Source organism: Leuresthes tenuis, unplaced genomic scaffold (assembly GCF_036924035.1).
Source record: "Leuresthes tenuis unplaced genomic scaffold, fLeuTen1.0.hap1 SCAF_17, whole genome shotgun sequence".
Lineage (NCBI taxonomy): Eukaryota > Metazoa > Chordata > Actinopteri > Atheriniformes > Atherinopsidae > Leuresthes > Leuresthes tenuis.
Genome location: NW_027325371.1, coordinates 886647 through 1455999, shown reverse-complemented (window position 1 = coordinate 1455999; position 569353 = coordinate 886647). Strand labels below are relative to the sequence as shown.

Below are 569353 nucleotides of genomic sequence, written 5' to 3'. Positions count from 1 at the left end.
GTGTAAAACTCCTTCTTCCTGTTACTGGGAGCATATATCAGGGCGTCTGAAGTGTAAAACTCCTTCTTCCTGTTCCTGGGAGCATATATCAGGGCGTCTGAAGAGTAAAACTCCTTCTTTCTGTTCCTGGGAGCATATATCAGGGCGTCTGAAGTGTAAAACTCCTTCTTCCTGTTACTGGGAGCATATATCAGGGCGTCTGAAGTGTAAAACTCCCCAAAACACAACCCTGGTATTTATTTAGTTCCCTTTGTGTGAAAGATCCTCATTTAAGGAGCCGTTCTGATTTTCATTTCTAAATTACGTCACTCCTTAAGTTGGCTCCGCCTCCTCTGCTAAGCCCCGCCCACTCACAGCCACCCTGCTGGACGGATGAAGCCAGCTTCTGGTGGAAATGTTCTGCTGTCAGCTGCACTGAGGAGCATGCATCTTCCATCCAGCAGCAGCCTCAGAGGATATAAGAGCCCAGTGGATAAACTATATCTGAGGCTAATGTTCCAGCAGAGTTAGCTAAAGACTGTGAATGTGCAGCAAACACTTTTCATCCCACTGTTTTAACAACTTGGTCCAGTTCAACGCTGGACTGAAGGAACTGAGCCACAAAGAGGATCAGTTCCAACTCTCAGAGCCTGAACTTCAGAGCAGGGAAATGGAAGCATCTGAGAAATAACTCCTCATGGTTTATTTACTGATTTATTTCTTCCTTTAGCAGCAGCTAACGCTAACAGCTTAGCTAATGAAATAACTCCTCATGGTTTATTTACTGATTTATTTCTTCCTTTAGCAGCAGCTAACGCTAACAGCTTAGCTAATGAAATAACTCCTCATGGTTTATTTACTGATTTATTTCTTCCTTTAGCAGCAGCTAACGCTAACAGCTTAGCTAATGAAATAACTCCTCATGGTTTATTTACTGATTTATTTCTTCCTTTAGCAGCAGCTAACGCTAACAGCTTAGCTAATGAAATAACTCCTCATGGTTTATTTACCGATTTATTTCTTCCTTTAGCAGCAGCTAACGCTAACAGCTTAGCTAATGAAATAACTCCTCATGGTTTATTTACTGATTTATTTCTTCCTTTAGCAGCAGCTGACGCTAACAGCTTAGCTAATGAAATAACTCCTCATGGTTTATTTACTGATTTATTTCTTCCTTTAGCAGCAGCTAACGCTAACAGCTTAGCTAATGAAATAACTCCTCATGGTTTATTTACTGATTTATTTCCTCCTTTAGCAGCAGCTAACATTATCGGCATGTTTCTGATAAAGATGGAGGTCTCCAGGTACAATTGTTTAATGAGGTTAATATATCCAAAATGTTTAAACGCAGATCGCTGGTTGTTTCTTCCTTTAGCAGCAGCTAACGCTAACAGCTTAGCTAATGAAGATGACGTACACCAACTTCTAAGGAGTTACTGCTGCTCCTTTCTGAAAGATGAACATTATTGTTCCCACATTACTTTGTTAGCTGAAGCTTTCTAGCTGAACGGTTCCGTTCTGTAACTCAGACAACCTGCAGCTGTGTTTAAGGTGTGTTTCCAACACAACACCGGTCCTCTCCTCACTCTCGCTGCTACACTGAACACATCTTTAACGGTGCTGTGATGCTGGTTATCAGCCCAGGTTTTCTGACTCATGTTCACCTTCTTCTTCTTCTCCTCCTCCTCACTGGCCCTGCCCCGGCAGCGCCCCCAGCAGGCCGTTGGCGGTGGTGAAGAGGTTGATGGGCGACGAGCCGTCTGTGATGAGCGTGGACTTGAGCCCCAGAGACTGCAGCATCTTCACCTGGAGGACAGCAGACATGAACAGATTAATACAGATCAGAGTGTTTTATACCGACTCATTTCAGTTCAGTTCAAGCAGCTGAAAATATTCCAACTCTTACGTCTCAAAATAGTCAGAAAACTGTGGAAAAATATCCCAAAAAGCCTCGACGGGTGTTAAGAAATCATTCTATTTTTTTTTTTCTATTCTATTATTTTTCTATTCTACCCCATCATTCTAGTTTCTAAAAGCAGAATGGGAGGCAGAGCCTTCAGTTATCAGGCCCCTAAAAGCAGAATGGGAGGCAGAGCCTTCAGTTATCAGGCCCCTAAAAGCAGAATGGGAGGCAGAGCCTTCAGTTATCAGGCCCCTAAAAGCAGAATGGGAGGCAGAGCCTTCAGTTATCAGGCCCCTAAAAGCAGAATGGGAGGCAGAGCCTTCAGTTATCAGGCCCCTAAAAGCAGAATGGGAGGCAGAGCCTTCAGTTATCAGGCCCCTAAAAGCAGAATGGGAGGCAGAGCCTTCAGTTATCAGGCCCCTAAAAGCAGAATGGGAGGCAGAGCCTTCAGTTATCAGGCCCCTAAAAGCAGAATGGGAGGCAGAGCCTTCAGTTATCAGGCCCCTAAAAGCAGAATGGGAGGCAGAGCCTTCAGTTATCAGGCCCCTAAAAGCAGAATGGGAGGCAGAGCCTTCAGTTATCAGGCCCCTAAAAGCAGAATGGGAGGCAGAGCCTTCAGTTATCAGGCCCCTAAAAGCAGACTGGGAGGCAGAGCCTTCAGTTATCAGGCCCCTAAAAGCAGAATGGGAGGCAGAGCCTTCAGTTATCAGGCCCCTAAAAGCAGAATGGGAGGCAGAGCCTTCAGTTATCAGGCGCCTAAAAGCAGAATGGGAGGCAGAGCCTTCAGTTATCAGGCCCCCAAAAGCAGAATGGGAGGCAGAGCCTTCAGTTATCAGGCCCCTAAAAGCAGAATGGGAGGCAGAGCCTTCAGTTATCAGGCCCCTAAAAGCAGACTGGGAGGCAGAGCCTTCAGTTATCAGGCCCCTAAAAGCAGAATGGGAGGCAGAGCCTTCAGTTATCAGGCCCCTAAAAGCAGAATGGGAGGCAGAGCCTTCAGTTATCAGGCGCCTAAAAGCAGAATGGGAGGCAGAGCCTTCAGTTATCAGGCCCCCAAAAGCAGAATGGGAGGCAGAGCCTTCAGTTATCAGGCCCCTAAAAGCAGAATGGGAGGCAGAGCCTTCAGTTATCAGGCCCCTAAAAGCAGAATGGGAGGCAGAGCCTTCAGTTATCATGCCCCTAAAAGCAGAATGGGAGGCAGAGCCTTCAGTTATCAGGCCCCTAAAAGCAGAATGGGAGGCAGAGCCTTCAGTTATCAGGCTCCTAAAAGCAGAATGGGAGGCAGAGCCTTCAGTTATCAGGCCCCTAAAAGCAGAATGGGAGGCAGAGCCTTCAGTTATCAGGCCCCTAAAAGCAGAATGGGAGGCAGAGCCTTCAGTTATCAGGCCCCTAAAAGCAGAATGGGAGGCAGAGCCTTCAGTTATCAGGCCCCTAAAAGCAGAATGGGAGGCAGAGCCTTCAGTTATCAGGCCCCTAAAAGCAGAATGGGAGGCAGAGCCTTCAGTTATCAGGCCCCTAAAAGCAGAATGGGAGGCAGAGCCTTCAGTTATCAGGCCCCTAAAAGCAGAATGGGAGGCAGAGCCTTCAGTTATCAGGCCCCTAAAAGCAGAATGGGAGGCAGAGCCTTCAGTTATCAGACCCCTAAAAGCAGAATGGGAGGCAGAGCCTTCAGTTATCAGGCCCCTAAAAGCAGAATGGGAGGCAGAGCCTTCAGTTATCAGGCCCCTCTCTGTGGAACCAGCTGCCAGTTTGGCTTCAGGAAGCAGACACCCTCTCTACCTTTAAGATCAGGCTGAAACTTTCCTTTCTGATAAAGCTTATAGTTAGGGATGGCTCAGGTGAGCCTGAAACATCCCATAGTTCTGCTGCTATAGGCCCAGCCTGCTGGGGGAGCTCCCATGATGCACCTCTCCTCCCTCTGACATCATTGCTGTCATTAACTTGTGTTTCTCTCTCTCAGCAGGTGTCTCTGGCCTGGTGTTACGCTGCTTGTTGTCCCCTCTTTCCTGTCCTTGAATCATTTGGATAATGATTGTATTAGAATGAATTGGCTTGAAGTGAACTGTATCTTTGACTTTTCTGTGATGACGTCATTTTGTTGTTATTTGGCGCTTTATAAATAAAACTGAACATAAACTAACTGAAGCGGTTCTGCTGAGTCGTGCCTGTACGGCGGCATCAGCTCGGCTGACTCAGTTTTACTTCATTTCCTGTAAATTGTTCTTGTTTCAGTTGGAATCTAATCTTTTCTCTTCTGAATGTTAATCTGCAGCAACTGTTAGAAAGGAACCATTTCTGAAAATTAAACCATGTTTGGAGGAAAAACAATCAGAATCTGGTCACATCTGGTTTAATCAGCTCGCACCGGACCCAGCGCCACCTTTCCTGTCCTCGGATCAGTTTAAAACCAGAACCGTACCTGCAGCTCGGGTCCGGCTCTGGCGATCTCCTTCAGCGTGTCGCTGCCCAGACTCTCCATCAGCTGACGGAAGCGCTGACTCTCGATCTGGGCCAGACGCTCCTGCTTCTCCACCTCCAGGCGGTCCATCTCCTTCTTGTAGTTCAGCTCCTGCTCACGGGCCTTCGCCAGCCGCTGAAGCTCCGCCTCCTACATGTGAGCACAGGAAGCTGTGATTTCCAGATTTAAAGCCGACACCAAGACTCAGGTTTGATTTCAGTCCCCAGAATCAAACATGGAGACTCTGCTCAGGTTTTATGGATCATGATAGTCTGAGTCAGAAGAAGAAGAAGACAACTCTTCTTCTACTGAACCAAACCTGAAGACTTTCCTCTGAGTCAACTCTTCTTCTACTGAACCAAACCTGAAGACTTTCCTCTGAATCAACTCTTCTTCTACTGAACCAAACCTGAGAACTTTCCTCCGAGTCAACTCTTCTTCTACTGAACCAAACCTGAAGACTTTCCTCTGAGTCAACTCTTCTTCTTCTACTGAACCAAACCTGAAGACTTTCCTCCGAGTCAACTCTTCTTCTTCTACTGAACCAGACCTGAAGACTTTCCTCCGAGTCAACTCTTCTTCTTCTACTGAACCAAACCTGAAGACTTTCCTCCGAGTCAACTCTTCTTCTACTGAACCAAACCTGAAGACTTTCCTCTGAATCAACTCTTCTTCTACTGAACCAAACCTGAAGACTTTCCTCCGAATCAACTCTTCTTCTACTGAACCAAACCTGAGGACTTTCCTCTGTGTCAACTCTTCTTCTACTGAACCAAACCTGAGGACTTTCCTCCGTGTCAACTCTTCTTCTACTGAACCAAACCTGAAGACTTTCCTCCGAGTCAACTCTTCTTCTACTGAACCAAACCTGAAGACTTTCCTCCGAGTCAACTCTTCTTCTACTGAACCAAACCTGAAGACTTTCCTCTGAATCAACTCTTCTTCTTCTACTGAACCAAACCTGAAGACTTTCCTCTGAGTCAACTCTTCTTCTACTGAACCAAACCTGAGGACTTTCCTCTGTGTCAACTCTTCTTCTACTGAACCAAACCTGAGGACTTTCCTCTGAGTCAACTCTTCTTCTTCTACTGAACCAAACCTGAAGACTTTCCTCTGAGTCAACTCTTCTTCTACTGAACCAAACCTGAGGACTTTCCTCTGTGTCAACTCTTCTTCTACTGAACCAAACCTGAGGACTTTCCTCCGTGTCAACTCTTCTTCTACTGAACCAAACCTGAAGACTTTCCTCCGAGTCAACTCTTCTTCTACTGAACCAAACCTGAAGACTTTCCTCCGAGTCAACTCTTCTTCTACTGAACCAAACCTGAAGACTTTCCTCCGAATCAACTCTTCTTCTACTGAACCAAACCTGAAGACTTTCCTTTGAGTCAACTCTTCTTCTACTGAACCAAACCTGAAGACTTTCCTCTGAGTCAACTCTTCTTCTACTGAACCAAACCTGAAGACTTTCCTCTGAGTCAACTCTTCTTCTACTGAACCAAACCTGAAGACTTTCCTCTGAGTCAACTCTTCTTCTACTGAACCAAACCTGAAGACTTTACTGTTCAACACTGCATTTAATGAACTGATCTAACTGAACTGAAGGACTAGGGTCAAACTCCTTGTATATGTGCACAGACCTGACTAATAAGGCTTATTCTGATTTTAGTTTAACTTTTGCAGCATCTATAAGAAGTGTTTCTGTAAAAGAAGGAGTAGAGGCTGTAACTTAAAGAAAGAAATGTCTTTAGATGCGGATGAATCACAAACTGTTAATGCTGCTCAGAATCTTGATGAAACGAGGGTCTAAAGCAGTGAAATGTGAACGCTGCGCCCTGCTGTGTGTTGCAGTGAAGTAAACAGGAAGTGAACAGGAAGTGAACAGGAAGTGAACAGGAAGTGAACAGGAAGTAAACAGGAAGTGAACAGGAAGTGAACAGGAAGTAAACAGGAAGTGAACAGGAAGTAAACAGGAAGTGAAGCGTACCGCCTCGATACTCTGAGCCTCGGCCTTCAGTTTGGCCTCGTTGACCGCCGCCTCTCCCTGAATTCGAGCCGCCTCCGCCCGTGACTGAGCCTCCGCCTTGGCGGCGCCGGTACTCTCCACGGCGACGCTGAAACACACCCACAGGAATACGTTACACACAGCGTCTGACCTCACTGTCAGAGCAGGGTTTACTCTCCCTTTGGACCCGATTCTGCCTCCTGTGAGGTGTTCAGAAGACGCTTTAAACCCGTTGGACCTGCAGGTTTATAACGTGTTTCCGGTCCGGTTATCACCTGAGCGCCTCCAGCTCCAGCAGCTCCTTCCTGGCTCTCTCGGCCTCGGCCTGGTCGGTGATCCTCTGCCGCTCCAGTTTCCCCCGGGCCTCCTGCTCCAGGCGCTCCGCCTCGTGTCTGCGGGCGAACAGAACCTCATGAAGCCGAGCGGCGCTTTCACAGTGACAGTACCTGTGTGCGAGTGTGTGAGTCGGACCGAGCGGTCGCCTCCTGCGAGTTGGTGGTGATCTCGATGGCGAGCTGGACGCTCTTCTGCAGGGCGTCACGGGTCCTCTGGTCCACGGGCTCCACGGACTGGATGTCCACGCTGCTGATCACCAGGTTGTTCTGCCCGCACCGAAGGTTCTGACGGACCGCCATCTTCTCATCGAAGCCAAACACGGCCGAGCAGATGATCCGGTTCGAGTTCTGCAGCAAAACGGATCAAATATGACTTTTCTCATCAAAGTTCATGAAAACCAGCAGCTTTCTCAGCGAGATATTCCCCACTGGCCCCCGATAGTCTGAGAAAAGGTTTCTACAGGTTTTCTTCTCAAAAAGGCTTCTTAAAGCTTCCAGGATCATTAAAAACGGGCTCAACAGTCCAAATCAAATCTGCAATATTCAAATAACTTGAACAGGAACTTTAACTACAACTTTTTAAAATGAACCATCCTGCAGACGATGGAGACCCAAAAGGGTTCTAATTCACCTCCATCATCACCATAAAAGGCCATTTGGCGTCTATTAAACAAACTCTTCTTCTACTGAACCAAACCTGAAGACTTTCCTCTGAGTCAACTCTTCTTCTACTGAACCAAACCTGAGGACTTTCCTCTGAGTCAACTCTTCTTCTACTGAACCAAACCTGAAGACTTTCCTCTGAGTAAACTCTTCTTCTACTGAACCAAACCTGAAGACTTTCCTTTGAGTCAACTCTTCTTCTACTGAACCAAACCTGAAGACTTTCCTTTGAGTCAACTCTTCTTCTACTGAATCAAACCTGAAGACTTTCCTCTGAGTAAACTCTTCTTCTACTGAACCAAACCTGAGGACTTTCCTCCGAGTCAACTCTTCTTCTACTAAATCAAACCTGAAGACTTTCCTCTGAGTAAACTCTTCTTCTACTGAACCAAACCTGAGGACTTTCCTCCGAGTCAACTCTTCTTCTACTGAACCAAACCTGAAGACTTTCCTCTGAGTCAACTCTTCTTCTACTGAACCAAACCTGAGGACTTTCCTCTGAGTCAACTCTTCTTCTACTGAACCAAACCTGAGGACTTTCCTCTGAGTCAACTCTTCTTCTACTATTAAAACACTGTTACAAACACCACCTGGTGTTAGAAAGGTGTAGCTCCAGGTGGTGTTTGTTTATGAAGCCAAACGGAGGCGAATGGATGCAGCGAACACGAACCTTGTGGAAGTCGTCGAACTGCACGGAGGCGACGGCGCCTCTGATCCGCGAGGCGATGGCTTTGCAGGCGTCTCCCACGAAGTCTGGGACAGAAAACAGAGCCGCCGCCTCGGCAGGGTCCGAGCGGGACTTCACATCGAAGTGCCTGAAGAAGAGGAGGAGGAGGAGTCAGGGAACGCTACACCCGCCCTCCCCGGCGCCCGGCCGTGTGTGGTTACCAGTTGTAGGACAGCTGCAGCTGCAGCCGGGCGTGGTCGGCCGTCTCGATGGTGATGACGTCGGTGAAGAAGTCGGGCCCCAGCAGCAGGCAGATGGCCTTGATGACGTTGGGCCTCTTCGGTTTGTCCCCGGACAGCGACAGCACCGTAAACTGCTCATCGGGTCCCAGCATCACCATCTCGGGTCCGAACACCACCCTGCAGACAAACCCCGCCTCCGTCAGCTGCTGCGTCAAACCTCCACAGCCTCCCCCTCCCGGACAGCCACGCCCACCTGGCCTTCTTCTCCCGGTAGTCGTACACCTGGACGGCGGCGTTGTGAGGGACCCTGTAGGTGACCACCCTGGTCTTGCTCCTCGGCTGTCCGTTTCCGGCGCCGTGGCGGCTCGAGCGGTCGGCCACTGGGTCGATGAGGGACGTCAGCAGGGTCTCAACATTGGAGGGAAGCTCCTTCTCCCACAGCTCCTCGTCCTGGGTCAGCATGTAGGTGTGACCGATCACGGCTCGCACCTGAAACGACACGCAGGAGTAACGCTGGCGTCAGGACGGACTCCTCAGAACCTTTGTTCCGCTGATGCATCGTGGTCGTTCGCAGAAACAAACAGTTTTTCTTTTCCTCTGATCTGAAAGCCACACATCTGGTGTGAAAGATGCTGATTAACTCAGACTTTTAGGGCCTGAAAGGGAAAAATGGAACAAATCTTAAATGCTATAAAAGTGCATCTTTTATGCTACTCTGAAATCTCGTCTTGGTGTCAGTAACTTCTTGAAAAGGTTAATAATCAACTCTTCTTCTACTGAACCAAACCTGAAGACTTTCCTCTGAGTCAACTCTTCTTCTGCTGAACCAAACCTGAGGACTTTCCTCTGAGTCAACTCTTCTTCTACTGAACCAAACCTGAAGACTTTCCTCTGTCAACTCTTCTTCTGCTGAACCAAACCTGAGGACTTTCCTCTGAGTCAACTCTTCTTCTACTGAACCAAACCTGAGAACTTTCCTCTGAGTCAACTCTTCTTCTACTGAACCAGACCTGAAGACTTTCCTCTGAGTCAACTCTTCTTCTACTGAACCACCCTGAGGACTTTCCTCTGAGTCAACTCTTCTTCTACTGAACCAAACCTGAAGACTTTCCTCTGAGTCAACTCTTCTTCTACTGAACCAAACCTGAAGACTTTCCTCCGAATCAACTCTTCTTCTACTGAACCAAACCTGAAGACTTTCCTCCGAGTCAACTCTTCTTCTGCTGAACCAAACCTGAAGACTTTCCTCCGAGTCAACTCTTCTTCTACTGAACCAAACCTGAAGACTTTCCTCTGAGTCAACTCTTCTTCTACTGAACCAAACCTGAAGACTTTCCTCTGAGTCAACTCTTCTTCTACTGAACCAAACCTGAAGACTTTCCTCCGAGTCAACTCTTCTTCTACTGAACCAAACCTGAAGACTTTCCTCCGAGTCAACTCTTCTTCTACTGAACCAAACCTGAAGACTTTCCTCTGAGTCAACTCTTCTTCTACTGAACCAAACCTGAAGACTTTCCTCTGAGTCAACTCTTCTTCTACTGAACCAAACCTGAAGACTTTCCTCTGAATCAACTCTTCTTCTACTGAACCAAACCTGAAGACTTTCCTCCGAGTCAACTCTTCTTCTACTGAACCAAACCTGAAGACTTTCCTCTGAATCAACTCTTCTTCTACTGAACCAGACCTGAAGACTTTCCTCCGAGTCAACTCTTCTTCTACTGAACCAAACCTGAAGACTTTCCTCCGAGTCAACTCTTCTTCTGCTGAACCAAACCTGAAGACTTTCCTCTGAGTCAACTCTTCTTCTTCTACTGAACCAAACCTGAAGACTTTCCTCCGAGTCAACTCTTCTTCTACTGAACCAAACCTGAAGACTTTCCTCTGAGTCAACTCTTCTTCTACTGAACCAGACCTGAAGACTTTCCTCTGAGTCAACTCTTCTTCTACTGAACCAGACCTGAGGACTTTCCTCTGAGTCAACTCTTCTTCTACTGAACCAAACCTGAAGACTTTCCTCTGAGTCAACTCTTCTTCTACTGAACCAAACCTGAAAACTTTCCTCTGAATCAACTCTTCTTCTACTGAACCAAACCTGAAGACTTTCCTCCGAATCAACTCTTCTTCTACTGAACCAAACCTGAAGACTTTCCTCTGAGTCAACTCTTCTTCTACTGAACCAAACCTGAAGACTTTCCTCTGAGTCAACTCTTCTTCTACTGAACCAAACCTGAGGACTTTCCTCCGAGTCAACTCTTCTTCTACTGAACCAAACCTGAAGACTTTCCTCCGAGTTAACTCTTCTTCTACTGAACCAGACCTGAAGACTTCCCTCCGAGTCAACTCTTCTTCTACTGAACCAAACCTGAGGACTTTCCTCTGAGTCAACTCTTCTTCTACTGAACCAAACCTGAAGACTTTCCTCCGAATCAACTCTTCTTCTACTGAACCAAACCTGAAGACTTTCCTCTGAGTCAACTCTTCTTCTACTGAACCAAACCTGAAGACTTTCCTCTGAGTCAACTCTTCTTCTACTGAACCAAACCTGAGAACTTTCCTCCGAGTCAACTCTTCTTCTACTGAACCAAACCTGAAGACTTTCCTCTGAGTCAACTCTTCTTCTACTGAACCAAACCTGAAGACTTTCCTCCGAATCAACTCTTCTTCTACTGAACCAAACCTGAAGACTTTCCTCTGAGTCAACTCTTCTTCTACTGAACCAAACCTGAAGACTTTCCTCCGAGTCAACTCTTCTTCTTCTACTGAACCAAACCTGAAGACTTTCCTCCGAGTCAACTCTTCTTCTACTGAACCAGACCTGAGGACTTTCCTCTGAGTCAACTCTTCTTCTACTGAACCAGACCTGAAGACTTTCCTCTGAGTCAACTCTTCTTCTACTGAACCACCCTGAGGACTTTCCTCTGAGTCAACTCTTCTTCTACTGAACCAAACCTGAAGACTTTCCTCTGAGTCAACTCTTCTTCTACTGAACCAAACCTGAAGACTTTCCTCTGAATCAACTCTTCTTCTACTGAACCAAACCTGAAGACTTTCCTCCGAGTCAACTCTTCTTCTGCTGAACCAAACCTGAAGACTTTCCTCCGAGTCAACTCTTCTTCTACTGAACCAAACCTGAAGACTTTCCTCTGAGTCAACTCTTCTTCTACTGAACCAAACCTGAAGACTTTCCTCTGAGTCAACTCTTCTTCTACTGAACCAAACCTGAAGACTTTCCTCCGAGTCAACTCTTCTTCTACTGAACCAAACCTGAAGACTTTCCTCTGAATCAACTCTTCTTCTACTGAACCAAACCTGAAGACTTTCCTCCGAGTCAACTCTTCTTCTACTGAACCAAACCTGAAGACTTTCCTCTGAATCAACTCTTCTTCTACTGAACCAGACCTGAAGACTTTCCTCCGAGTCAACTCTTCTTCTACTGAACCAAACCTGAAGACTTTCCTCCGAGTCAACTCTTCTTCTGCTGAACCAAACCTGAAGACTTTCCTCTGAGTCAACTCTTCTTCTTCTACTGAACCAAACCTGAAGACTTTCCTCCGAGTCAACTCTTCTTCTACTGAACCAAACCTGAAGACTTTCCTCTGAGTCAACTCTTCTTCTACTGAACCAGACCTGAAGACTTTCCTCTGAGTCAACTCTTCTTCTACTGAACCAGACCTGAGGACTTTCCTCTGAGTCAACTCTTCTTCTACTGAACCAAACCTGAAGACTTTCCTCTGAGTCAACTCTTCTTCTACTGAACCAAACCTGAAGACTTTCCTCTGAATCAACTCTTCTTCTACTGAACCAAACCTGAAGACTTTCCTCCGAGTCAACTCTTCTTCTGCTGAACCAAACCTGAAGACTTTCCTCTGAGTCAACTCTTCTTCTTCTACTGAACCAGACCTGAAGACTTTCCTCCGAGTCAACTCTTCTTCTACTGAACCAAACCTGAAGACTTTCCTCCGAGTCAACTCTTCTTCTACTGAACCAAACCTGAAGACTTTCCTCCGAATCAACTCTTCTTCTACTGAACCAAACCTGAAGACTTTCCTCCGAATCAACTCTTCTTCTACTGAACCAAACCTGAAGACTTTCCTCTGAGTCAACTCTTCTTCTACTGAACCAAACCTGAAGACTTTCCTCCGAATCAACTCTTCTTCTACTGAACCAAACCTGAAGACTTTCCTCTGAGTCAACTCTTCTTCTACTGAACCAAACCTGAAGACTTTCCTCTGAGTCAACTCTTCTTCTACTGAACCAAACCTGAAGACTTTCCTCTGAGTCAACTCTTCTTCTACTGAACCAAACCTGAGGACTTTCCTCTGAGTCAACTCTTCTTCTACTGAACCAAACCTGAGAACTTTCCTCCGAGTCAACTCTTCTTCTACTGAACCAAACCTGAAGACTTTCCTCCGAGTCAACTCTTCTTCTACTGAACCAAACCTGAGAACTTTCCTCCGAGTCAACTCTTCTTCTACTGAACCAAACCTGAAGACTTTCCTCTGAGTCAACTCTTCTTCTACTGAACCAGACCTGAAGACTTTCCTCTGAGTCAACTCTTCTTCTACTGAACCAAACCTGAAGACTTTCCTCTGAGTCAACTCTTCTTCTACTGAACCAAACCTGAGAACTTTCCTCCGAGTCAACTCTTCTTCTACTGAACCAAACCTGAAGACTTTCCTCTGAGTCAACTCTTCTTCTACTGAACCAAACCTGAAGACTTTCCTCCGAATCAACTCTTCTTCTACTGAACCAAACCTGAAGACTTTCCTCTGAGTCAACTCTTCTTCTACTGAACCAAACCTGAAGACTTTCCTCTGAATCAACTCTTCTTCTACTGAACCAAACCTGAAGACTTTCCTCTTTTATTCTACTCTGAAATCTCGTCTTCGTGTTAGTAACTTCTTGAAAAGGTTAATAATCAACTCTTCTTCTACTGAACTAGACCTGAGGACTTTCCTCTGAGTCAACTCTTCTTCTACTGAACCAAACCTGAAGACTTTCCTCTGAGCGGTCTTTTATTCTACTCTGAAATCTCGTCTTGGTGTCACTAACTTGTTGAAAAGGTTAATAAGCTCCGAACAGACCTGCTTCCTTACAGAGTACCTTTCCGGTTTTGATGTCCCGGACGTAGATTCCCTCGTTTTCATCCAGCGGGATGGCGTGCTGCGTCAGCACCACCTCGACGGCCGCAGGAGGGACGTACTCGATGGGGCCCCGCAGCATCCAGCGGTCTCCGGGGCGACGGAGGATGCCGCTGCGCCGGGAGCGCTTCACCCTCTCCTGCATGAGCTCCTCCTCCTCTGCTGGCTCATCTTCCTCCTCTTCGTCGTGCTGGCAGAGAGAACGGGGCAGAGAGAGGAGGACAGAGAGAAGGGTTAACGTGGCGATGCATTGGAGAGGCGGCGGCGGAGGAGGAGGAAGAGGAAGAGGAGGAAGAGGAGCAGGAGGAAGAGGAGGAAGAGGAGCAGGAGGGAAGCACTGGGTAAAATAAACATGAAAGACCATGAAAGGGAAGATAAAATGAAGAAATTAGAGGAGAAATGAAAGGGAGGATGGCATAAGGGAGGGCAAAAAGGAAGGAGGGAAGGAGGAAGAGAAGAAGAAAGCCGGGGTATTAAGGTAGTATTTCAGGTGATTAGTGTAGAGCATTCAGCATTAATGGTTTCGGTGTAAATTCAATTTAACCTTAAAAACTTCAGAATCTAAACAGCAGCAGGGTTCACAAGTGGAGTGGGTGGAGCCTGAATGGACTCCGCCTGCAGAGAGTGGAGCCTGAATGGACTCCGCCTGCAGAGGGTGGAGCCTGCATGGACTCTGTCTGCAGAGGGTGGAGCCTGCAGAAGGTGGAGCCTGCATGGACTCCGTCTGCAGAGGGTGGAGCCTGCAGAAGGTGGAGCCTGCATGGACTCCGCCTGCAGAGGGTGGAGCCTGCAGAAGGTGGAGCCTGCATGGACTCCGCCTGCAGAGGGTGGAGCCTGCATGGACTCCGCCTGCAGAGGGTGGAGCCTACAAAAGGTGGAGCCTGCATGGACTCCGCCTGCAGAGGGTGGAGCCTGAATGGACTCCGCCTGCAGAGGGTGGAGCCTGCATGGACTCCGCCTGCAGAGGGTGGAGCCTGAATGGACTCCGCCTGCAGAGGGTGGAGCCTGCATGGACTCCGCCTGCAGAGGGTGGAGCCTGAATGGACTCCGCCTGCAGAGGGTGGAGCCTGCATGGACTCCGCCTGCAGAGGGTGGAGCCTGCAGAGGGTGGAGCCTGAATGGACTCCGCCTGCAGAGGGTGGAGCCTGCATGGACTCCGCCTGCAGAGGGTGGAGCCTGCAGAAGGTGGAGCCTGCATGGACTCCGCCTGCAGAGGGTGGAGCCTGCAGAACAGGAACTGAGCTTTCAGAAGTTTTCATCCATCCTTCCAGCGCCGGTCCAAAGATGAACCAAATGAACACAAAGATGGACTTTAAGAAGCAGTGGTCAGAAAACAAGAAAAAGGACTTGGTACACTACACAAACCCATCGTTTTTACAGCAGAACCTCCACAGGAAGCACGGTGGTGGAAGCATTATGATGTGGGAATGTTTTTAAATCGGCAGGTTCGGGGAAATTTTCCCACAAAGAAAAGAAAACGATAAAGACTTCAACTACAGAGAGATTCCATCAACAAGCCAAGCAGCAGCATTTGGCTGATGAGCGTCGAATCATCCCAGAAACCACCAAATGAACACAAACTTCTGCAAAGACACTTAAATGTGGTGAGAAATGAAACTAAATGAAGCGGTCTGATGCGACCTCTCACCTCGGTGTCGTTGAACGCCTCCACAGCTCGCAGCACCAGACCCTCCTCCTCCGACAGCACGAATACGTTCTGGATGCCGTTTTCCAGGCACTCCCCCGGCTGCAGGAAGAACGAGCGCTCGCCCTGACCCCCAGGAAGCAGAAGAAGAAGAAGGAGGAGAAGAAGAAGAAGAGGAAGAAGGACAAGGAGAGGAAGGAGGGGAAGGAGAGGAAGGAGGGGAAGGAGAAGAAGAAGAGTTCAGGTTCTGTGCAGAAACGTCACAACGTACGGAGCACTTCAGTGACTCCAACATGTTTAAAAAGGCCAGTTTACATTCATTTAAGTATTTATATCTACATAAAACGTAGAAGTTTCAGATTTCCTGGAAGTTTAAGATTTCCTGGAAAGCTGAACAATAACGCTGACGACTCATCCTGCTCTTGGAGGGCTTGTCCTAACTTTGCATCCAATAAAACACTTTCTGATTTTCAAATTTCAGCTTAACCAATGCGGACTGGTGGGTGGAGCCTGTCAATCGAACTGACCAATCAGAGCAAGCCAAGCTTCTCATGGAGGGAAAACAAGCTAAGCTTTGAATCGCAGAATAGTGAAGTGAATAGAAAAGTGTGGCTCATTGTTTCTCTTAATTCTTATAATAATGTTTATTTGTGGGATTTTCCATCTGACAAAAATGAAAAACACCACTATTAAAAGGATTTGAAAACAGAAAACTGAGATTTGAATCAAAACAAACCCACAAATGCCGGAAGGAATGTGGTAAAAGTTTTTATGTTCGATAAAATTAATGCTTTTTAATCCTACAAATGTAATGTTACGTACTCACAGGGGTGATAAATACTGTTTCTGAACATGAAATCCCCCCATTGGGAAACAAAATATCAATATTTACCTCGAAAATTGAGATTTTCTGCTTTGCAACTCGTAGAAAAATTAGCAAAACAGAAAAGATCAACCAGGAAAAAAACACTTTATTTGAGACAGTCGCCTCCTCACCTTCACGACCCTCTTTTGACCCAGCTGAGGCTTCCCGTCGGGTCCGACCGGGTCCAGGATCACACAGTACTGCCTGCTGCTCAGGGTGGTCACGTCCACCACCCCGACCACCTCCTCGGACACAGAGGGGATGTGCGCCTCCCTGTCGGCCATCGTGACCAGCCACTCCTCCCCTGTGCGGCGGTCGCGCTGGCTGGCGTCTTTGAAGGGCCTCAGGGCGCGAACATGCAGCGCTTTCTGAGGACGCACAACACATCATGACCTCAGAGCTGCTGCTGTCTGGTATTTCATGGCTGCTTCTTCCTTAAAGACACTTAAACAATAAAAGGAATCAGAAAGCACTTAATACAGAGGCTGTTCAACAGAAATAACTTTTCTAACTGTTGGGTTTTCAGTGATACTGTATAAAATATATATAAATATATATATATATAATGTATATATTTACATTTCATTCGACTTTGCTGAAACCGCAGCTGTGCTACATTCTGTTACTTCCACCCGTAATGGAGGAGGAGCTTCAAATTTGAATGAAAACAACTTTCAGGCTCCTCCCCCGACACAGGCTGTTATGCCTCGTAACCACGGCAACTTCAGGGGTGGCAGTTATGGACAGCAGTCAGATACACTTCTGAAGGGGTTCACAAACTAAATATATGGAGGTTATAAACTCCTTTGTTATAAAGGCCGCTCACAATGATTCATCACTTAACTACGATCATCTGGAGTTGAACCATCAAACTCCGCCCACATCCAAGTTATTCATGAGTTCCTTTAGAGGCCACGCCCAGTAACCGCCCTAAGTGGACGTGGGTGGAGTTGAACCATCAAACTCCGCCCACATCCAAGTTATTCCTCAGTTACTTTAGAGGCCACGCCCAGTGACTGCCTGAAGTGGACGTGGGTGGAGTTGAAAGACAGGGGGTGGGAGGGTTGGGTGTAACATGTTAAATTATTAATAACAGAGGTGATGAAAATTAAAAAGAAGTTAAAAAGAAGTTAAAATTCATGTAAACTCAAAGTAATTTAATTAAAACCGTTGATATCATGACATCAGAGACGCGTGTTGGCATTTCATCCAAAGTTAATTAATTGATGAGTTTCCATGAACCCTCGTCACCTGAACCTTTTGTTAGAAGCTCAAAAGCTTTGGATGATGAAAATGCTAACAATGCTCCTCATCCTGCAGACGCTTGGACCTGAGAATGTTACCCCCACAATGCACTGTGGGAAAGTCAGACCCATTTAAACCCAACTGTCACACCTCTGCTCTGAAAAGCTCCGGGTTCACAGTATTTCGGCTATTGTGGTCTTTCAGGTCTTGAGGTCACAATCGAGCATCTTTCTGTCACCTGCAGTTTGTTTACTTTCTGTGGTTATTTTCCTCCCTGACAGAAGGCAAAGCTGAGCTGTTGCAACATTGGGTTTAAAAACAACTTTCCATTTTGAACTGGTGCCACTTAACTCGATTGGACCATCTCATACGACTAGTTTCAAAATGAAAATTACATTTTTATTGGAGTAGGTTTTACCCAAAGTTTGTAAAATCTCTTCCAGGTGCTGAGCTTCTGACAGAAGACGTGCAACACAACACTGGTTCATCCCTTGAGTTAGGAGCCTTTTTTCTGCCTGAATGCTTCATAGGTCAGAGTTCAGTGGCTGAATAAAGGAAAAAAACACATTCCTCTGAAAATGCTCAGGAACAAGGACTGAAGATGAGGGAAAAAGCAGAAAATGTCCAAAGAAAAACTGTGAAAGAGCTTCAGAAAGCTGCAGAACAGTTGATCAGGACACTTTAAAGGTTTCAGAAAGCTGCAGAACTGTTGATCAGGACACTTTAAAGGTTACAGAAAGCTGCAGAACTGTTGATCAGGACACTTTAAAGGTTTCAGAAAGCTGCAGAACTGTTGATCAGGACACTTTAAAGGTTTCAGAAAGCTGCAGAACTGTTGATCAGGACACTTTAAAGGTTACAGAAAGCTGCAGAACTGTTGATCAGGACACTTTAAAGGTTACAGAAAGCTGCAGAACTGTTGATCAGGACACTTTAAAGGTTTCAGAAAGCTGCAGAACTGTTGATCAGGACACTTTAAAGGTTACAGGAACACAAAGAAATGGGACTCTGGGGTAGGGACTCTGGGGTAGGGACTCTGGGGTAGGGACTCTGGGGTAGGGACTCTGGGGTAGGGACTCTGGGGTAGGGACTCTGGGGTAGGGACTCTGGGGTAGGGACTCCGGGGTAGGGACTCCGGGGTAGGGACTCCGGGATAGGGACTCCGGGATAGGGACTCCGGGATAGGGACTCCGGGATAGGGACTCCGGGATAGGGACTCCGGGATAGGGACTCCGGGATAGGGACTTTTGGAAATGACTGCATGAAACAGGAAACTACCTGAGGTCACTGTGCCCGGCCTGTTTCAGGTGCAGCAAACATGCAGCTACCCTTCTGGACATTCTTATTGGTCAGTTCACAGTCGGCGGTCTCACCTTGTCGGTCAGGATGAAAGCGTTGACGATGTCGATGACCTCCTCGTGGGCACCTGGCAGGTACGCTCCCACCTTACTGACCAGCCACTCCTCACCTGAACAACACACACTTCACTGTGACGACAGGCTGAACCAGAACCAGAACCGTGCTGATACTGGCAGGTTCGTGTCATTTAGATCTCAGAGCTTCTTGGTTCATTTTCCCTTCCTGTGTTTTCTGCAGGACTTGAGATATTTAAATATGTTCACCTGTGTGCGTTTGTCTTTGTGAGGAACCTGTCGAGCTCGTAATGCCTGTTGGAGGCCTCGGACTCATTGTTTGTGTTACCTGTGACTCTTTGGACTCCACCTCGGTCTTTGCCCTCCTTGCGAGCTCTCAGCCGGATGGCCTGGTTCTCCCGGATCACCGTGGCCTTGATAGTCTCCAGCACCACCACCTCCTTCCTGGGGATGTACGTCCCTGAAACAGGAACAAAACTGCTTTTAGGAAACATTTCACTTCCCCGACACTCAGAGCTTCGGATTCAGAGACTCTAACCTGCATGGAACCCTCACAGAACATGTGGTGAATGATCACTTCACGTTTTCTTGTTTGCGACTCTAACCTTTGCGATATGATGGCAGGGGTTGGGACAGAGTCTTACTTTTAGAGACCATCCTTCCGGCATAAATTTCCTCCCTTCGTTTGGTTTTAACACAACTTTTTGCCGAATTGATCGTGATCTCCCTCCACATGAAACTTAAGACACTTAAAGCTGCCTCATGTCATGTCAGATTGGACAAACCTGGTCCCTCAAACAGCCACTCGTCTCCGGCCACCCTCTTCCCACCGTCCGCATCGTCAAAGTCCAGCAGAGCCTGCAGGCGCAGAGCCGTGTCCGGGTACACGATCTGCAGCGGGGTCACGTCCTGGAAACAGACGCCACGTGTCACTCACAGCGCCAACAACGATTCAAGTCCGATTCTACCATAAAAGAGCCTGTTTGAGACCTGCTGGATCTCCTCTCCGGGGTACAGGGGGAACGGGTCCTGGGTCAGCCGGATCTCCAGGTCGGCATGACGGAGCTTGGCCTGACCCGATTGGTCAAAGAGGACCTGGCCGTTGTCATCGCGGGAGATGGGGTTGGAAACCACGCAGAAGTGGCGAGGCGGCACCATGGTCATACGCACCGGAAGGAAGAGGACTCTGAAAGGAGACAGATCACCGTTATCTGGGAACCAAACAAGGAGTCCGTTTGTTCCTCCGACCGACCAACCTCTCGTTGTCCTGGCGGATGTAGGTGCGCGGTCCGATCTCCACGCGGGCGATGTTGGTGTTCTGGTCCAGAACATGGATGTAATGATGAGGCGGGATCCGGATGATGGAGGCATCAGCCGGTACCTCCATCTCAGCCGCACGGTTTCCTCCTTTCTTAGACATGACTGCAGTGAAGAAGAAGGACAAAAAAAAGTTGTTTTTCAGACAGAAACACAGAAACTGCTGAATTTATTCCAAATAAACCGGAAGAAAACCACGTGTCTGTGTCTTCAGATCAATTTAAACCCGTTTTTAGGAGTAAAAATGGAAAAAAGCTGCAGAATTAAACAAAAGTAAGTTATCATTCAGTTGGGTAAACGACCTTCAGGTATCAGAGCGGCTGCTTTACAACGAACACACTGTTCAGAGTTTCCTGCTTTCTTTGAAATGCTCCCAAACGTTGGATATCTTTCCTCTTCTTCACACGTTTGTAGGAACTAAAAGAAGCAAATCATTTACATCGAGGACTTTTTGTGATCGACTTCCTCAAAGAATCGTTTCTCCTCGCAGACCCGATACTTAAGGAGGATCTCTAACGTGAAGTCAAGGCGTGTAACTGTGTGAGTTTAATAAATACAGTGACGTCTGTGGGCGTAAATACGAGTTGAACCACCTTAGCTGCTCTCCATAATGTCTGTTTATGGTGGCTGAATGAACAACCTTTATGGACCCGTTATCTCGAGACGTTTTCCATTAAGCGTGGCCGCTCTGGGCTTCCGTAAGGGACACGAACAATCTGTATCATTACCAGTAACTGAGAGATAAATGATGGTTCTGGTTTCTTTAATGAACCGCTGATGAACAGATTCAGAGAGGAAACTATTTCGGATTTTTTTTACATTTTTGTTGGTTTTCATCACGTTTTTTTGTCCAAATAAACATCGGCTCAGAAACTTTAGAATAAATAGAGAAACGTTGGTTGGTTAGAATGAGTCGGTGAAAGAATGAACTGAGGTGTGTTCAGAGGATAAGCTGCAGGATGAATGCCGTCACTGAGACTTAACAGGCAGAGATCTCAGGTGTTCACTGAGACACACCCACAGCAGCGAGGTCAAAGTCTGCAGCTCTGTAAGGATTTTATCTCATCTTTCACTGATACCAAGCTGCTGGGATCAGTGAACTGACCAGAGAGCAGAAGAAAAACCTTTTATCTATCAGTGATCAATGAAAAATGTGATCTGCAACTGGGCTGATGAGGAGAATCAAGTGAATAAGCTTCTTCTGAAACAGCAAAAGCCACCTGGGAGGGCCTGGAACAACTAAACAAATAAATCTGGTGGCTACAGCGCTGAAGCAAACAAATGAAATGCTTCCCATCGTTAAATGGTGTCAGATTACAGCCTCACCTGCTGCTTTTTAATCACGTGTCACCTGAAGGAACTTTTTCATTGTTTCTCACTAAATTTAGTGTCGGAAACAAGTTATATTGGTTTTCTTTTTAAAAAACAAGATGTGTTAAAAGAAGATATTTCAACACTGTTGAAATTATTTTTTTGTTTTCTAAGCAGGAAAACTTCTCTCCAGATGTAAAATATGGAGTTTCTCATTTTAACAGCATCTTCTCCACATTTTAGAGGGGGGTTATCGCAGTTTCCACTTTTATTCTAATTTTACATCAAATAAATGAGCCTTTCCGCAGATTAAACTATGTATTTTCATTTCTTCCGTGTCAGGGAGGATAAGAAGCCACTAAATGTGCCCTGACAAAGGAGAGCAGAGCATACTTCAGTGCTTTTATTTAGAAATGGATCTCAGATTTCCTGATTGGAAACAGATGTTGGTGTCAGCTGCAGCTGAAACCAGAAGAGATATGGGGGGGGGGGGACTCCTACTGCTGCTCCTACAGGAAAACTTCCGGGTAACACCCGACACCGTTTTATGCGGAGGGACAATTACACAAAAATACACTGATTTCAAAGCAACATGTCCCGGGGCGGCGAACACAGCTGATAATGATTCTAAATAAAGGATTTAAAAGGATGGATCTTTAAGTATGGAGTCAAATCAGACGACAAAACACTGTTTAAAGTACAGCTTTGGTCAAATTAAGACGTTTTTCGTGCCATAAATGCATGCCGATTTAAAGATCAGGTTCTGTTTTATCCATAAAGCATCTTAAGCTGTTATCCATCGACCCGAAATGTTTCGACAGAGACGGAAGTGTTCAACTGAGAGTTTTCGCAGCGGAGTTCTGCTGGAGCCGCAGTGGGGCGCAGCTCCGGGGTCTTACCTCGGTCAGTGTGCGGCTCAGCGGGTGGGCAGCAACTCCGTGTCCACTCACGCGTATCCACACACGGTGAAACGTCCCAGTAACAGGACAAAGAGCAGAAAAGCAGGAGTTGATTTGAGTGGGCGTTGCTGCTGACCTGGGATCCAGACAGTCACGTGATTTACCGAGCTTTACATACTGCAGAGCTGCGTCAGCGAGCTGGAAACGCGCCAGGAAGCTCTTTACATGAAATAAGAATTAAAATTTAACAAAAACTTTGCTTTAGAGACCGTCCAGACTGTAGAAAACTACCGGAGTTCATTCATTAATACACAAGTTTAAATAAAATATACATTCAAGTCAAAATTAAGAGAGAAAAAGACTAAATTATGAGGTCATCACAACATTAATATTTACAACTGGAGGATAATTTATTAGAGGGTTAAAAAAACAGAGGTTTTCCCTTTAAATCCATGTTTTGAATATGAATAAGATGTGCACACCTTTCCATTCTCATGAGTCCGGTCCTGGAGGGCCGCTGTCCTGCAGGTTTTAGATGTTTCCCTGATTCAACTGATTCAGATTAAATGGATCTCTTTGAAAGATTGTTAAGGCTGCTGTCCTGCAGGTTTTAGACCGGTGCTAATTAATTGGCAGATTCTTTAGTGTAGTGACCTGACCTGAAGCTGGCAGCTGGAGCTGCTGTTTATACGCAGGTTTGATCTGTCAAAGGTCAAAGGTCAAACTGTGGCATCAGATTTGGATGAAGGGTTTCCTTTGGCTCAGTGTTCAAGGATCTTTCCAGGTTGGTTTCCTTGAAGCCTTGAAGCCTCCGGGTTCGGAAAAGGTTCGGAAAAGGTTCGGAACAGGTTCGGAAAAGGTTCGGAAAAGGTTTGGGGCTCCCCTGGACATTTTTTAATTCTGTTATTTAAATCTGTCCATTTTCAGAGTCTTAAGGAGCAAAAACATCATAATGACCTTTAGGCTGATTTGTTTTGTTCGTTATCAGAGAACTTCAGCCTCATCCTAAAAGATGTAAAACTGGAGAATGAATTTCATCAAGTCATGGATCAGGAATAAAAAGAAAAGAACTGTCCTGGGACATAACATATATATTATATAATATATAATCCTAACCCTAACCCATATATATTATATAATATATAATATATATAGGGATAATATATACAAATGCTTCATATTTCCTTCAGTATTTAAAATAGAAACCGAAGCCCTATTACATCATGTTGATGATAGAGTCTAATCTGTTGACTCTTGTTAAGGAAAACCAGCTTTTCAACACATTTCTCTTATAATCTTACAGAATACTTCAGTTATCCTGCATTAAACATCTGACTTTTAAACCATATACAGGTCTGTTATAGTCTCTTCCTTTTATAGTTCCTGCTCTCCCTCTGTTTCTGCTCCTCTTCCTGCTGCTCGGCCCAAAGATGAGTTTGGTTTGGCTCGGCCTTTTCCTCCTTATCCTGTTTTCTCTTTAGTGAAGAATATAAACAGTTAAATACTAAACTGATAGAAATTAAAACATTATTCCATTTCAACATGTTTCAGATGTGTCAGAAATCTTAAAAACCTTGAGGAAGGGGCGGAGCTTTTGAAATTTGAGATAAAAGTGGGGCATTCTGAGGCTTTTTGAAGGACCTTTATGATGTTTCATGAAGTTACCACAGAAAGTTATTTATTATTAGTATTATTTTGAAAATTAACCGGATGTTTTATTTTGTTTCTGCGCAGGACTTCCGGTCCCGAGCTGCTCTGTGCTCCGGCAGAAATATAGAACAAGTTCAGCATCCAGCACTGAGAAATAAACTCTGAATAAACGTTTCATTTTCAATCTTAGACGCAAAATGAATGTTGACTCAACCGGTGGAAACTGGTTGATGACCGGTTCTGACCGGTTCTGATGGAGTTAAACTGGTTGATGACCGGTTCTGATGGAGTTAAACTGGTTGATGACCGGTTCTGATGGAGTTAACCCAAATTAACCTTTGATTCCTGTTCCCTTCTCTCTGAGCAGTTCTCTGGGCTGCACTTAAACTGCTCTCCACCTACATTTGTCTCTTCCTCTTCCACTGACTGACTAACATGCGTGTGGCAGTTACCATAGCGACGGTGCGTGTGGTTGATGACGCGCCACTGTTTTATCAAACAGCTGATCCTGACCTCTGTGGCCTTCATATTTCACCTTAAAAGTTGTATCAAATCAAAAAACTCACGTGATAGTTTTTCCACTTTTACAGTCTGTATTAATTTAATTCAATTAAATTTTATTTATAAAGCGCCAGATTACAACAATTAAGCTTAACGCGTTAAAACAACTCAGGAGATCATGGATCATCAGCCTGGTTGTGAGAATGCTTTAAGGCATTCTCACTATTGTTTTCCTGTTTATCTTTATTATTATATTTTCCGTACGTTTTTTGCCGTTTAACTACTTCCACACACTTTAAGCAAATTAAACCATGTTTGCACAAAACGTTCAGCTCTTTCTGGACATGATGGCTATGACTTTTGGTGTTTCTAACGTTTATAGTTTTTAAAATATTAAGGTTTTTGTGCAAAATTTTCTCCCTTTAAAAGTAATGGTAAATCCTTTCAAATCATTCAAAGAGCTTCCTCCTCTTTCAAATGTAACTACTTCAGCATACGTTAAGATAGAGACACCATTCAAAATTTAAAATGTTCACAAGACATTCAACTATTACTGAATGATTGAGCTTTTTAAAATATTCAGCCAATTTTGAACTATCACAGTTTAAATATTTACTAAAATCCTAGATGATTTCTGAGTTTACAATGCATTCCAATGACATGGAATGTTCATGTGTAGAGTGGAGGCTCCAACTGGCAGAGTGGAAGAATACAGCAAGATTCTTCAGAAAAAAAGTTTTTAACCTGTCACTGTTTTTAAGATATGTAAGCATCAGAAATCATTTTAGCATTAAAACGTAGGTCATTTTGTCCTCTTTCGGCCAATGTGACTTTCATAGCCTTCAGGACTTTACTTTTTTAATTAGAAGCCTTTGAATCACAGCAGTACCTTCCAACTGCCAGTCCTTTTTTGCATGTTTCTTCTCTTTCCTCTATGTTTCTGTCTTCATACAGCTCCATATCCTTTCAATAATGCATTTCAGGCCTTTTGAAGCTTCAGCAAATGAATTTCTACTAAATTTTCACAATTTTTCTATAGTGTTTCTCTTCTTTTTGAATTTATTCACTTTTTGTTTAGCATTTTTCTTCTCTGTCCTGTACATTTCTCAGGTCCTTCAGGTCCTTTCAAAAATACATTCAGGCCTTTTCAAACTGCAGCAAATGACTTTCTACTAATATTTCACATTTTTAGCAATATTTAACATAACTAACTGCACATTTTTCCACAAAAATTTTAAATCCTTTAAATCTTTCTGTTGTTTTTAACCTTTCAACTTCTTCAACTAAGACTTCTGCAGTTTTTGCCAACAGGTTTAAATTATTCCACTATTTTATTTTCACCTTCAACCTGCTTCAACCAGGATTTCAGCAACTTGCTTTCAGCTAAACTTTCACTCTTTCTAGTTTTAGAAATGTCACACTTTAGAAATGTCAAGACATTTCACTTATTATCTGCTTGAAACCCTTTTGTTGTTCTTAACCCTTCAGCTTTTCTTTGCTGACAGTTACTCCAGCACCTTTGAATTGTTCCACTATTGTCTTTTTGACCTTCAAATTCCTTCAACCAGGACTAACAAGTACTCAGTACACACAGGACAACAAAAACGGAACGGAAAATACATTCAGAAAAATACACCTACGCCATTACTTCGGCCTAAGCTCCCTTTCCTTTTCTTCCTCCTCATTAATGAGCTTAATGGATAGGGAAATAAATGAGTAGTTGAGGCGATTATGTTTACAGAGTGGAACCCTGTACGTTCTTCCTGACTTTAATAATGTGTATTCTGGACTGAGCACATGTGATGTGCCAGTTGGAAACTCTGACGTTCTTTTGCACATTTTCAGCTGCTGAGTTCAGGTGGCCTGAAGTGATTGAAGCAATAAAGAGACAGCAAGGAGAACAGGTTGATTTTGAATCGCTTGACTGGACTGTAAAGTGTGAGATTCTGCGATCCAACCCTGTCACCTGCATGCGCTTGTTTGATAAGTGTGTTGAGGCACTATTCAGAGATCTGCTGCTCTCAGATGCTCAGCCACTGGGGAAAGTGATTGACTTTTTCTGCAGAGTTGAGTTTCAGCACAGAGGAAGTCCACATATTCATGCAATGCTTTGGGTTGACGGAGCACCTGAACTGGATGTTTGTGATGATCAGACTGTGTGTGATTTTGTAGACAGATATATCTCAGCACAACGGCCTGACCCAGAAACACAACCCGAACTGTTCCAGAAAGTCTATGAAGTTCAGAAGCACAGTAAGAACCACACTAGGGGCTGATTCAAGAGTGTGAACTCTGGTTGTCGGTTTGGTTTTCCAAAGCCACCCTGCAGAATCAGCAGAGCTTTGGTTGTAAAAAAGGATTCAGACCCAGATGTGTTATGAGATGAATACATACAGATGAGAGATCAACATAGTTTAAGTGACAGCAGTTCATTTTTCAACAACCTGAAGTATCAGAAACAAACATTTCAATCAAAGGTAAATTCATTTGTGTTTGCCATACTGTAAGTTTTTAAAAAGTATTATTGAAAGGAGCTGGAGCTGTATGAAGGCAGAAAAGTAGAGAATAGAGAACATGCAAAGAAAGTGTTTTGTTGCCTGAGCTAGCATTAATATTACTGGACTCGTCCAGTTTAAGCTCTCAATTATTCCTTTCTTTCTAATATCAGAGTGCATTCCAATGGTCATATTAGCTTCTTTAAATGTTTATATGTTTCACAGCTGAACTTCTTTACATGGTAGTGTTCAGCACTGTTCTTTTTACATGTTCAAGTCGCTGTTTGTTTTTCTAATCCTCTCAGCTTTTATTCAGCTCCAGGTCCTTCAATAATTGTTTTTCAGCCCTTTTTCAACTAATTTTCTGCTAAGTTGTTTCCATCTTTTCAACTCCTTCTTCTTCTCAACAACTTTAGGTGCCATCATTCTATTATGATTGAAACAGAATTTAAAACTATCAACTGAATTCTTCTCCTTCTGTTCTTAATCAGGTCTTCAACCAAGACCAGGTCCTTTTAAAAATACCTTTGAAGTGCTTTGAAGCTTCAGCTAATAACTTTGTGCTAAATTTTCAGCTTTTTTAGCATGGTCAGCTATACCCATTCAGCAAATAAGCATTCTCACTGCTGTTTCGCAGGAACAGCTCTTTCTAGTTTCAGTTTGCTCTTCAGTCTGAATTCATCTTAAATCCTGTGATTGGACCGGAAACATCTCAGGGATTTCATAGAGGCGCACAGGGTTGATCTGTCGCCTCAAAGCGTGAATGAAACTGGCTGATTGGCGCAGGTGTGCGCGCAATCAGAGGCTACCTGCGGCCCAGCTGCGGCTCGGCTCAGTCTGACGCGACACCAGACGCCGAACTGAGCTGAGTTCGGCTGCGGAGGACTGGAACCTCAGCCCAACAGGTCAGAGACGAGTTTTATGTCTTCCAGTTGATGTTGATTTTAAAAAAAGCTTTATTTCTGTGCGTGTTAACGGGCCTTTAAAGCTCATGCAGGTTTGAGGCCGCTCTGAGGTGCTCGTTGAGCCCAAATCCGCCTCTAATTCAGCGGTAAAACAGCCGCTTTAAGGCCGCAGAATGCGTAAAAACGGCTGTTTGTGACGGAGAAGCCGATAAGTTTCTGGAACCAACTGCTGCAGGTTATAAAGATTAACTTATTTTTCATTCAAAGAGTCCACAAAGTAGAACTTTTTCCCTCTAAACGTTTGTTTTCCGCGTGCTCCCACAGATTATTGCCTGATTTCCGCTGAGCCGGCAGGTGTTTAATTTATCCTTTAACTGTTAACTTTAATTAATTATCCATTAATTTAATTTTATTTAATTTATCCTTTATTAATCCAGTTTACGGTCATTTAAACATGCGGTCTGCCTTCCTCACTTCTGACATCCTCCATGAAGCGCTTCCATGTTGCGCGCTCAGGATACAGCTCTGCAAGCGCGTGCACGATAAGCGCTGATCAGCTGTTTGCGTCTGATCTCAGTTTCATCAGATTTTCAGCATCACTGCAGCTGCTTTGGTGCGTTCATGGTGATCAGTGGAAACTATCAGCTCCTTCAGAGGTCCGACACAAAGACGGGCATTTGAACGCATCACTCCGTTAATAAAGTTCCTCTGAAGTGGTTCATAAAGCGCTGTTTGGGACATGAATTAAATCCAGTTTTAGTCATAAAGACGCTGCAAATATTAATTAAATTTGAATTAGTTCAACTGTACAGATTAATAATTAATAAAAGTAGCTGAACTGAAGAAACCAACAGACTGCAGAGAAGATTTACTGATATTTTCCAGGCAGGAGGTTTGGATGTGGTTTTAATGCTCTGGTTCTCCTCAACAGAACTGTGCTGGACCTTTGACCTGGACTGACGTCACACAGTGGGCGGAGCCAAAAGGCTCGAGCAACAGAAGGCAAAGGTACGTTCATCCGGTTTGATGTAATAAAACGTTCCCAGGCTGGTTTTGTTGGGACCCGTTCAGGTTCTGTTCTGAGAATCTGGCTGAAGACAAGATGGTGGAAGTTTAAAGTTTAACTTTAAATGGCATCGAATACATGTCAAATGGATCCAATGTTGGTCCCAAACCGTCCTGAAAGTTTCCTGGAATTATCTCTGCAATAATCAAAAGGTTTTAGGTCTAAACTGGCCTTTGGTTTAAATTCAGTTGAATTATTTAAGCCAGTAGAATAATTAATGCTGTGATTTTATTTATCAGAATTCAGGCAGCAGATCTGCACAAATAAATGTCTGAAATGGGAAATAATTTTCAGAATATCAGAAAACTTTGATTTGTATGAACTGATCGCATCTCAGCATCAATTTAAACTGACTTAGAGCATTATTTTAAAGAAGTGACTGCATGGAGATGAATACAAATGGTCTTGGTTCGCAGTTTTTAATCATTAACTCGGCTCCAGAGGATAAAAACTTTAGAATTAGATGCTGAAATATGAAGGAAATTCATCTGCATTTCCCCAGTTTTACCTGAAACTCAAATGAATGTTACTTTGCTTTAAAGCTTAAATAAGTTGGTTTTAAATCGGCTGTAAAGAAATGTCATGAAACCTCATTTAGAAATGGGTCCAAACCAGTAAAAGATGTTTTAAAACATGGTAAAAGGATGTGAAAGTGAGGTCTTTACATGGAGACGATGTGAACTCAACAAGGTGCTGAAAAACCGTGTGAAACGGATCCAACGTGTTTATTTATCCTCCTTTAGAGCAGAAGTTGGACCAGAAAAGGTCGAATTTCCCTCAGGATCAGTAAAGTCTGTTCGGCCACTACAGGGTCGGCCATCTTGTCTGCAGCCAGATGCCTCAGCCTCAGTTTTTATGTGAATCGGTTTCATATGAGTGTGTAAAACCATCCGAGCAGATCTGTTCCCCTTTAACAGCTTTTCTGCATTTTTAAAATTATATGATCAATTACAGAGGCACATTATTGATTAGGCTCCCCCTTCACACCCTCTCGCCAACCAGAACACTCGCACTACACGACGACATAATCGAAAGTCATTGTAACCTTATTACAGTAACCTGAGTAATCTGATTACTTTAATCAGATTACAGTACTCTGAGTATTGTTATTACAGTAATCAGATTACAGTAACCTGAGTAATCTGATTACTTTAATCAGATTACAGTACAGAGGATTCTTATTACTTTAATCAGATTACAGTACTCTGAGTACTCTGATTACAGTAATGTAAGTATTGTTACTGTAATCTGATTACTGTAATGAAGCTACAGTGATCTAAGTAATCCGATTACAGTAATCAAATTACTCTGATTACTGTAATCTGATTATTGTAAATTTATCATTGAATTGTTATGAATGGTCTCCTCTGTTCAGTCATTTACAGACTGTCCTTTAAAGACCCTTTAAAGCTCTGTGATTGGCAGTTTTTATGTGAATCGGTTTCATAAGTGTGTAAAACCATCCGAGCAGATCTGTTCCCCTTTTAAATGCACTGAAAACAATGATTTAAATAAAGTGGAAGAGAAATGAAAGGAGAGAAGTTTCACTGTTTATAGCTTAAAGTTGGAAAACTACACTCCTGAGCTTCAGAACCAATCAAAAGGCTCGGTTTGAATGAACCCTTGAACCAAGTTGTGCAACAGAAAGGGTTTTAGGTTGAGACGTTCTTCTGTAAAACTTTACTTTTTCCTTCTTCCACAGACTAAGCAGAAGATCTACAACCAGTAAGAACCATTTCTTCTTCTGCTGTTTCTGTCTTTCTGTGCCTTCACAACGAGGTCTGAACGAAATGTCACAGTTAAAGCAACACTGGAGAAGTTTGTGAACCTTTAAAACATCTGGCCTGCACCACCCTATTAAACTGAGCTTTGCTTTACAGTTTAGAGGGTTTTTAATGCATCTTTGTGGCCTTTTAACATGAAATTCATGTGCATAGCTGTGCATGTGTAGGGCTCAGATGGAGCTTTGCTTTTATCACCTTTAGGGGGAGCCACCAGATTCTCTCGTGTTACTTTAACTGTTAATTTGTGCGAAAACCTCCTTCCTCCCGCAGGTAGATGAGCGAACTGTGAGTCTTACTTTTTAATATTCTCCTTTCTTAGGGCTGTGTCTCTTCCTTCTTCCTCTAAATAAAGTTTTTAAACCACAATCTTTGTTTCTACGGGTTTAGAGAAGTGTGTATCTGTTATTAACTGCACAAAATCACATTTTAACTGACTGTTGAAGCATCAATAACAGTCCAGAACACATCCAGCTACATCTCGGGTCCGTCGTTTAGTTTCCGGGTCGAGTCGGACAGAATAGAAAAATACTTTATTTATCCCCCAGTGGGGGAAATTCAAATTAGTCAAGTAGCTCAAAACCTTTTGGGATATTTACAATGATTTTTATATTAGATAACAACGATAATAATGAAAGACTGAATAAATAAATGTGAGAGGAACATGTCAGCAGTTACTGTTAAAGAGCCTCATGGGGACAAAGGACCCCCTGAACCTCTCTGTGCTGCCAGCTTAGAATTGTTTTCAGGGTGGAAACCTTCATTTGGGTCTCCTAAAGGTGGGTGGGTTTAGTTTTTTTACAGGTTTGCTGTGTGATAACTGCACCTTATTTAAATTTACCCAAAAAGACTCATTAGTCATATCAGAACCGCTTAGTTTGACCGTAAAATCGGTTTAGATCAATTAAAAACAGGATTTAATTCAATTTTGACCATCAAAAGATAAGTAGCGCTATTTCCTGGGTCTCCTCTTGGCCCGTTTCTCTCTCTTCTTCGGCCGCCGCGCCGCTCTCTTCTTCGGCCGCCGCGCCGCTCTCTTCTTCGGCCGCCGCGCCGCTCTCTTCTTCGGCCGCCGCGCCCTTTTCTCCTCTCCTCTTCGCCACTCTCTGGGTCTCCCTCCTCCCAAAACTGGCGTCCGTAGTCTCGTGCCCGCTGACGTGTAGTCTGACGTCTGATAGACGCACGTGACGGTCGATAATCCACATACTGTGTATCTGATGCATTGTTCTGTGTATCTGATGCATTGTTCTGTGTATCTGATGTATTTAATGCATTTTACTGCTTGTTTTTCCTCCTCTTTACCCTGATGGTCGCTTTGTGCTCCAAGCACAACTATCTTCATCCTAATTTTTTATTTTTCATGAAGTTCAGCCCTCGTTGTGTTAAAGGCACCTTCAGTTTCCATATAATGCAATAAAGAGTCGGCACACAGGTTAAAAACAATAAAATAGAAAACAAAAAAAATACAAAATTAGATGAAATATAAACTTAGTATTTGTGGGACGCTGCAAATTCTATGTCCCCCCCCCCTTTTTTTTTTCTTCTTCCTGTTTCTCTTCTTTCACTCTAGATCAAACAAAAGCATTTTGTTCTTAAACAGTTTAAGTCCCAAAATGTGATTATTGTCTGACAAAGTTAACAAAAGGACTTAAATACAGTATTTTTTTTGTTTGGAATAAGTTAATGAATAATTTATCCATTAAAATGTCTTTTAAACTTGACAAGTGTTTAGTGTTATTTAGTATTAGATATTATATTTTTAAAAAGCCGATTTATTAAATTACTCAATTGCACCAATAAAGGAAAAAACTATATTTACCACAAGAAAAAAGGTTGAGACTCCAAAATAAAACAAAATAAATACACAACGGTTCCAAAAATAAACAAAATAAATACACAACGGTTCCAAAAATAAACAAAATACACAACTATTCTCACGTCACATTTCACTGTTATCAAAAGCTAAACCAATCAGGAGCGACTCTGAACCACATCCTGCACCCCCAGAAGTCCACAAACCCTTTTATAGATTTATAAAAACATTTATTCTGAGCCGAGCCGCCAGCATCAAACCTCCGACCCCTCACAAGGTTTCCCACTCAGCCATGATGTTAGCTAACGGCTGATAACGGAGAGGTTTGGTACCACACGACCCAACAAGTGTAGGAGCCCAGAGTTTTGAGCCCAGAGTGATCATAGATCCACATGAGAAGGGATTTTAAAGGCTTTCCACTTTCTTAAACCCACATGTTCTGTTAAGAGTAGTAAAAACTGTGAAAAAAGCCAGTTTGAGGTATTGGAGCAAATTTAGATCCAAAACACCACTTTATCTCTTATTCTAGATTGAATTACTTCACAGCAGTTTGCTTGGAAAAACTCACATATTTACAGCTCATTCTTTACATAAAAAGTTCAGCTGTGAACAAAAGTTCTGATTCAAATATACACAACAAACCTTCCACCTGCACAACAACGGGTACAAGGTACAAAAACTACAATTCAATCCAACAGTTAGGAAATGCCGCTTAAAAACGTGTTAGCTAACCGAATTTTCCATTAGCTTTTGAGCTAATTTATCATGTTAATGAGAAACTGATTGATTAGAAGCTGTATGGATCGTTAGCTGACCTACAGCCTGATAAAACAACGCAACTGTGTTGTCTTTTGAGCTAATTTATCATCTTAATGAGAAACTGATTGATTAGAAGCTGTATGGATCGTTAGCTAACCTACAGTCTGATTAAACAACGCAACTGTGTTGTCTTTTTAACGTATTTATCATCTTAATGAGAAACTGATTGATTAGAAGCTGTATGGATCGTTAGCTGACCTACAGCCTGATAAAACAACGCAACTGTGTTGTCTTTTGAGCTAATTCATCATCTTGATTAGAAATTGATTGATTAGAAGCTGTATGGATCGTTAGCTAACCTACAGTCTGATAAAACAACGCAACTGTGTTGTCTTTTGAGCTAATTCATCATCTTGATTAGAAATTGATTGATTAGAAGCTGTATGGATCGTTAGCTGACCTACAACCTGATAAAACAACGCAACTGTGTTGTCTTTTTAACGTATTTATCATCTTAATGAGAAACTGATTGATTAGAAGCTGTATGGATCGTTAGCTAACCTACAGTCTGATAAAACAACGCAACTGTGTTGTCTTTTGAGCTAATTCATCATCTTGATTAGAAATTGATTGATTAGAAGCTGTATGGATCGTTAGCTGACCTACAGCCTGATAAAACAACGCAACTGTGTTGTCTTTTGAGCTAATTTATCATCTTAATGAGAAACTGATCGATTAGAAGCTGTATGGATCGTTAGCTGACCTACAGCCTGATAAAACAACGCAACTGTGTTGTCTTTTGAGCTAATTTATCATCTTAATGAGAAACTGATTGATTAGAAGCTGTATGGATCGTTAGCTGACCTACAGTCTGATAAAACAACGCAACTGTGTTGTCTTTTGAGCTAATTTATCATCTTAATGAGAAACTGATTGATTAGAAGCTGTATGGATCGTTAGCTAACCTACAGCCTGATAAAACAACCCAACTGTGTTGTCTTTTGAGCTAATTTATCATCTTAATGAGAAACTGATTGATTAGAAGCTGTATGGATCGTTAGCTGACCTACAGCCTGATAAAACAACGCAACTGTGTTGTCTTTTGAGCTAATTTATCATCTTAATGAGAAACTGATTGATTAGAAGCTGTATGGATCGTTAGCTAACCTACAGCCTGATAAAACAACCCAACTGTGTTGTCTTTTGAGCTAATTTATCATCTTAATGAGAAACTGATTGATTAGAAGCTGTATGGATCGTTAGCTGACCTACAGCCTGATAAAACAACGCAACTGTGTTGTCTTTTGAGCTAATTTATCATCTTAATGAGAAACTGATTGATTAGAAGCTGTATGGATCGTTAGCTGACCTACAGCCTCATAAAACAACGCAACTGTGTTGTCTTTTGAGCTAATTTATCATCTTAATGAGAAACTGATTGATTAGAAGCTGTATGGATCGTTAGCTGACCTACAGCCTGATAAAACAACGCAACTGTGTTGTCTTTTGAGCTAATTTATCATCTTAATGAGAAACTGATTGATTAGAAGCTGTATGGATCGTTAGCTGACCTACAGCCTGATAAGACAACGCAACTGTGTTGTCTTTTGAACGTATTAATCATCTTAATGAGAAACTGATTGATTAGAAGCTGTATGGATCGTTAGCTAACCTACAGCCTGATAAAACAACGCAACTGTGTTGTCTTTTTAACGTATTTATCATCTTAATGAGAAACTGATCGATTAGAAGCTGTATGGATCGTTAGCTGACCTACAGCCTGATAAAACAACGCAACTGTGTTGTCTTTTGAACGTATTAATCATCTTAATGAGAAACTGATTGATGAGAAGCTGTATGGATCGTTAGCTAACCTACAGCCTGATAAAACAACGCAACTGTGTTGTCTTTTTAACGTATTTATCATCTTAATGAGAAACTGATCGATTAGAAGCTGTATGGATCGTTAGCTGACCTACAGCCTGATAAAACAACGCAACTGTGTTGTCTTTTGAGCTAATTTATCATCTTAATGAGAAACTGATTGATTAGAAGCTGTATGTATCGTTAGCTGACCTACAGTCTGATAAAACAACGCAACTGTGTTGTCTTTTGAGCTAATTTATCATCTTAATGAGAAACTGATGGATTAGAAGCTGTATGGATCGTTAGCTAACCTACAGCCTGATAAAACAACCCAACTGTGTTGTCTTTTGAGCTAATTTATCATCTTAATGAGAAACTGATGGATTAGAAGCTGTATGGATCGTTAGCTGACCTACAGCCTGATAAAACAACGCAACTGTTGTCTTTTGAATCCATTATTTCTATCATATCGACATTATCTCGGCCCTTTTCTTTTTTGTAGGGCCTTCTCTCTCTGTTTTGTGGGCGCCTCTCTCTCTGTTGTCTGGGCCCTTCTCTTTCTTGTTTTGTGGGCCCCTCTCTTTCTTGTTTGGGCCACTCTCTTTCTTGTCTTGTGGCCCCTTCTCCCTTGTTTTGTGGGCCCTTCTCCCTGTTGTCTGGGCCCTTCTTTCTTGTTTTGTGGGCCCCTCTCTTTCTTGTTTTGCGGGCCCTTCTACCTGTTGTCTGGGCCCCTCTCTTTCTTGTCTTGTGGGCCCTTCTCCCTGTTGTCTGGGCCCCTCTCTTTCTTGTCTTGTGAACCCTTCTCCCTGTTGTCTGGGCCCCTCTTTCTTGTTTTGCGGGCCCTTCTACCTGTTGTCTGGGCCCCTCTCTTTCTTGTCTTGTGGGCCCTTCTCCCTGTTGTCTTGGCCCTTCTTTCTTGTTTTGTGAACCCTTCTCCCTGTTGTCTGGGCCCCTCTTTCTTGTTTTGTGGGCCCTTCTCCCTGTTGTCTGGGCCCCTCTTTCTTGTTTTGTGGGCCCTTCTCCCTGTTGTCTGGGCCCCTCTCTTTCTTGTTTTGTGAACCCTTCTCCCTGTTGTCTGGGCCCTTCTTTCTTGTTTTGCGGGCCCTTCTTTCTTGTTTTGTGGGCCCCTCTCTTTCTTGTTTTGCGGGCCCTTCTACCTGTTGTCTGGGCCCCTCTCTTTCTTGTCTTGTGGGCCCTTCTCCCTGTTGTCTTGGCCCTTCTTTCTTGTTTTGTGGGCCCTTCTCCCTGTTGTCTGGGCCCCTCTTTCTTTTTTTGTGGGCCCTTCTCCCTGTTGTCTTGGCCCTTCTTTCTTGTTTTGTGGGCCCTTCTCCCTGTTGTCTTGGCCCTTCTTTCTTGTTTTGTGGGCCCTTCTCCCTGTTGTCTTGGCCCTTCTTTCTTGTTTTGCGGGCCCTTCTCCCTGTTGTCTGGGCCCCTCTCTTTCTTGTCTTGTGGGCCCTTCTCTCTTTCTTGTTTTGTGGGCCCTTCTCCCTGTTGTCTGGACGCCTCAATTTCTTGTTTTGTGGGCCCTTCTTTCTTGTCTTGTGGGCCCTTCTCCCTGTTGTCTGGGCCCTTCTCCCTGTTGTCTTGGCCCCTCTTTCTTGTTTTGTGGGCCCTTCTCCCTGTTGTCTGGGCCCCTCTCTTTCTTGTTTTGTGGGCCCTTCTCCCTGTTGTCTGGGCACCTCTCTTTCTTGTTTTCTGGGCCCCTCTCTTTCTTGTTGTCTGGGCCCCTCTCTTTCTTGTTTTGTGGGCCCTTCTCCCTTTCTTGTTTGGGCCCCTCTCTCTTTCTTGTCTTGTGGCCCCTTCTCTCTGTTGTCTGGGCCCTTCTTACTTGTTTTGTGGGCCCTTCTCCCTGTTGTGTGGGCCCCTCTCTCTTTCTTGTCTTGTGGCCCCTTCTCCCTGTTGTCTGGGCCCTTCTTTCTTGTTTTGTGGGCCCTTCTTCCTGTTGTCTGGGCCCCTCTCTTTCTTGTTTTCTGGGCGCTTCTCCCTGTTGTCTTGGCCCGTCTCTCTTTCTTGTTTTGTGGGCCCTTCTCCCTGTTGTCTTGGCCCTTCTTTCTTGTTTTGTGGGCCCTTCTCCCTGTTGTCTTGGCCCTTCTTTGTTTTGTGGGCCCCTCTCTTTCTTGTTTGGGCCCCTCTCTTTCTTGTCTTGTGGCCCCTTCTCTCTGTTGTCTGGGCCCTTCTTACTTGTTTTGTGGGCCCTTCTCCCTGTTGTCTGGGCCCCTCTCTTTCTTGTCTTGTGGGCCCTTCTCCCTGTTGTCTGGGCCCCTCTCTTTCTTGTTTTGCGGGCCCTTCTACCTGTTGTCTGGGCCCCTCTCTTTCTTGTCTTGTGGGCCCTTCTCCCTGTTGTCTGGGCCCCTCTCTTTCTTGTTTTGTGGGTCCTTCTCCCTGTTGTCTGGGCCCCTCTCTTTCTTGTTTTGTGGGCCCTTCTCCCTGTTGTCTGGGCCCCTCTCTTTCTTGTTTTGTGGGCCCTTCTCCCTGTTGTCTGGGCCCCTCTCTTTCTTGTTTTGTGGGCCCTTCTCCCTGTTGTCTTGGCCCTTCTTTCTTGTTTTGTGGGCCCTTCTCCCTGTTGTCTTGGCCCTTCTTTCTTGTTTTGTGGGCCCTTCTCCCTGTTGTCTTGGCCCTTCTTTCTTGTTTTGTGGGCCCTTCTCCCTGTTGTCTTGGCCCTTCTTTCTTGTTTTGTGGGCCCTTCTCCCTGTTGTCTTGGCCCTTCTTTCTTGTTTTGCGGGCCCCTCTTTCTTGTCTTGTGGGCCCTTCTACCTGTTGTCTGGGCCCTTCTCCCTGTTGTCTGGGCCCTTCTCCCTGTTGTCTTGGCCCCTCTTTCTTGTTTTGTGGGCCCTTCTACCTGTTGTCTGGGCCCCTCTCTTTGTTTTGTGGGCCCTTCTCCCTGTTGTCTGGGCCCCTCTCTTTGTTTTGTGGGACCTTCTCCCTGTTGTCTGGGCCCCTCTCTTTGTTTTGTGGGCCCTACTCCCTTTCTTGTTTTGTGGGCCCTACTCCCTTTCTTGTTTTGTGGGCCCTTCTCCCTGTTGTCTTCGCCCCTCTCTTTCTTGTTTTGCGGGCCCTTCTCCCTGTTGTCTGGGCCCTTCTTTCTTGTTTTGTGGGCCCTTCTCTCTTTCTTGTTTTGCGGGCCCTTCTCCCTGTTGTCTGGGCCCCTCTGTCTTGTTTTGTGGGCCCTTCTCCCTGCTGTCTGGGCCCCTCTTTCTTGTTTTCTGGGCCCTTCTTCCTCTTGTTTTGTGGGCCCTTCTCCCTTTCTTGTTTGGGCCCCTCTCTCTTTCTTGTCTTGTGGCCCCTTCTCTCTGTTGTCTGGGCCCTTCTTACTTGTTTTGTGGGCCCTTCTCCCTGTTGTGTGGGCCCCTCTCTCTTTCTTGTCTTGTGGCCCCTTCTCCCTGTTGTCTGGGCCCCTCTCTTTCTTGTTTTGTGGGCCCTTCTCCCTGTTGTCTTGGCCCTTCTTTCTTGTTTTGTGGGCCCTTCTCCCTGTTGTCTTGGCCCTTCTTTCTTGTTTTGTGGGCCCTTCTCCCTGTTGTCTTGGCCCTTCTTTCTTGTTTTGTGGGCCCTTCTCCCTGTTGTCTTGGCCCTTCTTTCTTGTTTTGCGGGCCCCTCTTTCTTGTCTTGTGGGCCCTTCTACCTGTTGTCTGGGCCCTTCTCCCTGTTGTCTGGGCCCTTCTCCCTGTTGTCTTGGCCCCTCTTTCTTGTTTTGTGGGCCCTTCTACCTGTTGTCTGGGCCCCTCTCTTTGTTTTGTGGGCCCTTCTCCCTGTTGTCTGGGCCCCTCTCTTTGTTTTGTGGGACCTTCTCCCTGTTGTCTGGGCCCCTCTCTTTGTTTTGTGGGCCCTACTCCCTTTCTTGTTTTGTGGGCCCTACTCCCTTTCTTGTTTTGTGGGCCCTTCTCCCTGTTGTCTTCGCCCCTCTCTTTCTTGTTTTGCGGGCCCTTCTCCCTGTTGTCTGGGCCCTTCTTTCTTGTTTTGTGGGCCCTTCTCTCTTTCTTGTTTTGCGGGCCCTTCTCCCTGTTGTCTGGGCCCCTCTTTCTTGTCTTGTGGGCCCTTCTCCCTGTTGTCTGGGCCCCTCTGTCTTGTTTTGTGGGCCCTTCTCCCTGCTGTCTGGGCCCCTCTTTCTTGTTTCCTGGGCCCTTCTCTTTCTTGTTTTCTGGGCCCTTCTTCCTCTTGTTTTGTGGGCCCTTCTCCCTTTCTTGTTTGGGCCCCTCTCTCTTTCTTGTCTTGTGGCCCCTTCTCTCTGTTGTCTGGGCCCTTCTTACTTGTTTTGTGGGCCCTTCTCCCTGTTGTGTGGGCCCCTCTCTCTTTCTTGTCTTGTGGCCCCTTCTCCCTGTTGTCTGGGCCCCTCTCTTTCTTGTTTTGTGGGCCCTTCTCCCTGTTGTCTGGGCCCCTCTTTCTTGTTTTGTGGGCCCTTCTCCCTGTTGTCTTGGCCCTTCTTTCTTGTTTTGCGGGCCCTTCTCCCTGTTGTCTGGGCCCCTCTCTTTCTTGTCTTGTGGGCCCTTCTCTCTTTCTTGTTTTGTGGGCCCTTCTCCCTGTTGTCTGGACCCCTCAATTTCTTGTTTTGTGGGCCCTTCTTTCTTGTCTTGTGGGCCCTTCTCCCTGTTGTCTGGGCCCTTCTCCCTGTTGTCTTGGCCCCTCTTTCTTGTTTTGTGGGCCCTTCTCCCTGTTGTCTGGGCCCCTCTCTTTCTTGTTTTGTGGGCCCTTCTACCTGTTGTCTGGGCCCCTCTCTTTCTTGTTTTCTGGGCCCCTCTCTTTCTTGTTGTCTGGGCCCCTCTCTTTCTTGTTGTCTGGGCCCCTCTCTTTCTTGTTTTGTGGGCCCTTCTCCCTTTCTTGTTTGGGCCCCTCTCTCTTTCTTGTCTTGTGGCCCCTTCTCTCTGTTGTCTGGGCCCTTCTTACTTGTTTTGTGGGCCCTTCTCCCTGTTGTGTGGGCCCCTCTCTCTTTCTTGTCTTGTGGCCCCTTCTCCCTGTTGTCTGGGCCCTTCTTTCTTGTTTTGTGGGCCCTTCTCCCTTTCTTGTTTTGTGGCCCCTTCTCCCTGTTGTCTGGACCCTTCTTTCTTGTTTTGTGGGCCCTTCTCCCTTTCTTGTTTTGTGGGCCCCTCTCTTTATTGTCTTGTGGGCCCTTCTTCCTGTTGTCTGGGCCCCTCTCTTTCTTGTTTTCTGGGCCTTTCTCCCTGTTGTCTTGGCCCGTCTCTCTTTCTTGTTTTGTGGGCCCTTCTCCCTGTTGTCTTGGCCCTTCTTTCTTGTTTTGTGGGCCCTTCTCCCTGTTGTCTTGGCCCTTCTTACTTGTTTTGTGGGCCCCTCTTTCTTGTTTGGGCCCCTCTCTTTCTTGTCTTGTGGCCCCTTCTCTCTGTTGTCTGGGCCCTTCTTACTTGTTTTGTGGCCCCTTCTCGCTGTTGTCTTGGCCCCTCTCTTTCTTGTTTTCTGGGCCCCTCTCTTTCTTGTTTTGCGGGCCCTTCTACCTGTTGTCTGGGCCCCTCTCTTTCTTGTCTTGTGGGCCCTTCTCCCTGTTGGCTGGGCCCCTCTCTTTCTTGTTTTGTGGGCCCTTCTCCCTGTTGTCTTGGCCCTTCTTTCTTGTTTTGTGGGCCCTTCTCCCTGTTGTCTTGGCCCTTCTTTCTTGTTTTGCGGGCCCCTCTTTCTTGTCTTGTGGGCCCTTCTCCCTGTTGTCTGGGCCCTTCTCCCTGTTGTCTGGGCCCTTCTCCCTGTTGTCTGGGCCCTTCTCCCTGTTGTCTGGGCCCCTCTCTTTCTTGTTTTGTGGGCCCTTCTCCCTGTTGTCTGGGCCCCTCGCTTTGTTTTGTGGGCCCTTCTCCCTGTTGTCTGGGCCCCTGTCTTTCTTGTTTTGTGGGCCCTTCTCCCTGTTGTCTTGGCCCCTGTCTTTCTTGTTTTGTGGGCCCTTCTCCCTGTTGTCTGGGCCCCTGTCTTTCTTGTTTTGTGGGCCCTTCTCCCTGTTGTCTTGGCCCTTCTTTGTTTTGTGGGCCCTACTCCCTTTCTTGTTTGGGCCCCTCTCTTTCTTGTTTTGTGGGCCCTTCTCCCTGTTGTCTTGGCCCCTCTCTTTCTTGTTTTGTGGGCCCTTCTCCCTGTTGTCTGGGCCCCTCTCTTTCTTGTTTTGCGGGCCCTTCTCCCTGTTGTCTGGGCCCTTCTTTCTTGTTTTGTGGGCCCTTCTCTCTTTCTTGTTTTGCGGGCCCTTCTCCCTGTTGTCTGGGCCCCTCTTTCTTGTCTTGTGGGCCCTTCTCCCTGTTGTCTGGGCCCTTCTTTCTTGTTTTGTGGGCCCTTCTCCCTGCTGTCTGGGCCCCTCTTTCTTGTTTTGTGGGCCCTTCTCCCTGTTGTCTGGGCCCCTCTCTTTCTTGTTTTGTGGGCCCTTCTCTTTCTTGTTTTGTGGGCCCTTCTCTCTTTCTTGTTTGGGCCCCTCTCTCTTTCTTGTTTGGGCCCCTCTCTCTTTCTTGTCTTGTGGCCCCTTCTCTCTGTTGTCTGGGCCCTTCTTACTTGTTTTGTGGGCCCTTCTCCCTGTTGTGTGGGCCCCTCTCTCTTTCTTGTCTTGTGGGCCCCTCTCTCTTTCTTGTCTTGTGGGCCCTTCTCCCTGTTGTCTTGGCCCTTCTTTCTTGTTTTGTGGGCCCTTCTCCCTGTTGTCTGGGCCCCTCTCTTTCTTGTTTTGTGGCCCCTTCTCCCTGTTGTCTGGGCCCCTCTCTTTCTTGTTTTGTGGGCCCTTCTACCTTTTGTCTGGGCACCTCTCTTTCTTGTTTTCTGGAACCCTCTCTTTCTTGTTGTCTGGGCCCCTCTCTTTCTTGTTTTGTGGGCCCTTCTCCCTTTCTTGTTTGGGCCCCTCTCTCTTTCTTGTCTTGTGGCGCCTTCTCCCTGTTGTCTTGGCCCTTCTTTCTTGTTTTGTGGGCCCTTCTCCCTTTCTTGTGTTGTGGCCCCTTCTCCCTGTTGTCTGGACCCCTCTCTTTATTGTCTTGTGGGCCCTTCTTCCTGTTTTGTGGGCCCCTCTCTTTATTGTCTTGTGGGCCCTTCTTCCTGTTGTCTTGGCCCGTCTCTCTTTCTTGTCTTGTGGGCCCTTCTCCCTGTTGTCTTGGCCCCTCTTTCTTGTTTTGTGGGCCCTTCTCCCTGTTGTCTGGGCCCCTCTCTTTCTTGTTTTTTGGGCCCTTCTACCTGTTGTCTGGGCACCTCTCTTTGTTTTCTGGAACCCTTTCTTTCTTGTTGTCTGGGCCCCTCTCTTTCTTGTCTTGTGGCCCCTTCTCCCTGTTGTCTTGGCCCTTCTTTCTTGTTTTGTGGGCCCCTCTCTTTGTTGTCTTGTGGGCCCTTCTTCCTGTTGTCTGGGCCCCTCTCTTTCTTGTTTTCTGGGCCCTTCTCCCTGTTGTCTTGGCCCGTCTCTCTTTCTTGTTTTGCGGGCCCTTCTACCTGTTGTCTGGGCCCCTCTCTTTCTTGTCTTGTGGGCCCTTCTCCCTGTTGTCTGGGCCCCTCTCTTTCTTGTTTTGTGGGCCCTTCTCCCTGTTGTCTGGGCACCTCTCTTTCTTGTTTTGTGGGCCCTTCTCCCTGTTGTCTTGGCCCTTCTTTCTTGTTTTGTGGGCCCTTCTCCCTTTGTCTTGTGGGCCCTTCTTCCTGTTGTCTGGGCCCGTCTCTCTTTCTTGTCTTGTGGCCCCTTCTCCCTGTTGTCTTGGCCCGTCTCTCTTTCTTGTCTTGTGGCCCCTTCTCCCTGTTGTGTGGGCCCTTCTCTCTTTCTTGTCTTGTGGGCCCTTCTCCCTGTTGTCTTGGCCCCTCTTTCTTGTTTTGTGGGCCCTTCTCCCTGTTGTCTGGGCCCCTCTCTTTATTGTCTTGTGGGCCCTTCTTCCTGTTGTCTGGGCCCCTCTCTTTCTTGTTTTCTGGGCCCTTCTCCCTGTTGTCTTGGCCCGTCTCTCTTTCTTGTCTTGTGGGCCCTTCTCCCTGTTGTCTTGGCCCCTCTTTCTTGTTTTGTGGGCCCTTCTCCCTGTTGTCTGGGCCCCTCTCTTTCTTGTTTTGTGGGCCCTTCTACCTGTTGTCTGGGCACCTCTCTTTCTTGTTTTGTGGGCCCTTCTCCCTGTTGTCTTGGCCCTTCTTTCTTGTTTTGTGGGCCCTTCTCCCTTTCTTGTGTTGTGGCCCCTTCTCCCTGTTGTCTGGACCCCTCTCTTTCTTGTTTTGTGGGCCCCTCTCTTTATTGTCTTGTGGGCCCTTCTTCCTGTTGTCTGGGCCCCTCTCTTTCTTGTTTTCTGGGCCCTTCTCCCTGTTGTCTTGGCCCGTCTCTCTTTCTTGTCTTGTGGCCCCTTCTCCCTGTTGTGTGGGCCCTTCTCTCTTTCTTGTCTTGTGGCCCCTTCTCCCTGTTGTCTTGGCCCCTCTCTTTCTTGTTTTGCGGGCCCTTCTCCCTGTTGTCTTGGCCCTTCTTTCTTGTTTTGCGGGCCCTTCTCCCTGTTGTCTGGGCCCCTCTTTCTTGTCTTCTGGGCCCTTCTCCCTGTTGTCTAGGCCCTTCTACCTGTTGTCTGGGCCCTTCTCCCTGTTGTCTTGGCCCCTCTTTCTTGTTTTGTGGGCCCTTCTACCTGTTGTCTGGGCCCCTCTCTTTCTTGTTTTCTGGGCCCCTCTATTTCTTGTTGTCTTGGCCCTTTCTTGTTTTGTGGGCCCTTCTCCCTGTTGTCTGGGCCCTTCTCTTTCTTGTTTTGTGGGCCCTTCTCCCTGTTGTCTTGGCCCTTCTTTGTTTTGTGGGCCCTACTCCCTTTCTTGTTTTGTGGGCCCTTCTCCCTTTCTTGTTTTGTGGGCCCTTCTCCCTGTTGTCTTGGCCCCTCTCTTTCTTGTTTTGCGGGCCCTTCTCCCTGTTGTCTGGGCCCTTCTTTCTTGTTTTGTGGGCCCTTCTCCCTGTTGTCTGGGCCCCTCTTTCTTGTCTTGTGGGCCCTTCTCCCTGTTGTCTGGGCCCTTCTCTTTCTTGTTTTCTGGGCCCTTCTCTTTCTTGTTTTCTGGGCCCTTCTCTTTCTTGTTTTCTGGGCCCTTCTCTTTCTTGTTTTCTGGGCCCTTCTCCCTCTTGTTTTGTGGGCCCTTCTCCCTGTTGTCTTGGCCCCTCTGTTTCTTGTTTTGTGGGCCCTTCTCCCTGTTGTCTGGGCCCCTCTCTTTCTTGTTTTGTGGGCCCTTCTACCTGTTGTCTGGGCACCTCTCTTTCTTGTTTTGTGGGCCCTTCTCCCTGTTGTCTGGGCCCCTCTCTTTCTTGTTTTCTGGGCCCTTCTCTTTCTTGTTTTCTGGGCCCTTCTCCCTTTCTTGTTTTGTGGCCCCTTCTTCCTGTTGTCTGGGCCCTTTTTCTTGTTTTGTGGCCCCTTCTCCCTGTTGTCTGGGCCCCTCTCTTTCTTGTTTTGTGGGCCCTTCTCCCTGTTGTCTTGGCCCCTCTCTTTCTTGTTTTGTGGGCCCTTCTCCCTGTTGTCTGGGCCCTTCTTTCTTGTTTTGTGGGCCCTTCTCCCTTTCTTGTTTTGTGGCCCCTTCTTCCTGTTGTCTGGGCCCTTTTTCTTGTTTTGTGGGCCCTTCTCCCTGTTGTCTTGGCCCCTCTCTTTCTTGTCTTGTGGGCCCTTCTTCCTGTTGTCTGGGCCCTTTCTTGTTTTGTGGGCCCTTCTCCCTTTCTTGTGTTGTGGCCCCTTCTCCCTGTTGTCTGGACCCCTCTCTTTCTTGTTTTGTGGGCCCCTCTCTTTATTGTCTTGTGGGCCCTTCTTCCTGTTGTCTGGGCCCCTCTCTTTCTTGTTTTCTGGGCCCTTCTCCCTGTTGTCTTGGCCCTTCTTTCTTGTCTTGTGGCCCCTTCTCCCTGTTGTGTGGGCCCTTCTCTCTTTCTTGTCTTGTGGCCCCTTCTCCCTGTTGTCTTGGCCCCTCTCTTTCTTGTTTTGCGGGCCCTTCTCCCTGTTGTCTTGGCCCTTCTTTCTTGTTTTGCGGGCCCTTCTCCCTGTTGTCTGGGCCCCTCTTTCTTGTCTTCTGGGCCCTTCTCCCTGTTGTCTAGGCCCTTCTACCTGTTGTCTGGGCCCTTCTCCCTGTTGTCTTGGCCCCTCTTTCTTGTTTTGTGGGCCCTTCTACCTGTTGTCTGGGCCCCTCTCTTTCTTGTTTTCTGGGCCCCTCTCTTTCTTGTTGTCTTGGCCCTTTCTTGTTTTGTGGGCTCTTCTCCCTGTTGTCTGGGCCCCTCTCTTTGTTTTGTGGGCCCTTCTCCCTGTTGTCTGGGCCCTTCTCTTTCTTGTTTTGTGGGCCCTTCTCCCTGTTGTCTTGGCCCTTCTTTGTTTTGTGGGCCCTACTCCCTTTCTTGTTTTGTGGGCCCTTCTCCCTGTTGTCTTGGCCCCTCTCTTTCTTGTTTTGCGGGCCCTTCTCCCTGTTGTCTGGGCCCTTCTTTCTTGTTTTGTGGGCCCTTCTCCCTGTTGTCTGGGCCCCTCTTTCTTGTCTTGTGGGCCCTTCTCCCTGTTGTCTGGGCCCTTCTCTTTCTTGTTTTCTGGGCCCTTCTCTTTCTTGTTTTCTGGGCCCTTCTCTTTCTTGTTTTCTGGGCCCTTCTCTTTCTTGTTTTCTGGGCCCTTCTCCCTCTTGTTTTGTGGGCCCTTCTCCCTGTTGTCTTGGCCCCTCTCTTTCTTGTTTTGTGGGCCCTTCTCCCTGTTGTCTGGGCCCTTCTTTCTTGTTTTGTGGGCCCTTCTCCCTTTCTTGTTTTGTGGCCCCTTCTTCCTGTTGTCTGGGCCCTTTTTCTTGTTTTGTGGGCCCTTCTACCTGTTGTCTGGGCACCTCTCTTTCTTGTTTTGTGGGCCCTTCTCCCTGTTGTCTGGGCCCCTCTCTTTCTTGTTTTCTGGGCCCTTCTCTTTCTTGTTTTCTGGGCCCTTCTTTCTTGTTTTGTGGGCCCTTCTCCCTTTCTTGTTTTGTTGCCCCTTCTTCCTGTTGTCTGGGCCCTTTTTCTTGTTTTGTGGCCCCTTCTCCCTGTTGTCTGGGCCCCTCTCTTTCTTGTTTTGTGGGCCCTTCTACCTGTTGTCTGGGCACCTCTCTTTCTTGTTTTGTGGGCCCTTCTCCCTGTTGTCTTGGCCCCTCTCTTTCTTGTCTTGTGGGCCCTTCTTCCTGTTGTCTGGGCCCTTTCTTGTTTTGTGGGCCCTTCTCCCTGTTGTCTGGGCCCCTCTCTTTCTTGTTGTCTGGGCCCCTCTCTTTCTTGTTTTCTGGGCCCTTCTCTTTCTTGTTTTCTGGGCCCTTCTCTTTCTTGTTTTCTGGGCCCTTCTCTTTCTTGTTTTCTGGGCCCCTCTCTTTCTTGTTTTGTGGGCCCTTCTCTTTCTTGTTTTGTGGGCCCCTCTCTTTCTTGTTTTGTGGGCCCCTCTCTTTCTTGTTTTGTGTGCCCCTCTCTTTCTTGTTTTGTGGCCACTTCTTCCTGTTGTCTGGGCCCTTTTTCTTGTTTTGTGGGCCCTTCTCCCTGTTGTCTTGGCCCCTCTTTCTTGTTTTGTGGGCCCTTCTCCCTGTTGTCTGGGCCCCTCTCTTTCTTGTTTTGTGGGCCCTTCTACCTGTTGTCTGGGCCCCTCTCTTTCTTGTTTTGTGGGCCCTTCTCCCTGTTGTCTTGGCCCTTCTCCCTTTCTTTTTTGGGCCCCTCTCTCTTTCTTGTCTTGTGGCCCCTTCTCCCTGTTGTGTGGGCCCCTCTCTCTTTCTTGTCTTGTGGCCCCTTCTCCCTGTTGTCTTGGCCCTTCTTTCTTGTTTTGTGGGCCCTTCTCCCTTTCTTGTGTTGTGGCCCCTTCTCCCTGTTGTCTGGACCCCTCTCTTTCTTGTTTTGTGGGCCCCTCTCTTTATTGTCTTGTGGGCCCTTCTTCCTGTTGTCTTGGCCCGTCTCTCTTTCTTGTCTTGTGGGCCCTTCTCTCTTTCTTGTTTTGTGGGCCCCTCTCTTTCTTGTTTGGGCCCCTCTCTTTCTTGTTTGGGCCCCTCTCTTTCTTGTTTTGCGGGCCCTTCTCCCTGTTGTCTGGGCCCCTCTATTTCTTGTTTTGTGGGCCCTTCTCCCTGTTGTCTTGGCCCTTCTTTCTTGTTTTGTGGGCCCTTCTCCCTGTTGTCTTGGCCCTTCTTTCTTGTTTTGCGGGCCCTTCTCCCTGTTGTCTGGGCCCTTCTCCCTGTTGTCTTGGCCCCTCTTTCTTGTTCTGTGGGCCCTTCTACCTGTTGTCTGGTTCCCTCTCTTTCTTGTTGTCTTGGCCCTTTCTTGTTTTGTGGGCTCTTCTCCCTGTTGTCTGGGCCCCTCTCTTTGTTTTGTGGGCCCTTCTCCCTGTTGTCTGGGCCCCTCTCTTTCTTGTTTTCTGGGCCCTTCTCTTTCTTGTTTTCTGGGCCCTTCTCTTTGTTTTGTGGGCCCTTCTCCCTGTTGTCTTGGCCCCTCTCTTTCTTGTTTTGTGGGCCCTTCTCCCTGTTGTCTTGGCCCCTCTCTTTCTTGTCTTGTGGGCCCTTCTTCCTGTTTTGTGGGCCCTTCTCCCTGTTGTCTGGGCCCTTTCTTGTTTTGTGGGCCCCTGTCTTTCTTGTTTTGTGGGCCCTTCTACCTGTTGTCTGGGCCCCTCTCTTTCTTGTTTTCTGGGCCCTTCTCTTTCTTGTCTTGTGGCCCCTTCTCCCTGTTTTCTGGGCCCCTCTCTTTCTTGTTTTGTGGCCCCTTCTCCCTGTTGTCTGGGCCCTTTTTCTTGTTTTGTGGGCCCTTCTCCCTGTTGTCTTGGCCCCTCTTTCTTGTTTTGTGGGCCCTTCTCCCTGTTGTCTGGGCCCCTCTCTTTCTTGTTTTCTGGGCCCTTCTCTTTCTTGTTTTCTGGGCCCTTCTCTTTCTTGTTTTCTGGGCCCTTCTCTTTGTTTTGTGGGCCCTTCTCCCTGTTGTCTTGGCCCCTCTCTTTCTTGTTTTGTGGGCCCTTCTCCCTGTTGTCTTGGCCCCTCTCTTTCTTGTCTTGTGGGCCCTTCTTCCTGTTTTGTGGGCCCTTCTCCCTGTTGTCTGGGCCCTTTCTTGTTTTGTGGGCCCCTGTCTTTCTTGTTTTGTGGGCCCTTCTACCTGTTGTCTGGGCCCCTCTCTTTCTTGTTTTCTGGGCCCTTCTCTTTCTTGTCTTGTGGCCCCTTCTCCCTGTTTTCTGGGCCCCTCTCTTTCTTGTTTTGTGGCCCCTTCTTCCTGTTGTCTGGGCCCTTTTTCTTGTTTTGTGGGCCCTTCTCCCTGTTGTCTTGGCCCTTTCTTGTTTTGTGGGCTCTTCTCCCTGTTGTCTGGGCCCCTCTCTTTGTTTTGTGGGCCCTTCTCCCTGTTGTCTGGGCCCTTCTCTTTCTTGTTTTGTGGGCCCTTCTCCCTGTTGTCTTGGCCCTTCTTTGTTTTGTGGGCCCTACTCCCTTTCTTGTTTTGCGGGCCCTTCTCCCTGTTGTCTTGGCCCTTTCTTGTTTTGTGGGCTCTTCTCCCTGTTGTCTGGGCCCCTCTCTTTGTTTTGTGGGCCCTTCTCCCTGTTGTCTGGGCCCTTCTCTTTCTTGTTTTGTGGGCCCTTCTCCCTGTTGTCTTGGCCCTTCTTTGTTTTGTGGGCCCTACTCCCTTTCTTGTTTTGCGGGCCCTTCTCCCTGTTGTCTGGGCCCCTCTTTCTTGTCTTGTGGGCCCTTCTCCCTGTTGTCTGGGCCCTTCTCTTTCTTGTTTTCTGGGCCCTTCTCTTTCTTGTTTTCTGGGCCCTTCTCCCTCTTGTTTTGTGGGCCCTTCTCCCTGTTGTCTTGGCCCCTCTCTTTCTTGTTTTGTGGGCCCTTCTCTTTCTTGTTTTGTGGGCCCTTCTCCCTGTTGTCTGGGCCCTTCTTTCTTGTTTTGTGGGCCCTTCTCCCTTTCTTGTTTTGTGGCCCCTTCTTCCTGTTGTCTGGGCCCTTTTTCTTGTTTTGTGGGCCCTTCTCCCTGTTGTCTTGGCCCCTCTTTCTTGTTTTGTGGGCCCTTCTTCCTGTTGTCTGGGCCCCTCTCTTTCTGGTTTTCTGGGCCCTTCTCCCTCTTGTTTTGTGGGCCCTTCTTCCTGTTGTCTGGGCCCCTCTCTTTCTTGTTTTGTGGGCCCTTCTCCCTGTTGTCTTGGCCCCTCTCTTTCTTGTTTTGTGGCCCCTTCTTCCTGTTGTCTGGGCCCTTTCTTGTTTTGTGGGCCCTTCTCCCTGTTGTCTTGGCCCTTCTTTCTTGTTTTGTGGGCCCTTCTCCCTGTTGTCTGGGCCCCTCTCTTTCTTGTTGTCTGGGCCCCTCTCTTTCTTGTTTTCTGGGCCCCTCATCTTTCTTGTTTTCTGGGCCCTTCTCTTTCTTGTTTTCTGGGCCCTTCTCTTTCTTGTTTTCTGGGCCCTTCTCTTTCTTGTTTTGTGGGCCCCTCTCTTTCTTGTTTTGTGGGCCCCTCTCTTTCTTGTTTTGTGGGCCCTTCTCCCTCTTGTTTTGTGGGCCCTTCTTTCTTGTTTTGTGGGCCCTTCTCCCTCTTGTTTTGTGGGCCCTTCTTTCTTGTTTTGTGGGCCCTTCTCCCTTTCTTGTGTTGTGGCCCCTTCTTCCTGTTGTCTGGGCCCCTCTCTTTCTTGTTTGGGCCCCTTCTCTCTGTTGTCTGGGCCCTTTTTCTTGTTTTGTGGGCCCTTCTCCCTGTTGTCTTGGCCCCTCTTTCTTGTCTTGTGGCCCCTTCTCCCTGTTGTCTTGGCCCCTCTTTCTTGTCTTGTGGCCCCTTCTCTCTGTTGTCTGGGCCCTTTTTCTTGTTTTGTGGGCCCTTCTCCCTGTTGTCTTGGCCCTTCTTTCTTGTTTTGTGGGCCCTTCTCCCTTTCTTGTGTTGTGGGCCCTTCTCCCTGTTGTCTTGGCCCCTCCCTTTCTTGTTTGGGCCCCTTCTCTCTGTTGTCTGGGCCCCTCTCTCTTTCTTGTCTTGTGGCCCCTTCTCCCTGTTGTCTTGGCCCTTCTTTCTTGTTTTGTGGGCCCTTCTCCCTTTCTTGTGTTGTGGCCCCTTCTCCCTGTTGTCTTGGCCCTTCTTTCTTGTTTTCTGGGCCCTTCTCCCTGTTGTCTTGGCCCCTCTCTTTCTTGTTTTGTGGGCCCTTCTCCCTGTTGTCTGGGCCTCTCTTTCTTGTTTTGTGGGCCCTTCTCCCTGTTGTCTGGGCCCCTCTCTTTCTTGTTTTCTGGGCCCTTCTCCCTGTTGTCTTGGCCCCTCTCTTTCTTGTTTTGTGGGCCCTTCTCCCTGTTGTCTGGGCCCCTCTCTTTCTTGTTTTCTGGGCCCTTCTCCCTGTTGTCTTGGCCCCTCTCTTTCTTGTTTTGTGGGCCCTTCTTTGTTTTGTGGGCCCTTCTTTCAGGGACCAGAAGCCACTGACTCATCGGTACGTTTTCTTTCACTTTTTTATTTCTGTTTTCAATGATTGTTTTAATTTTAGATTTGAACTCTTTCAGGACGATGGGAGCGTTTGACTGATGGGACGCCGTGACCTCCACAGAACCTGGACCTCCACAGAACCTGGACCTCCAGCACCTGGACCTCCAGCACCTGGACCTCCACGGCACCTCGCCCTCCAGGCTTTGGGCATTAAAAGGATTCTTTAACTTCCTGAATCTGTTTAACTCAGAATAAATTCTGACTTTGTTTTCCTGTGTTTTGTCTTATTTCCAAACCGTTTGATCACATCAGAAATGTTCAGTTTAAGGCCCAAAGACGGCAGACGGTACCGACCTGTTCGGGTCAGGTTCTTCCTCCCAGAACTGCAGGATTTTAGTTGGGAGAGCAGGTCCAACTCAAAGAAGATCTCACTGAGTGGTTGTCTGACTCTGGTTCCTTTTTAAGATTTAAGTTTTATTCAGTCATCCAGCCTCTGAGATGCTGAATAAACGGGTTTTTAGTGGTTCTGTTGATCTTAAAGCCATCTTTACATCTTATAAGATGTTTCTGGACCTGAATCAGCTGCTAATTTATGTAATGGAGGAAAAATAAATCTTTTTCTGATGAATAAAAAGTCAAAGGTTGGTTTTTAATCTTTAAAAGGCGACAGGAACCAGGTTTAAAGGACTCTGTCGCTGTTTTAGACCTCAGAAACAGTCTTTGGTTCCAGTTCCGGTCGGATGGACTCACCCAGGTCAGCGGTCTTTTCATCTCCTGGGAAAGGTCAAAGGTCGGGGGCAGAGCTTTCCAGTCGCCTCGGTGGAACAACCCGGTAAGAAGTGAACCAGCTTCACGATGCTGTAAATCCGGAGCTGAACCTGAACGCACCCTGATAGTCCCAGTTCAGACCCCTGAGCCTCTGAGGGTCCTCAGTAAAACACATTTCCTGCCAGGTGTGAAGGGAAAGATGATATTAAAACAAAACTCAGCTGGTCTTAGCTGCCTGGACCCCTGCTGGCTCCTGGGTGCATTTCTGGGTCCAGAAGGAACCCACATGGAAACTACTGTGAAGAAGCACCAAGCTTCTGAAAGCTGACCAATCAATAAAAAGGTGGCTGGGACGGTTTTTAAATGTTTTTCCTAAAATAATCTGTAATTTATTTCTGTTTATCTGAGAATGTGCCTTTTCTGATTAAAGGGAACCTTCATTTTAAACCAGAATAATGTCAAAGTCTGGCTCAAACTTCTACTTTTTCAGCAAGTCTGCCCTTTTTGGGGCTGATTTTTGGGGCCTGGACTGGATAGTTTAGTGGTATGATTGTCACCTTTCATGTGGGAGACCTGGGTTCCCCTGCATCAAAGGTATTACCTCCAGTAGGGGTCCTTAGGCAAGACCCCCCCCCTTACCCCATCTGCCTACCTGTAAGTCACTTTGGATAAAAGCTGAATCCATAAACATCAGATGGATGGAACAGGACGGTGGGGGGGAAGATTCTTGTGGGTGACTGGGTTTGAACCTTGACCCCAGGCATGAAAGACCATCTGTTGGGGTCCTTAAGCAAGACCCCCAACTCTACCTGGGATATGAGTGTATTTAACTGGATAAAAGCATCTGCCAAATGACTTTTATCACTATAAAGGACGCCCTCTGGCGCCCTCTGGTGGACAGTCACAGAAACACGTTAGTGTTCAGGTTTTATTGATAAAGTGGAACAACAAAGACCACAACACAGCAAATATGTCATAAACAGGATATGATTCAGCTTGTGCTTAAGTTAGAATTCTTTTAACATTAATATAGAATCACAGGTGGAGCAGAAACCGTCGGCGGCGTTTGATTTTATCACCAGTTCAACATGCTCAGGACACAAAATAACGAACAACGAAATGGATTCAGCCTGTTTTAAAGGACAAACCTGTACACTTTGGTTGAATACGCTCCCCTGTGCACAATAAACATATTTAGAGAACTAATTTAAATACTAATTTGGCTAAAATGAATATCAAAAAATAGTTTTTAGCCCAACGTGCTTCTCTTCCCTTTGTAGAAAAACACTCAAAGTGAGGCGGGTGGAGCCTAACTACACCTGGTTAAGATCAGCTGGTATAAAACACATTTATAAATATTACAAACTCGAAATGTTCGGATGCAGCGAGCGAAGAGCCCAAGGGACACGAGGGCGGCCATGTTTGTTCCAGCAGAGAGAAAACTGACGGCGTTAAAGATGGTTTCAGCATGAAAGGCTGGTTTCAGACCATCACAAGACGGCCATCTTGGAGAAAAGCCTTCATGGTAATGAAGTTAAGCTATAAACTCTGTAATATCGATATGTTGCTGGTTTAATGTGACGATTATCGTCCTTACTGGAGGATCACAGCCTTTAAAAAGTGTCTTTTGGGTCAAACGTGGGCAGCAGAGAGACCCAGAAGCTGCAGACCTCTGAGCTCAGATGGTTACCCTTAACAACAGCTGAACTGGAACCAGAACAAGAAGCTCAGACCCAGTTCCTCTGCTCCACCAAACTGGTCCCAGAGACACCCAAACGGCCCCTGACAACCCAACTGAAGGCTTGAATAGGCACTAATTATTGATTCCTTTAAGAAGAAATGCTCCCAACTCCTACAAAATGAAGGAGTCGGGACAAGGAAGAACTGGACCCAGTTCAGAATCTTCTCAGAACTGGTTTTATAGTTTTATATAAGTGTAGTGCTACGACTGACACCTTCCATGTGGGAGATCTGGGTTCAAATCCAGTAAGTTGCTTTGGTTGAAAGAGCTCATTGAAGCCATGAACAGACCGATTAACTTTTAAAGTGCAATACCAGCAAAGACCACAAGATGGCGCCAAATCCTAAAAATACTATAAATATCTGGTCATTTTGGACACTCCTGCTCTGTTATTAAATCTTAATGTGTTCCTCATCTTCAGTTGATGCTGATGTCACATCTTTGAACGCAGTCATGTGATCCATTACATTAAAAATCTGTCTGTAGCAGGTTCTCGTGCTGCAGAATCACAGTTTTCAGGCTGCTGGAACAGTCTGGATGGCAGGAGTTCGTCTCTACGATATCAAAAACACAATTTCATGGTACAATATTAGTGTTTACATTAAAATAATCTGCTGAGGAGATTCTCCTCACAGTGGGCCGCTCCAACATGAGTTCATCATAGGTTTAGTACTGGTGGCGCAGCGGAGGTGAAGTCCTGTAGCTCCTCCAGCTGTGCAGCTCAGAGTGGGTGGAAACCCCTCCGTTCCACTTCCTGAGGGTGAAGATGTTTGTTTCTGTGGAACGTCTTCAGTCCAACATGGCGTCCAGCTGATCGGCGAGGTCATCGAACATGTTCCCGATGTCGTCCAGAATGGTCCCCGCAGACCTGACTGAGCTGGTTCCGCTGGAGCAACGAGAACCGACAGAACGAGCAGGTCACCAACGGAACAAGGTGGAGTCCCGACTAAGATTAACCAGATTAACCAGTGAGTCCCGACTAAAATTAACCAGATTAACCAGTGAGTCCAGTGAGTCCCAACTAAGATTAACCAGTGAGTCCCAACTAAAACTAACCAGTGAGTCCCAACTAAAATTAACCAGTGAGTCCCAACCAAGATTAACCAGATTAACCAGTGAGTCCAAACTAAGATTAACCAGTGAGTCCCAACTAAAATTAACCAGTGAGTCCCAACTAAAATTAACCAGTGAGTCCAGTGAGTCCCTACTAAAATTAACCAGTGAGTCCCTACTAAAATTAACCAGTGAGTCCCAACTAAAATTAACCAGTGAGTCCAGCGAGTCCCTACTAAAATTAACCAGTGAGTCCCGACTAAAATTAACCAGTGAGTCCCAACTAAAATGAACCAGTGAGTCCCAACTAAAATTAACCAGTGAGTCCCAACTAAAATTAACCAGTGAGTCCAGTGAGTCCCTACTAAAATTAACCAGTGAGTCCCGACTAAAATTAACCAGTGAGTCCCAACTAAAATGAACCAGTGAGTCCAAACTAAGATTAACCAGATTAACCAGTGAGTCCCGACTAAAATTAACCAGTGAGTCCCAACTAAAATTAACCAGTGAGTCCCAACTAAAATTAACCAGTGAGTCCAGTGAGTCCCTACTAAAATTAACCAGTGAGTCCCAACTAAAATTAACCAGTGAGTCCCAACCAAGATTAACCAGATTAACCAGTGAGTCCCAACTAAAATGAACCAGTGAGTCCAAACTAAGATTAACCAGATTAACCAGTGAGTCCCGACTAAAATTAACCAGTGAGTCCCAACTAAAATTAACCAGTGAGTCCCAACTAAAATTAACCAGTGAGTCCAGTGAGTCCCTACTAAAATTAACCAGTGAGTCCCAACTAAAATTAACCAGTGAGTCCCAACCAAGATTAACCAGATTAACCAGTGAGTCCCAACTAAAATGAACCAGTGAGTCCAAACTAAGATTAACCAGTGAGTCCCAACTAAAATTAACCAGTGAGTCTCAACTAAAATTAACCAGTGAGTCCCAACTAAAATTAACCAGTGAGTCCAGTGAGTCCCTACTAAAATTAACCAGTGAGTCCCTACTAAAATTAACCAGTGAGTCCCAACTAAAATTAACCAGTGAGTCCCAACTAAAATTAACCAGTGAGTCCAGCGAGTCCCTACTAAAATTAACCAGTGAGTCCCGACTAAAATTAACCAGTGAGTCCCAACCAAGATTAACCAGATTAACCAGTGAGTCCCGACTAAAATTAACCAGTGAGTCCCAACTAAAATGAACCAGTGAGTCCAAACTAAGATTAACCAGATTAATCAGTGAGTCCCTACTAAAATTAACCAGTGAGTCCCAACTAAAATTAACCGGTGAGTCCAGTGAGTCCCAACTAAAATTAACCAGTGAGTCCAGTGAGTCCCTACTAAAATTAACCAGTGAGTCCCAACTAAAATTAACCAGTGAGTCCCTACTAAAATTAACCAGTGAGTCCCAACTAAGATTAACCAGATTAATCAGTGAGTCCCTACTAAAATTAACCAGTGAGTCCCAACTAAAATTAACCAGTGAGTCCAGTGAGTCCCTACTAAAATTAACCAGTGAGTCCCAACTAAAATTAACCAGTGAGTCCCAACTAAAATTAACCAGTGAGTCCCAACTAAAATTAACCAGTGAGTCCAGTGAGTCCCTACTAAGATTAAGATTAACCAGTGAGTCCAGTGACCTGCAGACCTGACTGAGCTGGTTCCGCTGGTGCAACAGAACAAGATGGAGGACGTATCTTCTGCAGATTAATATAACACAAAGTTGATGTTTTAATCCAAACTCACCTGTCAGAGTCGTCCTCCAGCTTTCTCTCCACTGCCTTCAGAGCTGCTGCCAGACATGTGCTGGTCTGATCCAGTTTCTGCTGGACCACCCCGGTCCCGCTGGACGCCTCTGGGAGATGACCTGGACCAACCACACACACCTGATGCCCCCCCACTGCCAGAGAGGGACTCTGAGGGGCCAGAGCTGGAGCCGAGGGCCCGTAGGCCGGCGAGGATGGAGAGGTGAAGGCCACGCTTTGGACTACAGTGACGGTCACAGTGGGAGAAGACGGCCCTGTTGAAGAAGACATGAAAACAGGTTGGATACCGACCAGCTGGACCCATCAAGACCAGAGAGTAACTGGACTAGAACCAGTGAGTCCAAACTAAAATTAACCAGTGAGTCCCAACTAAGATTAACCAGTGAGTCCCAACTAAGATTAACCAGTGAGTCCCAACTAAGATTAACCAGTGAGTCCCAACTAAGATTAACCAGTGAGTCCCAACAAAGATTAACCAGTGAGTCCCAACTAAGATTAACCAGTGAGTCCCAACTAAGATTAACCGGTGAGTCCAGCTGAGTCAGCTGGTCCCAGTCATAAGTCCAGTCTGAGCGCCTCAGCGGGTCTTAGTCATCAGACAGCATTCCCTTCTGGGTTAGGATGGAATATTGCACTCGGTGTGAATCTTACTCTGAGCGGACAGCAGACTTTGGCGAACGGGTTTTGGGGCAACAGCAGGTTTCGGTGAGAGCGGAGGTTTAATCGGAGATCCTGGACTCCCTGGCCTCTCCAGCTTGGCCTCGCTGATTCTCAGCCTGACCTCCTCCTGGTTGCAGGATGGAGGCCTGCTGCTGTCGGACTCAGACCCGGCCGCTCCTGCTCTGTCGGGGGAACCGTCGCCCTGCTCCTTGTCTTTGGGTTTGTGTCGGCGTTTCACCGTGTCCGACTCCTTCAGGTTAAACTCGGGGACCTCCAGATTCTTGGCCGGAGGCTCCAGCACCGCCTCGGCCCTGGGTGGACCTGGAGCTTTGGGTCTCTGTTTGATGGTCAGGTTGCCCTCCTCGGCAAAGGGGATGCACTCGCTGGAGCTGTTCTGAGGGGACGCCGAGCCCTCGAGTCCCGCAGCTTTCGCTTCTTCTTCCTCAGAGTCAGACTTCAGGCCCTGGTCCAGTTCACCGCTGCTGGTGCTCTCGGTTTGAACGCATTCGCTCAGCACCCTCCTCCTCGCCCCCGCAGCTTCTCTGGACTCCACAGAGCTGAGGGACTGGGGCTCCTCGTGGACGGCGTCCTCTTTGGGTTCTGGGGTGTTCTGGGAGCCGCCCTCCAGAGAAGCTGCGATGCTTCTGACGCTCCCCGGACTGTCGGTCACCACTCCGCCCGAGGAGGACGTGGTGCTGCTGTCGCTCAGCTCGCCGCTGGTGGTGCTGCTCACTGAGCTCAGTCTTTTCGGAGGGGGTGGGGGGGGACCTTTCTTCCGGGCGCGCACCGCAAACGACTGACTGCGTCCCACACTGTGGTTCTTCTCCGGGCCCGACTGGAACCGGGCCAGCTGGCTGCGGCCGGGCTTGCGGGTCAGGGTGGCGTAGGACGGCACGTTTCCAGAGGGCAGTGCGAGCTCGTCCTCGTCCTCGTCGGGCTCCCCGTCTGACAGAGCGTAGCGGGTCATGCTCTGGGTGCGCTTTTTGGCCGGCGCCAGGGTCATGTTGTGGTTCCCGGGCCTGGAGGATGAGCGCAGGTCCGTGAAGCCGCACTGGGAGTGCAGGTAGTTAAAGCCCTTCAGCGCCGGGGAGCCCTGAGGGGACGGGCCGCCCGGTCCACACGGTCTGGGCTTGGCTGGGATGGCCGGGTACTTGAACACGGTGGCGGTTCCCAACGGCACCTGCTTGGGCAGAGGCTGCTGCAGAGGCCTCTGGTCCCAGCCCTCGGGGAGGTTCCTCTCCTTGGCCGGGCTTCCTTCCAGGCTCTCCTGGGACCAGCTGTGGGGGTTGACTGAGGCGGTCGGAGGCTCCTGGGAGCGTCCGGAGCCTCTGGATCGGGCGTCGATGCTCTCTTGGCTTCGGGACATCCCCACTGCATTCTTGATGGCCAAACCTTCGTCACCCCCCCCGTAGTGGCCGGTCATGGCCGTCTGCAGCTCGGTGCTCAGCTCGCTGTCCTGGAACGTCATCATTTTCGGGGTGTTGGGCGAGGAACATTCGCTGCTGGCATCCGGCGACTCAATGGTGACGAGGTGAAGGGCTCCGGGGGCTTTGCGGCGCAGCGTGCCCGATTCACCCTGAAGCATCGCCCTCTGGATGTCACACAGCTTCTTCACCGCCAACATCAGCTTCTTCTGGTGGCCTGCAAGGAAAATCCAACCAAAATCAGACCCAAAGCTGCAGCAGTCTCACTGAGCCGTGCACGGCTGCCATGCCTCCTCACCCAGCTTGGTGATGCCGATCTCCTGCAGGTCCTCCCACGTCAGGTCTTTCACGATGCTGATGGAGTCGTAGCCGTTTTCTGAAAGCTTCTTGTGGTACTGCGGGAGGCCGATGGCGCTGAGCCACTCGCCGAGGTCCGACTGTGAGGAGAGGAGACAATGATCAGCACCAGAACATGCGGCAGCTCATGCATGAGCAGCAGCCAGCCTTACAGGAATGTAATCAGGCAGCCACTCGGGGATGCTCAGGTTGTTGATCTCCATGGAGATTTTCTTGCGGTGTCCTGGTTTGGTCACTCCGATGGCCGTCAGGTCCTACGGACAGAGCAACCATAGAAACCCAAATTAACCACTACAGTTCAGGGCTTCATGTTAATTCTGCTGCTTTTGCTTCAGGTGAACGTTTCATCGTGTAGCTGCAGCTTTAAAACCACACTGAGCAGAAAACCTCACCTCAGGAGTCATCCTGCTGATGGTCGGCACGTCGTATCCGGCGCTCAGGAAGCTGCTGATGTACTGCTCCAGCTGGAAGTCACTCAGCCACTGATAGATGGCCTCCGCATCCTGCAACACGAATACAGTCGTTTTCACATTTAAACGGGTCTGGAAGCAAAGACGAGTGGCTAATTTTGGTTTCTTATTTCTCTTTAATGGAGTGAAAAAGTAAATCCAGCAGAAATAAAAGAGGTGGAACTTCAACACTGAATGAGTCCAACCTGTTCTGTCCCATCAGCTTCATTTAATCTGGTAACAAACATCATTTCTACACCTCAGACCTGCAGCATCCCATAAAGTCAGTGAACCTTTTCCCACTTTGTGTCCTTCTGCCAACACTTAAAGCCGTTCTGACTCTGAGGAAACCAGGTGATGCAGAGTTCCAGCTGTTATTTTGTCCCATTCCTCCTTAAACAGGTCTGAATACCAATAATGACCAAATTACACCAAATAATGACCAAATTACACCAAATAATGATCAAAATATACCAAATAATGACCGAATTACACCAAATAATGTCCGAATTACACCAAATAATGATCAAAATATACCAAATAATGACCGAATTACACCAAATAATGATCAAATTACACCAAATAATGACCGAATTATACCAAATAATGACCGAATTACACTAAATAATGACCAAATTACACCAAATAATGACCAAATTACACCAAATAATGATCAAAATATACCAAATAATGACCAAATTACACCAAATAATGACCGAATTACACCAAATAATGACCGAATTATACCAAATAATGACCGAATTACACTAAATAATGACCGAATTACACCAAATAATGACCAAATTACACCAAAAAACGCTAATTTTAGTTTCTTCTGTGACTTATTTTTCTTTAATGGAGTGAAAAAGTAAATCCAGCAGAAATAAAAAGAGGTGGAACTTCAACACTGAATGAGTCCAACCTGTTCTGTCCCATCAGCTTCATTTAATCTGTGAACAAACATCATTTCTACACCTCAGACCTGCAGCATCCCATAAAGTCAGTGAATCTTTTCCCACTTTGTTTCCTTCTGCCAACACTTAAAGCCGTTCTGACTCTGAGGAAACCAGGTGATGCAGAGTTCCAGCTGTTATTTTGTCCCATTCTTCCTGCAAACAGGTCTGAATACCAATAATGACCAAATTACACCAAATAATGATCAAATTATACCAATAATGACCAAATTACACCAAATAATGATCAAAATATACCAAATAATGATCAAAATATACCAAATAATGACCAAATTACACCAAATAATGACCGAATTACACCAAATAATGATCAAAATATACCAAATAATGACCGAATTACACTAAATAATGACCGAATTATACCAAATAATGACCAAATATACCAAATAATGACCGAATTACACCAAATAATGACCGAATTACACCAAATAATGACCGAATTACACCAAATAATGATCAAATTACACCAAATAATGACCGAATTACACCAAATAATGACCAAATTACACCAAATAATGACCGAATTACACCAAATAATGACCGAATTACACCAAATAATGACCAAATTACACCAAATAATGACCGAATTACACTAAATAATGACCAAATTATACCAAATATTGGATCAAAATATACCAAATAATGACCAAATTATACCAAATAATGACCAAATTATGCCAAATAATGACCAAATAATGACCAAACACTTTGTTTCCTTCTGCCAACACTTAAAGCCGCTCTGACTCTGAGGAAACCAGGTGATGCAGAGTTCCAGCTGTTATTTTGTCCCATTCCTCCTTAAACAGGTCTTAAGGTGTGCAGCAGTGCGGGGGGGTGGTTGTTTCTCTGCTGGGGACAGGTCAGGACTGCAGGCAGCCAGTCCAGCACCCGTACCTCTTCTTCCTCAGCCAGGCCTTTGGACTGTGGCAGAATGTGGTTTTCCATGGTCTGCTTGAACAATGCTGGGACGTCCCAGGAAAAGATGTGGCCTTGAAGGCAGCATATGTTGCTGTAAAATCTCAGGGAGCTTTTCTGCATTAATGCTGCCGTCACAGAAGTGGAAATGAGCTTTGCCCCCTGATCCAACCCCATACCATCACAGAGCCTGGCTGCAGGGACTGGCTGCTGACAGCAGGCTGGATGCTGCTTTTGCTCTTTGCTCCATTTCTTCCACCAAAGATGTGGAATACTGATGGGTCTGACCACAGCACACGTTTCCACCGTGTGACGGTCCATCCCAGACGCCTCCGAGCCCAGAGAAGTGGACGAGGTTAACATCAGGCTTCTTTCCTGCACAGTAAAGCTTGTGAATGGAACTCTGTATTGTGGTGCTGGACAAAGGTTTCCACAGTAATCCCTTGTCCATGTGCTTCTATCAGCTGCTGATGAATGACGGTTCTTGATGCAGCGTCTGAGGGGTCAGAGGTCACGGGGTCCAGCTTAGGCTTGCTCCCTCGTCCTTTACACTGAAACTCCTCCAGGTTCCCTGAATGCTTTAAAGATATTCTGCTCTGTAGAGGCAGAAATATGCAGATCCCTTCCAGTCTTTCTCTGAGGAACATTGTTTTAAACACAAACTGGAGCTCCTCTGAACATCTTTGCTGCTCAGACTGTCCTGGAGGCTGATTTAGGACCAGATCAGGGTTAGAATCAGCTGTTTTTAGCACTAAATTGCTCTATTTCAACTTTTATTGGGATGTGAAATCCCAATAAAATCTAAAAATGGAGGTTTATCAACAAATTAAAGTGAGTTTTGAGACAGAAGAGTAAATGTCTTGAGTTCATTCTGTCTGACATCAAATATTTTGGACCAGATCAGGGTTAAAATCAGCTGTTTTTACCTCATTATTGGCCTTAAACTGCTTCATCCTGATTTCTCTGATTTAGGATTATAACTTTTATGATATTAAGCCTAATTTGTTGTAATTATAATACAATAAATGGATATTTTGTCTCTTGGAGGAGGGAACGAATAGTATGTCTGAAGCAGGACCAGATCAGGTCACAGTCAGCTTTTTTAGCACTAAATTGCTCTATTCCAAGTTTTATTGGGATGTGAAATCCCAATAAAATCTAAAAATGGAGGTTTATCAACAAATTAAAGTGAGTTTTTGAGACAGAAGAGTAAAAGTCTTGAGTTCATTCTGTCTGACATCAAATAAAAGTTGGAATAAATGTGTTTTGTCTCTGTTTTATAAGATGTTTACACATATAATGACATAAAGTGTCAGCTGGAGTCTCTTTACCTTCCCTTCCAGCAGCTGCTGGGGACGAACAAACTGCTGGGAGAAGCTGGGTTCTGTGGGCCGCTGAACCGTCACCGTCTGCCTCCGAGGAGTCCCACCTGGACGACAACCACAGCTCAAACAACATGGAGCGTTTTAAGAATATCTAACACTTTATCTTCCTGTTTGGAGCCTCTACAGACATCCAAACGGTACAGCAGAAGAAGAAGACAGACCTGCAGGATGGTCGGCCTGTTTGCTGTCTGCAGCGTGTCCGGAGTCACCAGCAGAGGGCGCCACCTGCACACAACAACAACCACCTTAAACTGAGCTGGTGGAAGCTCCACTCGAGCCTCTCAAATGTCTCATTAAAGTGGACAAAACAACCAGGTGGAACGAAAGGATTCAGGTTATTCTTCCGTCATCTGAACAAAATGTTGCCTGAATCCAGATATGATCTCAGACCTGAATGTCAGTCACATCAGGGCAGTTTGAGACTCCAGTGAGTCCCAACTAAGATTAACCAGTGAGTCCCAACTAAGATTAACCAGTGAATCCCAACTAAGATTAACCAGTGAGTCCCAACTAAGATTAACCAGTGAGTCCCAACAAAGATTAACCAGTGAGTCCCAACAAAGATTAACCAGTGAGTCCCAACTGAGATTAACCAGTGAGTCCCAACAAAGATTAACCAGTGAGTCCCAACTAAAATTAACCAGTGAGTCCCAACTAAAATTAACCAGTGAGTCCCAACTGAGATTAACCAGTGAGTCCCAACTAAGATTAACCAGTGAGTCCCAACTAAGATTAACCAGTGAGTCCCAACAAAGATTAACCAGTGAGTCCCAACTAAAATTAACCAGTGAGTCCCAACAAAGATTAACCAGTGAGTCCCAACTAAGATTAACCAGTGAGTCCCAACTAAAATTAACCAGTGAGTCCCAACTAAGATTAACCAGTGAGTCCCAACTAAAATTAACCAGTGAGTCCCAACTAAGATTAACCAGTGAGTCTCAACTAAGATTAACCAGTGAGTCCCAACAAAGATTAACCAGTGAGTCCCAACAAAGATTAACCAGTGAGTCCCAACTAAGATTAACCAGTGAGTCCCAACTGAGATTAACCAGTGAGTCCCAACTAAGATTAACCAGTGAGTCCCAACTGAGATTAACCAGTGAGTCCCAACTAAGATTAACCAGTGAGTCCCAACTAAGATTAACCAGTGAGTCCCAACAAAGATTAACCAGTGAGTCCCAACAAAGATTAACCAGTGAGTCCCAACAAAGATTAACCAGTGAGTCCCAACTGAGATTAACCAGTGAGTCCCAACTAAGATTAACCAGTGAGTCCCAACTAAAATTAACCAGTGAGTCCCAACTAAGATTAACCAGTGAGTCCCAACTAAAATTAACCAGTGAGTCCCAACTAAAATTAACCAATGAGTCTCAACTAAGATTAACCAGTGAGTCCCAACTAAGATTAACCAGTGAGTCCCAACTAAAATTAACCAGTGAGTCCCAACTAAAATTAACCAGTGAGTCCCAACAAAGATTAACCAGTGAGTCCCAACTAAGATTAACCAGTGAGTCCCAACTAAGATTAACCAGTGAGTCCCAACTAAAATTAACCAATGAGTCTCAACTAAGATTAACCAGTGAGTCCCAACTAAGATTAACCAGTGAGTCCCAACTAAAATTAACCAGTGAGTCCCAACAAAGATTAACCAGTGAGTCCCAACTAAGATTAACCAGTGAGTCCCAACTAAAATTAACCAGTGAGTCCCAACTAAGATTAACCAGTGAGTCCCAACTAAAATTAACCAGTGAGTCCCAACTAAGATTAACCAGTGAGTCTCAACTAAGATTAACCAGTGAGTCCCAACTAAGATTAACCAGTGAGTCCCAACTAAGAATAAGATTAACCAGTGAGTCCCAACTAAAATTAACCAGTGAGTCCCAACTAAAATTAACCAGTGAGTCCCAACAAAGATTAACCAGTGAGTCCCAACTAAGATTAACCAGTGAGTCCCAACTAAGATTAACCAGTGAGTCCCAACTAAAATTAACCAATGAGTCTCAACTAAGATTAACCAGTGAGTCCCAACTAAGATTAACCAGTGAGTCCCAACTAAAATTAACCAGTGAGTCCCAACTAAGATTAACCAGTGAGTCCCAACTAAAATTAACCAGTGAGTCCCAACTAAGATTAACCAGTGAGTCCCAACTAAAATTAACCAGTGAGTCCCAACTAAGATTAACCAGTGAGTCTCAACTAAGATTAACCAGTGAGTCCCAACTAAGATTAACCAGTGAGTCCCAACTAAAATTAACCAATGAGTCTCAACTAAGATTAACCAGTGAGTCCCAACTAAGATTAACCAATGAGTCCCAACTAAGATTAACCAGTGAGTCCCAACTAAAATTAACCAGTGAGTCCCAACTAAGAATAAGATTAACCAGTGAGTCTCAACTAAGATTAACCAGTGAGTCTCAATTAAGATTAACCAGTGAGTCCCAACTAAGAATAAGATTAACCAGTGAGTCCAAACTAAAATTAACCAGTGAGTCCCAACTAAAATTAACCAATGAGTCTCAACTAAGAATAAGATTAACCAGTGAGTCTCAACTAAGATTAACCAGTGAGTCTCAACTAAAATTAACCAGTGAGTCTCAACTAAGAATAAGATTAACCAGTGAGTCCAAACTAAAATTAACCAGTGAGTCCCAACTAAAATTAACCAGTGAGTCCCAACTAAAATTAACCAGTGAGTCCCAACTAAAATTAACCAGTGAGTCCCAACTAAAATTAACCAGTGAGTCCCAACAAAGATTAACCAGTGAGTCCAGTGAATCCTGACTAGGATTAACCAGTGAGTCTCAACTAAGATTAACCAGTGAGTCTCAACTAAAATTAACCAGTGAGTCCCAACAAAGATTAACCAGTGAGTCCAGTGAATCCTGACTAAAATTAACCAGTGAGTCCCAACTAAGATTAACCAGTGAGTCCCAACAAAGATTAACCAGTGAGTCCCAACAAAGATTAACCAGTGAGTCCAGTGAATCCTGACTAGGATTAACCAGTGAGTCCCAACTAAGATTAACCAGTGAGTCCCAACAAAGATTAACCAGTGAGTCCAGTGAATCCTGACTAAAATTAACCAGTGAGTCCCAACTAAGATTAACCAGTGAGTCCCAACAAAGATTAACCAGTGAGTCCCAACAAAGATTAACCAGTGAGTCCAGTGAATCCTGACTAGGATTAACCAGTGAGTCCCAACTAAAATTAACCAGTGAGTCCCAACAAAGATTAACCAGTGAGTCCAGTGAATCCTGACTAGGATTAACCAGTGAGTCCCAACTAAAATTAACCAGTGAGTCCCAACAAAGATTAACCAGTGAGTCCAGTGAGTTCCAACTAAAATTAACCAGTGAGTCCTAACCAAGATTAACCAGTAAGTCCTCTCTCTCTCTAGTTGCTGACAACAGTCTGGAAGCTGAGATTGGAAGGTCTCGTACCAAAACGGGCAATTTCCATCACAGACTGGAAACTTGTATGTGAAGAATAGGAAGCACCAAGTCTGAACCTCAGACCTGAATGTCAGTCACATCAGGGCAGACTAAAGCCTGATGAGACCCTGATTCATGACTTCAGGGATTTGAGGAAACTAACCCTCCCTGTTATGGCTGCAGCTCAGATAAATCTGATGAATCTCTTCTTCTTTTCTTTCTGCTGAATTTTCTCAGCTTGAAACTTTAAAAGCTGGTTCTGAAGCAACTTCTCTTGCATCAGCTTTAGGGATATTTACTGGTTCATGTTCGGCGGTCAGTACCTTGTTGTCGTGGGGACCGGCGTTGTGTTGGTGTCCGTTGGTGGCGTTGTTGCTCTCGGTGCTCTGTCCGCTGCCGGCGCTGCGGGTGCTGCCCACGCTGCCGGTGCTTCCGACGCTGTTTCTGTCTCCTGCTGCCAAAAACAACACAAACAATAAGCGTCCGAGGCGGCGTTCGGGTCGGCAGAGGATCGGCGCCAGGCTGGAGGAAGCAGCGGGTTCTCTGGGGGTGATGATCAGGAGTGACGGGCGGGATGCAGGGGAGCACAGCTGCAGCACGAGCCCGGCGGCGAGCAGCAAAGGAAAAATCTCAGGCCATTCTTACTAACATTAGGTTGAACAGCACAAAACATGCTGATTCAGATTTATCTTTAGGCTGATTTAGAAGTTCTTTTAGAACAATCCATTCCTGGAAAATGTGGCTTTGATAAGTTCTGATTTCAGCTGGAAGCGAGTTGGATTCACATCAGGCTGAGTGGATTCTTCATGTGGCCTCATTTTACTGATGAGGTGCATGCAAACAGACGCCTAAAGCTTCCTGCTCTGTGAATGCTACAAATCATCATTCCGTTGGTAAACACACGCTGTTCGACATGCAGCAGCTTTCAGCTGCATCTCAGATCCTGACTGAGCAGTGCAACAGTTAATCAGAGCAGAGACAACCTGGTGTCGCCCCCTTGTGGCAGCGGAGTTCGGCCTGAAGCGCAGTGAACCACAGTTTGGACCCGACACACCAAGACGAGCATTGTTGGTAGCTTTAAAGCCTCAGCTGACAGCAGAACATTTCCACCAGAAGCTGGCTTCATCCGTCCAGCAGGGTGGATGTGAGGGGGCGGGGCTTAGCAGAGGAGGCGGAGCCAACTTAAGGAGTGACGTACTTTAGAAATGAAAATCAGAACGGCTCGTTAAATGAGGAACTTTCAAACAAAGGGGAACTAAATAAATACCAGGGTTGTGTTTTTGGGGAGTTTTACAGCTGCTGGTGACTTCAGACGCCCTGATATATGCTCCCAGGAGCAGGAAGAAGGAGTTTTACACTTCAGACGCCCTGATATATGCTCCCAGGAGCAGGAAGAAGGAGTTTTACACTTCAGACGCCCTGATATCTGCTCCCAGGAGCAGGAAGAAGGAGTTTTACACTTCAGACGCCCTGATATCTGCTCCCAGGAGCAGGAAGAAGGAGTTTTACACTTCAGACGCCCTGATATATGCTCCCAGGAACAGGAAGAAGGAGCTTTACACTTCAGACGCCCTGATATATGCTCCCAAAAACAGGAAGAAGGAGTTTTACACTTCAGACGCCCTGATATACGCTCCCAAAAACAGGAAGAAGGAGTTTTACACTTCAGATGCCCTGATATACGCTCCCAAAAACAGGAAGAAGGAGTTTTACACTTCAGACGCCCTGATATATGCTCCCAGGAACAGGAAGAAGGGTTTTTACACTTCAGATGCCCTGATATACGCTCCCAGGAACAGGAAGAAGGGTTTTTACACTTCAGACGCCCTGATATACGCTCCCAGGAACAGGAAGAAGGGTTTTTACACTTCAGACGCCCTGATACACACTCCCAGGAACAGGAAGAAGGGTTTTTACACTTCAGACGCCCTGATATCTGCTCCCAGGAGCAGGAAGAAGGAGTTTTACACTTCAGACGCCCTGATATACGCTCCCAGGAACAGGAAGAAGGAGTTTTACACTTCGGACGCCCTGATATACGCTCCCAGGAACAGGAAGAAGGGTTTTTACACTTCGGACGCCCTGATATACGCTCCCAGGAACAGGAAGAAGGGTTTTTACACTTCAGACGCCCTGATATTTGCTCCCAGGAACAGGAAGAAGGGTTTTTACACTTCGGACGCCCTGATATACGCTCCCAGGAACAGGAAGAAGGGTTTTTACACTTCAGACGCCCTGATATATGCTCCCAGGAGCAGGAAGAAGGGTTTTTACACTTCAGACGCCCTGATATACGCTGCCAGGAACAGGAAGAAGGAGTTTTACACTTCAGACGCCCTGATATATGCTCCCAGGAACAGGAAGAAGGGTTTTTACACTTCAGATGCCCTGATATACGCTCCCAGGAACAGGAAGAAGGGTTTTTACACTTCGGACGCCCTGATATACACTCCCAGGAACAGGAAGAAGGGTTTTTACACTTCAGATGCCCTGATATACGCTCCCAGGAACAGGAAGAAGGAGTTTTACACTTCAGACGCCCTGATACACACTCCCAGGAACAGGAAGAAGGGTTTTTACACTTCAGATGCCCTGATATACGCTCCCAGGAACAGGAAGAAGGGTTTTTACACTTCAGATGCCCTGATATATGCTCCCAGGAACAGGAAGAAGGGTTTTTACACTTCAGATGCCCTGATATACGCTCCCAAAAACAGGAAGAAGGAGTTTTACACTTCGGACGCCCTGATATATGCTCCCAGGAACAGGAAGAAGGAGTTTTACACTTTGGACGCCCTGATATACGCTCCCAGGAACAGGAAGAAGGGTTTTTACACTTCGGACGCCCTGATATACGCTCCCAGGAACAGGAAGAAGGGTTTTTACACTTCGGACGCCCTGATATTTGCTCCCAGGAACAGGAAGAAGGGTTTTTACACTTCGGACGCCCTGATATACGCTCCCAGGAACAGGAAGAAGGGTTTTTACACTTCAGACGCCCTGATATATGCTCCCAGGAGCAGGAAGAAGGGTTTTTACACTTCAGACGCCCTGATATACGCTGCCAGGAACAGGAAGAAGGAGTTTTACACTTCAGACGCCCTGATATATGCTCCCAGGAACAGGAAGAAGGGTTTTTACACTTCAGACGCCCTGATATACGCTCCCAGGAACAGGAAGAAGGGTTTTTACACTTCAGATGCCCTGATATACGCTCCCAGGAACAGGAAGAAGGGTTTTTACACTTCGGACGCCCTGATATACACTCCCAGGAACAGGAAGAAGGGTTTTTACACTTCAGATGCCCTGATATACGCTCCCAGGAACAGGAAGAAGGAGTTTTACACTTCAGACGCCCTGATATACGCTCCCAAAAACAGGAAGAAGGAGTTTTACACTTTGGACGCCCTGATATACGCTCCCAGGAACAGGAAGAAGGAGTTTTACACTTCAGACGCCCTGATATACGCTCCAAGGAACAGGAAGAAGGGTTTTACACTTCGGACGCCCTGATATACGCTCCCAGGAACAGGAAGACGGGATTTTACACTTCAGACGCCCTGATATACGCTCCCAGGAACAGGAAGAAGGAGTTTTACACTTCGGACGCCCTGATATATGCTCCCAGGAACAGGAAGAAGGGTTTTTACACTTCGGACGCCCTGATATACGCTCCCAGGAACAAGAAGAAGGAGTTTTACACTTCGGACGCCCTGATATATGCTCCCAGGAACAGGAAGAAGGAGTTTTACACTTCGGACGCCCTGATATACGCTCCCAGGAACAGGAAGACGGGATTTTACACTTCAGACGCCCTGATATACACTCCCAGGAACAGGAAGACGGGTTTTTACACTTCGGATGCCCTGATATACGCTTCAAGGAACAGGAAGAAGGGTTTTTACACTTCGGATGCCCTGATATACGGTCCCAGGAACAGGAAGAAGGGTTTTTACACTTCGGATGCCCTGATATACGGTCCCAGGAACAGGAAGAAGGGTTTTTACACTTCAGACGCCCTGATATACGCTCCCAGGAACAGGAAGAAGGGTTTTTACACTTCGGATGCCCTGATATACGGTCCCAGGAACAGGAAGAAGGGTTTTTACACTTCGGATGCCCTGATATACGGTCCCAGGAACAGGAAGAAGGGATTTTACACTTCAGACGCCCTGATATACACTCCCAGGAACAGGAAGACGGGTTTTTACACTTTGGACGCCCTGATATACGCTCCAAGGAACAGGAAGAAGGGGTTATACAGAATATGTCAGACTGAGGGGTGAGTTTCTCTGATGTTTAAACAAAATAAACGACCTGAAACGGCGAGACAACGCAACTCCACAAAGTAATGTAAGCGGCGCCATGATTTCTTTAGGCGGAGTAAAGCGAAGCTGCGTCACGCTGAGCTGACAGTTGATCTCTCGAGTCTCGGTGTGTGGGGTCCGGATGCAGAGCGTTGAGCCGGGTAGCGGTCAGAACAGCCGGGGGGGGGGGAAGCTCTCGTTCAGGGGGCTCTTACCATGACACGAGTCCCTGAGAACCCAGATGTCCTCGAAGGGACACACGGACTGAGACATGCGGCTCGGAGACAGACCTACCGGACACAGAGACTCTGATGTACTTGGTTCTGTTGGGGAGGAGGTTCTGACTGAGGAGGTGAGTGGTGTTACAGGAAAAGGGTTAGGGAGGAAGAGGCTTGGACTGATCCATTAAAGGCTGTTCAAACACTCCTGTAACATCACATCATCCCGACTCCCCTCAGATCAGCAGGTGTGTGTGTGTGTGTGTGTGTACCTGTGCAGGTAGTGAGGCCGTTGGTGAGCGGCAGCACCACGTGGGTGGGGGGGGCGTACAGACTGTAGGAGTCATCGGTCTGAGGGGCGGAGCTGAGGCTGGAGGAGAGGGGGGCTCTGGGCAGCAGCTGCTGACGCTGGGTGGGCAGAGAGGCGTGCCGGGAGAGGGTGCCCCCTACAGGGCGAGAGGGGGAGGAGCAAGAGGGGGAGGGGGGGTTATCAAGCTGATGGTTAGAGGTGGAGGTCAGTCATTATTTGGATGGAGAGATGGATGCAGGAAGGAGGAGATGGGAGCATGGGATGGTCTGGAAGCGGCAGGGTTAGTTCTAACAGGTGGGAGAGGGGGGCTTTTTTATGTTGGCATCACTTCCTGTTAGGAGGCGACGTCACTTCTTGTTAGGTGACATCACTTCCTGTTAGGAGGCGAAATCACTTTCTGTTAGGAGGTGACGTCACTTCCTGTTAGGAGGCGACGTCACTTCCTGTTAGGAGGCGACGTCACTTCCTGTTAGGAGGCGACATCACTTCCTGTTAGGAGGTGACGTCACTTCCTGTTAGGAGGCGTCATCACTTCCTGTTAGGGGTGGAATCACTTCCTGTTAGGAGGTGACATCACTTCCTGTTAGGAGGCGAACTCACTTCCTGTTAGGCGTCATCACTTCCTGTTAGGAGGCGACGTCACTTCCTGTTAGGAGGCGCAATCACTTCCTGTTAGGAGGTGACGTCACTTCCTGTTAGGAGGCGTCATCACTTCCTGTTAGGAGGTGACGTCACTTCCTGTTAGGAGGCGAAATCACTTCCTGTTAGGAGGCGACGTCAGCAGCGAAGCAACATTTCAGCTGGTGTGGAAGAGAAACGTTTAATTCTGAGTGTTTACAGATCATAAACGCTTGTATTTACCACGTTTTCTCCTGACAGAAACTTTCTTTTCTACCTTCCTGCACAGGACTCGAAAGGATTAAAGAATCCTTCATTCAGCTCTGAATTTCAACACCATGTTTCCCAGAACTAACGGACGTCTGACGGTTAAAACGGACTGACCGTTCCTCCTGCTGATGACCTCCACGATGGACGGAGGGAAGAAGCCGACTCTGTCCGTCCCTCGCTGGCTGTCGTGGATGTGGCCCTTCCAGCGTCCGTCTATGTGCTGCTCCAACACCTGTGGGGGGGGGAGAGAGTCAGGGTGGGGCCTTGGTTAACAGCCTGTTTTCAGGGTGGAGACTCAGCAGGAGCTCAGCTCCACCCTTTTAATGAGGTCAGCAGGTAGTTGGATAGTTAGCAGTTAGCTGCTTCAATGTAGCACCGAGAGTGAGGAGAGGACCGGTGTTGTGTTGGAAACACACCTTAAACACAGCTGCAGGTTGTCTGAGTTACAGAACGGAACCGTTCAGCTAGAAAGCTTCAGCTAACAAAGTAATGTGGGAACAATAATGTTCATCTTTCAGAAAGGAGCAGCAGTAACTCCTTAGAAGTTGGTGTATGTCATCTTCATTAGCTAAGCTGTTAGCGTTAGCTGCTGCTAACAAAGTAATGTGGGAACAATAATGTTCATCTTTCAGAAAAGAGCAGCAGTAACTCCTTAGAAGTTGGTGTACGTCATCTTCATTAGCTAAGCTGTTAGCGTTAGCTGCTGCTAAAGGAAGAAATAAATCTTCATTAGCTAAGCTGTTAGAGTTAGCTTCAGCTAACAAAGTAATGTGGGAACAATAATGTTCATCTTTCAGAAAGGAACAGCAGTAACTCCTTAGAAGTTGGTGTACGTCATCTTCATTAGCTAAGCTGTTAGCATTAGCTGCTGCTAAAGGAAGAAATAAATCAGTAACTAAACCATGAGGAGTTATTTCATTAGCTAAGCTGTTAGCGTTAGCTGCTGCTAAAGGAAGAAATAAATCTTCATTAGCTAAGCTGTTAGCGTTAGCTGCTGCTAAAGGAGGAAATAAATCAGTAAATAAACCATGAGGAGTTATTTCTCAGATGCTTCCATTTCCCTGCTCTGAAGTTCAGGCTCTGAGAGCTGGAACTAATCCTCTTTGTGGCTCAGTTCCTTCAGTCCAGCGTTGAACTGGACCAAGTTGTTAAAGCAGTGGGATGAAAAGTGGCTGCTGCACATTCACAGTCTTTAGCTAACTCTGCTGGAACATTAGCATTCCATTTCCAGGTCACAGATTCAGCTTTATATGAATCAACACAGTTTTAATCATCAATTAGTTGATTATATTCTACCTAAGCAGTTTTTATTGGGTGTCTCTGATGTTTGATAGGAATTACAGGCCTGAACACGAAGCCTCCGACACACTAACAGGAAGTCAGTGTTTTTGGTTGATTCACCGTCTGAATTTGTCAGATTAAAGATTCACCTCTGACTGAACTTTGTTGCAAAACAAGCCGCGGATGTGCAGACATCATCCAGAGGGGAAATATAGGGCAGAGTGCAGCACAGGGTGTGTTTGCTGTCCACAAAGCGAGCTGTTGAGCTCGTCTCCACCTGCATCTCAACAACGTTTAAACACCAAAGGCTGGTGATTCAGTGACGCTCTGCTCCAACTTGTTACTGAGAATTACTGCTCGAAACTATAAATACCAAAATTATGAAGCTTTTTGATGAATGTGGACAAGAACAAAACTGAAAAGTTCTTGAATATATTTGTTAGAACAAGAAAATTAATGTTTTTAGTTCCAGTTTGAAGATCTCTTAAAATGTGAGGAAAAAGTTTAGAAAATCAAACCTTTTTTTCTGCTGGAAGATGATTATTTTAAGTGATTTCACTGCTTTGTTCCCCTTGTTTGAGTTATTTCTGAGCAGTTAGCATACAGGGAGGGAACGATTAGCATGTTTATGCTTCTTTATGCTATGACACTTTGGCTTTCTCTTGCTTTTCAAAATGCACATTTATCCATCTAAATGCTTTAACAGGGTTCCTAAACATTTTCCTCTTAGAAATTCCAGACTTCCTGACTCAAATGTCTGACTGTCGAGCTTTCAGTGACAAAGATCCCTCTGATTCTGGCTGCTGAAGGAAAAACCAGAAGCTGCTGGTGAATTATGGAGGTTGCAGATTATTTTACATCCATCCAGAGGATGTGGGAGCCAATCAGAGCCAATCAGAGCCAATCAGAGCCAATCAGAGCAATCAGAGCCAATCAGAGCCACGTTCTCTGCAACATTTGATTGGAAGCAGATCCACCAGAACATTACCAAAGTATTTGGAATAAACATTTTGTTAGCATGTATTTGGGCGACTTAATGTTTGATAATTAGCATATTAATGACTTAGTTAGTGCTTAGATATCACTAGAAAATGGTTAAAAGTAGAACCCCCCACCACTGAAGAATATATAGAAAGAAAAGCTCTATTAGATCTGGTCCAAAAAGACTGAGAATGTGAAACCTTTAAGATAAACTTTCATCTTTTGGAAAATCATACAGGAAGCTTCCTGTTTCTGTCGTTTAAAGCATTGATGGTCGGAAAATTTGGACTTTCCTGGGTTAGAGAACCAAGAGAAGGGTGTAAAATTAAAAGAAAATATATATATATAGAAATGGAAATTGCCTCGACATCTGATATGTGAAAATACCTGTTTGTTGCATTCTCTTGATTGGACAGCAGGGGGCGACATCTTGCAAAAAGAAAGCAGATTATACTCCATGTAAACACCTGTTCCTATAGTCTTAATCACTGGTTTCAAGTCTTTATTCAACAGGACAATGATTATCTCGTAAAATTAGGGCTGTATTTAGAGACAAAGTTGGGTTTTGGTGTCGTTTCCAGCAACACTTTAAGATACAAAGAACCGCTAATCCTGCAGTTCGTGAGCAGCCTGTTGCACCACCTGAGCCCCCACGCAGCGGTGGAATGGGCGTGCACAGAAACCAAGATGGCCTCAGAGCTTAAACATAGTGGATAAACCAAGAGGTGGGATCATGGTGCCCACAACCATCTTTAATGGTTCAGCTTAAATAAATGGATCCTGCTGGTTTCATCAAGCAACTTTTAAAAGTTTAATTTCAATCAAAATCTTTTAGAAAAGAAAATGTCTGGAAATGAATACTTCTGGATAAGTTTTTTCTTCTTTTTTCATGCTTATTGAGACTCAGGGGAACCGTGAATACAAGCATTGCTTAGCTTAGCTTAGCTTAGCTTAGCTTAGATTAGTTTAGTTTAGTTTAGTTTAGTTTAGGTTAGGTTAGGTTAGGTTAGCTTATCTTATCTTAGCTTATCTTAGATTAGTTTAGCTTAGGTTATCTTATCTTAGGTTAGCTTATTTTAGATTAGCTTAGTTTAAGTTAGTTTATCTTAGGTTAGCTTATCTTAGGTTAGCTTATCTTAGGTTAGCTTAGTTTATCTTAGGTTATCTTATCTTAGATTAACTTAGATTATTTTAGTTTAGATTAGTTTAGCTTAGATTATCTTATCTTAGGTTAGCTTAGTTTAGGTTAGTTTATCTTATCTTTGATCTCAGACCAGGAGCCCACCGTGTTGCCTCATTTTAACCAAAAATCTGTTATTTTGGTGATCATTTGGACACTAAATTAAAGTAAAAGGAAAAACAATCCGGATTCTTCTTTCATATCTTTAATCCTGACGACCTCTTTTAGAGAGAATCTGGTGATGCTTCAACACTCCTTGGAACAACTGGAGGTTTTTTGTTCCAGCAGCCGTTAGATATGACAACCAACACGTTCAGCTTCTGGAGTTTTATCTACAATAATCATGTCTGGAACTGAGTCTCCGTGTTATCTTCCTGTATTAATCTGCTGCAGTGTTATTTGCTCTGGATTGGTAGCAGATGAGTTTCCTCTGTGGGGATTAATAAAGCTGTCGGATCTTATTATCATATAAAATCTGGTTCTGTTCAGGGTTTAAACGGCGCTTTTCTTTACCGGTGAAGCTTTATTTCACTGTTCCCCTCCACCAAATCAAGTTCACATTTAGGTTCAAAACGCTCCAAGAAGCCAAAGCAAAAACATGTTGTTCCGAGCATCTCACCATGATGACGTCTCCGGCTCTGATGTTGAGGGCTGTGGGATCGTGGAGGTTCCAGTAGTCCTTCAGAGCTCGGACCTGCAAAATACCCGTTGCATCTGTTGAGAAAACATAAACACACAAGTTTAAAAGACAGCAGAGGCCGGTGAAACATTTCTGAAGACCCGGCTGTTCCTCAAAGCCACAAGAATGCAAACAAATGGAGGAGCTAAGCTGCTAAGCTAGCACAAAATGCACCTGAAAAAGGTGAACTTCAGGCTAAAAGCTAACGACGGAAGAACAAAGTTGTTCATGGAAGGACACAATGAAGACCTGGATGTTCCCCAAAGCCACAAGAATGCAAACTGTGGACAAATGGAGGAGCTAAGCTGCTAAGCTAGCACAAAATGCACCTGAAACAGGTGAACTTCAGGCTAAAAGCTAACGACGGAAGAACAAAGTTGTTCATGGAAGGACACAATGAAGACCTGGATGTTCCTCAAAGCCACAAGAATGCAAACTGTGGACAAATGGAGGAGCTAAGCTGCTAAGCTAGCACAAAATGCACCTGAAACAGGTGAACTTCAGGCTAAAAGCTAACGACGGAAGAACAAAGTTGTTCATGGAAGGACACAATGAAGACCTGGATGTTCCTCAAAGCCACAAGAATGCAAACTGTGGACAAATGGAGGAGCTAAGCTGCTAAGCTAGCACAAAATGCACCTGAAACAGGTGAACTTCAGGCTAAAAGCTAACGACGGAAGAACAAAGTTGTTCATGGAAGGACACAATGAAGACCTGGATGTTCCTCAAAGCCACAAGAATGCAAACTGTGGACAAATGGAGGAGCTAAGCTGCTAAGCTAGCACAAAATGCACCTGAAAAAGGTGAACTTTAGGCTAAAAGCTAACGACGGAATAACAAAGTTGTTCATGGAAGGACACAATGAAGACCTGGATGTTCCTCAAAGCCACAAGAATGCAAACTGTGGACAAATGGAGGAGCTAAGCTGCTAAGCTAGCACAAAATGCACCTGAAAAAGGTGAACTTCAGGCTAAAAGCTAACGACGGAAGAACAAAGTTGTTCATGGAAGGACACAATGAAGACCTGGATGTTCCTCAAAGCCACAAGAATGCAAACTGTGGACAAATGGAGGAGCTAAGCTGCTAAGCTAGCACAAAATGCACCTGAAACAGGTGAACTTCAGGCTAAAAGCTAACGACTGAAGAACAAAGTTGTTCATGGAAGGACACAATGAAGACCTGGATGTTCCTCAAAGCCACAAGAATGCAAACTGTGGACAAATGGAGGAGCTAAGCTGCTAAGCTAGCACAAAATACACCTGAAACAGGTGAACTTCAGGCTAAAAGCTAACGACTGAAGAACAAAGTTGTTCATGGAAGGACACAATGAAGACCCGGCTGTTCCTCAAAGCCACAAGAATGCAAACAAATGGAGGAGCTAAGCTGCTAAGCTAGCACAAAATGCACCTGAAACAGGTTAACTCAAGGCTAAAAGCTAACGACTGAAGAACAAAGTTGTTCATGGAAGGACACAATGAAGACCTGGATGTTCCTCAAAGCCACAAGAATGCAAACTGTGGACAAATGGAGGAGCTAAGCTGCTAAGCTAGCACAAAATGCACCTGAAACAGGTGAACTTCAGGCTAAAAGCTAACGACTGAAGAACAAAGTTGTTCATGGAAGGACACAATGAAGACCTGGATGTTCAACAGCTCTTTCCTGAACAGCTTCTGTCGACCTATCAAAGGTAAAATAACACAAAGCGCTACGTTTGGAGGAGAAAAAGTCCTGAAACAGCTTCGTGGTTTGGATGCAGACACTTTAAAATCCTCAAAGAACACAGAGATAAAATCAGGGCAGTTGTTTCTGACATGAAGCGATTATGAGGTTGAATAAGAATAACATTCCTGACCTCCAACCAGCTGAGACACGACCTGAAGAAACTCCTGATAAACTCAAACTAACACCATAACATCCATGTTGTTTGGCATATTCTTTAAAAGCCTAAATATCTCCAGGATGACTCAGATAACAGACGTCCTGATTTCCCCTGAAAGAAAAAGGCCTTATTCTCAGATTAAAGCCCAAACTTTGACTGGACTCTCCTGATCATGGCGTTCTGCTCTCACAAACATCCAGAGAACAAATAAAGGACATAAACCGGGATAACACAGAGGCGGTGCTGCTGAAATCAGTGATATTTCTTTATTGTGATGAAAACAGAAGCTGAAACAGATCCAGCAGATTCTCGATGACTTTCCTCCAGACGCTGAACCCACAAAGAGCCGCCTGCTGTGCGCTAACGCATCAATAATTAATCCACAGCACAGTTACTCGTTTCTCCTTCTGCAGCAGCAAACAAGACGGGAAAGTCTCCATCCATGTTTGAATCACTTCTTCAACACAACGGCTCATTATTCCCTCAGTCTGTTCCCACAGGACTTCAAACGGCAGCAGGATTACAGCTCACACTGTATATACAGCCCTGCTGGGTTTGAGGCTGAATCTGCTCTTTGAAGCTGTGAGAGCCGACAGATAAGAGTTTAACGTTACATAACCAGACATTTAAACACAGCTGCTGTGAGAATTACAGCTTCTGGAGTCAGGTGAAGCTCCAGATATAAGCTTAGCTCATGTCAGGGAGGCGGGGACTGCAACAGAAGAATAAAGACAAAGAGTAGCATCTAATCTCTTTAAAGATCCTGCATCATATTTGAGCTCCTGCTGCCTTGGATCAGGTGTAAACTGACCCACTTGGATCACACCAGGTGTGAAACCACAGAAGGATGTGTTTGTTCTGACCTCGGAGCAGCTGCTTGATGTCCTTGCTGGCGTGTGAGGTGGTGAACTGGTTGACTATGTCCAGCGCCGTCTGGTTGTAGGTGTTTCGGATGTTCACATCCACTCCAGCCTGGATGGACAGCGGCACACAACAATCACACTTCCTGTCTTCTGACTCTCTGACCTGCCTCATTACCTTCTTGTGAGAGTTATTAGTGTGAAGGGTTTTGTTAAAGAGCCCCTTGATCTAAAATTGAGTTTGAGCGATCAAAAGGGTCGTCCAGTCGGATAAAACCTAAATGATGCTACATGAGCCTGAGCCAAAACAAGAAAATAATAGCTTTGATATTTGCCTAAAAAATAAAAATGCACTTCAAAATGATCCATAAAATAGCATTTTCCTCTATATTAGCATAAACGAGATAACAGTAGCTAATAAATTGGCCAAAGAAGATAATCTTAGCCATGATTAAAGACTAAAAAAGTATTATTGACTAGGTTGGCCAAAAGAATTGTTAGCCGTTACATTAGCCTGCTCAGTGTTAGCCGTTACATTAGCCTATACAGTGTTAGCCGTTACATTAGCCGTTACATTAGCCTATACAGTGTTAGCCGTTACATTAGCCTGCACAGTGTTAGCCGTTACATTAGCCTATACAGTGTTAGCCGTTACATTAGCCTATACAGTGTTAGCCGTTACATTAGCCTGCACAGTGTTAGCCGTTACATTAGCCTGCAATGTTAGCCGTTACATTAGCCTGCAACGTTAGCCGTTACATTAGCCTGCAATGTTAGCCGTTACATTAGCCTATACAGTGTTAGCCGTTACATTAGCCTGCACAGTGTTAGCCGTTACATTAGCCTAAATAAGACACATTATCCCTTAAATTATGTTTATGGTTATACATTTGACAGACGCTTTTATCCAAAACAACTTGCATATGAGGATATAACATTACAGCTCACATCAAAGCTCACATCAAAGCTAACAATAAGCTAAATTTAGCCTGAAACAGAATACTTTTAGGCATTTTGTTATGCATTAGATATCTTTACCCCCTTTAATTGTCTGTGACGATCGCGGGAAAAAATCTGGAGCATGTGCAGAACGCTCGATCCGATGCACTGTTGTCTACGTGCACGTTCAGTGCACGTTTGGATCGCGTTATCTCAGGGTCTTAATTCGATTTAACCCGATCCGATTCGATTTCTTGTCGGATTAAGCTTGTTACATGAGCTGAATAACTCAGTCTTATTGTAATTTAGCCATTAATCCGATCCGATTGCCTGCAGGTAACCGCACTGAGTGTTTGACCCAGGCACGTTCAGTGCACGTTTGGATCTTGCACGGGGTCTTAATTCGATCGTGAGTAACCCGATCCGATCTTTTGTCAGATTAAGGTGTAACATGAGCTGAATAACTCAGTCTTATTGTAATTTAGCCATTAATCTGACCCGATGCCTCTCATTAAACCCACTGAGTGACCCAGTGACCCTCAGACTGATCTGAAATGAACTCACATCCAACAGCAGTCGGACCACTTCAGTTTTTCCATACAGTGACGCTTCGTGCAGAGCCGTTCCAGACTTGGTGGTCTTGTTGATGTCGATGCCAGCTTTCAGCAGCAGCCTGAAACAAGCAGAGACACATAATTTACACCTTAATCCTGCTTTTCATGGCTAAATAACTAGTTGTACAGTCTATATACCCCGTGAGTCAGTGTATAAGCTCATCTTTACACTCAGGACCTCGAACTGATCATACTTTCTTTTAGGTAAATCGAATAAAAGACGACACAATGTGTGAGGCCTATGGCAGCCATTACACTGCTGAGTCACTGGTTGCTATGGTGATTCCCGCCTTTTTCCGCCCTGTTGAACAGACTGGAAATAAGAGCCTGAAACAAACACTCGCTGTGGGAAAACTACAAGCTGTATTGAAATAATTCCTGAACCGTGAGCAGCAGAATCTTGTTCTGGACACATAGATGTATTTTTTATTAATCTACTGTGTATTATACAGTTTTTATGGCGAGTTTAAGAGACCCCTCACCTCCAAATATGAAGGTTTTAAGTTGAAGTTGGCGCACTTTGGGGTGATTGATAGAAATCAGAAAGACATCACAAAGACCATCACATCGGGTCAAAGAAGACAAAAAAGCACCTCTGCTCATAGTACCTAATACTGTGCATGGATATTGGTTTTTTACATACTTTATGGTTGATTTAAGTGTCTTCGTCTTGTTTCCTGATGCTGTTTGTGATTGTTTTATGTATTTCTGTGATAGTTCTGTTGTTTTATAAAAGAACTGATGTGTATTTGATCTTGTAAATCATAATTTATTTGTGGAATATTGATAATTAAATCTTTCAGTGGCTCGAATACTAATTGATGCTCTTTTTTCTGCTTTTCTACTGAAGCATTCAGAGGTAAGGACAGCAAAAATACCCTGATCAGCGTTGGGAAGGCGCAGTTAACCCATCAGAAACGTATGAACGGATTAAAGCAGCAGACCCCCCCGACCCGCTCTGCCTTTGATGTCCTGGGATCAGCCAGAACAGACGGTCCCGAAAAATCACAGCAAGTCCACCATTTGACCCAGAAAGCGAGTGAATAATGACAGAGTGGAGCTGCAGGGCCACTCAGCTCCATCCTGCTTCCAGGACGAGAATAAGAGCGAAAACTGAAGCAAGAATCAACTTTAAGGGTAGAAAAACTGGGTTTAATGAACCTCACTTGATTGGATTGTGATTGGATTACAATTAATTGGATTATAATTGGCTTGAATTGGACTGTATCTTTGATCTGATGATAACATTTGTTGTGATTTTCTTTGATGAGGCCCTGCAACGTTAATAAAACTCATTAAATGGATGTTTGACTTGTTTTTACTGGGAGAGGAAACATGTTTTTGGTCATGAGAAGAAGAAATGTGAATTTAAAGGCTCTTTGAGTGCAGAAATGTGAATTTAAAGGCTCTTTGAGTGCAGAAATGTGAATTTAAAGGGTCTTTGAGTGCAGAAATGTAAATTTAAAGGGTCTTTGAGTGCAGAAATGTGAATTTAAAGGCTCTTTGAGTGCAGAAATGTGAATTTAAAGGCTCTTTGAGTGTAAAAGTGTGATTTTAAAGGGTCTTTGAGTGCAGAAATGAGAATTTAAAGGCTCTTTGAGTGCAGAAATGTGAATTTAAAGGCTCTTTGAGTGCAGAAATGTGAATTTAAAGGCTCTTTGAGTGCAGAAATGTGAATTTAACGGGTCTTTGAGTGCAGCAAATGTGAATTTAAAGGCTCTTTGAGTGCAGCAAATGTGAATTTAAAGGCTCTTTGAGTGTAAAAGTGTGATTTTAAAGGGTCTTTGAGTGCAGAAATGAGAATTTAAAGGCTCTTTGAGTGCAGAAATGTGAATTTAAAGGCTCTTTGAGTGCAGAAATGTGAATTTAAAGGCTCTTTGAGTGCACAAGTGTGAACTTAAAGGCTCTTTGAGTGCAGAAATGTGCATTTAAAGGCGCTTTGAGTGCAGAAATGTGAATTTAAAGGGTCTTTGAGTGCAGAAATGTGAATTTAACGGGTCTTTGAGTGCAGAAATGTGAATTTAAAGGCTCTTTGAGTGCAGAAATGTGAATTTAAAGGCTCTTTGAGTGCAGAAATGTGAATTTAAAGGCTCTTTGAGTGCACAAGTGTGAACTTAAAGGCTCTTTGAGTGCAGAAATGTGCATTTAAAGACGCTTTGAGTGCAGAAATGTGAATTTAAAGGCTCTTTGAGTGCAGAAATGTGAATTTAAAGGCTCTTTGAGTGCAGAAATGTGAATTTAAAGGCTCTTTGAGTGCAGAAATATGAATTTAAAGGCTCTTTGAGTGCAGAAATGTGAATTTAAAGGCTCTTTGAGTGCAGAAATGAGAATTTAAAGGCTCTTTGAGTGCAGAAATGTGAATTTAAAGGCTCTTTGAGTGCAGAAATGAGAATTTAAAGGCTCTTTGAGTGCAGAAATGTGAATTTAAAGGCTCTTTGAGTGCAGAAATGAGAATTTAAAGGCTCTTTGAGTGCAGAAATGTGAATTTAAAGGCTCTTTGAGTGCAGAAATGTGAATTTAACGGGTCTTTGAGTGCAGAAATGTGAATTTAAAGGCTCTTTGAGTGCAGAAATGTGAATTTAAAGGCTCTTTGAGTGCAGAAACGTGAATTTAAAGGCTCTTTGAGTGCAGAAATGTGATTTTAAAGGGTCTTTGAGTGCAGAAATGTGAATTTAAAGGCTCTTTGAGTGCAGAAATGTGAATTTAACGGGTCTTTGAGTGCAGAAATGTGAATTTAAAGGCTCTTTGAGTGCAGAAATGTGAATTTAAAGGCTCTTTGAGTGCAGAAATGTGAATTTAAAGGCTCTTTGAGTGCAGCAAATGTGAATTTAAAGGCTCTTTGAGTGCAGAAATGTGAATTTAAAGTCTCTTTGAGTGCAGAAATGTGAATTTAAAGGGTCTTTGAGTGCAGAAATGTGAATTTAAAGGGTTTTGAGTGCAGAAATGTGAATTTAAAGGCTCTTTGAGTGCAGAAATGTGAATTTAAAGTCTCTTTGAGTGTAGAAATGTGAATTTAAAGGCTCTTTGAGTGCAGAAATGTGAATTTAAAGTCTCTTTGAGTGCAGAAATGTGAATTTAAAGGCTCTTTGAGTGCAGAAATGTGAATTTAAAGGGTTTTGAGTGCAGAAATGTGAATTTAAAGGCTCTTTGAGTGCAGAAATGTGAATTTAAAGGGTCTTTGAGTGCAGAAATGTGAATTTAAAGGGTTTTGAGTGCAGAAATGTGAATTTAAAGGCTCTTTGAGTGCAGAAATGTGAATTTAAAGGCTCTTTGAGTGTAGAAATGTGAATTTAAAGGCTCTTTGAGTGCAGAAATGTGAATTTAAAGTCTCTTTGAGTGCAGAAATGTGAATTTAAAGGCTCTTTGAGTGCAGAAATGTGAATTTAAAGGGTTTTGAGTGCAGAAATGTGAATTTAAAGGCTCTTTGAGTGCAGTGTTATCTTACCGGATGACGTCTTTGTGTCCGTTACGGGCCGCCAGGTGAAGCGGGGTGGTGTAGGAGGAGTCTGTCGGCTCCTTCCTCTCGCCTTCCAGCAACGCCACCACCATGTTGCTGCTGAGCAGCAGCTGCGCCACCTGAGGGGGGAGGGGGAGAAGGTCAAAGGGGAGGAGCTTCCTCTGGGGCAGCGAGCTGCCACCTGAGGGGGGAGGCGGTCAGAGGGGAGGAGCTTCCTCTGGGGCAGCGAGCTGCCACCTGAGGGGGGAGGGGGAGGCGGTCAAAGGGGAGGAGCTTCTTCTGGGGCAGCGAGCTGCCACCTGAGGGGGGAGGGGGAGGCGGTCAAAGGGGAGGAGCTTCCTCTGGGGCAGCGAGCTGTTACGCCACATGACACGAGGACGTTTTTACTGACATGAAAAGAAACTTTCAGAGCAAACAGGAAGAATTCTGGAAAATAAAGTGTAATTTACAGGAGAACGTTCCCCTTTTCTGTGTTCTTTGGAACCAAAGGAACTAAGATTCATTCGATTAAACCGACGCCAGCGTCCGATATTTGAAACGCTGCCAAAGCAACACGAACCAAGGACAGATCCACAGGAGACAGAACCAAAGAGCTGGAGACGGAACCAAAGAGCTGGAGATGGAACCAAAGAGCTGGAGACAGAACCAAGAACCAAAGAGCTGGAGATGGAACCAAAGAGCTGGAGACAGAACCAAAGAGCTGGAGACGAAACCAAAGAGCTGGAGACAGAACCAAAGAGCTGGAGACGGAACCAAAAAGCTGAAGACAGAACCAAGAACCAAAGAGCTGGAGACAGAACCAAAGAGCTGGAGACGGAACCAAAGAGCTGGAGACGGAACCAAAAAGCTGAAGACAGAACCAAGAACCAAAGAGCTGGAGACAGAACCAAAGAGCTGGAGACGGAACCAAAGAGCTGGAGATGGAACCAAAAAGCTGAAGACAGAACCAAGAACCAAAGAGCTGGAGAAAGAACCCAAAGAGCTGGAGACTGAACCAAAGAGCTGGAGACGGAACCAAAGAGCTGGAGACGGAACCAAAGAGCTGGAGAAAGAACCCAAAGAGCTGCAGACTGAACCAAAGAGCTGGAGACAGAACCAAGAACTAAAGGGCTGGAGAAAGAACCAAGAACCAAAGAGCTGGAGACAGAACCAAAGAGCTGGAGACTGAACCAAAGAGCTCGAGAAAGAACCAAGAACCAAAGAGCTGGAGACAGAACCAAAGAGCTGGAGACGGAACCAAAGAGCTGGAGACAGAACCAAAGAGCTGGAGACGGAACCAAAAAGCTGAAGACAGAACCAAGAACCAAAGAGCTGGAGACAGAACCAAAGAGCTGGAGACGGAACCAAAGAGCTGGAGATGGAACCAAAAAGCTGAAGACAGAACCAAGAACCAAAGAGCTGGAGACGGAACCAAAGAGCTGGAGATGGAACCAAAGAGCTGGAGACGGAACCAAAGAGCTGGAGATGGAACCAAAAAGCTGAAGACAGAACCAAGAACCAAAGAGCTGGAGAAAGAACCAAAGAGCTGGAGACGGAACCAAAGAGCTGGAGACGGAACCCAAAAAGCCGGAGACAGAACCCAAAGAGCTGGAGAAAGAACCCAAAGAGCTGGAGACTGAACCAAAGAGCTGGAGACGGAACCAAAGAGCTGGAGACGGAACCAAAGAGCTGGAGAAAGAACCCAAAGAGCTGCAGACTGAACCAAAGAGCTGGAGACAGAACCAAGAACTAAAGGGCTGGAGAAAGAACCAAGAACCAAAGAGCTGGAGACAGAACCAAAGAGCTGGAGACTGAACCAAAGAGCTCGAGAAAGAACCAAGAACCAAAGAGCTGGAGACAGAACCAAAGAGCTGGAGACTGAACCAAAGAGCTCGAGAAAGAACCAAGAACCAGAGAGCTGGAGATGGAACCAAAGAGCTGGAGATGGAACCAAAAAGCTGGAGACAGAACCAAAGAGCTGGAGACAGAACCAAAGAGCTGGAGACAGAACCAAAGAGCTGGTTCCGTCATCTGTTGGTTGGATTCAGGGCGAGTGAAGCTAACCAGGAACAGATCATCTGCAGAGTTACTGAAGCGTCTAAAAACAGACGGTTGGTCCAACAGGTTCAGCACCAACCAGAACCGGCTCTGTTTCCTGCAGGTTTGAATCATCAGCAGGGCCCTGCTGCTTTATTCTGTCAGAATCTTTTTGTTCTCAGAGATGCTCTGAATGTGTCTGGATGAGGAAAACCACAGAGAAACTCTTCCAATTTATTTTATCACCCAATTAAAGCCCAAAGGCGCCAACGAGCCTGAACTCTGCGGCTAAATCCTGAAAGAAGAGCAAATGGGCCGTTCTGGGGTTAAAGTGGACCCTGGTTCCTCCGAAGGAAACAGAAGAACGGCCAAGACGCTGCAGAATGAGGTAATACATCAGAGAGCTGAAACGCTGAGTGAAGCCAGATGTTTGCCAGCAGTAAGTCACAGCTGGAGGTTCCTTTAAAGGCAGCTGGTGTCAGAAAAGAAGCTTCAATCCAACACTTTGAACTGCAAAACCACATTTTAAAGTCAAATAAGACGGAGAAACAGGATGGATCCATGTTTTTAAAACTGCTTCAATTACAGCAGTAAAATGTCCCGACCAGCAGCAGAAGAAGAAGAAGAGTGTCTGAGCTCAGCTGTCATTTTCTCAACTAACTGGGTCACATTTGTGTGTTTGGAACAAATAAAGATGAAAAAAGTCTTTAATGTCAAGTTAAACTTTACAGAGTCTGTTTTCTTAGCAAAGAAGCCATTTTAAACTGGATCTTTAGGCACTTTGTCACAAAGACACATCATTTGTTCCCATTTCTTTAGCTGCATCTATGAAAAACAGCAAAGAAAACACAGTTTGACAGACAGAAAATAGGATTTCTGCAGCAACAAGGTGATTCCCAAAGAGCTATTAGCTGAAAACTTGGCATATCTCAGCATGGTGTGCAGTGTGTCCTTAAAACATTTGAGGAAACTGGACAAGTGGAGGACAAAAGAAGAAGTGTCAGGCCTAAAAAACTATCTCCAGCAGATGAACAGGATCTGAAAGTGATGTCCTTAAGAAAGAGGAAAAAATCCAGCTGTGACCTGACAGGACCTGAGAGATGCATCTGGACCTTCAGCTGATCCATCTACTGTTGGCCCAAGCCTCATCAGAAATGGTCTCCATGGAAGGGTGGCTGTCAAGAAGCCGTTCTTAAGGAAGGGAAACAGGGAGAAAAGGCTGAGCTGTGCCAAATGACACAAGAAGTGGACTGAAAATCAGTGGCAACAGGTCTTATGGAGGGATGAATCCTCCCCAGAGCCCGGACCTCAACATTATTGAAGCAGTGTGGGATCATCTGACAGAGAACGGAACAAAAGGCAGCCCACATCCAAAGAAGAGCTTTGGGATGTCCTTCAAGAAGCCTGGAGAACTATTCCTGAAGACTCCTTAAAGAAATGACAGAAAGCTCGTCTCAGAGGGTTCAGGCTGTGTTGGAGAATAAAGGAGCTCAGACCAGAGATTCACTTTAAAGCTGCTGAGAACTGAGAAAAACTCTGGTTCTGCCTCAGATTCTGGGTTTATGTTCAGGTTTGAACATGTTTCAGTGAATCTCTGCAGCTGCTTCCTGTTTTTATGGATAAATATGAAGAAGTGAAGCTGATCAGGAGGTTTGAACAGAACTGTAAACTGATCGGTCCATGACATCGATCAATACCTCAGATTGGATTTGGCTGCTGTGGAAGCCATAAACAGACACCCAACAGCTGCTGCCGACACACCCAAACACCCGACACGGCAGCTGAAGCCTCGGCGCCCTTAAACACACACACTTCTGTGCTTCTATCTTTGTGAGGACCTGAACTGGACGAACACACGCTGCCCAAATCTGACCCTGAAGCTAAAACCTTCGTGTAACTTTCCTCGTTTAATGAATCGTGAACAGGTTCATGACTGAAAGTGGTGTTTACCAAACCTGTTGGTGTGTTTATGGAGTTCCTATCATGTCCACTCAGCTTGGTGCCTCATAATTCTCGCCATTTGCGCCCTTCCTGACCACCGAAAACACAGCGTGTCTGAAGCTGACTGATAGATGCTGAAAGAATGAGGCTGTTTTCATTTGTAATGCCAGAAGAAGACTGATTAACTGACCGAAACCTTTTGTTCTTCAGCCAGTTTATTTCATTTTCAGAGACTCATCATTTCTGCATGAATGTCATCGTCTAAATTTTCACCACCGAGTCCAGAGAAATACAGTTTGAGTCCCTTAATGACGACAGAATGATGTCCCACAAAGGCCTCGTCCAAATTTAACACCAACAGCACAGAAACGGATCGTTTCCCAGCTTCTCCTGCAGGTATCTGCAGGTATCTGCATTTATCTGCATTTATCTACAGGTATCTGCAGGTATCTGCATTTATCTACAGGTATCTGAAGGTATCTGCAGGTATCTGCATTTATCTGAAGGTATCTGAAGGTATCTCCAGGTATCTGAAGGTATCTGCAGGTATCTGCATTTATCTACAGGTATCTGCAGGTATCTGCATTTATCTACAGGTATCTGAAGGTATCTGCAGGTATCTGCAGGTATCTGCATTTATCTACAGGTATCTGCATTTATCTACAGGTATCTGCAGGTATCTGCATTTATCTACAGGTATCTGAAGGTATCTACAGGTATCTGAAGGTATCTGCAGGTATCTGAAGGTATCTGAAGGTATCTGCAGGTATCTGAAGGTATCTGCATTTATCTACAGGTATCTGAAGGTATCTGCAGGTATCTGCAGGTATCTGCAGGTATCTGTAGGTATCTGCAGGTATCTGCAGGTATCTGAAGGTATCTGAAGGTATCTCCAGGTATCTGAAGGTATCTGCAGGTATCTGCAGGTATCTGCATTTATCTACAGGTATCTGCAGGTATCTGCATTTATCTACAGGTATCTGAAGGTATCTGCAGGTATCTGCAGGTATCTGCATTTATCTACAGGTATCTGCATTTATCTACAGGTATCTGCAGGTATCTGCATTTATCTACAGGTATCTGAAGGTATCTACAGGTATCTGAAGGTATCTGCAGGTATCTGCAGGTATCTGAAGGTATCTGCATTTATCTACAGGTATCTGGAAGTATCTGAAGGTATCTCCAGGTATCTGAAGGTATCTGCAGGTATCTGAAGGTATCTGCAGGTATCTGCAGGTATCTGAAGGTATCTGCAGGTATCTGCAGGTATCTGAAGGTATCTGAAGGTATCTGCAGGTATCTGCAGGTATCTGCAGGTATCTACAGGTATCTGAAGGTATCTGCAGGTATCTGCAGGTATCTGAAGGTATCTGAAGGTATCTGCAGGTATTTCTAGGTATCTGCAGGTATCTGCATTTATCTACAGGTATCTGAAGGTATCTGCAGGTATTTCTAGGTATCTGCAGGTATCTGCAGGTATCTGCATTTATCTACAGGTATCTGAAGGTATCTGCAGGTATCTGCAGGTATCTGCATTTATCTACAGGTATCTGAAGGTATCTGCAGGTATCTGCAGGTATCTGCATTTATCTACAGGTATCTGGAAGTATCTGAAGGTATCTGCAGGTATCTGCAGGTATCTCCAGGTATCTGCAGGTATCTGCATTTATCTACAGGTATCTGAAGGTATCTGCAGGTATCTGCAGGTATCTGCATTTATCTACAGGTATCTGGAAGTATCTGCAGGTATCTACAGGTATCTGAAGGTATCTGCAGGTATCTGCATGTATCTGAAGGTATCTGAAGGTATCTGCAGGTATTTCTAGGTATCTGAATGTATCTGAAGGTATCTGCAGGTATTTCTAGGTATCTGCAGGTATCTGAAGGTATCTGCAGGTATCTGCAGGTATCTGCATTTATCTACAGGTATCTGGAAGTATCTGCAGGTATCTGCAGGTATCTGCAGGTATCTGCAGGTATCTGCAGGTATCTGAAGGTATCTGCAGGTATCTACAGGTATCTGGAAGTATCTGCAGGTATCTGCAGGTATCTGCAGGTATCTGCATTTATCTACAGGTATCTGGAAGTATCTGCAGGTATCTGCAGGTATCTGAAGGTATCTGAAGGTATCTGCAGGTATTTCTAGGTATCTGCAGGTATCTGCAGGTATTTCCAGGTATCTGCAGGTATCTGCAGGTATTTCCAGGTATCTGCAGGTATTTCCAGGTATCTGCAGGTATTTCCAGGTATTTCCAGGTGCTCTCCACAGAAATGAGGCTCAGTTAGTCTGATGTTTCCTCCTGAGACTCGTCTCAGAAGCGTTTTTCCTGAACAGGTGATCAGGCTTCAGATCGTCTGCAGCTTGTTGCTGAAATGAGCTTCGGTTCCGTTTATGATCCGTAAACAGATGGAAGTATCCAACAAAACATCTTTCTTTTGATCAGTTTAAACTCCCTGAACTTAAAGTTTAATTAGATCAAGAACAACAGATTTTCTGTTGAGCTTCTTCAGACGAGGAAGTCGTTTTGTCCCAGATGTGCAGCAGAGATAAACTTCCCCTGAAAGAGTTTCTATGTTCTGATACAGAAACACTTTATACTCACAACACAAGGCTAAAATCACAGCTTCTCGGTCATTTTGTCCCTTTAGTTGCTCCGTACTGACCTGGGACGACCCTAAATGTCCTCACAGGTCAGGGAGACTGACGCTGGTCCTCACAAACATATCAAACACACCCTCGGAGAGTCAGTCGAGGGCGCCGATCCGGTTTCACTTTCACGTCTAATTTAACAAGCTCACACATATATTTATATATATATCACATTTATATATATATCCCACGTATTTTTACACCATTATTCCCTTTTGAATGTTCAGCTGAAGGAGGCTGTTCACAGCGGGCTCACCTTGGCTCGTCCAAACTCGCAGGCCAGGTCCAGAGGAGTCTTCTTGGCCTTGTTGACCAGACACGGGTTGGACTGATGCTGCAGCAACATCTCCGACTGAAACCATAGCAACACAGCGGTTAAACAGGCTGAGACTTTACCCGCACCTTTAAACATCAGGGTAACCCCCAAAAGAAGAGCCATTTCAGACCTGGTACAGCTACATTAAAACAAATAAATCTTCTCTTTCAAAGAAGGACGTTTGGAGGCTAATTCTACAGATGTCCTCTGCCTCCCACTCCGGTCGTCGTGGTTCTGGAAACAACAATTAGACCAGAGTTCTGAGAGTAAAGTGTTCTTGTGTGATCCTTAGGGAATGATACGATCTGTCTGATGAGCAGGAGTTTGGCTTTTAGGACCTTTGAAAGGAGGCAAAACTGAAGCTAACCCTAACCCAGAACCGCTCAGTACTCTGAAGCAGCTCAAATTACACCAATGAAGGCGGGTCTCACTGGGCGCCTTCTGGCTTCAGCCTTATTGGACTAAACATCTGCAGAGAGGGAACCTGAACCTATCAGCATCTATTTCATCTGAAAACTCTTGTTTCTGTTCAGGTCAGAGATCATGTTTCTCCAGTTTTAGCTTCTCTTCATTGGCTCCCTGTTAGGTTCAGAGTAGAATCTAAGGTTCTTCTCCTCACATATAAAGCTCTTAATGACCGAGCTCCATCACATCTTAAAGATCTCACAGTTGGATATTTCCCCAACAGAGCACTTTGCTCTCAGGCTGCAGGTTTCCTTGTGGTTCCCAGAGTTTCTAAAAGCAGAATGGGAGGCAGAGCCTTCAGTTATCAGGCCCCTAAAAGCAGAATGGGAGGCAGAGCCTTCAGTTATCAGGCCCCTAAAAGCAGAATGGGAGGCAGAGCCTTCAGTTATCAGGCCCCTAAAAGCAGAATGGGAGGCAGAGCCTTCAGTTATCAGGCCCCTAAAAGCAGAATGGGAGGCAGAGCCTTCAGTTATCAGGCCCCTAAAAGCAGAATGGGAGGCAGAGCCTTCAGTTATCAGGCCCCTAAAAGCAGAATGGGAGGCAGAGCCTTCAGTTATCAGGCCCCTAAAAGCAGAATGGGAGGCAGAGCCTTCAGTTATCAGGCCCCTAAAAGCAGAATGGGAGGCAGAGCCTTCAGTTATCAGGCCCCTAAAAGCAGAATGGGAGGCAGAGCCTTCAGTTATCAGGCCCCTAAAAGCAGAATGGGAGGCAGAGCCTTCAGTTATCAGGCCCCTAAAAGCAGAATGGGAGGCAGAGCCTTCAGTTATCAGGCCCCTAAAAGCAGAATGGGAGGCAGAGCCTTCAGTTATCAGGCCCCTAAAAGCAGAATGGGAGGCAGAGCCTTCAGTTATCAGGCCCCTAAAAGCAGAATGGGAGGCAGAGCCTTCAGTTATCAGGCCCCTAAAAGCAGAATGGGAGGCAGAGCCTTCAGTTATCAGGCCCCTAAAAGCAGAATGGGAGGCAGAGCCTTCAGTTATCAGGCCCCTAAAAGCAGAATGGGAGGCAGAGCCTTCAGTTATCAGGCCCCTAAAAGCAGAATGGGAGGCAGAGCCTTCAGTTATCAGGCCCCTAAAAGCAGAATGGGAGGCAGAGCCTTCAGTTATCAGGCCCCTAAAAGCAGAATGGGAGGCAGAGCCTTCAGTTATCAGGCCCCTAAAAGCAGAATGGGAGGCAGAGCCTTCAGTTATCAGGCCCCTAAAAGCAGAATGGGAGGCAGAGCCTTCAGTTATCAGGCCCCTAAAAGCAGAATGGGAGGCAGAGCCTTCAGTTATCAGGCCCCTAAAAGCAGAATGGGAGGCAGAGCCTTCAGTTATCAGGCCCCTAAAAGCAGAATGGGAGGCAGAGCCTTCAGTTATCAGGGCCCTAAAAGCAGAATGGGAGGCAGAGCCTTCAGTTATCAGGCCCCTAAAAGCAGAATGGGAGGCAGAGCCTTCAGTTATCAGGCCCCTAAAGGCAGAATGGGAGGCAGAGCCTTCAGTTATCAGGCCCCTAAAAGCAGAATGGGAGGCAGAGCCTTCAGTTATCAGGCCCCTAAAAGCAGAATGGGAGGCAGAGCCTTCAGTTATCAGGCCCCTAAAAGCAGAATGGGAGGCAGAGCCTTCAGTTATCAGGCCCCTAAAAGCAGAATGGGAGGCAGAGCCTTCAGTTATCAGGCCCCTAAAAGCAGAATGGGAGGCAGAGCCTTCAGTTATCAGGCCCCTAAAAGCAGAATGGGAGGCAGAGCCTTTAGTTATCAGGCCCCTAAAGGCAGAATGGGAGGCAGAGCCTTCAGTTATCAGGCCCCTAAAAGCAGAATGGGAGGCAGAGCCTTCAGTTATCAGGCCCCTAAAAGCAGAATGGGAGGCAGAGCCTTCAGTTATCAGGCCCCTAAAAGCAGAATGGGAGGCAGAGCCTTCAGTTATCAGGCCCCTAAAAGCAGAATGGGAGGCAGAGCCTTCAGTTATCAGGCCCCTAAAAGCAGAATGGGAGGCAGAGCCTTCAGTTATCAGGCCCCTAAAAGCAGAATGGGAGGCAGAGCCTTCAGTTATCAGGCCCCTAAAAGCAGAATGGGAGGCAGAGCCTTCAGTTATCAGGCCCCTAAAAGCAGAATGGGAGGCAGAGCCTTCAGTTATCAGGCCCCTAAAAGCAGAATGGGAGGCAGAGCCTTCAGTTATCAGGCCCCTAAAAGCAGAATGGGAGGCAGAGCCTTCAGTTATCAGGCCCCTAAAAGCAGAATGGGAGGCAGAGCCTTCAGTTATCAGGCCCCTAAAAGCAGAATGGGAGGCAGAGCCTTCAGTTATCAGGCCCCTAAAAGCAGAATGGGAGGCAGAGCCTTCAGTTATCAGGCCCCTAAAAGCAGAATGGGAGGCAGAGCCTTCAGTTATCAGGCCCCTAAAAGCAGAATGGGAGGCAGAGCCTTCAGTTATCAGGCCCCTAAAAGCAGAATGGGAGGCAGAGCCTTCAGTTATCAGGCCCCTAAAAGCAGAATGGGAGGCAGAGCCTTCAGTTATCAGGCCCCTCTCTGTGGAACCAGCTGCCAGTTTGGCTTCAGGAAGCAGACACCCTCTCTACCTTTAAGATCAGGCTGAAACTTTCCTTTCTGATAAAGCTTATAGTTAGGGATGGCTCAGGTGAGCCTGAAACATCCCATAGTTCTGCTGCTATAGGCCCAGCCTGCTGGGGGAGCTCCCATGATGCACCTCTCCTCCCTCTGACATCATTGCTGTCATTAACTTGTGTTTCTCTCTCTCAGCAGGTGTCTCTGGCCTGGTGTTACGCTGCTTGTTGTCCCCTCTTTCCTGTCCTCTCAGCCCCAGCTGGTCCAGGCAGATGGACCCTTCCTGGTTCTGGTTCTGATGGAGGTTTCTTCCTGGTTCTGGTTCTGATGGAGGTTTCTTCCTGGTTCTGGTTCTTATGGAGGTTTCTTCCTGGTTCTGGTGGAGGTTTCTTCCTGGTTCTGGTTCTGATGGAGGTTTCTTCCTGGTTCTGGTTCTTATGGAGGTTTCTTCCTGGTTCTGGTGGAGGTTTCTTCCTGGTTCTGGTTCTGATGGAGGTTTCTTCCTGGTTCTGATGGAGGTTTCTTCCTGGTTCTGGTTCTGATGGAGGTTTCTTCCTGGTTCTGATGGAGGTTTCTTCCTGGTTCTGGTTCTGATGGAGGTTTCTTCCTGGTTCTGATGGAGGTTTCTTCCTGGTTCTGGTTCTGATGGAGGTTTCTTCCTGGTTCTGATGGAGGTTTCTTCCTGGTTCTGGTTCTGATGGAGGTTTCTTCCTGGTTCTGGTTCTGATGGAGGTTTCTTCCTGGTTCTGGTTCTGATGGAGGTTTCTTCCTGGTTCTGGTTCTGATGGAGGTTTCTTCCTGGTTCTGGTTCTGATGGAGGTTTCTTCCTGTTAAATGGGAGTTTTTTCTCTCCACAGTCGCCTCGTGCAGCTCAGGATCAGAGAGAAGTTTCAGTGCAATCTGTTGCTGAATTGAAGCTGAATTGAAGCACAGCGTCGCCCCAACTCTCCTCGGACCCCCAGAAACCCGACTTTCTGCACAAGCTGATCCATTTAATCGATTTTATTCTAATTCAAATCAGCTGCAACAGATTTACATCCATCATTAGAGCTACACGGGGACATTTTTTGACTAATTTAATAAACTCTGTACAGCGACTGAAATGTTCAGCACAACGTTCCTGATGGAGCCTTTGATGCATTATTCTCTCAAATCTGTGGGAAAAGTGACAAGCTGAAAGCTTTTCACTGAGCAGGAATGAGAAAAGCTTCAATGGCGGCTGCTGGCAGCGCAGAACAACAGAAAAACCACCCAATCTGACGGGAATATGGCGTCTCCACAGTGGAGCCTGGTCCTGGTCTGCAGGAACCCAGGGACAGAACCCAGGGACAGAACCCAGGGACAGAACCCAGGGACAGAACCCAGGGACAGGCGTAATGCTTCAAACCAGACTGACAAACACATTTAAGGGCAACAAGAGACACAAATGAACTGGTAAAGGTGTGGACTCACCACTTCAAAGTGTCCGTACTGAGCCGCCAGGTGAAGCGGGATGTGTCCGTCCAGAGAGGCGCCGTTCACCGAGGCTCCGGAGCGCAGCAGCATCAGGACGGACTCAGACTTCCCCTGCCAGGCGGCGTAATGCAGCGGCCGCATCCCTGCTCGGGTCCACAGAAACACAGGGGTGACATCACGACCTGCCGCTTACTGTAGCTCAGAACAAACCGCGTGGAAAGTTGAGGGTTCCTGGTTCTAATCCCGGCCGGTTCTGTCTCTCTGCAGGTTCCATGTTCTCCCACCACCCAAATGTCAGGTTGACTGGTGACTCTAAACTGACCCCAGCAGAGGGTTCCTGGTTCTAATCCCAGCCGGTTCTGTCTCTCTGCAGGTTCCATGTTCTCCCAGAACCCAAATGTCAGGTTAACTGGTGACTCTAAGCTGACCCGAGCAGAGGGTTCCTGGTTCTAATCCCAGCCGGTTCTGTCTCTCTGCAGGTTCCATGTTCTCCCAGAACCCAAATGTCAGGTTAACTGGTGACTCTAAGCTGACTCCAGCAGAGGGTTCCTGGTTCTAATCCCAGCCGGTTCTGTCTCTATGCAGGTTCCATGTTCTCCCAGAACCCAAATGTCAGGTTAACTGGTGACTCTAAGCTGACCCCAGCAGAGGGTTCCTGGTTCTAATCCCGGCCGGTTCTGTCTCTCTGCAGGTTCCATGTTCTCCCACCACCCAAATGTCAGGTTAACTGGTGACTCTAAGCTGACCCCAGCAGAGGGTTCCTGGTTCTAATCCCAGCCGGTTCTGTCTTTCTGCAGGTTCTATGTTCTCCCACCACCCAAATGTCAGGTTAACTGGTGACTCTAAGCTGACCCCAGCAGAGGGTTCCTGGTTCTAATCCCGGCCGGTTCTGTCTCTATGCAGGTTCCATGCTCTCCCACCACCCAAATGTCAGGTTAACTGGTGACTCTAAGCTGACTCCAGCAGAGGGTTCCTGGTTCTAATCCCAGCCGGTTCTGTCTCTCTGCAGGTTCCATGTTCTCCCACCACCCAAAAGTCAGGTTAACTGGTGACTCTAAGCTGACCCCAGCAGAGGGTTCCTGGTTCTAATCCCAGCCGGTTCTGTCTCTCTGCAGGTTCCATGTTCTCCCACCACCCAAATGTCAGGTTAACTGGTGACTCTAAACTGACCCCAGCAGAGGGTTCCTGGTTCTAATCCCGGCCGGTTCTGTCTCTCTGCAGGTTCCATGTTCTCCCACCACCCAAATGTCAGGTTAACTGGTGACTCTAAGCTGACCCCAGCAGAGGGTTCCTGGTTCTAATCCCAGCCGGTTCTGTCTCTCTGCAGGTTCCATGTTCTCCCACCACCCAAATGTCAGGTTAACTGGTGACTCTAAACTGACCCCAGCAGAGGGTTCCTGGTTCTAATCCCGGCCGGTTCTGTCTCTCTGCAGGTTCCATGTTCTCCCACCACCCAAATGTCAGGTTAACTGGTGACTCTAAACTGACCCCAGCAGAGGGTTCCTGGTTCTAATCCCAGCCGGTTCTGTCTTTCTGCAGGTTCTATGTTCTCCCACCACCCAAATGTCAGGTTAACTGGTGACTCTAAGCTGACCCCAGCAGAGGGTTCCTGGTTCTAATCCCGGCCGGTTCTGTCTCTATGCAGGTTCCATGCTCTCCCACCACCCAAATGTCAGGTTGACTGGTGACTCTAAACTGACCCCAGCAGAGGGTTCCTGGTTCTAATCCCAGCCGGTTCTGTCTCTCTGCAGGTTCCATGTTCTCCCACCACCCAAATGTCAGGTTAACTGGTGACTCTAAACTGACCCCAGCAGAGGGTTCCTGGTTCTAATCCCGGCCGGTTCTGTCTCTCTGCAGGTTCCATGTTCTCCCACCACCCAAATGTCAGGTTAACTGGTGACTCTAAACTGACCCCAGCAGAGGGTTCCTGGTTCTAATCCCGGCCGGTTCTGTCTCTCTGCAGGTTCCATGTTCTCCCAGAACCCAAATGTCAGGTTAACTGGTGACTCTAAGCTGACCCCAGCAGAGGGTTCCTGGTTCTAATCCCGGCCGGTTCTGTCTCTCTGCAGGTTCCATGTTCTCCCAGAACCCAAATGTCAGGTTAACTGGTGACTCTAAACTGACTCCAGCAGAGGGTTCCTGGTTCTAATCCCGGCCGGTTCTGTCTCTCTGCAGGTTCCATGTTCTCCCACCACCCAAATGTCAGGTTAACTGGTGACTCTAAACTGACCCCAGCAGAGGGTTCCTGGTTCTAATCCCGGCCAGTTCTGTCTCTCTGCAGGTTCCATGTTCTCCCAGAACCCAAATGTCAGGTTAACTGGTGACTCTAAGCTGACCCCAGCAGAGGGTTCCTGGTTCTAATCCCGGCCGGTTCTGTCTCTATGCAGGTTCCATGTTCTCCCAGAACCCAAATGTCAGGTTAACTGGTGACTCTAAGCTGACCCCAGCAGAGGGTTCCTGGTTCTAATCCCGGCCGGTTCTGTCTCTCTGCAGGTTCCATGTTCTCCCACCACCCAAATGTCAGGTTAACTGGTGACTCTAAGCTGACCCCAGCAGAGGGTTCCTGGTTCTAATCCCAGCCGGTTCTGTCTTTCTGCAGGTTCTATGTTCTCCCACCACCCAAATGTCAGGTTAACTGGTGACTCTAAGCTGACCCCAGCAGAGGGTTCCTGGTTCTAATCCCGGCCGGTTCTGTCTCTATGCAGGTTCCATGTTCTCCCACCACCCAAATGTCAGGTTAACTGGTGACTCTAAACTGACTCCAGCAGAGGGTTCCTGGTTCTAATCCCAGCCGGTTCTGTCTCTCTGCAGGTTCCATGTTCTCCCACCACCCAAAAGTCAGGTTAACTGGTGACTCTAAGCTGACCCCAGCAGAGGGTTCCTGGTTCTAATCCCAGCCGGTTCTGTCTCTCTGCAGGTTCCATGTTCTCCCACCACCCAAATGTCAGGTTAACTGGTGACTCTAAGCTGACCCCAGCAGAGGGTTCCTGGTTCTAATCCCGGCCGGTTCTGTCTCTCTGCAGGTTCCATGTTCTCCCACCACCCAAATGTCAGGTTAACTGGTGACTCTAAACTGACCCCAGCAGAGGGTTCCTGGTTCTAATCCCGGCCGGTTCTGTCTCTATGCAGGTTCCATGTTCTCCCACCACCCAAATGTCAGGTTAACTGGTGACTCTAAGCTGACCCCAGCAGAGGGTTCCTGGTTCTAATCCCAGCCGGTTCTGTCTCTCTGCAGGTTCCATGTTCTCCCACCACCCAAATGTCAGGTTAACTGGTGACTCTAAACTGACCCCAGCAGAGGGTTCCTGGTTCTAATCCCGGCCGGTTCTGTCTCTCTGCAGGTTCCATGTTCTCCCACCACCCAAATGTCAGGTTAACTGGTGACTCTAAGCTGACCCCAGCAGAGGGTTCCTGGTTCTAATCCCAGCCGGTTCTGTCTTTCTGCAGGTTCTATGTTCTCCCACCACCCAAATGTCAGGTTAACTGGTGACTCTAAACTGACCCCAGCAGAGGGTTCCTGGTTCTAATCCCGGCCGGTTCTGTCTCTCTGCAGGTTCCATGTTCTCCCACCACCCAAATGTCAGGTTAACTGGTGACTCTAAGCTGACTCCAGCAGAGGGTTCCTGGTTCTAATCCCGGCCGGTTCTGTCTCTATGCAGGTTCCATGTTCTCCCACCACCCAAATGTCAGGTTAACTGGTGACTCTAAGCTGACTCCAGCAGAGGGTTCCTGGTTCTAATCCCGGCCGGTTCTGTCTCTCTGCAGGTTCCATGTTCTCCCAGAACCCAAATGTCAGGTTAACTGGTGACTCTAAGCTGACCCCAGCAGAGGGTTCCTGGTTCTAATCCCAGCCGGTTCTGTCTCTCTGCAGGTTCCATGTTCTCCCACCACCCAAATGTCAGGTTAACTGGTGACTCTAAGCTGACTCCAGCAGAGGGTTCCTGGTTCTAATCCCGGCCGGTTCTGTCTCTCTGCAGGTTCCATGTTCTCCCACCACCCAAATGTCAGGTTAACTGGTGACTCTAAGCTGACCCCAGCAGAGGGTTCCTGGTTCTAATCCCAGCCGGTTCTGTCTCTCTGCAGGTTCCATGTTCTCCCAGAACCCAAATGTCAGGTTAACTGGTGACTCTAAACTGACCCCAGCAGAGGGTTCCTGGTTCTAATCCCGGCCGGTTCTGTCTCTATGCAGGTTCCATGTTCTCCCAGAACCCAAATGTCAGGTTAACTGGTGACTCTAAACTGACCCCAGCAGAGGGTTCCTGGTTCTAATCCCAGCCGGTTCTGTCTCTCTGCAGGTTCTATGTTCTCCCACCACCCAAATGTCAGGTCGACTGGTGACTCTAAGCTGACCCCAGCAGAGGGTTCCTGGTTCTAATCCCGGCCGGTTCTGTCTTTCTGCAGGTTCCATGTTCTCCCACCACCCAAATGTCAGGTCGACTGGTGACTCTAAGCTGACCCCAGCAGTGAGGGTGGACCCTGCCTCTCTAGTTTTAAGGTTCACAAACTTCTCTGGTGTTGCCTTAAAGTAAAAATCGTACATATATGAGCTCTTTTTGTGCTTAGTTTCAGCTCTGTGATGCATCTGTGAAAACAGCCGCTGTGACCCTGGCTGTCAGCTGATCTGTCGGCTCTTTGTGTAGCGCTGATTTAAACGAGCTGCAGTGAAGGCAGCACAAGCCGGCTGATATCGGCTGATAGAAACACGAGTCCTGTGGAGACGTTCTGCTGCTTCAGACAGAAGCTGTTTATGGAAAATAACTTTATGCTGTTTAGAAAATAGAAACAACAACAGAAAGTTTATAGCCAAGTCCCTGATGTTAGCTACAAAGAGCTTAATGGAACGGCTCCATCTACTTGAATGCTCTTAAAGGCTTCTGTCCCAACTGGGTCCCTCCGTTGGTCCCAGGATTGTCGTCTAGCAGCTCCTACACCACGCCTAAGACAATCCAAACTCTGTTCATGTGTCGTCCCACGATGGTGGAATGAGCTACCGAGCGCTACCAGAACAGGGGCGTCCCTGTCTATCTTCAAGAAGCTCCTGAAAACCCAGCTCTTCAGAGAGCATCTCCTATCCCAGCACTTACCTTGTACTTCCCTACCCCCTCTATCTCTGCACTTTATCTTTCTGCACTTCCTTCTATGCCTGCACCCTATCTCTACTCTGTCCCCTCTGACAGAGTCGGACTCCTGGGTTCCTTCTATGTAGCTTATTGTTAGCTTATTGTTAGCTTATTGTTAGCTTATTGTTAGCTTTTTATAAAGCTGTTATATCTTCATTTGTAAGTCGCTTTGGATAAAAACGTCTGATAAATACAGAAATATTAATGCTGTTTAGAAAATAGAAACAACAACAGAAAGTTTATAGAATCTACAGCAACAGCTTCTGGAGCTTCTCCAACCAGCAGGTTACCTGCTGACAGGTGAGGGTGTCAGGATTGGGTATAAAAGCAGCTTCCACCAAAGGTTCAGCCTCTCCACTTAAAGTTTGGTATATTTTAAGTTTTTTGTATTAAAAAGGACCAAACGGTCAGTTTAACAGCGTCGAGGTGCATCTGAACAGCATCTGTGAGCCTCACCGTTACTGTCCTTGACGTCGACGGTGGCCTGAGCCTCCAGCAGCGCCGCCAGCAGCTCTGTGGTCCCCGTGAGAGCGGCGTGATGCAGCGCCGAAAACCTGCGGGTCAAAGGTCACACAGAGAGCGTCAGAAACCAGCAGTTCAGCAGCAGCTTAACAACACACTGATGTGACTTTAAAGGCAGAGAAGCTTTCATTTAAGAGCTTCGACTTCAAGTTCTGTTCATTAAACCAGAAAACTGATGAAAAACATCTGTCAGAGAAACATCTGTAGGAAAAATACAGTCAAATAAAACTATTTAAATGTTTTAAATACGACTCCTTTATGAGCCGAGACAACAGGCTGCTGTGGCCTGCTGTGTCACCAGAGGGGGCGCTGCAGGCTGTGCCGTTACTGTTGTAATTCAGTAGAAGAAGCAGAGTCTGAACAGGAAACAACAACAACTGGAGGAAAAGCTCCTTTAATCTTTGGGGATATCTGGGAAGACGTTTGTTTTCTTCTTTAAAACAACAACCAGTATTTCCAGTTTTATCAAAATCCTCTACATATAGATTCAAATAGTAATTAACTTAGTTAGTGTTGCTTCACTAGGTTTAAATGAAACATCCTGCTGCTCTAACCTCCTCTGTGGGAGGTCCTGGTCCATGAAATACAGCCGAACTCTCTGCTCAGACGCTGTCTTTCAGCTGCTTTTCCAAATCATTTTTATTAGAGCACGTTGTTATAGAGTTACACATTTACAGCAAACATATAAGTAAACCGTACAGCAAATAGAAATGTGCGCAGCGAGGACACAGTTCTCTCTTTTTGGGGTTTTTAACATAACAATGGAAAGTGAAATAATAGCCAAAAAGGGAAGAAAAAACAGACATAAATTAAAAAGAAAACAGCAACAAAAAACAACAAACAACCCCCCCCCCCCTCCCCGTCTATTCATTAATTTGTCTTAATACAGGACAAAAAAAATAAATAAATTAATTGCCACTACGAGGCGTGAGATAATGACCAAATTTTTTCAGATATCGGGAGTTTATCCACGAGAATATATTTAATTCTCTCTAAATGCAGAGTGTTAGTGAGATCACTAAAGCCACATCTTTGTGGTGGGTGCTTCTGTCTTTTTCCAATGCATCAGAAGTAGTCTTTAAGCTACTTTAAGGGTGATTCTGTGGGTATAAAATCAGTTTTATTAGAGCAGAGCGACAGTCTGGAGCTACTTTAACTGTGATTCTGTCAGATCAGCTGAACTCACTGCAGACGCCGTCTTTGAGCTACTTTAAGGGTGATTCTGTGGTTATAAAATCAGTTTTATTAGAGCAGAGCGACAGTCTGGAGCTGCTTTAACTGTGATTCTGTCAGATCAGCTGAACTCACTGCAGACGCCGTCTTTGAGCTACTTTAAGGGTGATTCTGTGGTTATAAAATCAGTTTTATTAGAGCAGAGCGACAGTCTGGAGCTGCTTTAACTGTGATTCTGTCAGATCAGCTGAACTCACTGCAGACGCTGTCTTTGAGCTACTTTAAGGGTGATTCTGTGGGTATAAAATCAGGGTTTTATTAGAGCAGAGCGACAGTCTGGAGCTGCTTTAACTGTGATTCTGTCAGATCAGCTGAACTCACTGCAGACGCCGTCTTTGAGCTACTTTAAGGGTGATTCTGTGGTTATAAAATCAGTTTTATTAGAGCAGAGCGACAGTCTGGAGCTGCTTTAACTGTGATTCTGTCAGATCAGCTGAACTCACTGCAGACGCCGTCTTTGAGCTGCTTTAAGGGTGATTCTGTGGGTATAAAATCAGTTTTATTAGAGCAGAGCGACAGTCTGGAGCTGCTTTAACATGTGATTTTCAGTCAGTTTCTCACTCATTCTTCCTGGATTCTGTTCACTTAAAAGATCCAGGATGAACTGACCGATCTGGGCTGACTCTCATTACGCACTAATCCACTTTAATTTGTTTTCAGAGCTTGATTAGATATAATAATCATGAAAACGGGTCAGCAGATGTCATGACCCCGCGTTCACTGATAAGAGCATAAATATAAACTTTATCTGTGGATGGAGACAAAGACGCTCCTGTTCGGCTGCAGTTTCTGGTGATAAAAGGTCAGACTGCGGTCCAGGGACACGACCACTCGGTTCACGGCGTTTATAAAGCCGACAGGAAGCTGTGAGCTCAAACATTTAGTGTTGGTTCAGGACAGATTAAATCATCTTTTAAAGAATCGCAGGAGATGGTTGGATGTGTCAGGAAATGGTTCAAACCAGACTTTGTTCTGGTGTTCCACAGGATTCTGGATTAGGACCTCAAACATGATGCTTCCTCATCATCAGGAAACAAGACGAACATTACTGCCGTTAGGCTGATAAATCTAATTATCTGTAGATCAGACGCTCTGATGTTGGATATTTTATAGAACAATTCAACAACTGATGATTCAAAGTGCTTTAGACATTAAAACAGAAGAAATAAAAAGCAGGATTTAAAATTTAAGCAAAAGAAAGAAATAGGAACAATAGATAAAATCAGAAAAGATTATATATATATGAAAGATAAAATCAGGAGTTAAAATATGAAACTCAAGCTTATTCAAAAGCAGCTGAAAACAGATGTTTCTTCAGCCTGGACTTAAATCCTGAGAGTTTCAGCTGATCTGAGGCTTTCTGGGAGTTTGTTCCAGACATGTGGAGCATAGAAGCTGAATGCAGCTTCTCCAGGTCTGGTTCTGACTCTGGGAACTGATAAAGAACCGGATCCAGATGACCTGAGGGGTCTGGGAGGTTCATAGTGGGTCAGGAGGTCACTGATGTATTTTGGACCATTCAGAGCTTTATAGAGCAGCATCAGAGCTTTAAAGTCTATCCTCTGATGGACCGGCAGCAGAACTTTAAAGTCTATCCTCTGATGGACCGGCAGCAGAACTTTAAAGTCTATCCTCTGATGGACCGGCAGCAGAACCTTAAAGTCTATCCTCTGATGGACCAGCATCAGAACTTTAAAGTCTATCCTCTGATGGACCAGCATCAGAACCTTAAAGTCTATCCTCTGATGGACCAGCATCAGAACTTTAAAGTCTATCCTCTGATGGACCGGCATCAGAACTTTAAAGTCTATCCTCTGATGGACCAGCATCAGAACTTTAAAGTCTATCCTCTGATGGACCAGCATCAGAACCTTAAAGTCTATCCTCTGATGGACCAGCATCAGAACTTTAAAGTCTATCCTCTGATGGACCGGCATCAGAACTTTAAAGTCTATCCTCTGATGGACCGGCATCAGAACCTTAAAGTCTATCCTCTGATGGACCAGCATCAGAACTTTAAAGTCTATCCTCTGATGGACCGGCATCAGAACCTTAAAGTCTATCCTCTGATGGACCGGCATCAGAACCTTAAAGTCTATCCTCTGATGGACCGGCAGCAGAACCTTAAAGTCTATCCTCTGATGGACCGGCAGCAGAACCTTAAAGTCTATCCTCTGATGGACCGGCATCAGAACCTTAAAGTCTATCCTCTGATGGACCGGCAGCCGGTGGAAAGACCTCACAGCTGGACTGAGCTGCTCCACTTCTTTGGTCTCAGTAGGACTCCAGCAGCTGAGTTCTGGATGAGCTGCAGGTGTCTGACTGACTTTTTAAAGATGCTGTTACAATAATCACTGAGCTTTTTTCCCTCCTCCTCACTGATGATTTCTGGACTCTGAGAACAGATGAAACTAACAGATTTAAACACCAGTTCTCTGCAATTCAAACAGCGAAGAATCAGGATCTGATTAAAGACTTTTTACTGATTTTCTGTTGTTTTTGTGTGGATAAAATGACAGAAAAACATGGAAAAGATCAGAAGTTTGAAGCTTTCTTCATAGTTGTGTTCATGAAACTCAGATCAAACAAGTCTTTCATAAAAACATTTTATTGATCAACGTTTGGAAGGCCCTGAGGCCGAGATGCAAGATTTAATCGATTGAGGAGGGTGTAGAGAAGAAGAAGAAGAACGAGGGCCTAAAGCTGATCAATAAATCATCGATCAATAAATCTGCAAATGGAGCCACTTGCAACACTTTTGATCTTTGGTTTGTTCTGCATTTCTACAATAGAACATCTTCCTTTCAGCAACAAAAGATGAGGAACAATCTGTTCTAAAGTGATGCTGATAAACCGGTCCAAACCGGTCCAAACTGGCCTAATCTGGTCCAAATCGGTCCAAACTGGTCCAAACCGGTCCAAACCAGTCCAAACCGGTCCAAAACGGTCCAAACTGGTCCAAACCGGTCCAAACTGGCCTAATCCGGTCCAAACCGGTCCAAACTGGTCCAAACCGATCCAAAACGGTCCAAACCGGTCCAAACCGGTCCAAACCGGTCCAAACTGGCCTAATCCGGTCCAAACCGGTCCAAACTGGCCCAAACCGGTCCAAACTGGCCCAACCTGGCCTAATCCGGTCCAAACCGGTCCAAACTGGTCCAAACTGGCCCAAACTGGCCCAAACTGGCCTAATCCGGTCCAAACCGGTCCAAACTGGTCCAAACCGGTCCAAAACGGTCCAAACTGGTCCAAACTGGTTCAAACTGGCCCAAACTGGTTCAAACCGGCCCAAACCGGTCCAAACTGGTCCATCCAACACCAACTAAACTGCAGCTGATTGACGACTCCACATTACTGACTGAATCTGTCCCGTTTCAGCCTCTGTTCACTGGCTTCCTGTAAGATTTGGAGTAAAAGATCTCATAAAGATCTAATAATTCCCTGTAAAGCCACTGATCCGGGCCTGGACTGCAGGCTTGGTGCAGTTCCCAGAGTTTCCAGGTCCAGAACGGGAGGAACAGCTTTTCCCACTCAGGGTACCAAACATTTTACGGCCTCAAATTTTACAGAAACAAAGCTACAAACATCCTTCTGGGAGGATCTAATCCAGTAAAGACGGCCTGAAACTGCCTCAAGTTCTGGATCCAATGAGTGAAATGAAGCTCAGTGTTAAATCCACAGCATTTGTTCCAGTTTGATAGGCTGCAGCACAAAGTTTGGCTTCAGTTTCAGACATTAAAAAGGTTTCAGATCCTTTCCACACAGCCTGAAACGATTACTCAACAGCTCACGTTTACTGCCGTGTTGCAACAGCCCGGCGTTACTCAGGAGCTGTCAGATGGCAGCTCCTCTGGCATCTCCACGGGACACAAAGGCGTCGTTTCAGCAGCCTCAGCAGGCGACATGTGTCACATACTGTGCCTGAAAAGGCCTTCAGACGCCAGCTGTTTACTGCAGAGCCTCAGTGTGAAATCAGTCTGTCCAACACCAGAGGAAGAGCAGACACCTTAAAGGCAGGAGCTCGCAGGAAACCGTGGCTTCATTAGGAGGCTGAATCAGTTCTGGTGTGTCTGGACTCGCCGCAGAGTGAACAAACAGGAGGGAGGAGGCAGGCTGAGTCACACAGGTGAACCACACCTGGGAACACGTCAGACAGACTCTGCTTCCAGGCCATCTGATGGGGAACCATCAGACTCTTGTTTTTCTACCTCAGGAGGGCCTTTGTTGGGCCCAGCGGTCCTCAGGGGGCCACCAGGGCCTTTTCTGACGCTCTTCTTGGGCTCAAACCCAAAAAACACCAACATGGCAGCAAAAAAGGAACCGTGTGACCGGTTATTCAGGCTCTTTAAAAACGACCTTCGATCTATTCTAATAATTCAAGGACAGTATAACTGATGCTAAATAATAACCGGAGATAAATAATAACCGCGATAAATGATAATAATAATAAATAATAACCGGTGATAAATAATAATAATTATAATAATACTAAACAATAAATAATAATAATAAATAATAACCGATGAATGATAATAATAATAATAATAATAATTAAATAAATAATAACCGATGGATAATAATAATAATAAATAAATAATAATAATAAATAATAACCGGTGATGGATAATAATAATAATAATAATAATAATAAATAACCGATTAATAATAATAATAACCGATTATGAATAATAATAATAATAATAACCGGTGATGGATAATAATAATAATAATAATAATAATAAATTATTCATAATAACCGTGATTAATAATAATAATAATAATAATAACAATAATAATAACAATAATAAATAAATAATAACCGATTAATAATAATAATAATAAATAATAACCGATTATGAATAACCATAATAATAATAAATAGATAAATAATAACCTATGAATAATAATAATAATAATAATAATAATAATAATAATAATAATAATAATAATAAATAGATAAATAATAACCTATGAATAATAATAATAATTATAATAATAATAACAGGTGATCTTCCTCCTCTTCTGCCTCCAGCCTGAAACAAACTTCTTCAGAGATGTAACTGAAGTTAATTTTCCTGCGTCAGGAGGAGCTGAACGTCTCGGACCGAACATTTCTAAACGTCACCTGCAGATGACGGCGTCCTCCCCCACAGGAGAGGAGATAAAGCCACAGGCCACCAGTCGTCTTTAAAGAGCTGAACAAAGACGGAGGGGGGGCTTTTAGTGCTGCTCGACCTTCCTTTCTTCTCTTGTGTAATAACAGCGACGGCGTCCGTGTAACAGGGATCGCCCGGGGCAACGGTGGCGCTAATGGATGGATTACAGAGAGCAGGAGGAAGAGGAAGACTTCAGCATCACTGGCTGTGTGTGAGGAGGAAAAGGAGCTGATGAAGACCCAGAAACAACTCAAACGTGTCCAAATGTGTCCTTTTTCTATCAGTCACCTGAACAAAAAAGATCTGTCGGCAGCTGCAAGTCACTTTCATGACCCGACTGCTTTATTTTTAAACCAAAACACGTGAAATAAAGTTGGTTTGATGCTGGAACCAAACGGCATCTGAACTCTGAGAGGAGACAACAAGAAAAAAGATCTAATAAGCTGAGGTCCAGGCCAGCTGTGGCTCAGTTAACCACAAAATATCAGCTGAAACACAACAACTTCTGCCTGAAATGTGAGGAAAAACACATCGAACTGATCTCAGTGTATAATAGATATATAGATGAGCCTGAAGCTGAGTAATCAGGTGAGGTTTGGAGAACCAGGACCAGAACAGCTGATCGTTGGTCAGCTTCTGTTTCTGTCTCATCATCATCAGGTCGAGTCAAACTTATTCATTTTATTCACATTTCATGCACAGAACAATTCAAAGTGCTTCACATGAAGTAAAAGCACTGCAGCTGGGAGCAGAAGAAGCATTAATAACACATAATAACACATTAATAACACATAATAACACATTAATAACACATAATAACACATTAATAACACATAATAACACATTAATAACACATGAAAGAAGAAGAGAAATGGGAAAGAGAAAGAAAAAATTAATAAAAACAGTCTGGATAAGTTAACAGATATCCTGCAGATTTCATGCAGAGACACATGAGAAAAGAACTGTTTTTAACCTGGATTTAAAAACATTTGGTGACAGTTTAATCCCTGGGTTAATCTAACCTAACCTAACTCTAACCCTATCTCTGGCAGTTTGTTCCACTTGTTTGCAGCATAGCAGCTAAATGCTGCTTCTCCAGGTTTATTCTGGACTCTGGACTGGACCAGCTGACCCGAGTCCTTGGATCTAAGAGCTCTGCTGGGTTTATATTCTCAGAACATATCACAGATTCTGGGATTTATAAACCATCAGCAGCTTTAAAATCTATTCTGTGACTGACTGGAAGCCAGAGTAAAGACTTTAAAGCTGGTGGGATGTGTTCAGATCTCTGAGTCCTGGTTTAAACTCCAGCAGCAGCGTTCTGGATGAGCTGCAGATGTTTGAGCTGCAGATGTTTGAGCTGCAGATGTGTGATGAGCTGCAGATGTTTGATGAGCTGCAGATGTTTGAGCTGCAGATGTTTGATGAGCTGCAGATGTTTGAGCTGCAGATGTTTGATGAGCTGCAGATGTTTGAGCTGCAGATGTGTGATGAGCTGCAGATGTTTGAGCTGCAGATGTTTGAGCTGCAGATGTGTGATGAGCTGCAGATGTGTGATGAGCTGCAGATGTTTGAGCTGCAGATGTTTGAGCTGCAGATGTTTGAGCTGCAGATGTTTGAGCTGCAGATGTTTGAGCTGCAGATGTTTGAGCTGCAGATGTTTGAGCTGCAGATGTTTGAGCTGCAGATGTTTGAGCTGCAGATGTTTGATGAGCTGCAGATGTTTGAGCTGCAGATGTTTGATGAGCTGCAGATGTTTGAGCTGCAGATGTTTGAGCTGCAGATGTTTGATGAGCTGCAGATGTTTGATGAGCTGCAGATGTTTGATGGGTCCAGCTTAAAGTCCAGGACAGTGATGGAGTCTGGAGATGAATGCATGGAGGAGTTTCTCAGCTTCTGTTTGTCTCAGTTTCTGTAAAACTCTTAGAGTCAGACAGCTGAGGAAACCTGGGAAGGTTCCAGAGTTGTGGAGATCTGAATCAGATGTTGTTGTTGGTCATGGCGGGGTGTGGGGGGGGGCTGCAGTCAGAGGAAGATTTACAGCTCCGTGATTGGCTGAGCCTGCTCAGGAATGTGACACTACCAGCAGGAATGTGATGCGGGACTCTCCCTCTGTGTGGGGGGTGTTGGAGCAGATAGCGGCGGGCTGCATTCCAGTCTGCATGGATGACACCAGCAGGGAGGGGGAGGTCAGGATCTGTCTGCCTGTGGGCCGCCTCCTCCGCCTCCTCCGCCTCATGACGAGCGGCGATGAGAGGTGAGGTCAGAGGTGTGATGGCTGTCAGGTGAGCGGCGCCGAGGGACAGCTTCATTCAGCTGCGAGCTAAAAGCTGAGGACCGATCCACTTCACTGTGAATCATCTGAGATTCAGAGTCCCAACAAGAGGGAAACTGCAGGTTTATTCAGGAAGGTTCATGAAATCTGCTTCTTCCACATTAAGATTAAAGCTCAGAAAACACCGTTTAAAATGGGAAGCTTTTCTCTTTAATGTCCAACAGGGACCCAAACAGCAAGTCAAGGCCCAGTTTCTGCTGCTGTTTGGAACCGGGTCGTTTCTCCAGAGTCAGACCGGAACAAACCACGGTCCATCGCAGAGTTTGTTCAAAGGTTGTTGAAGCTCTGATTTATTTCAGCATTTCAGACAGAGGCGTCTCCAGGGGGAGAAATATGGCTGAAGACAAACGGCTGCCACAGACCGCCACAAAACACCTGCCACAGACTGCCGCAAACGGCTGCCACAGACTGCCGCAAACGGCTGCCACAGACCGCCGCAAACGGCTGCCACAGACTGCCGCAAACACCTGCCACAGACTGCCGCAAACGGCTGCCACAGACCGCAAAACACCTGCCACAGACCGCCAAAAACAGCTGCCACAGACTGCCGCAAACGGCTGCCACAGACCGCAAAACACCTGCCACAGACCGCCAAAAACAGCTGCCACAGACTGCCACAAACGGCTGCCACAGACCGCCAAAAACAGCTGCCACAGACCGCCAAAAACACCTGCCACAGACCGCCGCAAACACCTGCCACAGACCGCCGCAAACACCTGCCACAGACCGTCACAAACAGCTGCCACAGACCGTCACAAACAGCTGCCACAGACCGCCGCCACAAACAGCTGCCACAGACCGCCGCCACAAACAGCTGCCACAGACCGCCGCCACAAACAGCTGCCACAGACCGCCGCAAACACCTGCCACAGACCGTCACAAACAGCTGCCACAGACCGTCACAAACAGCTGCCACAGACCGCCGCCACAAACAGCTGCCACAGACCGCCGCCACAAACAGCTGCCACAGAGCAGGTAACGCTAGTGGATCATTGTCAATGTGTCCGTATGACAGAAGGCGGCCCGGTGGGAGGAGCTTATGCATTAAAGACGGTTTATCCACAGGATGAACACTTTGGACCCAGGTGTTTGCTGCCAAGCAGGAAGTAACTGAACACGTGAAAAAGGGTAATTTTACTCCAGCAGAACCAGGCAGCTGAACATGAGTCTGACGGGTTATCATCTGAGCTCAGAGGAGACAACAAGAAAAGAGATCTAATAAGGTCCAGGCCAGCTGTGGCTCAGTTAACCACAAAATATCAGCTGAAACACAAACAGGAAGTAAGTGAACCTGTGCAGTAAAAGCTGCTCGTGCTTTACAGGGCGATTTGTGTTGTTTTGGTGTAGCTCTGAACAGCGCTTTATGAGGCCGACACACGGAGAACATTTCACTGCAGAATCCCTGCAGGCCACACAGAACGCCGACGTCTGGTTTGGATTTTCAGACTCAGCAGCTGGATGAAGGAGGAGTTTAACTCTGAGCAGGACTCCGTTCTGCAGCCTGCGGATGAGTCCGAGTCTGTTTGGACGCTTCATGAGCAGCAGACTTCTCGTGCCCTCAGCTGTGCGGCGGGAGCTCGCTCTCCCCTCCGGGACAAAAGGCCGGAGCCCCCACCGTCGCAGCCATTCAGAGGGACTCATTCCAGCTCTGCTCTCCATAGAAACCGGTCCAAACAGGAGCCGGCGGGCCGCAGGAGGCGTCGGCACCGACTCAAACACTCATTTTTCTCACAGAGGAGCGGCCTCCCTTCATCCTGTGATGTCATCACAGGTACAGCCGCAGGGGGCGGAGCCTGCAGCTGCATTCTTCTTCTGCAGATCTGTCCTGAACGCTGCTCAGACCCTGCCAGAAACCTGGCGCCGTTTCATCGTGTTTTCGAAGCTGAACCTCCTCTCTGGTCTCAGTCTTAACTCAACAAGCTCGTTTATCCTCACTGGTCAGAGTCCCAGCCACTGCCCTGCTGACCTCTGACCCCTCCGGGTTCCAACAAAGGAGCCGGGCACTTCAGGGAGCCTCAGGACTGGGGTGGTGGTCCCGGGCCTCTGTGGCAGCTTTTTTACGACCCTCTCAGACTCTTTTGTTTCCACAGCAGTGTTGACTTAGAGCTGAGAGGCTGAACTGCTGCTTTATGAACTCAGGAGACACTTTGTGCTCCTGTGGCTCAGATAAGGACCGCCACAGCCTCACAGGGAACAGCTGGTTCCTTATCAGCTGACGCTCCAGCCCGTTCAGAGCTGAAGAAGCTTTCAGCTGAGACGTGAAACGTCTTCAGGAACCAAGAAGCAGAAGATCTGAGGTTAAAACCGCTTAAAACCCGGTTCAAATCTGTTAAAAATCTTTAAAAAGTTCCTGCAGGATGGAAACTGGAGGCCACTTTTAAAGAATAAAACATGTTAAAGAGGAGAATTAAGAAGAATGGAAAGAGAGAAATAATAAGGATTTATTTACTGAAAATACACATAACGATTAACTAGAAAACAAAGCGAAAGAGTGTCTTTGTTTTCTTCTTCTACAGATTTATTCCGCATCGGGGCGACTTCATCACTCACCCATCGGAGTCCTGATAGTTCACGTTCAGCCTCTTGGTGGATCCGAGCAGCTCTGAAAGCACAGAAGGTGAGAGTCAACTACAACTCCCATGATGCATCTCACTCACAAACACCTGTTAATGATGAGCCACGGCTCAACGGAGCGGTTTCAGCTGCAAAGCCTCATGGGTAACGTAGTTTCTAAATGATTTCTACTGTTTTTATGCTGCATTTATACACATCGAGACGACTTTCGATGGCGTTCTGAGGTGTGCGATCAGGAGAAAGGTGAGCGTGAACATAGCTGCACTGAAGACACTGCTTTAATGTGTTCATAGTGCTGTTGGAGCTCTGCTGGTTGAGACCTGCAGCAGCCTCTGATCGATCCCTGAAGGATGTTGATGTTAACATCCCCTGAACTCCGTCAGCCCTCCAAAAAACAAGAGCGTTTGAAGTGCCGAGCGCTTCGGCGGGCGTTCCCTCCGGGATGGCGGCGGCGCTGCTTTGATAATGACCTGGATTTTAGAATTCATGAGAATAAATGAGCAGAAAAAGAAAAGCCAGACACAAGGAGGAGGCGGCGCTGCCTCCATTCAGCACAAGACGAGCTCTGAGAGCCGACCCGACATGACTCAGTCAGTTTGAGACCAGAGTGGCTGCAGCTGATCCGACTGGTGTTGCAGAACCACCGGGATCTGGATCAGGTTTAGCAGCTGCAGCTGTTTGAGCATCAGATTCATGTTTATCTGACGGTTTCTGACTGAATTCACCTTCAAACGCAGGACAGGAGCAGCTTCAGATCTAAGATGATCCCGTCCTCCCTCCAGAGGTTTTAAATCAGACCAAAAGCTCAGTTTATCAGGTTAAAGATGACGTCAGTCACCCTAAACCGATGCAGGAAGCTCTGATTCATGCACAAATTCATCAATGGATCGAAAAAGAAATACTTTTAAAATAAAAACTATTAAAAAGAGAAAAACTGACAGCCTTCAGCCACAGTTATTCCTCAGTGATATGACCAAAAACACCTCCTGATGCTGATCACAGGACTGTGGAACAGCAGGTATTAGAATATTAGCTCACATTAACAGGCTGCAGCTGCTCTGATGGGCACATTAGGACATTATGATGCTATGCTTGTGCTAGCGGGCAGTTCTGGTGACATTTCAACAGAAATTAGCCACTTTAGGCTTTTTTAGGCTAATTTTTAGGCTCATTCCCACTGTAGGAACCTTTTTCAGTTTCCAGAACCTTTTCAGGAATAGGACCGTTTTCCCCCACATTCGGACAAACAGGATCTAGGGACCACGGCGCTCATTATCGGTGCTGCTTATTTGTCCAACACAATAAACACAAGTTGCCTCAGTTTCCTTCTGTCCTCCGCTAGCTTCCTTCTGATCTCTGCTAGCTTCCTTCTGTTCTCTGCTAGCTTTCTTCTGTTCTCCGCTAGCTTCCTTCTGCTCTCTGCTAGCTTTCTTCTGTTCTCCGCTAGCTTCCTTCTGTTCTCCGCTAGCTTCCTTCTGCTCTCTGCTAGCGTCCTTCTGTTCTCCGCTAGCTTCCTTCTGTTCTCTGCTAGCTTCCTTCTGCTCTCTGCTAGCTTCCTTCTGCTCTCTGCTAGCTTCCTTCTGCTCTCTGCTAGCTTCCTTCTGCTCTCTGCTAGCTTCCTTCTGTTCTCTGCTAGCTTCCTTCTGCTCTCCGCTAGCTTCCTTCTGCTCTCCGCTAGCTTCCTTCTGTTCTCCGCTAGCTTCCTTCTGCTCTCCGCTAGCTTCCTTCTGTTCTCCCCTAGCTTCCTTCTGCTCTCCGCTAGCTTCCTTCTGCTCTCCGCTAGCTTCCTTCTGCTCTCCGCTAGCTTCCTTCTGCTCTCCGCTAGCTTCCTTCTGCTCTCCGCTAGCTTCCTTCTGCTCTCCGCTAGCTTCCTTCTGCTCTCCGCTAGCTTCCTTCTGTTCTCTGCTAGCTTCCTTCTGCTCTCCGCTAGCTTCCTTCTGTTCTCCCCTAGCTTCCTTCTGCTCTCCGCTAGCTTCCTTCTGCTCTCTGCTAGCTTCCTTCTGTTCTCCGCTAGCTTCCTTCTGTTCTCCCCTAGCTTCCTGCTGTTCTCTGCTAGCTTCCTTCTGCTCTCTGCTAGCTTCCTTCTGCTCTCTGCTAGCTTCCTTCTGTTCTCTGCTAGCTTCCTTCTGCTCTCTGCTAGCTTCCTTCTGCTCTCTGCTAGCGTCCTTCTGTTCTCCGCTAGCTTCCTTCTGTTCTCTGCTAGCTTCCTTCTGCTCTCTGCTAGCTTCCTTCTGCTCTCTGCTAGCTTCCTTCTGCTCTCTGCTAGCTTCCTTCTGCTCTCTGCTAGCTTCCTTCTGTTCTCTGCTAGCTTCCTTCTGCTCTCCGCTAGCTTCCTTCTGCTCTCCGCTAGCTTCCTTCTGTTCTCTGCTAGCTTCCTTCTGCTCTCCGCTAGCTTCCTTCTGTTCTCCCCTAGCTTCCTTCTGCTCTCCGCTAGCTTCCTTCTGCTCTCCGCTAGCTTCCTTCTGCTCTCCGCTAGCTTCCTTCTGCTCTCCGCTAGCTTCCTTCTGCTCTCCGCTAGCTTCCTTCTGCTCTCCGCTAGCTTCCTTCTGCTCTCCGCTAGCTTCCTTCTGTTCTCTGCTAGCTTCCTTCTGCTCTCCGCTAGCTTCCTTCTGTTCTCCCCTAGCTTCCTTCTGCTCTCCGCTAGCTTCCTTCTGCTCTCTGCTAGCTTCCTTCTGTTCTCCGCTAGCTTCCTTCTGTTCTCCCCTAGCTTCCTGCTGTTCTCTGCTAGCTTCCTTCTGCTCTCTGCTAGCTTCCTTCTGCTCTCTGCTAGCTTCCTTCTGTTCTCTGCTAGCTTCCTTCTGCTCTCTGCTAGCTTCCTTCTGCTCTCTGCTAGCTTCCTTCTGTTCTCTGCTAGCTTCCTTCTGTTCTCTGCTAGTTTCCTTCTGTTCTCTGCTAGCTTCCTTCTGCTCTCTGCTAGCTTCCTTCTGTTCTCTGCTAGCTTCCTTCTGCTCTCCGCTAGCTTCCTTCTGCTCTCCGCTAGCTTCCTTCTGTTCTCCGCTAGCTTCCTTCTGTTCTCCCCTAGCTTCCTGCTGTTCTCTGCTAGCTTCCTTCTGCTCTCTGCTAGCTTCCTTCTGCTCTCTGCTAGCTTCCTTCTGCTCTCTGCTAGCTTCCTTCTGCTCTCTGCTAGCTTCCTTCTGTTCTCCGCCAGCTTCCTTCTGTTCTTCTGTCCATTAAAATGCTAACGTGAAATGTTCCCTTATGTGTTACTCAATATGCGAACTGGCTGCTTCCTGCTGAGAGGCTGTAGCATTGACATTGTGCTATCGTGCTAAGCTAACTGGTTTTTACAATGGACACACTGTACAGTATTTTCTGTTTTCTATGAAATGCTCCCAAACGTTAGACATTTTTCCTCTTTTTCTCTGATTTTGGAGTCTGAGTTCCTGACTAGGAAATCTTATTTTCTTACATTTTTCTTTCCCAGCTGGAGATTCTCTTTTCCTTTGCTTGCACAAAACATCAACAGTAGAACCCGCCATTACGAAGATAAACTTCAGTGAAATGATCCTGAGCAACAGTTCTTAATGTTAGCTAAAAACGAGCGAGCAGAGGGGAAAGTTAAGGCTTTATGGAGCCGACACGTGACTCGTCCTTTCACCGCTTTATTTTTCCTCATGTTTACGGCTGTTTTAGATGTTGTTAATTATATTTATTGGTTTAAATGTGCTATGAAATTAAACTCAGTTTCCAGAGAAGCTTTCTCCTCCCGTTTCCCTAAAACACTAAAAACTCTGATGAGTTTCATCTGCTGCTTCTCATTCAACAGCTATGTGCACGTGAAGCGCCGTGCGCTGTAATTGTGGCTCTATTGTTGCTGTGGTTTCTAAAAATGTTTCACATCTAAAACAATGTTATTTTCAGTCAGACTGCACTGTGGGGCTGATGAAGCTGATGTCATGTCCAACCTGAAGCCGCCATCATCTGCAGCACATTTACTCCGAGTTATTTTTAATGCTGTTTATGGAGCGAGGCGGAGAGGCCCAGAGCTGCAGCTTTTATAACTTCAGCTGAACGTTTGACGTCCTGCGGATCTGCTGCCACAAGAATGCACAGAGAGAGGAGGAGGAGGCGGTTTCTGCAGGAGTCGGCACATTTTCAGGTCCCGTTTGGGCCCAAACTGAGAAAGAATCCGCAGTAAAAGGAGTCCACAAACTAAAATAAGACGGCTATGATTAGAGGTCTGCAGGAGGCTTTGTGTTTCTGAGGACAAAGAGGCGATCAGCTGAGGTGGATGTGGTGCAGCTCGGCTTTAAATCGGACTTTCCTTTCATGAACTCTGGCTGTCCTCCAAACAACCGCAGCAGCGCCCGTCAGAAAGAGTTCCCTGAAACTCTGCAACTCCACAGATTACATCTGAGTCTAAATATAAACCCGCCGTCCAGTTTGAGCAGCGGCCAGAAACAACAGGTCACATGACGCAGTTTCTGTTCGTGCCTATGATCTCTGGATCTTACTAACAAGCAGCCACTTCCTCCATCCTCTTGAAGGATTCCATCCTGTTCATCAAAGCCTTCAGACAGCTTCTGATTTCACAGCCGGTGGAGTTCTGGGACCAAAGCATCCATCTGAGGATCATTCTTATTTCTGACTCATGCCAAAGATCGAGATGATCCTGATTCAATGTGTCAGGAAGGATATAATGAAAAGATATATGATGTTAAACTGGTTACAAATGTGGGAAAAAGCTGACTTTATGTTCGTGTTTTCAGAGAGAAATACGAAGAAATAAACATCCAAGGTTTGAACTTTCGTGCAGTTTTACATTATTTCTCTAATCTAACTTGTTAATAACGAGTTTACTCATTTATAAACGTTGACACGTTCCGTGACTGTGACCCTCGGTCCGCCCCGTAGTTCAGGAAGTCTGACCTCGTGGTTTCAAGCTAAAAGGGAACCAGAAAAGGGTCTTTAAAAGGGAAAGTTCATCTTAAAATCCAGCCAGATGGTTCAAGACCAAAGTTATGAGCCGATACTGTCGATGTAACGGGAGTCATTACCGACGGAGTCATCACAGACTGAGTCATCAAAGGAGTCATTACCGACTGAGTCATCACCGACGAGTCATTACCGACGGAGTCATCACAGACTGAGTCATCAAAGGAGTCATTACCGACTGAGTCATTACCGACTGAGTCATTACCGACTGAGTCATCAAAGGAGTCATTACCGACTGAGTCATCACAGACTGAGTCATCAAAGGAGTCATTACCGACTGAGTCATCACAGACTGAGTCATCAAAGGAGTCATTACCGACTGAGTCATTACCAACGAGTCATTACCGACTGAGTCATCACCGACGAGTCATTACCGACTGAGTCATGAAAGGAGTCATTACCGACTGAGTCATCAAAGGAGTCATTACCGACTGAGTCATCACAGACTGAGTCATCAAAGGAGTCATTACCGACTGAGTCATCACAGACTGAGTCATCAAAGGAGTCATTACCGACTGAGTCATTACCGACGAGTCATTACCGACTGAGTCATCACCGACGAGTCATTACCGACTGAGTCATCAAAGGAGTCATTACCGACTGAGTCATCAAAGGAGTCATTACCGACTGAGTCATCACAGACTGAGTCATCAAAGGAGTCATTACCGACTGAGTCATCACAGACTGAGTCATCAAAGGAGTCATTACCGACTGAGTCATTACCGACGAGTCATTACCGACTGAGTCATCACCGACGAGTCATTACCGACTGAGTCATCAAAGGAGTCATTACCGACTGAGTCATCAAAGGAGTCATTACCGACTGAGTTCACTTCAAAATGCAGGTAAAGACACGTGATGTTGTTCAGGTGTTTGGATCAACATGTTAAAACAGCAGCTGGAGCAGCAAACAGGTTCTGGGAGGTGAAATGAGTGAAATGAGCGTTTCTGGATGAACAAGAAACCAAGCGATATCTTCAGTTTCAGCTCAGGGTCTCGTTCTGTCCACTCCACGGAGGCACGATGACCGCCGTCTTTGTCAGAACTAATTTCCAGAACAATCGATGATCCAAAAGCCAGAGTTGATGAACCCTGATGTGTTTCTGGCGCCCTCCCCTCAGCCAAGCTGACGGAGCTACTCTGAGGTTTTATTTGCATTATTTTTATTTCTGCTGACTGAACGAGGCGCTGCAGAGATGAAGAGGAGTTCCTCGTCTCACATCTGAGGGGAACCAGAACCTGGACCTCCAAACGGGATTTATTTCACACTTTTAGTTGTTGGTGTGGAGAAAAATGGAGTTAAAATTACAGCAAACATTAGTTTTGTATCTTTTTTTTCAGGAAGTGATGCAACTCCCTGAAAAACATCCAGGGAGTTGGGTTCATGCTCCCTAAAATTTATCCTCTTTACAATTTATCCATCAAAACATCCTCTTTTTGACCCAAATTTGTATTCTTTCCAGTTTTCTCTTCAGATTGGGAGGTGAGGGGTCCTTTAACCTGCCATAAAAACTCAACAATAGACAGTAAATTAGTAAAATGTGTCCAGAACAAGGTTCTGCTGCTCACAGTTCCAGAACTGTTTCAATACGACTTGTAGTTTTCACTCGGTGAGTGTTTGTTTGCAGTTAAACATATATATAGAAGCATTAAAACATCGATTTAATGTTGCTGCCACAGGCTTTTTATCTCCTGTAATCGTTTCCATGACATGTTGTAACACAATTTAAATAATCTGTGTTTGTTTTAAGCCTTAAAATTCAGCAAATTCAGACAGAAAATGAGTCTCTCTTTGGGGTCTCGTGGTTCCCAAAGTTTCTAAAAGCAGAATGGGAGGCAGAGCCTTCAGTTATCAGGCCCCTAAAAGCAGAATGGGAGGCAGAGCCTTCAGTTATCAGGCCCCTAAAAGCAGAATGGGAGGCAGAGCCTTCAGTTATCAGGCCCCTAAAAGCAGAATGGGAGGCAGAGCCTTCAGTTATCAGGCCCCTAAAAGCAGAATGGGAGGCAGAGCCTTCAGTTATCAGGCCCCTAAAAGCAGAATGGGAGGCAGAGCCTTCAGTTATCAGGCTCCTAAAAGCAGAATGGGAGGCAGAGCCTTCAGTTATCAGGCCCCTAAAAGCAGAATGGGAGGCAGAGCCTTCAGTTATCAGGCCCCTAAAAGCAGAATGGGAGGCAGAGCCTTCAGTTATCAGGCCCCTAAAAGCAGAATGGGAGGCAGAGCCTTCAGTTATCAGGCTCCTAAAAGCAGAATGGGAGGCAGAGCCTTCAGTTATCAGGCCCCTAAAAGCAGAATGGGAGGCAGAGCCTTCAGTTATCAGGCCCCTAAAAGCAGAATGGGAGGCAGAGCCTTCAGTTATCAGGCCCCTAAAAGCAGAATGGGAGGCAGAGCCTTCAGTTATCAGGCCCCTAAAAGCAGAATGGGAGGCAGAGCCTTCAGTTATCAGGCTCCTAAAAGCAGAATGGGAGGCAGAGCCTTCAGTTATCAGGCCCCTAAAAGCAGAATGGGAGGCAGAGCCTTCAGTTATCAGGCCCCTAAAAGCAGAATGGGAGGCAGAGCCTTCAGTTATCAGGCCCCTAAAAGCAGAATGGGAGGCAGAGCCTTCAGTTATCAGGCCCCTAAAAGCAGAATGGGAGGCAGAGTCTTCAGTTATCAGGCCCCTAAAAGCAGAATGGGAGGCAGAGCCTTCAGTTATCAGGCCCCTAAAAGCAGAATGGGAGGCAGAGCCTTCAGTTATCAGGCCCCTAAAAGCAGAATGGGAGGCAGAGCCTTCAGTTATCAGGCCCCTAAAAGCAGAATGGGAGGCAGAGCCTTCAGTTATCAGGCCCCTAAAAGCAGAATGGGAGGCAGAGCCTTCAGTTATCAGGCCCCTAAAAGCAGAATGGGAGGCAGAGCCTTCAGTTATCAGGCCCCTAAAAGCAGAATGGGAGGCAGAGCCTTCAGTTATCAGGCCCCTAAAAGCAGAATGGGAGGCAGAGCCTTCAGTTATCAGACCCCTAAAAGCAGAATGGGAGGCAGAGCCTTCAGTTATCAGGCCCCTAAAAGCAGAATGAGAGGCAGAGCCTTCAGTTATCAGGCCCCTAAAAGCAGAATGGGAGGCAGAGCCTTCAGTTATCAGGCCCCTAAAAGCAGAATGGGAGGCAGAGCCTTCAGTTATCAGGCCCCTCTCTGTGGAACCAGCTGCCAGTTTGGCTTTAGGAAGCAGACACCCTCTCTACCTTTAAGATCAGGCTGAAACTTTCCTTTCTGATAAAGCTTATAGTTAGGGATGGCTCAGGTGAGTCTGAAACATCCCATAGTTCTGCTGCTATAGGCCCAGCCTGCTGGGGGAGCTCCCATGATGCACCTCTCCTCCCTCCATGTACAGATGACATCATTGCTGTCATTAACTTGTGTTTCTCTCTCTCAGCAGGTATCTCTGGCCTGGTGTTACGCTGCTTGTTGTCCCCTCTTTCCTGTCCTCTCAGCCCCAGCTGGTCCAGGCAGATGGACCCTTCCTGGTCCTGGTTCTGATGGAGGTTTCTTCCTGGTTCTGGTTCTGATGGAGGTTTCTTCCTGGTTCTGGTTCTGATGGAGGTTTCTTCCTGTTAAAAGGGAGTTTTTTCTCTCCACAGTCGCCTCCTGCAGCTCAGGATCAGAGAGAAGTTCAGCTGCGATACTGTTTTAAATGGTTCTGTATGAATTGGACTAAGTTGGATGTTAATTAATTGGATTACAATTGTTTTGTATCTCAGTGCCTTTTTGGTTTTTTTGGTTGTTTTTCAGTTTAATTTAAACATATTTATAGTTGTTAAAACTCCATAAAATTAAATATTTAACTGTTTTAAGAGCTCAGACTTTCAAGCGTTGTCCTCATTCTTTAAGGTGCCATGAAAAGCTGTGCAACACAAATAGAGGTTAGCTCAGCTCAGGACTTTTTTAATTGGCTCTGAATGATTTGGACTGATTTAATTGGATTACAATGAACTTAATTCTTTACTTCTGGTAAAACTTGAATGAAAACCTGTTGATTACTTTCAAAATAATCCTGCTTACGAGCAGAAAAAAGGAAGTATTCACCCTCCGACCGAACCTACCGAGGTGGAGGAAATGACAGAGCAAAACACTGCTGAAGTGGACGAGGAAGTCGGGCAGGGCGCCTTAAAGAGTGCGCTGTGGCGGCGTGGCGCTGTAACCTGACCGTGACTCGCCGTCAGAGGAAGGGGGGGGGGGGAGGTGTTGTGTTGATGGAGGCTCTCGAGGCGTGGAGTGGCTCTTGGAAACAAAGCCAGGACTCTGAGCCGGGCCTCTTCTGCACTTCCTTTCCCAACACAATTGTTCCACAAAGTGGGAGGCGGCAGCATTGTGTGGCCGACCCCTCCCTGAGGAAAGCAGCGCCGTCAGGGAGAGAAACGAAGCTTCCAACAAACCCCCCAAACCCCGAGTCTCTGCTGGCCACAATCAAAGAAAAACAAGCTGCTAATCCACCTCAAACTGTTAAAACAGCAGAAGAAGAAAACGGTTCCACAGAAACCTTAACGAAACGCCACAAAAACCGACCAATAAGTCAGAATAAACCAGTTAAAAGGAGGCAAATCCTGTTTGTTTCTGTCTGATGAGACGTTTCCTCTTCGCAGAGCATTTTATTTCATCAGATTTAACGTTACTGAGACTTTAAAACCGGGAATAACACGATTAGATGCATTTTTAATCAACACCAACTGAAAATTATCCTGAAATTTACTCCTTTTATAACAAGAACTGAAGAAGATAAGCTAATTCTTCACTTTTTGAGTCATAAACACCACATTTTTTACAGTTTTTACACTGCAGAAAGTCAAGAGTTGGCAGCGTTTAACAGTAAAAACACCAAAGAAGAAGAAGAAGTGACATTAAACGGCTCAAACGTTACTTTGAAGGGTTTTCTGGACTATTTACATTTTGAGGACTTACTGGAAAGCAGGAAATAGATAAAACATACAAAGTGGGAACAGCCAGGAGCCTGTTAGCTGTTTATTATCTTATTAAATAAGATAACAGCTAATAGCTCTTTGGGAATCACCTTGTTGCTGCAGAAATCCTATTTTCTGTCTGTCAAACTGTGTTTTCTTTGCTGTTTTTCATAGATGCAGCTAAAGAAATGGGAACAAATGATGTGTCTTTGTGACAAAGTGCCTAAAGATCCAGTTTAAAATGGCTTCTTTGCTAAGTTGTCTGTTCTGTGTCGACACAACACTGGTTCATCCCTTGAGTTAGGAGCCTTTTTTCTGCCTGAATGGGTCAAAGGTCAGAGTTAAGTGGCTGAACAAAGAAAAAACATGAAAATACTGAAGAAGAAGGACTGAAAATGAGGGAAAAAGCAGAAAATGTCCAAAGAAAAACTGAAAGAGCTTCAGAAAGCTGCAGAACTGTTGATCAGGACACTTTAAAGGTTACAGAAAGCTGCAGAACTGTTGATCAGGACACTTTAAAGGTTTCAGAAAGCTGCAGAACTATTGATCAGGACACTTTAAAGGTTACAGAAAGCTGCAGAACTGTTGATCAGGACACTTTAAAGGTTTCAGAAAGCTGCAGAACTGTTGATCAGGACACTTTAAAGGTTTCAGAAAGCTGCAGAACTATTGATCAGGACACTTTAAAGGTTTCAGAAAGCTGCAGAACTATTGATCAGGACACTTTAAAGGTTTCAGAAAGCTGCAGAACTGTTGATCAGGACACTTTAAAGGTTTCAGAAAGCTGCAGAACTGTTGATCAGGACACTTTAAAGGTTTCAGAAAGCTGCAGAACTGTTGATCAGGACACTTTAAAGGTTTCAGAAAGCTGCAGAACTGTTGATCAGGACACTTTAAAGGTTACAGAAAGCTGCAGAACTGTTGATCAGGACACTTTAAAGGTTTCAGAAAGCTGCAGAACTGTTGATCAGGACACTTTAAAGGTTTCAGAAAGCTGCAGAACTATTGATCAGGACACTTTAAAGGCTTCAGAAAGCTGCAGAACTGTTGATCAGGACACTTTAAAGGTTTCAGAAAGCTGCAGAACTATTGATCAGGACACTTTAAAGGTTACAGAAAGCTGCAGAACTGTTGATCAGGACACTTTAAAGGTTTCAGAAAGCTGCAGAACTGTTGATCAGGACACTTTAAAGGTTCCAGAAAGCTGCAGAACTGTTGATCAGGACACTTTAAAGGTCTCAGAAAGCTGCAGAACTGTTGATCAGGACACTTTAAAGGTTTCAGAAAGCTGCAGAACTGTTGATCAGGACACTTTAAAGGTTTCAGAAAGCTGCAGAACTATTGATCAGGACACTTTAAAGGTTTCAGAAAGCTGCAGAACTGTTGATCAGGACACTTTAAAGGTTTCAGAAAGCTGCAGAACTATTGATCAGGACACTTTAAAGGTTTCAGAAAGCTGCAGAACTGTTGATCAGGACACTTTAAAGGTTTCAGAAAGCTGCAGAACTATTGATCAGGACACTTTAAAGGTCTCAGAAAGCTGCAGAACTGTTGATCAGGACACTTTAAAGGTTTCAGAAAGCTGCAGAACTGTTGATCAGGACACTTTAAAGGTTTCAGAAAGCTGCAGAACTATTGATCAGGACACTTTAAAGGTTTCAGAAAGCTGCAGAACTGTTGATCAGGACACTTTAAAGGTTTCAGAAAGCTGCAGAACTATTGATCAGGACACTTTAAAGGTTCCAGAAAGCTGCAGAACTGTTGATCAGGACACTTTAAAGGTTTCAGAAAGCTGCAGAACTATTGATCAGGACACTTTAAAGGTTCCAGAAAGCTGCAGAACTGTTGATCAGGACACTTTAAAGGTTTCAGAAAGCTGCAGAACTGTTGATCAGGACACTTTAAAGGTTTCAGAAAGCTGCAGAACTATTGATCAGGACACTTTAAAGGTTTCAGAAAGCTGCAGAACTGTTGATCAGGACACTTTAAAGGTTTCAGAAAGCTGCAGAACTGTTGATCAGGACACTTTAAAGGTTTCAGAAAGCTGCAGAACTATTGATCAGGACACTTTAAAGGTTTCAGAAAGCTGCAGAACTGTTGATCAGGACACTTTAAAGGTTACAGAAAGCTGCAGAACTGTTGATCAGGACACTTTAAAGGTTACAGAAAGCTGCAGAACTGTTGATCAGGACACTTTAAAGGTTACAGAAAGCTGCAGAACTATTGATCAGGACACTTTAAAGGTTTCAGAAAGCTGCAGAACGGTTGATCAGGACACTTTAAAGGTTACAGAAAGCTGCAGAACTGTTGATCAGGACACTTTAAAGGTTTCAGAAAGCTGCAGAACTGTTGATCAGGACACTTTAAAGGTTTCAGAAAGCTGCAGAACTATTGATCAGGACACTTTAAAGGTTTCAGAAAGCTGCAGAACTGTTGATCAGGACACTTTAAAGGTCTCAGAAAGCTGCAGAACTGTTGATCAGGACACTTTAAAGGTTTCAGAAAGCTGCAGAACTATTGATCAGGACACTTTAAAGGTTACAGAAAGCTGCAGAACTATTGATCAGGACACTTTAAAGGTTACAGAAAGCTGCAGAACTGTTGATCAGGACACTTTAAAGGTTTCAGAAAGCTGCAGAACTGTTGATCAGGACACTTTAAAGGTTACAGAAAGCTGCAGAACTATTGATCAGGACACTTTAAAGGTTACAGAAAGCTGCAGAACTATTGATCAGGACACTTTAAAGGTTACAGAAAGCTGCAGAACTATTGATCAGGACACTTTAAAGGTTACAGAAAGCTGCAGAACTATTGATCAGGACACTTTAAAGGTTTCAGAAAGCTGCAGAACTGTTGATCAGGACACTTTAAAGGTTACAGAAAGCTGCAGAACTGTTGATCAGGACACTTTAAAGGTTACAGAAAGCTGCAGAACTGTTGATCAGGACACTTTAAAGGTTTCAGAAAGCTGCAGAACGGTTGATCAGGACACTTTAAAGGTTACAGAAAGCTGCAGAACTGTTGATCAGGACACTTTAAAGGTTTCAGAAAGCTGCAGAACTGTTGATCAGGACACTTTAAAGGTTTCAGAAAGCTGCAGAACTGTTGATCAGGACACTTTAAAGGTTTCAGAAAGCTGCAGAACTATTGATCAGGACACTTTAAAGGTTTCAGAAAGCTGCAGAACTGTTGATCAGGACACTTTAAAGATTTAAAGCTGCAGAACTGTTGATCAGGACACTTTAAAGGTTTAAAGCTGCAGAACTGTTGATCAGGACACTTTAAAGGTTACAGAAAGCTGCAGAACTGTTGATCAGGACACTTTAAAGGTTTCAGAAAGCTGCAGAACTGTTGATCAGGACACTTTAAAGGTTTCAGAAAGCTGCAGAACTGTTGATCAGGACACTTTAAAGGTTTCAGAAAGCTGCAGAACTATTGATCAGGACACTTTAAAGGTTTCAGAAAGCTGCAGAACTATTGATCAGGACACTTTAAAGGTTTCAGAAAGCTGCAGAACTGTTGATCAGGACACTTTAAAGGTTTCAGAAAGCTGCAGAACTGTTGATCAGGACACTTTAAAGGTTTCAGAAAGCTGCAGAACTGTTGATCAGGACACTTTAAAGGTTTCAGAAAGCTGCAGAACTATTGATCAGGACACTTTAAAGGTTTCAGAAAGCTGCAGAACTATTGATCAGGACACTTTAAAGGTTTCAGAAAGCTGCAGAACTATTGATCAGGACACTTTAAAGGTTTCAGAAAGCTGCAGAACTGTTGATCAGGACACTTTAAAGGTTTCAGAAAGCTGCAGAACTGTTGATCAGGACACTTTAAAGGTTTCAGAAAGCTGCAGAACTGTTGATCAGGACACTTTAAAGGTTTCAGAAAGCTGCAGAACTGTTGATCAGGACACTTTAAAGGTTTCAGAAAGCTGCAGAACTGTTGATCAGGACACTTTAAAGGTTTCAGAAAGCTGCAGAACTGTTGATCAGGACACTTTAAAGGTTTCAGAAAGCTGCAGAACTGTTGATCAGGACACTTTAAAGGTTTCAGAAAGCTGCAGAACTGTTGATCCGGACTCTGAGCAGCAGCTCCGCCTCCAGCTCTTATCAGCAGCAGAGATAGCACCGGCGTCACCAACCCAAAGCAGCCGATAAGCCGCCTCCTGCATCCTCACTCAGCCTGAACCTCCGACCCAAAGCTCTGCAGGAATGTAAACATCACCCATGATCCAACAGTTTCTGCACATCCAGTAGGTCGGAGGTTTGGAGGAGAGAAATGGACCCGAACATGCGTTCAGCTCTGAGCTGAGCAGCTCCAGGAAAAAGGATTTAATTCCCTCATTCTCTGCTTTGCCTGTGAGGAAAAGTCCTGCAGAACCCCAGAGCTGTGGCAGCACAGCTGTTTAAAAAGGGGTTAAAGAGACGCTCAGAGGACAGATTTCATGATCTGAGCCCCAACAAACACAGCGTGACCCACAGAACCTCCACAGAATCAGAACCACGGGGTGAAACTACACCCCATCCACCTTCATGGTGGTGTCCCGCTGCTCCTGAACTCTCCTTCAGGCTGAACCCTGACCTCTGACCTTTCTGTGTTAATAAAAGGTTCATTTTTGGACCTGAAACTGTGAAAAAAACGATCACCTGATCTAAACCTGATCCACCAATAACACCTGCTGCACCACCTGTCAGCTGCACCACCTGTCGGCTGCACCACCTGTCAGCTGCACCACCTGTCAGCTGCACCACCTGTCAGCTGCACCACCTGTCGGCTGCACCACCTGTCAGCTGCACTGTGACGGAGGAATAAAACCGGCTGCACCACCTGTCAGCTGCACTGTGACGGAGGAATAAAACCGGCTGCACCACCTGTCAGCTGCACTGTGACGGAGGAATAAAACCGGCTGCACCACCTGTCAGCTGCACTGTGACGGAGGAATAAAACCGGCTGCACCACCTGTCGGCTGCACTGTGATGGAGGAATAAAACCGGCTGCACCACCTGTCAGCTGCACCACCTGTCAGCTGCACCACCTGTCGGCTGCACTGTGATGGAGGAATAAAACCTGCTGCACCACCTGTCAGCTGCACCACCTGTCAGCTGCACCACCTGTCAGCTGCACTGTGACGGAGGAATAACACCTGCTGCACCACCTGTCAGCTGCACCACCTGTCAGCTGCACCACCTGTCAGCTGCACCACCTGTCGGCTGCACTGTGACGGAGGAATAACACCTGCTGCACCACCTGTCAGCTGCACCACCTGTCAGCTGCACCACCTGTCAGCTGCACCACCTGTCGGCTGCACCACCTGTCAGCTGCACCACCTGTCAGCTGCACCACCTGTCATCACAAACGTGGTGTTTCCTGCTCTGAGTCTTTGAACTTGAAAGCTGCCTCAGTCTCAGTTTCATCTCAGACTCAAAGAATCTCCTCTGAAGCCTTAAAGCTCCGGTGAAGTGGGACGTGTTCCTCCTCCTGTCTGAAGCTAAAACAAGAAGAGGCTCAGTGCTCCATGTTCAGAGGAGCCCGACTTTTCCCCGCAGACCAACTCCTGGACTCTGACAGAACCCCCCCCCCCAGCTCGCCTGATTCCAGGACATCAGATGGGTCCCTGAACGTCTCATCTTTCTCTCTTCATCCTCTCATTTTCCCCCAAATCTTCCAGCTCAGAAAGTTAAAAATCTGAATTTTTAACAAGTTAAATTAAGTTTTAATGCTGAGAAAAGACACAAAACATCATTTATTATTGAAGTGTTTCTTAGCCCCGTTAATCCGAGGCTAATCCTTCATGTTTGGATCTTCTCAGCCTGAGCAGACGAAGCCTCTCTGGACAAACCTCTCATTTTCTGCTGTTCAGGAGGCGCTTTTCAGCCTTTGATTTGTGCGTCTCTCACCGCCGAGCGTCTAATTTAGGTCAGCACTGCGGTGAGGAGGCTGAAAACTTCCCTCTGAGGCTGCAGCAGTGTGCGACCTGTCGGCTCAGCCTGACGGCTCACTCACGGCTTCTTCTTCTGCCCCCCCCCCCTGAGCTGCCGCTGCCAGCCATTGTCCGAGCGCCGGAGCGCCGTGAATGCAGGGAAGACTGATGTCACCGTGCTGGTATGTGCACCCTGCAGCTGCCCAGCCCCTTCATCAGCCTGGAATCTGACTGCAGCGACGCCAAAGCCTCAGAAGGTTCTGCAACACCACAGCAGAACCAGAACCAGAACCAGAACCCCTCAGAAACGGGCCGTCTGTCCACATCATGGCAAAAAGACGGTTCAAAAAGCCTAAAATGAGTCGAGGCTTCCGGTGACATCATCCTCAGGCCAACAGCTGCGAGGTTCAGCCCGGGCCAACTTTTCTGAGCTCTTTGGAGACATCCGGCTCAGTATTTTTAAAAGCCCGGATGACACAGAACTGTAACTGAAGCGGGTCGTTGGTTGAATTTGGTTGAATCGGAATCCGGCTGAAGCTGAACTCTGAGACTTTAACCAGAACAGCTCACATTTACACAGAATCTGCGATAAATGCTGCAACTTCAGTCATCCTTCAGAAGAAAAGACTTGATTTGTGGGTTTGAACAGGCAGGACGAGCATCATGTGCACCACGTGCACCACGTGCATCACGTGCACCACGTGCACGTCAGGGCGCCGTCAGTCACGTGACCTCTGAGCTTCAGCTGGAAACTCACAAAAGACAAGAAGAGGAGCAGCGGAGGAAGAACACGTTACGTAACCCGGCAAATAAAGAAAACCTCCAGCAGCCAACACACACACACACGTGCACGTGCACGCACACGTGCACGCACACGTGCACGCACACGTGCACGGGACGCAGCCTCGAACTACATTCATCACGGTCTCGTTTTCATTTCAAAGCTTCTATAAAAGGAAGAGTTTCCTGCCGCCGCTCTGAGCTCACAGGCCAACATCATCACAGAGGAGCAGGCGTGCACGTGAGGTGAGGCGTGCACGTGAGGTGAGGCGTGCACGTGAGGTGAGGCGTGCACGTGAAGAACGACCAGCGGGAGAGTCAAGCCGATCCGAGGTGAGACCCAGCAGAGCAAATGTCCTGAGTGGAAACGCTCGGATTCATGAGCATCAGACTGACTGAAAAGAGAACTCAGGATCACAGTCAGAAGAACAGCTTTCCTTCAGTTCTCCACTAGCTTCTTTCTGTTCTCTGTTAGCTTCTTTCTGTTCTCCGCTAGCTTCTTTCTGTTCTCCGCTAGCTTCTTTCTGTTCTCCGCTAGCTTCTTTCTGTTCTCCGCTAGCTTCTTTCTGTTCTCCGCTAGCTTCTTTCTGTTCTCCGCTAGCTTCTTTCTGTTCTCCGCTAGCTTCTTTCTGTTCTCCGCTAGCTTCTTTCTGTTCTCCGCTAGCTTCCTTCTGTTCTCCGCTAGCTTCTTTCTGTTCTCCGCTAGCTTCCTTCTGTTCTCCGCTAGCTTCTTTCTGTTCTCCGCTAGCTTCTTTCTGTTCTCCGCTAGCTTCTTTCTGTTCTCCGCTAGCTTCTTTCTGTTCTCCGCTAGCTTCTTTCTGTTCTCCGCTAGCTTCTTTCTGTTCTCCGCTAGCTTCTTTCTGTTCTCCGCTAGCTTCTTTCTGTTCTCCGCTAGCTTCTTTCTGTTCTCCGCTAGCTTCTTTCTGTTCTCCGCTAGCTTCTTTCTGTTCTCCGCTAGCTTCCTTCTGTTCTCCGCTAGCTTCTTTCTGTTCTCCGCTAGCTTCCTTCTGTTCTCCGCTAGCTTCTTTCTGTTCTCCACTAGCTTCTTTGTTTTCTGTTAGCTTCTTTCTGTTCTCCGCTAGCTTCTTTCTGTTCTCCACTAGCTTCTTTCTGTTCTCCACTAGCTTCTTTCTGTTCTCCACTAGCTTCTTTCTGTTCTCCACTAGCTTCTTTCTGTTCTCCACTAGCTTCTTTCTGTTCTCCGCTAGCTTCTTTCTGTTCTCCACTAGCTTCTTTCTGTTCTCCGCTAGCTTCTTTCTGTTCTCCGCTAGCTTCTTTCTGTTCTCAGCTAGCTTCTTTCTGTTCTCCACTAGCTTCTTTGTTTTCTGTTAGCTTCTTTCTGTTCTCTGCAAGTTTCAGAGCTAACAACCCGACTGAATTCCATTAAAATGCTAAAGCAACATCTTCCCTTGTGTTTGTTCCGCTCTGTGGACTTGATATGTGAACTGGCTGCTTTCTGCTGAGATGCTGTAACATTGAGTGCTATCATGTGCTATCATGCTAAGCTAACTGGCTGTTATAATGGACACACTGTACAGTGTTTTCTCTTTTCTATGAAACGCTCCCAAACTTTAAAATGTTTCCTCTTTTTCTCTGATTTTGCTCCTCGTATTTTTTTCTCCGGTTTCCTCCATCAAATCAAGCTGCTACAAACGTGCGCACGTGCACGTGCACGTTGTGTGACCACTACGCAGAACATGCTGGTGGGAGTTAAACGAAGAGCTTTTTGTAACCGAGTTATTTGAGGAATCGGGCCTGAATGATGCATTCACTGTCCGAGCGACACCTGGACCACAAACACAGCTGCAGCCGGGCTCATCAGAACCAGATCTTCTGATCAGCCTGTGACGGTTCAGACTAAAGTGGATCAGAGTGCAGCTCTGACAGAAGAATGAACTAAAAAACTAAAGTTACAGAAAGGGAAAGTTGAAGAATCCCCCCCTGCTGTGACCCCATTTCTCCTCACTTCAAACCCTGTTTCAGTCGTCTTTTTCTCGCTGGTTTCTACATCAAGTCACTCACTTTTTGCTGCTGTTTTCTGCATAAAAGCGAGACTGTGAGGCTGTGATTTATTGAACACAGTCAAGACTTTGGGCTCATTTAAAGGAGAAACGTCAGAATCAGTCCTGAAACACCGACAGCCGGGGGTCCCGAGGGGCCCCTTGGTCCCAACACAGGAGCTTTGTGTCCCCAACTCAAAGGTATGTCATGACCGGCCTACTTTAGGAGTCTGTGGGGGACCTGTCTGTGGAGCGGGTCAATTAAACATTTAGCACAGCAACAGCAGAGTTGACAGGCAAACACCAGCAGCTCAAACACAGAGGCAGAATGTCACGCACCGTCTGAAAGGTTTTAACACTTCCACTCAAATCCGCCGCGGTGGGAGGAGACTGGAAACCCCCCCCCATTATGCCCCAGTTTGTGGGTTGAGAAGAGAAGGCGGAAGCAGAGCCCCACCAAACGTCTTCAGCACTCAGGAAGAAACAAGCTGAACAAACAGTCTCTGTTTCTGACGGCGTGTGTCAAAGGAAACGTCCTGTTTCGGGCTTTTCTGCACTTTGTTACATTCGAAGCATCGGGAATGACTCACTTATTCCTCCACTGTCAGCAGGGAGGCGTTTGACAGCGAGCGGCGTGTGCAGAAAACTGCTTTCTGGAAGCTTCCCGAGCCGAATGCTGCCCAACCTGAACCCCTTAAACACTTTTTTATTACGTTTTCTTTTGTTTTGACACTATTTCACATTATAGAGCAACAAAATAAAGGAAGAAAGCCACAGAAAACATAAAAACTTATGTTCAACAAACGGTGGCTGCAGCCGTTAAACCTCAGCTGGTGCCTAATGAGGGGCTCAAACCGACAACCTGGTTATTACGAGATAACCAGCTCTTTAGCCCATTTCCCACTGATCACACAACATCAAAGTGTTTCATCAATATTCAGCTCAAATGATTCTGCATGAGTTTTTATTGGCTACGGCCCCGGTCAGCATTGATGGGACACGCTAATGAGGGTGCTGCACTCAGGGCTGCAGGTGTGAACACAGCCGACTTTTTCCTTGTGGAAACACACGGTGACTAACTTTAGCCTCTGAAACATTTAACTTCCTTCTGTTCTCTGCTAGCTTCCTTTTGTCCTCTGCTAGCTTCCTTCTGTTCTCCGCTAGCTTCCTTTTGTTCTCTGCTAGCTTCCTTCTGTTCTCCGCTAGCTTCCTCCAGTTCTCCGCTAGCTTCCTTCCGTTCTCCGCTAGCTTCCTTCTGTTCTCCGCTAGCTTCCTCCTGTTCTCCGCTAGCTTCCTCCTGTTCTCCGCTAGCTTCCTCCTGTTCTTCGCTAGCTTCCTCCTGTTCTCCGCTAGCTTCCTTCTGTTCTCTGCTAGCTTCCTCCTGTTCTCTGCTAGCTTCCTTCTGTTCTCTGCTAGCTTCCTTCTGTTCTTCGCTAGCTTCCTTCTGTCCTCTGCTAGCTTCCTTCTGTTCTCCGCTAGCTTCCTTCTGTTCTCCGCTAGCTTCCTTCTGTTCTCCGCTAGCTTCCTTCTGTTCTCCGCTAGCTTCCTTCTGTTCTCCGCTAGCTTCCTCCCGTTCTCCGCTAGCTTCCTTCTGTTCTTCGCTAGCATCCTTCTGTTCTCCGCTAGCTTCCTTCTCAGCTAACAAGCCGACTGATTTCCATTAAAATGCTAAAGCAAAATGTTCCCTTGTGTTTGTTCTGCTCTGTGGACTCGATATGTGAACTGGCTGCTTTCTGCTGAGATGCTGTAGCATTGAGTGCTATCATGTGCTATCATGCTACGCTAACCTGCTGTTACAATGGACACACTGTACAGTGTTTTCTCTTTTCTATGAAACGCTCCCAAACTTTAAACATGTTTCCTCTTTTTCTCTGATTTTTCTCCTCGTTTTTTCTTATTTCCCACTGATCACACAACATCAAAGTGTTTCATCAATATTCAGCTCAAATGATTCTGCATGAGTTTTTATCGGCTACGGCCCCGGTCAGCATTGATGGGAGCCTACTTTTTCCTTGTGGAAACACACGGTGACTAACTTTAGCCTCACATTGAGGCTCTGAAACTCGACATTCAGTCCTGTGGTTCGAATCACAAACAAACCAATCAGAAAGCTGAGATTATCGGACCCTTTGGTCCCTTCATGTTGTCGTAGCTTAAGGAACGTAAGCAGAAGGAACTCCCAGACTTCCATAGCACCTTCGTTTCATTTGATTCATCAAAAAGCTGTAAAACTCGTCCTTTTCGGAGGTAAAACTGAAAGCTGAGGCTGGTTTTACTTCCATTATTTGACTGTTATTTGAATCTGTTTTCCCATAGATGGATCCCATCCAACCATTTTTTACACCTGCTGCTGCCTTTTCAGGTTATTAAAGACATTAAAATATCACCATCGCAGGGATCGGCTCCAACAGAAAGTCTCTTAAACACGACAGAAGCTTTATGACAGAAGTATTGATCACACTTATCGGCTTTATTCGACAGTCAGAGGAAACGCAGACCTTCTTCATTCATTCATTTATCCACAAAACAGCAGCTGGCAGAACATCAAGCCTCTGATCCAGTCAAACTGCAGTAACTTCAGGTGTTACCGAGGCCTTTTGGGCGTTATTTCTTGCCTTTAAACTACGGTTATAAACATCTTTGACGTCATATATTCGCTCTGATCTTATTCAACTTGTAAAAACAAACAACCAAATAAATAAAAAGCGGATTTATCTGAAGGTTCATCGCATAATTTCCTTGGATGAAGACTTCCTGGAGAGAACCGGGGGCTCTAACAGATAAACTTCCTCTCCAAACGCTGCGATCAGAACCGGCTGATCTGAGCCGAGCTGGAGGTGAAAGAGAAGCTGTGTCTGGGAGCCGATTGGCCGAGCCTCGTGTGAACCCAAACTCATGAATAAGACATGAAAGCGCCCCTGAGTGGGTGTCAGCCTTTTCAAAGAGACACGACGGCGTTACGAGGCTCTGATAATGGGCCGCTGATGAGCTTCTACAGCGAACGCAGCACCTCCCGCGGCACACTTTTGTTCAAACGCAGACAGATGGTGATGTGATGGGACGTTACGGGCTATCATTTGGGGTTTAAATGTCCGAAACCCTCCAGACTCCACGGCCTTTTGAAAGATTAGCTTTTATGAGGCTGAAGATTTATGATGTGAGGCGTTTAGATGAAGAGCTGGATCAGCGTGAAGAAAGGTCAAAAGGGCGCAAGGAGGGATCTCTGCAGCTCAGCCACACGGACGGTGCAAAACATGCGGGAAAAGTTGTTGTGCAAGAAGCTAACTTTACAACATGTGGGCGGAAACATGTCCACGTTACGGCTCTGTTTACAGGTAACAGCGGAGGAAGCAAGGCTTCAGATGGTCCCTAACCCCGAATGACCCCCACTTTTAGCTCCTCTGAAGACGAATCTGTAACTTCCTCAGGCCATCGTCATCCAAACAGATCTTTGACTCGTGGTGACAGCGAACAGCAGAGCTATGACAGTGAAACTGCCCACAAACCCCTCCCATAGAGCTATAATTCCCTTTAATCCCAGCTGGGCACCATCTGGGAGCTCCTTGTGTGATGCTGAAGCACCAGATGTCATGAGGACGGAGTCTGGGTCACACAAGTCCCTCAAAAGTGAAACGAGAGGCTGTGGATGTTCAATCCTGGAGCTAAAGAGCTCCCAGACGGGGTGGTTCTCACGTAGAGACCCCGAACATGGAGGTCAGAGGTCAGAAAGAGGCGATGGATGGGAGGAAGTCAGCTGACTCTAACGTCTCCATCCTCCCATCAGGGACCAATCAGCTGCTCTCTGCGCCGCGAAGATGAGCTCAGAGAAGAAGAACTGAACCAGCACCCCCCCTCTGATGGAGTTTAGCCTCCACAGGGGCAGCAAAGGCCGGCCGACGTGGCTCTTTACAGATATATCTGTATATATATATATATATTGATCATATATCGATCATTCTGGGCTGCATCGCCACATTAAAAACGTTAAATTCAACCTTTAATTGAAGCTCGCAGCTGACGTTTTGTACTAAAGAGCAGCAGCAGCCATCAGATCGGATGATTTCACCGATAAAAAGGCTCCAGAGAAACGAAAACAGAAAAACTTTCAGTCTTTTACTCAGAAATGTTGAGTCACGAGTCGGAGAAAAGGTCCCAGAAGGTGAAGGAGCTTCTCTTCATTCCACAGCTCACACCTGAGCTCAGATACCGGCTGCCACACAGATGTGGGGCTGTGGCTTCAGGTGGCGTTTCCATGACAACGCCGAGCAGTTCAGGGACCGACGTGAAGAATCCGAAACCACAACACGCCTCATTTTTATCTCTGAAGCACGTTTTAGCAGCGACATCATCATCATGACATCATCATCATCGTCATGACATCATCATCATCGTCATGACATCATCATCATCGTCATGACATCATCATCATCGTCATGACATCATCATCATGACATCATCATCATCATCATCTCATAAACTTCATGATTCTCCGAGTAATTAAAGAGTAGAAATCCCGTGAAAGCCCCCCCCCCCCCCCCCGCCGCCAGCTGTGGCTAAAAGCTGCTTCCACCAGGTGCATGATGGGAAATAATCTGAGGAATACTGAGATCTTTAGGTGTCTTTCTGTGAAAGGTCCGTTTCAGGCTTTACTAAAGTCGTGAAGTTCTGATGGCGTCCGTAAAAACGCTCGCAGCAGAAATCCTGCTCGGTTGGACGCGGTTCTGAGTCCAAAATGGACGCCTGACCCGAACCCGGCCTGCAGAACGGAGGAAGAGGACTTACTGTTCCTGCTGGTCTTCAGCTTGGACAGCAGCTTCTGGGTCGCCGGCAGGTCGCCGCTCTTCACCGCCTGCAGCAGCTCCTGCTCCTTCCCCATCCTCCCGCTCGAGCTCAGACCGGCGGCTCAGAACTCCTCAGAACTCCTCAGAACCTCATGCTGACCCGCCCCAGGTGAGTCTTCCTCCCGCTGACACAGAAACGCCCGCCAGGTGAGGCGTCCAGGTGAGGTTTGACTGAGGAGGAACCTGAGAGGACGAACAGAAACCGATCAGAACCAACAGAAACCGATCAGAACCAACAGAAACCGATCAGAACCAACAGAAACCGATCAGAATCAACAGAAACCGATCAGAACCAACAGAAACCGATCAGAACCAACAGAAACCGATCAGAACCAACAGAAACCGATCAGAACCAGGATCCATAAACACACCTGATCCATAAAACTGATCAAAACATTTTCTCAAGAACATTTAATTTATTAAAAGACAAACTGAAGAAAATGACATCATCAGCAGCTATCATGACATCATCGATTCATCCGATCGTCTTTTTATTGACAGTTTAAAATTATTCAAATCTAACAAACGGAGACGATTCGACCGTCTTATTCTCAGCTAAAACATCAGAAAACTTCGGGTTTTACGACTTCTTTAAATGGTTTGTTGCGTTTTCTTCTTTGTGTGTTTTTTTTAATCTAGTTTTTGTTTCTAAGAATTTAAAATTTTGTCTTTTCTCGTCATTCTGTCGAATATTTAGCTTTTCTATGAATCTTATCTTATTTTTTGTTTCTAGTTTATCAGAAATATTGAGTTTCTAGTCATTTTAGTAAAGAAGTAATTTTTCGAAATAAGACGAAAAATAATTGATGAAGTTGACTAAAATACTGTTGATTTAATCAGTTTTTTCTGTTCTTTGTTTATTCATCAGAAATGTTTTATTAGCGTTTTTAAATATTAAACTTGTGTTTTCTTTTGTATTAACTTTTCTAAAACGTTGCCTTTTCACGGTGGTGTGGTGTCGCCTCACAGCGAGAGGTTCCAGGTTCAGTTGTAGTTTACCTCTCGCCCTACGACCGCTGGGATAGACTCCAGCCGCCCTGCGACCTGACCAAAAGATTAAGTGGGTATAGAAAGATTTATGTTGTCTTTTTGGTTCCTTTGATATGTTTTTCCTGTTTTATGTTGTCTTTTTGGTTCCTTTGATCTGTTCTTGCTGTTTTATGTTGTCTTTTTGGTTCCTTTGATCTGTTTTTGCTGTTTTATTTTGTCTTTTTGGTTCCTTTGATCTGTTTTTGCTGTTTTATGTTGTCTTTTTGGTTCCTTTGATATGTTTTTCCTGTTTTATGTTGTCTTTTTGGTTCCTTTGATATGTTTTTGCTGTTTTATGTTGTCTTTTTGGTTCCTTTGATCTGTTTTTGCTGTTTTATTTTGTCTTTTTGGTTCCTTTGATATGTTTTTGCTGTTTTATTTTGTCTTTTTGGTTCCTTTGATATGTTTTTGCTGTTTTATGTTGTCTTTTTGGTTCCTTTGATATGTTTTTGCTGTTTTATTTTGTCTTTTTGGTTCCTTTGATCTGTTTTTGCTGTTTTATGTTGTCTTTTTGGTTCCTTTGATCTGTTTTTGCTGTTTTATTTTGTCTTTTTGGTTCCTTTGATCTGTTTTTGCTGTTTTATGTTGTCTTTGTTGTTCCTTTGATCTGTTTTTGCTGTTTTATTTTGTCTTTTTGGTTCCTTTGATATGTTTTTGCTGTTTTATGTTGTCTTTTTGGTTCCTTTGATATGTTTTTGCTGTTTTATTTTGTCTTTTTGGTTCCTTTGATCTGTTTTTGCTGTTTTATGTTGTCTTTTTGGTTCCTTTGATCTGTTTTTGCTGTTTTATTTTGTCTTTTTGGTTCCTTTGATCTGTTTTTGCTGTTTTATGTTGTCTTTGTTGTTCCTTTGGTCTGTTTTTGCTGTTTTATGTTGTCTTTGTTGTTCCTTTGGTCTGTTTTTGCTGTTTTATGTTGTCTTTGTTGTTCATTTGGTCTGTTTTTGCTGTTTTAATTTGTCTTTCTTATTCCTATGATCTGTTTTTGCTGTTCTATGTTGTCTTTCTGGTTCCTTTGGTCTGTTTTTGCTGTTTTATGTTGTCTTTGTTGTTCCTTTGATCTGTTTTTGCTGTTTTAATTTGTCTTTCTTATTCCTATGATCTGTTTTTGCTGTTCTATGTTGTCTTTCTGGTTCCTTTGGTCTGTTTTATGTTGTCTTTGTTGTTCCTTTGGTCTGTTTTTGCTGTTTTATGTTGTCTTTGTTGTTCCTTTGGTCTATTTTTGCTGTTTTAATTTGTCTTTTTGGTTCCTTTGGTCGGTTTTTGCTGTTTTATGTTGTCTTTGTTGTTCCTTTGGTCGGTTTTTGCTGTTTTAATTTGTCTTTCCTTTTCTTTCCTTTTTGTCTTTTCCTTTCCTGTTCTTTTTGGTGTGGTTTTTATGTTAATTTTCTAAGCTGGATTTTTTTTTGTTCCGTCATCATCTTTTCTGACTTGTTATTCTATTTTTATGTTTTGTCACATTTTTTCCGTCAGCATCATTGTATTTTCAGACCTCACACACACACCTGTGACAGGTGTGAAACCAGAGCTGGATCTGCTGCCAAATGAGAGGAAGCTTTAATTACAGGACTACAAACACCTCTCTGCTGTGTAAACATCCAGGCCTGCCTCTTTCAGAGATGATCTGAGCCATTTAAACTCTTCCAGCCCAGTGGGCTCAAACACGAGGAAGAGGAGGCTGGTGGGAGCTTCATCTCTGCTCCAGATAACTGACAGCCCTGCTCTCTGCAGGTCAACACCGAGACACGGCCTCAGAGTTTCAGGCGGATCAAAGAGTCCACATGCAAACACTGGTCTGCTCTGGTGGCTCCATTACATAAGCGGGCAGCCCGAGAGGCCGAAGCAGCGCTGTCAGTCCCATTTACAGCCAGCATGTCCCGCTTCCCTGCACCTCCCTCAGGCGCTTCGGGTCCTCGGCAGGAGCAGGATTTCAGGCAGAGAAGTGCTTCAAAGAAGAAATTAATCAATCAGGAACAGGACGCAGCTCGCTTTTATGCCTCCGAGGGAAAAGTCAGCGGAGAAGCTGGAAAACCGCGGCAGAAGTTCGGCATGTAAACACACCGTCACTTCCAGCGCCGACCTTCGGACCCAAGTTTGGTCGGTACCGGAGGGAAGCCGTTTCCCTCCATCCGAACCGCTAATCAGTCGGAACCCGTGCAGAACACAACTCACCTTTGTGGGTGAAACGTCAGAAACTCCCAAACCGCTGCTTTTTTAACGGAGCACGGCAGCGGTTTGCTGAAGGAAAGTCGCGTTATTCCTTGTGTAAATATTCCAGAAAAATCCCGTTTCCACAAACTTCCAGAAGGGCTGAGTTACGACGTCATGTCGGCGCATATTTAAGAGTGTAAATGTCTGACTTCGGTACTTTAAACTTGTCTTCGTGTCCTCGCCTTCCTTCGGCTTTCCCTCCTCTCCCTGAATGCCACATTCACTCCGCTGGATTCTCCAGAATTTACACACATGTCAAGTTGCCGTGAACGCAACACGCAACTTCCGGAAAGTACTTTCAAAATAAAATATCAACGCGGCTTCTTCTTATTTTCTCATTTCTTTGATTCTCTTCATAAACTCGTTTTAAAGAAGCTTTATTCAGTCATATAAAGTAAATATTTAACTTTTGTTGATTCTGAGTGACGTCAAACTTTTGTTTTCTAATAAAAAAACTACCTTTTCTAACTTCAAACTGCTAAAAAGTCCAATAAATTAGCTCCTGGTTGTTCAGTTTGTTGAATTAAGTTGAACGAAAGCAGATATTTAGCATTTAAACTCCACTGAAACCTCTTTTTACTCAACTTTAGTTTAGTTAATATGTATTTCCAAGGCAGCAGTGGAATAAAAGCATATTTTGATTTGTCTTGTCCTGTCACTTATTTACTTTTGTAATAATCACTGTTTCCCAGGAGGGACTTTACCTTATTTATGTACAAACTGAACACTTTGTCAGTCAGTCGCTGTGTTAACAAAATGTTTCTGTTAGTTTTTAGAACAAAAATCAGCTGCTTTAATCTCCTAATGATCCTTCGCGTCTTTATTGTTTGATAATTCGAAAAAAGCTTCTTTGCTTCCCCTTCAGTTTTATAATGACCTGAATGGAAAAATTAAATATTCAAGCGGTTACTGGAACCTTTCTATGATCCCAGTCTGAGTCTGGATTCATTTTCATGACAAACTGTTTAAATTTTAGGATTTTTGAGAATTTCCAGCCTCTGAAATGTTATTACTTTAAAACACAAACATCTTATGATTCAAAGTAAGCAAATTAAATCAGTATTCTTTAGTAAATACATCAATATACACAGAAATATTTGTATTTAATAAAAGATGTATAGCATGCCTTTATTTTCTAAACTCATCTGCTTCCGGTTCTGGTAGAACTTTAATGAAACATCAGAGACCCGCCCACTGGTTTAATAGAAGTGAATCACTTTAAACCTTCTTCTCAGAGTATTTACCAGTAAAAATACAGATTTTCAACATTTATTTGAATTTCATGGAACCAGGAAACAAAGTCTTTAGATTCAAAATCTCTTCTGTCATCGGCCGAAGCTCAAATATTCAAGTAGAAATTATGAAGGAACTAAGGTTGAAGCTCAAATCTAATCACAGGTCAAACGGGGTCAGATGTTGAATCAAAACATTTACAACAAGACATGTCAGATATATCTGCTTAGCAGACCCGAGACGGTGGAGCTTATTTCTAAAACCCAAGGAAACCTCCAGGGTGCTGGAGAGGAGGCTCAGATTCAGGAGGAGCTTAAAGATGCTTAAAATCTGGTGGAATTAATTCAGTAAAACCCTCAGATTCTGGTAAGTTTTGCAGCATTGGAGATGGATGAAATGGATAATTCTTTGGAACTGAGGTAATAACTACCTGCAGATAAGTTTGGAGACGACCTGATCTTTGGTGGACTGAGTTCAGTGTTAAGATGGATCCGATGGATTCAAGACGCAATCCAACAAAGAAAGAAAAGCAGCAACAAAACGTAAAAAAGGAATAAGGAAAAAGGCTGCAGGAACAACTCTAACAGCTCTCTGCTCAGCTTTAAGACTATCCGGGCAGACAGAGACTGCAGACAGAGCGCTAACAGTAAAGGAGGAGGATCACAGAGCTGGTTAGCAACAGATGGTGGAATCCTGGACCTGGCTGCAGGAACAACTCTAACAGCTCTCTGCTCAGCTTTAAGACTATCCGGGCAGACAGAGACTGCAGACAGAGCGCTAACAGTAAAGGAGGAGGATCACAGAGCTGGTTAACAACAGATGGTGGAATCCTGGACCTGGCTGCAGGAACAACTCTAACAGCTCTCTGCTCAGCTTTAAGACTATCCGGGCAGACAGAGACTGCAGACAGAGCGCTAACAGTAAAGGAGGAGGATCACAGAGCTGGTTAACAACAGATGGTGGAATCCTGGACCTGGCTGCAGGAACAACTCTAACAGCTCTCTGCTCAGCTTTCAGACTATCTGGGCAGACAGAGACTGCAGACAGAGCGCTAACAGTAAAGGAGGAGGATCACAGAGCTGGTTAACAACAGATGGTGGAATCCTGGACCTGGCTGCAGGAACAACTCTAACAGCTCTCTGCTCAGCTTTAAGACTATCCGGGCAGACAGAGACTGCAGACAGAGCGCTAACAGTAAAGGAGGAGGATCACAGAGCTGGTTAACAACAGATGGTGGAATCCTGGACCTGGCTGCAGTAACAACTCTAACAGCTCTCTGCTCAGCTTTAAGACTATCCGGGCAGACAGAGACTGCAGACAGAGCGCTAACAGTAAAGGAGGAGGATCACAGAGCTGGTTAACAACAGATGGTGGAATCCTGGAGCCTCTCTGCAGCCCAGATGTTGAACTGCTGGCTGTGAGTTTTTGTCTCAGTTCACCTGAGTTACCTGCTGACGCTGTGTGTGACATCATCAGCTGAGTTGTTGCTAAGCTACAGAAACAGCAGCCCAACCCACTGATGGAGACCTCTGAAGGTTCCTCTCTGCTACACTTCAGCTGATTTATATTTTATTATCTGTAACAACAGCTGATCTTTAATAATAATAAAGTTGAACTCAATTATAGAAGAGAAGATGTGAAAGATGCTCCTCCCCACTGAGCTAAATCTCAGGTGGGTTACGTATCCGATGAGGAAACTTATATCAGCAGGAAGGTTTCCTGCTTCTCCAGCTGTTCCTGCAACCCGAGGACGGTCGGAGCCGCAGAACAGCTGGATGGACTGTGTTCATCTTTATTTTAATCAAATTCTCCTTTAATCAAAACATTCGATTTAAAACATACAAATGGCTGAAATGTTTATAAACATCAGTGCAAAAATAGAACAAAAATGTCCCTTTTTAACATTCAGTCGTACAGTATAAAACAAAGGGATAAAAGCACCGACTGTGCAGAGCTTGAGTTCCTGGTTTAAAAGGAAAATCAAAGAGTTCTGTTCAGTTCTCTGACGCCTGAGTTTGGAAACATCCACAGAAGGACCGGCGGCTTCTCTGCGGTCACCTGGCTGCACCGCCTCCTCCGTCAGCTGCCTCCGTCCCTCTGGTACAACCTGAGGACGCCCCGCAGGTGCAGCGCCTCCACCTCCTCCGTCAGCTGCCTTCGTCCCTCTGGTACAACCTGAGGACGCCCCGCAGGTGCAGCGCCTCCACCTCCTCCGTCAGCTGCCTCCGTCCCTCTGGTACAACCTGAGGACGCCCCGCAGGTGCAGCGCCTCCCACAGTCGGCCCTCCATCTGCAGGTCGTGGTTGGCGAAGAACCTCAGCGGCCTCCGCACCGGGTCGTAGTAGTGATCGGAGAAGGCGGCGTAGTTCCTGGTGATGAAGCCGAAAGCAGAAACCTGCAGGAGGCAGAGGACAAAACGCTCTGGAGCTGGAAAAAACTGATTCATGGACGTTTGATCCAGAGTAAAGACCCGTTGACCAGGTGTTTCCCACATTCTGCACATGTTCCAAAGGCCGAGGAAGAAGAGGCTACGGGCCGCCTGCAGTCCTGCCTCCAGTCCTGACCCGTCCTGACCCGTCCTGACCCGTCCTGACCTATCCTGACCCGTCCTGCCTGCAGTCCTGACCCGTCCTGACCTATCCTGACCCATCCTGACCTATCCTGACCCGTCCTGCCTGCAGTCCTGACCCGTCCTGACCTATCCTGACCCATCCTGACCTATCCTGACCCGTCCTGCCTGCAGTCCTGACCCATCCTGACCCGTCCTGACCTATCCTGACCCATCCTGACCTATCCTGACCCATCCTGCCTGCAGTCCTGACCCATCCTGACCCGTCCTGACCCGTCCTGACCTATCCTGACCCGTCCTGACCTATCCTGACCCGTCCTGACCCATCCTGACCCGTCCTGACCTATCCTGCCTGCAGTCCTGACCCGTCCTGACCCGTCCTGACCTATCCTGACCCGTCCTGACCCATCCTGACCCGTCCTGACCTATCCTGCCTGCAGTCCTGACCCGTCCTGACCCGTCCTGACCTATCCTGACCCGTCCTGACCCGTCCTGGCCTATCCTGACCCATCCTGCCTGCAGTCCTGACCCGTCCTGACCAGTCCTGACCTATCCTGACCCGTCCTGGCCTATCCTGACCCGTCCTGACCTATCCTGACCCATCCTGACCCGTCCTGGCCTATCCTGACCTATCCTGACCCGTCCTGCCTGCAGTCCTGACCCGTCCTGACCAGTCCTGACCTATCCTGACCCGTCCTGGCCTATCCCGACCCGTCCTGACCTATCCTGACCCGTCCTGACCTATCCTGACCCATCCTGCCTGCAGTCCTGACCCGTCCTGACCCGTCCTGGCCTATCCTGACCCGCCCTGACCCATCCTGACCCATCCTGGCCTATCCTGACCCGTCCTGACCTATCCTGACCCGTCCTGCCTGCAGTCCTGACCCGTCCTGACCCGTCCTGGCCTATCCTGACCCGCCCTGACCCGTCCTGACCCGTCCTGGCCTATCCTGACCCGTCCTGACCTATCCTGACCCATCCTGACCCGTCCTGGCCTATCTTGACCCGTCCTGACCTATCCTGACCCGTCCTGCCTGCAGTCCTGACCCGTCCTGACCAGTCCTGACCTATCCTGACCCGTCCTGGCCTATCCCGACCCGTCCTGACCTATCCTGACCCGTCCTGACCTATCCTGACCCGTCCTGCCTGCAGTCCTGACCCATCCTGACCCGTCCTGACCCGTCCTGACCTATCCTGACCCGTCATGACCCATCCTGACCCGTCCTGACCCGTCCTGGCCTATCCATTAGATGACCAGGTGAGAGCAGTGTGTTAATGTTTCTGTATTTATCAGACGCTTTTATCCAAAGCGACTTATAATGAAGATATAACAGCTTTATAAAAAGTTAACAATAAGCTAACAATAAGCTAACAATAAGCTCCATAGAAGGAACCCAGGAGTCGGACTCTGTCAGAGGGGACAGAGTAGAGATAGGGTGCAGGCATAGAAGGAAGAGCAGAAAGATAAAGTGCAGAGATAGAGGGGGGAGGGAAGTACAAGGTAAGTGCTGGGATAGGAGATGCTCTCTGAAGAGCTGGGTTTTCAGGAGCTTCTTGAAGATAGACAGGGACGCCCCTGTTCTGGTAGCGCTCGGTAGGTCATTCCACCATCGTGGGACGACACATGAACAGAGTTTGGATTGTCTTAGGCGTGGTGTAGGAGCTGCTAGACGACAATCCTGGGACCAACGGAGGGACCCAGTTGGGACAGAAGCCTTTGCAAGAGCATTCAAGTAGATGGAGCCGTTCCATTAAGCTCTTTGTAGCTAACATCAGGGACTTGAACCTGATGCAGGCGGCTAAGGGCAGCCAGAGGAGCTCAATGAACAGAGGGGGGGCGTGTTCTTTTAGGCTGTTACCTGGTCGCAGGTGTGCAAGGCGGTCAGCAGCATCAGAGCTCCGGTGCTCGGCATGTAGAGGTGACGAGTCGCGGCGTTGGTCAGCAGAGGAGACGACAGGAAGCTGAGGAACAAACGCAGAGATCGTTATCCTCCGATCAGCTCGTCCATCGATCAATAACATCGTCTGAATTCACCTGTGGGTCACGTAGGAAATCAATCCTGGGTGGAGCATCTTGAAGTTTTCAGGTGGTTTTTGGCCAAAGTACCTCAGGGGTCTGTGAGATAAGGACAAAACATCTGGATAAGCAACATCTGCCTGATCCACAGAACACGTGTGTTTTGTGTCGTTTTGTGGGTTTTATGTTTATTTTGTGAGTTTTATGTTTATTTTCTGTCATTTTGTAGGTTTTATGTTTATTTTGTGTCATTTTGTGGGTTTTATGTTTGTTTTGTGTCATTTTGTGGGTTTTATGTTTGTTTTGTGTCATTTTGTAGGTTTTATGTTTGTTTTGTGTCGTTTTATGTTTGTTTTGTGTCATTTTGTGAGTTTTATGTTTATTTTGTGTCATTTTGTGGGTTTTATGTTTGTTTTGTGTCGTTTTGTGGGTTTTATGTTTATTTTGTGTCGTTTTGTGAGTTTTATGTTTGTTTTGTGTCATTTTGTGGGTTTTATGTTTGTTTTGTGTCGTTTTATGTTTGTTTTGTGTCATTTTGTGAGTTTTATGTTTATTTTGTGTCATTTTGTGGGTTTTATGTTTGTTTTGTGTCGTTTTGTGGGTTTTATGTTTATTTTGTGTCGTTTTGTGAGTTTTATGTTTGTTTTGTGTCATTTTGTGAGTTTTATATTTGTTTTCTGTCATTTTGTGGGTTTTATGTTTGTTTTGTGTCATTTTGTGGGTTTTATGTTTGTTTCGTGTCGTTTTGTGAGTTTTATGTTTGTTTTCTGTCATTTTGTGGGTTTTATGTTTGTTTTCTGTCATTTTGTGGGTTTTATGTTTGTTTTCTGTCATTTTGTGGGTTTTATGTTTGTTTTCTGTCATTTTGTGGGTTTTATGTTTGTTTCGTGTCATTTTGTGGGTTTTATGTTTATTTTGTGTCATTTTGTGGGTTTTATGTTTGTTTCGTGTCGTTTTGTGAGTTTGATGTTTGTTTTCTGTCATTTTGTGAGTTTTATGTTTATTTTGTGTCATTTTGTGGTTTTTATGTTTGTTTCGTGTCGTTTTGCTGATAATTTGCAGGTCGCGTGTTCTTTAATGAGATAAAATTATTTATTTAGTTAAAAAAGTCACCTTTTAAGTGACCTTTTGTCTCAGGATTAGAAGCAAAGATGTAAATAAAGATGAAACAGTGAATGAATTCCTCTTGTTCTCCTGTGGTTCTCACCCTTACATTTATGCACATTATCATGTAAACGTGATGAAATATTCTTCTGTTAACTGATGCAGGTGGAGCTCAAATATCAGAGGTCAGAAATGTCTTTTCATCTGAAGGGAACCCATGAAAACATCAAACTTATTTAGAAATGAGGAGTTATTTGATCATAGAGACAGCTGAAAGGACACGCTGCCATCTGGTGGTGGGACAGAGAATTACAGCTCCCAACTCATTCAACTGTTGATGAAGATCATCCATAAACAATCGAAGGAACAGCTTGTCCTGATTGCGTTCTAATCGATTAGCATCGAGCCATTCGTACACCTTCAGAACAATACAATGAAATGTGATGAACAAACATGCTCATAAAAGGATTAAATAAGTTGATCTGAAACATAGTTCTGAAGGATCAAAATGTGGCGTATGTAGATTGTGGTTCTTACCGTCCCATTTCACTCTTAAACGTAGACAATAAAATCCTTTCCTTTCTGGCTTGCCCTCGATTGTAGCCGACGATCAAACTGGTTTTATTAAAGGTCGCCACTCCTTTTTTAACATTAGACGCCTACTTAATATTCTTTGTGGAGTGGGATTATCTCTTCTACACTCTCAAATAATTTGGCTTTGGTGAAAAATGTACCTTTTGGATCAAAGTTCTGTATTCTTCTCCACTGGCAGCTGTCCAAACAAATAACAATCTCTCTTCTTACTTCCCTCTCTTTCGTGGCACCCAACAGAGTTGTCCCCTGTCACCTCTTCTGTTCGCTGTTGCGATCGAGCCACTCGCTTTAGCCTTACATGATGAAGTTAATATAAAGGGAATATGGAGATATGATAATGACAAGGTGTCCTTGTATGCTGATGACATGCTGAGTAAAAAAAAAAAGTGGCGCATGTGTGAACTGAATACATGTAAATAATGCAGATTGTATATTTTACATTGTCATGTACAGAAGATGGAGAAAATGTTTAAAGTCTGCAAACATTTTGGCGTCCATTGTGGCAGCATACGGAGACAACAACGGTGAGGGAAGCCATCAAGCTGAAAAAGAAGGACTTGGTTGTTTGGGGGGTGACATGAGAAGGTTGTACTTGGTCTGGGTGAGGAACTGCTGACCCAAACTGAGGATATTGTCAAGAGAAAAAACACTTTAAGGCTTTCATCCATCACCTTAGCTGAGGAAGGTAAAAAGTCAGCAACAAGGTGGAGGAAAAGATCGGCCCCCATGTTCTGGGCTGTGTTCTAACCATCGAAGAAGAAATGAAAAGACACTCTGTAAAGGTAATGATATCAGCAACGCTGCACAGCTGTCGCTTCGTTTTGTTTTCTAATAGACACAGATGTAAAAGCAACTGGATGCAACTGGGAACCAAAAGGATGAAAAGCTGTTGTTATGGCATCAGTACAGAAACCAAGCAATCCAAGTCAAAGGTGATTGAAAAATTCATCCAAAAAGGACATGAGGATTTTGTCCTCAAAAGTTGAGTGAAACTTTTTCTGGGCTGGTTTTGCAAGTCTTAAACTTATTAAGTACAGATTTAACAGTTTGCATGTCTTGCTTCGGTTTGCTTTGTAGTTCTGGTTGTGTAAAATTAGGTCACATAGCATAATGGTCTTACATTATATATATATTTTAGTGAAATTGTGCTTCGAGTTATTTGTGAAACCATCATAAGCTGTGTGGTTGTTTTGTCACTGTACTACATAGAGGCACTGCTCACATCAGCAAACATTTGAGAAACAAGTCACCTAGGAACCAATCAAAACAAGCTAAAGAACTGAACAAAGCCTAATGCATAATTCATTGCCAAAGACATAATACCCTTTGAAGATGCTGTGAAATCTGACTTTCTGAAACTGATAAAGACACCAGTGGCACTTTATAAAGTATGGTCAAGAGACTGAAATCAAGAAAGTTTTTTTCAGAGACTGAAATCCCTAAGATGTTAGGGCTGTTAGGATGTTAGAGGTTAATGTGCAGAAACTCGTGGCTTCTTGTTCCCACATCAGTAGTTGCAGAACTAGTTTCCAGTTTTCCTTGTTCCCCTTGTTTACAATAAAAAAGATACTCACGTACAACTGTGATCTACATTTTGCCAACTTCCTTAAAGTTTTGTATGATTATGCTCTCGTGATAATCTCCTAAAAAACAGAACTAAAGAACTGGTTCAAAAGGAGAGGCTTAATCCTTTCCAGGTTGCAACAATGAAGTATAAAACATGCATATAATTTACATTTAGAGTGTGGAAAGTTACTGCCTGATTACATGACCTTTAAGGCTCACCTTTCACTGTGGGCGTTGCACAGCGATACAGACAAGTCTTACATACTTGGGTGTGGGAGTTATTTCCTGAAAACGAAACCTAAGGGCTAATAAATACAGACACATTGAGTGCAGAGCAGTAGAAAGCGAGAGAGGGAGTCGGTGCGTTTATTCAGAACAAGATAAACGCTGATAAATCAGCCCGCAAAAATATCCACATCAAGACAAGATAGAAGATTTTCTGCAGTTTTATACGGTAAGCTTTGTTAACATTTTTCCATCTGTAATGATTCTTATCCTGGTGTCTTTGAACAGGAAGCTGCCTAAAATTCCAACTTTACTTCCTCTTTGTTCACAAAAAAGCAAAAATTCCTCATCCTTATTTCGCCAATTGATAGAATACAGTTTGTAAATGAACAAACAATTTACACTTTAAATTAACACTGCTCTTTCAGAAAATGGAATATGAAAAGGATTATGGAAATGATGAGATTTTCTGATTAAAAAAAAATCAACAAAACTTCCCCATTCCTGATGAATCACAGCTATCAGGACTTCAGAAGTTATTTAACTCCTGCTGAACCTTGCCAATAGACTCATTATAGGCATCATAGAATGCCAAGTGGTAACTCTGCATGTTTTTGCATGACCCAGCTGATCTGAGAGCCGGGACAGCAGGACGACACACGTCTTTGCTTCACCAGACCCGTCTGAACCATGAACCAAGTTCGATGATCAAGTAAGACATCCAAACACCAATTTTCCTTCTTGTTTTTCCCTGTAACACAGTACAGCTGTATAGATAAAACCCTATGTAAAAGGATTACAGTTCAACATGTCTCATGTTCCACATCTTCACATGCAAATACACAACGTGGGCTGTGCATGTTGTTTTAAAAAAGTTACACAAAGGGTCAACCAGAGCAAACTAACAAACATAACTCCTAATGATTTAACAAGATATTATTCGATAAACTTTGTTCACCACCACCAACCCTGAAGCTCCAAGTTGACTGGATTGGTTTCTATGGTTGGTCATATCAGAATGTCATCTTTGGGTAAGACATGGAAACAGATCACTTCAGAAGAGATCATGAAGGATCCTAAGTTTTCTCCCTTCTTTTCCCACAATATAACAGAAGATGAATATACAACTAGAAATGTACCCAGGATTTTTAAACACAAAGGAAGTGTGAAGTCTAACTGAAACTCTGTGTGTAAGAGGGGTAAATAAGACTTATCAGCAACTTGAGGTTAATATACTTCAGTTGGAGGTAAAGATTAGAGATAGCAATAAACTCCCCAACAACTTTATGAGTCACTCTTATACAATTCAAGTGTCTTTGCTTTCCCAGTTGCCCTGTCGCCCTCCCCCGAAATATCCAAGGTCCCTGGCTCGGACAACACTGCCACTCTGAGTTAACATAAAAAAAAGCTGAACTTGGATTCAAGTCTGCTGTCCATACAGAAAGACTGCTGACTGACCAGCGAAGACCCAGAGCCTTCGATTATAGCATTGAAGACCCTGAAAGGGCCATGCACCCTTATTACATGTGCACCTGTCATAACAGCCAAATACTGGGTGGGTTCTGGTTGGCTTGACCAAGGCTTAGGTCTTTACCTCTGACCACCCATGGCTGACAATGCAGTGGCCCCGCTTTTATCAGACCAGGCAGCTATGTTCTAGCCTGCAAGGTGATGACTCATTTTATAAGAAGATGAACGAGGAGGGATCTCTGGGGCAGTGGGGATCGTTCCACTAAGAGCCACTAACAAGAATTAGCTTATCCAGTTCAGCTAACTCCTGGCTCAGGAAGTCTCATCCTGATTCCCGGCCAAATTATACTTGGTTGGGAGCTCATGGACAAGTGACCTCCGGGTTGTTTCTTAGCCAAGCTTGTGGATCCAACTCCAATCCCAAAGACCCAAAGTCAGTTAGCTTCTCTCCTGGCTCCAGGCTCTTGTGGCTTTCTCAGTGTAGCTTCTACCAACTTCTGCACCACGCTTGGGCTACCTTATCTTTGTAACTTGCCAACATCTCATTTCATCAGTTCCTCACAGCACATCCAAATCAACTATACAGCCCCAACTTCACAGTAGTCAGGATTGGTTTCTGATTGGTGCTCCTGAGACTCAGAGCAAAGTCCTCAGCCACAGTATTGATGGCTGATTTTGCTGGTGATCTGGTTTAAAGCAGGACAAGCATAGATGACGGGCGGCAGCTCTAACCTGAAAATAGGCAGAAGCCCCCACCTTACAATTATAAGCTTCACTTGCATGTACAATAATACGTTGTTTGAGTGGCGAGACTCAGAAAGAAGGATTGCTGGTTGAGGCGGTGGATTATTACTATTACTATGATTCCGATTAGAGAATCAAAGCACTTGGACGGAGAGATCTGATGTGTCTTCTTTAATGAATGTTGTTTAACTTTAATATCACTGTACAACTTATGTATGTGGGGGTGTGTGGTCTGAAAATATCTAGAAAGCAATAAAATGTATCAGAAAATATGCTCAAAATATTATTTAACAGTTAAATCAGATTAAACATTCATAAATAAACTGCCATATGATCATAAGTTTACCAGTAATATCCCTTACTTAGGTACAAATTGTTACTTAAGCATAACACAACAATAGAAATGCAATATAATTGGCAGAGGAGACTGTACAAATTCCAACATAAGGTTAGCAGACGCAAAGCATGTTTAACAGCATTGGAGCCTTACATATTGAAGTAACCACATAATATACTTCCATGTAACACAAACTGGAAGAAATTATCAACAGATCCATCACTAAGAAGTAGAAAGTACTTACATTTCCTCAAGAACGCACAAGTCTGGAACAAACAGTCACTGTTCAAAAAGTAGAAGTTGTGTCCGAATAATTCTTTAAATTGTGAGCACCAGAAGGGAAGCCAGCGGTGTAATTTTTATTCTTCTCCTGTGTGTGGCTCCTTTTTTATGGCAGTTTTAAAATGAGTTTTCAGACTGATTTCAGGGCTCGGCCGTTTTATAATGGGATGGAATGTTCCCTCTCTGCGCTCAGAGGTGATTTGTGAAAAATCTGTGAGGCCAAGCTCAATGAGAGTGACTTTGGGTGAAAGAGGACTAAAATACCTACATTTTGATATAAAATTTGTCCAGATCAGGCAGATATTTTGGACGTGAGAGGCATTTGTTTGAGGAAGTTTTTTTTTAATCATTTTAGAGTGGGAGTTAGAGTGTGAGAGGCATGAGATGACCTCCTCTGGCTACCTAAAACGTAAACTGCCGTTGTGTCAAAGCTGTATAAGCTATTAACAAGCCCTTTACCACAGTTAAAGTTGAGTCTTTCCTGTCACATACAAACTTTGAATGATGTGTCTGTGATGCCGTATGGCTGAGTTAGGAGGCCTTCAAGGGGAGGCAGTCGTTGAGCCCAAAACTGCCTTGTTAAGGCCTTTTCAATGCTTTTTTCCCCATAGGAAATTTTCCCAGTTTTCCAGAATTCCTTTCGAGTAATGAGAGAGAAAAGTAACAGCACACCAATCCAGATCGACGCGCACGCAGCTATGTATTTTTTATTCCAATAGGACCATCGCTGCGGGAGGAGTAGCGCGCCAAAATTTTCTGACTTAACCGCTCAATAGTCTGTTGTACAATTTTTATGCTACAATAGGATTTTCCCTCTTGAACGTAATACTGTACGCATTGATCAGAATCACCTGGCTGCTACTACCTCTTAATTCCTGTGGAAATAGTAAGGGTTCACTTAGTTTGTCACATACTGCTTCTGTGTTTTGTTTCAGTTTTTGTTCATTAATAATGCTCTACATCTGAGATTGGTTATAATGTCTTGATAAGTAAAATCTGAGAATGTGTAAATGAGCTGGACAACAGTCTAAGTTACTCACGTCTTCTGAAATTAATTTCTTATACTCTGATATGTCTTTGTCATGTAGATTCATACTCCATTGGAACAAAATTCCTTCCATCCATCCATCCATTTTCTATACCCGCTAAATCCGTCGGTCGGGTCACGGTGGAACAAAATTATCAAGGTAAAACATTTGAGGAAGACATTGTTTAACTAACATGAATGTCTTTTGCAGATGGATGTGTGAAGCGTGACACTGATGATGTAACAAAAAGGAAACCAAAAAGAACAACATGGGTGAGTAGGGTTTTATAAATAGTATTACAGCTATTGGACAATGTACTATACTAGTGACCAACACCTGCTCTGAGCTAGTGTGGATCGAGGCCACAATCACATGAAATAAGGTGAGCTTTTTTTTAAATTGATGGAAAAAACAAAATTCTCAATGGAAACCTATTATTTTTTCCCTTGCTGTACTCAGAAGTACAAGCATTATCATAGATCTCATGATAGTTTGCAGCACCATAGTTTTTTGTTTTTTTAAAGAAGAAATTAAAGAAATAGAGCATATGTGGAGAGAAAAGAAAGCAAACTGCACCTGCAGAAACATAAATGGAGAGAAACACACAACAAACAAACAAACAGCAACAACATCACCAGCAGCAAGTATATGAGAAGGAAAGTCGCTGTAGTTAAAAATTATGATTGAAGCCAAAAGTGACATGGTAATAGTGGGGTGAGCATGTGAGTGAATGAATGCTTGTGAATATGTGTCAGTTATATGCCAGATGAATTGTGTATAGTGATGGGGGGAGGGATCACAACCCCCCCCCCCCCCCCAGCAATCAGGAGCAGACAGGATAGGCCCCCAGACCAGTAGCCACAATGAGGGCAAGGAAGAGAGAAACCAGACAGCCTATCACAAAAAAGCTATGCTCCAGCCCAGCCATGGAGCGAAGGAGCCAGGGAACCAGGGCGACAGGCCAGGGCCTCGAGCCAAGCAAGGGACCCAAACCCAAACAAGTCACAAATACCAAACCACACTCAGAGATACACAGACACACACTCACACTAAGACACAAAGACACATTTACACAGATACAAAAGAGCGTGGATATCCAGGTACTCATCCACTCACTCTGAGGTTCCTAGGGGCCCTGCACCAGCCACCTCAATAGCAATAATGGGAACGCCACCCATCAAAGGCGAGTGGACAGAGATGCATCGAGCCTAGACCCAGAATTAGACGACCAGTGCCTCCTCCTGGTCCTTCCACCCTGGGCCAAGCCCAGGAAACGGGGGTGTGGGAAGACCTCCCCCTCATCTCTCCAGCTCCCTGATGGTGGATGTGTAAAATTCAGTGTAATTTGATTGCATGATAAGTGCAGTTAAAATGGGGAGGAGGAAGAAATGCAGCAGATATATCCCCACTGCTCGTAGACAGCAGAGACCCCCCACATACCCCGCCCACCCTGTTTCAAATACATCCGAGACCCCAGAACACCAACGCACCCAGGCAGCAGAGATCCCCCCAAAGAAGAGGGCAGTCCCTAGACACCAGGGTTACCTAGCCACTGCAGGTCCACCCAGCCACCCCACCCACCACTGCACAGCCCCAGTACACACCCGGTGCACAAAACCACAAAGAATGGAAACCTATTCCAGCACAGGGGGAATACTGTGCCAGGAAACAGCCTGGAAACAGTTTTAATTCAAAAAGAGTTGATAGCATGCTCTATATTGATAATGTCAAACAATATTTTCAATCTGCGAGAATGACAAGGAAATTAACTGTTTTTAAGCTTTGTCTTTTTTTCATTTATGACCAAAACTGTTTGTCTTTCTCCCCTTTTCTTATTTTTTTTTCACTGCAGCTGACAAATCCGATCAGTCACTGAACAACTGGAGTGAATCACAAGTTAGCACCTGGCTAAGATCGATCGGCGTGAAGGAGCCGTACATAAAAAAGCTCTTTGACGAAGAAGTCGATGGACAAAGCCTTCTTACACTAGATGAAGAGTTTTTGAGGACTAAGTTTTGCATGAAATTAGGACCAGCTAATCTAATCATCAAAAAGAGGAATGAGCTCATTGACTCTCAACAAAAGTCTCAGGAGAAGAAAAAGCCCTCCAGTGGTAATAAAACTGAGTCAGAGAAAAAAAACAAAAAGCAAAAACCAGGAACAGCAACAGGTCCTTCAGCAGAGGTACCTGTGGAAGATCAAACTGTCTCACAGAAAAAGCAAACTGCTAAGAAAGAATATGCAGCACAATCAAGGGAAGATTGTAAACCACGACCATTTGACAAAGACCCTGATATCATATATCTAAAACACAGAGTCCTTGAACCTGAATCAGGAGTTTATAATCTGATAAATCCTTGCCGTGAATTTAAGTCTCTTGCTATTGCCTGTACGTTGGATGACACACGACTGAGGGTCAAGTTTGCCAGAGAGGTTTTGAAATTTGCAGCTGGATGTATTAATCTGAGAACAAATGGCACAATCCACTTCGGTGTGATGGACAGCAGGGAAGATAAAGGACATGTACATGGTGAGATAATAGGTATCCCTGTGAAAGACAAAGATCTTTATGTAGATGCTTTAGACTATATTGAAAGAAGTTTCCCCTCTGACAAGGAGCGTGTTCGCAAGTGTGTGCGGCCACCAAGGTTCATTGAAGTTATGGATCCAGAAAGCAACGAAAAGAAGTATGTGATAGAGGTTGACATTGTTCCATCAATAACTATAGTTAGGGGTAAGGTCTGCAAAGTTCGCCTGCCAAACTTCAACGAGTCAGCAAACAAAGTCGAGTTTGAGAAAGATGTAATTCTTCGAAGGGTGGGTTCAAAGACGGAGCCAGTGACTGAGACGGACCAATGCGATTTTTTTTATCGGGTTAAAGATCGGGATGCTCAGAGAGAGGAAGCGGAGAAGTGTCAGTTTCCCAATACCCCTGGGATCTACCAAGACCTTGGAAGAAAGCTCTCAATGCTAATGACGAGTGGAAAGAAATTAATCGAAAAGGAAAAATGGTTCATCCTTGTGACAAACAGAATCAAACCTGATGATCTTTGCAACATTGACTGGTTGCTGAACATGAACATTTTCTGTGTATTCGACTTTGATCCAGACTCAAACAAATCAGGTCTTTGCAGTAGATACCTTCAACATCATGCAACTAACATGCATTCTCTGCAGAGCTACAACATTTCCAGAGAAACAAGCATCAAAGAGTTCACAAGCAAACTGCATCTGTTTGAGCAAACAAGCTGGATCTTTTGTAACGGCCGTTCTGACTTCATGGGAAGTGATCCTCCATGTAATGAAATGATTTGGAGCAACACAAAACGTCCTCTCCTGCGGGAAACTGTGTCTTTGATCTGTAAACACATCTTACCAAAAGGGACTTTCCAGGTCATTTTCCTGCTCACGTCATTGGTTGAGAAACCACTCCTGCACACCTTTTATGAGTTTTCAGCAGACATGCAAGGCCACGAAGACATCATTTGTATCTGTGAATCAGAAGAGAACTTTCAAAAGTGGCAAAGCTTTGCAGAGGGATCCCACGGAGCAGAAACTGTGAACAACCGCAGTGTTGTTGGAATGAAAATGAGCCACATTAACGCAACGCTGCAGCAAATACAAACTGTAACCACAGACACCAAACATTTAGGCACCTTCGCCAAAGGGAAATGTCGTCTTGAAACAAGAGAAAAGGAAGAAATGTTTTCACTGGAAATTCTGACAGTTGATCATTGTGATGAAACGAGCGAAGAGTTCATAGAAGCAGAGAAAAAACACACCGAACAGCAGTTTTACCACGGCGGGAAAGTCACCTGGTTGAACTTCTGGCTCGCTGAGCAAAAATTTGTTGCAGATGTCATAGAGAGGGATGCGTACAGTGAAGTCTGTAAACTTCTTGATGATTTGAAATTGAACACCATTCAGAGTCCTGTGAGCAGAATCAACATCTACCATCACCCAGGAAGTGGTGGAAGCACTGTGGCAAAACAAGTAATGTGGAACAAAAGAAAGGATCTGAGGTGTGCAGTTGTGAAGCCCTCGTACTCAGCGGATGTTGTAGCAAAGCACGCCGTTCAGCTTAGAGAACACGATGAAAAGGATCCGCAGAGATGTCTTCCTGTGCTGCTCCTGGTTGAAGACTCAGAACAGGAATACCTCGATGATGTCAGGAATAACTTAGAGGAAGCCATTTGCACCAAGAAAATCTGTTATGAAAAACCCTGCTTCATTGTGCTGAGCTGCAGGCGATGCCATAATCCAGAAAAAAAAACCAAGGAGTCTCCACTCGAAAATGTGTCTGTCACTCACAAACTGTCTCCAAAAGAGAAAAGGATGTTTGCTGGAAAACGAAAGAAGCTTGAGAAAGAATATGAGCCTGAGTTCATTCTGACATTTGTTTTGATGAGTGAGGAATTCAAAAATGTAGCGAAATATGTTTCCGACTTTGTGACCAATTTGCTTCAAGGCATTGATCGCACATCAGCTGTCACCCGCTTCCTACTCTATGTAGCGCTACTGAACACTTATGTTCAAAACTCTTTCATCTCCCAGTCCCAATATGAGGCTTTCCGCGGTTTAAGCCCATACATTGACAAGATTCGCCACCCAGTATTTGAAACATCTCTCAATGACCAGGCTAAACTACTCTTTTTGTACCTCAGAGATGAGAAGACGTACCTTGAATCAATCAGAATCATCCATCCAAGAGTTGCAGAGGAGATACTCAAACAGCTTCTTGGGGACCAAGAAAAACAAGGTGACTTGGCAAAAAAGTTGCTCGCTGAGAAATTGCTGTTCGAGCACAGGTTTGGAAGGGATGAATACCTGACATTTTTGAGAGCACTTCTCATCAGACGATCCAGGATTAGCAGAGGAGATGAAAATGACAGTTTGTTCTCTCCTCTGATTGAGCATGTGCGTAAAAATGAAAGCACAGACTTAGCAACTGAATTACTCGAGGAAGCATACCTTTGTTTCCATGAAGATGCCTTCTTTGCACAAACCATTGCTCGACTGTATTATTCCTGTGAAAAGTTTGAAGACGCGATAGTGTGGGCAGAGAGAGCGGCCAAAAAGATGCCCAAAAACTCATACATACTCGACACAAAAGGACAGGTGTACAAACGATGGTTTGAAGCAAAACTGAAAGTCATTGACAGGGAACATGTACCAAGAACGGCCCAAAACACAGCAGCAGCTGTGGACACTGCACTGACTGCCATGGAGTGTTTCAAACACTGTCAGAAAGTAGCACTCGCAGAACCAGAAACCATGAACAGGTCAGGTTTTTTTGCTGAAGTTGAGGTTGGATGTAGTCTGCTCAAACTGATCTCTTCAATACAGGAGTTTGCTGACAGAGACAACGGCCTCTCAGAGCGTGGAAAGTACCTAACCATTCCAGATTACATTCCAGCAGAAGTCAAAGATGCCTGGGAACCATATCATGACCGTCTGAAAAGCCTTAGAAACACAATGAATGAAGCATTGGAATGGATTTCAGAAGACCTCAGTTACTTCCAGAAAGACATTGTTGCACATGAGGATGAGACTTCTGAAGGTCCAGAGGAAACTGTAAAAAATCCACTGAAGTTTTTAGCAGGAGCATCTTCAGAGTTCGGCAAGCACTTAAGTGGAATTTTATTCAAGCATTCAAAGCACTGTCAGTCAACTCTATCCTCTCTACATCCTTCCACAAAACGCATGATAATCCACCAGTCGGGAGGAGGGACCCCAACATCCATCTTCTACAAACTGACTAACCCACAGGAAAAGGATGTAAAGGAGCTGCAGACCATCCTTTCTCTTTACCCCAGTAACCCAATGACAGCCAAATTTCATCAAAAGGACATAGTTAATTACATAGCAGCCAACATTGCTCTAAACTGTTTGTCAACAAATGCTCCACAGATAGCGGCTTTGACAGATCTACAAGCACTCAGTCGTCAGCTTCCCACTGACAAACAAAACTGCTCTCCAACTGCCCTGTTCTTGCTTACTTTGCTGTTTTGGCCAGAGGATACTGACACAAAACAGGAGAAAAACAAAAACTTTGAAACTGTGCAATCAGCCATTGAGTACCTGAAAAAGGAGTACTGGAACAAGATGAAGAACATTCCTCCACGAAAGACAAGGCCTTACACACATTTTTTTCTGGGCAAAGGGAATGGTTTGGACAAATTGGTGCACAAGGGCAAGATTGAAATTATCACAAAAGACCTCACAATCCATGAGAAACGTATGAAGTGGTTAAGTGGTGAGGCATGGAAAGCTCCTGAGCTTGCCCAGATGCTCAGAAGTGTTTCTGGGTGGACTGAGGATGGATGCGTGTACATTGAAGGCACAAAGAAAAAGAAGTTCAGTATCCAGCCTCTTTATCTGCCCTCAGTGCCTCGCAGTAATGAAAATGTCACCTTCTACCTGGGGTTTACGTACAAAGGCCCTGTGGCCTGCAACATCACAGTGAAAAGATAATCTGTGTTTGAACAATGACCCTCTGCATGTTGGCCACCTCCATACCAAGAACGGATTAAGAAACAACCACTTAAAACAAATGTATGCTTTTCATGTGGTCAGTATCTGTAATGGACTAAACTATAGCGATCAAGGGAATCGATAAGTATGTCACATTGTGTATAAAAACTGAGATTGGTGAATTTTTTTTTTTCAATTTATTTCAAAAGACAGTGAATGAAAAAATAAATTTGCATAGTCAGTCTGTCGCAGGATCTGAGAACACAGCAAAGTAATCAAATTATGCAAAAATCAATTGCAAAACAATATATCTAATAATCTAAATATACCTAAAATCCCCTGCATGAAAGGTATTACCTCCAGTAGGGGTCCTTAGGCAATGCCCCCTTACCCTGTCTGCCTACCTGTAAGTCGCTTTGGATAAAAGCGTCTGATAAATACATAAACATAATATTCAATGTTAGCTTAGGCTAATGCAGAGATTTCTCAGCAGCTATCCTTCAATATCATGTTTCTTTTTGCAATCAGTCGCAATTATTTGCTCAACACCCACACTCAATATACTACTGTATGTTTAAAGCATGTACCGTGTTAGACCTCTGTTTGCTCACTGCAAACTGTTTGATCACCTGTGAGATTTGAAATTGCAACATTTCCTATGCAAATATGTTGAGATCTTTCTCTTTTTTTCTTTTTTTTGAGATTGTTGAATATTTACATGTTGTATCTATCTTTTCTATATTCATTTACAGAATTCATACATGCAAGTGTAGTCTAAAATATAGATGATAACTTTTCATGTTTACCATCTTTTTTGATCTTTTCAAGTTATATTTAGATTTTTTTTAATAGAAACTGATGACCATTTGTACATCGATTTTTTTTCTGCTTGCTGAGTGTTGATCTTCTGAAAATGTAAAGATTTTCTGAAATGAACTTATGAACGCTCTGATCCAAAGGTCTGAGAGATTAGCATTAAGTCAAAGGAAATGAATAAGTAAGAAAATACTGCCTGATCTGCTTCACCTCAAAGAATCTGACAACATATCGGACCGAGGCGAATTCTAATTATTGTATTTTTCTGCATTTATGATTTATTCATTATTGTTATAAGATTTAGTAACTGTTCGATAAAGCTACCTTTTTGGATTTAAAGTAAATGTTTCCTGGTTTCATTTTGTCATTTTCCTCACTGATGTGAACACAGACTGTGTTCGGTTTGTTGGTCTACTTTCTTACATCATCATGTCCTGAGCAGTTAAAGGATAGCATTTAGCTTATATTATGTCCAACAACCACAATAATACTTTCAGAAGAGAGCTGCTTTTTAAAAAAACAAAAAAAAACATCTTATTTATAAAGATTGTCAAGGCAGATGATAAGAAAAGATAAGAAGACGATGATAAATACTTTACCAGTGATAAGATAACACAAAATAAACATGAATAATACAATGAAATAAAAAAAAGTTTCTGCGATAATGACAAAGACAAGTAAAATAGTAAAAATAATGATAATAATAAAGGTCATAAATAAATGAAGGTGGGTGGTGTGGGGGTTCACCTGCTCCATTATACAGCTTATAATCTTATCAGGAAGATACCCATGTAAGGTAGGTGGGTAGAGAGCGCATCATTGGTTGTTCATTGGCTCTACAACTGGACTTTTAAGAATGGATACGCCACACAGCTTCATCTGCGGACTGATTCAGGTGAAGGAGACCAGGCTGTAAAGATCTCATCACCAGGTTCAGATATCGTCTCCAAAAACTATAAAACTCCTTAATTCCCATCGGCAGCCACAGACGAACTCACCTGTCACCTTTATCTCTGCCTGAGCCGACAGTCTGACCCCGAACAGCAGCCGCCAGCATCACGTAATCTCTGAGGTCTGATGGGATGAAGATGTATTTGACCTCCTGCACACACACACAGATCAGCTGGCATTCAAACGGGTGTGGACCTCCTCACAGGTTTGTCTCTGAGAGCTGCTCACCGGACTCTGAGGGATTCTGGTGAAGCCAACTGAGCGGTACCAGCTCAGAGCGTGTTTCAGGGTGTTTGTGGTGAAACCGTAGAAGGAAATCTTCGTCCCCACGTCTTCCTCAAACCCTTTGATCATTGCTCCGTTCATCCTGAGTACAGATTCAACTAATTACACCGGCTGCAACCCAAGAATCCCCCAAAACGGGTCAAACAAAAGTTTCATTCAAAACTGGAGCAGAACAAATGTGGTTTGATTTAACTTACAACCCTGAGCAGATCTGAGCAAAGCTGCAGCGTCTCACCTGAAGACGAAGTCGTGGCTGTCGATGTTCTTCCCCTGCCGAGACCCTCGGAGGATGCCGCCGTTTCCCACCACAGCACAGCGAATACACCTGCCAGGTGAGCCACGATCAAAGAGCCGAGAGCTGCTGAGGAGGGAGAGGGTCGACTGGAGGACTGGAGAGGAAGAGGATAAACGTTAACCCAGTTTGATGGATGAGCCGTTAGCTTTTCGGGCCGTGACCAATAACAGCAACAATGCTTTCTCAGAATGTTTGAGTCGTGCGTTGAACCAGGCAACAATGGTGGTTGATTGCATTTGCGCATCACATATGATCTGTACATTGATCAAATTCATCATATGATGGAGCTTTTATAGCACTGTGTGTGCAGTCGATAGCTCAGATTATATCAGGAAAACCATCTCTCGCTGCAAATTTAATGTTGGCCTGTTGGAACCCAGGGAGAAGGGAACCCAGGGAAATGGGAACCCAGGGAGAAGGGAACCCAGGGAGAAGGGAACCCAGGGAGATGGGAACCCATGTAAATGGGAACCCAGCGAGATGGGAACCCATGTAAATGGGAACCCAGGGAGAAGGGAACCCAGGGACATGGGAACCCAGGGACATGGGAACCCAGGGACACAGGAACCCAGCGAGATGGGAACCCATGTAAATGGGAACCCAGCGAGATGGGAACCCATGTAAATGGGAACCCAGGGAGAAGGGAACCCAGGGAAATGGGAACCCAGGGACATGGGAACCCAGGGAAATGGGAACCCAGGGAAATGGGAACCCAGGGACATGGGAACCCAGGGAGAAGGGAACCCAGGGAGAAGGGAACCCAGGGACATGGGAACCCAGCGAGATGGGAACCCAGGGAAATGGGAACCCAGGGAGAAGGGAACCCAGGGAGAAGGGAACCCAGGGAGAAGGGAACCCAGGGAGAAGGGAACCCAGGGAGAAGGGAACCTAGGGACATGGGAACCCAGGGACATGGGAACCCAGGGACATGGGAACCCAGGGACATGGGAACCCAGGGACATGGGAACCCAGGGAGAAGGGAACCCAGGGACATGGGAACCCAGGGACATGGGAACCCAGGGAAATGGGAACCCCCGGAGCATACCTTTAACAGGAAGTCCCTTCCAGCCGTACGGGGGCGCATTGTCCTTCAACTGTTTCCAGGCGAGTTTGGAGAAACTTCCGGCCCACTGAAGCACTGGCATCGAGAAGTTGAACTTCTTGCTGAGGAACATATCCTTCCTCACCACCTTCCTCAGGGAACACGATGCTTCTACCTGTGGGCCGACATCAGTCATACAGATACTCAGGATACGAACACAAGAAATGTCTTTATTAACGCTGTTGTTCCCACGGTGAGAGGCGATAAACGGTGGAGACATGTTCGACCCGCCTGCTTTTATCTGAACCTGCTGCTGTAATAAATCCTGATTCATCCGAAGGGTTAGATGAGGATCATCCAATCAGTTCTTTAACTGACACAAAGCACACCAGTATTGATTCTGGGAGTCATGCCGTCCTATTGATTACAAACCGTCTCCAATTCAAACCAGTTATTCAATAATGATCAATCTTTCTTTCTGGTTATAAATCATTTTGATCACTTTTTTCTGCTGCGAACGTAGCCTTGTCTGTGTCGTGCATCATCATGTTTGCTGTCAGGTTTGTACTGTTGAAATGAAGCGGTCTTCCTCCCGTGTTGCTGCCATGGAGACGTCCCAGTTTACCTGATCTTCACCTGGAGCCTCAGCGCTGCCACCTGCTGCCTGCAGACTGACATCACAACATAAAAACACATTTAATTTCACAGCTTTCACTTATTCAGCATCTTCAGATCAAACTCTTTCCTCTTTAATTAGTTTTGTCTTGATTACAAACACCAGTAAGAACACACTGATTGTATTGTAGATATGATCTGCCATCTTATATTTACAATATCCTGCAAAATAACTAATTAAAAACTAATTAAAATAAAACTGTACTCATACGGTTTAGTTGAGGTTGTTGGACAGACCTTCATGAAGTACATGAAAAGCTTTACTCTGTCAGTCTCCTTTGTTCTTTTTACTGGAGTCAAAGTAGAGTTTAGTTGAGCTCAATGATTAAACACATGAGCCGAGTTTGCTCTCAGTATCGGTTAATGTGCTGTGAAACCGGCACATTTCATGTCCTGTCAGCTGAACTGGGCTGAGAGAAACAATCACAGGATGTTCTGACAGCAGAAATATTACTGGTTCTGCTCTGATTCCAGGTTAACCTGAAGCAGTTTAACACCAAAGAGCTGCAGGAGCTCACATTTCCATGAGTTCATGCAGCCATTGTTGAGCTGTCAGAAGCAAAGATTATGGTGATGGAAGCAGAAATTAGCAGTTTCAAGTTGTTTAGAGCGAAGATCATCTTTCTCAGGAGCTCTGAAAGCTTTTAGAAACTGAACCGGAGCCAAAGCAAGCAGAAACACTCCGGGAGGATAAAAGCTTTTCCAAGTGAGTGAACCGGTGAGCTCACAGACTTTATTTCAGCTTGAACCGGTGAGCTCACAGACTTTATTTCAGCTTGAACCGGTGAGCTCACAGACTTTATTTCAGCTTGAACCGGTGAGCTCACAGACTTTATTTCAGCTTGAACCGGTGAGCTCACAGACTTTATTTCAGCTTGAACATGAGCTCACAGCACAAAGCTGCTGACAGATGGACTGACTGAGCTCTTACTCAGCATCTCATGATGAAATCCAGCAGCAACACCTCTAACTGTGCAGGAGGCGTCTTAATCAAGATGTTTATTCTGTATATTTATCAGAAGATGTTGAGTTTATTGAGCTAATAAGAATGTCACAAGATGGATGAGACGATAAAAGGTTTGTTTAAAGATGTAAAATAGTTGGTTTCATTTCATTCGAGTGTAACGGGTCACATGACCAAACAAAATGTCCTTTATTTTTTGTAGTTTTCACAGTGAAGAGAAACCAAATAAAACTGTAGGATGCCTGCGATGCCATGATTTCATCGGACTAATCCTCATTCATGTAAAATCTTCAACAGTTTGTTCAAACCTTTTAATCCAGCCCATAATACTGAGCTCTGGGTTTAGGTTTCAGCCTAAAATATGATTCATTCTCAAAAATTCCCCCACAAAAGCCACAAAGTCCTCTTTTCACTGCTGGATTACGTTCAGTGCTGCAGGCTTCAGGTATAAAACATCCCTTGGTCCAGGTTAGAAAACAAATATGATCACAGCTAAAATACATTCTTTTTACAACCAGAATAACAACAAGTTAACCGAATAAAACTGGTTGAAAGTTACTCCCCACCTGAATGATTTGTCTTCACATTCAAAGTGTTCCAGTAAACTGATGAATTAAATAAAAACGCTTTATCACTTCCTGTTAGCTCATGAAGCTAACAGGAAGTGTTTATGTGGAAGATATCCGGGGAGAAAATGACAGAAAAACATGAAAAAAAATCAGAAGTTGGAGCAACTTTGTTCATTGTTGTGTTCATGAACTCAAAAAAGGATAAAAAAGGAAAAAAATAACATAAAAACGTTGAAATGTGTTCAGAATCCAATGTTCACGACAAGTTGTGGAATCCAAAGAGCAGCGATGTCATCAGTGATGTCACCACATGCTAATTAGGTCATTAAAAAGGGTTCATAAACTTCTCTGAGCCTTTTTAAGCTGCAGAAGTTTTAAATCTGGTTGTTAAAATGTGGTTTTAATAAAAACAATGAAAAACCTCAGTACTTCAATGGCTAAAGGCGGCCATTTTGTTGGTTGCCTGGGAGACGTAAATGCACACACTCAAATACCCAACACCATATGACACAGTTTTGCCTCTCCTTGGTTGTGTTTGAGTTAATGACATTTGGTTGGAGTTAGACCTCAAACCTGCTCATCATATTGTTGTTGTTGTGTCGCTCATTACTGCCCCCTGCTGGACTGGAGCAGCAGGAGAGACATTTAAAAAGAGCCCTGAGAGAAGTTGCTGTTTGAGCTGTTTGGTTCCGTCTCAGAGGACGAGGAGGGTCTCCAAACCAGCTCCCTGGGGCTTCCCAGTGCATGATGGGTATAGAGTCCAGTTTACAGATAAACCCCACTTTAAGGTGTCTGAACAGAGGGGTGACATGTTCCTTCCTCTTTGTAGAGAAGGATTCATCCTGCAGCTGACTGTCAGGTGACGTCACTGAGGGAGCCGACACCTGACATCATCAGTGACATCATCGTCACGTGGTGAAGTCTGAACACAGCTGGAGTGCAAATACTGGGAGATTCTGGCATCTTTACTGTCTGTACTGGTTCCATCGTTCATTAACTCTGCCACACTTTATCATAAAGTATATTTGTTCTAATTATTTAACGATGATTGATTGACCCGCACGTGAGCAGCAGCATATGAACGCTCGTGCACCCACCTACCTGCTGTATTTTCCGTATAAAATGCTGCAAATGAGGAAACAGAAAATTCCCAGAAGCAGGAAAACGCTCTTCATGGAGGAGAGCCGCATAAGTCCGACAGGAGCTTTCATAGTTCCACCCGCTGGTTAAAGTCCGCCAGGTGAGAAAAACACGGCTTTGTTGAGTAAATCTGCAGCTTCCGGTTCACACCTGTCCGACTTCACCTGTTCACACGGAATAATAATGAAGCAGAAAACAGTCCGGCTCACATGGCAGAGAGGAAGGAAAACGGATTTATCTGCACTGGAGTTAAAAAAAACAGTCCGTCAGGTGAGGGGGACTCACCTGCCCGTGACGTCAGGTTAAGGGCGTGGTCAGGCTCGTAAGCAAAGTGAGGTCACATTAAGCCATTTTCACATTTAACAGCCAGACTTCCACAGAGGTCATGTCCTTTTTGCTTAAACTCTACTTTTATATTTGAGGAGCCAAGAAAAAATCAGCTGTGGCTCATGCATACGTGCTGCGCGTCATCAACCACACGCACCGTCGCTATGGTAACTGCCACACGCATGTTAGTCAGTCGCAGCAGTCAGTGGAAGAGGAAGAGACAAATGTAGGTGGAGAGCAGTTTAAGTGCAGCCCAGAGAGAAGGAAACAGGAATCAAAGGTTAATTTGGGTCAGAACCGGTCATAAACCAGTTTAACTCTGTCAGAACCGGTCATAAACCAGTTTAACTCCATCAGAACCGGTCATCAACCAGTTTAACTCCATCAGAACCGGTCATCAACCAGTTTAACTCCATCAGAACCGGTCATCAACCAGTTTAACTCCATCAGAACCGGTCAGAACCGGTCATCAACCAGTTTAACTCCTCAGAACCGGTCATCAACCAGTTTAACTCCATCAGAACCGGTCAGAACCGGTCATCAACCAGTTTAACTCCATCAGAACCGGTCATCAACCAGTTTCCACCGGTTGAGTCAACATTCACTTTGCGTCTAAGATTGAAAATGAAACGTTTATTCAGAGATGATTTCTCAGTGTTGGATGCTGAACTTGTTCTATATTTCTGCCGGAGCACAGAGCAGCTTGGGACCGGAAGTCCTGCGCAGAAACAAAATAAAACATCCGGTTAATTTTCAAAATAATAATAATAATAAATAACTTTCTGTGGTAACTTCATGAGTCCATAAAGGTCCTTCAAAAAGCCTCAGAATGCTCCATTTTTACCTCAAATTTAAAAAGCTCCGCCCCTTCCTCAAGGTTTTTAAGATTTCTGACACATCTGAAAACATGATGTTGAAATGGAATAATGTTTTAATTTCTATCAGTTTAGTATTTAACTGTTTATATTCTTCACTAAAGGGAAAACAGGATAAGGAGGAAAAGGCCGAGCCAAACCAAACTCATCTTTGGGCCGAGCAGCAAGAAGAGGAGCAGAAACAGAGGGAGAGCAGGAACTATAAAAGGAAGAGACTATAACAGACCTGTATATGGTTTAAAAGTCAGGTGTTTAATGCAGGATAACTGAAGTATTCTGTAAGATTATAATAGAGTCAGTTTCCTTCCTGAAACTCAGCAGAGAACCAGAGGAGAGCATCAGTAATCCAGTCTGTTTTATCCCAGGTGAGGAGACTCAGACACACAGACCTGGAAGGGATGGATGGTGTATTTCCTTATGTGGCCACCAGAGAGCAGCATCTCAGCGCCACACAAACCTCTGCCTTTAATTCTGAAGCGTTTCCTCCTCAAAGCTCTGGTCACATAAGTGTGAAAAGACTCCAGTGAACTGACAACAGGCTGCTGAGTCCGATGACTTCATTCATTAAACTATCGGCCCTCTTCATAGAGACACTGATGGTGAAAAAGGAGCTCACAGACAACTGAAACAGCCCTCAGAGTAACAACAAGCTGAATTTGTGTCTTTGATATCACAAGAATTTATAGTTGAAGGCAAAAACATCAAAAGTAAAAACGCTTTAACTGAACGGACGTCTCCTCACTGAAAATATGAAAAAGTTTCAGGCCTCAACAAGATCATGTGTCTGGAACACTGCTGTTAAAGTGCTGCAGGACTTACTAACCGACTTACTGATTTATTAACTTACTAACTGACTTACTAACATATTTACTGACGTACTGATTTATTTACTAACTTACTGACTTACTAACTTACTAACTAACTGACTTATTGACTTACTAACTAACTGACTTACTAACTAACTGACTTACTAACTTATTGACTTACTAACTTACTGACTTATTTACTGACTTACTAACTGACTTATTAACTTACTAACATATTTACTGTCGTACTGACTTATTTACTAACTTACTGACTTACTAACTAACTGACTTACTGACTTACTAACGTACTCACTGACTTATTAACTAACTGACTTACTAACTGACTGACTTACTAACGTACTCACTGACTTATTAAGTTACTAACTTACTAACTGACTTATTAACTTACTGACTTATTAACTTACTGACTTACTAACGGACTGACTTACTAACGTACTAACTGACTTATTAACTTACTGACTTACTTACTAACGTACTAACTGACTTATTAACTGACTGACTTACTAACTTACTGACTTACTAACTGACTTATTAACTTACTAACTGACTTACTGACTTACTAACTTACTGACTTACTAACGGACTGACTTACCAATGTACTAACTGACTTATTAACTTACTGACTGCCTTATTAACTTACTAACTTACTGACTTACCAGCGGACTGACTTACTAACGTACTAACTGACTTATTAACTTACTGACTGCCTTATTAACTTACTAACTTACTGACTTACCAGCGGACTGACTTACTAACGTACTAACTGACTTATTAACTTACTAACATATTTACTGTTGTACTGACTTATTTACTAACTTACTGACTTACTAACTTACTAACGTACTAACTGACTTATTAACTTACTGACTGACTTATTAACTTACTAACTTACTGACTGACTTACTAACTTACTGACTGACTTACTTAGGCATGTAATAGATCTTAATAAAAATACAGAACAAAAACACACATGAACATGTTAATCTGACTTGAACTGATCTAAAGTGGAGGACCAGGCTGGGTTCATCCCATCATCACAACTTAAAAGTGGCTGTTTTCACTCCTTGTTACTTAAACTACCCCAAACAGCTTCTTATTTGCAAAATTCTCATAAATTCTCTTTGATTTCTTGGAATAAACCCTGCACATATGTTAAAAAACTGCTTTCAAATGACTGGAAATAGTTTTGCATGGTAACGCGATAGATGTTAAAAAGTGTCACAAGTATGAAGAGAAATCAACACAGAGTCTTAACGGTGTGGAAACAAAGTCATTAAAGGAAGCTGATGGATCACGATGGGAAACATGGAAGAACTTTTACCAGATTCTGCATCTGGTTCAGTTTTATAAAGACAGTGAAGGAGGTCAGAGAAGATGCTGAGAATCTGTTAAATAAAGGATCAAACCGATTAAAAATACTGATTTTATTGCATTCCAGGAAACTTTTGGATGATGCACGAAATCCTCTGCATGACACGGGACCGTTGACCTGCTGACTTTTGTTTCCAAGCATCATTAAAGTCAGAAAATCAGCTCAGACTCTGGAAACGCTGCTTCACACCTTTTATTCATCCATTAAAAACATAAAATGTTCCTGTGCTTACCAGGTTTCTGTCTGCTTCCACAACACAGGCCCATTCACAGTCAAACTTCCAGCAGAACCAACCAGAACTGGGTTCTGTTCACAGTCCAGGCTGCAGCTCAGAGAAACGCTGCCCTCTGCTGCTGACAGGAGGAAGCGCAGCCATCACCGACTGCAATGATGAAAACTTTAAACCCGCTTTCTCTGTCCACCTGCTGCTCACTCTGACCCGAAAGCCCAGCTCAGAGCCTTCAGTCGGGTCCACGTCTTGCTCTGATTACGTCTCAGACTCTGATTCATCATGAATGTCTCAAAGTGCTGTTAAGAGCATTAAAACCTTCAGCAAAGAGCTTTCTTTCAGCCTAAGTGTGACAGAGGAGCTACTTCCTCTCAGTTTAAAGGACTTCCTGCTTGCTGATAATCATCATCTGGATGCTGTGGTTCCCCGGCAGAGTCGACCCGGCCAGCTCAGATTCATCTGCATCAAACTGGTCCAGCGGAACTTCGACACAGTTCAGTTTCCACCTGTGGAGCAGCGCCTCGATGGACCAGTCGGCACTGCGGCAGAAGAAGGGTTAAAGAGCTGCTAAAGAGCTGCTAAAGAGCTGCTAAAGAGCTGCTAAAGAGCTGCTAAAGAGCTGCTAAAGAGCTGCTAAAGAGCGTTAAAGAGCTGCTAAAGAGCGTTAAAGAGCTGCTAAAGAGCTGCTAAAGAGCTGCTAAAGAGCTTTAAAGAGTGTTAAAGAGCTGCTAAAGAGCTGCTAAAGAGCGTTAAAGAGCTGCTAAAGAGCTGCTAAAGAGCTGCTAAAGAGCTGCTAAAGAGCATTAAAGAGCTGCTAAAGAGCATTAAAGAGCTGCTAAAGAGCTGCTAAAGAGCATTAAAGAGCTGCTAAAGAGCTGCTAAAGAGCTGCTAAAGAGCGTTAAAGAGCTGCTAAAGAGCGTTAAAGAGCTGCTAAAGAGCGTTAAAGAGCTGCTAAAGAGCTGCTAAAGAGCTGCTAAAGAGCTGCTAAAGAGCGTTAAAGAGCTGCTAAAGAGCGTTAAAGAGCTGCTAAAGAGCTGCTAAAGAGCTGCTAAAGAGCTGCTAAAGAGCTGCTAAAGAGCGTTAAAGAGCTGCTAAAGAGCGTTAAAGAGCTGCTAAAGAGCTGCTAAAGAGCATTAAAGAGCATTAAAGAGCTGCTAAAGAGCATTAAAGAGCTGCTAAAGAGCATTAAAGAGCTGCTAAAGAGCATTAAAGAGCTGCTAAAGAGCATTAAAGAGCTGCTAAAGAGCATTAAAGAGCTGCTAAAGAGCTGCTAAAGAGCATTAAAGAGCTGCTAAAGAGCTGCTAAAGAGCGTTAAAGAGCTGCTAAAGAGCTGCTAAAGAGCTGCTAAAGAGCGTTAAAGAGCTGCTAAAGAGCTGCTAAAGAGCTGCTAAAGAGCGTTAAAGAGCTGCTAAAGAGCTGCTAAAGAGCGTTAAAGAGCTGCTAAAGAGCTGCTAAAGAGCTGCTAAAGAGCATTAAAGAGCTGCTAAAGAGCTGCTAAAGAGCTGCTAAAGAGCGTTTCAGACCGAAGGAAACAAAGGCTTCTGAACACTAAAGCAGGTAAATGTGCTCAGAAGAGCAGAACATTTTCGTCTGGAGAGGAACAGCAGCTTCACCTTCTCAGTTGGTACGTGGTCCAGAACTGAGCTCCGGGGTTTTTCCTCAGCAGGCAAACAATCGTCAGGAGGATGTCCTCAAAGTCTGAAACAGGAAACATTGGCTCAGAGTCACAGGCAGCATAAACACAGTGAGAAAAAACGCTGTAAAACAGGAAGAACGGGGGTCCCAGCCCCTCCAGTACAAAGCCCTGCATGAGTGTTTCTGTGAAAAGGAAGCAGCAGAAAGCTCAGTTTCTTTCAGTTACCTCAAACAGCCAATCAGCTCGTCACATTCTCCCTTTCGTTGTTATATTTTATGAACACCGTCTAAATGAAAGCTGCAAAAACTATGCAATCCCCAGACCGAGGACGTCCATTCAGCTGATAAAGCTGCCCACCTTCAGGGTCGTAGAAGAGGTCTGAGCCCAGGATCACGTGGACCCTGGGAAGCAGCAGGAGCTCGGGGGAGACTTCCCCCCAGCTGAGGCCCAGCACGGCCACGTCCTGCAGGCCGTTGGCCTCGCAGCTGCGCCTGCAGTTCTGCAGACACAGCGGTTTGTCCGCGCTGTCGGACAGGATCACGTCGGCGCCGCACCGCGCCGCCACCACGCCTGGCAGACTCACACCTGCACCGAGCTGGAGACAGACAGGGGTCAGAGGTCGCTGAGCAGGACAGCCAAACCTCACACATCGTTCAGGAGCCATTTTCTATGTGTGGAACAGATCGAAGGGTCTGGTCCATTTAGAAAGATAAGACTCTGACTCGTTTCCCTTTCCATCAGCAGGCATCGTTACCATGGCAACACTAAGTGTGAAGTTTAGGCAGCCTGAGAGCAACACCTGTCCTGGTTTTCCAGGACGGATCCGGCTCACCTCCAGCACTTTCCTGCCTCGCAGCTCTTCTCTGTGCGTCCACAGATACTGCGCCAGCACCACCGCACACGGCCACACGTACATCCCATAATGTGGGTCCAGAACCTGAACACAGGGTCACAGTCAGGTTCAGCATGTTCAGCTGTTCGTGTCCCACAAAGAGACCTGAAAACATTTAAAACAGAGGGAAGTTTTCCATCTGTCTGTGATCGTTTCCAAGTGAAAACAGACGATCAGTTTTCAATCCCCAGGTGAGCAGCATCAGAACAAAACAACCATTTAAAGAGGTCTGGCTTTGCAAAAGAAAAAAAATCAGCAGTCGTTTATGTGCAAATGTTCTTTAAAATAATTCATTTACACAGAAATCAATTAAAAGGGAATATTTCTGCACTCTTTTGAATATTCCTACTTTTTTATTCCCTTGTTTTTTTTTTATTTCCCACATTTTTTCTCTCCTGTGTGCCATTGATGTAATTAATTAAGATATTAACGTGTGCTGGATGTATGCCGAATTGCGAGGAGGACTCCAATAAACACTATTTAAGCCACTTTTCGTTGTTTTATCAGGTACAAAACACCCACACGCGTAATGTACTTAAATTCAGCTGATTTGTAAGTATATAGCCCATTTATTCCAAAACGGCACAACAGAGCAGCCGATTTACACCATAATTCGCTTGTAATTTCACTCATACGCGGTCTAACATGCAGTATAATGTATTCAGAAGCGGAAACAGACCTCAGGTATGGAGGCAGAAAGTGTCTCTTTGCTTTTCTTGTCCTCGAAAGTGAAATTTTTGTAAGTTACGTCTGTCGTGTCGCCTTCGCTGTGCTCCATCATGTGAGCTTACGTTTCAGAACTATCTCACGTGTTACAGATCCTACTCTTTGTTTTCGGATGAACGGCTTAAAAAAAACCAAAAATGTTTATTTTGTTCTTCATTGTATGGCTGCAGCAACGTTTGTATTTACTTCCGCGTTGGCCGCCATATTGGAAAAGAACGTTCAAACAGCCAATTAAATCAACCGGCGGGAAGTCTTTGGTCTGTTTTGTAACCAATCAGCGCTTTGTTTCTTGATACTCTCCAGCCAATCAGCTCCCAGTCTTCTTTCAGCTCCCACCCTATCTTTGGGGGCGGTTTGTAATTGTGTAATCAGTTGCAAAAGCATTATGTGTACCGCTGTCAGCTAGCTAGCTGCTCCTGCTAGCTGTGTTCCAAACTTTACAGACCAGTCAGGGTTTTAACTTATTTCACATTGGTAGCTGTAAGTTTTAGGCCCTCAACACATCACTCATTGTGGCGTTTTGTCAGATGATTAAATTTGTGCTGTACGTACAGCGCAGCTAACCGGTGCGGGTCAGTGAATGTGTTTCCATAGCCCCAAGTTAGCTCGTTAGCTAGCTGTTCATCGACAATTACACAGGAGGAGGAATGAACCATAAAAGTAAGAAGAGGATTAAAGAGGCGAAACGGAGCGCCAGACCCGAGCTGAAGGATTCATTAGACTGGATAAAACACGGTTATCATGACACTTTCGATCTGTCTCCTCGCACCGTGAAGGTAACTGTCAACATAGCCGAGAAGCTAAGCTAGCAGCGGCTAGCTCACGGAAGAAGTGCAGCTGGTCACGTAGACAATGTAGGAGCCGGTGTTACGACACATGCTGTTACCTGTTACACAAATTCAGTTTAAATGGCACTATTTTCCGTCTTTACGGTATATATTTTATAATGTGTAGCAAACATTAAGAGAAAGGGGCACATGTGCAGTTCAACACTGGGAGAAGCAGCCAACTATTTTTATGTAACTGCAGACATTATGAACGCCATGTATTCACATTTTGTCTCCACAGTTTGATTTAACTTGTTGATCTAAATCCATTTTTTTCATTTCAAACCTGCAACACGGTCAAAGAAAAGTTTTCAGCTCGGTGGCTGTAACCATGATCTGTCTATTAAAGTCTTTCTGATGAAAATCAGGTCAAAGATCAGACTTCAGCTGAAGCTCGTGTTCACATGAACTGCTGCCTCGCGCAAAACAAGATCCAAATGTGCTTCATCAGATTCACTCATCGAGTTTAAGATTTATAAAGTTTATAATTAGCTCTGAAAGATGAAGAAGAAGAACCGTTTATATAATGATATTAGAAGGTAGAAGCAGAAGTTTATCTCTGAGCTGATGGAAACATTTAATGAAAAACTCCTGATCAGCTTCATTTCTTCATATTTATCCATAAAAACAGGAAGCAGCTGCAGAGATTCACTGAAACATGTTGAAACCTGAACATAAACCCAGAATCTGAGGCAGAAACAGAGTTTTTTTCTCAGTTCTCAGCAGCTTTAAAGTGAATCTCTGGTCTGAGCTCCTTTATTCTCCAACACAGCCTGAACCCTCTGAGACCAGCTTTCTGTCATTTCTTTAAGGAGTCTTCAGGAATAGTTCTCCAGGCTTCTTGAAGGACATCCCAAAGCTCTTCTTTGGATGTGGGCTGCCTTTTGTTCCGTTCTCTGTCAGATGATCCCACACTGCTTCAATAATGTTGAGGTCCGGGCTCTGGGGAGGATTCATCCCTCCATAAGACCTGTTGCCACTGATTTTCAGTCCACTTCTTGTGTCATTTGGCACAGCTCAGCCTTTTCTCCCTGTTTCCCTTCCTTAAGAACGGCTTCTTGACAGCCACCCTTCCATGGAGACCATTTCTGATGAGGCTTGGGCCAACAGTAGATGGATCAGCTGAAGGTCCAGATGCATCTCTCAGGTCCTGTCAGGTCACAGCTGGATTTTTTCCTCTTTCTTAAGGACATCACTTTCAGATCCTGTTCATCTGCTGTAGATAGTTTTTTAGGCCTGACACTTCTTCTTTTGTCCTCCACTTGTCCAGTTTCCTCAAATGTTTTAAGGACACACTGCACACCATGCTGAGATATGCCAAGTTTTCAGCTAATAGCTCTTTGGGAATCACCTTGTTGCTGCAGAAATCCTATTTTCTGTCTGTCAAACTGTGTTTTCTTTGCTGTTTTTCATAGATGCAGCTAAAGAAATGGGAACAAATGATGTGTCTTTGTGACAAAGAGCCTAAAGATCCAGTTTAAAATGGCTTCTTTGCTAAGTTGTCTGTTCTGTGTCGACACAACACTGGTTCATCCCTTGAGTTAGGAGCCTTTTTTCTGCCTGAATGGGTCAAAGGTCAGAGTTAAGTGGCTGAACAAAGAAAAACACTGAAAATGCTCAGGAACAAGGACTGAAAATGAGGGAAAAAAGCAGAAAATGTCCAAAGAAAAACTGTGAAAGAGCTTCAGAAAGCTGCAGAACTGTTGATCAGGACACTTTAAAGGCTTCAGAAAGCTGCAGAACTATTGATCAGGACACTTTAAAGGTTTCAGAAAGCTGCAGAACTGTTGATCAGGACACTGTAAAGGTTTCAGAAAGCTGCAGAACTGTTGATCAGGACACTTTAAAGGTTACAGAAAGCTGCAGAACTGTTGATCAGGACACTTTAAAGGTCCCAGAAAGCTGCAGAACTGTTGATCAGGACACTTTAAAGGTTTGAGAAAGCTGCAGAACTGTTGATCAGGACACTTTAAAGGTTTCAGAAAGCTGCAGAACTGTTGATCAGGACACTTTAAAGGTTTCAGAAAGCTGCAGAACTGTTGATCAGGACACTTTAAAGGTTTGAGAAAGCTGCAGAACTGTTGATCAGGACACTTTAAAGGTTACAGAAAGCTGCAGAACTATTGATCAGGACACTTTAAAGGTTTCAGAAAGCTGCAGAACTGTTGATCAGGACACTTTAAAGGTTTCAGAAAGCTGCAGAACTGTTGATCAGGACACTTTAAAGGTCCCAGAAAGCTGCAGAACTGTTGATCAGGACACTTTAAAGGTTTCAGAAAGCTGCAGAACTATTGATCAGGACACTTTAAAGGTTTGAGAAAGCTGCAGAACTGTTGATCAGGACACTTTAAAGGTTACAGAAAGCTGCAGAACTGTTGATCAGGACACTTTAAAGGTCCCAGAAAGCTGCAGAACTATTGATCAGGACACTTTAAAGGTTTCAGAAAGCTGCAGAACTGTTGATCAGGACACTTTAAAGGTTTCAGAAAGCTGCAGAACTGTTGATCAGGACACTTTAAAGGTTTCAGAAAGCTGCAGAACTGTTGATCAGGACACTTTAAAGGTTACAGACAGCTGCAGAACTGTTGATCAGGACACTTTAAAGGTTTCAGAAAGCTGCAGAACTGTTGATCAGGACACTTTAAAGGTTTCAGAAAGCTGCAGAACTATTGATCAGGACACTTTAAAGGTTTCAGAAAGCTGCAGAACTGTTGATCAGGACACTTTAAAGGTTACAGAAAGCTGCAGAACTGTTGATCAGGACACTTTAAAGGTTTCAGAAAGCTGCAGAACTGTTGATCAGGACACTTTAAAGGTTTCAGAAAGCTGCAGAACTGTTGATCAGGACACTTTAAAGGTTTCAGAAAGCTGCAGAACTGTTGATCAGGACACTTTAAAGGTTACAGAAAGCTGCAGAACTATTGATCAGGACACTTTAAAGGTTTCAGAAAGCTGCAGAACTGTTGATCAGGACACTTTAAAGGTTACAGAAAGCTGCAGAACTATTGATCAGGACACTTTAAAGGTTTCAGGAACAGAAAGTAACTCTGGATCAGGACTGTTTGTGGGTCTGATTCAGGTTCTAAACGAGCTGTTTCCTGTTTGGATTAAGTAAAAAAGGTTAAAAATGTTCTGATCCAAAGCAGCGCAGCAGCTTTACGTGACTCTGGCTGCTGCTGGATTAAATCTTTCCTTGCAGATGGAGGGAAAGACCCTAAAAGTCTGCGTTGTGTTTCAGGACAACGTGGAGCGCGTGGACACCCTCCGCCTCAGCCCCGAAGAGTTCATCCAGCGCTTCGAGCGGCCCTACAAACCCGTGGTCCTGCTCAACTGCCAGGAAAGCTGGCCCGCCCGGGAGAAATGGACCATGGAGCGCCTCAAACGCAAGTACCGCAACCAGAAGTTCAAGTGTGGCGAGGACAACGACGGCTACTCGGTGAAGATGAAGATGAAGTACTACATGGAGTACCTGGAGAGCACCAAGGACGACAGCCCGCTCTACATCTTCGACAGCAGCTACGGTGAACACGCCAAGCGCCGGAAGCTGCTGGACGACTACCAGGTGCCCGTGTTCTTCAGGGACGACCTGTTCCAGTTCGCCGGCGAGAAGCGCCGACCGCCGTACAGGTGCGCTCGCCGCTTTCACCTCCGAGCAGCCGCTCCCGGCGCTCTGTTCGCCTGTCAATCACCGGTTTAATGTCACCCCCCCGCAGGTGGTTTGTGATGGGCCCGGCCCGCTCCGGCACCGGCATCCACATCGACCCGCTGGGCACCAGCGCCTGGAACGCCCTGGTCCAGGGCCACAAGCGCTGGTGCTTGTTCCCCACCAACACGCCGCGGGAGCTGATCAAGGTGACCCGGGAGGACGGCGGGAACCAGCAGGACGAGGCTATCACCTGGTTCAGCGTGGTGTACCCCCGCACCCAGCAGCCCACCTGGCCCGCCGAGTTCAGGCCGCTGGAGATCCTGCAGGGACCCGGGGAGACGGTGTTCGTGCCGGGTCAGTTTCATCCAGAGTTCTGCCCAAAACCCGGTTCAAAAACACCCAAAGTTATGGAAAACTGAACAGAAGCACGGGTTCTGGTTCTGGTTCTGGTCCAAGTTTTCATGATCGTCTTTAAATCTTTCTGATTCTTTTCTGTTCACCGGAGGCTCACCAGTCCTCACCCAGTCCTCACCTGTCCTCACCTGTCCTCACCCAGTCCACCTGTCCTCACCTGTCCTCACCCAGTCCACCTGTCCTCACCTGTCCTCACCCAGTCCACCTGTCCTCACCTGTCCTCACCTGTCCTCACCCAGTCCACCTGTCCTCACCTGTCCTCACCCAGTCCACCTGTCCTCACCTGTCCTCACCCAGTCCACCTGTCCTCACCCAGTCCACCTGTCCTCACCTGTCCTCACCCAGTCCACCTGTCCTCACCAGTCCTCACCCAGTCCTCACCTGTCCTCACCTGTCCTCACCCAGTCCACCTGTCCTCACCTGTCCTCACCCAGTCCACCTGTCCTCACCTGTCCTCACCCAGTCCACCTGTCCTCACCTGTCCTCACCCAGTCCACCTGTCCTCACCTGTCCTCACCTGTCCTCACCCAGTCCACCTGTCCTCACCTGTCCTCACCCAGTCCACCTGTCCTCACCCAGTCCACCTGTCCTCACCTGTCCTCACCCAGTCCACCAGTCCTCACCTGTCCTCACCCAGTCCACCTGTCCTCACCCAGTCCACCTGTCCTCACCTGTCCTCACCCAGTCCACCTGTCCTCACCTGTCCTCACCCAGTCCACCTGTCCTCACCTGTCCTCACCTGTCCTCACCCAGTCCACCTGTCCTCACCCAGTCCACCTGTCCTCACCTGTCCTCACCCAGTCCACCTGTCCTCACCTGTCCTCACCTGTCCTCACCCAGTCCACCTGTCCTCACCTGTCCTCACCCAGTCCACCTGTCCCCACCTGTCCTCACCCAGTCCACCTGTCCTCACCTGTCCTCACCTGTCCTCACCCAGTCCACCTGTCCTCACCTGTCCTCACCCAGTCCACCTGTCCTCACCCAGTCCACCTGTCCTCACCTGTCCTCACCCAGTCCACCTGTCCTCACCTGTCCTCACCCAGTCCACCTGTCCTCACCTGTCCTCACCCAGTCCACCTGTCCCCACCTGTCCTCACCCAGTCCACCTGTCCTCACCTGTCCTCACCCAGTCCACCTGTCCTCACCCAGTCCACCTGTCCTCACCTGTCCTCACCCAGTCCACCTGTCCTCACCCAGTCCACCTGTCCTCACCTGTCCTCACCCAGTCCACCTGTCCTCACCTGTCCTCACCCAGTCCACCTGTCCTCACCTGTCCTCACCCAGTCCACCTGTCCCCACCTGTCCTCACCTGTCCTCACCCAGTCCACCTGTCCTCACCTGTCCTCACCCAGTCCACCTGTCCTCACCTGTCCTCACCCAGTCCACCTGTCCTCACCCAGTCCACCTGTCCTCACCTGTCCTCACCTGTCCTCACCCAGTCCACCTGTCCTCACCCAGTCCTCACCCAGTCCACCTGTCCCCACCTGTCCTCACCCAGTCCACCTGTCCTCACCTGTCCTCACCCAGTCCACCTGTCCTCACCTGTCCTCACCCAGTCCACCTGTCCTCACCTGGCCTCACCCAGTCCACCTGTCCTCACCTGTCCTCACCCAGTCCACCTGTCCTCACCTGTCCTCACCCAGTCCACCTGTCCTCACCTGTCCTCACCCTGTCCACCTGTCCTCACCCAGTCCACCTGTCCTCACCTGTCCTCACCTGTCCCCACCTGTCCTCACCCAGTCCACCTGTCCTCACCCAGTCCACCTGTCCTCACCTGTCCTCACCTGTCCTCACCCAGTCCACCTGTCCTCACCCAGTCCACCTGTCCTCACCTGTCCTCACCCTGTCCACCTGTCCTCACCCAGTCCACCTGTCCTCACCTGTCCTCACCCAGTCCACCTGTCCTCACCTGTCCTCACCTGTCCTCACCCAGTCCACCTGTCCTCACCTGTCCTCACCCAGTCCACCTGTCCTCACCCAGTCCACCTGTCCTCACCTGTCCTCACCTGTCCTCACCCTGTCCTCACCTGTCCTCACCCAGTCCACCTGTCCTCACCTGTCCTCACCCAGTCCACCTGTCCTCACCCAGTCCACCTGTCCTCACCTGTCCTCACCCAGTCCACCTGTCCTCACCCAGTCCACCTGTCCTCACCTGTCCTCACCTGTCCTCACCCTGTCCACCTGTCCTCACCCAGTCCACCTGTCCTCACCCAGTCCACCTGTCCTCACCTGTCCTCACCCAGTCCACCTGTCCTCACCTGTCCTCACCCAGTCCACCTGTCCTCACCCAGTCCACCTGTCCTCACCTGTCCTCACCCAGTCCACCTGTCCTCACCTGTCCTCACCCAGTCCACCTGTCCTCACCCAGTCCACCTGTCCTCACCCAGTCCACCTGTCCTCACCTGTCCTCACCCAGTCCTCACCAAAGAGAACTAAAATGTCCTTCTCTCCTTTATTGATCCGTGATGTGAACAGATGATCAATAGAATGATCGATTATTGAAACCGAAACCAAATTCGCTCTGAAACAGTGAACAGGCAGAAACGGGTTCAGTCCGTTCTGACAGCACCGACCCGGATGTGACCTAAACTCACCCAGTGCTGATGGAGGTCGGATTAAACCTGTGGCACAGCTCCAGGATTTAGACTGCACCCGACAGACTGGGCTCCACAGGGGGCTGCTGGGTCAGACAGTGGTTCTGTGCTGATAGCTGACAGCTGTGGGGATCTAAGAGGAAACGTTTAGTCTCACACGGCACAATATGTGACATGTTGTGATCCACATGATAAAATAAAGTCTGTTTATGGCCACTTCAGGCTGTTTTTATCAACCAGTTGTGTGTTTTTCATCAGGTGGATGGTGGCACGTCGTCCTCAACCTGGACACGACCATCGCCATCACTCAGAACTTCGCCAGCTCGACAAACTTTCCCATCGTGTGGCACAAAACTGTCAGAGGACGACCCAAACTCTCCAGGAAGTGGTATCGGTAAGTTTTCACCTCTGATTGATTCACGCCTGATGAGGTAAACACAGACAGAATGAAGCTGTTCCTGCAGCCAGAAACACTCCAGCTCTATAGATACAGATAGTTACTGATCCCAGAGGGAAACAGGTTAGCAGTTAGCTGTAAGTTAGCTGTTAGCTGTGAGTTAGCAGTTAGCTGTAAGTCAGCAGTTAGCTGTAAGTCAGCAGTTAGCTGTAAGTCAGCATTGAGCTGTGTGTTAGCAGTTAGCTGTGAGTTAGCAGTTAGCTGTGAGTCAGCAGTTAGCTGTGAGTCAGCAGTTAGCTCTAAGTTAGCAGTTAGCTCTAAGTTAGCAGTTAGCTGTGAGTTAGCTGTGAGTCAGAAGTTAGCTGTGAGTCAGCAGTTAGCTGTAAGTCAGCAGTTAGCTGTGAGTTAGCAGTTAACTGTGAGTTAGCTGTGAGTTAGCTGTGAGTCAGCAGTTAGCTGTAAGTCAGCAGTTAGCTGTAAGCTAGCAGTTAGCTGTAAGTTAGCAGTTAGCTGTAAGTTAACAGTTAGCTGTAAGTTAGCAGTTAGCTGTATGTTAGCAGTTAGCTGTAAGTTAGCAGCAGATGCTAGCAAACAATGCTTTCTCATCAGCAGTAATGGACCAAGCCGGAGATGTGCACAGCACAGCGTAACTCGTAGTAATGCATGTGAACCGTTAATTACTGCGTTTAAACATTTTGGATTTATTAACCTCATTAAACAGTTGTACCTGGAGACCTCCATCTTTATCAGAAACATGCCGATAATGTAATGTTAACACAGCGAGAGTGAGGAGAGGACCGGTGTTGTGTTGGAAACACACCTTAAACACAGCTGCAGGTTGTCTGAGTTACAGAACGGAACCGTTCAGCTAGAAAGCTTCAGCTAACAAAGTAATGTGGGAACAATAATGTTCATCTTTCAGAAAGGAGCAGCAGTAACTCCTTAGAAGTTGGTGTACGTCATCTTCATTAGCTAAGCTGCTAGCGTTAGCTTCAGCTAACAAAGTAATGTGGGAACAATAATGTTCATCTTTCAGAAAGGAACAGCAGTAACTCCTTAGAAGTTGGTGTACGTCATCTTCATTAGCTAAGCTGTTAGCGTTAGCTTTAGCTAACAAAGTAATGTGGGAACAATAATGTTCATCTTTCAGAAAGGAGCAGCAGTAACTCCTTAGAAGTTGGTGTACGTCATCTTCATTAGCTAAGCTGTTAGCGTTAGCTTCAGCTAACAAAGTAATGTGGGAACAATAATGTTCATCTTTCAGAAAGGAACAGCAGGAACTCCTTAGAAGCTGGTGTACGTCATCTTCATTAGCTAAGCTGTTAGCGTTAGCTTCAGCTAACAAAGTAATGTGGGAACAATAATGTTCATCTTTCAGAAAGGAGCAGCAGTAACTCCTTAGAAGTTGGTGTACGTCATTTTCATTAGCTAAGCTGTTAGCGTTAGCTTCAGCTAACAAAGTAATGTGGGAACAATAATGTTCATCTTTCAGAAAGGAACAGCAGTAACTCCTTAGAAGTTGGTGTACGTCATCTTCATTAGCTAAGCTGTTAGCGTTAGCTGCTGCTAAAGGAAAAAACAACCAGCGATCTGACTCAGGATCTCTTACAGTTGTAAAGAAGGTGATGTGTGTGTTAAAGGCTGAGTCCATGTGCAGAACACACACCTTTGGTCCACGTAGACACATATCTCCAGTCTGACCCGTCAGCTCCTCTAACAGAACTTCCAGCTGAACTTCCAGGACTGTGACAGGTGAGGTAAAACCTGCCTGCATTTGTGCTTTCAGCATCCTGAAGCAGGAGCGGCCGGACCTGGCGGTGCTGGCGGACAAAGTGGACCTGCAGGAGTCAACGGGCATCGCCTCGGACAGCTCCAGTGACTCCTCGTCCTCCTCCTCCAGCTCGTCTGACTCAGACTCTGACGTATGTGCTGAAACACGCATTTCTTTGTCCTTCTTCTTCCTGGTCGTGTTTCTCTCAGGTTGAACTGTCGATGCCACAAACGGACGACGTTCCCACATTGTCCAAAGTGCTCGGTGTGATTAGGTTCTCCAGGAATGTTCCGGCTCCTGTTTGCCTACCGGCTTGAAACCAGGGCGGCAACTAATGATTATTAAGGGAACCGAGCATCTGATCAGGAACCCTTTACAATAAAAACTATTTAAAAGAGAAAAACAGCTTTCAGCCACAGTTATTCCATAACAGGACTATAGAACAGCAGCTATTAGCTTTCTAGCTAACATCCAGCTGTGCTAACACCTGTTAGCTTCTCTCCTCCTGTCTCTACCTTCATGAACTTTATTTTAATGCAGCTGAAATCCTAATAAAGCCTCTTATTTCCTGTTTTATTGTCTGTTATGAGACAGAATAACAGCAGTTAACAGGAACCATAATCAGCAGCCTCTGATGTTGCCTAGCTAACATCCAGCTGTGCTAACATCTGTTAGCTTCTCTCCTTAACCAGCAGCCTCTGATGTTGCCTAGCTAACATCCAGCTGTGCTAAATCTGTTAGCTTCTCTCCTTAACCAGCAGCCTCTGATGTTGCCTAGCTAACGTCCAGCTGTGCTAACACCTGTTAGCTTCTCTCCTTAACCAGCAGCCTCTGATGTTGCCTAGCTAACATCCAGCTGTGCTAACACCTGTTAGCTTCTCTCCTTAACCAGCAGCCTCTGATGTTGCCTAGCTAACATCCAGCTGTGCTAACATCTGTTAGCTTCTCTCCTTAACCAACAGCCTCTGATGTTGCCTAGCTAACGTCCAGCTGTGCTAACACCTGTTAGCTTCTCTCCTTAACCAGCAGCCTCTGATGTTGCCTAGCTAACGTCCAGCTGTGCTAACATCTGTTAGCTTCTCTCCTTAACCAGCAGCCTCTGATGTTGCCTAGCTAACATCCAGCTGTGCTAACACATGTTAGCTTCTCTCCTTAACCTGCAGCCTCTGATGTTGCCTAGCTAACATCCAGCTGTGTTAGCATCTGTTAGCTTCTGTCCTGCTGTCTCTGCTTTCATAAACTGTATTTTAATGCAGCTGAAATCCTAATAAAGCCTCTTATTTCCTGTTTTATTCTCTGTTATGAGACAGAATAACAGCAGTTAACAGGAACCTTAACCAGCAGCCTCTGATGTTGCCTAGCTAACATCCAGCTGTGCTAACACCTGTTAGCTCCTCTCCTTAACCAGCAGCCTCTGATGTTGCCTAGCTAACGTCCAGCTGTGCTAACACCTGTTAGCTTCTCTCCTTAACCTGCAGCCTCTGATGTTGCCTAGCTAACATCCAGCTGTGCTAACACCTGTTAGCTTCTCTCCTTAACCAGCAGCCTCTGATGTTGCCTAGCTAACGTCCAGCTGTGCTAACACCTGTTAGCTTCTCTCCTTAACCAGCAGCCTCTGATGTTGCCTAGCTAACGTCCAGCTGTGCTAACACCTGTTAGCTTCTATCCTTAACCAGCAGCCTCTGATGTTGCCTAGCTAACGTCCAGCTGTGCTAACACCTGTTAGCTTCTCTCCTTAACCAGCAGCCTCTGATGTTGCCTAGCTAACGTCCAGCTGTGCTAACACCTGTTAGCTTCTCTCCTTAACCAGCAGCCTATGATGTTGCCTAGCTAACGTCCAGCTGTGCTAACACCTGTTAGCTTCTCTCCTGCTGTCTCTGCTTTCATAGCAGGGGGGGGGCTGTTGTGAAACACAGAGGAAGGACCCCTGATAGACCTGGTTCCTGGAAGGCTTCCACACATGTGATTAAACCGGATTCCAGCAGGTGTTCCCATGTGGTTCTGACCAGGCTTGTGTTCTCTGCTTCCCCCGCAGGCCGGCTCGGGCTCCGAGGCCGACGCCATGTCTCACCGCAGGAAGAAGAGGCGCACCTGCGGCATGACGGCCAACGGAGACACGACCAGCCAGGACGACTGCGTCAGTAAGGAGAGGAGCTCGTCCCGGTGACCCGCGGGTGGAGGCCACGCCGGAGGCCGGGTGGAGGCTCCAGCTGCTCTAGTTTCTGTAAACATCTGAGCGACTGGCTGGCCTCAGAGATAAGATGGCTGCCGCTGGAGGCGAGGTGTAGATAAGTTGGGGGGGTCCTCCCGGGCGTGGGCCTGCCACCACTGTGCTTTTCATCTCTGATCTATAGGTTTGTCTCCTCCGGCACATGGAGGGGGAGGAGCTGCTTTCTGAGGAGGGCGGGGCTGTTTCTGCCTTTAACTGAACACCTTCAGGGCTCTGGCTTCTGTTTTTTAATGTGATGTAACTCTGTGTTGAGGGTTCAGGACGTTTTTAAAGGGTTTTCTTATTGTGCTGCATTCAAGTCCACTCAGAGCTCGGACCTCCCGCCTCAGAGGCTGGTTTCATGGATGGAAGTGGGCCGGTTGTTGCAACATCTGGACTGAACAGCTGGTGTGAGCTCGTAAAGCAGCGAGCGTGTCCCTGAACGCAGCATCGAAGCGCTCCTCTGGTGGTGGTAACAAGAAACAGAAACAAGGCTGAAAAGTCATGAATTTACTGAAAACATTCTTCATTTCCTCCTTTTTTTAAACACACGGTTCATCCATTTCCTGGAGCATAAACCGCTGCATTCGTGGGACTATTTTCAGCGGCGCATTGATCCAAATGCAGGCGGTTCTCTGATGTTTCTGCAGCTCGGACTCTTTTTCTGCACAAAAAGCTGTGAAACTCAGATGTCGGGCGCCGTCTTTCCCCGCCTCCTCGAGCCAAACACTCCACAGCATTAAGCCCCGCCCTCAGGTCGCCTCTTCTCCGCTTTGGTTAAACAGAACCGGCCCCAACGGGCCGTAAAAGGCGTTAAAGTGTGACTCAGACTCCGCCCGCTGTGGGAAACGTGCCAAACGCTGCAGAGGAAAGCGTCTCCAGGTGCTGAGGCGCGCCGAGTCGCTTCAGACTAAATGCTGAAGGTAAACTGAACACAAAGCTGGACCTGCTGCTGCCTCCAGATCATGTTCAGTCGGTGGAAAGTCTTTAGATGTTTTGTTTGAACTCCAGTTTTCAGATAATTGATTTTCGGTTGAGAGAAAGCAGGAAATAAAAGGTAAAACTCACGGTTTTAGCATCTAGATTCGAAGCTTTTTCAGCTTTTCTTCAGCAGAATCCTTTAAAACGAGTCTGTGAGTTCATCTTGAAGTGCCTAAAATGTTCGTTAGCAGCGGCTGTTTTTATCTGTTCTGAGGATTTAAAGGCCTCAGTGCCTTGGCATGAAGCTCCATCAGCTCCATCAGCTCCATCAGCTCCATCAGCTCCATTAGCTCCATTAGCTCCATCAGCTCCATCAGCTGAAGGTCTCTGTCCCTGCTCCATTAGCTCCATCAGCTCCATCAGCTCCATTAGCTCCATTAGCTCCATTAGCTCCATCAGCTCCATTAGCTCCATCAGCTCCATTAGCTCCATTAGCTCCATCAGCTCCATTAGCTCCATCAGCTCCATTAGCTCCATCAGCTCCATCAGCTCCATTAGCTCCATTAGCTCCATTAGCTGAAGGTCTCTGTCCCAGCTCCATCAGCTCCATCAGCTCCATTAGCTCCATCAGCTCCATTAGCTGAAGGTCTCTGTCCCAGCTCCATCAGCTCCATCAGCTCCATCAGCTCCATTAGCTCCATCAGCTCAGCTGAAGGTCTCTGTCCCAGCTCTATCAGCTCCATCAGCTGAAGGTCTCTGTCCCAGCTCCATCAGCTCCATCAGCTCCATCAGCTCCATTAGCTCCATCAGCTCAGCTGAAGGTCTCTGTCCCAGCTCCATCAGCTCCATTAGCTCCATCAGCTCCATCAGCTCCATCAGCTCCATTAGCTCCATCAGCTCCATCAGCTCCATTAGCTCCATCAGCTCCATCAGCTGAAGGTCTCTGTCCCTGCTCCATCAGCTCCATTAGCTCCATCAGCTCCATTAGCTCCATCAGCTCCATCAGCTGAAGGTCTCTGTCCCAGCTCCATTAGCTCCATCAGTTCCATCAGCTCCATCAGCTCCATCAGCTCCATCAGCTCCATTAGCTCCATCAGCTCCATCAGCTCCATTAGCTCCATCAGCTCCATCAGCTGAAGGTCTCTGTCCCAGCTCCATTAGCTCCATCAGCTCCATCAGCTCCATCAGCTCCATTAGCTCCATCAGCTCCATCAGCTCCATTAGCTCCATTAGCTCCATCAGCTCCATCAGCTCCATCAGCTCCATTAGCTCCATCAGCTCCATTAGCTCCATCAGCTCCATCAGCTCCATCAGCTCCAATAGCTCCATCAGCTCCATCAGCTCCATCAGCTCCATCAGCTCCATCAGCTCCATCAGCTGACCTGAAGGCTAAACATCTGTGAGGACTGATGCTCTGACAGACTCTGACTTTATTTCTGTTGCTTAATAAAAACTTTTCTATGACTCGAACACGTTGTCCGATCAGTTCTTTAACTTAAACCTGTGATAATTATCATAATTATACATCACTGCAGTCCTGACTGTCTGTCTCCTGGCTGTCAAAGAATATCCTGAATTCAAACATATATTAAACACAAACAGGAGTCTGTTTCAGCGTCACCGCTGAAGGTCGACTTCCCAAGACGGCAGAAAGTTCGGGGTTAACCCAACTCGACCGCAGGCACAGAGAAAGTGATTTTAACCCCACAAATATGAAAAGACCTGTAAGCTACAGTTAGCTACAGTAAGCTACCGTTAGCCTATCGTAAGCTACAGTTAGCTTATCGTAAGCTACAGTTAGCCTATCGTAAGCTACAGTTAGCTTATCGTAAGCTACAGTTAGCTACAGTTAGCCTATCGTAAGCTACAGTTAGCTTATCGTAAGATACAGTTAGCTACAGTAAGCTACCGTTAGCCTATCGTAAGCTACAGTTAGCTACAGTAAGCTACAGTTAGCCTATCGTAAGCTACAGTTAGCTTATCGTAAGCTACAGTTAGCTACAGTAAGCTACAGTTAGCCTATCGTAAGCTACAGTTAGCTTATCGTAAGATACAGTAAGCTACAGTTAGCTACAGTAAGCTACAGTTAGCTTATCATTCGAGAGTGAGGTCTGCGGTGTTGGCCATCAGTTCACTTACTTATTTTTGTGTAGGTAGTATGTTGCCAAATATTTAAACTGAAATAAACTGCCTGTGCAGGTAGTTCTGTCTCATGTTAGTTTGTCCTGTTATTGACGTAATGCTGTCAGCGCCTGGCAGTCCGGCTGAGTGACTGCCCCCAGGTGCACATTTGAATTGTTCAATATCTGTTAGATACTCCAGTTAAAATACTGTTAAAAAATTAAGTATCGGTTGTTTCCTCATCAATAAATCTTCCATCGAAAGTGTTTTTTGTCCCCAAAGCACTTAATTCTCATGCTTTTCTGTTTATTTCTGTCATAAAAAGGTGTTCGTACCCCCTCGACTCTACGAACTTTGATGCATTTTAAGTAGCATCTTCCTGTGAAATGATCAGAATGAGGCAGTCCATCAGTGCATTGATCGGCTTCTTAACTCCTGCAGTCGGGGTGAATGTACCTCACTTAAAGCCCTAATGGGGACCAGATGATGAGGGTTCACTGTCTTTTCCACGGTTGTGTTTGTCCTACATTGAATCTCTGTGATCGGTGCTGTTTCTACGCTGTGACAGGGTTCACTTACATACATTTTGTTTAGCACGTCCTGTATTCCCACACGTTTAAACATGAGAAGAAGAACACGTTCTTCAGGGGTCATTTCTATTTTTAACAAGCTATCAGTTCCAGCCGCCGTCGACACCTCAGAATCACTCGAATTAAGACTGTTTGCAAACAGAATTCTCAAACATTCTCTGGTTCATGAGACGTTCTTTGGTTTGATTTCTGAACTTCAGCCGTCAGATACGCAACTAAATCAAATAAAAACTTTTTAAAACCGTTTCCAAGGTCTTTTATTCAAAAGTTTGGACAGCCCCAGAGGTCATAATTCACCGAGCTGACTCCATTCAACGTCTGGTGAGCTCCGGCTTCAGATAATCACCTGAATGTTCAACAGGGCAGAACTTATTGATCGGGACTCTCTGTTTCCCGCTTTGACTGTTTTCCTTTGTCCTTGAACATAATTTCTTGTACACCTGGTTTATAAGGCCTGTTTGGCTCTTTTTCATCAGGTTATAAATGGGTTTTATTAACCAAATGGGCCAATTTGGATCAGTTTCTGTATTTTGATAAGCTTTAAATGCCGATGGGTACGATCGGGTGGGGAATGCCCGGCTTCATTTGGTTTGGTTCACTTTGCTCTTTGGACCGAACCAACAGCTACTGCCAGGAATCAGCAGGGTGGGAAAGGAGAAAACGGCTCATTGATTGGCCAGGACCAAATCCAGAAATCCAGGGGGGGGGGATTCAGTTATTGGCTGAGGCTGAAGACGATTGGACACCAAAGTGTTTAATAAGACGTTTTTCTAACACCAGGTGGTGCTTGTTATGCCTTTAACAGACACCTGGTGGCATTTAGCCAATGTTTGAGCTCTGTGAATTGTGACCCTTTTGGCTTTCCATAAGAGGAAAATAATCTGACGTTTTTTTAGATTAAAGTTAAAAATTTAAAGTCTCTTTTTGTGTTTTTCTTGTTTTTTTTTTAAGATAAATTCCAAATTCTTCGTTTAGAAAACAAACTCCGTGCTTTTACATCTGGTTTGTGTGCGTGGAGACGTGGGTGTGCGCGCGCGCGCGCGTGCTGTCAGCTGTTGAGGTCAGATTGTGTCTCGAGGCGAGATGCGCAGCAGCTCAGAGCGTGTGTGATCGCAGCCTGAACACGCACCGTCCGGCTCCTCCAGAACACGCACACTCCTGGAAACACTCCGACTTTTCCACCACAAACTCTCCATCATGGACCTGGACCCGGCCGTCATCATCCCCGCCGTCCTCTTCACCGTCGTTGCCATTTATTTCGCTTCATCGCTGCTCAGCAAGAAGCCCGACAGCTCCTCCTCATCTGCGGGGAAAAAGAAGCCCAAAGTCGGCTATGGAGACGACGTCCCCCCGTCCAGGGCTCTGGCGCCTCAGCCTGCTGCGTCCCCGCGACCCGAGCCTCCAGCTCCGGCGGTGAAGCTCCAGAAAGTCCCGGAGCCCAAAGTCCAAGTAAGATCCGTCGGTTCTGAGTTGGGAATAACCCGTTAGAATATCATTTAAAACCACTTTTAATGATTGTTTTATAGGTTAAATAAGACAATTATAACACAAATGTTTAGACTGTTCTGAGATTAATTTAATTAATTAATTTGGGTTCTGGTCGATACTTCAAGCCAAGAAAGACGAAACAATCATTTTATCATTTTATTTCAACACCACAACTGAATATTTTACCGTTCTGTATTTACAAAGCAGCCACTTTTGATTAAAACCAATAATTTCTCTGATATTTACACCAGTTTTTTTTGTAATTATTGATTATGTGGCTTCAGTAGATTCCAGAGTTCAACTGATTTGCCGATTAATGGACTTAATTTCAACAGAAATGAAGTTATTTTCTTCGGTTAAAGGAGCTTTTTCCAGTTTCCAGTTGGAGTTTTTTCTAGGAGAATATGCGACATTTTGTCTCTTTCTTCGTGGATTATCGATCAGTTTAATGTCAAAATAACTGACAGATCAGTTTGTGATGGAAACAGTGAATGGAAGAATGGATCCATGCAGCCCGACATGGGGGCGCTGATCAGAGACCAGACTGTCGCTGCTGAATCACTCTGATCGATCGGTGCAGCTGCTGCCTCGCGGGGCTTCCAGATGGGAGCTCTTGAGCGTCACTCCTGGCAGCTCGTGCTTTATTTTTTTAGAGCTCCAGGACTGAGACGGAGCCCGAGTGAATGTTTTCAAGGTTTCAGAAAACACTCGGGATGTGTCAGTAGGGGGCGATCAGACTTTCCTCTTCCACCAACAACCCATCTTTCCACAAAACAATATGAAAACTGCACGTGAAGGGACAAAATGGCGGTGATGGAGATGTACAAAAGATGTATTTAAGCCTTTTTTTGTCTTACAGTGACCAAAGTAGCGTTTTTGCCTTAATGCATGCAGGAGGTGTCATCCAACATGTCATGGTGTTGGTGTGTTACCAAGGCAACGAGCAAAATGGCGTCAGTTCAGGTGGTTTTATAGTTTAAAAGTTTTCTGACAAAGTAACTGCCTAAACCTAACCAGAAAGAGAAGGGAGGGTTTTAGTAAAGTTTAGTTTGGATGTTGGTGTCGACCAAGGAGGGTCCGGGAGGGATCTAAGCTGGGGGAGAGCCTTTAGTCCGGGAGGGATCCTAGTTGGGGGAGAGCCTTTAGTCCGGGAGGGATCCCAGCCGGGGGAGAGCCTTTAGTCCGGGAGGGATCCCAGCCGGGGGAGAGCCTTTAGTCCGGGAGGGATCCCAGCCGGTGGGGAGAGCCTTTAGTCCGGGAGGGATCCCAGCCGGTGGGGAGCCTTTAGTCCGGGAGGGATCCCAGCCGGGGGAGAGCCTTTAGTCCGGGAGGGATCCTAGCCGGGGGAAAGCCTTTAGTCCGGGAGGGATCCCAGCTGGGGAAGAGCCTTTACTCCGGGAGGGATCCCAGCCGGGGGAGAGCCTTCAGTCCGGGAGGGATCCTAGCCGGAGGAGAGCCTTTAGTCCAGGAGGGATCCCAGCCGGAGGAGAGCCTTTAGTCCAGGAGGGATCCCAGCCGGTGGGGAGCCTTTAGTCCGGGAGGGATCCCAGCCGGGGGAGAGCCTTTAGTCCGGGAGGGATCCCAGCCGGTGGGGAGCCTTTAGTCCGGGAGGGATCCCAGCCGGAGGAGAGCCTTTAGTCTGGGAGGGATCCCAGCCGGAGGAGAGCCTTTAGTCTGGGAGGGATCCTAGTTGGGGGAGAGCCTTTAGTCTGGGAGGGATCCCAGCCGGGGGAGAGCCTTTAGTCTGGGAGGGATCCCAGCCGGAGGAGAGCCTTTAGTCTGGGAGGGATCCTAGTTGGGGGAGAGCCTTTAGTCTGGGAGGGATCCCAGCCGGGGGAGAGCCTTTAGTCTGGGAGGGATCCCAGCCGGAGGAGAGCCTTTAGTCTGGGAGGGATCCCAGCCGGGGGAGAGCCTTTAGTCTGGGAGGGATCCCAGCCGGAGGAGAGCCTTTAGTCTGGGAGGGATCCTAGTTGGGGGAGAGCCTTTAGTCCGGGAGGGATCCCAGCCGGTGGGGAGCCTTTAGTCTGGGAGGGATCCCAGCCGGAGGAGAGCCTTTAGTCTGGGAGGGATCCTAGTTGGGGGAGAGCCTTTAGTCCAGGAGGGATCCCAGCCGGGGGAGAGCCTTTAGTCCAGGAGGGATCCCAGCCGGGGGAGAGCCTTTAGTCCAGGAGGGATCCCAGCCGGGGGAGAGCCTTTAGTCCAGGAGGGATCCCAGCCGGGGGAGAGCCTTTAGTCCGGGAGGGATCCGAGCCGGGGGAGAGCCTTTAGTCCGGGAGGGATCCCAGCTGGGGGAAAGCCTTTAGTCCGGGAGGGATCCCAGCCGGTGGGGAGCCTTTAGTCCGGGAGGGATCCCAGCCGGAGGAGAGCCTTTAGTCTGGGAGGGATCCCAGCCGGGGGAGAGCCTTTAGTCCGGGAGGGATCCGAGCCGGGGGAGAGCCTTTAGTCCGGGAGGGATCCCAGCTGGGGGAAAGCCTTTAGTCCGGGAGGGATCCCAGCCGGTGGGGAGCCTTTAGTCCGGGAGGGATCCCAGCCGGAGGAGAGCCTTTAGTCTGGGAGGGATCCCAGCCGGAGGAGAGCCTTTAGTCTGGGAGGGATCCTAGTTGGGGGAGAGCCTTTAGTCTGGGAGGGATCCCAGCCGGAGGAGAGCCTTTAGTCCGGGAGGGATCCCAGCCGGTGGAGAGCCTTTAGTCTGGGAGGGATCCTAGTTGGGGGAGAGCCTTTAGTCCGGGAGGGATCCCAGCCGGAGGAGAGCCTTTAGTCTGGGAGGGATCCCAGCCGGGGGAGAGCCTTTAGTCCGGGAGGGATCCCAGCCGGGGGAGAGGGCTGTGTTGTTGCTTGGCGAACAGGCTGAAGCGGAGCTCCAACCTTAGGCTGGCAGGGAATCCAAGCATGGAACAGGTGTAATGGAGCCAGAACCCGGAGGGTGGACGAGGTAGATGAACGCTGGAAGAGACAAACTCCGGTAGGGGTTTCGCAGGGAAGGGAAACTCCCAATGAGCCGTTGGAGCGGGCCGAATTATCACTAAAAGTGAGAACAATGTGGGGGAGACTGGTGGCTCCTGTAAGTGTGTCCTAATGAGGGCAGGCGAGGAACAGCTGTGGCGGCAGAATCCAGCCCCGCCTCGGAAGTTAAGTCTGATCCTTGAAGTCCTTCTCTTCGGGTTGGACAGCGCACCTTTAAGGCTCGTTCTGCTGGTGATGATCAGGCTTCATCTGCCTCTTTCCAGGCTGTTTTTACACCTTTTAGGATTGATTTCAGGGTTTTCTTGCTCTCCTTCTTGTCTTTCTTACAGCCAGATGTTATCAGTCGCTTCTGGTTGAGCCCAAACTGACGGACCCGACCGCCCCTGAATGGCCTCCAACACTTTCTGTTTTTGTCTCCTCTCGTGATTCCTTACGACAGTTAAATTATTTTGTTTTTTTTCTCCCGTTTAACTGATTTTATTCATTTATTCTGCTTTTGCTCGGTTTATGGTCATTTCAGCGTTTTAACTTGACCCGTCGTCGTGCACCTGAGGATGATGTCATCAGGTGAGCTTTATACCAGCCACACTGTTACTGTCGGGGGTTCAGATGCTTCCATCCACGCCTGCAGAGTTTTGCACCAACACTGAGCTGTTATTAAACCGAAGGTTCCTTCGGTGCTGCTTACGAGCAGCAGCAGCTGCTTCGGACTCGCTCCTGACGGCTTCCCTCTCAGCAGGGGTCACGCGACCTCTTCGGGAGCACATGTGAGCCAAAAATAAAGCAGCCCTGTACTTTTCTGTGCTGGAAAAGTATCTGGACGGGACTCTGGAGCGAGCTGCCAACGCCTCGGCGCCCCCCTCCCCGTCCTCTGATAGCGCTGCTCTCAGCTGTGCGTACAGTGAGGCTGCCGCCGTGCATCGTGGCGTCCGCAGCTGCCTCATAAAGGACGTTTGTGCAGCCCAGACACAGGCGCTGTTGTCCCGGCCTCCGCCACAGCAGGGCGGGGGCCACAGCAGGGCGGGGGCCACAGCAGGAGGGACAACACGACTTGTGTTTGTTTTAAGGCCAGAGTCCTGCAGGCTCCTGCTGTCAGGACCTGACGGCGGCAGCTTCCCGGTCAGATTTACAGCTCTGCATGTCAGAGTCGCAGCTTAAAGCGGCTCCGTGACATTTATGTTGGAAGCATGTTGCCCTGATCCTTCTGCTAGAGTTACAAGCTCCGCCTCCTCCCCTCTGCAGCCTAAATAAGGCCGAAGGAGACAAAGCAGCTTTCCCTGCTCGGATCAGTCCAGTTTCATGGTTTATTCTGGTTCTGTTCAGCTTTCAGGGGACCTTCAGAGCTGTTTCTCTCCCTCCTCAGAGGGATGCTGCGCTCCATCCTGCCTTCAGCTCAGAGCAGGCGCACTTACTTTCTTCTGTGTCGTGTGTTTCCTGAAGCAGGAGAAACGCAGGCGGACAGAGATCTGCTCCATAAAGTCCAAACAGGTTCACAAAGTGGTTCAAACGTGTTCTGAACCTGAACCGGATGCAGGGACAGTTTCAGCCGGTCAGCGAGAAACTAAGTGAACCCCTGACCTGGCAGCTTGTAGCAACAGCTTCAGCAGCAGTGAGAAACTAAGTGAACCCCTAATCCAGCAGCTTGTAGCAGTGAGTGAAAAACTAAGTGAACCCCTGATTCAGCAGCCTGTAGCAGCAGTGAGTTGCAGTAATGGTTTCCTGTGTGAGAAACTAAGTGAACCCCTAATCCAGCAGCTTGTAGCAGTGAGTGAAAAACTAAGTGAACCCCTGACCTGGCAGCCTGTAGCAACAGCTTGCAGCAGTGAGTGAAAAACTAAGTGAACCCCTGATCCAGCAGCTTCAGCAGCAGTGAGTGTAAAACTAAGTGAACCCCTGATCCAGCAGCTTCAGCAGCAGTGAGTGTAAAACTAAGTGAACCCCTGATCCAGCAGCTTCAGCAGCAGTGAGTGTAAAACTAAGTGAACCCCTGATCCAGCAGCTTCAGCAGCAGTGAGTGAAAAACTAAGTGAACCCCTAATCCAGCAGCTTCAGCAGCAGTGAGTGTAAAACTAAGTGAACCCCTGATCCAGCAGCTTCAGCAGCAGTGAGTGAGAAACTAAGTGAACCCCTGATTCAGCAGCAGTGAGTGAGAAACTAAGTGAACCCCTGATTCAGCAGCTTGCAACAGCTAAGAAGCTAAAATTGGTGAAACAATTTGCAATAATTTTATTTGAGTAGATTGAAGAACTTTTAAGTCAATAATACCCAGATTAGACGCCTAAAACATTTGTTTCATGCAACTAAACATCAGACACATGAGGAAATATTGGTGCTAAAAACTGTTTAATCCGTTATTAGTTAGAGAAGGAGCCTGCTGGACAACACACCGTGTGTTCAGGACAGTTAAAGGGAAGTTCAGAGGCTTGCTGCTGCTGACTGTAACTCCTTTACGGTTCAGTAGTCTGCCAGAACCGCCTGAACAGAAGCTGCCACAGTATTTGGTTAATGCAAAATGACAACACTTTGTGGCCAACGAGTTTCCTGGTACCAGGAAGGAGGAGGCAAAAATATGCAAACAACATGACCTCAGAGCCCATTCAAAGTGAATCCAAACAATATTCAGAAGGAACTTTGTGTGTTGAACTACTGAAATGGAGCGAGTTCACCCCAACGAGTCTGTGGTTTAAATGGAATCTGAACCGGGTCATTAACCGGGTCATTAACAGAAGATCAGTTCCTTTAGCTTCCACCAAACAGACTGAAACACTGGACCAAACAGACCTGGACCTGCAGATCTGTGCATTTCTGCAGCACTGAAGGAGCGTAGATCAAGCCTTGGTTCTGGTTCTGGCGCCACACACTGAGCTGCTCTCTGTCACAGCTTGTGAAGGTTTAACTGAGCAAACATCTGCATCCCTAACAGGATCCACAGCGATTTGAAGTTGTTGTTGAAATGTGACCCAACACGCCACATCGGACCTGCTCAGAAGTGTTTTGGATCATCTGATGTTTGGGACATCCGTCCATCTTCCTCTTATCTGAGGTCGGGTCTCAGAACCAGCAGGTTCAGGAGGGAAACCTGGACATCCCTCTCCAGCTCCTCCTGGGGATCCTGAGGTGTTCCCAGGGCAGATGGGATCTATAATCCCTCCAGGGGTTCTGGTTCTGACCCGAGGCCTCATCCCAGGGGGCATCCTGACCCGATGGCCTCATGTGATGGAAAATGTTGCCATGTTTTGTTTTTGTAGAACTTTCCCCCTTTTCGAGACTTTAAGGTCTGTAAGGTTGGGTCCTGGTACCGAGGTCGGGTCTCGGACACAACGGGTCCGGAAGGGAAACCCGGTCTGTAAGGTTGGGTCCTGGTACCGAGGTCGGGTCTCGGACCCAACGGGTCCCGGAGGGAAACCCGGTCTGTAAGGTTCGGTTCTGGTACTGAGGTCGGGTCTCGGACCCAACGGGTCCGGGAGGGAAACCCGGTCTGTAAGGTTCGGTTCTGGCACCGAGGTCGGGTCTCAGACCCGGTTCCCTCCCTCAGCTGGTATCTGACCCGGTTTGACCCGGTTCCCTCCCTCTGAGGCTCTGGCTCGGCTGGTATCTGACCCGGTTTGACCCGGTTCCCTCCCTCAGCTGGTATCTGACCCGGTTTGACCCGGTTCCCTCCCTCTGAGGCTCTGGCTCGGCTGGTATCTGACCCGGTTTGACCCGGTTCCCTCCCTCTGAGGCTCTGGCTCGGCTGGTATCTGACCCGGTTTGACCCGGTTTGACCCGGTTCCCTCCCTCTGAGGCTCTGGCTCGGCTGGTATCTGACCCGGTCTGACCCGGTTCCCTCCCTCAGCTGGTATCTGACCCGATCTGACCCGGTTCCCTCCCTCTGAGGCTCTGGCTCGGCTGGTATCTGACCCGGTTCCCTCCCTCTGAGGCTCTGGCTCGGCTGGTATCTGACCCGGTTCCCTCCCTCTGAGGCTCTGGCTCGGCTGGTATCTGACCCGGTTTGACCCGGTTCCCTCCCTCAGCTGGTATCTGACCCGGTTTGACCCGGTTCCCTCCCTCTGAGGCTCTGGCTCGGCTGGTATCTGACCCGGTTTGACCCGGTTCAGCACCACTCCCTGTGAGCTCACATCCTGGTATTTACTGTGTTCTGGCTGCAGCTCCTGTTACTGGGAGAGAAAACGGTCCCGAACAGTCTGGATGTTTGCAGCTGTGCAGAGAACCGAGTCGAAGCGTCTCCTCAGGCTGAGAGCAGGAAACAGATGCTCTCAGCCTCCCATTTAATCTGTAAAACAACCTGAAATGAAGTGTGTCGCATCCCAGCTTTAGAGTGAAAACTCCTCCAGCTGTGGAGTACAGAAGCCCGGAGGGCTCAGTTTGATCAATTCATTCATTTATTTCAGACAATTACCACAAAAAAGTCATTGGTAAACAGTATTTACAACAAAAAACCAATCCCAAACAACATATTCCCCAGTATTAGCTCATCATCGCTTTATATACATATTTAAATGTGAATATAAATAGAAACTAATAATATATAAACAAAATGTCCAATTGAATAAACTTTATTTATACCTTCAGATGTGACATTAATTAACCGCGTTTATCAGTTTTAGTTTCTTAAACCTCTTGTTCAGCATCTATATTGTTTTGTTTCCATGGCGACCACCCGGTAACCTCCACAGGTGCATCGGTTCCGGTCCGAGCTCCAGCAGGGTCCCCCTGGTTCTGCTTCTGTGGCTCCAGATTAAATGGGTCCCCTGGTTCTGCTTCTGTGGCTCCAGATTAAATGGGTCCCCTGGTTCTGTGGCTCCAGATTAAATGGGTCCTCTGGTTCTGCTTCTGTGGCTCCAGATTAAAAGGGTCCCCTGGTTCTGCTTCTGTGGCTCCAGATTAAATGGGTCCCCTGGTTCTGTGGCTCCAGATTAAATGGGTCGTCCCGTATTTTCCCCGGTCTGACCCGGTTCCTGCCTGTGCCCCTCCCTCAGCTGGTATCTGACCCGGTCTGACCCGGTTCCCTCCCTCTGAGGCTCTGGTATCTGACCCGGTTTGACCCGGTTCCCTCCCTCAGCTGGTATCTGACCCGGTCTGACCCGGTTCCCTCCCTCTGAGGCTCTGGTATCTGACCCGGTTCCCTCCCTCTGAGGCTCTGGTATCTGACCCGGTTCCCTCCCTCTGAGGCTCTGGTATCTGACCCGGTTCCCTCCCTCAGCTGGTATCTGACCCGGTTCCCTCCCTCAGCTGGTATCTGACCCGGTTCCCTCCCTCAGCTGGTATCTGACCCGGTTCCCTCCCTCTGAGGCTCTGGTATCTGACCCGGTTCCCTCCCTCAGCTGGTATCTGACCCGGTATCTGACCCGGTTCCCTCCCTCTGAGGCTCTGGTATCTGACCCGGTTCCCTCCCTCAGCTGGTATCTGACCCGGTATCTGACCCGGTTCCCTCCCTCTGAGGCTCTGGTATCTGACCCGGTATCTGACCCGGTTCCCTCCCTCAGCTGGTATCTGACCCGGTTCCCTCCCTCTGAGGCTCTGGTATCTGACCCGGTTCCCTCCCTCAGCTGGTATCTGACCCGGTATCTGACCCGGTTCCCTCCTCCTTTCAGCCGGAGTGGACCCTTCGGTGTCATGTTGCTGCTGGGATATATTTACCTGGAGGCTCCGACTAAATGCAGCCAGGTCCAAAAATCTCCGCTTCGGTCTGTAAATGTTCCCTTTGACCTCTCTCTGGGTTTGGACTTGGTTTCCCGGGTCAGGAGCCGTGAACATTTAAAGGATTTGTGACGTTGTGTTTAATCGTCCTCATTTAAACCAGAAAAGAAGGAATTAAAGTTCACAGAAAAGTGATTTCAGGGAACTTTACACCAATAAATCATCTTATGATGAGAATCTGGAGCCTTTTGATCTGAGTTAAGCAGCAAAGTTTCTTCATCTTATATTTTGAGTCTTATTGACAGCTTTTCTATTCGTTTAATCCTGATCTAATATCTGTAAAACTGACTTTAATACTTAGAAAGAGTCTTTATTCTCAGTCTAATCTCAGTTTAATCTTCATATTCAGTTTCAATCTTAATTTATCTTAATTAGTCTTGATTTATTTGAGTTTTCTTCATAATCTTTCATTAATCTAATCTCAGGGTCTCCTGATCCGGTTTTTCTGTCACATTTTGTTGATTTAATTCGTCTGATTTAGACATTTTGTCTTATTTCAGCTACTTTTCTTGATTTTGTTGCTTTAGTCTTCAGTCAGAATCTCTTTTTCCACATCATGTCATGTTTATTTATTTAACTTCTGTTTAGTTTCTTAGAAACCTGTTGATTTCCTTTGTTCTATTTATCGTCTTCGGTCCATGAAGCAACTGAAATTAGTTGCTTTTTTGTCGTTTAATCTCCTTTCAGGATGTTCTTCACATCCTCTGATGTCACATCGTTCTGTTTCCATTCGTAAATGTTGACTCTTAAACAACAGAAACTCCTTCCTTTGGTTTTATCTGCAGACTTCGCTCATATCTGAGATCTTTCAGACCAGCAGCAGTTCATCCCGCTGACTCACTAAGTGATTTCATGACCGCTTTTAGCACAGAAAGGCGCCTCGTTTTGCTGTTTCATGGCTCAGGAATTCAGAGGCAGAGGAAGAGCTCGGCGTTTCCGGCCAAACGGATGCCATTCCAGTTAGGCTGCGTCACAGAAGGCTGCTGTGGGATTATGAGAGCAGACGGGCTGTGTTAATACAGCCGGGCCTGATGCATGTCTGAGCCTCCAGTTGTCCCTGGCAGCAGAATTAATGAGCTAATCTAACTGTTTCCATCTGCTGCCAGTTCCTCTGGTCATTCGGCTCAAACTGAAACTAAAGCGTTCACCAGAGACGAAGCCGGAGGCTCATTTGAAATGTTTTAAACTTAGCTGGAGGCACGTTCGAAGCCGAGGCAGAAACCGGATCAGCTGCTCAGATGTCAAACTGTGCAAACTCAGCGCTTCTCAGAGACAGCTGCAGCCGAACATATGAGCAGGGAGGGCGGTTCCTGAAAAGGAAGACATGTATGTGAACATGTCAGGCAGCGGCTGGCAGACACTAAACATGGTTTTATGTGTCGGGAGTCGGCAACAAGCAGCAGCTGCTCCTCAGTAATGATGGAGAACCCTCCTGGAGTTCCCCAGGGCTCTATTCTGGGGACCCTTCATTTCAACTTCTTACCCTGATAGTGCAGACACGAGCTCACATTAATGTGCCACCCAGCGATTAACTTATTCTGAACACATTTCATCTGATTCCAAAAGTAAGCGGACGCCTCAACTGCTGAATGTGGCTGATAGAAGATCCTCATCGGGGTAGAAGCTACTTTAGGCTCGATGTGTACGGAGCACAGTGAGGAACAGTTTAAGACTGAAGCTGATGGAAAAAATGTGAAGCTTCCTCCTTAATAACGATATTTGAGGTTTAATTTCTTCCCAACTCAGAAACCTTCTTTGCTCTTTGGGGACATTTCTTTATTTATTGCTCCAAAGTGACAAAGTTTTAGCTCCTGTGCAAAACAATCCTGAACATCTGTTCTTTTAAAGAAAACTTTCAGACCGCCTGCACATTGTTCTGAAAGCTTTGGGCTTTATGGGAGGAAGAACTCACAGATGCCATCAGATTTGCAAGCAATATTTACCCATTTTATTTATTTACTCTCTCGAAAATGTTGGGCACTTACCATAAAATCTTCATTAGATTTTAAGCCTTAAATGTGATTTATAAAATGATTTTTTCTGACTTCTTTTAATCCTCCCCATAAGAAACTCAGATTTCAGATTGATGTTTAAGTGAAGTTTTAAACAACAGCAGCAACAAATGTCTAATTTCACTCATTTGAGGTTTATAACCTGCTCAGAACAGGGAGATAAACGCTGCAGATCTGATCTCTTTCAATGCTTTTAAATCCAAAAGATCTAGAAAAGGAATCGTAGGTGTTGTTGTTTCATGATTTGTACTTTTAGCATGTTTATTGACATTATCTGTTGTAATATTATCTGAATGTCTTGTCTGTTTTGATTGATTTGGTCTTTGTTTGTGCTGCTTTTCTTTCTCGGCCGGACTCCCCTGAAAAAGACATTTTTAATCTCAATCGGACCTTTTTTTCCTGCTTAAATAAAGGTTAAAACCTGCTGCTGCTGATCTGTTGGCTTCTGTTTCAGGCGCTGAGTCTCAGCTGAAAAAACAAACTGTCACAGATTCAGAATGTTAATGTCTGCATCTGTCATTACAGGCTGTCCCAGAACCAGCACCAGAACCAGCACCAGAACCTGTGAAAGTGCCCGAACCTGTTCCTGAACCAGTGAAAGTAGAGACCCTAGCAAAACCACCTCCAGAGCCTGTTGCAGAGCCAGCACCAGAACCTGCACCAGAACCTGTTCCAGAACCAGTTAAAGTGCCAGAACCACCTGCACAACCAGAGCCAGAACCTGTCCCCGAACCAGCTGCAGCCCCAGAGCCTGTCCCAGAGCCCATATCTGAACCAGAGCCAGCACCAGAGCCCACTGCAGCTCCAGAACCAGAATCCGTACCTGAACCTGTCCCTGTCCCAGAACCTGTTGCTGTTCCTGATCCAGAACCAGTGGTCGAGTCTGAACCAGCACCAGAAGCAATCCAAGAAACCGTGACTGAACCAGAAAAGGTTGAGAAAGCGGAGACTCTTGTGCCAGAGTCCGCTGAACCTGTAGCAGAGGTGTCCAAAGAACCAGAACCAGAACCAGAGATTGTCCTGAATGGTAAGACCACTGTTAGATGAGGTTCTGTTCTTGATGTTTTTGGATCTTCGTGGATTACAACGTGTTGTGAGAGTTCTAAACTGCTTCAGTCTGATTGTAGAGAAGTGGAGTTCCTCAGGGTTCCCTCATAGAGCCTTTTCTGTTTAAAACCATCTTTTAGTTCACGTTCCCACACGAGGAACAGAACCAGAACCAGATTCACGTATCACCAAGTGTTCTACCCGCAGTACCGAAGCTCCAAAAGTAATTGGACGCTTCAAAAGTAGAAAGATTACTGTAACTTTTAACATACTGTAAACGTGAAAATAGGCTTATAGTTCTCGTACTTTTTATTTCAAGCTGAATTTCCTGAAACTTAGACGGTGAAGTTCGGATTCCTCTGGCTCAGTGGAGGAAACGGCTTCATCTCAGCTGTTCAAATTATAACAAACAAACAGAAAAACATCTGTTTTCGGGCCTGTTGTAATCAGTCATGTTGCAGGAGTTCCAGGAACATTTTAATCCTTTATTTCCGACCGAGTGGAGCCGCAGACTTTAAACCCTGAATTAAAACCCTAAAGGAACTGATTGGAGGCGTTCTGCAGCTTTTACAGCAGCAGCAGCTGAACTGTTCACTTACTTTAGGGCTGCACTCAGAGAGCCTCTGTGCAGGCAGCAGCGACAGATGAGTCACTGCCAGGAGAAGTTGGCGTGTTCAGAGAAACCAACGCATTAACGGGTAATCCTCTGGCTGCTCGGCTTCAACAGAAGCTCATCCAGGTGTGCACGAAAGTGTGTGAACCCTGCAGCGTCCTCCGCTGATCTGCAGCCATCTGCTTCGGGGGGATTACAGTTAATCTGGGCCCCAAACATTTGCTCTCACAGCAGGTGCAGCAACACATGACGTCCAACCGCTTCTGCTGCCGAGACTCGGCCTGAAAAGTGTTGCTCAGACTGAGCGGGAAAACTTTTTAGTTTCTACCGTCGGAAAAAGAAAGTGCACCCTGTTTTCACCTTAATCATAATAAAACCATGTGATCCTCAGCAGCTTAAAACTCAGTTAAAACAGACACACTGTCATTATCTATGGATCAAAAACTCAAAAAAACAGAAGCAGTGAGTTAAAAACTAAGTGAACCCTTCCTGCTTCTGTTCCCTGTTTTAACCTCGAGGTTTTACACGTCAGGACATAATAAAGATCATCTGGTCCCCAGCAGGTGATAAAACAGCTTCAGACACATCAGACTGAGTCATTTATGGAGCAAAAACTGAGATAAAACACAGAAGCAGTGAGTTAAAAACTAAGTGAACCCTTCCTGCTTCCACAGGAACTAAGAGGGTAAGAAGCAGCCAGGAGCTGCTGATCAATGCTCTGATTAACTGATCAATGCTCTGATTAACTGATCAATGCTCTGATTAACTGATCGATGCTCTGATTAACTGATCAATGCTCTGATTAACTGATCAATGCTCTGATTGACTGATAAATGCTCTGATTAACTGATCAATGCTCTGATTAACTGATCAATGCTCTGATTAACTGATCCTCAGTCAGTGTGAGCAGCTCTATAAAAGCAGAAGTTCTGTCAGTTTAACACGATGCCAAGGAGGAAAGACACCAGCAATGATCTCAGAGAAGCAGCTGCTGCTGCCCATCAGTCTGGGAAGGGTTATAAGGCCATTTCCAGACTATCTGGAGTCCATCATTCTACAGAGAGAAAGATTATTCACAAGTGGAAAACATTCAGGACAGCTGTCAATCTTCCCAGGAGTGGACGTCCCAGCAAGTTCACCCCAAGGTGAAGAAGCCCAGAGCTACATCTCAGACTCTACAGGCCTCAGTTAGCATGTTAAAGGTTAAAGGTCACCCCAAGGTGAAGAAGCCCAGAGCTACATCTCAGACTCTACAGGCCTCAGTTAGCATGTTAAAGGTTAAAGGTCACCCCAAGGTGAAGAAGCCCAGAGCTACATCTCAGACTCTACAGGCCTCAGTTAGCATGCTAAAGGTTAAAGGTCACCCCAAGGTGAAAAAGCCCAGAGCTACATCTCAGACTCTACAGGCCTCAGTTAGCATGCTAAAGGTTAAAGGTCACCCCAAGGTGAAAAAGCCCAGAGCTACATCTCAGACTCTACAGGCCTCAGTTAGCATGCTAAAGGTTAAAGGTCACCCCAAGGTGAAAAAGCCCAGAGCTACATCTCAGACTCTACAGGCCTCAGTTAGCATGCTAAAGGTTAAAGGTCACCCCAAGGTGAAAAAGCCCAGAGCTACATCTCAGACTCTACAGGCCTCAGTTAGCATGCTAAAGGTTAAAGGTCACCCCAAGGTGAAAAAGCCCAGAGCTACATCTCAGACTCTACAGGCCTCAGTTACCATGCTAAAGGTTAAAGGTCACCCCAAGGTGAAGAAGCCCAGAGCTACATCTCAGACTCTACAGGCCTCAGTTACCATGCTAAAGGTTAAAGGTCACCCCAAGGTGAAAAAGCCCAGAGCTACATCTCAGACTCCACAGGCCTCAGTTAGCATGCTAAAGGTTAAAGGTCACCCCAAGGTGAAAAAGCCAAGAGCTACATCTCAGACTCTACAGGCCTCAGTTAGCATGTTAAAGGTTAAAGGTCACCCCAAGGTGAAAAAGCCCAGAGCTACATCTCAGACTGTACAGGCCTCAGTTAGCATGTTAAAGGTCAAAGGTCACCCCAAGGTGAAAAAGCCCAGAGCTACATCTCAGACTCTACAGGCCTCAGTTAGCATGCTAAAGGTTAAAGGTCACCCCAAGGTGAAGAAGCCCAGAGCTACATCTCAGACTCTACAGGCCTCAGTTAGCATGCTAAAGGTTAAAGGTCACCCCAAGGTGAAAAAGCCAAGAGCTACATCTCAGACTCTACAGGCCTCAGTTAGCATGTTAGAGGTTAAAGGTCACCCCAAGGTGAAGAAGCCCAGAGCTACATCTCAGACTCTCCAGGCCTCAGTTAGCATGTTAAAGGTTAAAGGTCACCCCAAGGTGAAGAAGCCCAGAGCTACATCTCAGACTCTACAGGCCTCAGTTAGCATGCTAAAGGTTAAAGGTCACCCCAAGGTGAAAAAGCCAAGAGCTACATCTCAGACTCTACAGGCCTCAGTTAGCATGTTAGAGGTTAAAGGTCACCCCAAGGTGAAGAAGCCCAGAGCTACATCTCAGACTCTCCAGGCCTCAGTTAGCATGTTAAAGGTTAAAGGTCACCCCAAGGTGAAGAAGCCCAGAGCTACATCTCAGACTCTACAGGCCTCAGTTAGCATGCTAAAGGTTAAAGGTCACCCCAAGGTGAAGAAGCCCAGAGCTACATCTCAGACTCTACAGGCCTCAGTTAGCATGTTAAAGGTTAAAGGTCATGACAGCACAGTTAGAAAAAGACTGAACAAGGATGGCTTGTTTGGAAGGGCTGCAGGAGAAAGCCTCTTCTCTCTAAAAAGAACATGGCAGCACAGCTTAGGTTTGCAAAGCTGCATCTGAACAAAGCTCAAGACTTCTGGAACAATGTCCTTTGGACAGACCAGAGCAAAGTGGAGATGTTTGGTCCTAATGCACAGCAGCACGTTTGGAGGAAACCAAACACAGCATATCAGCACAAACACCTCATACCAGCTGTCAAGCACGGTGGTGGAGGGCTGATGATCTGGGCTGGTTCTGCAGCCACAGGACCTGGGCACCTTGCAGTCATTGAGTCCACCATGAACTCCTCTGGATACCAAAGTATTCTAGAGTCAAATGTGAGGCCATCTGTCCCACAGCTAAAGCTGGGCTGAAACTGGCTCATCAACAGGACAAAGATCCCAAACACAGCAGCAGATCTACAGCAGAATGTGTGAAAAAGAAAAGAATCAAGGTGTTGCAATGGTCCAGTCAGAGTCCAGACCTCAGCCTGACTGAAATGCTGTGGTGGGACCTTAAGAGAGCTGTGCAGAAACCAAAGCTGCAAACCTCAATGAGCTGAAGCAACGCTGGAGAGAAGAGGGCCGAGATTCCTCCAGAACCATGAGAGAAACTGATAACGTCCCACAGGAAACCATCACTGCAGCTCACTGCTGCTGAAGCTGCTGGATCAGGGGTTCACTTAGTTTCACACTCACTGCTGCTGAAGCTGCTGGATCAGGGGTTCACTTAGTTTATCACTCACTGCTGCTGAAGCTGCTGGATCAGGGGTTCACTTAGTTTCTCACACACTGTGTTTTGCTCCATAAATAATGACTCAGTGTAACATGTCACGTGATGCTCACCTGAGGCTGTTTTTACCTCATTTTAACACTGATCAGTAAAACCTGAGAGCATCTTGGATGTGTTCAGAGACATTTCAAACAGTTTCCTGTGTGCGAGCCTCCTGACCTCTTGGCTTCCAGGGTCCTGGAGGGGGCTTACAGGGTCCTGGAGGGCGCTTCCAGGGTTCTTGGGGGGCTTACAGGGTCCTGGAGGGCGCTTTCAGGATCCTGGAGGGGGCTTCCAGGGTGATATGGAGGATTCCAGGGTCCTTGGGAGGCTTCTAGGGTCCTGGAGGGGGCTTCCAGGGTCCTGGAGGGGGCTTCTAGGGTCCTGGAGGGGGCTTCCAGGGTTCTTGGGGGGCTTACAGGGTCCTGGAGGGCGCTTTCAGGATCCTGGAGGGGGCTTCCAGGGTGATATGGAGGATTCCAGGGTCCTTGGGAGGCTTCTAGGGTCCTGGAGGGGGCTTCCAGGGTCCTGGAGGGGGCTTCTAGGGTCCTGAAGGGGGCTTCCAGGGTTCTTGGGGGGCTTCCAGGGTCCTGGAGGGGGCTTCCAGGGTCCTGGAGGGGGCTTCCAGGGTTCTTGGGGGGCTTCCAGGGTCCTTGGGAGGCTTCCAGGGTCCTGGAGGGGGCTTCTAGGGAGAGACTGATAACGTCCCACAGGAAACCATCACTGCAGCTCACTGCTGCTGGATCAGGGGTTCACTTAGTTTCTCACACACTGCTTCTGTATCTCTGTCTGTTCCATAAATAATGAGACGTGTTGTTTCATGGTGTCCTGACGTGAAAAAGCTTGATCAGAGTATTGATCAGAGTATTGATCAGAGTATTGATCAGAGTATTGATCAGAGTATTGATCAGAGTATTGATCAGAGTATTGATCACCTTTGGTGTTGCTGCTGTTTCAGATGTGGCTGCAGCTGGAGATGATGTCACCGCCACTTTGGCAAAAAAACCCGCTGCGATCGAGACGCTGGAGGCGGAACAGAGGTGGGTGTGACCCCCCCACAGCATGCAAACACAGCCCCTGTCGGTCTTTAGCTCCATCCTGCAGAGACACTCTGCTTCGTGGAGGTTTTTTATTCAGCTGGAGGAAGTTCTTTCAAATCTAGCTAACTCTCACTTTCTGTGGCAGCATAATGTGAGGTCCAGTCTTCACATACTTTATCCTTTAACCCTGGAACGCAGAAACAGCCCGGTGACGACATTCGGAGCTGCTTTTTGACATATTGTTTGTGCTGGATTCAGTCTGTGGTCCTCAGGCTCCGCCCACACTGAGCTGTTGTGTAATCCTGTCAGGGAAAGCGAGGCCTGAGTTTTCAGGGCGTGGACGTCTGCAGCCTCCTTTATTTTAAGCTCTGAATGTTCCCGTGGCTTGGCACCAGTGTTTCCTTCTCATTTTTCATCCTGCAGAGTGTTTAAGATGGAGGGAAAAGGGTCTCCAGAGCGAAGTCACAGCAGAATAAAGCGAGACAGAGTGGTGGATTTTTGAGCTGCAGGATGTTCCCGACCTGACTGCTGGGCGTCAGACGCTCCTCCAAACTGTGCAGCCGACTCTCTTTATGTCAGAAAGGAGCTCCGAAGGCCCCGAAGAGACTAAAAAACAATGCAAAGGAACCCGAACGGTGGACTGTGGTGAATAAAAGCAGGAGATGGTGACAGATTCACATTCAAACTTGGTTTTTACGGAGAAACGTTCCTGAAATCGACTAATTTCTCCACTTTTAAAGCGACCCTCGGCCCAGAACAACTGTCAGACCTTCCTGGGCTGCATGATTTTCAGCTTTTTCTTCTGTTTTCAGCTCAAACTGTGCAGCCGACTCTCTTTATGTCAGAAAGGAGCTCCGAAGGCCCCGAAGAGACTAAAAAACGATCCAAAGGAACCCGAACGGTGGACTGTGGCGAATAAAAGCAGGAGATGGTGACAGATTCACATTCAAACTTGGTTTTTACGGAGAAACGTTCCTGAAATGGACTAATTTCTCCACTTTTAAAGCGACCCTCGGCCCAGAACAACTGTCAGACCTTCCCGGGCTGCATGATTTTCAGCGTTTTCTTCTGTTTTCAGCTCAAACTGAGCAGCAAATGTTTTCTCTGACAAACTGCACCTTTATCTTTGCAGGATAGAGCTCACATCTGACTTTACCTCTCTGTAAGCAGCGCAGTGTGTAGGAGGAACATGGTAAGGTGCTGCTCCTGCCCAATATAACCCCCCCCCGTAACCTCGGCCCCTGAAAACCTGCCTCAGCACGGACAGACTCGCCCCGAGTGGAAAGCAAAAGTCCACCTGTTCCGTCCGTGGAAGCCTGCAGAAACATGTTTCCTGGTTTTACTTCAGGTTTCTGTTTGTCTCAGAAGGTTAAAGGTTAAAGCAGCTTTTGGTCCTTCAACCATTGCTGTCCGCTCAGATTTTATGGCAAATGCTTCAAGAAACGGGACAAACGTGACTTTGACTTTGCACGTTCAAAGTTTGGACTCAGACTGAGGGGTCAGTCTTAGTTTTTAACCGTTTCCTGCGGCGTGGAACCAAACTGAAGACTGTGACGGTGGAACACATGTGGAGCCTTCACCTTAAGACACGAAAGGCCTAAAACTGGCACAAAAAGGCCAAAGTAGCCTCAGGGCATCATGTTACTGTGAATGGTCGCGGTGCCTTTAGGAGTCTCTCCTCAGTGGAACCGTGGGAGTGGACCGGAGAATGTTTAGCATGTCCCAGACATTAGCCGGGTCCCGTTCTGGTCCAGTGTCCCCTGCTGCACTGGAACATGTTGTGGGTGTCACTTTCCCTCCATGAGACAGTCTGTCTGTAGAGAAATGAGCTTTATTCGACCATCCAGAGGGAGCTCAGAGTAGAGCCCAGCTGAGGTGGTTCCTCTGGTTAGGATGCCTCCTGGGAGGAGGCCCCGGGTCAGAACCAGAACCCACTGCAGGGATTGTATATATCCCATCATGCCTGGGAACGCCTCCCAGTGGGAGCTGGAGAGGGCTGCCTCGGAGTGGTCCAAAACATGGCGACATTTCAAAGAGACGGGCGATGACAACATGATTATTTCACCAACAGAACTGCTTAACATGAGATGAACGTCCACAACTGGTCGGTTTAAAGTTTTACCTCCAGCTTTTCCCCACGTTCTTCTCCATTATCTCCTGGATCAATACCAGGTTACTGATGGTAGAAATGCTGCTGGTCCTTTATTCACATCATCTGTGTGGAGCTTGTTCAGGTTTCACCTGTCAGCGGTTGTTGGTTCCTCACAGAAAATTGGGTTAATAATCAATAAGGGGATCGATAAGCAGCCTTGGTGTCAGTAGATTCGTATCGCGACCGAGCCGAACGCCACCAGGCGTAGACTGCAGGTCCCGGTGGAGGCTGGCAGCGGGAGTTTTGGTGATCCATGCTTTGACACGGCGGGCGACGCCCTCACGCAGCGCCTGGAGATGATGTCATCGGTTTGTTCAACACTGCTCAGCGAGTCCAAACTTTGACAGAATCTAACCCATGATGCATCAGTCTGTCCCTGCTGATGAAGCACCTCCTCACCCTCCCTGACCCCATCACCTCCCCCTCTGCTCCCACTTTGTTCTGCACCCACGGTCCCGTCTTCAGGGCTGATGCTTGGGTCACATGGGTGTGGTTTTACACCCAGCTGTTGCAGTGCCAGCGACCGTGCACCACGCCATCGCTCCACGTGGCGCCCGCTTTAATCTTCTAATCACTCGCTCCTGTAACCCCCCTGCCCCCATATAGACCAATACAGACCGACTCAGGCCAGCACAGACCGGCTCAGACCGACTCAGGCCAGCACAGACCGGCTCAGACCGATTCAGGCCAGCACAGACCGGCTCAGGCCAGCACAGACCGGCTCAGACCGGCTCAGACCGGCTCAGACCGACTCAGGCCAGCTCAGACCGACTCAGACCGACTCAGACCGGCACAGACCAGCACAGACCGGCACAGACCGGCACAGACCGGCACAGACCGGCACAGACCGGCACAGACCGGCACAGACCGACTCAGGCCAGCACAGACCAGCACAGACCGACTCAGGCCAGCTCAGGCCGGCTCAGTGCTCCGAGGAGATAAGACGTCCAAAACCCTTTTTTTCCTGAATATTTTCTTCCAAACAGACAAATTGAAGTCAAATATCCTATCATGCGATTGTGTAATCTTTCATTTATTCACCTCATGGTGGCGCTGTTGCCTCCCTGTAAGGTTAGCGCCAGCCTGTTCACCACAATCAGGTGTTTACGAACCTCTGGAGGACAGAAACTACCAAACCTAATGTGGAAATAAACAGAATTTAAACTACGATAAATGTCTTTTTTAACTGTTAGTTCATCTTTGTGCTGATTAGTTATTACATTTTCACTCATTTTCCCCTGAATTTATTCATTTTTTTGCTTTTTTATTGATTTTTGTGTTTTTATTTCTGTGCTTCGCAGAAGGAAGTTTTTATTATTTTGTGGCATTTGTTTGTTTTCTTGTATTTTTTTTAACTCTACGATCTTTCTGTGAGTTTCTCCTGGTTTTCTTTGCCACCTGAATGTTTGATGCTATCTTGGTGAATAAAGTCCAGTCGGCTGATTTAAAGCTGAACATGTAACCAGCATCACGTTGAATTTCTCACCTTAAAACCACACCAGAGTTCAGTGAGTTATGGCTGGTTTTGTGCAGAGAGCTGCCTCCTTTATCTCTCGTTTTTAGAGACTCTGAAAACGTTTTGTACCACAGCTACAAACCGCTGAAGAACACAAAGTCCGGTCTCCTTCTGCACTCTTGATGTTTGACCGTGTCGTTCTGAAACTGACGAAACAAACACACACTTACATAAATGAGTCAATACATTGATTAAAATGCTCATAAAAGGCACAAAAATAACTCTGATGTGAAGTGAATTAATGTTTACTTTAGTTTTCAATCTGCATTTAATTATATAATCATTATGATTATTAGAATAAAAGGTCGAACAACGCAGCAGGAGGACGACCATAAGGCAGAGATACAGATTAAAGTTGAATTTACTCAAATATTTTGTCAGGTTGCATCAACATGGACGGTGTTTTGTCACATGTTCAGTGCATCTGGACATGTTTTTGGCACAAATTGAACCTCCTTCAGAGAATCAGGCATGAAAGAGTCTTTGAAAGTGAGATCGGACCCTGAACAGCACAAAGAATGCGTCCATTCGAGCCGTAGATGCAACAAATGAGCATTTTCTGAAGACCTCAGAACGGTTTCTGAGGTCTTCAGAAAATCGGGGGAGCTCTGAAAGTCTGTGGAATCGAGGGTTAAAACCCAGCTGAAACGAGTCAAAGTGCCTGTACACATTCTGCAGGTTATATCAGAGCAGCTCGGATTACAGCAGCCTCCTGCAGACAGTTACAGCCTCGCACTGAGGGGAAGAATTCAGCTGATTAGAGCTGGAGCTCTGCTGCATGGCACCCCCTGCTGGTCAGATCCTGTTACTACCCATGGATCTGATTAAGAACAGACAAATGGAGGCGTCTCCTTCCTTTTTTGTGTCGGTTCACATGCTGAATCTCCTCATTATGACTGGAAATTATTAAGTGTGTTTATTTGTAACAAAGCACTCAGAGCAGCACATTTGAGTCTTTTCAATTGGGGAACATAGAGGTAATCGGGGGCAACTCGATCAATGTGACATGTCTGTTCATTTGGGGACAACAGATCAATAAAGCTTTTCAGTGTTAATGAGACAGGAAACTCAAAACTTCTTCTTTTGGCTCCTCTGGCTCCTCTAGTTCATTTGGCTCCTCTGGCTCCTCTAGTTCCTATGGTTTCTTTGGTTCTTTTGGCTCCTCTGGTTCCTTTGGCTCCTCTAGTTCCTATGGTTTCTTTGGTTCTTTTGGCCCCTCTCGTTCCTTTGGCTCCTCTGGTTCCTTTGGTTTCTTTGGTTCTTTTGGCCCCTCTGGTTCTTTTGGCTCCTCTGGTTCCTTTGGTTTCTTTGGTTCTTTTGGCTCCTCTGGCTCCTCTAGTTCCTTTGGTTTCTTTGGTTCTTTTGGCTCCTCTGGCTCCTCTAGTTCCTTTGGTTTCTTTGGTTCTTTTGGCCCCTCTGGTTCCTCTGGTTCCTTTGGCCCCTCTAGTTCCTTTGGCTCCTCTGGATCCTTTGGTTTCTTTGGCTCTTTTGGCCCCTCTGGTTCCTTTTGCTCCTCTGGCTCCTCTGGTTCTTTTGGCTCCTCTGGCTCCTCTAGTTCCTTTGGCTCCTCTGGTTCCTTTGGTTTCTATGGTTCTTTTGGCCCCTTTGGTTCCTTTTGCTCCTCTTGTTCCTTTTGCTCCTCTTGCTCCTTTGGTTCCTCTGGCTCCTCTGGTTCTTTTGGCTCCTCTGGCTCCTCTGGTTCTTTTGGCTCCTCTGGTTCCTTTTGGCTCCTCTGGCTCCTCTGGTTCCTTTGGTTCCTTTTGCTCCTCTTGTTCCTTTGGCCCCTCTGGTTCATTTGGCTCATCTGGTTCCTTTGGTTTCTTTGGCCCCTCTGGTTCCTCTGGTTTCTTTGGCTCCCCTGGTTCCTTTTGCTCCTCTGGCTCCTTTGGTTCATTTGGCCCCTCTGGTTCCTTTGGCTCATCTCGTTTCCTTGGCTCCTCTGGTTCCTTTTGTTTCTGTGGCCCCTCTAGTTCCTTTGGCTCCTCTGGTTCTTTTGGCTCCTCTGGCTCCTCTAGTTCCTTTGGTTTCTTTGGTTCTTTTGGCTCCTCTGGCTCCTCTAGTTCCTTTGGTTTCTTTGGTTCTTTTGGCCCCTCTGGTTCCTCTGGTTCCTTTGGTTTCTTTGGTTCTTTTGGCCCCTCTGGTTCCTCTGGTTCCTTTGGCCCCTCTAGTTCCTTTGGCTCCTCTGGATCCTTTGGTTTCTTTGGCTCTTTTGGCCCCTCTGGTTCCTTTTGCTCCTCTGGCTCCTCTGGTTCTTTTGGCTCCTCTGGCTCCTCTAGTTCCTTTGGTTTCTTTGGTTCTTTTGGCCCCTCTGGTTCCTTTTGCTCCTCTTGTTCCTTTTGCTCCTCTTGCTCCTTTGGTTCCTTTGGTTCCTCTGGTTCCTCTGGCTCCTCTGGTTCTTTTGGCTCCTCTGGCTCCTCTGGTTCTTTTGGCTCCTCTGGTTCCTTTTGGCTCCTCTGGCTCCTCTGGTTCCTTTGGTTCCTTTTGCTCCTCTTGTTCCTTTGGCCCCTCTGGTTCCTTTGGCTCATCTGGTTCCTTTGGTTTCTTTGGCCCCTCTGGTTCCTCTGGTTTCTTTGGCTCCCCTGGTTCCTTTTGCTCCTCTGGCTCCTTTGGTTCATTTGGCCCCTCTGGTTCCTTTGGTTCCTTTGACTCCTCTTGTTCCTCCAGCCCCTTTGCCCCCCCTGGTTCCTTTGGCTCATCTGGTTCCTCTGGTTTTTGGCCCCTCTGGTTCATTTAGCTCATTTGGTTCCTTTGGCCCCTCTGGTTCCTCTGCTTCCCTTGGCTCCTCTGGTTCCTTTGGCCCCTCGGGTTCCTTTGGCTCATCTGGTTTCCTTGGCTCCTCTGGTTCCTTTGGTTTCTTTGGCCCCTCTGGTTCCTTTTGTTTCTGTGGCCCCTCTGGTTCCTTTGGCTCCTCTTGTTCTTTTGGTTTATTTTTCCCCTCTGGTTCCTTTGGCTCCTCTGGTTCCTTTGTCTCCTCTGGTTCCTTAGGCTCCTCTGGTTCCTTTGGTTTCTCTTGCCCCTGTCGTTCCTTTGGCCCCTCTGGTTCCTTTGGTTCCTTTGACTCCTGTGGTTCCTTTGGCTCCTCTGGTTCCTTAGGCTCCTCTGGTTCCTTTGGTTTCTTTTGCCCCTGTCGTTCCTTTGGTTCCTTTGACTCCTGTGGTTCCTTTGGCTCCTCTGGTTCCTTAGGCTCCTCTGGTTCCTTTGGTTTCTTTTGCCCCTGTCGTTCCTTTGGTTCTGTTGGCTCATCTGGTTTCTTTGGCCCCTCTGGTTCCTTTGGCTCCTCTGGTTCTTTTGGTTTCTTTTGCCCCTGTCGTTCCTTTTGCCCCTCTGGTTCCACTGGTTCCTTTGGCTCCTCTGGTTCCTTTTGCCCCTCTGGTTCCTTTGGTTTCTTTGGCCCCTCTGGTTCTTTTGGCTCCTCTGGTTCCTTTGGCTCCTCTGGTTCCTTTGGCTCCTCTGGTCCCTCTGGTTTATTTGGCCCCTCTGGTTCCTTTGACTCCTCTGGTTCCTTTGGTTCCTTTGGCCCCTCTGGTTCCTTTGGCTCCTCTGGTTCCTTTGGTTCCTCTGGTTCCTTTTGCCCTTCTGGTTCCTTTGGTTCCTCTGGTTCCTTTTGCCCTTCTGGTTCCTTTGGTTCCTCTGGTTCCTTTGGCTCCTCTGGATCCTTTGGTTTCTTTGGCCCCCCTGGTTCCTCGGGTACCTGCTTGCTTTAGTTTCTTTACTTCCTTTGGTTCCGCTCTTTCTTTACTTAAGTCTCGTCACATCTGTCAGCTTCAGTCCAGCTGTGCTGCCCTCCTGCTAACCCTGCATGCTGCCTGCTAACACCACAGCTCATGGTGAGTTCTGTCCCTCAGACCTGTCGAAACATTTCATCCGACTGGTTTCACACACCTGCAGAGCTGCTGCTGACCCACATCCATGCTGGTGCAGTTAGAGCAGAACTGAGTCAGAACTTTACGAATACTTTCTGTGATTTACAGACTGTCTGAGGAGAAAAGATCCTCATGTTACATGCAGACACTTTCTTTCTCAATTTGTTTGTGTAATCAGTGAAAGTCTGAAGATCTTAGAGGAAGATCACCAAACATTTGGGTCTTCCTGTTCAGGCTTCTGGCTGCTTTACACTGAGATCAAATGGGAGTTTTAATTGAGTTTTGGACAGTTTAACAGCTGTTCATCACCTGATTCCAGCCAGCGAACACCATGAGAACTCATCAGCTTCCTGAGTTACATTAATAACATGCAGTTATAGCAGTTTAATATTCACAGAGTAGCTTCAGCAGCAAAGAAACAAGTTTTTTACGTGATTTTCCTGCATGTAAAATAACAATAAAGATATCAGCTGTAGCAGTAAAAATAAGGGTGAGAATCTCCATTTAAACAGTTCACGTGTTTTCTCTTCAGCATTTTCACGATGACATAAATGAGTTCTTTGTTTCCTTCCAGCTGATCTGTGAGGAGGAGGAGCTCTGAAGAGACGAACATCAGACGACTTTCTTCGTTCAGCTTCAGCTTTGTTGGTGTTTTTGTGGAGTTAACAGATCCGAGGCCTGAGCTGCTTGTGAATAGCAAACGTGTTTTTCACCAAAGTGCCTTCAGGAGTTTTTCTTTTGTCTGGAGGTTTTCTGCAGTAAACTGGGAGAGCTGCGTGGACACAGACTGTGTGTAGTTACTCTGAAATGTTTAGTTTCTCTCTTAAATCAGTAACATCCTGCAGGTCCAGTTTCGGCTCTTTGAGTTCTTCTCAGTTTGTTTTAAATGTGAATCATGAAATAAATGTGTGAAGCTGTGTACATGTTGTTCATCGTTTCTGTTCTAGAGTGCAGTTTTTGTAAAGTGCGGATCATTAAAAGAGCCTCTGGTCACATCTGCAGCGTTTCCTCTTCATTCAGTGAGCCGTTAAAAACAGCAGCTTCACCCCCGATTAAACGCCAGCTGAAACGGTTCAGCAGAGGCTGGCTGGAACACGTTGCTCTGCAGTTCACCGCCACGCCTCTAGGGGGCCTGGCTGTGTGGTTTCAGGTTATAGCATACCATTTACCTACTGCCGAGAAGACCGTCAAACGGCGCTATTTCAGGGAAGTGAAAGTCAGAAGAAGGACCTGCAGGAGGATCATTCACACTCACCCGGCGCCGCCTGTCTGGTCTGTCACAGGCAGACGTCTCCATGAGGTCAACGACCTCCGCAGGTGGTTGGCGGCGCCTTGCGGTTGCCGTAGCGAGGCTCCCTGCCCTCAGGACTGCGGTCAGTCCTCGCCTCAAGCCTCGTTTATGCTTCTACGTGACGTCTTCATCGAGCTTTCGAAGTTCTGCGTCGAGGGAACACGTTGCTCTGCAGTTCACCGCCATGCCTCTAGGGGGCCTGGCTGTGTGTTTGTGGGGTTTCAGGTTATAGCCGAATCCCTGCTTTTTACCAGTAACCAATGGCAACCGAGGTGGAGCAGCTGTATTTGCAGCTGGAGCTCATCAATATTGAAGAACAAATGTTCTTTGGGGGGGGCAGTCTGTACGACCGGCCGAGGCTGAACGGGTGAATTTACAGCCTGGATGAACAAATCAACTTTACATAATTTCGATTGTCAACGAGCTTCTTCGCCGTGTTCAGCCATTAAGATCGGAAAAGGCAACTGCCGGAAATTCCGTTCTGAGCGGACCAATCACAGCCCTTATGGCCTGCGTCTTCGCGCAGTTAGAATTTATTTGGAGGTGCACGTCGACGACGTCGGTCGAAATTACGTTAAAGCATAAACTTCCTCTACATTCACACACAGCTGTGAGCACATCATGGACAGAGTCGGGGTTCAGGACCCTTCAACACATGGATGAACCGCCGACCTTCCCGCCGCCCAATATAGGAAGATGCTTTCAAAGATTTTTGGACCAATCAACCAACCTTCAACACGGTGTTAAAGAAGTTTAAACTAGTTGTGATCACATGTTAGCAATGAATTTAACATCATGGGGTAAAATGTTTTTGGGTCTACTGGGAGCACTGATTGTCTTCCCTGATTCCCCCATTTCCCTCCATGTATACTTATAGTCTTCGTCTCCGGTGCCAGTGTGTCATGTCCTTTCGTCCTTTCGTCTTGCAAACCAGCCTGAAATCCATAGTCAAGTAACTGTCATAGTGTTGTCCGCCCTGTTCCTCGTTATAGTGATTTTGGTTTATGCTCTTTAGCTTTTTTGTTCTCAAAGACAAGTATTGGTTACTGTTGCTAACTGTGACCGGGAGAAAAAGCAGGGATTCGGCTATAACCTGAAACCACACAAACACACACGCCATCATCATTAGAACACAGAGTATTTTCAAAACTGATCATTTGCGGGGGGGGGGTTTAGTCACACGCTAAGTTAGACCAAACATTTCAAGGAAAGCAGTGACTTCTTTAGCTTGCTTATTATGGGCTACATCTATGTGCCCCTTCAAGTCCCCTGTTATGATTAAACAGTCAACAGCAGTGCACACAATTTAAAAAAATTCAGTAAAATCATCAATAAAATCATTCTGCGGTGATACAAAGTATTTAAGATAGTTTTATCTCCATTTTAAATGACACATCCTCGAATTAAGGAAAAAACTAAATGTTTTATCTTGTGAGTGGGTATATTTGCCCTGAATATGGCACAAAGACCCCCCCACTCTGGTTTTGTCATTTCATCTCTCAGTTAAACACATAAAATCAAGACTGTGAGAGGAAAGTATCAAAAGCATTGTTAGACAGGAAAAAGTCTGTTGCTATACAACTTTTTCTAGAACTTTGCTGCCCTCTTGCAGCTAATCAATTTTCAGTGGAGTTATTATGGGTGCCAATGCCAAAGGCACGGCACACATATTACTATTGCTCATACTTATTATTTTTCCGCTTCCGTCACGTTTTTCGGCGCACTACTCGTCCCACAGCGAAGGTCCGACTAAAATAAAAAACACATCGCTGCGTGCGCGTCGATGGGCAGAAGTGTGCTTGTATTTTTCTCTCTCATTACTCGAAAGGAATAGCGGATAAATGGGAAAAAGTGGGCAAATTGTCAATGGGAAAATGAATGGAGAAGACCTAAACATTGGAGGCCTCGTAACTCAGCCATACAGCGTCACACACACATCATTCAAAGTTTGTGTGTGACAGGAAAGACTCAGCTTTAACTGTGGTAAAGGGCTTGTTAATAGCTTATACAGCTTTGACACAACGGCAGTTTACGTTTTAGGTGTCCAGAGGAGGTCGTCTCATGTCGGTTACACTGTAACTCCCACTCTAAAAATCTTTAAAAGATCATTTCTCGAACAAATTCCTCTCACGTCCAAAATATCTGCCTGATCTGGGTCAATTATATATCAAAACGTAGGTATTTTAGTTCTCTTTCACCCAATGTGACTGTCATTGAGCTTGGCCTCACAGATTTCTCACAAATCTCCTCTGAGCGCAGAGAGGGAACATTCCATCCCATTATAAAACGGCCGAGCCCTGAAATCAGTCGGAAAACTCATTTTAAAACTGCCATAATAAAGGAGCCACGGGGGGTAGAAGAATAAAAATGACACCGCTGGCTTCCCCCGTCTCTTCTGGCGCCCACGGTGAAAGAATTATTCGGATCCGACTTCTACTTTTCGAACAGCGACCGTTTGTTCCAGACTTGTGCCTCAATATGAAAACCCCATGATTTTAAGGGGACAAAGTGAGGTGCAGATTTGACAGTTGGCAGTTGGCAGTCACAGCTGTTGCCCATAGCAACTAATGCTGACCACACCCAAGATGGCTGCCCTGTTCTATCACAGCTGATGAAGCCAGAGCCAAGATGGCTGATGACGGCAGAGTAAACATAGCAGCAGGAGGGCAGCAGCAGGGCAGCAGCAGGGCAGGAGCAGGGCAGCAGAAGGGCAGCAGAAGGGCAGCAGCAGGGCAGCCAACATGGTTAAACAGCTTCATGCCAGCTGCTGACGAGACAAATGTGCGCGACAGCGCGCATTCACTCATATGTTTTCCATTATTCTGAACAGATCAACTGGACCTTATGTGTCTAAAGCAGGCAGATTTCACCAGAACAAGCCAGAATCTCATATTTCAGACTGGATTTGAAGTATCTAATGCTTGAGCTTCATCATAGCCTCCCTGTGTGTCTGTGTGGACGGACAGAAGACGGGCAGCAAACTTGGGGAAGGATCTCATTCCAAACTCGGAGAGGGCATTCCACCTTTTTAGCCATGCTACGCTAGAGAATCAGACACACCTTTATAAGAGTAAAAGATGTTGAAACACCAGAGATATATAATTATAACAGGGGCTACAACAAGGGGAGCAAAAAAGTCCCACCGATCAAAAACAAGGTAACAGTAAGTAATGTCATACATCTTACCATCTTTACGCATCTTCAGCTCCACACAGTCGGGATTCAAACCAGGAACCCTCTTCCTGTGAGGTGATGGTGCTAAGCGCTACACCTCCATCCAAGCAGTCCAAGCAACAGCTACAATACTAAACCCACAAGCTCCCGAACCTCTGGTAGAGGCCCATAGCTTGAAAAGATGACCGCCAACATGGGGGCGAGTGTGGAGTGAAGTTCCACATATTTACAATTCTTTAACTTGTAAAAGTATATAAAATTACCACCACTTCTGCAGAAATGGTGACATCATTTCCTGTCATAGCCTTGGGGCTTCCTTGGGTGGTGCCCCTGTGATTCTCCATCCTGTCAACAACCAGATTCTTTAGCAGCACAGAGCATTGTAACAGAAACTGAACCAGCTTCCAGTGAACGTACAACATTCAGTGAGGAGATGCAGTCTCGGTCATCTCTATAGCTGGTTAATCTGTGTGTGTTGCTGAGAAAAACCAGAGCGGTCGGACTCATCTCTGCGGCCTCTCAGGTGGACTCCTTTAGCATTAGCGTTAGCACATTCAAGGGAGATACATGTCACACAGCAGCATACCAGGATTCCCAAAGATTCCCAGAGGATCGTTGGACTGAAACACTCTTGATGTGGTTCCTTCATGTCTGAATTTACACAAACGCCTTCACTTATTTATACCAGAGAACAGCCTGACCCAGATGTCTCAGGCATGACCGACAGCATGTGGTGTGCATCAGAGAAACGTATACTTTCAATCACATGTTTTTAGATTCAATCTTATGAACTAAGACCATTAAACTTATTTAGAACTCCACCTCCTTTGCATGTCAGTCCTTTTAATATTTACTGAATATTATATCCCTGTAGTTCCACTGATTAGTGTGTGTCGTGTTATAGATGGTGGGAAATGTTGGCGTGAACTCTGTGTCATAGAGAACGTGTGTTTTATGTCTGAAAAATGAAGATGATCCCATCGGACATCATTTCAGCCACATGTGAATTTAAGTTGGTGAGTTTTAGTGTTTTATCCTCATCCAGTTTTATGCTGCTCACAGAGCTAAAAAACAACACACAGAGATCACTGAAGTCCATAAAATGGGTTTTATTGATTTCAGCATCTTACAGATTCAGAAAAGCAGGAGAAGCAGGAGAAGCAGTCTGATTACACTGAGAGGCAGGCTAAATAGCAGGAGGAACCTGTCAGCACCAGGCTCTTTTATGCAGTTATTGGGCCTCTGCGCCTTATATGAGACCTGGAGTCTTTCCCTAACCATCATTTCCGCGTAGAGTCTTTAAATTTTCATCTATGCTCCTTAATTCTTGTTTGTAATCATCTAAACTTTGCTCACACTTCTCTCCATAGTATTGGTCGTGGCACTCACAGACCGCTACAGAGGTTTCTGGTATGAGCTCACACTTGCCATGTGGACCACAGTTCATCTCTCTGCATAAATCGTTGATCATCTCTCTGTCACTTTTAATCATGACAGTATAACTTCCACTTTTCAGAGAGAGTCTCTTACACTTTCCTGTGTGATAGTAGGGGGAAGATTCAGGTTTCCGAAAGCTGTCGAACTCATTTGGCCCACCTGTGCGACTCTCATGTCCGTCCTTCTTATAGGCATGGACCGCAGTGTACGCCTGAGTCACCTTCATGTTTCCTATTGCCAGTAGCTTACATTCACTCAGTTTATTTGGAACGTCCACACACAAAGTTTTTCGATCAATGCACTTGTTAATAACTGCTCCCACAGCACCTGCCTTGTTGTGAGCCCCCTTCACCTGTCGGGCCACAGCTACACTAACAGCCCCCTTGGTCAACTTTGTGAATCCGGAAAACACGTGTTGATTCATAGTTTTAAATCTCTCATGTCCAGAATTTTTGGTGGTATAGGCAACAACCATCCAGTCGAATGTGTTATAATTTTCATCCAGAAACTTACGGATTTCTTTTGCAAGTTGGCCGTGATCTTTCTTTTCATCCATAAGTTTTTCCACATCCTGTTTCACATAAGTCATACTATCGGAGATGCATTTCTTTTGGACATCAAACATGGCTTTTCCTGCATCATATGCAGTCTGAGCTGCCGCATTAACCCTGGCTTCAGAGTTTATATTCTTCAGCCGGTAGTAGAACTGATTTAACACGTTGCCCTTAAAGATAAGACTGTGGATAAACAGTGTGTACGCTCTAATTTCCCTCTCATGACAGTGAACTTGAGGAGCCATCACGTCTCCAATCTTGGTGATGAAAGTGGTTCCTTTAGAGGTCAGCAGGTCATCCAAGGCTTTGGTGGCGGGCTCATACTTCGCGTAAGACTCTAAGAAATTATCAGTTTGTCTCTTAACCGTGGCGTCATCAGTGGCTGTTTTCAGAGTTTCTGTCAGAATTAGATAGTCCTTCCAGGCTGTACTAATATGCATCTCTGGCTTGTGGTAAGCACCACTGGCCCAGGTGTCCCATTTCTGCTCTACATGGAATTCATTCAGCTTAAGGTCAAGGCTGTGAAACATGTCAGTGATAGCATTTAAGTCTGAATTTCTGTTGATTAATTTACTGATTCCTACTAGTATAGCATTTACAATAGGACTTAGAATTTGACCGGCAATTGGTATCAGGCTCAGAAACGGTGTGACTGTTAATCTGATCTTGTCTATGTTACTTTTGAAAAATTTCTCAGTTTTTTCGTTCATTGTCTTCTTTTTGGAGGGTTCGGTACCACTGCAGATCAGGAGGTTCGAGGACATCAGCAGCAGGAGCAGCACGCCGGCAGACGCCATGACTGTCAACACACCAAAGACCATATCACTCACACAGGAAAAATACATCCCACTTCAACACGGAACACCAGATACATTTTCCAGAGAGTGGAGGCGGAATATAGCTTTATATGGTTGAAATTATTAGAGTTTTAGGAGAAGATTCTGTTCATATTGATAGTTATTGATGAAGCTGTTTCCATTATAATATATAGAGAATAAATCCTGCCTCCGACTGAAGATGTGGACGAGATTTAAGACAAAGATACGAGGAAAGACAGTTCTCTGGAGATCATGTTCCTACTGAACTGTGTTTCTGGTGGATTTTAATTACTTTGGATTCCAAATAAATGAAGAATAATTCCATTACTTACCTGATAATCCAAACCTCAGTTGAAGAAGGGAGATTAAACGTGTTCTTTCCTTTCTTATGGGATCCTGTAAAAACGTTTTAAATTTTAGAATCAAACATTTTGTGGACAGAGCTGTCATGTTAGAACTATTTAACAGTTCATGCTGAGCTCGGTGTGAACGAATTCAGTTGTTATTACTACGTAATATCAGGATTATCCAACTCATCTGGCAACCAGGCCATAACTGACTACAAACCCACCAACACCACCCCAACATCCAGCCTCCTTCCTGAACGGGCTTAACAGCTTTTATGCTCGCTTTGAGAGGGATAACCAGGAGCCAACCACCAAGGCTGTTCTCACGACAGGACACCCACCTCTCACACTCTCCCCCACAGACGTGTCAAAAATCGGCCTCATGTCCGCGAAAATGCCCCTCAATTGACCCCCTGGAGCCAGGCACCAAGTTGGTAAAATACCCCCCTGAGAAAAGTGCTTGAAAATTGGCCTTGTGTCCGCGAAAATCCGCCTCAAATTACCTCTGGGAGTCCAACTTGTCACACTTGTCTTGGGAGAAGGTGTGCCAAGTTGGAGAAAATTGTTGCGGTTTCCCTGGTTAAATTTGCCCCGGGAAAAGTGTTAAAATATTGGCCTTATGTCCGCTTATGTCAGGCACCAGGTTGGTAGAATATCCCCCCAAGAAGAGTCCTTGAAAATCGGCCTTGAGTCCGCGAAAATTCACATACGCACTTTAACCACTTTTACTGCTGTTTTACACTTCTGGTTGGATGCTAACTGCATTTCGTTGTCTCAGTACCTGTACTTTGTGCAATGACAATAAAGCTGAATCTAATCTAAATCTCATCTGACAAAGAAGAACTCATGGAAATGATCACTAAAGACTGAACCTCTGAAAATGCACCACTTGGACTGTTTCCACCTTAATTTTTGGGTTTCGATGATGAGGTTTTGGTGAGGTTCTGGTTTCAGTTAGAAAACTGATTTAGGTTTAATCTGAACGGAGATGTTCTCAGTTCTGCATGACAGGAATAAGGTGAAAACTGGATTATCTCTCCATCTACCAGTGATGGACCCGAAGCCACTGGCCCTCATTATAACTGCAACCAGAAATTACTAAATCACATTACAGTAAAAGGTCTTTAAAGGTAAAAATGAACCACAGACCTGCAGAGAGGAAACAAAGGGTGGTCCGAAGGGGGCTGATGAGCTGGATGATGGGCAGATTGCTGGATGTGAAGCTGATCTGTGAAGATGGAGACTGAGCTGAGCTGTGATTACAGCAAATTGTTATTTCTGGATAATGTTAGTAAAGTAACCTGATGCTGATCCGTCCTCAGGCCTCTCAGGTTCAGCCGGATTTCTAATCAGAGGAAGAAACAGAAGACAAAAGTTAAAGGTCAAACTGAACTTTCTGGAAATAAACATTTAAAGTCGTCTCAGCTTCAGTCGGGTGCCGTCAGGACTGATCTGCGACCAGCAGAGCGTTGTCATGGTGACAGTGAGGCGCTTACCTGCAGTCTGCAGCAGCTGATCTGAATGTCCACACACTCACACCTCTACTTATACAGCTGTCCACGCACACACATGACACAGCAGCTTCATCTGCGTGTTCCTTCTGCATCACAGTGACTTTACTTCCTCTGTGAATGAGAGAGCAGTTTCCAAACACCGAGGACGTTACACATCTGTTCACACCTGCAGGTGTGCTCACTGCCGGGTTCCACGTCTCTGCCGGCCGTCCATCGTTGTCCTCACCCACACCCATGGAAGCTCGGGTGAGCTCACGCCGTCGCCAGTGGGAACCTGGGTAGACTCACCACCGCTCTTCGCCAGAGATCTGGCCGTCCGCCAGACGACCTCCGGCGATGGGGAGTCCGCCAGATGGGACCCGGTTTTAAGCCCTTCAGAGAACATAGGTTTTCAGCTTATGTTCTTGCCATGTTTCTCCCCTGTCATGTTAGTCTCACTCATGTCACCTGTTTCATTGTCATCAGCTGCACATAATTTCTAATCACTCCCTCCACGGCATTTAGTCTCCTGGTTTCCTTTCACTCATTGCAGAATCCTCACCAACCCTTCATGTCACAGAAGGTTAAGTCCAGGTTCTGCCACCTTGTTCACAGTTTGTCCATAGTCTTGTTTATTTATTAGTCTTGTTTTGCCATAGCTTTTAGTATTTTTGAGATCCGGCCTTGATCCGCCTTTTGTTCGTGCTCCTTGTCTTGTGGTTGGAAATAAACCTTTTTGATTTTGAAAGTTCTGCATCTGGGTCCCACCTTCATCCACCATTCTTGACAGTTATAAAGTTAAGTAAATATATTGCCTTTAGCTTAATGATAGTGTTTTGTTCACATATATAATTCTGTCTTAATTATTTGCAGTATTTTAACACGCTAGTTCAAACCATGAATATAAGTTGCAAAATAGGACCAGAAGGAACTAGCTTTGGAATAAAATGAGTCATCGTGACAGAGACCGAAATTATGTTGAAACAGTTCTGCTCCGTGAATTACGCAAACAGAAGTAAATGGATTTGTATCATCAGTGAGAGCTGAAGACAGACTTTATCTCTATCGTAGCATCTGTCCTCTCAGAAAGTTTCCTTCCAGCCAGCAGTGACATTTCAAACTAAACTTGAACTTTCAAACTGACGTTTAGAGGTTCACAATAAGTCCTGGAAGAAGGTTAAAAGTGCGCCCACCAACAAAAAAACAATGCAAATCAGGTCAGAACGGCATGCACCACAAGACATGGTCGGAAAGGGACGAAAGCATGACTGAGCGTGCCTTTGGCGACTGTGGAAAGGAACGACTCCCTTTTAACAGGAAGAAACCTCTGGCAGAACCAGACTCAGGAAGAAACCTCTGGCAGAACCAGTCTCAGGAAGGGTGGTGAGGTGTGTCCTGAGTTCCTCTGGACAGTGAGGGAGTGGGAGACCCCTGTGCACTTTGGGCCACCTTTACTTCTGATCAACACCAGGTGGCGTTTAAGTTGTGACAGTATTCACTTTCGCGCACCCATGCCATACGAAAAGTGTGCCAAATTGGACCCTACACTAAAATAAGTCCACTTCGGGAAATTTTTTCAATGATGAAAGTCTGTCACTTTCGGACACTTACAAATGTCAAAAGTAGCCCATTCTTACTTGATTAAGCTTGGGGCACTTTCACCGTTAAAAAAACCATATTTACTTCAGGCCAGGGACCCCAGTTCCCAAACTGAAGCAAGTAAAAATGGGACACTTTTAAATGATAAAAAGTGTGCCAAAATTGCTTGTTTCACTTTGGGTGATATTTTTATCAGTTAAAAGTGCCCGATTTTTACTTGCTTCAGTTTGGGAACTGGGGTCCCTGGCCTGGAAAACTCAGCCACTCTTAAGCACTCCTGCTCAGGCACACAGTCCCATCAGAGCCCCTAGTATTTCATGGTACTTTGGAAAACAACCAGGCTCCCTGACCCGGCAACCTCACCCGCAGAACACTGCTCCTCTGGTACACACACCCGTCCAAGCCCCCTGGTACGAGATGGTACTTTTTAAAAGAACCAGGCTCCAAGCCCCCTAACTTGTCAACATAACCCGCATTTGAGCACTCCTCCTTGGGTACACACTCCCGTCCGAGTACCCTGATACTTCATGGTACTTTGGAAAATACTTTTCCTCTGAGAAAAGAGTCCCAAATTCGTCCGGCTTACCTTCCCAAAGCTGCCGCAACTGACCTCCGGGAGTCAGGCCCACGAGAAAAGTGCCCGAAAATCGTCCGGCTGACTGCCAGTAACCACTCTCAAATTTTTTCTTACAAAAAGAACCAAGCTCCAGGCCCGCTGTCCTGGAAACCTCAACCACACTTAAGGAGCCCTCCTCGTACACAAACACCCATCCGAGCCCCCTTGGTACTTTACAAAAGAACCATGCTCAAGGCAACCTGGTCCTGGAAACCTCACCCACACTTAAGCACCCCTCCTCGCACACAAACTCCCGCTCAAGCCCCCTGGTACTTTTTAAAAGAACCAGGCTCCAGGCCTTCTGTCCTGGAATCGTCACCCGCACTTAAGCACACGTCCTCGGTCACAAACTCCCGTTCGAGCCCCCTGGTACTTTTTATAAGAACCAGGCTCCAGGCCCCATGTCCTGGAAACCTCACACGCACTTAAGCATCCGTCCTCGTGAACAAAGTCCCGTTCGAGCCCCCTGGTATGTTCGAAAAGTACCAGGCTCCAGGCTCCATGCTCCCTGTCCTGGAAACCTCACACGTACTTAAGCACCCATCCTCGGGCACAAACTCCCGTTCGCGCCCCCTGGTACTTTTTAAAAGAACCAGGCTCCAGGCCTTCTGTCCTGGAAACCTCACCCCCACTTAAGCACCCCTCCTCGGGCTCAAAGTCCAATTCGAGCCCCCTGGTACTTTTTAAAAGATACATGTTCCAGGCCCTCTGTCCTGGAATCCTCACCCGCACTTAAGCACCCGTCCTCGGGCACAAACTCCCGTTCGAGTTCCCTGGTACTTTTTAAAAGAACCAGGCTCCAGGCCCCATGTCCTGGAAAACTCACCCCCACTTAAGCACCCCTCCTCGGGCTCAAAGTCCAATTTGAGCCCCCTGATACTTTATAGAAGAACCAGGTTCCAGGCCTCACCCGCACTTAAGCATTCCTCCTCGGGCACAAACTCCCGTTCGAGACCCCTGGTATTTTATAAAAGAACCAGGCTCCAGTATACCTGTCCTGGAAAACTCACCCACACTTAAGTACCCCTCCTCGAGCATAATCTCCTGCTCGAGCCCCCTGATATTTTTTAAAAGAACCAGGCTCCAGGCCTCCAGTCCTGGAAAACTCACCCGCACTTAAGCACCCCTCCTCGGGCACAAATTCCCGTTCGAGTCTCCTGGTACTTTTTAAAAGAACCAGGCTCCAGAACCCATGTCCTGGAAAACTCACCCCCACTTAAGCACCCCTCCTCGTGCACAAACTCCCGTTCGAGCCCCCTGGTACTTTTTAAAAGAACCAGGCTCCAGGCTCCCTATCCTTGAAAACTCACACCCACTTAAGCACCCCTTCTCGGGCACAAACTCCCGTTCGATCCCCCTGGTACTTTTTAAAAGAACCAGGTTCCAGGCCCTCTGTCCTGGAATCCTCACACGCACTTAAGCACCTCTCCTCGGGCACACACTCCAATTCGAGCCCCCTGGTATTATTTAAAAGAACCATGCTCCAGGCCCCATGTCCTGGAAAACTCACACCCTCTTAAGCACCCTTCCTCGGGCACAATGTCCCGTTCGAGCCCCCTGGTACTTTTTGAAAGAACAAGGCTCCAGGCACCCTATCCTTGAAAACTCATACGCACTTAAGCACCCCTCCTTGGGCACAAACTCCCATTCGAGCCCCCTGGTACTTTTTAAAAGAACCAGGTTCCAGGCCCCATGTCCTGAAAACCTCACCCCCACTTAAGCACCCCTCCTCGGGCACAAAGTCCCGTTCGAGCCCTCTGGTATTTTTTAAAAGAACCAGGTTCGAGGCCCTCTGTCCTGGAATCCTCACACGCACTTAAGAACCTCTCCTCGGGCACAAACTCCCGTTCGAGCCCCCTGGTACTTTTTAAAAGAACCATGCTCCAGGCCCCATGTCCTGGAAAACTGATCCGCACTTAAGCACCCCTCCTCGGGCACAAACTCCCGTTCGAGCCCCCTGGTACTTTTTAAAAGAACCAGGCTCCAGGCTCCCTTTCCTGGGAAACTCACACGCACTTGGTCACCCCTACTCGGGCACAGTGTCCCGTTCGAAACCCCTGGTGTTTTTTAAAAGAACCAAGCTCCAGGCCCCATGTCCTGGAAAACCCACATGCGCTTAAGCACCCGTCTTCATGCATAAACTACAGTTCGAGCCCCCTGGTACTTTTTAAAAGAACCAGGCTCCAGGCTCCCTATCCTTGAAAACTAACCCCCACTTAAGCACCCCTCCTCGGGCATAATCTCCTAATCAAGCCCCCTGATATTTTTTAAAAGAACCAGGTTCCAGGCCTCCAGTCCTGGAAACTTCACTCGCACTTAAACACCCCTCCTCGGGCACAAACTCCCGTTCAAGTCCCCCTGTACTTTTTAAAAGAACCAGGCTCCAGGCCCCATGTCCTGGAAAACTAACCCCCACTTAAGCACCCCTCCTCGGGCATAATCTCCCGTTCAAGTCCCCCTGATATTTTTTAAAAGAACCAGGCTCCAGGCCTCCAGTCCTGGAAACCTATCCTCCCTATCCTTGAAAACTCACCCCCACTTAAGCACCCCTCCTCGTGCACAAACTCCCGTTCGAGCCCCCTGGTACTTTTTAAAAGAACCAGGCTCCAGGCTCCCTATCCTTGAAAACTCACCCCCACTTAAGCACCCCTTCTCGGGCACAAACTCCCGTTCGAGCCCTCTGGTACTTTTTAAAAGAACCAGGCTCCAGGCCCCATGTCCTGAAAACCTCACCCCCACTTAAGCACCCCTCCTCGGGCACAAACTCCCGTTCGAGCCCTCTGGTACTTTTTAAAAGAACCAGGCTCCAGGCCCTTTGTCCTGAAAAACTCATCCGCACTTAAGCACCCCTCCTCGGGCACAAACTCCCATTCGAGCCCTCTGGTACTTTTTAAAAGAACCAGGCTCCAGGCCCTTTGTCCTGGAAAACTCACACGCACTTAAGAACCTCTCCTCGGGCACAAACTCCAATTCGAGCCCCTTGGTACTTTTTAAAAGAACCAGGCTCTAGGCCCCATGTCCTGGAAAACTCATCCGCACTTAAGCACCCCTCCTTGGGCACAAACTCCCGTTCGAGCCCCCTGGTACTTTTTAAAAGAACCAGGCTCCAGGCTCCCTTTCCTGGGAAACTCACACGCACTTGATCACCCCTACTCGGGCACAATGTCCTGTTCGAGCCCCCTGGTACTTTTTAAAAGAACCAGGCTCCAGGCCCTTTGTCCTGAAAAACTCATCCGCACTTAAGCACCCCTCCTCGGAAACAAACTCCCGTTCGAGCCCCCTGGTACTTTTTAAAAGAACCAGGCTCCAGGCTCCCTTTCCTGGGAAACTCACACGCACTTGATCACCCCTACTCGGGCACAATGTCCCGTTCGAAACCCCTGGTGCTTTTTAAAAGAACCAAGCTCCAGGCCCCATGTCCTGGAAAACCCACATGCACTTAAGCACCCGTCTTCATGCACAAACTACCGTTCGAGCCCCCTGGTACTTTTTAAAAGAACCAGGCTCCAGGCTCCCTATCCTTGAAAACTAACCCCCACTTAAGCACCCCTCCTCGGGCATAATCTCCTAATCAAGCCCCCTGATATTTTTTAAAAGAACCAGGCTCCAGGCCCTTTGTCCTGGAAAACTCACACGCACTTAAACACCCCTCCTCGGGCACAAACTCCCGTTCAAGTCCCCCTGTACTTTTTAAAAGAACCAGGCTCCAGGCCCCATGTCCTGGAAAACTAACCCCCACTTAAGCACCCCTCCTCGGGCATAATCTCCTGCTCGAGCCCCCTGATATTTTTTAAAAGAACCAGGCTCCAGGCCTCCAGTCCTGGAAACCTATCCTCCCTATCCTTGAAAACTCACCCCCACTTAAGCACCCCTCCTTGGGCACAAACTCCCGTTCGAGCCCCCTTGTACTTTTTAAAAGAACCAGGCTCCAGGCTCCCTATCCTTGAAAACTCACCCCCACTTAAGCACCCCTTCTCGGGCACAAACTCCCGTTCGAGCCCTCTGGTACTTTTTAAAAGAACCAGGCTCCAGGCCCCATGTCCTGAAAACCTCACCCCCACTTAAGAACCTCTCCTCGGGCACAAACTCCAATTCGAGCCCCCTGGTACTTTTTAAAAGAACCAGGCTCCAGGCTCCCTATCCTTGAAAACTCACCCCCACTTAAGCACCCCTTCTCGGGCACAAACTCCCGTTCGAGCCCTCTGGTACTTTTTAAAAGAACCAGGCTCCAGGCCCCATGTCCTGAAAACCTCACCCCCACTTAAGCACCCCTCCTCGGGCACAAACTCCCGTTCGAGCCCTCTGGTACTTTTTAAAAGAACCAGGCTCCAGGCCCTTTGTCCTGAAAAACTCATCCGCACTTAAGAACCTCTCCTCGGGCACAAACTCCAATTCGAGCCCCTTGGTACTTTTTAAAAGAACCAGGCTCTAGGCCCCATGTCCTGGAAAACTCATCCGCACTTAAGCACCCCTCCTTGGGCACAAACTCCCGTTCGAGCCCCCTGGTACTTTTTAAAAGAACCAGGCTCCAGGCTCCCTTTCCTGGGAAACTCACACGCACTTGATCACCCCTACTCGGGCACAATGTCCTGTTCGAGCCCCCTGGTACTTTTTAAAAGAACCAGGCTCCAGGCCCTTTGTCCTGAAAAACTCATCCGCACTTAAGCACCCCTCCTCGGAAACAAACTCCCGTTCGAGCCCCCTGGTACTTTTTAAAAGAACCAGGCTCCAGGCTCCCTTTCCTGGGAAACTCACACGCACTTGATCACCCCTACTCGGGCACAATGTCCCGTTCGAAACCCCTGGTGCTTTTTAAAAGAACCAAGCTCCAGGCCCCATGTCCTGGAAAACCCACATGCACTTAAGCACCCGTCTTCATGCACAAACTACCGTTCGAGCCCCCTGGTACTTTTTAAAAGAACCAGGCTCCAGGCTCCCTATCCTTGAAAACTAACCCCCACTTAAGCACCCCTCCTCGGGCATAATCTCCTAATCAAGCCCCCTGATATTTTTTAAAAGAACCAGGTTCCAGGCCTCCAGTCCTGGAAACTTCACCCGCACTTAAACACCCCTCCTCGGGCACAAACTCCCGTTCAAGTCCCCCTGTACTTTTTAAAAGAACCAGGCTCCAGGCCCCATGTCCTGGAAAACTAACCCCCACTTAAGCACCCCTCCTCGGGCATAATCTCCTGCTCGAGCCCCCTGATATTTTTTAAAAGAACCAGGCTCCAGGCCTCCAGTCCTGGAAACCTATCCTCCCTATCCTTGAAAACTCACCCCCACTTAAGCACCCCTCCTTGGGCACAAACTCCCGTTCGAGCCCCCTTGTACTTTTTAAAAGAACCAGGCTCCAGGCTCCCTATCCTTGAAAACTCACCCCCACTTAAGCACCCCTCCTCGGGCACAAAGTCCCGTTCGAGCCCTCTGGTACTTTTTAAAAGAACCAGGTTCCAGGCCCACTGTCCTTGAAACCTCACACGCACTTAAGCACCCATCCTCGGGCACAAACTCCAATTCGAGCCCCCTGGTACTTTTTAAAAGAATCAGGCTCCAGGCTCCCTATCCTTGAAAACTAACCCCCACTTAAGCACCCCTCCTCGGGCATAATCTCCTAATCAAGCCCCCTGATATTTTTTAAAAGAACCAGGTTCCAGGCCTCCAGTCCTGGAAACTTCACCCGCACTTAAACACCCCTCCTCGGGCACAAACTCCCGTTCAAGTCCCCCTGTACTTTTTAAAAGAACCAGGCTCCAGGCCCCATGTCCTGGAAAACTAACCCCCACTTAAGCACCCCTCCTCGGGCACAAAGTCCCGTTCGAGCCCTCTGGTACTTTTTAAAAGAACCAGGTTCCAGGCCCACTGTCCTTGAAACCTCACACGCACTTAAGCACCCATCCTCGGGCACAAACTCCAATTCGAGCCCCCTGGTACTATTTAAAAGAACCAGGCTCCAGGCCCCATGTCCTGGAAAACTCACACGCACTTGATCACCCCTACTCGGGCACAAAGTCCCGTTCGAGACCCCTGGTACTTTTTAAAAGAACCAGGCTCCAGGCCCCATGTCCTGAAAACCTCACCCCCACTTATGCACCCCTCCTCGGGCACAAAGTCCCGTTCGAGCCCTCTGGTATTTTAAAAAAAAACCAGGTTCCAGGCCCTCTGTCCTGGAATCCTCACACGCACTTAAGAACCTCTCCTCGGGCACAAACTCCAATTCGAGCCCCCTGGTACTTTTTAAAAGAACCATGCTCCAGGCCCCATGTCCTGGAAAACTCATCCGCACTTAAGCACCCCTCCTCGTGCACAAACTCCCGTTCGAGCCCCCTGGTACTTTTTAAAAGAACCAGGCTCCAGGCTCCCTTTCCTGGGAAACTCACACGCACTTGATCACCCCTACTCGGGCACAAAGTCCCGTTCGAGACCCCTGGTACTTTTTAAAAGAACCAGGCTCCAGGCCCCATGTCCTGAAAACCTCACCCCCACTTATGCACCCCTCCTCGGGCACAAAGTCCCGTTCGAGCCCTCTGGTATTTTAAAAAAAAACCAGGTTCCAGGCCCTCTGTCCTGGAATCCTCACACGCACTTAAGAACCTCTCCTCGGGCACAAACTCCAATTCGAGCCCCCTGGTACTTTTTAAAAGAACCATGCTCCAGGCCCCATGTCCTGGAAAACTCATCCGCACTTAAGCACCCCTCCTCGTGCACAAACTCCCGTTCGAGCCCCCTGGTACTTTTTAAAAGAACCAGGCTCCAGGCTCCCTTTCCTGGGAAACTCACACGCACTTGATCACCCCTACTCGGGCACAATGTCCCGTTCGAGCCCCCTGGTACTTTTTAAAAGAACCAGGCTCCAGGCTCCCTTTCCTGGGAAACTCACACGCACTTGATCACCCCTACTCGGGCACAATGTCCCGTTCGAGCCCCCTGGTACTTTTTAAAAGAACCAGGCTCCAGGGTCTCTGTCCTGGAAAACCCACCCGCACTTAAGCACCCCTCCTCGGGCACAAACTCAAATTCGAGCCCCCTTGTTTTTTCTTTAACTTCTGATGTTGTGTAACATCAGATCAGAGGACTTATTGTGAACCTCTAAACGTCAGTTTGAAAGTTCAAGTTTAGTTTGAAAAGTCACTGCTGGCTGGAAGGAAACTTTCTGAGAGGACAGATGCTACGATAGAGATAAAGTCTGTCTTCAGCTCTCACAGATGATACGAATCCATTTAATTCTGTTTGCGTAATTCACGGAGCAGAACTGTTTCAACATAATTTCGGTCTCTGTCACGATGACTCATTTTATTCCAAAGCTAGTTCCTTCTGGTCCTATTTTGCAACTTATATTCATGGTTTGAACTAGCGTGTTAAAATACTGCAAATAATTAAGACAGAATTATATATGTGAACAAAACACTATCATTAAGCTAAAGGCAATATATTTACTTAACTTTATAACTGTCAAGAATGGTGGATGAAGGTGGGACCCAGATGCAGAACTTTCAAAATCAAAAAGGTTTATTTCCAACCACAAGACAAGGAGCACGAACAAAAGGCGGATCAAGGCCGGATCTCAAAAATACTAAAAGCTATGGCAAAACAAGACTAATAAATAAACAAGACTATGGACAAACTGTGAACAAGGTGGCAGAACCTGGACTTAACCTTCTGTGACATGAAGGGTTGGTGAGGATTCTGCAATGAGTGAAAGGAAACCAGGAGACTAAATGCCATGGAGGGAGTGATTAGAAATTATGTGCAGCTGATGACAATGAAACAGGTGACATGAGTGAGACTAACATGACAGGGGAGAAACATGGCAAGAACATAAGCTGAAAACTTATGTTCTCTGAAGGGCTTAAAACCGGGTCCCATCTGGCGGACTCCCCATCGCCGGAGGTCGTCTGGCGGACGGCCAGATCTCTGGCGAAGAGCGGTGGTGAGTCTACCCAGGTTCCCACTGGCGACGGCGTGAGCTCACCCGAGCTTCCATGGGTGTGGGTGAGGACAACGATGGACGGCCGGCAGAGACGTGGAACCCGGCTGGAAGAAGGCCGGCAGAGACGTGGAACCCGGCTGGAAGAAGGCCGGCTGTGCCGTGGCGACCTCAGCGGGGTGACAAGACAGGAGACGACGACACTGGGGAGGCTGGGGGCACGAGGGAAGAGGCAGCCCCAGATGCCCCTCGTGAAGAGCTCCGCCCAAAGATTGGCCCTGGTTGGCCCTCTCGACCTCCTCCAGAATGCGTGTCGTATCTGTGAAGAACAGATGAACAGGTTTGTCCTCAAAAAACTCGAGTATCCTGTTTGTCACCTTCAGTCTCTTTAGGGGATTGGTCTTCCTGAAGGTCCCCATCACTCTGACCCACTCCAGGAAATCGAACAGTTCTGCTGGGTCCATGCTGCCAAAATCCTTCTGTCAAGAACGGTGGATGAAGATAGGACCAGATGCAGAACATTCAAAATCAAAAAGGTTTATTTCCAACCACAAGACAAGGAGACTAACGTGACAGAGGAGAAACATGGCAACAACATAAGCTGAAAACATGAAGATCAAAACATAAACTGTGACATAAAAAACATAAACTGTGACAATAACTAAATTTAGGAATGCAATACCTAGATTTTATGCAAACATAAAAGAAAAAAGAAAACAGTTACCAGTTAATTGTTACAAAAACTTTTTGTTTCTAAGAACAGTTGATATCATTATTATAATGATATTATATATTAAAAATATAGTTAGCTTCAAATTAACACAGAGAAAAATGTCTTTTATCTTTTATATCTTCTTTCAAATGTTGTTATTATTATCAAAGAGGATGAAGTTCATCTGCAGGTAACACAGAAGCTCAACGTGCTTCACAAACTTTGCAGCAACAGCTTCCTCTCCTGATGATAACTTTGTTTCTGTGTGGGTGAACAGGTGAGCACACCTGCAGGTGTGAACAGATGTGTAACGTCCTCGGTGTTTGGAAACTGCTCTCTCATTCACAGAGGAAGTAAAGTCACTGTGATGCAGAAGGAACACGCAGATGAAGCTGCTGTGTCATGTGTGGACAGCTGTATAAGTAGAGGTGTGAGTGTGTGGACATTCAGATCAGCTGCTGCAGACTGCAGGTAACGCGCCTCACTGTCACCATGACAACGCTCTGCTGGTCGCAGATCAGTCCTGACGGCACCCGACTGACGCTGAGACGACTTCAAATGTTTATTTCCAGAAAGTTCAGTTTGTCTTCTGTTTCTTCCTCTGATTAGAAATCCGGCTGAAGCTGAGAGGCCTGAGGACGGATCAGCATCAGGTTACTTTACTAACATTATCAAGAAATAACAATTTGCTGTAATCACATATTGAACTGTGTATGTCTAACTTGTTCTAAAACTAGACGTTTCTGGATCAGCACACACTTACACTTTTCCCTTCATGATACTCTCCAGACTGTTGTCAGCTCAGTCTCCATCTTCACAGATCAGCTTCCCATCCAGCAATCTGCCCATCATCCAGCTCATCAGCCCCCTTCGGACCACCCTTTGTTTCCTCTCTGCAGGTCTGTGGTTCATTTTTACCTTTAAAGACCTTTTACTGTAATGTGATTTAGTCATTTCTGGTTGCAGTTATAATGAGGGCCAGTGGCTTCGGGTCCATCACTGGTAGATGGAGAGATAATCCAGTTTTCACCTTATTCCTGTCGTGCAGAACTGAGAACATCTCCGTTCAGATTAAACCTAAATCAGTTTTCTAACTGAAACCAGAACCTCACCAAAACCTCATCATCGAAACCCAAAAATTAAGGTGGAAACCGTCCAAGTGGTGCATTTTCAGAGGTTCAGTCTTTAGTGATCATTTCCATGAGTTCTTCTTTGTCAGATGAGTGGGATAATCCTGATATTACGTGGTAATAACAACTGAATTCCTTCACACCGAGCTCAGCATGAACTGTTAAATAGTTCTAACATGACAGCTCTGTCCACAAAAAGTTTGATTCTAAAATTTTAAACGTTTTTACAGGATCCCATAAGAAAGGAAAGAACACGTTTAATCTCCCTTCTTCAACTGAGGTTTGGATTATCAGGTAAGTAATGGAATTATTCTTCATTTATTTGGAATCCAAAGTAATTAAAAACCACCAGAAACACAGTTCAGTAGAAACATGATCTCAAGAGAACTTTCTTTCCTCGTATCTTTGTCTTAAATCTCGTCCACATCTTCAGTCGGAGGCAGGATTTATTCTCTATATATTATAATGGAAACAGCTTCATTAATAACTATCAATATCAACAGAATCTTCTCCTAAAACTCTAATAATTTCAACCATATAAAGCTATATTCCGCCTCCACTCTCTGGAAAATGTATCTGGTGTTCCGTGTTGAAGTGGGATGTATTTTTCCTGTGTGAGTGATATGGTCTTTGGTGTGTTGACAGTCATGGCGTCTGCCGGCGTGCTGCTCCTGCTGCTGATGTCCTCGAACCTCCTGATCTGCAGTGGTACCGAACCCTCCAAAAAGAAGACAATAAACGAAAAAACTGAGAAATTTTTCAAAAGTAACATAGACAAGATCAAATCAGCAGTCACACCGTTTCTGAGCCTGATACCAATTGCCGGTCAAATTCTAAAACCTATTGTAAATCTTATACTAGTAGGAATCAGTAAATTAATCAACAGAAATTCAGACTTAAATGCTATCACTGACATGTTTCACAGCCTTGACCTTAAGCTGAATGAATTCCATGTAGAGCAGAAATGGGACACCTGGGCCAGTGGTGCTTACCACAAGCCAGAGATGCATATTAGTACAGCCTGGAAGGACTATCTAATTCTGACAGAAACTCTGAAAAAAGCCACTGATGACGCCACGATTAAGAGACAAACTGATCATTTCTTAGAGTCTTACGCGAAGTATGAGCCCGCCACTAAAGCCTTGGATGACCTGCTGACATCTAAAGGAACCACTTTCATCACCAAGATTGGAGACGTGATGGCTCCTCAAGTTCACTGTCATGAGAGGGAAATTAGAGCGTACACACTGTTTATCCACAGTCTTATCTTTAAGGGCAACGTGTTAAATCAGTTCTACTACCGGCTGAAGAATATAAACTCTGAAGCCAGGGTTAATGCGGCAGCTCAGACTGCATATGATGCAGGAAAAGCCATGTTTGATGTCCAAAAGAAATGCATCTCCGATAGTATGACTTATGTGAAACAGGATGTGGAAAAACTTATGGATGAAGAGAAAGATCACGGCCAACTTGCAAAAGAAATCCGTAAGTTTCTAGATGAAAATTATAACACATTCGACTGGATGGTTGTTGCCTATACCACCAAAAATTCTGGACATGAGAGATTTAAAACTATGAATCAACACGTGTTTTCCGGATTCACAAAGTTGACCAAGGGGGCTGTTAGTGTAGCTGTGGCCCGACAGGTGAAGGGGGCTCACATCATTGCAGGTTTTGTGGGTTTAGTTATCGACAGGTGCCTTGATCGAAAAACTTTGTGTGTGGACGTTCCAAATAAACTGAGTGAATGTAACCTAATAGCAATAGGAAACGTGAAGGTGACTCAGGCGTACACTGCGGTCCATGCCTATAAGAAGGACGGACATGAGAGTCGCACAGGTGGGCCAAATGAGTTCGACAGCTTTCGGAAACCTGCATCTTCCCCCTACTATCACACAGGAAAGTGTAAGAGACTCTCTCTGAAAAGTGGGAGTTATACTGTCATGATTAAAAGTGACAGAGAGATAATGAACGATTTATGCAAAGAGATGAACTGTGGTCCACATGGCAAGTGTGAGCTCATACCAGAAACCTCTGTAGCGGTCTGTGAGTGCCACGACCAATACTATGGAGAGAAGTGTGAGCAAAGTTTAGATGATTACAAACAAGAATTAAGGAGCATAGATGAAACTTTAAAGACTCTACACGGAAAAGATGGTTAGGGAAAGACTCCAGGTCTCATATAAGGCGCAGAGGCCCAATAACTGCATAAAAGAGCCTGGTGCTGACAGGTTCCTCCTGCTATTTAGCCTGCCTCTCAGTGTAATCAGACTGCTTCTCCTGCTTCTCCTGCTTTTCTGAATCTGTAAGATGCTGAAATCAATAAAATCCATTTTATGGACTTCAGTGATCTCTGTGTGTTGTTTTTTAGCTCTGTGAGCAGCATAAAACTGGATGAGGATAAAACACTAAAACTCACCAACTTAAATTCACATGTGGCTGAAATGATGTCCGATGGGATCATCTTCATTTTTCAGACATAAAACACACGTTCTCTATGACACAGAGTTCACGCCAACATTTCCCACCATCTATAACACGACACACACTAATCAGTGGAACTACAGGGATATAATATTCAGTAAATATTAAAAGGACTGACATGCAAAGGAGGTGGAGTTCTAAATAAGTTTAATGGTCTTAGTTCATAAGATTGAATCTAAAAACATGTGATTGAAAGTATACGTTTCTCTGATGCACACCACATGCTGTCGGTCATGCCTGAGACATCTGGGTCAAGCTGTTCTCTGGTATAAATAAGTGAAGGCGTTTGTGTAAATTCAGACATGAAGGAACCACATCAAGAGTGTTTCAGTCCAACGATCCTCTGGGAATCTTTGGGAATCCTGGTATGCTGCTGTGTGACATGTATCTCCCTTGAATGTGCTAACGCTAATGCTAAAGGAGTCCACCTGAGAGGCCGCAGAGATGAGTCCGACCGCTCTGGTTTTTCTCAGCAACACACACAGATTAACCAGCTACAGAGATGGCCGAGACTGCATCTCCTCACTGAATGTTGTACGTTCACTGGAAGCTGGTTCAGTTTCTGTTACAATGCTCTGTGCTGCTAAGGAATCTGGTTGTTGACAGGATGGAGAATCACAGGGGCACCACCCAAGGAAGCCCCAGGGCTGTGACAGGTCATTATGTCACCATTGCAGCAGAAGTGGTGGTCATTTGATATACTTTTACAAGTTAAAGAATTGTAAATATGTGGAACTTCACTCCACACTCGCCCCCATGTTGGCGGTCATCTTTTCAACCTCATGTCCTCTACCAGAGGTTCGGGAGCCTGTGGGTTTAGAATTGTAGCTGTCCCTTGGACTGCTTCTTCTGGACAGAGATCTCAGATGCTTTTCCCAGGGTGTGTTCCCAAAGCTGCTCTAAGTATGATATATTTACTTCATTTTGGGACACTTTTAAATAATGAAAAGTGTGCCAAAATTGCTTATTTCACTTTGGGGGCCTTTTATCAGTTAAAAGTGCCCCATATTTACTTGCTTCACTTTGGTTTACTTTATCAGTTAAAAGTGCCCCATTTTTACTTGCTTCAGTTTGAGAACTGGGGTCCCTGGCCTGGAAAACTCAGCCACTCTTAAGCACTCCTGCTCAGGCACACAGTCCCATCAGAGCCCCTAGTATTTCATGGTACTTTGGAAAACAACCAGGCTCCCTGACCCGGCAACCTCACCCGCAGAACACTGCTCCTCTGGTACACACACCCGTCCAAGCCCCCTGGTACGAGATGGTACTTTTTAAAAGAACCAGGCTCCAAGCCCCCTAACTTGTCAACATAACCCGCATTTGAGCACTCCTCCTTGGGTACACACTCCCGTCCGAGCCCCCTGATACTTCATGGTACTTTGGAAAATACTTTTCCCCTGAGAAAAGTGTCCCAAATTCATCTGGCTTACCTTCCCAGAGCTGCCGCAACTGACCTCCGGGAGTCAGGCCCCAACTTGGACCACATTCCCCACGAGAAACGTGCCCGAAAGTCGTCCGTCTGACTACTAGCAGCCGCCCTCATCCACTGCCTCTTCCCACCTCAGGAACCAGGCTCAGATTTGATCCAATCCATTTTGGCACACTTTTTCCCCCGAGAAAAGTGCCCCAAATTTGGCCAGCTTACCTTCCCACAGCTGCCGCAACTGACCTCCGGGAGTCGGGCCCCAACTTGGTCCAATTTCCCCCCGAAAAAAGTTCTCGAAAATCAGCCATCTGGCTGCCAATAGCCGCCCTCAACCGACCTCCATGAGGCATGCTCCAACTTGTCAAACTTTATTCCCAAGAAAAGTGTCCAAAATTTGATCAGTTTACCTCCCCATAGCTGCCGCAACTGACCTCCATGGGCATGGCTGCAATTTGGGACACTTTTCCTCCGAGAAAAGTGTAACAAATTCGGCCGGCTTACCTTACAATAGCCGCCGCATCCAACCTCCGGGAGCAAGGCCCCAACTTGGTCCAATTTCCCCCCTGAGAAAAGTGCCCGAAAATCGGCCGTCTGGCCGCCAGCAGCTGCCCTCAAACGACCTCCAGGAGCCATGATCAAGCTTGGCAAACTTTATTCCCAAATTTGAGACACTTTTCTTATGGGGAAAATGAGACCCCTCCCTGAGGTTCTCAGAGTCCAAGCAGTCTGGACTCTGGACTGAGTCCTTGGATCCAAGAGCTCTGCTGGGTTTATAGTCTCTGAAAATATCACAGATGTATTTTGGGCCTAAACCGTTCTGGGATTTGTAAACCATCAGCAGGCTTCAACCTTCAACCATCAGTGTCTGAGGTGTGTGCTGGGCTGTAGCTCCATGCCTCCATCTAGTGGACAAGTAGTGGAAGTACAGCAGCTGATGGCAGCTTCCTCTGCCTCAACACTCCTGTCTGACTGCATTCAGAGACACTGATATGAAACAGAGAATCAGAGCCAATCAATGGAGGAGCAGCTGATCTTTTTACAGCTCAGATGATGGAAAAGAGGATTTGAGTTGATGTGCAGATGAATGATCTGTGTTTCCTCTGCAGATGAAGGTAGAAAGTGTGTGTGAGCTGATGTGAATCCAGCAGCATGGATCAGTGTGAGGACACTAAAACCACTCTGTGTGGGGAACATGAGAGCCAGAGCAAAGCTCAGAGGTGAGACCACCATCTCTAACTGTCCATGACTCTTCTCCATGTCAGAGCTCAGCGCTCACATCACCAAACCACCTTTATTCACAGGAACCAAGCTGGATCTGCACCTGAATCTGGACCTGAACCCAGCTGTGTGTCCTTTAAGAGCGACAGGTCCAAGGATCAGATCATTAATTTCTAACATGATGTTTCATCAGACAAACAGTAAGTAGCTGTCAGTATTCAGTAAACTGGAAGTCGTTCTCCATGGCCTCACTGAACTCCTCCCAAGCCCAAGTTTTTGCCTCAGCAATGGCCGAGGCTGCGCTCCGCTTGGCTTGTCGGTACCCATCAGCTGCTTCCAGAGTCCCAAAAAGGTCCGTTAGGACTCCTTCTTCAGGTTGATGGCTTCCCTCAATGCTGGTGTCCACCAGCGTGTTCGCGGGGTGCCAAAGGCACCGAACACCTTACGACCACAGCTCCGATCAGCCCCCTCAACACGGAGAATGGCCCATTCAGACTCAATGTACCCCACCTCCCCCAGAACATGGTTGAAGCTCTGCTGGAAGTGGGAGTTCCAGGTCTCACTGTCATTGCCCACGTGAGCATCGAAGTCCCCCAGCAGAACGAGAGAATCCTCTACAGCAGCATTCTCCAATGCCTCCTCCAGGGACTCCAAAAAGGGTGGGTACTCTAAACTGCTGTTTGGTGCACAAACAACCCGTCCCCCCACCGGAAGGCGGATGGAGGCTATCCTCTCATCCACCGGGGTAAACACAAACATACAGGCACACAGCCGGGGGGCAATAAGTATTCCCACACCTGCTCTGCGCCTCTATAAGTGTCCATGGATAGTTATTCATTTTCAATTAAATTATTAATTCAACTTACTGTCACTTCTTGCTGTCACAGTCAAATGACTGAATAACACAAAGTGACATGAGGCTGTTGTTTTCTTCCTGATATTTTGTTGGATTGTGATTTGATTATTAATTGTTGTTCTTATTGATTATTGGACAGCTTTAATAAACTTGTGCACTGCAACATGTTGTTTGACGATGACTTTAACATATTAAACATTTTGATGTCTAACTCTGAACAGCTGTTGTCTCAACTAACAGATGTTCTGAGTTCTTGGAATCACATCTGCATCTGAGTGTGATGGCAGACTTTTTCTCACTGTCAGTTCATATCAGTCAGTTATCTCTCTGCTGACTCTCTCATTATCAGACTGATGAACATTAGAGCCAGAATGCTGCAGTAAGAGGAGTAATGTTGGTGAGAACATCAGTATTACTGTATGTGAGGAGTTGTAGTTACTGACCGTGACCACTGGAGGGCAGTGATGATCGTAGTTTCTCTGTTACAGTCCACATGATGACAATGACGGCAGCAAGCAGCAGGGAGTCACAGTGTAACAGTTAAAGTAGTTTATACAAAACATTATGTTAGAATAACCAATAAGAATAAATTATGACAGATATATAAGTATATATTAAGAATGTAGAACTTTATCTACAGAGTGCCCCAAGGTTTAAAAGTTGTATAAATATGGCAGTTCAATAAAACTGACATAGTCATTAACAGTTTATTAACAATATAAACAGATGTGGACTGCAGTGGTGAGTTCACCTGTTGCAGAGGTGAGCTGTTGAACAGACAGATGGTGAATGTTAGGAATGTTTCCCTGAAGCGTTCACTGTAGAAGCAGAACTGAATCAGTCTGTTGGAGAGTGACCTCCGCTGTGTCTGTAGAGTTTCATGGAGAGGATGTGATGGATGTGTTCTCCTGTCCCTCACCAACTCAAACATCTCCCAGTTCTGTCCCATGATTTTTCCAGCCTCAGACCATATTCTGATCAGAGTGGCCGAGTGGAGGTAGGGCTGTGGCTCTGTATGCAGCTTTAACATTTGCAAACAGAAGGTCCAGTGTTTTATTTTCTCTTGTGGTGCAGTTAACAAACTGATGAAAAGTGGGAAGAGTAGAGTCCAAACTTGCGTGGTTGAAATCTCCAGTAATAACTATGATGGCCTTCGGGTGTCCAGACTGCAGCTGAGCGATGTTACTGCTCCGTCAGCTGATGGTGGAACATCAACAAGTAAAGCAGAGAAGAACTCTCTCTGCAAACAGGACGGACGCAAACTCCTGCCTAAAGATGTTCCTTAACCTTAACATGCTTGGAATTACACCATCTTTCATTCATGAACACAGCAATCCCTCCACCTTTCCACTTACCGCTCCTCCAAACGTCCCTGTCTGCTTGCACCGTCCTGAAGCCGGTTTGGTGAAACAGGGTCTGTGAGGTCCACCTGCAGCCATGTCTTTGGAAAGCGCTCACGGTCCTCCCTCTGAGTCTCTATCAGTGCCCACAACTCGTCCATCTTAACTGACAAAGACCTCACATTTCTCCGGGCAGGGAAGGTGTTCTCCAGAGCGCTAAAAGCTGGTTGCATGTGTCTGTAAACACTGCTCCACAGGAGGCAGCGAGGAGGGCCAAGATGACACAATAAGAGGATCCATGGCGATGAAAGAGCAGATTAAACAGTAAAACAACAAACAGACGTTTCAAGAAGACACTAAAGTGCATGAAGAACACCTCAAAGTAACAGAAACTCTGCTGCAACAGGCTGCCACTCTTAAGGCGCCATCTTCATCGTGAAATAATAGATGATCAGCTGTGTCAGAGGCAGCAGTGAGATTCAACACCATTAAAACTGAAGTTTGCTGTTAGAATAATTCATTGCTTTGAGTTGAGCTCTTTCTCTAAACCTGATTAGATATTATAAGTTCAGTTCATGGTTTCATGTGGTTATCGCCATAACAGTCATTATTACAACTTTAATAACTACACTGAAGTATTTAGGTGTTTAAAAACACATAATTTAATCTATTCATTGAACTGACATCATGAGGTTCATCTTTTCACCACCAGAGGGAGATAAATCCAGATCAACGAAGAGTCCACTTTGTTCATCAGAGCTTCAACAGCCAAACAGTGACACATGGAAACAGAAACAGAGTGTTTGTTTGTTCCCTCTGAGCATCATGAGAAGGGTTAATGTCTTCAGACGTCAGCATCTGACTTTAACTGAGTCTGATCGGTCCAACGACATATTTTCACGTTGAAGAGATTAAGGTGTGGCTGTCTGAAAGATCTCATAGTTGGATAAACAATGTTTAGACTTTACAAAATCATCCTGTAACTTCAGTTATTCTGTAACTTTCTTCTCTTTACTGTTAAATGAAACTAGCTGCTGAATTCAAGCTCAAACTAACCTATGAAGCAGATTAGCTGAAAGCTCTCAGCATTACATCATGTAATGATGTGATGTGTGCTAATCAGATAAACTCCAGCTGTAACATTAACTAGAACATTTCTGAAGAAATTTTGATGGGTGCCAAGCTGCTGCCCGTCGAGACAGAGAGGCTGTGCTGTGCTGAGAGAGCTGCTAGTTGCCAGTCAAGCATAATATGATCATAATCCAGTCTGAAATATGAGATTCTGGCTTGTTTTTGGTGAAATCTGCCTGCCTTAGACACGTAAGGCCCGGTTTATCTGTTCAAAATAATGGGAACATGTCAGTGAATGCACGCTATCGCACGCATTTGTCTCGTGAGCGGCTGGCATGAACCTGTTATCACAGCTGATGTGTTGAGAATAATGGAAACATGTGAGTGAGTGCGTGCTGTCGCGCGCATTTGTCTCATGAGCAGCTGACATGAAGTTGTTATAACAGTTTAACTATGTTGGCTGCCCTGCTGCTGCCCGCTGAGAGACAGAGGCTGTCATGTTATATTGTATTAGAAGCACAGATAAAACAGGCTGGCATAAAGCTGTTACAGCAGGCCAGCAATGTTTACTCTGCCCTCATCAGCCATCTTGGCTCTGGCTTCATCAGCTGTATTAGAACAGGGCAGCCATCTTGAGTGAGGTCATCATTAGTTGCTATGGGCAACAGCTGTGCCTGCCAACTGTCAACTGTCAAATCTGCACCTCACTTTGTCCCCTTAAAATAATGGGGTTTTCATTTTGAGGCACAAGTCTGGAACAAACGGTCGCTGTTCGAAAAGTAGAAGTCGGATCCAAATAATTCTTTCACCATGAGCGCCAGAAGAGACGGGGGAAGCCAGCAGTGTAGTTTTTATTCTTCTCCTGTGTGTGGCTCCTGTTTTATGGAAGTTTTGAAATGAGTTTTCCGACTGATTTCAGGGCTCGGCCGTTTTATAATGGGATGGAATGTTCGTTCTCTGCGCTCAGAGGTGATTTGTGAGAAATATGTGAGGCCAAGCTCAATGAGAGTGACTTTGGATGAAAGAGAACTAAAATACCTACGTTTTTATGTAAAATTTGTCCAGATCAGGCAGATATTTTGGACGTGAGAGGCATTTGTTCGAGAAATTTTTTTTAAATAATTTTAGAGTGGGAGTTAGAGTGTGAGTGGCATGAGACGACCTCCTCTGGCCACCTAAAACATAAACTGCCGTTGTGTCAAAGCTGTATAAGCTATTAACAAGCCCTTTACCACAGTTAAAGTTGAGTCTTTCCTGTCACATACAAACTTTGAATGATGTGTGTGTGATGCCGTATGGCTGAGTTCAGAGGCCTCCAAGGAGTTAAGGCTTTCTCAATGCATTTTCCCATTGACAATTTTCCCGCTTTCCGGAATTCCTTTCGAATATATGGAATGAAACCTAGAATATGAATAAAACCTTGAATATATGGAATTAAACTTGAATATATGGAATAAAACCTTGAATATATGGAATGAAACTTGAATATATGGAATAAAACCTTGAATATATGGAATAAAACCTTGAATATATGGAATGAAACTATGTTACATCAACTCTGACGTAAACATACACAGCAGCTATGAGCTAACAGAGCTATAGTACACGTTCAATCATTCATTCTTCTTAAAGTATTGGTGAAATAAAGACAGATAATGCCTTATTTAGAGGCTGCATCCTCTAAGCCCCGTTCACTCCGTTATATGGATCTCGAGGAATATAAATATCTTCCGAAGGACGCCGACTTTCACCAAACTGTTCTCGGTGAGTAGATGAATGTATTTCATAACAGGAATAAGGTCTAGGTTTAAAAATACCGGAGTTCCCCTTTAAGTTTACAATTCTGCTGCATGATGCTGGACAGGACAAGGGGGAAAAAATCAAAAAACAGTTTTTCAGTTGGACGAAAAGTCATTTATTGTTTGGTGACAATAAGGATTAGAAGTAAAGCAAAAGTGGAACTGAAAACAGAGGTAGACGCCAGCTATTCAAAACTCACTGGACTAAAATAACAAAGCAGTGAATAAAAAGGGCCAGCAACTGTACCATAAATGCAGTGGTTATCACCGTCAGAATGAGTCCAATTAAAGATCCATCCATCATCTGCTGCTTCTCTGAGCGTCGGGTCGTTGGACTGAAACACTCTTGATATGGTTCCTTCATGTCTGAATTTACACAAACGCCTTCACTTATTTATACCAGAGAACAGCCTGACCCAGATGTCTCAGGCATGACCGACAGCATGTGGTGTGCATCAGAGAAACGTATACTTTCAATCACATGTTTTTAGATTAAATCTTATGAACTAAGAACATTAAACTTATTTCGAACTCCACCTCCTTTGAATGTCAGTCCTTTAATATTTACTGAATATTATATCTCTGTAGTTCCACTGATTAGTGTGTGTCGTGTTATAGATGGTGGGAAATGTTGGCGTGAACTCTGTGTCATAGAGAACGTGTGTTTTATGTCTGAAAAATGAAGATGATCCCATCGGACATCATTTCAGCCACATGTGAAGTTAAGTTGGTGAGTTTTAGTGTTTTATCCTTATATAGTTTTATACTGCTCACAGAGCTGAAAAACAAAACACAGATCACTGAAGTCCATAAAATGGGTTTTATTGATTTCAGCATCTTACAGATTCAGAAAAGCAGGAGAAGCAGGAGAAGCAGTCTGATTACACTGAGAGGCAGGCTAAATAGCAGGAGGAACCTGTCAGCACCAGGCTCTTTTATGCAGTTATTGGGCCTCTGCGCCTTATATGAGACCTGGAGTCTTTAACTTCTAATGTTCCAGTCTTTACCTTTCCATCTTTTCTGCGTAGAGTCTCTAAAGTTTTTGTGCTGCTTAATTCTCGTTTGTACTCATCTAAACTTTGCTCACACTTCTCTCCATAGTATTGGTCGTGGCACTCACAGACCGCTACAGAGGTTCCTGGTATGAGCTCACACTTGCCATGTGGACCACAGTTCATCTCTTTGCATAAATCGTTCATCATCTCTCTGTCACTTTTAATCATGACAGTATAACTTCCACTTTTCAGAGAGAGTCTCTTACACTTTCCTGTGTGATAGTAGGGGGAAGATGCAGGTTCCAGAATGGTGTCGTCCTCATCGTCTTGAACACCTGTGCGACTCTCATGTCCATTCCCCTTAAAGGCATGGACCGCAGTGTACGCCTGAGTCACCTTCATGTTTCCTATTGCCAGTAGCTTACATTCACTCAGTTTCTTTGGAACGTTCGCACACAAAGTTTCTTGACCAATGCACTTGTTAATAACTGCTCCCACAGCACCTGCCTTGTTGTGAGCCCCCTTCACCTGTCGGGCCACAGCTACACTAACAGCCCCATTGGTCATATTTGTGAATCCAGAAAACACGTGTTTATTCATAGTTTTAAATCTCTCATGGCCAGAATTTTTGGTTTTAAAGGCAACAACCATCCAGTCGAATGTGTTATAATTTTCATCCAGAAACTTACGGATTTCTTTTGCAAGTTGGCCGTGATCTTTCTTTTCATCCAAACGTTTTTCCACATACTGTTTTACATAAGTCATACTATCGGAGATGCATTTCTTTTGGACATCAAACATGGCTTTTCCTGCATCATATGCAGTCTGAGCTGCCGCATTAACCCTGGCTTCAGAGTTTATATTCTTCAGCCGGTAGTAGAACTGATTTAACACGTTGCCCTTAAAGATAAGACTGTGGATAAACAGTGTGTACGCTCTAATTTCCCTCTCATGACAGTGAACTTGAGGAGCCATCACGTCTCCAATCTTGGTGATGAAAGTGGTTCCTTTAGCTGTCAGCAGGTCATCCAAGGCTTTAGTGGCGGGCTCATACTTCGCGTAAGACTCTAAGAAATGATCAGTTTGTCTCTTAATCGTGGCGTCATCAGTGGCTGTTTTCAGAGTTTCTGTCAGAATTAGATAGTCCTTCCAGGCTGTACTAATATCCACCTCTGGCTTGTGGTAAGCACCACTGGCCCAGGTGTCCCATTTCTGCTCTACACGGAATTCATTCAGCTTAAGGTCAAGGCTGTGAAACATGTCAGTGATACTCTGTAAGTCTGATTTGCTGTTGACAGCTACACCGACTCCTATTAGTATAAGATTTACAATAGGATTTAGAAATTGTCCAGCAATTGGTATCAGGCTCAGAAACGGTGTGACTGCTAATCTGATCTTGTCTAAATTTTTTTTTAAAAAGTTCTCTGTTTTTTCGTTCATTGTCTTCTTTTTGGAGGGTTCGGTACCACTGCAGATCAGGAGGTTCGAGGACATCAGCAGCAGGAGCAGCACGTTGGCAGACGCCATGACTGTCAACACACCAAAGACCATATCACTCACACAGGAAAAATACATCCCACTTCAACACGGAACACCAGATACATTTTCCAGAGAGTGGAGGCGGAATATAGCTTTATATGGTTGAAATTATTAGAGTTTTAGGAGAAGATTCTGTTCATATTGATAGTTATTAATGAAGCTGTTTCCATTATAATATATAGAGAATAAATCCTGCCTCCGACTGAAGATGTGGACGAGATTTAAGACAAAGATACGAGGAAAGACAGTTCTCTGGAGATCATGTTCCTACTGAACTGTGTTTCTGGTGGATTTTAATTACTTTGGATTCCAAATAAATGAAGAATAATTCCATTACTTACCTGATAATCCAAACCTCAGTTGAAGAAGGGAGATTAAACGTGTTCTTTCCTTTCTTATGGGATCCTGTAAAAACGTTTTAAATTTTAGAATCAAACATTTTGTGGACAGAGCTGTCATGTTAGAACTATTTAACAGTTCATGCTGAGCTCGGTGTGAACGAATTCAGTTGTTATTACTACGTAATATCAGGATTATCCCACTCATCTGGCAACCAGGCCATAACTGACTACAAACCCACCAACACCACCCCAACATCCAGCCTCCTTCCTGAACGGGCTTAACAGCTTTTATGCTCGCTTTGAGAGGGACAACCAGGAGCCAACCACCAAGGCTGTTCTCACGACAGGACACCCACCTCTCACACTCTCCCCCACAGACGTGTCAAAAATCGGCCTCATGTCCGCGAAAATGCCCCTCAATTGACCCCCTGGAGCCAGGCACCAAGTTGGTAAAATACCCCCCTGAGAAAAGTGCTTGAAAATTGGCCTTGTGTCCGCGAAAATCCGCCTCAAATTACCTCTGGGAGTCCAACTTGTCACACTTGTCTTGGGAGAAGGTGTGCCAAGTTCGAGAAAATTGTTGCGGTTTCCCTGGTTAAATTTGCCCCGGGAAAAGTGTTAAAATATTGGCCTTATGTCCGCTTATGTCAGGCACCAGGTTGGTAGAATATCCCCCCAAGAAGAGTCCTTGAAAATCGGCCTTGAGTCCGCGAAAATTCACATACGCACTTTAACCACTTTTACTGCTGTTTTACACTTCTGGTTGGATGCTAACTGCATTTCGTTGTCTCAGTACCTGTACTTTGTGCAATGACAATAAAGCTGAATCTAATCTAAATCTCATCTGACAAAGAAGAACTCATGGAAATGATCACTAAAGACTGAACCTCTGAAAATGCACCACTTGGACTGTTTCCACCTTAATTTTTGGGTTTCGATGATGAGGTTTTGGTGAGGTTCTGGTTTCGGTTAGAAAACTGATTTAGGTTTAATCTGAACGGAGATGTTCTCAGTTCTGCATGACAGGAATAAGGTGAAAACTGGATTATCTCTCCATCTACCAGTGATGGACCCGAAGCCACTGGCCCTCATTATAACTGCAACCAGAAATGACTAAATCACATTACAGTAAAAGGTCTTTAAAGGTAAAAATGAACCACAGACCTGCAGAGAGGAAACAAAGGGTGGTCCGAAGGGGGCTGATGAGCTGGATGATGGGCAGATTGCTGGATGTGAAGCTGATCTGTGAAGATGGAGACTGAGCTGAGCTGTGATTACAGCAAATTGTTATTTCTGGATAATGTTAGTAAAGTAACCTGATGCTGATCCGTCCTCAGGCCTCTCAGGTTCAGCCGGATTTCTAATCAGAGGAAGAAACAGAAGACAAACTGAACTTTCTGAACTTTCTGGAAATAAACATTTGAAGTCGTCTCAGCTTCAGTCGGGTGCCGTCAGGACTGATCTGCGACCAGCAGAGCGTTGTCATGGTGACAGTGAGGCGCTTACCTGCAGTCTGCAGCAGCTGATCTGAATGTCCACACACTCACACCTCTACTTATACAGCTGTCCACACATGACACAGCAGCTTCCTCTGCGTGTTCCTTCTGCATCACAGTGACTTTACTTCCTCTGTGAATGAGAGAGCAGTCCACTAACTTTTTCAATGTGAAAAGTGTGCCAAAGTGGATCATTTGTTTATATGCTGCATTTTCGGACACTTACTAATTTCAAAAGTGGCCCATTCTTACTTGATTAAGTTTGGGACACTTTAACCGGTTAAATGTGCCCCATATTTACTTCATTTTGGGACAAACTACCCGAACTATAAGCTTTATCAAAAAGGAAAGTTTCAGCCTAATCTTAAAAGAGGATAAAGGAGACACCCAGGGTGTCTGCTTCCCGGACATTTACTGGCAGCTGGTTCCACAGAGAGGGGCCTGATAACTGAAGGCTCTGCCTCCCATTCTGCTTTTAGGGGCCTGATAACTGAAGGCTCTGCCTCCCATTCTGCTTTTAGGGGCCTGATAACTGAAGGCTCTGCCTCCCATTCTGCTGTTAGGGGCCTGATAACTGAAGGCTCTGCCTCCCATTCTGCTTTTAGGGGCCTGATAACTGAAGGCTCTGCCTCCCATTCTGCTTTTAGGGGCCTGATAACTGAAGGCTCTGCCTCCCATTCTGCTTTTAGGGGCCTGATAACTGAAGGCTCTGCCTCCCATTCTGCTTTTAGGGGCCTGATAACTGAAGGCTCTGCCTCCCATTCTGCTTTTAGGGGCCTGATAACTGAAGGCTCTGCCTCCCATTCTGCTTTTAGAAACTCTGGGAACCACAAGGAAACCTGCAGCCTGAGAGCAAAGTGCTCTGTTGGGGAAATATCTTATATCTTAATATATCTTATTATATCTTATATCTTATTATATCTTAATATTTTACAGTGAGATCTTTTTGATATGATCTCTCTCCGGGTCGGGAATGAAATCCTTCCCCAAGTGGAGGAGTTCCAGTATCTCTGGGTCTTGTTCACAGTGAGGGACGAATGGAGCGTGAGATTGACGGGCGGATCGGTGCAGCGTCTGCAGTGTTGCTGCACCGACCCGTCGGTGTGAAGAAGGAGCTGAGCCAGAAGGTGAAGCTCTCTATTTACTGGTCAATCTACGTTCCCATCCTCACCTATGGTCCTGAGTTGTGGGGAGAGACCGAAAGAACGAGATTGCGAATACAAGCGACCGAAATGGGTTTCCCCCTCAGGGTGTCTGGGCCTCCCTTAGAGATAGGGTGAGAAGCTCAGTCATCCGGGAGGGGCTCGGAGTAGAACCGCTGCTCCTCCGCATTGAGAGGAGTCAGATGAGGTGGCATCTGGTTAGGATGCCTCCTGGACGCCTCCCTGGGGAGGTGTTCTGGGCCCGTCCCACTGGGAGGAGACCCGGGGGAGACCCAGGACACGGTGGAGAGACTATGGCCTGGGAACGCCTCGGGGTCCCCCCGGAAGAGCTGGAGGAAGAGCTGGAGGAAGAACTGGAGGAAGAGCTGGAGGAAGAGCTGGAGGAGCTGGAGGAAGAGCTGGAGGAAGAACTGGAGGAGCTGGAGGAAGAGCTGGAGGAAGAGCTGGAGGAAGAGCTGGAGGAAGAGCTGGAGGAGCTGGAGGAAGAGCTGGAGGAAGAACTGGAGGAACTGGAGGAAGAGCTGGAGGAAGAACTGGAGGAAGAGCTGGAGGAAGAGCCGGAGGAAGAGCTGGAAGAGCTGGAGGAAGAGCTGGAGGAAGAGCTGGAGGAAGAGCTGGAAGAAGAGTTGGAGGAAGAGCTGGAGGAAGAGCTGGAGGAAGAGCTGGAGGAAGAACTGGAGGAAGAGCTGGAGGAAGAGCTGGAAGAGCTGGAGGAAGAGCTGGAGGAAGAGCTGGAGGAAGAGCTGGAGGAAGAACTGGAGGAAGAGCTGGAAGAAGAGTTGGAGGAAGAGCTGGAGGAAGAACTGGAGGAAGAGCTGGAGGAAGAGCTGGAAGAGCTGGAGGAAGAGCTGGAGGAAGAGCTGGAGGAAGAGCTGGAAGAAGAGTTGGAGGAAGAGCTGGAGGAAGAGCTGGAGGAAGAACTGGAGGAAGAGCTGGAAGAAGAGTTGGAGGAAGAGCTGGAGGAAGAACTGGAGGAAGAGCTGGAGGAAGAGCTGGAAGAGCTGGAGGAAGAGCTGGAGGAAGAGCTGGAGGAAGAGCTGGAAGAAGAGCTGGAGGAAGAACTGGAGGAAGAGCTGGAGGAAGAACTGGAGGAAGAGCTGGAGGAGCTGGAGGAAGAGCTGGAGGAAGAGCTGGAGGAAGAACTGGAGGAAGAGCTGGAGGAGCTGGAGGAAGAGCTGGAGGAGCTGGAGGAAGAGCTGGAGGAAGAGCTGGAGGAAGAACTGGAGGAAGAACTGGAGGAAGAGCTGGAGGAAGAACTGGAGGAAGAGCTGGAGGAAGAACTGGAGGAAGAGCTGGAGGAGCTGGAGGAAGAGCTGGAGGAAGAGCTGGAGGAGCTGGAGGAAGAGCTGGAGGAAGAGCTGGAGGAAGAACTGGAGGAAGAGCTGGAGGAGCTGGAGGAAGAGCTGGAGGAAGAGCTGGAGGAGCTGGAGGAAGAGCTGGAGGAAGAGCTGGAGGAAGAACTGGAGGAAGAGCTGGAGGAAGAGCTGGAGGAAGAGCTGGAGGAAGAGCTGGAGGAAGTGGCCGGGGACAGGAACATCTGGGCTTCTCTGCTCAAGCTGCTGCCCCCACGACCCGACCCCCGGATAAGCGGCAGATGATGGATGGATGGATGGAGCTCGGTCATTAAGAGCTTTACATGTGAGGAGAAGAACCTTAAATTCTATTCTGAATTTAACAGGGAGCCAATGAAGAGAAGCTAAAACTGGAGAAACATGATCTCTGCTGTTAGATCTCATCAGAACTCTGGCTGCAGGGTTTTGCATCAGCTGGAGGCTTTTCAGAGAATCTGTGGGACAGAACAATAATAAAGAATTACAGTAGTTCAGTCCTGAAGGAACAGATGCATGGAGCAGTTTCTCTGCATCACCCTGAGGCAGGATGTTCCTGATTTTAACAATATTAATTAATTAATCACCATCATAACAGACCGATCGTCTTTATTTCCAGGTCAGAGTCAAACTAAAAACCCAAACACACTGAGGACAGTTTCTCTGTGTAACTCAGAGGCTGTTTGATCCAAACCAACCAAAGTTTAAACTTTCACCTGTCTGAAGAGGTCAGTCTGTGCGAAACCGGACGAACAGCCAGGAAACACCTTTCTGAACCAACCACAGCTGCTTTCTGTCAGTCTGCAGCCGGTTTGTTTCACTTCATGGTGGCTGCTCTGAACCTGTTGGATCCAATGTGGAGCTCAGCTTCCACAGCTTCAGTTCTCAGACACAAACTCATGTCGGCCTCATGTGAACACGATTCAAAAGGATTCTTTACCACCTCCACCAGCTGTCTGATGAAAACTGAGCTGGTTTCTGTCTGTGAGAGAGGCTCGAACTGAGCATGAGTTCCTTCTGCAGCATGTTTCTGATGAATTTGACCTGTTTCCAGTAACATTCTACTGAACCTGCAGGTGATCAGGTGCATTCTGATGGAGTTAAACATTTGGTCGTTTCCTGTAACCACGCAGGCCGCTGGTAACTTCCTCATTTGGACAGCGTGAGCCTCCTGATTCTACAGGAACAGCATCTGTCCAGGTTGATTTTACAGGGTTTGGACGCGGCTGGAAGTTTGATTCAGATCAGATTTCTACAGATGTGTCTCAGTGTGGACCCCTGCTGCCACGCTGCTTTTAGTCCTGACATCGGGCTCTGACTGAAACATCAAACCATGAATAAAGGTTATAAAACAGGACCAGAAGGAACTAACTTTGGAATAAAATAAGTCACCGTGACAGAGACTGAAATCATGTTGAAAGAGTTCTGATCGGTGAACCACACAAACAGAAGTAAATGGACTCGTATCATCTGTGAGAGCTGAAGACAGATTTATCTCTAACGTAGCATCTGTCCTCTCAGAAAGTTTCCCACCAGCCAGCAGTGACTTTTCAAACTAAACTTCAACATTTCTACCAAATATGGACGTTTAGAGGTTCCCAATAATTCCTCTGATCTGATGTTACACAACATCAGAAGTTACAGACACACGTGTTAACAGCTCAGCCAGAGAAAGGGCATTAAACTAAATCCACAATCATCTCTACATGCAGAAAAAGCATTTTCTGACTCTTCTGCATGTCAGAGCTCAGTGCTAACAGTGGTCCCAGTAGAGTGCCTGTGTAGAAATCCCTCCGTTAGCTCTCCTATAGCTGCAAGTAGCCACATAACAGCAGCTATGAGCTAACAGAGCTATGAGCTAACAGAGCTATGAGCTAACAGCAGCTATGAGCTAACAGAGCTATGAGCTAACAGAGCTATAGCACACGTTCATTCATTCATTCTTCTTAAAGTATTGGTGAAATAAAGACAGATAATGCCTTATTTAGAGGCTGCATCCTCTAAGCCCCGTTCACTCCGTTATATGGATCTCCAGTTATCTAAATATCTTCCAAAGGACGCCGACTTTCACCAAACTGTTCTCGGTGGGTAGATGAACGCATTTCATGCCAGAAATAAGGTTTAAAAACACCGGAGTTCCCCTTTAAAGTTGATTCTTACATCACTGCTGGTGCTGATCTGGAAAATAACATCCACCAAGAGAGAGAGGGGGACAACTCTCTGAGGATTGAGCTGCATATTGATTGGTTCTTTGCTACCAATTGCCATCTTATTTGTGAAGGTGAAGTAAATATCAGAGACGCTTTGCTTCAAGCAAAACTGCAGGAGCTATGATATGGTGTGAAAGTTCTTCCTTACGGCCTATTCCTTGGGTGTGTGGTCAGCACATTCTCATTGGTGGAAACCCTTCTGCAGCCTCAGCAGCTCAGGGTCACCAGCATTTCACCCTTCAGCCTGTACGCCTCGCCTGAGTGGGGCAGTGAAGATTCACCTTCAAGTCCCAGACCCAGGCCCAGTCACCATTTGAATCAGATCACACTCAAACAGCACATGCATCCACTCCTGTTCCCCCTCCTTCAACTCCACTGGGGTGTGGCGCAGTGGGCACATCCGGGGGCCAGCAGCACCACCACAGACCGTAGTAGTAATGTCTAAGGTGTAATTAAAGCAGGGGCGGGGGGCTGCAGAGCGTAGCAAAGGGGACCACCTCCGTGGCCCCATCCACCTCCGTGGCCCCATGTGTGCTGTGTACAGGAGCCAGAAGGGAGAGGGGTATGGGATATAGACCAGGGCAGAGAAGCACCCCCGTTTCCTGGGACCTTCCACAGGGCAGGAGGGCCTGATGTCCACCAGGTTCGGGGCTTGCAGCGGCCGTATTCAGGGAGCTTCTGTCCACCCAGAAAGCACCCAACTGCCCCATCCCAGAGGACCTCGACAAAGAAAGAAAAGAGAAAACACAAACAGAGAAACAAACCATGCAGTCACACCAGTCGCAGCAGCCCGGGCCTGAGACCCACCATCACCCAGGCTGCCCCCAACAGGGGAAAAGCACCGCCCCACTACACGCCTCAACACCCTAAAAAAAACCCTGTGGACACATCGGAGGTCCCAGACCCATCGACCCACCCACACTGTGGCGTGCCCAGGGCAACCCAGACCCCCCAGACAGAGACAGGGCTCCCCCCGGGGCCACAAGGCAGCGCCCAGACATCAGGGCCCAGCACCACCACCCCAGGGCCCCGAAATGATTGAGTTATTTTAGACTACCTCGATGCATTGGTATCCCTCACAAACATAGTCTTTGTCCCACATCTGGTGAATTGGAATCTGTTCACCCAAATTTCAATACATGACATCTTTACCTGCTGTGAACATTTGAACTTCATTCATTCACAGTTTTGTCAAATGCTTTAATCATCTCCACTGGGAGGCAGTAAACATAAATGAGCTTTCTGACACTGCTCAGAGGACTGAACGAAGAAGAACACCATTACCCACAGTCCTTTGCGGCTTCCGGTTCCAACAATTCCAGTCCTAAGATGGCGGACCGGCGGCGAAGGAGGAGGCGCGCGTCCCAGGACAGCGAGGACGACGAAGAGTCCGGCTCGGGTTCGGACAGCGGGAGGTCCGGGTCTCCTGCGACAAAAGGCCGAGTGAGAGACCCAGACCCGGTCGAGGCGACAGTTAGCCGGGTCGAGACAAAGATCGACGTGGAGTCCGAGTGTGTGAGTAGCTGGTCAGGCTAACTGTTGGAGCTAATGTTAGCTCACCGAGCTCCGGTCTCCGACTCTCGGCCGGGAGCCCTGAGACCTACCTCTCCCAGTGAGACTTTACCGGGAGCCGAGTGCTCGCTCTGCGGGGAAATGATTTATAATTGATTTAGTGGTGGTCCATTGCTCTGATTCTCTCAAACGGCTCCGCCTCCTTCAGCGTTAGCTGGGCAGAAAGTAGTTCTGGTGAACAAGTTAACTGTTTAACATTTAAATTATCTGTGTGCACGCCAGTAATCTCACTTTTGTCTTTCATTGTCAGCTTTTAATATATGAAACGTTTATTAATTAGTTTATTTTAAATTCGCGTTACCGCGGCTCTGTTTTACGCTGGGAAACCGAGACGAAAAGGCGCCAGTTGGAGCAAACCAGCTCGGGTACCAAGTGTGACATAACACCGGTGCCGCTGCTAACGGTCGCTCCTCAGTTTGCGAAGGCTAAACCGGGAAGAATAAACCACAGTTTGAGCGTCAGGCCCGGATATTGGGCCTCGGACCCCCCGGCAGCCCCCTGGCTGTGCTCCATCACATGTGGCTCATTGTAACTTAGTTCATTACGAAACTGTGATAATCCATCTGTTGAGAGGCCTGTAGCCGTTAACCCAAACGGTCTGGCTGTGTTTTAGTGGATCTCAGATCAGTTCCTGGGTTTGTTTTCACGTAGAAGTGTTGAAAAGTCTTCCTTCAGCTCTGTAAACAGAGCGTTTCAGACCTGTTCATTATCAGGATGTCTCGGGGTTTTATTTGATGCTCATGTTTGCTGCTTTGCGGGATCGGAGACATGTCGGTGAAATCGATTTGGACACAGAACAGGTTTTAATCAGTAAATGATGCGGCTAACATATTGGGACTGAATTAGTTTAGTAAAGAATGGGGAAACGGGACCTTTCCCTCCGTCTGCTGACGTAGTTTCACCTCCTGTAGCTGCTTAAGGAGTTGGTCAAACGTTAAAATAAATGACACGCTTGTTTTTAACGGCTCCTGTTGGCGTGGCCGTGATGCAGTGACCACTGCTGGGGCGCGGGAGCAGCTCAAAGCGCCTGTTCTGGAGCTTTAAATGACTCCTTGCTTGTTGTTTCACTTCACACGGGCTCTACTGGAGTCCGGTTGTGGTTCTGGTTGGAGTTTGGAGCCTTCTCAGAGGAGGTTTGGTCCTCAGGAGTCGTTTGGACAGATTAAAACGCGGTGATGATGCACCATGACGGGCCTTTTTGGTTTCCCGGAGGCTGCCTTTCAGCCAGCTCCTCCGGCTGTGGCTCACGCTCGCTGTGTTCCCTGTTTCAATGATGGCAGGAAACAGCTCTGTCTGAGCCCGAAATGAAACTATCCCCACGCAGGAGCTCAGGCTGAGGAGAGGAAGCAGGGTCTGTGTTTGCTTCTCCTGCAGCTCCACTTTTCTCTGGGATCTGACAGACTAAACGCTCCTCTGATTCTGGTCAGTCCTGCTTCTGTCAGAACCAAATCACAGCAGCCACCAGGCAGAGCTCCCGGTTGTGTTTGCTCTTCATCTGGAAACCTTCTCGTCTCCCAGCTGTTTTGAGGATTCTGGCTCTGCTAACCCTGTAGTGATGCACATACGTGGCTTTTGTGATGAATCCCGTTTAAAGTCGACGGCGCAGCTTCTGTCTCGGTGAAATGTTGTCAGACAGCCGGCGGGTGGAAACTTTCAGACTCCACCACCTGCATCGCGTGCCATCGTCTCGCTGTCTGAGCTGGTTTTGTTTTGGGGAACATGAAAGCTGGAAAGTGATGAAATAGTCGGGATGAGGCGATTTCCCCCCCGAGCATTTGTCCGAGCGCTTCCCTCCGTCTTTAGGAACGTTTTCTGAGCAGGTTCACATCTTTGTTTTCTGTCGTTGCAGGAGAGTGAAGACGGAGCAGGAGAAGGTGAGACACTGGAAGCTATTCAAAATGCCGCCATTACACGCTGGTTGAGTTCATGTCGTGACTGTCTGTGTTTTGTGCAGCTGTCCTCTCAGATTACGACAGTGCAGATCCAGAAGAAAATGGCTCCCATTCAGAGGTAAAATCAGCTGAACAAAGTCACATTACAGTTTATTTAGCTTCAGTGGGAAAATCTCCACAGGAACCGTTTGTCTGGCTGTGTCTAATCTCTGGATAAACAGCAAGAAATATGTGTTCTGCAGGGAGTGGAGGAGGAAGAGGAGGGATACAGCGAAGAAGAAGCTCCAGCAGCAACAGGCGAGCCCAAACCCTCTGCTGCCGACAGCCTGCCGCAAGGAGAGGAGGAGGAGCAGGAGGAGGGGAGAGAGCAGCAGGAGGTCGAAGAGGAGAAGGCCGAGGGGGAGGGAGGAGCTCCGGGAAAAGAGGAGAGCAAAGCCGAGGAGAAAGGAAACGTAGCGGGAGAGCGGCAGAGTGGTGACGGACAGGTGAGCCTGGCTGCATCCATCAGTTTCATCCACCATGCTGTGAGCAGCTGCTCTGTCATTTAAGCACTTATCAGTGGCTTATCAATCCCTTATCGATGGCTTATCAATCCCTTATCAATGGCTTATCAATCCCTTATCGATGGCTTATCAATCCCTTATCGATGGCTTATCAATGGCTTATCGATGGCTTATCAATGGCTTATCAATTGTTTATCAATCTCTTATCAATCCCTTATCGATGGCTTATCAATCCCTTATCGATGGCTTATCAATCCCTTATCAATCCCTTATCAATCTCTTATCAATCCCTTATCAATCCCTTATCAATGGCTTATCAATCGCTTATCGATGGCTTATCGATTCCTTATCGATGGCTTATCGATGGCTTATCAATGGTTTACCAGCGTGGGAGTTGGGCAGAGGTCACAGTTGGTTTCTAACTGAATCTCACATGCAGGAGTCCACAGATGACCCCGAGACGAAGGCGGGGGGGAAACCCGGCCAGCAGCTCGATGATGACGAGGACAGAAAGAACCCCGCCTACATCCCCAGGAAGGGTCTGTTCTTCGAGCACGACGTCCGCGGTCACCCCCAGGAGGAGGAGAGGTACGGCGTGCGGCGCTCTGTCGCTGGGACTCAGACATTTTCCCGTGGAATGAACCTTTAACTGCATGCCGTGTCCCCTCAGACCTAAGGGCCGAAACAGGAAGCTGTGGAAGGACGAGGGCCGCTGGGAGCACGACAAGTTCAGGGAGGAGGAGCAGGCGCCGAAGAGCCGCGAGGAGCTCATCGCCATCTATGGCTACGACATCCGGAACGGCGGCGGCGGCGGCCCGGGAGACCGATCGTACAGACAGCGCAGACCCAGGTGGGTGTTTTCCTCCTGCTGAGGGAGGTTCTTACCCAACAGGTCACCGTTAAAGTTCTGATGAAGCGTGTTCTGATGTCTGCAGGCAGAGCTCGTCTCCCAGCAGAGACAAACGGTGGCGTGAAGGAGGCGAGCGGCCGGCCCGGTCCTGGCAGAGCGGAGGAAGAGGTCTGAACCGAGGAGCTCCTCCACCCTCCTCCGTCCCCGCCTCCTCACCCTCTGCCTTCCCCCCGCTCGCTGCCACTCAGCGGGGCAGCAACCCTTCCAGGCCGCCCCCCTCCCGCAGCAGACCGCACCACCCGCCTCAGGCGCAGTACAGGAATAATGAATCCAACGCACCCCCGCTGCACCACCGAGAGCGGCAGGGCCCCAAAGCTCAAGACTCCGCGGGGGAGAGGGGCGTGGCCAGCAGGGGCGTCCGTGGGGGGAGGGGCGGCTCGTCCGTGGTCATCGAGGAGGTTTCTGAAGGTGGGGGAGGAGCCTCGGAGCAGGAGCTGAGCGCTGGAACTACAGCTGCTTCGTCTCAGTCTGCTTCACCCAGACGGCAGCAGCAGGACCAGCGAGGCGGCGCCGACAGATCTGCGTCTGGGTTGGCCGACGCCACCTCAGACTCCTCCCCCCAGTCAGGGGCAGCCAATCGGGAAGCTTCTCCGCCCACCGAGCGGCCGGTGGAGCGGAAGTCGTACTCGCTGGCTCGCAGGACTCGCTCTCGGCCCTCTGACCTGGGCAGCAAACAGGCCTCCGTGGAGGAGTCCGCCGCCGGGGGCGGAGCCTCGTCCCCCAGCGGCGGGGGAGGGAAGAGCTGGGCGGGAGGAGGCGACGGGGCGAGCCAGACGGGAGGAGGAAGTGGGGCAGGATTGGCGGAGCTGGACCAGGACGTGGCTCGCCTCAGTCTGACCCGACAGAACTGGAGTCAGAGCCCGACGTCGTACATGCGCTCCGAGATGAGAGGTGAGTCCTGCCCCCCCGATCAGAACCGAGCCCAGCTGGTACCTGCGGGGCTCTCAGACACGTTACCGATCATCGGTTCGGATCAGCACCAGCTGACCTCTGAGCTCTCTCTGCCCGCAGGCCTTCCAAACCCCCTGCACATTCCCGGCGGCCCGCCGCAGTTCTCCAGCATGGAGGAGATGGGCGTCGGCTCCAACCGGGCCAAGCGCTACTCGTCCCAACGCCAGCGAGCCGTGCCCGAGCCGACGCCGCCCATGCACCTGGGGGTGATGGAGGGACACTTCTACGAGCCCAGTAACTTTCCAGCTAACGGTGAGAACGGGTCGGAGCCGCTGCCCATCGGGCTTTAGAGCGCTTCTGTGGCCCATTCATTTCACTTTTAACACTTTTAGATTTAGTCCTTTTACACGTTAATAAGTCCTCACTGAACTCAGGCAGTTTATTTTCCACGGGAGGGAAAGTTTGTGATTAAAACGGTGAGTTTCTGCAGGTCGGCTTCTTCAAAGCTTTACTCAACCAGAAGAAACCAGATAACATTCAAATCCATTATTCCAGCTGAGTTCAGGAGGAGCTGATGTGCTTTTTGTGGAATCTTCTCCATCTTTGCCTGAACTCATTTTATAAAGACGTTTTGGATAATTCAGCCCTGATTGGACGAGGCTGAGCTTCCTCCTCCTACCAGCAGGGGGCAGTAAACACGGCTCGGTCCTGATCCTTCACTGAGTTTATAAAGTAAATGTCTGCCTGTGCAGCCTCAGAGAAGATGGAGCTCCAGTTGATGTTAGTTTTGGTTTAAAGCAGCTGTTCCAGCAGGAATTACCGCCATGTTTCCCATGATGCTGTGCCTGTCGTGGCGTTCCCCTCAGAGCAGCGAGCCTCCCTCGGGTTTCCTCTCGATGCGTTTACTCCAAACGCGTGTTGCTGCTGCCGTGTGAATAAAGTTTCATTGAACTGGATCAAATAACCCTCCTTCCTTCCTCCCGTCTCTCGCAGTGCCGTACCAGGGACCAATCTACGCTCACGGGGACGGCCCCGCCCCCATCCCGCCCCAGGGCATGCTGGTCCAGCCTGAGATGCACCTCCCCCACCCCGGTCAGTGCTCTTTAATGTTCAATGTGCGCTTTTAGAAAAGTGTGTGTGTTAAACGCTCACCGCGGCGCCTCTCTGCAGGTATCCATCCCCACCAATCAGGTGGCCCCATCGCTAACCCCGCCCTCTACGGCGGCCCACCTGTGTCCCTGTCGCCGGGGCAACCACAGCAGCTGCTTCCACCGCCTTTCTACCCCCCTCCAGGAGTGATGACCTTCCCGTATCCCACCATGTACCCGAGCCCACAGGTAGGCCTCTTTAAATGGAAGCTTTAACCTTTAACCTTTAACCTTTAATGACGTGCATGTTTCTGTGTGTCAGGGTCAGACCCAGGTGACCTACGGGGGGGTGACCTACTACGACACGGTTCAGCAGCAGGCCCAGCCCAAGCCGTCGCCCCCGCGCCGCACGTCCCAGCCCGTCACCGTCAAACCCCCCCCTCCAGAGGTGCACTTCGCCTCAGAGTGACCTCACTGCTCCACCACCCGGACCTCCGCCCCACCCTGACCTGACAGCTGCAGGTGAGTCCGGCGCCTTTCAGACGTCCTGACCTTTGACCCGAACACACTTACAGGTGTCAGCAGCGCTCCCAGGTAATCCCTTATCAATCCCTTATCAATGGCTTATCAATCCCTTATCAATGGCTTATCAATCCCTTATCAATGGCTTATCGATCCCTTATCAATGGCTTATCGATCCCTTATGGATGATCAGCTTCAGAACTTTGACCTGAACACAGTCACAGGTGTCAGCAGCGCTCCCAGGTAATCTCTTATCAATGGCTTATCAATCCCTTATCAATGGCTTATCAATCCCTTATCAATCCCTTATCAATGGCTTATCAATCCCTTATCAATCTCTTATCAATTCCTTATGAATTCCTTATCAATGGCTTATCAATCCCTTATCAATCTCTTGTCAATTCCTTATGAATTCCTTATCAATCTCTTATCAATGGCTTATCAATCCCTTATCAATCCCTTATCAATGATCAGCTTCAGAACTTTGACCCGATCACAGTCACAGGTGTCAGCGGCGCTCCCAGGTAACTGGGTTCGGAAATCCAGCCAAATTCCCACTTTTTAAAGGTTTTTTAGAGCAGACAGCGAAACTAACTGGAAATGATTCGGTTTGGGTTCTTAAAGAACTGATCTCGGTCGTGTTCGGGTGCTCGAATCCTGACAGAACTGCAGCACAGTTCTGTGAGACCCGGTAAGCTCAGGACGGGTTCAGATGGTTCAGGAGATTCCTGGAATGTGTCGCTGAGTTCAACATCTGAAGGAAATCTATGAAGAGTTGAGTCTGTGTTCAGCAGCTGATTTTAGAATAAAGCGGCCCGGTTCTGACAGCCGATCAGTTCTGACGGGGTTCTGGGGTTCTGTTCGGAGGCTGAATCTGGGCTTTAGATCAATAACTGAAGGTTTTATACAGATGAAAGCTTTTAGAGGCTGTTTAACATCAGCCTGCAGCTGCGTGCACACAAACGTGCACACACACATGCACATTCGTTCACACACACGTGCACACACTCGTGCACACTCACTCACACACTCGTGCACACTCACACACTCGTGCACACTCACTCACACACTCGTGCACACTCACTCACACACTCGTGCACACACACTCGTGCACTCACTCACACACTCTCGTGCACACTCACTCACACACTCTCGTGCACACTCACTCACACACTCGTGCACTCACTCACACACTCTCGTGCACTCACTCACACACTCGTGCACACTCACTCACACACACGTGCACACAGACACACACACGTGCACACAGACACACACACGTGCACACAGACACACACACGTGCACTCACTCACACACTCTCGTGCACTCACTCACACACTCGTGCACTCACTCACACACACGTGCACACAGACACACACACGTGCACTCACACACTCGTGCACTCACTCACACACACTCGTTCACTCACACACTCGTGCACTCACTCGCACACACGTGCACTCACTCGCACACTCGTGCACTCACTCACACACTCGTGCACTCACTCGCACACACGTGCACTCACTCGCACTCTCGTGCACTCACTCACACACACTCGTGCACACTCACACACACACACATGATGTCCGTTTTCAGCCCAGATGTTTCTGTCTGCAGGCGCAGGGTGGGAGGGTCGGCGAGGAGCCTCCAACGCCAGCGTTACCGAGTTACCGAGGGGGGGCGGGACCAGACGGACTGCAGGTGACCCACGACATCGCTGGTGGACTTTTCCCATTTCCCCTCTTTGTTCCTACGCCGCAGCAGCGAGGCGCCCCCATCAGACTGAAGGCGTGGGACTGTGATGGCGCCGGCGGACGGGTCCGACCCGCCCAACGTGCCCAAAGTATTTTTGTTCTTCAGCTGAACCAGGAGTCGGACTAAATCCTGGCAGCTGCAGTAAAGCTAACGGTTTGAGCCGACTGCACGTCACTTTTAGGTTGTTTTCCATTGCAGCTCCGCCGGTTTAGCCACCGGGAACACGCGGCTCTGCGTGCACGTCGCGGCTCTGCGTGCACGTTCCTGCCGGCGCTCGCTCCCTCGGACCGCCGTCTTCCTGTTCTGGTCAGACCGGGTCGGCAGACAGAACGTAACGGAGCCGGAGGGATTCCAGGTTTTTGGGGCCAACGCTGCTACAGATGTGAGGGAGTAAGAAAGTAACCGATGTTTCTGCTGATTTCCTGTGTGCACGTGCGCGCGCACGCTGTGCTGGAGCTATGATGCTGTAGAACTGGATCCGGCTGATAAACGGGCCGTTTGGCGGTTCTTTCAGGATTTAGACGGCCCAGTTCGCTGCGGTGGAGAAACCGACGGCGTCCTGCAGCTTCGTCTTTTTGTCCTCTGAGACGAACCTGCAGGAACGGCGGGAAAACGAACGCCGCGGCGCCGGCTCCTCTGAACGCTGCTGCCACAGCGGTTAGTTTCCACAGCTGATCCAGGATCACCTGATGTGGAAGCAAACGGCTTCTTTTCTCCTCTGAAACAGACCGAAGCTTCCAGGAAGGTTTTGGGGTTAATGGAACTTTGTCGGCCTCAGCCGAGCTCGCCGGAATCTCGCCGCCTGTTCAGAGAAGCTGCTGCTGGGTGGGTGGAGGCGTTCGCTGTGCGTAGGAATCTAGAGGCGTAGCTAGAAGGACGGAGTCATTCTCACGCAGGGCAGTCGCATCGGCAGGGACCTCGAATGTTAACGACGGATGGATTTAATTTGGAGCTGCGAGGCTTCGGTTTCCTTTGAGTATCAGTTTGTTTTTTATCTGTCGTCAGTGCAGCAGCGTCTTCATGCGTTAAACATTCGAACAGGAACACGGCGTGTAGTTCGAAGCGTTCCACAAATGTTTTTTAGTTTGGTTTTCCTCCATATTTGTTTCTGTTGGTTGAAAGTTCACCTGAAACGTTTGTGATTTGATGTCAAATTAAAGTGTTTCTCCTTCTGTCAGTGAAGTGACCGAGTGGTTTGTGACGAGTTCCTGTTGAACGTTTCCACAGCTGCAGCCCGCAGAACCACAGAAGAAGAAGACTCGCTGTGAGGCTCTGAAAAGAGATGTTAAGCCTTTAAAAATGTCCCTTTTTAAGGTTTAGGATGTCAGCCTGAAAGGAAACGTATGAAAGGTTCCCACGAACATCCAATGACACGATGGAGCCGTGCGCAGTTCCCTGCAGAGGAACATGGCTTCCTTTGTTTCAGCTGCTGAACACGCCCCTTTCCGTCGGTGAGGCAGGAATCATGTCTAAATTAGCATGTTTTATGTTTTCATAGCATAGCTTTTATCACAACATAAACGTGTTCGGGTTATACTTTAACAAAGGTGGTTTAAAGCATTCTCACAATAACTCCTTAGAAGTTGGTGTACGTCATCTTCATTAGCTAAGCTGTTAGCGTTAGCTTCAGCTAACAAAGTAATGTGGAAACAATAATGTTCATCTTTCAGAAAGGAACAGCAGTAACTCCTCAGAAGTTGGTGTACGTCATCTTCATTAGCTAAGCTGTTAGCGTTAGCTTCAGCTAACAAAGTAATGTGGGAACAATAATGTTCATCTTTCAGAAAGGAGCAGCAGTAACTCCTTAGAAGTTGGTGTACGTCATCTTCATTAGCTAAGCTGTTAGCTGCTGCTAACAAAGTAATGTGGGAACAATAATGTTCATCTTTCAGAAAGGAGCAGCAGTAACTCCTTAGAAGTTGGTGTACGTCATCTTCATTAGCTAAGCTGTTAGCGTTAGCTTCAGCTAACAAAGTAATGTGGGAACAATAATGTTCATCTTTCAGAAAGGAGCAGCAGTAACTCCTTAGAAGTTGGTGTACGTCATCTTCATTAGCTAAGCTGTTAGCTGCTGCTAACAAAGTAATGTGGGAACAATAATGTTCATCTTTCAGAAAGGAGCAGCAGTAACTCCTTAGAAGTTGGTGTACGTCATCTTCATTAGCTAAGCTGTTAGCGTTAGCTTCAGCTAACAAAGTAATGTGGGAACAATAATGTTCATCTTTCAGAAAGGAACAGCAGTAACTCCTTAGAAGTTGGTGTACGTCATCTTCATTAGCTAAGCTGTTAGCGTTAGCTTCAGCTAACAAAGTAATGTGGGAACAATAATGTTCATCTTTCAGAAAGGAACAGCAGTAACTCCTTAGAAGTTGGTGTACGTCATCTTCATTAGCTAAGCTGTTAGCGTTAGCTGCTGCTAAAGGAAGAAATAAATCGGTAAATAAACCATGAGGAGTTATTTCATTAGCTAAGCTGTTAGCGTTAGCTGCTGCTAAAGGAAGAAATAAATCGGTAAATAAACCATGAGGAGTTATTTCATTAGCTAAGCTGTTAGCGTTAGCTGCTGCTAAAGGAAGAAATAAACCAGTAAATAAACCATGAGGAGTTATTTCTCAGATGCTTCCATTTCCCTGCTCTGAAGTTCAGGCTCTGAGAGTTGGAACTGATCCTCTTTGTGGCTCAGTTCCTTCAGTCCAGCGTTGAACTGGACCAAGTTGTTAAAACAGTGGGATGAAAAGTGTTTGCTGCACATTCACAGTCTTTAGCTAACTCTGCTGGAACATTAGCCTCAGATATAGTTTCAAAGTTTTATAGTCTGGAACCTTTCAGACTTATTACAGGTTTTGGGGTTTGGAAGCACATCTGTTTGCTTGCTGATAGTTAAAAGGCTGAAATCCCGTTTTTTTTTCTGGGTTTTGACCCTAGTTAGTGGCGCCCCCTACAGGTGTCCCACAGGTGATGGTAGTACAGGTCCAGAGCTCCAAAACTGTTTAAATCTGGTCTGTAGCCCATTTTGTTGCTGCTCTGTAAGCCTTCAAAAGTGTCTCAGGTTCAAGGTTCAAAGGTCACCTCTGAGGAGCAGCCCACAGTTTCCATTCTGTTACTTCCTGGTTCAAGACCTTTCCAATGATGTCTTCCCTTCTGTCCCACACCAAAGTTTAATGTTCATCTTGCTTCTCAGATCCTTATTAAGACCAAGCTGGATGAAATAATTCAAACATTTTTAAGGGGCAGTTAGTGGTTACTGACGTCTGCTTAATACACTGTGAGACTTTTACATTTGGACCAGTTTAGACTCGGTTTTCCCCATAATTTACAGTGAGTTTCATATTATATTTCTAATGACCCAATATGTTAATAATAGATAAAGATATGTTAATAAAGACCTAATTATACCTACTGTGTCCCTTTCCCAGGCTGACAGGATGGTCCTGGATGACCAAGACTTCAGTATATTATAGAGCCGATATATATAGTTTTAACTTTTTTATTCATAGCTTTACAAAATGTTGTTTATTATTCAATATTATTATCAATTATTATCTTGCAGTAAATTCAGCCGGTCTGGGTTAGTTTAGCTAAGAACAGAACTGCTACCAGTGTCTGTAGCTGTTTATTGATCCGAGCACCTATTTAATGATCATTTTATTCTCTTTTATCCCTTTTTTTTTATCTGTTTTGATTTATTTATCCATGTTTCCTTATTTATTGCTGAAACTAACTGCACTGATCTCCAAACGGTGGACGTGTGAAACTCAGTTTCGTTTTTATGGGACGCATAAGAAGGACAAATCAAGCCTTTATTTGTTCATATATCAGCTGTCCCTGAACACATCATCCTGTAAATAGAATTATTCCGGCTCTCTCCAGTGGCCTCTGCGCTCTGATTGGATGCAGAAGATGTCGGTGGGCAGTGATCTTTCAGGTGTTCATCCAAAACAAACTTATTTCTCCGTTCCCTGCGTGTTTTTCCTTTATATTTCCTTTATAGCGTGTTTCAGCAGCGAAGCCGGAACTAAAGCACATTAAAATAAACTGTAGCCAGAGTATAACAGAGCTGCTGCCAGCTGACGCCACACGGTGGCGCCTCAGTAACCTTAGTAACCACCATAAACTTTACAGGTTAATAACTAACAGACTGAAGCTTGCAAACATTCCCTGAAGGAAGATTGTAAAAATAAAAAGTAAATTTTTTGCTTTCAACGGTTTATTATGATTTCCGAAGTATTTTAAATGTTTGTCTGTGAATGAAAGGCGGGAGCTCTGACTTCAGGCTGCGCTGGTCGCTTCGTGTTGATGGAGATTCGTAGGATCGTGCACGATAATCTCTGCATAACTTTTCGTATGAACTGTGGAGCAGCCTGAAAGTTCCACATCGGACTCTGGAGGAATCGATCCGACTACCAGCTCGGTCAGGCTGAAAGGAGAGTTAAAGGTGACGTATTCTGCTCTTTTTGAACAATTTAACTGGTTTTATTTAGATAGATTTCTAACAGACTTTGGTTAAATCATGTGTTGGTTTAAGCTCAGCGGCTCTCAGCTGTTTTAACTCCTCTGATAACTGTCTGTTAGCTCCACCCTTTTAGTGAGGGCAGCAGGTAGTTAGATAGTTACTCTATTGATCCCAGAGGGAAACAGTTCAGCAGTTAGCTGTAAGTTAGCGGTTAGCAGATAGCTGTAAGTTAGCAGTTGGCTGTAAGTTAGCGGTTAGTTAGCAGTTAGCTGTAAGTTAGCAGTTAACTGTAAGTTAGCAGTTAACTGTAAGTTAGCAGTTAGCTGTGAGTTAGCAGTTAGTTAGCAGTTAGCTGTAAGTTAGCAGTTAACTGTAAGTTAGCAGTTAGCTGTAAGTTAGCAGTTACCTGTAAGTTAGCAGTTAGCTGTATGTTAGCTGTAAGTTAGCAGTTAACTGTAAGTTAGCAGTTAGCTGTAAGTTAGCAGTTAGCTGTATGTTAGCTGTAAGTTAGCTGTTAGCTGTAAATTAGCAGTTAGCTGTAAGTTAGCAGCAGATGCTAGAAAACAATGCTTTCTCATCAACAGTAATGGACCAAGCCGGAGATGTGCACAGCGTAACTCGTAGTAATGCATGTGAACCGTTAATTACTGCGTTTAAACATTTTGGATTTATTAACCTCATTAAACAGTTGTACCTGGAGACCTCCATCTTTATCAGAAACATGCCGATAATGTAACGCTAACACACTGAGAGTGAGGAGAGGACCGGTGTTGTGTTGGAAACACACCTTAAACACAGCTGCAGGTTGTCTGAGTTACAGAACGGAACAGTACCTTAAGTTAGCAGTTAGCTGTATGTTAGCAGTTAGCTGTTAGTTAGCAGTTAGCTGTAAGTTAGCAGTTAGTTAGCAGTTAGCTTTAAGTTAGCAGTTAACTGTATGTTAGCAGTTAGCTGTATGTTAGCAGTTAGTTAGCAGTTAGCTGTAAGTTAGCTGTGAGTTAGCAGTTAGTTGTAAGTTAGCTGTTAGTTAGCTGTAAGGTAGCAGTTAGCTGTAAGGTAGCAGTTAGTTAGCAGAGAAACTGCTTTGTTATGATCCCAACAGAAAATGTTCTGCAGAATGAGCGTGAATCAGCCGGTGAGTTTGTTCATTTAATTTTCTGCACCACGCTCTCTCTCCCCCACGGTTCCTGCTCTGTGGCGCTCGCCTCAGCCGGGGCCACGACACTCGCCGTTGGAGTGGGTTTTATTTTTATTCAAGTTGTTGTGAACAGTCACTGTTTCGCTGCGTAATGCTGCGAATTATCAAGAAAACTCCATCAAGACTGTCAAAAACCGGTCATTTTAAAGGAAAAATCCGTACACTTTGAACAGAAATGCATATTAATCTTCACCGGTCCGGCCTCGGTGCGGTCGTTGTCGTGGCGTTGAGGGTCAGCGTGATGTCATCAAAGCTCTCGGGTGTGTTCACTGTGGATTTCATGGAAAATGTGAAGAAACGATCTGAATGGACACGTTTGAAGACCTTTTCAAATTGTGGGGAAAGCAGAATATAGTTGGCATCACGGTGGTCATCGTCGTGGTGACCGAGGTGGCGGCAGGTCCCGTGGTGACTGGGTTGGGACTCGGATCACAGCGGAGCTTTAAAAGCAGGGACAGTTCCAGCTCAGAAACTCATCCAGCTGCTAACATCTGTGTCCAGGCTTTCTAACGGACACTTTATTTACATATTCATCCTCTTTGGTTCTTTGTTTTCCTTCTTTTCCGTCTTCTTTCTGAGCTTTTCTTCAGTTTTCGCTCGTCTTTTGTCCGTCTAACACACGTTCGTGTTATTCGTCCGGACACAGACTCGCACCTGCTGTTTTTCTGCCGTTAACATGAATATTTATGAGCCGCTCTTACATAAACTGTAGGGCGGCCAATCAGGCGCCAGGTGGCCTCTTTCCTCATGAATATTCAGCAGCAGCTCGGCACAAAGGAGGCTCAGCTGCTCCTTTAACCCTTTCTGTCACGCTGATTCAAAGCAGCTCAACTTTATTTCAGAACAGGAGGTGGAAGAAGTGATGATGACGATGTCACGTTAACTCGTTATCGATGATGTCACAGATGGAGGTGAAGGAGGTGCTGCTCCGATTGGCTGAGGAGCTGTGACTCCACCATCATCAGCCAATCGGAAGGCTTCATTTCACTTCCTGTTATGAATTGTTACCTCATCAACAGCCAGCTGTCAATCAATGACTTCAGGAGCCTCTCCCTCCTCCGACTTCTTCCTTTTTAATCTTTTTCCTTTCTTTGTACTTTCTTCTGTTCAGTTTCATTCTTCTTTTCCAGTTCTTTTCACACCCTTTCTTTTGTCTTTTCAGTCACTTTTCCATCTCCTTTCCCGTTTAGCTTCTTTTTTTTGCTGTTTCTTCTTGTTTGGATTCAGATTCTCTGACATTCTGTAAAATCTTTCTCCAGGTTGGAACTAAAGCTCAGAATCGGCGTTTGGAGATGAAAGCGTTGACTTTCCTGAGCTGAAACCAAACAGTTCAGATAAAATGAGACGAACAGAAAGGACCTCAGAGGTGTTTCAGCGTCAGTTTTAATGAATTTACTGATGAGAAACACACAGCATCCTCCATGAAGTGTCTGAAGACGTGGAAATTAAACATGAAAGTAGATAAATGTCGGTTTAAATGTTTGTTTTATGAGCTCATGAGCAGAATAAATAAATGTAACAAATTTAATCTTTAGTTAATGTCAGTTACCATCAAATCTGTAGGTTTGGTGAAAGTGACACAATAATCTGTAGAATAATTAGTGTTATTACACAGTAATAATCATCTGTCACCATCACATTTTATCATCAATAATACTGAAAAAACATTTTTTTTCATTTAAAATGAGACACGTGAAGCTCGATTTAAACGGAGAATTTTCACGTTTTCTCATTTCTGTGTTTGTGGTGTTTACTAAATGGGTGGATGGAGGGAGGATGGAGGGTGGATGGATGGATGGATGGAGGATTGATGGATGGATTGATGGATGGATTGGAGGGTGGATTGATGGATTGATGGATTGATGGATGGATGGGTGGATGGAGGGAGGATGGAGGATTGATGGAGGATGGATGGAGGGTGGATTGATGGAGGGTGGCTGGAGGATTGGAGGGTGGATGTATGGATTTATTGATTGATGGCTGTTAGCTGATCAGGTGTGTGCGTCACAGCTGGCCTGATCTCAGCCTTTTTCACCACGAGGATAAATGAACCCTTTCTTTAAATTATCTGCCTGCATCCGTCTGCAGAGATCAGAGTTAGTTACAACAATCCAACTGATCAGAGTTAGTTACAACAATCCAACTGATCAGAGTTAGTTACAATAATCCAACTGATCAGAGTTAGTTACAATAATCCAACTGATCAGAGTTAGTTACAATAATCCAACTGATCAGAGTTAGTTACAATAATCCAACTGATCAGAGTTAGTTACAATAATCCAACTGATCAGTGTTAGTTACAATAATCCAACTGATCAGAGTTAGTTACAATAATCCAACTGATCAGAGTTAGTTACAATAATCCAACTGATCAGTGTTAGTTACAATAATCCAACTGATCAGAGTTAGTTACAATAATCCAACTGATCAGTGTTAGTTACAATAATCCAACTGATCAGTGTTAGTTACAATAATCCAACTGATCAGAGTTAGTTACAATAATCCAACTGATCAGAGTTAGTTACAATAATCCAACTGATCAGAGTTAGTTACAATAATCCAACTGATCAGAGTTAGTTACAATAATCCAACTGATCAGAGTTAGTTACAATAATCCAACTGATCAGTTTTAGTTACAATAATCCAACTGATCAGAGTTAGTTACAATAATCCAACTGATCAGAGTTGGTTACAATAATCCAACTGATCAGAGTTGGTTACAATAATCCAACTGATCAGAGTTAGTTACAATAATCCAACTGATCAGAGTTAGTTACAATAATCCAACTGATCAGAGTTAGTTACAATAATCCAACTGATCAGAGTTAGTTACAATAATCCAACTGATCAGAGTTAGTTACAATAATCCAACTGATCAGAGTTAGTTACAATAATCCAACTGATCAGAGTTGGTTACAATAATCCAACTGATCAGAGTTAGTTACAATAATCCATCTGATCAGAGTTAGTTACAATAATCCAACTGATCAGAGTTGGTTACAATAATCCAACTGATCAGAGTTAGTTACAATAATCCAACTGATCAGAGTTAGTTACAATAATCCAACTGATCAGAGTTAGTTACAATAATCCAACTGATCAGAGTTGGTTACAATAATCCAACTGATCAGAGTTAGTTACAATAATCCAACTGATCAGTGTTAGTTACAATAATCCAGTTGATCAGAGTTAGTTACAATAATCCAACTGATCAGAGTTAGTTACAATAATCCAGCTGATCAGTGTTAGTTACAATAATCCAACTGATCAGAGTTAGTTACAATAATCCAACTGATCAGAGATCGGTGTTAGTTAAAGATGGAGGAAAGAAAGATGGAGGAAGGAAAGATGGAGGAAAGAAGGATGGAGCCTGACCGATGGAGGAAGGAAAGATGGAGGAAAGAAGGATGGAGCCTGACTGATGGAGGAAGGAAAGATGGAGGAAGGAAAGATGGAGCCTGACCGATGGAGGAAGGAAAGATGGAGGAAGGAAAGATGGAGCTAAAAAGGCAGAATGGGGACTGTTGGGTTCCATCATTTTTCCATGGGACCAATCTTAGCTCAGGACACTGAAACAAAGCAGAAGCTGGAGCTTCAGCCAGCCTGTCCAGTCTCTACTCGACTGTTTCCTCCCAGCAGCAGACATCATTCTGTCATGAGCGGCAGGATGTTTGGATCCACTGAGTCTCAGCAAAAGGGACGACTCAGCAAAAAGCCAACAGAAATGTGCATTTATTCGTTCCTGTCGGTCTGAATCTGTCTCTGTACAGATAACACTTCCTGTTTTATTGGTCATATCTGGATCTAACAATGAGATGCTGGTAGATTTCTGTCTTTCTGGACCAAAGATGCTGCAGGACCTTCATCAGCTGAGGTAACCGCTGCTTCTTCTTCTTCTTCTGTTTCTAACCAAGCTTCCTCTCAGTTGGTCCTGTTCATGAAAAGGAACGGATCATGTTTGATTTGTTTCAAAGCGCAGGATGTTCCCGGTCCTGATAACTGAATATTAACTTTGGACCAGGAGGGCCTGTCCTTCAGGAGAGGTGGAGATGTTCTCCGTCACAACAGAAGAAGAAGAAGAAGAAGAAGAAGAAGTGTCAGGAACTGGACGGAAGGAGGACAACGTGGTCCTGCACCTGTCCTGGGTGATGGAGGAGGTGTCGGGTTCGGTGACAGAAGGCATTCGGGAGGAAGAGGAGGAAGAGGAGGGTCGGTGTGTTGCCAGATCAGCTTTCAGCGCGCGGATCAATGCAGGGTCACGTGACCGCATTGGAAATCAATGTTCAGATGTTGGTGGTCACCTCTTCTGAAGTCTCAAAACTTCCTGTCCAGAAGCAGCCTGCGCGTGCGCGCGTGTGCGCGCTGGTGGTCGTGTTTCTCGTGCGTGATGAAGAGTCGGTCTTCCGCTGAAATCTCGCGGTGTTTTGAGTTTTCTCGTGAATATTACGGCTCGCTGTCGTCAGGGATATTTCCATTTCTATCAATTTTACACCCCTGCAAGTAAATGTGCCTGCGCGCGCCTTCAATGCCCGTGTCTCGGGAGCGCGCAACTGCAGCAGAGCCGTGCGGGGAGGGCGGGGGGAGCGTGCGTGCTCCCAGTCACTTCTCATCCCACTAATTTAGCAGGAAGGAGGGAGGGAGCCGCTCAGCGATGTGTTGGTGATCTGGGGACCGAGAGGCTGACGGACCGTCGGAACCGCCGCAGTGTCTGACCTGAAAAGCGCCGAACCGCCGCCGCTGCGGCTCAGAAAACCTACTGCACCCAAACGCCGCGGGCTGGGCAGGTTCTCCACCTCCAGGTGTGTGAGGAGGAAGCGCCGTCGAGCGCGCACTGATCCGCCGGGACCGAGCGGAGCGGCAGCGCGATCAGCTCCCGCAGAAGAAGAGCGCAGTCTGGGCTTCTCGCTCGTGTTTTCCGGACACGCAGCGCGCGCTCGGTGCCGGAGCTCCGTGTTTACGCAGCGGCTGCAGCCGGAGAGGAGCGGCCCCCAGCCGCCGCCGCTCGGAGCGCGTTTGCGGGAGATTCCGACAGCAGAGGACGGAGGAGGACTCGGCACCGCCCGCCCACACCTCCACCAATGGGTTAGAACCGGGTTGTTCTTGCAGAGCAGCCCGAAGAGCCGCGGAGGGTCCGCTCACACCTGCGCACACCTGCCCACCGCGACCTGCGGGGGCTGGATGATGTAGCTGCCCCACCAGCACCTCTGCATCCCGTAGAAGCAGCGCCTCCACCCAGCAGCGCACCACCGCCTCTCTCCCCTGCACCACCCAGCGTCCCACCATGCCGGCGGGGATGAAACCGCTGGAGAAGTTCCTGAAGAAGCAGACCACGGCGCTGACCCGGGCCGGGGGGTTCGTCGGCGGGGTGGCGGATAAAAGCAGCGGGGGAACCGGGGCGGCCCGCCGCAGGGCCAGTCTGTCCCGGGTCGTGCCTTTCTTCAGGGAGACGTCACCGGAGAGCGGCCACGCGCGGGAGGTGTTCAGGTGAGTGTGCGTGAGGCCACGGTGGGGGGGTTGGAGAAAGTTACCTGAATGTGGGAGAGACCCTGCAGCTGTGCGGAACTCGGCTTCAGCGCAGTTTCTGATTAAAATGACTTCACAGATGGATTAAAGTTGAGGTGCAGATTATTCCCTTTTCTCTGACTGGATTATCGAGCCTCGTGTGGTTTCCAGGCTTCCTCCGCGAGGCTCCTGGCTGCTCTGCGCTGACACGCGCAGATGCGTTTGAAATGTATTTGGGTCAAACAGAGGAAATGAATTAAACTGCTGATTTGTGGACGCATTGATCATTTTCACCGACCCGGTCACATCCAGCTGCTGCGGTACCAGAAGGTAAATCTGAGGCTTTATCTCAGGCGGTTTTCATTCAGCAGCTTTTTGCTGCTTAACTGACGGCTTTCTGTGTTCGTCAGGTTTGATGACGCAGATAAGAGTTGGAAAACGATGCTAAAGGCCTCGGGACACTTCACAGACGCAGTCCAATTCAAGCCAATTAGAATCCAGTTCATTTTATTTCATCTAAAAAAAATCCCACTCATTAAATTTAAATGATAACAGCCGAGATCAGGAAACCAACAGATTAACTGAAACCCGTCCTGAGCTGCATGAGGCGACTGTGGAGAGAAAAAACTCCTTTTTAACAGGAAGAAACCTCCATCAGAACCAGAACCAGGAAGAAACCTCCATCAGAACCAGAACCAGGAAGGGTCCATCTGCCTGGACCAGCTGGGGCTGAGAGGACAGGAAAGAGGGGACAACAAGCAGCGTAACACCAGGCCAGAGACACCTGCTGAGAGAGAGAAACACAAGTTAATGACAGCAATGATGTCATCTGTACATGGAGGGAGGAGAGGTGCATCATGGGAGCTCCCCCAGCAGGCTGGGCCTGTAGCAGCAGAACTATGGGATGTTTCAGGCTCACCTGAGCCATCCCTAACTATAAGCTTTATCAGAAAGGAAAGTTTCAGCCTGATCTTAAAGGTAGAGAGGGTGTCTGCTTCCTGAAGCCAAACTGGCAGCTGGTTCCACAGAGAGGGGCCTGATAACTGAAGGCTCTGCCTCCCATTCTGCTTTTAGGGGCCTGATAACTGAAGGCTCTGCCTCCCATTCTGCTTTTAGGGGCCTGATAACTGAAGGCTCTGCCTCCCATTCTGCTTTTAGGGGCCTGATAACTGAAGGCTCTGCCTCCCATTCTGCTTTTAGGGGCCTGATAACTGAAGGCTCTGCCTCCCATTCTGCTTTTAGGGGCCTGATAACTGAAGGCTCTGCCTCCCATTCTGCTTTTAGGGGCCTGATAACTGAAGGCTCTGCCTCCCATTCTGCTTTTAGGGGCCTGATAACTGAAGGCTCTGCCTCCCATTCTGCTTTTAGGGGCCTGATAACTGAAGGCTCTGCCTCCCATTCTGCTTTTAGGGGCCTGATAACTGAAGGCTCTGCCTCCCATTCTGCTTTTAGGGGCCTGATAACTGAAGGCTCTGCCTCCCATTCTGCTTTTAGGGGCCTGATAACTGAAGGCTCTGCCTCCCATTCTGCTTTTAGGGGCCTGATAACTGAAGGCTCTGCTTCCCATTCTACTTTTAGGGGCCTGATAACTGAAGGCTCTGCCTCCCATTCTGCTTTTAGGGGCCTGATAACTGAAGGCTCTGCTTCCCATTCTGCTTTTAGGGGCCTGATAACTGAAGGCTCTGCTTCCCATTCTGCTTTTAGGGGCCTGATAACTGAAGGCTTCCACAGAGAGGGGAACCTTAGGCGATGGGAATAAAAACGAGGTTTCTTGCTTTGACTCGTGTCCTTCTGCATTAAATCTGGTTTTACTGGATAGTTGATGACAGAATGACGAACTTTAACAAACCTTCACCCTCCAGGTGTTGATCGGACGGAACCGGTCCTGGAGACACGGGCTCGTCTTGAATTTAGACCCTGGATAAACATAATAAACCAGGGATAAACGCACTTTTTAATTTCCCGTTTCCTGCACCTATTACTGGAGGATTCCCCCATCTGTCCACAGCTGAAGACTCAGACCAGATTAAACGTTTTCCTCCCAAAGTGCAAACCTTTTCTCACCCTCCGTCCGGTCACACTTGGCCCTCCTCTGCCCCTACTGGTCATCTACATATTGCAGTTTGTGTGGCGCTCGGTTCTGAAGATGTGCACCGATGACACTCCAAATGAAAACGTCATATTCCTGAATTTAAGCTCGGCTTAAGACCCGAGTCTTTAAAGACAAATTTGATCGAATTCAGGTTAAAGAGACGGTGAGTAACAGTTACTGCCATCTAGTGGCCAAGTTGGAGAACGCAGCTAATCTGTGTTTGTTCCTCGTTATTAATTCAGTCTGTTTAACATCACACACGTTTATTCTTGTTTTCTACCTTCATGTCTGAGTTTGTTTGATCCTCCACTTCTTAAATTCTTCACTCACAGCACCTCTGACTCCTCCCCTTTCTTCTTCTTCTTCACCCTCTCCTCGCGGTACTCTTCTTCTGCGTGCCTTTAGTGGACAGACGGATTTGATCTTGGGTTATTCTCTAACAAACGTCTGAACGTGCTTCATCTGGACGTTAAAACTGCAGCTCGCTGTGACATCATCAAACCTGACCACGGATGAGCTCATCATCGGACGCAAAGCCTCACGTGTTCTGCTGGTTCTGGGATCTTTACACCTTCATACGGGTCTTTTATTTAAGCCTCTTGTTGTGTTTGTACTCTGAGTTTAGTGTGAAAACCAACTCGAGCTCTCGAGGTCCAAAGCCTGAGAGTTCTGATCAGATCAGATTGATCCGATCAGTTAATCATCGATCACTGAACTGAAACTCTGACCTTTGACCCCCTGCAGCCCCGACAGCGAGGACCCCCCCTCCTGGCCCTCAGCCGCAGGGACGGGTCTGGTGTCGGTGCCCAGCACCGCCAACAGCTCCGGTTCCGGTTCCGGTTCTGGAGGAGGCGACGTCCGCAGCCCGTCTCTGTCGAGCGATGAGCAGAGCTCCGAGGCCAGCCTGATCACCGAGACCAGCAGCTGCGGGGGGGGGGGGCACGCCGCACCACCCCGACACCCCGGACAACCTGACGCTCGCCGTGCTGGACAGCGTGGCGGGAAAACGCCTCGGACACTGCACAGGTGAGACGGTACCGACGTGAGTCCAGATCCAGTGTGGAAGCATCTGTATGTGGGGCTCGAAAGTATTGGGACACTGTGTCCATTGGCAGAAGTGGCTGAATCTGGCTGTGGTGTCCACAGACTTTTGAAACTTTCCGTGTGTCGGCGGAACAGACGATGGCAGAAATGATCAGAATAATTCTGCTCGGTGCCGAGTCCTCCGTCCTGATGGGAGTCGGTCAGATCCAGGTTCTGTTCTGGTTCTGAGTCCACAGCTGATATCTCACCAGCTGCAGCCTCAGCTGCGTGTGTTTGAGACCCAGAAGGTTACATAATGGCAGCCGTGCAGCCTGCTTATTTCAGCTGAAGTGCGTGCATGTGTGTGTGTGCATGTGTGTGCGTGTGTGTGCATGTGCGTGCATGTGTGCGTGCGTGTGTGTGTGTGTGTGTGTTGGAAGCCTCGGGACTTTTGCTGTTTACATAAGTAAAATAACTCATAAAAAACCATAAATTCAGCATTTTTATCCATTAAAGAATGTTTTTTTTAATTGTTTATTATTTTAGGAAATCAAACAGCTTCAAACTTTAGTTTCTCTCAGAGAAAATGAAACTCCTGATCAGGTGGGTTTGGTTTAAAGAGCAGTTTGTGTTTTCTGTGACGTCAGCAGCGTCCGCAGAGCGAACTTATATAACGGATAATAAACTAATATAAATAATAATAAACTTATATAACAGATAATAAACTAATATAAATAATAATAAACTAATATAAATAATAATAAACCAATATAACAGATAATATACTAATATAAATAATAATAAACTAATATAAACAATAATAAACTAATATAACAGATAATATACTAATATAACAGATAATAAACTAATATAAATAATAATATACTAATATAAATAATAATATACTAATATAACAGATAATAAACTAATATAACAGATAATAAACTAATATAAATAATAATAAACTAATATAACAGATAATAAACTAATATAAATAATAATAAACTAATATAACAGATAATAAACTAATATAAATAATAATAAACTAACATAACAGATAATATACTAATATAACAGATAATAAACTAATATAACAGATAATATACTAATATAAATAATAATAAACTAATATAACAGATAATAAACTAATATAACAGATAATATACTAATATAAATAATAATAAACTAATATAAATAATAATAAACTAATATAAATAATAATAAACCAATATAACAGATAAACTAATATAACAGATAATATACTAATATAAATAATAATAAACTAATATAAACAATAATAAACTAATATAACAGATAATATACTAATATAACAGATAATAAACTAATATAAATAATAATATACTAATATAACAGATAATAAACTAATATAACAGATAATAAACTAATATAACAGATAATAAACTAATATAAATAATAATAAACTAATATAACAGATAATAAACTAATATAAATAATAATAAACTAACATAACAGATAATATACTAATATAACAGATAATAAACTAATATAACAGATAATATACTAATATAACAGATAATAAACTAATATAACAGATAATAAACTAACATACTAATAGAATTAATATGAGAATATAATCTCTAATGATGGAAACTGCAGAGTTTCACCTTCCTGCTCGGCTCTGGACTCTGAAACAGTCAAATTAGTCATTTTTAGGACATTTTCTTTGCCCCGAGCAGCTGTTTTTCTTCCCTTGTGAAGCGAAAGCCCGTCCAAAGGTCCAAAGGTCTGCGATTAGCGGAGGTTTGCAGATTAGTTCTGTTCGTACCGGTCTGTGCGGACTCGGCTTAACGCTGCAGTTTGCTCCAGAGACGCAACAGCTGACTTCAGTTCAGATTAGATTAAAAGTTAAAGCTCCGCTTGGATCCAGGACAGCAGGTCGACCTTCATCCTGTTTCTGTGTCGCATCCGGACCCCAGACCTGGAGAGGAACCAGGTTCTGAACAAGGGTTCTGAGCCGAGGTTCTGCTGCCTCCGCTTCAATGATGGAGTTCACAAAGCTTTGGTTCTGGTTGGGCTCTAAAGCCCCTTCCTTAATGTAAGAGGTTCTTACATCTAAGCTTGGTGCTGATCCAGAACTCAGAAGGAAACTGTTCAACAGTCTGTTTGATTTGAGCAGAACCAGCGCTGTGTTGGTCCAAAACTGGCCTAAAAAACTGGATCCCAGAGAGCCTCGGACACAAAGCTCACGGTGGATAGATGCACATCAAGTTAGATCTGACAGGAAACATGCAGTTAAAACATTGCAAAATACACATTTTTACACTTTTTTACATCTTTTTACACTTCCAAAACCGTTTGGATCCTCCAAACACTTCCTGTCCTCCCTGTCTGTCAGAATTTCATGAAAATATGATAAAAACTGAGTGAAAGTATTTAATTTATATTCCACCAAGTTTATTTTCATTGTTTACAGTTAAAAACCATCTGAAACGAGCTCTTTTAGGCTCTTTAATGCACCCCTTCCTAAAGGCCCGCTGTCTTTTGATTGGCTGGCTCCCGGAAGCCTGCAAAGGAGGACCAATCAGTGCTTATGAGAAGATTTTAGGTCAACTCTGTGATTGTAATTCTGGTTCATCGTTCAATATGAAATAAAACAAGGATACTTCAGGAAAACCTGATTTATTTCCACATCTCATCCATCCATGAGACGATTCAAAACCAGATCAAACATGTCGATATTTCCTAAGAAATATCGACATTTTTATGGTGTTTCCCACTTTATTTCACTGAACTGCCGGGTTTCCTTCCCTGTTTTTGGTGTGAATAAGAAGTAAAAGTCTTCCACTCGTGCATAAAACGGTTTAAATGCTCGATTCAAGGTTTTCTTTCCTGTTTTCCGGAGGACTTGATGCTCGTTAGACGAAATGGATCCAAGTTTTTGGATCTGGGTTAAAAGGTTAAAGGTTAAAACGAGGCGAATCCCGGGTCTGAGCTGACAGACTGAACTCAGAGACGGATTTGATGTCCACCACAGTCGTTGTTTGTCCCGCTGCTTCCACTGAATTACATCCAGCACATATGTGGCCCAAACCGTCCTCCTCTGGTGACTCAGATCGACTCAGATGGAAAACCGACGAACGTGTGGCAGAAAATAAGGAAAAGCTGATCAGTTTTCCTGAAGCTAAACATCCTGTGACGTTTCGGTTGTTTGATTTTGGGGATCATTTAGCTTTAGCTTCTCTGCGGACAAAAAACGAGCTTCCAGCGCGTTTGTTCTGGTAAAAATGGATGAAATGCGTCACTGTTTCCCCCCCGGTGTCGGTAAGGATGTTCAGAGGCTGTGTTCAGGCTGGGAAACTGAACTGAACCGAGTCCACGTCATGCTGCTGTGCTTTTGTCTCTGTGCTTCATATTTAATTGCTGCAGAGTGTCGGGCGAACCCACAGCCACATTCACTTTAACTCAGCCACACCCTCAGCACTCGCACTCATTACATGTTGGCGGTTTGACTCGTGCTTAGCTCTGGATTCTCACCTGTCTGGTTTTACCTGCTGGAGTCGGGAGAGTCTCGCACACACCTGCACCGACGCTGATTCAACTTCAGGCCACAGAGGAAGTGGACAGATGTGGGGATTTACTGAAAACGTGTGCACGGCGTGTGTTTCTGAGGAGGAGGGTGATTGGGATGATTGATGTGGAGTTTAAACCTCCAGCTTCTTATTTAGCGGCGTGTGCGTGCCACAGAGCCGCCCTTCATTAGCGCCGCCAGCTGCTGGGTTATTTCTGACATCCGGACATGATGCAAAACAAAAACAGGCTCAGTCGTGCTGCACCTGCGCAGGTGAGGCTCCCACCTGAGACCGGTTAATCCTCGCGATGTTTTCACAGTAAAAAAGCAACAACGTGAGCCTCAGCAGCAGCTAAACGCTCGGTTTACGAGCAGTTCAGTGGGTAACATCTGGTCCCCCAGCGTCCAAACACTGGGTTCAGGTTAGATTTAGAGTAAAGGTTCAGGTAAAAAGATGGAGAATGTATTAATCAACAGAGTTTTCTATCGATTACTCTGTTGATTAATCGAAATATTGATATAATCCGGCTAAACTTTTGCAATAATAACTATTTAAAAGCGAAATATTGACATAATCCGGCTAAATGATAACTATTTAAAAGCGAAACATTGACATAATCCGGAAAAAACTTTTGCAATAATAACTATTTAAAAGCGAAATATTGACATAATCTGGCTAAACTTTTGCAATAATAACTATTTAAAAGCGAAATATTGACATAATCCGGCTAAACCTTTGCAAAAATAACTATTTAAAAGCGAAACATTGACATAATCCGGCTAAATTTTTGCAAAAATAACAATTTAAAAGCGAAATATTGACATAATCCGGCTGAACTTTTGCAATAATAACCATTTAAAAGCGAAACATTGACATAATCCGGCTAAACTTTTGCAATAATAACTCTTTAAAAGCGAAATATTGACATAATCCGGAAAAAACTTTTGCAATAATAACTATTTAAAAGCGAAATATTGACATAATCCGGCTAAACTTTTGCAATAATAACTCTTTAAAAGCGAAATATTGACATAATCCGGAAAAAACTTTTGCAATAATAACTATTTAAAAGCGAAATATTGACATAATCCGGCTAAACTTTTGCAATAATAACTATTTAAAAGCGAAATATTGACATAATCCGGCTAAACTTTTGCAATAATAACTATTTAAAAGCGAAATATTGACATAATCCAGCTAAACTTTTGCAATAATAACTCTTTAAAAGCGAAATATTGACATAATCCGGAAAAAACTTTTGCAATAATAACTATTTAAAAGCGAAATATTGACATAATCCGGCTAAACTTTTGCAATAATAACTATTTAAAAGCAAAATATTGACATAATCTGGCTAAACTTTTGCAATAATAACTATTTAAAAGCGAAATATTGACATAATGCGGCTAAACTTTTGCAATAATAACTATTTAAAAGCGAAATATTGACATAATCCGGCGAAACTTTTGCAATAATAACTATTTAAAAGCGAAACATTGACATAATCCGGCTAAACTTTTGCAATAATAACTATTTAAAAGCAAAATATTGACATAATCCGGCGAAACTTTTGCAATAATAACTATTTAAAAGCGAAACATTGACATAATCCGGCTAAACTTTTGCAATAATAACTATTTAAAAGCGAAATATTGACATAATCCGGCTAAACTTTTGCAATAATAACTATTTAAAAGCAAAATATTGACATAATCCGGCGAAACTTTTGCAATAATAACTATTTAAAAGCGAAACATTGACATAATCCGGCTAAATATTTGCAATAATAACTATTTAAAAGCGAAATATTGACATAATCCGGCTAAATAATAACTATTTAAAAGCGAAATATTGACATAATCCGGCTAAACTTTTGCAATAATAACTATTTAAAAGCGAAACATTGACATAATCCGGCTAAACTTTTGCAATAATAACTATTTAAAAGCGAAACATTGACATAATCCGGCTAAACTTTTGCAATAATAACTATTTAAAAGCAAAATATTGACATAATCCGGCGAAACTTTTGCAATAATAACTATTTAAAAGCGAAACATTGACATAATCCGGCTAAATATTTGCAATAATAACTATTTAAAAGCGAAATATTGACATAATCCGGCTAAATAATAACTATTTAAAAGCGAAATATTGACATAATCCGGCTAAACTTTTGCAATAATAACTATTTAAAAGCGAAATATTGACATAATCCGGCTAAACTTTTGCAATAATAACTTTTTAAAAGTGAAATATTGACATAATCTGGCTAAACTTTTGCAATAATAACTATTTAAAAGCGAAATATTGACATAATCCGGCTAAATAATAACTATTTAAAAGCGAAATATTGACATAATCCGGCTAAATAATAACTATTTAAAAGCGAAATATTGACATAATCCGGCTAAACTTTTGCAATAATAACTATTTAAAAGCGAAATATTGACATAATCCGGCTAAATGATAACTATTTAAAAGCGAAATATTGACATAATCCGGCTAAACTTTTGCAATAATAACTTTTTAAAAGCGAAATATTGACATAATCCGGCTAAACTTTTGCAATAATAACTATTTAAAAGCGAAATATTGACATAATCCGGCTAAACTTTTGCAATAATAACTATTTAAAAGCGAAATATTGACATAATCCGGCTAAACTTTTGCAATAATAACTTTTTAAAAGCGAAATATTGACATAATCCGGCTAAACTTTTGCAAAAATAACTATTTAAAAGCGAAATATTGACATAATCCGGCTAAACTTTTGCAATAATAACTATTTAAAAGCGAAATATTGACATAATCCGGTTAAACTTTTGCAATAATAACTCTTTAAAAGCGAAATATTGACATAATCCGGCTAAATATTTGCAATAATAACTATTTAAAAGCGAAATATTGACATAATCCGGCTAAATGATAACTATTTAAAAGCGAAATATTGACATAATCCGGCTAAATATTTGCAATAATAACTATTTAAAAGCGAAATATTGACATAATCCAGCTAAACTTTTGCAATAACTGAAGCTGCTCTGATGGACTGAATATTAGTTCTTATTAACAGGCTCTGATGGACTGAATATTAGTTCTTATTAACAGGCTGAAGCTGCTCTGATGGACTGAATATTAGTTCTTATTAACAGGCTCTGATGGACTGAATATTAGTTCTTATTAACAGGCTGAAGCTGCTCTGATGGACTGAATATTAGTTCTTATTAACAGGCTGAAGCTGCTCTGATGGACTGAATATTAGTTCTTATTAACAGGCTCTGATGGACTGAATATTAGTTCTTATTAACAGGCTGAAGCTGCTCTGATGGACAGATTCAGGACAATATGACTGTCGTTCAGGTCACATTTCAACAGAAATTAGTCACTATTTGCCCTTTGAAACGCTCCAGAGTTGTTTTCTTCAGTTTCCTCCATCGAGTCAAGCTGCTACAAACGTGCACGTTGCGTGTGCACGTTGCGTGTGCACGTGCCTGACAGTACTAACTGTCCGTGTGAAACGACCGCGGAGCAGAACATGTTGGTGGAGCTGCAGGAGGACGGGTTTCTTCCAGCTGCTTTTCCAGCTGCTTCTCCTGTAAAATACAAAAACAGACAAAGATGGAAAGTTTCTCGGCAGATTTCTGACGGAGGAACCAAACCTCTGACATAACACCAACACCCAGTCAGGACGGGCGTGTTCAGGCAGGCAGGTGTTGCTGAATACTTTCAGCTCGACTGGAGGGATCGCTGTGCTCCATGCGCTTGTCTTTGTGTCTTTGTGGGGACCAGCGGGTTTCAACATGTTGTGAGGACATTTGTGGAAGTGAGGACAGTCTGTGCAGTTTTCACTTTCAAAGGTTCTGATGTGGTTTCTGGGCTCAGATTAGAAGCTGGTTCATGTCCTGGGATTGCTATGTTTTGGTTTGGGTCCCCGGAAAGCTGAGTGTGTGTGTGTGTGTGTGTGTGCAGTTTGCGTTGGGTTGTGAGTCATGTGTTTGTGGTCTTTGGCACTCTGATTAAGTCTCTTTCTGCAGTTGTAATTATACATTTTAGTCATTTTATTGTCCAGCAGAGAAGAAAACAGATAAAAATAAAGACAGAAAATAAGCAACAATTTGAGCTCTCAGCTGTGATCTGTTTTCCTGGAGCTGAGAGAAGCTGCTGCCTGGTTATCTCAGAGGGTTGTTTTACGGTGGCCATGAGGCCGGAAACGTGTCGGTAATGTCTGCCTGAGCAGCTCGGATCAGCTGTTTCCTTCTTTAAATGCACTATAAATGTCTATAACGTTCCTTTGATGAATGACGAAGTAAACTTTAGTTTTTTCCTCTTTTTCTGTGGGTGGAACTGTGCAGAACCTCGAGAACCGGCTGCTTCCACGCTGCCTTAAATACGTAGGGCTGCTCAGGATAGCATCTTCTCCATCTGTTTCTATCTTTCAAAAGTGCATTAATGATGAAAACATGAAGCAGATACGCTCAAATTTTACGGCAGAGTTTATTAACTGAAGTAAACACACGATTAGTTCTTTAATTAAATGAAACTATTAATGCTAAATCCCAGCATTAAAGGAGCATTAAAAACGAGGATCGTGTTTAAATGTAAACAGATGTGTAAAGCAGCCATTTTGTTTGACCTCTGAGGCATTACTTCCAGCTGTGAGATGAGGTGAGACCTGCTTCTTCGTGCTTTTGGGGGGGTGATCGTGGACCAGGTTTGCACGGGACGCTTCTTTATCTTTTTACTGAATCCGAACCACTTTCGGATGCTTTTTGTCGTCTACTTTCACAGTTTGGGAAACAACCCGAGTTCGGCTTCAGCTCTCCTGGCTCATTCTCACGTTTTCCTTCCTCAGTCTCAGTTTGTTTTTCCTTTTGGGTTTTCTGTGCCGTTATCAACCAGCTTAGAGGTGCTTTATCGCCAACTAGTGGCCTGGAGCCAGATCAGATTTAATGCTGATCAGTTTCCTGGCTTTTCCTGATTCAGATCCAAGCAGTTTCTGGAACATAAACGCAGCACATAGAGTGACCTGCAGCACAGACGACGGGTTTCCAGCTGAGAAGCTTTGTGTTCGTGCACGTTGTCTCCAGCCCTCGGATGTTCTGCGCAGCGTTCGTCCTCCTGCTGTTTCTGCAGCTGAAGAGACGGAGCTGATGAGATCTGACAGACTTCCAGATGTTGAGACTCCCCTCTGCAGCTGGAAAAGGCTTCAGCTGCTGCATCAGGAGTTATTCAGCGTTCTGAGCCTCTTTACACTTTTTCTCATGACTTTTACGTCCTTTTTAAGGCGTTTTTTCACATTAAAATGTGCTGTTATGATATGTTTCATATCATCAAACTTCATTTAGGCTACAAATGATAAATATTAATAACAGAATCTTTAAGGATCTGCTGCTCTGACACATTTTAATGCATTTAACTTCACTACTGAGACGGAAAACCGGAAAAACTCACCAAACTCTGTTGGTTTTGACCTTTTTCCTGTTTGCGGAGGCTAAAGGAAACTTTATCTGTTCATGGAGAGCTGAAGGTGGAATAAGAGCTGGAGACTTCGCCCACAGATGCACAAACTGATGCGTTCACGGCTTGTTTTACTCTGTAATTCTACTCCACAAAGATCCAAATAACTCTGCAGTAAAACATTTCAAACCTGAACATTGTGTTCAAACGACTTCTTGAGGTTTTTGTGCAGAAATATTTCAGATTTCATGTTTTAAAACGTCATAAAAAGTGAACGGAGATGTTGGGTGTGCTGAGCTGTCTGCTGGAAACTGGGCCAGAACACGAAGTGCTTCTGGATCAGAGCAGGAGCTCCTCGGGTGCAGCTGAGGTGTCGCTCTGCAGAGGGCCGACAAACAGAAACCGAAGCCAGGCGAGAGGCTGATCTGTGCGTGGGAGGAGGCTGCTTTCAGGAGAGAATGGGAATCTGCCCACTCCTTTACCTTCCTTCCACCTCTCAGAGTTCATCCTTTCGGATGCCGGCGCAGTTTGTGTTACGCAACGCTGGTGTCGCTCGAACATGCGTGTTCCGTGTGTGTCGACACATAAGAGGCTCTTCAGCACTTGTTCACATAGCAACCAGCTCTCAACAAGACATTTGGAGGAGTGGAGGCGGAGAGAGAGGAGGTGGGAGGAAAAAAACAGAGGCTCAAATTAAAGGCTTCAGCTGAAAAGCATGCAGGAAAAGCTCCAGAGAAAAACACAAAGTCAGGCTGCTGAGAAAAGGTGAAACGATGCTTCCTTCAAACTCATCCCCACATGTATGGAATCAGGACTGTTGGAAAGTGCAAATTCAGTTTGATTTTAAAGAAAAAGATCCGCGAAATGACCCCAACAGACTTTATTTAGCAGCTGAGCCCTTTGGTTTGGTAGAAGGTGGCTGGAAGGGATGATGTAATCAGTTCAGCTCCTCCATCTTTACCTCCTCCATCTTTACCTCCTCCATCTTTACCTCCTACATCTTTACCTCCTCCATCTTTACCTCCTCCATCTTTACCTCTTCCATCTTTACCTCCTCCATCAGTGGAGCTCCATCTTTTGGCCTTATTCTTTGAATTCGGCTCCGACTCTTTGGCCTTATTCTGGTACATCGGCTCCGACTCTTTGGCCTTATTCTGTGAATTCGGCTCCGACTCTTTGGCCTTATTCTGGGACGTCGGCTCCGACTCTTTGGCCTTATTCTGTGAATTCGGCTCCGACTCTTTGGCCTTATTCTGTGAATTCGGCTCCGACTCTTTGGCCTTATTCTGGTACGTCGGCTCCGACTCTTTGGCCTTATTCTGTGAATTCGGCTCCGACTCTTTGGCCTTATTCTGTGAATTCGGCTCCGACTCTTTGGCCTTATTCTGGGACGTCGGCTCAGACTCTTTGGCCTTATTCTGGTACGTCGGCTCCGACTCTTTGGCCTTATTCTGGTACGTCGGCTCCGACTCTTTGGCCTTATTCTGGGACGTCGGCTCCGACTCTTTGGCCTTATTCTGGGACGACTCTTTGGCCTTATTCTGGTACGTCGGCTCCGACTCTTTGGCCTTATTCTGGTACGTCGGCTCAGACTCTTTGGCCTTATTCTGGTACATCGGCTCCGACTCTTTGGCCTTATTCTGGTACGTCGGCTCCGACTCTTTGGCCTTATTCTGGGACGTCGGCTCCGACTCTTTGGCCTTATTCTGTGAATTCGGCTCCGACTCTTTGGCCTTATTCTGGGACGACTCTTTGGCCTTATTCTGGTACATCGGCTCCGACTCTTTGGCCTTATTCTGGTACGACTCTTTGGCCTTATTCTGGTACGACTCTTTGGCCTTATTCTGGGACGACTCTTTGGCCTTATTCTGTGAATTTGGCTCCGACTCTTTGGCCTTATTCTGTGAATTCGGCTCCGACTCTTTGGCCTTATTCTGTGAATTCGGCTCCGACTCTTTGGCCTTATTCTGTGAATTCGGCTCCGACTCTTTGGCCTTATTCTGTGAATTCGGCTCCGACTCTTTGGCCTTATTCTGTGAATTCGGCTCCGACTCTTTGGCCTTATTCTGTGAATTCGGCTCCGACTCTTTGGCCTTATTCTGGTACATCGGCTCCGACTCTTTGGCCTTATTCTGGTACATCGGCTCCGACTCTTTGGCCTTATTCTGGGACGTCGGCTCCGACTCTTTGGCCTTATTCTGGGACGACTCTTTGGCCTTATTCTGGGACGACTCTTTGGCCTTATTCTGGTACGTCGGCTCCGACTCTTTGGCCTTATTCTGGTACATCGGCTCCGACTCTTTGGCCTTATTCTGGTACGTCGGCTCCGACTCTTTGGCCTTATTCTGGTACATCGGCTCCGACTCTTTGGCCTTATTCTGGTACGACTCTTTGGCCTTATTCTGGGACGACTCTTTGGCCTTATTCTGTGAATTTGGCTCCGACTCTTTGGCCTTATTCTGTGAATTCGGCTCCGACTCTTTGGCCTTATTCTGTGAATTCGGCTCCGACTCTTTGGCCTTATTCTGGTACATCGGCTCCGACTCTTTGGCCTTATTCTGGTACATCGGCTCCGACTCTTTGGCCTTATTCTGGGACGACTCTTTGGCCTTATTCTGGGACGACTCTTTGGCCTTATTCTGGTACGTCGGCTCCGACTCTTTGGCCTTATTCTGGTACATCGGCTCCGACTCTTTGGCCTTATTCTGGTACATCGGCTCCGACTCTTTGGCCTTATTCTGGGACGACTCTTTGGCCTTATTCTGTGAATTTGGCTCCGACTCTTTGGCCTTATTCTGTGAATTCGGCTCCGACTCTTTGGCCTTATTCTGTGAATTCGGCTCCGACTCTTTGGCCTTATTCTGTGAATTCGGCTCCGACTCTTTGGCCTTATTCTGTGAATTCGGCTCCGACTCTTTGGCCTTATTCTGTGAATTCGGCTCCGACTCTTTGGCCTTATTCTGGGACGTCGGCTCCGACTCTTTGGCCTTATTCTGGTACGTCGGCTCCGACTCTTTGGCCTTATTCTGGTACGACTCTTTGGCCTTATTCTGGTACATCGGCTCCGACTCTTTGGCCTTATTCTGGTACGTCGGCTCCGACTCTTTGGCCTTATTCTGGTACATCGGCTCCGACTCTTTGGCCTTATTCTGGTACGACTCTTTGGCCTTATTCTGTGAATTTGGCTCCGACTCTTTGGCCTTATTCTGTGAATTCGGCTCCGACTCTTTGGCCTTATTCTGTGAATTCGGCTCCGACTCTTTGGCCTTATTCTGTGAATTCGGCTCCGACTCTTTGGCCTTATTCTGTGAATTCGGCTCCGACTCTTTGGCCTTATTCTGTGAATTCGGCTCCGACTCTTTGGCCTTATTCTGTGAATTCGGCTCCGACTCTTTGGCCTTATTCTGGTACGTTGGCTCCGACTCTTTGGATACTCTGATGAGCCGTCTTCCTCCTGTGTGTAACTCTCTGGAGGAGAGTTTCTCCTCGGTTAGTCGGTCTTTTGCAGTTTTAACTTGTTTTTCACGCTCCTCTCTGTTTGTTTTTCTGCATCCCATTTGGATTCAGCTGCCTTCTCTCCTCCTCCTCATCCTCCCACGTTCACACTCTTTTTCTCACCATTGCAGCTGATCCTCAGTTCCAGCACAGACTCACATTGGTCACGTTGTTCGTGGTTTTATAACCAGCACAAATTTAATGGAAGTCAGTGTGTGTGCACGTGCACGTGTGCACGGCTTCTCTCGGTGCTCTTATATGTTGATGGTTGATTGAGTTTTCAATGATCACATGACTGCGTTTGTGCAGTTTATTGCACTGAAAGCTGTGAAACTGATGGCTAATCATCAGTGTTCACCAGATACATAAATGAATGTAGTGCTGCGTGCACGTGTGTTCGCTGCGTGCACGTGTGTTCGCTCCGTGCACGTGTGTTCGCTGCGTGCACGTGTGTTCGCTCCGTGCACGTGTGTTCGCTGCATTGCTTCCGGTTAAAAGAAAGAAAGAAAAACCCCAAATCAGAGATTGTTTTTCTCCCCCGACAGTTTTGTGATGTGATGACAGTCACAAACACGCTCAAACATGCTCAGCCGTGCACACGCACAGCCGTGCACACGCTCAGCCGTGCACACGCTCAGCCGTGCACACGCACAGCCGTGCACGTGGATGTGTTGCCACGTTGAAGAGGCACACATGGCAGAACTGTGTGGCCGGAAACTGCGGCCTCTGAGGACGCTTTCACACCAGGATCGGCTGCTGGTTTGGGCCCAAAATGAGCGCCGACCAGGAAGAGAAAAAGCCCGATGAAGAAGAAAACCCGACTCATTGATTGGCCAGCGCCGGAAACCCTCCCCGTGTCACTTCCTGTCTTCGGTTCCCACGTTTTCAGGCGGACGAGCTTCTGCCCAAACGGAGCCGCCGGCCCGAGGAAACGAACCGAACGTTCGCCCTGAGACCTTAAGGCAGTCGTTCCACATGGGTTTAAGGTTCTCAGACTTCCTCTGAGTGACCGGCGCCAACGTATTGATCGCTGATCAGCTTTAAAGAGCCGTCTGATCCTGTTATTACTGACACACACACACTGATTCTTCTTCTGCCTCTGCTGCGTTTCTTCTTCTTCTCCCACATCTTCCTCCTCCTGCTGTCACCAACGTGGTGTCTCTATGGTAACCGCCTGCAGTGGGCGGCCCCCGACAGGCCCCGCCCACTGCAGCATGGCTCCTGCACACACAGAGCAGCAGCAGCAGTATATTTCAGTGAATGTGAGCCGAGCGCTGCTGCTTCAGCATGTTTCCTCCCGGCCGCCGCCTCCCTTCAGTGGCTCAGTGCAGCTGTTTTTACCGCCTGCTCTCCAGCTCCGGTCTGCTCAGACGAAACGGGAACCTCTCAGAATGTTTAGATGAAATGTGATTTAGATTCTTTAAACTGTTAAATAGGAAATATTTCCCTCCTGAACGTGAATGTTTCCGTGTGTCTGTGAGCTGAGCTCAACATTTATCTGAGTGTGTGAAACATGCCGCTGGTTTCAGGCTGCTGGTGCAGATGGTGCGTTCAGGTGCAGATGGTGCGTTCAGGTGCAGGAGGTGCGTGCAGGTGGTGCGTTCAGGTGCAGGAGGTGCGTTCAGGTGCAGGTGGTGCGTTCAGGTGGTGCGTTCAGGTGCAGGAGGTGCGTGCAGGTGGTGCGTTCAGGTGCAGGAGGTGCGTGCAGGTGGTGCGTTCAGGTGCAGCTGGTGCGTTCAGGTGCAGCTGGTGCGTTCAGGTGGTGCGTTCAGGTGCAGTCCGTGCGTTCAGGTGGTGCGTTCAGGTGCAGATGGTGCGTTCAGGTGCAGTCCCTGCGTTCAGGTGGTGCGTTCAGGTGCAGTCCGTGCGTTCAGGTGCAGTCCGTGCGTTCAGGTGGTGCGTTCAGGTGCAGTCCCTGCGTTCAGGTGGTGCGTTCAGGTGCAGTCCCTGCGTTCAGGTGGTGCGTTCAGGTGCAGTCCGTGCGTTCAGGTGGTGCGTTCAGGTGCAGTCCGTGCGTTCAGGTGCAGTCCGTGCGTTCAGGTGCAGTCCGTGCGTTCAGGTGGTGCATTCAGGTGCAGTCCCTGCGTTCAGGTGGTGCGTTCAGGTGCAGTCCGTGCGTTCAGGTGGTGCGTTCAGGTGCAGATGGTGCGTTCAGGTGGTGCGTTCAGGTGCAGTCCGTGCGTTCAGGTGCAGTCCGTGCGTTCAGGTGGTGCGTTCAGGTGCAGTCCCTGCGTTCAGGTGGTGCGTTCAGGTGCAGTCCCTGCGTTCAGGTGCTGCGTTCAGGTGCAGTCCGTGCGTTCAGGTGCTGCGTTCAGGTGCAGTCCGTGCGTTCAGGTGCAGTCCGTGCGTTCAGGTGCAGTCCGTGCGTTCAGGTGCAGTCCGTGCGTTCAGGTGGTGCATTCAGGTGCAGTCCCTGCGTTCAGGTGGTGCGTTCAGGTGCAGTCCGTGCGTTCAGGTGGTGCGTTCAGGTGCAGATGGTGCGTTCAGGTGGTGCGTTCAGGTGCAGTCCGTGCGTTCAGGTGCAGTCCCTGCGTTCAGGTGGTGCGTTCAGGTGCAGTCCGTGCGTTCAGGTGCAGATGGTGCGTTCAGGTGCAGTCCGTGCGTTCAGGTGGTGCGTTCAGGTGCAGATGGTGCGTTCAGGTGGTGCGTTCAGGTGCAGTCCGTGCGTTCAGGTGCAGTCCCTGCGTTCAGGTGGTGCGTTCAGGTGCAGTCCGTGCGTTCAGGTGCAGATGGTGCGTTCAGGTGCAGTCCGTGCGTTCAGGTGGTGCGTTCAGGTGCAGTCCGTGCGTTGACCCTCTCTGTTTTGTGTCTCTCTGCAGAAACGCTGCTGGATGACTTCATGTTGACGCATCCCATCTTCCTGACGGCCGACAGGCTGCAACAAGTCCTGCTGCAGCAGTATCCTCCACCTGCGGAAGCTTCTGTCCGTGCACTGTGTCCGTGCACTGTGTCCGTGCACGCTCACATACGTTCGTGTCCGTGCATGCTCACGTGCATGTGCGTCTGTGTCCGTGCACGCTCGCGGTCGTGTTGGACTGCTTAGTTTTAAACTTGGTGGCCTGCTGGTTTTCTCCAGTCGGCGGGTTTGTCTTTTCCCCAAACGTGCACGGTGGCGTCCGTGCACGTTTGGGGAGCCTCTGGTTTGTCTTTTCCCTGCTTTCTGCCTGCAGGCGGACGCTGAGCAGCTGCGGCCTGTGGTTTGTTCTGCCCCACCCTCTCCTGAGGAAAAGGAAGTTTTCAGCAGAAAACCTCAAAGCATACTTCATGTCTCAGTCCAGGAACTCAAAGTTTTGGCTCATTTAATGACCTTTTTCAGGACTTCGGCTCCATCCTGGCTCCCACCCTGAGCTCTGCTGCTGCATTTTTCAGAGAGAAGGTGAACTGTGGGACACGGCGAGATGAGTCGGTCTGCTTTAGACCTTCAGCTGCAGCTGGATGTTTGTTCTGATCAGAAGCTTCTGAACATCGTTTCCTGTTTGACACACGAGTTCCGCTGCTTCAGTCTGAGAGGAAACTGGGTCGAGTACTCGGGGAGATGTGAGAGTTGTGGGGCTCTTTGTTCGGGGCTCCGGGACTCGGACTGTCGGCCTCCATCAGCTCCGTCACAGATCGTTTGAATCTGAAGCATCAAGCAGCTCGATGTTCCACTGAAACAGAGAGAGAACTGAGGCAAACCTCCTGCCTCCTTGGTGCTGGTGTCATGGATCCCGCCTCTTTGACCCAGCGCTGAAAGGACGACTTCCTTTGTGAGAAGATGAGTTTGTGCCCCAGAAGCGGCGGCCTGTGGGGGGCGCTGTGGTGCAGCTGGGGGTAAGTTAGCCACAGGGTGAACTGATGCAGAAAAATCATTGTGATGTGAAGGAAAAGGGTTGTGTGGGTGTTACAGAAAGCAGCTGCAGCACAGATGGATGCAGGTTAAAACCGGCCTGGAAGCAAAGATGGAGGCGGCGTTACAGTCGCCCCCCCCCCCCACAGAGAGAAGAAGAGGAAGTGGAGCAGGGAGGGATGTGGGTGGATGGAGTGGAAGGGACAGCCTGGTCTTCCTCCGCTGTGAGGCCAGAGGACAGCGTGTCCTGCAGCTCCCGCTGAAACATTCATGATGGAGGATTCTGCTTCGTTTGACGCAGAGAGAGCATCGCAAGGCATCATGGGAAATGGAGTTCCAAGTCACGACCTCCCAAAAACAGGACAGAGAGAGAAGTGAACACTCCAGCCAATCGGAGAGCAGGAAAATAAAAAAAGCTGTGTTCAGAGACTGAGGCAGCTGTGGGCGTGCATGTGTGTGCACGTGTGTGTGTGCACGTGTGTGTGTGCACGTGCAGCATTATGTGGGTCATCATGGCGGCTGCTGAAGCTGCAGAGTTTCTCACTTTAACTGCTTCACTGCAGGTGCTTTTTGTTTATTTGTTTGTTTGTTTATTGATTTGTTTGTTGTTTGTTTTGTTGTTTGGTTTGTTTATTGATTTGTTTGTTTTGTTGGTTGGTTTATTTGTTTGTTTGTTCCATAATGACACCAGTAAACACACAAAATGTAAACGATGTTTTTAAGATGTCCAGAATCGGGGCGAAGCTTCGAACAAATCAAACGTGTTTCCTCCTTAACTCGACTCTCCCAGATTCACTCTGGATGGAGACGGGGGAGGGAGGGAGGCAGAGGGGAAGGCGAGGGATGGAAGAGGAGGAGAGAGGGATGGAAGAGGAGGAGAGAGGGATGGAAGAGGAGGAGAGAGGGATGGAAGAGGAGGAGAGAGGGATGGAGAGACCAAGGCCGAGATGAGCGCAGCGGAGAGGAAGCAGGCGGTGCTGAACGTGGCGTTCAGGTACCTGGACACCTACCGAGAGCTGCTGCAGGAGGAGGGCGAGCGCAGCAACAGCTTCCCAAAGGTAAGAGGCTCATTTCTTCCAGACTCCCAGTAACCTTTAAAGTGTCCTGATCAATAGTTCTGCAGCTTTCTGAAACCTTTAAAGTGTCCTGATCAACAGTTCTGCAGCTTTCTGAAACCTTTAAAGTGTCCTGATCAACAGTTCTGCAGCTTTCTGAAACCTTTAAAGTGTCCTGATCAACAGTTCTGCAGCTTTCTGTAACCTTTAAAGTGTCCTGATCAATAGTTCTGCAGCTTTCTGAAACCTTTAAAGTGTCCTGATCAACAGTTCTGCAGCTTTCTGAAACCTTTAAAGTGTCCTGATCAATAGTTCTGCAGCTTTCTGAAACCTTTAAAGTGTCCTGATCAATAGTTCTGCAGCTTTCTGAAACCTTTAAAGTGTCCTGATCAATAGTTCTGCAGCTTTCTGAAACCTTTAAAGTGTCCTGATCAACAGTTCTGCAGCTTTCTGTAACCTTTAAAGTGTCCTGATCAACAGTTCTGCAGCTTTCTGAAACCTTTAAAGTGTCCTGATCAACAGTTCTGCAGCTTTCTGTAACCTTTAAAGTGTCCTGATCAACAGTTCTGCAGCTTTCTGAAACCTTTAAAGTGTCCTGATCAACAGTTCTGCAGCTTTCTGAAACCTTTAAAGTGTCCTGATCAATAGTTCTGCAGCTTTCTGTAACCTTTAAAGTGTCCTGATCAATAGTTCTGCAGCTTTCTGAAACCTTTAAAGTGTCCTGATCAATAGTTCTGCAGCTTTCTGAAACCTTTAAAGTGTCCTGATCAATAGTTCTGCAGCTTTCTGTAACCTTTAAAGTGTCCTGATCAACAGTTCTGCAGCTTTCTGAAACCTTTAAAGTGTCCTGATCAACAGTTCTGCAGCTTTCTGAAACCTTTAAAGTGTCCTGATCAATAGTTCTGCAGCTTTCTGAAACCTTTAAAGTGTCCTGATCAACAGTTCTGCAGCTTTCTGAAACCTTTAAAGTGTCCTGATCAATAGTTCTGCAGCTTTCTGAAACCTTTAAAGTGTCCTGATCAACAGTTCTGCAGCTTTCTGAAACCTTTAAAGTGTCCTGATCAATAGTTCTGCAGCTTTCTGAAACCTTTAAAGTGTCCTGATCAATAGTTCTGCAGCTTTCTGTAACCTTTAAAGTGTCCTGATCAACAGTTCTGCAGCTTTCTGAAACCTTTAAAGTGTCCTGATCCACAGTTCTGCAGCTTTCTGAAACCTTTAAAGTGTCCTGATCAATAGTTCTGCAGCTTTCTGAAACCTTTAAAGTGTCCTGATCAACAGTTCTGCAGCTTTCTGAAACCTTTAAAGTGTCCTGATCAATAGTTCTGCAGCTTTCTGTAACCTTTAAAGTGTCCTGATCAATAGTTCTGCAGCTTTCTGAAACCTTTAAAGTGTCCTGATCCACAGTTCTGCAGCTTTCTGAAACCTTTAAAGTGTCCTGATCAACAGTTCTGCAGCTTTCTGAAACCTTTAAAGTGTCCTGATCAATAGTTCTGCAGCTTTCTGAAACCTTTAAAGTGTCCTGATCAATAGTTCTGCAGCTTTCTGTAACCTTTAAAGTGTCCTGATCAACAGTTCTGCAGCTTTCTGAAACCTTTAAAGTGTCCTGATCCACAGTTCTGCAGCTTTCTGAAACCTTTAAAGTGTCCTGATCAATAGTTCTGCAGCTTTCTGAAACCTTTAAAGTGTCCTGATCAACAGTTCTGCAGCTTTCTGAAACCTTTAAAGTGTCCTGATCAATAGTTCTGCAGCTTTCTGTAACCTTTAAAGTGTCCTGATCAATAGTTCTGCAGCTTTCTGAAACCTTTAAAGTGTCCTGATCCACAGTTCTGCAGCTTTCTGAAACCTTTAAAGTGTCCTGATCCACAGTTCTGCAGCTTTCTGAAACCTTTAAAGTGTCCTGATCAATAGTTCTGCAGCTTTCTGAAACCTTTAAAGTGTCCTGATCAATAGTTCTGCAGCTTTCTGAAACCTTTAAAGTGTCCTGATCAATAGTTCTGCAGCTTTCTGAAACCTTTAAAGTGTCCTGATCAACAGTTCTGCAGCTTTCTGAAACCTTTAAAGTGTCCTGATCAATAGTTCTGCAGCTTTCTGAAACCTTTAAAGTGTCCTGATCAATAGTTCTGCAGCTTTCTGAAACCTTTAAAGTGTCCTGATCCACAGTTCTGCAGCTTTCTGAAACCTTTAAAGTGTCCTGATCAATAGTTCTGCAGCTTTCTGAAACCTTTAAAGTGTCCTGATCAATAGTTCTGCAGCTTTCTGAAACCTTTAAAGTGTCCTGATCAATAGTTCTGCAGCTTTCTGAAACCTTTAAAGTGTCCTGATCAATAGTTCTGCAGCTTTCTGAAACCTTTAAAGTGTCCTGATCAACAGTTCTGCAGCTTTCTGTAACCTTTAAAGTGTCCTGATCAACAGTTCTGCAGCTTTCTGAAACCTTTAAAGTGTCCTGATCAACAGTTCTGCAGCTTTCTGAAACCTTTAAAGTGTCCTGATCAATAGTTCTGCAGCTTTCTGAAACCTTTAAAGTGTCCTGATCAACAGTTCTGCAGCTTTCTGTAACCTTTAAAGTGTCCTGATCAACAGTTCTGCAGCTTTCTGAAACCTTTAAAGTGTCCTGATCAACAGTTCTGCAGCTTTCTGAAACCTTTAAAGTGTCCTGATCAACAGTTCTGCAGCTTTCTGAAACCTTTAAAGTGTCCTGATCAACAGTTCTGCAGCTTTCTGAAACCTTTAAAGTGTCCTGATCAGCAGTTCTGCAGCTTTCTGAAGCTCTTTCACAGTTTTTCTTTGGACATTTTCTGCTTTTTCCCTCATCTTCAGTCCTTGTTCCTGAGCATTTTCAGTGTTTTTTCTTTGTTCAGCCACTTAACTCTGAGCTATGAACCATTCAGGCAGAAAAAAGGCTCCTAACTCAAGGGATGAACCAGTGTTGTGTCGACACAGAACAGACAACTTAGCAAAGAACAAAAGGCAGCCCACATCCAAAGAAGAGCTTTGGGATGTCCTTCAAGAAGCCTGGAGAACTATTCCTGAAGACTCCTTAAAGAAATGACAGAAAGCTTGTCTCAGAGGGTTCAGGCTGTGTTGGAGAATAAAGGAGCTCAGACCAGAGATTCACTTTAAAGCTGCTGAGAACTGATAAAAACTCTGTTTCTGCCTCAGATTCTGGGTTTATGTTCAGGTTTGAACATGTTTCAGTGAATCTCTGCAGCTGCTTCCTGTTTTTATGGATAAATATGAAGAAATGAAGCTGATCAGAACCTGGTTTGTTAACCTGTTGGTTTGCTGAAGATCACGATCAGATCTCTGCTTCCTGGAACAAACCACAGCCGGGTCTCTACACGTCTTCCTTCCTGATAATCATCAGGGAATTCCAACGTTTTGTTATTTCAGCTGTGATTAGAAGATCAGGATCAGAACCATCTGTGTCCGACTGAAAGTGAAAGAAAAACAGCATCATTTCCCTTTAAGTGACAGAACTGTGCGGGCAGGAGCCTGATTGGTTGTTTGTGTGTCGCTGTGTGCAGGAGCTGTACATGCTGGCCCTGCAGGAGCTGAGCCGCTTTCCTGAGCTGGTGGAGGACGTCCTGAAGCTGCAGCGCTGGACCGAGATCTTAAACTGCCCGTAAGTCTCTTGGACCGCCGTCTGTGGCCTGTTTTACCTGCCGTTCCAACCTTTTTACCTGCCGTTCCAGCTGTTTTACCTGCCGTTCCAACCTTTTTACCTGCCGTTCCAACCTTTTTACCTGCCGTTCCAACCTTTTTACCTGCCGTTCCAGCAGTTTTACCTGCCGTTCCAGCCGTTTTACCTGCCGTTCCAACCTTTTTACCTGCCGTTCCAGCCGTTTTACCTGCCGTTCCAGCAGTTTTACCTGCCGTTCCAACCTTTTTACCTGCCGTTCCAACCTTTTTACCTGCCGTTCCAGCCGTTTTACCTGCCATTCCAACCTTTTTACCTGCCGTTCCAACCTTTTTACCTGCCGTTCCAGCTGTTTTACCTGCCGTTCCAGCCGGTTTACCTGCCGTTCCAGCCGTTTTACCTGCCGTTCCAACCTTTTTACCTGCCGTTCCAGCTGCCGTTTTACCTGCCGTTCGAGCCGGTTTACCTGCCGTTCCAGCTGTTTTACCTGCCGTTCGAGCCGTTTTACCTGCCGTTCCAACCTTTTTACCTGCCGTTCCAGCCGTTTTACCTGCCGTTCGAGCCGGTTTACCTGCCGTTCCAGCTGTTTTACCTGCCGTTCGAGCCGTTTTACCTGCCGTTCCAACCTTTTTACCTGCCGTTCCAGCTGCCGTTTTACCTGCCGTTCGAGCCGGTTTACCTGCCGTTCCAGCTGTTTTACCTGCCGTTCGAGCCGTTTTACCTGCCGTTCCAACCTTTTTACCTGCCGTTCCAGCCGTTTTACCTGCCGTTCGAGCCGGTTTACCTGCCGTTCCAGCTGTTTTACCTGCCGTTCCAGCCGTTTTACCTGCCGTTCCAGCTGTTTTACCTGCCGTTCCAGCTGTTTTACCTGCCATTCCAACCTTTTTACCTGCCGTTCCAGCTGTTTTACCAACCTTTTTACCTGCCGTTCCAGCCGGTTTACCTGCCGTTCCAGCTGTTTTACCAACCTTTTTACCTGCCATTCCAACCTTTTTACCTGCCGTTCCAGCCGGTTTACCTGCCGTTCCAACCGGTTTACCTGCCGTTCCAGCTGTTTTACCAACCTTTTTACCTGCCGTTCCAGCTGTTTTACCTGCCATTTTACCTGCCCTTCCAGCCGTTTTACCTGCCGTTTTACCTGCCGTTTTACCTGCCGTTTTACCTGTGTTTTACCTGCCGTTTTACCTGCCGTTCCAGCCGTTTTACCTGCCGTTTCACCTGCCTTTCCAGCCGTTTTACCTGCCGTTCCAGCCGTTTTACCTGCCGTTCCACCTGCCGTTCCACCTGCCGTTTTATCTGCCATTAAAACCGGTGCTGTCTGATGGCAGATTACTTTCTTTTAAAGAGAGCTTCAGTCATCAGATCTGAACCATTTTAGACGACACTCTGCACTTCCATCAGTGTTCATCAGTGAAGTTAAGGGGCTGTGAAGCTGTAATCAGTTCTATATTTATCTCTTTACAGGAATGGATTCATTAGGTCTTTGTTGTATTTCTGCACTTTCTAAATTTAATTTGCATCGTGCTGATTTTCTGTGTCGTTCAGCTCTGAGGAGGAGAAGGAAAGCAGGAAGAAGCAGGTCCGTCCTCTGTTCAGACACTTCAGACGCATCGACGCCTGTCTGCAGCCCAGAGAGGCCTTCAGGGGCTCAGACGAGAGTACGACACACACCCACCTGCACACACAAAGCATGATAATCTGTCTGCACACACGGCTGAAATGTAAATACACCTGCTGTCTGCGGCTGGGACACCCAAACCACATACCGACACACCCAGAGCAAACAGGACTGGATCAGGACTGGCCCTTTAACTGGCCCTTTAACTGGCTCAGGACTGGCCCATTAACTGGCTCAGGACTGGCCCTTTAACTGGCTCAGGACTGGCCCTTTAACTGGCTCAGGACTGGCTCAGGACTGGCCCTTTAACTGGATCAGGACTGGCCCTTTAACTGGCTCAGGACTGGCCCTTTAACTGGCCCTTTAACTGGCTCAGGACTGGCCCATTAACTGGCTCAGGACTGGCCCTTTAACTGGCTCAGGACTGGCCCTTTAACTGGCTCAGGACTGGCTCAGGACTGGCCCTTTAACTGGATCAGGACTGGCCCTTTAACTGGCTCAGGACTGGCCCTTTAACTGGCTCAGGACTGGCTCAGGACTGGCCCTTTAACTGGATCAGGACTGGCCCTTTAACTGGCTCAGGACTGGCCCTTTAACTGGCTCAGGACTGGCTCAGGACTGGCCCTTTAACTGGCTCAGGACTGGCTCAGGACTGGCCCTTTAACTGGATCAGGACTGGCCCTTTAACTGGCTCAGGGCTGGTCCTTTAACTGGCTCAGGACTGGCTCAGGACTGGTCCTTTAACTGGATCAGGACTGGCCCTTTAACTGGATCAGGACTGGTCCTTTAACTGGATCAGGACTGGCCCTTTAACTGGATCAGGACTGGCCCTTTAACTGGATCAGGACTGGTCCTTTAACTGGCTCAGGGCTGGTCCTTTAACTGGCTCAAGACTGGCTCAGGACTGGTCCTTTAACTGGATCAGGACTGGCCCTTTAACTGGCTCAGGACTGGCTCAGGACTGGCCCTTTAACTGGCTCAGGACTGGCTCAGGACTGGCCCTTTAACTGGATCAGGACTGGCCCTTTAACTGGCTCAGGACTGGCTCAGGACTGGCCCTTTAACTGGATCAGGACTGGCTCAGGACTGGCCCTTTAACTGGATCAGGACTGGCCCTTTAACTGGCTCAGGACTGGCTCAGGACTGGCCCTTTAACTGGATCAGGACTGGCCCTTTAACTGGCTCAGGACTGGCCCTTTAACTGGCTCAGGACTGGCTCAGGACTGGCCCTTTAACTGGCTCAGGACTGGCTCAGGACTGGCCCTTTAACTGGATCAGGACTGGCCCTTTAACTGGCTCAGGGCTGGTCCTTTAACTGGCTCAGGACTGGCTCAGGACTGGTCCTTTAACTGGATCAGGACTGGCCCTTTAACTGGATCAGGACTGGTCCTTTAACTGGATCAGGACTGGCCCTTTAACTGGATCAGGACTGGCCCTTTAACTGGATCAGGACTGGTCCTTTAACTGGCTCAGGGCTGGTCCTTTAACTGGCTCAAGACTGGCTCAGGACTGGCCCTTTAACTGGCTCAGGGCTGGTCCTTTAACTGGCTCAGGACTGGCTCAGGACTGGCCCTTTAACTGGATCAGGACTGGCCCTTTAACTGGCTCAGGACTGGCTCAGGACTGGCCCTTTAACTGGATCAGGACTGGCTCAGGACTGGCCCTTTAACTGGATCAGGACTGGCCCTTTAACTGGCTCAGGACTGGCTCAGGACTGGCCCTTTAACTGGATCAGGACTGGCCCTTTAACTGGCTCAGGACTGGCCCTTTAACTGAGCTGAGCGTGGACGCCGGTTAGAGGCTCCCTGCAGCACTAAGTGGGTCCATGCAGGTTTAGACTCGTGCACATCATGTTGTTCATGAGTGACGAGCGTAAAAAAGCAGCTCTGCTGTGGTTTGTGAAGGTCACAGAGTTACTTTTCCACTCAGGAGGATGTTTCTCAGTCACATGACCTGACGGCAGCCATCTTTTTTCGCAGTCTTCTGCAGGGTCTACACCCCGGACCACTCGTACGTCACCATCAGGAGCCGCCTGTCCTGCCGGGTCGGAGAGATTCTGGCTCTGGTCAGAGAGAAGCTGCAGTACAGCGAAGACCAACCCGTTCTGCCCGGAAACCTGATCCTGGTGGCCGTGACATCATCCGGAGGTCAGCGCACACTCACTCTCTCACAGGTGTGGGGCTGGGTTTACCTGCAGTGGGTTAATGTCTCTCTGCGGCTGTCTGTTCAGAGAAAGCTGTGTTTCGTCCCAGCGATGAGGCCGTCTTCACCACCCTGGGAGTCAACACTCACCTGTTCGCCTGCGAGGCCTCAGAACTGGACTCACTGGTGAGGATCTGACCCTTCGGTGGAATTATTGCATGATTATTTCTGAAATACTCAGGTTTTTATGTGTTTTACGCTCCTGAAGCCAAAGACAACCGTCTCAGAATGAGCGTTTCTCTGCATGAAAACTGTAAATTCGTACAAACTCGGCTGTTCTCTGAGCTCTCTGGAAGGAGAGTCGTTGTCTTTCGACCTTTAAGTCAAACATCTTCACCTCACATGGACTTTAGAAATATGAAAACTTGTCCTTCACCGTAAAAAAATCCATCAAAAAAGTCATTTTATGAGCTAAAAATCGCTTTAATCTTACAAACATGCAGAAGGTTACGGGACTTTCTTCAGGGCCATTTTCGCCTCAAAGTTCCTCCAGACGGCGCTGAATTGTCTCATCGCCGGAGGGCTTCCATCACATGACGTGCAGTTCCAGTAAAAGTGCGTTTTATGCGATTAATCGTGATTATCGGCCCATAATGCTACGGATACTTTAGGAGAACCACAACAAACCAGCTGGTGATTTCTGAAGGATGTTTGGGCTCAGGTTGAGGTTTCTGATGATGTCACTTCCTGCACTCTCAGCTTCCCCTTCCTGAAGAGATCCACTGGACACCAGGTGACAGCAAACTTCACGATATGTCGGCAGAGGAAGTAGCCAATCAGCTGGTGGTGTTTGACTGGGAGCTCTTCAGCTGTGTGCACGAGGTCAGTGAAACCGTGACGACCCTGGCTTAAACAGCTCGGGACGCAGATCCTCACTGCACACCTCTGTCTGCTGCAGGTGGAGTTTGTGTGCTACGTGTTTCACGGAGAGCAGTCCCGCTGGCGCCCCCTGAACCTGGAGCTGGTACTGCAGCGCTGCAGCGAGGTGCAGCACTGGGTCGCCACGGAGATCCTGCAGTGTCAGTCTCTGCCGAAGAGGATCCAGCTGCTCCGCAAGTTCATCAAGATCGCAGCGCTGTGAGTCAAAGCCTCAACTCCAATCTCTTCAGGATGTTTGAAAATGCACAAAATTTCAGTTTGATGAGCAGAAAAAATCATTTAGCTTTAAAAACACTAAAAACACTGTTTTTAATCATCATGAAGCAGTTGCAGCTCTTTGAAGGACAAATATAGTAATATTTATTTTCTAATACGTAGAGCTGCATTTTTGTGACACACACTTTGTTTTTTGTTTATTAGGAACTTGTTTTTCAGATAAATAATCTGAAGATGCTGCAAACCAAGCCCAGAATTATATGATAAAACAACGTGATACAGAAAAAACTTAAAATGAGTGAAAATAAGAAGTTAATCTCTTTTTAAACATAATGAGTTAGCCTCTCAACATAAGTCGTCTCAAACTCTAATACCAAATTGTTTCTTAGTCTCTCTTAACTCCGAATTATCACAGAAAAGCAAAAAAGCCTTTCAAAATAAAGCAAGTTAGCATCTAAACATGGCATGTTAGCATCTAAACATGGGAAGTTAGCATCTAAACATGGCATGATAGAATCTCAAAATAACAAGTTAGCATCTAAACATGGCAAGTTAGCATCTAAACATGGCAAGGTAGAATCTCAAAATAACAAGTTAGCATCTAAACATGGCATGTTAGCATCTGTACATGGCAAGTTAGCATCTAAACATGGCAAGTTAGAATCTCAAAATAACAAGTTAGCATCTAAACATGGCATGTTAGCATCTGTACATGGCAAGTTAGCATCTAAACATGGCAAGTTAGAATCTCAAAATAACAAGTTAGCATCTAAACATGGCAAGGTAGCATCTAAACATGGCATGTTAGCATCTGAACATGGCAAGTTAGCATCTAAACATGGCAAGTTAGCATCTAAACATGGCAAGGTAGCATCTAAACATGGCATGTTAGCATCTGAACATGGCAAGTTAGCATCTAAACATGGCATGTTAGCATCTGAACATGGCATGTTAGCATCTGAACATGGCAAGTTAGCATCTAAACATGGCAAGTTAGCATCTAAACATGGCAAGGTAGTATCTAAACATGGCATGTTAGCATCTGAACATGGCAAGTTAGCATCTAAACATGGCAAGTTAGCATCTAAACATGGCAAGGTAGTATCTAAACATGGCATGTTAGCATCTAAACATGGCAAGTTAGCATCTAAACATGACAAGTTAACCTCTCATTATGAAAAATGTAGCCTACAAATGATAAGTTTGTCTAAAGATATAAGTTAGCTTCTAAAACTGTCAACTTTATGTCTAGTTAGCATCTCAAAATGACAGATGTAGTCTACAAATTATAAGGTTGTACATAAAATAAAGTTAGTTTTGAAAAATGACAAGTTAGCATCTAATCATGACAAGTTAGCATCTAAACATGACAAGTTAGCATCTAATCATGGCAAGTTAACCTCCCATTATGAAAAATGTAGCCTACAAATGATAAGTTTGTCTAAAGATATGTTAGCTTCTAAAACTGTCAACTTTATGTCTAGTTAGCATCTCAAAATGACAGATGTAGCCTACAAATTATAAGGTTGTACATAAAATAAAGTTAGTTTTGAAAAATGACAAGTTAGCATCTAATCATGACAAGTTAGCATCTAAACATGACAAGTTAGCATCTAAACATGACAAGTTAGCATCAAAACATGGCAAGTTAACCTCCCATTATGAAAAATGTAGCCTACAAATGATAAGTTTGTCTAAAGATATGTTAGCTTCTAAAACTGTCAACTTTATGTCTAGTTAGCATCTCAAAATGACAGATGTAGTCTACAAATTATAAGGTTGTACATAAAATAAAGTTAGTTTTGAAAAATGACAAGTTAGCATCTAATCATGACAAGTTAGCATCTAAACATGACAAGTTAGCATCTAAACATGACAAGTTAGCATCAAAACATGGCAAGTTAGCATCAAAACATGGCAAGTTAACCTCCCATTATGAAAAATGTAGCCTACAAATGATAAGTTTGTCTAAAGATATGTTAGCTTCTAAAACTGTCAACTTTATGTCTAGTTAGCATCTCAAAATGACAGATGTAGCCTACAAATGGATTCCTATCTGTTCTCAAAACCATTCATTCTTTATTTGTTATTAACTGTTTTAAAACGCGTTACAAAGTGCTTCACACAAGCAACGGTAAAGAATTCATGAAGAGGAAACAAATCAAGATAAAGCATTTAAAAATACTCGTCTGGAAAATGGTCTCAAGTTAGCATCAAAGCTAACATGCTAACTCAGCAGGTTACAGAGCTCTATGCCAGTAACTCAGTGAGGAACCATGTGAAATCCTTCTCGGACAGCCTGAATGTGAACATTCATTCTTGTGTTTCAGCTGCAAGCAGCAGCAGGACCTGCTGTCCTTTCTGGCCGTGGTTCTGGGTCTGGATAACCCCGCGATCAGCAGGCTGCGGCTCACCTGGGAGGTACGACACCTCTGACCTCCTCACAGGCGGCGGCCTCCTGCTCTTATGTCTCTTTCTGCTGGTTTTAACCCAAATTAACGTTAATTTCTGTGGTATTTTTCCTTTTTGTTGTCCTGTAGTTCACGTTGATTCTGTTTTTAAGGCTTGGTGTCGCAGCTGGAAACAGAAAAGTCGACATATTGATGATGTCATCTGTTGTTCTGTGTGTTCAGGGTCTCCCAGGAAAGTTCAGGAAGCAGTTTCAGCAGTTTGAGAGCACCGCTGTGAGTAGAAGACGCTTGTTTTTATGTTTCTGAGGACTGATGTGGTTTAAAATGACGGCGCTTCTCTCTCGGCTTGCAGGACCCCTCCAGGAACCACAAGTCCTACAGGGACCTGATCACCAGCCTGAGACCTCCGCTGATCCCCTTCACCCCTCTGCTGCTCAAAGGTGATGCTAAACCCCAGAAACTGTTCCAACAAAGTGCAAATGTTTCAGGTATTCAGCCCACGCCTCCTCGGGCGTCTAAAGCTGAACAGTTGATGGTATTTCCCAGGAGTTTGGGCTGTTTTCAGATGAGCTCTGATTAGCAGCACAGGTGGAAAAAGATCTGCTCGTTTCTACATTCATCTTCTGGTCCTCTGAGACTCTGTTTGCCTCCAGCTGTGAACCAGATGTGAAGCTGCAGTTAGCTGCCCTCGCTAATTAATGGGCTCTGTATCCCGGCTGTTCAAAGACTCGTCTTCAGCTGCGCGACAGGCCTGTTCTTCTACTTTTGTGAGGACCAGCGTTGACAGTTAGCGGTTCCTGAGGCCCTGAAACGGGCCCAGGTCCAGAATCTCCCTTTCAAACTGGTTCTGTTCTGCTGTTTTTGCGAGGACACACCGACAGTCCGCTTAAAGTTTCACTTTTATTTAGAAAATCACAGCATCTCTCACCCCAAAACACTTCAAAGATAAAGTCCAATTCAACCCAGTTCATCCAATCAAATCCAATTTATACGAAGCCAATAAAGAAGGAAGCAGCCGAGCTGAGGAAACGACTGAAACCCATCCTGAGCGTCCAAATTACATCGAATATCATCTGGAGGTAATAGTTCAGTTCATTATAATCATAATCCAGTCAATTAAATTCCAAATCAGTCCAATTCATACATTCAGAGCCAATTAAAACTGTATCCGAGCTGAGGAAACCCATCCTGAGCTGCACGAGGCGACTGTGGAGAGAAAAAACTCCCTTTAACAGGAAGAAACCTCCATCAGAACCAGAACCAGGAAGAAACCTCCATCAGAACCAGAACCAGGAAGGGTCCATCTGCCTGGACCAGCTGGGGCTGAGAGGACAGGAAAGAGGGGACAACAAGCAGCGTAACACCAGGCCAGAGATACCTGCTGAGAGAGAGAAACACAAGTTAATGACAACAATGATGTCAGAGGGAGGAGGCTCTGCCTCCCATTCTGCTTTTAGGGGCCTGATAACTGAAGGCTCTGCCTCCCATTCTGCTTTTAGGGGCCTGATAACTGAAGGCTCTGCCTCCCATTCTGCTTTTAGGGGCCTGATAACTGAAGGCTCTGCCTCCCATTCTGCTTTTAGGGGCCTGATAACTGAAGGCTCTGCCTCCCATTCTGCTTTTAGGGGCCTGATAACTGAAGGCTCTGCCTCCCATTCTGCTTTTAGGGGCCTGATAACTGAAGGCTCTGCCTCCCATTCTGCTTTTAGGGGCCTGATAACTGAAGGCTCTGCCTCCCATTCTGCTTTTAGGGGCCTGATAACTGAAGGCTCTGCCTCCCATTCTGCTTTTAGGGGCCTGATAACTGAAGGCTCTGCCTCCCATTCTGCTTTTAGGGGCCTGATAACTGAAGGCTCTGCCTCCCATTCTGCTTTTAGGGGCCTGATAACTGAAGGCTCTGCCTCCCATTCTGCTTTTAGGGGCCTGATAACTGAAGGCTCTGCCTCCCATTCTGCTTTTAGGGGCCTGATAACTGAAGGCTCTGCCTCCCATTCTGCTTTTAGGGGCCTGATAACTGAAGGCTCTGCCTCCCATTCTGCTTTTAGGGGCCTGATAACTGAAGGCTCTGCCTCCCATTCTGCTTTTAGGGGCCTGATAACTGAAGGCTCTGCCTCCCGTTCTGCTTTTAGGGGCCTGATAACTGAAGGCTCTGCCTCCCGTTCTGCTTTTAGGGGCCTGATAACTGAAGGCTCTGCCTCCCATTCTGCTTTTAGGGGCCTGATAACTGAAGGCTCTGCCTCCCATTCTGCTTTTAGGGGCCTGATAACTGAAGGCTCTGCCTCCCGTTCTGCTTTTAGGGGCCTGATAACTGAAGGCTCTGCCTCCCGTTCTGCTTTTAGGGGCCTGATAACTGAAGGCTCTGCCTCCCGTTCTGCTTTTAGGGGCCTGATAACTGAAGGCTCTGCCTCCCGTTCTGCTTTTAGGGGCCTGATAACTGAAGGCTCTGCCTCCCATTCTGCTTTTAGGGGCCTGATAACTGAAGGCTCTGCCTCCCATTCTGCTTTTAGGGGCCTGATAACTGAAGGCTCTGCCTCCCATTCTGCTTTTAGGGGCCTGATAACTGAAGGCTCTGCCTCCCGTTCTGCTTTTAGGGGCCTGATAACTGAAGGCTCTGCCTCCCAGTCTGCTTTTAGGGGCCTGATAACTGAAGGCTCTGCCTCCCAGTCTGCTTTTAGGGGCCTGATAACTGAAGGCTCTGCCTCCCATTCTGCTTTTAGGGGCCTGATAACTGAAGGCTCTGCCTCCCATTCTGCTTTTAGGGGCCTGATAACTGAAGGCTCTGCCTCCCATTCTGCTTTTAGGGGCCTGATAACTGAAGGCTCTGCCTCCCATTCTGCTTTTAGGGGCCTGATAACTGAAGGCTCTGCCTCCCATTCTGCTTTTAGGGGCCTGATAACTGAAGGCTCTGCCTCCCATTCTGCTTTTAGGGGCCTGATAACTGAAGGCTCTGCCTCCCATTCTGCTTTTAGGGGCCTGATAACTGAAGGCTCTGCCTCCCATTCTGCTTTTAGGGGCCTGATAACTGAAGGCTCTGCCTCCCATTCTGCTTTTAGGGGCCTGATAACTGAAGGCTCTGCCTCCCATTCTGCTTTTAGGGGCCTGATAACTGAAGGCTCTGCCTCCCATTCTGCTTTTAGGGGCCTGATAACTGAAGGCTCTGCCTCCCATTCTGCTTTTAGGGGCCTGATAACTGAAGGCTCTGCCTCCCGTTCTGCTTTTAGGGGCCTGATAACTGAAGGCTCTGCCTCCCGTTCTGCTTTTAGGGGCCTGATAACTGAAGGCTCTGCCTCCCATTCTGCTTTTAGGGGCCTGATAACTGAAGGCTCTGCCTCCCATTCTGCTTTTAGGGGCCTGATAACTGAAGGCTCTGCCTCCCGTTCTGCTTTTAGGGGCCTGATAACTGAAGGCTCTGCCTCCCGTTCTGCTTTTAGGGGCCTGATAACTGAAGGCTCTGCCTCCCGTTCTGCTTTTAGGGGCCTGATAACTGAAGGCTCTGCCTCCCATTCTGCTTTTAGGGGCCTGATAACTGAAGGCTCTGCCTCCCATTCTGCTTTTAGGGGCCTGATAACTGAAGGCTCTGCCTCCCATTCTGCTTTTAGGGGCCTGATAACTGAAGGCTCTGCCTCCCATTCTGCTTTTAGGGGCCTGATAACTGAAGGCTCTGCCTCCCGTTCTGCTTTTAGGGGCCTGATAACTGAAGGCTCTGCCTCCCAGTCTGCTTTTAGGGGCCTGATAACTGAAGGCTCTGCCTCCCAGTCTGCTTTTAGGGGCCTGATAACTGAAGGCTCTGCCTCCCATTCTGCTTTTAGAAACTCTGGGAACCTGAACCTGAATCTAACAGTAAATGTAGCAGTATAGTTAAAGCAGTAAAGTTGCATTAACCAGATGAGCTGCTGTGAAACGGATCTCTGGTGATTCATTACGGGCTTAATGCAGAGTACGGTAGGTTTGGTGCTGTTGGACCTCATGAATATAGAAAAACACGTGCAGACTTCTGTGTTCTGACCCAAACGAGTGGAAGCAGAAAAAAGACTTTCCTGAGATGGATGGACAGAAGGAGTGAAACAGAGAGAGGTCATGACTTCCTGCTTCTTTATCCTGCGACTCGACTGTATTTCTGACCGATTTCTGTCTCTTCCAGACTTGACGTTTCTTCATGAGAGCTGCAAGACGTTTCACGGCGAACTCGTCAACTTTGAGAAGATGGTGAGTCGGCTGGCTTTCAGTCAGAGAAGGTCAAACTGCAGAGATGGCTTCACTCAAAGCTCTCTACCTGCATGAGGCTCTTAAAGCTGCTCAGTCAGATGACAAAGTAGAACATTTGAAAGGATTCTAGCCTGCAGCTTCAAAGGATGACGTTAGCATGAGCTGTCAGTCAAAGAGAAGCTAAATGACTTCAAAGAGAAGCTAAATGACTTCAAAGAGAAGCTAAATGACTTCAAAGAGAAGCTAAATGACTTCAAAGAGAAGCTAAATGACTTCAAAGAGAAGCAAGATGCAGAATAAGAACAGAACAACCACAAAACAGAGAGAAAACTATTTAAAAGACGCACAGCGGTCACAAAAAGAAAGGTGGAGCCCGTTGTCCACCTGTGCAGGTGCCTCAGGGCCCCTTTGTTTCAGGGCCTCAGGGCCCGTTGTCCACCTGTGCAGGTGCCTCAGGGCCCGTTGTCCACCTGTGCAGGTGCCTCAGGGCCCGTTGTCCCCCTGTGCAGGTGCCTCAGGGCCCGTTGTCCCCCTGTGCAGGTGCCTCAGGGCCCCTTTGTTTCAGGGCCTCAGGGCCCGTTGTCCACCTGTGCAGGTGCTTCAGGGCCCGTAGTCCACCTGTGCAGGTGCCTCAGGGCCCCTTTGTTTCAGGGCCTCAGGGCCCGTAGTCCACCTGTGCAGGTGCCTCAGGGCCCCTTTGTTTCAGGGCCTCAGGGCCCGTTGTCCACCTGCGCAGGTGCCTCAGGGCCCGTTGTCCACCTGTGCAGGTGCCTCAGGGCCCGTTGTCCACCTGTGCAGGTGCCTCAGGGCCCGTTGTCCACCTGTGCAGGTGCCTCAGGGCCCGTTGTCCCCCTGTGCAGGTGCTTCAGGGCCCGTTGTCCACCTGTGCAGGTGCCTCAGGGCCCGTTGTCCCCCTGTGCAGGTGCCTCAGGGCCCGTTGTCCCCCTGTGCAGGTGCCTCAGGGCCCCTTTGTTTCAGGGCCTCAGGGCCCGTTGTCCACCTGCGCAGGTGCCTCAGGGCCCGTTGTCCCCCTGTGCAGGTGCTTCAGGGCCCGTTGTCCACCTGCAGGTGCCTCAAGGCCCGTTGTCCACCTGTGCAGGTGCTTCAGGGCCCGTTGTCCACCTGTGCAGGTGCTTCAGGGCCCGTAGTCCACCTGTGCAGGTGCCTCAGGGCCCCTTTGTTTCAGGGCCTCAGGGCCCGTTGTCCACCTGTGCAGGTGCTTCAGGGCCCGTTGTCCACCTGTGCAGTTGCCTCAGGGCCCGTTGTCCACCTGCAGGTGCCTCAAGGCCCGTTGTCCACCTGTGCAGGTGCCTCAGGGCCCGTTGTCCACCTGTGCAGGTGCCTCAGGGCCCGTTGTCCACCTGCAGGTGTTTGTGGCGTCAGATCTGAGGTCAGGGAAGCAAAATGTGATCAGAGACATGATGTCTGAGCTGTGTTCTTCTTCTGCTGCAGCATAAAGTCGCCGAGATGGTGAGGAACATCAGACGGTACAGGAGCTCTCAGCTGGGTAACGTGCACACACACACACACACACACACACACACACACACACACACACACACGCACACACACACACACACACACACACACACACGCACACACACACACACACACAGTAACAGTAACAGTTCCCATGTCCTGAATCATTAAAACATGACAAAGAACGCTGTGGTCTGTCTCCATCTGGTGGTGATGTGGTGGTACTGCAGCTATAGGAGCTGGAATTGACAGTTTAATGGCTTTCTGTTTCTGGTAGCCATGGATACGGAGACGTCCCCCTCCCACCTGCAGACGAAGGCCTACGTTCGGCAGCTCCAGGTGATCGACAACCAGAACCTTCTGTTCGACATGTCCTGCAAGCTGGAGCCCAAAGACACATAGGTGCGATGGAGAGGAGGGGCTTCAGAACCAGAAACTTTGATTTAAAGCCCCACACCGAGGCTCAGGTCTGCTCCTCATCTACCTGAAACCACCAAACATGAGAAGAAACAACCTTTCAGTCCAAACTCTGCCAGCAGCCTGACACGCAGGACGCCTGCTGGAGCCTGAAGTTAAAACCCAGAGAAGTGTTGGCCGGCAGAAAACACTCCTGCACACTTTACAAGTTTTACAGCTGTGATGTGAGCTGGAGTCTGTTCTCCCACAGTTTAAACCCCGGAAACTTCAGCCATGTCTTCGTCACTCAGCAGCCGCCATCTCATCTCCACAGCCGGGGCATGAAGATGTGAGTGGAAATGCAATTAAAGGCTGACCTGCATCACCCAGGAGGTTCTGAACGCTCGGTTCTGAACGCTCGGTTCTGAACGCTCGGTTCTGAACGCTCGGTTCTGAACGCTTGGTTCCGAACGCTCGGCTGCGAACGATCGGTTCTGAACGCTCGGTTCTGAACGCTCGTTTCTGAACGCTTGGTTCCGAACGCTCGGCTGCGAACGATCGGCTGCGAACGCTCGGTTCCGAACGCTCGGTTCTGAACGCTCGGTTCTGAACGCTCGTTTCTGAACGCTTGGTTCCGAACGCTCGGCTGCGAACGATCGGCTGCGAACGCTCGGTTCCGAACGCTCGGTTCCGAACGCTCGGTTCCGAACGCTCGGTTCTGAACGCTCGGTTCTGAACGCTCTGAACGCTCGGTTCTGAACGCTCTGAACGCTCGGTTCTGAACGCTCGGCTCTGAACGCTCGGTTCTGAACGCTCGGTTCTGAACGCTCGGCTCTGAACGCTCGTTTCTGAACGCTTGGTTCCGAACGCTCGGCTGCGAACGATCGGCTGCGAACGCTCGGTTCTGAACGCTCGGTTCTGAACGCTCGGTTCTGAACGCTCGTTTCTGAACGCTCGGTTCTGAACGCTCGGTTCTGAACGCTCGGCTCCGAACGCTCGGTTCCGAACGCTCGGTTCCGAACGCTCGGGTCTGAACGCTCGGTTCTGAACGCTCGGTTCTGAACGCTCGGGTCTGAACGCTCGGTTCTGAACGCTCGGTTCTGAACGCTCGGGTCTGAACGCTCGGGTCTGAACGCTCGGTTCTGAACGCTTGGTTCTGAACGCTCGGCTCTGAACGCTCGGGTCTGAACGCTCGGTTCTGAACGCTCGGTTCTGAACGCTCGGTTCTGAACGCTCGTTTCTGAACGCTCGTTTCTGAACGCTCGGCTCCTTCAGCTTTAACGCTGCGGCTGTGTGTCGGGAGCTGACCTCACGTTTCGGTTTCCTTGCTCCGGACCAATCAGACGGTCATCTGACATAAGATGAGCAACAAAGACTGGAGCACCTGCAGTCTTTGGAGCTGTGGGTTCGGCTGCTTTATATTCGGCCGACCGACCACACGGACGACAGGAGGCTCCTGCTGATCTCAGGCTGTCTGGCAGGTTGGAAACAAAGTTTCAGATTGAGGAAAAACCAGCTGAGGATGTAGAAAGGATTGTTGAAGCAACGGCGGCGGTTTGGTTCTCCTCAGCTGAGCTGCAGGGGCACGAAGTCTCAATGTCAAAGCGAGGAGAAACGAGCCATCGTACAAAGCGGCGTGCGATCACCTCATCGGGGTGAGCCGGAACCGTAAGAGCTGCGGCTCCAGGTGACTCTCACCTGGATTTCATGGTGTGTTTCCTGCAAAGATCAGACAGACAGAGTCCTGCCCCTCTGAGCTCTGTTAAAGGATGATGCATTCACTGACACTCACTGACTGACGGACACGGTCGCGGTGCGTTCACGGACTCGCACGACTGGATGGGAGGGCGTAGATGCTGGTTTTCTACCGACCGACGTCACAGTTTCAGTCTGAAAACTCTTTTTTGTTTCAGGAGACCGTTCATGTGAGGCTCAGCTTAAAGGACCGTGCTGTTGTTTTCATGTTCCACTGCAGTCACATCTGGATGAGGCTCAGCACTGCGGTCACATCTGGATGAGGCTCAGCACTGCGGTCACATCTGGATGAGGCTCAGCACTGCGGTCACATCTGGATGAGGCTCAGCACTGCAGTCACATCTGGATGAGGCTCAGCTGATCGTGTCGACATTCCACTGCAGTCACATCTGGATGAGGCTCACCACTGCAGTCACATCTGGATGAGGCTCACCACTGCAGTCACATCTGGATGAGGCTCAGCACTGCAGTCACATCTGGATGAGGCTCAGCACTGCGGTCACATCTGGATGAGGCTCAGCACTGCGGTCACATCTGGATGAGGCTCAGCACTGCGGTCACATCTGGATGAGGCTCAGCACTGCGGTCACATCTGGATGAGGCTCAGCACTGCGGTCGCATCTGGATGAGGCTCAGCACTGCAGTCACATCTGGATGAGGCTCACCACTGCAGTCACATCTGGATGAGGCTCAGCACTGCAGTCACATCTGGATGAGGCTCAGCACTGCGGTCACATCTGGATGAGGCTCAGCACTGCAGTCACATCTGGATGAGGCTCAGCTGATCGTGTCGACATTCCACTGCAGTCACATCTGGATGAGGCTCACCACTGCAGTCACATCTGGATGAGGCTCACCACTGCAGTCACATCTGGATGAGGCTCAGCACTGCAGTCACATCTGGATGAGGCTCAGCACTGCAGTCACATCTGGATGAGGCTCAGCACTGCAGTCACATCTGGATGAGGCTCACCACTGCAGTCACATCTGGATGAGGCTCAGCACTGCAGTCACATCTGGATGAGGCTCAGCACTGCGGTCACATCTGGATGAGGCTCAGCACTGCGGTCACATCTGGATGAGGCTCAGCTGGGTCAGTTTATCGTGTCGACACATCCTCGTAAAGCCCTGAAACATCTGGATCTGGCCCTGGTCCTTTGCTGAAGTGAAAACATGGAAAAACAACGGTGTGGTCCTTTAAGAACACGACCATCATGTGACCATCAGCCGTTTCCACGGGATGACGTCACCCCAGAGAGGTGATGAACTCCTTTTCTCAGCGTTTGGATCTAACCGCTGTCACACCTGAGCGACCGACCGGCTTTACGGAAGGACCCGGTCGCCCCCACAAAGCTGGCCTCCCATTGGCCGGTTCGGGGCAGCCGCAGGTCCGAGGCAATAACAGGAGCGACAGGAAGTGAAGCTGGTTGGTCGACGTCTCGCACCAACGAAGCACTTTTTGCCAAACCTCAGGGCTCAGAGACACTGAGAGGTTTTGTTTACTCTTTCTTCTCGATTTCAGTAGAGTTCAGTTCAGTTGAGTCCAGTTGTGTTGCGATCGATTGGTTCTGTGTTTGTACAGCTGATCACACTTCAGCCATATTTACTCTAATAATAGAAATCTACAGAGTTGTTGTTTTTATGCTGTGATCACCACCAGGGCTGAGCTGAGCCTGAGGGCCGAGTCCAAGGATCTGAACCAAAAACAAAGATTCATCCAATCTATTCTTGTCATGAAGTTCGAAAGAATCATGTTTGAATCTGACGGATAAAATGAGGGAACATTTGTCCTATTTATGATGTCATCGTATTTTTAAAACATCAAATAAGGCACAAACTCCCCTAGTGCAGGCTTCAGGAAACGGGCCAATCAGGAGACGTTGGGCTTTTAGGGAGGGGCTCTTAAAGGCGCAGGAACTGAAACGAGTCGTTTCAAACGACTGCATAAAGGAGCAGTTTGGGATCAATAAGGATCAATTGTCTTATTTAAATCTGCTGGAAATAATTAAATAACGAACCCTTTCAGTTAAAATAAGAAAAAGAATGAATTGGAGATGCTCTTTGCACACCTGAAGCATGAATAAAAGGTGATTGTGGTTCATAAAGTTTACGACTAAAAAGGAAAGAATTCCATCCGAGATGCTCAATGTTCTCAGCTCTGGTGGTCGGTGAACTTTTCTCCTCCATCTGTACCATAACATCCTGTGTATAAGGTTGGTGTGGCTGATCCCGTCCAGAACCGGCTCCTCACACAGTGTCCGACACCAGGTTCTGACTGACAGAGTTTAAGAATGTTTCCTCACATGTTTACAGCCTCTCAGATTATAAACTGTGGTTCTGGACAGGATGAAAGCTTCTCTGCTTCGACAAGACCTTCAAAGTCCAAACGACTCGGTTTGAGTTTCCAGGAGTTCTCTGAAAGCGAGATCCAAACATCTGGTTCCGAACGTGTGTTTGTTGGAGCTGAAGCTCTTTAAGCTGCGGCAGCAACAAAGTAATAAAGATTTGAAATGAATAATAAATAATGGACCCGAATTCTTCAGCCTCCGTTTACTGAAAGTTCAAAGAACTAAAAAAGCACGAGTTCGAAACCAGTCTGAAGAGCCACAGCTTCAGTGTGCTCCAGAACCAAGTCCGTCGGATCTGAACTCCCCTCAGAGTTCAGTTTAAAACTCTTCAGAATCAGTTCGAACCGTTCCAGGTTGGAGCAGAACCGGCGTTCGGGTCCGACTGTCCGAGGTCTTGTCCAAGCAGAGGTTTTTGTGGCGACCCGGTTGGGGGCAGAGTGTGAAACCCAGTGAAGACAGATCATCACAAGTCGGCCGGTGGCTCTCTCAGGACCACTTCCTGGGTGTCGGGCGCTTCATCGTGGGTCCCACGGCGGTTCTGGGCGGAGGCTGAGGTCCTGACCCTCCTCTCATCATCATAAGCTATCTGAACCCAAACAGACCCGGTTCCGCCTGGGATCCATGATGTAGAGACGCAGGCGGCCTCCTGGGTCGAGGCCGTCCGCTGCGTCGCCTGCATGAAAAATACAAAGTGTAAATATTGTGATCCTGTAAATAAGCAAATACTAACGGAGACTCTATTTTATGTATGAGAGGAGGGAGGCGGCGCTAACTCAAGGAGAAACATTTGATTTGGTGTTTTTATTTGTAAAAGAAAGAAATAATCTGAGCTGAACACTTAAAGTTCACTTCTGTTGGTTTCTATCTCAACTCTTTCTGTTTGCTTTTGGTTCTTTTTGTACAGAAGTGGTTGTTTACATCAATACGAGTCCTGATTTCTGTGATGTCAGACGGGGGCGGGGCACGGGTCCGATAGGGGGCGGAGCAAGGGTCCGATAGGGGGCGGAGCAAGGGTCGGGCAGGGGGCAGGACACGGGTCCGGTAAGGGGGCGGAGCAAGGGTCCGATAAGGGGCGGAGCAAGGGTCCGATAGGGGGCGGGGCTTTCAGGGTCAGCGAGATGAAATATCCCAAACTTCAGAAAACCGACGATATTTACGACCAGAGTTATTTTAATGAAAAAAGCTAAATTTAAAGACATGAAGATGCTTTTTAAGTTGAAACCATGTTACGATGTAAACGTCATGTGGTGAGAAACAGATTTTAAGTTGAAGTTTGAAGTTTTTTTGTTGAATAATTCTGTCACAAAATTTGAAAGTTTAAGCTGAAAAATGACTAAATTATTTAAAATGATTCCAGAAATAATTAGAATTTAGCAACAAAAGTCTAAATTTGATCAGAAACTTTGAGAAACTAGTCGTGTTATTTTCATATGAACAGAATAATAACCTTCCAGAGTTAAAATGAATTGTGTTAAAGAAGTTTTAACATCGAAGGGAGACGAGAAGTTTTGGCTGCTGCCAGGAATCAGCTCAACATTCAAGACTTTTAAATGAATTTTCCCTAAAAAATCCAGAATTAAAATGTGTTTCTGAGTCTGATTCTCTGTCATAAGAACAAGCTGAAAACAAAATGCGGTTTAACGTGTTGATAAAACTGTTTTCCCTCATCTGATGGTGACCTTCATGATCTGAAATGAGAGAAAGTTGTCGTGATGTTGGTCTGGATGCAGTTCCTGCTGAAAAGGATCCTCAGACCTGTGCTCCCTCTGCTGTCAGACTGCACACTGAAATAAAACCTGTGGACAACAACAACAAGCCCAGCCTTCGCCTTCCTGTGTGTCTTTGTGCTTTCATGTGTTGCTTTGAGGTTCTTTCATCCGTCCAGGAGCTGAGGAAACCAGCAGAGAAACAACAGCGGCCAAGTTGTGCTCCAGAGAGACGTTTTAGTCACAGGTGACAACATCATGAAACTCAGTAAATCCAGCCTCAGATCAACAGTTATCTATGGAACAGTGTGTGAGAAACTAAGTGAACCCCTGATCCAGCAATGACTGCAAGGTGCCCAGGTCCTGTGGCTGCAGAACCAGCCCAGATCATCAGCCCTCCACCACCGTGCTTGACAGCTGGTATGAGGTGTTTGTGCTGATATGCTGTGTTTGGTTTCCTCCAAACGTGCTGCTGTGCATTAGGACCAAACATCTCCACTTTGCTCTGGTCTGTCCAAAGGACATTGTTCCAGAAGTCTTGAGCTTTGTTCAGATGCAGCTTTGCAAACCTAAGCTGTGCTGCCATGTTCTTTTTAGAGAGAAGAGGCTTTCTCCTGCAGCCCTTCCAAACAAGCCATCCTTGTTCAGTCTTTTTCTAACTGTGCTGCCATGACCTTTAACCTTTAGCATGCTAACTGAGGCCTGTAGAGTCTGAGATGTAGCTCTGGGCTTCTTCACCTTGGGGTGACCTTTAACCTTTAGCATGCTAACTGAGGCCTGTAGAGTCTGAGATGTAGCTCTGGGCTTCTTCACCTTGGGGTGACCTTTAACCTTTAACATGCTAACTGAGGCCTGTAGAGTCTGAGATGTAGCTCTGGGCTTTTTCACCTTTTGGTGACCTTTGACCTTTAACATGCTGACTGAGGCCTGTAGAGTCTGAGATGTGGCTCTGGGCTTTTTCACCTTTTGGTGACCTTTGACCTTTAACATGCTGACTGAGGCCTGTAGAGTCTGAGATGTATGACCCTTAACCTTTAGCATGCTAACTGAGGCCTGGAGAGTCTGAGATGTAGCTCTGGGCTTCTTCCCCTTGGGGTGACCTTTAACCTTTAACATGCTAACTGAGGCCTGTAGAGTCTGAGATGTAGCTCTGGGCTTTTTCACCTTGGGGTGACCTTTAACCTTTAGCATGCTAACTGAGGCCTGTAGAGTCTGAGATGTAGCTCTGGGCTTCTTCACCTTGGGGTGACCTTTAACCTTTAACATGCTAACTGAGGCCTGTAGAGTCTGAGATGTAGCTCTGGGCTTTTTCACCTTTTGGTGACCTTTGACCTTTAACATGCTGACTGAGGCCTGTAGAGTCTGAGATGTGGCTCTGGGCTTTTTCACCTTTTGGTGACCTTTGACCTTTAACATGCTGACTGAGGCCTGTAGAGTCTGAGATGTATGACCCTTAACCTTTAGCATGCTAACTGAGGCCTGGAGAGTCTGAGATGTAGCTCTGGGCTTCTTCCCCTTGGGGTGACCTTTAACCTTTAACATGCTAACTGAGGCCTGTAGAGTCTGAGATGTAGCTCTGGGCTTTTTCACCTTGGGGTGACCTTTAACCTTTAGCATGCTAACTGAGGCCTGTAGAGTCTGAGATGTAGCTCTGGGCTTTTTCACCTTTTGGTGACCTTTGACCTTTAACATGCTAACTGAGGCCTGTAGAGTCTGAGATGTGGCTCTGGGCTTTTTCATGACCTTTAACCTTTAACATGCTAACTGAGGCCTGTAGAGTCTGAGATGTAGCTCTGGGCTTTTTCATGACCTTTAACCTTTAACATGCTAACTGAGGCCTGTAGAGTCTGAGATGTAGCTCTGGGCTTTTTCACCTTGGGGTGACCTTTAACTTTTAACATGCTAACTGAGGCCTGTAGAGTCTGAGATGTAGCTCTGGGCTTTTTCACCTTGGGGTGACCTTTAACCTTTAACATGCTAACTGAGGCCTATAGAGTCTGAGATGTAGCTCTGGGCTTCTTCACCTTGGGGTGACCTTTAACCTTTAACATGCTAACTGAGGCCTGTAGAGTCTGAGATGTAGCTCTGGGCTTTTTCACCTTGGGGTGACCTTTAGCATGCTAACTGAGGCCTGTAGAGTCTGAGATGTAGCTCTGGGCTTTTTCACCTTGGGGTGACCTTTAACCTTTAACATGCTAACTGAGGCCTGGAGAGTCTGAGATGTAGCTCTGGGCTTTTTCACCTTGGGGTGACCTTTAACCTTTAACATGCTAACTGAGGCCTGTAGAGTCTGAGATGTAGCTCTGGGCTTTTTCACCTTGGGGTGACCTTTAACCTTTAACATGCTAACTGAGGCCTGTAGAGTCTGAGATGTAGCTCTGGGCTTTTTCACCTTGGGGTGACCTTTAGCATGCTAACTGAGGCCTGTAGAGTCTGAGATGTAGCTCTGGGCTTTTTCACCTTGGGGTGACCTTTAACATGCTAACTGAGGCCTGGAGAGTCTGAGATGTAGCTCTGGGCTTTTTCACCTTGGGGTGACCTTTAACCTTTAACATGCTAACTGATGCCTGTAGAGTCTGAGATGTAGCTCTGGGCTTTTTCACCTTGGGGTGACCTTTAACCTTTAACATGCTAACTGAGGCCTGTAGAGTCTGAGATGTGGCTCTGGGCTTTTTCACCTTGGGGTGACCTTTAACCTTTAACATGCTGACTGAGGCCTGTAGAGTCTGAGATGTAGCTCTGGGCTTTTTCATGACCTTTAACCTTTAACATGCTAACTGAGGCCTGTAGAGTCTGAGATGTAGCTCTGGGCTTTTTCACCTTGGGGTGAACTTTAACTTTTAACATGCTAACTGAGGCCTGTAGAGTCTGAGATGTAGCTCTGGGCTTTTTCACCTTGGGGTGACCTTTAACCTTTAACATGCTAACTGAGGCCTGTAGAGTCTGAGATGTAGCTCTGGGCTTCTTCACCTTGGGGTGACCTTTAACCTTTAACATGCTAACTGAGGCCTGTAGAGTCTGAGATGTAGCTCTGGGCTTTTTCACCTTGGGGTGACCTTTGACCTTTAACATGCTAACTGAGGCCTGTAGAGTCTGAGATGTAGCTCTGGGCTTTTTCACCTTGGGGTGACCTTTAGCATGCTAACTGAGGCCTGTAGAGTCTGAGATGTAGCTCTGGGCTTTTTCACCTTGGGGTGACCTTTAACCTTTAACATGCTAACTGAGGCCTGGAGAGTCTGAGATGTAGCTCTGGGCTTTTTCACCTTGGGGTGACCTTTAACCTTTAACATGCTAACTGAGGCCTGTAGAGTCTGAGATGTAGCTCTGGGCTTTTTCACCTTGGGGTGACCTTTAGCATGCTAACTGAGGCCTGTAGAGTCTGAGATGTAGCTCTGGGCTTTTTCACCTTGGGGTGACCTTTAACCTTTAACATGCTAACTGAGGCCTGGAGAGTCTGAGATGTAGCTCTGGGCTTTTTCACCTTGGGGTGACCTTTAACCTTTAACATGCTAACTGAGGCCTGTAGAGTCTGAGATGTAGCTCTGGGCTTTTTCACCTTGGGGTGACCTTTAGCATGCTAACTGAGGCCTGTAGAGTCTGAGATGTAGCTCTGGGCTTTTTCACCTTGGGGTGACCTTTAACCTTTAACATGCTAACTGAGGCCTGGAGAGTCTGAGATGTAGCTCTGGGCTTTTTCACCTTGGGGTGACCTTTAACCTTTAACATGCTAACTGAGGCCTGTAGAGTCTGAGATGTAGCTCTGGGCTTTTTCACCTTGGGGTGACCTTTAACCTTTAACATGCTAACTGAGGCCTGTAGAGTCTGAGATGTAGCTCTGGGCTTTTTCACCTTGGGGTGACCTTTAACCTTTAGCATGCTAACTGAGGCCTGTAGAGTCTGAGATGTAGCTCTGGGCTTCTTCACCTTGGGGTGAACTTTAACCTTTAGCATGCTAACTGAGGCCTGTAGAGTCTGAGATGTAGCTCTGGGCTTCTTCACCTTGGGGTGACCTTTAACCTTTAGCATGCTAACTGAGGCCTGTAGAGTCTGAGATGTAGCTCTGGGCTTTTTCACCTTGGGGTGACCTTTAACCTTTAACATGCTAACTGAGGCCTGTAGAGTCTGAGATGTAGCTCTGGGCTTTTTCACCTTGGGGTGACCTTTAACCTTTAGCATGCTAACTGAGGCCTGTAGAGTCTGAGATGTAGCTCTGGGCTTCTTCACCTTGGGGTGACCTTTAACCTTTAGCATGCTAACTGAGGCCTGTAGAGTCTGAGATGTAGCTCTGGGCTTTTTCACCTTGGGGTGACCTTTAACCTTTAACATGCTAACTGAGGCCTGTAGAGTCTGAGATGTAGCTCTGGGCTTTTTCACCTTGGGGTGACCTTTAACCTTTAGCATGCTAACTGAGGCCTGTAGAGTCTGAGATGTAGCTCTGGGCTTGCAGATGTAGCTCAAAAACTGACAGAACTCCTGCTTTTATAGAGCTGCTCACACTGACTGAGGATCAGTTAATCAGAGCATTGATCAGTTAATCAGAGCATTGATCAGTTAATCAGAGCATTGATCAGCAGCTCCTGGCTGCTTCTTACCCTCTTAGTTCCTGTGGAAGCAGGGAGGGTTCACTTAGTTTTTAACTCACTGTTTCTGTGTTTTATCTCAGTTTTTGCTCCATAAATAATGACTCAGTCTGATGTGTCTGATCTGTTTTTACTGACTTTTATCACCTGCTGGGGACCAGATGGTTTTATTATGTCCTGACGTGTAAAACCTAACTTTTCCGCTGAGGTTAAAGGAACTGAAAGCAGAGCAGTGCTGCAGGAAACTGGATCAGTGTGAGGTGTGTGATCGGGGGTTGTGTTGTTTCACATCAGCCCCACCCCCAGAGGAAGCTGCTTTCCATCCCTGATAAGGAGAAGGTTTATATTTAGGGTCAAATTTGGGGGAAGGGTGAAGGTTGGAGCTTCAGATAAAGACTCAGTCATGACGCTGAGCTGCTGCTTTTGAGCTGTTATATATTTAACAGGTGCTGACCCCGCCCCCCCCCCCTCGGGTCAGCACCAATTAAAGGAAAAATATTCAGTTTTCGGCATCAGCAGATTCTTCCTAAAGCTCTCCTTGTGCCTTTGTTGCTGTCCGTCACTCTGAGATCGTCTTTCTATTGGAGAGCATTTCAAATCTCCAGCTTCAGCTTCACTTTATTACAGAACTTCTGATGTTCTGCTGGTTTGGTCCGGTTCTGACTCGTGACTCGGACTGCAAGTCCCAGAAAGCACTGCTGCAAGAACCAATGCGATGGCTCCAGTTTTCTGCTTTCCGGATCAGTTCATTCATTTAAATTCATGTTGAGGATCGGTTCTGTAGGTATGTTTTATGCAACACTCGAAGTGATGCATTATGGTCTTGAAGCAGTGCATTCTGGGGCTGCAGAAAGTTGCAGTGTCACATGACATTAGTTTTCAGTGATATTTAAAGTAGGAAGTTTGAATTTCTAGGTTATCTGAAGGAAAGACAGCATGCTTACTCACTGAGCTACAGATCCGGCTGGACCGGTTCGTCTAACTCAGAAATGTCCAAAGTCGGTCCTCGAGGGCCGCTGTCCTGCAGGTTTTAGATGTTTCCCTGCTTCAACACACTTGATTCGGATGAAATGGATCTCTTCAAAATATTGTTAAGTTCTTTCAAGCCTGCTATTAATGCCTTGATCAGAATCAGGTGTGTTGAAGCAGGGAAACATCTAAAACCTGCAGGACAGCAGCCCTTGAGGACTGGATGTGGACAACCCTGGTCTCACTGGTCCCAGTATACCTGGACAGAGTCCTGGTCCCAGTATACCCACCCTGCTTCCTGGTCCCAGTATACCCGCACTGCTTCCTGGTCCCAGTATACCCGCCTGGCGTCCTGGTCCCAGTATACCCGCCCGGCGTCCTGGTCCCAGTATACCCGCCCGGCGTCCTGGTCCCAGTATACCCGCCCTGCTTCCTGGTCCCAGTATACCCGCCCTGCTTCCTGGTCCCAGTATACCCGCCCGGTGTCCTGGTCCCAGTATACCCGCCCTGCTTCCTGGTCCCAGAATACCCGCCCGGCGTCCTGGTCCCAGTATACCCGCCCTGCTTCCTGGTCCCAGTATACCCGCCCTGCTTCCTGGTCCCAGTATACCCGCCCTGCTTCCTGGTCCCAGTATACCCGCCCGGGGGTCCTGGTCCCAGTATACCCGCCCGGCGTCCTGGTCCCAGTATACCCGCCCTGCTTCCTGGTCCCAGTATACCCGCCCGGCGTCCTGGTCCCAGTATACCCGCCCGGGGGTCCTGGTCCCAGTATACCCGCCCGGGGGTCCTGGTCCCAGTATACCCGCCCGGGGGTCCTGGTCCCAGTATACCCGCCCGGGGGTCCTGGTCCCAGTATACCCGCCCGGCGTCCTGGTCCCAGTATACCCGCCCGGCGTCCTGGTCCCAGTATACCCGCCCGGCGTCCTGGTCCCAGTATACCCGCCCGGCGTCCTGGTCCCAGTATACCCGCCCTGCTTCCTGGTCCCAGTATACCCACCTGGCGTCCTGGTCCCAGTATACCCCCCCCGGCGTCCTGGTCCCAGTATACCCGCCCTGCTTCCTGGTCCCAGTATACCCGCCCGGCGTCCTGGTCCCAGTATACCCGCCCGGCGTCCTGGTCCCAGTATACCCGCACTGCTTCCTGGTCCCAGTATACCCGCCCGGCGTCCTGGTCCCAGTACACCCCCCCCCGGCGTCCTGGTCCCAGTATACCCGCACTGCTTCCTGGTCCCAGTATACCCGCCCGGCGTCCTGGTCCCAGTATACCCGCCCGGCGTCCTGGTCCCAGTATACCCGCCCGTTGTCCTGGTCCCAGTATACCCACCCGGCGTCCTGGTCCCAGTATACCCGCCCGTTGTCCTGGTCCCAGTATACCCGCCCGTTGTCCTGGTCCCAGTATACCCGCCTGGGGGTCCTGGTCCCAGTATACCCGCCTGGGGGTCCTGGTCCCAGTATACCTGCACTGCTTCCTGGTCCCAGTATATCTGGACAGCATCCTGGTCCCAGTATATCTGGACAGCATCCTGGTCCCAGTATATCTGGACACCATCCTGGTCCCAGTACACCAGCCCAGCAGCAGTTATTAACACCTTCCTGCTGCCTCTGAGCTCCTCTGTGGGAGATCATGCTTCATGTGATTCAGCTGAATCCGCTGCTCAGACGCTGTCTTTAAGCTACTTTTATGGTGATTATGTGTTGTTATGAAAACAGGATTTTATTTTTGTTTACTTACTGCCAGCTGACACGTAGTCTTAATGAACAGAAAGATGAAACCAGGGAGCACCCAGGAGCATCTGCAGGACTCATCTGATCCTCCTGAGTTATCTGGTTGGACTAACACAGTAAATAATGTTGTTTAGTGTCATGTGTCATGCTCACAAATAGGAAAACTGACTTAATGTAACTCTATCATCGGGGGGATTCTGGCTCCACCTGGTGGGCACCTATGGAACCGCACCCCCAGTTTGGCTTAGTGCAAAGATTTTGGTTTGAAGTTTGGAGGAATGCTGCAGAACTGGGAATGATGTCCATGTGTGCTGCGTTCCAGCTGAAATAAACGCTGATAACAGCACAGCAGCAGCATGTTGGACAGAAGAAACGTGATTTACTAAGTCGGGTTTGTTCAGGTCAGAAATCCGACATTCTGGTTCCACACTGATTTCTGAGTTTAAACGGAAGCAGGCAGCTTGAGCTTCAGACACCCCTTCTCTTCCAACCCAAAGACACATCTCATTTGTCTGACTTCCTCGCTCTGGCAGCACACCAACACTACATTTTCATTTCCAGCAGGTACACCGGCTGTTTTCATCAGCTGAAGGAACCCAAACTCACCTGGATTCTGTGAAACCAAAACATTTAAAGAGCTTTTGTTCAGTGTTTCTCACTTTATCGTCTGTTTTCCAGTTTTAGACATGAACATGCTCACTGCTAACTGACCTCACGAACACACATGCACAACAGATCTGTCAGCAGCTGACGCACACATGCACATTCTGACCCCCCCGCCGCCCCCGGGGGAGCCTTTAAATAGAGCTCCTCTGCTGGTTTTCGACCTCGGTGTTGCATCCCCGCCGCTGGCAAGTCATCTTCACAAGTTCTCCTCGAGCCCCAAAGACAAGGTAGATATCACACATGCACAGAATCAGGTCTGATGTGCGGTTTCCCTTAAACCTGTGTGTGTTGTTACATGTTCACGCTGCACTTTTTCTTTGCTGCTGAGTCGTGTTTGATGTAAATCTGACGAAAAGGCTCCAAACAGTTCACAAACTTTGTCACAGGATGAATTTTCCTGCTAGTTCACAAACTTTGTGCCACAGGATGAATTTTCCTGCAGGTTCACAAACTTTGTGCCACAGGATGAATTTTCCTGCAGGTTCACAAACTTTGTGCCACAGGATGAATTTTCCTCCAGGTTCACAAACTTTGTCACAGGATGAATTTTCCTGCTAGTTCACAAACTTTGTGACAGGATGAATTTTCCTGCAGGTTCACAAACTTTGCGCCACAGGATGAATTTTCCTGCAGGTTCACAAACTTTGTGCCACAGGATGAATTTTCCTGCTAGTTCACAAACTTTGCATCACAGGATGAATTTTCCTGCAGGTTCACAAACTTTGTGACAGGATGAATTTTCCTGCAGGTTCACAAACTTTGTGCCACAGGATGAATTTTCCTGCAGGTTCACAAACTTTGTGCCACAGGATGAATTTTCCTCCAGGTTCACAAACTTTGTCACAGGATGAATTTTCCTGCTAGTTCACAAACTTTGTGACAGGATGAATTTTCCTGCAGGTTCACAAACTTTGCGCCACAGGATGAATTTTCCTGCAGGTTCACAAACTTTGTGCCACAGGATGAATTTTCCTGCTAGTTCACAAACTTTGCATCACAGGATGAATTTTCCTGCTCGTTCACAAACTTTGTGCCACAGGATGAATTTTCCTGCAGGTTCACAAACTTTGTGCCACAGGATGAATTTTCCTGCAGATTCACAAACTTTGTGCCACAGGATGAATTTTCCTGCAGGTTCAAACTTTGTGCCACAGGATGAATTTTCCTGCTCGTTCACAAACTTTATGCCACAGGATGAATTTTCCTGCTCGTTCACAAACTTTCTGCTCTTTCGGACCCAAAAAAAGGGTTTTTGATTTGAATTCGAACTGGAAACACGATGAGAAACTGTTTGAGTCTCAGCTGCCAGTTTGGATCTGTGGCTTGTTGCAGCTGTTCAGGCCTCCACCCGACCTCCACCCGACCTCCACCCAGCCTCCACCCGACCTCCACCCACCCAGCCTCCACCCGACCTCCACCCACCCAGCCTCCACCCGACCTCCACCCAGCCTCCACCCGACCTCCACCCAACCTCCACCCACCCAGCCTCCACCCAGCCTCCACCCAGCCTCCACCCGACCCTAACTGAGCTGCAGCATCAGAAACGTAAAGTTCAGTTCCTCTGACTGTCGTTTCAGTGGATTTATTCAAACTGGTCCAGAATCACTGCACAGATTCAGCTAAAGTCCAAAGTTAACAGGAATAAAAAGGTGTTCAACAGAAGAAGAAGAAGAAGAAGAAGAAGGAGGAGAAGAAGAAGAAGAAGAAGAAGGGAGGATAAAACAGGAAGCTACAGGCTTTAACCTGGAAGCCTAATAAAAGTGAAACCTGAGGCGCCACAGGGCGCGCTGGCCGGACTCCTGCCGCTCTCAGCTGCTGGCGGCGCCGCGCCTTCAGATTCCAGCAGGCGGTAAAATTAGCAGCAGAGCAGCCGGCACGCCGAAGCTTTGTCCTGAGGCCGCCACAGCTGTCGGGTTGCATGGGAGAGGAAGAGAGGCGGATCCAGTTTCCACGCACCAGAAACTTAATATCAGCTCAGATCATTTAAAGCAAACTCAGGATGGAGCCATGACACCTGATCAGGAGAGAGGGAGACTGGACCTGCAGGTCAGGCACAGGACGAGCAAAAAGTGACTGACCTGAGATCAGCTTTAACTGAGAGCTGCGTCACCGATGACGTCACCGATGACGTCACCGAGGTCAGGAACCTGCTGCCAGGGTTCAGTCTGGGGCTGATTTTATGTTGGAGTAGCTTTAAGAAGCAGCCAGCAGGTGGCAGCACTCACTGTTAGGGATCCAGTTCTGAACCAGAACCAGGATCCAGATGTGTTCAGACACTGAACTCTGACCTTTGACCCATTCAGGCAGAAAAAAGGCTCCTAACTCAAGGGATGAACCAGTGTTGTGTCGACACAGAACAGACAACTTAGCAAAGAAGCCATTTTAAACTGGATCTTTAGGCTCTTTGTTACCAGCAGCCTGTCACAAAGACACATCATTTGTTCCCATTTCTTTAGCTGCATCTATGAAAAACAGCAAAGAAAACACAGTTTGACAGACAGAAAATAGGATTTCTGCAGCAACAAGGTGATTCCCAAAGAGCTATTAGCTGAAAACTTGGCATATCTCAGCATGGTGTGCAGTGTGTCCTTAAAACATTTGAGGAAACTGGACAAGTGGAGGACAAAAGAAGAAGTGTCAGGCCTAAAAAACTATCTACAGCAGATGAACAGGATCTGAAAGTGATGTCCTTAAGAAAGAGGAAAAAATCCAGCTGTGACCTGACAGGACCTGAGAGATGCATCTGGACCTTCAGCTGATCCATCTGCTGTTGGCCCAAGCCTCATCAGAAATGGGCTCCATGGAAGGGTGGCTGTCAAGAAGCCGTTCTTAAGGAAGGGAAACAGGGAGAAAAGGCTGAGCTGTGCCAAATGACACAAGAAGTGGACTGAAAATCAGTGGCAACAGGTCTTATGGAGGGATGAATCCTCCCCAGAGCCCGGACCTCAACATTATTGCTGTTTTGTGGATGTGTTTCTCTTATAGTTTCTTTCTCTGCAGCCTCCTCAGCAGACATGGAGCGTACCTTCATCGCTGTGAAGCCCGATGGCGTCCAGAGAGGACTGTGTGGCGAGATCATCAAGCGCTTCGAGCACAAAGGCTTCAAGCTGGTTGCTGCCAAATTCCTGCAGGTGAGTTTTTCAGCTTTTTCAGCAGCTGCTCCCACTGAGAGGGCAACGAGCGCCAGCTGTTACATCACAGAAACGCTTTAGTGTCGCTCTCTGGGTAGCCAATCAGAAGACACGCAAATGCTGACGTCACTGTACGCCTGCTCCGTGGCGCCGGTGTCGAAGTCTGACGGGTTAAAAGCGGTTTAATTGGCGTTGATCTTAAGTTACAGCCTCCTGCTGATCCTGAAGCCTCTGAGGCAGATTCCTTTGGCATAGCAACACATGATGGGTGAAATGTGATTGGATAAAAGCTCCAACAGAAGCTTAGGCTGCAGTTAGCATCTCAACCAAGATGCTAATGGCGCAGAGGGCGGTTCCAACGGGTGGCGCCGCAGAGGGCGGTTCCAACGGGTGGCGCCGCAGAGGGCGGTTCCAACGGGTGGCGCCGGAGTGGGCGGTTCCAACGGGTGGCGCCGCAGTGGGCGGTTCCAATGGGTTAATTTGTGCTGATTAGCTCACGTGTTGATGTTCTTCACTTCCTGTGTTGATGTTCTTCACTTCCTGTGTTGATGTTCTTCACTTCCTGTGTTGATGTTCTTCACTTCCTGTGTTGATGTTCTTCACTTCCTGTGTTGATGTTCTTCACTTCCTGTGTTCAGTCCTCCGAGGACCACATGAAGCAGCACTACCTGGACCTGAAGGACATGCCTTTCTACGCCGGACTCTGCAAATACATGTCCTCTGGACCCATCTTCGCCATGGTAACGCTCACACAAACACACACAAACACGCTTAAACAAACACGCTCGGGTCGGGCCGGGCACATGCCTTTCTGTTTTTATCTCTCTTCACACCTTCTCGCTTTCAAGGCCTCTGCTGCTTTTGTCGCCGTGACAACAGAGATTAACTTTAGAGGACAGAGAGGACGCTTTGATTTACAGCTGACTGAAGGGTGTGATCCTTAGCTTTTAAGGTTCTGACCTGGTCCAACTTGGTCTTTTCACCTGCATCTGGGACTGATGTCATTGTTAGGAAGGAACATCTGAACTTTGGGCTCATTTTGACACCAGAATCCTCAGAATTTGGTGTTTCTGCGCTGGTGTGTTTCAGGTGTGGGAGGGTCAGAACATCGTGAAGATGGCCAGGCTGATGCTGGGTGAGACCAACCCAGCTGACTCCAAGCCCGGCAGCATCCGTGGAGACCTGTGCATCAACATCGGCAGGTGAGCAAAACCGCATGGCAGCAGGTGAGCAAAACCGCATGGCAGCAGGTGAGAAAACCGCATGGCAGCAGGTGAGAAAACCGCATGGCAGCAGGTGAGAAAACCGCATGGCAGCAGGTGAGAAAACCGCATGGCAGCAGGTGAGAAAACCGCATGGCAGCAGGTGAGAAAACCGCATGGCAGCAGGTGTAACCTGATGACGAGCGAACGCCTCCAGAAACGTGTGAATCCAACAAAGAAAAAGGCCAGAATATGTCAAATCAGTGCTTATTTCAGGAGAGATGTTCTGAAAGCGCCTGAAAAAACGGAAAACTAGAAAAAACAATCTGAAAATTAATAGAAATTCATAAAAATATCAAATATTTTTGAAAAAAGTCATTTTAAATGTAAATACATTTTTATTAACAGTTAAATTCACTAATTTTATAACCTGAAACCTGAAAATTTTCTTTATTTCATTCATGAAAAGTTTAAAAAAACAAAAATAATTCTGAATAAAAGGAGCAGAAAGAAGCGAACTTATGTCGTCTTTTTCAATAATCACTTTTAAATGATTTTAAATGATTAAATGATTTTAAATGATTAAATGATTTTAAATGATTAAAAATGATTAAATGATTTTAAATGATTTTAAATGATTTTAAATGATTAAATGATTTTAAATGATTAAATGATTTTAAATGATTAAATGATTTTAAATGATGTGTTCAAGCACAAAATAAATGGAAAAAGAACAACAATAACTACCATAAATAGCAAAAAGTGGCTTTAAGTGACACGCACACATCTGTTCACACATACAAACCCATACAATACGTGCACGCACAGTCACGTGCACGTGAACACGTGCACGGATGCATTCACTGTCCTGTTTGTTTAACCAGGTCATATGAGCCAAGCAGCAGAAGAAATGTCCAAAAAAGATAAAATAAGGGTTCAAAATGTCTGCAGCTTTAGCTCAAATTACACCGTGATTAAAACATGTTTCAGTGTAGCTGAGAATTAAATAAAGTCTTAAAGTGAACTGAATGTTAATAATGTGAAGAAAATGTGGATAAAAATCAAAATAAATGCTGAAGTAAAATGAAAATGATCTGAAGACTCGAACAAACCAGAAGGAAAAGGTGCCGGCATGTTGGCTCGTGCTTGCGTCTGATTGGCTGATCGGTCGTTGATCACCTCCATCTTTGCAGGAACATCATCCACGGCAGCGACACCCTGGAGAACGCCAAGAGGGAGGTTGAACTGTGGTTCAAGCCCGAGGAGTTTGTGTCTTACACCCCCTGCGCCCAGACCTTCCTGTACGAGTAAACCAGCCCCCCAGAACCGCCCCCCCCCCCCCCCCCCCCCCCCAACCCTTTACTCCCCCCCCCTGCAGTCGATCCTCTGACTTGGTCTTCATCAATCAATACAAAACATGTAGCACTTATCAATAAAGTCTCATGTTAACAACAGTCTCTTTCTGTCTTATGTTAGCCCCGTTAGCTGCTGAGAGGTAGCAGCTAGCATGCTAAAATTAGCTCATTTATAAAAGGTGATTTCTCTGTAAAATGTTTCCACTGAATTACAGCTGGAATAATTGGTCATTTGATTGGATAGAAAAGATATTCAGGAACCATTTTCTATTAAATTTTTCAGATCAAACATGTTGAAACTTCTCTGACCGTTAGCCTGTGGTTAGCATTAGATTTCCCTTTAGCTCGAGCCTCGTGCCGTCTATAGTTTCTGCTTGGTTCCTATTTTTCATGCATAATTCAGATAAAAACATTCAGAATTGGTCATTTGATTGGATAGAAAAGATATTCAGGAACCATTTTCTATTTAATTTTTCAGATCAAACATTGTGAAACTTCTCTGACCGTTAGCCTGTGGTTAGCATTAGATTTCCCTTTGGCTCGAGCCTCGTGCCGTCTATAGTTTCTGCTTGGTTCCTATTTTTCATGCATAATTCAGATAAAAACATTCAGAATTGGTCATTTGATTGGATAGAAAAGATATTCAGGAACCATTTTCTATTTAATTTTTCAGATCAAACATTGTGAAACTTCTCTGACCGTTAGCCTGTGGTTAGCATTAGATTTCCCTTTGGCTCGAGCCTCGTGCCGTCTATAGTTTCTGCTTGGTTCCTATTTTTCATGCATAATTCAGATAAAAACATTCAGAATTGGTCATTTAATTGTATAGAAAAGATATTCAGGAACCATTTTCTATTTAATTTTTCAGATCAAACATTGTGAAACTTCTCTGACCGTTAGCCTGTGGTTAGCATTAGATTTCCCTTTGGCTCGAGCCTCGTGCCGTCTATAGTTTCTGCTTGGTTCCTATTTTTCATGCATAATTCAGATAAAAACATTCAGAATTGGTCATTTGATTGGATAGAAAAGATATTCAAGAACCATTTTCTATTTAATTTTTCAGATCAAACATGTTGAAACTTCTCTGACCGTTAGCCTGTGGTTAGCATTAGATTTCCCTTTAGCTCGAGCCTCGTGCCGTCTGTAGTTTCTGCTTGGTTCCTATTTTTCATGCATAATTCAGATAAAAACATTCAGAATTGGCCATTTGATTGGATAGAAAAGATATTCAAGAACCATTTTCTATTTAATTTTTCAGATCAAACATGTTGAAACTTCTCTGACCGTTAGCCTGTGGTTAGCATTAGATTTCCCTTTAGCTCGAGCCTCGTGCCGTCTGTAGTTTCTGCTTGGTTCCTATTTTTCATGCATAATTCAGATAAAAACATTCAGAATTGGTCATTTGATTGGATAGAAAAGATATTCAGGAACCATTTTCTATTTAATTTTTCAGATCAAACATGTTGAAACTTCTCTGACCGTTAGCCTGTGGTTAGCATTAGATTTCCCTTTAGCTCGAGCCTCGTGCCGTCTATAGTTTCTGCTTGGTTCCTATTTTTCATGCAGATAAAACATTTGCTGCTTGTATGAACCTCACATAAGTAACTTTGGTTTCAGTGTGAGGGTATTGAATTCCCAGCTCGGCTGTTGAAAGATGGTTTTTCAGGGACTGGGGGACCTTCATGCCTCCCCCCTTCAGTCATATAAATCCTTACCAGACGCATAGCTTTGTTAAATATTATTGATCAGCCACAGAAATGCAGATCTGCGACGTGTCGGCATGATTTCAGCAAAGCAGAGGCTGCGTTCCTGGTGTGAAGAATGTGAGTTTTGGCTGATCAGTGACAGTAAACGGAACATGTTTGGTTTGGTTTTATCACATTTAATCAGGATCCAGGATCAGAACAGGCCAGGTGGGATGTATATGATCCCTCCGGTGAGTTCTGGTTCTGACCCTGGGCCTCCTCCCAGTTAAACATGCCTGGAAAATCTCCAAAGGAAGCCCCGATCCGTCTGTCCATCTCTGACTCACCATCACTGAGAAAAAGATCCAGATTTACTGAAACTCCTCCAGCTGAGGCAGACTCATCCCGGCCCGGAGGCAGCGCTCCACCTTTTTCTGGGTCAGAACCGACTTTCATCCCGGCTGCTTCACACTCAGCTGTGAACTGAAGGCTTCTATCTTCAAGAAGCTCCTGAAAACCCAGCTCTTCAGAGAGCATCTCCTATCCCAGCACTTACCTTGTACTTCCCTCCCCCCTCTATCTCTGCACTTTATCTTTCTGCTCTTCCTTCTATGCCTGCACCCTATCTCTACTCTGTCCCCTCTGACAGAGTCGGACTCCTGGGTTCCTTCTATGGAGCTTATTGTTAGCTTTTTGTTAGCTTATTGTTAGCTTATTGTTAGCTTATTGTTAGCTTATTGTTAGCTTTTTATAAAGCTGTTATATCTTCATTTGTAAGTCGCTGTGGATAAAAGCGTCTGATAAATACAGAAACAGAAACTCTATGCTTGACCGAATAGTTCATAACACATTGTTCTGCAGTTATTTCAGTTTTACTCTGACTTTAAGGTCAATATTGAGAATCCTGGCCCCCAAAAGAAAATCCTTGGTTCAAGTAGGACCCGAAAATTAGCCAAAATTCTACAAGAAAAGGTCACATTTTGTCTAAAAATGGATTTGTCAACCAACATTTCACAATGATGTGGTTGATGATGCGCCTTTGTGTCAAAATCTGCACTGAAATTAACCAAATAACTGCTAAAACGTGAATAATAAAGTCTTTCTGCACTTCCTTCTATGCCTGCACCCTATCTCTACTCTGTCCCCTCTGACAGAGTCGGACTCCTGGGTTCCTTCTATGGAGCTTATTGTTAGCTTATTGTTAGCTTATTGTTAGCTTTTTATAAAGCTGTTATATCTTCATTTGTAAGTCGCTTTGGATAAAAGCGTCTGCTAAATACATAAATATAAACTCTATGCTTGACCGAATAGTTCATAACACATTTTTCTGCAGTTATCTCAGTTTTACTCTGACTTTAAGGTCAATATTGAGAATCCTGGCACCCAAAAGAAAATCCTCGGTGCAAGTAGGACCCGAAAATTAGCCAAAATTCTACAAGAAAAGGTCACATTTTGTCTAAAAATGGATTTGTCAACCAACATTTCACAATGATGTGGTTGATGATGCGCCTTTGTGACAAAATCTGCACTGAAATTAACCAAATAACTGCTAAAACGTGAATAATAAAGTCTTTCTGCACTTCCTTCTATGCCTGCACCCTATCTCTACTCTGTCCCCTCTGACAGAGTCGGACTCCTGGGTTCCTTCTATGTAGCTTTTTGTTAGCTTATTGTTAGCTTATTGTTAGCTTATTGTTAGCTTTTATAAAGCTGTTATATCTTCATTTGTAAGTCGCTTTGGATAAAAGCTTCTGATAAATACAGAAACAGAAACAGAAACAAGGCTTGAAGAAGCCAACAGAATCTGCAGAAAGCAGAGCTGTAACCCTGAGGTTCCAGGACCAGACGCCCTTCTCTCCGAGTCCAAAACGCACCGTAAACCAGCTCCACTTCGTACCGACAGTGTGGATCCAGCTGCAGACTGGATGGTCAGAGTCCCAGGATCCCCTCAGCAACTCTGTGAGGGTAAAGATCTGCTCCACGATCTGGGAGAAAACCACACAGCTCCTCCTGAATCTCTCTGCTCCCCAGAGCCTTCCACCAAGCCCTCGGCCTCTTCCATGGAGGCCCGACTGAGGAATGAAGGTGTAGCTGAGGCGATTCCTTCTCCTGGAGATCATTTCTCCAGCCTGAGAGACGCATTTAAAAGGGAACTGAAGAGGCAGGTGTACACAGAAACAGAAACCCCAGTTTGTAAAGGTGAGGAAACAACGTCCGGGCCTTTGGTTACAGACAGCAACCCTCAGGATAAACCTCCCAGGGGTGTCCAGGCCTCCACCAGATGTTCCCAGTTCATCCTCTCTACCTGTTAGGCCTCACCAGGTGTGTCCGGCAGTCTTCCCGGATCCATCCCACCACCAGGTGGTGATCAGTGGATCTGCCCCTGTCTTAAAGGGATGTTTCATGTCCCAGGAACCTGCCGTCCAGCTCAAAGTGACACAACCTGGAATTTCCTCCCCGTGAGTTATGGCCCCAATTAGAGGCGGCTTCTTGATTTCTCAGGCTTCTTCTCAGGTGCTGACCAGCACCTGGAGGCCTCTAATAATGATCTCCACCCTCAGCCAGTGGATGCTGGATGTTATGAACCCAGTGAGTAAAGCTTTCTGATCAGGAGCTGATTTTAACCTTACGGTTGCAGTATTTCCTGAAGCTGTTTGTCTGCCAGGACCCGACACCTGAAGGACCAACGGTGAGGAGATGAAGCCAGACGGCAGCAGCAGCTGTACGCTGTAAGTTTTCTATTCTAAAGGTTCCTTCACCTTCTGACCCCTTTGGCAGGCACCAGAATGCAGTTTCACTTTGTTATTCAGTGTGTAACACGACTAATAACCAGCTAGATTATTCTGGGGTTTTAGGTCGGTTTTGTGCTCCAGGAATAAGCAACAATGTGATGGAAAACGACCTTAGCAAAGGTTAGCTAACGTTGTTAACCGGCTCGGTTCTCCTTACGCCACAGGTTCATTTCTCCCTGATGGAGGACGCTTCTCCCTCATAATCCCAGCTTTTGCTAAGTTCTGCTCTTCATCTTATTCTTGTGCTGATTTAGATGTTTTTTTTTTAAATAAAAAAACACTCAAAGAACCAGAGTTGTGTCCCGTAACACTGGGAACTCAACTGGTAACCATGACAACGTGCAGCAACACCACCACAGTGCATCCTGTTGGACCAAAGATTCTGATAATGATCAATGTTTATCGAACCCTGGACGTCTGGTGGGTCTGATTTTGTGACCATCTGAGCTATTTCAAACCCTTTTTGTGTAATTAGGATACCTGGATACCTGGATATCTGGTGATGATCAATGTTTATCGAACCCTGGACGTCTGCTGCCAACAGCAGGTCTGATTTTGTGACCATCTGAGCCAGGGATGCCAAACTCCGGCCCTGGAGGGCCGCTGTCCTGCAGGTTTTAGATGTTTCCCTGCTTCAACTCACCTGATTCAGATGAAATGGATCTCTTTGAAAGATTGTTAAGTTCTGCAGCAGCCTGGTAATGATGCATTGATCTGAATCAGCTGCACTGAAGCAGGAAAACATCTAAAACCTGCAGGGAAACATCTAAAACCTGCAGGGAAACATCTAAAACCTGCAGGGAAACATCTAAAACCTGCAGGGAAACATCTAAAACCTGCAGGGAAACAACTAAAACCTGCAGGAAAACATCTAAAACCTGCAGGAAAACGTCTAAAACCTGCAGGGAAACGTCTAAAACCTGCAGGGAAACGTCTAAAACCTGCAGGAAAACATCTAAAACCTGCAGGGAAACATCTAAAACCTGCAGGGAAACGTCTAAAACCTGCAGGGAAACGTCTAAAACCTGCAGGGAAACATCTAAAACCTGCAGGGAAACATCTAAAACCTGCAGGGAAAAGTCTAAAACCTGCAGGGAAACGTCTAAAACCTGCAGGGAAACGTCTAAAACCTGCAGGGAAACGTCTAAAACCTGCAGGGAAACATCTAAAACCTGCAGGGAAACATCTAAAACCTGCAGGGAAACGTCTAAAACCTGCAGGAAAACATCTAAAACCTGCAGGGAAACATCTAAAACCTGCAGGGAAACATCTAAAACCTGCAGGGAAACATCTAAAACCTGCAGGGAAACGTCTAAAACCTGCAGGAAAACATCTAAAACCTGCAGGAAACATCTAAAACCTGCAGGGAAACATCTAAAACCTGCAGGGAAACATCTAAAACCTGCAGGGAAACATCTAAAACCTGCAGGGAAACGTCTAAAACCTGCAGGGAAACATCTAAAACCTGCAGGGAAACATCTAAAACCTGCAGGGAAACATCTAAAACCTGCAGGAAACATCTAAAACCTGCAGGGAAACATCTAAAACCTGCAGGGAAACATCTAAAACCTGCAGGGAAACATCTAAAACCTGCAGGAAAACGTCTAAAACCTGCAGGGAAACGTCTAAAACCTGCAGGAAAACGTCTAAAACCTGCAGGAAAACATCTAAAACCTGCAGGGAAACATCTAAAACCTGCAGGGAAACGTCTAAAACCTGCAGGGAAACGTCTAAAACCTGCAGGGAAACATCTAAAACCTGCAGGGAAACATCTAAAACCTGCAGGGAAAAGTCTAAAACCTGCAGGGAAACGTCTAAAACCTGCAGGGAAACGTCTAAAACCTGCAGGGAAACGTCTAAAACCTGCAGGGAAACATCTAAAACCTGCAGGGAAACATCTAAAACCTGCAGGGAAACGTCTAAAACCTGCAGGAAAACGTCTAAAACCTGCAGGAAAACATCTAAAACCTGCAGGGAAACATCTAAAACCTGCAGGAAAACATCTAAAACCTGCAGGGAAACATCTAAAACCTGCAGGGAAACGTCTAAAACCTGCAGGGAAACATCTAAAACCTGCAGGGAAACATCTAAAACCTGCAGGGAACATCTAAAACCTGCAGGGAAACATCTAAAACCTGCAGAGAAACATCTAAAACCTGCAGGGAAACGTCTAAAACCTGCAGGGAAACGTCTAAAACCTGCAGGAAAACATCTAAAACCTGCAGGGAAACATCTAAAACCTGCAGGGAAACGTCTAAAACCTGCAGGGAAACATCTAAAACCTGCAGGGAAATGTCTAAAACCTGCAGGAAAACGTCTAAAACCTGCAGGAAAACATCTAAAACCTGCAGGGAAACATCTAAAACCTGCAGGGAAACGTCTAAAACCTGCAGGGAAACGTCTAAAACCTGCAGGAAAACGTCTAAAACCTGCAGAGAAACATCTAAAACCTGCAGGAAAACATCTAAAACCTGCAGGGAAACGTCTAAAACCTGCAGGAAAACATCTAAAACCTGCAGGGAAACATCTAAAACCTGCAGGGAAACATCTAAAACCTGCAGGGAAACATCTAAAACCTGCAGGGAAACATCTAAAACCTGCAGGGAAACATCTGAAACCTGCAGGGAAACGTCTAAAACCTGCAGGGAAACGTCTAAAACCTGCAGGAAACGTCTAAAACCTGCAGGGAAACATCTAAAACCTGCAGGAAAACATCTAAAACTTGCAGGGAAACATCTAAAACCTGCAGGAAACATCTAAAACCTGCAGGAAAACAGCTAAAACCTGCAGGAAAACATCTAAAACCTGCAGGGAAACATCTAAAACCTGCAGGGAAACATCTAAAACCTGCAGGAAACATCTAAAACCTGCAGGAAAACATCTAAAACCTGCAGGGAAACATCTAAAACCTGCAGGAAACATCTAAAACCTGCAGGGAAACATCTAAAACCTGCAGGGAAACATCTAAAACCTGCAGGAAAACATCTAAAACCTGCAGGGAAACATCTAAAACCTGCAGGAAACATCTAAAACCTGCAGGAAAACATCTAAAACCTGCAGGAAAACGTCTAAAACCTGCAGGAAAACATCTAAAACCTGCAGGAAACATCTAAAACCTGCAGGGAAACATCTAAAACCTGCAGGGAAACATCTAAAACCTGCAGGGAAACATCTAAAACCTGCAGGACGGCGGCCCTCGAGGACCGGAGTTTGGCATCCCTGATCTGAGCTATTTCAAACCCTTTTTGTGTAATTAGCCTCTGAGATTTACACACACTGCTGGAATGATTAGTTTTACAAAGCTTCAAAAGACATGGAAACCTAGATCTGCTACAGAAGATTAAAGAGAGCAAAGTACGACACTTTCATGATGTTAACGTCGACAGATTGATCCTGAAAGGGAAATCTATGGAAATAGGAATTCATTGTGGGCCTGGACTGGAGAGAATTAAAAAAAGTCTCCTAAAAAGGCTAAACTGGAGCGTCAGGCCGGAGGCTGGGTGATGAACTCCAGGGTTACGGTTTCGCTGAAATGGAGCCTCTGATCATCAACGGCAGGGTTTCCTGCTGGAGGCCAGAACTGCAGGTATCACATGTCGGCTGCTTTTAGAATATCAGTCACTAATGATGCCTGAAGGCCTCAGACGGGCCCATCAGCTGAATCCTACCCCTGAGAAGCTGAGCCGACGTCAGGGAACCGGCTCGGATCCAGACTGCCTGCTGACACACATTTCCTTTTACAGACCTGCCAGGTCCAGCTGACCAACTCTCATGTTGATTAGCTGAGGATGTGGAAAGTTATCGTCCTGGCAGCTCCGTCTGTTCACAGCCGAGCAAGAACCAGCCAGTCAGGCTGAGATGTTGGCCCAAAACGGTTCAAAACGTTTAGTCTTAAGATAACGCATTCAAGGGCCGACTTTTGAGTAATTATTCGTAGAAACTTCGACTTAATAAACGCTGAAACAGACCTTTAACTGACTGACAGCGTCTCACATCTAAACTGACTTTTACAAACACTGCAGATCCTCCAGGGTCCCTATTTGAGGTTATTTCCCATCATGCACCTGGTGGAAGTCGGCCAATAAGCAGCTTTTGGCCACAGCTGCAGATGAAACATCGTAGAGACGGTCGTCCTGTTTCCATGAAGCTGCTCCTCCCTTTGTTCGTTCCAGCTGAGCCGTGCGTTTTTACTCATCGCCATGGTTACTGTTCCCCTGCTTCCTGTTTGGAAGTGACATCAGCTGTTGGTTGGAAACACAGAACGAGTCACTGAACTTAATGACTTCTGATGATGTTAAACAGGTTTGATTTTCATGAGAAATACCGCCTTAAAACAGCCTGGACTGACTTTTCTGACCACCTTAAACCGTGATTCAGCTTTAAAATTGTCCAGTTTTGTCCAGCTTTACCTGATCCAGTTCATTCCATCTTCTAACCGCCTGATTCAGACTCAGCTGTAGTTCAGGTGCAAACATCTCACAGGTGGAGATCTGTACCTGAGGGTCAGACTCAGCTGCAGTTCAGGTGCAAACATCTCACAGGTGGAGATCTGTACCTGAGGGTCAGACTCAGCTGCAGTTCAGGTGCAAACATCTCACAGGTGGAGATCTGTACCTGAGGGTCAGACTCAGCTGTAGTTCAGGTGCAAACATCTCACAGGTGGAGATCTGTACCTGAGGGTCAGACTCAGCTGTAGTTCAGGTGCAAACATCTCACAGGTGGAGATCTGTACCTGAGGGTCAGACTCAGCTGTAGTTCAGGTGCAGACATCTCACAGGTGGAGATCTGTACCTGAGGGTCAGACTCAGCTGTAGTTCAGGTGCAAACATCTCACAGGTGGAGATCTGTACCTGAGGGTCAGACTCAGCTGTTTGAATAGAATATTAACAGAATGATTCTGCACTATGTTCCATAATCGTGTCTTTTATTGTCGTATAAAAGCAGATTTCCGTGTATTTATTGTCACTGTACTGTTTTCTAGGGTCTCTTCTTCTGGGAAAACCCATTTTCAACCATATCTGGTCCATAAAGTACATCCTGGCCTGAGGGACAACTTTAACGCAGAGTACCGACTAAGAAAGGTGAGTCTGAGCGATTCAATGATTTGTTCAGGCTTCTTGCTCTCTGGCTCCCCCTACAGTCGTGTTATGAACCCTGCATGTGCACGGCGGCCATGTTTAAGAGGCCGGGCCTGTCCAGAACCTACAGAACCTACAGAACCGAGCTCCTCGGTCCAGTCAAACACAAAGACTCGACTGCTTTCAGCAACGTTTTATTGCATAAAAATGAAAAGCGAATCATTATACATCAAAATTTTGTCTTTTTTCACAATCATGCTGCCAAAACGTATTAAAAAAAGCTTCAGAGCCGACATCAGCACGTCACCACGAGTTGAATCCCACATTTAAAGTGTATAGATCTATATATAAGTGAACCTTACAGGCAGGTCATCAGTGTAAAACACACAACGTTCAAATCTTACTTTTCTTCTGGATATAAAACGCATTATTCATAAAAACTCTTCTTTTTTATGGCACATTTAAACATCTGTAACAGCAAGAAAACACCAGACAAAACTGTAACCACAGAAGAAGAATAAACGCTGGTTCGGGTCCTCGATCTCTCACCAATCTCAGGGTTTAATTCGATGTAAAGTGACCTTTGTGCAGGTCAGCTGGTCCTTAGCTTTAGACCAAACTAAACTGTTTAAATCATCTTGAAAAGTCCAATTAAAATGCAGCTGGAGTCATTTTGAGTTGTTGTTTCTGTAAAAGTCCTGTTCTAAGCCAACATCTGAGTTTGAGTTTAACCTTTAACCCTCGGAGCCGTGGGTTCAGCTCACAGTAGAGACCGGACCCAGAGAGCGACTCAAAGACCTTAACTGAGCGGGAAAAACGCCCAGGAAAGGGAAGACCTGGAGCCGGGGAGGGGGGGAGGGAGGGAGGGAGCTGGGAGCCGGGGAGGGGGGGAGGGAGGGAGCTGGACCCGGGGAGGGGGGGAGCTGGGAGCCAGGGAGGGGGGGGGGGGGAGAGAGCTGGACCCGGGGAGGGAGGGAGCTGGGAGCCAGGGAGGGAGGGAGCTGGACCCGGGGAGGGGGGGAGGGAGGGAGCTGGGAGCCGGGGAGGGGGGGGGGGGAGAGAGCTGGACCCGGGGAGGGAGGGAGCTGGGAGCCAGGGAGGGAGGGAGCTGGACCCGGGGAGGGGGGGAGGGAGGGAGCTGGACCCGGGGAGGGAGGGAGCTGGGAGCCAGGGAGGGAGGGAGCTGGACCCGGGGAGGGGGGGAGGGAGGGAGCTGGACCCGGGGAGGGGGGGAGCTGGGAGCCGGGGAGGGAGGGAGGGAGCTGGGAGCCGGGGAGGGGGGGGGGGGAGGGAGCTGGACCCGGGGAGGGAGGGAGCTGGGAGCCAGGGAGGGAGGGAGCTGGACCCGGGGAGGGGGGGAGGGAGGGAGCTGGGAGCCGGGGAGGGAGGGAGCTGGACCCGGGGAGGGGGGGAGGGAGGGAGCTGGGAGCCAGGGAGGGAGGGAGCTGGACCCGGGGAGGGGGGGAGGGAGGGGAGCTGGGAGCCGGGGAGGGAGGGAGCTGGACCCGGGGAGGGGGGGAGGGAGGGAGCTGGGAGCCGGGGAGGGAGGGAGCTGGGAGCCGGGGAGGGGGGGAGGGAGGGAGCTGGACCCGGGGAGGGGGGGAGGGAGGGAGCTGGACCCGGGGAGGGGGGGAGCTGGGAGCCGGGGAGGGAGGGAGGGAGCTGGGAGCCGGGGAGGGGGGGAGGGAGGGAGCTGGACCCGGGGAGGGAGGGAGCTGGGAGCCAGGGAGGGAGGGAGCTGGACCCGGGGAGGGGGGGAGGGAGGGAGCTGGGAGCCGGGGAGGGAGGGAGCTGGACCCGGGGAGGGGGGGAGGGAGGGAGCTGGGAGCCAGGGAGGGAGGGAGCTGGACCCGGGGAGGGGGGGAGGGAGGGAGCTGGGAGCCGGGGAGGGAGGGAGCTGGGAGCCGGGGAGGGGGGGAGGGAGGGAGCTGGACCCGGGGAGGGGGGGAGGGAGGGAGCTGGACCCGGGGAGGGGGGGGAGCTGGGAGCCGGGGAGGGAGGGAGGGAGCTGGGAGCCGGGGAGGGGGGGGGGGAGAGAGCTGGACCCGGGGAGGGGGGGAGGGAGCTGGGAGCCGGGGAGGGAGGGAGGGAGCTGGACCCGGGGAGGGGGGGAGCTGGGAGCCGGGGAGGGAGGGAGGGAGCTGGACCCGGGGAGGGGGGGAGGGAGGAGGAAGGGAGGGAGGCAGCCGGCGAGCCCCTGGCGGCTGAAAGCTGGCTCACGGCGCTCGGTCTGAGGAAGCAACAGGCAGGAAATGCCAGGTTGGGGCAACGTGAGCCGGAGGGTGAAGACCGGTCCAGAGCCGTGTTGAAAGCTTTCTGTGGGAACCTGCTGCTGTGAGGTGGAGCGGAACCAACTGCACAAAGTTCTGGAACCAAACACAGGGGCTGGACTCTGGGGGGGTACTCTGGACCCGGCTGAGCGCCTGAGAGTTGGACTTGACCTCAGTTAGAAAGAGGGCAGGTTCTGACGGCAGCCTGGGTTCTGGGCAATGACTGAATGAGCCGGAGAGGAACCGCCTCCCTGATCCGAACCTCTGTGCCGCCTTGGATTGTCCAGCACAAACACAGAGGGGCTCATAATGCTGCTGGTACCGGGCCGCCGAGGCCAGAGGTCCAGGACCAACTTTGTGTTTGTGACTCGGGTGAAGGGAGGGAGGGCGGTCAGCCGCTGGCGGACAGACCCGGTGAGCCCAGACAGGTACTGAGGGTGAACCGGGAACATCTGGCGGAGGTCCGGACCCCCCGGGGAGACGTTTCCTGTCCCAGAGGAGGCCCGGACCCCCCGGGGAGACGTTTCCTGTCCCAGAGGAGGTCCGGACCCCCCGGGAGACGTTTCCTGTCCCAGAGGAGGTACGGACCCCCCGGGAGACGTTTCCTGTCCCAGAGGAGGTCCGGACCCCCCGGGAGACGTTTCCTGTCCCAGAGGAGGTACGGACCCCCCGGGGAGACGTTTCCTGTCCCAGAGGAGGTCCGGACCCCCCGGGGAGACGGTTTCCTGTCCCAGAGGAGGCCCGGACCCCCCCGGGAGACGGTTTCCTGTCCCAGAGGAGGTCCGGACCCCCCAGGCCCGGCTCGGCTTCACCAGGGGAACATTTGGGCCCGAGTCCAGTTTTTACAGTCATTACAGCGACCATTTCATCTGAATAATGTCCCTCCTGCTCTTCTCCTGCTCTTAGTTCTGATCTTTTGTGTCAGATTCATATATTTCTTCTTTTTTTTTTTAAAGGAAATCAAACTTTTTTCTCCCCAACATCCCAAAATCCTGCTTAAGTTCTGCAACATTTGAGCCCGGCTCGGGTCCCCGGTTCTTTATATTCTCTGGATTCTGGGCCGTTTCTCTCCAGCTAATCTCTGACTTTATTTGTTCTGGTTCCAGAATAATTTCTCTATTCTTTTGGGTTTTTCTTAAATCAGTTTCAGCTTCATTCCAACGAAGTGTAAATATTAAAATATCGTCTTTAACTGCCACAGAACAACAAACGGACACAGAACACGACAGGAAGCGCATCATCAAACGGTTCTGGGCTCACATGGCTGCATTTCACGGAGAAGAAGACGAGGAAACAAACGGCGGGACTCTAAATGTTCTCAAAGCATTTAGTTTCCCTCCGAAGGAAGCTTCCAGGATGCTGATTTAAGTGGAAACGCTGCTGCATAAAGAGCTTTAAAATGTGGGAACACCTGGATTCACCACATTCTGTTGGGAATCGTCCTTTAAGTTCCTCTGTTGTGATGGCAGATCTCACTCAGTCACACTGAGCCGGTAAATAAGTGCAAAGCCTTGTTAAAACCTCTGTTTTCTGCTCATCTTTTAAATGAAAAACATCTGAAATAATCTCTGATATATTAAATGTCATCACTTTATTTCCAGCTTATAATCCTTTTAAAATACTTCTGTTGTGAGGTATCAGTGGTGAGTGAAGGTGACCTTTGACCTTTTTCAAAGCAAAAGAAGCAACTTTAAAAGATAATCCTGGTTCGGTTCAGCCTGGTTTCCCTCTGAGGAAGATTCAGGGAAGCAAAGGTTTGTCTCCTGGAAGCAGAATTATCCTTTAAGGAGTGTGCTCGTTCTCAGACTTATTGCAGTTATCTGATGTCCAACAGACATGAAGAAGAAGAAGAAGGAGAAGAAGAAGAAGGACAAGAAGAAGAAGAAGAAGAAGAGGAGGAGGAGGAGTTTTAAGCAGAGGAACACAAACCCACTGATTGTCTGCTTGGGCCGGCGTCCTGAACGTCCGGCTGTGGTTGGAGGAGCTGCCGCGGCGTCAAACACATCACGACAAACACGGCTAAGGTCATGTGACGTCACGCAGCTTCCTGTTCCAGCACATCTACACGTACGAACACCGATCAGGAGCAGGGAGAAAGTCATAGAAAAGAGTGCTAAGCGTCCTCTTTGACAGGCTGAGCAGGAGGAGGGAGGATGGAGTCAGATGATGGGAGAACGAGGTATAAAGAGGCCTCCTACTGATCTCTGTTGGCGAGGAAACCTCCGGAGGACCCGTTGGTTTCCGTCCTCTGAGATGAGAACTTGGTTCCTCCAGAGTTCTCCTCCTTGATGTGTGAACCTGCAGAGACAAACAGTCATCAGGCGTCACATCAGAGCTTTTTAAGTCCCACTGGGACCGGGTTTCCGTTCAGCTACAGTTTCTCTCTCAGTCTGAAGTGAATAAACGTGTGTGGTGTGGCCTGTAGGTGGCGCTGTGGGCCTCCAGCCAATCACAGCAGCGGCTGTTACCCGGAAACAGAACTCAGAAGAAGAAGAAGATGCAAGGAAAGTGCACGGCTGTGCTCGTATCTGGAGATCTTCAGGACTTCCTGTCGCTCACAGGAAGTCACACTGAAGTGTACGGGGAGCCATGAGGGACATTATTCAGAAAGAGCTCGACGGTTAGCTTAGCACGCGCTTTATATTAGCGTGTTGTGCTGAGATGAAGTCGGTGTTCTGACTGTAAGAATGTGCAGTGAAGTGTGAGCTCAGCCAATAAAGGTAAAGTTAGCGTAAAATTAGCTATTCATACCAAGTTTTGGTTTAAGTGAAATCATGTAAAATATTTCAGGAGCAGAAATAAATGTCATTCACAGTAGTAAAATGTGACATTAAAGTGTGAATCAGAGCTTTTTACCAGCTTTTATTAAAGGTTTTAAGCAGTTTCTGTAAGTGTGAGAGCATTTCATTACTGTGTTTAAGGTTTCCAGCGTGTTTATTCAAGCTAATCCTGAATAATGTCCCTGGTGGCTCCCCATAGATCACTTCCTGTTTGCCTCACTTCCTGTTTCGGTCACTTCCTGTTTCGGTCACTTCCTGTTTACCTCACTTCCTGTTTACCTCACTTATACTCTGTGGTGTTGTTAGCTGCTCTTGGTTCACTGAGTATTATTAAATTCCTCATTACAGTGGAATATCTCACACTATAAACTATGTAACACACTTTTGCTGCTTTGTCATCCTTTTCTGGACTCTTTTGGTGTTTTGCCAACGCTGTACCCTTCCAGTAGTGTATGTAAAGTCTCCTAGCTTAGCCTGGCTGTTAGCACTCTGCCTCCATCCAGTGTTACTCTTCTTCCTCTCCAACATGTCTTTGTATGTGTTTGGATGGGAAGCTCCACCACTGTTGAAAACACTGAGGGAGCTAGCCAACTCCCATTAGCTTGTTTGGAGCTAACTGTCAATGCTAACCCCATTAGCCGTTCCTCCTGTAGCTGGGAGCTCAGACTGTCGTTCATTACCAACCTGTCCACATTTCTAATAGATTTTATTGGGCAAACCCTGGTTTTTGGCTCCAAAGTCTGAAACGTGGCATCAGAAACACCAGCGATAAAAGTCAAAGTCATTCCAGGGTCCTGAGCAGGAGATGAAAAGTCCTACGACTCAGGATAAATGTAGGTAAGACCCTTAAAAGAGGCCCTTCATGAGTTAGCAGTCAGAGAGAAAAGAGAAACAAAGCCACCGCTGAAGCTGTAAAAACCCGTTTCCGGTTTATTTTGAACTGTTTACCTGCGCCGCCCTCAGTGTGGCGGCTGTGCTCCGGGTCACCGGGCGGCGGCTGCGCGGCCGAGGCTGGAGGAGGCGGTGACGGGTAATCGGGCGGAGTCTCGTTCTCGTCACCCGACAGGTTTCTGGGAAGTCCTGTTACCATGACGCCGCAGAGGCTGACCGGTCGCTTAGCGATGGGCAGCTTCCTCTCTGGGAGACAGAAAGGTGTTGAGTTTAGATCAAAGTGTTGAGCGGGAGGTGATGTCACAGCTGGAATCATGCAGGTGTTCTTACTTTTCTTCTGGCCCCGGTATTGCTGGGATTTCTTCCTCTGCTTGGATGCTGCTGACTGTAGATCTCTGGAGCCTGACACAAGCACACGTCAGTGAATGTTTCACTTCCACAAACCTTTTATCTGTCCTTGGTCCCACAGCGAGCCCCGCTCAGGTGAGCTTTACCTGCGTTAAGAGCAGGAGGCTGCAGCTGGTACCCGGTCAGCTGACACCAGCCCACCGGGTACAGATCGGGCGACTCACAGTCCACCCACTGGTCGTACTCATCCTCCCATCCGTCGAAATGGATCCGCAGTAAGCGGTGGACGATGCGGGTGACGGTGGCGACGCAGACCAGCCGGGGCTCCATGAGGTCCACGGCCTCCAGCTTCATCCCGGGACGGAAGCCGTGGTTTGGGACGTCCTGGGGGAGGACAGTCAGGTGAGTATGTTGGTGGTTTTAAAGGAGGTGTTCTGACACTAATTGGTTTGTTTGGAGTGTTTCCTCCGAATGCATCAGATGTATTCAGGCCTGCAGATACCTGGGGTGGTGCTGGGAAATAAATGGGAGTGAACGGGAGGGTCTGAGGTCCTTCAGTGGCATGATGTGCATGTTTTATCATCAGAGAGACTGTTCTATGCTGCTCTGCAGACAGAAACTGGTGGAAAAGGCTGGTTCTGATGGAGTGAACAGTTAACAGTGTTCCCTCATAACCCTGTCTTGTCTGACCATTTTTTAATAACTTTTGAATTTACATTACTTGACTACACGGTTTCTGAGAAGAATTCTACATATAGAAGGTGTCTGTCAGAGGATGCTGTAACCAGATTTAAAGAGTTGATTTCATCATCCTTTTCTTCACTGCCATGTGCAGATATGACAGAGGACGGCTACCTAAATTTTACTCCAGTAGAACTTGACTCTCTTGTTGACAGCACTATAGCTTCAATGCGTACAACACTGGACAATGTTGCCCCTCTGAAAAGGAAGGTAATCAGTCAGAAGAGGTTGGCTCCTTGGTATAATTCACAGCTGCTTTAAAGCAGACTGCAAGAAAGCTGGAGAGACAGTGGCGTTCCTCTAATTTAGAAGAGTCTCAATTAGTCTGGAAAGATAGTTTAATAACATATAAGAAAGCACTTCGTAAAGCTAGAACTACTTATTATTCATCATTGATAGAAGAGAATAAGAATAATCCCAGGTTTCTTTTCAGCGCTGTTGCCAGGCTGACAAAGAGTCCGAGCTCTGCTGAGCCATGTATTCCTTTAACTGTCATTGTAAGATATTTCCCCAACAGAGCACTTTGCTCTCAGGCTGCAGGTTTCCTTGTGGTTCCCAGAGTTTCTAAAAGCAGAATGGGAGGCAGAGCCTTCAGTTATCAGGCCCCTAAAAGCAGAATGGGAGGCAGAGCCTTCAGTTATCAGGCCCCTAAAAGCAGAATGGGAGGCAGAGCCTTCAGTTATCAGGCCCCTAAAAGCAGAATGGGAGGCAGAGCCTTCAGTTATCAGGCCCCTAAAAGCAGAATGGGAGGCAGAGCCTTCAGTTATCAGGCCCCTAAAAGCAGAATGGGAGGCAGAGCCTTCAGTTATCAGGCCCCTAAAAGCAGAATGGGAGGCAGAGCCTTAAGTTATCAGGCCCCTAAAAGCAGAATGGGAGGCAGAGCCTTCAGTTATCAGGCCCCTAAAAGCAGAATGGGAGGCAGAGCCTTCAGTTATCAGGCCCCTAAAAGCAGAATGGGAGGCAGAGCCTTCAGTTATCAGGCCCCTCTCTGTGGAACCAGCTGCCAGTTTGGCTTCAGGAAGCAGACACCCTCTCTACCTTTAAGATCAGGCTGAAACTTTCCTTTCTGATAAAGCTTATAGTTAGGGATGGCTCAGGTGAGCCTGAAACATCCCATAGTTAAGCTGCTATAGGCTTAGACTGCTGGGGGACCTCATCGGTCACACCTTTCCTCACTTTGCTCTCTTTTTCCCTTCTTTAATTTCTCAAATGATTTTATGTCCATGTGACATTATTGTGGTTATTAACTTGTGTTTCCCTGTTCCAGCAGGTATCCTTTGAATGGTGTTATGGTGTTTTTCCCCCCTCTTTTCCCTCTTTTCTGTCTTCTCAAACCCCAGCTGGTCCAGGCCGATGGCCACCCTTCCTGGTTCTGGTTCTGCCAGAGGTTTCTTCCTGGTTCTGGTTCTGCCAGAGGTTTCTTCCTGGTTCTGGTTCTGCCAGAGGTTTCTTCCTGGTTCTGGTTCTGCCAGAGGTTTCTTCCTGAGTCTGGTTCTGCCAGAGGTTTCTTCCTGGTTCTGGTTCTGCCAGAGGTTTCTTCCTGGTTCTGGTTCTGCCAGAGGTTTCTTCCGGTTAAAGGGAGTCGTTCCTTTCCACAGTCCCTCAGGCTCAGGACGGGAGATTGGACTGAAGACAAGTTGAGGTGGAAGTTATGTTGTGTGATGGTGAACAGTAACGAACCCCCTCCAGGACAGAGAGCTTCAGGAGGACCTTTGTCCCCACAGCATAAGGCTTTTAACTGCAGATGTGTTTAGTTTATTTCTTTGTTATTGTTCTAATATTTAATCAAATGTTGTAGATTATGAATAAAGTATGTTTCTATTTTATTCTATGTGTTGAGTAAAGTTTAATACTCCTGAAGGTCAGAGAGCCAACAGCTGTGTTGGTGCAGGGGGCGGAGCTATGGTGCCCTAACCCTAACGTTGGCTAACCCTAGGGTTAGGGCAGAGTGTGGGAAGCTAGGGTTACGGAAAGTCATGTCTCTGGTTTTGTCATAATAGCAGTTGTTGCATTACGACTAGTACAGTGAGTCCTGTAGATGCCCGTCTACAGGACGCAAATCAAATGAATATCAACTTCACATACTCACTGTACTAGTCGTAATATGACTCCGCCCCCTGCACAGCTGTCAGCTCTTACCTGTTAACACACACCAACTGACTGACTGCCCTGCAGCAGCTTCTCAGTATATTTAACCAATCAAAGCTTTTACCTGCAACAACACAAACAATAAAGCTGAGACACTTTAGGATCCCAAACCTCAACTTTTACCACTTTTATTCTTTCTTTGGAGAAAAACATCCTCCATCAAAGCCGTTCTTAAGGAAGGGAAACAGGGAGAAAAGGCTGAGCTGTGCCAAATGACACAAGAAGTGGACTGAAAATCAGTGGCAACAGGTCTTATGGAGGGATGAATCCTCCCCAGAGCCCGGACCTCAACATTATTGAAGCAGTGTGGGATCATCTGACAGAGAACGGAACAAAAGGCAGCCCACATCCAAAGAAGAGCTTTGGGATGTCCTTCAAGAAGCCTGGAGAACTATTCCTGAAGACTCCTTAAAGAAATGACAGAAAGCTTGTCTCAGAGGGTTCAGGCTGTGTTGGAGAATAAAGGAGCTCAGACCAGAGATTCACTTTAAAGCTGCTGAGAACTGAGAAAAACTCTGGTTCTGCCTCAGATTCTGGGTTTATGTTCATGTTTGAACATGTTTCAGTGAATCTCTGCAGCTGCTTCCTGTTTTTATATAAAATATGTGAAGAAATGAAGCTGAACAAACTGTTTTATATCAGTCTGTGCAGCTTCAGGCTGTCAGATTCTACATCTTTTATAAAAACACAACACATCTGTCGGATTAAACCTAAAACTGTGAACAAATAAAAACTTAAATATGTTTGTTTCCATCACAGCTGACAGCAGTTTAAACCAGTTCAGTGGAGCTGACACTCCTACAGGTGTGAAACTCTCTGTTATTCAGACCAACTCTAACGCTTTAACCTTAGAGCCATGCAGCTGGCAGGGGGCGGAGCTTCTGTCTCACCTTGTTGAACAGGGTCACTGGAGCAGCCACAGACTTACTCTGCTTCAGGTACTCAAACCACCTGTAGGGAAGAATGGTGTAACCTGGGAAAATAGAAAGCAAACCATCACTCAGACGTTTCTCATCACACCGACAGCACAGACAAACAGAACCGCTGCATTATCAGGACTCTGCATGTGGCCTGATGCTCCAGGATGATAAACCTGCTTAGAACAAAGCACAGAGACCAGTCTGCACTCCTGACCCATGCCTCATTAAACCACTACAAACTGTCTTCTTCTGACATTTCAGCTGCTAAACACCCAACAGATGCTCAAACATCCCCACAGGCTTTGTTGTTTTCCTGAGCACTTCCTGTCAGCCCCACACATTAATCACAGCTTTCCTTTACATCTCCTGATGTTCAGCCTCACCAAACACATGCTGCACTTCCTGTGTTTGCTGCACTTACTGCACTTCCTGCATTTAATGCACTTCCTGTGTTTGCTGCACTTACTGCACTTCCTGCATTTAATGCACTTCCTGTGTTTGCTGTACTTCCTGTATTTGCTGCACTTCCTGCACTTCCTGTATTTGCTGCACTTCCTGTGTTTGCTGTACTTCCTGTATTTGCTGCACTTCCTCTGTTTGCTGCACCTCCTGTATTTGCTGCACTTCCTGCACTTCCTGTATTTGCTGCACTTCCTGCACTTCCTGTATTTGCTGCACTTCCTCTGTTTGCTGCACCTCCTGTATTTGCTGCACTTCCTGCACTTCCTGTATTTGCTGCACTTCCTGTATTTGCTGCACTTCCTGTATTTGCTATACTTCCTGTACTTCCTGTGTTTGCTGCACTTCCTGTATTTGCTGCACTTCCTCTGTTTGCTGCATCTCCTGCACTTCCTGCACTTGCTGCACTTCCTGTATTTGCTGCACTTCCTGTATTTGCTATACTTCCTGTACTTCCTCTGTTTGCTGCACTTCCTGTACTTCCTCTGTTTGCTGCACTTCCTGTATTTAATGCACTTCCTGTATTTGCTGCACTTCCTGTATTTGCTATACTTCCTGTACTTCCTCTGTTTGCTGCACTTCCTGTATTTAATGCACTTCCTGTATTTGCTGCACCTCCTCTGTTTGCTGCACTTCCTGCACTTCCTGTATTTGCTGCACTTCCTGTATTTGTTGTACTTCCTGTTCTTCCTGCACTTCCTGTACTTCCTGCACTTCCTGTATTTGCTGCACTTCCTGTATTTGCTGCACTTTTTGTATTTGCTGCACCTCCTGTATTTGCTGCACTTCCTGTACTTCCTGCACTTCCTGTATTTGTTGTACTTCCTGTTCTTCCTGCACTTCCTGTATTTGCTGCACCTCCTGTATTTGATGCACTTCCTGTACTTCCTGCACTTCCCGTACTTCCTGTATTTGATGCACTTCCTGTGTTTGCTGCACTTCCTGTATTTGCTGCACTTCCTGTATTTCCTCCACTTCCTGTATTTGCTGCACTTCCTGTATTTTCTGCACTTCCTGTACTTCCTGCACACAGACCAGCTGCAGCTGCCCTAAACCCTGAACATGCTCTTCTCTTCTATTTGTTCACATCTGGAACATCATTTAAAGTCCACATCGTGTCAAACTGGGTGAATTATTTGCCTTGAAGATGCCAAACAGTTCAACGCTGGACTGAAGGAACTGAGCCTGAAGCTCCCCTAAAACACTCAACATCTCCAACATTAGGCCTTAAATCAGTGAGACGTACCTCTGGGGTGCGTCAGCTCGATGTTGTTGATCTCACAGAAGCCAGCAGGGAAGATGGAGGGAGACGTGGAGTGATAGCAGAACCAGTCTGAACCATCAGCTGCCTCAGAGCCATCGATGCCGATCATCAGGTATCCGTCTGCCAGCACCTGGGGGAGCAGGGCGACAGGTTAGATCCAGCCACCGCCCGATGGCACCAGCAGCTCAGGCTCGGCTCACCTTCCTCACTGTGGCCACACAGATGGCCGACAGGTTCAGAGGGTCGATGGCTTCCAGCTTCATCCCGTCCTCAAACCAAGGTCCAGTCTGATCCACCTCCTTCACCTGCAGGAAAACACACCAAACAGCCATCATTCAGCAGGGTAAAGACGAGTCCATGACCTGCAGATGGGAACACATCACAGGGACCAGGAGGCACATGTGTTCGCTGCCTTCTTCTTACCAAAGTCTGTCGTTTTACAGCCACAATCACAGAAAAACTGCTTTAAAGCTCCCAAACACCACCTCAGAGTCTCAGAAAGCTGAGCATCAGCTGACAAAAACTACTCTGCAGGTTCACCGCCACATTCACAAGGAAGCTCTTCACGTTTCTAACGGACTCCTCAAACGTTACAGAAATAAAATAACTTTAAATAACGAGGAGAAAAAGGTGAACTCACTCATAGACTGTAAACTGACCTTCTGCCACAGAACTAAACTCTCAGGGACCACTTTGTGTCTGCAGCTCATTGAACATCTGAACAGTCAGAAACAGCAGCTGGAGTTCCTCAGGGATCCATTCTGGGGCCTCTTTTATCCAACACTTTTACACTCTCCCACCGGCTCAGATTACATGAAGCAACCAAACACAGTTCAGCAGAAGGTTTAAAGTGAAGTCGCCCTGCTGGACACGTTTAATCTGAAAAAGGTTCCTGAACCTTTAACTGGTTTCTGAACCTTTAACTGGTTTCTGAGCCTTTAACTGGTTTCTGAGCCTTTAACTGGTTTCTGAACCTTTAACTGGTTTCTGAACCTTTAACTGGTTTCTGAACCTTTAACTGGTTTCTGAACCTTTAACTGGTTTCTGAGCCTTTAACTGGTTTCTGAGCCTTTAACTGGTTTCTGAGCCTTTAACTGGTTTCTGAACCTTTAACTGGTTTCTGAACCTTTAACTGGTTTCTGAGCCTTTAACTGGTTTCTGAGCCTTTAACTGGTTTCTGAGCCTTTAACTGGTTTCTGAACCTTTAACTGGTTTCTGAACCTTTAACTGGTTTCTGAGCCTTTAACTGGTTTCTGAGCCTTTAACTGGTTCCTGAAGCTTTAACTGGTTTCTGAACCTTTAACTGGTTTCTGAGCCTTTAACTGGTTTCTGAGCCTATAACTGGTTTCTGAGCCTTTAACTGGTTTCTGAACCTTTAACTGGTTTCTGAACCTTTAACTGGTTTCTGAACCTTTAACTGGTTTCATCTCAGACCTTCTGCTGGTTTCTGAACCTTTAACTGGTTTCATCTCAGACCTTCTGCTGGTTTCTGAACCTTTAACTGGTTTCATCTCAGACCTTCTGCTGGTTTCTGAACCATTAACTGGTTTCTGAAGCTTTAACTGGTTTCTGAGCGTTTAACTGGTTTCTGAACCTTTAACTGGTTTCTGAACCTTTAACTGGTTTCTGAACCTTTAACTGGTTTCTGAGCCTTTAACTGGTTTCTGAACCTTTAACTGGTTTCTGAACCTTTAACTGGTTTCTGAGCCTTTAACTGGTTTCTGAACCTTTAACTGGTTTCTGAAGCTTTAACTGGTTTCTGAACCTTTAACTGGTTTCTGAAGCTTTAACTGGTTTCTGAACCTTTAACTGGTTTCTGAGCCTTTAACTGGTTTCTGAGCCTTTAACTGGTTTCTGAACCTTTAACTGGTTTCATCTCAGACCTTCTGCTGGTTTCTGAAGCTTTAACTGGTTTCTGAAGCTTTAACTGGTTTCTGAACCTTTAACTGGTTTCTGAACCTTTAACTGGTTTCTGAGCCTTTAACTGGTTTCTGAACCTTTAACTGGTTTCTGAACCTTTAACTGGTTTCTGAGCCTTTAACTGGTTTCTGAGCCTTTAACTGGTTTCTGAACCTTTAACTGGTTTCTGAACCTTTAACTGGTTTCATCTCAGACCTTCTGCTGGTTTCTGAAGCTTTAACTGGTTTCTGAGCGTTTAACTGGTTTCTGAACCTTTAACTGGTTTCTGAACCTTTAACTGGTTTCTGAACCTTTAACTGGTTTCTGAGCCTTTAACTGGTTTCTGAACCTTTAACTGGTTTCTGAACCTTTAACTGGTTTCTGAGCCTTTAACTGGTTTCTGAGCCTTTAACTGGTTTCTGAAGCTTTAACTGGTTTCTGAACCTTTAACTGGTTTCTGAAGCTTTAACTGGTTTCTGAACCTTTAACTGGTTTCTGAGCCTTTAACTGGTTTCTGAGCCTTTAACTGGTTTCTGAACCTTTAACTGGTTTCATCTCAGACCTTCTGCTGGTTTCTGAAGCTTTAACTGGTTTCTGAAGCTTTAACTGGTTTCTGAACCTTTAACTGGTTTCATCTCAGACCTTCTGCTGGTTTCTGAGCCTTTAACTGGTTTCTGAGCCTTTAACTGGTTTCTGAACCTTTAACTGGTTTCATCTCAGACCTTCTGCTGGTTTCTGAAGCTTTAACTGGTTTCTGAACCTTTAACTGGTTTCTGAGCCTTTAACTGGTTTCTGAGCCTTTAACTGGTTTCTGAACCTTTAACTGGTTTCTGAACCTTTAACTGGTTTCTGAACCTTTAACTGGTTTCTGAGCCTTTAACTGCTTTCTGAACCTTTAACTGGTTTCTGAACCTTTAACTGGTTTCTGAACCTTTAACTGGTTTCTGAACCTTTAACTGGTTTCATCTCAGACCTTCTGCTGGTTTCTGAACCTTTAACTGGTTTCTGAACCTTTAACTGGTTTCTGAGCCTTTAACTGGTTTCTGAAGCTTTAACTGGTTTCTGAACCTTTAACTGGTTTCTGAACCTTTAACTGGTTTCTGAAGCTTTAACTGGTTTCTGAGCCTTTAACTGGTTTCTGAACCTTTAACTGGTTTCTGAACCTTTAACTGGTTTCTGAACCTTTAACTGGTTTCATCTCAGACCTTCTGCTGGTTTCTGAACCTTTAACTGGTTTCTGAACCTTTAACTGGTTTCTGAACCTTTAACTGGTTTCTGAACCTTTAACTGGTTTCTGAACCTTTAACTGGTTTCATCTCAGACCTTCTGCTGGTTTCTGAGCCTTTAACTGGTTTCTGAACCTTTAACTGGTTTCTGAACCTTTAACTGGTTTCTGAGCCTTTAACTGGTTTCTGAACCTTTAACTGGTTTCTGAACCTTTAACTGGTTTCTGAAGCTTTAACTGGTTCCTGATCCTTTAACTGGTTCCTGAACCTTTAACTGGTTCCTGAACCTTTAACTGGTTCCTGAACCTTTAACTGGTTTCATCTCAGACCTTCTGCTGGTTTCTGAACCTTTAACTGGTTTCTGAACCTTTAACTGGTTCCTGAACCTTTAACTGGTTTCATCTCAGACCTTCTGCTGGTTTCTGAACCTTTAACTGGTTTCTGAACCTTTAACTGGTTTCATCTCAGACCTTCTGCTGGTTTCTGAACCTTTAACTGGTTTCTGAGCCTTTAACTGGTTCCTGAAGCTTTAACTGGTTTCATCTCAGACCTTCTGCTGGTTTCTGAAGCTTTAACTGGTTTCTGAAGCTTTAACTGGTTTCTGAAGCTTTAACTGGTTTCTGAAGCTTTGACTGGTTTCTGAAGCTTTAACTGGTTTCTGAACCTTTAACTGGTTTCTGAACCTTTAACTGGTTTCTGAACCTTTAACTGGTTTCTGAACCTTTAACTGGTTTAATCTCAGACCTTTAACTGGTTTCTGAAGCTTTAACTGGTTTCTGAACCTTTAACTGGTTTCATCCCAGACCTTCTGCTGGTTTCTGAAGCTTTAACTGGTTTCATCTCAGACCTTTAACTGGTTTCTGAAGCTTTAACTGGTTTCTGAACCTGTAACTGGTTTAATCTCAGACCTTTAACTGGTTTCTGAACCTTTAACTGGTTTCATCTCAGACCTTCTGCTGGTTTCTGAACCTTTAACTGGTTTCTGAGCCTTTCACTGGTTTCTGAACCTTTAACTGGTTTCTGAACCTTTAACTGGTTTCTGAACCTTTAACTGGTTTCTGAGCCTTTAACTGGTTTCTGAAGCTTTAACTGGTTTCTGAAGCTTTAACTGGTTTCTGAAGCTTTAACTGGTTTCTGAACCTTTAACTGGTTTCATCTCAGACCTTCTGCTGGTTTCTGAACCTTTAACTGGTTTCTGAGCCTTTAACTGGTTTCTGAACCTTTAACTGGTTTCTGAACCTTTAACTGGTTTCTGAACCTTTAACTGGTTTCTGAACCTTTAACTGGTTTCTGAACCTTTAACTGGTTTAATCTCAGACCTTTAACTGGTTTCTGAAGCTTTAACTGGTTTCTGAACCTTTAACTGGTTTCATCCCAGACCTTCTGCTGGTTTCTGAACCTTTAACTGGTTTCTGAACCTTTAACTGGTTTAATCTCAGACCTTTAACTGGTTTCTGAAGCTTTAACTGGTTTCTGAACCTTTAACTGGTTTCATCCCAGACCTTCTGCTGGTTTCTGAACCTTTAACTGGTTTCTGAACCTTTAACTGGTTTAATCTCAGACCTTTAACTGGTTTCTGAAGCTTTAACTGGTTTCTGAACCTTTAACTGGTTTCATCCCAGACCTTCTGCTGGTTTCTGAAGCTTTAACTGGTTTCATCTCAGACCTTTAACTGGTTTCTGAAGCTTTAACTGGTTTCTGAACCTGTAACTGGTTTCATCTCAGACCTTTAACTGGTTTCTGAAGCTTTAACTGGTTTCTGAGCCTTTAACTGGTTTCATCTCAGACCTTCTGCTGGTTTCTGAACCTTTAACTGGTTTCTGAGCCTTTAACTGGTTTCTGAACCTTTAACTGGTTTCTGAACCTTTAACTGGTTTCTGAACCTTTAACTGGTTTCTGAGCCTTTAACTGGTTTCATCTCAGACCTTCTGCTGGTTTCTGAACCTTTAACTGGTTTCTGAGCCTTTAACTGGTTTCTGAAGCTTTAACTGGTTTCTGAGCCTTTAACTGGTTTCTGAACCTTTAACTGGTTTCTGAGCCTTTAACTGGTTTCATCTCAGACCTTTAACTGGTTTCTGAAGCTTTAACTGGTTTCTGAACCTGTAACTGGTTTCATCTCAGACCTTCTGCTGGTTTCTGAACCTTTAACTGGTTTCTGAGCCTTTAACTGGTTTCTGAACCTTTAACTGGTTTCTGAACCTTTAACTGGTTTCTGAACCTTTAACTGGTTTCTGAGCCTTTAACTGGTTTCTGAGCCTTTAACTGGTTTCATCTCAGACCTTCTGCTGGTTTCTGAACCTTTAACTGGTTTCTGAGCCTTTAACTGGTTTCTGAAGCTTTAACTGGTTTCTGAGCCTTTAACTGGTTTCTGAACCTTTAACTGGTTTCTGAGCCTTTAACTGGTTTCATCTCAGACCTTCTGCTGGTTTCTGAACCTTTAACTGGTTTCTGAGCCTTTAACTGGTTTCTGAAGCTTTAACTGGTTTCTGAGCCTTTAACTGGTTTCTGAACCTTTAACTGGTTTCTGAACCTTTAACTGGTTTCTGAACCTTTAACTGGTTTCTGAGCCTTTAACTGGTTTCTGAACCTTTAACTGGTTTCTGAGCCTTTAACTGGTTTCTGAAGCTTTAACTGGTTTCTGAACCTTTAACTGGTTTCTGAGCCTTTAACTGGTTTCATCCCAGACCTTCTGCTGGTTTCTGAACCTTTAACTGGTTTCTGAACCTTTAACTGGTTTCTGAACCTTTAACTGGTTTCTGAACCTTTAACTGGTTTCTGAACCTTTAACTGGTTTCATCTCAGACCTTCTGCTGGTTTCTGAGCCTTTAACTGGTTTCTGAGCCTTTAACTGGTTTCTGAGCCTTTAACTGGTTCCTGAAGCTTTAACTGGTTTCTGAACCTTTAACTGGTTTCTGAGCCTTTAACTGGTTTCTGAACCTTTAACTGGTTTCTGAGCCTTTAACTGGTTTCTGAACCTTTAACTGGTTTCTGAGCCTTTAACTGGTTTCTGAACCTTTAACTGGTTTCTGAGCCTTTAACTGGTTTCTGAGCCTTTAACTGGTTTCTGAGCCTTTAACTGGTTTCTGAGCCTTTAACTGGTTTCTGAGCCTTTAACTGGTTTCTGAGCCTTTAACTGGTTTCTGAACCTTTAACTGGTTCCTGAACCTTTAACTGGTTTCTGAACCTTTAACTGGTTTCTGAGCCTTTAACTGGTTTCTGAACCTTTAACTGGTTCCTGAACCTTTAACTGGTTTCATCTCAGACCTTCTGCTGGTTTCTGAACCTTTAACTGGTTTCTGAACCTTTAACTGGTTTCTGAGCCTTTAACTGGTTTCTGAACCTTTAACTGGTTTCTGAGCCTTTAACTGGTTTCTGAAGCTTTAACTGGTTTCTGAACCTTTAACTGGTTTCTGAGCCTTTAACTGGTTTCTGAACCTTTAACTGGTTTCTGAGCCTTTAACTGGTTTCTGAACCTTTAACTGGTTTCATCTCAGACCTTCTGCTGGTTTCTGAACCTTTAACTGGTTCCTGAACCTTTAACTGGTTTCTGAGCCTTTAACTGGTTTCTGAGCCTTTAACTGGTTTCTGAAGCTTTAACTGGTTTCTGAAGCTTTAACTGGTTTCTGAAGCTTTAACTGGTTCCTGAAGCTTTAACTGGTTTCATCTCAGACCTTCTGCTGGTTTCTGAACCTTTAACTGGTTTCTGAACCTTTAACTGGTTTCTGAACCTTTAACTGGTTTCTGAAGCTTTAACTGGTTTCTGAGCCTTTAACTGGTTTCTGAAGCTTTAACTGGTTTCTGAGCCTTTAACTGGTTTCTGAACCTTTAACTGGTTTCATCTCAGACCTTCTGCTGGTTTCTGAACCTTTAACTGGTTCCTGAAGCTTTAACTGGTTTCTGAAGCTTTAACTGGTTTCTGAAGCTTTAACTGGTTTCTGAGCCTTTAACTGGTTTCTGAGCCTTTAACTGGTTTCTGAACCTTTAACTGGTTTCTGAACCTTTAACTGGTTTCTGAGCCTTTAACTGGTTTCTGAACCTTTAACTGGTTTCTGAGCCTTTAACTGGTTTCTGAGCCTTTAACTGGTTTCTGAAGCTTTAACTGGTTTCTGAAGCTTTAACTGGTTTCTGAAGCTTTAACTGGTTTCTGAGCCTTTAACTGGTTTCATCTCAGACCTTCTGCTGGTTTCTGAGCCTTTAACTGGTTTCTGAAGCTTTAACTGGTTTCTGAACCTTTAACTGGTTTCTGAACCTTTAACTGGTTTCTGAACCTTTAACTGGTTTCTGAACCTTTAACTGATTTCTGAACCTTTAACTGGTTCCTGAACCTTTAACTGGTTTCTGAACCTTTAACTGGTTTCTGAACCTTTAACTGGTTTCTGAACCTTTAACTGGTTTCTGAACCTTTAACTGGTTTCTGAGCCTTTAACTGGTTTCTGAACCTTTAACTGGTTTCTGAACCTTTAACTGGTTTCTGAACCTTTAACTGGTTTCTGAGCCTTTAACTGGTTTCATCTCAGACCTTCTGCTGGTTTCTGAGCCTTTAACTGGTTTCTGAGCCTTTAACTGGTTTCTGAACCTTTAACTGGTTTCTGAGCCTTTAACTGGTTTCTGAACCTTTAACTGGTTTCTGAGCCTTTAACTGGTTTCTGAACCTTTAACTGGTTTCTGAACCTTTAACTGGTTTCTGAACCTTTAACTGGTTTCTGAACCTTTAACTGGTTTCATCTCAGACCTTCTGCTGGTTTCTGAACCTTTAACTGGTTTCATCTCAGACCTTCTGCTGGTTTCTGAGCCTTTAACTGGTTTCTGAAGCTTTAACTGGTTTCTGAACCTTTAACTGGTTTCATCTCAGACCTTCTGCTGGTTTCTGAACCTTTAACTGGTTTCTGTGCCTTTAACTGGTTTCTGAACCTTTAACTGGTTTCTGTGCCTTTAACTGGTTTCTGAACCTTTAACTGGTTCCTGAACCTTTCACTGGTTTCTGAACCTTTAACTGGTTTCTGAGCCTTTAACTGGTTTCATCTCAGACCTTCTGCTGGTTTCTGAACCTTCAGGAACTGGTTTGCTTTCTGTCCCCAGAGTCAGAACCAAAGATGGAGAAGCTGCCCTCAGGTTTTATGGCTCATATGTGCAGCTCAGACTCAGCTCTTCTTCTTTTAAAGCAAACCGGAAGACTTTCCTGTTCAACCCTGTGTTTAAAGATCTGATTGAACTGAAGAACTTCAGAATCATCCTGTTAAACCAACCCTGTTTCATGACTCTGGCACCTCTCAGAGAAGCACAGTTTCCAGGTCTCCGGCCACGTTTTTCACCTTCAGATCAGAGTAAAACCCTTTAAACTGCTCACCTTAGCAAACAGCTGCCCAGGTGCGTCCACCTGCCCGTCCAGCTTCTTCGCCACATCTGAAACACACAAAGGATCCTCCTGAGTCCCTCCTGCAGCGTCGCTCTTCAACCCGCCGACTCACACCCACCTGAGCGCTTGAAGCGGTGCCCGATGGAGCGCGACCAGCCGATGCCGTGGATCAGAGGGCTGTACATGTGGCACCAGAAGTCGTCCGTCCCGTCCTCGCACTCCTCGTACACCAGCCGCAGACGCCCGCCGATCACCTGCAACGCCACAAGCGTCAGGACGGCGTTCACAGCCCACGCCCCAGCGCACCGACACCCACCTGTTCAACCAGCGCCACCCGCGTCCGGCACAGGTGCGTCTTGTCCACCACCTCCACCCGCATCTGCCTCTTGAAGGGAAACTGCATGCTCTGCTGCACCTGGGGGAGGAACAGGTCAGGTGAGGTCATTCGGCGCCCTGCTCCACGGTCGCTCTGGGCTGAGTGCGAGCGTCACCTTGGAGGAGAAGTCCGGCGGCAGCGTTTTGGACCCCGTCAGCCTCTTGATCAGGAACGTCTTCCAGTTGGTGAACCTGTGCAGGATGGCTGACGGACACAAAGAGATCAGCCAATCACAACACGCCGTTAAGCCCGGAGTTCGACCCGAGTCCAGCTCAGAACCGCAGTCCTGCTCAGAACCAGAGTCCTGTTCAGAACCACAGTCCTGCTCAGAACCGCAGTCCTGCTCAGAACCACAGTCCTGCTCAGAACCGCAGTCCTGCTCAGAACCCGAGTCCTGCTCAGAACCAGAGTCCTGTTCAGAACCACAGTCAAAGCTCAGAACCAAAGTCCTGCTCAGAACCAGAGTCCTGCTCAGAACCACAGTCAAACCTCAGAACCACAGTCCTGCTCAGAACCACAGTCCTGCTCAGAACCACAGTCAAACCTCAGAACCAGTCCCTGCTCAGAACCGCAGTCCTGCTCAGAACCACAGTCCTGCTCAGAACCGCAGTCCTGCTCAGAACCGCAGCCCTGCTCAGAACCACAGTCCCGCTCAGAACCGCAGACCTGCTCAGAACCGCAGCCCTGCTCAGAACCACAGCCCTGCTCAGAACCGCAGTCCTGCTCAGAACCACAGTTCTGCTCAGAACCACAGCCCCGCTCAGAACCGCAGTCCTGCTCAGAACCGCAGCCCCGCTCAGAACCACAGACCTGCTCAGAACCACAGCCCTGCTCAGAACCACAGCCTTGCTCAGAACCGCAGTCCTGCTCAGAACCACAGTTCTGCTCAGAACCACAGCCCCGCTCAGAACCACAGACCTGCTCAGCAGCCTGAGCTTCTACAGCCTCCTGAGGTTCTGCTTTGAAGGGAAATGTGGAAACATCTAGAAGCTCACATAATTCTTCATGGGAACTTCCTCTGATGAACTTTACCAGCTTTAAAGCCAACATGAAACCGATCCCAGGTCTGGAAGCAGGAAGTGTCTCTTACTCTGAGGTGGGACCAGAGGTTTCCCTCCAGCTGCACACCAGCCGACCGGGTGGATGTCCGGAACACACAGATTCAGCCAGAAGTCTCTGGTGGAGTCGCTGTCGAAGCCCTCGTACCGCAGCAAGGCCTTAAAACCTGAACACACACATCTGGTTTTACCGAAGAACACTTCACCTGAAACGGCCTTCAGTCAGTCTGAACTCAGCAGGTTTCCTGTTCTGTCCCATCAGCTTCATTTAATCTGGTAACAAACATCATTTCTACACCTCAGACCTGCAGCATCCCATAAAGTCAGTGAACCTTCTCCCACTTTGTGTCCTTCTGCCAACACTTAAAGCCGTTCTGACTCTGAGGAAACCAGGTGATGCAGAGTTCCAGCTGTTATTTTGTCCCATTCCTCCTTAAACAGGTCTTAAGGTGTGCAGCAGTGCGGGGGGGCGGTTGTATGTGTTGATTTTCAGCCTTTACTCATTCTGTCAACCCCATAAACAGACTAAACTGATCAGTTTTACATGTTATAACATTCCTAAAAGGCTTAAAATAACTTTTACAGCCACAAATTGGAAAAACTTGGGATAGTTTTCTGCAAAAACAGATGAAGAAAACAGTTATTTTGATGTTTTCTCTTACTTTTACTTCCTGTCAGACAGTCTGAACTCAACAGATTTCCTGTTCAGCTTCATTTAATCTGGTAACAAACATCATTTCTACACCTCAGACCTGCAGCATCCCATAAAGTCAGTGAACCTTTTCCCACTTTGTGTCCTTCTGCCAACACTTAAAGCCGTTCTGACTCTGAGGAAACCAGGTGATGCAGAGTTCCAGCTGTTATTTTGTCCCATTCCTCCTTAAACAGGTCTTAAGGTGTGCAGCAGTGCGGGGGGGTGGTTGTTTCTCTGCTGGGGACAGGTCAGGACTGCAGGCAGCCAGTCCAGCACCCGTACCTCTTCTTCCTCAGCCAGGCCTTTGGACTGTGGCAGAATGTGGTTTTCCATGGTCTGCTTGAACAATGCTGGGACGTCCCAGGAAAAGATGTGGCCTTGAAGGCAGCATATGTTGCTGTAAAATCTCAGTGAACTTTTCTGCATTAATGCTGCCGTCACAGAAGTGGAAATGAGCTTTGCCCCCTGATCCAACCCCATACCATCACAGAGCCTGGCTGCAGGGACTGGCTGCTGACAGCAGGCTGGATGCTGCTTTTGCTCTTTGCTCCATTTCTTCCAACAAAGATGTGGAATACTGATGGGTCTGACCACAGCACACGTTTCCACCGTGTGACGGTCCATCCCAGACGCCTCCGAGCCCAGAGAAGTGGACGAGGTTAACATCAGGCTTCTTTCCTGCACAGTAAAGCTTGTGAATGGAACTCTGTATTGTGGTGCTGGACAAAGGTTTCCACAGTAATCCCTTGTCCATGTGCTTCTATCAGCTGCTGATGAATGACGGTTCTTGATGCAGCGTCTGAGGGGTCAGAGGTCACGGGGTCCAGCTTAGGCTCGCTCCCTCGTCCTTTACACTGAAACTCCTCCAGATTCCCTGAATGCTTTAATGATATTCTGCTCTGTAGAGGCAGAAATATGCAGATCCCTTCCAGTCTTTCTCTGAGGAACATTGTTTTAAACACAAACTGGAGCTCCTCTGAACATCTCTGCTGCTCAGACTGTCATGGAGGCTGCTTTAGGACCAGATCAGGTCAGGAAATTACGTCATATTCATCCTCATTATTAGCCCTAAACTGTCTCTTTTTACATATTGAATAAAGCTGATGAGACACAACATGAAAACTCTTGGGTTCATCCAGACTTTAGAAGTTAAAGAGTCAGGTTCAGGTTGAAGTTGGGCTCAGATTGTGATCGTACCGGCCAGTTTGATGATGGTGGCGATCCAGTACACCTTCATGGGGAGGCTGGTGTCGGTGTTGGGGACCTCCACCCGAACTCCTTCGCTGACGTCCCCCCATGACTTCCCCATGGGAACCTGAAGGAAACAGAGTCCATCAGTGCTCAGGTCATCTTCTCACACAGCGGGTTGGATTCAGATGTTTCCAGGTGGTGAAAAATGTTCATTTAAACTTTGTTTTTAACAGAAATCTGATAAAAAAAAGACAAATTTTCCCTTCTATTTCACTTATTTACACAAATTAAAGTATCCTGAACAATCTGCCTCCTGTGTTATACACACATGTTTGAAACAGCTGACCGGCGCTCCCATCACGTCTCCGTCTCCAAGGTAACGGCCCCAGTCAAACACCTCCACGGTTACTGTGGAAAACAGAGAATCAGGACTGTGAATCCTCTCTGATCTTCCTGCAGCTTCAGGGTGTTGAACATGTTAAACGTGGCGTTAAAGACTTTTTAAACTGTCTGATGTGAGGAAGTCTTTGGACCTGAAGCTGCTCTCTGATTGGTTGGGCTGGAGTCTGTCAGAGGTCATAACTTTAAAAGCAAACCCTGGCAGCAGCCCCCCGGGAGCCTGGTTAGACTCACCGCTCTTCCTGGTGCTGCTCTGCTGGCTGGCTTGGTGCTGAGCGTAAGCAGCTAGCTTGGTCATCAGAGGCTGCTTCTGCAGAACCTTGGCTTTCTTAGTGGGCGGCTTCCCCTTTAAGAGAGAAAACAGAGTTTAATCTCCTCCTTAAGACGCCAACTCTGCATCACAATTAAAAAAATGGGTCATGGAAGCAGATCAGTTGGGTTCAACATTTTGAGGGATGTCTCAGTTCATTTGGGCTTTGAGGATCACAAAGAACCGAATCTGCATCCAACCATCAAAGCATCCAACCGTCAAAGCATCCAACCGTCAAAGCATCCATGCATCAAAGCATCCATCAAAGCATCCATCAAAGCATCCATCAAAGCATCCAAAGATCAAAGCATCTAACCATCTAACCATCAAAGCATCCAACCATCAAAGCATCCAACCATCTAACCATCAAAGCATCCAACCATCAAAGCATCCAACCATCAAAGCATCCAACCATCAAAGCATCCAACCATCAAAGCATCCAAACATCAAAGCATCCAAACATCAAAGCATCCAACCATCAAAGCATCCAAACATCAAAGCATCCAACCATCAAAGCATCCAACCATCAAAGCATCCAAAGATCAAAGCATCTAACCATCTAACCATCAAAGCATCCAACCATCAAAGCATCCAACCATCTAACCATCTAACCATCAAAGCATCCAACCATCAAAGCATCCAACCATCAAAGCATCCAACCATCAAAGCATCCAACCATCAAAGCATCCAAACATCAAAGCATCCAAAGATCAAAGCATCTAACCATCTAACCATCAAAGCATCCAACCATCAAAGCATCCAACCATCAAAGCATACAAAGATCAAAGCATCCAAAGATCAAAGCATCTAACCATCCAACCGTCAAAGCATCTAACCATCAAAGCATCCAACCATCAAAGCATCCAACCATCAAAGCATCCAACCATCAAAGCATCCAACCGTCAAAGCATCCAAACATCAAAGCATCTAACCATCAAAGCATCTAACCATCAAAGCATCCAACCATCAAAGCATCCATCAAAGCATCCAAACATCCATCCAACCATCAAAGCATCCAACCATCAAAGCATACATTCAACCATCAAAGCATCCAAACATCAAAGCATCCATCCATCCATCCATCCATCAAAGCATCCATCAAAGCATCCAAACATCCAAACATCAAAGCATCAAAGCATCCAAACAACCATCCAACCATCAAAGCATTGAAACATCAAAGCATCCAAACCTCAAAGCATCCAAACATCAAAGCATCCAACCATCAAAGCATCCAACCATCAAAGCATCCAACCATCAAAGCATCAAAACATCAAAGCATCAAAGCATTCAAACATCAAATCATCCATCCATCCATCAAAGCATCCAAACATCAAAGCATCCATCCAACCATCAAAGCATCCATCAAAGCATCCAACGATCAAAGCATCCATCAATGCATCCATCAATTAATCAATCCATGAAAGCATCCAACCATCAAAGCATCCATCAAAGCATCCAAAGATCAAAGCATCCAACCATCAAAGCACCCAACCATCAAAGCATCAAAATATCAAAGCATCCATGCATCAAAGCATCCATCAAAGCATCCATCAAAGCATTCATCCATCCATCAAAGCATTCATCCAACCATCAAAGCATCCATCAAAGCATCAAAATATCAAAGCATCCATGCATCAAAGCATCCATCAAAGCATCCATCAAAGCATTCATCCAACCATCAAAGCATCCATCCAACCATCCATCCATCAAAGCATCCATCCAACCATCCATCCATCCATCAAAGCATCCATCCATCAAAGCATCCAACCATCAAAGCATCCAAACATCAAAGCATCCAAACATCAAAGCATCCAAACATCAAAGCATCCAAACATCAAAGCATCCAAACATCCAAACATCAAAGCATCAAAGCATTCAAACATCAAAGCATCCAAAGATCAAAGCATCCAACCATCCAACCATCCAAACATCAAATCATCCAAACATCAATCATCCAAACATCAAAGCATCCAAACATCAAAGCATCCAAACATCAAAGCATCCAAACATCAAAGCATCCAAACATCAAAGCATCAAAGCATTCAAACATCAAAGCATCCAAAGATCAAAGCATCCAACCATCCAAACATCAAATCATCCAAACATCAATCATCCAAACATCAAAGCATCCAAACATCAAAGCATCAAAGCATCCAACCATCAAAGCATCCATTGATCCATCAAAGCATCCAAACATCAAAGCATCCATCAAAGCATCCAACCATCAAAGCATCCAACCATCCAAACATCAAAGCATCCAAACATCAAAGCATCAAAGCATCCAACCATCAAAGCATCCATTCATCCATCAAAGCATCCAAACATCAAAGCATCCATCAATGCATCCAACCATTAAAGCATCCATCCATCCATCCAACCATCAAAGCATCCATCAAAGCATCCAACCATCAAAGCATCCATCAATGCATCCATCAATGAATCCAACCATCAAAGCATCCATCAAAGCATCCAAAGATCAAAGCATCCAACCATCAAAACATCAAAGCATCCATCAAAGCATCCAAACATCAAAGCATCCAAAGATCAAAGCATCCAACCATCAAAACATCAATGCATCCATCCATCAAAGCATCCATCAAAGCATTCATCCATACATCAAAGCATCCATCAAAGCATCCATCCATCAAAGCATCCATCAAAGCATTCATCCATCCATCAAAGCATCCATCCAACCATCCATCCATCCATCCAGGCATCCATCCATCCATCAAAGCATCCATCCATCCATCAAAGCATCCATCCATCAAAACATCCATCCATCAAAGCATCCATCCAACCATCCATCCATCCATCCAGGCATCCATCCATCCATCAAAGCATCCATCCATCCATCAAAGCATCCATCCATCAAAACATCCAACCATCAAAGCATCCATCAAAGCATCCATCCAAACATCAAAGCATCCATCAAAGCATCCATCCATCAAAGCATCCATCAAAGCATTCATCCATCCATCAAAGCATCCATCCAACCATCCATCCATCCATCCAGGCATCCATCCATCCATCAAAGCATCCATCCATCCATCAAAGCATCCATCCATCAAAACATCCATCCATCAAAGCATCCATCCATCCATCAAAGCATCCATCCATCAAAACATCCATCCATCAAAGCATCCATCCAACCATCAAAGCATCCATCCAACCATCCATCCATCCATCCAGGCATCCATCCATCCATCAAAGCATCCATCCATCCATCAAAGCATCCATCCATCAAAACATCCATCCATCAAAGCATCCATCCATCCATCAAAGCATCCATCCATCAAAACATCCATCCATCAAAGCATCCATCCATCCATCAAAGCATCCATCCATCAAAACATCCATCCATCAAAGCATCCATCCAACCATCAAAGCATCCATCAAAGCATCCATCAAAGCATCCATCCAAACATCAAAGCATCCAACCATCAAAGCATCCAAACATCAAAGCATCCAAACATCAAAGCATCCAAACATCCAAGCATCAAAGCATCAAAGCATCCAAACATCCAAGCATCCAAACATCAAAGCATCCAAACATCAAAGCATCCAAAGATCAAAGCATCCAACCATCAAACCATCAAAGCATCCAAACATCAAAGCATCCAAAGATCAAAGCACCCAACCATCCAAACATCAAAGCAGCCAAAGATCAAAGCATCAAAGCATCAAAACATCAAAGCATCCAAACATCAAAGCATCCAAACATCAAAGCATCCAAACATCAAAGCATCCAAACATCAAAGCATCCAAACATCAAAGCATCCAAACATCAAAGCATCCAACCATCAAAGCATCCATCCATCCATCAAAGCATCCAACCATCAAAGCATCCATCAATGCATCCAACCATCAAAGCATCCATCCATCCATCCAACCATCAAAGCATCCAACCATCAAAGCATCAAAGCATCCAAACATCAAAGCATCCAAAGATCAAAGCACCCAACCATCCAAACATCAAAGCAGCCAAAGATCAAAGCATCAAAGCATCAAAACATCAAAGCATCCAAACATCAAAGCATCCAAACATCAAAGCATCCAAACATCAAAGCATCCAAACATCAAAGCATCCAAACATCAAAGCAGCCAAAGATCAAAGCATCCATGCATCAAAGCATCCATCAAAGCATCCATCCAACCATCAAAGCATCCATCAAAGCATCCATCCATCAAAGCATCCATCCAACCATCAAAGCATCCATCCAACCATCAAAGCATCCATCCATCCATCAAAGCATCCATCCAACCATCAAAGCATCCATCCATCCATCAAAGCATCCATCCAAGCATCCATCCATCAAAGCATCCATCCAACCATCAAAACATCCATCAAAGCATCCATCCAACCATCAAAGCATCCATCCAAGCATCCATCCAACCATCAAAGCATCCATCCAAGCATCCATCCATCAAAGCATTCATCCAACCATCAAAACATCCATCAAAGCATCCATCCATCAAAGCATCCATCCAACCATCAAAGCATCCAAACATCAAAGCATCCATCCATCCATCAAAGCATCCATCAAAGCATCCGTCCATCAAAGCATCCATCCAACCATCAAAACATCCATCCATCCATCAAAGAATCCATCAAAGCATCAAAGCATCCATCAAAGCATCCATCCATCCATCAAAGCATCCATCCAACCATCAAAGCATCCATCCAACCATCAAAGCATCCATCCAACCATCCATCAAAGCATCCATCCAACCATCAAAGCATCCATCCATCAAAGCATCCAAACATCAAAGCATCCAACCATCAAAGCATCCAAACATCAAAGCATCCATCCATCCAACCAACCATCAAAGCATCCAAACATCAAAGCATCCAACCATCAAAGCATCCAACCATCAAAGCATCCAAACATCAAAGCATCCAAACATCCAACCAACCATCAAAGCATCCAAACATCAAAGCATCCAACCATCAAAGCATCCAACCATCAAAGCATCCAAACATCAAAGCATCCAAACATCAAAGCATCCATCAAAGCATCAAAGCATCCATCAAAGCATCCATCCATCCATCAAAGCATCCATCCAACCATCAAAGCATCCATCCAACCATCAAAGCATCCATCCAACCATCCATCAAAGCATCCATCCAACCATCAAAGCATCAAAACATCAAAGCATCCAAACATCAAAGCATCCAACCATCAAAGCATCCAAACATCAAAGCATCCATCCATCCAACCAACCATCAAAGCATCCAAACATCAAAGCATCCAACCATCAAAGCATCCAACCATCAAAGCATCCAAACATCAAAGCATCCAAACATCAAAGCATCCAACCATCAAAGCATCCATTCATCCATCAAAGCATCCAACCATCAAAGCATCCATCAATGCATCCAACCATCAAAGCATCCATCCATCCATCAAAGCATCCAACCATCAAAGCATCCATCAACGCATCCAACCATCAAAGCATCCATCCATCCATCCATCCAACCATCAAAGCATCCATCCAAACATCAAAGCAGCCAAAGATCAAAGCATCCAACCATCAAAGCATCAAAACATCAAAGCATCCATGCATCAAAGCATCCATCAAAGCATCCATCCAACCATCAAAGCATCCATCAAAGCATCCATCCAACCATCAAAGTATCCATCCATCCATCAAAACATCCATCAAAGCATCCATCCAACCATCAAAACATCCATCAAAGAATCCATCCAACCATCAAAGCATCCATCCAAGCATCCATCCATCAAAGCATTCATCCAACCATCAAAGCATCCATCCAACCATCAAAGCATCCATCCAACCATCAAAGCATCCATCCATCCATCAAAGCATCCATCCATCCATCAAAGCATCCATCCAACCATCAAAGCATCCAAACATCAAAGCATCCAACCATCAAAGCATCAAAACATCAAAGCATCCAACCATCAAAGCATCCAAACATCAAAGCATCCAAACATCAAAGCATCCAAACATCAAAGCATCCAACCATCAAAGCATCCAAACATCAAAGCATCCAACCATCAAAGCATCCAACCATCAAAGCATCCAAACATCAAAGCATCCATCCATCCAACCAACCATCAAAGCATCCAAACATCAAAGCATCCAAACATCAAAGCATCCAACCATCAAAGCATCCAACCATCAAAGCATCCAAACATCAAAGCATCCAAACATCAAAGCATCCAACCATCAAAGCATCCATCCATCAAAGCATCCAAACATCAAAGCATCCAAACATCAAAGCATCCAACCATCAAAGCATCCATTCATCCATCAAAGCATCCAACCATCAAAGCATCCATCAATGCATCCAACCATCAAAGCATCCATCCATCCATCCATCCAACCATCAAAGCATCCATCAAAGCATCCAACCATCAAAGCATCCATCCAAACATCAAAGCAGCCAAAGATCAAAGCATCCAACCATCAAAGCATCAAAACATCAAAGCATCCATGCATCAAAGCATCCATCAAAGCATCCAACCATCAAAGCATCAATCAAAGCATCCATCCATCCATCAAAGCATCCATCCAAGCATCCAACCATCAAAACATCCATCAAAGCATCCATCCAACCATCAAAACATCCAAACATCAAAGCATCCATCCAACCATCAAAACATCCATCAAAGCATCCATCCATCCAACCATCAAAGCATCCATCCAAGCATCCAACCATCAAAACATCCATCCAAGCATCCATCCATCAAAGCATCCATCCAACCATCAAAACATCCATCAAAGCATCCATCCATCAAAGCATCCATCCATCCATCAAAGCATCCATCAAAGCATCCATCCATCAAAGCATTCATCCAACCATCAAAGCATCCAAAGATCAAAGCATCCAACCATCAAACCATCAAAGCATCCAAACATCAAAGCATCCAAAGATCAAAGCACCCAACCATCCAAAACATCAAAGCAGCCAAAGATCAAAGCATCAAAACATCAAAGCATCAAAACATCAAAGCATCCAAACATCAAAGCATCCATGCATCAAAGCATCCAACCAACCATCAAAGCATCCATCAAAGCATCCATCCATCAAAGCATCCATCCAACCATCAAAGCATCCATCAAAGCATCCATCCATCCATCAAAGCATCCATCAAAGCATCCATCCCTCAAAGCATCCAAAGATCAAAGCATCCAAACATCAAAGCATTCAAACATCAAAGCATCAAAGCATCCAAACATCAAAGCATCCATCCATCAAAGCATCCAACCATCAAAGCATCCATCCATCCATCAAAGCATCCAAACATCAAAGCATCCATCAATGCATCCATCAATGCATCCAACCATCAAAGCATCCATCAAAGCATCCAACCATCAAAGCATCCATCCATCCATCAAAGCATCCAAACATCAAAGCATCCATCCAACCATCAAAGCATCCATCAATGCATCCATCAATGCATCCAACCATCAAAGCATCCATCAAAGCATCCAACCAAACATCAAAGCATCCATCAAAACATCAAAGCAGCCAAAGATCAAAGCATCCAAAGATCAAAGCATCCAACCATCAAAGCATCCAACCATCAAAGCATCCATGCATCAAAGCATCCATCAAAGCATCCATCAAAGCATCCATCCAACCATCAAAGCATCCATCAAAGCATCCAACCATCAAAGCATCTAACCATCAAAGCATCCATCCAACCGTCAATCAAAGCATCCATCAAAGCATACATCCAACCATCAAAGCATCCAAAAATCAAAGCATCCATCCATCAAAGCATCCAAACATCAAAGCGTCCAAACATCAAAGCATCCAAACATCAAAGCGTCCAAACATCAAAGCATCCAAACATCAAAGCGTCCAAACATCAAAGCGTCCAAACATCAAAGCGTCCAACCATCAAAGCATCCAAACATCCAAACATCAAAGCATCCAAACATCAAAGCATCCAAAGATCAAAGCATCCAAAGATCAAAGCATCCAAACATCAAAGCATCCAACCATCAAAGCATCCAAACATCAAAGCATCCAAACATCAAAGCATCCAAACATCAAAGCATCCAAACATGAAAGCATCCAAACATCCAAGCATCAAAGCATCCAACCATCAAAGCATTGAAACATCAAAGCATCCAAACCTCAAAGCATCCAAACATCAAAGCATCCAAACATCAAAGCATCCAAAGATCAAAGCATCCAACCATCAAACCATCAAAGCATCCAAACATCAAAGCATCCAAAGATCAAAGCATCCAACCATCTAACCATCAAAGCATCAAAGCATCCAACCATCTAACCATCAAAGCATCAAAGCATCCAAACATCAAAGCAGCCAAAGATCAAAGCATCAAAACATCAAAGCATCAAAACATCAAAGCATCCAAACCTCAAAGCATCCAAAGATCAAAGCATCCAACCATCCATCAAAGCATCCATGCAACCATCAAAGCATCCATCAAAGCATCCATCCATCCATCAAAGCATCCATCAAAGCATCCATCCATCAGAGCATCCATCCATCCATCAAAGCATCCATCAAAGCATCCATCCATCAAAGCATCCAAAGATCAAAGCATCCATCCAACCATCCAAACATCAAAGCATCCAAACATCAAAGCATTCAAACATCAAAGCATCAAAGCATCCAAACATCAAATCATCCAAACATAAATCATCCAAACATCAAAGCATCCAAACATCAAAGCATCCATCCATCAAAGCATCCAAACATCAAAGCATCCATCAAAGCATCCAACCATCAAAGCATCAATCCATCCATCAAAGCATCCAAACATCAAAGCATCCATCCAACCATCAAAGCATCCATCAATGCATCCAACCATCAAAGCATCCATCCATCCATCCATCCAACCATCAAAGCATCCATCAAAGCATCCATCAAAGCATCCATCAAAGCATCCAACCATCAAAGCATCCATCCAAACATCAAAGCAGCCAAAGATCAAAGCATCCAAAGATCAAAGCATCCAACCATCAAAGCATCCAACCATCAAAGCATCCAACCATCAAAGCATCAAAACATCAAAGCATCCATGCATCAAAGCATCCATCAAAGCATCCATCCAACCATCAAAGCATCCATCAAAGCATCCATCCATCAAAGCATCCATCCAACCATCAAAGCATCCAAACATCAAAGCATCCATCCATCAAAGCATCCAAACATCAAAGCATCCAAACATCAAAGCATTCAAACATGAAAGCATCCAAACATCAAAGCATCCAACCATCAAAGCATCCAAACATCAAAGCATCCAACCATCCAAATATCAAAACATCAAAGCATCCAAACATCAAAGCATCCAACCATCCAAAAATCAAAGCATCCAAACATCAAAGCATCCAACCATCCAAATATCAAAACATCAAAGCATCCAACCATCAAAGCATCCAAACATCAAAGCATCCAAACATCAAAGCAACCAACCATCAAAGCATCCAAACATCAAAGCATCCAACCATCAAAGCATCCATCCATCAAAGAATCCAAACATCAAAGCATCCAACCATCAAAGCATCCATTCATCCATCAAAGCATCCAAACATCAAAGCATCCAACCATCAAAGCATCCATCCATCCATCAAAGCATCCAACCATCAAAGCATCCATCAATGCATCCAACCATCAAAGCATCCATCAAAACATCCAACCATCAAAGCATCCATCCAACCATCAAAGCAGCCAAACATCAAAGCATCCAAACATCAAAGCATCCAACTATCCAAACATCAAAGCATCCAAACATCAAAGCATCCAAACATCAAAGCATTCAAACATCAAATCATCCAAACATCAAAGCATCCAAACATCAAAGCATCCAACCATCCAAAAATCAAAGCATCCAAACATCAAAGCATCCATCCAACCATCAAAGCATCCAACCATCCAAAGATCAAAGCATCCAACCATCAAAGCATCCAAACATCAAAGCATCCAACCATCAAAGCATCCAAACATCAAAGCATCCAACCATCAAAGCATCCAAACATCAAAGCATCCATCCATCCAACCAACCATCAAAGCATCTAAACATCAAAGCATCCAACCATCAAAGCATCCATCCATCAAAGCATCCAAACATCAAAGCATCCAAACATCAAAGCATCCAAACATCAAAGCATCCAACCATCAAAGCATCCAAACATCAAAGCATCCAAACATCAAAGCATCCAACCATCAAAGCATCCATCCATCCATCAAAGCATCCAACCATCAAAGCATCCATCAATGCATCCAACCATCAAAGCATCCATCCATCCATCCAACCATCAAAGCATCCAACCATCAAAGCATCCATCCAAACATCAAAGCAGCCAAAGATCAAAGCATCCATGCATCAAAGCATCCATCAAAGCATCCATCCAACCATCAAAGCATCCATCAAAGCATCCATCCATCAAAGCATCCATCCAACCATCAAAGCATCCATCCAACCATCAAAGCATCCATCCATCCATCAAAGCATCCATCCAACCATCAAAGCATCCATCCATCCATCAAAGCATCCATCCAAGCATCCATCCATCAAAGCATCCATCCAACCATCAAAACATCCATCAAAGCATCCATCCAACCATCAAAGCATCCATCCAAGCATCCATCCAACCATCAAAGCATCCATCCAAGCATCCATCCATCAAAGCATTCATCCAACCATCAAAACATCCATCAAAGCATCCATCCAACCATCAAAGCATCCAAACATCAAAGCATCCATCCATCCATCAAAGCATCCATCAAAGCATCCGTCCATCAAAGCATCCATCCAACCATCAAAACATCCATCCATCCATCAAAGAATCCATCAAAGCATCAAAGCATCCATCAAAGCATCCATCCATCCATCAAAGCATCCATCCAACCATCAAAGCATCCATCCAACCATCAAAGCATCCATCCAACCATCCATCAAAGCATCCATCCAACCATCAAAGCATCCATCCATCAAAGCATCAAAACATCAAAGCATCCAACCATCAAAGCATCAAAACATCAAAGCATCCAAACATCAAAGCATCCAAACATCCAAACATCAAAGCATCCAACCATCAAAGCATCCAAACATCAAAGCATCCATCCATCCAACCAACCATCAAAGCATCCAAACATCAAAGCATCCAACCATCAAAGCATCCAACCATCAAAGCATCCAAACATCAAAGCATCCAAACATCAAAGCATCCAACCATCAAAGCATCCATTCATCCATCAAAGCATCCAACCATCAAAGCATCCATCAATGCATCCAACCATCAAAGCATCCATCCATCCATCAAAGCATCCAACCATCAAAGCATCCATCAACGCATCCAACCATCAAAGCATCCATCCATCCATCCATCCAACCATCAAAGCATCCATCCAAACATCAAAGCAGCCAAAGATCAAAGCATCCAACCATCAAAGCATCAAAACATCAAAGCATCCATGCATCAAAGCATCCATCAAAGCATCCATCCAACCATCAAAGCATCCATCAAAGCATCCATCCAACCATCAAAGTATCCATCCATCCATCAAAACATCCATCAAAGCATCCATCCAACCATCAAAACATCCATCAAAGAATCCATCCAACCATCAAAGCATCCATCCAAGCATCCATCCATCAAAGCATTCATCCAACCATCAAAGCATCCATCCAACCATCAAAGCATCCATCCAACCATCAAAGCATCCATCCAACCATCAAAGCATCCATCCAACCATCAAAGCATCCAAACATCAAAGCATCCAACCATCAAAGCATCAAAACATCAAAGCATCCAACCATCAAAGCATCCAAACATCAAAGCATCCAAACATCAAAGCATCCAAACATCAAAGCATCCAAACATCAAAGCATCCAACCATCAAAGCATCCAAACATCAAAGCATCCAACCATCAAAGCATCCAACCATCAAAGCATCCAAACATCAAAGCATCCATCCATCCAACCAACCATCAAAGCATCAAAACATCAAAGCATCCAAACATCAAAGCATCCAACCATCAAAGCATCCAACCATCAAAGCATCCAAACATCAAAGCATCCAAACATCAAAGCATCCAACCATCAAAGCATCCATCCATCAAAGCATCCAAACATCAAAGCATCCAAACATCAAAGCATCCAACCATCAAAGCATCCATTCATCCATCAAAGCATCCAACCATCAAAGCATCCATCAATGCATCCAACCATCAAAGCATCCATCCATCCATCCATCCAACCATCAAAGCATCCATCAAAGCATCCAACCATCAAAGCATCCATCCAAACATCAAAGCAGCCAAAGATCAAAGCATCCAACCATCAAAGCATCAAAACATCAAAGCATCCATGCATCAAAGCATCCATCAAAGCATCCAACCATCAAAGCATCAATCAAAGCATCCATCCATCCATCAAAGCATCCATCCAAGCATCCAACCATCAAAACATCCATCAAAGCATCCATCCAACCATCAAAACATCCAAACATCAAAGCATCCATCCAACCATCAAAACATCCATCAAAGCATCCATCCATCCAACCATCAAAGCATCCATCCAAGCATCCAACCATCAAAACATCCATCCAAGCATCCATCCATCAAAGCATCCATCCAACCATCAAAACATCCATCAAAGCATCCATCCATCAAAGCATCCATCCATCCATCAAAGCATCCATCAAAGCATCCATCCATCAAAGCATTCATCCAACCATCAAAGCATCCAAAGATCAAAGCATCCAACCATCAAACCATCAAAGCATCCAAACATCAAAGCATCCAAAGATCAAAGCACCCAACCATCCAAAACATCAAAGCAGCCAAAGATCAAAGCATCAAAACATCAAAGCATCAAAACATCAAAGCATCCAAACATCAAAGCATCCATGCATCAAAGCATCCAACCAACCATCAAAGCATCCATCAAAGCATCCATCCATCAAAGCATCCATCCAACCATCAAAGCATCCATCAAAGCATCCATCCATCCATCAAAGCATCCATCAAAGCATCCATCCCTCAAAGCATCCAAAGATCAAAGCATCCAAACATCAAAGCATTCAAACATCAAAGCATCAAAGCATCCAAACATCAAAGCATCCATCCATCAAAGCATCCAACCATCAAAGCATCCAAACATCAAAGCATCCATCAATGCATCCATCAATGCATCCAACCATCAAAGCATCCATCCATCCATCAAAGCATCCAAACATCAAAGCATCCATCAATGCATCCATCAATGCATCCAACCATCAAAGCATCCATCAAAGCATCCAACCATCAAAGCATCCATCCATCCATCAAAGCATCCAAACATCAAAGCATCCATCCAACCATCAAAGCATCCATCAATGCATCCATCAATGCATCCAACCATCAAAGCATCCATCAAAGCATCCAACCAAACATCAAAGCATCCATCAAAACATCAAAGCAGCCAAAGATCAAAGCATCCAAAGATCAAAGCATCCAACCATCAAAGCATCCAACCATCAAAGCATCCATGCATCAAAGCATCCATCAAAGCATCCATCAAAGCATCCATCCAACCATCAAAGCATCCATCAAAGCATCCAACCATCAAAGCATCTAACCATCAAAGCATCCATCCAACCGTCAATCAAAGCATCCATCAAAGCATACATCCAACCATCAAAGCATCCAAAAATCAAAGCATCCATCCATCAAAGCATCCAAACATCAAAGCGTCCAAACATCAAAGCATCCAAACATCAAAGCGTCCAAACATCAAAGCGTCCAAACATCAAAGCGTCCAAACATCAAAGCGTCCAAACATCAAAGCGTCCAACCATCAAAGCATCCAAACATCCAAACATCAAAGCATCCAAACATCAAAGCATCCAAAGATCAAAGCATCCAAAGATCAAAGCATCCAAACATCAAAGCATCCAACCATCAAAGGATCCAAACATCAAAGCATCCAAACATCAAAGCATCCAAACATCAAAGCATCCAAACATCAAAGCATCCAAACATCCAAGCATCAAAGCATCCAACCATCAAAGCATTGAAACATCAAAGCATCCAAACCTCAAAGCATCCAAACATCAAAGCATCCAAACATCAAAGCATCCAAAGATCAAAGCATCCAACCATCAAACCATCAAAGCATCCAAACATCAAAGCATCCAAAGATCAAAGCATCCAACCATCTAACCATCAAAGCATCAAAGCATCAAAGCATCCAACCATCTAACCATCAAAGCATCAAAGCATCCAAACATCAAAGCAGCCAAAGATCAAAGCATCAAAACATCAAAGCATCAAAACATCAAAGCATCCAAACCTCAAAGCATCCAAAGATCAAAGCATCCAACCATCCATCAAAGCATCCATGCAACCATCAAAGCATCCATCAAAGCATCCATCCATCCATCAAAGCATCCATCAAAGCATCCATCCATCAGAGCATCCATCCATCCATCAAAGCATCCATCCATCAAAGCATCCAAAGATCAAAGCATCCATCCAACCATCCAAACATCAAAGCATCCAAACATCAAAGCATTCAAACATCAAAGCATCAAAGCATCCAAACATCAAATCATCCAAACATCAAATCATCCAAACATAAATCATCCAAACATCAAAGCATCCAAACATCAAAGCATCCATCCATCAAAGCATCCAAACATCAAAGCATCCATCAAAGCATCCAACCATCAAAGCATCAATCCATCCATCAAAGCATCCAAACATCAAAGCATCCATCCAACCATCAAAGCATCCATCAATGCATCCAACCATCAAAGCATCCATCCATCCATCCATCCAACCATCAAAGCATCCATCAAAGCATCCATCAAAGCATCCAACCATCAAAGCATCCATCCAAACATCAAAGCAGCCAAAGATCAAAGCATCCAAAGATCAAAGCATCCAACCATCAAAGCATCCAACCATCAAAGCATCCAACCATCAAAGCATCAAAACATCAAAGCATCCATGCATCAAAGCATCCATCAAAGCATCCATCCAACCATCAAAGCATCCATCAAAGCATCCATCCATCAAAGCATCCATCCAACCATCAAAGCATCCAAACATCAAAGCATCCATCCATCAAAGCATCCAAACATCAAAGCATCCAAACATCAAAGCATTCAAACATGAAAGCATCCAAACATCAAAGCATCCAACCATCAAAGCATCCAAACATCAAAGCATCCAAACATCAAAGCATCCAACCATCCAAATATCAAAACATCAAAGCATCCAAACATCAAAGCATCCAACCATCCAAAAATCAAAGCATCCAACCATCAAAGCATCCAACCATCCAAAGATCAAAGCATCCAACCATCAAAGCATCCAAACATCAAAGCATCCAACCATCAAAGCATCCAAACATCAAAGCATCCATCCATCCAACCAACCATCAAAGCATCCAAACATCAAAGCATCCAACCATCAAAGCATCCATCCATCAAAGAATCCAAACATCAAAGCATCCAACCATCAAAGCATCCATTCATCCATCAAAGCATCCAAACATCAAAGCATCCAACCATCAAAGCATCCATCCATCCATCAAAGCATCCAACCATCAAAGCATCCATCAATGCATCCAACCATCAAAGCATCCATCAAAACATCCAACCATCAAAGCATCCATCCAACCATCAAAGCAGCCAAACATCAAAGCATCCAAACATCAAAGCATCCAACTATCCAAACATCAAAGCATCCAAACATCAAAGCATCCAAACATCAAAGCATTCAAACATCAAATCATCCAAACATCAAAGCATCCAAACATCAAATCATCCAAACATCAAAGCATCCAAACATCAAAGCATCCAACCATCCAAAAATCAAAGCATCCAAACATCAAAGCATCCATCCAACCATCAAAGCATCCAACCATCCAAAGATCAAAGCATCCAACCATCAAAGCATCCAAACATCAAAGCATCCAACCATCAAAGCATCCAACCATCAAAGCATCCAAACATCAAAGCATCCATCCATCCAACCAACCATCAAAGCATCTAAACATCAAAGCATCCAACCATCAAAGCATCCATCCATCAAAGCATCCAAACATCAAAGCATCCAAACATCAAAGCATCCAAACATCAAAGCATCCAACCATCAAAGCATCCAAACATCAAAGCATCCAAACATCAAAGCATCCAACCATCAAAGCATCCAAACATCAAAGCATCCAACCATCAAAGCATCCATCCATCCATCAAAGCATCCAACCATCAAAGCATCCATCCATCCATCCAACCATCAAAGCATCCATCAAAGCATCCAACCATCAAAGCATCCATCCAAACATCAAAGCAGCCAAAGATCAAAGCATCCATGCATCAAAGCATCCATCAAAGCATCCATCCAACCATCAAAGCATCCATCAAAGCATCCATCCATCAAAGCATCCATCCAACCATCAAAGCATCCATCCATCCATCAAAGCATCCATCCAACCATCAAAGCATCCATCCATCCATCAAAGCATCCATCCAAGCATCCATCCATCAAAGCATCCATCCAACCATCAAAACATCCATCAAAGCATCCATCCAACCATCAAAGCATCCATCCAAGCATCCATCCAACCATCAAAGCATCCATCCAAGCATCCATCCATCAAAGCATTCATCCAACCATCAAAACATCCATCAAAGCATCCATCCATCAAAGCATCCATCCAACCATCAAAGCATCCAAACATCAAAGCATCCATCCATCCATCAAAGCATCCATCAAAGCATCCGTCCATCAAAGCATCCATCCAACCATCAAAACATCCATCCATCCATCAAAGAATCCATCAAAGCATCAAAGCATCCATCAAAGCATCCATCCATCCATCAAAGCATCCGTCCAACCATCAAAGCATCCATCCAACCATCAAAGCATCCATCCAACCATCCATCAAAGCATCCATCCAACCATCAAAGCATCCATCCATCAAAGCATCAAAACATCAAAGCATCCAACCATCAAAGCATCAAAACATCAAAGCATCCAAACATCAAAGCATCCAAACATCCAAACATCAAAGCATCCAACCATCAAAGCATCCAAACATCAAAGCATCCATCCATCCAACCAACCATCAAAGCATCCAAACATCAAAGCATCCAACCATCAAAGCATCCAACCATCAAAGCATCCAACCATCAAAGCATCCAAACATCAAAGCATCCAAACATCAAAGCATCCAAACATCAAAGCATCCAACCATCAAAGCATCCATTCATCCATCAAAGCATCCAACCATCAAAGCATCCATCAATGCATCCAACCATCAAAGCATCCATCCATCCATCAAAGCATCCAACCATCAAAGCATCCATCAACGCATCCAACCATCAAAGCATCCATCCATCCAACCATCAAAGCATCCATCCAAACATCAAAGCAGCCAAAGATCAAAGCATCCAACCATCAAAGCATCAAAACATCAAAGCATCCATGCATCAAAGCATCCATCAAAGCATCCATCCAACCATCAAAGCATCCATCAAAGCATCCATCCAACCATCAAAGTATCCATCCATCCATCAAAACATCCATCAAAGCATCCATCCAACCATCAAAACATCCATCAAAGAATCCATCCAACCATCAAAGCATCCATCCAAGCATCCATCCATCAAAGCATTCATCCAACCATCAAAGCATCCATCCAACCATCAAAGCATCCATCCAACCATCAAAGCATCCATCAAAGCATCCATCCATCCATCAAAGCATCCATCCAACCATCAAAGCATCCAAACATCAAAGCATCCAACCATCAAAGCATCAAAACATCAAAGCATCCAACCATCAAAGCATCCAAACATCAAAGCATCCAAACATCAAAGCATCCAAACATCAAAGCATCCAAACATCAAAGCATCCAACCATCAAAGCATCCAAACATCAAAGCATCCAACCATCAAAGCATCCAACCATCAAAGCATCCAAACATCAAAGCATCCATCCATCCAACCAACCATCAAAGCATCCAAACATCAAAGCATCCAAACATCAAAGCATCCAACCATCAAAGCATCCAACCATCAAAGCATCCAAACATCAAAGCATCCAAACATCAAAGCATCCAACCATCAAAGCATCCATCCATCAAAGCATCCAAACATCAAAGCATCCAAACATCAAAGCATCCAACCATCAAAGCATCCATTCATCCATCAAAGCATCCAACCATCAAAGCATCCATCAATGCATCCAACCATCAAAGCATCCATCCATCCATCCATCCAACCATCAAAGCATCCATCAAAGCATCCAACCATCAAAGCATCCATCCAAACATCAAAGCAGCCAAAGATCAAAGCATCCAACCATCAAAGCATCAAAACATCAAAGCATCCATGCATCAAAGCATCCATCAAAGCATCCAACCATCAAAGCATCAATCAAAGCATCCATCCATCCATCAAAGCATCCATCCAAGCATCCAACCATCAAAACATCCATCAAAGCATCCATCCAACCATCAAAACATCCAAACATCAAAGCATCCATCCAACCATCAAAACATCCATCAAAGCATCCATCCATCCAACCATCAAAGCATCCATCCAAGCATCCAACCATCAAAACATCCATCCAAGCATCCATCCATCAAAGCATCCATCCAACCATCAAAACATCCATCAAAGCATCCATCCATCAAAGCATCCATCCATCCATCAAAGCATCCATCAAAGCATCCATCCATCAAAGCATTCATCCAACCATCAAAACATCCATCAAAGCATCCATCCATCAAAGCATCCATCCAACCATCAAAACATCCATCAAAGCATCCAAACATCAAAGCATCCATCCATCCAACCATCAAAACACCCATCCAAGCATCCATCCATCAAAGCATCCATCCAACCATCAAAGCATCCATCCAAGCATCCATCCATCAAAGCATCCATCCAAGCATCCATCCATCAAAGCATCCATCCATCCATCAAAGCATCCATCCAAGCATCCATCCATCAAAGCATCCATCCAACCATCAAAACATCCATCAAAGCATCCATCCAACCATCAAAACATCCATCAAAGCATCCAACCATCAAAACATCCACCCATCCATCAAAGAATCCATCAAAGCATCAAAGCATCCATCCATCCATCAAAGCATCCATCCAAGCATCCATCCATCAAAGCATCCATCCAACCATCAAAACATCCATCAAAGCATCCATCCAACCATCAAAGCATCCATCCAAGCATCCATCCATCAAAACATCCATCAAAGCATCCATCCATCCATCAAAGCATCCATCCAACCATCAAAGCATCCATCAAAGCATCCATCCATCCATCCATCAAAGCATCCATCCAACCATCAAAGCATCCATCCATCAAAACATCCATCCAACCATCAAAGCATCAAAACATCAAAGCATCCATCCATCAAAGCATCCATCCAAACATCAAAGCATCCAAACATCAAAGCATCCAACCATCAAAGCATCCATCAAAGCATCCATCCATCAAAACATCCATCCAACCATCAAAGCATCAAAACATCAAAGCATCCATCCATCAAAGCATCCATCCAAACATCAAAGCATCCAAACATCAAAGCATCCAACCATCAAAGCATCCATCAAAGCATCCAAACATCAAAGCATCCAACCATCAAAGCATCCAAACATCAAAGCATCCAAACATCAAAGCATCCAACCATCAAAGCATCAAAACATCAAAGCATCCATCCATCAAAGCATCCATCCAACCATCAAAGCATCCATCAAAGCATCCATCCATCAAAGCATCCATCCAAACATCAAAGCATCCAACCATCAAACCATCCAAGCATCCATCCATCAAAGCATCCATCCATCCAACCATCAAAGCATCCATCCATCCAACCATCAAAACATCCATCCAAGCATCCATCCATCAAAGCATCCATCCAAGCATCCATCCATCAAAGCATCCATCCATCAAAGCATCCATCAAAGCATCCATCCAACCATCAAAGCATCCATCCATCCAACCATCAAAACATCCATCCAAGCATCCATCCATCAAAGCATCCATCCATCCAACCATCAAAGCATCCATCCATCCAACCATCAAAACATCCATCAAAGCATCAAAACATCCATCCAAGCATCCAACCATCAAAGCATCCATCCAAGCATCCAACCATCAAAACATCCATCCAAGCATCCATCCATCCAACCATCAAAGCATCCATCCATCCATCAAAGCATCCATCCAACCATCAAAACATCCATCAAAGCATCCATCCAACCATCAAAGCATCCATCAAAGCATCCAACCATCAAAACATCCATCCAAGCATCCATCCATCAAAGCATCCATCAAAGCATCCATCCATCCATCAAAGTATCCATCCATCCATCAAAGCATCCAACCATCAAAGCATCCATCCATCCAACCATCAAAGCATCCATCCAACCATCAAAGCATCCAACCATCAAAACATCCATCCAAGCATCCATCCATCAAAGCATCCAACCATCAAAGCATCCATCCAAGCATCAAAGCATCCATCAAAGCATCCATCCAACCATCAAAGCATCCATCCATCCAACCATCCAAGCATCCAACCATCAAAGCATCCATCCATCCAACCATCAAAACATCCATCCATCCAACCATCCAAGCATCCAACCATCAAAGCATCCATCAAAGCATCCATCCAACCATCAAAGCACTCAGTGATAACTAAATAAAGGTTTGCGTTCTCACTCAGGTTCCTGCGGCCCTCACACCAACACCTCTGATTCCTAACATGTTTTACAGCCACCCTGCGAGCTGTTTACCTGCAGTCTTGCGAGGATGCTCGCCTTCTTGGAGTTGGAGGAGTAACTTCTGGAGCAGGAGACACTGCAGAAGCGTTTGGTCTTGCTGTAGAAAGCATCTCTGACACCAACCATCCCACACATCTCACAGGTGGCTGAAGAGGGAGCAGAGAGGCAGATACTGAGCTTCTTCAGGGAAAACAGAGGAGATACAGCAGCTCAAACAGACACTCGGTTAAAGTCAGGTTTTCATTATCATGATACAACTATCCATAAGGGTGTCGAAAAGTCCCACATCAGTCCAAAACTGATCCTAAACCAAGCTTCAAGCTTACCAAACCCAGTCCAAAATAAACCCTTAGCATAAACTTACCAAAACCAGGCTTTAAATTAACCAAAACCAGGCTTTAAATTAACCAAAACCAGGCTTTAAATGAACCAAAACCAGGCTTTAAACTAACCAAAACCAGGCTTTAAACTAACCAACAAACAGGCTTTAAACTAACCAACAAACAGGCTTTAAACTAACCAAAAAACAGGCTTTAAACTAACCAAAAAACAGGCTTTAAACTAACCAAAACCAGGCTTTAAACCAACCAAAAACAGGCTTTAAACTAACCAAAAACCAGGCTTTAAACTAACCAACAAACAGGCTTTAAACTAACCAAAAACAGGCTTTAAACTAACCAACAAACAGGCTTTAAACTAACCAACAAACAGGCTTTAAACTAACCAACAAACAGGCTTTAAACTAACCAAAAACCAGGCTTTAAACTAACCAAAAAACAGGCTTTAAACTAACCAAAAACCAGGCTTTAAACTAACCAAAAACCAGGCTTTAAACTAACCAAAAAACAGGCTTTAAACTAACCAAAAAACAGGCTTTAAACTAACCAAAAACAGGCTTTAAACTAACCAAAAACCAGGCTTTAAACTTACCAAAACCAGGCTTTAAACTAACCAAAAACAGGCTTTAAACTAACCAAAAACAGGCTTTAAACTAACCAAAAAACAGGCTTTAAATTAACCAAAAAACAGGCTTTAAACTAACCAAAAACAGGCTTTAAACTAACCAAAAACCAGGCTTTAAACTAACCAACAAACAGGCTTTAAACTAACCAACAAACAGGCTTTAAACTAACCAAAAACCAGGCTTTAAACTAACCAAAAACCAGGCTTTAAACTAACCAAAAAACAGGCTTTAAACTAACCAAAAAACAGGCTTTAAACTAACCAAAACCAGGCTTTAAACTTACCAAAAACAGGCTTTAAACTAACCAAAACCAGGCTTTAAACTTACCAAAAACAGGCTTTAAACTAACCAAAACCAGGCTTTAAACTAACCAAAAACCAGGCTTTAAACTAACCAAAACCAGGCTTTAAAAACTTACCAAAAAACAGGCTTTACACTTACCAAAAACCAGGCGTTAAATTAACCAAAAACAGGCTTTAAACTAACCAAAAACCAGGTTCTAAACTAACCCAAAACCAGGCTTTAAACTAACCAAAACCAGGCTTTAAACTTACCAAAACCAGGCGTTAAACTAACCAAAAACAGGCTTTAAACTAACCAAAACCAGGCTTTAAACTAACCAAAAACAGGCTTTAAACTAACCAAAACCAGGCTTTAAACTTACTTTAAACCACTCCTAAACAAAGGTTAGTCTGTTAGCCAGTGAAAGTGAAACCAGGTCTGAAGCTGAGAAACTGCCTTCTACCCGCAGACAAACTGTGAAACAGTCGTTTGGTTTAGTGCCTTAAAACCGACGCACAAAGAGTGAAAATACCTCTAACTCAGAATTGGACTTTAACTGTGGATCAGTCGTGAATGTTTAGTCAGGACAGCGAACACCGAAGTTTTGGCTGATCGAACACGAGCTCCAGGCTGACACAGAATGCAGAAACTGAACTTATCCAGGGACTCACTGACCCATGCCGGCCTTGCCGTCAGGGTAGGTGTACACCTGCCCGTTGGTCTTGATGAGCATCAGGGAGGAGGCAGAGGAGGAGGAGGAGGAGGTGAGTTGAGTCACTCCCCCCCCCCCTGACTCTTCATCCTCACTGTCCTCTGGGCTGGACGCCCCGCTCCCCCCGCTGGACTCGGTGCTGCAGCTGCTCCGGTCCTCCTCCAGACTGTCCAGCATCCCGAAGGAGTCCCGCCGCTTCCTGGCCGGCCGCTCCACCTAAGGATGGAGCAGGTTTGGACAGTTAAGGTCCCAGAAACATTAAATGTCTTCATGCTGCAGAAATATGGCACTGACGCACATTTATAACGGTGCTTGGATGCTTTCTAAGAGGAAATAAGTGACACCTGTCTGCCAGTGACAGCAAGGCGAATCTCAGGCTCATGTATGTTTCTTTATTCCCTTTTCCCAGAAGTCAACAGTGTAAATGCATCAACCCAAACTCCTCAGCCTGTCAGCTGTTGCATTCACTGCACTGCGGTACACGGACTGTGGCCCCAGCTGCGTCTGCACCAGATGACCTCCAGAAATCCCGCAATTTCAGGTTATCTGGAGTCCTGACAGCAGGATGCAAACCGTTCAACACAACGAACCGGGAGCCTCCCTCAGCAGCGGCTCTCATCACTATCGGCTCAGATATATAACCTCCAGCATCGCAGTCAGAAGCTGAAATTCTTTTTTTTCTGTCTTCATTAACCGTGACGTTCTGCCTTAATTGTTCGCTTTGAAGCAGCCGCGGAGGACCGCTATAACAACCAAAACAAAGGCGGGAAAAGCGTGCTCCTGCCGGGCAGAAGAGCGTCAGGACTCACCGGCTCTCTGGTGCTTTCCATGAGGATGGACAGCGCACGGGGGGACGCGCTCTCTGAACCACAACAATCCGCAAAAAGGAGAATTAAAACCCAGCAGCAGACATAACAACACAATTATCACAGCTCCAAGGCGCAGGCGCCGGAGCTGCGGGCGCTGGCCGCCCATTGGCTGTTCGCCCTGCTTCGTGTTTGGAGTAAAGATGAGAAAACGAACCCTCTTTCGCCCCCTGCTGGACAGACCCAGAAGCTCAACAACAGAGAACCGGCAGGTTCTTCTCCACACGGTTCAAGGTGACTTTTTCCATCAAATCAAGGACATCGAGCTTTTTCTGTACTTTACTGGGTCGTAAGAGTGAAAGTATTTAACACTTCCTGAATATAAAATTACCATCAAATTCTTACCAATTCAATTCAGTTCAGTTTTATTTATAAAGCGCCAGATTACAACAATTACAGTCATCTCAAGGCCTTAAGTAATAAAGTCCAATTCAAGCCAATTGGAATCCAATTCATTGTAATCATAATCCAATTAATTCATATAGAGTCAATTAAAAATAATATCCAGCTAAGGAAACCAACAGATTGGACCGAAACTTGTCTTCAGTCCAATCTCCCGTCCTGAGCCTGAGGGACTGTGGAAAGGAACGACTCCCTTTAACAGGAAGAAACCTCTGGCAGAACCAGAACCAGGAAGAAACCTCTGGCAGAACCAGAACCAGGAAGAAACCTCTGGCAGAACCAGAACCAGGAAGAAACCTCTGGCAGAACCAGGAAGAAACCTCTGGCAGAACCAGGAAGAAACCTCTGGCAGAACCAGGAAGAAACCTCTGGCAGAACCAGAACCAGGAAGAAACCTCTGACAGAACCAGAACCAGGAAGAAACCTCTGGCAGAACCAGAACCAGGAAGAAACGTCTGGCAGACCCAGGAAGAAACCTCTGGCAGAACCAGAACCAGGAAGAAACCTCTGGCAGAACCAGAACCAGGAAGAAACCTCTGGCAGAACCAGGAAGAAACCTCTGGCAGAACCAGAAACAGGAAGAAACCTCTGGCAGAACCAGAACCAGGAAGAAACCTCTGGCAGAACCAGAAACAGGAAGAAACCTCTGGCAGAACCAGAACCAGGAAGAAACCTCTGGCAGAACCAGAACCAGGAAGAAACCTCTGGCAGAACCAGGAAGAAACCTCTGGCAGAACCAGAACCAGGAAGAAACCTCTGGCAGAACCAGGAAGAAACCTCTGGCAGAACCAGAACCAGGAAGAAACCTCTGGCAGAACCAGAACCAGGAAGAAACCTCTGGTAGAACCAGGAAGAAACCTCTGGCAGAACCAGAACCAGGAAGAAACCTCTGACAGAACCAGAACCAGGAAGAAACCTCTGGCAGAACCAGAACCAGGAAGAAACCTCTGGCAGAACCAGAACCAGGAAGAAACGTCTGGCAGACCCAGGAAGAAACCTCTGGCAGAACCAGAACCAGGAAGAAACCTCTGGCAGAACCAGAACCAGGAAGAAACCTCTGGCAGAACCAGGAAGAAACCTCTGGCAGAACCAGAAACAGGAAGAAACCTCTGGCAGAACCAGAACCAGAAAGAAACCTCTGACAGAACCAGAAACAGGAAGAAACCTCTGGCAGAACCAGAACCAGAAAGAAACCTCTGACAGAACCAGAACCAGGAAGAAACCTCTGGCAGAACCAGGAAGAAACCTCTGGCAGAACCAGAACCAGGAAGAAACCTCTGGCAGAACCAGAACCAGGAAGAAACCTCTGGCAGAACCAGAACCAGGAAGGGTCCATCCGCCTCGACCAGCTGGGGTTTGAGAAGACAGAAAAGAGGGAAAAGAGGGGGAAAAACACCATAACACCATTCAAAGGATACCTGCTGGAACAGGGAAACACAAGTTAATAACCACAATAATGTCACATGGACATAAAATCATTTGAGAAATTAAACAGGAGGAAAAGAGAGCAAAGTGAGGAAAGGTGGGACAGATGAGCTCCCCCAGCAGGCTGGGCCTATAGCAGCAGAACTATGGGATGTTTCAGGCTCACCTGAGCCATCCCTAACTATAAGCTTTATCAGAAAGGAAAGTTTCAGCCTGATCTTAAAGGTAGAGAGGGTGTCTGCTTCCTGAAGCCAAACTGGCAGCTGGTTCCACAGAGAGGGGCCTGATAACTGAAGGCTCTGCCTCCCATTCTGCTTTTAGGGGCCTGATAACTGAAGGCTCTGCCTCCCATTCTGCTTTTAGGGGCCTGATAACTGAAGGCTCTGCCTCCCATTCTGCTTTTAGGGGCCTGATAACTGAAGGCTCTGCCTCCCATTCTGCTTTTAGGGGCCTGATAACTGAAGGCTCTGCCTCCCATTCTGCTTTTAGGAGCCTGATAACTGAAGGCTCTGCCTCCCAGTCTGCTTTTAGGGGCCTGATAACTGAAGGCTCTGCCTCCCATTCTGCTTTTAGGGGCCTGATAACTGAAGGCTCTGCCTCCCATTCTGCTTTTAGGGGCCTGATAACTGAAGGCTCTGCCTCCCATTCTGCTTTTAGGGGCCTGATAACTGAAGGCTCTGCCTCCCATTCTGCTTTTAGGGGTCTGATAACTGAAGGCTCTGCCTCCCAGTCTGCTTTTAGGGGCCTGATAACTGAAGGCTCTGCCTCCCATTCTGCTTTTAGGGGCCTGATAACTGAAGGCTCTGCCTCCCATTCTGCTTTTAGGGGCCTGATAACTGAAGGCTCTGCCTCCCATTCTGCTTTTAGGGGCCTGATAACTGAAGGCTCTGCCTCCCATTCTGCTTTTAGGGGCCTGATAACTGAAGGCTCTGCCTCCCATTCTGCTTTTAGGGGCCTGATAACTGAAGGCTCTGCCTCCCATTCTGCTTTTAGGGGCCTGATAACTGAAGGCTCTGCCTCCCATTCTGCTTTTAGGGGCCTGATAACTGAAGGCTCTGCCTCCCATTCTGCTTTTAGAAACTCTGGGAACCACAAGGAAACCTGCAGCCTGATGGGTGTCTGCTTCCCCCATAAACTTGCATTTGAATTATAGTTCAGAACTGTGTAAATATTTAGGAATTTATGTATTCAAAGTGTTGTCATAAGTCAGGCTTTTGGTTGCTCAAAGCACACCAAGACAAGACCAAAACCAGGTCCAAAAGCAAACCAGAAACTTCTTTAATAATGAACTAAAACTGGTCAGAAAAGTTAACCCAAACCCAGCCTAAAACCAACAAAAAAGCCGTGTAAAGCCAGTCAAATAAAGAATAAAGACAAAAACATTCCAAAACATTACATAATAAAGTCAGACAACTAAGTCAGATGTGTCCAGAACCATGAAAGATCATCCATGACTTTTCCAGATTCAAAAGATTGAAAAGTACCCTGGAATAAGACTAAAACCAGTCCAAAGGAGTCAGTGCTTAACTAACCAAAAACCAGCCAAAGTGGCATAAAACCAGTCAATCTGGTGCAAAATGAAGTTGGAAACCACTCTAAAACTGAACTAAATTCCCTGAAAATCCTCTCTGAAACGGCTCAGATCGTTTTTGACAGAAACCTGTTCATACGAGGCCTGAAGCAACTCTTTGTCTGCTTTAGACTCACTCCTGACCTTTCCAGATCTGAACATTTGGCCCCCGCACAAAAGGACTCAGCAAATCAGAACATCTGCCAAACATGTGAAAACCTGAATGCTCTTTAGGCTTAATTTGCTGTGAGCTCCCTGTAAAGCGCTGTAAAGGGCAGGCCTGTCATCCTGCCGAAACCTGTTCTGATTATCACGATTTGAAGGTTGACGCGGATTGAAACTGAGCTCTATCTTATCCTGGTACCCTGAACAGGAAAACCCCTGAGGGCTTCACATCCAGCTGCAGAGGCAGGACACCGGCAGACAGGGAGAACCTGCAGGTGAGATAAAACCTCGCAGCAGGATCAAGGAACTTTGAAAGAGCAAACATGAGCGAGCAGTAACATGAGTCCGTGGCAGGTTCTATGCGCAGGCAAAGCGTCCCGGGAAGCTGTAGCCTACCGAGTTAACCATGGAGCAGGAGCGCTGGTGCATTACAGCACCGCGGCTGCAGCTCCGCACAGGAGGTTCAGCTTGTTCCAAGAGAACCGGACTCTGTGGCAGCTGAACGGGCCGCAGCAGCAGGTAGGACGTGCACACGGACAGGAAATGTAGTTTCTTAAGAGTCAAGAAGGATTTTAGATCATTAGAATGTTTGAACATCATGGAAATGCAAATACTGAGAGTTTGAAGGGAAAGTGACAAATAAAAGAATAAAGTTTGTCTTCACTGATCGAGCAGCAGAAAGAAAATCAACAATTCCAAATGTCCCGTTTTGTATCAGGAGCTGATTTTAAGCACAAAGAGACAACTTTTGTTTTACAATAATAAGAAATGAACCGGTGCGTTCAGATTCAACTGCTGGAGCATCAGAGGCTGAACCGGTGCGTTCAGATTCAACTGCTGGAGCATCAGAGGCTGAACCGGTGCGTTCAGATTCAACTGCTGGAGCATCAGAGGCTGGAGCATGAGATCCAGGAGGAGTTAGACAGGAGGCGCCCCGGAGAGCTGGAGGATCTGGGCCGGCGCCTGAGGACGGCGTCCGTCCTGCAGCAGCAGGTTAGGATCAGTGTCTGTGAAACTCTGAAGCTCTGAAATGGAGCACATTCCTACAGATGATCTTATGTTAATGAAAAATCATCCTGTTTAAAATCCACTGTGTGAAATCTTCAAATTATTTAAGAATTATTTATTCTTTCCTTTGTGAATTTGATCAGTTGTGACTGTGGAACAAAGAGTGTCGTATAAATCTAAGAGTTTGGGTGATTTAAGTGAGATTAGATCATGAAAGAGTGTTTAAAAGCAAACAGAATGCAGTCCAAGGAAAAACAAGAAGACGTTCTTCAAGACTGTCAAGTCAAAAGTCAAAATCATATCGTAGGTCAGTACTGAGGAGTTCAAGACAATCAAGACCAAAGAGTCTGAAATTACAGGCCAAGACCAACGAGTCCAAAATTAAAGGTCAAGACCAACGAGTCCGAAATTACAGGCCAAGACCAACGAGTCCGAAATTACAGGTCGAGACCAACGAGTCCGAAATTACAGGCCAAGACCAACGAGTCCGAAATTACAGGCAGAGACCAACGAGTCCGAAATTACAGGCCGAGACCAAAGAGTCCGAAATTACAGCTCGAGACCAACGAGTCAGAAATTACAGCTCGAGACCAACGAGTCAGAAATTACAGCTCGAGACCAACGAGTCCGAAATTACAGCTCGAGACCAACGAGTCCGAAATTACAGGCCGAGACCAACGAGTCCGAAATTACAGGCCGAGACCAACGAGTCCGAAATTACAGGCCGAGACCAACGAGTCCGAAATTACAGGCCGAGACCAACGAGTCCGAAATTACAGGTCAAGACCAACGAGTCCGAAATTACAGCTCAAGACCAACGAGTCCGAAATTACAGCTCAAGACCAACGAGTCCGAATTTACAGCTAAAGACCAACGAGTCAGAAATTACAGGCCGAGACCAACGAGTCTGAAATTACAGCTCAAGACCAACGAGTCCGAATTTACAGCTAAAGACCAACGAGTCCGAAATTACAGGCCAAGACCAACGAGTCAGAAATTACAGGCCGAGACCAACGAGTCTGAAATTACAGCTCAAGACCAACGAGTCCGAAATTACACCTCAAGACCAACGAGTCCGAAATTACAGGTCAAGACCAACGAGTCCGAAATTACAGGTCAAGACCAACGAGTCCGAAATTACAGGCAGAGACCAACGAGTCCGAAATTACAGGTCGAGACCAACGAGTCCGAAATTACAGGTCGAGACCAACGAGTCCGAAATTACAGGCCAAGACCAACGAGTCCGAAATTACAGGCCAAGACCAACGAGTCCGAAATTACAGGTCGAGACCAACGAGTCCGAAATTACAGGTCGAGACCAACGAGTCCGAATTTACAGCTAAAGACCAACGAGTCCGAAATTACAGGCCAAGACCAACGAGTCAGAAATTACAGGCCGAGACCAACGAGTCTGAAATTACAGCTCAAGACCAACGAGTCCGAAATTACACCTCAAGACCAACGAGTCCGAAATTACAGGTCAAGACCAACGAGTCCGAAATTACAGGTCAAGACCAACGAGTCCGAAATTACAGGCAGAGACCAACGAGTCCGAAATTACAGGTCGAGACCAACGAGTCCGAAATTACAGGTCGAGACCAACGAGTCCGAAATTACAGGTCGAGACCAACGAGTCCGAAATTACAGGCCAAGACCAACGAGTCCGAAATTACAGGCCAAGACCAACGAGTCAGAAATTACAGGTCAAGACCAACGAGTCAGAAATTACAGGTCGAGACCAACGAGTCAGAAATTACAGCTCGAGACCAACGAGTCCGAAATTACAGGTCGAGACCAACGAGTCCGAAATTACAGGCCGAGACCAAAGAGTCCAAAATTACAGCTCGAGACCAACGAGTCCGAAATTACAGCTCAAGACCAACGAGTCCGAAATTACAGGCCGAGACCAACGAGTCCGAAATTACAGGCCGAGACCAAAGAGTCCAAAATTACAGCTCAAGACCAACGAGTCCGAAATTACAGGCCGAGACCAAAGAGTCCAAAATTACAGCTCAAGACCAACGAGTCCGAAATTACAGCTCAAGACCAACGAGTCCGAAATTACAGCTCAAGACCAACGAGTCCGAAATTACACCTCAAGACCAACGAGTCCGAAATTACAGGCAGAGACCAACGAGTCCGAAATTACAGGCAGAGACCAACGAGTCCGAAATTACAGGCAGAGACCAACGAGTCAGAAATTACAGGCCGAGACCAACGAGTCAGAAATTACAGGCCGAGACCAACGAGTCCGAAATTACAGGTCGAGATCAACGAGTCCGAAATTACAGGCCAAGACCAACGAGTCCGAAATTACAGGTCGAGACCAACGAGTCAGAAATTACAGGCCGAGACCAACGAGTCCGAAATTACAGGTCGAGACCAACGAGTCCGAAATTACAGCTAAAGACCAACGAGTCCGAAATTACAGGTCGAGACCAACGAGTCCGAAATTACAGGTCGAGACCAACGAGTCCGAAATTACAGGTCGAGACCAACGAGTCCGAAATTACAGGTCGAGACCAACGAGTCCCAAATTACGGGCCAAGACCAACGAGTCCGAAATTACAGCTCAAGACCAAAGAGTCCGAAATTACAGGCCGAGACCAACGAGTCAGAAATTACAGCTCGAGACCAACGAGTCAGAAATTACAGGTCGAGACCAACGAGTCAGAAATTACAGGTCGAGACCAACGAGTCCGAAATTACAGGTCGAGACCAACGAGTCAGAAATTACAGCTAAAGACCAAAGAGTCCGAAATTACAGGTCGAGACCAACGAGTCCGAAATTACAGGTCGAGACCAACGAGTCCGAAATTACAGGTCAGGACCAACGAGTCAGAAATTACAGGCCAAGACCAACGAGTCCAAAATTACAGGCCGAGACCAACGAGTCCGAAATTACAGGTCGAGACCAACGAGTCCCAAATTACAGGTCGAGACCAACGAGTCCCAAATTACAGGTCGAGACCAACGAGTCCGAAATTACAGCTCAAGACCAAAGAGTCCGAAATTACAGGCCGAGACCAACGAGTCCGAAATTACAGGCCAAGACCAACGAGTCCGAAATTACAGGCCGAGACCAACGAGTCCCAAATTACAGGTCGAGACCAACGAGTCAGAAATTACAGCTAAAGACCAAAGAGTCCGAAATTACAGGTCGAGACCAACGAGTCCGAAATTACAGGCCGAGACCAACGAGTCCGAAATTACAGCTCAAGACCAACGAGTCCGAAATTACAGGTCGAGACCAACGAGTCCCAAATTACAGGTCGAGACCAACGAGTCCCAAATTACAGGTCGAGACCAACGAGTCCGAAATTACAGGTCGAGACCAACGAGTCCGAAATTACAGGTCGAGACCAACGAGTCCGAAATTACAGGTCGAGACCAACGAGTCCGAAATTACAGCTCGAGACCAAAGAGTCCGAAATTACAGGCCGAGACCAACGAGTCCGAAATTACAGGTCAAGACCAACCCAGAAAAAATGGAAAGAATCCATCAGCTCCACCACATTAAACTAAAAGCTCGGGAAATCTTTTTCCCTCACAGATCAGCGAAAGCCTCTCAGCTCAGGCTCGGCTGAAGCTGCAGCTGCTCGCAGCAAAACTTGACGCCTTCAACCTGAACACCAGGTAAACCCAGAAACCCACAACCAAACCCACACATGCAGACACGGAGACACATATCTCATGAAGATCTGCTCTGCGAACAGGTATGAACAAGAGCGGGAGCAGCGCATTCGTCTGGAGGCGGGGCTTAGTGACTTGAGTCTGTTCGAAGAGAAGCTGAAGGTCCACAAGCTGCCGGCGCTCCGGCGTCTGTTGAACATCCAAAGCCAACAGCTGGTGGAGCTTCAGATACGACACCAACAGGTAAAATAATAACATTCGATCCTTCAAATGAACAAACTGTATAATTTTTCCTGTCGACCTGTCCAGGATATGCAGCTTCTGCTGACCCAGGTGGACCACCTCAGAACCAACGAGAATGGGTCCAGGTCCAAGGCGCAGGTAAAGGAACAACTACTCCAAGCTCTCATTTTAATTTCTTTAATCTCAGCCAACATTTCTCTGTCTTCAGCTGTCAATGACAAGGTTTCCTACGGTAACGTTCGACCCTCCATCGGCATCAGAGCTGGACCAGGCTGAGCTGGAGGAACTGAGGAGGCGAGCAGCCGGTTTGACAGAAGAATTATCACAACTGAAAACTCTGGTGAGATTTAACCACTGTCAACTTCTGATTGGATTTATCTTTCGTCAATGTTCCAAAGTACACGGACGAATAAGTCATAAGTTACAAGATTCATGACCAAAAAGACAAAATCAAGACCTACATTCCTAAAAATATCAAAAACCAAGATAAATAAATACTTAATTCAAGCCCAAGTCAAGAGAAAGAAGTCCAGAGATCTACATCAAGACTAAAATACAAAAAAAGGTCAAATATCCAACTCAGACCACCAAGTTCTGATGTTAGATAAGATCCAAGAGAGGCTGAAAACCTTCGTGAAGAGACCCCAAAGGTTTAAACCTCAACATGTGACCTGCGATGCATCATAAGCTCATAGGGATATATTTTGTGTGTATTTCTGTTTGTGTCTGTGCAGGTTTGGGTTCTGGACAATTACGGTAAGGAGCAAAAAGAGTCATCTGCTCAGCAGATCGGCCTCCTGCAGCAGAAGACGGTTAGTCTGTTCAGGGACCTGGACTCAGTGCTCCAGGCAGCAGCTCAGCAGGCTGCAAACCATCAGGTCCTGCTGGAGATCAGGAACCAGCTGGTGGCAGAGATGCTGGACTACAGGCGGCGGCTGGACAGACTGAGCCCCGAGGGGTACGAGATGATCCAACAGACAATGCAACGCTCTTCATGTGTTAGAAGTATTCTGTCTGTAGCTTTTACCACTTTGGCCAAATATCTGCTAGTTTTCAACCAAACAAATTCTTCAGGCAACAAAAGCTGAATGAAAATGTGAGAAATTGACAGGAAGAATGGAAACAACTGTGTGAATCTCATTAAATTACGTGACTCAGCTGCTGTTGTTCCCGGTTATTAGATAATATCCCAGAGAAGAAGGTCATTTCTGAAGAAGACCTCACTATTTTCCTCTCGTGGATGTTCACCGCAGCTGTTGTTTCCTGTTAGAACAACTACTTCTTCTCCTGAATTGAAACCAATAACAACGTAGCCTGTACCGCCCCCTCTGGTGACTCTACACAGTCGCGTTTATTCACTTCAAATCATCAATGCAAACGCTGCTTTAGATGCTTTAGTTTAGCATCATTAGTAAACCTGGCTTTAAAGAAAAACCCGATAATTCTCTTTGAACAAGCAAATGAAATGTCTCTGTGCTTATAACTTTGTCCACTGTCTTGTCTCCATGTCCCAGGATTCCAGGTCTCCGCCCCAGCTTCAGACCTGCTGCCACACCTTCCCGTGTCAGACATTTCCCCGATGCACTCAGAACTAACATCACAGCAGAAAGAATCAGTGTTTCAGCAGGAAATGATCGGATGGTGGAGGACCAGACAGCCTGTAAAAGTCAGTTCTGTAGCACTAAACAAACACCAGTAGTTGTTCCTCTCTCAGAAACAGTCAGAGTCAACATTTCGGAGAATCGAACATGTGGTCCGTGTGAATCTGCCGCTGCAGAGGCAAAGCAGACCGAATCGGTGCTTTCAGCTCAGCTGGATCCAGCTGGAGAATCTGTCCCCGCAGAGAGCAAAACGCCTTCAGAGTCAGAGTCATGTGAAGCCGTCAGGGATGCAGAAAATGTTGCCCAATGTTGGTCAACCATGGCTCAGGATGAGGGCTCCAATAAAGCAAATCTGATGAAAGACAAAGATGGAGACGGACAGAAGGCAGGAGAGGTTGTTCCGGGATATTATCCCAGTTCGGTGCAGTCCGATGTGTTCGGTGAACCAAACAAACTCACAGAAGATGCAGAGTTAGTGTTCAGCATTGTTTCATCCAGTGTCTCAGACAGCAGCAACTGCCTTGGAGGTAAAACTGGAGGTAAAGCGATTTTAAAGGAAGCGGATAAAGTGGAGGTTACCCCTTCTGGAGAGCTTAACATCAGAACTACGGAGCTGAACAATGAGTCGGTTGATCTGGAGTGTCAAGAGGTGTCGAGAATGTCCACAAGTCTAACAGATTCTGGTGTGGCTTTGGCTTACTGTGACTCTGAGGAGTGTCAGAGTCCAGCTGATTTACAGAAAAGCTCAACAGTCTCTGGCTTCAGTCCAGATCTTTGTCAGAGTCCAGTTGAGGCAGAAGTGTTTATCAGCTTGTCTGACCAAGATCATCTCAGAAGCCCAGATTTATTTCTCAGCACAAATGAGTCTGATACATGTTTGAGTCCAATTGAGATTCGGGTGTATCTGGGCGTGAGTGGTGAAGAAGAAGAACAACAAGAACAAGAAGAAGAACAAGAGGAAGAACAAGAACAACAAGGAGGACGAGAACGAGAACAAGAGGAAGAACAAGAACTAGAACAAGAACAAGAACGAGAACAAGAGGAAGAACAAGAACAAGGACAAGAACAAGAACTAGAACGAGAACAAGAACATGAAGGACAAGAACAACAAGAACAAGAAGAAGTACAAGAACGAGAAGAAAGAACAAGCCCACATTTATTTCTCAGCACAAATGAGTCTGATACATGTTTGAGTCCAATTGAGATTCGGGTGTATCTGGGCGTGAGTGGTGAAGAAGAAGAAGAAGAAGAACAAGAAGAAGAACAAGAGGAAGAACAAGAACAACAAGGAGGACGAGAACGAGAACAAGAGGAAGAACAAGAACAAGGACAAGAACAAGAACAAGAACATGAAGGACAAGAACAACAAGAACAAGAAGAAGTACAAGAACGAGAAGAAAGAACAAGCCCACATTTATTTCTCAGCACAAATGAGTCTGATACATGTTTGAGTCCAATTGAGATTCGGGTGTATCTGGGCGTGAGTGGTGAAGAAGAAGAAGAACAACAACAAGAACTAGAACGAGAACAAGAAGGACAAGGAGTACGAGAACGAGAACAAGAGGAAGAACAAGAACAAGAAGGACAAGAACAACAAGAACAAGATGAAGAACAAGGACAAGAACAAGAACTAGAACAAGAACAAGAACAACAAGAACAAGAGGAAGAACAAGAACAAGAACTAGAACAAGAAGGACAAAAACAAGAACTAGAACAAGAACAAGAACGAGAACAAGAGGAAGAACAAGAACAAGAACAAGAACTAGAACAAGAACTAGAACGAGAACAAGAACATGAAGGACAAGAACAACAAGAACAAGAGGAAGAACAAGAACAAGAAGAAGTACAAGAACGAGAACAAGAACAAGAAGAAAGAACAAGCCCACATTTATTTCTCAGCACAAATGAGTCTGATACATGTTTGAATCCAATTGAGATTCGGGTGTATCTAGGCGTGAGTGGTGAAGAAGAAGAAGAAGAAGAACAAAAACAAGAACTAGAACAAGAACAAGAAGGACAAGAGGAGCAAGAACAAGAACTAGAACAAGTACTAGAACAAGAACAAGAAGGACAAGAAGGACAAGAGGAAGAAGAAGAAGAACTAGAACAAGAACAAGAACAAGTAGGACAAGAGGAAGAAGAACTAGAACAAGAACAAGAACTAAAACAAGAACTAGAACAAGAACAAGAAGGACAAGAGGAAGAAGAAGAAGAACTAAAACAAGAACTAGAACTAGAACAAGAAGGACAAGAGGAAGAAGAAGAAGAACACGAAGGACAAGAGGAAGAAGAACAAGAACTAGAACAAGAACAAGAAGGACAAGAGGAAGAAGAACAAGAACTAAAACAAGAACAAGAAGGACAAGAGGAAGAAGAACAAGAACTAGAACAAGAACTAAAACAAAAACTAGAACAAGAACAAGAAGGACAAGAGGAAGAAGAAGAACACGAAGGACAAGAGGAAGAAGAACAAGAACTAGAACAAGAAGGACAAGAGGAAGAAGAACAAGAACTAAAACAAGAACACGGAGGACAAGAGGAAGAAGAACAAGAACAAGAAGGACAAGAGGAAGAACAAGAACAAGGACTAAAACAAGAACAAGACCTAGAACAAGAAGAACAAGAGGAAGAAGAACAAGAACTAGAACTAAAACAAGAACTAGAACTAGAACAAAAAGGACAAGAGGAAGAACAAGAACTAGAACAAGAACAAGAAGGACAAGAGGAAGAAGAACAACAACAAGAACTAAAACAAGAACAAGAACTAGAACAAGAAGAACAAGAACAAGAAGGACAAGAGGAAGAAGAACAAGAACAAGGACTAAAACAAGAACAAGAAGAACAAGAAGGACTAGAACAAGAAGGACAAGAGGAAGAAGAGGATGAGGACATCTGCCTGACACTAACCGAAGCAAACCAATATGAGAAGCCAATAGAAAGATACATTCTGTCAACAAAAGAGGAAGCTAAGTCTTCATCATTTAGCAGAGATCAAGTTTTACCAGAAAAGGAGAGAAAAACAGATATTCTCATTTCAAAAGAAGATGGAAATGGTTTTTCAGTTCAAAGAAGAGGTCTTCAGGTGGGCAGCAGCTCGAGAGAGTTGGAGTGTGGAAACCGACGCGATCAGAGCATCAGAGGAGAAAGTGAGGAGCAGTTTGGTTTCGGTCTGAATAAAAAAACTGTGACAGATTCTGGAAATCAGAGAGACAGATGCAGAGCAGCAAGTGGAATTGCTTATAAAAGCATGAAAGATGATGCCAGGATGTGTAGTGGTCCGTCGGGAATGAACAAAAATTATGGTTATGGAAGCTCCAACAGAGCTAGCTTTAGCGGTGCAGCACAAAAACAAGGAGATAAGTCAGCTAGCAATGGTGGTATAGCTTGTGGTAAACCCCAAGCAACAAGAGCAGAGGGACACGGAAGATTCAGGCATGGCAGTGGAGACTGGATGGTTTATAGTCCTGGTTTGGGACGTACAGATACCTCCTTTAGGAAGTCAGGTAGCAAAGAAACCCCGTCATTGGCTTCACCCCATGGAACAAGCCTGCCAGAGACAGGGAGATTTGGCAGAAATGGGAGTGGGGAGTGGATGGTTTATGGTGGAAGTCTTAGAAGGACCAGCCTGGATGACAGCAACAGCAAAGAACATCCAACAACAGCTGCGAACCTGGCGACAAGCCCACCGGGAACAGGGAGGATCCACAGGGCAGGGAGTGGGGAGTGGATGGTTTATGGTGGAAGTATTGGACGTAGGACCAGCCTGGATGACAGCAACAGCAAAGAACATCCAACAACAGCTGAGAACCTGGCGACAAGCCCACCGGGAACAGGGAGGATCCACAGGGCAGGGAGTGGGGAGTGGATGGTTTATGGTGGAAGTATTGGACGTAGGACCAGCCTGGATGACAGCAACAGCTTACCCAACAGCAACCGCAATGAACATCCAACAACAGCTGCGAACCTGGCGACAAGCCCACCGGGAACAGGGAGGATCCACAGGGCAGGGAGTGGGGAGTGGATGGTTTATGGTGGCAGTATTGGACGTATGAGTCGTGCTGGTAGCACAGACAGAATCGGTGTCAGTGGTCCAATGACCAGTCCATCAAGCAGCTACACAAGCATTGGCTCAAGACTCTGTAGTGCTGGCAGTGGCGGCACGCTGGGCCCCGGCCAGGTTGTTCGGAGCAGTAGCAGCGTGGGAAGTGGCGGCACACTGGGCCCCGGCCAGGTTGTTCGGCGCAGTAGCAGCGTGGGCAGTGGCGGCAGGCTGGGCCCTGGCCAGGTTGTTCGGCGCAGTAGCGGCGTGGGCAGTGGCGGCAGGCTGGGCCCCGGCCAGGTTGTTCAGAGCAGTAGCAGCGTGGGCAGTGGCGGCACACTGGGCCCCGGCCAGGTTGTTCGGCGCAGTAGCGGCGTGGGCAGTGGCGGCAGGCTGGGCCCCGGCCAGGTTGTTCGGCGCAGTGGTGAATGGAAACCCGTATACAGCTCAAGTAAGGCGTACAAGTGCAGTGTGGGGGGTGCAGAGTGGTCAAGTGGAGGGGCAACCACGAGAAGTCAGAGAACCTCCAGCCCCGGAGGGTGGAGCAGTGTCAGCGGGGGTGGAGCTGGCAGAGCAAGTAGCAGTGACAGGATGAGCAGCCAAGCTGGAGGAGCAATCAGCAGCTCCTCAGGATCAGGGAGGGTGAACAACACTGGCGGCAGGGTCATCAGCAGCAGCGATCGGCCAATGGGGAGCACAGGCAGCGGCGCCGGAGGCAGCAAGGAGAGAATCAGCGTTTGTAAGAAGGCGGCGCTTGTGATCGCAGCAGCAGGGCAGGAGAGAAGTCAGGAGAGACAAAGACAGTCGAAGAGACCCCAACAACAGAGCTCAGGTGAGAACAGCAACTTTCTAACAGAAAGGAGTTTATCTTCCACAGTATCTGATAAAAAACCATAAAAATAACAACATTTGTTGCTTGTGCAGCAACTTACGATAGAGCAGGTCTATACCTCATCATTTAGCACCAGCAACTTACGATAGAGCAGGTCTGTACCTCATCATTTAGCACCAGCAACTTACGATAGAGCAGGTCTGTACCTCATCATTTAGCACCAGCAACTTACGATAGAGCAGGTCTGTACCTCATCATTTAGCACCAGCAACTTACGATAGAGCAGGTCTATACCTCATCATTTAGCACCAGCAATTTACGATAGAGCAGGTCTATACCTCATCATTTAGCACCAGCAACTTACGATAGAGCAGGTCTATACCTCATCATTTAGCACCAGCAACTTATGATAGAACAGGTCTATACCTCATCATTTAGCACCAGCAACTTACGATAGAGCAGGTCTGTACCTCATCATTTAGCACCAGCAACTTACGATAGAGCAGGTCTACACCTCATCATTTAGCACCCGCAACTTACGATAGAGCAGGTCTGTACTTCATCATTTAGCACCAGCAACTTACGATAGAGCAGGTCTGTACTTCATCATTTAGCACCAGCAACTTACGATAGAGCAGGTCTATACCTCATCATTTAGCACCAGCAACTTACGATAGAGCAGGTCTATACCTCATCATTTAGCACCAGCAACTTACGATAGAGCAGGTTTATACCTCATCATTTAGCACCAGCAACTTACGATAGAGCAGGTCTATACCTCATCATTTAGCACCAGCAACTTACGATAGAGCAGGTCTATACCTCATCATTTAGCACCAGCAACTTACGATAGAGCAGGTCTATACCTCATCATTTAGCACCAGCAACTTATGATAGAGCAGGTCTATACCTCATCATTAAGGACCCTCAGGACTTGGAGACCATGTCTGTTTACTTTAAGCAACCTCTAGTGGCCACAATTATCATGATCAGAGCAAACTTTGGAATTAGGAAAGCGTTTAAACATTTTGACTTGGAGACCTAGATCTTTATCAGAAAAATCAAACCTACCTCCTTTGGAACAACTAATCAGATCTGTGAAGTAAAATGAACCGAATCAGAAGGAGATACAGAAGCTTTTCTCTTTGTTGTTGCAGCTGACTCGCCTTTCATCCAGAGCTGGCTGACCACAGGCGTCCGGGCCATGAGCGCCAGGCCTGCTGATGACATCACGCACCTCTGAGTGGCGTTTTACTCATGTTTACGTCGACTTTCTCCTTATTCAACTGCAACGTTTCATTCAGGATTTTTACATTTGGTTCTGAACATTTAAAAAAACTGAATCTACTCTCATTAAATGTTTTTAATGAGTCCTGTTCGTCTTTTTGGTCATTTTTTTAATTAAAACTCGAAAGTGCGTCATGTTCAGAAACCAGACAGAGTTTCAAAGCCATTAAGAGTCAAACAGGAATCAGTTAGTGGTGAATAAAGGAAAAGTTTTAAGAGTTTGCTGCAGGAAGTCACATTATTTAAACAACTAAATGTAATTTAACTGGATTGTCTGCAGGGGGCAGCAAAAACCACAGTGGCTACAACTGAGCCAGATGAGTGAGAGCAGGCTGCCTCACCTGAGCAGGAGAGCCTCACCTGAGCAGGAGAGCCTCACCTGAGCAGGAGAGCCTCACCTGAGCAGGCTGCCTCACCTGAGCAGGAGAGCCTCACCTGAGCAGGTGCAGCAGCTCCACAGTCTGTCCTTTTTACTCACTTCCATAATGATTCTCCTCATGAGGAAAACAGAATGAACTTGAGATATTTCATGTTTTTCTCTTCAATTTCATTTCATTGTTTAATGCACTTCCATTTTTAACATTTCAGTCGAGTCACAGTTATGAATTAGGTTTAAAAATAATAAAGATGTTGTTTCAGACAGCTGATTATAACCCTGATCTGGTCCTGAAGCAGCCTTCATGAGCAGCAAAGATGTCCAGTTTGTGTTTAAAACCATGTTCCTCAGAGAAAGACTGGAAGGGATCTGCATATTTCTGCCTCTACAGAGCAGAATATCTTTAAAGCATTCAGGGAATCTGGAGGAGTTTCAGTGTAAAGGACGAGGGAGCGAGCCTAAGCTGGACCCCGTGACCTCTGACCCCTCAGACGCTGCATCAGGAACCGTCATTCATCAGCAGTGAAAAAACAAAAAGTTTTTCCTGCCTGTTGAACGTAACACAATAAATCCGTCACTGATCAATGATTTACGGCTGCAGCCTCTCCTCCGTCAGATATGTGGGGTCAGAGGTCAGCCTGCACAGAGAAACCAGTTCCCTCTGTGACAGAAAGCCAGACACAAGCTGTCCGACAGGAAAAAAACAGGTGTGTCAGCCAGCTTCCTGTCAGCCAGCTTCCTGTCAGCAGGCTTCAGCTGCAGGTCAGATTGACAACTGTTTAATAACCCATCAGAGAAAGCTCTGAAGGAAACACATTCACCCTGTAGCCATCGTCTCAAAACTCCAGCTTCCTTTCAGTAAACTACCATCATTCAAAAGTCAATCATTACTCCCAGATAGATAAAACCTATTATTTGTTCTGCACTTTTCTGAAGTCGCTGCAGACTTCCTGTGCCTGATTTCAGGAGGAGGCCCTCAAACAGAGATCTGCTAAATTAGCAGGGCGCTAACTGCTAACTTCAGATCATTGAAGTTCAGCAACAAGGTCCAGGTTATACTTCCACAAAAGTATCCATCCGTTTGATTTTCAGCCCCCATAGAAGGAAGAATTTGGGTATTTAGACATGCAGCACTTCAGAGATGATGCTGTGTGTTGTTTAAATGCTAACTGGATAAATTAGCTTAAGCTAGGAGGGGCCGACAAAAACAGATTTCATCACAAAAAGGACGAAGCATCAAAAAAAGATAAGAAGCACAGTCCTTATTTTAACATTTAGTTTCACAAAGCAAACCTTAGTTTTCCACAGCAGAGCCAAAGGACCAACAACAGCAACAAAACAACCAAGAGAAGCCACAAACAGCTCCACATGTTCATGAGACTGTAAAGTGGCAACAAGGTGCTGTAGCATGAACGTTAGCGTTAGCAAAGGTCACAGAAGCATGTTTCATAACGGAGGTTATGTTTGGGATCGTGTAGGAGCAGAACCGAGGAGGCGTAGCTGGTGATTAACTAAACTAAAGAATCTGCCAAAGCAGCAACAAAAAACTGCAAACTTAACTTAAATAGAGCAAAGGTGTAATGGGGGTGGGGGGGGGGGGGGGAGTACAAAGGAGTCAGAAGACAGTGGTAAAAAGTTCAAGGCTTTACTGAAACTCTGGCAGACAGACAAACGGGTTAGAAACCGGCAAACAGGAATCAGGAGAGGAGAGGCAAAGTTCTTGGTCAGGGGTCGAATTACCGGGAGGCAGGGAATCAGGGAATCAGGGACAGGTCGGTACCGGTAAAGCTGGCAGGAGAACGCTGGAAAGGCAAAGAACAATCTGGCAAAGGTTTGAGTGTGGAGGTGGTGACTATCTGCTGGGCTGATTGCATGTGATGAGAGGCAGCTGTGTGCACAGGGGGGTGAACTGAGGAGGTGGGTGTGGCTATGGCGTAACCACGCATTCTTTGGGGGGGTCGTGTCCCCCCCAATATTGAGAAAATACCAACCTGCCCCCCCTAATAAACAGCAGAAAATATGTAAAACGCATGTTCTCCTTTTATGAACCCTGTCAAGGGATAGGTCTCTTGTTATGTCTTATTTATTTTCAGTGTATTTCCGTGTGTTACCATGGGAACGTAACGGCTGCGCCGCGGTCGCCGTTGTTGATGCTAACCGGGGGCTCGCACCAAAAGCTTCGTGAGCGGCCAGCGGCCATTCATTTTCATTTCATTTTCAATGTAAGCTGGCGTCGATGAGCGGCCGGCATTGTGAGCTTCCTGAGCTTCAGGAGTTGAGAAAGGCTCAACTTTATGCAAATGAGCAGTGACGCGGCGCGACGACAGCCAATTAGGGCCGACCTGGATTCCGAAGGCGGTAAAAAAGGCGGAAAAAAGGTGGAAAACGGTAGAGCACAAACACAAAGAAACACAAAGAAGGCTGCCCAGAGTACGATCCATGGTGAAAGAGGGAACCGACGTATGGATGGATTATTATATATATCTGCTAGCTGCCACCGGGCGCGCCGCCGGGCGCGCCGCCGTCTCAGCAGCGGCTCTCCTTATCTTTACGTTGGACTTCTACTTTTGACGGAGCCGCTGCTCAACAGAGCAGATTGTACCAGAACAGGAAATCCAACACAGAATCAACAAAATAAACTTCCGCCCCCTTTCAAAATAAAACAACTTAAAACAAAAATAACATTAGACTATTAGACTTTTCATTGTTAATGCACATTTTGAGACATTGACACAATAGAAATGAACCTGGACTTAAAAGTCCTCAGCACATTTTTTGTTAAAGGAAAAGTCTGTAATTTGTTACATCATTAGTTGTCCTTATTAAAATATTTCCATAAACATGCTTTGGTGGGGGGGCAGTCACTGTCTCTGAGAAATTACACTATTCCTTTAGATGTGAACTTACATGGTCAATGTAGTCCTCTAAACTATGTTCTAAATGTCCAAGTTTTCATATAGAAATAAAGAATTGTAGATAATGCACTTAACAATTTTGTTTTTCTTGGACCCCCCCAATGTCTGAACCATGGTTACGCCCTTTGTGTGGCTGACAGGCTGAGTGGGATCTATGGAAAACTACTGATGGTTGGACTGAACTGTGACAAAAGGAGGAACAAACTGACTGGAAAATGACTTGAGTACAAAAACAACGCAACAAACAATTCAATTCAATTCAATTCAATTCAATTCAATTCAATTCAATTCAATTCAATTCAATTCAATTCAATTCAATTTTATTTATATAGCGCCAAATTACAACAATTGTCATCTCAAGGCACTTAAATAATAAAGTCCAATTCAAGCCAATTGGAATTCAATTCATTGTAATCATAATCCAATGAAATCCAATTGATTAATTTAAAAATAATCCAATTAATTCATATGGAGCCAATTCAAAAATAATATCCGAGCTAAGGAAACCAACAGATTGCACCGAAACTTGCCTTCAGTCCAATCTCCCGTCCTGAGCCTGAGGGACTGTGGAAAGGAACGACTCCCTTTAACAGGAAGAAACCTCTGGCAGAACCAGAACCAGAAAGAAACCTCTGGCAGAACCAGAACCAGGAAGAAACCTCTGGCAGAACCAGAACCAGGAAGAAACCTCTGGAAGAACCAGAACCAGGAAGAAACCTCTGGCAGAACCAGAACCAGGAAGAAACCTCTGGAAGAACCAGAACCAGGAAGAAACCTCTGGCAGAACCAGGAAGAAACCTCTGGCAGAACCAGAACCAGGAAGGGTGTCCATCCGCCTGGACCAGCTGGGGTTTGAGAAAACAGAAAAGAGGGAAAAGAGGGGGAAAAACACCATAACACCATTCAAAGGATACCTGCTGGAACAGGGAAACACAAGTTAATAACCACAATAATGTCACATGTACATAAAATCATTTGAGAAATTAAACAGGAGGAAAAGAGAGCAAAGTGAGGAAAGGTGTGACAGATGAGGTCCCCCAGCAGGCTGGGCCTATAGCAGCAGAACTATGGGATGTTTCAGGGTCACCTGAGCCATCCCTAACTATCAGCTTTAAAAAGGACAACAGAACGATCTTTGCTGAACAAAGTAAACCTGCAGGTTGTATACTGAGGGAGGCGATAAGGATCAGGTTTTAGCAACAGAACACCAGGTGTGTCCCAGAAGCTGAAAAACTAACAAAAGAGCAGGATCGACCTAAATAAAACCGTAAATAACCACATGGCCAGGTGGCCAGGTCGCCAGGTGGCCAGGTGGCCAGGTGGCCAGGTCGCCAGGTGGCCAGGTGGCCAGGTGGCCAGGTTGCCAGGTGGCCAGGTGGCCAGGTTGCCAGGTTGCCAGGTGGCCAGGTGGCCAGGTCGCCAGGTGGCCAGGTGGCCAGGTTGCCAGGTCGCCAGGTGGCCAGGTGGCCAGGTGGCCAGGTGGCCAGGTGGCCAGGTCGCCAGGTGGCCAGGTGGCCAGGTGGCCAGGTGGCCAGGTCGCCAGGTCGCCAGGTGGCCAGGTCGCCAGGTGGCCAGGTGGCCAGGTTGCCAGGTGGCCAGGTCGCCAGGTCGCCAGGTGGCCAGGTCACCAGGTTGCCAGGTCGCCAGGTTGCCAGGTCAAGAGGATTAATTAATTGTTCTGCTGGTTCGGGGTCTGTGGTGGCTGGGGGGCTGCTGGCCCCCTGGTGTGCCCGCTGCGCTACACCCCAGCGGAGTCGAGGGAGGGAGGACGTGTGGATGTATGGGACGTGAAAGTGTGTGTGGTGATGATTGGGCCTGGATCTGGGACTTGCTGTCGCCTGGCCTGCCTGTGCTTCTCCCGATGGGGCGGCGACGTTGCCTCTCCCCACTGCTCGCGACTTCACCCACCTGTGGGCACGTCTTGACTCCCAGGGCACTTGGCCAGGGGCGCTGGGGCAGGCGCTGACCCACTGCGTGGCTGTCTGGGGCGCTTGGCCCTCCTGGGTATTGGGTGGGGCCTCTGCCGGGGGGTTTGGGGGCGCTCGGGCTCCCGGGGCCCGGGTCCAGTGCACGGCCCATGTCTGGGCGGCTGGGGCCTGGCGGGGTTGGTGGGCTGTTGCCCCTGGCTCCCGGGGGGCCTCTGCCCTATGCTTATGGGGGCTCTGTCCGGGGGCTTCCTCTGCAGTCTTCTGGGTGGATGCCTGGTTGTCCCTGCGGTGGGCTTCCTGGGTTCTGTGCTCTGTGGGGGCTGCTGGTGGCCTGGGTCTTGTGGCCCTCTCTGCCTGCTTCTGATTGCTGGGGGGGGGGCTGTGGATTGTGGCTTATACACTCATAACTAAGCACGGTTACCATGTAGATCCTGTGCCATGGGTGTTGCATGTTCTCACACACACACACACACACACATTCTTTAGTCCAGTAGCATGGTCACTAAGCAGTTGATGTATTATCCTGTGGTTTCAGGTCATCTATATCCACAGCTGTGTTGTATGCGATTACCGCTTCTTGTGCTTGTTTTTGTTTGTTTGTGTGTTTGTTTTTTCTCTGCTTGTCTGCTTTCAGGTGCTCCTGGTGGCGCTAAGGCTGGATTCCCCTCAGAGGCCATGGATTGTTGTCTGTTTTGTTTTTTACAGGTGTAGCAGCTGGTTGTCTGGTTTTTATTTCTATTTTTGTTCTGTTTCCTCTTCTTTCCTCTTCTTCTTTCCTTGTCCCCCGGTCCGGTTCAGTTCTATTACATGTTATATATTGTAAACAGAAATAAATAAATGGGCATCAAGGGGAGCTTTACATTACAGCTTTACAGGTCGCCAGTCCATCACAGGCCACACATATACTCACTCCTAAGGACAACTTCAGACCAGGTAACCGAACATTCACAGTGGGAGGAAGCCGGAGAACCCGGAGGGAACCCCCGCATAGAACATGCAGACTCCACAAGGAACCAGCCGGGAGTTGAACCAGGAACCTTCTGCTGTGAGGTGACGGTGCTGACCGCCACACCACCGTGTTCAGAGAGGCTGGAGGCAGAGTTCAGGGAGGCTGGAGGCAGAGTTCAGAGAGGCTGGAGGCAGAGTTCAGGGAGGCTGGAGGCAGAGTTCAGGGAGGCTGGAGGCAGAGTTCAGAGAGGCTGGAGGCAGAGTTCAGGGAGGCTGGAGGCAGAGTTCAGGGAGGCTGGAGGCAGAGTTCAGGGAGGCTGGAGGCAGAGTTCAGGGAGGCTGGAGGCAGAGTTCAGAGAGGCTGGAGGCAGAGTTCAGAGAGGCTGGAGGCAGAGTTCAGAGAGGCTGGAGGCAGAGTTCAGGGAGGCTGGAGGCAGAGTTCAGGGAGGCTGGAGGCAGAGTTCAGGGAGGCTGGAGGCAGAGTTCAGAGAGGCTGGATGCAGAGTTCAGGGAGGCTGGAGGCAGAGTTCAGGGAGGCTGGAGGCAGAGTTCAGAGAGGCTGGAGGCAGAGTTCAGAGAGGCTGGAGGCAGAGTTCAGAGAGGCTGGATGCAGAGTTCAGGGAGGCTGGAGGCAGAGTTCAGAGAGGCTGGAGGCAGAGTTCAGGGAGGCTGGAGGCAGAGTTCAGGGAGGCTGGAGGCAGAGTTCAGGGAGGCTGGAGGCAGAGTTCAGAGAGGCTGGAGGCAGAGTTCAGGGAGGCTGGAGGCAGAGTTCAGGGAGGCTGGAGGCAGAGTTCAGGGAGGCTGGAGGCAGAGTTCAGGGAGGCTGGATGCAGAGTTCAGAGAGGCTGGATGCAGAGTTCAGGGAGGCTGGAGGCAGAGTTCAGAGAGGCTGGAGGCAGAGTTCAGAGAGGCTGGAGGCAGAGTTCAGAGAGGCTGGATGCAGAGTTCAGGGAGGCTGGAGGCAGAGTTCAGAGAGGCTGGATGCAGAGTTCAGGGAGGCTGGAGGCAGAGTTCAGGGAGGCAGAGTTCAGAGAGGCTGGAGGCAGAGTTCAGGGAGGCTGGAGGCAGAGTTCAGGGAGGCTGGAGGCAGAGTTCAGGGAGGCTGGATGCAGAGTTCAGAGAGGCTGGATGCAGAGTTCAGGGAGGCTGGAGGCAGAGTTCAGAGAGGCTGGAGGCAGAGTTCAGAGAGGCTGGAGGCAGAGTTCAGAGAGGCTGGAGGCAGAGTTCAGGGAGGCTGGAGGCAGAGTTCAGGGAGGCTGGAGGCAGAGTTCAGGGAGGCTGGAGGCAGAGTTCAGGGAGGCTGGATGCAGAGTTCAGAGAGGCTGGATGCAGAGTTCAGGGAGGCTGGAGGCAGAGTTCAGGGAGGCTGGAGGCAGAGTTCAGGGAGGCTGGAGGCAGAGTTCAGAGAGGCTGGAGGCAGAGTTCAGAGAGGCTGGAGGCAGAGTTCAGAGAGGCTGGAGGCAGAGTTCAGGGAGGCTGGATGCAGAGTTCAGGGAGGCTGGATGCAGAGTTCAGAGAGGCTGGATGCAGAGTTCAGGGAGGCTGGAGGCAGAGTTCAGGGAGGCTGGATGCAGAGTTCAGGGAGGCTGGATGCAGAGTTCAGGGAGGCTGGATGCAGAGTTCAGGGAGGCTGGATGCAGAGTTCAGGGAGGCTGGATGCAGAGTTCAGAGAGGCTGGAGGCAGAGTTCAGGGAGGCTGGATGCAGAGTTCAGGGAGGCTGGATGCAGAGTTCAGAGAGGCTGGATGCAGAGTTCAGGGAGGCTGGAGGCAGAGTTCAGGGAGGCTGGAGGCAGAGTTCAGGGAGGCTGGAGGCAGAGTTCAGGGAGGCTGGATGCAGAGTTCAGGGAGGCTGGATGCAGAGTTCAGGGAGGCTGGAGGCCACATCAGTGGACAGTGGCCTCCAGCTGGCGACCCTGCAGATGACCTAATATCTGACAGTTATAGAAGCCAAGCAGGACTAACACTCTAACATTTTATTCCAGCTGAAACATATGTAGAATGCAGAAGATGGAGGTTGAAACCCTGGATGGGAACTCTCAGCTGTGATCTCACGTCCATAACTGCTTTATAATCAGTCAGGTTGTGATTATTTCCCAAGTCTTGGTGTCTTTTCATGTGTTTTTATGGCTCAGTTATTCATCTCCTTCACAAACACACATTTCATCAGACTGAAGGTGTTACAACTTTAATGGAATATGGTGAAAAGATGCTGATCTGTAAAAGCATCTGAACTACTTCTACATATCCACTGCTGCTACCAAACGGGCCCAACGAAGGGTTCTGGATCAGAAGGACACAAAGAGTCCAGTGAGGCGTGCAGCTAAATGTGCGGTTATGCTGCCACATTCTTTCAAGGTGTGTTCATGCATGTGTGAACCTGGCTGTGGAATGGCAGGTATTTCCCAGAGGCAGGCAGCAGCAGAGCGTGAGGCCTGAAAGCTGTCATCACGGCGATATGTGCCTCCCTCTCACAAAGAAACACACGACACACGACCACACGGGTTTAAAGGCTGACAGGATAAGCAATTAATCCACGTTAATCACTGCAAATAAACTCTGGATAAACTGAATTTAACAACGCTTTTTATAAAGCGATACAGATCTGCTGCAGCGGCACAGAAAAGCTGTAACATTAAAGCTGCTTTCACACTGAAACCCGTCCGTGGGGCGGATCCAAGCTGCAGTAAAACCCAAAGATGGATCCGTTCCGCACCCTGTGGAGGATCATTAATCTCAGGTGAGTTCAGTTTGAAGGCAGGAACGTTTAATGCCAACCGGACAATGGAAGCTGGGACAGAACAAAGCAGGTAGTAGTTTATTCACTTCTTGGTTCTCGTTCTTCTGCAGGAACTCTGCATCCTGTGAGCGGCTGCAGGCAGGAGCCAGATGACAGATTCTTGGCAGCAGATATGAGGAACAGATCTGAAGTCAGTTTGTACTGTGCAATGTGTTCTTTCCATTGTTCTTCTCCTGCCTCACCTCCTTAGATTGAATCAGATCCAAAGCTTTTCACGTAATGCCATCACGTTAATTCACTTGTGTTGCTTTGGTTCTCAGTTTAAATGTTTTAGCTTCATTTTAACGTGAATCTGCCTGTTATTTAACCTCCGGGGGTCCGAGTCCGAGCTGTCAGGATCCACATTTCAAGTCATATACGTTTGAGCTTGGCTTGAGGCCAAAGAAAAGCATGAAAGAAGAATATTTCCTTTTATGGTAGAAAGCAGGAGGTGAAACTGGTGGGAACCACACCCTGCTGGGTTGGCTGAGCAGAAACAGGAAGAAATGTTCTTTTGTTTCTCCTACTTCAGGCTTGTCAGAATCTTTCTCTACCTTCCTGCCTCCCAGAAAGCACTCGTTCCAGCTCTGTGATAAGAACTCAAGGTGATTTAGACTGAGGTGGCAGTGCAGAGCTGCAGGATCATCTCATTCAGCTCCTGCTGCACATCTCAAGCTGCCATGATTATTTCTTACCTTCTAAAACCTGCAACACATTTAAAGCCATAAAGAGGCATTTTAGGGATAATAATGAGGATAAATTTTAGCTGATTTTAACCCTGAAGCAGCCTCCAGGACAGTCTGAGCAGCAGAGATGTTCAGAGGAGCTCCAGTTTGTGTTTAAAACAATGTTCCTCAGAGAAAGACTGGAAGGGATCTGCATATTTCTGCCTCTACAGAGCAGAATATCATTAAAGCATTCAGGGAATCTGGAGGAGTTTCAGTGTAAAGGACGAGGGAGCAAGCCTAAGCTGGACCCCGTGACCTCTGACCCCTCAGACGCTGCATCAAGAACCGTCATTCATCAGCAGCTGATAGAAGCACAACCCAACAGGTTTCATGTTTTATTTCATCACATTCATTTAATTTATTAATAAACGTCAATTTCTACATTTCAGACCTGCAACAATGTGACAATTTAGAGCAAATAATGAGCAATAAGCAGCAAAAAAGCTCCAGTTTGTGTTTAAAACAATGTTCCTCAGAGAAAGACTGGAAGGGATCTGCATATTTCTGCCTCTACAGAGCAGAATATCATTAAAGCATTCAGGGAATCTGGAGGAGTTTCAGTGTAAAGGACGAGGGAGCAAGCCTAAGCTGGACCCCGTGACCTCTGACCCCTCAGACGCTGCATCAAGAACCGTCATTCATCAGCAGCTGATAGAAGCACATGGACAAGGGATTACTGTGGAAACCTTTGTCAAGCACCACAATACAGAGTTCCATTCACAAGCTCCCAATAAACTTGGAATAGAGCAATTTAGTGCTAAAAAACAGCTGATTTTAACCCTTATCTGGTCCTAAAGCAGCCTCCATCACAGACAAAGATGTTCAGAGGAGCTCCAGTTTGTGTTTAAAACAATGTTCCTCAGAGAAAGACTGGAAGGGATCTGCATATTTCTGCCTCTACAGAGCAGAATATCATTAAAGCATTCAGGGAACCTGGAGGAGTTTCAGTGTAAAGGACGAGGGAGCGAGCCTGAGGATGTGAACAGGAACATATTTCCTTCGCTGTCAGACTGTAAAAGAACATCAGATACTCAGAGCAGCGAGTCGATCGTGTTTTACATCTCAGTCGCTGACGGGATCATAAAAGGAGCTCAGAGACGCAGCCTGGAGACATTTAAAATAATCCAGTAATGGATCTGGAGCCATAAAGTGATTAAAGTCAGAGGCTTTACCTTCAGCTGCCTTAAAGCTGCAGTAACATCAACAGGGAGAGTTCTCCCTCCTTCAAACCCAACACCAGCACCAGCCTAAAGATGCATTTACAGAACATTCAGTGTCAGAAGCCATCGTTTTTTCATCTATGGCTGTTAGAAATGTAGGAGGGAAAACTCTAAAAGCTGATTCAGAACGATAGTAACACATCTGATGCTTTATTAACTTCTTCTCTGACTGAGGGAGCTGAAACTGTTTCTAATGCTGCATTCACTGACCAGTCAGAGTGTCACATGGTGTTTCTTTGGCTTCTGGTCCCACAGGGAGGAACCTTGGAGTTATTTCTGACCAGGATCTGTCCTCTGACTCTCATATAAAACAGGTTTCTGCCTTCTTCCACCTTCGTAATAAATCAGGAACATCCAGAGAAACTGCTCCATGCATCTGTTCCTTCAGGACTGAACTACTGTAATTCTTTATTATTGTTCTGTCCCACAGATTCTCTGAAAAGCCTCCAGCTGATCCAAAACCCTGCAGCCAGAGTTAATGGAACTTTACTGCTTTAACTATACTGCTATATTTACTGTTAGATTCAGAATAGAATTTAAGATTCTTCTCCTCACATATAAAGCTCTTAATGACCGAGCTCCATCACATCTTAAAGATCTCACAGTTGGATGTTTCCCCAACAGAGCACTTTGCTCTCAGGCTGCAGGTTTCCTTGTGGTTCCAGAGTTTCTAAAAGCAGAATGGGAGGCAGAGCCTTCAGTTATCAGGCCCCTAAAAGCAGAATGGGAGGCAGAGCCTTCAGTTATCAGGCCCCTAAAAGCAGAATGGGAGGCAGAGCCTTCAGTTATCAGGCTCCTAAAAGCAGAATGGGAGGCAGAGCCTTCAGTTATCAGGCCCCTAAAAGCAGAATGGGAGGCAGAGCCTTCAGTTATCAGGCCCCTAAAAGCAGAATGGGAGGCAGAGCCTTCAGTTATCAGGCCCCTAAAAGCAGAATGGGAGGCAGAGCCTTCAGTTATCAGGCCCCTAAAAGCAGAATGGGAGGCAGAGCCTTCAGTTATCAGGCCCCTAAAAGCAGAATGGGAGGCAGAGCCTTCAGTTATCAGGCCCCTAAAAGCAGAATGGGAGGCAGAGCCTTCAGTTATCAGGCCCCTAAAAGCAGAATGGGAGGCAGAGCCTTCAGTTATCAGGCCCCTAAAAGCAGAATGGGAGGCAGAGCCTTCAGTTATCAGGCCCCTAAAAGCAGAATGGGAGGCAGAGCCTTCAGTTATCAGGCCCCTAAAAGCAGAATGGGAGGCAGAGCCTTCAGTTATCAGGCCCCTAAAATCAGAATGGGAGGCAGAGCCTTCAGTTATCATGCCGGCAGGAAAATGCTGCTTTCTTCAAACTGAGGTGCTTCCCACACATTTGATCCATTTCTGTTTCTCAGGTTTACTGTGGATTGTTAATCTAGTTCCATCCTGCTGCTTTAAACAGACACAAACCAGATAAAACTGTTTCATCAGGCCCTCTGCTGTAAACACTCCTGCTGCACCGCCGGAACAAAAGAAAAAGGAAAATGGGTGAAACTAGACAAGAGACACTTGTGCTGACTTGTGTGAAGATAAAAGATAAGAAGTGACAGACAGCGGAGACGTGAGTTATGACAACGAGTGAAAGTGGCGTTGAGAAGGAAAGAATTCAGGCGCCGTCACACCCTGAGGATGAGGAGGATGAGGGGTCTTCATCATGTATCAAAGATAGATTTAATTTACAGAAAAGAGCTGGACAGAGATCCATAGAACTGTTCCTCTGAGCTGTTCTGGAAATGTTTCTCCTGTTTCGTGGTAAAAACTTTCACCGTGTCGGTGTGTTAAGCCCCGCCCCCTGCGGCCTCAGGTGACACCTGTTGTGTTAAGCCCCGCCCCCTGCGCTCTCAGGTGACACCTGTTGTGTAAAGCCCCAGCTGCAGGGCAGAGCTCAGGTTTCTGATGGGGGGTGTGGAGCCATGATTTATGACCCTGCAGAACTGGTTGGAACTGCTCACTTTGTAAAGCTTCTCCCTGATGATGCCAAAATAAATGAGTCTGACATGTTAACGGGTCAGAGACATTCATTTTAGCTGTTCTGTTCATATGTTACATATATATATTTATATATATATATATTTATATATCTTTGGAAGGACTTTATTAATTCCTTTGGGAGTCACTGTTATATACAGAAATATACAGAATAAACAAAAGTGGAAAACCACCCAACACCTATATCAACATAAAGATAATAATATTAATTATTGATATTATAATTAAAATTAAAATAAGACGCCAAAAGCCTAAAATGCCTATAAATGGCACACAAACAGTGCTGGAAGCGGTTAATCTCTGTCATGAGACACAGGATTTCAGAAATGTGCACCATATCTGAAACTTGTAGCTGGATGTGAGCTACACCAACATGGCTCTAAAAACAGTTGTTTTCTGCCCACATATTTCATATTTTTGTGAGCAACAATGAATTATGGGATGAGAGAGGACTTTGTTTTATGTCAGTGGTGTCAGGAAGCAGCAGCAGCAGTGACTGCCCGCCGTAAAAGCTTGAAATGTGTCAGATCTGTTAGAAACATTTTACAAATCCTCCTCCTTTACTGTTAGCACTCTGTCTGCAGTCTCTGTCTGCCCGGATAGTCTTAAAGCTGAGCAGAGAGCTGTTAGAGTTGTTCCTGCAGCCAGGTCCAGGATTCCACCATCTGTTGTTAACCAGCTCTGTGATCCTCCTCCTTTACTGTTAGCGCTCTGTCTGCAGTCTCTGTCTGCCCGGATAGTCTTAAAGCTGAGCAGAGAGCTGTTAGAGTTGTTCCTGCAGCCAGGTCCAGGATTCCACCATCTGTTGTTAACCAGCTCTGTGATCCTCCTCCTTTACTGTTAGCGCTCTGTCTGCAGTCTCTGTCTGCCCGGATAGTCTTAAAGCTGAGCAGAGAGCTGTTAGAGCTGTTCCTGCAGCCAGGTCCAGGATTCCACCATCTGTTGTTAACCAGCTCTGTGATCCTCCTCCTTTACTGTTAGCGCTCTGTCTGCAGTCTCTGTCTGCCCGGATAGTCTTAAAGCTGAGCAGAGAGCTGTTAGAGTTGTTCCTGCAGCCAGGTCCAGGATTCCACCATCTGTTGTTAACCAGCTCTGTGATCCTCCTCCTTTACTGTTAGCCCTCTGTCTGCAGTCTCTGTCTGCCCGGATAGTCTTAAAGCTGAGCAGAGAGCTGTTAGAGTTGTTCCTGCAGCCAGGTCCAGGATTCCACCATCTGTTGTTAACCAGCTCTGTGATCCTCCTCCTTTACTGTTATCACTCTGTCTGCAGTCTCTGTCTGCCCGGATAGTCTTAAAGCTGAGCAGAGAGCTGTTAGAGTTGTTCCTGCAGCCAGGTCCAGGATTCCACCATCTGTTGTTAACCAGCTCTGTGATCCTCCTCCTTTACTGTTAGCGCTCTGTCTGCAGTCTCTGTCTGCCCGGATAGTCTTAAAGCTGAGCAGAGAGCTGTTAGAGTTGTTCCTGCAGCCAGGTCCAGGATTCCACCATCTGTTGTTAACCAGCTCTGTGATCCTCCTCCTTTACTGTTAGCGCTCTGTCTGCAGTCTCTGTCTGCCCGGATAGTCTTAAAGCTGAGCAGAGAGCTGTTAGAGTTGTTCCTGCAGCCAGGTCCAGGATTCCACCATCTGTTGCTAACCAGCTCTGTGATCCTCCTCCTTTACTGTTAGCGCTCTGTCTGCAGTCTCTGTCTGCCCGGATAGTCTTAAAGCTGAGCAGAGAGCTGTTAGAGCTGTTCCTGCAGCCAGGTCTCTGCCTGATATTCCTGCTGTGTCCTCATCAGGGCTCCAAGCTCTTTCATTTTATCCACCAGAGATTTTATCTCACATTTCCCCTGAGGGGAGGAAATGCTTTAAACTTCCTCCTTTTCCTCGATTTTGTTCCTGCTCTGCATCCTAGACGTCTCCTCTTCAGCTCATCTAGATTTCGGGTCTGATCCCAGGCATTATTTGGGCTTTCGAAAGCTCAATCAGCTGCTCTAACATGCAGACAACTTTCCAAATGTAAAAAGTTTCTGAATTACCTGCAAATATTCCTGCTGCAAAGCATCCAAACCAGCTTAAAATAATACATTTTCACAGAAAAAAGGTCATGAGAACATATGAAGAAACAAAGAAACACATTTTCTTGTTTGGCAGAGAAATAAAAGCTTTAGTTCAGGATTTAGACACCTTTTAAACTGAATCTCTGGTGTAGATGGCCCAAAGTCTTCCCTCTTTGATGAACGCACCTGCTGCCGCCTCCGATCAGGTGAGGCTCGGTTATTACAGCGAGGAGCCCCGAGGCTGGGAGTTGTGCGTTCTTGTCATTTCGCCTCGCGGGCTGGGAGCAGTGTCTGAAGATGATGGGAATATCGCAGTTACACCCTAACAATTAAACATTTAACTAGAATCATTAAAACATCGATTTAATGTTGCTGCCACAGGCTGTTTATCTCCTGTAATCGTTTCCATGACATGTTGTAACACAACTGAAATAATCTGTGTTTGTTTTCAGCCTTAAAATTCAGCAAATTCAGACAGAAAAAGAGTCTCTCTTTAGGGTCTTGTGGTTCCCCGAGTTTCTAAAAGCAGAATGGGAGGCAGAGCCTTCAGTTATCAGGCCCCTAAAAGCAGAAAGGGAGGCAGAGCCTTCAGTTATCAGGCCCCTAAAAGCAGAATGGGAGGCAGAGCCTTCAGTTATCAGGCCCCTAAAAGCAGAATGGGAGGCAGAGCCTTCAGTTATCAGGCCCCTAAAAGCAGAATGGGAGGCAGAGCCTTCAGTTATCAGGCCCCTAAAAGCAGAATGGGAGGCAGAGCCTTCAGTTATCAGGCCCCTAAAAGCAGAATGGGAGGCAGAGCCTTCAGTTATCAGGCCCCTAAAAGCAGAATGGGAGGCAGAGCCTTCAGTTATCAGGCCCCTAAAAGCAGAATGGGAGGCAGAGCCTTCAGTTATCAGGCCCCTAAAAGCAGAATGAGAGGCGGAGCCTTCAGTTATCAGGCTCCTAAAAGCAGAATGGGAGGCAGAGCCTTCAGTTATCAGGCCCCTAAAAGCAGAATGGGAGGCAGAGCCTTCAGTTATCAGGCCCCTAAAAGCAGAATGGGAGGCAGAGCCTTCAGTTATCAGGCCCCTAAAAGCAGAATGGGAGGCAGAGCCTTCAGTTATCAGGCCCCTAAAAGCAGAATGGGAGTCAGAGCCTTCAGTTATCAGGCCCCTAAAAGCAGAATGGGAGTCAGAGCCTTCAGTTATCAGGCCCCTAAAAGCAGAATGGGAGGCAGAGCCTTCAGTTATCAGGCCCCTAAAAGCAGAATGGGAGGCAGAGCCTTCAGTTATCAGGCCCCTAAAAGCAGAATGGGAGGCAGAGCCTTCAGTTATCAGGCCCCTAAAAGCAGAATGGGAGGCAGAGCCTTCAGTTATCAGGCCCCTCTCTGTGGAACCAGCTGCCAGTTTGGCTTCAGGAAGCAGACACCCTCTCTACCTTTAAGATCAGGCTGAAACTTTCCTTTCTGATAAAGCTTATAGTTAGGGATGGCTCAGGTGAGCCTGAAACATCCCATAGTTCTGCTGCTATAGGCCCAGCCTGCTGGGGGAGCTCCCATGATGCACCTCTCCTCCCTCCATGTACAGATGACATCATTGCTGTCATTAACTTGTGTTTCTCTCTCAGCAGGTGTCTCTGGCCTGGTGTTACGCTGCTTGTTGTCCCCTCTTTCCTGTCCTCTCAGCCCCAGCTGGTCCAGGCAGATGGACCCTTCCTGGTTCTGGTTCTGATGGTTTCTTCCTGTTAAAAAGGAGTTTTTTCCCTCCACAGTCGCCTCGTGCAGCTCAGGATGGGGGATCGGATCAGAGAGAAGTTTCAGTTCTGCTGGTTTCCTGAGTTAAGAAACTGTTTTAATTGGCTCTGAATGTATGAATTGGACTAATTTGGACTTTAATGAATTATATTTGATTGTATTATGATTACATTGAATTGGCTTGAATTGGACTGTATCTTTGAAGCGCCTGAGACGACATTTTTATGTTAAAGTGAGAAACTGTTCTGTGGTCAGATGGATCTGAAAAAACTAAATGTCTTTGCAGCTGGTCTCCTCAGTTCCAGATGTTTACAGGTGTTGTTAAAAGAAGAAGGGAAACATGGACCCCTTTATACTTATCATTACATTCATTTATGCCATTTTCACATTTAACTGGTTAATCTCTCTGGACCTGGTTAGTCTCTCTGGACCTGGTTAATCTCTCTGGACCTGGTTAATCTCTCTGGAGCTGGTTAATCTCTCTGGACCTGGTTAGTCTCCCTGGACCTGGTTAATCTCTCTGGACCTGGTTAATCTCTCTGGAGCTGGTTAATCTCTCTGGAGCTGGTTAATCTCTCTGGACTTGGTTAATCTCTCTGGACCTGGTTAATCTCTCTGGACCTGGTTAGTCTCTCTGGACCTGGTTAATCTCTCTGGACCTGGTTAATCTCTCTGGAGCTGGTTAATCTCTCTGGACCTGGTTAGTCTCCCTGGACCTGGTTAATCTCTCTGGACCTGGTTAATTTCTCTGGACCTGGTTGATCTCTCTGGACCTGGTTAATCTCTCTGGAGCTGGTTAATCTCCCTGGACCTAGTTAATCTCTCTGGAGCTGGTTAATCTCTCTGGACCTGGTTAGTCTCTCTGGAGCTGGTTAATCTCTCTGGACCTGGTTAATCTCTCTGGACCTGGTTAATCACCCTGGACCTGGTTAATCTCTCTGGACTTGGTTAATCTCTCTGGACCTGGTTAATCTCTCTGGACCTGGTTAGTCTCTCTGGAGCTGGTTAATCTCTCTGGACCTGGTTAATCACCCTGGACTTGGTTAATCTCTCTGGACCTGGTTAATCTCTCTGGAGCTGGTTAATCTCCCTGGACCTGGTTAATCACCCTGGACCTGGTTAATCTCCCTGGACCTGGTTAATCACCCTGGACCTGGTTAATCACCCTGGACCTGGTTAATCTCTCTGGAGCTGGTTAATCTCCCTGGACCTAGTTAATCTCTCTGGAGCTGGTTAATCTCTCTCGACCTGGTTAATCTCTCTGGAGCTGGTTAATCTCTCCGGACCTGGTTAATCTCTCTGGACCTGGTTAATCTCTCTGGACCTGGTTAGTCTCTCTGGACCTGGTTAATCACCCTGGACCTGGTTAATCTCTCTGGACCTGGTTAATCACCCTGGACTTGGTTAATCTCTCTGGACCTGGTTAATCTCTCTGGAGCTGGTTAATCTCTCTGGACCTGGTTAATCTCTCTGGACCTGGTTAATCTTCCTGGACCTGGTTAATCTCTCTGGAGCTGGTTAATCTCTCTGGACCTGGTTAATCTCCCTGGACCTGGTTAATCTCTCTGGACCTGGTTAATCTCTCTGGAGCTGGTTAATCTCTCTGGACCTGGTTAGTCTCTCTGTTCTGTTATCTTAGATTCACAGCAGTCAGCCACTCCACTTTTTGTCTTCCCTGTTTGCTCTGGATTAAAGGCTGAGGAAGGCAGTGAGACTCGTGGTTTACTCTGTGCAGCAGCCTGGCTTCAAAGGCTCCCCGACACAAAGCAAAGAGGTCAGTCTTTACAGCTGCAGAGGCTGAAGGTAAAATTCACACGAGTCTGAACGTGTCTCTCGCTGTTGCCTCCTCTGATGGTAAATGAAAGTTGGCATCTGTCAGCCACCAACTAATCGGTGGATTCCGCATGGCTCAGACACACCTAAAGTCATTACGATTTTAGATGTTTACAAGTTAAACCAGGAAAGGTGTGTCCTCCCAGCCAGCTCGCCATCCTCCTCCTCTAACAGTATAAAACATCCGCCGCCGCCTGAGCTCTGCACTCTCTCCTCCGCAGCTGAAGCAGAAGCAAAGCCTGAGCCTTCATCACCAGACACGATGACATCCTTCGCCTCCAGATCTGCCGGTGGCGGCGCCTACCAGGGCAGCAGCCGGTCCATGTACGGCGCCATCGGGGGCACCCAGATGAGGATGTCCTCTGCTGGCCCCATCGGGGGCACCCAGATGAGGATGTCCTCTGCTGGCCCCTCCATGTCGATGTACAGCAGTGGTGGAGGTGGTGGAGGTGGTGGAGGCAGCTACGGCTTCAGCTTCAGTGATGGAGCAGGTGCAGCAGACAGCGGCAGCATCTCTGCCAATAAAAAGGAGACCATGCAGAACCTGAACGACCGGCTGGCCACTTACCTGGAGAAGGTGCGCAAGCTGGAGGCGGCCAATGCCGAGCTGGAGGTGAGGATCCGGGAGTTCCTGGAGCAGAAGAGCTCCCCGTCTGCCAAAGACTACAGCGCTTTCTTCGCCACCATCGCAGAACTGCAGGGAAAGGTAGGCTCCTTGAGTCATGTGACCGAGGCAGGTGCCTCACATCGTCCTCATCCTCTGAAATAAATGCTGACAGAGCAGCTGAGGAGGTGACGGGAGGAAGAGACACGATGTTTTAACCCTTTCTAGCCTCATTTCATCAGAAACTAAACAGAGTAAACATCTGTCTTCTCTTCCTGTAAATGCGTTCATGGGAGAAACGACTCACTTTTTACGTTTTCACTTCACAGAATATCGTGCTGATGTGTTAAAGTTTGTCGACCTGAATTAAAACTTATTAAAGAACTTGTTGTGCTGCAGATCCAGGCGGCGACTCGAGTCAACGGTGGCATCTACCTCTCCATCGACAACGCCAAGCTGGCTGCAGATGACTTCAGGGTCAAGTGAGTGAAAAGAGTCTGCAAAAACGACTGAACCCACAATGAATCAAGACAAATCTGCCTCAGAAACACCATCTTTGGGTTCCCTGCAGGTATGAGAACGAGCTGGCCATGCGGCAGTCGGTGGAGGCCGACATCGCCGGACTCAGGAGGGTTCTGGACGAGATGACAATGGGCAGGAGCGACCTGGAGATGCAGATCGAGGGCCTGAAGGAGGAGCTGATCTTCCTCAAGAAGAACCACGAGGAGGTGAGAGGCCAGGACCTCACGAACAGGTCGGGTTGGGGTGTGTGACCTTCAGAAACCTGTAAACCCGGTTGTGTCCGCAGGAGCTGCTCTCCATGCGCAGTCAGATGAGCGGCCAGGTGAACGTGGAGGTGGACGCCGCGCCAGGAGAGGACATCAGCAAGATCCTGGAGGAGATGAGGGATCACTACGAGGCTGTGGCCGCCAAGAACCAAAGAGACCTGGAGGCCTGGTTCCAGTCAAAGGTGATTCATTGCTGTCCAAGCTCAGAGAATTACATCATTCTACTGTAAAAATGTAAAAATCTGTCATCTGGATCCCTGCAAACTTCAGAACAGACAGATTAGAGCTGAATTTAAACAGATTAGAGCAGAATTTAAACAGATTAGAGCAGAATTTAAACAGATTAGAGCTGAATTTAAACAGATTAGAGCAGAATTTAAACAGATTAGAGCTGAATTTAAACAGATTAGAGCAGAATTTAAACAGATTAGAGCTGAATTTAAACAGATTAGAGCAGAATTTAAACAGATTAGAGCAGAATTTAAACAGATTAGAGCTGAATTTAAACAGATTAGAGCTGAATTTAAACAGATTAGAGCTTAATTTAAACAGATTAGAGCAGAATTTAAACAGATTAGAGCAGAATTTAAACAGATTAGAGCTGAATTTAAACAGATTAGAGCTGAATTTAAACAGATTAGAGCAGAATTTAAACAGATTAGAGCAGAATTTAAACAGATTAGAGCAGAATTTAAACAGATTAGAGCTGAATTTAAACAGATTAGAGCTGAATTTAAACAGATTAGAGCTGAATTTAAACGGATTAGAGCAGAATTTAAACAGATTAGAGCTGAATTTAAACAGATTAGAGCAGAATTTAAACAGATTAGAGCAGAATTTAAACAGATTAGAGCAGAATTTAAACAGATTAGAGCTGAATTTAAACAGATTAGAGCTGAATTTAAACAGATTAGAGCAGAATTTAAACAGATTAGAGCTGAATTTAAACAGATTAGAGCTGAATTTAAACAGATTAGAGCTGAATTTAAACAGATTAGAGCAGAATTTAAACAGATTAGAGCTGAATTTAAACAGATTAGAGCTGAATTTAAACAGATTAGAGCTGAATTTAAACAGATTAGAGCTGAATTTAAACAGATTAGAGCTGAATTTAAACAGATTAGAGCAGAATTTAAACAGATTAGAGCTGAATTTAAACAGATTAGAGCTGAATTTAAACAGATTAGAGCTGAATTTAAACAGATTAGAGCTGAATTTAAACAGATTAGAGCTGAATTTAAACAGATTAGAGCAGAATTTAAACAGATTAGAGCAGAATTTAAACAGATTAGAGCTAAATTTAAACAGATTAGATCTGAATTTAAACAGATTAGAGCAGAATTTAAACAGATTAGAGCTGAATTTAAACAGATTAGAGCAGAATTTAAACAGATTAGAGCTGAATTTAAACAGATTAGATCTGAATTTAAACAGATTAGAGCTGAATTTAAACAGATTAGAGTTGAATTTAAACAGATTAGAGCTGAATTTAAACAGATTAGAGCTGAATTTAAACAGATTAGAGCTGAATTTAAACAGATTAGAGCTGAATTTAAACAGATTAGAGCTGAATTTAAACAGATTAGAGCTGAATTTAAACAGATTAGAGCTGAATTTAAACAGATTAGAGCAGAATTTAAACAGATTAGAGCTGAATTTAAACAGATTAGAGCTGAATTTAAACAGATTAGAGCAGAATTTAAACAGATTAGAGCTGAATTTAAACAGATTAGATCTGAATTTAAACAGATTAGAGCTGAATTTAAACAGATTAGAGCAGAATTTAAACAGATTAGAGCTGAATTTAAACAGATTAGAGCTGAATTTAAACAGATTAGAGCTGAATTTAAACAGATTAGATCTGAATTGAAACAGATTAGAGCAGAATTTAAACAGATTAGAGCTGAATTTAAACAGATTAGAGCTGAATTTAAACAGATTAGAGCTGAATTTAAACAGATTAGAGCTGAATTTAAACAGATTAGAGCTGAATTTAAACAGATTAGAGCTAAATTTAAACAGATTAGAGCAGAATTTAAACAGATTAGAGCTGAATTTAAACAGATTAGAGCTGAATTTAAACAGATTAGAGCTGAATTTAAACAGATTAGAGCAGAATTTAAACAGATTAGAGCTGAATTTAAACAGATTAGAGCAGAATTTAAACAGATTAGAGCTGAATTTAAACAGATTAGAGCAGAATTTAAACAGATTAGAGCTGAATTTAAACAGATTAGAGCTGAATTTAAACAGATTAGAGCTGAATTTAAACAGATTAGAGCTGAATTTAAACAGATTAGAGCAGAATTTAAACAGATTAGAGCTGAATTTAAACAGATTAGAGCAGAATTTAAACAGATTAGAGCTGAATTTAAACAGATTAGAGCTGAATTTAAACAGATTAGAGCTGAATTTAAACAGATTAGAGCAGAATTTAAACAGATTAGAGCTGAATTTAAACAGATTAGAGCAGAATTTAAACAGATTAGAGCAGAATTTAAACAGATTAGAGCAGAATTTAAACAGATTAGAGCTGAATTTAAACAGATTAGAGCAGAATTTAAACAGATTAGAGCTGAATTTAAACAGATTAGAGCTGAATTTAAACAGATTAGAGCAGAATTTAAACAGATTAGAGCTGAATTTAAACAGATTAGAGCTGAATTTAAACAGATTAGAGCAGAATTTAAACAGATTAGAGCTGAATTTAAACAGATTAGAGCTGAATTTAAACAGATTAGAGCTGAATTTAAACAGATTAGAGCTGAATTTAAACAGATTAGAGCAGAATTTAAACAGATTAGAGCTGAATTTAAACAGATTAGAGCAGAATTTAAACAGATTAGAGCAGAATTTAGACAGATTAGAGCTGAATTTAAACAGATTAGAGCTGAATTTAAACAGAAAGCCACACGTTTGGTTTCTTTACACATTAAACTCGAGTGAACAACCTTTAGAGGGAAGATGTTAAAAAAGATGTTTAAAGTGACGGTGAAGTTTGATCATGGAAAGTAAATCACTGGCAGAGATAAACCTGTTCTTCCTCCACAGACAGAACCACTCACCAAAGAAGTCACGGACAACACAGACACCCTCCAGACATCCAAATCTGAAATTACGGAGCTCAAACGGACTCTTCAGGCCCTGGAGATCGAGCTGCAATCGCAGCTCAGCATGGTGAGCATCTCACCTCAGAACTGAAGACCAACCGCTGGTCATCCAGTCAGCTCACAGAGCCTTCCACTCTGTTTCTTTCAGAAATCCAGCTTGGAGGGAACCCTGGCTGAGACTCAGAACTCCTACTCCATGAAGCTGTCCGGTTACCAGAACCAGGTGACCATGCTGGAGGAGCAGCTGGGGCAGCTGAAGGCCGACCTGGAGCGCCAGGGACAGGAGTACCGGGTGCTGCTGGACATGAAGACTCGGCTGGAGATGGAGATCGCCGAGTACAGGAGGCTCCTGGACGGAGAGGCCAGCGGCAGGTGAGCGTCCTTCACCTGTGAAACAGCAGGAAAAAGTGCTCTGAAACATCAGAAAACACAAAACCAAGATTGAAACAAACATTTTGCCGCCAACATCTGACGTCAACAGAGTCACGTTTCCTCCTTTTCGGGGGTTTAAAAAGTTTTGCATTCTGTTTTAAACAATGAAACTTGGAAAAAACACTTTTTTTGCCCTTTATTTTATGTTCAAAATGTGCTGCAGCACTGCTGCAAACAGCGGCGTGTCGTCTGCATATAGGCGAACGTAAAGAATCAAGAAATGAATTCAGCTGGATGAGATGAAGTCACTGACTTTTATTTGCCATCAAACACAATCTGATGTAATTTTAGAAGAAGCCTGACATGACAGGACATTAAACAGGTGGAAGAAAAGCTTAAATTCAAGGTTTGAGTGGAACATTTTGGGCTTTAAAAGCTGAATCTGACTGAACACTGTTGGAAAAACACATGAGTAATATTCCGTTTATCTCATTCTGCAGCGTCTCTATTTCCAACGCCTCCACCGTCTCCTCGGCCTCCTCCGCCTCCACCGTCTCCACCCCCCCACCCGCCCCCACCCCCCCCATCACCACCAAGAAACAGATTGTCATCATAGAGGAGGTGGTTGACGGACAGGTGGTGAGCAGCTCCAAACAGGAAGTCATCCTGTGAGCTGAAGCAGGAGCACAGAAATAAAAGTCTGAGATGCTTTGAAATCAAACGTTGTTGTTTCTCTCGTCTGTTCTATCGGAGGCGTTAGTCAGGATAGATTAAATCATCCAAATGAAGGGAAAAGGGAACCAATACTGATCACTTCTGCTGATTATTAGCTCTCAGATTCTTTGTTTTTATTCTCTGACACAACATGGATCACTAAGAGGAATAACACAGCATTAAACTTTTAATTAATCAAATCAAAATCAAAAAATAGCACAGAAATCAAAGTTAAAGTCTGGAGGAGTTACTTAAAACAAAGAAACAAATATAATTATCTCAGAGTACGAAGGCAAACTCATAAGAGTGTTTTAACAGAAGAAGAAGAACCATCCTAACACACCCAAACCCTCTAAAACAGGCTTCTGCAGACAACCAATGCAACACAAAGACTGAACTACAGCCAAACAAGGTTTAAATATCATGGCCTGAGGCTCAAAGAGGCGGAGCAAAGGAAAACCAGCCAACAAACCCTCACGCCTCAGTTCTGTAATACTGAGAACTGAGAACCTTACAGTTCAGAGAACAGTTCCTGATCGAGCAGGTAAGTTTGGAGGAAAGCACTTAGCTTATTCTTAGGTGATGATAAACACTAAAAACTTGGCTGGTTTGTATCAGGGGTCAAATCTGAAATAGCTGCATAACACCAGAGACCCTCAGATAATGCTGAAAGTTTCATCCATTACCTGGACCCAGGTACTCAGATACAGTCTGATTGCCTTTATTCACCTTTGCCTGAGGATGTGTGGAATGAATGATAAGATAATAAGAAGAAGAAGATCTAAACAGTAAGAGATCAGTTAGACTTTGGTGAATAGATGGTGATGGAGCTCTGGGAATGCTTGCAAAAGGAAGAGTTTACCCTCAGGGTAGAGTCAGAAGGCCTGATTTCAGAGTAACGGAGGTCAGAAGGATGCTGAGGAGGCTTTGATGGGGAGGTGGAGGGTTTTATAATGATGTGGAACTGGACTGAAAGTCAGTGAAAATGAATTAAAGAGACGTCCAACCTCCCAGATCAGCATCCAGGGAGTGATGCGGGAGTTTAGTGGACGGTTTGGTGCTGAGTGTAAATTATTCGCTGTTTGGCTGCTCCTGCAGTTCTGGGATGTAACTCCGCTGCTATAGAAACGAATCTCTGTGTGAACCCTGCACACGTACAGCCGCACAAATGGATTCATTACGAGTAAAAGAAGCCACGAAGACGCCCTCAGAACCCCCAAAAAATGTGAAGCGACTGTGAAGTAAAACTTTGTCTGAGAGCGGTGAAACGCTGGGATATTTCTGAAGTTTGAGTTGTTTTAGATGGTGAACTTTGGATCCAATATGAGGAGGAGAGCGTTGCCAACGGCAACACAACAACATGGCTTCTGTTCACACCAAACTTATTTACAATTTCAATCTTTTCTTTTTCTTCTCTTTCTTAAAAACGTGCAATAAAAGGAAGAAATTGCTCAAAATAAGTCCCTTTCTGGGAGTTTACTTCAATGTAAAGTGCCTGGCTTTGGCCAGCTTTGCCACTCTAAACAACAATGAAACGATAACTTCTCCCCAATATGAGCAGAACTACGAGCTACAAACAATGTCCCGACGACCAGGGAGCTCGTTTCTCAGGTTTGGGAGTTAGAACATGCTTCCCCTGACACTGCAACTTCAAACTGGCTTAAAAATGTCTGCTGTGGAGTAAAAAGAACCTGAACTGTCCCTTTAAGACGAAACAACTGGACACAAGTGGTAAAATTCCTCTTAAATGAAAATATCCACCCAGATGGAAACGAAGAGAAAACATGTTTCTGCTTTAGAATCTGTGTGTTTATGACTTTGGATTTGAGAATAAGTCTTACAGCCAGTGAGGGTAACGTTAGCTAAAGCTCAGTTTGTTCATCATCCTTCAGTGTTTCAGCAGCTGAAATATCCTGGCTTTATACTTTACTGAATGAGCTTATTGCTAATTTAATCTCGTAAAAACTTTTGATTAAATGTGAAGAAGGTGGCTCACAGTTTCTGACTTGCTGAAACTTTTTTCTAATAATGTTAGAAATCTCTGATTCACTGATTTAATATCAGCGATACAGTTTCATGTTGCCTGTTTCTTTAAAGAAATGCGTTTTTAGTCCATATCCAGGCACATTTAATGGGAACCTTAGACCCAGAGCAGGTAACAGACTAAGAAAACCAGGACGGTCTGACTGAGGTAACCACCCACTGATGACTGGTGAGAGATAAGAGCAAGACGAATGAATGAGGAAGTGATTTTATCAGCTGAAAACCAAATAATCAAGAGAAAAAAGCAACAAAACAAGAACAAAAGCAGGGAGCATGACAGACGTTGGAGTAGGAAGCTGAATGAAAACCCACTGCACAACGCTCAAGATCTAAAACTATATCAAAGGTTCAAAGGTGACAAAAATCCTTCTTCCTGCTCCTGGGAGCAGATATCAGGGCGTCTGAAGTGTAAAACTCCTTCTTCCTGTTCCTGGGAGCAGATATCAGGGCGTCTGAAGTGTAAAACTCCTTCTTCCTGTTCCTGGGAGCATATATCAGGGCGTCTGAAGTGTAAAACTCCTTCTTCCTGTTCCTGGGAGCATATATCAGGGCGTCTGAAGTGTAAAACTCCTTCTTCCTGTTCCTGGGAGCATATATCAGGGCGTCTGAAGTGTAAAACTCCTTCTTCCTGCTCCTGGGAGCATATATCAGGGCGTCTGAAGTGTAAAACTCCTTCTTCCTGCTCCTGGGAGCATATATCAGGGCGTCTGAAGTGTAAAACTCCTTCTTCCTGTTCCTGGGAGCATATATCAGGGCGTCTGAAGTGTAAAACTCCTTCTTCCTGTTCCTGGGAGCATATATCAGGGCGTCTGAAGTGTAAAACTCCTTCTTCCTGTTCCTGGGAGCATATATCAGGGCGTCTGAAGTGTAAAACTCCTTCTTCCTGTTCCTGGGAGCATATATCAGGGCGTCTGAAGTGTAAAACTCCTTCTTCCTGCTCCTGGGAGCAGATATCAGGGCGTCTGAAGTGTAAAACTCCTTCTTCCTGTTCCTGGGAGCATATATCAGGGCGTCTGAAGTGTAAAACTCCTTCTTCCTGTTCCTGGGAGCATATATCAGGGCGTCTGAAGTGTAAAACTCCTTCTTCCTGCTCCTGGGAGCAGATATCAGGGCGTCTGAAGTGTAAAACTCCTTCTTCCTGCTCCTGGGAGCATATATCAGGGCGTCTGAAGTGTAAAACTCCTTCTTCCTGTTCCTGGGAGCATATATCAGGGCGTCTGAAGTGTAAAACTCCTTCTTCCTGCTCCTGGGAGCAGATATCAGGGCGTCTGAAGTGTAAAACTCCTTCTTCCTGCTCCTGGGAGCATATATCAGGGCGTCTGAAGTGTAAAACTCCTTCTTCCTGCTCCTGGGAGCATATATCAGGGCGTCTGAAGTGTAAAACTCCTTCTTCCTGTTCCTGGGAGCATATATCAGGGCGTCTGAAGTGTAAAACTCCTTCTTCCTGTTCCTGGGAGCATATATCAGGGCGTCTGAAGTGTAAAACTCCTTCTTCCTGCTCCTGGGAGCAGATATCAGGGCGTCTGAAGTGTAAAACTCCTTCTTCCTGTTCCTGGGAGCATATATCAGGGCGTCTGAGGTGTAAAACTCCTTCTTCCTGTTCCTGGGAGCATATATCAGGGCGTCTGAAGTGTAAAACTCCTTCTTCCTGCTCCTGGGAGCAGATATCAGGGCGTCTGAAGTGTAAAACTCCTTCTTCCTGCTCCTGGGAGCATATATCAGGGCGTCTGAGGTGTAAAACTCCTTCTTCCTGTTCCTGGGAGCATATATCAGGGCGTCTGAAGTGTAAAACTCCTTCTTCCTGCTCCTGGGAGCATATATCAGGGCGTCTGAAGTGTAAAACTCCTTCTTCCTGTTCCTGGGAGCATATATCAGGGCGTCTGAAGTGTAAAACTCCTTCTTCCTGTTCCTGGGAGCATATATCAGGGCGTCTGAGGTGTAAAACTCCTTCTTCCTGTTCCTGGGAGCATATATCAGGGCGTCTGAGGTGTAAAACTCCTTCTTCCTGTTCCTGGGAGCATATATCAGGGCGTCTGAAGTGTAAAACTCCTTCTTCCTGCTCCTGGGAGCAGATATCAGGGCGTCTGAAGTGTAAAACTCCTTCTTCCTGTTCCTGGGAGCATATATCAGGGCGTCTGAGGTGTAAAACTCCTTCTTCCTGTTCCTGGGAGCATATATCAGGGCGTCTGAGGTGTAAAACTCCTTCTTCCTGTTCCTGGGAGCATATATCAGGGCGTCTGAAGTGTAAAACTCCTTCTTCCTGCTCCTGGGAGCAGATATCAGGGCGTCTGAAGTGTAAAACTCCTTCTTCCTGCTCCTGGGAGCAGATATCAGGGCGTCTGAAGTGTAAAACTCCTTCTTCCTGCTCCTGGGAGCATATATCAGGGCGTCTGAAGTCACCAAAAACACAACCCTGGTATTTATTTAGTTCCCTTTGTGTGAAAGTTCCTCCTTTAACGAGCCGTTCTGATTTTAATTCCTAAAGTACGTCACTCCTTAAGTTGGCTCCGCCTCCTCTGCTAAGCCCCGCCCCCTCACCTCCACCCTGCTGGATGGATGAAGCCAGCTTCTGGTGGAAATGTTCTGCTGTCAGCTGCACTGAGGAGCATGCATCTTCCATCCAGCAGCAGCCTCAGAGGATATAAGAGCCCAGTGGATAAACTATATCTGAGGCTAATGTTCCAGCAGAGTTAGCTAAAGACTGTGAATGTGCAGCAAACACTTTTCATCCCACTGTTTTAACAACTTGGTCCAGTTCAACGCTGGACTGAAGGAACTGAGCCACAAAGAGGATCAGTTCCAGCTCTCAGAGCCTGAACTTCAGAGCAGGGAAATGGAAGCATCTGAGAAATAACTCCTCATGGTTTATTTACTGATTTATTTCTTCCTTTAGCAGCAGCTAATGCTAACAGCTTAGCTAATGAAATAACTCCTCATGGTTTATTTACTGATTTATTTCTTCCTTTAGCAGCAGCTAACGCTAACAGCTTAGCTAATGAAGATGATGTACACCAACTTCTAAGGAGTTACTGCTGCTCCTTTCTGAAAGATGAACATTATTGTTCCCACATTACTTTGTTAGCTGAAGCTAACGCTAACAGCTTAGCTAATGAAGATGACGTACACCAACTTCTAAGGAGTTACTGCTGCTCCTTTCTGAAAGATGAACATTATTGTTCCCACATTACTTTGTTAGCTGAAGCTTTCTAGCTGAACGGTTCCGTTCTGTAACTCAGACAACCTGCAGCTGTGTTTAAGGTGTGTTTCCAACACAACACCGGTCCTCTCCTCACTCTCGCTGTGCTAACGTTACATTATCGGCATGTTTCTGATAAAGATGGAGGTCTCCAGGTACAACTGTTTAATGAGGTTAATAAATCCAAAATGTTTAAACGCAGTAATTAACGGTTCACATGCATTACTACGAGTTACGCTGTGCACATCTCCGGCTTGGTCCATTACTGTTGATGAGAAAGCATTGTTTGCTAGCATCTGCTGCTAACTTACAGCTAACTGCTAACTTAGAGCTAACTGCTAACTCACAGCTAACTGCTAACTACTAACTCACAGCTAACGGCTAACTTACAGCTAACTTGGAGCTAACTGCTAACTCACAGCTAACTACTAACTTACAGCTAACGGCTAACTCACAGCTAACTGCTAGCTTAGAGCTAACGGCTAACTCACAGCTAACTGCTAGCTTAGAGCTAACTGCTAAACTGTTTCCCTCTGGGATCAATAGAGTAACTATCTAACTACCTGATGACCTCACTAAAAGGGTGGAGCTGAGTCTCCACCCTGAAAACAAACCGTTAACAGAGAGGAGTTAAAACAGCTGAGAGCCGCTGAGCTTAAACCAACACATGATTTCTGTTTTATATGTCTAAATAAGGCGAGGGCAGCACATGGCACCTTTAAATATCAATGACCCAAACCCAGAGAAAAGTCTCCGTCCAACCTGGAGCAGGTTTCTGAATACTTATGGAAACTGAACACACATTTCCTTATATGGAAAGCCTTGTCGGAATGGTGGGATGTCGGAATGGGTGTTGCCACCCCATCTGCTGCTAGCTTACAGCTAACTGCTAACTCACAGCTAACTACTAACTTACAGCTAACGGCTAACTCACAGCTAACTGCTAGCTTAGAGCTAACTGCTAAACTGTTTCCCTCTGGGGGATCAGTAGAGGAACTATCTAACTACCTGATGGCACCTTTAAATATCAACTAAGACAATGACCCATGGGGAACCCAAACCCAGAGAAAGTCTCCATCTAACCTGGAGCAGGTTTCTGAATACTTATGGAAACTGAATAATTTTGTCTTTTATTTTTCATTTTTGAAGACATTTGTTTACATTTATGTGGGATTTTTTTTAAAACTTTGAAGAAGAGAGTAGGGGTGTGAAAACAGGGTGTGATCCCTGCAGGTGAGCTCATGCTCAGCCGCATTCATTCAGCCGTTAACACACAGTCGACTGAGCTTAAACACAGGCCAAAGTATCAGTGACTGTTGGCCATCACACACACTTTCTACCTGAAAGTAAATGTTCCAACAAGAAAACGTTGTTTTTATTTAACCTCCATCTGTTTTTAACTTTATTTCTCAATTAAACAAATTCACAAGGAGCAGAATCGTAAAGATAAGACAAAGCTGCTGCCAGTCGGAGTTAATCTTTCTCTGCCAGGAAACCGTGACAAATGCTGTGGAAAAATTTGCCTGTGGCTGTTTTTAAGGGAGCTGCTGTAAAAACTGAGCCGTTTTCCTGAGAGATGGAAGATATCTGTGTGGTGACAGAAGAAATAACACCGGTTTCATCAGAGAAGAAGAAGGAAATTCATCCTTTTGTCCAACATCCTGAAACAATGTCTTCAGATGAAGGCGAGACATTTAAACTGAGGTTAAAACAAGCCGCAGTTTGACGTTATCACACGATTAAATTAGATTAATTAGATTCATAAAGCTCCCAGTGCAGTTTCAGTCCGGTTCAGTCCAACAGCGGAGAGGAAACCGAGGAAGTGGGAGCAGGTTCAGGCTGTTTGTGAGGTGAATAAAAAGCAGTTTTTTTATGAATATGATGCTTTTCTAAGGAGCTGCGACAGGAATCTGTTTTGTGCTCATTCAGCTGGAAGGAACCCAACGTTTCGACTGTTCTGAGCGAAGCAGGCGGCGTCTCATGGAGGCTTTTCAGCTGCATCGGGGCTGTTTGAATATGAAAGAAGAAGTGGGTCAGAGGGAAGTTTCAGGACAGAATTAGGCCCAGTCCTGAGTGCAGCTTTGGCTCCGTCTTCCTGTGTTTTCCATGGTTATGGCGTTTGGTTTCTGTTAAATCAAGGAGGTTATCCACCACAAAGCAAAGGAACACCAACCCGACCTGTGAGAGGAATAATAAAGCGGGGGGGCAGAGGGGATACACTGGCCTGATATGCAAAAAACCTGTGAAACGTTCAGCTTTGAGCTTTAAAGGGACGTTATCACTAACCGAAGAGTGTCAGGACTGAACCTTTACAGTCTCTGTGAGACTTTTCCCCTCCTTGGCTCAGTTTCGTTGTTTGGTTGCACAACAAGAGGCCCGGGGGGGTGGGTGGGGGGGGTGGGGGGGGGGGGGGGGGGGGTGATGTGATCAGACCTGTGCAGAGCAGCAGGCAGGTTGGGGCATGAAGTGAATATCAGGGACAGGGGAGCGTCCAGCTCTGAAATGTGCTCAGAGGGGCTCAGAATGGATGAAATCTGGGTGCATCACTGTCCCAGAAAGAGAAGATGGGGGGGGGTCACAATAAGTCCCAGAGAGACCTCTCTGACACCCTGAAACTGCTGCAGGCCACAGCATGGTGCAACCAGCTGGGATACCTGGAATTCCTGCTGTGATGCTGTTTGTTGTCTTGCTGCCGGAGGCGAGCAGGAGGGGCTGTACCTGCCTCCCTCCCCCACCTCCAGCAGCATAAAAGCAGCTCTGCCCAGCCTCCCGTGCATTCTCTCCTCATCTCTGTCCAGAGCAGGCAACCTCCTCCACGATGTACTCCAACCGCTCCGTCACCTTCTCCAGCGGCAGCCGCCTGGGCTCCATGAGGTCGCCCAGCGTCTACGGCGGTGCAGGAGGATATGGAGTTCGCATCTCCAGCTCCAGCGCTTCCCGGAGCTTCTCCTCTGCTGCAGGTGCAGGATCCGCCGCCGCCGCCGGCTCCTCTGGAGGCTTCAACCTGGCCGACGCCATCGACATCTCCGACAACAAGAAGATGGCCATGCAGAACCTGAACGACCGCCTGGCCTCCTACCTGGAGAAGGTGCGGAAACTGGAGGCGGCCAACGCCGACCTGGAGCTGAAGATCCGGCAGTTCCTGGAGAGCAAAGCCAAGCCCCAGGGCCAAGACTACTCTGGGTTCACAGCCATCATGAGCGACCTCCAGGGCCAGGTGAGACCGGGTTCTGGGTCTGATTACAGACTTGTTTGCTTCATCAGTGAAAGAAAGAGCTGAGGGGTGAGGTCAGGTGGAAGAGATGCTTAACAAAGCTTGAAACCGAACACAAAGCGCCTGCAGCACCGTTTGTTTAGTGAAGGAGAACAGGGCGGCCACACCCAGAACTCACCTGCAGCTGACTGTCATTTGCATGTTTTTATCTGCATTTAATCAGCTTTGAGTGAAACTGGCAGGGAGCAGCCACACCTGCTGTTCAATTCAAAATGTTTCCATCAGAAACTTTAAATTTAATGTATGAATCTGTCCTTCTGCTTTCAGATCTTCGACGCCACCTGTACCAATGGATCTCTGTACCTGGCCGTAGACAATGCCAAGCTGGCTGCTGATGACTTCAGGGTCAAGTGAGTCTAAAATGTCTGAAAACCTGTTTCTGATCAACTTATCTGCCGGTTTCCTTTTGTTTCTGACGTGTATTATTCCAGCTATTTACTGTCCTTCTGAGAGTTAAACAAGTCACTCACGGGCTAATATTGCCACCTGTTCCCAGTCTTTGTGCTAAACTAAGCTAAACTAATCTGAGCTAATCTAAACTAAACTAATCTAATCTAATCTAATCTAATCTAATCTAATCTAATCTAATCTAAACTAAACTAATCTAAACTAAACTAAAATAAACTAATCTAAGGTAATCTAAAATAAACTAAACTAATCTAAAATAATCTAAACTAAACTAAGCTAAAATAAAATAAACTAATCTAAGGTAATCTAAAATAAACTAAACTAATCTAAAATAATCTAAACTAAACTAAGCTAAAATAAAATAAACTAATCTAAGGTAATCTAAAATAAACTAAGCTAATTTAAGATAATCTAAGCTAAACTAATCTAAGCTAATCTAATCTAATCTAAACTAAACTAATCTGAAATAATCTAAACTAAACTAAGCTAAACTAATCTAAAATAATCTAAACTAAACTAATCTAAGGTAATCTAAAATAAACTAAGATAATCTAAAATAAACTAAACTAATTTAAAATAATCTAAGCTAAGCTAAACTAAGCTAAACTAAACTAAGCTAAGCTAATCTAAGATAAACTAAGCTAAGCTAAGCTAAACTAAGCTCAGTGGAAACTCTTGGCAGAGAAGCTGGTTGAACAAATACTTGATTGATTGTGAAGGAACCCAGAGCTGCTCCTTTACCCGATGTTGGTTCCCTGCAGGTATGAGAACGAGCTGTCCATGCGTCAGTCGGTGGAGGCCGACATCGCCGGGCTGAAGAAGGTCCTGGACGATCTGACGCTGTTTAGATCGGACCTGGAGATGCAGATTGAGGCTCTGAGGGAGGAGCTGATCCAGCTGAAGAAGAACCACGAGGAGGTGAGGATAACTGAACTGAAAGCTGTTTCCACTGCGGTTAAAGCAGAAAAGCCTCAACACGGCTCAGCCTAATCATTCCTCATCGTCCTCCCCAGGACCTGCTGGCCATGAGGTCCCAGGTGGGCGGTCAGGTGAACGTGGAGGTGGACGCCGCTCCCCAGCAGGATCTGTCTGCCGTCATGGCTGAAATCAGAGAACATTACGAGAGCGTCGCCACCAAGAACCGCAGAGACCTGGAGAGCTGGTTCCAGTCCAAGGTGAGCGATCAGCAAAGCCCTGCAGATCTCAGCGGACCGATGGGCCGAGAAACCGATCGGTTCAGCTCCATTTTCCAGAAATAAAATCAAGCTTCAGTCGAGTTGAGCTTTAAATGTGTTAAAATGTTAGAAATACAACGATGTTCCACATAATTTAACCCTTTTAAAACTTGTTTTCTTGTCCTCAACAGTCTGAGGAGCTCAACAAAGAGGTCGCCGTGAGCACCGAGACTCTGCAGTCGTCTCGCTCCGAAATCACAGAAGTCAAACGCTCTCTGCAGAGTCTGGAGATCGAGCTCCAAGCGCAGCTCAGCATGGTGAGTTTCTGCCAGGCCTGAACGTTTCTCGACTCCGGAAATCCACTGACGCTCTTCTTCTCCACCCCAGAAAGCTTCTCTGGAAGGAACGCTTGCTGACACCCAGAGCAGGTACTCCTCCATGCTGGGCGGCTACCAGAACCAGGTGACGTCTCTGGAGGAGCAGCTGATGCAGCTGAAGGCCGACCTGGAGCGCCAGGGGCAGGAGTACCAGATGCTGCTGGACATGAAGACCCGGCTGGAGATGGAGATCGCCGAGTACAGGAGGCTCCTGGATGGGGAGCTGTCGGGGTGAGCTGACCGGTCGTAACTGGGGCCACATCAGGCACCAGCTGCCGAGCGTTTCCCTGTAAAATGGGGAAAATTCCCTGTGAGAAAGCTGAAAAATGAACAAAAATCATGTAAAAATGTGAAACTAGTCACATTCAAGGTGCAAAGCAAAACTATTTATTTTCATTTAAATCCCCATTCATTGAAGAATTTGGTTTTAATTCCTCAAAAATATGGAAATTCAGAGAGAAAATGCGAGCACCAAGTGAAGCTGAATCTAACCTGAGTTTTCCTGCAGCTCCAGCTCCATCTCCAGCTCCAGCTCCAGCACCACCACGACACGAAAGGTGGTGATTGTCACCAAAGAGATCGTCGAGGACGGAGAGGTCACAACTGAAACTCAGGAGATCCAGTGAGGCCACAAACATCTGTGCACATCTGTTCTCACAAATAAAACCATGAACCGACGGATCTCTGCTTCCTTCCTTCTTAAACGCTCAGCTGATCTCATTAATATGAACATAAATCAGTGTTTTTTGGTCCCTTTACTGCTGAAGTGTTTATTAAAGTTGATGCTTTAGCCCCCACGTCTGCTAGCTTAGCATAACTACCAGCTTCAGGTGCTTCCTTTAGTGATAACCTTGAAAACAGCCCAAAAACTAGCCACACCCCCTTATTACCCATTTTGGAGCCACCTAGTGTAGCCACCTAGCGTAGCCACCTAGCGTAGCCACTTAGCGTAGCCACCTAGCATAGCCCAGGTTGGCTGAGGAATAAACCTCAGCTCCAGTTACAGGGGTGAGACTCTTCTAAATTAGAGGAATGCCAGCTTTCTTCAGTCTGCTTTAACGTTAACGTTTAACGTTTTAGTCCAATCTTGAAGTAACAAATGCATGAACTAGTTTCTCTGCATCACCCTGAGACAGGATGTTCCTGATTTTAGCAATATTACGAAGGTGAAAGAAGGTAGAAACCTGTTTTATATGAGAGTCAGAGGACAGATCCTGGTCAGAAATAACTCCAAGGTTCCTCACTGTAGAACTAGAAGCCAAAGAAATACCATCTAGAGTAACTATATAACGAGACAATTTCTCCCTGAAGCGCTCAGGTCCAAAGAGAACAACTTCAGTTTTGCCTGAGTTTAGAAGCAGATTCTTAATTTCCAAGAACAAACTGGAATCTATCAGATAAATATGACTTAAACCAGCCTAATGCAGTTCTTTTAATCCCAATAACATGTTCAAGTCTCTGTAACAGAATGCTGTGGTCGATCGTATCAAATGCAGCTCTGAGATCCAACAGGACAAGCACAGACACAAGTCCGCTATCAGAAGCTAACAGGAGATCATTGGTAACTTTCACCAGTGCTGTTTCTGTGCTATGATGCACTCTGAATCCTGACTGAAACTCTTCAAACAGATTATTTCTATGTAAATGATCACAAAGTTGAACTGAAAAAAGGGAGATTGGATATAGGTCGATAATTAGCCAACACTTCTGAATCAAGAGTCGGTTTTTTAAGTAAAGGTTTAATTACAGCAACCTTAAAAGTCTGAGGTACATATCCTGTCAACAAAGACCGATTGATCACATCCAATATGGAAGTATTGATTAAGGGGAAAACCTCCTTGAACAGTCTGGTTGGGATTGGGTCTAAAATACAAGTTGATGGTTTAGAAGAGACTATTGCTGTTGTTAGCTCAGAGAGACCAACTGGACAGAAGCTGTCTGAATACAAATCAGGTTCTAAAGATACTTCTAAAGCTGCTCTACTTGATGATACATCAGTGATGATAGTGGGAAGGATTCCATTAATCTTCTCTCTGATAGAAACAAGTTTATTGATGAAGAATCTCATGAAATCATCACTGCTGAGAGTTAAAGGAATACATGGCTCAACAGAGCTCGGACTCTCTGTCAGCCTGGCAACAGTGCTGAAGAGAAACCTGGGATTATTCTTATTCTCTTCTATCGATGATGAATAATAAGCAGTTCTAGCTTTACAAAGTGATTTCTTATACGTTATTAAACTATCTTTCCAGACTAATTGAGACTCTTCTAAATTAGAGGAACGCCACTGTCTCTCCAGCTTTCTTCAGTCTGCTTTAAAGCAGCTGTGAATTATACCAAGGAGCCAACCTCTTCTGACTGATTACCTTCCTTTTCAGAGGGGCAACATTGTCCAGTGTTGTACGCATTGAAGCTATAGTGCTGTCAACAGGAGAGTCAAGTTCTACTGGAGTAAAATGTAGGCAGCCGTCCTCTGTCATATCAGCACATGGCAGTGAAGAAAAGGGAGGGGACACTGTTAACTGTTCACTCTCAATGCCATAAGTCAAAGGTCAAGGGTGTGATTAAGGCAGTGAGTAGGTCTGTGAACACTGAGAAAATCCAATAGAGTCTAATATAGAATTAAAGTTAATATTTAGGCTGTCATTTTCAACATCTACATGAATATTAAAGTCACCCACTACAATGACTTTATCTGTACTCAGCACTAACTGGGATAAAAACTCTGAGAATTCAGACAGAAACTCAGAATAAGGGCCAGGTGGACGATACACAACAACAAACACAAGAGGTTTTTGTGATTTCCACTTTGGGAAAAACTGAGAATCAGAGATTCAAAAGAGCTAAAACTAATCTTGGGTCTAGGACTGATTAGTAACCCTGATCTGAAGATAGCTGCCACTCCTCCTCCTCTGCCTGAGGTTGGAGGAACGTGAACATTTGCTTGCTTCAATAATACAGATCAGAAATAAATGATAAGAAATAAAAAGGCTTTTTACCTAAATTTAAAATGGTATCAACATAATTACCTCCACAGATGTGTTTTCTGTTATATTGGGAGGAAATAATTGGCTTTTGTGACTTCAGAGTCTCTGAATTCTGTTTGCATCCAAACTTTTGAGGTGAAAAACATTCAGATTCACTGGATCTGATGATCAGACGCCACCAGATGTTTAACACAGCTGATAAAAAGCAGAGTTTATTAAATGCAGTGCGTCTGACAGACACCAGATGGCGCTGCTGGGTGAAGTTGGCCTAAACACAGCCAGCTGTTGGATCTCCTGGTCGGAACCAGCCTGAGTTGGACCACAGATCGGCAGCTGATCCGAATGTGAACTGAAACTTGTGTTTATTCATTCCTGGTTGGACAGACTTTATGTTTATGTGTTTATGCATTTAGCTTTTATCCAAGGCAGGTAGGGTAAGGCGGCCTGAGGACCCCTACTGGAGGGTTAGGGTATTTCATGCAGACTTTGTGGGTTTGGATGAAAATAAAAGATTGTTTTCCGGGGACTGGCTCCTTTGTTTGGGTTTAATCCTGCGGTCAGAGGTTTGCTGCATCCTTTGTTCACAGATTGTTTGGTGTTAAGAATAAAGGGACAAAAGACAAATGTTACATGTAGAGAATTGACCTGAAAATATCAGGAAAAACCAGGTTAAATCCTCAGAAACTGATACAGGAAGGGTGGTCTCAGAATATTAGCATCGATAGTGATTCATCTCATTTCACCACATTCAGGAAAGCTAAACAATGTAAGATAACACGCTTTCTTTCTTTCTGATGTGTTGATCAGAGCAGCAATAATCCAGAATTTATTCATTTCATAACAAACACTTTTTTCTTTACAGATTTAATCACATTTGTTGCAGTTATTTCTTCAGTAAAACATGCTGAAAACAGACTAAGAGTAACATTATCATCAGTTTTACGCCGCAGGAAGTGAAGAAGCTGCGGGGTGCAGTACCGCCGCCCTGCCACCGGAGGGCAGCGATGATCCATCTGATCTGAGGGCTCATGATTTATCCGACATCTGCTCGAGCTTCTAAAGTTCATCACTTCAGGACATTAAAAAGAAAAACTGCTCCTGATCAATTATCGGTACAAAGGAAAAAAAGGTATCCAGAGTTTCTTCTTCTTGTTATTGTGAATATCTGTGGCAGGAGACCCGAAATCATCCTCATTGACCCGAGGCTCCTCTTCATCTTCTGTGTTTTCAGTGCTTCATATCAGAACTTTAGTAAAACCATGGTTCCACACCCGGGTGTTTCTATAAGCCAGGGTTTGTTCCTGCATCTTTATTTGGATTTACTTTTCCCTACATCAGGCCTGTTGTATCCCTGGAGTTTCTCCCTCAGATCTGTGAGCCCTTAAAATGCACCTGTTTATCTTTCTAAACATACATGAATAGTTTTCACTTCCTTACTTCTGTTTGTAGTGTTCTGACAAGCGATGACACGCTTACTGTTGATGTTGGAGAGTTTCCAAAAGCCACGAGTTGTTTGTGAACCACAAGACTCTTCCACAGAACTTCAGCCGTTTGCTTCAGGTTCTTCCACAAAACGTTATAAAACATGGCCGTCGTGGGCAAACTAAGATTAATTTAACTGTGCTGCGGTTGACTTCCTGATTTAGAGAAAAGCTTAACAGTAAAAGGAGTAAAAGTAGAGCATAAACTATAGAAACTATACAACTGTAAACCATAGATAAGCAAACACACTTGGGAACTAAAGAAAATAACATATCAAAAGCATTTTATTATCATAACTTATGTTTTAAGGTGAGTGTCCTCCCTGCATGGACTGTATCTTACTGCTGTTAATGTTTGAGGTTGTGCTGAATGGAACAACATCACATACATAATTCAGTCTACAGAGTATTACAGTGTATCTACAGTGTATTACAGAGTATTACAGTGTATCTATAGAGTATTACAGCGTATCTACAGTGTATCTACAGTGTATTACAGTATATCTACAGTGTATTACAGTGTATCTACAGTGTATTACAGCGTATCTACAGTGTATTACAGTATATCTACAGTGTATCTACAGTGTATTACAGCGTATCTACAGTGTATTACAGTGTATTACAGTGTATCTACAGTGTATCTACAGTGTATTACAGCGTATCTACAGTGTATTACAGTGTATCTACAGAGTATTACAGTGTATTACAGTATATCTACAGCGTATTACAGAGTATTACAGTGTATCTACAGTGTATTACAGAGTATTACAGTGTATCTATAGAGTATTACAGCGTATCTACAGTGTATCTACAGTGTATTACAGTATATCTACAGTGTATTACAGTGTATCTACAGTGTATTACAGCGTATCTACAGTGTATTACAGTATATCTACAGTGTATCTACAGTGTATTACAGCGTATCTACAGTGTATTACAGTGTATTACAGTGTATCTACAGTGTATCTACAGTGTATTACAGCGTATCTACAGTGTATTACAGTGTATCTACAGAGTATTACAGTGTATTACAGTATATCTACAGTGTATTACAGAGTATTACAGTGTATCTACAGTGTATCTACAGTGTATCTACAGAGTATTACAGTGTATCTATAGAGTATTACAGTATATCTACAGTGTATTACAGTGTATCTACAGTGTATTACAGTGTATCTACAGAGTATTACAGCGTATCTACAGTGTATTACAGAGTATTACAGCGTATCTACAGAGTATTACAGAGTATTACAGTGTATCTACAGTGTATTTCAGTGTATCTACAGTGTATCTACAGTGTATTACAGTGTATCTACAGTGTATCTACAGAGTATTACAGTGTATCTACAGTGTATTATAGAGTATTACAGTGTATTACAGTGTATCTACAGAGTATTACAGTGTATCTACAGTGTATTATAGAGTATTACAGTGTATTACAGTGTATCTACAGAGTATTACAGTGTATCTACAGTGTATTACAGAGTATTACAGTGTATCTACAGAGTATTACAGTGTATCTACAGTGTATCTACAGTGTATTACAGTGTATCTACAGAGTATTACAGTGTATCTACAGTGTATTATAGAGTATTACAGTGTATTACAGTGTATCTACAGTGTATTACAGTGTATCTACAGTGTATTACAGTGTATCTACAGTGTATTACAGAGTATTACAGTGTATCTACAGAGTATTACAGTGTATCTACAGTGTATCTACAGTGTATTACAGTGTATCTACAGAGTATTACAGTGTATCTACAGTGTATTACAGTGTATTACAGTGTATTACAGTGTATCTACAGAGTATTACAGTGTATCTACAGTGTATTATAGAGTATTACAGTGTATCTACAGAGTATTACAGTGTATCTACAGTGTATTATAGAGTATTACAGTGTATTACAGTGTATCTACAGAGTATTACAGTGTATCTACAGTGTATTACAGAGTATTACAGTGTATCTACAGAGTATTACAGTGTATCTACAGTGTATCTACAGTGTATTACAGTGTATCTACAGAGTATTACAGTGTATCTACAGTGTATTATAGAGTATTACAGTGTATTACAGTGTATCTACAGTGTATTACAGTGTATTACAGTGTATTACAGCGTATCTACAGTGTATTACAGTGTATCTACAGAGTATTACAGCGTATCTACAGTGTATTACAGAGTATTACAGCGTATCTACAGAGTATTACAGAGTATTACAGTGTATCTACAGTGTATTACAGAGTATTACAGTGTATCTACAGAGTATTACAGTGTATCTACAGTGTATTACAGTGTATTACAGTGTATCTACAGAGTATTACAGTGTATCTACAGTGTATTACAGAGTATTACAGTGTATTACAGTGTATCTACAGAGTATTACAGCGTATCTACAGAGTATTACAGCGTATCTACAGAGTATTACAGCGTATCTACAGTGTATTACAGAGTATTACAGTGTATCTACAGAGTATTACAGTGTATCTACAGTGTATTACAGTGTATCTACAGTGTATTACAGAGTATTACAGTGTATCTACAGAGTATTACAGTGTATCTACAGTGTATTACAGTATATCTACAGTGTATTACAGTATATCTACAGTGTATTACAGTGTATTACAGTGTATCTACAGTGTATTACAGTGTATCTACAGTGTATTACAGCGTATCTACAGAGTATTACAGCGTATCTACAGAGTATTACAGCGTATCTACAGTGTATTACAGAGTATTACAGTGTATCTAGAGTATTACAGTGTATCTACAGTGTATTACAGTGTATCTACAGTGTATTACAGAGTATTACAGTGTATCTACAGAGTATTACAGTATATCTACAGTGTATTACAGTGTATTACAGTGTATCTACAGTGTATTACAGCATATCTACAGTGTATTACAGTGTATTACAGTATATCTACAGTGTATTACAGTGTATCTACAGAGTATTACAGAGTATTACAGTGTATCTACAGTGTATTACAGTGTATCTACAGAGTATTACAGTGTATCTACAGTGTATTACAGTGTATCTACAGTGTATTACAGTGTATCTACAGAGTATTACAGTGTATTACAGTATATCTACAGTGTATTACAGTGTATCTACAGTGTATTACAGTGTATCTACAGTGTATTACAGAGTATTACAGTGTATCTACAGTGTATTACAGTGTATCTACAGAGTATTACAGTGTATCTACAGAGTATTACAGTGTATCTACAGTGTATTACAGTGTATCTACAGTGTATTACAGTGTATCTACAGAGTATTACAGTGTATTACAGTATATCTACAGTGTATTACAGTGTATCTACAGTGTATTACAGTGTATTACAGTGTATCTACAGTGTATTACAGCATATCTACAGTGTATTACAGTGTATTACAGTATATCTACAGTGTATTACAGTGTATCTACAGAGTATTACAGAGTATTACAGTGTATCTACAGTGTATTACAGTGTATTACAGAGTATTACAGTGTATCTACAGAGTATTACAGTGTATCTACAGTGTATTACAGTGTATCTACAGTGTATTACAGTGTATCTACAGAGTATTACAGTGTATTACAGTATATCTACAGTGTATTACAGTGTATCTACAGTGTATTACAGTGTATCTACAGTGTATTACAGTGTATTACAGTATATCTACAGTGTATTACAGTGTATTACAGTATATCTACAGTGTATTACAGAGTATTACAGTGTATCTACAGTGTATTACAGTGTATCTACAGAGTATTACAGTGTATCTACAGTGTATTACAGTGTATCTACAGTGTATTACAGTGTATTACAGTATATCTACAGTGTATTACAGTGTATTACAGTATATCTACAGTGTATTACAGAGTATTACAGTGTATCTACAGTGTATTACAGTGTATCTACAGAGTATTACAGTGTATCTACAGTGTATTACAGAGTATTACAGTGTATCTACAGAGTATTACAGTGTATTACAGTATATCTACAGTGTATTACAGTGTATTACAGTGTATCTACAGTGTATTACAGAGTATTACAGTGTATCTACAGTGTATTACAGTGTATCTACAGAGTATTACAGTGTATCTACAGTGTATTACAGAGTATTACAGTGTATCTACAGAGGATTACAGTGTATCTACAGTGTATTACAGTGTATCTACAGAGTATTACAGTGTATCTACAGAGTATTACAGTGTATTACAGTATATCTACAGTGTACTACAGTGTATCTACAGTGTATTACAGAGTATTACAGCGTATCTACAGAGTATTACAGCGTATCTACAGTGTATTACAGAGTATTACAGTGTATCTACAGAGTATTACAGTATATCTACAGTGTATTACAGTATATCTACAGTGTATTACAGTGTATTACAGTGTATCTACAGTGTATTACAGTGTATCTACAGTGTATTACAGCGTATCTACAGAGTATTACAGCGTATCTACAGAGTATTACAGCGTATCTACAGTGTATTACAGAGTATTACAGTGTATCTAGAGTATTACAGTGTATCTACAGTGTATTACAGTGTATCTACAGTGTATTACAGAGTATTACAGTGTATCTACAGAGTATTACAGTATATCTACAGTGTATTACAGTATATCTACAGTGTATTACAGTGTATCTACAGTGTATTACAGTATATCTACAGTGTATTACAGTGTATTACAGTGTATCTACAGTGTATTACAGCATATCTACAGTGTATTACAGTGTATTACAGTATATCTACAGTGTATTACAGTGTATCTACAGAGTATTACAGAGTATTACATTGTATCTACAGTGTATTACAGTGTATCTACAGAGTATTACAGTGTATCTACAGTGTATTACAGAGTATTACAGTGTATCTACAGTGTATCTACAGTGTATTACAGTGTATCTACAGTGTATCTACAGAGTATTACAGTGTATTACAGTATATCTACAGTGTATTACAGTGTATCTACAGTGTATTACAGTGTATCTACAGTGTATTACAGTGTATTACAGTATATCTACAGTGTATTACAGTGTATTACAGTATATCTACAGTGTATTACAGAGTATTACAGTGTATCTACAGTGTATTACAGTGTATCTACAGAGTATTACAGTGTATTTACAGTGTATTACAGAGTATTACAGTGTATCTACAGAGTATTACAGTGTATTACAGTATATCTACAGTGTATTACAGTGTATTACAGTGTATCTACAGTGTATTACAGAGTATTACAGTGTATCTACAGTGTATTACAGTGTATCTACAGAGTATTACAGTGTATCTACAGTGTATTACAGAGTATTACAGTGTATCTACAGAGGATTACAGTGTATCTACAGTGTATTACAGTGTATCTACAGAGTATTACAGTGTATCTACAGAGTATTACAGTGTATTACAGTATATCTACAGTGTATTACAGTGTATTACAGTATATCTACAGTGTACTACAGTGTATCTACAGTGTATTACAGAGTATTACAGCGTATCTACAGAGTATTACAGCGTATCTACAGTGTATTACAGAGTATTACAGTGTATCTACAGAGTATTACAGTGTATCTACAGTGTATTACAGTGTATCTACAGAGTATTACAGTGTATCTACAGTGTATTACAGAGTATTACAGTGTATTACAGTGTATCTACAGAGTATTACAGTGTATCTACAGAGTATTACAGCGTATCTACAGAGTATTACAGCGTATCTACAGAGTATTACAGCGTATCTACAGTGTATTACAGAGTATTACAGTGTATCTACAGTGTATTACAGTGTATCTACAGTGTATTACAGAGTATTACAGTGTATCTACAGTGTATTACAGTATATCTACAGTGTATTACAGTGTATCTACAGTGTATTACAGTATATCTACAGTGTATTACAGTATATCTACAGTGTATTACAGTGTATTACAGTGTATCTACAGTGTATTACAGTGTATCTACAATGTATTACAGCGTATCTACAGAGTATTACAGCGTATCTACAGTGTATTACAGAGTATTACAGTGTATCTACAGAGTATTACAGTGTATCTACAGTGTATTACAGTGTATCTACAGTGTATTACAGAGTATTACAGTGTATCTACAGAGTATTACAGTATATCTACAGTGTATTACAGTATATCTACAGTGTATTACAGTGTATCTACAGTGTATTACAGTATATCTACAGTGTATTACAGTGTATTACAGTGTATCTACAGTGTATTACAGCATATCTACAGTGTATTACAGTGTATTACAGTATATCTACAGTGTATTACAGTGTATCTACAGAGTATTACAGAGTATTACAGTGTATCTACAGAGTATTACAGTGTATCTACAGTGTATTACAGTGTATCTACAGAGTATTACAGTGTATCTACAGAGTATTACAGTGTATCTACAGTGTATTACAGAGTATTACAGTGTATCTACAGAGTATTACAGTGTATCTACAGAGTATTACAGTGTATCTACAGTGTATTACAGTGTATCTACAGTGTATTACAGTGTATCTACAGAGTATTACAGTGTATCTACAGTGTATCTACAGAGTATTACAGTGTATCTACAGTGTATTACAATGTATCTACAGTGTATTACAGTGTATCTACAGAGTATTACAGTGTATCTACAGTGTATCTACAGTGTATTACAGAGTATTACTTACTCACACACCAGAGTAAGTCATGGAGTTCCTCAGGGTTCTGTGCTTGGACCGATTCTTTTCCCTTTATGCATGCTTCACTTTGCTCTCAGGTTGCAGGTTTCCTTGTGGTTCCCAGAGTTTCTAAAAGCAGAATGGGAGGCAGAGCCTTCAGTTATCAGGCCCCTAAAAGCAGAATGGGAGGCAGAGCCTTCAGTTATCAGGCCCCTAAAAGCAGAATGGGAGGCAGAGCCTTCAGTTATCAGGCCCCTAAAAGCAGAACGGGAGGCAGAGCCTTCAGTTATCAGGCCCCTAAAAGCAGACTGGGAGGCAGAGCCTTCAGTTATCAGGCCCCTAAAAGCAGAATGGGAGGCAGAGCCTTCAGTTATCAGGCCCCTAAAAGCAGAATGGGAGGCAGAGCCTTCAGTTATCAGGCCCCTAAAAGCAGAATGGGAGGCAGAGCCTTCAGTTATCGGGCCCCTCTCTCTATCCCTGGCCTGGTGTTACGGTTCTTATTGTCCCCTCTTTCCTGTCCTCTCAACAGCTGCAACTATAATCTGAAACAATGTCAGATTTGTACCTTTCCTAACAAATAAATTGAGACTCGTTTAATGTTGAACCAAATTTAATTTGGTTTGTTAGAAAGTGAATTTACCAGAACAGTTAAATAATGGCATTGAGTGGCTAACGTAGGAATAACCTTATGAAAAGGCCCAAATCCACCACATTAGATGTAAATCTCTTAGATTTTAACCTTCTTTTCTTTTGTCTAATTATTACAACAGAATGGAAACGTCCCAAATCGGTTTGCTTTGGCACCGTATTACTTTCTCTGAAGGTGTCTTCGGATGCATAGACCCTTAATTCTGTATTCTCACCCTCTAAAACCACACATCAGTCTTCTCCTGCTGGCCAGATAATGAACATATCATTACTGAGGTGCAGAAAGACGCCAGCGGGTCTCTACGTGAGGAGCTGAGCGTGAACCAGCCCAACCAGCCTGTAGGAATGCTGCTTTGAACTGTTGGTGACACCTCAGTGTCGCGCTTTCTTTTGATGCTTGAGTGAAACATTTACAGTAAACCTGCAGTAAATCAGGCGCTTTGACAGCTGTGCTGAGTCGGGTTAAGTTTGCACAGGGACCAGCTCAGTGGAAGTTTGGGACAATGCCAACAACTATCATGATTGGATGCCAAAGGGGGGGGGCAACGATCAGCTTCTGGGTGTAGAAACAGGTTCTTTAACAGCGACAGTATCACATCCAACAGGTTTCTGTTGGAGTTTATGAGCTCCATTGTGTGCAGCCTGCAAACAAAGGTGTGGCTCTGGGCTCCGGTGTTGAAAGATAAGGCGCTGTGGGCTGGGTGTGTGCTGAAAGAAGAATGGGGAGAGGTCCCAGGAACACCTGGCTGCCAGGTAACAAACGAGAGGCCGAAGTGCGGTTTCACCACCTTTAAACCGAGGTTATTCACGAAGGAAAGGTGACAGCAAAGCCTCACTGAAGCAGAGCTGCAGCACAAACATCTGCAGAAATCAAACTGTCATCAGTAAAGTTTTACTGTGTCGTTAGGCTGAAGGGAATCAGAAATGAATGTTAAACACAGACGTTTAAACACAATAAAACTGTAAAATGTGTTGTTTGAATGAAAGCTGCCTTTGTTTTTCAGCTGAATGTGACTTACCTGCATTCATCTCCAGAGACTCCATCACTGTCCTGCTGTTTAAACTGGACTCATATAACATCTGCAGCTCAAACATCTGCAGCTCAAACATCTGCAGCTCAAACATCTGCAGCTCAAACATCTGCAGCTCATCAAACATCTGCAGCTCAAACATCTGCAGCTCAAACATCTGCAGCTCATCAAACATCTGCAGCTCAAACATCTGCAGCTCAAACATCTGCAGCTCAAACATCTGCAGCTCATCAAACATCTGCAGCTCAAACATCTGCAGCTTATCAAACATCTGCAGCTCATCACACATCTGCAGCTCATCCAGAACGCTGCTGCCGGAGTTTAAACCAGAACTCAGAGACCTGAACACATGGTAAATGGTAAATGGACTTGTACTTGTATAGCGCTTTTCTAGTCTAGCTGACCACTCAAAGCGCTTCACTACATGCTGCATTCACCCCACTCACACACATTCATACAGCACGTCTTAGGACATAACTACATGCTTTCTAATCATTCACACACATTCATACCCCCAATGATACACTGGGGGGGGGCAATGTGGGGTTCAGTGTCTTGCCCAAGGACGCTTCGACATGTATCCTGGGGAAGCCAGAGTCGAACCACCGACCTTCCGATTGGTGGGCGACTGCTCTTCCTCTTGAGCTACAGCCGCCAGCTTTAAAGTCTTTACTCCGGCTTCCAGTCAGTCACAGAATAGATTTTAAAGCTGCTGATGGTTTATAAATCCCAGAATCTGTGATATGTTCAGAGAATATAAACCCAGCAGAGCTCTGAGATCCAAGGACTCGGGTCAGCTGGTCCAGTCCAGAGTCCAGACTGAACCTGGAGAAGCAGCATTTAGCTGCTGTGCTGCAAACAAGTGGAACAAACTGCCAGAGATAGGGTTAGGGTTAGGTTAGGTTAGATTAACCCAGAGATTAAACTGTCACCAAATGTTTTTAAATCCAGGTTAAAAACAGGTCTTTTCTCATGTGTCTCTGCATGAAATCTGCAGGATATCTGTTAACTTATCCAGACTGTTTTTATTCCTTTTATTTGCTTTTCTTTATATTATTCTATGTATTTCTTCCCCTTCTCCTTCTACTGTAATTAAAGCCCTTTGAATCCAAATAAAGTCGACTTTGAGTCTGAGATGTAGCTCTGGGCTTTTTCACCTTGGGGTGACCTTTAACCTTTAACATGCTAACTGAGGCCTGTAGAGTCTGAGATGTAGCTCTGGGCTTTTTCACCTTGGGGTGACCTTTAACCTTTAGCATGCTAACTGAGGCCTGTAGAGTCTGAGATGTATGACCTTTGACCTTTAACATGCTAACTGAGGCCTGTAGAGTCTGAGATGTAGCTCTGGGCTTTTTCACCTTGGGGTGACCTTTGACCTTTAGCATGCTAACTGAGGCCTGTAGATTCTGAGATGTAGCTCTGGGCTTTTTCACCTTGGGGTGACCTTTAACCTTTAGCATGCTAACTGAGGCCTGTAGATTCTGAGATGTAGCTCTGGGCTTTTTCACCTTGGGGTGACCTTTAACCTTTAACATGCTAACTGAGGCCTGTAGAGTCTGAGATGTAGCTCTGGGCTTTTTCACCTTGGGGTGACCTTTAACCTTTAACATGCTAACTGAGGCCTGTAGAGTCTGAGATGTAGCTCTGGGCTTTTTCACCTTGGGGTGACCTTTAACCTTTAGCATGCTAACTGAGGCCTGTAGATTCTGAGATGTAGCTCTGGGCTTTTTCACCTTGGGGTGACCTTTAACCTTTAGCATGCTAACTGAGGCCTGTAGAGTCTGAGATGTAGCTCTGGGCTTCTTCACCTTGGGGTGACCTTTAACCTTTAACATGCTAACTGAGGCCTGTAGAGTCTGAGATGTAGCTCTGGGCTTTTTCACCTTGGGGTGACCTTTAACCTTTAACATGCTAACTGAGGCCTGTAGAGTCTGAGATGTAGCTCTGGGCTTTTTCACCTTGGGGTGACCTTTAACCTTTAACATGCTAACTGAGGCCTGTAGAGTCTGAGATGTAGCTCTGGGCTTCTTCACCTTGGGGTGACCTTTAACCTTTAACATGCTAACTGAGGCCTGTAGAGTCTGAGATGTAGCTCTGGGCTTCTTCACCTTGGGGTGACCTTTAACCTTTAGCATGCTAACTGAGGCCTGTAGAGTCTGAGATGTAGCTCTGGGCTTCTTCACCTTGGGGTGAACTTGCTGGGACGTCCACTCCTGGGAAGATTGACAGCTGTCCTGAATGTTTTCCACTTGTGAATAATCTTTCTCTCTGTAGAATGATGGACTCCAGATAGTCTGGAAATGGCCTTATAACCCTTCCCAGACTGATGGGCAGCAGCAGCTGCTTCTCTGAGATCATTGCTGGTGTCTTTCCTCCTTGGCATCGTGTTAAACTGACAGAACTCCTGCTTTTATAGAGCTGCTCACACTGACTGAGGATCAATAATCAGAGCATTGATCAGTTAATCAGAGCATTGATCAGTTAATCAGAGCATTGATCAGTTAATCAGAGCATTGATCAGTTAATCAGAGCATTGATCAGCAGCTCCTGGCTGCTACTCTTAGTTCCTGTGGAAGCAGGAAGGGTTCACTTAGTTTTTAACTCACTGCTCCTGTTTTATCTCAGTTTTTGCTCCATAAATAATGACTCAGTCTGATGTGTCTGAGCTGTTTTTACTGAGTTTTATCACCTGCTGGGGACCAGATGGTTTTATTATGTCCTGATATAAAACCTGGTTTTAGATTTCAGTTTTAGATGAGAACAGATTCACTGAAACTTCTCTCTGATCCTGAGCTGCAGGAGGCGTCTGTGGAGAGGAAAGAATCCTCCATCAGAACCAGGAAGAAACCTCCATCAGAACCAGAACCAGGAAGAAACCTCCATCAGAACCAGAACCAGGAAGAAACCTCCATCAGAACCAGGAAGAAACCTCCATCAGAACCAGAACCAGGAAGAAACCTCCATCAGAACCAGAACCAGGAAGAAACCTCCATCAGAACCAGAACCAGGAAGAAACCTCCATCAGAACCAGAACCAGGAAGGGTCCATCTGTACATGGAGAGCAGAGGGGGAGAGGTGCATCATGGGAGGCCTGTTCACAGTGTTTCAGCTTTACTTCCACATCATTTACATTGAAACTCATTTATAACTTTTCATTTTAAGGTTTTTACCTCAAACACGAGCCCAGAGACCTTCAGCTCCTGATAGAGACAGATGTTCAACTTTCCCCTGCAGCCGGAGGCCCTGAAACACCCACACAGGCTGACATTTACAGTGTCTTTAAGTGGAGCCCAAAGATTTAATCTGTGAAGCACCTGAAGCCTAAAAGGGATTCTTTCATAACTTCTGACAGAGTAAAGGTTGCACACGCCCTGCAGCTTAAGCTGAAGGTTACATTCTTCCCAGACCTCCGCACCCTGCTCAGGCTTCCCCTCCGACCCACATACCTGCCCCGCGGCCTCGCCCACCGTTACGCTGCTTGCCGACTGATTGGCAGCTCTTTGACTGCAGCAGCTTTAAAAAGCAGCAGACTCTCCCAGCTCCTCACTCTTTGCGTCGCCTCCAGTCGCAGCATCCGCCATGAGCTCCACCTTCATCTCCCGCTCTTCCTCCCGCTCCGTCAGGTCCTCCATGGGAGGCTCCAGCGGCTCCATGATGGGCTCCAGCGGCTCCATGATGGGCTCCAGCGGCGGCTCTCGGATCTCCTCCATGAGGGCCGGCAGCGTGTACGGCGGCGCCGGAGGCTACGGGGTCCGCATCTCCTCTTCCTCCCAAGGAGGAGGCTTCGGTGGCGGCTACTCGTCCTCCTCCAGCTACAGCGCCTCCGGCGCCGAGGACAACCTCATCGGCAACGAGAAGTTCTGCATGCAGAACCTGAACGACCGCCTGGCCACCTACCTGGCCAAGGTGCACACCCTGGAGAAGGCCAACGCCGACCTGGAGCTGAAGATCCGGCAGTTCGTGGAGAGCAAGGTCGGGCCGACCACCAGGGACTACGGCTCCTTCCACCTGACCATCAGCGAGCTCTCCGGGAAGGTAAGAGCCTGTGAAGCACGCCTCCTTCTCCCGGGTTCCTCCCCGCTGCTCAGAGAGTAATCAGGTTACTTCTGCCCCAGATTCAGGACGCCATCAGGGTGAACGGAGCGGTGCACCTCAGCATCGACAACGCGCGCCTGGCTGCAGAAGACTTCAGAACCAAGTAAGTCCCGAACGCAGGAGCCACAGCTCAGGGGTTGGTGATTGACAGCTGCTGCAGGTGAGGTCAGAGGTCAGAGTCCCAGCTGTGTCACATTTAAGCGATAAAAGGAGGGTCAGAAAGTTCAGCTCTGAGCAAGTCTGCAGCGTCACGCCTGCCCTTCATCCTCCTCATCATCCTCTTCTTCTCCTTCCTCCTCCTCCTCCTCATCCTCCTCATCATCCTCCTCTTCTTCTTCTCCTTCCTCCTCCTCCTCCTCATCCTCCTCATCCTCCTCCTCTTCTTCTTCTCCTTCCTCCTCCTCCTCTTCTTCTTCTCCTTCTTCCTCCTCCTCCTCATCCTCCTCTTCCTCCGCCTCTTCTTCTTCTCCTTCTTCCTCCTCCTCCTCTTCTTCTTCTCCTTCTTCCTCCTCCTCCTCATCCTCCTCTTCCTCCTCTTCCTCCTCCTCTTCTTCTTCTCCTTCTTCCTCCTCCTCCTCATCCTCCTCTTCCTCCTCTTCCTCCTCCTCCTCTTCTTCCTCCTCCTCCTCCTCCTCCTCCTCCTCCTCCTCCTCCTCCTCCTCCTCCTCCTCCTCCTCCTCCTCCTCCTCCTGCAGGTATGAGAACGAGCTGACCATGCGGCAGTCTGTGGAGGCCGACATCGCCGGACTCAGGAAGGTTCTGGACGATCTGACGCTGGCCAGAACCGACCTGGAGATGCAGATCGAGGGTCTGAGGGAGGAGCTGATCTTCCTCAAGAAGAACCACGAGGAGGTGAGAGGCCAAATGTAGCTGAAAAGAGTCAATTTCATAAATATGTTCGGATCATCCTTAAACTTTTCCACCAATCAGCGAACAGGCTGCAGTTCAGCAGCACGGCCACCAGGTGGCAGCACTCACATCCGTCCAGATTCAGTTCAGAGATCAGATCGATCGGTTTCAGCTCAGAAAACTGATTCAAAGTCTGATTTTATTCCTTCAGCCAGTTATTTAGTGACTGAACATGAATAAATGTCTGAGGCAGGCTGGAAATCAGCGGTAAGAAGCGCTTTGAGTTCAATGAACGAACCCAAATCTCCAGAGTTCATTTTTACCTGGAAGAGGCTGAAGCTTCCTTCTGTTTCATCCTGAAAGGATGGATGTTTCACTTCTCAGAAACGAGCTCAGGAAACACGCCTTCCGTCTGTTTGTGTCCGCAGGAGCTGCTCGCCATGCGCACTCAGATGAGCGGCCAGGTGCACGTGGAGGTGGACGCCGCTCCAGGACAAGACCTAACGAAGATCATGGCTGAGATCAGGGAGCACTACGAGGCTGTCGCCGCCAAGAACCAAAGAGACCTGGAGGCCTGGTTCCAGACCAAGGTATGGCCGTGACATCACTTCCTGTCCCGTCCGCCCTGTTGTGAGCGTGCGCTGAGCCGCGTGTGTCCTCTGCAGACGGAGACCCTGAACAAGGAGGTGATCACGCAGACGACCACGCTGCAGACGTCCAGAAGTGAAGTGACGGAGGTGAAGCGCACGCTGCAGTCTCTGGAGATCGAGCTGCAGACCATGCTGAGCCTGGTGAGCGCCGCACGCCGCGCACACGTGGCGCCGTGACGTTTCCTGGTTTATCTGCAGAAGTTCCCCTAAAAACTCCCTCCTTTGTCTGCAGAAAGCGTCTCTGGAGTCGACTCTGGCCGAGACCCAGGGCAGATACTCCATGCAGCTGTCGGGGTACCAGATGCAGGTGAGACTCGCTCGGTCCCGTTGAACTCGTGCGTGTGGAGCTGCAGACTCACCTGTCCTCCGCCCACAGGTGACCATGCTGGAGGAGCAGCTGGTGCAGCTCAGGGCCGACCTGGAGCGCCAGGGCCAGGAGTATCAGATGCTGCTGGACATCAAGACCCGGCTGGAGCTGGAGATCGCCGAGTACAGGAGGCTCCTGGACGGGGAGGCCAGCAGCAGGTGAGGCAGGGTCAAAGTTCAAAGTCAGCCGACAGGTGTCGCAGGCGCTCAGCTGATCTGTCCTCTGATTGGTCCACAGCTCATCGTCCTCCTCCACCACCACCACCACCAGGCGGGTGGTGACCGTGGTGGAGCAGGTGGTTGATGGGAAGGTGGTCTCCTCCAGTTCCTCCACAGCCGCTTCGGCCATCGTTAAATGAGGCAGCCAATCAGGAGCTCCGTCTGTTTACTGACCACAGATCAGATGTGACAATAAAGCGAGAGTCCAGATGAGCACTTTGTGTCTGTCTTCATTCCAGCTGCGTCCCCTTCAGAGGCTTCAGCTGCTCTGAAACCTGTTTAATACGAGGTGAAAGCTCCGATCTGCTCTCAGAGGAGCTTTCATCAGGCTTCCTGCTGGTTCTGACCACCTGTGTGATAAATAAAAGATGTTGAGCTCACTGGAAACTAACCGATGCAGAACAAGGATGGAGTCTTAATCCCAGCTGAAACAAACAGGCAGCTCTGCTAAAATAAGTCTAAAATAAAGGTTAATGTGTGGGTCTGAAACATCAGGATCAAAAGTTCTCTTTTTAAGTCATTTTATCGTCTCAAAAATCACCTGCAACAGAAGAACAAAGACATGAAATATAAGATCTGCAGCCTGAGGGAAACTCCACAGTAAATCACTTCAGAGCTGACACATTTACCTGAGAGTGGAGGTGAGGCATGCTGGGATGGGCCCTGAAGGTTGGTTCAAACAGTTTCACTCTTTTCTGAAGCTGCAGAACCAGAGATTCACTTTAATGCTGCTGAGAACTGAGAAAAACTCTGTTTCTGCCTCAGATTCTGGGTTTATGTTCAGGTTTGAACATGTTTCAGTGAATCTCTGCAGCTGCTTCCTGGTTTTATGGATAAATATGAAGAAATGAAGCTGATCTGAGCTCGTATCAGACACTAAAGACACTAAATTTTATTTGTTTCACATTATTCTTTACATGTAAAAGACTTTTTCCCACTTTAATTTCTACTTTTAACTGAATTCATTTACCGTATTTTTCGGATGTAGCGGTATGATTCCCACCTTCCATGTGGGAGACCTGGGTTCAAATCCCCTGCAGAAAAGGTATTACCTCCAGTAGGGGCCCTTAGGTAAGACCCCCCCACCCTACCTGCCTACCTGTGAGTAGGTTTGGATAAAAGCTTCTGCTAAATGCATTAAACAGAAACACATAAACATAAAATCCTTTAATTTTGTCAAAAACCGACAGTGCGCCTAATGTACGGATTAATCCTGGTCGTGCTTTCTGACCTGGAGCTGATTTTATGAGAGACACGGCGCTCAAACATCTGTCAGAATGCTTTAGCTCGGCCTCGGTAAGCTGCTGATGGATTGAGCTTTACGGGCCACCGTAGCCACGAGCCTGGCAGAGTGATACGAACTGAGCTTCAACATTAAGGTGCATTCATTCATTCATTCATTAATTTATTTATTCATTCATTTATTCATTCATTCATTCATTCATTCATTCATTCATTCATTCATTCATTTATTTATTTATTTATTTATTTATTTATTTATTTATTTATTTATTTATTTATTTATTCATTCATTCATTCATTCATTCATTCATTCATTCATTCATTTATTTATTTATTTATTCATTCATTCATTTATTTATTCATTTATTTATTTATTTATTCATTCATTCATTCATTCATTTATTTATTCATTCATTCATTCATTCATTCATTCATTCATTTATTCATTCATTCATTCATTCATTTATTTATTTATTTATTCATTCATTCATTCATTTATTCATTCATTCATTCATTTATTTATTTATTTATTTATTTATTTATTTATTTATTTATTTATTTATTCATTCATTCATTCATTCATTCATTCATTCATTCATTTATTTATTTATTCATTCATTCATTTATTTATTCATTTATTTATTTATTTATTCATTCATTCATTCATTCATTTATTTATTCATTCATTCATTCATTCATTCATTCATTTATTTATTTATTCATTCATTCATTTATTCATTCATTCATTCATTTATTTATTCATTCATTCATTCATTTATTTATTCCTTCATTCATTCATTCATTTATTCATTCATTCATTCATTCATTCATTCATTCATTCATTCATTCATTCATTCATTCATTCATTCATTCATTCATTTATTTATTTATTTATTTATTTATTTATTCATTCATTCATTTATTCATTCATTCATTCATTTATTTATTCATTCATTCATTCATTTATTTATTCCTTCATTCATTCATTCATTTATTTATTTATTTATTCATTCATTTATTCATTTATTAATTTTCTGAACCCGCTGCCCTACAAATGGCTCCAGTTCAGAGACGAGTTTAAGAAGCAGATTCTGACTTTTCGTTTTATAGCCTGAAAAATACGGTTTTTGTTTCCCTTTTTCTCAGTAAAGGAGGAAAAAACAACAACAACAACAACAACAACAACAACTCCTCCTCCACTAAATGAGGGCTTTAGTCAGATCAGCTGAAGGTTCTGCAGGTAAAGGTTCTGCAAGTAAAGGTTCTGCAGCTGAAGGTTCTGCAAGTAAAGGTTCTGCAGCTGAGTTCTGCAGCTGAAGGTTCTGCAGCTGAAGGTTCTGCAGCTGAAGGTTCTGCAAGTAAAGGTTCTGCAGCTGAAGGTTCTGCAGCTGAAGGTTCTGCAGCTGAAGGTTCTGCAGCTGAAGGTTCTGCAAGTAAAGGTTCTGCAGCTGAAGGTTCTGCAGCTGAAGGTTCTGCAGCTGAAGGTTCTGCAGCTGAAGGTTCTGCAAGTAAAGGTTCTGCAGCTGAAGGTTCTGCAGCTGAAGGTTCTGCAAGTAAAGGTTCTGCAGCTGAGTTCTGCAGCTGAAGGTTCTGCAGCTGAAGGTTCTGCAGCTGAAGGTTCTACAAGTAAAGGTTCTGCAGCTGAGTGGCGGTGGCATGCTGCCCTCTGCTGGTGTCAGACAGAACATCCGTCTCCTCTCAGCGGGTTTTCTCCTGAACTCGGTTTATTCAGCAGCTGCTCTGCAGGCCGCTTCACGCCCGACGCCAGCAGAGCCTGTTTGGGTTCTGTTGTTGGAGAATATCTCACTAACTGTGACTGCTGCTAAAATCAAACCAGAACCAAATATTCACCCTCAAACGGAAAAAGGAAACAAAAGCTCAACAAATGTTAGTTTAAGTTCACAGATGTGTGAATATTTGCTGCTCACACTTCCTGTAAAACACAGAGGCTCAGGCCAACACTCCAGGGCAAGATGCTACCTGTTAATGATGCTAACCGCTAACAGCACCCGCGGAGCTTTACAGTATATTCAAATCATGAATAATTATCCTTGGAGTGGAAGGAGGCCAAGAATGAGTCAAAAGCAGTGAAATATTGGACCGAGAGCAGAGGAAGAAGTCAGAAATACTGTCAAAGAACGTTCCATCTGTGGTTATTTCTGGAGGCAAAGAGGTCGATTCAAGCCGCGTCATTCAAAGATTATTTGGCCTAAACTGCAGGGAAACCTCCCCGTACACACAACCATGTTCTCCCCCTGGAATAATACAGGTATTAAATCAAGTTATCTGTAGATAACAAGCTTTCATTTCAAGATGTGTGAAATGTTGCTCTTATGATCGGAGGATTGTGGAGGTTGGAGAGCAGCGAGAACCACAAACTAACATGAGTGAATAAGACAAAGAGGGCGGAACAGCGCTGAGGAAACCAGGAGCTGTACGTCCTGAGGGTCAGCAACGACAGCCGTGCTGATTGGTCGCTGAAACAGGAAGTACTGAGGGTTAGCAACGACAGCCGTGCTGATTGGTCACTGAAACAGGAAGTACTGAGGGTCAGCAACGACAGCCGTGCTGATTGGTCGCTGAAACAGGAAGTACTGAGGGTCAGCAACGACAGCCGTGCTGATTGGCCGCTGAAACAGGAAGTACTGAGGGTCAGCAACGACAGCCGTGCTGATTGGTCGCTGAAACAGGAAGTACTGAGGGTCACCAACGACAGCCGTGCTGATTGGTCGCTGAAACAGGAAGTACTGAGGGTTAGCAACGACAGTCGTGCTGATTGGTCGCTGAAACAGGAAGTACTGAGGGTTAGCAACGACAGTCGTGCTGATTGGTCGCTGAAACAGGAAGTACTGAGGGTCAGCAACGACAGCCGTGCTGATTGGCCGCTGAAACAGGAAGTACTGAGGGTCAGCAACGACAGCCGTGCTGATTGGTCGCTGAAACAGGAAGTACTGAGGGTCAGCAACGACAGCCGTGCTGATTGGTCGCTGAAACAGGAAGTACTGAGGGTCAGCAACGACAGCCGTGCTGATTGGTCGCTGAAACAGGAAGTACTGAGGGTCACCAACGACAGCCGTGCTGATTGGTCGCTGAAACAGGAAGTACTGAGGGTCAGCAACGACAGCCGTGCTGATTGGTCGCTGAAACAGGAAGTAAAACCAACAGAAACAGGGAGGAACACTAGCAAAGGTGGCTGAGGGAATCCAGGTAAAATGTCTGAATTACTGTGAAATAAAACTCAATGAGGCTCAAAAACAAACTGCATCTAAAGACAAAACTCTGAGGACTGACAACAGGACACAAAGAACATGAACGAACACGACATAAAGCGGAGAATAAGGCCAACGCTCAACACTGTGAAACAAAACGCGCCTTTTTTCTGAACGTTCCCGGGACTGAAAGGTTTGGAGGTTTCCAGCCCTGCACCGTTTCACTTTAAGGTCGCTTCACATGTTTGTGGCTTCTTCCACAGGACAATAAGGCGTGTGCGTGGCTGTGCACGTGCAGGGTTCACACTCACCTCTGTAATAAAAGGTAATAAATAAAGGACGCGCTCCTGCCATCAAACAGCCTCGGAGAAATTTCTGTCAAAGTTCAAAGTTTAGTTCACACAAATGAAAACTGAACCAGTTCAAATGCAGCTCATTAATCTGTTTTATTACTCAACACTGAGACGGTCAGACGGATAAAACACTTTGTTTCAGCCTCTTTTATCTGATCAGGATCCACTGAATGAACCTTAAACCCGGCGGTAACATCAGGCCTTAACTTCCATAATAACAAACCTGATCACATATTCTTCTGTGACTTTAAATAAAACATTAATGACTCTAAACGAGGCCGTTTTTAACTGTTTGTTCGTCCTTTGAAAAGTCTTTAATGTGCTGATTGGTAAAAACTGTCCCAACAGGGTAAAATCTCACTGACTTCAACAACATGTCCCAGAGAAGTCTCACCATCGCCCAACTGTCCATACTTCACCAGAAATGTCAAATTTAACATAAAAGTCTGAGGAGCGGGTGTTTTTTCAGTAAATAAAGACCTTTGTCCACGTGAAAATGTTCATACAGACACCAGAGAGACACCAGAACTGGAGATGCTGAAGCTGGTTCGTTGGGAATGAACCCTGGAGACACCAGAACTGGAGATGCTGAAGCTGGTTCGTTGGGAATGAACCCTGGAGACACCAGAACTGGAGATGCTGAAGCTGGTTTGATGGGAATGAACCCTGGAGACACCAGAACTGGAGATGCTGAAGCTGGTTCTTAGGGAATGAAACCTGGAGACACCAGAACTGGAGATGCTGAAGCTGGTTCATTGGGAATGAACCCTGGAGACACCAGAACTGGAGATGCTGAAGCTGGTTCGTTGGGAATGAACCCTGGAGACACCAGAACTGGAGATGCTGAAGCTGGTTCGTTGGGAATGAACCCTGGAGACACCAGAACTGGAGATGCTGAAGCTGGTTCATTGGGAATGAACCCTGGAGACACCAGAACTGGAGATGCTGAAGCTGGGTTCTCTGGGAATGAACCCTGGAGACACCAGAACTGGAGATGCTGAAGCTGGTTCTTTGGGAATGAACCCTGGAGACACCAGAACTGGAGATGCCGAAGCTGGTTCTTAGGGAATGAACCCTGGAGACACCAGAACTGGAGATGCTGAAGCTGGTTCGTTGGGAATGAACCCTGGAGACACCAGAACTGGATATGCTGAAGCTGGTTCGTTGGGAATGAACCCTGGAGACACCAGAACTGGAGATGCTGAAGCTGGTTCATTGGGAATGAACCCTGGAGACACCAGAACTGGAGATGCTGAAGCTGGGTTCTCTGGGAATGAACCCTGGAGACACCAGAACTGGAGATGCTGAAGCTGGTTCTTTGGGAATGAACCCTGGAGACACCAGAACTGGAGATGCTGAAGCTGGGTTCGTTGGGAATGAACCCTGGAGACACCAGAACTGGAGATGCTGAAGCTGGGTTCTCTGGGAATGAACCCTGGAGACACCAGAACTGGAGATGCCGAAGCTGGTTCTTAGGGAATGAACCCTGGAGACACCAGAACTGGAGATGCTGAAGCTGGGTTCGATGGGAATGAACCCTGGAGACACCAGAACTGGAGATGCTGAAGCTGGTTCATTGGGAATGAACCCTGGAGACACCAGAACTGGAGATGCTGAAGCTGGGTTCTCTGGGAATGAACCCTGGAGACACCAGAACTGGAGATGCTGAAGCTGGGTTCTTTGGGAATGAACCCTGGAGACACCAGAACTGGAGATGCTGAAGCTGGTTCGTTGGGAATGAACCCTGGAGACACCAGAACTGGAGATGCTGAAGCTGGGTTCTTTGGGAATGAACCCTGGAGACACCAGAACTGGAGATGCTGAAGCTGGTTCGTTGGGAATGAACCCTGGAGACACCAGAACTGGAGATGCTGAAGCTGGTTCGTTGGGAATGAACCCTGGAGACACCAGAACTGGAGATGCTGAAGCTGGTTCTTAGGGAATGAACCCTGGAGACACCAGAACTGGAGATGCTGAAGCTGGGTTCTTTGGGAATGAACCCTGGAGACACCAGAACTGGAGATGCTGAAGCTGGTTCGTTGGGAATGAACCCTGGAGACACCAGAACTGGAGATGCTGAAGCTGGTTCGTTGGGAATGAACCCTGGAGACACCAGAACTGGAGATGCTGAAGCTGGTTCTTAGGGAATGAACCCTGGAGACACCAGAACTGGAGATGCTGAAGCTGGTTCTTAGGGAATGAACCCTGGAGACACCAGAACTGGAGATGCTGAAGCTGGTTCTTAGGGAATGAACCCTGGAGACACCAGAACTGGAGATGCTGAAGCTGGGTTCATTGGGAATGAACCCTGGAGACACCAGAACTGGAGATGCTGAAGCTGGTTCTTTGGGAATGAACCCTGGAGACACCAGAACTGGAGATGCTGAAGCTGGGTTCTTTGGGAATGAACCCTGGAGACACCAGAACTGGAGATGCTGAAGCTGGTTCTTTGGGAATGAACCCTGGAGACACCAGAACTGGAGATGCCAAAGCTGGTTTGATGGGAATGAACCCTGGAGACACCAGAACTGGAGATGCTGAAGCTGGTTCTTAGGGAATGAACCCTGGAGACACCAGAACTGGGGATGCTGAAGCTGGGTTCATTGGGAATGAACCCTGGAGACACCAGAACTGGAGATGCTGAAGCTGGTTCGTTGGGAATGAACCCTGGAGACACCAGAACTGGAGATGCTGAAGCTGGTTCTTAGGGAATGAACCCTGGAGACACCAGAACTGGAGATGCTGAAGCTGGTTTGATGGGAATGAACCCTGGAGACACCAGAACTGGAGATGCTGAAGCTGGTTCTTAGGGAATGAACCCTGGAGACACCAGAACTGGAGATGCTGAAGCTGGGTTCATTGGGAATGAACCCTGGAGACACCAGAACTGGAGCTGCTGAAGCTGGTTCTTTGGGAATGAACCCTGGAGACACCAGAACTGGAGATGCTGAAGCTGGTTTGATGGGAATGAACCCTGGAGACACCAGAACTGGAGATGCTGAAGCTGGTCCATTGGGAATGAACCCTGGAGACACCAGAACTGGAGATGCTGAAGCTGGTTTGATGGGAATGAACCCTGGAGACACCAGAACTGGAGATGCTGAAGCTGGTTCTTAGGGAATGAACCCTGGAGACACCAGAACTGGAGATGCTGAAGCTGGTTCTTAAGGAATGAACCCTGGAGACACCAGAACTGGAGATGCTGAAGCTGGTTCGTTGGGAATGAACCCTGGAGACACCAGAACTGGAGATGCTGAAGCTAGGTTTGATGGGAATGAACCCTGGAGACACCAGAACTGGAGATGCTGAAGCTGGTTTGATGGGAATGAACCCTGGAGACACCAGAACTGGAGATGCTGAAGCTGGTTCTTAGGGAATGAACCCTGGAGACACCAGAACTGGAGATGCTGAAGCTGGGTTTGATGGGAATGAACCCTGGAGACACCAGAACTGGAGATGCTGAAGCTGGTTCTTAGGGAATGAACCCTGGAGACACCAGAACTGGAGATGCTGAAGCTGGTTCGTTGGGAATTAACCCTGGAGACACCAGAACTGGAGATGCTGAAGCTGGTTCGTTGGGAATGAACCCTGGAGACACCAGAACTGGAGATGCTGAAGCTGGTTCGTTGGGAATGAACCCTGGAGACACCAGAACTGGAGATGCTGAAGCTGGTTTGATGGGAATGAACCCTGGAGACACCAGAACTGGAGATGCTGAAGCTGGTTCTTAGGGAATGAACCCTGGAGACACCAGAACTGGAGATGCTGAAGCTGGGTTTGATGGGAATGAACCCTGGAGACACCAGAACTGGAGATGCTGAAGCTGGTTCGTTGGGAATTAACCCTGGAGACACCAGAACTGGAGATGCTGAAGCTGGTTCGTTGGGAATTAACCCTGGAGACACCAGAACTGGAGATACTGAAGTTTAAGCTTCATAATGGTGAACTCCAGCAGAATAACCAGGAGACCGGAGGAGGTGAAGCCCAGAGGCAGCAGCTCAGTCAGCTCTGGGCCTCGTTGCATGCTGGCCTGTATTTTTGATGCTGGTGCACGTTGCTGTCCACAGAAGATCATTCCTGGCTTCACATTTACTGCTGATGCAACTAAACCACAGTTCCTTTAAACTTCCAGACTGACCCCAACCAAAGAAAGTCCCAAAATCAAACTTCACTGTTAAAAATGTCCGATTTACTTCATTCAAAATGTGTAAATTCCTAATAAATATCAAGGCAATTTAAATGTAAAGCAAACCAGTTCAACACTGTTTTAACAGCACTTTGCATCTATTTCCAACTATCGTGAAGCTTTGATTAACAGCTGTAAAAACATGTCGAGTGCTTCCAGAGCAGCTTGAGGAGAGCAGACCCTCAGCAGCATAATCAACCTGCCCCCCCGCTGCCTCGGGCCAGCTGTTAACCCTCACTTTACACATCACTGGAGTGTCGAACGTAAATCTGTCTTTTTTACCTTCCAGCACGGCGCCGCTGGCTAATTCCCATGTAACCGTGCAGGAGCCACCTCAGCAGTTTCACAGCTTTTAAACGTCAGAATCAGCTGAAGCTTCGTGTTTTAACAGCAGCAAATGAGCTGAAGCTTTGTGTTTTAACAGCAGCAAATGAGCTGAAGCTTCGTGTTTTAACAGAGCAGCAAATGAGCTGAAGCTTCGTGTTTTAACAGCAGCAAATGAGCTGAAGCTTCGTGTTTTAACAGCAACAAATGAGCTGAAGCTTCGTGTTTTAACAGCAGCAAATGAACTGAAGCTTCGTGTTTTAACAGCAGCAAATGAGCTGAAGCTTCGTGTTTTAACAGCAGCAAATGAGCTGAAGCTTCGTGTTTTAACAGCAGCAAATGAGCTGAAGCTTCGTGTTTTAACAGCAGCAAATGAGCTGAAGCTTCGTGTTTTAACAGAGCAGCAAATGAGCTGAAGCTTCGTGTTTTAACAGCAGCAAATGAGCTGAAGCTTCGTGTTTTAACAGCAGCAAATGAGCTGAAGCTTTGTGTTTTAACAGCAGCAAATGAACTGAAGCTTCGTGTTTTAAAAGCAGCAAATGAGCTGAAGCTTCGTGTTTTAACAGCAGCAAATGAGCTGAAGCTTCGTGTTTTAACAGCAGCAAATGAGCTGAAGCTTCGTGTTTTAACAGCAGCAAATGAGCTGAAGCTTCGTGTTTTAACAGCAGCAAATGAGCTGAAGCTTCGTGTTTTAACAGCAGCAAATGAACTGAAGCTTCGTGTTTTAAAAGCAGCAAATGAGCTGAAGCTTCGTGTTTTAACAGCAGCAAATGAGCTGAAGCTTCGTGTTTTAACAGCAGCAAATGAGCTGAAGCTTCGTGTTTTAACAGCAGCAAATGAACTGAAGCTTCGTGTTTTAACAGCAGCAAATGAGCTGAAGCTTCGTGTTTTAACAGCAGCAAATGAGCTGAAGCTTCGTGTTTTAACAGCAACAAATGAGCTGAAGCTTCGTGTTTTAACAGCAGCAAATGAGCTGAAGCTTCGTGTTTTAACAGCAGCAAATGAGCTGAAGCTTCATGTTTTAACAGCAGCAAATGAGCTGAAGCTTCGTGTTTTAACAGCAGCAAATGAGCTGAAGCTTCGTGTTTTAACAGCAGCAAATGAGCTGAAGCTTCGTGTTTTAACAGCAGCAAATGAACTGAAGCTTCGTGTTTTAACAGCAGCAAATGAACTGAAGCTTCGTGTTTTAACAGCAGCAAATGAGCTGAAGCTTCGTGTTTTAACAGCAACAAATGAGCTGAAGCTTCGTGTTTTAACAGCAAATGAACTGAAGCTTCGTGTTTTAACAGCAGCAAATGAACTGAAGCTTCGTGTTTTAACAGCAAATGAGCTGAAGCTTCGTGTTTTAACAGAGCAGCAAATGAACTGAAGCTTCGTGTTTTAACAGCAGCAAATGAGCTGAAGCTTCGTGTTTTAACAGCAGCAAATGAGCTGAAGCCTCGTGTTTTAACAGCAGCAAATGAGCTGAAGCTTCGTGTTTTAACAGCAGCAAATGAGCTGAAGCTTCGTGTTTTAACAGCAGCAAATGAGCTGAAGCTTCATGTTTTAACAGCAAATGAGCTGAAGCTTCGTGTTTTAACAGCAGCAAATGAGCTGAAGCTTCGTGTTTTAACAGCAGCAAATGAACTGAAGCTTCATGTTTTAACAGCAGCAAATGAACTGAAGCTTCGTGTTTTAACAGCAGCAAATGAGCTGAAGCTTCGTGTTTTAACAGCAGCAAATGAACTGAAGCTTCGTGTTTTAACAGCAGCAAATGAACTGAAGCTTCGTGTTTTAACAGCAGCAAATGAGCTGAAGCTTCGTGTTTTAACAGCAGCAAATGAACTGAAGCTTCGTGTTTTAACAGCAGCAAATGAGCTGAAGCTTCGTGTTTTAACAGCAGCAAATGAACTGAAGCTTCGTGTTTTAACAGCAGCAAATGAGCTGAAGCTTCGTGTTTTAACAGCAACAAATGAGCTGAAGCTTCGTGTTTTAACAGCAAATGAACTGAAGCTTCGTGTTTTAACAGCAGCAAATGAGCTGAAGCTTCGTGTTTTAAAAGCAGCAAATGAGCTGAAGCTTCGTGTTTTAACAGCAGCAAATGAGCTGAAGCTTCGTGTTTTAACAGCAGCAAATGAACTGAAGCTTCATGTTTTAACAGCAGCAAATGAACTGAAGCTTCGTGTTTTAACAGCAAATGAGCTGAAGCTTCGTGTTTTAACAGCAGCAAATGAACTGAAGCTTCGTGTTTTAACAGCAACAAATGAACTGAAGCTTCGTGTTTTAACAGCAGCAAATGAGCTGAAGCTTCATGTTTTAACAGAGCAGCAAATGAGCTGAAGCTTCGTGTTTTAACAGCAGCAAATGAACTGAAGCTTCGTGTTTTAAAAGCAGCAAATGAGCTGAAGCTTCGTGTTTTAACAGCAGCAAATGAACTGAAGCTTCGTGTTTTAACAGCAGCAGCAAATGAACTGAAGCTTCGTGTTTTAACAGCAGCAAATGAGCTGAAGCTTCGTGTTTTAACAGCAACAAATGAGCTGAAGCTTCGTGTTTTAACAGCAGCAAATGAGCTGAAGCTTCGTGTTTTAACAGCAGCAAATGAACTGAAGCTTCGTGTTTTAACAGCAGCAAATGAACTGAAGCTTCGTGTTTTAACAGCAGCAAATGAACTGAAGCTTCGTGTTTTAAAAGCAGCAAATGAGCTGAAGCTTCGTGTTTTAACAGCAGCAAATGAGCTGAAGCTTCGTGTTTTAACAGCAGCAAATGAGCTGAAGCTTCGTGTTTTAACAGCAGCAAATGAGCTGAAGCTTCGTGTTTTAACAGAGCAGCAAATGAGCTGAAGCTTCGTGTTTTAACAGCAACAAATGAGCTGAAGCTTCGTGTTTTAACAGCAGCAAATGAGCTGAAGCTTCGTGTTTTAACAGAGCAGCAAATGAGCTGAAGCTTTGTGTTTTAACAGCAGCAAATGAGCTGAAGCTTCGTGTTTTAACAGAGCAGCAAATGAGCTGAAGCTTCGTGTTTTAACAGCAGCAAATGAGCTGAAGCTTCGTGTTTTAACAGCAGCAAATGAGCTGAAGCTTCGTGTTTTAACAGCAGCAAATGAGCTGAAGCTTCGTGTTTTAAAAGCAGCAAATGAACTGAAGCTTCGTGTTTTAAAAGCAGCAAATGAGCTGAAGCTTCGTGTTTTAACAGCAACAAATGAGCTGAAGCTTCGTGTTTTAACAGCAAATGAACTGAAGCTTCGTGTTTTAACAGCAGCAAATGAACTGAAGCTTTGTGTTTTAACAGCAGCAAATGAGCTGAAGCTTCGTGTTTTAACAGAGCAGCAAATGAGCTGAAGCTTCGTGTTTTAACAGCAGCAAATGAGCTGAAGCTTCGTGTTTTAACAGCAGCAAATGAGCTGAAGCTTCGTGTTTTAACAGCAGCAAATGAACTGAAGCTTCGTGTTTTAACAGCAGCAAATGAGCTGAAGCTTCGTGTTTTAACAGCAGCAAATGAACTGAAGCTTCGTGTTTTAACAGAGCAGCAAATGAACTGAAGCTTCGTGTTTTAACAGCAGCAAATGAACTGAAGCTTCGTGTTTTAACAGCAGCAAATGAACTGAAGCTTCGTGTTTTAACAGCAGCAAATGAGCTGAAGCTTCGTGTTTTAACAGCAGCAAATGAGCTGAAGCTTCGTGTTTTAACAGCAGCAAATGAGCTGAAGCTTCGTGTTTTAACAGCAGCAAATGAGCTGAAGCTTCGTGTTTTAACAGAGCAGCAAATGAGCTGAAGCTTCGTGTTTTAACAGCAGCAAATGAGCTGAAGCTTCATGTTTTAACAGCAACAAATGAGCTGAAGCTTCGTGTTTTAACAGAGCAGCAAATGAGCTGAAGCTTCGTGTTTTAACAGCAACAAATGAGCTGAAGCTTCGTGTTTTAACAGCAACAAATGAGCTGAAGCTTCGTGTTTTAACAGAGCAGCAAATGAGCTGAAGCTTCGTGTTTTAACAGCAGCAAATGAGCTGAAGCTTCGTGTTTTAACAGCAGCAAATGAGCTGAAGCTTCGTGTTTTAACAGCAGCAAATGAGCTGAAGCTTCGTGTTTTAACAGAGCAGCAAATGAGCTGAAGCTTCGTGTTTTAACAGCAGCAAATGAGCTGAAGCTTCGTGTTTTAACAGCAGCAAATGAGCTGAAGCTTCGTGTTTTAACAGAGCAGCAAATGAGCTGAAGCTTCGTGTTTTAACAGCAGCAAATGAACTGAAGCTTCGTGTTTTAACAGCAGCAAATGAGCTGAAGCTTCGTGTTTTAACAGCAGCAAATGAACTGAAGCTTCGTGTTTTAACAGCAAATGAGCTGAAGCTTCGTGTTTTAACAGCAGCAAATGAGCTGAAGCTTCGTGTTTTAACAGCAGAAAATGAGCTGAAGCTTCGTGTTTTAACAGCAGCAAATGAGCTGAAGCTTCGTGTTTTAACAGCAGAAAATGAGCTGAAGCTTCGTGTTTTAACTGCAGCAAATGAGCTGAAGCTTCGTGTTTTAACAGCAGCAGCAAATGAGCTGAAGCTTCGTGTTTTAACAGCAGCAAATGAACTGAAGCTTCGTGTTTTAACAGCAGCAAATGAGCTGAAGCTTCGTGTTTTAACAGCAGCAAATGAACTGAAGCTTCGTGTTTTAACAGCAGCAAATGAGCTGAAGCTTCGTGTTTTAACAGCAGCAAATGAGCTGAAGCTTCGTGTTTTAACAGCAGCAAATGAGCTGAAGCTTCGTGTTTTCACAGCAGCAAATGAGCTGAAGCTTCGTGTTTTAACAGCAGCAAATGAACTGAAGCTTCGTGTTTTAACAGCAGCAAATGAACTGAAGCTTCGTGTTTTAACAGCAGCAAATGAACTGAAGCTTCGTGTTTTAACAGCAGCAAATGAACTGAAGCTTCGTGTTTTAACAGCAGCAAATGAGCTGAAGCTTCGTGTTTTAACAGCAGCAAATGAGCTGAAGCTTCGTGTTTTAACAGCAGCAAATGAACTGAAGCTTCGTGTTTTAACAGAGCAGCAAATGAGCTGAAGCTTCGTGTTTTAACAGCAGCAAATGAGCTGAAGCTTCGTGTTTTAACAGAGCAGCAAATGAGCTGAAGCTTCGTGTTTTAACAGCAGCAAATGAGCTGAAGCTTCGTGTTTTAACAGAGCAGCAAATGAGCTGAAGCTTCGTGTTTTAACAGCAGCAAATGAGCTGAAGCTTCGTGTTTTAACAGCAGCAAATGAGCTGAAGCTTCGTGTTTTAACAGCAGCAAATGAACTGAAGCTTCGTGTTTTAACAGCAGCAAATGAGCTGAAGCTTCGTGTTTTAACAGCAGCAAATGAACTGAAGCTTCGTGTTTTAACAGCAGCAAATGAGCTGAAGCTTCGTGTTTTAACAGCAGCAAATGAACTGAAGCTTCGTGTTTTAACAGCAAATGAACTGAAGCTTCGTGTTTTAACAGCAGCAAATGAACTGAAGCTTCGTGTTTTAACAGCAGCAAATGAGCTGAAGCTTCGTGTTTTAACAGCAACAGCAAATGAGCTGAAGCTTCGTGTTTTAACAGCAGCAAATGAGCTGAAGCTTCGTGTTTTAACAGAGCAGCAAATGAGCTGAAGCTTCGTGTTTTAACAGAGCAGCAAATGAGCTGAAGCTTCGTGTTTTAACAGCAGCAAATGAGCTGAAGCTTCGTGTTTTAACAGCAGCAAATGAGCTGAAGCTTCGTGTTTTAACAGCAGCAAATGAGCTGAATCTTCGTGTTTTAACAGCAGCAAATGAGCTGAAGCTTCGTGTTTTAACAGCAGCAAATGAGCTGAAGCTTTGTGTTTTAACAGCAGCAAATGAGCTGAAGCTTCGTGTTTTAACAGCAGCAAATGAACTGAAGCTTCGTGTTTTAACAGCAACAAATGAACTGAAGCTTCGTGTTTTAACAGCAGCAAATGAACTGAAGCTTCGTGTTTTAACAGCAGCAAATGAGCTGAAGCTTCGTGTTTTAACAGCAGCAAATGAGCTGAAGCTTCGTGTTTTAACAGCAGCAAATGAGCTGAAGCTTCGTGTTTTAACAGCAGCAAATGAACTGAAGCTTCGTGTTTTAACAGCAGCAAATGAACTGAAGCTTCGTGTTTTAACAGCAACAAATGAACTGAAGCTTCGTGTTTTAACAGCAGCAAATGAGCTGAAGCTTCGTGTTTTAACAGCAGCAAATGAGCTGAAGCTTCGTGTTTTAACAGCAGAAAATGAGCTGAAGCTTCGTGTTTTAACAGCAGCAAATGAGCTGAAGCTTCGTGTTTTAACAGCAGCAAATGAGCTGAAGCTTCGTGTTTTAACAGCAGCAAATGAGCTGAAGCTTCGTGTTTTAACAGCAGCAAATGAGCTGAAGCTTCGTGTTTTAACAGCAAATGAACTGAAGCTTCATGTTTTAACAGCAATAAATGAACTGAAGCTTCATGTTTTAACAGCAATAAATGAACTGAAGCTTCGTGTTTTAACAGCAATAAATGAACTGAAGCTTCGTGTTTTAACAGCAGCAAATGAGCTGAAGCTTCGTGTTTTAACAGCAACAAATGAGCTGAAGCTTCGTGTTTTAACAGCAACAAATGAACTGAAGCTTCGTGTTTTAACAGCAGCAAATGAACTGAAGCTTCGTGTTTTAACAGCAGCAAATGAGCTGAAGCTTCGTGTTTTAACAGCAGCAAATGAGCTGAAGCTTCGTGTTTTAACAGCAGCAAATGAGCTGAAGCTTCATGTTTTAACAGCAACAAATGAGCTGAAGCTTCGTGTTTTAACAGCAGCAAATGAGCTGAAGCTTCGTGTTTTAACAGCAGCAAATGAGCTGAAGCTTCGTGTTTTAACAGCAACAAATGAACTGAAGCTTCGTGTTTTAACAGCAGCAAATGAACTGAAGCTTCGTGTTTTAACAGCAGCAAATGAGCTGAAGCTTCGTGTTTTAACAGCAGCAAATGAGCTGAAGCTTCGTGTTTTAACAGCAGCAAATGAGCTGAAGCTTCGTGTTTTAACAGCAGCAAATGAGCTGAAGCTTCGTGTTTTAACAGCAGCAAATGAGCTGAAGCTTCGTGTTTTAACAGCAAATGAACTGAAGCTTCATGTTTTAACAGCAATAAATGAACTGAAGCTTCATGTTTTAACAGCAATAAATGAACTGAAGCTTCGTGTTTTAACAGCAATAAATGAACTGAAGCTTCGTGTTTTAACAGCAGCAAATGAACTGAAGCTTCGTGTTTTAACAGCAACAAATGAGCTGAAGCTTCGTGTTTTAACAGCAACAAATGAACTGAAGCTTCGTGTTTTAACAGCAGCAAATGAACTGAAGCTTCGTGTTTTAACAGCAGCAAATGAACTGAAGCTTCGTGTTTTAACAGCAGCAAATGAGCTGAAGCTTCGTGTTTTAACAGCAGCAAATGAGCTGAAGCTTCGTGTTTTAACAGCAGCAAATGAGCTGAAGCTTCGTGTTTTAACAGCAGCAAATGAGCTGAAGCTTCGTGTTTTAACAGCAACAAATGAACTGAAGCTTCGTGTTTTAACAGCAGCAAATGAGCTGAAGCTTCGTGTTTTAACAGCAGCAAATGAGCTGAAGCTTCGTGTTTTAACAGCAGCAAATGAGCTGAAGCTTCGTGTTTTAACAGCAGCAAATGAGCTGAAGCTTCGTGTTTTAACAGCAGCAAATGAGCTGAAGCTTCGTGTTTTAACAGCAGCAAATGAGCTGAAGCTTCGTGTTTTAACAGCAGCAAATGAGCTGAAGCTTCGTGTTTTAACAGCAAATGAGCTGAAGCTTCGTGTTTTAACAGCAGCAAATGAGCTGAAGCTTCGTGTTTTAACAGCAGCAAATGAACTGAAGCTTCGTGTTTTAACAGCAGCAAATGAGCTGAAGCTTCGTGTTTTAACAGCAGCAAATGAGCTGAAGCTTCGTGTTTTAACAGAGCAGCAAATGAGCTGAAGCTTCGTGTTTTAACAGCAGCAAATGAGCTGAAGCTTCGTGTTTTAACAGCAGCAAATGAGCTGAAGCTTCGTGTTTTAACAGCAGCAAATGAGTTGAAGCTTCGTGTTTTAACAGAGCAGCAAATGAACTGAAGCTTCGTGTTTTAACAGCAACAAATGAACTGAAGCTTCGTGTTTTAACAGAGCAGCAAATGAGCTGAAGCTTCGTGTTTTAACAGCAGCAAATGAGCGGAAGCTTCGTGTTTTAACAGAGCAGCAAATGAGCGGAAGCTTCGTGTTTTAACAGCAGCAAATGAGCTGAAGCTTCGTGTTTTAACAGCAGCAAATGAACTGAAGCTTCGTGTTTTAACAGCAGCAAATGAACTGAAGCTTCGTGTTTTAACAGCAACAAATGAGCTGAAGCTTCGTGTTTTAACAGCAGGAAATGAGCTGAAGCTTCGTGTTTTAACAGCAGCAAATGAACTGAAGCTTCGTGTTTTAACAGCAGCAAATGAACTGAAGCTTCGTGTTTTAACAGCAGCAAATGAACTGAAGCTTCGTGTTTTAACAGCAGCAAATGAGCTGAAGCTTCGTGTTTTAACAGCAACAAATGAACTGAAGCTTCGTGTTTTAACAGCAGCAAATTAACTGAAGCTTCGTGTTTTAACAGCAGCAAATGAGCTGAAGCTTCGTGTTTTAACAGCAGCAAATGAGCTGAAGCTTCGTGTTTTAACAGCAGCAAATGAGCTGAAGCTTCGTGTTTTAACAGAAACAAATGAGCTGAAGCTTCGTGTTTTAACAGCAGCAAATGAACTGAAGCTTCGTGTTTTAACAGCAGCAAATGAACTGAAGCTTCGTGTTTTAACAGCAATAAATGAGCTGAAGCTTCGTGTTTTAACAGCAGCAAATGAACTGAAGCTTCGTGTTTTAACAGCAACAAATGAGCTGAAGCTTCGTGTTTTAACAGCAACAAATGAGCTGAAGCTTCGTGTTTTAACAGCAGCAAATGAGCTGAAGCTTCGTGTTTTAACAGCAGCAAATGAGCTGAAGCTTCGTGTTTTAACAGAGCAGCAAATGAGCTGAAGCTTCGTGTTTTAACAGCAGCAAATGAACTGAAGCTTCGTGTTTTAACAGCAGCAAATGAACTGAAGCTTCGGGTTTTAACAGAGCAGCAAATGAGCTGAAGCTTCGTGTTTTAACAGCAGCAAATGAGCTGAAGCTTCGTGTTTTAACAGCAGCAAATGAGCTGAAGCTTCGTGTTTTAACAGCAGCAAATGAGCTGAAGCTTCGTGTTTTAACAGCAGCAAATGAGCTGAAGCTTCGTGTTTTAACAGCAGCAAATGAACTGAAGCTTCGTGTTTTAACAGCAGCAAATGAACTGAAGCTTCGTGTTTTAACAGCAGCAAATGAGCTGAAGCTTCGGGTTTTAACAGAGCAGCAAATGAGCTGAAGCTTCGTGTTTTAACAGCAGCAAATGAGCTGAAGCTTCGTGTTTTAACAGCAGCAAATGATCTGAAGCTTCGTGTTTTAACAGAGCAGCAAATGAGCTGAAGCTTCGTGTTTTAACAGCAGCAAATGAGCTGAAGCTTCGTGTTTTAACAGAGCAACAAATGAACTGAAGCTTCGTGTTTTAACAGCAACAAATGAACTGAAGCTTCGTGTTTTAACAGCAGCAAATGAACTGAAGCTTCGTGTTTTAACAGAGCAGCAAATGAGCTGAAGCTTCGTGTTTTAACAGCAGCAAATGAACTGAAGCTTCGTGTTTTAACAGCAGCAAATGAGCTGAAGCTTCGTGTTTTAACAGCAGCAAATGAGCTGAAGCTTCGTGTTTTAACAGCAGCAAATGAACTGAAGCTTCGTGTTTTAACAGCAGCAAATGAGCTGAAGCTTCGGGTTTTAACAGAGCAGCAAATGAGCTGAAGCTTCGTGTTTTAACAGCAGCAAATGAGCTGAAGCTTCGTGTTTTAACAGCAGCAAATGAGCTGAAGCTTCGTGTTTTAACAGAGCAGCAAATGAGCTGAAGCTTCGTGTTTTAACAGCAGCAAATGAACTGAAGCTTTGTGTTTTAACAGCAGCAAATGAACTGAAGCTTCGTGTTTTAACAGCAGCAAATGAGCTGAAGCTTCGTGTTTTAACAGCAACAAATGAGCTGAAGCTTCGTGTTTTAACAGCAGAAAATGAGCTGAAGCTTCGTGTTTTAACAGCAGCAAATGAGCTGAAGCTTCGTGTTTTAACAGCAGCAAATGAACTGAAGCTTCGTGTTTTAACAGCAGCAAATGAGCTGAAGCTTCGTGTTTTAACAGCAGCAAATGAGCTGAAGCTTCGTGTTTTAACAGCAGCAAATGAGCTGAAGCTTCGTGTTTTAACAGCAGCAAATGAACTGAAGCTTTGTGTTTTAACAGCAGCAAATGAACTGAAGCTTCGTGTTTTAACAGCAACAAATGAGCTGAAGCTTCGTGTTTTAACAGCAGCAAATGAGCTGAAGCTTCGGGTTTTAACAGCAGCAAATGAGCTGAAGCTTCATGTTTTAACAGCAGCAAATGAACTGAAGCTTCGTGTTTTAACAGCAACAAATGAACTGAAGCTTCGTGTTTTAACAGCAGCAAATGAGCGGAGGACAGGAAACGGCTTCGGATCAAACGTATTCCCGTCAGCTCGCTGCTGTGACAGTTCATTTTGATGCTGTTATCTTTTCCAACCGACCGATCACTGAGTCTTTATCTCTGTTCAAACTTGAGTTTAAATGTCAGCGTTGGCGCTGAAGGGAAGAGGAACTCTGAGCTCAGGTGTGGCGCTCAGAGGTCAAAGTTCAGCAGAGGAGGGCCTGAAACAAACAGGATGAAGTAGAAAACGTTGGAGAGCCCCCCCCCCCCCGACGGTTTCTAAGTGCCTCGAAGCCTGACAGCCTCTGACTGCTGAGCAAAGCAAAGCTGCATGTTCAGTCACATCAGATCCTTTTTCTCAGTTTCTCTGGTTTCGCTCCTCCTGTACACGCCGGCCCTGAAGGCGTCTGTTGGCATGACGACACAAAGTTCAACTCACAGTTAAACTGTGGCATCCAGCTTCAAGTTCAACAGAAATATGGTTTCCATCAGGCTCCTCTGGACCCGGTCACCATGTTAGCATCGAACTGAGCCCCCCCCCCCCAGGCTCCTCAGACTGATTAAATTCAAAGTCATTTTCTCCCCCTTTAGTTCCACCATCCGACACTTTTTATCCACGCTTATCGTGTTACAGGATGAAGCTCCGGCCAATGAGCTTGGAGGCATTTACTGGAGCTGGAGCAGATCAGATGTTTCAGCTCAGAGTTCATTGAGCAGCTGCCATCAGTGAAGATAAGTGAGCAGAACCTGTGGCAGCAGAACCTGTGGCAGCAGAACCTGTGGCAGCCAGAACCTGTGGCAGCCAGAACCTGTGGCAGCCGGAGCCTGTGGCAGCCGGAGCCTGTGGCAGTAGAACCTGTGGCAGCCAGAACCTGTGGCAGCAGAACCTGTGGCAGCCAGAAGCTGTGGCAGCAGAACCTGTGGCAGCCAGAACCTGTTGCAGCAGAACCTGTGGCAGCCGGAGCCTGTGGCAGCCGGAGCCTGTGGCAGCCGGAGCCTGTGGCAGTAGAACCTGTGGCAGCCAGAACCTGTGGCAGCAGAACCTGTGGCAGCCAGAAGCTGTGGCAGCAGAACCTGTGGCAGCCAGAAGCTGTGGCAGCCAGAACCTGTGGCAGCAGAAGCCGTGGCAGCAGAACCTGTGGCAGCCAGAAGCTGTGGCAGCCAGAACCTGTGGCAGCCAGAACCTGTGGCAGCAGAACCTGTGGCAGCAGAACCTGTGGCAGCCAGAAGCTGTGGCAGCAGAACCTGTGGCAGCCAGAACCTGTGGCAGCCGGAGCCTGTGGCAGCCGGAGCCTGTGGCAGCCGGAGCCTGTGGCAGTAGAACCTGTGGCAGCTAGAACCTGTGGCAGCAGAACCTGTGGCAGCAGAACCTGTGGCAGCCAGAAGCTGTGGCAGCCAGAAGCTGTGGCAGCAGAAGCTGTGGCAGCAGAACCTGTGGCAGCCAGAACCTGTGGCAGCCAGAAGCTGTGGCAGCAGAACCTGTGGCAGCCAGAACCTGTGGCAGCCAGAAGCTGTGGCAGCCAGAAGCTGTGGCAGCCGGAACTTGTGGCAGCCGGAGCCTGTGGCAGCAGAACCTGTGGCAGCAGAACCTGTGGCAGCCAGAACCTGTGGCAGCAGAACCTGTGGCAGCCAGAAGCTGTGGCAGCAGAACCTGTGGCAGCCGGAACCTGTGGCAGCCAGAACCTGTGGCAGCCAGAAGCTGTGGCAGCCAGAAGCTGTGGCAGCAGAACCTGTGGCAGCCAGAAGCTGTGGCAGCCAGAACCTGTGGCAGCCAGAACCTGTGGCAGCAGAACCTGTGGCAGCCAGAAGCTGTGGCAGCCAGAAGCTGTGGCAGCCAGAACCTGTGGCAGCCGGAACCTGTGGCAGCCAGAACCCATGGCAGCCGGAACCTGTGGCAGCCGGAACCTGTGGCAGCCAGAAGCTGTGGCAGCCAGAACCTGTGGCAGCCAGAACCTGTGGCAGCCAGAACCTGTGGCAGCAGAACCTGTGGCAGCCAGAAGCTGTGGCAGCCAGAACCTGTGGCAGCCAGAAGCTGTGGCAGCAGAACCTGTGGAAGCAGAACCTGTGGCAGCCGGAGCCTGTGGCAGCCGGAGCCTGTGGCAGCCGGAGCCTGTGGCAGCCGGAGCCTGTGGCAGTAGAACCTGTGGCAGCCAGAACCTGTGGCAGCAGAACCTGTGGCAGCCAGAAGCTGTGGCAGCAGAACCTGTGGCAGCCAGAACCTGTTGCAGCAGAACCTGTGGCAGCCGGAGCCTGTGGCAGCCGGAGCCTGTGGCAGCCGGAGCCTGTGGCAGCCGGAGCCTGTGGCAGCAGAACCTGTGGCAGCCAGAAGCTGTGGCAGCAGAACCTGTGGCAGCCAGAAGCTGTGGCAGCCGGAGCCTGTGGCAGCCGGAGCCTGTGGCAGCCGGAGCCTGTGGCAGTAGAACCTGTGGCAGCTAGAACCTGTGGCAGCAGAACCTGTGGCAGCAGAACCTGTGGCAGCCAGAAGCTGTGGCAGCCAGAACCTGTTGCAGCAGAACCTGTGGCAGCCGGAGCCTGTGGCAGCCGGAGCCTGTGGCAGCCGGAGCCTGTGGCAGCAGAACCTGTGGCAGCCAGAAGCTGTGGCAGCAGAACCTGTGGCAGCCAGAACCTGTGGCAGCCAGAACCTGTGGCAGCCGGAGCCTGTGGCAGCCGGAGCCTGTGGCAGCCGGAGCCTGTGGCAGTAGAACCTGTGGCAGCTAGAACCTGTGGCAGCAGAACCTGTGGCAGCAGAACCTGTGGCAGCCAGAAGCTGTGGCAGCCAGAAGCTGTGGCAGCCAGAAGCTGTGGCAGCCAGAAGCTGTGGCAGCAGAAGCTGTGGCAGCAGAACCTGTGGCAGCCAGAACCTGTGGCAGCCAGAAGCTGTGGCAGCCAGAAGCTGTGGCAGCCGGAACTTGTGGCAGCCGGAGCCTGTGGCAGCAGAACCTGTGGCAGCAGAACCTGTGGCAGCCAGAACCTGTGGCAGCAGAACCTGTGGCAGCCAGAAGCTGTGGCAGCCAGAACCTGTGGCAGCCAGAACCTGTGGCAGCCGGAACCTGTGGCAGCCGGAACCTGTGGCAGCAGAACCTGTGGCAGCCAGAACCTGTGGCAGCCGGAACCTGTGGCAGCCAGAACCCGTGGCAGCCGGAACCTGTGGCAGCCGGAACCTGTGGCAGCCAGAAGCTGTGGCAGCCAGAACCTGTGGCAGCCAGAACCTGTGGCAGCCAGAACCTGTGGCAGCAGAACCTGTGGCAGCCAGAAGCTGTGGCAGCCAGAACCTGTGGCAGCCAGAAGCTGTGGCAGCAGAACCTGTGGAAGCAGAACCTGTGGCAGCCGGAGCCTGTGGCAGCCGGAGCCTGTGGCAGCCGGAGCCTGTGGCAGTAGAACCTGTGGCAGCCAGAACCTGTGGCAGCAGAACCTGTGGCAGCCAGAAGCTGTGGCAGCAGAACCTGTGGCAGCCAGAACCTGTTGCAGCAGAACCTGTGGCAGCCGGAGCCTGTGGCAGCCGGAGCCTGTGGCAGCCGGAGCCTGTGGCAGCCGGAGCCTGTGGCAGTAGAACCTGTGGCAGCCAGAACCTGTGGCAGCAGAACCTGTGGCAGCCAGAAGCTGTGGCAGCAGAACCTGTGGCAGCCAGAAGCTGTGGCAGCCAGAACCTGTGGCAGCCAGAACCTGTGGCAGCCGGAGCCTGTGGCAGCCGGAGCCTGTGGCAGCCGGAGCCTGTGGCAGCCGGAGCCTGTGGCAGTAGAACCTGTGGCAGCTAGAACCTGTGGCAGCAGAACCTGTGGCAGCAGAACCTGTGGCAGCCAGAAGCTGTGGCAGCCAGAAGCTGTGGCAGCCAGAAGCTGTGGCAGCCAGAAGCTGTGGCAGCAGAAGCTGTGGCAGCAGAACCTGTGGCAGCCAGAACCTGTGGCAGCCAGAAGCTGTGGCAGCCAGAAGCTGTGGCAGCCGGAACTTGTGGCAGCCGGAGCCTGTGGCAGCAGAACCTGTGGCAGCAGAACCTGTGGCAGCCAGAACCTGTGGCAGCAGAACCTGTGGCAGCCAGAAGCTGTGGCAGCCAGAACCTGTGGCAGCCAGAACCTGTGGCAGCCGGAACCTGTGGCAGCCGGAACCTGTGGCAGCAGAACCTGTGGCAGCCAGACATGCCCACGCCATCACACCCTCCCCCACCGTGTTCAGCAGAGCAGCTGCTATGCTGTGGATCTTGGTTCCTGTTGGTCTCCACTCTTTCTTCCTGCCATCGCTCTGATGCAGGTTCATCTGGGTCCAGAACACCTTTTTCCAGAACTCTGCAGCTCCTTTAAGGACTTTTTGGCAAACTGTGACGTGTCCGTCCTGTTTCTGTGGCTAACTAGCGTTTAGCATGTAGCAGTGGCTAACTAGCAGTTAGCATGTAGCAGTGGCTAACTAGCGGTTAGCATGTAGCAGTGTAGCCTGATTTCAGACCGGCTGCAGCTTTTAAAATCTGATGAAAACAGATCCTGATGTAGTCTCACTTCAGTCGGTACGTTATCGTGGAAAAGAGCAGCAGTTTAAATATTTAATGACCTTCCAACGCTTAGAAGGATTAGAGTAACAGCCTGAGACCAATTTGAGCTAATTCTAAGCTTTGATGATTAATTACTTTTTAATTTTTCCATTAAACACCCAACGGGCTTCAGGATTGAGACCAAAGTTCACTTTTGTTGTTAACTTTAGAGACTTTGGAGGTGGGTTGCAGCATTTCTACCAGTAACATGAGCACAAGACTCAAAGACGGCTTGAATTTGCCAAAACAAACTCTGTACAGATGCTAAGAATCAATGAGACGGAGACAGCGAGACGTCCTGAAGGCAACTCCTCATCGAGTGAGGCCTCTGAGGTGGGCAGGAAGTAACCATGAAATAAACCTGGCCTCTTCCCACTCAGTTTGGCTCTCAGCTGACAGCCTCACTTCCTGATTGGTCCAAACGTCCTTTAAACTGTTTTCACTCGAGAACCAAAGAACCACCTCCTTCTGTCGGACCAAGTCTCAGCTGATTGGTCCAACGGCAGAGGTCTGAAGTCCAGACAGAACCAGTTGGGTGTGAAAGCAGACTGAGGAAATGTGTAACCACGAGACTTTGGATCCATCGGTGCAACCTCTGAACTGAATGTGAGACGCTGTTTCACTGACTTGGGACTGGAGCCAGTCCTGGGACACTCGTTAGCGTCGCTATGCGGCTTCAAGCTGGACTTGGTGGTTAAATAATTGTCTGTCTGACTGATCATCCACTTGATTTGGGACTCTGGGACCATGTTTAGACCTTTTCGTCTGAATTACTCACCATGACTATTTTCAGAAACTTTATTGTCCTGTTCAGGAACCTGACTTGAATTGTCCATCTTGATGTTGGTCCTCGTCGTGGTTTTCTAGCTCATCGCGGGACTTCTTCGCCCAGACTTTGGGCTTTACTGGGACCTATTTCACTTTAGTCCCGACTTGTTTGCCATTGTACCTGCTTGGTCTTGACTTGGCACTGATCTAAGTACTTGTTATGGGACTCTACTGCTGGTCCTGACTTTTCCACTTTGTTTGGGACTTTTCTTCATACCGTCTGATCTCTACAAAGCAGCTAATGTGCTGCTTCTTGGCCTTGCCTCCAAGTTAATCTAATGAGTTGCTTTTTTTGTTTATTCTTGCTGATAATCCTCAACAAGAGGTCTTTAAAAATAGCTCATGTGCACAGTACGAATGCAAGTTGTTTTCCAATGAATTGAGCTTCACGAAAGGTCCTAATTAAAAAGGAATAAAGGCCGTTTTCTTCCACACTGACAGAGATCCTGAGAGCGTTTAACTATGTGTCCTTTAACATATTTGACAAGATGTTCTGTTGAATCCAAATCTAACTAAGATTGACAGTGAAGGTACAGAGAGACGATCTGGAGCTCTGACCTGCAGCTAAACCAGCTCATATATCAACAATTAACACACATACTTGCACGCATGCCTTCAGAAAAATATGAGCCTGTAAATCACTGCCAACACTCAGGCTTCAGGCTCCAGGCGGGTACATGTGACAGCAGATCCACCTGTCAGTCGGATCCTTTCATTTCACATCGAAACTCTGCCAGCAGCGTAGATTAAGCCGTGACTTTGGGTCACGGCGCCAGCATCAGAAATCACAGGCGGCTGTTGCACAAAGATAACTGGCTCTTGTGTGTCTTGATTGAGGACCAGACTACGTTGAACTAAGGGATTTGTTGGTCCTGTTCGGTCCACCCGGTGAAGGACAGGGTTCACTTAGTTAAACAGTCTGAGTAAACAGCTGTGAAAGGGCCTCGAGCCACATGCATTCTTCATGTTATATGGGAGATAAGTGCAGAAATAAGTGAGGAAACGACTGAGCAAAGATGTCCGATGAGAAGAAAATCCAACACCAAATGATCTGCGAAGTGTTGCTTCGAAAGACTTTTAAACTGTGAAACTGATTTAGAAAAACATTAAATGAATGAAGTGCTCATTTCACGCGTTTTAGCTTTAAATAAACTTTAAATGAGCTTTAAATAAATAACAGTCGAAGACTCTTTTCTACCAACGCCAGCTTGGGATGTTCCCTGGAAACGTTTCCAGGTTTAGTTTTATTCATCCAGCGCTCGACTCCACATAAAACCTGAGACCTGGAACCATTTATTCTAATGCTGTACAAATTATTTTGGACTTTTATAGGGATTTTACTTGATGACTGATGACCTGTTAAAGATTAATAAGGCAGCAATCTATCATGATGCATATTGATTTATATTCAAACAGCTCGACTGTTCATTAAAAATCATCAATTAACACATTTAAAGGGAGAAATAAACTCTGAAGTTACTCATTTAAATCCACAAGATTTTTAACTTTCAGAGGACGAGCTCTGAAGAAACAAACAAACAAACAAACAAACAAACAAAACAAGGAAATAAACAAAACAAGGAAAGAAACAAACAAACAAACCAAGAAACAAAGAAAAACAAACAAACAAACAAACCATAGCAAGATAAACAGAGAGAAGGAAATAAACAAACAAAACAAGGAAATAAACAAACAAAACAAGGAAACAAACAAACAAACAAACCAAAGAAAGACAGAAACAAACAAACAAACAAACAAACAAACCATAGCAAGATAAACAGAGAGAAGGAAATAAACAAACAAAACAAGGAAATAAACAAACAAAACAAGGAAACAAACAAACAAACAAACCAAAGAAAGACAGAAACAAACAAACAAACAAACAAACCATAGCAAGATAAACAGAGAGAAGGAAATAAACAAACAAAACAAGGAAAGAAAGAAACAAACAAACAAACAAACCAAAGAAAAACAGAAATAAAAAACAAACAAACCAAAGAAACAAAGAAGGAGGGAGGCAGTAACTACTTAGGACTCCCTTGAAAGCACTGCCTTGAAAACACTGCATTGAAAACACTGCCTTGAAAATACTGCATTGAAAGCACTGCATTGAAAGCACTGCCTTAAAAACACTGCCTTGAAAGCACTGCATTGAAAGCACTGCCTTGAAAGCACTGCCTTAAAAGCACTGCCTTGAAAACACTGCATTGAAAGCACTGCCTTGAAAACACTGCATTGAAAGCATTGCCTTGAAAGCACTGCCTTAAAAGCACTGCCTTGAAAACACTGCATTGAAAGCACTGCCTTGAAAGCACTGCCTTGAAAGCACTGCATTGAAAACACTGCCTTGAAAGCACTGCCTTAAAAACACTGCCTTGAAAGCACTGCATTGAAAGCACTGCCTTGAAAGCACTGCCTTGAAAGCACTGCATTGAAAGCACTGCATTGAAAGCACTGCCTTAAAAGCACTGCCTTGAAAACACTGCATTGAAAGCACTGCCTTAAAAGCACTGCCTTGAAAACACTGCATTGAAAGCACTGCCTTGAAAGCACTGCCTTGAAAGCACTGCCTTGAAAGCACTGCCTTGAAAACACTGCCTTGAAAGCACTGCATTGAAAGCACTGCCTTGAAAGCACTGCCTTGAAAGCACTGCATTGAAAGCACTGCATTGAAAGCACTGCCTTGAAAGCACTGCATTGAAAGCACTGCCTTGAAAACACTGCATTGAAAGCACTGCATTGAAAGCACTGCCTTAAAAACACTGCCTTGAAAACACTGCATTGAAAGCACTGCCTTAAAAACACTGCCTTGAAAACACTGCATTGAAAGCACTGCCTTGAAAGCACTGCCTTGAAAGCACTGCATTGAAAGCACTGCATTGAAAGCACTGCCTTGAAAGCACTGCATTGAAAGCACTGCCTTGAAAACACTGCATTGAAAGCACTGCATTGAAAGCACTGCCTTAAAAACACTGCCTTGAAAGCACTGCATTGAAAGCACTGCCTTGAAAGCACTGCCTTGAAAGCACTGCATTGAAAGCACTGCATTGAAAGCACTGCCTTGAAAACACTGCATTGAAAGCACTGCATTGAAAGCACTGCCTTAAAAACACTGCCTTGAAAGCACTGCATTGAAAGCACTGCCTTAAAAGCACTGCCTTGAAAACACTGCATTGAAAGCACTGCATTGAAAGCACTGCCTTGAAAGCACTGCCTTGAAAGCACTGCATTGAAAGCACTGCCTTAAAAGCACTGCCTTGAAAACACTGCATTGAAAGCACTGCCTTGAAAGCACTGCCTTGAAAACACTGCATTGAAAGCACTGCCTTGAAAGCACTGCCTTGAAAACACTGCATTGAAAGCACTGCATTGAAAGCACTGCCTTGAAAGCACTGCCTTGAAAACACTGCATTGAAAGCACTGCATTGAAAGCACTGCCTTAAAAGCACTGCCTTGAAAACACTGCATTGAAAGCACTGCCTTGAAAGCACTGCCTTGAAAACACTGCATTGAAAGCACTGCCTTGAAAGCACTGCCTTGAAAACACTGCATTGAAAGCACTGCCTTGAAAGCACTGCATTGAAAGCACTGCATTGAAAGCACTGCATTGAAAGCACTGCCTTGAAAGCACTGCATTGAAAACACTGCATTGAAAGCACTGCCTTGAAAGCACTGCATTGAAAGCACTGCCTTGAAAACACTGCATTGAAAGCACTGCCTTGAAAGCACTGCATTGAAAGCACTGCATTGAAAGCACTGCATTGAAAGCACTGCCTTGAAAACACTGCATTGAAAGCACTGCCTTGAAAACACTGCATTGAAAGCACTGCCTTGAAAGCACTGCCTTGAAAACACTGCATTGAAAGCACTGCCTTGAAAGCACTGCCTTGAAAGCACTGCCTTGAAAGCACTGCCTTGAAAGCACTGCCTTGAAAACACTGCATTGAAAGCACTGCCTTGAAAGCACTGCCTTGAAAGCACTGCCTTGAAAGCACTGCATTGAAAGCACTGCATTGAAAGCACTGCATTGAAAGCACTGCCTTGAAAGCACTGCCTTGAAAGCCAGGACTCCCTTGAGAAAGAGATTTTCCATGTCAGTGGCCCTTTTTTCCCGGTTAAATGAAGGTTTGATAACCATAAAAACCCTGATCTTAAGACCCAAAGCTGGGACCTTGGTACCGAACAACCAGAACCGGTTCGGCCCCCCAGGAACAAAGGGGCCGGCGTCCCTTCACAGGTGTTCATTCACACCTGAGCCTCCAGCTCCGGGTTGACACACAGGATTACATCGCCATGGTGATGGGAGCCAGCAGCGTTTTCCCACAGCGAAAAGGACGCCGTGGCGTGACAGGTTGGTGCCCGGGGCCGACAGCTGAATATTCACCTGGTGAAGTCAGAGTGAAGCAATGTTTTTATAGCTTTATTTTTATGTTCCCTCCTGATCCAGAGAAAAGGCCTAAAAACTACAGCAGGAACAGGATCTGAAAGGTGTTTTAAACCTTATTTCTGCATGAAATACGTTCATCTAACCCTTAAGAAGAATGAACGTGTGCTATAGCTCTGTTAGCTCATAGCTCTGTTAGCTCATAGCTCTGTTAGCTCATAGCTCTGTTATCTCATAGCTCTGTAAGCTCATAGCTCTGTTAGCTCATAGCTCTGTTAGCTCATAGCTCTGTTAGCTCATAGCTGCTGTTAGCTCATAGCTCTGTTAGCTCATAGCTGCTGTTAGCTCATAGCTCTGTTAGCTCATAGCTCCGTTAGCTCATAGCTGCTGTTAGCTCATAGCTCTGTTAGCTCGTAGCTCTGTTAGCTCATAGCTCTGTTAGCTCATAGCTGCTGTTAAATCATAGCTCTGTTAGCTCATAGCTGCTGTTAGCTCATAGCTCTGTTAGCTCATAGCTCTGTTAGCTCATAGCTCTGTTAGCTCATAGCTGCTGTTAAATCATAGCTCTGTTAGCTCATAGCTGCTGTTAGCTCATAGCTCTGTTAGCTCATAGCTGCTGTTATGTGGCTACTTGCAGCTATAGGAGAGCTAACGGAGGGATTTCTACACAGGCACTCTACTGGGACCACTTCATCCACACGCATTGAAGCCACACATTTGAGCCCAAAACTGCATAAAGTTTATTAAGTTTTGCTGATATTATGAGGAGGAAACATGTTTCGGTTTAAATCTAAACTGTATTCAGACAGCAGCTAGCTAACTGGCTAACCAGGTGTGCTAACTGTAAGCTCGGCACGGTGCTAGCTCGCTCAAACATGAGGCTGTTCCTCGGTTTTCTGAAACCAAACATAAAAGCACATCAGTTATGAAACATTTTTTCAGCTAATCATAGGAGAGCTAACGGAGGGATTTCTACACAGGCACTCTACTGGGCCCACTTCATCCACACGCCCCCCTGCAGCACAGTTTATTCACTCCGTGCTCTGTGACAGTCGGCTAACTTCACACAGAGTTTGCTGCTGATAGTTATGTGCAACATGGCAGGATATTTATCAGATTTAGACTTTGAGTAAGATGGACGTTCTTACCGGAGTGAATGAGCTGAGCTGCAGGCGTCAATAAAGTGGTCCCTAGAGACGAGTGTGTAGAAAGCCGTCTATAAGCCCCCCGATAGCCTCCAATAACAACAACACAGCAGCTATGAGCTAACAGAGCTATGAGCTAACAGAGCTATGAGCTAACAGAGCTATGAGCTAACAGCAGCTATGAGCTAACAGAGCTCTGAGCTAACAGAGCTATGAGCTAACAGCAGCTATGAGCTAACAGAGCTATAGCTAACAGAGCTCTGAGCTAACAGAGCTATAGCACACGTTCATTCATTCATTCTTCTTAAAGTATTGGTGAAATAAAGACAGATAATGCCTTATTTAGAGGCTGCATCCTCTAAGCCCCGTTCACTCCGTTATATGGATCTCCAGTTATCTAAATATCTTCCGAAGGACGCCGACTTTCACCAAACTGTTCTCAGTGAGTAGATGAACGTATTTCATGCAGAAATAAGGTTTTAAAACACCGGAGTTCCCCTTTAACAGCTGTTATTTCACCCTGTTTCTGAGAAAAAAACCACAAAAAGTAACAGAAGTGAACCGTCCTGGAGCCAAATCCTTTAAATCTGTCTTTATCTTTATCAGAAATAAGGTTTAAAAACACCGGAGTTCCCCTTTAAGAAAGAGGAAAAAATCCAGCTGTGACCTGACAGGACCTGAGAGATGCATCTGGACCTTCAGCTGATCCATCTACTGTTGGCCCAAGCCTCATCAGAAATGGGCTCCATGGAAGGGTGGCTGTCAAGAAGCCGTTCTTAAGGAAGGGAAACAGGGAGAAAAGGCTGAGCTGTGCCAAATGACACAAGAAGTGGACTGAAAATCAGTGGCAACAGGTCTTATGGAGGGATGAATCCTCCCCAGAGCCCGGACCTCAACATTATTGAAGCAGTGTGGGATCATCTGACAGAGAACGGAACAAAAGGCAGCCCACATCCAAAGAAGAGCTTTGGGATGTCCTTCAAGAAGCCTGGAGAACTATTCCTGAAGACTCCTTAAAGAAATGACAGAAAGCTTGTCTCAGAGGGTTCAGGCTGTGTTGGAGAATAAAGGAGCTCAGACCAGAGATTCACTTTAAAGCTGCTGAGAACTGAGAAAAACTCTGTTTCTGCCTCAGATTCTGGGTTTATGTTCAGGTTTGAACATGTTTCAGTGAATCTCTGCAGCTGCTTCCTGTTCTTTTATAGAAATATAAAGAAATTGTCACTCTTTTGGGTAATAAGTGATTATAATCTGACCTCTGATGCTCTCCTAAAACTCAGCTTTCGTCTCAGATTCTAAATGTTTTCATAAAACAGCAGATTTAACTTCTGTCAGAATTCAGAAGGTTAATGAACACATTTTAGCTGCTGAAAAGCCATAAAAAAGGGGGTAAAGTGCCTCAGAGCAGCTGAATTCCTCCTGCTTGGGTGTGGACGCTGACTCCACCTTCTCACCTGCAGCACAGCCCACCTGGATGCTTTAAAAGCAGCAGTCTTCCCCATTTCTGCTCACTTCTCTCCTCTCCTGCTCCTGAGAAGACAGACGAGCACCTCCTCTTTTATCCATTATGACGACCATGATGTTCTCCTCCTCTCGGAGCTCCATGGGCGGCGGCGGCCGGGCGTCCTTCGGCTCCAGCAGAGGCATGAGCTCATTCAGCATGTCCGGGGGAGCGGGAGGCGGCGGCGTGAGGGTCTCCCAGGCCAGCCGGAGCTTCTCTGCTGGAGGCGGAGGTTTCGGCTTCGGCGGGGGAGCAGGTGCAGGGTTTGGTGGAGGAGCAGGAGGAGGTTTTGGTGGAGGAGCAGGTGCAGGTTTTGGTGGAGGAGCAGGTTTTGGTGGAGGAGCAGGTGCAGGCTTCGGGGGTGGAGATGACAGCGTCATCGGCAACGAGAAGTTCTGCATGCAGAACCTGAACGACCGCCTGGCCACCTACCTGGCCAAGGTGGCCACTCTGGAGAAGGCCAACGCCGACCTGGAGCTGAAGATCCGGCAGTTCGCAGAGACCAAGATCGGCCCGTCCACCAGGGACTTCAGCGCCTTCTTCATCACCATCCAAGAGCTGCAGGGCAAGGTGAGGACCAGGGGCATCATGGGAAACCGGGGGTCAGCGTACAGGGCAAGGTGAGGACCAGGGGCATCATGGGAAACCGGGGGTCAGGTACAGGGCAAGGTGAGGACCAGGGGCATCATGGGAAACCGGGGGTCAGGTACAGGGCAAGGAGAGGACCAGGGGCATCATGGGAAACCGGGGGTCACTGTACAGGGCAAGGTGAGGACCAGGGGCATCATGGGAAACCGGGGGTCAGGTACAGGGCAAGGTGAGGACCAGGGGCATCATGGGAAACCGGGGGTCAGGTACAGGGCAAGGTGAGGACCAGGGGCATCATGGGAAACCGGGGGTCAGGTACAGGGCAAGGAGAGGACCAGGGGCATCATGGGAAACCGGGGGTCAGCATATAGGGCAAGGAGAGGACCAGGGGCATCATGGGAAACCGGGGGTCAGCATACAGGGCAAGGAGAGGACCAGGGGCATCATGGGAAACCGCAAGGAGAGGACCAGGGGCATCATGGGAAACCGCAAGGAGAGGACCAGGGGCATCATGGGAAACCGCAAGGAGAGGACCAGGGGCATCATGGGAAACCGCAAGGTGAGGACCAGGGGCATCATGGGAAACCGGGGGTCAGCATACAGGGCAAGGAGAGGACCAGGGGCATCATGGGAAACCGGGGGTCAGCATACAGGGCAAGGTGAGGACCAGGGGCATCATGGGAAACCGGGGGTCAGCATACAGGGCAAGGAGAGGACCAGGGGCATCATGGGAAACCGGGGGTCAGCATACAGGGCAAGGAGAGGACCAGGGGCATCATGGGAAACCGGGGGTCAGCATACAGGGCAAGGTGAGGACCAGGGGCATCATGGGAAACCGGGGGTCAGCATACAGGGCAAGGAGAGGACCAGGGGCATCATGGGAAACCGGGGGTCAGCATACAGGGCAAGGAGAGGACCAGGGGCATCATGGGAAACCGGGGGTCAGCATACAGGGCAAGGTGAGGACCAGGGGCATCATGGGAAACCGGGGGTCAGCATATAGGGCAAGGAGAGGACCAGGGGCATCATGGGAAACCGCAAGGAGAGGACCAGGGGCATCATGGGAAACCGGGGGTCAGGTACAGGGCAAGGAGAGGACCAGGGGCATCATGGGAAACCGGGGGTCAGCATACAGGGCAAGGAGAGGACCAGGGGCATCATGGGAAACCGCAAGGAGAGGACCAGGGGCATCATGGGAAACCGCAAGGTGAGGACCAGGGGCATCATGGGAAACCGCAAGGAGAGGACCAGGGGCATCATGGGAAACCGCAAGGAGAGGACCAGGGGCATCATGGGAAACCGCAAGGTGAGGACCAGGGGCATCATGGGAAACCGGGGGTCAGCATACAGGGCAAGGAGAGGACCAGGGGCATCATGGGAAACCGCAAGGAGAGGACCAGGGGCATCATGGGAAACCGGGGGTCAGACCAGAGGTCTGTCAGTCCTGCTGCTGTTTTCTATTCCTAAAGTTTTAGATCTTTGTCTAAATCTATCCAAAGAATGAAGAAAGGGAAAAACAGCTGCTGTTTTCTATCACCTGGGGGGTGAAGCTGCCACGCCCGAAAAGCTGTGCAGCCGCCATCATCATCTTACATCCAGCAGCCTCCATTTTCCTTTCTGTGCGAGAAAAGCTGCAGAAGTTAAACAGGATTCATGTTGCTGAAGCTTTTCTTCTCCTTTTCAGATCCAGGACGCCATCATCAGCAGAGCCACCGTCATGCTGAGCATCGACAACGCCAGACTGGCTCAGGACGACTTCAGGATCAAGTGAGTGACACCTCTTTATCTTCCTCTTTCTACTCCAATCAGCTGTTTCTAATCATCTTAAAATTAAATTAGAATCAAAATAAACTCCTGATGCTTCGAACCTTGAAATGAGCCAAAGATTCTGATTTCTTTGGTTTCCTGGACAAATCCCTGTTGAATTCAGTGTGTAAACATGCAGCCTGGTGCCATTAGCAGCTGAACCGCGCCCCCTGCTGGCTGCAGGGTGAACTGCAGCAGGTGGATAAACCTGATTTAACCTCCAACATTCAGCTGTAAAGTGAGAAGTTAAGTTAAACATAGTTTAAGTTTGAGAAAGAACACCAGAGAAAAAGAGGAGAAGTTACTCACTGCTGTTTGTTCATTTAAAAACTCTAATCTGTAAAATTACGGCTGCAAAATTATTCTATAACATCTTATTTCAAATGTTCATAATTCAGTTTAAAGGTTTCAAACTTAAATTTCTTTCAGCAACATTTTCTTATTCTAAATCTGAGCAGAAGCAGATCCCATTTAGCACAAAAGCTCACCTTTATGCTCTTCTTTCTGCATTTTGACCTCATTTTTAAGCGTTATCCCCCCGGTTTTAAGGTCTGAACTTTATCTGATTGGCAAAATGATTCTTTAAAAGATTTTATTTCAAATGTTCATAATTCAGTTTAAAGGTTTCAAACTTAAATTTCTTTCAGCAACATCTTCTTATTCTAAATCTGAGCAGAAGCAGATCCCATTTAGCACAAAAGCTCACCTTTATGCTCTTCTTTCTGCATTTTGACCTCATTTTTAAGGGTTATCCCCCCGGTTTTAAGGTCTGAACTTTATCTGATTGGCAAAATTATTCTTTAAAAGATTTTATTTCAAATGTTCATAATTCAGTTTAAAGGTTTCAAACTTAAATTTCTTTCAGCAACATCTTCTTATTCTAAATCTGAGCAGAAGCAGATCCCATTTAGCACAAAAGCTCACCTTTATGCTCTTCTTTCTGCATTTTGACCTCATTTTTAAGGGTTATCCCCCCGGTTTTAAGGTCTGAACTTTATCTGATTGGCAAAATTATTCTTTAAAAGATTTTATTTCAAATGTTCATAATTCGGTTCAAAGGTTTCAAACTTAAATTTCTTTCAGCAACATTTTCTTATTCTAAATCTGAGCAGAAGCAGATCCCATTTAGCACAAAAGCTCACCTTTATGCTCTTCTTTCTGCATTTTGACCTCATTTTTAAGGGTTATCCCCCCGGTTTTAAGGTCTGAACTTTATCTGATTGGCAAAATTATTCTTTAAAAGATTTTATTTCAAATGTTCATAATTCAGTTTAAAGGTTTCAAACTTAAATTTCTTTCAGCAACATTTTCTTATTCTAAATCTGAGCAGAAGCAGATCCCATTTAGCACAAAAGCTCACCTTTATGCTCTTCTTTCTGCATTTTGACCTCATTTTTAAGGGTTATCCCCCCGGTTTTAAGGTCTGAACTTTATCTGATTGGCAAAATTATTCTTTAAAAGATTTTATTTCAAATGTTCATAATTCAGTTTAAAGGTTTCAAACTTAAATTTCTTTCAGCAACATCTTCTTATTCTAAATCTGAGCAGAAGTAGATCCCATTTAGCACAAAAGCTCACCTTTATGCTCTTCTTTCTGCATTTTGACCTCATTTTTAAGGGTTATCCCCCCGGTTTTAAGGTCTGAACTTTATTGTGACGGTTTGTTGAAGGTATGAGAACGAGCTGTCCATGCGCCAGTCGGTGGAGGCCGACATCGCCGGGCTGAAGATGCTGCTGGGAGAAGTGGGCGTGGCCAAGACCGACCTGAGCATGCAGATCGAAAGCCTGAAGGACGAGCTGGTGTCCATGAAGAATAACCACGAGGAGGTAAAGGACCGCTGAGGTCAGGCTCTGCTGTCTGTGTGTGAAGAAGCCCTGACCCTGTCCTGTCCTGCAGGACCTGCTGTCCATGCGGACTCAGGTGTCCGGCCAGGTGAACGTGGAGGTGGACGCCGCTCCTCAGGAGGACCTCACCAAGGTCATGGAGGAGATCCGAGAACACTACGAGGCGGTCTCAGCCAAAAACCGCAAAGAGCTGGAGGGCTGGTTCCAGTCCAAGGTAGAACCGTGCGGTAAGAGCTTCATTCAGAGCCCTGCTGGTTCGTCTGGGTGACAGAGCTGTGTTCTCCCCTCAGTCGGAGGCCATCACGAAGGAGGTGGCGACCGCAGAGATGACCCTGAAGACCACGACCACAGAGGTCAAAGACGTGAAGAGCCAGCTTCAGTCTCTGGAGATCGAGCTGCAGTCCCAGCTCAGCATGGTGAGAGCAGCCAGCGCTCTTAATGTCGCGGGTGGCTCCAGTTTCCTTCTTTTCTGACCTCTAACTCCATCGTCTCTTCGCAGAAAATGTCTCTCGAGGCCTCGCTCAGCGACGTCCAAGGTCGCTTCGCCATGCAGATGAACGGCTTCCAGATGCGGGTGGGTTGGACTCCCACAGGGTTGTGTTTTAGTGGGCTGCCTGCTTGAACTGCAGCACTCAGATTGAGTTTATGTGCAGGTGACGTCTCTGGAGGAGCAGCTGGTGCAGCTCAGGGCCGACCTGGAGCGCCAGGGCCAGGAGTACCAGATGCTGCTGGACATCAAGACCCGGCTGGAGCTGGAGATCGCCGAGTACAGGAGGCTCCTGGACGGGGAGGCGTTGGGGTGAGGAGACGTTGAACAGATTTAACCACAAAACAGCCCAAAGAAATGATGAACCCATAAAAGGGGAAACACACAACATTCAGTTCTATTTAACTGTGATATTATTTAATCTGAAGCTTCTTAAACTCGTGTAAAAGACACTGTTCATCTTCACCAACTCATTCTTTTAGGGTGTAAACGCCTCCGGGCTCTGAAATTAAATCATTCTATGCTCTTCTTCTGCCTCATAAGAAGGTAAAATTCTCCTTTTTAGGCTGATGAAGTTGTAGTTTAAATCAGGTGGAGCAATGTTTTATCTTTTCTAAGCTTATAATAGATTTGTTTGAGGTTTAGGACCCAGAAGAAAATTAATTCTACATAAAAAAAGAAAAATACATTTGAATCTGAGACGTTAGCGTCCTCAAATGTGGCTAAAACATGTGAGCGCCACATAAAGAAAGACTCGTTCGTTCAGAGGACACATAAAGAATGACTCGTTCGTTCAGAGGACACATAAAGAATGACTCGTTCGTTCAGAGGACACTTAAAGAATGACTCGTTCGTTCAGAGGACACTTAAAGAATGACTCGTTCGTTCAGAGGACACAAAGAATGACTCGTTCGTTCAGAGGACACATAAAGAATGACTCGTTCGTTCAGAGGACACATAAAGAATGACTCGTTCGTTCAGAGGACATAAAGAATGACTCGTTCGTTCAGAGGACACATAAAGAATGACTCGTTCGTTCAGAGGACACTTAAAGAATGACTCGTTCGTTCAGAGGACACATAAAGAATGACTCGTTCGTTCAGAGGACACATAAAGAATGACTCGTTCGTTCAGAGGACACAAAGAATGACTCGTTCGTTCAGAGGAGACATAAAGAATGACTCGTTCGTTCAGAGGACACTTAAAGAATGACTCGTTCGTTCAGAGGACACATAAAGAATGACTCGTTCGTTCAGAGGACACTTAAAGAATGACTCGTTCGTTCAGAGGACACTTAAAGAATGACTCGTTCGTTCAGAGGAACCTTTCTGGTTAAACGGTTTAAATGTACAAACTTTCAGCTGCTTGTTTCTTTCCTCTCGCAGGTCTTCTTCTTCTTCTTCTTCCACGACTTCTTCATCAACCACAACCACCAAAACGGTGATCACAAAGGTTGTGGAGGAAACCGTCTTGGACCAATGAGGCGGCTGTCTGACCGGGGGCGGAGCTACATTTCAACCTATCGTCTTCCTGCACGCTGGAACAAAGCCAAACACCTCCACCTGAGGCGGAGCGTTTTATTTTTCTTAACTTTATCTCTTTCCAGATGTTTTCTGCTGCAAAGCGCAGTCAGGTTGAGGGAAACTTTATCAAAGTCTGGGTTTCTGCTGGGAAAACGTCACCGTTGGGCCCAAAAAATGTCTGTCTTCAACAAATAAAACCCAACTGAACCCACTAAAAGTGTGTCGTGTTCTGTTTCTGGTTAAAGCGAAGAAACAGCGGCTTCACCTGAGCTCAGACGGATAATTCAGCGTTTGTTGGCAGCTGAGAAACGAATCGGTTCATTTAAAATACTGAATCTGAGCAGCTGGAGAGAAATGATCACAAATAAAGATCAAACGTTAAACTATGAGAATCAATAACCCACAAATATATCCATTTCTATATATATCTAACATTATAAACGCTAAATAAATGCTATAATACATATATTTCTTAAAATTAGCTGTTTTATTTACTCCTTTTCATTCAAACTGATTGATTATCAGCGTGAGAATCATCCTCATTGATAATAAATTGATATTTGTGGCTCTGCTGCTCACTAAAGGTGTTTAAACACATTTTATATCTGATTTACTGCTTTTCCGGCCTAAAGACATCTGAAACGGACCATGAAAGAGCTCTTTGTGTCCAGGAGGACCCGAGTCCTCGTGGTCGCCGTTTGGGCTTAAGGTGTCAGAAACATGACCTTTGACCTCCTGAGAGTTGTTGGGATGCATTTAAACGACCAAATACTCACGGGAGCTGCAGTCCAAGCAGGCAGCTTCTTTAAATGTCTGTTGGTTTCAGCTCCTTCCGCTTTGCTTCACGGTTACGATCACGCAGGTCGCAGCTGAGCTAACAGCAGCTATGAGCTAACAGCAGCTATGAGCTAACAGAGCTAACAGAGCTATGAGCTAACAGCAGCTATGAGCTAACAGAGCTAACAGAGCTATGAGCTAACAGAGCTATAGCACACGTTCATTCATTCATTGCAGGTCGCAGCTGAGCTGCTCTGGGAGCAAAGAGAAGGACGGCGGTTTGATTCAGCCTTTATTGGCTCAGGGTCATGAGACCAGCACCTGCCGATCAGCAGGTGTTCTCCTGGTAAAGAGAGCGGCCGTTTATTTGGATTCCAGCTGCAGGAGAATACTGTAAAGATGCTAAACATCTGATCACCTTCCAGATGTTCAAATGGAAGTGAAGCCTTCTCAGATTCTCCATCCATCGGGTCTGAGGCCAACTTCTCTCCAGGTGAATACTTCCATATGTCTTATACTTGGTCCTCAGCGCTGAAACGGGCCCCATGAGCCACATTCCAGCGGTTTCAGGTGTTACTGAGATCACCTTCCAAACTAATCTGAACTCCGAGGTCTTCACCGTGAATTATTGGCGTATGAGTGAGATGTTGAAGAACATCTTCTGGGCTTTAGTTCTATTCTCATAAGAACTTTGCTAAAGGAAGCTAAAAGGTTCAAACATCTAAATTAGAAGTTTGTTTTGTAGAAATTTCACACGTTCAGGGACGGCGTTTCAGTTCTGAAGTTGCAATCAGAGAAGACGAAGTTAAACTCATTAAAAGGGTTTTAATTAAGTCCAAACTGTCTCCACGAGCTCCATCGAAGGCGTCAGAACTGCGTCTGTCTCACTTTAAAGACATAAAAGTCGGATGAAATGCAGGTGGAGCCGGTCCCACAGGTGAGTTTTCCAACTGAAACATACTTGATGCTAATACAGCTGAGCATCTTTTTATTCCTCCATCACAAGCTACTTTGAACCCACAGCTCAGACCATTGAAGCCACACATCTGAGCCCAAAACTGCATAAAGTTTGTTAAGTTTTGCTGATATTATGAGGAGGAAACATGTTTCGGTTTAAACCTAAACTGTATTCAGACAGCAGCTAGCTAACTGGCTAACCAGCTGTGCTAACTGTAAGCTCGGCACGGTGCTAGCTCGCTCAAACATGAGGCTGTTCCTCGGCTTTCTGAAACCAAACATAAAAGCACATCAGTTATGAAACATTTTGTCAGCTAATCATCTTCATATCTGTGTATTAATGTTTCTTAAACGTTTTGTTCATCTTATTTCTACAGAGAAACACCAGCTGATGGAACGTCTTTATGTGGACGGGAAGAACGCCACAAAAAAGGTGAGAAAATGTTCCCCAGAGCTTAAAATAAGCATCGGGGGAAAATGGATCTGCATCGATAAAGTTCCACCCACAAATCGCTCTAATCTGCTGATGGCAAAAGAAAACGCTTCCTTAAAGGGGAACTCAGGTGTTTTTAAACCTTATTTCTGGCATGAAATACGTTCATCTGCTCACTGAGAACAGTTTGGTGAAAGTCGGCGTCCTTCAGAAGATATTTAGATAACTGGAGATCCATATAACGGAGTGAACGGGGCTTAGAGGATGCAGCCTCTAAATAAGGCATTATCTGTCTTTATTTCACCAATACTTTAAGAAGAATGAATGAATGAACGTGTGCTATAGCTGCTGTTAGCTCATAGCTCTGTTAGCTCATAGCTGCTGTTAGCTCATAGCTGCTGTTAGCTCATAGCTCTGTTAGCTCATAGCTCTGTTAGCTCATAGCTCTGTTAGCTCATAGCTGCTTTTATGTGGCTACTTGCGGCTATAGGAGAGCTAACGGAGGGATTTCTACACAGGCACTCTACTGGGACCACTTCATCCACACGCCCCCCTGCAGCACAGTTTATTCACTCCGTGCTCTGTGACAGTCGGCTAACTTCACACAGAGTTTGCTGCTGATAGTTTTGTGCAACTTGGCAGGATATTTATCAGATTTTGACAACATGAACGACGACTTTGAGTAAGATGGACGTTCTTACCGGAGTGAATGAGCTGCGCTGCAGCGGCGGGCGTCGATGATGTCATCGAGTATGTAGAAAGCCGTCTATGAGCCCCCCGATAACAACAACACAGCAGCTATGAGCTAACAGAGCTATGAGCTAACAGCAGCTATGAGCTAACAGAGCTATGAGCTAACAGAGCTCTGAGCTAACAGCAGCTATGAGCTAACAGAGCTATGAGCTAACAGCAGCTATGAGCTAACAGAGCTATGAGCTAACAGCAGCTATGAGCTACCAGAGCTATGAGCTAACAGCAGCTATGAGCTAACAGAGCTATGAGCTAACAGCAGCTACGAGCTAACATAGCTATGAGCTAACAGCAGCTATGAGCTAACAGCAGCTATGAGCTAACAGAGCTCTGAGCTAACAGCAGCTATGAGCTAACAGAGCTATGAGCTAACAGAGCTCTGAGCTAACAGAGCTATGAGCTAACAGAGCTCTGAGCTAACAGCAGCTATGAGCTAACAGAGCTATGAGCTAACAGCAGCTATGAGCTAACAGAGCTATGAGCTAACAGCAGCTATGAGCTAACAGAGCTATGAGCTAACAGAGCTACGAGCTAACAGCAGCTACGAGCTATGAGCTAATAGCAGCTATGAGCTAACAGAGCTATGAGCTAACAGCAGCTATGAGCTAACAGAGCTATGAGCTAACAGAGCTATGAGCTAACAGAGCTATGAGCTAGTATTTCATGCCAGAAATAAGGTTTAAAAACACCGGAGTTCCCCTTTAAATCATCCAGAGTTCCCTTGGAAAGTTTCCCCTTTGAGCTCTCGGTTCTCCTTCAGAACCACCTGGTTGGACCGGTTCCGGTCTTCCTGCTCCGGGCCTGTTTTCCGGTACCCGCCCACACTGATCCGGACACATTTGACCATAAAAACAAAGATTCGACACAAACAGAGCAGACACCAAAGACCCGGACGAGTCAGTTTCTTTAATAACTTCTCAGTACAAGATGCTGCATCACTTTGTCTTTTTACTGCTTTTTTTCTATTACATTTTATAGGAATGACATAATCAATAGATTTGTACACAGTGAGCGATCTGGGTTGGGAGGGGGGTGAGGGGGGGGGACACCGGGGGGGGGTGTTGGGTTCCTTTGTGCTGAGTTTGGTCCTTCGGAGCCCAACGACGCTGAAAACATTTCCCATCTGCTACGAAACTAAAAGGAACGCCGTCTGATTATCATCTGCTGTGTCCGATCGATCGATGCTCATCAATAAGATGATTGGCTAACAGTCTGCGAGCCTTCAGCAGCACGTAAGAACTGTGAAAACAGAGGTACCTGAAGTTGGACCCGGAACCGATCGGAGGAGGTTTCCGCCGCCTTTAACGAATCGTTTAACGGTTTGAGCGTCTCTACCGATGAAGTGGCGAGGGGGCGGGGGGGGCGAGGGGGCGGATCTACGAACGCCATCGGAACTGTAAAGCGAGCTTTGATGTCTTCAGTAAACCGGGTCGGAGCTGCTGGTCGGTTCAGTAAAAAACAGGAAATACAAAAATCACTGAAACATTTGTGCTTTTGTGTGTCGTAAATTCTCCAAAAATAAAGTTCTGGAGCTCGGTCCAGTTCAGGGATTATCTACAGCCACCCCCCCGCAGACAGACAGGTCTAAAGCCGCCCCCCCGCAGACAGACAGGTCTACAGCCGCCCCCCCCCCCCGCAGACAGACAGGTCTACAGCCGCCCCCCCGCAGACAGACAGGTCTACAGCTGCCGCCCCCCCGCAGACAGACAGGTCTACAGCCGCCCCCCCGCAGACAGACAGGTCTACAGCTGCCCCCCCGCAGACAGACAGGTCTACAGCCGCCCCCCCCCCCCGCAGACAGACAGGTCTACCGCCGCCCCCCCGCAGACAGACAGGTCTACAGCCCCCCCCCCGCAGACACACATTTTACGACGCACACGGACACTTGCATAAGTCAGTCGGTTCATTCTGCCCACAGATAAAATGCAAAAGAGCACAAAAGGTATGAAAATGTAAGAAAACTCATAAAGAAAACTTTATATATAGTATTTATAAAAAAGAGGAATAATACTTTGTTTCTCCGGGAGGTTAAAGGGTTGGCGGGCGCCCCTAGCTGCTGTCGCTGCCCACGGCGCTGCTGCCGCCGTCGCTGCTGGTGCTCGCCGTGTCCGGCCGCTCGCGCTTGTGGATGAGCTCGTGTGCTTTGAGGTGGCCCGACTGGCTGAAAGTCTTGGCGCACTGGGGGCAGGCGTACGGCCGCTCGCCCGTGTGGATCTGCTGGTGCGCCTTCAGGTGGCCGAGGCGGCCGAAGCTCTTGCCGCACTGCGTGCAGCCGAACGGCCGCTCGCCCGTGTGGATCTTCTCGTGGGTTTTTAGGACGCCCGAGTTGCTGAAAGTCTTACCGCACTGCGAGCAGGTGAAGGGCTTCTCGCCGGTGTGGATCTGGACGTGGTTGCGGTAGCTGGTCTCCTTGGTGAAGCTCTTGCCGCAGTGCTGGCAGCAGTATGGCCGCTCGCCCGTGTGGCTCAGCTGGTGCGCCTTCAGCTCCTTGGATTGGCCGAAGCTCTTCCCGCAGGTGGCGCAGATGAAGGGGCGCTCGCCGGTGTGCAGCCGCTGGTGCGAGCGCAGGTCGTCCGCCTTGGTGAAGCCTTTGGGGCAGTGGGCGCACACGTAGGGCTTCTGGCCCGTGTGGATCAGCTGGTGGCGCTTGAGGTTCCCGGCCTGGCCGAAGCTCTTGCCGCACTGCGAGCAGGTGTAGGGCCGCTCGCCGGTGTGGATGCGCTGGTGCGTTTTCAGGTTCCCCAGCGTGCTGAAGTTCTTTCCACACTGCGTGCAGGAGAACGGCTTCTCCCCCTGCATGTTGCGAGGCTTTCTCACCGTCGGGTTCTGACTTTTGGTCGTGACGATGAGACCGCCGCCGCCCGCCTGCCCCGCCGCCGTCGCCTCCGCCTTGCCCTCCTCGGCAGACTGCAGCTCGTACAGCGCCGCCCCCCCAAACTCAGGGTCCCCTTTGCCCATGCCGTCCATCAGCAGGGCGTCGGGCCGCAGCTTGTTGAGCTCGGTGCGGAGCTCCGCCATGTGGATGGACTCCAGGCCGTTGTGCTGCAGGTGGGCAGACATGGCGTTGGAGTCGGCGTACTCAGACTTGAGCGAGCTCAGCCCAGTGGTGTAGTAACACTGCAGGTCCACGTGGTGGTCCGACTTGATGTACTCCAAGGTGTCCGTGACCTGCAACGAGAAAACAGGACGCTGCAATGAGTCGGACCGGAGGTCCTTCTGATCTGAGCTCCAACGACAGACTGCTTAATGTCAAAGGTACAGACCCGAGCCTGAACTGAGGGGGAACTGAGCGGGAAACTGAGCGCGAAACTGAGCCTGAACTGAGCGGGAAACTGAGCCTGGACTGAGCGGGAAACTGAGCCTGAACTGAGCGGGAAACTGAGCGCGAAACTGAGCCTGAACTGAGCGGGAAACTGAGCGGGAAACTGAGCGGGAAACTGAGCCTGAACTGAGCGGGAAACTGAGCCTGAACTGAGCGGGAACTGAGCCTGAACTGAGCGGGAAACTGAGCGGGAAACTGAGCCTGAATTGAGCGGGAAACTGAGCGGGGAACTGAGCGGGAAACTGAGCGGGGAACTGAGCGGGAAACTGAGCCTGAACTGAGCCTGAACTGAGGGTGAAACTGAGCCTGAACTGAGGGGGAAACTGAGCGGGAAACTGAGCCTGAACTGAGCGGGAAAATGAGCCTGGACTGAGCGGGAAACTGAGCCTGGACTGAGCGGGAAACTGAGCCTGAACTGAGCGCGAAACTGAGCGGGAAACTGAGCCTGAACTGAGCGGGAAACTGAGCCTGAACTGAGCGGGAAACTGAGCCTGAACTGAGCGGGAAACTGAGCGGGAAACTGAGCCTGGACTGAGGGGGAACTGAGCCTGAAATGAGCGGGAAACTGAGCCTGAACTGAGCGGGAAACTGAGCGCGAAACTGAGCCTGAACTGAGCGGGAAACTGAGCGGGAAACTGAGCCTGAACTGAGCGGGAAACTGAGCGCGAAACTGAGCCTGAACTGAGCGGGAAACTGAGCCTGGACTGAGCGGGAAACTGAGCCTGAACTGAGCGGGAAACTGAGCGCGAAACTGAGCCTGAACTGAGCGGGAAACTGAGCGGGAAACTGAGCCTGAACTGAGCGGGAAACTGAGCGGGAAACTGAGCGGGAAACTGAGCCTGAATTGAGCGGGAAACTGAGCGGGAAACTGAGCCTGAACTGAGCGGGAAACTGAGCGGGAAACTGAGCCTGAATTGAGCGGGAAACTGAGCGGGGAACTGAGCGGGAAACTGAGCGGGGAACTGAGCGGGAAACTGAGCCTGAACTGAGCCTGAACTGAGGGTGAAACTGAGCCTGAACTGAGGGTGAAACTGAGCCTGAACTGAGGGGGAAACTGAGCCTGAACTGAGGGGGAAACTGAGCGGGAAACTGAGCCTGAACTGAGCGGGAAAATGAGCCTGGACTGAGCGGGAAACTGAGCCTGGACTGAGCGCGAAACTGAGCCTGAACTGAGCGCGAAACTGAGCCTGAACTGAGCGGGAAACTGAGCCTGAACTGAGCGGGAAACTGAGCCTGAACTGAGCGGGAAACTGAGCGGGAAACTGAGCCTGGACTGAGCGGGAACTGAGCCTGAACTGGGCGGGAAACTGAGCGGGAAACTGAGCCTGAATTGAGCGCGAAACTGAGCCTGGACTGAGCGGGAAACTGAGCCTGGACTGAGCGGGAAACTGAGCCTGTACTGAGCGGGAAACTGAGCCTGTACTGAGCGAGAAACTGAGCCTGAACTGAGGGTGAAACTGAGCCTGAACTGAGGGTGAAACTGAGCCTGAACTGAGGGAGAAACTGAGCGGGAAACTGAGCCTGAACTGAGCGGGAAAATGAGCCTGGACTGAGCGGGAAACTGAGCCTGGACTGAGCGGGAAACTGAGCCTGGACTGAGCGGGAAACTGAGCCTGGACTTAGCGCGAAACTGAGCCTGGACTGAGCGCGAAACTGAGCCTGAACTGAGCGCGAAACTGAGCGGGAAACTGAGCCTGAACTGAGCGGGAAACTGAACCTGAACTGAGCGGGAAACTGAGCCTGAACTGAGCGGGAAACTGAGCCTGAACTGAGCGGGAAACTGAACCTGAACTGAGCGGGAAACTGAGCCTGAACTGAGCGGGAAACTGAGCGGGAAACTGAGCCTGAATTGAGCGGGAAACTGAGCCTGGACTGAGCGGGAAACTGAGCCTGGACTGAGCGGGAAACTGAGCCTGAACTGAGCGGGAAACTGAGCGGGAAACTGAGCCTGGACTGAGCGAGAAACTGAGCCTGAACTGAGGGTGAAACTGAGCCTGAACTGAGGGGGAAACTGAGCGGGAAACTGAGCCTGAACTGAGCGGGAAACTGAGCGGGAAACTGAGCCTGAATTGAGCGGGAAACTGAGCGGGGAACTGAGCGGGAAACTGAGCCTGAACTGAGCCTGAACTGAGGGTGAAACTGAGCCTGAACTGAGGGTGAAACTGAGCCTGAACTGAGGGGGAAACTGAGCCTGAACTGAGGGGGAAACTGAGCGGGAAACTGAGCCTGAACTGAGCGGGAAAATTAGCCTGGACTGAGCGGGAAACTGAGCCTGGACTGAGCGCGAAACTGAGCCTGAACTGAGCGCGAAACTGAGCGGGAAACTGAGCCTGAACTGAGCGGGAAACTGAGCCTGAACTGAGCGGGAAACTGAGCCTGAACTGAGCGGGAAACTGAGCGGGAAACTGAGCCTGAATTGAGCGCGAAACTGAGCCTGGACTGAGCGGGAAACTGAGCCTGGACTGAGCGGGAAACTGAGCCTGTACTGAGCGGGAAACTGAGCCTGTACTGAGCGAGAAACTGAGCCTGAACTGAGGGTGAAACTGAGCCTGAACTGAGGGTGAAACTGAGCCTGAACTGAGGGAGAAACTGAGCGGGAAACTGAGCCTGAACTGAGCGGGAAAATGAGCCTGGACTGAGCGGGAAACTGAGCCTGGACTGAGCGGGAAACTGAGCCTGGACTTAGCGCGAAACTGAGCCTGGACTGAGCGCGAAACTGAGCCTGAACTGAGCGCGAAACTGAGCGGGAAACTGAGCCTGAACTGAGCGGGAAACTGAACCTGAACTGAGCGGGAAACTGAGCCTGAACTGAGCGGGAAACTGAGCCTGAACTGAGCGGGAAACTGAACCTGAACTGAGCGGGAAACTGAGCCTGAACTGAGCGGGAAACTGAGCGGGAAACTGAGCCTGAATTGAGCGCGAAACTGAGCCTGGACTGAGCGCGAAACTGAGCCTGGACTGAGCGCGAAACTGAGCCTGGACTGAGCGCGAAACTGAGCCTGGACTGAGCGGGAAACTGAGCCTGAACTGAGCGGGAAACTGAGCGGGAAACTGAGCCTGGACTGAGCGAGAAACTGAGCCTGAACTGAGGGTGAAACTGAGCCTGAACTGAGGGGGAAACTGAGCGGGAAACTGAGCCTGAACTGAGCGGGAAAATGTGCCTGGACTGAGCGCGAATCTGAGCCTGGACTGAGCGCGAAACTGAGCCTGGACTGAGCGCGAAACTGAGCCTGGACTGAGCGCGAAACTGAGCCTGGACTGAGCGCGAAACTGAGCCTGGACTGAGCGCGAAACTGAGCCTGGACTGAGCGCGAAACTGAGCCTGGACTAAGCGCGAAACTGAGCCTGGACTAAGCGCGAAACTGAGCCTGAACTGAGCGGGAAACTGAGCCTGGACTGAGCGCGAAACTGAGCCTGGACTGAGCGCGAAACTGAGCCTGAACTGAGGGTGAAACTGAGCCTGAACTGAGGGGGAAACTGAGCGGGAAACTGAGCCTGAACTGAGCGGGAAAATGAGCCTGGACTGAGCGCGAATCTGAGCCTGGACTGAGCGCGAAACTGAGCCTGAACTGATCGCGAAACTGAGCCTGGACTGAGCGCGAAACTGAGCCTGGACTGAGCGCGAAACTGAGCCTGGACTGAGCGCGAAACTGAGCCTGGACTAAGCGCGAAACTGAGCCTGAACTGAGCGGGAAACTGAGCCTGGACTGAGCGCGAAACTGAGCCTGGACTGAGCGCGAAACTGAGCCTGAACTGAGCGGGAAACTGAGCCTGAACTGAGGGGGAAACTGAGCCTGAACTGAGCGGGAAACTGAGCGGGAAACTGAACCTGAATTGAGCGGGAAACTGAACCTGAATTGAGCGGGAAACTGAACCTGAATTGAGCGGGAAACTGAGCCTAAACTGAGCGGGAAACTGAGCCTAAACTGAGCGGGAAACTGAGCGGGAAACTGAGCGGGAAACTGAACCTGAATTGAGCGGGAAACTGAACCTGAATTGAGCGGGAAACTGAACCTGAATTGAGGGGGAAACTGAGCCTGGACTGAGGGGGAAACTGAGCGGGAAACTGAGCCTGAACTGAGCGGGAAACTGAGCCTGGACTGAGCGCGAAACTGAGCCTGGACTGAGCGCGAAACTGAGCCTGAACTGAGCGGGAAACTGAGCCTGAACTGAGGGGGAACCGAGCCTGAACTGAGGGGGAAACTGAGCCTGAACTGAGCGGGAACTGAGCCTGAACTGAGCGGGAAACTGAGCGGGAAACTGAACCTGAATTGAGCGGGAAACTGAACCTGAATTGAGCGGGAAACTGAACCTGAATTGAGCGCGAAACTGAGCCTGGACTGAGCGGGAAACTGAGCCTGGACTGAGCGGGAAACTGAGCCTTAACTGAGGGGGAAACTGAGCCTGAACTGAGCGGGAACTGAGCCTGAATTGAGCGCGAAAATGAGCCTGGACTGAGCGGGAAAATGAGCCTGGACTGAGCGGGAAAATGAGCCTGGACTGAGCGGGAAACTGAGCCTGGACTGAGCGGGAAACTGAGCCTGGACTGAGCGGGAAACTGAGCCTGGACTGAGCGGGAAACTGAGCCTGAACTGAGCGGGAAACTGAGCCTGAACTGAGCGGGAAACTGAGCCTGAACTGAGCGGGAAACTGAGCCTGAACTGAGCGGGAAACTGAGCCTAAACTGAGCGGGAAACTGAGCCTGAACTGAGCGGGAAACTGAGCGGGAAACTGAGCCTAAACTGAGCGGAAAACTGAGCCTGAACTGAGCCTGAACTGAGCGGGAAACTGAGCCTGGACTAAGCGCGAAACTGAGCCTGGACTAAGCGCGAAACTGAGCCTGAACTGAGCGGGAAACTGAGCCTGGACTGAGCGCGAAACTGAGCCTGAACTGAGGGTGAAACTGAGCCTGAACTGAGGGGGAAACTGAGCGGGAAACTGAGCCTGAACTGATCGCGAAACTGAGCCTGGACTGAGCGCGAAACTGAGCCTGGACTGAGCCTGGACTAAGCGCGAAACTGAGCCTGAACTGAGCGGGAAACTGAGCCTGGACTGAGCGCGAAACTGAGCCTGGACTGAGCGCGAAACTGAGCCTGAACTGAGCGGGAAACTGAGCCTGAACTGAGGGGGAAACTGAGCCTGAACTGAGCGGGAAACTGAGCGGGAAACTGAACCTGAATTGAGCGGGAAACTGAACCTGAATTGAGCGGGAAACTGAACCTGAATTGAGCGGGAAACTGAGCCTAAACTGAGCGGGAAACTGAGCCTAAACTGAGCGGGAAACTGAGCGGGAAACTGAGCGGGAAACTGAACCTGAATTGAGCGGGAAACTGAACCTGAATTGAGCGGGAAACTGAACCTGAATTGAGGGGGAAACTGAGCCTGGACTGAGGGGGAAACTGAGCGGGAAACTGAGCCTGAACTGAGCGGGAAACTGAGCCTGGACTGAGCGCGAAACTGAGCCTGGACTGAGCGCGAAACTGAGCCTGAACTGAGCGGGAAACTGAGCCTGAACTGAGGGGGAACCGAGCCTGAACTGAGGGGGAAACTGAGCCTGAACTGAGCGGGAACTGAGCCTGAACTGAGCGGGAAACTGAGCGGGAAACTGAACCTGAATTGAGCGGGAAACTGAACCTGAATTGAGCGGGAAACTGAACCTGAATTGAGCGGGAAACTGAGCCTGGACTGAGCGGGAAACTGAGCCTGGACTGAGCGGGAAACTGAGCCTGAACTGAGCGGGAAACTGAGCCTTAACTGAGGGGGAAACTGAGCCTGAACTGAGCGGGAACTGAGCCTGAATTGAGCGCGAAAATGAGCCTGGACTGAGCGGGAAAATGAGCCTGGACTGAGCGGGAAAATGAGCCTGGACTGAGCGGGAAACTGAGCCTGGACTGAGCGGGAAACTGAGCCTGGACTGAGCGGGAAACTGAGCCTGGACTGAGCGGGAAACTGAGCCTGAACTGAGCGGGAAACTGAGCCTGAACTGAGCGGGAAACTGAGCCTGAACTGAGCGGGAAACTGAGCCTGAACTGAGCGGGAAACTGAGCCTAAACTGAGCGGGAAACTGAGCCTGAACTGAGCGGGAAACTGAGCGGGAAACTGAGCCTAAACTGAGCGGAAAACTGAGCCTGAACTGAGCCTGAACTGAGCGGGAAACTGAGCCTGGACTAAGCGCGAAACTGAGCCTGGACTAAGCGCGAAACTGAGCCTGAACTGAGCGGGAAACTGAGCCTGGACTGAGCGCGAAACTGAGCCTGGACTGAGCGCGAAACTGAGCCTGAACTGATCGCGAAACTGAGCCTGGACTGAGCGCGAAACTGAGCCTGGACTGAGCGCGAAACTGAGCCTGGACTGAGCGCGAAACTGAGCCTGGACTAAGCGCGAAACTGAGCCTGGACTAAGCGCGAAACTGAGCCTGGACTAAGCGCGAAACTGAGCCTGGACTGAGCGCGAAACTGAGCCTGGACTGAGCGCGAAACTGAGCCTGAACTGAGCGGGAAACTGAGCCTGAACTGAGGGGGAAACTGAGCCTGAACTGAGCGGGAAACTGAGCGGGAAACTGAACCTGAATTGAGCGGGAAACTGAACCTGAATTGAGCGGGAAACTGAACCTGAATTGAGCGGGAAACTGAGCCTAAACTGAGCGGGAAACTGAGCCTAAACTGAGCGGGAAACTGAGCGGGAAACTGAACCTGAATTGAGCGGGAAACTGAACCTGAATTGAGCGGGAAACTGAACCTGAATTGAGGGGGAAACTGAGCCTGGACTGAGGGGGAAACTGAGCGGGAAACTGAGCCTGAACTGAGCGGGAAACTGAGACTGGACTGAGCGCGAAACTGAGCCTGGACTGAGCGCGAAACTGAGCCTGAACTGAGCGGGAAACTGAGCCTGAACTGAGGGGGAACCGAGCCTGAACTGAGGGGGAAACTGAGCCTGAACTGAGCGGGAACTGAGCCTGAACTGAGCGGGAAACTGAGCGGGAAACTGAACCTGAATTGAGCGGGAAACTGAACCTGAATTGAGCGGGAAACTGAACCTGAATTGAGCGCGAAACTGAGCCTGGACTGAGCGGGAAACTGAGCCTGGACTGAGCGGGAAACTGAGCCTTAACTGAGGGGGAAACTGAGCCTGAACTGAGCGGGAACTGAGCCTGAATTGAGCGGGAAACTGAGCCTGAACTGAGCGCGAAAATGAGCCTGGACTGAGCGGGAAAATGAGCCTGGACTGAGCGGGAAACTGAGCCTGGACTGAGCGGGAAACTGAGCCTGAACTGAGCGGGAAACTGAGCCTGAACTGAGCGCGAAAATGAGCCTGGACTGAGCGGGAAAATGAGCCTGGACTGAGCGGGAAACTGAGCCTGGACTGAGCGGGAAACTGAGCCTGAACTGAGCGGGAAACTGAGCGGGAAACTGAGCCTAAACTGAGCGGAAAACTGAGCCTGAACTGAGCCTGAACTGAGCGGGAAACTGAGCCTAAACTGAGCGGGAAACTGAGCCTGAACTGAGCGGGAAACTGAGCGGGAAACTGAGCCTAAACTGAGCGGAAAACTGAGCGGAAAACTGAGCGGGAAACGTAGGGGGAACTCCAACATGACGGCGGATTAACAGCAGAGATAACCATCTTAGACCTGTTAACTAACGCTGAGTCAGAGACCCCACAGGTGGCCCCCAGGGGCCACGATGACACAAAGTGATGCGAATAGCTACTAAAAGGAACTGAAACAGCCATAATCTGAAATAAATAAATGAGTTTATACGATGATATATGCAACTAAAATTTAACTTTTAAAAATATTAATGCAAAAATAATTATATAGAATTTAATTCCAGTAATTTCAGCTTGTTTCAGTGTTTTTACTTTAAATTTTATTCATATTTAATCTATAAATAATCGATATTTTACTAAATTAAATAAATAAACTGCGGCAGCGCTCCACAGCTACATGTTCCTGCGTCACATGATCCGACGGCGGCCATAACTTGTGGTTCTGTTACCTGGGAGATGTAGTCGAACACGGAGCTGGGCTCGTAGTGCGACTTGTAGTCCAGCTCGCCGACGTCGCTGTGGTGGAACGGGCCCAGGTGGTGGTTGCCGTGGTGACCGTGATGCTCGGACTTGATGTAGTCGAGGCCGCTGATCTCCATCTTGATCTGCTCGTGGCCCAGCTCGGCGGTGGACAGCGGCTGGATCTCGGACAGGTCCACGGTCCGGATCGGCTCCAGGTCCCCGTCCTCCGGCTCGCTCTTCACGCACGGCAGCATCACCAGCGGCTCGGCGATCTCCGCCGCCAGCGAGCTGAGCGTGGGCGTGGGGCAGTCCGAGGAGAGGAGGGCCAGGGTGGGCGCCGGGACCGAGCCGGCGGGCGCCGGGCCGCAGTCCTGCAGCGACGGGTCCAGAGGCGGGGGAGGGGAGCCGCACTCGGGTGGCAGGCCGAGGCTCAGGCACTCCGCCTCCAAGTCTGTCATGGTGAGGGGCGGAGCTAATCCTCCTCGCCACGCTCCGTTTCTACACCTGAAGTTTAGGTTACAACCTCCCTCCTCTCCTCCTCCTCCCCCTCTTCCTCCTCCTCCTCCACTCCTTCCTCAGCCCCTCCCCCTGCGGCTCAGAGGGCGGTTCCTGACAGGAGCGGCGGGGCGTCCCCGAGAGCCGCCGCCGGGAGTCCAACGGCGCCGAGGAGGATCAGCAGCCACACCTGACTGGGACCAGCCTGCACACAACGGGAGAGTCACATGACCACCAGCTGACCACAAAACAGGAGTCACATGACCACCAGCTGACCACACAACAGGAGTCACATGACCACCAGCTGACCACACAACAGGAGTCACATGACCACCATCTGACCACGTTCAGACGGGCGTCAGAGAGAGGCGGAGAGACGACTCCACCTGCCTGTGCTCAGGGCCTGTATACGAGGGGTCCTCCACCTGCCTGTATACGAGGGGCCCTACACCTGCCTGTATTCGGGGGGCCCTCCACCTGCCTGTATACGAGGGGCCCTCCACCTGCCTGTATTCGGGGGGCCCTCCACCTTTCTGTGTATATGAGGGGCCTGTATACGAGGGGCCCTCCACCTGCCTGTATTCGGGGGGCCCTCCACCTGCCTGTATTCGGGGGGCCCTCCACCTTTCTGTGTATATGAGGGGCCTGTATACGAGGGGCCCTCCACCTGCCTGTATACGAGGGGCCCTCCACCTGCCTGTATACGAGGGGCCCTACACCTGCCTGTATTCGGGGGGCCCTCCACCTTTCTGTGTATATGAGGGGCCTGTATACGAGGGGCCCTACACCTGCCTGTATACGAGGGGCCCTCCACCTTTCTGTGTATATGAGGGGCCTGTATACGAGGGGCCCTCCACCTGCCTGTATATGAGGGGCCCTCCACCTGCCTGTATATGAGGGGCCCTCCACCTGCCTGTATATGAGGGGCCCTCCACCTGCCTGTATACGAGGGGCCCTCCACCTTTCTGTGTATATGAGGGGCCTGTATACGAGGGGCCCTCCACCTGCCTGTATATGAGGGGCCCTCCACCTGCCTGTATATGAGGGGCCCTCCACCTGCCTGTATACGAGGGGCCCTCCACCTTTCTGTGTATATGAGGGGCCTGTATACGAGGGGCCCTCCACCTGCCTGTATATGAGGGGCCCTCCACCTGCCTGTATATGAGGGGCCCTCCACCTGCCTGTATACGAGGGGCCCTCCACCTGCCTGTATACGAGGGGCCCTCCACCTGCCTGTATACGAGGGGCCCTCCACCTGCCTGTATACGAGGGGCCCTCCACCTTTCTGTGTATACGAGGGGCCCTCCACCTGCCTGTATACGAGGGGCCCTCCACCTTTCTGTGTATATGAGGGGCCTGTATACGAGGGGCCCTCCACCTGCCTGTATACGAGGGGCCCTCCACCTGCCTGTATACGAGGAGCCCTCCACCTTTCTGTGTATATGAGGGGCCTGTATACAAGGGGCCCTCCACCTGCCTGTATACGAGGGGCCCTCCACCTGCCTGTATACGAGGGGCCCTCCACCTGCCTGTATACGAGGGGCCCTCCACCTGCCTGTATACGAGGGGCCCTCCACCTTTCTGTGTATATGAGGGGCCTGTATACGAGGGGGCCTCCACCTGCCTGTATACGAGGGGCCCTACACCTGCCTGTATTCGGGGGGCCCTCCACCTTTCTGTGTATATGAGGGGCCCTCCACCTGCCTGTATATAAGGGGCCCTCCACCTTTCTGTGTATACGAGGGGCCTGTATATGAGGGGCCCTCCACCTGCCTGTATATGAGGGGCCCTCCACCTGCCTGTATACGAGGGGCCTGTATATGAGGGGCCCTCCACCTGCCTGTATAAGAGGGGCCTGTATATGAGGGGCCCTCCACCTGCCTGTATATGAGGGGCCCTCCACCTGCCTGTATACGAGGGGCTTGTATATGAGGGGCCCTCCACCTGTCTGTATATGAGGGGCCCTCCACCTGCCTGTATATAAGGGGCCCTCCACCTGCCTGTATATGAGGGGCCCTCCACCTGCCTGTATATGAGGGGCCCTCCACCTGTCTGTATATGAGGGGCCCTCCACCTTTCTGTGTATACGAGGGGCCTGTATATGAGGGGCCCTCCACCTGCCTGTATAAGACGGGCCTGTATATGAGGGGCCCTCCACCTGCCTGTATAAGAGGGGCCTGTATATGAGGGGCCCTCCACCTGCCTGTATAAGAGGGGCCTGTATATGAGGGGCCCTCCACCTGCCTGTATATGAGGGGCCCTCCACCTGCCTGTATATGAGGGGCCTGTATATGAGGGGCCCTCCACCTGCCTGTATATGAGGGGCCCTCCACCTGCCTGTATACGAGGGGCCTGTATACGAGGGGCCCTCCACCTGCCTGTATATGAGGGGCCCTCCACCTGCCTGTATACGAGGGGCCTGTATATGAGGGGCCCTCCACCTGCCTGTATACGAGGGGCTTGTATATGAGGGGCCCTCCACCTGCCTGTATATGAGGGGCCCTCCACCTGCCTGTATAAGAGGGGCCCTCCACCTGCCTGTATATGAGGGGCCCTCCACCTGCCTGTATACGAGGGGCCTGTATATGAGGGGCCCTCCACCTGCCTGTATACGAGGGGCTTGTATATGAGGGGCCCTCCACCTGCCTGTATATGAGGGGCCCTCCACCTGCCTGTATATGAGGGGCCCTCCACCTGCCTGTATAAGAGGGGCCCTCCACCTGCCTGTATATGAGGGGCCCTCCACCTGCCTGTATACGAGGGGCCTGTATATGAGGGGCCCTCCACCTGCCTGTATACGAGGGGCTTGTATATGAGGGGCCCTCCACCTGCCTGCATATGAGGGGCCCTCCACCTGCCTGTATATGAGGGGCCCCCCACCTGCCTGTAAATGAGGGGCCCTCCACCTTTCGGTTTCTCCACCTGCCTGTTTTGGTGTTTCTGTTCACTGTCATCACTAAACAAACCAAGCTGGCAACTGCAGCTGTGCGCGTGCAGGAGGCCTGCACTCACGCACACTCTTTTAGAAAAGTTTGCAGCTGAAGCGCACGCGCTTGCAGTGTGATAAAAGGCGGCGGACTTCAAACACAGCGGTGAGTTCACGCGGCGGCTGGTTGCTACCTGTCCCCCTGTTACCTGAAGTCTCCCCGCAGCCTCCGGCACCAAGCAGCGCTGATTTCTGTGTGTCTGACGGCCACAGCTCGTGCTCCGCTGCCAGCGCACTACTTTCAGCTGTCGGGGAGAAAAGTGCTGCTCGCGGAGGAGGAAGACGCTCTCCGCGCAGCTTCCCTGCCGTACAAAGACGGGGCAAACTGCCATGTCTAGCTAGCTAGCTAGCAGCTAGCCAGTGGCCATCTTGTTTATCAGAAGCGTCTGCAGCCGCTAAGCTAACTAGCGGTGCTAGCTGGCGTTAGCAGGGGGAGAAAGTGAGAGTGAGGCGGGGGAGGGAGGCAGCGGCGGGGGAGGGGGGCAGCCTCCTCCGCGGCCCCGGACTCTTTCTGTTTTTAACACGCCGACTGCGCGCAGCGGGGAGCGGCTGACACCTCCACACAAAAGAGCACAACTGCGGCGGAGAGTGAACCCGGCGCGGCGGCCGACGGCAGCTCTCTCGGTCATTCCGTGTCCGGCAGCCCGTTAAAACGAGCGAAACGGAGCGCAGCGCCGCGGAGGGGAACCGCATGCAGAAAGCCCGAGCAGGCGGCTGGTAGCGGCGGGGGGTTACCTGAGGGTGGTCCGGCTCATGTTCGGCTGGTTGTCCGCTTCGGTTCGGCTCGGCTCCGCTGCCCGTCACTTGTAGCTAACTCCGCCGGACCCGCCACGTCCACCTCGGCAGAACACCCGCCGCCTCTCCTCCTCTCCTCCCCTCTATCACTGACTAATTCCGCTCCCTCCCTCCTTCTTACCTTCCTTTCCTCCGTCCTTCCTCTCGCTTCTTTCCCTTCCTTCCCTCCCTGCTCGCTCGTGCACACACATACCCAGGTACCCGCCTGAACGGGTAACTATGACAACGGTAGTAGTAGGTGGGCACAGCTGTCCGTGCACGCGCTGAGCGGATACGCGCAAGCCACACTGTTACAGAACCAGCACCGTCGTCATCTCGCGCTCACCTTCTGATCTCGCCGCTTTTATTCTTTGGCCCCCACGTGCCAGTTTACTAATATGAATTACTGAATGAATGAGGAGTGCCACGCGCCCCGCTGAGCGGGGCCAACGCGGGCAAGAGGCAATTAAGTGACGTCAGCACGTTGAGAGCAAAGAGTCACCAAGTAAACACTTAGGAAACGGAGTTAAAAGACTTAAATGAGGATGATGAGGAATGATGAAATACGTTAAAGTGACAAATCTAAGATTAATATTTGTAAGAAGAACCAAATATGTCTTTGTTGGTGAAAAAAATTACAGATTTGAATTAACAAAAATGTCAAGATGCATTAACTAAATTTTTTTAAAATAATTTTCTTGTTTTCTGAAAACATAGAACAAGTATATAAAATATATAAAATTTCACACACACAAAATTAATAATTCTGCAGCTTTCTGAAGCTCTTTCACAGTTTTTCTTTGGACATTTTCTGCTTTTTCCCTCATCTTCAGTCCTTGTTCTTCAGCATTTTCAGAGTTTTTTCTTTGTTCAGCCACTTAACTCTGAGCTATGAACCCTTCAGGCAGAAAAAAGGCTCCTAACTCAAGGGATGAACCAGTGTTGTGTCGACACAGAACAGACAACTTAGCAAAGAAGTCATTTTAAACTGGATCTTTAGGCACTTTGTCACAAAGACACATCATTTGTTCCCATTTCTTTAGCTGCATCTATGAGAAACAGCAAAGAAAACACAGTTTGACAGACAGAAAATAGGATTTCTGCAGCAACAAGGTGATTCCCAAAGAGCTATTAGCTGAAAACTTGGCATATCTCAGCATGGTGTGCAGTGTGTCCTTAAAACATTTGAGGAAACTGGACAAGTGGAGGACAAAAGAAGAAGTGTCAGGCCTAAAAAACTATCTCCAGCAGATGAACAGGATCTGAAAGTGATGTCCTTAAGAAAGAGGAACAAATCCAGCTGTGACCTGACAGGACCTGAGAGATGCATCTGGACCTTCAGCTGATCCATCTACTGTTGGCCCAAGCCTCATCAGAAATGGGCTCCATGGAAGGGTGGCTGTCAAGAAGCCGTTCTTAAGGAAGGGAAACAGGGAGAAAAGGCTGAGCTGTGCCAAATGACACAAGAAGTGGACTGAAAATCAGTGGCAACAGGTCTTATGGAGGGATGAATCCTCCCCAGAGCCCGGACCTCAACATTATTGAAGCAGTGTGGGATCATCTGACAGAGAACGGAACAAAAGGCAGCCGACAAAAGGGAGGCGACCAGGAGGCATCGGAACCAGATTCCTCAAGTGTTCTGCTCAGCGGTCGCCCTGTTTCACAGTTATTATTGTCACACAACGTTTAATCTGATGGAGGAAACCATGAGGAGCAAAATCTGAGAAAAAGAGGTAAAATGTCTGTAAACTTTGGGAGCGTTTCAAAGAAAAGAGGAAATACTGAACACTGTGTCCATTGTAAAAGCCAGTTAGCTTAGCACGATAGCACAGCATCTCAGGAGAAAGCAGCCGGTTCACATCGAGTCCACTGAGCGGAACATTTAACGTTAGCAAGTCGCTGAACCCTGCACACGCACAGCCACGCACATGGATTTGTGTCCAAGAAGCCACAAAGACGCCAGAAACAACCAACAAGCCTTAAGGCCAAATGTTGTGGTGCAGGGTTGGAAACCGAAGCTCTGAAGTGTTGGAATCTCAGCCTCGGGACCCTCAAGGGTAGTTTCAGACACAAGTTTAATCACTTCAAAACAACTAGAACCACATAAATGTTCTTTAATTTAGATAAGGATCAGAAACATGTTCAGATTCCCTGCTGTTGACAACCGAGGAGAAAACCATTTCCAACTTGTTCAGGAGACACGTTCAGCTGTGGGAAACCAGAATTTTAAATGTTAAATGCTGCAACTGCAAAGATTCGATTGAACAAAGAGAAAAAAGGCACAAAGCTGGTCAGACCTCATTGTGTCGTGAACATTTATTTGAATTTTTACACTAAAAGTACCCAGTCTCATTGACTAAAACAGATAATAAAAAATTTAAAAAACAAAATAAAACACCCTCACTGTGGTCTTCATCGTCACTTCCTCGCAGCAGACAGTTAAAAGACATTCAGACAGTTCAGCTGTGATCAATACGGGCAACGAAGCAAAGCCGCCAGGCGCCACGTTGGCTAAAACTGACATTGGTCACGTTGAGTTTTCACATTGGCTGAGTCGCGCTCCGTCTGTTGACTGAAGGATTAACCGTCCCGACTCTTCATCGCTTTGAGCTGCGATCTAACAAAGGAAACGTTTTGATTTGGACTCATCAGAGTGTTGAATTACAGAAAAGGGCACATTTTATAAAAGTATTGCATCAAATCCAAACCAAGACCGAGATGAACTTTCTTTGTCAAACGCAGCTCATCAACATTAAACAGGATGTAGAAACAGATAAAATATGAAACAACAACAAAAGCCTCCATATTAGTCATGTTCGTCATTACAAACACAGTCTGCTTTAAAGAAAACCATTAAAACACACAAAAAAACATCCCTTGCAACCCTGCATTCCCACATATGCATCAAACATTGTGAAGACCTAAAATCGTTCCCTGAGGAACCCCTGCGTGACATCCACAGGGTCTCCTTCAGGAACCGGTCCAGATTCGAGGTCCGTCTGGGCTCTAAGTGCTGAATCCTTGTACTTTACGGCGCTGCTGTCTTTTTAACCAGCAGTTTTAACAGTAACATCGTCTTCTCTTCAAAAGGACTTCAGAAAACCGCCAACAAATGAAATGAACCGACGGGAAATTACACGAGCTCTGTGATATGTACACGCAAGCGGCGTCTGACTGCGTCTCAGTGCCACCCATGATGCGATGTAACAGCTGGACCTGCTGCGAAACGACAGAAATGCATCTGGTGGAAATTATTTCACGTAACAGAAATTTTAATGGCAAAAATAATGCGAAAAAAAAAAGAATATTTTATGTACACGATCCCGTTCTCACAGTATCAAAGAGAAGATCTTCTCTGGTAATAAATCCACAATGAAAGCAGAAGCACAACAAAATGCTGATTTTATGTTTTTAAGACAAAACAAGTCTTTAAATGGGGTCGATTCCTCAGAATCAGGTCTTTTACACAACTGTGAGATTCGTAAACCTGCAGTTCAGATCTTTTCCGTCCTTCTGACAGTAAGATTCACTGTTAACACTGTTCAAGCATGTCTTCAGTAACGTCTGACTTAACTTCCCCAAAGACTATGTACTGACACCTAAACCTGGCCAAGAGATGATGACTCCTTAACATGCCCGGGACGTTTTAGTCACTAAACATAACCAAAAAAGTCTCAAATGTAACAACAACTTATGGTAAGTTATGTAACTAAGAAGTTATGCTTCTAAAATGTAGCTAAGAAGGGAGACTTCCTAAACCTACTCAATAAGTTATGGTGACTAAACCTTAAAAGTAAGTTACTAAACATAACTAAGAAGTTATGGATCCTAAACCTAGCCAAGAAGTTAAAAACCTAACGCAGGACTTCAACTTCCCCAAAGACTATGTACTGACACCTAAACCTGGCCAAGAGATTATGACTCCTTAACATGCCCGGGACGTTTTAGTCCCTAAACATAACCAAAAAAGTCTCAAATGTAACTACAACTTATGGTAAGTTATGTAACTAAGAAGTTATGCTTCTAAAATGTAGCTAAGAAGGGAGACTTCCTAAACCTACTCAATAAGTTATGGTGACTAAACCTTAAAAGTAATAGTTACTAAACATAACTAAGAAGTTATGGATCCTAAACCTAGCCAAGAAGTTAAAAACCTAACGCAGGACTTCAACTTCCCCAAAGACTATGTACTGACACCTAAACCTGGCCAAGAGATTATGACTTCTTAACATGCCCGGGACGTTTTAGTCCCTAAACATAACCAAAAAAGTCTCAAATGTAACTACAAGTTATGGTAAGTTATGTAAGTAAGAAGTTATGCTTCTAAAATGTAGCTAAGAAGGGAGACTTCCTAAACCTACTCAATAAGTTATGGTGACTAAATCTTAAAAGTAATAGTTACTAAACATAACTAAGAAGTTATGGATCCTAAACCTAGCCAAGAGATTATGGCTCCTTAACATGCCCGGGACGTTTTAGTCACTAAAAATAACCAAAAAAGTCTCAAATGTAACTACAAGTTATGGTTAGAAGTTACGGTTACTCAACCTAACTAATAAGTTATGCTTCTAAAATGTAGCTAAGAAGGTAGACTTCCTAAACCTACTCAATAAGTTATGGTGACTAAACCTTAAAATAGTTACTAAACATAACTAAGAAGTTATGGATCCTAAACCTAGCCAAGAGATTATGGCTCCTTAACATGCCCGGGACGTTTTAGTCACTAAACATAACCAAAAAAGTCTCAAATGTAACTACAAGTTATGGTTATAAGTTACGGTTACTCAACCTAACTAATAAGTTATGCTTCTAAAATGTAGCTAAGAAGGTAGACTTCCTAAACCTACTCAATAAGTTATGGTGACTAAACCTTAGTTTTAAAAGTAATAGTTACTAAACATAACTAAGAAGTTATGGATCCTAAACCTAGCCGAGAAGTTAAAAACCTAACGCAGAGTTAGATGCAATTAAATCTGAAAGTAACTGGAACAAAATCAAGAAAGCAACAGAACTGTCTCAAACATCCCAAAATGTAAATGGCTAAAAAAGACTAAATCTGTCCAGTTTTATTTGTTGGTCTCTTAAAACAGGTCCAACTCCCCTCCTTTGTTGTGCATAAAATGCAGCAGTAAACCCAAACTGTGGGAAAAACAACCAAAAAAATGAATACTGTGGTTATCTGGATGCTGTGAGGAGCTTAAACCAGATGATCCAGACCGGTTAGGTTAGGGTTAGGAGCCTGACCAGCTGGTTATTTATCTGTAAAAGAACTGAACTGCAGGTTTTATTATGGGTATATTTCACAGATCTCTTCCCCTTGTTTTTCCTTCATTACTCCAAATTTGATCAAAAACAAACTGATCTTGTTTGAGATAAAAAGCTTCGGTTTAGAACCACGAATCATAAGATTGTTAAATTCTATGTTGTCCTCATAATTATGGGATGTTGTAACGATGAATTCTAAAGGTTATGACAAAAAGCAGAAGGTCCATGATCCACATCGAGGTTATTTACAACCAACAGAACCTTACATGATGAGGTTTATTCAACACATTTAGTTTTACAGGTTTGATCAGCTTAGAAAAAGCTGATAATTTCGTGTTAGAATCTACAATCTGGAGACATTTTGAATACAAATACAGGATGAAGTTTCCCTTTTATGAGCTCCTTCTAGTCATCCGATTTCTTTTCCAACAGTTTCTGATTCTTTGGAGGTAAATTTCCCTTCACATATAAATTCATTTTTGAAAATAAAAACAAGCTCTGATGATCACAGACGATTCGTTACTTGGTCTCAGGATCATTTACTCGGATGATCTGATCGAGTTCGTTTCCACACGGATACATTTATCTCTCTTTTTGGTTTGTAAACAAGACAGAAGGAGCCGTGATTGGATTAAACAGGTCACATGACGCAGCTGCTGTCAGGAGAAAGGCTCACGAACACATCTGTGACACACCTGGCTGCTGCAGGTGAGATCTGAATCCACGGCTGTCCCGTAAAAACCACGTGACTGAGTGTCTGCGCCTTAGCTTCATCTTTTATTCTTTCATGATTTATGATGTTGAAACATTTCCACAAACTTTTTATTTAAATGTTTAAAGTTAGTTTATTTTATTGCTGCTGTTTTCCCTGTAAATAAAAAAAATATCGACTTAAAATCACTTCATATATTGTGATTTTTTAAGATAATCTCGATCCAGACGATGAAAAATAAATCTAACCGATGAATAATCAAAGCACGTTAAAAATCTATTTTTAAATAGATTTTAACACAATTTCATCATTTTTGTTTTTACTTGATTTAATTATTTTTTGACGTACTTTGTAAAAAAATTTAATTTATAGTTTTTTATCTTTCAAAACAAGGAAAAAGCTCTAAATCTAAGAAAAAGAAACATGAGAGAAATAAAATTTAAGCTTCTTTACATAAGATTTTACCTGGTTCAATTTTAAAGGTTTTTTTTTTTAACTTTTTGCTGATCTTTTACCCATAAAAGGAAAGAGAATCTGGACTTTTATATCTTCACAATAATTCATTAACTTTTTAAAATGTTCTTTCAATAAATCTTTGTCCTTAACTTCTTCGATATATTGGCGTAAATGGGCTTCCGTACATTCCCGTTAAAAGAGACGTGAAGTTTCCCCGAGTCATAAAACACACTTCTGCCAATTTCTGTTTAAAAATGTCTTTAAAAAAATGAAATAATAAAATCCATATGTATTAAACCTCATTTTAAATCATTAAACCTGAGTTTTAAAGTCTTGTGGTTTTTACCCGACAGCTTCGGGGCTCCGTTTCAGAAATATTGAGACAACAAACATACGAAACAAACAGAATAAACTAATTTTCGTAGTCACTGTACATCTGAGGTATATCGGTCTGTGTGGACACAGAAACACTTGAAAAATGAGGTATGTGAACACAGGTGGAGTGAAAGTGCAACGAATTGGATAAAAACGAAGATGTTCGGCGTCGGTTCCACGAATGTTCGAGAAGCAACGATCAGAAGATTCTTTTCCCGCCTCTTCTGAAGGTTTTCTGCATCAACGAATCAAACTGGCCGCAGAATCTGGCCTTATTGTTATCGAGCGTTTCAGTTCGAACGAGTGAAAGCTGGATCAGAAAAAGACGATGGAAACCGTAGAAGTTCGTGTTGAAGCTTCGCAGAAATAAACGTAAAAAAGAGAGAATGACGAGTTTCTGTCGCTCTTCAGACGCTACGAAGCAGGAATGATTTAAACTTCCAACATAGAGTCTGAAGGTTTTTTCTTACACTTAACTCCATGAAAGCAAAGTTCGGACAATTTGTTCCTTGGCAAATTTTGAGGATAGCAGCGTAATGTTCGAAGGTTTAAGGGAGATTTAAAACACAAAATAAGAATTTAAGTGAAATTATGGGACATGAACTCATTCAAAATTACTTTTTTTTAAATTTCACGGTGAACTTTTGTAATTTTCATTTATAAATCATATTTTTTTTTACATTACATTTATTTTGTAGGATCTAGGGGCTTCCATACAACAACAAGCCACAGCAGGACATCAGATTAATCAATATTGAACATTTTATATAAAAATATGCAAATTAGGGAGAGACTTCACATTCATGCACTGGAAAATGTTTTAATTTTACTTTTAAAACATTTAAGAAAAAGTCTTAAATGTTCATTTTTCTCTACTTTTGTGTTAAATATTTTTGTAAATTAATTAATTAAATTATTAGTAAAAATTAAGATTCGTGAATTAATCAGACTACATCATTTCTGCATATTTAACCATAAAGTTTAAAAACTTTATTTTTCCACATTTACATTATTTATTTATTCATTAATTTATATTTATTTATTCTGTGAACGCGGTCAGATTTTTTCGGGGCCAAAAACATTCAAATTAACACGATATCCACCAAAGGTTTGATATATTGTGTTAATTTGATTTTTTATTTACTTATCTATTTTTTATAACATTAATCTTTGATTATTTTGTCCTTTAAAAAAAAGATACATATATATATATATATATATATAAAACCCTGACTCATACCCCATCTGTAGCTAACATCAAATCACATTATCGTCACAATACTTTCTGATAACTCTGGGATATCACGACACCATTTTATTTAAGAAGCTCTGACAAATTACTTATATTCTGGAAGATTTACAGTTTTGTTCCTTCTTATCCAGCATTTAACTTAATTTATAGAACAATTAATTCCTGCAGATGTTATTTTTCGCTGTGGCTGTTCTATACGAGAAAAGAGAATATTTACGAATATTTACGAATACTTTTTATTGAAGATTTGAATTGAAGATTAAATATTTCATATTTCCATAGATTACTAATTTATATCCAAAGCGATCGACGGATGAACACATCAGGAAAAAGATGGCGATTAAAATATTCGCCATTTAACGGAAAATAAAACGGAGATCAAGCCAATGGATTTGAGCAATATGGAATTACAAGAGTGCAAAAAGGAAAAATAATCTGTAAAAGAATCAGAAAATAAATGCTACATGGATAGCACATGTATAGCTCTCCCGAGTTTGGGAATCGAAACCAACCTTTGGAGCTACAGCCGAGGAAATGCACGCAGAAATAAAATTATAAATTAATGGATTAAAGATATATAACGACAAATGACAAAAACAGCTCACATTTGTTCATTTCTGTCTACGTTCATGATTTAAGTTTTCATTATCCATCATTTCTTGTATAAAAAACTGATCAAGTTGTTGTTTAAATGCCAGTTGTTCTTTTCTTAAGCTTTTCCCACTTTGTTTTTTGTCTTTACTGTTAAGTTTTTGCTTAAATCAGTTTTGAGTAAAACTGAAAAAAAATTTTTTAAGAATTGTTTTACGAAGAAATAAGTTAATCTAAATAAGTTCATTTACAGCTCACTTCTCACCTCAAATGGGTGAAGAAACTGTTCGGAAATAAAGCAATGAGAGAAATATGTAGATATAAATCTATGAAGAAAAAATAAGTAACTTAAAATAAATCAGTTAAAAAGGGTCAAATTTACAAAAACTCATTTACTTTAAAAACAACGTCATTTTTTCAGGGTCATTTGTCTTTATATTTCCGTATTTCCATTCTAATTCTTTCAGATTTTCTTCTGTCACTAATTTAAAGCAAAATTTGCTTTTTAAAAACCTTAAATTTGCCGACGAAAAGAAACCGACTTTATGAACGTTTGATGTTTCGATTATTTAACTTGGAATTTTACGAAGTTTTTGTTCAACTTAAGAATTAAACTGGGCACATTCGAGATAAAATCAGATTAAATTCAACTTCGCTGCTGTTTGTTATTTCTTGTTTTTGATGATTCAGACAAATTCTGTAATTCAGGTCAAATATTTGATTTTATCTACTGCGTTGGATTAATTAATTAATAACCTGATAAAACCTTTTCCATCTGAGAGCTGAAAATATTTATAAATATTGTGCTTTGTTGAATCATTTTTATCTGTGCAGGTATGGAAGCCCCATTCTGCCAAGAAAGGTAAAAGCAAAAGTCACAATTGTGATATAATGAAAATAATTTGAACAGAGAAATAAAAATTGAAAATAAAATGGCTGTTTTAAAATTAGACGTCTATTCTTTCCATATTCTGGTGCGTGGCAGATGTTTTCAAATCTTTTTTTTTCTTCTTTTTTTGGGGCAAAAATGAGCTTCCATACAGGAAAATGTTTAAAACTAGATGGTTGTGTTTGTTTTTCAGAGGTACATGCGTGTAAACATGAGGTTTCTGAGCTGAAATGGCATGGAGGGATGGAGGCCGCAGGAGTAAACCGAAACAAAAGAAGAAGAAGAGTTTAAAGGAATTAAAAAAACACCGAGATTCACATTCAAACCTAAACAGCTGTTCATCCTCCTCCGTTTCCTGTGCTGATCAGTAACAAAAAGATCCGTAGAAATCATCCAAAAAAGTCAAATGTAACCACAAAAATGCACTTGACGATAATCCAGAACAGTAACAAAAGAATAGAAAAAGTTGATTTGAACAAACACAATAAAAGGAGCACTTTAAAAACCTCCGTGTGGCCGTCCACGCGGTGAAGAAACGGCGCCCAGAGAGTCCGACTGTCATGGCGACGAGCTTATTGCAAAAGGAGGCGCCTGCAGTCTGCGGCGCTCGTTTCCCGTCCAACTGGAGGACTATTTTACAGGAGAAGAGGAGGATGTGTGCGTTTTTATTCCCTTCGACGCCTCTTCACCGGCTGGTCCTTTCACAGAAATATCAAACACGATAAACGGTAACAAAACAAAAGTTTCCAGTTCGTCAGACGTTAAAATTCGCTTTTCGCTGTTCTTTGATCGTAAAAAGGATCCCGAGTCCTAAACCAAAGGACAGGTCAATTCGTGGTGGGTTATTCAGCGTGTTCACGGACACTTCCCCTCGAGTTCATCCGCCACGGAATCGTTTTCAATGTGTAAAAGTAACTAAAGTTTCTAGAATGTTAAAATTAAGAAAATTTCGTAAATAAAGAAAAAAAGTTGCGCCTCGAACTTTTTGTCTGATCTGATTTGATGCTCTTAAATGCAACTGAGAGCCGCTGCAGCCTGAAATCTTCGGATTCTTCTTCGGATTCTTCTTCGGATTCTTCTTCGGACTCTTCTTCGGATTCTTCTTCGGATTCTTCCGACCAAATAATCGTAAATCGGCTTTGAGCTGAAACTTTGCTGTTTTCACGAAGATGTTTCCAGAGCTCCAAACTCAGCGGTTTCCCAGAACAAACCAGAAGTGATCGATGGATTGCTTGATCAATATCTCCTCGGAGCCGATCCTCGGGTCAGGACCGGGGACTCGGCCGATTCCCTTTTCAGTTGAACTTAAACCCACTTTAAAACCTGAAAACCGGTTTATTCTACGAAACAGGAAGTAACCGCTGAGGACTTCCTGTAAACCAAACTTTGGCCGAAGGTTTCGAGTCCATTTTGAATGTCAAAGTTCTGATGTGAGCAGAACCAGAACCAGAACACGGGATGGTCCTTCCTTTGCATAAATTCATACTTCCTGTTGTCTCTGTGAGGGAAACTCTTCTGATTCCTCCCCGGACGATCAGGACCGGTTCTCCGGGTGCTGGGTCCGGATGTGGCTGTGGAGGCGGGTGGACGAGGAGAACCTCTTGCCGCATTCTGAGCAGCGGAGCGGCGAGGCGTTGGCGGTGGGCGGAGACACGGGCGAAGACGTGTCGGTGGCGGCGTCTCCGGTGGCGTGAGTCTGGCGATGAGCCTTCAGGAGGGACATCCGACTGAACCTCCGACCGCACTCCTCACACTCCGACCAAACCCGCCGCCGCTTCTTCTGCGAGAAACCGGCACCGAAAGAAAGAAAATAACATTAAAAACTGTTTCATCAAAAGCACCGGAAGGTCTAAAATCAGACGTTCCGTCACTTCTTTACTCAACAAACATCAGACCTTCCAAACAAAGCTGTAATGGAGCCAATTTAGGGCCAAAAAAAAGGACAAATATGACTTCAAACAGCTGATTCTAACCCTGATCTGGTCCTAAAGCAGCCTCCAGGACAGTCTGAGCAGCAAAGATGTTCAGAGGAGCTCCAGTTTGTGTTTAAAACAACGTTCCTCAGAGAAAGACTGGAAGGGATCTGCATATTTCTGCCTCTACAGAGCAGAATATCATTAAAGCATTCAGGGAACCTGGAGGAGTTTCAGTGTAAAGGACGAGGGAGCAAGCCTAAGCTGGACCCCGTGACCTCTGACCCCTCAGACGCTGCATCAAGAACCGTCATTCATCAGCAGCTGATAGAAGCACATGGACAAGGGATTACTGTGGAAACCTTTGTCCAGCACCACAATACAGAGTTCCATTCACAAGCTTTACTGTGCAGAAAAGAAGCCTGATGTTAACCTCGTCCACTTCTCTGGGCTCGGAGGCGTCTGGGATGGACCGTCACACGGTGGAAACGTGTGCTGTGGTCAGACCCATCAGTATTCCACATCTTTGTTGGAAGAAATGGAGCAAAGAGCAAAAGCAGCATCCAGCCTGCTGTCAGCAGCCAGTCCCTGCAGCCAGGCTCTGTGATGGTATGGGGTTGGATCAGGGGGCAAAGCTCATTTCCACTTCTGTGACGGCAGCATTAATGCAGAAAAGTTCACTGAGATTTTACAGCAACATATGCTGCCTTCAAGGCCACATCTTTTCCTGGGACGTCCCAGCATTGTTCAAGCAGACCATGGAAAACCACATTCTGCCACAGTCCAAAGGCCTGGCTGAGGAAGAAGAGGTACGGGTGCTGGACTGGCTGCCTGCAGTCCTGACCTGTCCCCAGCAGAGAAACAACCACCCCCCCGCACTGCTGCACACCTTAAGACCTGTTTAAGGAGGAATGGGACAAAATAACAGCTGGAACTCTGCATCACCTGGTTTCCTCAGAGTCAGAGCGGCTTTAAGTGTTGGCAGAAGGACACAAAGTGGGAAAAGGTTCACTGACTTTATGGGATGCTGCAGGTCTGAGGTGTAGAAATGATGTTTGTTACCAGATTAAATGAAGCTGAACAGGAAACATGTTGAGTTCAGACTGTCTGACAGGAAGTAAAAGTAAGAGAAAACATCAAAATAACGTTTTTTGCAGAAAACTATCCCAAGTTTTTCCAATTTGTGGCTGTAAAAGTTATTTTAAGCCTTTTAGGAATGTTATAACATGTAAAACTGATCAGTTTAGTCTGTTTATGGGGTTGACAGAATGAGTAAAGGCTGAAAATCAACACATACAACCACCCCCCCGCACTGCTGCACACCTTAAGACCTGTTTAAGGAGGAATGGGACAAAATAACAGCTGGAACTCTGCATCACCTGGTTTCCTCAGAGTCAGAACGGCTTTAAGTGTTGGCAGAAGGACACAAAGTGGGAAAAGGTTCACTGACTTTATGGGATGCTGCAGGTCTGAGGTGTAGAAATGATGTTTGTTCACAGATGAAATGAAGCTGAACAGGAAATCTGTTGAGTTCAGACTGTCTGACAGGAAGTAAAAGTAAGAGAAAACATCAAAATAACGGTTTTTGCAGAAAACTATCCCAAGTTTTTCCAATTTGTGGCTGTAAAAGTTATTTTAAGCCTTTTAGGAATGTTATAACATGTAAAACTGATCAGTTTAGTCTGTTTATGGGGTTGACAGAATGAGTAAAGGCTGAAAATCAACACATACAACCACCCCCCCGCACTGCTGCACACCTTAAGACCTGTTTAAGGAGGAATGGGACAAAATAACAGCTGGAACTCTGCATCACCTGGTTTCCTCAGAGTCAGAACGGCTTTAAGTGTTGGCAGAAGGAAGCAAAGTGGGAAAAGGTTCACTGACTTTATGGGATGCTGCAGGTTTATTAACAAATCAAATTAGATTAATGAGAACATGAAAGATGTTCAAACTGTCTGAAGTAAATTTCCTGCTTCATCGTGAACTGATCAGAAACATTTTCACCTTCCGCCCTTTGTCTTCCTCCTCCTCCTCTTCCTCCTCCTCCTCCTCCTCTTCCCTGAGGGTCCGGTCAGGCGGCTCGGCGCCGTCCCGCCCATCGTTGCTGCCGTTGGTCGTCAGAGCGACCAGCGTTTCCCTGGCGGCAGCTTCGTCGTCGTCGTCGTCCAGCAGCTGAGACGGCAGAGTGAGGAGGCGATGAAGCATCGAGGCAGAGGAGCTGCGACCTGCGGGGGGGGATCAATACAAAGCTGATCAATACCAACCAATACCTGATCAATTAAAACAAAACAATCACATCCGATCAAAGATCAAAGACCCGAATAAGGTTTTTACTTCAGTTACCTCCACTGTCCACTGGGGGGCGCCACACAAACAGCAGATGGTGATTTAAAGGAAGTAGTTTTAAAGGCAATATTCCTTTTTCATTTTATTTGGATTTTCATTACTTTACTTTCTCCATTTCCATTAAATTAAATTAAATTTTTTTTATCTATATTTATATCGTGATGCATATAATAAAAATAAATATTATACATTATTTATATTGAGCTTTTTCTTTATCATGTGAAGATTTTCTCGGTTCCAAGTTAATTTAATTGACAGATAAACTATGATAGTTTGAGCTGTTTTCATTAAATGTTAAACACCCCCCACACTGACTAAAAGAGGCTTAAAGTCTTGTTTCTATGGTTTATTAATTTCATAAATATCACAAACGATTAAAAATCATTTTCCCTGAATTAATTTTTTTTAAAGTGGACTTTATTGTAATAAAATGTAAAATCTATATTTAATATTCAATCTTATATTGTTTCAACAACTTCTTCATGACTCGTTTTTATGTATTTTCCATTTATTCTTTATTTTAAGCTTTTTTAAAATATTTTTAATCTTCCAAATCTGTATTTTTTTATTTTTTCAGCTGAATGTTTACATTTTTCTGTTGTTTGGTTTTCAGTCAGTAAAGCTCAGGTGAAGCGAGCTCCCGCACCTTTGGGGCTGAGGGGTGGTTCAGGTGGGGGCCCAGGTGGGGCTCCAGGTGGGGCTCCAGGTGGGGCTCCAGGTGGGGGTTCAGGTGGGGGTCCGGAGGTGGAGTTCCTCTGAGTGTCTGCAGCGTCTTCATCATCAGGGGAAAACACCTCCATGTCCTCCAGAGGAGTCCAGCGTGGGTCCTGTTGGGGGGAGGAAGGGGAGGGCTGCAGGATCACCGAGGGGGAGGAGAGAGGCTCAATGTGGTGCCCCCCTTCCACACTCGGGCTCCGCCCACCACCTCCACCCAGCTCTTTGATCTGCCAGACGTCGCTGCACCACTTCTGTCCGAAGACTTTGTCCAGGATGGGAACCCAGTCCTGGGAGACCGACAGGACGGGAGGGCGCTCTGGCTCTGCGGGGGGAGGGGGAGTAAATCTGTAACAGCTGTCCAACATCTGTTAAAAACATCTGTTAAAAACATCTGATAAAAGCTGCCTGAAAATCTCAGTTTTTATGTGACAGAAAAGCAGAACTTCACAGACCGGCCGGAGCATCTCCAACCAATAAAACTTAACGGCCCCTTTAGCCTAAATACAGTTCACTGCACGTTTATCACGGCTGTCTCACTTCTCCTGTGGATGTTTGGTGCCTTGGTTTGCAGAAAGTTCTGTACACATCAAATGTATTTACATACGCATCAAATGTATTTACGTACGCATCAAACGTATTTACGTACGCATCAAACGTATTTACGTACACAATTAAATGTATTTACGTACGCATCAAACGTATTTACGTACGTATCAAAGTATTTACGTACGTATCAAAGTATTTACGTACGCATCAAACGTATTTACGTACGTATCAAAGTATTTACGTACGCATCAAACGTATTTACGTACACATTAAATGTATTTACGTTCACATTAAACGTATTTACGTACGCATCAAACGTATTTACGTACGCATCAAACGTATTTACGTACATATCAAACGTATTTACGTACGCATCAAACGTATTTACGTACGCATCAAATGTATTTACGTACGCATCAAACGTATTTACGTACGCATCAAACGTATTTACGTACGCATCAAACGTATTTACGTACATATCAAACGTATTTACGTACGCATCAAACGTATTTACGTACATATCAAACGTATTTACGTACACATCAAACGTATTTACGTACGCATTAAATGTATTTACGTACGCATCAAACGTATTTACGTACACATTAAATGTATTTACGTTCACATTAAACGTATTTACGTACGCATCAAACGTATTTACGTACGCATCAAACGTATTTACGTACATATCAAACGTATTTACGTACACATCAAACGTATTTACGTACACATCAAACGTATTTACGTACGCATCAAACGTATTTACGTACACATCAAACGTATTTACGTACGCATCAAATGTATTTACGTACGCATCAAACGTATTTACGTACGCATCAAACGTATTTACGTACATATCAAACGTATTTACGTACACATCAAACGTATTTACGTACGCATTAAATGTATTTACGTACGCATCAAACGTATTTACGTACGCATTAAATGTATTTGCGTACGCATCAAACGTATTTACGTACGCATCAAACGTATTTACGTACGCATTAAACGTATTTACGTACGCATCAAACGTATTTACGTACGCATCAACCGTATTTACGTACGCATCAAATGTATTTACGTACGCATCAAATGTATTTACGTACGCATTAAATGTATTTACGTACGCATTAAATGTATTTACGTACGCATTAAATGTATTTACGTACGCATCAAACGTATTTACGTACGCATCAAACGTATTTACGTACGCATCAAACGTATTTACGTACGTATCAAACGTATTTACGTACGTATCAAAGTATTTACGTACGCACCAAATGTATTTATGTACGCATCAACGTATTTACGTACGCATCAAATGTATTTACGTACGCATCAAACGTATTTACGTACGCATCAAACGTATTTACGTACGCATCAAACGTATTTACGTACGTATCAAAGTATTTACGTACACAATTAAAAGTATTTACGTACGTATCAAACGTATTTACGTACGCATCAAACGTATTTACGTACGCATCAAACGTATTTACGTACGTATCAAAGTATTTACGTACGCACCAAACGTATTTACGTACGCATCAACCGTATTTACGTACACATTAAATGTATTTACGTACGCATCAACCGTATTTACGTACGCATCAACCGTATTTACGTACGCATCAAATGTATTTACGTACGCATTAAATGTATTTACGTACGCATTAAATGTATTTACGTACGCATTAAATGTATTTACGTACGCATCAAACGTATTTACGTACGCTTCAAACGTATTTACGTACGCATCAAACGTATTTACGTACGTATCAAAGTATTTACGTACGCATCAAACGTATTTACGTACGCATCAAACGTATTTACGTACGCATCAAATGTATTTACGTACGCATTAAATGTATTTACGTACGCATTAAATGTATTTACGTACGCATTAAACGTATTTACGTACGCATCAAACGTATTTACGTACGCTTCAAACGTATTTACGTACGCATCAAACGTATTTACGTACGTATCAAAGTATTTACGTACGCATCAAATGTATTTACGTACGCATCAAACGTATTTACGTACGCATCAAACGTATTTACGTACGCATCAAACGTATTTACGTACGCATCAAACGTATTTACGTACGCATCAAACGTATTTACGTACGCATCAAACGTATTTACGTACACATCAATGTATTTATGTACGCATCAAATGTATTTACGTACGCATCAAACGTATTTACGTACGCATCAAACGTATTTACGTACGCATCAAACGTATTTACGTACGTATCAAAGTATTTACGTACACAATTAAAAGTATTTACGTACGTATCAAACGTATTTACGTACGCATCAAACGTATTTACGTACGCATCAAACGTATTTACGTACGTATCAAAGTATTTACGTACGCACCAAACGTATTTACGTACGCATCAACCGTATTTACGTACACATTAAATGTATTTATGTACGCATCAACCGTATTTACGTACGCTTCAAACGTATTTACGTACGCATCAAACGTATTTACGTACGTATCAAAGTATTTACGTACGCATCAAATGTATTTACGTACGCATCAAACGTATTTACGTACGCATCAAACGTATTTACGTACGCATCAAACGTATTTACGTACGCATCAAACGTATTTACGTACGCTTTAAACGTATTTACGTACACATCAATGTATTTATGTACGCATCAAATGTATTTACGTACGCATCAAACGTATTTACGTACGTATCAAACGTATTTACGTACGTATCAAAGTATTTACGTACGCATCAAATGTATTTACGTACGTATCAAAGTATTTACGTACGCACCAAACGTATTTACGTACGCATCAACCGTATTTACGTACACATTAAATGTATTTATGTACGCATCAACCGTATTTACGTACGCTTCAAACGTATTTACGTACGCATCAAACGTATTTACGTACGTATCAAAGTATTTACGTACGTATCAAACGTATTTACGTACGCATCAAACGTATTTACGTACGCATCAAACGTATTTACGTACGTATCAAAGTATTTACGTACGCACCAAACGTATTTACGTACGCATCAACCGTATTTACGTACACATTAAATGTATTTATGTACGCATCAACCGTATTTACGTACGCTTCAAACGTATTTACGTACGCATCAAACGTATTTACGTACGTATCAAAGTATTTACGTACGCATCAAATGTATTTACGTACGCATCAAACGTATTTACGTACGCATCAAACGTATTTACGTACGCATCAAACGTATTTACGTACGCATCAAACGTATTTACGTACGCATCAAACGTATTTACGTACGTATCAAACGTATTTACGTACGTATGAATGTATTTACGTACGTATCAAAAGTATTTACGTACACATTAAACGTATTTACGTACGCATTAAACGTATTTACGTACGCATCAATGTATTTATGTACGCATCAAACGTATTTACGTACGCATTAAACGTATTTACGTACACATTAAACGTATTTACGTACACATTAAACGTATTTACGTACACATCAAACGTATTTACGTACACAATTAAATGTGAACAAATCTGACAGGACGGCGGGTATATTGTTCGAACGTTCGCGATTACCTGTATCCTTACGATGTATGCAGATAACTGATGTTGATGTTTTGTATGTTGGCGTCGGCGCCTCACGCTAACCTGACAGCATATTCACCGTTTATCACTGTTTTTTGTAAATCCGGCAGCAGCTTCCGGTCTCAGGGACCAGGTGTGCCCCCTCATGCGATCCTCTGGTAACACGCGAACTACAAAGGAAGCATGTGAGCAATTTCTCTGAGAATGGCGACGGTTGCTAACGTGAACGAGAGGTAAAACAGCACCTGTGTTGTCAGCTTTACCTGCAGGATGATTACTCACCATTTGTCGGCACGGTCTCTTTGGACACCTTGGCCGGCTCCTCCCGGGCCTCCTCGGACCCGCTGGGGGACACCGAGTCGTTCTCCGAGCCCCTCCTCCTCACGCCGCCGGCGCCCCTCGTCTTCTCTCCTCCCCCCCTCTCGCAGCTCTTCCCCAGCCTCTCCTCCAGCAGCTGCTGCTCCTTCTCCATCTTCGTGATCTCCAGAAGGAGGTCGTCGAACGACGCCTCCACGATCTTTGTCAGCTCGCGCACGGCGAAGTCCAGAACCTGCTCCATGACGCACTTCAGCTGGTCTGCGGGACAGAGGTGGGGGGGGGTGTTATTATTGGTACTCTATAGATAAACGATCAATAAACCAAAAGAAGAAAACATTCGCCACAGTCATGAGAACAGCAGCAGGAAACGTGTTCGCTGCTGTTTTTGGGGCTGTTGCTTCTGTTGCTTAGCAACGACTCAGCTGATGATGTCACACACAGCGTCAGCAGGTAACTCAGGTGAGCGCTCAGGAGACCACATGCACAGAAACGATTCAAACTTCCTCCTCTTTTCATCCATTTTGTTGCTGCTCTGCGTCCTTGACGTCTGCTCTTCAGGTAGACTTGGGGTCTGATCCCAGGCGTTACTTTGGAAAGCTCAGTTTCATCCTGAAATAGTTACTTTAGTTCAAATAAAACCCACAGAACTGCAACTGAATTATGTTTAGAATCAAAAACAAATGAAATCTGAAGAAACGTGAACACGAACATGATGTTCAGGACTTTAATGCAGTTATGTGTGCAGCAGGGAGAGTATTTTAAATTATCCGACACAACAAAACTTGATTGGACGTCCTTCACTAATCTTCCTTAACGTCCCTATTTTTGGAGTTTGTGATGACAGCGATGATAACGGTGCTGCAAAGTTATGTTTAAAACAGCTTCATCACTCAGGAGTCGGGAGAGGACACGAAGCTAACTAGAAGCTAGTTAGAAGCTAACTCGTCTTCAGCAGCTGAAATTACTTCCTCAGCCCGATGATTGTTCAGAAAAACCCAGCTTAAAGTCCGAAAAGAGGTTCTTCAAAGTATCAAAGGTGTAAAAATGACCAAAAGATTGAGCCAAAATTAGCCTCCAAACGACCATAAAGACACAAAATAACCAAATATGGTTATTTGCAAAATATGAATAGATTTTAATAAGGAAAACGCTAAAATGAGATTAAAGTCACCACAAAATGAATCAAAGATGCAAATCTACCAAAGTTTAACAGCAATATGAGCACAAAGAGAAGAAATTATCTGAATTATACCAAAAAGACAAAATTATCAACAAAAAAACACAAAATAAGTACAAATAACGGCTAAAATAAGACAAAGTTATTAAATAATGACCAAAGTGGGACTAAAATTACCGAAAAATGAGCTCAAAAAGAAAGATTTAATCAGTAAAACATGAACAACAGCGACGAAAAGGCCCAAAAATGTCCCAAATGACCCGTAAATGGACCGAGTAAAGCTCCTGGTTCAGATCCTACGGTTTAACAGACGGTCGGATGTTCAGTCATGTGACCGAAGCGCAGCGTCCAGGAAACAAACGGACCTCAGGCTCACTTCAGGGAACCTCTAACTCATCATTTCAAACATTTCTGACACTTTCCTCCAGTTTTATTCCACTTATTCCCGTCTGTGGACATTTCTGATCTTTAAATCAGTTCCAACAGGCACAACGCAGCCTTAATGACGTTTTAACCGCATCCTTCCTGAGGTAACGGCCTCATGTCGTCTCTTTGGGTCGTCGCTGGGGTTCGGTTTGTCGTTTGGAAAAAAACGAACCGGCTCTGGTCTCTGAAGCTGCCGCCGCAGGCCTGAGGTCAGCTGGCTGCTGTTGACCTCTGACCTCTGTTAACCTTTGAACCGGCTCAGCCTCAGGCGTTAACCAGCTGAACCAGAGGAGCTGCTGCTGAACTCTGACAACTGAAACAGAGACGCTCACTTTCACCACAGCAGCGCCCCACAGGCTCAGGGGCCCCAAAGGCTCCAGGGCCCCCAAAGGCTCAGGGGCCCCAAAGGCTCAGGGCCCCCAAAGGCTCAGGGGCCCCAAAGGCTCAGGGCCCCCACAAAGGCCTAATCCCTGAAATTAGAGATTTCCCAGAAAGATACAAAAACAGAGTACGAGACAAAATGGCTGCAAAGAAACTCAAAACAACCAGAATATTATTTAAGGAGAGACTTTTTAAAATAACAGATGTGACCATGAAACTTCCTCAGCTGATTACTTACAAATGAAAAAAAATGTGTTACAAGGTTTTTAAATGTCTGTTTAATTATGCAAATTAGGCATTATCTCATTAAATATGCACACATTTGCATATTTGCATATTTCCAGTTGATAGATCTGAATATATGAAAAAAACAGGTGCAAAATTCTTTTTCCATTTTGTTTACACACCAGATGAAAAGAAAATCACAAAAAGATTTCAGGACATCTGCTTTCATTACCTAAGAAAATAATATATACCGTCAATAGACTTAAAAACATAGAATTTCCCTATATTTTTATTATAATGTCCCATAAATCAGGCCAGGAATGGTTTATTCAGAAACCCTTCGGTAAATACCTTCAGAATACGGCTGAGTGTAGAACTGGAAAGTTTGGTGTGAGTCGGTGCTACAGAGGCTGAGATATTAATGCTAAAAACAGCATTTAAAGATTTAAATAGTATTGGAAACAGTTGCTCAAAAACAGAATAAATGTTCAGGCCCTCAGTAATAATACAGAATATTACTAATATAGAATAATAATGTAGAATATTATTAATATAGAATAATAATATAGAATAATAATGTAGAATATTAGTAATATAGAATAATAATATAGAATAATAATGTAGAACATTAGTAATATAGAATAATAATGTAGAATATTATTAATATAGAATAATAATGTAGAACATCGTTAATATAGAATAATAATGTAGAACATCAGTAATATAGAATAATAATATAGAATAATAATGTAGAATATTAGTAATATAGAATAATAATATAGAATAATAATGTAGAACATTAGTAATATAGAATAATAATGTAGAATATTATTAATATAGAATAATAATATAGAATAATAATGTAGAATATTAGTAATATAGAATAATAATGTAGAACATCGTTAATATAGAATAATAATATAGAATAATAATGTAGAACATCAGTAATATAGAATAATAATATAGAATAATAATGTAGAATATTAGTAATATAGAATAATAATATAGAATAATAATGTAGAACATTAGTAATATAGAATAATAATGTAGAATATTATTAATATAGAATAATAATATAGAATAATAATGTAGAATATTATTAATATAGAATAATAATGTAGAACATCGTTAATATAGAATAATAATGTAGAACATCAGTAATATAGAATAATAATATAGAATAATAATGTAGAATATTAGTAATATAGAATAATAATATAGAATAATAATGTAGAACATTAGTAATATAGAATAATAATGTAGAATATTATTAATATAGAATAATAATATAGAATAATAATGTAGAACATTAGTAATATAGAATAATAATGTAGAATATTGTTAATATAGAATAATAATATAGAATAATAATGTAGAATATTATTAATATAGAATAATAATGTAGAACATCGTTAATATAGAATAATAATATAGAATAATAATGTAGAACATTAGTAATATAGAATAATGTAGAATAATAATGTAGAATATTAGTAATATAGAATAATAATGTAGAACATCGTTAATATAGAATAATAATATAGAATAATAATGTAGAATATTATTAATATAGAATAATAATATAGAATAATAATGTAGAATATTATTAATATAGAATAATAATGTAGAACATTAGTAATATAGAATAATAATGTAGAACATTAGTAATATAGAATAATAATATAGAATAATAATGTAGAACATTAGTAATATAGAATAATAATGTAGAATATTATTAATATAGCAGGTGGAAAGAACAGATATAGAAGGAGCAGACTGGTCCAAAACTCAAAATTGACCCTGTTCTGACCTGCCGTGGCTCCTTAAAGCTTCCATTAAGTTTATAACGAATATATTAAATATCATTATCACAAGAGACTAAATTCAGCTTTTAAACCGGCAAAAAAAAGAAAAATTACCAAAATAAGTTAAACAACGTGAGCCTCAAAACTACCACAAAGAGAGAAAATAACCAAAAACTACAGAAACACAAAGAAAAACCAGTTTATATTGAAATAAGACAAAATGAGACCAGAATGAATCCGAGATGCAAATCAACCAAAGTTTAACAAACTTAAAGGGACAGAATCAATAAATAATAAACCAATAAAGTTAGAAAAGACAAAAAACGTGTTCCCAAACGGCCAAAATGTGACATAAAGACACTAAATTAAGGCTAAAGTGGATAATTACCAAAGAAAATTAACCAAAGCAGACTCAAAACATTCGCCGTGGACGCTGTGATGTCACGGCGTCCTCACGTCCTCCGTGGCGGTGAACAGCGAGTGTGCGCTCCAGTGAGCAGATGTGCGCACGTTATCCATCATCTGTTTGTGTTTTTCTGCTTCCAAAAATGAGGAGATCTCCACCCTTATGAGGACCTGACCGGGTCAGAACCCGGTTCTATGGGTACGGTTCTGGACGGTTACTCAGCTAATGTATGGTTCTACTGATTGATCGGATGACTTTTTTAATGACACATCTACCAGCTTTTATTTAAGCCACAGCTTGGAGCGGCACGTGTCGTCATGGCGCCCATCCACCATCTTGGCTCTCGGCTCAGTGCTAAAGAGGCCGCTGATATACGAGGCGTGGACAGGCGGCTCATAAAGCTGCCAGCGGAGCGCCGAGCAGCCGCGGTCTTTACATCGCTCTGCTTTAATAACTGATCAGAGGACAGCAGGAAGCCGGGGCCGGGCAGCGGAGACACTTTTACAGTTTACACAACTTTACGGGACAAAGAGCGGCTCATTGCTGCGGAAACGCCACCAGAACAACATCATCCTTCAGAGCAGCTTCAGCCTGGAACCAATGTCCAAAAACAGCTGCTTTTATCAGGCGTGTTGCATCTGTAGCATCAGAGGCTGCTGGTGAAGGTTCCTGTTACCTGCTCTAAGTTCTGAGTCCAACCAAAGTCCAACCAGAACAAAAACAGGTCCGTTTATCAGACATGTTGCATCTGTAATGACTCATTTTTTGTGCCTTGGTTCCTCTTGGTTCGGCGGGACAGAACTTAAAGGGGGAGAACATCAGAATTAGCAGTTTGACAGCTTTTGGCAAAACATTGACTCTGAGACCTAAACCAAGAGCTCGAGGTTCCGGTCCGGTAAGCTGTAGCTAAGAACAGTAACCCCACCTGTAAAAAGCTGGTCCGGTGCACGACGAGGTGAAACCGGACACCAGAACACGGTGGAAACCGGGCACCAAAACACGGTGGAAACTGGGCACCAGAACACGGTGGAAACTGGGCACCAGAACACGGTGGAAACTGGGCACCAGAACACGGTGGAAACTGGAAACTGGGCACCAGAACACGGTGGAAACTGGGCACCAGAACAAGGTGGAAACTGGGCACCAGAACAAGGTGGAAACTGGGCACCAGAACACGGTGGAAACTGGGCACCAGAACACGGTGGAAACTGGGCACCAAAACACGGTGGAAATTGGGACCAGAACACAGTGGAAACTGGGCACCAGAACAAGGTGGAAACTGGGCACCAGAACAAGGTGGAAACTGGGCACCAGAACAAGGTGGAAACTGGGCACCAGAACACAGTGGAAACTGGGCACCAAAACACGGTGGAAATTGGGACCAGAACACAGTGGAAACTGGAAACTGGGCACCAGAACAAGGTGAAAACTGGGCACCAGAACACGGTGGAAACTGGGCACCAGAACACGGTGGAAATTGGGACCAGAACACAGTGGAAACTGGAAACTGGGCACCAGAACACGGTGGAAACTGGGCACCAGAACACAGTGGAAACTGGGCACCAGAACACGGTGGAAACTGGGCACCAGAACACGGCGGAAACTGGAAACTGGGCACCAGAACACGGTGGAAACTGGGCACCAGAACACGGTGGAAAATGGGCACCAGAACACGGTGGGAACTGGGCACCAGAACACAGTGGAAACTGGGCACCAGAACACGGTGGAAACTGGGCACCAGAACACGGTGGAAACTGGGCACCAGAACACGGTGGAAACTGGGCCCCAGAACACGGTGGAAACTGGGCACCAGAACACGGCGGAAACTGGGCACCAGAACACGGCGGAAACTGGGCACCAGAACACGGCGGAAACTGGGCACCAGAACACGGCGGAAACTGGGCACCAGAACACGGCGGAAACTGGGCACCAGAACACGGCGGAAACTGGGCACCAGAACACGGTGGAAACTGGGCACCAGAACACGGTGGAAACTGGGCACCAGAACACGGCGGAAACTGGGCACCAGAACACGGTAGAAACTGGGCACCAGAACACGGTGGAAACTGGAAACTGGGCACCAGAACACGGTGGAAACTGGGCACCAGAACACGGTGGAAACCAGAAACTGGGCACCAGAACACGGTGGAAACCAGAAACTGGGCACCAGAACACGGTGGAAACTGGGTACCAGAACACGGTGGAAACTGGGCACCAGAACACAGCGGAAACTGGGCACCAGAACACGGTGGAAACTGGAAACTGGGCACCAGAACACGGTGGAAACTGGGCACCAGAACACGGTGGAAACTGGGCACCAGAACACAGCGGAAACTGGGCACCAGAACACGGCGGAAACCGGAAACTGGGCACCAGAACACGGTGGAAACCGGAAACTGGGCACCAGAACACGGTGGAAACCAGAAACTGGGCACCAGAACACGGTGGAAACCAGAAACTGGGCACCAGAACACGGTGGAAACTGGGCACCAGAACACGGCGGAAACCAGAAACTGGGCACCAGAACACGGCGGAAACCAGAAACTGGGCACCAGAACACGGTGGAAACCAGAAACTGGGCACCAGAACACGGCGGAAAATGGGCACCAGAACACGGTGGAAACTGGGCACCAGAACACGGCGGAAACCAGAAACTGGGCACCAGAACACGGTGGAAACCGGAAACTGGGCACCAGAACACGGTGGAAACCAGAAAATGGGCACCAGAACACGGCGGAAAATGGGCACCAGAACACAGCGGAAACTGGGCACCAGAACACGGTGGAAACTGGGCACCAGAACACGGTGGAAACTGGGCACCAGAACACGGTGGAAACTGGGCACCAGAACACGGCGGAAGTGGGTTCTGCCGTCACTCTTCCCTCCGTTTATCTGCTGCTGACCTCTTCCTGTTTCACGTCTCTTCGTGAAAGCATCCAAACGGCTCGCCGCAGAGCCGCTCGCCGTCACACGATCGAGACTTCAGAGAAAAACAAGGAGCCGATCTCCAGTTAACCTCTGAACTGGAGGAAGAACTGGATCAGGCTCTGGATCCTGAACCAGAGCAGTTATGGGCGAGTTGTTCAGTTCAGGACGTCACGGAGCAGCTAACTGGTCGGGTTTATTAATAACCGATCCGGCTCAGAGGTTTGACCTCGACCTTCAGCCACAGCTTCTGTGGAGGCTGTCACATACCAACACCCCGACACCCCCGAGTCCCCCCACCCACCGAAGGAATCCACCCGCCAGGTCAGACGGTTCAGAACCGGGGAAAACCTGAGCAGCATCACAGATGAACTGAGCAGACTGAACGGTTAAAAATGTCGTGTTTCCGCTGAAATCACGGAGAGACGCAGTGAAACTTTGTTAAATCTAACCCGAAGAACAGGGACTTCGTGGTGCCTTCAAGGTACACCCCTTAGAGTCTGAAATCTACATTGTTTTAATCATCAAAGCCTGAGAGACTTCGTGCTGCGTTCATGTACACGTCGTAAGCTCAGAAATCTTTATTTTTCTTTGTTGTAATGAAAACCTCATTAAAGCAGTTTGTTTTCCAACTGAAATCACACGTTTGTTACCACAGAGACGATAAAGAGACTAAATAACTTTTATCTTTAACTTCTGTCGTTCGCTTCCGATAACTCAGGACGGGCATTTTAAGTGATTTGAGGTTAACTAATCAAGCACACTGAAGTCAACTAGTCGTGACATCATTATGATGTCATCATTAAACTAACATTAATCACCAAAGCAGTTATTTGTTGTTTACTGTCACACGAGCGTTTAGCTGTCCTCATGGCGCTGGTAGAACCACGGTAAGCTAGCTCCGTCCCACACAACGTGGGTGAAACACTGCGTCACTTTGTGTTGATGCTTCCGCTCTCCGTGCAAACTCTGGCAGAAACAGCAGCGTAATCATTAGTTCCACGTCCTGAAACTTATTCTCCTCCTGGACCAAACAAAAATGACTCGGCTCTTAGAAAAAGTAGTCGACTGTTTGCATGTTTGCCCACATGCTGAAAGTGTCGGACCCCAGGTACGTGCTGCCACTTTAATTATTCTGACGTTAGCTTGGAGGAGCAGTGTCACTGTTCAAGATCTGTCATATTTTCTGAGATATAAATGTCACTAAAGTAAGTTTTCAGTATTCTTTACAATAGTACATAATAGTATAATAGTAAAATACTTTGTCATTTTTATAACGAGCATATTTTCTAAGCTTGTGTTTGGTGGCATTTAAACTCAAAGGAAAATTCGGTTAAATCAAAATATTAAATATGAAGTCATAAAAAAAAATCTAACGGATAAAAGTCAACTTCACGTCGGACAAAAAAGGACGAAGTTATCTTCACTTCGGACAAAGAAAGACGAAGTTATCTTCACTTCAGACAAAGAAAGACAAAGTTATCTTCACGTCGGACAAAAACGGACGAAGTTATCTTCACTTCGGACAAAAACGGACGAAGTTATCTTCACTTCGGACAAAAACGGACGAAGTTATCTTCACTTCGGACAAAAAAAGACGAAGTTATCTTCACTTCGGACAAAAAAAGACGAAGTTATCTTCACTTCGGACAAAAACGGACGAAGTTATCTTCACTTTGGACAAAAACGGACGAAGTTATCTTCACTTTGGACAAAAACGGACGAAGTTATCTTCACTTTGGACAAAAACGGACGAAGTTATCTTCACTTTGGACAAAAACGGACGAAGTTATCTTCACTTCGGACAAAAACGGACTAAGTTATCTTCACTTTGGACAAAAACGGACTAAGTTATCTTCACTTCGGACAAAGAAAGACTACGTTATCTTCACTTCGGACAAAAACGGACGAAGTTATCTTCACTTCGGACAAAAACGGACTAAGTTATCTTCACTTCGGACAAAAACGGACTAAGTTATCTTCACTTCGGACAAAAAAGGACTAAGTTATCTTCACTTCGGACAAAAACGGACTAAGTTATCTTCACTTCGGACAAAAAAGGACTAAGTTATCTTCACTTCGGACAAAGAAAGACGACGTTATCTTCACTTCGGACAAAAAAGGACGAAGTTATCTTCACTTCGGACAAAGAAAGACGAAGTTATCTTCACTTCGGACAAAGAAAGACGAAGTTATCTTCACTTCGGACAAAAACGGACGAAGTTATCTTCACTTCGGACAAAAACGGACGAAGTTATCTTCACTTCGGACAAAAAAGGACGAAGTTATCTTCACTTTGGACAGAAACGGACGAAGTTATCTTCACTACGGACAAAAACGGACGAAGTTATCTTCACTTCGGACAAAAAAGGACGAAGTTATCGTCACTTCGGACAAAAACGGACGAAGTTATCTTCACTTCAGGCATCTTGATCTTTACGAGCAGACGAAACAAAGAAAAGAAATGTCCCGGAGGAGCTGCATCGGAAACAAACGTTTGCAGCCTTACTTACGAATTTCTTGGGGAGTTTATGGAGCAGTAAGAACACAGCAGTTAATCCTCCGGAGAGTGATGCTGCTTCACCCTGTTCTCCGTCAGACGGTACGTAGCTTTCTGTTCGTGGAAGTTGTGGATTCGGATTCTTCCGACACCCAAACAGTCGTCACAAGCAGACAGAAAGTCTTAACAAACGATGCAACAAAGTGATTTCGGCTGCATGTTCCTGCCTGCTCCACCCAAACACCACCTCCAGAGTATTTCCAGCTCAAAACAAGACTTTCTTACCTGTATTTCCAGCTAATTAGAACGTTTGTTTTCTTCCTGGAAAGGTTTCAAACAGGTTGACCTTTAGAAGCAGCCGGAAAAATTCCTTCAGCCAACTTAACTTTGACAAATGTGCGACTAATTTTTCTGATTTCCGCCCGTTTTAACGTCCGTTTCTGACATTTCGTGTCGGCCTCGGCTCTTTTCATTGTCCCGGCTCTGCCAAAGACCTTTATGTCACCTTGTCTGCGTCTCCAACGCTGCACCTGAGCCTGAAATACGTTTCTGTTGGAGAAAAACCAACGCCACACCTTTCTGAAAATCTTCACAGGTTGCATTGGAGCACAGCTCCAGGGAATAAATCCGACCCGACACAGGGAACCCGCCGCAGGCCGTTCATATTCATGCTCAGCGCCGCCTCCATGTTTTCAGCTCCAGGGAAGCTCAGAGGGTCCGTCCCGTCCACCATGAGGCCATTTTCCCTGCCTGTCTCCTGCAGTGTGTTGCCCCTTTGTCCCGGTGCCCCCCACCACCACCACCACCCCCCCATCCCTGAAGGGGACATGTCAAACAAGGCAGTAAATCTAATTTTATGACCTACAAGCTGGTGGAATGGAGGCCTTGCTTTTTATTTTTAACCTGGCAGCGTCTTTGTTTCTGAGCTGTTTCAACTCTTTTGCTCGTGAACCTGTTCTGTCAGAGTAAACATGACTGACATGACGCTCAGGCAAGACGTTTCATGGAAAACTAGGCCGAGCGGCTGAGTCCACATTCCTCTTTATGTTAAATCTGCTCAATTTAAAGCTTCATTGTGGAGTTGTCCAGACTCGTTGCTGCTCGGGCTGCTGCCGCCCACTGAGGCTCCTCCGCCCCGCGCTACCTGACAGGGGAGCCCGGGGATCCTGGTTTTTCCCACCTGGAGGCCTCTGCTGTTTACTCACAAAGCTTCACGCCACGGCGGGTTACGCAACGCCTCGGCGGCGTGCGGCTCGGGGCAGAGACGGAGGGAGGAGAGCCCGCTGCTCGGTGTGTTCCTGCCTGCCACAGTGTGTTGTGTAACGGCTGCTTACCCACGACCCGTCCTCTCTGCTCCAGGCGGCGCGTGTCGGTGGGCACGCCGAGCTCGGTGCTCTGCCCTCCGCGTGGCTGCGGCTGCTCGGGCTTTGTCCTGCCGCCGTCCCCCCGCTCGTCGCCAGCCTTGTTCCTACCAGCCGCCGCGGAGCCTGCGTCGTCCGAGGCTCGCCCCCGGGTCTCCCGCGACTGCAGCTGGAGCCTGAGCCGGTGGTTTTCCTGCTCCTTCACGGCCGTCTCCAGCAGCAGGGCGTTCAGGCTGGAGCCCACCGTCTTGCTTATTTCCTGGACGGCGAGCTGAACGACTTGCTCCAGCACGGACTCCAGCTGGCCCTGGAAAAACGAAATATACACGGCCCCGTTCATGTTTTCGCCCCCTCCGGTTAGAGGGCTCTCTCATTCTTCTGTACCCGAGCCGCCAGCCCTTCCCCTGCCCTGAGCTCCGGACCGTAACCTGGGTAAACGCGGGCCCCGGGTCGCTGGGCTACTCCAGCGGCTACTCGGCTCCACTTCTGCGGCTACGGCTGCTCTCCACGTCGTGGCTCCGCGCGTGTTCCGCCGCTCCGGAGGCTGCCGGAAAGACCCGAGTAGAGGCGCAGCGGCATTTTCCCGCCCGCATGTGTTGTCTTGTCCGAGACGTGCACGCTCGCGCCCTTGCCGTTTGCCACGCCATTTTGGCTTTCAGAAAATAACAACAGAAACTCCCAAATGTCAGACTTCCTGCCTGTTATTACCACAAAATAGCTCCGAAAGAGGCCGTGAGTGAGCAAACGCACCGAGACCACAGCTCAGTCCTCACCGGAGCCTCAGTTATTCACATGAAAATAAGATTAGTTTGGTTAAATTCTCTGGATCTGGAGAGTTAGCTCAGAGACCTCCATTTTTTAGTTGAATCTGACCTTCTGTCCGTGTGATCAGTTCACTTCAACCAACATCAGGGACCCTAAATGTAAAACTTTAATACATTTCTACCATTAAATCAAGTATTTCTGCCAACTGCTGATGAAAAATGGTGCTGAGAATGAATTTTTAACCATTTAAATCTTAAAACTACATCCACACAGACAGAAGGGAGGACCTGACATAGATATTCATAAACATATAGAAGCTTGATTAAACTACGAGTATCTTCAGGTTTGAAGGCCTCTGAGTAAAAAAAAACCACGAGAAGAGAGACCAATAAAGACCAATAAAGAAAAATATAGCTTAAAAGAACAAGATTAATGAAACCAGTTGAGATAAGTCACAACTATTAATGTAAAACACAGACTTTTACTTATAACAAGCAACAGATAACTTCCAGATTATGGTTAGAAAAACTGGATTCAGCAGGTTCAGTAAAAACAACCGGCGCCTTCAGTCTTATCCAGTCATTAGTTCGACTGTTGCTCCAGTTTTAAAGTTCTAGTAAAACAGCAGAGGTCTGCTCGCTGACACATTTTTCCAGTAAAAACAGTTCAGAGGCAGCTGCAGGAGGTTGTAATCATATCAGAAGGTTGTTGGTGTGACGCCCTCACTTCCCTCGATGTGTTCATCACTTACAGTCGCTTTAAATTAAAGTTTCTGCTAAATGGAAGCACGATAATGTTCCATTTGAATTCCAGCCAACATTTGTATTTTTGGGCTCGTATGGCTTGTAAATGGGCCCAAAATGGGATGGTCCATAGGTTCCATTTTGGCCCAGTGTTAATGCTCATGTGGATGTCCTAAAGTTGGTGCCACGAGTGTTTCCCCCTTCATTTGTCAAACCCAAATGGGCCCCATCTGTGTTGTCCAGCTCAAGCCCACCCATGTAAATCCCATGAGTAATTATGCCTAAGAAACGTCAGGGCTTCAGTGGAACTTAATGTCGGCCCCTCTTTAACGGCCCAGATAAGACGTCCATTTTTGGCCCACATTAACATGTTCGTTGGGATTTGGGAAGTCAAATATCTGAAGTGAAAGTTTGAAATTTTACTTATTTCCAAAGAGGAAACTGAAGGTGTGTTGAAGACTTGAAACCATAATTAGCCGATTTTCCAACGTTGTTTTTGATTGTAATTGAGAAGAAACGGTGAATGGAAGCAGTTAAAATAATAAATCCTCTACTAATGCTCTCAGAACTTTATCCTCTCACTTGAGGATGATCTCAATGCAGAGTTAGGATTAAGGGAAACAGCTTTGTGAATCTGGTTAAAGTGACGTGACTCACCAACTGTTTCCAGTTTGAGCCAATAAACAATAAACTGTGAGCGACTGGTGTCTTCCCAGATATCCCCACATATGATATAATATCTCAGATATTCCCAGAGATGATATAATATCTCAGATATTCCCACATATGATAGGATATCTCAAATATTCCCAGAGATGATAGAATATCTCAGATATTCCCAGAGATGATAGAATATCTTAAATATTCCCAGAGATGATAGAATATCTCAAATATTCCCAGAAATATTCCCACATATGATATAATATCTCAAATATTCCCAGAAATATTCCCACATATGATAGAATATCTCAAATATTCCCAGAGATATTCCCAGAGATGATAGAATATCTCAGATATTCCCAGAGATGATAGAATATCTCAAATATTCCCAGAAATATTCCCAGAGATGATAGAATATCTCAATTATTCCCACAGATGATAGAATATCCCAGAGAAGATAGAATATCTCAAATATTCCCAGAGATATTCCCACATATGATAGAATATCTCAGATATTCCCACAGATGATAGAATATCTCAGATATTCCCAGATATTCCCAGAGATGATAGAATATTTCAGATATTCCCAGAGATGATATAATATCTCAGATATTCCCACAGATGATAGAATATCTCAGATATTCCCAGAGATATTCCCAGAGATGATAGAATATCTCAAATATTCCCAGAAATATTCCCACATATGATAGAATATCTCAAATATTCCCACATATGATAGAATATCTTAAATATTCCCAGAGATGATAGAATATCTTAAATATTCCCAGAGATATTCCCAGAGATGATAGAATATCTCAAATATTCCCAGAGATATTCCCACATATGATAGAATATCTCAGATATTCCCAGAGAAGATATAATATCTCAAATATTCCCACAGATGATAGAATATCCCAGAGAAGATAGAATATCTCAAATATTCCCAGAGATATTCCCACATATGATAGAATATCTCAAATATTCCCAGAGATATTCCCACATATGATAGAATATCTCAAATATTCCCAGAGATATTCCCACATATGATAGAATATCTCAAATATTCCCACATATGATAGAATATCTCAGATATTCCCAGAGAAGATATAATATCTCAAATATTCCCACAGATGATAGAATATCCCAGAGAAGATAGAATATCTCAAATATTCCCAGAGATATTCCCACATATGATAGAATATCTCAAATATTCCCAGAGATATTCCCACATATGATAGAATATCTCAAATATTCCCAGAGATATTCCCACATATGATAGAATATCTCAGATATTCCCAGAGATGATAGAATATCTCAGATATTCCCACAGATGATAGAATATCTCAGATATTCCCAGATATTCCCAGAGATGATAGAATATTTCAGATATTCCCAGAGATGATATAATATCTCAGATATTCCCACAGATGATATAATATCTCAGATATTCCCAGAGATGATAGAATATCTCAGACTCCCCAGGTACCTACGCCAGGATCCTGTTTGTGGATTTCAGCTCTGCCTTCACCACAACGATCCCGGCTCTCAGGAGAAGCTCTCCCAGCTGAGTGTTCCTGACTCCGCCTGCAGGTGGATTACAGACTTCCTGTCTGACAGGAAGCAGCATGTGAAGCTGGGAAAACACAGCTCATCAGCACTGGTTCCCCCCAGGGATGTGCTCTTTCCCCTCTGCTCCCTGCACACCAACAGCTGCATCATCAGTCCGTCAGGCTCCTGAGGTTCTCGGACGGCACCGCCCTCATCGGACTGATCTCTGATGGTGAGGAGCCGCCTACAGGTGGGAGGCTAGTGGTGCAGGGAGAACAGCCTGGAGCTCAGCCTCAGCTCCCCCATCACCCTCTGTGACTCCTTCAGCTCCCCCATCACCCTCTGTGACTCCTTCAGCTCCCCCATCACCCTCTGTGACTCCTTCAGCTCCCCCATCACCCTCTGTGACTCCTTCAGGACACAAATGCAGGGTTTCATCAAGGCAAAAGCTGTTTATTGATAATAAACAAGCTGGAGGATCTCCAGACCGAGCAAAACAATGGCTGCGAAGCTTCTAAAGCGCTCTCCTCAATAACTGTGAAAGGAGGAGAAACAGAAAAGCTGTGGAAGCTAATGAACTCTCACCTGTTGAGGCGAACTTAAACCAAAGAAGCTCACTCTTTAACAGAGGCACTGAAACTTTACCCATAAACTGTCAGCACTCCTTCAACGGAGGCCTGACAAGATCCTCTAAATCACTCCAAAAACAGACCATGAAACTTAGCGTTTTTAAGCTGGAACTGAGGAATAAATTACACCGAAGGCTACGCTCTGCAGGAGGATCGCTGCACTGCAGGCTCGAGGATTCTGAGGCCATGATGGGAGGCGACACACTGGCCCAAGACAAGGGAGACGCAGACTGTTTGAACACATGAGGAGCCAGCAGGTGGAAACACTGGAGTCAGGGAAGACGATCAGCCGCTGACACGGGAGGAGGTTATTCTTTCAAAATAAAACAGGAAATGACAGGAATCGAAGCACAAGTCGTGACTGATGGAAAATCCCAGAGTTTCTCAGAGGTGGAACTAATTCTCCGTTGTTTTTCTTCACAGTTTAGTTTTTCCTGACAACTGAAGTCAGGTTTTTAATCCAGTTTCATGAATATAATCCAAGTAAATCAATCAAAACCAACCTCATCACAAACAGCAGCTTATTGGCAAACAAACCAGTGAAGTTGGGGAGTAGAGACAAAAAGAGAGTCCTTATATCTGCTGGAAGAAGTATTTGTTCTGTGCACGTGTGCTGTGCACGTGTGCTGTGCACGTGTGCTGTGCACGTGCGCAGCTTTGTAAATGAGCCAGCCTTGTTTCCTCTGTGACTCTAACATACGAAACAGCAACACTTTCAGCTCCAGAAACAAACTCTTCTGGTTTCACTTGTTGTTTCACTCAACAGAAAGGCCAAAAATAACACAATATCTGCCGTTAAAGCTCTAAAATGCTCAGTTTCACAGCTCTGTGAGCGTTTTCCTCCAACCAGACACCTGGAAAGGATCACCTGTGCAACATGGATCAATCTTTCACCTCTGCAGACTGCAGGCTCGAGGCGCAGAAACAGCTGAACGAGGACCACAGATCCATCAGAAAACAGCAGGTTTACATACAAAAAGCTTGATTAAATCATTAAAAAATACCTGTCGGAAAAGTGTGATAAAAGCAAAGTTTGACTGATCGAAGTGCTATAAAATGAGAAATAAAAAGGCCCTTGTTTGTGTTCTGCAGGGACGGTTAAATCGGATCAGAACCAGTTTGCAGGAACAACAGTGCAGCAGTTACTGCTCACCTCATCACAGAAGGATCCTCCCTCAAAACCTCTTATGGTTCGGGTTTAAGTACAGTTTTATACCACAGATAAAGTGCAGATAAAATAAATATAAACACACACACACGCACGGTTTATGGTGTGTTTGGTGACGTCAGTAAAACGGACCTCACGGGGTTGACGTGTCGATCAGGATGCATGTAAATGCAGAGATGCACGTTGGTTTTGGGTGGCGTCTCCCTTTAATTCAGCGTTACATCACTGCCCCCCCCCCCCCCCCCCTCCCACCCCCACTTTAACACTCCTCCGCCCCTCTGATTGAGCGCGTGCCGCAGCGGAGCGACACTCCCCCTAAAAACCTCTGCGCCTCCTCTGTGGGTTTTACGGTAATCAGGTGGGCTCGGAGGAGGCGGGGCCGCACGCCACTCATCTGCGGCTTTGTTTTCGTGCGAAGCTGCAGGAAACCGAGCTGCGCCCCGCCGCTTCTGGGGCTCCTGCGGCCGGCGGAGTGAAGCTGTGCAGCGGCCCGGGGCTCCGAGGACGGCCCGCCAGCCTGGAGGCAGCAGGGAGCAGCTGCGAGGAAGTGGTTTCATCACTTCCTTCTTTCTCCGGCTGCATCAGTGACTTCACATCATGAAATCTGTACAAATCAGCGGTTTCATAAGCCGCTGCCGCCGGTTTTAATCCATATAATCATCTGTTTAATCCGCGCGAGAAGCCGAAATATCAGATTTACCGGCTGCTTCATCCCGTCTCTGCATCAGCAGGAAAACTTTTAAGGGATTAAACATGAATGAATTTATTCCACAGAGTCCAGAAACACTGAAACATGCACACAAAGTAAGTGAATCCTCTACGGAAGCCCGTTTAGGAAGCGAATAAACAGAAATGTTACAGCGAAAACATGCGATAAACACACTGAGTCAGTGTGAGAAACTAAGTGAACCCCTGATCCAGCAGCCTGCAGCAGTGAGTAAAACTAAGTGAACCCCTGATCCAGCAGCAGCAGCAGTGAGTGAGAAACTAAGTGAACCCCTGATCCAGCAGCTTCAGCAGCAGTGAGTGAGAAACTAAGTGAACCCCTGATCCAGCAGCTTCAGCAGCAGTGAGTGTAAAACTAAGTGAACCCCTGATCCAGCAGCTTCAGCAGCAGCAGCAGTGAGTGTGAAACTAAGTGAACCCCTGATCCAGCAGCTTCAGCAGCAGTGAGTGTAAAACTAAGTGAACCCCCGATCCAGCAGCTTCAGCAGCAGTGAGTGTGAAACTAAGTGAACCCCTGATCCAGCAGCTTCAGCAGCAGTGAGTGTGAAACTAAGTGAACCCCTGATCCAGCAGCTTCAGCAGCAGTGAGTGAGAAACTAAGTGAACCCCTGATCCAGCAGTGAGTGTAAATCTGCCTCATCCCACTCTTATTAACGCAGCTAAAGGAGATAATAAATGGTAAAAACAGTTGTTTTAGAGTTAAATAATAAGGTCACTTTCAGACGTCTGTTCCTTCATCCTTCAGATTTAACTCCTTCACTCTCGCTCTGAGCTGCTTTTCTGCCGTTTCTGGGTTTCTGAGGTCCACCACCCCCCCCCCCCCCCCCCCCCGGCTCCTCCCCCCCACTCGGACGCTGCTTTGTATGAGGCAGAAAAAGGAGGAAACACGTGACTCCTGATGGTGAAACGGGGGACGTTTCTGTCACAGATTTAGAAAATCAGAAAGGAAATACAAGGAGAAGTGAATGAATTATGGCGGGAAAATGTCTTTGAATTTGGTGAAACTGAATAAAACAGCTTGAAAGTCCCTCATCAGGACGTGTTTCTTCTCAGTTTTAAAGCTTTAAATGAACTTTTTTCATCAGAAGTTCCACTGGTCAGATTTTTGGGGGATGAAAGATGCAAATGAACGCATTCAATCCAGTTTCTTTAAGTTGTTACTTTCACAGCAACATCTTTGTTTCCAGGCAGGAAGGAGACAGACCCGGTAAAATAAAAGCAGGATATGAAAGGCCCGGTTTAACCGACATGCCACCAGGCCTCGGTGCTCTCTGGATATTCTCAGCTCCTCCTGCATAACCCTAACCCTAACCCCCCACATCTTAAAGGCGGTGCTCGGCCGGGCTGGAAGGCCACTCTTTACCTGCTTGGTGAGACTGAACCCTGGTCAGCCGGAGTTGCTGGAAGGTGGGAAGAGTGTCGGAAAGACCGAGGATGTCAGGACATGTGATCCCGCAGCATTCTGTTCACGTTATGTTTTTTTCTTGGTCGAACTCCAGCTGCTCGTGACCCGTTGGTCATTCTGTATTAAATGTCATCAACAGTCCCCCCCTCCTGCAGTTCAGCTGGTGAAGGTTAGGGTTAGGTTTAGGAGTCTAGGGGGGTTAGGGTAGGGTAAGGAGTTTAGGTGGAATGGGTTTAGGGATTTAGGTGGAAGGGGTTTAGGGGTTTAGGTGGAAGGGGTTTAGGTGGAATGGGTTTAGGGGTTTAGGTGGAATGGGTTTAGGGGTTTAGGTGGAATGGGTTTAGGGGTTTAGGTGGAATGGGTTTAGAGGTTTAGGTGGAATGGGTTTAGGGGTTTAGGTGGAATGGGTTTAGGGGTTTAGGTGGAATGGGTTTAGGGGTTTAGGTGGAATGGGTTTAGGGGTTTAGGTGGAAGGGGTTTAGGGGTTTAGGTGGATTGGGTTTAGGGGTTTAGGTGGAAGGGGTTTAGGGGTTTAGGTGGAATGGGTTTAGGGGTTTAGGTGGAATGGGTTTAGGGGTTTAGGTGGAATGGGTTTAGGGGTTTAGGTGGAAGGGGTTTAGGGGTTTAGGTGGAATGGGTTTAGGGGTTTAGGTGGAATGGGTTTAGAGGTTTAGGTGGAATGGGTTTAGGGGTTTAGGTGGAATGGGTTTAGGGGTTTAGGTGGAATGGGTTTAGGGGTTTAGGTGGAATGGGTTTAGGGGTTTAGGTGGAATGGGTTTAGGGGTTTAGGTGGAATGGGTTTAGGGGTTTAGGTGGAATGGGTTTAGGGGTTTAGGTGGAAGGGGTTTAGGGGTTTAGGTGGAATGGGTTTAGGGGTTTAGGTGGAAGGGGTTTAGGGGTTTAGGTGGAAGGGGTTTAGGGGTTTAGGTGGAATGGGTTTAGGGGTTTAGGTGGAATGGGTTTAGAGGTTTAGGTGGAATGGGTTTAGGGGTTTAGGTGGAATGGGTTTAGGGGTTTAGGTGGAATGGGTTTAGGGGTTTAGGTGGAATGGGTTTAGGGGTTTAGGTGGAATGGGTTTAGGGGTTTAGGTGGAATGGGTTTAGGGGTTTAGGTGGAATGGGTTTAGGGGTTTAGGTGGAAGGGGTTTAGGGGTTTAGGTGGAATGGGTTTAGGGGTTTAGGTGGAAGGGGTTTAGGGGTTTAGGTGGAATGGGTTTAGGGGTTTAGGTGGAAGGGGTTTAGGTGGAATGGGTTTAGGGGTTTAGGTGGAATGGGTTTAGAGGTTTAGGTGGAATGGGTTTAGGGGTTTAGGTGGAATGGGTTTAGGGGTTTAGGTGGAATGGGTTTAGGGGTTTAGGTGGAATGGGTTTAGGGGTTTAGGTGGAATGGGTTTAGGGGTTTAGGTGGAAGGGGTTTAGGTGGAAGGGGTTTAGGGGTTTAGGTGGAATGGGTTTAGGGGTTTAGGTGGAAGGGGTTTAGGGGTTTAGGTGGAATGGGTTTAGGGGTTTAGGTGGAAGGGGTTTAGGGGTTTAGGTGGATTGGGTTTAGGGGTTTAGGTGGAAGGGGTTTAGGGGTTTAGGTGGAATGGGTTTAGGGGTTTAGGTGGAATGGGTTTAGGGGTTTAGGTGGAATGGGTTTAGGGGTTTAGGTGGAAGGGGTTTAGGTGGAAGGGGTTTAGGGGTTTAGGTGGAATGGGTTTAGGGGTTTAGGTGGAATGGGTTTAGGGGTTTAGGTGGAATGGGTTTAGGGGTTTAGGTGGAAGGGGTTTAGGTGGAATGGGTTTAGGGGTTTAGGTGGAATGGGTTTAGGGGTTTAGGTGGAAGGGGTTTAGGGGTTTAGGTGGAATGGGTTTAGGGGTTTAGGTGGAATGGGTTTAGGGGTTTAGGTGGAAGGGGTTTAGGGGTTTAGGTGGAATGGGTTTAGGGGTTTAGGTGGAAGGGGTTTAGGTGGAATGGGTTTAGGGGTTTAGGTGGAATGGGTTTAGGGGTTTAGGTGGAAGGGGTTTAGGGGTTTAGGTGGAATGGGTTTAGGGGTTTAGGTGGAAGGGGTTTAGGTGGATTGGGTTTAGGGGTTTAGGGGTTTAGGTGGAATGGGTTAAGGTGGAAGGGGTTTAGGTGGAAGGGGTTTAGGTGGAAGGGGTTTAGGTGGAATGGGTTTAGAGGTTTAGGTGGAAGGGGTTTAGGTGGAATGGGTTTAGGGGTTTAGGTGGAATGGGTTTAGGGGTTTAGGTGGAAGGGGTTTAGGTGGAATGGGTTTAGGGGTTTAGGTGGAAGGGGTTTAGGGGTTTAGGTGGATTGGGTTTAGGGGTTTAGGTGGAAGGGGTTTAGGGGTTTAGGTGGAATGGGTTTAGGGGTTTAGGTGGAATGGGTTTAGGGGTTTAGGTGGAATGGGTTTAGGGGTTTAGGTGGAAGGGGTTTAGGGGTTTAGGTGGAATGGGTTTAGGGGTTTAGGTGGAATGGGTTTAGAGGTTTAGGTGGAATGGGTTTAGGGGTTTAGGTGGAATGGGTTTAGGGGTTTAGGTGGAATGGGTTTAGGGGTTTAGGTGGAATGGGTTTAGGGGTTTAGGTGGAATGGGTTTAGGGGTTTAGGTGGAATGGGTTTAGGGGTTTAGGTGGAATGGGTTTAGGGGTTTAGGTGGAAGGGGTTTAGGGGTTTAGGTGGAATGGGTTTAGGGGTTTAGGTGGAATGGGTTTAGAGGTTTAGGTGGAATGGGTTTAGGGGTTTAGGTGGAATGGGTTTAGGGGTTTAGGTGGAATGGGTTTAGGGGTTTAGGTGGAATGGGTTTAGGGGTTTAGGTGGAATGGGTTTAGGGGTTTAGGTGGAAGGGGTTTAGGGGTTTAGGTGGAAGGGGTTGGGGGAAATAGAAAAGGAATTCTGTCGCCGAAGGACAGCCTCTGATGGGGACTGAACAATCCTCTCAAGGAAGAAAATTAGAAATCATTTTATTTTAATTAAAAATTGTTTTTATATATTTTTTTAATCACTAAGTGGTTCTGAAAATTAGCCCTTGTGCTATGGGCCCTATAAAGAGGGTTTCTGTGGCCCGATAGGGTTTCGAAAGGCTGTCTGGGGTTCCTCCAATTAGGGTTAGGCATCTAAAAGTCATCAGGGTGGGTTATATTCAGTCGGGGGTCTGTGAGGTTAAATTTAGGGCCCATGTACAGGCCAGGGTTTAAATTATGACTAATGAGACTCCCAGAAAGGGTCAGAATCAGGGCCTTAGGAGACCATCCAGGTGGGGCATAAATAGTAAGGGGTCTAGGGGGTTTAGGGTTAGGTTTAGGGGTTTAGGTGGAAGCGGCTTCACCAGATAAAGGCAGCCGGCATTTCTCTCTGTCATCATGTTCTTTTCCACACCTTTTGTTCAGCTCAGTTTGTTCTTCAGGTTTTGGTGTGTTTTCAGGATTCTTGAGTTTTTCAGCTCGTCTTGGTGCTCGGTTCTGATCCACCTTCTCTCCTGTTATCAGCTCCTCTTCCTCAGCTGTGTTCACCCCCCCACAGTATTTATTCTCCTTGTCATTTCAGTCTTTTCCAGATCCTCACCGCTACTCCTTTGCTTCCAGTTCTTCTTCGCTCAGGTTTTTGCTGCCTTTTCAGGTTGTTTCTTTAATAATTCTGTGAATTTCTTGGTTTCCCAGGTCAGCTGCGTTTTTCTTTTCTTTTAAATGAACCCTTCAGTGTTCATCTTTTTCAATTTGAACATCCACATATAACACATATAATATATAACGAACATCCCATAACTCTTGGTTGGCAGCTTTGTTCATAGTTGTGTTCATGAACTCAGAAAAGGAAAAAAAAGGAAACAAATAAAGAAAAAAGTGTTCAGAATCCACTGTGATGTCATCAGTGATGTCATCACATGTAAATCAGGTGGTCAGAGTCACTGCCTTCACAAACTTTGGGCCCCACTCAGTATTTTTCCCATGTTTAAGCCTGCTGGAACCTGCCGTCTCAGCCGGGCTGCAGGGCCCCAAAGGTGCTGGTAGGGCCCCAAAGGTGCTGGTAGGGCCCCAAAGGTGCTGGTAGGGCCCTAAAGGTGCTGGTAGGGCCCCAAAGGTGCTGGTAGGGCCCCAAAGGTGCTGGTAGGGCCCTAAAGGTGCTGGTAGGGCCCCAAAGGTGCTGGCAGGGCCCCAAAGGTGCTGGTAGGGCCCCAAAGGTGCTGGCAGGGCCCTAAAGGTGCTGGTAGGGCCCCAAAGGTGCTGGTAGGGCCCCAAAGGTGCTGGTAGGGCCCCAAAGGTGCTGGTAGGGCCCTAAAGGTGCTGGTAGGGCCCCAAAGGTGCTGGTAGGGCCCCAAAGGTGCTGGTAGGGCCCTAAAGGTGCTGGTAGGGCCCCAAAGGTGCTGGCAGGGCCCCAAAGGTGCTGGTAGGGCCCTAAAGGTGCTGGTAGGGCCCCAAAGGTGCTGGTAGGGCCCCAAAGGTGCTGGTAGGGCCCCGAAGGTGCTGGTAGGGCCCTAAAGGTGCTGGTACCGTTTGTTGCTCTGCTGCCGGTTCAACTGGTTTTGTTGGGGAAGTGTTTCCATTCGAGTTCGACTGAAGTCTGGTGCTGACGTGGATGCATGAGGACGACCTGCAGGGTTAACTTTTCCCTCCACGGCGTCTGCAGGCCGAGCGTGTCTCCACCTGCAGCAGCATTGCACAACAAATGAAACACATCTGGATTTCCCCGACAGAAATATCCTCAGAGGAAATGAAGACTTCTCTATCGTAACATCAAACAGAGCCGTTTAGTTTTGAGAAGGAACTCATGAATAATGAATGAGCTGAAGCTTTAAAGCAGACGTCCGTTCTTCTGTGTTTCCCCACAAACATCCTCTTTAGTTCTGTTTCTTCTTCTGTTGTCTTTTAAACAATCTGAAGGGATCTGTTGAAAAGCTGCAGACAGAAAACAGGAATCAGGCACGTTTCCATCGATGGTTTCCATGAATAAACTCGGCTGTGTCACCAGTAGGTGGCGCTGTGGGCTACGCTGTCAGGGGTTGCTGTTCAGCAGAAGAAGCAGAAGAAGCAGGAAACCAACCTGGAGGATGAAGATCAGTCAGGAGGGAAAAGGCTCCTTGTGTCTGATGGTTATTTATCCCTTTGATCTGCTGCTTGGTCAATAAAATGAAAACTTCCCAAAGACGAGAAGAAGAAAACATTTCACTTAAACAGGTTTGAACATCAGGTTCTTCCTCCACGATGGACCTTCAGTACGGGATGATGATCAGTTTCTGATCAGTTTCTGAACAGTTTCTCATCAGTTTCTCATCAGTTTCTGATCAGTTTCTGATCAGTTTCTGATCAGTTTCTGATCAGTTTCTGAACAGTTTCTCATCAGTTTTTCATCAGTTTCTGATCAGTTTCTGATCAGTTTTTCATCAGTTTCTGATCAGTTTCTGAACAGTTTCTCATCAGTTTCTGATCAGTTTCTGATCAGTTTCTCATCAGTTTCTGATCAGTTTCTCATCAGTTTTTCATCAGTTTCTGATCAGTTTCTGATCAGTTTCTGATCAGTTTCTGAACAGTTTCTCATCAGTTTCTCATCAGTTTCTCATCAGTTTCTCATCAGTTTCTGATCAGTTTCTGATCAGTTTCTGATCAGTTTCTGAACAGTTTCTCATCAGTTTCTCATCAGTTTCTGATCAGTTTCTGATCAGTTTCTCATCAGTTTCTGATCAGTTTCTGATCAGTTTCTCATCAGTTTCTCATCAGTTTCTCATCAGTTTTTCATCAGTTTCTGATCAGTTTCTGATCAGTTTCTGATCAGTTTCTGATCAGTTTCTCATCAGTTTTTCATCAGTTTCTGACCAGTTTCTGATCAGTTTCTCATCAGTTTCTCAACAGTTTCTCATCAGTTTCTCATCAGTTTCTCATCAGTTTCTGATCAGTTTCTGATCAGTTTCTCAACAGTTTTTCATCAGTTTCTCATCAGTTTCTCAACAGTTTCTCATCAGTTTCTCAACAGTTTCTCAACAGTTTCTCATCAGTTTCTCATCAGTTTCTCATCAGTTTCTCAACAGTTTCTCATCAGTTTCTCATCAGTTTCTCATCAGTTTCTCATCAGTTTCTCATCAGTTTCTCATCAGTTTCTCATCAGTTTCTCAACAGTTTCTGATCAGTTTCTCATCAGTTTCTCATCAGTTTCTCATCAGTTTCTCATCAGTTTCTCATCAGTTTCTCAACAGTTTCTCATCAGTTTCTCATCAGTTTCTCCTCAGTTTCTCATCAGTTTCTCATCAGTTTCTCATCAGTTTCTCATCAGTTTCTCATCAGTTTCCGTGTTGAACGCTCATGTTTGAACCCTTTGCTGCTGCTTCTTGGTCTGTTCGTCCTTATAAATGAGAATTTAGAAAAAGTTCAATGAAAACAAGATTAAAAAGTGTTGTTTGGCTCAATAAGTTTTATCAGGAGACACATTTGGTTCTGAACAGTAAAACTGAGGTCAGTTGCATGTGAAACTCGGGGATAAATCATCCTGGGTGCAGCCGGCGTTATCTCTGAGGCATCCTTTAATCTCGTAGCGTCCTGGTGGAGACGAGCAGCTCCTCCGATGCCATCAGTCTGTCTTTCTGAAGATTCTGCTGCCGGTTCAGTTTGATCCTCAGGGTTCAGCTCAGTTTGATCCTCAGGGTTCAGCTCAGTTTGATCCTCAGGGTTCAGGGTTCAGGACGGCTCAGTTTGATCCTCGGGGTTCAGCTCAGTTTGATCCTCAGGGTTCAGCTCAGTTTGATCCTCAGGGTTCAGCTCAGTTTGATCCTCAGGGTTCAGCTCAGTTTGATCCTCAGGGTTCAGCTCAGTTTGATCCTCAGGGTTCAGCTCAGTTTGATCCTCTGGGTTAAGCTCAGTTTGATCCTCAGGGTTCAGCTCAGTTTGATCCTCAGGGTTCAGCTCAGTTTGATCCTCTGGGTTAAGCTCAGTTTGATCCTCAGGGTTCAGCTCAGTTTGATCCTCAGGGTTCAGCTCAGTTTGATCCTCTGGGTTAAGCTCAGTTTGATCCTCAGGGTTCAGCTCAGTTTGATCCTCAGGGTTCAGCTCAGTTTGATCCTCAGGGTTCTGCTCAGTTTGATCCTCAGGGTTCAGCTCAGTTTGATCCTCAGGGTTCTGCTCAGTTTGATCCTCAGGGTTCAGGACCGAGGATCACAGAGATACGACGACCTGCTGCCCTTCACGCTCAGTCCAAGGAGAGTCTGAAGCAGCTGCAGTGCGAGGCGCCACCAGCAGGGGGCGCAGGAGACAACAGAGAGGAGGAGGAAGATGGAGGAAGATGGTGCCGGTTCAGTTCTGCTGTTTTATTCTTTTATCAAAGGAAACGTTGCTGCTTTCAGACTTTAATAAAAACAAAAAGTTCCATAAAAAGAGGAAAATAAATTTGTCTGTAATTATATAAAAGTTTCTTTGTTGAAATGAAGTCATTTAATTTATTGATGACATTAAATCTGTGGAGTTTTGATTTTTCATCCATTTATTCTACAAATCTATTTGATTATTTTCATACTTTATAGTTTTTCCTGTGTGTGGAGGTAAAAAGCTGGTTTTAATCCATCACTTTACCTCCATCTCCTGGTTTTAATCCATCACTTTACCTCCATCTCCTGGTTTTAATCCATCACTTTACCTCCATCTCCTGGTTTTTAACCATCACTTTACCTCCATCTCCTGGTTTTAATCCATCACTTTACCTCCATCTCCTGGTTTTAAACCATCACTTTACCTCCATCTCCTGGTTTTAATCCATCACTTTACCTCCATCTCCTGGTTTTAATCCATCACTTTACCTCCATCTCCTGGTTTTAACGCATCACTTTACCTCCATCTCCTGGTTTTAATCCATCACTTTACCTCCATCTCCTGGTTTTAATCCATCACTTTACCTCCATCTCCTGGTTTTAATGCATCACTTTACCTCCATCTCCTGGTTTTAATGCATCACTTTACCTCCATCTCCTGGTTTTAATGCATCACTTTACCTCCATCTCCTGGTTTTAATGCATCACTTTACCTCCATCTCCTGGTTTTAATCCATCACTTTACCTCCATCTCCTGGTTTTAATCCATCACTTTACCTCCATCTCCTGGTTTTAATCCATCACTTTACCTCCATCTCCTGGTTTTAATCCATCACTTTACCTCCATCTCCTGGTTTTAATCCATCACTTTACCTCCATCTCCTGGTTTTAATGCATCACTTTACCTCCATCTCCTGGTTTTAATCCATCACTTTACCTCCATCTCCTGGTTTTAATCCATCACTTTACCTCCATCTCCTGGTTTTAATGCATCACTTTACCTCCATCTCCTGGTTTTAATCCATCACTTTACCTCCATCTCCTGGTTTTAATCCATCACTTTACCTCCATCTCCTGGTTTTAATCCATCACTTTACCTCCATCTCCTGGTTTTAATGCATCACTTTACCTCCATCTCCTGGTTTTAATCCATCACTTTACCTCCATCTCCTGGTTTTAATCCATCACTTTACCTCCATCTCCTGGTTTTAATCCATCACTTTACCTCCATCTCCTGGTTTTAATTCATCACTTTAACTCCATCTCCTGGTTTTAATCCATCACTTTACCTCCATCTCCTGGTTTTAATCCATCACTTTACCTCCATCTCCTGGTTTTAATCCATCACTTTACCTCCATCTCCTGGTTTTAATGCATCACTTTACCTCCATCTCCTGGTTTTAATCCATCACTTTACCTCCATCTCCTGGTTTTAATGCATCACTTTACCTCCATCTCCTGGTTTTAATCCATCACTTTACCTCCATCTCCTGGTTTTAATCCATCACTTTATCTCCATCTCCTGGTTTTAATCCATCACTTTACCTCCATCTCCTGGTTTTAATCCATCACTTTACCTCCATCTCCTGGTTTTAATCCATCACTTTAACTCCATCTCCTGGTTTTAATCCATCACTTTACCTCCATCTCCTGGTTTTAATCGTGGAAATGAAGGAAACTGCCATAGAAACAGCTGCCACAGACCTATAAACTGGCCTTAAATAAGTTTATAGAAGTGCCGTAAGCACCAGATGTCGCCCACGTCTGAACAGGCCGATTCCTGCTTTGTCTGCTGGATACTGACCCAGTTTAGACCGAAACACTCACCGTGGCTCAGATGTGGGCCAAACTGAAGACCCTTTAGTTTCCTTATCTGTAGTGTAAAGATGGCTGAAAACCACAGGCACAGAGAGCTCAGCTGTGACGGCGTCAGCGTTATGAAACAACCTGAGCAGATCCTCCGTTAAAGACTCTTCCCCAGTTTATTTCTTCTGTTTGCTTCAGTTTATTTGATTCATATTTTCTGTTATTCTGTGGTTTTTCAGCCTTTTGAAGCATAAATTCATCCTAATTATGACCTGAGCAGTGGTTTAGGAACTGAAATCAGGGTTTGCTTTCCAGCAGATCCTTTCATAGCTGACCTCTTTGGACCTGTGAAGGTACCGAATGTGGGAAGCAGCAGTCCGGAGCCAACCAGAACTAAAGAGCCGGATCATGAACATCTGGAAGAGCCGACCTTCATCCTGTGAACTGAAGGTCACGGCCAACAGAACCACATCATCTGCAGACAGCAGAGATGGAACCCTGAGGTTCCCAAAGCAGACGCCCGGCTCCGCGTAACCAGAACCACTTTGGACCCGGCAGTTCTGCAGGAACCGGATGACCCACAGACTCTGGAGCTCGTACAGAATCCTTCAGGGAATCCTTCAGGGAATCATTCAGGGAATCCTTCAGGGAATCATTCAGGGAATCCTTCAGGGAATCCTTCAGGGAACTCAAAGACAAGTCGACTGGATGCTGAAACTCAGCCAAACACGAATCATTTCAACAGTAACGGGTGAATTAAATCAGTTTCAGTGAATGAAACCGGGCCTGTTTCCTCAGAACCAAACCGCTCACATGCCATTGCTGCTACTTGTGTTTGTTTTTTCTCTGTCTGCTTTCAGGAGCTCCTGGAGGCTCTAAGGCTGGATTCCCCTCAGAGACCGTGGACCGTCGTCTGTTTGTTTTTACAGGCGTAGCAGCTGGTTTTTCTTTCTATTTTAGTTCTGTTTCCTCGTCTTCTTTCCTTGTCCCGGTCCGGTTCGGCTCTATTACATATATTAAATCTATTAAATGGGCATCAAGGGGAGCTTTACATTTATAAAGCTTCCCTTGATGCAAAGCAAATCTGTTTGGCATCAAAAGTATTCAGACTACAATTCTGCTGCCATAAAGCTGAACAGGACAAGGGGAAAAAAAAGATCCAAACCGCTGACGCAGCAGATTTTACAGTTAAAAAAACAAACAAACTGCAGCAGCAACAGAAATGTCTGAGAGTGTGATCACAGAAAATATCTGACAGAGTGTTTCCAGCCACAGAGCTGCTGATCACAGCTTCAGCTTCGGTTCGACTCCCTTCGACTGCAGGTGAGCGCCTTCATGTCCCGCTTTTTATCACGAAACTTCATCACATGTTAGATTATTCATTCATTCACTGACCGACTGAAGCAGGAAACATTTTGGCTGAAGAAGACAAATTTGTTGGAATAATTTAAATATTTAAATATATTTAGTTTCTATAAAGTAACGAATAAATCGAAACTTAATACAAAACTCAATAAAATAAATCCATCAAATAAGTTACATTTAGAATTAAAGCAAAATATTGAACATGCAGTTTATTAATGTTAAAAATAAACAAAGACGTTATTTATTAATATAAAAAGGAACATTTTAAGCTAATTTTTAAGAAAACCTTTAAAAATTAAGAAATAAAACAATAAAAAAAGGATATTTGTGTTAAACTTAATATGAAAATATTCAGATTCATTTAGTGACTGATGCCATAATATTACAGAATATTACCAAATTATATTTATTCATTACGACGGAGAATTAGGGCCACATTTAAATTAAATAAATTAGGAGAATAAAGTCGGCATTAAATATGACGAATGGCGCCGATAACCCTGCAGTCGGCCGTTTCCAGACGTTTCCTCCTCCACAAAAGCAGCGATTTCCTCCAAGTTCGACTGCCTCTTTCTGTGGAAAAGTTGCTACTTACTTACCTAAACTAAAGTCTATTTATTCTGTGGCCATAATACTCCGTCGTAATTTATTGATTATTGATAAAAAGTTTAAAAAAATATCAGAAATAGTTCATTTTGATTTTAAACACCTCAAAGTTTCTTTTAAAATTCTAATAAATACTTTTTGTTGACAGTTTTTTAGACGAATATTACAGAATGTTACCAAATTATATTTATTCATTACGACGGAGAATTAGCGCCACATTTAAATTAAATAAATTAGGAGAATAAAGTCGGCATTAAATATGACGAATGGCGCCGATAACCCTGCGGTCGGCCACTTCCAGACGTTTCCTCTTCCACAAAAGCAGCGATTTTTCCTCCAAATCCTCTCTTTCTTAAAAAAGTTGCATTTTCTTTTTAAAGATTGTTAATGTGATGCTGATGTTAGCTTCTCCTAAACTAAAGTCTATTCCACGAAATGCTCCCTCATTTTAATAACTCTCCTAAACAACAGGTCAGAATATTTTAATCTCCTAATTTATTCTGTGGCCATAATACTCCGTCGTAACTTATTGATTATTGATAAAAAGTTTTAAAAAAATATCAGAAATTGTTCATTTTGATTTTAAACACCTAATAAATACTTTTTGTTGACAGTTTTTTAGACGTTATTAATGATCATTTGGCCAATAGCTGATATTGATTTGTTTTATCACATATTTTTCCTGCAGAATCATCATGAAACTTATCACTGCAGATGTTGAATGTTCAGACATCTTCCAGATGTTTGTGAAGTCATCGTTAAACTGTGAAACTCGATGCTCGGTGGGTTTGTCATCAGGTGAAAACGAGGCGGGGGTCGGGGGTGATCCCCAACTCTTTATCTCCGTTAAAGTGATTCTCTGAGCTGCTGCCAGATGTGAACAGCTGGCTGTAACCTGGTTTTCTGGTTCGGGATGTTCATCTTTATCTTTTCTTAACCGGCTGCTTTCTACACATTTTACGATCCGTTGATCATGGCGGGAAAAATCAACTCCAACGAGAGTAACTCACCTGGAAAAACTCTGAGTTCTTTTCTTAATCCTCTGATTGATGTTTTCCTGGTTGAAGGAAGTCAGAACCCAGGAGTTCTCTGTTCTGTTTTTGCTTCTTTTGGCACATGTGGGCTTCCGTACAGAGTAGAGTCGTAGCTCAATCGCTGGTTCGATTCCCAGAGGATGGTTGGACATGTGTTCCTCACATAGAAAACTCCACAAAACATGACGTTTAAGCCTCTCGAGTGAAATATTTCAGCAGAAATATGAACATTTCTCAGATAAATTACCATCAACAGCCGTCACCGAACACTTTGAATTTCTCTTCCTTTCTACCTTTCCTTACCTGTTTCCTTACCTGTTTCCTTACCTGTTTCCTTATCTGTTTCCTTACCTGTTTCCTTACCTGTTTCCTTATCTGTTTCCTTACCTGTTTCCTTATCTGTTTCCTTATCTGTTTCCTTACCTGTTTCCTTACCTGTTTCCTTATCTGTTTCCTTATCTGTTTCCTTACCTGTTTCCTTACCTGTTTCCTTACCTGTTTCCTTATCTGTTTCCTTATCTGTTTCCTTATCTGTTTCCTTACCTGTTTCCTTACCTGTTTCCTTATCTGTTTCCTTACCTGTTTCCTTACCTGTTTCCTTACCTGTTTCCTTACCTGTTTCCTTATCTGTTTCCTTATCTGTTTCCTTACCTGTTTCCTTACCTGTTTCCTTATCTGTTTCCTTACCTGTTTCCTTATCTGTTTCCTTACCTGTTTCCTTACCTGTTTCCTTATCTGTTTCCTTACCTGTTTCCTTACCTGTTTCCTTATCTGTTTCCTTACCTGTTTCCTTATCTGTTTTCTTACCTGTTTCCTTACCTGTTTCCTTATCTGTTTCCTTACCTGTTTCCTTATCTGTTTCCTTACCTGTTTCCTTACCTGTTTCCGTACCTGTTTCCTTATCTGTTTCCTTACCTGTTTCCTTACCTGTTTCCTTACCTGTTTCCTTACCTGATTCCTTATCTGTTTCCTTACCTGTTTCCTTACCTGTTTCCTTACCTGTTTCCTTATCTGTTTCCTTACCTGTTTCCTTACCTGTTTCCTTATCTGTTTCCTTACCTGTTTCCTTATCTGTTTCCTTACCTGTTTCATTACCTGTTTCCTTACCTGTTTCCTTACCTGTTTCCTTATCTGTTTCCTTACCTGTTTCCTTACCTGATTCCTTATCTGTTTCCTTATCTGTTTCCTTACCTGTTTCCTTATCTGTTTCCTTACCTGTTTCCTTACCTGTTTCCTTACCTGTTTCCTTATCTGTTTCCTTACCTGTTTCCTTATCTGTTTCCTTATCTGTTTCCTTACCTGTTTCCTTACCTGTTTCCTTATCTGTTTCCTTACCTGTTTCCTTATCTGTTTCCTTACCTGTTTCATTACCTGTTTCCTTACCTGTTTCCTTACCTGTTTCCTTACCTGTTTCCTTATCTGTTTCCTTACCTGTTTCCTTACCTGATTCCTTATCTGTTTCCTTATCTGTTTCCTTACCTGTTTCCTTATCTGTTTCCTTACCTGTTTCCTTACCTGTTTCCTTACCTGTTTCCTTATCTGTTTCCTTACCTGTTTCCTTATCTGTTTCCTTATCTGTTTCCTTACCTGTTTCCTTACCTGTTTCCTTATCTGTTTCCTTACCTGTTTCCTTATCTGTTTCCTTACCTGTTTCCTTATCTGTTTCCTTATCTGTTTCCTTACCTGTTTCCTTATCTGTTTCCTTATCTGTTTCCTTACCTGTTTCCTTACCTGTTTCCTTACCTGTTTCCTTATCTGTTTCCTTACCTGTTTCCTTACCTGTTTCCTTACCTGTTTCCTTACCTGTTTCCTTATCTGTTTCCTTACCTGTTTCCTTACCTGTTTCCTTATCTGTTTCCTTATCTGTTTCCTTACCTGTTTCCTTATCTGTTTCCTTATCTGTTTCCTTACCTGTTTCCTTACCTGTTTCCTTATCTGTTTCCTTACCTGTTTCCTTACCTGTTTCCTTACCTGTTTCCTTATCTGTTTCCTTATCTGTTTCCTTATCTGTTTCCTTATCTGTTTCCTTACCTGTTTCCTTACCTGTTTCCTTACCTGTTTCCTTACCTGTTTCCTTACCTGTTTCCTTATCTGTTTCCTTATCTGTTTCCTTATCTGTTTCCTTATCTGTTTCCTTACCTGTTTCCTTACCTGTTTCCTTACCTGTTTCCTTATCTGTTTCCTTATCTGTTTCCTTATCTGTTTCCTTATCTGTTTCCTTACCTGTTTCCTTACCTGTTTCCTTAAAACAGTTGCAACAGCGACAGAGCAGAGTGTAAATGAGTGGTTAATGTTGCAGCTGGTGTCAGCAGCCAACAGTTACACACTGCAGGGCGGGAAACACACCAAACATCTCTGTTTGCAGAAAGAAGAGTTCAAATGAGTTCAAGTTTAATACTTTAAGACAATATAACGAGCGTAAAAACACAAGAACTCTGCCAAAGAAGTTCCAACGCTTCGTAAAATGTGAATAAAAACAGAATTAATTCATTTGTACGTTTCACAAAACAACATTTTATCCCAAATAGAAAATAGAAAATATCTGAGCTCCATGTTTCCCACTGTGCAGCATCCCCTCTTCTTTTTAACAACATCTGGAAACATCTGGACCTCTGGGAGAAGGATAATGTCCCAGTCCGGTCTGACAGAGGAGTCCTTCTTCTTTCATGTATCTAAAAGTTTTCAGGTGATGAAACATCTGGACTGCAGCAGCTGGACTCTTCTGCTGCAGGATTAACTTTGTCCTGCTGAAATGTGCAAGGCCTTCCCTGGAGAAGGGGCCAGATGTTGCTCTAACACCTGTTCACACCTTTCAGCAGTGATGGAGCCTTTCCAGATGTGTAGGTTTCCACTTCCACAGGCACTAATTTCTCTTTAGTTCTTCTCACTTTTCCAGCTTTTCGCAGCTCCAACTTTTTTGAGACGTGTTGCTGATATTTTTCATGAAATAGTCTCAACATCGTTTGCTTTGTTCTTTCCTGAATAAATTATAAATCAAAACCTGATCTCACAAATCTGAATGTTTGATGTGCTTCTGAAGAAACATCTGCAAAGGAAAAGATTGGATTATTGATCTCGAGGGACTCACAGTGATTGATGACATCACCTCAGCCTGGACACGTTCTTTTAAATAAAGTCACAGTTTCATCAAAAATCCTGCCAAATTAGTTATATTCGTCTTAACGTTTGTTCTGTAAACAAAGACTTTAAGAAGAAAATTTAGTCTTTATTTCCTTTAGATAAATGCTTAAATCTTATTGGACCACCTCCAGCTTTTATTGGACGGCATCCCAAAGGTTCTCATTAATGATGACGTTTTATATTCCAAACAAGTTAAATTCACATATAAACGTTGATAATAAAGAACTGAATGAAAGCTGAGGCTAACCCAAGTTATCTGAGGTATAAAAGGTTTAAAACCTTCAAATAGAAACAGAAGTTTACATTCATCTCTCTCAAAGGAAATTAAACAATGTTTTAACTCATTTTTAGATATTTTAAATAATGTACCTTTAACTTAAATGGTTTTAACTTTTAACATTTCAAACATTCTACATCAGTGGATCTCATTAAATGACCATCGTTTCAGTTTCAGACTCTTAGAGAAGCACTCAGAGAGTTTAGCTCATATTTAACGAGCAACAAACTACTATTTCAGCAGAAACATATCTGCGATACAGTTTTCTTTTCACATTTTGTTACCTGAAAATAATTAATTCTGATAAATATCCACTCCTTCTTAAATATTGTACAACTTATATCAAACTCTAACTCACAAACAGAACATTTCTGTTCATTATCATTGGTTATTTTAACATTAAAGAGTGAAATCAATGTGTTTCTGTTTCTGTATTTAGCAGACCCTTTTATCCCAGGGGTCAGAGGTCACGGGGTCCAGCTTAGGCTCAGAGATCTGAGGGGTCAGAGGTCACGGGGTCCAGCTTAGGCTTGCTCCCTCGTCCTTTACACTGAAACTCCTCCAGATTCCCTGAATGCTTTAATGATATTCTGCTCTGTAGAGGCAGAAATATGCAGATCCCTTCCAGTCTTTCTCTGAGGAACATCGTTTTAAACACAAACCGGAGCTTTTTTGCTGCTTATTGCTCATTATTTGCTCTAAATTGTCACATTGTTGCATGTCTGAAATGTAGAAATTGACGTTTATTAATAAATCAAATGAATGTGATGAAATAAAACATGAAACCTGTTGGGTTTTTACTGCATTTTCTTCACCGTTTCCATTCAGTTCCGCCTCATCATCGGTTACGGTAATGAATGCATTCGAGTATCAGCCTCTGGACTCAGATGGATTAAACTCAGGCGAGCAGCAGACGTCACGACTCTGCTCCGACTTTTATTCAGCAAACACGAGGAGTTAAAAGGACGTTTGCATCCTGATAATAATCCAGACGTCCTTTCAATCCGACACAGACGGAGACCAGCGGGTGAATAATTGATGAAACGAGATTTCTGATTTCCTTCAAGATCACTTCAATGACCTCCGGGATAATAAGATAAAATAAAGGCCCCGCCCTCCTCTTCTTCTTCCCCTGAATGCAAAACGCTCCAGAAGGTTTGTGGAGTGATGGCAGCATGTGTGGCTGGGTGGAGGTGGGTGGAGCTGGGTGGGCTCCAGGAGTGTTTCCTCTGGGCTTCCAGCCAACCTGCCGGAGCCTCCGGGACTCATCTCACGATTAAAGTTTCATTTCTAAATTCATCACTCACCACAAAACCGCCACATGTCCACAAACGAATAAAGAAAAGCACCTGTTAGTCCACACAGTGGAACTCAGATCAGGTCCAGGATCAGGTCCAGGATCAGGTCCAGGATCTGGTTCAGAATCAGGTCCAGGATCGGGTTCAGAATAAGGTTCAGGATCAGGATCAGGTTTAGGATCAGGATCAGAATCAGAATCAGGATCAGGATCAGGATCAGGATCAGGTTCAGGATCAGGTTCAGGATCAGGTTTAGGATCAGGATCAGGATCAGAATCAGAATCAGGATCAGGATCAGGATCAGGATCAGGATCAGGTCCAGGATCAGGTCCAGGATCTGGTTCAGGTTCAGGATCTGGTTCAGAATCAGGTCCAGGATCAGGATTAAGTTCAGGAACAGGATCAGGATCAGAATGAGGTCCAGGATCAGGTTCAGGATCTGGTTCAGGTTCAGGATCTGGTTCAGAATCAGGTTCAGGATCTGGTTCAGAATCAGGATCAGAATCAGAATCAGGATCAGGATCAGGATCAGGATCAGGATCAGGATCAGAATCAGAATCAGGATCAGGTTCAGGATCAGGATCAGGTTCAGGTTCAGGATCAGGTTCAGGTTCAGGTTCAGGTTCAGGATCAGGTTCAGGATCAGGTTCAGGTTCAGGATCAGGATCAGGATCAGGATCAGGATCGTGTTCAGGATC

General features: G+C 45.9%; 20 protein-coding genes across 30 annotated transcripts; 12 read left to right on the top strand and 8 right to left on the bottom strand.

Annotated features, from left to right (window-relative positions):
* Positions 1-1642: 1642 nt before the first annotated feature.
* On the bottom strand, positions 1643-22190 carry mvp (major vault protein). Its single transcript, XM_072368090.1, has 17 exons — positions 22046-22190; positions 19775-19940; positions 19509-19704; positions 19304-19427; positions 18847-18978; positions 18519-18613; positions 16032-16268; positions 15039-15161; positions 13353-13580; positions 8503-8738; positions 8229-8426; positions 8011-8155; positions 6814-7025; positions 6618-6734; positions 6325-6451; positions 4299-4487; positions 1643-1785 (listed from the first exon to the last, which is right to left on the bottom strand). The coding sequence occupies exons 2-17, from the start codon at positions 19936-19938 to the stop codon at positions 1666-1668; spliced, it is 2643 nt and encodes an 880-aa protein (XP_072224191.1). The 5' UTR covers positions 19939-19940; positions 22046-22190; the 3' UTR covers positions 1643-1665.
* Positions 22191-51784: 29594 nt separating this feature from the next.
* Positions 51785-137810, bottom strand: LOC140272686 (caskin-2-like). 5 transcript variants are annotated; one of them, XM_072368085.1, is made up of 23 exons: positions 137534-137810; positions 134277-134518; positions 110910-110961; positions 99570-99667; positions 93991-94136; positions 89478-89573; positions 82603-82733; positions 79108-79216; positions 77608-77716; positions 74806-74900; positions 73394-73435; positions 70859-70976; positions 69819-69992; positions 69544-69618; positions 65345-65475; positions 61752-61815; positions 61537-61634; positions 58260-58370; positions 58020-58121; positions 57809-57947; positions 56078-57727; positions 55407-55680; positions 51785-53497 (listed from the first exon to the last, which is right to left on the bottom strand). In XM_072368085.1, exons 2-23 carry the CDS (start codon positions 134368-134370, stop codon positions 53401-53403), a joined length of 4005 nt encoding a protein of 1334 aa, XP_072224186.1. In that variant the 5' UTR covers positions 134371-134518; positions 137534-137810; the 3' UTR covers positions 51785-53400. The 5 variants fall into 5 exon arrangements, with proteins under 5 accessions (XP_072224186.1, XP_072224187.1, XP_072224188.1 ...); XM_072368086.1 differs by lacking the exon at positions 69544-69618; XM_072368087.1 differs by lacking the exon at positions 69544-69618 and having other exon boundaries at positions 65345-65472.
* A 3194-nt stretch (positions 137811-141004) lies between these two features.
* st6galnac2 (ST6 (alpha-N-acetyl-neuraminyl-2,3-beta-galactosyl-1,3)-N-acetylgalactosaminide alpha-2,6-sialyltransferase 2) lies at positions 141005-164026 on the bottom strand. Its single transcript, XM_072368680.1, has 9 exons — positions 163914-164026; positions 161173-161275; positions 160608-160779; positions 159503-159656; positions 159211-159349; positions 159030-159133; positions 143410-143490; positions 143234-143336; positions 141005-141200 (listed from the first exon to the last, which is right to left on the bottom strand). The coding sequence occupies exons 1-9, from the start codon at positions 164021-164023 to the stop codon at positions 141021-141023; spliced, it is 1146 nt and encodes a 381-aa protein (XP_072224781.1). The 5' UTR covers positions 164024-164026; the 3' UTR covers positions 141005-141020.
* LOC140272685 (sterile alpha motif domain-containing protein 9-like) lies at positions 146969-157365 on the top strand. The gene is made up of 4 exons (XM_072368084.1): positions 146969-147109; positions 147508-147592; positions 150952-151013; positions 152594-157365. The coding sequence occupies exons 3-4, from the start codon at positions 151010-151012 to the stop codon at positions 157213-157215; spliced, it is 4626 nt and encodes a 1541-aa protein (XP_072224185.1). The 5' UTR covers positions 146969-147109; positions 147508-147592; positions 150952-151009; the 3' UTR covers positions 157216-157365.
* Positions 164027-167440: 3414 nt separating the features above from the next.
* On the bottom strand, positions 167441-171120 carry mettl23 (methyltransferase 23, arginine). 2 transcript variants are annotated; one of them, XM_072368115.1, is made up of 5 exons: positions 170792-170851; positions 170053-170217; positions 169578-169815; positions 169198-169282; positions 167441-168121 (listed from the first exon to the last, which is right to left on the bottom strand). In XM_072368115.1, exons 2-5 carry the CDS (start codon positions 170134-170136, stop codon positions 167959-167961), a joined length of 570 nt encoding a protein of 189 aa, XP_072224216.1. In that variant the 5' UTR covers positions 170137-170217; positions 170792-170851; the 3' UTR covers positions 167441-167958. The 2 variants fall into 2 exon arrangements, with proteins under 2 accessions (XP_072224216.1, XP_072224215.1); XM_072368114.1 differs by having other exon boundaries at positions 167442-168121; positions 170053-170157; positions 170792-171120.
* A 98-nt stretch (positions 171121-171218) lies between these two features.
* jmjd6 (jumonji domain containing 6, arginine demethylase and lysine hydroxylase) lies at positions 171219-325576 on the top strand. The gene is made up of 7 exons (XM_072368105.1): positions 171219-171614; positions 174904-175292; positions 175379-175665; positions 178578-178713; positions 180503-180638; positions 182523-182661; positions 325565-325576. The coding sequence occupies exons 1-6, from the start codon at positions 171486-171488 to the stop codon at positions 182652-182654; spliced, it is 1209 nt and encodes a 402-aa protein (XP_072224206.1). The 5' UTR covers positions 171219-171485; the 3' UTR covers positions 182655-182661; positions 325565-325576.
* Positions 187402-213246, top strand: LOC140272705 (uncharacterized). Of its 3 annotated transcripts, XM_072368110.1 has the most exons (5): positions 187402-187777; positions 199018-199519; positions 204635-204716; positions 205849-205908; positions 212822-213246. In XM_072368110.1, the coding sequence occupies exons 1-4, from the start codon at positions 187526-187528 to the stop codon at positions 205880-205882; spliced, it is 870 nt and encodes a 289-aa protein (XP_072224211.1). In that variant the 5' UTR covers positions 187402-187525; the 3' UTR covers positions 205883-205908; positions 212822-213246. The 3 variants fall into 3 exon arrangements, with proteins under 3 accessions (XP_072224211.1, XP_072224212.1, XP_072224213.1); XM_072368111.1 differs by lacking the exon at positions 205849-205908; XM_072368112.1 differs by lacking the exons at positions 204635-204716; positions 205849-205908.
* LOC140272697 (uncharacterized) lies at positions 217830-221114 on the bottom strand. Its single transcript, XM_072368101.1, has 3 exons — positions 221018-221114; positions 219854-219917; positions 217830-219502 (listed from the first exon to the last, which is right to left on the bottom strand). Exon 3 carries the CDS (start codon positions 219498-219500, stop codon positions 217986-217988), a length of 1515 nt encoding a protein of 504 aa, XP_072224202.1. The 5' UTR covers positions 219501-219502; positions 219854-219917; positions 221018-221114; the 3' UTR covers positions 217830-217985.
* On the top strand, positions 232826-235661 carry LOC140272696 (uncharacterized). The gene is made up of 4 exons (XM_072368100.1): positions 232826-232865; positions 233002-233111; positions 233573-233636; positions 233988-235661. The coding sequence occupies exon 4, from the start codon at positions 233990-233992 to the stop codon at positions 235502-235504; it is 1515 nt and encodes a 504-aa protein (XP_072224201.1). The 5' UTR covers positions 232826-232865; positions 233002-233111; positions 233573-233636; positions 233988-233989; the 3' UTR covers positions 235505-235661.
* casc3 (casc3 exon junction complex subunit) lies at positions 253925-262928 on the top strand. 2 transcript variants are annotated; one of them, XM_072368096.1, is made up of 12 exons: positions 253925-254123; positions 256030-256054; positions 256135-256190; positions 256315-256557; positions 257015-257163; positions 257246-257425; positions 257511-258376; positions 258497-258670; positions 259370-259468; positions 259547-259713; positions 259787-259986; positions 261605-262928. In XM_072368096.1, the coding sequence occupies exons 1-11, from the start codon at positions 253938-253940 to the stop codon at positions 259931-259933; spliced, it is 2292 nt and encodes a 763-aa protein (XP_072224197.1). In that variant the 5' UTR covers positions 253925-253937; the 3' UTR covers positions 259934-259986; positions 261605-262928. The 2 variants fall into 2 exon arrangements, with proteins under 2 accessions (XP_072224197.1, XP_072224196.1); XM_072368095.1 differs by having other exon boundaries at positions 258497-258688.
* Positions 271790-310971, top strand: rapgefl1 (Rap guanine nucleotide exchange factor (GEF)-like 1). Its single transcript, XM_072368098.1, is given in 17 exon segments — positions 271790-272877; positions 275732-275921; positions 275923-276013; positions 291336-291414; positions 293133-293400; positions 296922-297019; positions 298580-298692; positions 300632-300799; positions 300883-300980; positions 301554-301676; positions 301753-301931; positions 304280-304370; positions 304583-304633; positions 304713-304800; positions 308502-308566; positions 310019-310073; positions 310323-310971. Coding segments are annotated over 17 exon segments (2085 nt in total). The 5' UTR covers positions 271790-272674; the 3' UTR covers positions 310448-310971.
* LOC140272711 (nucleoside diphosphate kinase B-like) lies at positions 324306-329977 on the top strand. Its single transcript, XM_072368118.1, has 5 exons — positions 324306-324417; positions 327191-327321; positions 327960-328061; positions 328411-328523; positions 329717-329977. Exons 2-5 carry the CDS (start codon positions 327205-327207, stop codon positions 329832-329834), a joined length of 450 nt encoding a protein of 149 aa, XP_072224219.1. The 5' UTR covers positions 324306-324417; positions 327191-327204; the 3' UTR covers positions 329835-329977.
* A 12355-nt stretch (positions 329978-342332) lies between these two features.
* LOC140272693 (MBT domain-containing protein 1-like) lies at positions 342333-387523 on the bottom strand. The gene is made up of 18 exons (XM_072368097.1): positions 387284-387523; positions 386438-386690; positions 384529-384662; positions 363688-363799; positions 363383-363462; positions 363061-363178; positions 361202-361336; positions 360227-360315; positions 360052-360150; positions 359854-359989; positions 359727-359782; positions 351455-351559; positions 351237-351384; positions 349502-349584; positions 345869-346106; positions 345705-345776; positions 345432-345620; positions 342333-344001 (listed from the first exon to the last, which is right to left on the bottom strand). The coding sequence occupies exons 1-18, from the start codon at positions 387302-387304 to the stop codon at positions 343898-343900; spliced, it is 2172 nt and encodes a 723-aa protein (XP_072224198.1). The 5' UTR covers positions 387305-387523; the 3' UTR covers positions 342333-343897.
* A 12644-nt stretch (positions 387524-400167) lies between these two features.
* On the top strand, positions 400168-403501 carry LOC140273154 (uncharacterized). Its single transcript, XM_072368672.1, has 2 exons — positions 400168-402258; positions 403416-403501. The coding sequence occupies exons 1-2, from the start codon at positions 400635-400637 to the stop codon at positions 403499-403501; spliced, it is 1710 nt and encodes a 569-aa protein (XP_072224773.1). The 5' UTR covers positions 400168-400634.
* An 18738-nt stretch (positions 403502-422239) lies between these two features.
* LOC140272703 (keratin, type I cytoskeletal 13-like) lies at positions 422240-457304 on the top strand. Of its 2 annotated transcripts, none has more exons than XM_072368107.1 (7): positions 422240-422746; positions 423044-423126; positions 423216-423372; positions 423453-423614; positions 426484-426609; positions 426691-426914; positions 427415-427613. In XM_072368107.1, the coding sequence occupies exons 1-7, from the start codon at positions 422303-422305 to the stop codon at positions 427584-427586; spliced, it is 1368 nt and encodes a 455-aa protein (XP_072224208.1). In that variant the 5' UTR covers positions 422240-422302; the 3' UTR covers positions 427587-427613. The 2 variants fall into 2 exon arrangements, with proteins under 2 accessions (XP_072224208.1, XP_072224207.1); XM_072368106.1 differs by lacking the exon at positions 427415-427613 and adding an exon at positions 457111-457304 and having other exon boundaries at positions 422242-422746; positions 426691-426920.
* Positions 435633-438762, top strand: LOC140272704 (keratin, type I cytoskeletal 13-like). Of its 2 annotated transcripts, XM_072368109.1 has the most exons (7): positions 435633-436084; positions 436409-436491; positions 437311-437467; positions 437563-437724; positions 437916-438041; positions 438112-438332; positions 438610-438762. In XM_072368109.1, the coding sequence occupies exons 1-7, from the start codon at positions 435686-435688 to the stop codon at positions 438725-438727; spliced, it is 1266 nt and encodes a 421-aa protein (XP_072224210.1). In that variant the 5' UTR covers positions 435633-435685; the 3' UTR covers positions 438728-438762. The 2 variants fall into 2 exon arrangements, with proteins under 2 accessions (XP_072224210.1, XP_072224209.1); XM_072368108.1 differs by lacking the exon at positions 438610-438762 and having other exon boundaries at positions 438112-438350.
* LOC140272699 (keratin, type I cytoskeletal 50 kDa-like) lies at positions 454485-457056 on the top strand. The gene is made up of 7 exons (XM_072368103.1): positions 454485-454947; positions 455028-455110; positions 455703-455859; positions 456285-456446; positions 456522-456647; positions 456739-456813; positions 456883-457056. The coding sequence occupies exons 1-7, from the start codon at positions 454492-454494 to the stop codon at positions 457033-457035; spliced, it is 1212 nt and encodes a 403-aa protein (XP_072224204.1). The 5' UTR covers positions 454485-454491; the 3' UTR covers positions 457036-457056.
* Positions 457305-489351: 32047 nt separating the features above from the next.
* LOC140272698 (keratin, type I cytoskeletal 13-like) lies at positions 489352-495567 on the top strand. The gene is made up of 8 exons (XM_072368102.1): positions 489352-489855; positions 491558-491640; positions 493350-493506; positions 493577-493738; positions 493815-493940; positions 494024-494098; positions 494178-494323; positions 495397-495567. The coding sequence occupies exons 1-8, from the start codon at positions 489352-489354 to the stop codon at positions 495491-495493; spliced, it is 1350 nt and encodes a 449-aa protein (XP_072224203.1). The 3' UTR covers positions 495494-495567.
* A 4733-nt stretch (positions 495568-500300) lies between these two features.
* LOC140272695 (uncharacterized) lies at positions 500301-514251 on the bottom strand. Its single transcript, XM_072368099.1, has 3 exons — positions 513997-514251; positions 509768-510480; positions 500301-501619 (listed from the first exon to the last, which is right to left on the bottom strand). Exons 2-3 carry the CDS (start codon positions 510236-510238, stop codon positions 500501-500503), a joined length of 1590 nt encoding a protein of 529 aa, XP_072224200.1. The 5' UTR covers positions 510239-510480; positions 513997-514251; the 3' UTR covers positions 500301-500500.
* Positions 514252-516340: 2089 nt separating this feature from the next.
* Positions 516341-544809, bottom strand: LOC140273400 (uncharacterized). The gene is made up of 5 exons (XM_072368945.1): positions 544192-544809; positions 532977-533270; positions 528481-528873; positions 527493-527713; positions 516341-525355 (listed from the first exon to the last, which is right to left on the bottom strand). Exons 1-5 carry the CDS (start codon positions 544556-544558, stop codon positions 525110-525112), a joined length of 1521 nt encoding a protein of 506 aa, XP_072225046.1. The 5' UTR covers positions 544559-544809; the 3' UTR covers positions 516341-525109.
* Between the last annotated feature and the right edge of the window lie 24544 nt (positions 544810-569353).

What these genes read in the sequence shown, in the direction of transcription:
- casc3 (XM_072368095.1), top strand. Translation starts at nt 253,938, where the DNA reads ATGGCGGACCGGCGGCGAAGGAGGAGGCGCGCGTCCCAGGACAGCGAG. An exon ending in TGAAGACGGAGCAGGAGAAG is followed by an intron (nt 256,055 to 256,134) that starts GTGAGACACTGG and finishes TGTTTTGTGCAG; the next exon opens with CTGTCCTCTCAGATTACGAC. An exon ending in CAGTAACTTTCCAGCTAACG is followed by an intron (nt 258,689 to 259,369) that starts GTGAGAACGGGT and finishes CGTCTCTCGCAG; the next exon opens with TGCCGTACCAGGGACCAATC.
- LOC140273154 (XM_072368672.1), top strand. Translation starts at nt 400,635, where the DNA reads ATGAAAGATGATGCCAGGATGTGTAGTGGTCCGTCGGGAATGAACAAA. An exon ending in ACCCCAACAACAGAGCTCAG is followed by an intron (nt 402,259 to 403,415) that starts GTGAGAACAGCA and finishes TTGTTGTTGCAG; the next exon opens with CTGACTCGCCTTTCATCCAG.
- LOC140272698 (XM_072368102.1), top strand. Translation starts at nt 489,352, where the DNA reads ATGACGACCATGATGTTCTCCTCCTCTCGGAGCTCCATGGGCGGCGGC. An exon ending in CAGGACGACTTCAGGATCAA is followed by an intron (nt 491,641 to 493,349) that starts GTGAGTGACACC and finishes GGTTTGTTGAAG; the next exon opens with GTATGAGAACGAGCTGTCCA. An exon ending in TGAACGGCTTCCAGATGCGG is followed by an intron (nt 494,099 to 494,177) that starts GTGGGTTGGACT and finishes GTTTATGTGCAG; the next exon opens with GTGACGTCTCTGGAGGAGCA.
- st6galnac2 (XM_072368680.1), bottom strand. Translation starts at nt 164,023, where the DNA reads ATGAAAGCTCCTGTCGGACTTATGCGGCTCTCCTCCATGAAGAGCGTT. An exon ending in TTATACGGAAAATACAGCAG is followed by an intron (nt 161,276 to 163,913) that starts GTAGGTGGGTGC and finishes TTGTGATGTCAG; the next exon opens with TCTGCAGGCAGCAGGTGGCA. An exon ending in ATTTCCTACGTGACCCACAG is followed by an intron (nt 143,337 to 143,409) that starts GTGAATTCAGAC and finishes TTTGTTCCTCAG; the next exon opens with CTTCCTGTCGTCTCCTCTGC.
- LOC140273400 (XM_072368945.1), bottom strand. Translation starts at nt 544,558, where the DNA reads ATGAACGGGGCCGTGTATATTTCGTTTTTCCAGGGCCAGCTGGAGTCC. An exon ending in AGAGACCGTGCCGACAAATG is followed by an intron (nt 528,874 to 532,976) that starts GTGAGTAATCAT and finishes CTCCCCCCGCAG; the next exon opens with AGCCAGAGCGCCCTCCCGTC. An exon ending in ACCACCCCTCAGCCCCAAAG is followed by an intron (nt 527,714 to 528,480) that starts GTGCGGGAGCTC and finishes CCCCCCCCGCAG; the next exon opens with GTCGCAGCTCCTCTGCCTCG.
- LOC140272703 (XM_072368107.1), top strand. Translation starts at nt 422,303, where the DNA reads ATGACATCCTTCGCCTCCAGATCTGCCGGTGGCGGCGCCTACCAGGGC. An exon ending in TCGCAGAACTGCAGGGAAAG is followed by an intron (nt 422,747 to 423,043) that starts GTAGGCTCCTTG and finishes GTTGTGCTGCAG; the next exon opens with ATCCAGGCGGCGACTCGAGT. An exon ending in GACGGAGAGGCCAGCGGCAG is followed by an intron (nt 426,915 to 427,414) that starts GTGAGCGTCCTT and finishes CTCATTCTGCAG; the next exon opens with CGTCTCTATTTCCAACGCCT.
- mvp (XM_072368090.1), bottom strand. Translation starts at nt 19,938, where the DNA reads ATGTCTAAGAAAGGAGGAAACCGTGCGGCTGAGATGGAGGTACCGGCT. An exon ending in GTCAAAAGAGGGTCGTGAAG is followed by an intron (nt 15,162 to 16,031) that starts GTGAGGAGGCGA and finishes CCTGGGGGTCAG; the next exon opens with GGCGAGCGCTCGTTCTTCCT. An exon ending in AGGCTCAGAGTATCGAGGCG is followed by an intron (nt 4,488 to 6,324) that starts GTACGCTTCACT and finishes GCTCACATGTAG; the next exon opens with GAGGCGGAGCTTCAGCGGCT.
- LOC140272686 (XM_072368085.1), bottom strand. Translation starts at nt 134,370, where the DNA reads ATGGGGAAGGAGCAGGAGCTGCTGCAGGCGGTGAAGAGCGGCGACCTG. An exon ending in CGACGTCAAGGACAGTAACG is followed by an intron (nt 94,137 to 99,569) that starts GTGAGGCTCACA and finishes GGACCCGAGCAG; the next exon opens with GGATGCGGCCGCTGCATTAC. An exon ending in GATCGGCATCACCAAGCTGG is followed by an intron (nt 57,728 to 57,808) that starts GTGAGGAGGCAT and finishes TTTTCCTTGCAG; the next exon opens with GCCACCAGAAGAAGCTGATG.
- LOC140272705 (XM_072368110.1), top strand. Translation starts at nt 187,526, where the DNA reads ATGGACCTGGACCCGGCCGTCATCATCCCCGCCGTCCTCTTCACCGTC. An exon ending in TCCCGGAGCCCAAAGTCCAA is followed by an intron (nt 187,778 to 199,017) that starts GTAAGATCCGTC and finishes CTGTCATTACAG; the next exon opens with GCTGTCCCAGAACCAGCACC. An exon ending in ACGCTGGAGGCGGAACAGAG is followed by an intron (nt 204,717 to 205,848) that starts GTGGGTGTGACC and finishes TTATCTTTGCAG; the next exon opens with GATAGAGCTCACATCTGACT.
- LOC140272695 (XM_072368099.1), bottom strand. Translation starts at nt 510,238, where the DNA reads ATGACAGACTTGGAGGCGGAGTGCCTGAGCCTCGGCCTGCCACCCGAG. An exon ending in TGTTCGACTACATCTCCCAG is followed by an intron (nt 501,620 to 509,767) that starts GTAACAGAACCA and finishes TTCTCGTTGCAG; the next exon opens with GTCACGGACACCTTGGAGTA.
- LOC140272696 (XM_072368100.1), top strand. Translation starts at nt 233,990, where the DNA reads ATGGCGTCTGCCGGCGTGCTGCTCCTGCTGCTGATGTCCTCGAACCTC.
- LOC140272697 (XM_072368101.1), bottom strand. Translation starts at nt 219,500, where the DNA reads ATGGCGTCTGCCGGCGTGCTGCTCCTGCTGCTGATGTCCTCGAACCTC.
- mettl23 (XM_072368114.1), bottom strand. Translation starts at nt 170,893, where the DNA reads ATGATGGAGCACAGCGAAGGCGACACGACAGACGTAACTTACAAAAAT. An exon ending in GAGGCAGGAAAGTGCTGGAG is followed by an intron (nt 169,816 to 170,052) that starts GTGAGCCGGATC and finishes GTCTGTCTCCAG; the next exon opens with CTCGGTGCAGGTGTGAGTCT. An exon ending in ACCACGTACCAACTGAGAAG is followed by an intron (nt 168,122 to 169,197) that starts GTGAAGCTGCTG and finishes CTTCTGCCGCAG; the next exon opens with TGCCGACTGGTCCATCGAGG.
- LOC140272711 (XM_072368118.1), top strand. Translation starts at nt 327,205, where the DNA reads ATGGAGCGTACCTTCATCGCTGTGAAGCCCGATGGCGTCCAGAGAGGA. An exon ending in CTGGACCCATCTTCGCCATG is followed by an intron (nt 328,062 to 328,410) that starts GTAACGCTCACA and finishes GGTGTGTTTCAG; the next exon opens with GTGTGGGAGGGTCAGAACAT. An exon ending in CTGTGCATCAACATCGGCAG is followed by an intron (nt 328,524 to 329,716) that starts GTGAGCAAAACC and finishes CCATCTTTGCAG; the next exon opens with GAACATCATCCACGGCAGCG.
- LOC140272693 (XM_072368097.1), bottom strand. Translation starts at nt 387,304, where the DNA reads ATGGAAAGCACCAGAGAGCCG. An exon ending in ACCTCTGGTCCCACCTCAGA is followed by an intron (nt 360,316 to 361,201) that starts GTAAGAGACACT and finishes TGTGTCCGTCAG; the next exon opens with CCATCCTGCACAGGTTCACC. An exon ending in GTGTGGCCACAGTGAGGAAG is followed by an intron (nt 351,385 to 351,454) that starts GTGAGCCGAGCC and finishes CTGCTCCCCCAG; the next exon opens with GTGCTGGCAGACGGATACCT.
- LOC140272704 (XM_072368109.1), top strand. Translation starts at nt 435,686, where the DNA reads ATGTACTCCAACCGCTCCGTCACCTTCTCCAGCGGCAGCCGCCTGGGC. An exon ending in TGAGCGACCTCCAGGGCCAG is followed by an intron (nt 436,085 to 436,408) that starts GTGAGACCGGGT and finishes TTCTGCTTTCAG; the next exon opens with ATCTTCGACGCCACCTGTAC. An exon ending in GCTGATGACTTCAGGGTCAA is followed by an intron (nt 436,492 to 437,310) that starts GTGAGTCTAAAA and finishes GGTTCCCTGCAG; the next exon opens with GTATGAGAACGAGCTGTCCA.
- LOC140272699 (XM_072368103.1), top strand. Translation starts at nt 454,492, where the DNA reads ATGAGCTCCACCTTCATCTCCCGCTCTTCCTCCCGCTCCGTCAGGTCC. An exon ending in AGGCCTGGTTCCAGACCAAG is followed by an intron (nt 456,447 to 456,521) that starts GTATGGCCGTGA and finishes TGTCCTCTGCAG; the next exon opens with ACGGAGACCCTGAACAAGGA. An exon ending in TGCAGACCATGCTGAGCCTG is followed by an intron (nt 456,648 to 456,738) that starts GTGAGCGCCGCA and finishes CTTTGTCTGCAG; the next exon opens with AAAGCGTCTCTGGAGTCGAC.
- jmjd6 (XM_072368105.1), top strand. Translation starts at nt 171,486, where the DNA reads ATGAACCATAAAAGTAAGAAGAGGATTAAAGAGGCGAAACGGAGCGCC. An exon ending in CTCTCCAGGAAGTGGTATCG is followed by an intron (nt 178,714 to 180,502) that starts GTAAGTTTTCAC and finishes TTGTGCTTTCAG; the next exon opens with CATCCTGAAGCAGGAGCGGC. An exon ending in CGTCTGACTCAGACTCTGAC is followed by an intron (nt 180,639 to 182,522) that starts GTATGTGCTGAA and finishes CTTCCCCCGCAG; the next exon opens with GCCGGCTCGGGCTCCGAGGC.